The sequence below is a fragment of the Bos grunniens genome, chromosome 4, assembly GCF_055505025.1.
Source record: "Bos grunniens cultivar Pamir isolate PY7600 chromosome 4, Bosgru_T2T1.0, whole genome shotgun sequence".
Classification (NCBI taxonomy): domain Eukaryota; kingdom Metazoa; phylum Chordata; class Mammalia; order Artiodactyla; family Bovidae; genus Bos; species Bos grunniens.
The window spans coordinates 41,100,462-41,677,177 of NC_141168.1; the positions used below are offsets into that span (position 1 = coordinate 41,100,462).

At 41.8% G+C, this 576,716-nt stretch overlaps 2 protein-coding genes and 1 long non-coding RNA gene across 14 annotated transcripts; 2 read left to right on the top strand and 1 right to left on the bottom strand.

Annotated features, from left to right (window-relative positions):
* Positions 1-90,365: 90,365 nt before the first annotated feature.
* GLI3 (GLI family zinc finger 3) lies at positions 90,366-409,247 on the bottom strand. 7 transcript variants are annotated; one of them, XM_086396029.1, is made up of 16 exons: positions 409,112-409,247; positions 394,223-394,386; positions 328,135-328,209; positions 306,857-307,099; positions 233,315-233,420; positions 195,651-195,856; positions 190,748-190,894; positions 185,655-185,856; positions 170,000-170,213; positions 168,432-168,545; positions 166,742-166,882; positions 109,820-109,969; positions 108,605-108,769; positions 101,973-102,263; positions 96,972-97,299; positions 90,366-96,018 (listed from the first exon to the last, which is right to left on the bottom strand). In XM_086396029.1, exons 2-16 carry the CDS (start codon positions 394,344-394,346, stop codon positions 93,686-93,688), a joined length of 4,839 nt encoding a protein of 1,612 aa, XP_086252155.1. In that variant the 5' UTR covers positions 394,347-394,386; positions 409,112-409,247; the 3' UTR covers positions 90,366-93,685. The 7 variants fall into 7 exon arrangements, with proteins under 7 accessions (XP_086252155.1, XP_086252153.1, XP_086252154.1 ...); XM_086396027.1 differs by lacking the exon at positions 409,112-409,247 and adding an exon at positions 408,818-408,951; XM_086396028.1 differs by lacking the exon at positions 409,112-409,247 and adding an exon at positions 408,295-408,821.
* LOC147373973 (uncharacterized) lies at positions 404,719-428,319 on the top strand. 6 transcript variants are annotated; one of them, XR_015162303.1, is made up of 7 exons: positions 404,719-408,065; positions 411,895-411,959; positions 413,237-413,276; positions 414,171-414,268; positions 415,429-415,567; positions 417,055-417,106; positions 422,086-425,053. XR_015162303.1 is itself a non-coding variant. In XM_086396035.1 (6 exons), the coding sequence occupies exons 1-5, from the start codon at positions 407,711-407,713 to the stop codon at positions 415,558-415,560; spliced, it is 690 nt and encodes a 229-aa protein (XP_086252161.1). In that variant the 5' UTR covers positions 404,719-407,710; the 3' UTR covers positions 415,561-415,567; positions 422,086-425,053. The 6 variants fall into 6 exon arrangements, 2 of the variants coding, with proteins under 2 accessions (XP_086252161.1, XP_086252162.1); XR_015162306.1 differs by lacking the exons at positions 404,719-408,065; positions 417,055-417,106 and adding an exon at positions 427,479-428,319 and having other exon boundaries at positions 410,841-411,959; positions 422,086-422,567; positions 424,206-424,281; XM_086396035.1 differs by lacking the exon at positions 417,055-417,106.
* An 83,836-nt stretch (positions 428,320-512,155) lies between these two features.
* On the top strand, positions 512,156-515,496 carry LOC147373974 (uncharacterized). The gene is made up of 3 exons (XR_015163173.1): positions 512,156-512,448; positions 513,325-513,426; positions 513,930-515,496. It is a non-coding gene; the product is annotated as an uncharacterized LOC147373974 (long non-coding RNA).
* The last annotated feature ends 61,220 nt before the right edge of the window (positions 515,497-576,716 follow it).

Genomic DNA, 576,716 nt, shown 5'->3' on the forward strand with positions numbered 1-576,716 from the left:
CATAAAGGGTGGTGTCATCTGCATATCTGAAGTTATTGATATTTCTCCTGGAAATCTTGATTCCAGCTTGTGCTTCATGCAGCCCTGCGTTTCTCATATGAACTCATCAGATGTTATCTCATTACAGTTATTTAACGAGGTTATCCTCCATTGCACCTAAACGAAAACTTCAGGTAGCCCAAGAATTTTCTGCATGGATATTAGACACACAATAGATCTTAAATGATAGCTTGAAAAGTCTTGATTCTGAAGTCAGAATGTCCAGACCAAGATTTAATCAAAACACCAAACTTTAAAAAATGTCCTCTATCCCTTCCTTAATCTTGAGTCTTGCAGTTTTAAGGAGGATGGTAGGCACTTATTTCTCTTTCTTACTGACATTTCCCTCTCTGCTGACCCTGCACTTGCTAGATATGTTCTGATCAGGTTGGAACAGGCAGAGGATTAAGTGGAGAGAAGAAATAGAAGCCTTTATTGAGTATGATTGACCTTGAACCCTTGGCAGTTGAATGAGGTTTATATCTTCCCTTGTTGACACTTTCCTTGTTCTTTGGAGTTTCCATCATCAGAGACTTTATTTACATTGTTACCTTGATCCTGAAAAAAACATTCTATTCCAAATGGAAAATCTCTATGGGTCTCATGTTAACCTTCAGCTTCCTACTGCTGGGTTTCTTCACTTTCTCATGGACAGCTCCCAAGACTGTCACATGCCTGGCCTTTCTCTCTGTCTCTGCGTCTCTGTCTCTGTGTGTGTGTGTGTGTGTCCTTCTGTCCGTCTCCATGCTCTGCTCCATAAAAAATGAATGAGTGTGCCTTGGTTCAACAAGTGCTGGGCTCACAAGCAAATTTCACTACAGTGACCTACATCTTTTTGTAATAGGCTGAAGGTGTTCTAGTTGTCTAACCCATGCCCTCCGCATCTCCTAAATTCAGGGACACTTTGCAAACTCTCCAGTTGCAAATATACCTCTTGCTGGTCTGATGATGAAGGTAACACCCCATCCTTCCACATATCTCCTGAGAGGGAACATTGCAACAGGTACTACAACAGCTCTTTATTTTTTTTTTTAAATTTTATTTTATTTTTAAACTTTACATAATTGTATTAGTTTTGCCAAATATCAAAATGAATCCATCACAGGTATACATGTGCTCCCCATCCTGAACCCTCCTCCCTCCTCCCTCCCCATACCATCCCTCTGGGTCGTCCCAGTGCACTAGCCCCAAGCATCCAGTATCGTGCATTGAACCTGGACCGGCATCTCGTTTCCTTTTCTCAACTCCTTCCTTCTTCTCAATTCTTGTTTTATTTGAAGTCAGTGAGGGAATTCAAATATCATGGAAGCATTTAACAAACAATTTCTGTAAATTTTGCAAATTGGAATCGCTCCAATATCCCTTTGGTTTATGATAGCTCTTAAATTGACACCCAACTCAAAACTATGGTGAGAAAAGTCCTCTGTTAATATCTTGATCCTGTTGCCAAGGAGGGCCCACTCCCCTCCACTATCTGAGCTGCTTTCCGATATTCTCTGTCTTTATAAACTAGGAAATGGAGGTACAGAGAGGTTAATAAACAGTGCATGGTCACCCAGCCATTAGATTGAAGAGCTGAACACTGAACCCAAGGCCCTGTCTCCAGTCTTAGTGTTCTTAACATCTTGGCTATGGTGTCCACTGGGTGTCACATACCAGGTGCTTCCTTTCTGACTTTGAGAAAAGTGCAGAGCACAGTGTTTCTCAGTATCAGGAAGGTTAGCTGTGTCCCAAACTCCCATCAGGCATTGAAACTGATTTTGCTTACTCTTCTTTTTGCTAGAAGATATCAAGCATACGGTCCCGTGGCTGACTCAGTCCCAAAGCCTTCAACACTTTGCTACTCAGAGTGATCCAAGAGTCAGTATCTGAGACTTTGTTAAAAACATATTACCTCAAATGTTTACCCATTAAACTACTCTATGAGAACCTGCATTTTAGCAAACACATAAAGATTGATGATGCACAGATCCATGCATCCTTCCAAGGAAACTTCATGAAACTTCTAACACATCTATTAATACCTCCTATACCTTCCCAGGGTCATCAAAGAGACCCAGAAGTTAGGCTATGCCCTGTTATCCTTACCACGTCTGTTATTTCATCACATCAGGCTATGATATTAACATACCTTTATCCTAAAATCTAACTTTGTTCATCTAAATTTTTGGTTACACTCTTTCTAGAGTCTATCCTCTCAAAACACATTTTTCTCTTTGTCTTGAAGACTGTAAAATGAATTTCTAAATGAAAAATAAATTTCCAACTGACTAATTGATAATAGAGCCCAGTAGGGCAGGAAGATTTAAGGATCAAGAGTCATGACTAACTTGAACAAGAAAATGAGCTGGTTCTTCCTCTCCTCATCGCAGCCATCCCACTCCCAGCCGTGCACGCTCATACACACGCATCACACACACACTTCCTACAGTCACTCACTTGTCTGCTACATGAGTCAATGAGCAATTACTGAATGCCAGACACTGTGACGAAAATTATAAATCCAAAGATGGATCATGCACCAACTCCTGGAGCTTACTCAAACTCATGTCCATCGAATTGGTGATGCCATCCAACCATCTCATCCTCTGTCGTCCCCTACTCCTCCTGCCCCCAATCCCTCCCAGCATCAGAGTCTTTACCAATGAGTCAGTTCTTTGCATCAGGTGGCCAAAATATTGGAGTTTCAGCTTCAGCATCAGTCCTTCCAATGAATATTCAGGACTGATTTCCTTTAGAATTGACTGATTGTACCTCTTTTCAGTCCAAGAGACTCTCAAGAGTCTTCTCCAACACCACAGTTCATTTGTGACCCCATGTTTTCCAGGCCAGAATACTGGAGTGGGTAGCCTTCCCCTTCTCCATGGGATCTTCCAATCCCAGGGACCAAACCGAGGTCTCCTGCATTGCAGGTGGATTCTTTACCAACTGAGCTACCAGTGAAGCACCAACATCCCCAGAGTCAGGCAAAAGGAGCAGCCCCTTCTGAGATATGCTGGCCCCATGGACACACCACATGGCATCCCTCAAGCTTCTGTAGAAGTGACACATCCTTCCCTCTCACATTCCAAGGATCTGGGAAAGTCACTGGCCATATTTCATGTCATTGAGCCACCAGAAGAGTTCACAGGGATGGACATGGTTATGAGCAAATATGTGGGAAATAGAAACAATCTACCACACACATCATGGGAGAGGGTTAAATGAAGTGTTTGGGGAATCTGGAAACCTGAAGAACACCTCTAACTGGAAGAAAGAAGAGGGACTTCCTGGAGGAGGTGATGCCCAACTGGGTTTTGAAACATTGGCTGTGGGGATGGGACTGGGGAAGAAACGGGAGAGCCTCGAGCCATGGAGGCAAAGTCCTGAACAACACTCTGCTGATGTAACAGAGGAGAGTGTGGGTTAGGTGTGTAAGGAGGATACAATTGAGATGTGATGGTGGGAGATCTTACATTCCAGCTGAGGGGTCAGGACTGCACTATAGAAAAAATAGGTGGAGAGTCAGGAAGGATATTGGGGTTTCATAAAAAGGGAGGGTTACACAATTCGACCCTGTGCAACAGGTAGATTAATCTGGTCTGAAACAGAGCTTCCAGAATGGTACATGGATTCAAGACTTGGTTTTTCCTCTCTTTCTCTCTCTCTCTTTCTGTTTCTGTCACTGTCTCTGTCTCTCTCCCAGCCCCCTCTTCCTCTTTATCTCTCTTTCTCATGCCTGCTCACTTTCTAAGACCAGCTCCAATATTCCTTCTTTTGTCCTTGAAGACTGACCCTCTTAAGAAAAAAAAATTGATCTTTTTCTTTACAGCCATAGGCCTCTTATATTTATAGTTTATCCTAAATTGTGTGTGTGTGTGCTTCTTTTGCAGAATCCAGAGTATTCAAAGACAGAAGTCTGAACTTCTTCATTTTCCTATCTTCCATTCTAGTCCCAAGGCTGCACACAGATTCCTTTGTGGAAAGGACAATTTGGCTGAGAAAAGAGGCAGAGGTCCAGTTTGGAGATTATCACAAGAGTCTATGAATAGAATAAAAACTGCAATAGAAGAGTCCAATGAGAAATATGGATTAGTATTTCTGTATTTCTGTACGTATCCTTTTTTGGCTTCAAGTAAGTTCTGTGGAAATTTATTTACATTTTAATACACCATTCTTTGTGTTCCCATGTAGCACTGTCTGAATGAAGTCAGACCCTTACCTAAGTCTGAATACACATGCTTTGTTTGACATGAACTGAAACATTCTATGGGAGTAAAATTCTTGGGTGAAAAGAAATCTGCTTTTCATGTCATGCCTTGTGCAATCGTTACAGTAGGGGGCCAGTGGGAAAGTTCAAATAGGGAAGTTCTAAATCCTAAAACCCACTTTAATATCCACAAGGTCAATTCACCATAAATATTTTCTTGCATGAACTTTCCAGTTGTCCGAGACTGCGCACTCATGATATTTCTCCAAGGCCTTCTGGATTTTGCAGGTCTCTGCTTTTCCAGGATGGGAAATTTATCTTAAAGAAAGCCTGAGTGTTGGGATTCAAGGGGAGAAAATTTATCTGCACTTCTTGAAAAAGACACCAGATATGACCTCATTTCTCAACATTCTTCTCTAAAGGAAAAAACAGGAATGGTATAGAATTTGCAGATAACACAAAATCCAAGTCCTATATCTGGGCATAAGTGAGGATTACCAAGGGATAGAAATTCTACAGGATGGTCTGCAGAATCATTGCCAAATGCCCGTGAACTTGTATGAGCAAGTGTATTCATTTCCTTGCTACTGCTGAAACAAATGACCACAACCTGGATGGCTTAAAACAACAGAAAGGTATTGTTTTACGGTTCTGGAGGCTAAAATCTGAACTCAAGGAGTTGGCAGGGCCATGCTTTCTCTGAAGACTCTGGGAAATGATTCTTTGTTGCCCCACCCAGTGATTGCCAGTCATCCTTATCATTCATTTCTTGGCTTGGCTTATGGCCTCTTAACTCCAATCTCTGTCTCCACCTGCCATCCTCCTTCTGAGTCTTCTGTCTCTGTCTGGGGGACAAAAGTCAGACTGGATTTAGGACCCAATGCAGTATGACCTCATCTTGATTACATACATAGGGACACCATCCAAATAAGATCACATTCACAATTGCATCTAGAAGACACCACTCAATGCATATGAAGGACTAACTGATACACAGAAAGGTGAATTCAGGCTCCTTGTCACCCAACGTACCTGCAAGCTAATCTCATAAAAGGCCAGCACACAAAGGGCTGGAGATCTGAAGTCATGTGGACAGTTGGACATAGTCAAAAATAAGTAAAAATAACTAGATCCTATTTTCAACCAAAAATCCTACAATTCATTCCTGAACTCTTTGTGTATCAATAAATGCATGCCCTATTTTATTCAGAAAAAATTTGAAGTAGCCAAGTAAAAGATATGAGAAGAGTTTTAATATTCCTCAAGGAAACCAGCAATCCCTGAGTACGTAATATGTGCCCAGCCCAACACTAGATGCCTTGCACACGTTATCTTATAGAACTCCCATATCAATCATGACAAATTAAGAATTATTTTCTCCATCATACTGGTAAAGGAACTGAGACTGAGCAATTGGCTTCTTTTTTCCCCAAATGTTTAATTATACTTTATATTCAAGCAGAGTAAACACAAAACTCTATTTTTAAAAAGTCAGTGATATTATTTTATGAAAAAAATATATTATCTGAGTTGACATTTTCTATGGGTGGTGTATCCTGATATTTATATTGTCATTTAGGTCACACATTATTTACGGCACAGATTCTCTTGCTCTTTTTCCTAACCTCTGTCAAATCTCAGTACACAGAGAGTACAGATAGTATTTGATGGTGGAATTGTAAATGATTTGTTTCCTTAAATCAGAACTCATACTTTAACCCCAATCATACTGGAAAAGACTATAGGAGGGATAAATTCGGAGTTTGGGATAAACATATATACACTACTGTATATAAAATAGATTACCAAAAAAGGCCTATTGTATAGTACAGGCAGCTAGTCTCTATATTTTGAAATAACCTATAAGGGAAAGAATCTGCAAAAGAATATATGTGTGTGTGTGTGTGTGTATACATATATGTAACTGAATCACTTTGCTGTATACATGAAACTAACACAACATTGTAAATCAACTATACTTAAATAACAAATAAAATAGAAAGACTATTGAAAGTCATGAAATTCAATTCTGCTCTGATTTGTTCCATATTAATGCTTATGTCTTTTTGAAAATTCTGTTCTCTAAGTCCTTGTCTCTCTCCTTTGTGAAACCAGCACTGCACAGCTATATCTCGACAGACGCTTTCACTTTAAGGTTTTATGATAGTAAGCATTTTCAAACCATAATATATTTCTAAAACTTTTATGTAAAAATCCATGATTGATGAGAAACACATGATAAAGTATTCTAAATACAAATTCTTATTTGACTTCAGTCTGATTTCTTTCAGACCCAGGTTAATTTGTGGAGAGGAGTGGCCGCATATTGAAAATAGATGAAATGTTATATTGCCTCAATGCTCTCCATCAATAGCACATTATCTTTACTTTTAATGCTTATTTCCTTAAGAATATTGTCTTCCTACATATTTAAAATTTTGAATCTGTGTTTGCCTAATGAGAAGGCACTTGCTTAAGTCTATATTTTGCTTCTTATGGGTAGTTATTCCCTGGGACTGCCCATAAGATTGCCTGTTCTTGGGAGAAAACTTTGGATCCATGCGTTTGGCAGATGATGAAAGCAAGCTCTGTTTACAAATTTTTCTCTTGACCCGGTAAAATCAGAGACAAGAGAAAGAATACATTAGTTACTTTCTTCTCTGCAAGGATTTTTCAACCCTAAGAACATGGACATGATAATTCCCAAGGATGAATGCTTTGGAGTCCTGTTGGCAACAATGCCAAGAGAATATGCCTTTAATAAGGCTCTCTTTTATTTGCAGCCCTTGAATTGATCTGCTTTTTAGATGGAGGATAAGATTTTTTATAAGAACTAAGGTTGCTAGGAGTAAGCGTTACCTAGGAGGCTGGGAAGCCAATGTGACTGATAAGCAGATATGTGGATTCTCTTATCTTGTCTTCAGATAGTCAGGGAGCTTTTAGAGTCTCTGCATTCACTCATCACAAACCTTGAATCTGAGCCTTCAGCATTATCGGCCACCTGGAAGTCTCCACAGAAATTTATCACATTTAAAATGTATGGACTCAAGTCATTCAAAACAGACCATCAGTTTTCTATCATCAAATTTTTAGTGGACTTCATTAATTTTATAAAAATATAAGTGTATGACTTTATCTGATTATCTAATAATTATGTGATAACTTCATGTGCATGCATTTAGGGAAGTGTACTGATTGACCAAATAATTACTTCAGTAGTTGGTTTTGATGGAAAAGTAAATAATCAAAAGAGAAAAACCAGCTCATCTATTTTTTGAACCAGTCTTCTCAGGCATGGGGATGTGCTTGTCACAAAGAAAAATCCAACAATTACAAGCATTCAGATTGGAAGGGAACTTGGGGACTCAAATTGTGCACTACTGAAGCTTGTTACTCCGGGAGTTGGTGATGGACAGGGAGGTCTGGTGTGCTGTGATTCATGGGGTCGCAAAGAGTCGGACACGACTGAGTGACTGATCTGATCTGAGGCTTGTTCCTAATGGACAGGGTGAATCAGTTATAGAAATTGTTCATCCTTTTAGGAACCCAAAGTCTTAGGAGCAGCTGTAAACAGATTATATACAGAAAGCAATAAAAAATGTAATGTCAAATCTGAAGGTGATCATAATATAGTTCTACAGACAGATAATCAATTATAAGAATAACATAATTATTTAAACCAAAGAACATAGGAAGGCCATGATCCCCATAGTGAAGAGAAGAAGCAGAGAAAGAACAAACCAGAAATAAGTCAGTCTGGAGGGTGGTCATTTGTGAAATTATTCATTTACAACAGTTAGTACTGCTAGATATCATCTGGTCATCACTAGTTGGACACAACTGAGTGCACACTCACTCTTGATAAAAATAAATGTGACAAGAGAGTCAACTCTAAGCCTGGATCCTTTTCAGGAAGGATAAGTTCAGTTATGGTTATGGGTGAGAGCAACCTGAGGCCGCAATGACAGGCAGCTTACTCACTGTGCTGGCCCTTCCCTTCCAGTAGGAGAAAGTCACTCCGGAAAGTGTATTACTCCCAGAGAGGACTCATCAGTGGTGACACCTGTTTCTTGAAAAAGACACTGTCTTAGAATCAACACAGTAAGAGTGAGAATAAAGCATGAGTGCTGAATCACAGTTAAGCCACCAGGACCAGTCTCCTTCACCTTGGGTACTCACTTCCCATTTTTGGAAACCACATCATATGGATAATGGAGAGTTGTGCTCAGGACTACTTGAAACTCACTTGAAATTTAGAGCTTACCTAATTCCTGTTTTCTGGATTCAGACTCGATGTGTGGCTTGGAACACAGTGTTTCCTACAGGAAAAACTTTGAAATGTGCAGAAAAAGGGCTCCTAGAAAAAAAAAAAAGGGGCTCCTAGAGAATATTAAATATCTCTTACAAAACACCACGCTGATGAGCAAATGAGAGTGTAAATGAATCCAGATAAAAAGTATTGTGTTTCTATTGAAATGCTCAGGGGCTTAAGAGTTAAGGGAAAAAGTTTTGTGGGGCAATGTGTTTTAGGTTATGCCAAATGCAAAACATGTGCAAAAGCACTCAAGATGTTTTTCCTAGATGAAGATGCTACCACATTACTCCTTCTCAGTAATTAGGAAATGGGACAAGTAAAATTTGTGTGTAAATTTAGTGCAATTCATGAGCATGAATAATGATCTCAAACTCCAAACTACCATTAAATACAGAATATTTGCAGAATTGCCCTGGAGTAAATTCTAGACTCTAAGGAAGTTGTGAATTAGGCCAATGAAGAAAGAGGTGAAGGCAGTGACTTGTGGATTCTGATTTTATTTTAATGTGGCTTTCAAATTATTTTGAATTATAGTCATTTTAGGAATGTTGGTGGGGGAATAAAACTGAATGAACTATTTTAAGTGGGAACACACAGCAAATTTTTACCCTTTGTAAGCCTGGAAGGGGAAAAAAGCAACTGGACTTTGGCATAGCGGGAGGAAGCATCAGATGGTGGTGGTGACACCGGGACCGGTAATCCATTGGGCCTCCTCCTTTCATACTAGGGAGTGAAAGTATTCCCCCTTTTTATGAAAGACCTGTGTCAAGTACCTATTTTCAGCAAGTGGAAGAAATCTGAAGAGGGTGCTCACTTCTATGAAAAAACACAAAAAAGCAAAAATAGCATCAGGGTTTCTTTTGCATCTAGCCATTATAGAGGTGGGGGCTTCCCTGGCAGCTCAGATGGTAAAGAATCAGCCTGCAATGCAAGAGATAAGAGTTCAATCCCTGGGCCGGGAAGATCCCCTGGAGAAGGGAATGGCTACCCACTCCAGTATGCTTGCCTAGAGAATTTCATGGACAGAGGAGCCTAGTGGGCTACAGTCCATGGCACTGCAAAGAGTCAGAAACTGCTGAGCAATTAACACTTTCATTTTCATTTATAGAGACAGTGGGCATTCTGAGCATTGAGAACAGCCCTGCCAAGCTCCTTCCCCAGAAACTCCACTCAGCATCTCAGCATCCAGCTCCCGTCACCTTGACCTGTCTGTGAAAATCTGTGCTTTATCTCCATCGATCTCATGCAGCCCTTAGCAAGATGTGTCCTAAAGTAATTCCTTCTCTTTATCATTTTGGCTTATGAAGGGTTTCATAGGAATGCTCTGCTTTCATATAGCAAGGGAAACTATATGCCACATTCTCTTGCTTTCTTTTTTATGTTACTAAAGTAAGCACTTCTGTCCAGTGTATATAAAACACCATGGATAGTTATCACTTTCTTTTCAACTAAGGTCCACTTAAATCTCTGCATCAGACACTGTGGCATCTGCTATGGGAGTCCATCATTGAGAAATCTGTGTCTTCTGCTCGCCAGGAGATGTTGATATGAGAGAATAGAGATGACACACGAAAAGCCACTCAAGGTTTGAGGATACAAAAGCAGAGAAACAAAGTATACTACACGAGGGTCTGGTAGAGCGTATGAAGAAGCATTGATGTCCTCCTCTTCTCTGATGAAGCATCTCCAAGAACTTTAATCTACACTTCTCAGTTCAGTTCAGTTCAGTTCAGTTGCTCAGTCATGTCCGACTCTTTGCAACCCCATGAATCGCAGCACGCCAGGCCTCCCTGTCCATCACCAACTCCCGGAGTTCACTCAAACTCACGTCCATCGAGTCAGTGATGCCATCCAGCCATCTCATCCTCTGTCATCCCCTTCTCCTCTTGCCCCCATTCCCTCCCAGCATCAGAGTCTTTTCCAATGAGTCAACTCTTCGCATGAGGTGGCCAAAGTACTGGAGTTTCAGCTTTAGCATCATTCGTTCCAAAGAAACCCCAGGGCTGATCTCCTTCAGAATGGACTGGTTGGATCTTCTTGCAGTCCAAGGGACTCTCAAGAGTCTTCTCCAACACCACAGTTCAAAAGCATCAAATCTTTGGCGCTCAGCCTTCTTCACAGTCCAAATCTTACATCCATACATGACCACAGGAAAAACCATAGACTTGACTAGACTAGACATTCTAGTTTCCTCATATTCTGAATTCTTCATTTCTCCATCATTTACATAACATCTTTCAACCCTTTATTGTCATGTTCTCTCTGTAGGCCTTTCATCTCTACACTTCCTGGTCCCTAACAAAGCTTCTTGGGGATAATGTAAATTTCCTGTGTTTTCCTTCACCAAATCCCCATCTCTTATTTGCACATCATAACGTGTGATAATTGTTTGTTATTGTTCCAAATAATCAAAGGGGTATTGTGAAGGAGTCATTAAGTTTAATAAATTGTTTTATTAAGTTATATGCATGTAATAAATTCACATTTCAAGAAGACAATTGGGTAGAGTTCTCTCAAAGATGGAAAAATTTTATGATCTCTGTTTGTTTCCACGGCAAACCATTTAATATCACGGTAATCTGAGTCTATGCCCTGACCAGTAACGCTGAAGAAGCTGAAGTTGAACAGCTCTATGAAGACCTACAAGACCTTTTAAAACTAACACCCAAAAAAGATGTCCTTTTCATGATAGGGGACTGGAATGCAAAAGTAGGAAGTCAAGAAACACCTGGAGTAACAGGCAAATTTGGTCTTGGAGTACAGAATGAAGCAGGGCAAAGGCTAGAAGAGTTTTGCCAAGAGAACACACTGGTCATAACAAACACCCTCTTCCAACAACACAAGAGAAGACTCTACACATGGACATCACCAGATGGTCAACACCGAAATCAGATTGATTATATTCTTTGCAGCCAAAGATGGAGGAGCTATATACAGTCAGCAAAAACAAGACTAGGAGCTGACTATGGCTCAGATCATGAACTTCTTACTGCCAAATTCAGACTTAAATTGAAGAAAGTATGGAAAACCACTAGACCATTCAGGTATGACCTAAATCAAATCCCTTATGATTATACAGTGGAAGTGAGAAATAGATTTAAGGACGTAGATCTGATAGACAGAGAGCCTGACGAACTATGGACAGAGGTTCATGACATTGTACAGGAGACAGGGATTAAGACCATCCCCATGGGAAACAAATGCAAAAAAGAAAAATGGCTGTCTGGGGAGGCCTTACAAATAGCTGTGAAAAGAAGAGAAGCGAAAAGCAAAGGAGAAAAGGAAAGATATAAACATCTGAATGCAGAGTCCCAAAGAATAGCAAGGAGAGATAAGAAAGCCGTCCTCAGAGATCAATGCAAAGAAATAGAGGAAAACAATAGAATGGGAAAGACTAGAGATATCTTCAGAAAATTAGAGATACCAAGGGAACATTTCATGCAAAGATGGACTCAATAAAGGACAGAAATGGTATGGACATAACAGAAGCAGAAGATATTAAGAAGAAGTGGCAAGAATACACAGAAGAACTGTACAAAAAAGATCTTCACAACCCAGATAATCATGATGGTGTGATCACTCACCTAGAGCCAGACATCCTGGACTGTGAAGTCAAGTGGGCCTTAGAAAGCATCACTACAAACAAAGCTAGTGGAAGTGATGGAATTCCAGTTGAGCTATTTCAAATCCTAAAAGATGATGCTGTGAAAATACTGCACTCAATATGCCAGCAAATGTGGAAAACTCAGCAGTGGCCACAGGACTGGAAAAGGTCAGTTTTCATTCCAATCCCAAAGAAAGGCAATGCCAAAGAATGCTCAAACTACCACACAATTGCACTCATCTCACACGTGAGTAAAGTAATGATCAAAATTCTCCAAGCCAGGCTTCAGCAATATGTGAACTGTGAACTTCCAGATGTTCAAGCTGGTTTTAGAAAAGGTAGAGGAACCAGAGATCAAATTGCCAACATCTGCTGGATCATCGAACAAGCAAGAGAGTTCCAGAAAAACATCTACTTCTGCTTTATTGACTATCCCAAAGCCTTTGACTATGTAGATCACAATAAACTGTGGGAAATTCTGAAAGAGATGGGAATACCAGACCACCTGACCTGCCTCTTGAGAAACCTATATGCAGGTCAGGAAGCAACAGTTAGAACTGGACATGGACCAACAGACTGGTTCCAAATAGGAAAAGGAGTACATCAGGCTGTATATTGTCACCCTGCTTATTTAACTTCTATGCAGAGTACATCATGAGAAATGCTGGGCTGGAAGAAGCACAAGCTGAATCAAGATTGCCGGGAGAAATATCAATAACCCCAGATATGCAGATGACACCACCCTTATGGCAGAAAGTGAAAAGGAACTAAAAAGGCTCTTAATGAAAGTGAAAGAGGAGAGTGGAAAAGTTGGCTTAAAGCTCAACATTCAGAAAACGAACATCATGTCATCTGGTCCCATCATTTCATGGGAAATAGGTGGAGAAACAGTGTCAGATTTTACTTTTGGGGGGCTCCAAAATCACTGCAGATGGTGATTGCAGCCATGAAATTAAAAGACGCTTACTCCTTGGAAGGAAAGTTATGACCGATCTAGATAGCAAATTAAAAAGCAGAGACTTTATTACTTTGTCAACAAAGGTCCGTCTAGTCAAGGCTATGGTTTTTCCAGTGGTCATGTATGGATGTGAGAGTTGGACTGTGAAGAAAGCTGAGCTCCAAAGAATTGACGCTTTCGGACTGTGGTGTTGGAGAATACTCTTGTGAGTCCCTTGGACTGCAAGGAGATCCAACCAGTCCATTCTAAAGGAGATCAGTCCTAGGTGTTCATTGGAAGGACTGATGCTAAAGCTGAAACTCCAATACTTTGGCCACCTCATGCAAAGAGTTGACTCATTGGAAAAGACCCTGATGCTGGGAGGGATTGTGGGCAGGAGGAGAAGGGGATGACAGAGGATGGGCAGGAGGAGAAGGGGATGACAGAGGATGAGATGGCTGGATGGCATCACTGACATGATGGACATGAGTTTGGGTAAACTCTGGGAGTTGGTGATGGACAGGGAGGCCTGGCATGCTGCGATTCATGGGGTCCAAAGAGTCAGACACAACTGAGCAACTGAACTGAACTGAAAGATAATCCCAACTCAGATATTCATCAAAACAGGGTCTTCCTTCTGGGAAGACAAACATTAAGTGGAAATTGTATCCCTCACGTTTTCATTATGGCAGACACAAACTTTGACCATAATTGATTGTAGCATATCAAAGCAAACCACAATTCTATGGAAGAACCGCAAAATGAAGAGGAGGTTCCTGTGAAGGTTTCTGAGGAGCAAAGACTTCTTGGTTGAACCATTTTGCTTCAAGTTCTTATTCTAAACATAATCCAGTTATTGAGTCAGAGAGGTTGGGTAAATTCAAAACCAGACCAATTTTAGCCTAATAGCATCAGCAAGAAGAAAAAGCTGCTGGGATCATGTGGGTGGGCTTCCAAATTGCCTTTTCAAATGGTTTCCCTGACAAATGGCTAGAGTCCAAGTGACTATGCATGGAGGAGGTATCAAAATATCTCTTCCAAAAACTCCCAAAAGGGGCCTATTTATGGGGCATTCTGGAACACTGTAGCTGACACCAGTTACAAAGAGACCATGATTCGGAGAACTGGCATAAAAATGGAAATCAACCTTTAGTATGAATTTTTAGGGGCTGAAAGTACTGTGAGGTAGAAGCTATGTCTCCCAAGGCAGAAGGTACTTTTCAACATGGGACTGCTGGCTATGCATCATTGGAAAGGGGGAAAAAAAAGTCCCCTTGAAGTGGAAAAAAGTGGAGAGATGCCATTTCCTTGAAACTGAGTGACTTCTTTGAGCTTATCTTTTAGTTTGTCAAGTCTAGGATCAAGCCTTATCATTATTTTTCATAATTCCTTCGAGAATGATCACAACGGAACACTCCTGCAATGCATTATTCCTTTCTTCTATTACCCATTTCATTCAACACTCATTGAGCATCTTGTACAATGTGCATCTGCACCACTGTGAAGGGTAATGGGAATCCAAAGATAATTAAGATATAGTCCTTGATATCAAGGAGCTTCCTCTCTCATAGAGTAGACAGATGTCCCTAAGATGACTATCCCAAAAGATAAGATACTAAATGGGGTTACTCAACCTCAGCATTATTGATATCTTGAGTCAGATATTTATTTGTTGAGGATTGTCCTGTGTAGTACAGAAGGTTTACCAACATCTCTAATTTTCATCCAATAGATGCCAGTAGCATCCACTCAGCGTACTGACCAAAATTGTCTCCATTGTCAAAAGTTCCTGGGATGCAAAGTCACACCTAGTTGTGAATCACTGTGCCAAAAGCCTATTCAAGGAATTGTGGAAGCACAGAAAATAGAGTTCTTATTCTACCCTGGGGAGTCAGAGGAAATGATATTGGAGTTGAGTTTTGATATACATTCAGTAAAAATATGGACCATCTACTAGATGCTAAATTTTTGGCTATGCATAAAGATGAGCAAGAGTTTCCAATGGAGGAAAGTTATCTGTGGACCAGCTCAGTGAGTTCAAGGCACGGCTAGGTATTTGACACCTGTGACCTATGTACATGGGATGAGCAGAAGGAAAATGAAACCAGGGTTTGAAAGAAAACCTATTGCAAGGAAAGCCTTGGGCCTCAGACCAAGGAGGTTAGCAGTTTGGAATTACCCTCTGGGTGTCAAAAGACTACTGAAAGATTTTAAGCAAGAGATTTTTTTTTTTATTGCATGATTCACATTGTGTGTACAGTTGGCAAAACAGTCTATTGAAATGTCAAACATCCTGTTAAGTACTGTCTGCCCCACACAAATGACCATTGTGTCTGGGCCTCCTTGCTCAATGAATCTCCCAGATGATGGCTCAGCACCCAGTTCCCAGAGTTTCCAGCTCCTGAAGGAAGATTCATTTCTGCCCCTTTCTCTAAAAGTCCTGCCTTTACACTAGCTGTGCAATGAAGGATCGTCACCAGGAGTGCTAGGAGCACTGGCATCCAGGCAGGAAAAGAAGGAAACAGAGATGGAAAAAAAACCCAAATAGAAAAAGAGACTTGAAATCAGGGCATCTGTTTTCCTGATGCCCTGATTTCTAACTTCCAATATGTACGCTTTTTTCTTTTTGACAAAGAAGCTCTGCCATTTGGATCTAGGTGGTTTGCAGCAGCCCGCCAGGCTCCCAGACTAAGTGAAAGTCGTTACAAAATGTTTTACACACGTGGGAAGCACAGGGATTTTTTTGGCATTCACTTGGCCCTCCAACATTAATTCTAATTATCTCAAAATGCAAACACGCTCACATTTCCAGCACATGACATTATTTTTCTCCTTGACATCAGACATAAAAGAAAGAAAAATAAACACAGGACAGTGACAGCATTAAGCTGGTAGTCATTTTTCTTTAGTATTTCAAATTCAATTCCAGACTGGATTCTCTGTTTTGTCCTAGGGATTAGGGTAGGGAGATGCCCTTTTGTCTGGATGAAAACCTCTCCTTTCCAGTTAGCTTAATTAAGGGAAAAAGAAAGGGAGCCAAGGGGAAAACAGTCTGGTTTAGATCAGGGTTAGAGTCTTCGTTCTTTACATTACAGATTTTTGCTGTTTTATGTTTGCAATGTTTTTCTATATCTTGGTAGTAAATCCAGTTGTTTTTGAAATGAACTAACCCCAAGGGTCCAGTCACTCGGCACTTTTGGTAAATGGTTGATGTTCCTGATGACAGATCAAGGTCAGAAGGAGTCCCTAGGTTCCAACATGGTCTCCTAAACCTGGGTGAGGTTGGGTAATCAGCATAGCAAACTGATCAACATGGGCATCCTTGCCCTCAGAGTCTATAAATGTCACCGGTGAAGCAGACTTACACCACCGTGGTGCTGGGGAAGACTCTTGAGAATCCCTCAGACGGCAAGGAAATCAAACCAGTCAATCCTAAAAGAAATCAATCCTGAATAATCACTGGAAGGACACATGCTGAAACCGAAGTTCCAATACTTTGACCACCTGATGCAAAGAACTGACCCATTGGAAAACGAACAATTCTCCTAATTTTCTGATGCTGGGAAAGATTGAGGGCAAAAGGAGAAGAGGGCAACAAAGAATGAGATGGTTAGATAGCATCACTGACTATGGACGTGAATTTTAGCAAACTCCAGGAGATAGTGAAGGACAAGGGAGCCTGGCGTGCTGCAGTCCCTGGGGTCACAAAGAGTCAGACACAACTTAGCAACTGAACAGCAACAAAGACCAAACCAACGGCCGCACCACAGGTCTGCTTCTTTTCCTCCTTCTGTTAATATTGTAGAAAATGAACTTCTAGCAATTCTAGCAACATGCTTCAATTCTCTTATCTTTTTGATACTTATAAAAATTTATTAGGTTTTACTATATTGCACTTTCCAAAGACATAACTCTTAAGAACTTCGTTTTTGCATATTGCTTAAATATTTTATCTTCATAAATCTCAAAATTCTATTTAAAAAACACTCTTATACCATTAAAATAAATCACTTGATGTGTGAATCCTATCTGTTGTGGAGACTATGCTACAGTCAGTTCACAGCCTAAGTCTCTAAAATGTTAGCTCTATGCTGAGTCTTATTCCATCTTCATTGCTATAAAATACGCTGTTTGTTAATTATGATATAAAACATGCTGTATGTGTTCAGCTCTATACATAGGGTAACTAGCTCATCCTGATTTGTCTGGGACTTTCCAGATTTGCCTAACTTGTCTGGTTTAACACTGAAAGCTGCTTATCTGGGAAATCCCTCAGTCCCTGGCTGAGACGACCAGGAGAGTGGTCACCTTATTATATGTTACATTGCAAATTATAATTGTGGGGACAGAATGCTGGTACATTAAGTGGACTAAAGTTCCACCTCCTCTTTGACACTGGGTATAGCAGTTGTTCTGTGTTTCCTAATTTACTCACACTTGCAGAGTGTGTAAAACTGACTCACCATTCAGTCAGTGATAGGCTGGATGAAATTTCCACTAACCATTGGTACTAGACAGGCAATATATGAAGATCAGGGCAATCTTATGTTTCTTACTTCTGATGTTCTACCAATACAATGGGAGAATTCCTTTCTCATGAGTAATTTGCATTTATTCCATAAGCATACGTGAGGCATACATGAGACACTTTAAGTGCCTAGCACTATAGTAAGTGTTGCATCAGTGACTTGTCATTTGAATGAGGAGAAGCCCACTATCCATCCAAAGATAGTGTGTTATGAATATATACTTTCTATACCTGGTGTTGGAGAATGGCTGCTTAATCTTGTCCATCTATTTTCTAATTATTCAATTATTTATTGAGCACCTGCTCAGGGAAAACTGTATATTAATATAAGAAAGTAATGATGCAGAGGGTCTTCATCGGGGAGATCAGTTGATACTGCTTGGTTCTTAACATTGGAACCAGATTCTTTAAGTTTTTATTGAGGCATAATCAATATATAACATTGTATCAATTTTAGATGTATAACATAATGATTCTGCTGCTGCTGCTAAGCTGCATCAGTCGTGTCTGACTCTGTGTGACCCCATAGATGGCAGCCCACCAGGCTCCTCCATCCCTGGGATTCTCCAGGCAAGAAGACTGGAGTGGGTTGCCATGTCCTTCTCCAATGCATGAAAGTGAAAAGTGAAAGTGAAGTCACTCAATATTTGTATATATTGCAAAATAATCATCACAATAAGTCTATTTAACATCTGTCCCCATATCAGTTCAGTTCAGTCACTCAGTCATACCTGACTCTTTGCAACCCCATGGACTACAGCATGCCAGGCTTCCCTGTCCATCACCAACTCCTGGAGCTTGCTCAAACTCATGTCCATCAAGTCGGTAATGCCATCCAACCATCTCATCCTCTGTCATCCACTGCTCCTCCTGCCTTCAATCTTCCCAGCATCAGGGTCTTTTCAAATGAGTCAGTTCTTCATATCAGGTGGCCAAAGTATTGGAATTTCAGCATCAGTCCTTCCAATGAATAGTCAGGACTGATTTCCTTTAGGATGGACTGGTTGGATCTCCTTGCTGTCCAAGGGACTCTCAAGAGTCTTCTCCAACACCATAGTTCAAAAGCATCAATTCTTCAGTGCTCAGCTTTCTTTATAGTCCAACTCTCACATCCATACATGACTACTGGAAAAACCATAGCTTTGACTATAGGAATCTTTGTTGGCAAAGTAATGTCTGATTTTTAATATGCTGTCAAGTTTGGTCATAGCTTTTCTTCAAAGGAGCTAGTGTCTTTTAATTTCATGGCTGCTTTCACCATCTGCAGTGATTTTGGCACCCAAGAAAATCAAGTCTGTCACTGTTTCCATTGTTTCACCATCTATTTTCCATGAAGTGATGGGACTGGATGCCACAATCTTAGTTTTCTGAACGTTGAGTTTCAAGCCAGCTCTTTCACTCTCCTCCTTCACTTTTATCATGAGGCTCTTTAGTTCCTCTTCACTTTCTGCCACTAGGGTGGTGTCATCTGCATATCTGAGATTATTGATATTTCTCCTGGCAATCTTAAACATACTTATATATATAATGGATAAACAACAAGGTCCCACTGTATAGCACAGGTAACTACAAATGTAAGGCTGAAAAATACAACTATGCTTAATATATTACTGATGCATTGAAAATAACTAAATGTTTTAAAGTCCTTTTTTTAAGAAATCAACTTTATTGATGTGTCATTTGTATACAATAAGAGGCACTGATTTTCTGTAATTTTCAGTGAATTTTCACAAGCTTACACATGACCGAAGCGTCACTGTGAGCATTCTCTCTGAAAGTGCCTCTTACCAAGCAATTCCCCATTTCCCCACCCCTGGCATAATTCTGCTCAATTGTATGCTAATGATTTTGAGAATCTCAATTAAGAGATTTAAGAGTATAATTACTAAAATAATAGATTCAGAAAGAAGTGGAAAAATCAAATAAACCAAAAACTGTGGAATGCACTTTAAAAGCTGGCAAACGAGGAGCTTCCCTGGTGATCCAGTGGTTAGAATTCTGTACATCCACTACAGGGGATGCAGATTTGATCCTTGATTGGGGAACTAAGATCCTGCATGCTGTGTGGCATGGCCAAAACTTTAAATGAGTAAATAAATAAAATAAATGTTGGCAAACAGTATCAGATGATTTCCTGGTCATTATAAAAATAAGAAAAGGATGATAAGACCATTTTCATTTAGTTTTCTCGTTAATAATAAAACCTGACAATGATATGTAAGAGAGGGGAAGGAGAGACAGACATGATGCCAATCCCAATTGTCATTTACATGTACAAAGTCATACCCTAAGTCAAGTCGTAAGTCAAATCGTAACCATTCAACTTTGACTGAAATTATTCAAAGAATAGGACTTCCCTGGTGGCTCAGATGGTAAAGTGTCTGTCTACAATGTGAGCAACCTGGGTTTGATCCGTGGGTAATGATCTAGGAAATTTAATTCCAGGAATTAAGGAGTTATTTAATATTAGTTAATGTATTAGTGTAATATCTGCATCAATTTGTCAGTTTTGCCACCAAATAATCTATAAAATCAATGTGATTTAAATAAAGTATAAATATAATCTTTTTCTTGGAGTTTGACAAAAGAATTCTGAAATCAATCTGAAAAAACAAATGTCCAAAGATAGTAAATAAAATATTGGGCAAAAGCAAGTAAGGGATAACTTGATCTGAAAATGTTATGCTATAGTAATAACATAGTTAGTCCTGGTACCAGAATAGACAGGTCCATGGGACAGAAGCAAATGTCCCAAAGGAGACCTACACACACACATAGAAGGATGGCATTCAGATTTTTCATCTTCTTTGCATCTATGAACCCCTGTGACAAGATATGGCCAGTGCAATGTCAGCAGAAATGAAGGATACCACTTCCAGGTCTGACCTATAAGTAAAGTGAAGTCGCTCAGTCGTGTCTGACTCTTTGTGACCCCATGGATGGTAGCCTACCAGGCTCCTCCGTCCATAGCATTTTCCAGGCAAGAGTACTGGAGTGGGTTGCCATTTCCTTCTCCAGGGGATCTTCCCGACCCAGGGATCAAACCGGGGTCTTCCTCATTGCAGGCAGACACTTTACCATCTGAGCTACCAGGGAATCCCAGGTCTGACCTATAAAAGGTCCTAAAGGGACCTTCCATACTCTCTCTTAATGCGAGGCTCCAACTATGCTGATTTTAGACACATTGCTGGGAGGAGATGCTCACAGTCAGTTCTTGTGAGCCCAAGTGAGCCAGTTCCAGGACTCACAGCATCTGCCCACATCTAGCTGTACTCACATTGAGATCTGAAGGTGCTAATGTCTCTCAGGGCTAAAGCTCTGAGACTGGGATTGTTTGTTGTAGCAACTAGTGTTATCCAGATTAATACACTATACAGGTAATCTAGTACTTAGAAGACTCTAGGAAGCAATCCACTTCATTTTAATGCAACTGCTATATCAAAATTTGTCAACATAATAGAAGAAAACCTAAACATTCTTTTGTAAATGTGGACACTAAATAATTGTCTCACATAATCCTAAATATTTTCAACAAAACCCAATTAGTGAAAGAACAACCAACAAATAAATGTTTGTGAGAAAGCTGAATTTATTGTAAGAATGCAAGAATAACTTAGAGTTAGAAACTGCAAAGTTTACCACAGTTGGTACAGGAGAAAATCATATTAGCATTATAGTAGATCCTGAAAATGTATTCTCCAGTACTCAACGTCCATTCTTCACGTTAAAACAAAAAAACAAAAACTTTTCTAAGAATGAGTGGATATTTTCATAACATAAAAAAACATTTAGGTACTAAATCAATAATCAACATCAAAATTCATGTTGAAACATGAGAATTCAGGAATAAGACAAAAATGTCTATTTTTTCTTATTTTATTCAATGTTGCTCTGAAGTCCCAGGCATGCAAATAAGACATGAAATAAAAGTTAACATATAACTCTTGAGAAGGAAGAACAAAATTCCTTGTACTTAAAAGTGTGTACCCAGATTATGTTAAGATTAATGGAAAATATATTAGAACATGTGTACGTAAAGAAAGTACAAATAGCTGTTTATAATCTGTCCTGTAACCTTCAGACCTAGAGTGGAATTTGAAGATGCAAGCTGCTTCTACATACACCTGCCAAAAATGTAGTTGGAGACCTGAATAATTACACTGACTGATTCTCAGCTCTTTCTAGCCTGTACATTCTATTTTCTCTCTCTCCCTTTCTCTTTCTCTCTCTCTCCCTGTCTCTTTCTCTCTCTCTCTCTCTCTCTCTCACACATACAACACAAAGCCTTGACCATCTGCTGAACAGCTAAAGAGGAGAATAAAGTTTTCTACCCTTTATTTATTTTTAACTTATGGAGAATGGTGGAGGTAGACACCTAAGTAAATGTTTTTGATTGGAAATATTTTAAAAGGAAATAAAAAATAACTTTTAAGTTTCATCTATGTTTTCCTCTTTTCAAGGATGGAGCCTTTCAGGTTTAGCAGATCACGCTAAGGAGTATGACACCAGGATAGAGCATGGTGATCAAGTCGGGGAGAGGCAACGAAAAGGCTGGCTAGAGTATGGTTTGATACAGAGGACAGAAGTCCTTAGCGTAAGAAAAGAAAAGATAGTTTGGAGGAATGGACCAGAGTCTGGGTGAGAAGAGAAGTGTGAGTAAGTCCTGCAACATAGTAGAAAGTTGATCTAAAGAGAAATGGCCTTGAAGCAAAGCAAAACCTAATTCATTTATTGATTAGGTTACTAAACTTTTTTGGGGAGGGTGTAAAATTTTAAAATATTTTTATACAATTTTAAAGGCTACTTTCGACTTAAGAGTTTTTACAAAAGCTTGGCTGTATTCCCCATTTGTACAATACATTCTCGAGCTTATGCCGTGCTTAGTCTCTCAGTTGTGTCTGTCTGACTCTTTATGACCCCATGGACTGTAGCCCACCAGGCTCCTCTGTCCATGGAATTTTCCAAGCAAGAATAATGAAGTGGGTTTTCATTTCCTACTCCAGAGGATATTCCCAACTCAGGGATTGAAACTGCAACCCTTGCATCTCCTGCACTGGCAGGCAGATTCTTTACCACTTGCGCCACCTGGGAAGGCCCCTTGAGCCTCTTACATCCAGTAGTTTGTATTTCCTCCTCCCTCACCCTTTGATTGCCCCTGCCTCCTCCCCACTGGTTGGAGAAGTCAATGGCAACCCACTCCAGTACTCTTGCCTGGAAAATCCCATGGGCGGAGGAGCCTGGTAGGCTGCAGTCCATTGGGTCACGAAGAGTCGAACACGACTGAGGGACTTCACTTTCACTTTTCACTTTCATGCATTGGGGAAGGAAATGGCAACCCATTCCAGTGTTCTTGCCTGGAGAATCCCAGGGACGGGGGACCTGATGGGCTGCCGTCTATGGGTCGCACAGAGTCGGACACGACTGAAGTGACTTAGCAGCAGTAACAGCCTCCCCGCTGGTAATCACTAGTTTGTTCTCTGTCCCTGTGACTCTGCTTCTTTTCTGGTTGCGTTCACTAGTTTCTTGTTTTAAGTTGCCCTCACCAGTATCTACTTCCTCACCTCCAACTCAGTCTTCAAAGAATTCCAATCTGGCTTCCTCCCCAGAAACATCTGTGATCTTGCCCTTGTCCAGATGAACAACTACACCCGTATCTCCAAACCCAACATCAATGTTTCTGCCACTTGACTTGACTCTCAGTAGCATTCAGGGCAGTTAACAAGGCACTTGGCTACTTACACTTTCTTGCAAATATTTCCAGCTTGACATCTCTGTTTTTCTCTCTGTTTCACATTGTGTTTCCTTTTGGCCTATTTTGCTAGGCATAATCCCTGACATAGAAATTATGTGGAGTTACCAGTAGAAATGTGGTGAATAAGAAAAAGAGTTTGGGGACTGAACTGACTGCTGCTTGTTTTGAGAAGGAGTCCACAGCTCTCCAGACAACGCCTCTCGTGATCATATTGACCACACACAGCAGCCTTCATCCCTGGAGAGAAGTCTCATGTCTGACTCCACACGGAATCCAAATTTCAACGCAGTTGTATCAGGGATGGTGTGCATTGGAGGGCAGTCTGCAGCTGATCTCCTAACCATGATCAGACTGGATCTCTCTTCTTTATTCATTTGTTTTTCCCATAACTTCTCCTATTGTGACTCTTGCCATGACCTCTGTATAACATTGTTCTGGTGGAAGACATGTTTTATACTGGAATTAATTACAAGAATTCTCAGCTTGTCACTGTAACCCCAAATATGCTCTTCTAAGCTTATATATCAGATGAGACTACAAAATTTAAATTTTTAAAAAACATACAAAATAACTAACCACTAATGCAGTATGGATGGGTGGTCCTGGTGGCTCAGTGATAAAGAATCCACCTGCCATGTGGGAGATGGCAGGAGACTTGGCTTCAATCCCTGGGTCAGAAACATTCCTTGGAAGAGGCCAAGGCAACCCACTCCGGTATTCTTGCCTGGAAAATCCCATGGACAGAGGAGCCTGGCAGGCTACAGTCCAGGGGATCACAAAGAGTTTCAACCCTTTGGGATAAATCCTAAACATAAACATGAAAGTGAAAAATCCCAGATCCAATCATCCGAGTTCCCTATAAGAAGTCTGAATTCAGGGAAATTCTTAGACACACACACACACCCTGGTGGAATAACCAACAAAACTGGATGGTGGCAGAAGTGGAGAATGTAAACGGAAGTAGGTCTTTAGGGACAGAAGTCTGACACAACTGAAGCTTCTGAGCACGCGTGCACACAGTATGGATATCGCCCAATCAGAGCAGACCCCAGCTAGCACCGACGCAGACTGGCTATGTAGCAGATTGCCAGGGCACGTCCAGTCAAGCCCCAGTCTCCACGCGGATTCTGCAAAGATTGAACATCAGGTACTGGTGGGGTAAATGTGGGGTCCCATAGCTGTTATACCACCTCAACAACATTAGAGACATGTTTCCCCAGGGAATACTCAGAAGGATGTTAGCTCTCCCAGTTCTTCCTCAGGTCCTTCAATCTTTGTCGGCAGCTTCCAGTAAGTCTAGACTTCTCAATGCCCAGTGTACACTATGGTTTGCGTGCAGTTTTCCCTTCTGAGTACAGCAAGAGCTGTTAAAACTATTCTCCCCACTCCTTTTACAACGGTCTGGAATGGGAACTCCAGCCCCTGTTCAATTGTCCACACATCATTTCCAGAGGCGGCTCCACTTCCAGTGACTTCCGTCCCTAAAGACCTACTTCCGTTTACATTCTCCGCTTCTGCCACCATCCAGTTTAGTTGGTTATTTCACCGGGGTGTGTGTGTGTGTTTAAGAATTTCCCTGAATTCAGACTTCTAATAGGGAACTCGGATGATTGGATCTGGGATTTTTCACATTCATGTTTGTGTTCAGGATTTATCCCAAAGGGTTGAAACTCTAAAGCCACATTCTCTAGGTTCCCCTCCTCATCTCTCCCTGTAACTTCTGGCCCTCTGAGAGACAGCCTTCCAGGCACAAGCAGTTCTCATTAAAGTTCTTCCTGAGGGAATGCAATAACCAAGCCCACTCAGAATCACTGCTTAATGACAGTGAGAAAACACCTTTGAGCTAGGTCTTTAACTTGAAACCACACCCTCAAAGTTGTTTGTTTGTTTGTTTTTTTATATCTGGCTAAAGGCTACTTCCAGGTTCTAGGAAGAACGTCTTTAAAAGTACTCTGAAAAAGTTCAGACTTCTTGAACATCAAATAAGTCTTACAACACAAGGTTCTGAGGAGTTTCTGTAATTGAAAAAGAACCAGAAACAGATTAAATTTCCTCTTAAAATACACAAGGGGTTGAAAAATTAGAGGGAAAAAAGTGATTGACAAAAATATAATTGGGGCTTGCCAAAGGCCAGCCATTTAGAAAAGCTGGATGTAGTATGTGCCACACCTAAAGTGTTGCTAGCTCAGCTAGTAAGAGGCTCTGTGGAAGTCCAGTGGTGGGTGGCAGCTGCAGGTGGGGCTTGGGCCCTGGTGGAGAGATTCTGGGACATAGATGGAAACTAAGGAGGGAGAGTGGAGAGGAAAGAAGTGAAGAGGGTGGAGTAGAAATGAAAATGCTTTGGAATAGGTCCCAGAGGAGAAAATAAACATGGAATAGAGGCAGTTGACTTTGTAGAAGCATTCAGTAGAAGACCCCATCTCCCCCAGCTCACAGTGCCCCCTGCTGACCAGGTGTGAGAAAGTCAGATTGGTCTTTGAAAGGGGCCCTAGACTAGACATGGACTGAGTGAGTATACAGATGTGTGTGTAAAACACAGTGACTGATTGATAATAAAATGTATTAGAGAGGAGGCTTGCCCTGGAAATGGCACAATTTTTATTTTTATTCATTTGATTCATTTTTTAATTCAGACAAAATGAATACCTGGTGTAAAATATGAAAAAAAATGCTTTGTTTCAAACTTCTTTCCTTCAAGTTTAAAACAAACAAACAAAACCCCACAATTTGTGACAAGCAACGAGATTTACTGGGAAGATGAAATCACCGATTTGATGGAAGACTTTGGCACTGAGGGGCTTAGCCCAAGAGAAGGAAAAACAAGAGAAGCCCCCTCCACCTCTAGGAGGAAGTGGCTTAAAGTCCAAGACAGGTTATCGCAGAATTTGGAAGAAACAAAAACTTCTTTATGTCTCTTGGTCAGGCCTTCTTTCCCCATGCAGGTACCACAGAAAGACATTTTCAGGATAAGGCCAACCTGCTGCTTCAAGACAACCTCCCCTTGACTTGTCACTGACTCTCAGTCCTTCAGAGTCCTAGACATGGACCAGATAACCAATGCAGGTTTGGGGGGATCCACTGAAACCATACGCTGACAAGAAGCCCTGTGTGTTCAGCATATTTCTTGTTTATTAAGGCATCACTCCCATCTTGCATGAATGCTAAGTTGCTTCAGTCATGTCCTATTCTGTGTGACCCCATGGACCGTAGCTTACCAGAATCTGTCCATGGGAGTCTCCAGGTAAGAATCCTAGAGCGGATTGTCATGCCTTCCTCCAGGGGAGTCTTCCCAACCCAGGAAGTGAGCCCATGTCTCTTACATCTCCTCCATTAGCAGGCGGGTTCTTTAGCGCTAGTGCCACATGGACAGCCCAACACCCCTGCCCTGGTGCTGGGCCCACTCTCTCCATCTCCCAGAGAACAGTTACTCCATATATAAATTGAAAGCGTGGCCAGACAGAAGAAGGTAAAAGAATACACTCAGCTCTCTTCAAAAGAATGATGGATAAATAAGAAACATAAAAATGGTCACTTCTTAAACATTCTGCAGCAACTCTATGCTTCCATGATTCATTTTTGGCACAGATCTCATCTCTGAGGCCACTTGTATTTGGGGTACGTTTAATAATGTCATAACCTCATAATTAACATATCGAATGTTCCCGTGCTTTTCTTCTACTCTGCCTTGTAGCAGAGCTTGGACAAGGGAACTATAGATAAGAAACTATTAATTATCTGAAAGAGAAATAAAGGCTACTTATCTTGGGGGGCAAAATAGATCTGCTGAGAACATCTAAGAGTTATAACTATTTTTGCATAAAATAAATAGTCTCCTTTCTGTGTTCTCTAGAAGGCGTGGTGGGCTGTCATGTATCTAATACTCCCACCGTGCACCATTGAGCCTACAGTAACCCTTATTACTTATGAGAGATGAAAGCAAGATCAGAATTTTTAAGAGCTGAACATTTGATCACAGTTTTGTTAAAATAACAAATGTCCTTGAAAGCATTTCATTCTTAATTATGGGTGATTATGATTCTCTGGTATTTAACATTTGGTTTCAAGTCTAACTGGGCGATGCTGTATTTGGGAAATTGTCATCCATCTCATGTCAGTCCTCCAGTGGCCCCAAAGCCTCTCGTCACCTGGTAGGCATTTAAAGATAGCCTAGGGGTGCTGGTGACTTCTCAGCCCTGACTGAGCCAGTACATTCTAGCGGTTCCAACTCCCAACCTGATCTCATTTGTAAAGCTGCAAACCTGGAGAGGAGAGGCTGAAGAATGAATCAGACTTCCTACCTGATTCATTCCTCACAGTCAAGTTGACAGAGAAACAGTGAACTTCTGCTTGCTTTGAGGACAGGTACATACCATACCAGGCCATGTTTTTAGAGTGCCTTCTCCAGCTTAACTAAATAACATCAGAGACAGAAAATCTGAAGAGCAGATTTATCCACACAGATTCACAGTTCTTGGGAAAAAGATGTGTAGGGTCTTGTTTCCCAGACCAGGTACAGAGACTGGGGTGAGGGGGGAGTGGGCTTCAAACTGGCCAATTGGATACTCAGAAGAAGAAATAAAGTGCATGGATTTGGGGATGCAATGGAATCTGTTTTCATTTTTCCCCAAAAGCTAATCATAGGAAGCTTTACAAAGTTATCCAAGGGCATGCTTAAAGAATGATAGATTTCACATTTGCTTTCTTTGTCCTAGAAGTTTCCCCAAGTTTCTTTGTATCTTTCTTGATACCAAGTATGCATTCTAAGGGGTTAGGTTGGGGACTGTAAGTTGGTCCAGCTTTCCTTACATGTAAATCCCTAAACTAAAGGGGAGATTGGATGATACACTCACACAGACAGGAGACAGGAAAGGAGATAAAGAGAAGAAAATAACCTGTGAATGTTAATAAAACGCTGGCTTAATTTAGTATAACAGTTCTATGACTAATTAAAGCACCCACTAAATAAGGAAGTGCTTGCCTGAAAAGGCTTCAGTTACAGCGGTAAACAATAATCAGTCTCTGCTTTATCGTCATCAGTGTTGCTACTAATAATCCTACCACCGGAAATCAAAGAGTGTCTACAACCGTACTTCCTGCTCTGTTTCGTCACATGTGATGTGGACTCTTGAGTCACAAATGTCAACTGAAGTCTATTTATAGAGACCATTTTCTTGGAAGACTAATCAAGATGGGGGCGGAAATAGTGAGATAACCTTGATAAAGGAAGAAAAAAGGAGAAATAAATGACTCTCTCTGTCTCTCTGGTGTGTCTCCCCAGCTCTGGCCTTGAAAGAAGAAGCAAAAAGAAAAGTGTCAGGAAGTATGGAGGAGAGAATGAGAGGGGCAGGGGGGATCTGAACGTGCCACTATCCAGACCAGACAGCCACTGCAGCTGGGATATAACCTAAGCAGGGACCAGAAGGTCATAAAGGGAAACAGATGCAGCCCAGTGGTGGGCCACCTTCTGATAGCCCTAGTTTTAAAATGTCCACTTAATTTCATTTAACAGTTAACTAACATCATTTACATCTAAGGAAAAGCGGGTCCACGAAGCTGATCTATGGTAAAACACTAACTCCCAAGAAACACAGTGCAAGTTTATACACATCCAGGCATCCCTAGACAAGTGTATGGTGATGCAGAAAAATGGATATTACTCCATTTTACATAAGATCAAAGCGTCAAAGGAAGGGTCAATAAGCTTCAGAAAGTAGTAAATTCATCTGTCCCTTAAAATATGAGTATGCAGTCATTACAAAGCCTTAACGTTTTCACAAGGCTTTTTTGGGGACTACAGTCAGTGATTAGCAACATACAATAGTGATCCAAATTTTCAAATCATAGGCTCCATCAGCACCATGGGTTCAGTGACTGCTCAAGGCCAAGCAAGAAGCCAGCCTCCAGGGATGAGAGGCAGGCCTCCTACTGGCCACCATGCTCTTGCCGTTCAAACTGCCCATGCCCGGCTTCCATGAAAAAGCCAATTGTGAGAGCCCTTCCGGTCATCCCTCCCAACTTGAGTGCTGGCAGATTTTTGACTCACCTGCCCGATCTTCTGCCTGGCTACTTGGTGAAGGATGAATAGAAGCTTATTGAATAAACCAATGCTAAAGGAGCTGTTGTCATTAGAGGAGTCCACGTGGTCAAAGGAGGTGAGGATCAAGAGAGGCAGCCTGTTCCAGGAGCCGTGGGCGTGCGGGGTCTCTGGTGCCAGCATGGGAGGGTAGGACGGGGAGAGGAGGGCAGTGTGTGCTGTTTATGGAAAGATGAAAGTCACCCAAGACTTCAAATTATGCAGGCATCACCTGGGCATACTTCTACTTTAAGAGGACCAACCAACCTGACCACAGTATAGAAGACAGTCAGTGACTTATGAAGATGTTCTGGTGTCTGAAGAATGTATAATTATAATCCTCATAAAGCCAAAGAATTCAAAATTGAGAATAAATAATTGGGTATAAAAGCAAATACCTACTTAGAATGAAAATAAACCACAACAAAATACAAATTACAGATTGTTAAAAAAAAAATACCACAAAGGCAGGTTAAAACACAGCATTTCTAAGAAATCTCTTTTGCAGAACTCCCGTTAAAAGAGAAAACATGGCACGCTGCTGCTGCTGCTGCTGCTAAGTCGCTTCAGTCGTGTCCGACTCTGTGCGACCCCATAGACAGCAGCCCACCAGGCTCCCCTGTCCCTGGGATTCTCCAGGCAAGAACACTGGAGTGGGTAAACATGGCATAGAGTCTTTATAACTACATACATTTTTTTTCAGAAATCAGAGAACTTCTGTTTTGACTCGTTACTGAAAATGAAGTCCTCTGCCTACAATTTTGTGTATCTGACATTTGTAAGAATCTTTACAGATTAGCCCCCTGCTTTGTACATCTTAAACCCTGCTTTTCCTTAACAGTGCACAAACTTCTGGGTCCGATGCTATAGAACATACTCAGTTCTGTGTCCCAGAGCCGGCTGCCTCAGCACAGGAAGCCAAAGGGATATTCTTACAAGTCATTTCTACAGACAGTTAGCAATAACTTCGCTGTAATTGGAAACTTTGCCAATCACAAAAGTGGTTGTTTAGTTGCTGGGTTTTGTCTGACTCTGTAACCCTTTGGACTGTAGCCCGCCAGGCTCCTCTGTCCATGGGATTTCCCAGGCAAGAATACTGGAGTGGGTGGCCATTTCCTTCTCTGGGGCAGGGAGTCTTCCCGAACCGGGGATTGAACCCGTGTCTCCTGCATTGGCAGGCAGATTCTTCACCACTGAACCACCTGGGAAGCCCAACCACAAAAGCACCCCCAACTAAACCCAAACCAAATGTACTCCCAACTCCACTTCTTTTTAGCTGGAGCCCCAAAATGCCTGTGACTACACTCCAGTAGTCAGGCTCCTCTATAGGAGCCTGGTGGGCTACAGTCCATGGGGTTGCAAAGAGCTGGACATGACTGAGTGACTAAGCACACACACACTAACACCACAACAGTAGAGGTTGGGGAAGTTGGAATGGAAACAAAAAACAATCTTAACCAAGCATGAGTGAATCTTTCTTACTGTTTATACACCTAAAACATACATGTGACCCTCCTGTGAACACATTGCTAGGGCTCCTCTGACTCTTGGAAGGCAGCCTGTGTATGCGAGAGGCCCTGAGGCTGAATCTTACTAGTTTATTACAAGATCCTTCACTAAAGATGTTAAATGTTGTCTGACTGCAACTGAGCACAATCATCTGGAGTAATAAAAGAAATCGAAGCAGAAGCAATGTCCTTGTAGTGAAAGAACAGGTGATCTGGTAATGTTTAGAAATGGCAGATGACAGAGAAAAAGAGTGTGACACCGTCTGGTCTGGTGCTTGGCCCTCTCAATTTGTCCAAACATCCAACACTCAGTTGTGAGGTGCTAGGTAGGGCACTCAGCAACAAACAGAGGGGAGTGTGTGTCATGTGACCTTAGCTCCAAAGTTACATTCACCAGCCTCTGTCAGCCTCTGCCACCCTCAGCTGCAGTGTCTGTTTCTGGGGTTGCTTAGCAAGGATGGTATCTTTCTCTCCTATGAGTGAGACCACATGTAGGTTGAGGTATTTTGTCTGTCAGGACACATCCATCTATTGGCTCTTTTTAATGCAAGGTATGCTTTTTCCAGCACCTGGCCCAAGTTCAATCTCACAAGGAGGCAGAAAGAGCATCATAACTTTGATTTGCTGCTCTTGTTGTTCAGTCGCTAAGTTGTGTCTGACCCTTTGCAACTTCATGAACTGCAGCACACCAGGCTTCGTTGTCCTTCACTATCTCCCAGAGTTTGCTCAAACTCATGTCCATTGAGTCAGTGATGCCATCCAACTATCTCATCCTCTGTCGTCCCCTTCTCTTTCCCTCAATCTTTCCCAGCATCAGGGTCTTTCCCAATGAGTCAGGGGCAAGATGCAAATACACTATTAAAATTTTGCAGTTGTTAGGATTTTGAAATGATATCTTCTGGGCCTGATTTCCCACTCTGGATCCCGACGTTAGCACTAACTAGGTGCAGACAGAAGGGAGAAAAGCCATCTGCTGGCCCATGGACATGATCCTGGTCCACGGGAGGGAAAGGGCCAAGCATATTTCCATCGCTATGGCTATGCTACTGAAAAATCCAGGCTCTGAGGACAGAAAAGCCAACAAGAGGGGAAGCCCCACTGAACATTTAGATGGCTATTTAAGGATTCCTTGCCCACAGGCACTCAATCTTTATGCTGAATCTTACAGCAAGTATGCTTTTTTCTAAGAAGCTGTTGCTGCTTCTCAAATAATCCCCAAAGAAGAGTTTCTGGACGTCCCCTAATGAGTAAAACTGCTGATAGGAATGGAAAAGTTTATGAAGGATTTTTCAACCCCAGATACCATATGTGGAGTCAGAACATTTTATTTATACCTTTGCCTGATACTTCACCCACACACACAGGATTAAGCAAGAAATATATGGCTGCCTGCTGGCCCAGAGTTCTCTTAGACATTCTCTCCTGGCCTGAAGGGAGCACCATTGACCGAGGCCAAATGTTGATCTGCAGCACAAAATTCCTTTTCATGTTGAAAGGCAAAATAATAGAGAATAAAGTCTAAAATAGTAAACATAATCCCATATATTTTATTTTTGTTTCAGTCTACAAATAAAAATAAGCCTAAACGGCCCTTTCTGGCATAAGATGATAGGTTAAAAAATAAATCCACAAAGTATTATATAATATTAAGATAAGAACAATTAAGAATGATATATTTCCTTTTAAAAACCTTGATGGATAACCTTTAAGATGTTTTGAGGGTTGTGTTCAGGCCACACACATGATGGGCAATATTTTTTCTTCCTTTTTTTACCAAAAAAAAAAAAGAAAGCCAATTTTGCTTAAAATAGAAGGAGGTCTATGGGTCTTACATTTAAGCTTTTTTTTTTTATCAGACAAAATTATCTCTGTTTCAAGTGACTGAGAACAAAGTCATAGCAACATATGTGCACATACACTAGCATGTCTTCAGACTCATGGAGCCAGAGACGAGATTCGAGGGAGGGGGATGAAATCTACCAGGAGCCGAATCCCAATTCCAATCTAGGTTTCACTCCTTCCTTCCACTAAGGCTTCCCTGGTGGCTCTGACAGTAAAAAAAAAATCTGCCTGCAATACAGGAGACCTGGGTTCTATCCCTGGGTTGGGAAGAACCCCTGGAGAAGGGAACGGCAACCCACACCAGTATTCTGGCCTGGAGAATTCCATGGCCAGAGGAGCCTGGCAGTCCGTGGGGTCTCATTGAGTCTGACACAACCCAGCAACATTCACTTTGATTTCTTTTCCACTAAGGAGTCTACACATGACTTTGACCTCAGCAGTTTCTATCCTTTCAACCCCTTTTTCCAGAGGGTATGGAAGTGGAGTGAAGGGATCACACTCAGCCAGCCTCTAGGAACACAGAAAACATGGAGTGTCTAGGAACACGGAGTGTCTTCTTCCTCGGAAGCCTCCTCTCCATTGAGATGGGTGTGGAAAGGGTAGGAAATGCCCAGCACTTGGAATTTCTATTGTCACACAGATGTCCATTTGGGAAAAAACATGGCTGGAATAAGGGAGAGGCTTGAAGGCAAGACTATCATCTTCCATGAGTGGGACAATATCAAGGCTGTTCATCAGATACAGTCTCCTTTATTTCTATCCACATCCCTGTGAGGTGGGTTCTCCATTATCCTCATCAGTGGGAAGCAAACAGAGGCTAGGAGATATTAAATAACTCACCTGGAGGTGAGGGGAAACATGGCAGCACTTGGAACCCCAAGCAGGTGGTGGGGACTGGAGGTGAAGGTGGGCACAGCAGATGAGACCAACCAGCAGCCTCGACTCACCCAGACTCAGTGACTAGATTTGGGGCTTGGGGACCTAGTGGGGGACTCATAGAGAAGGGAGAGTAGTTTGGAGAAGAAAGATGCAAGTGAAATTTGGGTGTGTTGAGTGAGAGATTTCCATGTGACATCAGGAGAGATGTCTGCACATATATTAGCAGTGTCTTCAGATTCATGGAGCCAGAGACTGGATGCAGGGTAGGGAACAAAATCCACTACAAGCAGAATCCCAATTCCAATCTAGCTTTCACCCACTCCTTCCAGCTCTCCCTTGGTCCTCACTTCTCTCTCCTTGACTTCTCAATCCTACCTCCTGCTCCAAGAACCACCTACCTGTCGGTTGAAGAATGCCCGACACACCTGTGGGGTACAGGCTAAGGATGGAACCCCCTTGGGCCAGAGAATAAGCAGAATAAGTGTCTACCACATCCTAATTCACCAACTGCTAAATGGAAACAAACTCTTCTCCAAAATTATCAGGCTTTGCTTCTGCTGAAGATTTATTCAGTCAGGAACACACATATTGCATAGAAATACACAAACTGGATCTCCCTACCTCAATGTGACCAAGAAAGGGCCCAAACTGGCCCTAAGCACACACTCAAGCCCTTCCTGGGTGCAGCTGAAGATCAGGAGTAAGAAAGCCACCAACTGCAGCACAGATAAGTACATGCACCCAGTAAGACCCAGAGACCTGAGAGCAGAGAACGCCCCTGACCCAGCTGCTTCTGGCTCTCAGCCTCCCTGTGAACCTCGGATGGTCAAGGAGCAGGGAGCTTCAGCCCTGGAATCTGCACTGTGCTCCCAGAAACTCCAGAATCCCTCCTGAACTCCTGAGATCAATTTAGGGCACCTCAAGGTGACTGTGGCCATAAAGGAGGACTCAGCTCCTTTGTGAGGTGGCTAGGGGGAGGGGCTGTGAGAGGTGAGGGGGCAGAGGGGCAGGGGAAGCTTGACTGGGTTCTATCATGTGCTTTTGGCAACAAGAAGGGAAAGCAGAGGCTGCAGGTGAGAGTAAGAAACTACAAATCCTTAGGAAAAGAGCATTGGCTTCCAAGGGACCCCAGAAACACAGCACTGGAAACTTCTTGGGGGCACGATTTTCACTTAACCCATTAAGGGTACTGTGTCTGGTTGGGGGTGGTGTGGAGAGGGGAGTGCAGTATGTTTGTGAAAGCGAAAATGTTCGTTGCTCATTTATGTCCAGCTCTTTGTGACCCCGTGGATTGTTGCAGCCCACAATCGTTGCAGGCTCCTCTGTCCATGGAATTCTCCAGGCAAGAATACTGGAGTGGGTTGCCATTCCCTTCTTCCTGACCCAGGGATCAAACCCTGGTCTCCTGCATTGCAGGCAGATTCTTTACCGGCTGAGCCACTGTGAGGGGAGGAGGGTAGAAGGTATAAATAAGAAAAAAGTAAAGAGAGGAAAAGAATCATTTCTTCCTCTTTCCCGTCTATCTCAAATCTCAGCATCACCTTCAGAGAGCTGCCAAGAAGAAATTAAGGCAGGCAACAAAGTCCCGTTTTTCTAATCGAAAAACCCCCAAACCAGTTCATCCATTTTGCAGGTGCAGAGCCCAAAATCGCTCTAGATTTGTTTGCTTCTGGGGGAGGCCCTCACTTTCCCTGGCTCCCTGTCCTGGACTCAGCCTCCTCTGACTGCCGCCTGAACAGCTCAGCACCCAGGAATGGGGATTGCAGAGCCGGATGGCTGGGGCGGGTTCCCAGAGCAGAGCCCGGAAGGTTCACCCACAAGCCTGCAAGAGGGCCAGCCCAGGCCGAACCCTGCCAGGAATGGGCTCCCCAGAGGCACTGCATGATTCCCCTGACCAGCTGTCTCTGTATCAGAAGGACTGGGGTGGGGGTGGGGATGGGGGGTAGGGGGCAGGGCTGTCCCTCTTCTGATGGCTCCTCTGTGTCACTGGTTTACTGTCACTGTAGGCCAGCATCTGCCATAGTCCCCGCCCCACCCCTCTGTGAGCCTAAGCAGTCAGCAGATGTCTGTCAGGCAGAAGGCCAGGCTCCCTCACTTCCTCTGCCTTCTCCTGCATCAGGTCAAGTGAGAGGTGACAAAGCAAGGTCTTTATCCACCTTCCTGTGCCCAGGGAAGCTGCAAATCACCTGACTGGTTTTATTTCCTTGTTCTTATTATGTACAGCCAAATGCAAGGTCAATTCTAGCTAATGTGAGGAAAGCATGGCACATGTGGTGTGGAATAACCATACTTCAGGTGCATCTTTTTTGCCTTATCTTCCTTTTGCCTTATTTCTTCTCTTGCTTTGATTTAATTTATCTTGCAGCTTTGTTTTTGGTTTCCCTAAATTCTCTTGAGCAACAAGGGCAGAAATTAGCTGTCCAGGTGGTCAGGCAGTCTGGTCTGTGGACCTCCATGCTTCCTAAACATCCAGAACCTTCTGTAAAGCTCTACAAGATTGGGCTCCTGCAACCTCGCTTCTCCATGCCCATCCCTGACCTCCCCCCACCCTGCCCCTGCTGATGCCAAGCTGAAGATAGCAGGTTGAGTTTCAGAAGACAGATTTTATGCCTGGATCTGGTTGACCTTGAGCTTCAACTTGGAACTTGAAACCTCAGATTAGGTTCTTACAGGCTAGGTAGAAACCATGTCACCAACCTTGGCTCCCTGATATCCTTAGATTTAAAACAGCAACCTCTCAAGTTGGCTCACCCATCTCTCCTGACCACGCCCACTCCTGCCTTCCAGTAACACCTGTACTTCCCCATCTGCAAACCCTTCCTCACCACTCTGCCACCTGCCGCCGGTGTTTCCAGCTCAGGTTTATACACCTACCTCCTTTGTGAAGCATTCTCTGTGTGCGTGCTAAGTTGTTTCAGTTGTGTCTGACTCTTTGCAATGCTGTGGACTATAGCCCACCAGGCTCCTCTGTCCATGGGATTCTCCAGGCAAGAATACTGGAGTGGGTTGCCATACCCTCCTCCAGGGGATCTCCCTGACCCAGGGATTGAACCCTTATCTCTTACAGTCTCCTGCACTGGCAGGCCAGGTTCTTTACTACTAGCACCATCTGAGAGGCCCTGAAGCCTTCTCTAACCAAAAGTAAATGACAATATCTACTATCCACTGAAAGAAAAATGCACGATGCTGAGCATTATCTTTTCTTTGGTGGACAGAACTGAAGACTTAAGCCCAGGACACAGCCTCTGAGAGGCTGCTCCCAAGAGGTTAAAGGGAGGAGCCAGGCTAGGGGTTTGTGCAACAAAGATCTGGTAATTGAAGCTTCAAAAGATTACAGTTAAAGAAAACCAGATATCTCAAGTTAAAAATTTTAGCACTTTTCTACGGGCTCACTAAAATCATTCCTTTGATATGCACCTTAATGGCAACCCACTCCAGTATTCTTGCTAGAGAATCCCATGGATGGAGGAGTCTAGTGGGCTACAGTCCACAGGGTCGCAAAGAGTCAGACCGACTGAGCGACTTCACTTTCACACTTTCACTTCAACTATCTAGGACAAGGATCCAGCTTTTTTCCATTCTGAATCACCTCCAGGTGCTCAGCTGGGAGTGACTGCAGTAGCTCAGGGCTTGACATCAGTCAGCCCTTTTTTTCCATCCCGAGTCCCCTCAGGGCATGCCCTCCTGGGTGGTTCGATGCCTGCAATGCCTTTTGTTTACTGACATGGAAGGCAACATTTTCCTAGGACTTAACAGTTTACAAAGTACTTTCTATACACAATGTCTTGGGATCTTTACTAGTTCTTCCCAAATGATCCAGGTAAGTGGGCAGATTAAGAAAACTCATGTTTGTCAAATACCTCACAGTGGATTCTGCCTCTTTTTAATGCTCTCAAGGAATGCGTGTCTTGTCTCTCCAAAAATATTCTGAATTTTGGGGGAGGGCGTAAAGATCATATGATTTATTATCTTCCCCATGACACAGCATCGTCACACATATTTCACACTCAGAATAGAATAAATGTTACCAAGCTCCTAGTTATCTCCATTTCTTACACTAGGGCTTCCGGTGGATAATGCACCTCTTCTGAGCATTGATGGGAGGACTGGGAGTCTGGAAGAGTCGAGAAAAAGTTTCTCCTGTGAACTTTCCTGAACTTGAGATTATTGTCACTGAATCTGGAATTAATCCACAAAGTGTCAAGGGTCACCTGTTCCTATAAGTAGCTAAGATGGGAAAGACTGAGGACAGGAGGAGAAGCTGGAAACAGGATGAGATGGTTGGATAGCAACATCGACTCAAAGGACATGAGTTTGAGCAAACTCCGGGAGATAGCGAAGGACAGGGAAGCCTGGCGTGCTGCAGTCCATGAAGTCACAAAGAGTCGGACACAACTGAGCGATTAAACAACAAATGCTGGGAAGATCCATGGTACTATTTTCTGGAAACAACAAATAATCCTCTCTCCCAAAGTTTCTCTCCTTCTTATCAGGTATTTTCTTCCCTGAAAAAAATAGATGCAAGGCCAAAGAAAAATGCTTACATATCTGTTTTTCCTTTTCTTACCCAAATGGTAACACATTTACATAAAATTCTACACCCTACATTTTCCATTTAAAAATGAGTCTTGAATGTATTTCCATACTCATACACAAAGGTAACCTTCATTCTTTTCTTGTGGCTGCATATGATTCCATTGTATGAATGCCCAGGGGTTTCTGTAACTAGCCCTGCTTATGAGTATTTTCTTGTATCTAGTCTCTTGTATTCAAACAATGCTTCCAAGAGTAGCTTTGTGCTTACATCAGCCTGTTTGGCTACCAGCAAAGATGAGAGGTTTAAGAGGGGAGGAAAAATGGCAGGGGTTACTAACGACAGTCGAGAAGCAGGACCAATTGCTGTTCTCAGTGACCTGCTTGGCAGACAGCCCTATGAGCTTTCACCACTGAAGAAATCAATGGCCAGGACAGCCACCATGGACCCCTGCTGATTTCACCAGCATTTGACCTGCACTGGCATTTATATTGACAGACCCAGTCCCTTTCCATTTCCGCCTCTATGCTCTTGATCCTGGGTCCTGCACAGGCCACCAGCCAATACCTCTGTGGCTGCGTGAGTGTGAAACACTAGCCTAGTCTTCTACAGCTGACCCTTACCACTGTGCACACTTTCAAAGTGGGTGCCTACAGCTGTGTATCTGCATATTGCCACCCTGACACCCGTCACCAGCCTCCATGTGCCATTCATTACCATTAGACATGCCTTACAAGAAAGGGTGATATGATTTCTTCAAGCTTAAATAAAGGCATGTTATCTAGTAACAGGAAAATGTGCAGCACTGTTCAAGGTAAGCATATAGTCAGATTCAGAATACTACAATTCTGTAGTATGGTTATGTGCTAACCACTTAAGTCTTAAAGGTTAAAGGATAAAAGTATTAAAAATAGCTAAGGAACAATAATTTAATGGATATGCAATATAAAAAAGATGTAAACTGTGACATCAAGAACTTAAAAGAAGGGAGTAAAAGAGTTGAGTTTTTAAATGCATTTGAAGTTAAATTGTTATCAGTGTAAAACAGGCTGTTACATCTACGAGATGTTATGTCTATGAGATGTAAGCCTCATAGTAACTGCAAAGCTGAAACCTACAGTAGATTCACAAAAGATAAAGAGAATCAAAGCACACCACAGAAAATCATCAGCTCACAAAGGAAGAAATGAAGAAAAGAATAAGAACTCTAAAACTCCCAGCAAACAGTTAATAAGGGGGCATTAGTAAGTCCTTACCTACCAGTTACTCTGAATGTAAATTTATTGAATGCTGCAGACAAAAGACAAGAAGTGATGGGTGGATTAAAAAAGCAAGACCTTTAAGACCTTTATGCTTCCTACAAGAGACCTGCTTTCGCTTTAAGGATACTCAAAGTGCAGGCGCAAAGTGCAAAGATAGAAAAAAGAAAATATCCATGCAAGAGGAAACCAAAAGAGAGCAGGATTAGTTATACTTACATCAGATAAAATAGACTTTAAGCCAAAGATTTAACAAAAGATAAAGAAGGTCAATATATAATGATAAAAGGGTCAGTTTGTCAAGAAAATATAAAGCATGTACATACGTGCACCTGCCATCGGAGCTCTCAGAGCATCTAAATATGTTCATCAAATGCTAACAGATCCGAAGGGAGACAGAGACAACACAATAATAGTAGAGGAACCCACCCTCAACAATAGATAAATCCTCCAGAAAAAAAAAATCATTTAAGACCCAAGCTTCTAGTACCCCTTTTCGGAAGCAGGTATATGCTGTTTCCCAGACAGAAATAGGGGGCTTGGACTGTGTTTAAGGTAATGGCTCAGACGGTAAAGCGTCTGCCTACAATGCAGGAGACCCGGGTTCGATTCTTGGGTCAGGAAGATCCCCTGGAGAAGGAAATGGCAACCACCCCAGTACTCTTGCCTGGAAAATCCCGTGGATCGAGGAGCCTGGTAGGCTACAGTCCATGGGATTGCAAAGAGTCGGACACAACTGAGTGACCTCACCAGACAGAAATAGACTTGCCAGTGTCCCAGGCTCTAGGGGGTCACTGTTACCCTCCTTTACTCACTCTGGATCTCAGAATCTCAACTACAATTGTTGATGGGCTCTCTGTGATCCCAGGGTTGTAATGCAACCAAACAATGCCTTAAAGTGTTTTAAACGTATGCTTTTGAACAGTAGGGATTTTTCCTGGTGGTCCAGTGGTTAAGAGTCTGTGGTTCCAATGCAGGGGACATGGGTTCAATCCTTGGTTGGGCAACTAAGATCTCACATGCCATGTGACTGGGGAAAAAAAATTTTTTTTTTAAATTAAGGTTGAACAGGAAACATTGTGTGAGTCAAAAAATATATGGCAGATCTTAAATATTTAATTTAATCAACTTATAGATAAACTATACTAAAATATTAGAATCACTCTTAGTTGGATGAGTTTTGATTGAGAAGCCTGTATGAGATATTTCTCCCTCTCATCATGAGCCTGCATCCTCTTGTATCATCCTGTGTTCTACATTATACATATATAATGGTATATCTCTTGGATGGTGTCTTTTCTTAGGAAATTTACTGAGACACTATAATTTTTCATGTCACACTTATGAGACAAAAGCACAGGCAACTATTTCTTGTGTAGATTTAGTTTTCCATCTCCTTCTCAACAATGCACAGGTCCATGTGTGATGCAGGTGCTATTTTTGCAATATTAATCCTGCTGCTGCTAACTCGCTTCAGTCGTGTCCGACTCTATGCGACTCCATAGATGGCAGCCCACCCGGCTCCACCGTCCCTGGGATTCTCCAGGCAAGAACACTGGAGTGGGTTGCCATTTCCTTCTTCAATGCATGAAAGTGAAAAGTGAAAGTGAAGTCGCTCAGTCGTGTCCAACTCTAGCGACCCCATGGACTGCAGCCTACCAGGCTCCTCCGTCCATGGGATTTTCCAGGCAAGAGTACTGGAGTGGGGTGCCGTTGCCTTCTCCAAATATTAATCCAATGCAGGCTTATTCCTTCAATACATTGGTTCCAGTATCTTGTAGCAACCACTCGCCTACTTTTCCGTTAAATCCAATGTACTCATTGATTTCCAGAAAGGAAAGAACTCAACCAGAAATGCAGAAACAATCTTCCAAGAGGAAGGTGTACCATATCCAAGTCTGCGCATTTTAGATAACAGAAACACTCCATAAATCCTCCATCATTCTTAGAGAACTTCACACCCACAACAGAATACGAAGTAATAATCCTTGTAATGGTGCAATTTAAGCCCTGTCTCCTGATATTTTTGACTGTTTAAGCATCTAATGGTCACTCTGACGTGAGTTCACTGGCACAAAACACAGAAGCTAAAGAAAATTACTAACGGTGGGGGGTAGGGGATAAATCGGGAGATTGGGATTGACATGTACACACAATTATATATAAAAAGGATAACAAATAAGGACCTACTCTATAGCACAGGGAACTCTACTCAATACTCTGTAATGACCTAAATGGGAATAGAATCTAAAAGAAGAGTTGATATATGTATATGTATAAATGATTCACTTTTCAGTAGAGCAGAAACAAACAGCACTGTAAATCAACTATATTCCAGTAAAAAATTAATTTAAAAAATCACTAACAAAGGAGGAAAGGACTAGTTGTTGTTTCTGTTTATTCGTAATATCTACCTGGTCTTTTTAATCTTAAAAAAAAAAAAAAGAAACAAAGGATAGATTGTTAGGGGAAAATAGAGGAAGAATAAAGAAAGATACAAAGAGATGACGCAGAAGGGAAACAGAGAAACACTCATAGAAAAACAGCCACACTCATATGTGAGACGTGGCAGCTGGTTCTGACAACTAGTCTCCATGGAGGGCTTTGCAGAGGATGTTTAACACAAACGTCTGTGACTCACAGTACCTTTGACTATCATGTCTTCCATACCTCAAAGGCTGTTTTACTTGTCATTTCATATCATCGATTCATATAGCATGATTCACTGGCATCTGCCATTCTTTGCAACTATTTTGGAATGACTCTTTTCCCTACACGTCTCTTTCCCATAAACTCAAACATTTTTATGCTGTTTCCCCAGATGTGTTAGTCTGTGTTTTCCCAAATTCTACCCAGCTACATTTTCCTTGCATTTATTCCCACAAACAGGATTACAAACTCTCACTATGCAAGAGTTGCTGGTAATATCTTTGATAAGCCGTATACAAACTACATTAGTCAATGAGTATTACATTTCAAGTGACAGAAACCTAACTTCAGCTCAGCCAATTCTAAAAAGTTTTTATTTAATCACATAATAAAGATTGACAGGGGTCAAATCCCCCAGCGATGCTGGGGACAAATGGACAGCCACAGCTCAGTCTTTCTCTGCTTTGCTTCTCTGCCTGTGGATTTCACTTTCTCCTACTGCCAAAGGGCTTTTTTGCCACACAAGGAATATGAAGAAAGCAGTTCTGCTATTACACATTCACAGGTTTTCCAGCAGAGGGGAATAAGATCTTTAAATAGCCTTCAACCAGAGTGAACGTTTCTGGCAATAGGTTCCAGTGAGGTTAGCTTGGACGAGTGGATCAGGCACTAGAAGTGGAGGAAAGATAATTAGACTAGAAACTCATAGATGGAAGGGTAGAGGAGAGTGTTATTAGCTAAAAAGGAGGGAAGAAGGAGTGATATGCAAACAAAAATAATACCTATATGCTATAATAACTAACAATTATGGTCCAGATCCAAAACCGTACATGATCTATAACAATGAATTAGATATCCACTGTGGTTGTGGTGCTGGAAAAGACCCTTGAGAGTCTCTTGGACTGCAAGGAGATCAAACCAGCCAATGCTAAAGGACATCAACCCTGAATATTCATTGGAAGGACTGATGCTGAAGCTGAAGCTCCTATACTTTGACCGCCCGATGCGAAGAACCAACCCATTGGAAAGGACCTTGATGCTGGGAAAGATTGAGGGAAGGAGAAGAAGAGGGTGCAGAGGACAAGATGGTTGGATGGCATCACCACCTCAATGGACATGAGTTTGAGCAAACTCCAGGAGATAGTGAAAGACAGGGAAGCCTAGCCTACTGCAGTCCCTGGGTTGCAATGAGTCAGACATGACTTAGTAGCTGAACAATAATAAACACCCATAGAATTAGGGGAAATATTTGCAAAATCTATATCTGACAAGATTCTAGTTTTCAGAATGTACAAAAAGTCTTATAACTGAAAATAGAAAAAAAAAACAATTTAAAAATGGGCAAATGACTAAAGTGGACATTTCTTCAAAGAAGACATACAGCTGACCAATAAGCACACAAAAAAATGTTCAACATTATTAGTCACTGCTGCTGCTAAGTCGCTTCAGTTGTGTCCGACTCTGTGCGACCCCATAGACGGTAGCCCACCAGGCTTCCCCATCCCTGGGATTCTCCAGGCAAGAACACTGGAGTGGGTTGCCATTTCCTTCTCCAATGCATGAAAGTGAAAAGTGAAAGTGAAGTCGCTCAGTCGTGTCCGACTCTAGCAACCCCATGGACTGCAGCCTACCAGGCTCCTCCGTCCATGGGATTTTCCAGGCAAGAGTACTGGAGTGGGGTGCCATTGCCTTCTCTGATTAGTCACTAGGGAAATACAAACCAAAACCGCAGTGAGATGCCACTCATGAAATGACACAAGGAGATACCCACAAGGACAACTGTATTCATTCACCAATGTATTTAGCAAAACAGAAGCAGATTCACAGCTAATAGGGGCTTCCCAGGTGGCACAGTGGTAAAAGAATCCTCCAACTAATGCAGGAGATGCAGGAAACATGGGTTCAATCCCTTGGTCAGGAAGATCCTCTGGAGAAGGGAACTCAACCCACTCCAGTATTCTTGCTTGGAGAATTCCATGGACAGAGGAACCTGGCCAGCTACAATCCCTAGGCTCACAGACACGACTGAGCATACATCTGTGCACAGATAAGAGAAAACAAATTAGTGGTTACCAATGGGGAGAGGGGTAAGACAGGGGTAAGGGACTAACATATACAAGCTACTATGCATGAAACAGATAAGCAGCAGGAATATATTGTACAGCACAGGGAATTACAGCCACTCTTTTACAATAACTTTTAATGGTGTGTAGTCTATACGAATACTGAATCTCTATACTGTACACCTAAAGCAATACAATTCTGTAAATCAACTATACTTCAATAAAAATAAATAAGATTAATTTACTTTAAAATTGTATAGTTATATGAATTAACACCCACAAAAACTAATTAAATAAGAGTTTGGTCAATTATGGCTATTATTTAACAGTGTATTTTAGACATGATATTTTTGTGTCTTTCCCAATTTGAATGAAATTTTTAAGTCCCAATATCAATTATTTTTGTTAAATGTACATATATTAATTGCCTCTTTTTCATACAAAGAATCAGAGAGCCTCTCAGAGGTCTAATCTTTATATACATATGTATAATATGTACGTGTGTATATATTTTTTTTTCTCTCTTTTTAAATTTGCATTTAATCCATTCTGGAAGGATTCTTGTCAACACTTCTCTTAAAACATTCCTTAATCATTTATAGGCACAAACTCCAGGATATTTTTTCAAAATGTAATAACAGCGCTATTCCACCAAAAAGGCTTGCCATATAATCTTGTTAATATATTTGTAAAAAAGAGGCTCAAATGCTTTGCATTATCCAGCATGCTACTAGTAGAGAGGAAACTAAAAATTATACATCTTAGGGATTGGGCAAAATAGTCAGGGTTGTTATATATTGTACCCTTTCCTGCTTGAAATAAAGACATACTCAAATATAAGAGTAGGAGAGGCAGAAAGAAGAAACTTGAAAATATTGTGTAAATTTCTTTTGATCAGAAAATAAACAATCATTCAGACGTGGGTTGAGTTTAACTATATACTTCTTCAAAGTTCAAACTACAGTTTCCTTATTCATTTTGAAGAAATTTAATAATCAACAATTTAAGTATTAAATTTTCAAAATGACCTTTTATGTTGTTTAGCCTGCCTCTCCTAATGCACAGAAGCAGTGGCGAGCATTATTTATATATTCCGCCATGTTTGTTATTGAAAGAGATGTTGGACCCAAATGGCACTGGTTTTGGACTCGGAAACTTAAGATTGAAGTCTAAGTCCACCATGGACTAACTATATATAAGCTTTTTAGTCACTGAATTTCTTTGAGTCTCAATTTTCCAATCTATGCAGAATGGTTGGGTCAGTCCTTACAGAACTAGGACTTAGGTCTCAGGCTAAAGTGTCAGTGCTCTGAGATACCTTCCTTGACCACTCCATCTAAAGTAGCTGCCCAGGCTCAGTCTCAGTCATCTGTTTGAATTCTCTAAATAGCACCTATGACTCTTCCATCCTATATCCTTATTTAATTACTTATTACATATCCATTCTTTCATTGACTGCCACCTTCCAAAGAGCAAAGAACCTATCCAAATGGGCAAAGACCTCGTTTGCTACTGTATTGCTAGTGCCTGGCACAAAATAGCCACTCAATATAATTGATGGGTGAATGAATATGAAAAAGATTCAGACTAACAGAACTGCCAGCTTTGAAAGGTTCTTGTGAGGATCAGAAAAAGGAAATGGATGTGATCATGGTTTTTGAATGATGGTACACTCTGCACATGGACAATTTTATTACTCTGATGTTAGTTTTCCTTAAAGGATAATCACAACGTCCACCTATCATGAGATGGCTTATTTTTTTATCTAATAATATGAGCTCTATAACTTTAGCCAAGTTTCATAAATTCTACCCATGGAAAGTAAGGTTGCCCTCCAGTTTTCTGAGGCAATTTCACTTAGAAAAAAGTAAAACAAAATTAAATTCACAGGTCCAGTTACCCCAGGGTCTGTGTCTGTCTGAATCATGGTTTCTTAGCAAGAGTTAGTTCAAACATCCTCATTTGTAGTCAGTGGAACTTCAGGAATTGAGTATTTTCCTACAGCATTGCATAAGAGGTCACTAATAAAAGGAAAGGCAAAAAAATAGCATGCCTGTATGTATGCATGTGAGTCCTTGATGTTTCTTCTCATGGCCTGACTGTCTTACTCAACTAGTCAAGTGATGACAAAGTAGCTGGTCAGTCACAGACCTAACCTGATGATGTAATTTTGGCCTCTGTGATCTTTTCCAAGTTGACTACACAAAGTTCCACCTCTTTCCTAAGGCCTCATGATTTATAGAGGGCCATAGAGTAAATAGCAGGCTGGAGCTTGCTCAACATGTCAGTGCCTTAGTATGAATTCTTTAGCCATTAAGTCACTCAATTTTCCTACTGGGGCTTGAGAATATGGAACAGTTTGAGATGTCAGTGTGGAATCTTCTAAATCCACAGAGCTTCCTGAATATTATGAAAACATAGTGGTTAAGACTGCACTTTGGAGTCAGACAGACCTGGGTCAGAAGCTCAGCTCCTTTACCTATGAGCTCTGTAATTTTGGTCACATTCCTTATTTCTCTGAGTCTCAGCTTCTTCAACTTTGAATGGGATGATAAAGTTAACTAGCTTATAGAATTGTTTTTAGGATTAATGGATACAAAGCCCTTCACACACCATGGAGCATCATATGTGCTTTTAATTATTATTAATTGTGAGGTTTCAAATAAGCAAAAAATATAGGTTGAAAAAAAAAATAAACACTTGTAAAGTATAAAATCCAAGATCCACAATGCATAAAGGAATAGAAGTTGCTACTGGATTAAAGTTCATTTCTAGAAATCCTTAAATGGTTGATTATTTTTTTTCACATGTATAGGCTTAATGTTTTGTTGAGTAAATAATAATTAGATGTATAATTTTAATCCCATTATATGAATAATAAAATATTAATATATATTCTTAAAATTTATAAAGTGATAAGTGCCATTTTTTAGCTCTGACTCTCTCCTTGGATAAGTCACTTAACTTTCACAAGCCTCAGTTTACCATTGGTGATACATAAGGATAAGACTAGATCTACATAAGGATGAGACTAGATCTTTGGTTCTCAGAATGAATTTTCCAGAACGTGAGTACTGTTACATAATAAGTAGTGTTTAATGGAAAATTATGTTTGGAAAATCTCAAGTAGCAGGTGTCTTTACCATGGGGTTTCCCACATGCATTGGGCTCCAATTTCCCCAGCAGGATGTGGTTTTCTACATTTTTCAAACATAATTGATTGGAGAATTTTTAAATCATTGAGCATTGTGAGACAAGAATTCTGAGAAATATTTTGTGAAACGCCAGACTAGATAACACCCAAGATCTCTTCCAGCTCTAAATTCTAAAGCTCTGATTCACTTTTTCCTTTTCCAGCCTCGGACTGGACTATGCCAGAACCATGCCACTGGTTCTCTTCTCCATGTATTTTCACCAAGACCTAAGCGGCCAGACATTCCTTTAACCACTCTGCCCTTCCATCCCTTGCTTCAAAGCTCATCAATCATCACCACTAGTATGTGGAAACAGGAAAAAGATGCAATTATTGCCTACTTGAAAGTGAAAGTGAAGTTGCTCAGTCATGTCTGACTCTTTGCAACCCCATGGACTGTAGCCTACCACACTCCTCCATCCATGGGATTTTCCAGGCAAGAGTGCTGGAGTCGGTGGCCATTCCCTTCTCCAGAGGATCTTCCTGACCCAGGGATTGAACCTGGGTTTTCCCGCATCGTAGGCAGACACTTTACCCTCTGAGCCACCAGGGAAGTCCTACTTAGAAAAGTCTTCTTGCCACATGCCTACATGTCAAAATCCAATACCTCTTTAAAAGTATAGTTGAAAGTTTCTCCTTGATGAAGACGTTTTCACCTACACATCTAGAATTATTTTTTTTCCGAATTTATACAGAATTTTATATTATACAAGAATTTCCTCCACATGCAAAAGCTGACATTTGGGGAAGAGAAAAGTTACCTTTTGTTCAGCTATCCCATACAATAAAGATCTTTAGCATCACCAGTCCTTGTCCACTCACCTAAAACACCTGCCTGTCACCATGGCAACCCGTTATTCTTATTTCCAAATGCCCTCTAGGAAGGCCTGGCAGGTTGCCTGCCCTTGGGAACCATTGGCCTAATCATCCATTATCAGTCAGCACTTATGATCTTTGATCTCTACTGGGTTATAAGTCCCTAAAGGACAAGGGATTAAGTCCTTTGAGTATCCTAAAGTGTGAGTCACACACAACTTCCTCTGCAATCAAAATTCAAAGCTGAATGAATTACAATATCCCAATATGGTAAAGTAGAAAAAGCACTGGATTTATAGGACAAGAAAGTTACCTGACCTCTTTGATTCAACATCTGTTAAATGGGAACAAAATAGGGTAATATCTGAATAGAACCTTCCACCGCCTAACAGAGACTGCGTGCATGGCACAAGCTAGCTTCCTCCAGTTTCTTCTTCCTCTCCCCTTTTCCTTTATGTCCTTTCACATTGTATAAACATGAATATCCTTTTTCACCATTAAGATAGGGAAGAGAGGCAAAGGGGTCACTAAAGTCCCATTTTTATATCAGCCACTGGACCCAAAGAGCGGATTCCAAATAGTTTTCCCTTGTACAGGGCATGATACCACAAGATAATGCTCAGAATTTCCTTTTTCTGAACTAAATCAGTTATGAAAGTTGCCTCTGTTCAGAAAGCTAAAACCCTTACACTATAGGGTTAGGCAAAGTGTAGCTGGGGACTGTGAATAAACATCAGTTCCCATGAGAAGAATGTGTGTGTTATTCACATGAGTCAGAGACACTACAAAGGAAACTGATCAGAAAGAGAAGAAAAGCCACACTTCTATGATACATTTCAGGGGGTGGGAAACTCAGTAGAGTAAGGATGTGTGATGCCCCTGACCAGAAATTGTCTGACAACACTCATCTCAGATGAGGACTACCCCCTGGTATACTCAATGACTGCATCTGATCTAGATTCCAGAGTCAAGGGAAGTGGTTTGGGACACAATTCCCATGACCTGAAATCTCTGAAGTTTCTAAAGAGGTGGATGGGGTGGGTGGGGTGTTGGGAGGATTTCAAGGTCATCTGTGCACTCACACAAGAGTCAAGGCAAGGTGGTACTTACACTCCTACACCCTTTGTCCCAGGGAACAATTTTCCAGAACTGGGCGCTAGTTGTGGACTTTCTCATATGACGTATAGATGGGAAGAGTGCACTCACAGTGGTCTCCTTAGTTGCCACGATAACTCAGGGAGGAAACAATTATTATCCCCATACTACAGATGAGAAAAATTATAGTTTGTGGAAGTTGAGTAATTTGCACAAGTTCATAATGCCAATATGGGGAGACTTGAAATAGCCTTGCCTAGTCTGTGTCCTGCTCTTTCTATGTCTTGCTAATGAGGAAAATGGTCTCTACAGCAATCCTTGCAAAACGTACAAGTAGATTATAAATGTAGAACATAGAAATGAAAATAAAGAACCAGGGTTTTGCCATAAGTAGATTCTGCTAAGTTAATTCTGGGATTTAATCGGAGTGCCTTCAAGTTTTACCTTTACACAAAGTATCTGTTTTAGTTAAATTCCAAAACCGTATTGGAGGAACCTACCTGCTAGAAATGAATAACCCAGTGTACTAAGGACTAAGTAAATATCTCCTTAGTTTTCATTGACATTGAGAAAATGGTGAAATGATAGTTAAAAATTGAAAGCAGAGCTTGTAATAAACCCTCCCAAGATCACATTTGCCTCTCTTCACTTTATTAGGAGCCCTGTTTTGGGAGTTAGGAAAAGTAGATTCTGAGTTTATCTCTACATTAATCACTCCTTTCTTTGAATTAAATTCGCTTCTTACATCCAATAATAGACCTATGAGTAGTAAATTTATCAGCCTTTGTCCAAAACTGTCTTTGTTTCACCTTTGCTATTAAATTATAATATCATAGTGGGTAGAATTCTAAAATGATGGGATTTTTCCTCCACGTTTTGAAGATATTTTCTCATTAGTTTCACTTTGCTGTTGAGGACCCTTCTGTTAGTCTAATTTTCATAACTTTCAAGAGAATCTATCTTTTCTTTCTAATTGTTATTAGAATTTTTCTTTTTGATAATTCTAAAGTTTTAACTCTGTGCAAATGTGTGGATTTTTGTTTCAACTTTGGGTTTACATTCTTCAAGTGTGGCTTTTCAATCTCAGATTTATATGTTCCTTCAATTCTGGGAAATTATCACTCACAGCCTCTTCAAATTTGCTCCTCTCTGCTTCATTTCAATTATCATACTTTTTATTTCTATGACTACTTACATACTTGTCTAATTTTTAGGGTCTAGTTTTTAAATCGGAGAAGGCAATGGCACCCCACTCCAGTACCCTTGCCTGGAAAATCCCATGGATGGAGGAGCCTGGTGGGCCGCAGTCCATGGGGTCGCTAAGAGTCGGACACGACTGAGCAACTTCACTCTCACTTTTCACTTTCATGCATTGGAGAAGGAAAGAGCAACCCACTCCAGTGTTCTTGCCTGGAGAATCCCAGGGACGGGGGAGCCTTGTGGGCTGCTGTCTATGGGGTCGCACAGAGTCAGACACCACTGAAGCGACTTAGCAGCAGCAGCAGTTTTTAAATATATTTGTATTCCTCCCTTTATTCTTTAGTAACACTTAGTAGATTTATTAATAATTATGTGTATAACCTATTTCCCTTAACCTGTATTGGCCAGAGTGTAGATTGACTGTGTGTGGGGAGCTGTATGAGATACAGTTGGTCATGCTGGACTTTAAGTTCAGATGAGATATTTTAAGTGGTGACCTGGTAAAAAGTTTTAATAATAGGCTAGAATGACCAGATATGCACTTTAGATAAAGTTCTCTGACAGGAGTAGGTACAATGGCTCTGAGGAGGCAGAGGTCAGATTCTAGGAGGCTCTTGTATTGTTCCAGAAAGGACACATCTCTGGTGATGGTCAATGAGGCTAGCCATGGTGGGAAATATGCTCTATGTCCCTCAGTTTGAACTTCTTGAGAAAACAAATCATTCAGCATCCTGTTCAACTATGACTAACATATGTCACTTTTTTTTATTTCTTTTTTTTTCTTATTTTTTATAAGTTATATACATAACTCTTTTCTTTCTTTTATATAACTCTTTTCTTTTGTTTCATAGCAATTAAAAAAATTTTTTTTACTTTGTATCAGAGTATTTACAATGTTGATTTACAGCTCAGTTCAGTTGCTCAGTCATGTCTGACTCTCTGCAACCCCATGGACTGCATTAAGCCAGGCCTCCTTGTCCATCTAATGGTCTACCAACTCCCAGAGTTTATTCAAACTCATATCCATTGAGTCAGTGATGCCATCCAACCACCTCATCATCTGTCGTCCCCTTCTCCTCCCGCCTTCAATCTTTCCCAGCGTCAGGGTCTTTTCAAATGAGTCAGTTCTTCACGTCAGGTGGCCAAAGCATTGGAGTTTCAGCTTCAACATCAATCCTTCCAATGAATATTCAGGACTGATTTCCTTTAGGATGGACTGGTTGGATCTCCTTGCAGTCCAAGGGACTCTCAAGAGTCTTCTCCAACACCACAGTTCAAAAGCATCAATTCTTCAGTGCTCAGCTTTCTTTATAGTCCAACTCTCACATCCATACATTACTACTGGAAAAACCATAGCCTTGACTAGATGGACCTTTGTTGGCAAAGTAATGTCTCTGCTTTTGAATATGCTGTCTAGGTTGGTCATAACTTTCCTTCCAAGGAGCAAGCATCTTTTAATTTCATGGCTGCAGTGATTTTGCAGCCCAGAAAAATAAAGTCAGCCACTGTTTTCACTGTTTCCCCATCTATTTGCCATGAAGTGATGGGACTGGATGCCATGATCTCAGTTTTCTGAATGTTGAGCTTTAAGCCAACTTTTCCACTCTCCTCTTTCACTTTCATCAAGAGGCTCTTTAGTTCTTCATTTTCTGCCATAAGGATGGTGTCATCTACATATCTGAGGTTATTGATATTTCTCCTGGCAATCTTGATTCCAGCTTGTGCTTCATGCAGCCCCGCGTCTCTCATGATGTACTCTGCATGTAAGTTAAATAAGCATGGTGACAACATACAGCCTTGACGTATTTCTTTCCGTGTTTAGAACCAGTCTGTTGTCCCATGTCCAGTTCTAACTGTTGCTTCCTGACCTGCACACACATTTCTCAAGAGGCAGGTCAGGATGGCTAACAAACACATGAAAAGATGTTCAACATCACTCATTATCAGAGAAATGCAAATCAAAACCACTATGAGGTACCATTTCACACCAGTCAGAATGGCTGCGATCCAAAAGTCTACAAATAATAAATGCTGGAGAGGGTGTGGAGAAAAGGGAACCCTCTTACACTGTTGGTGGGATTGCAAACTAGTACAGCCACTATGGAGAACAGTGTGGAGATTCCTTAAAAAACTGGAAATAGAACTGCCTTATGATCCAGCAACCCCACTGCTGGGCATACACACTGAGGAAACCAGAAGGGAAAGAGACACGTGTACCCCAATGTTCATCGCAGCACTGTTTATAATAGCCAAGACATGGAAGCAACCTAGATGTCCATCAGCAGATGAATGGATAAGAAAGCTGTGGTACATATACACAATGGAGTATTACTCAGCCATTAAAAAGAATACATTTGAATCAGTTCTAATGAGGTGGATGAAACTGGAGCCTATTATACAGAGTGAAGTAAGCCAGAAGGAAAAACATAAATACAGTATACTAACGCACATATATGGAATTTAGAAAGATGGTAACAATAACCCGGTGTACGAGACAGCAAAAGAGACACTGATGTATAGAACAGTCTTATGGACTCTGTGGGGGAGGGAGAGGGTGGGAAGATTCGGGAGAATGGCAGTGAAACATGTAAAGTATCGTGTGGGAAGCGAGTTGCCAGTCCAGGTTCGATGCATGATGCTGGATGCTTGGGGCTGGTGCACTGGGACGGCCCGGAGGGATGGTGTGGGGAGGGAGGAGGGAGGGGGGTTCGGGATGGGGAACACGTGTATACCTGTGGCGGATTCATTTTGATATTTGGCAAAACTAATACAATTATGTAAAGTTTAAAAATAAAATAAAATTGGAAGAATAAAAAAAAAAAAAAAAAAAAGAGGCAGGTCAGGTCTGGTAGTCCCGTCTCTTGAAGAATTTTCCAGTTTGTGGTGATCCACACAGTCAAAGGCTTTGGCATAGTCAATAAAGCAGAAATAGATGTTTTTCTGGAACTCTCTTGCTTTTTTGATACTCTAACGGATGTTGTCAATTTGATCTCTGATTCCTCTTCCTTTTCTAAAACCAGCTTGAACATCTGGAAGTTCACGGTTCACATACTGTTGAAGCTTGGCCTGGAGAACTTTGAGCATTACTTTACTAGCATGTGAGATGAGTGCAATTGTGCGGTAGTTTGAGCATTCTTTGTCATTGCCTTCCTTTGGGATTGGAATAAAAACTGACCTTTTCCAGTCCTGTGGCTGGAAATGTTATTTTCAAGTGTGTACCAAAGTGGCAATTATAATACACATTTATCTATTCTTTTTCAGATTCTTTTCTCATATAGATTATTACAGAGTATAGAGTTCCCTGTGCTATAGAGTAGGTCCTTGTTGATTACCTATCTTACATAAAGTAGTGTGTGTATGCTAATCCCAATCTCCTAATTTATCCCTCCACCCCCTCTTTTTTTTTCTTTGACATGATTTTATACTAATTTTTGTTTCCTTTTTATAAAACCATGTTAAATGTATTTTACTGATTGAGAACCTCAGGTTTTATGTGAAGTTGCTCCTTTTGTGAATAAAGAGGGAGTTTTTAATTCTGAAATTGTGCTTCTATCTCTTCAGTTCTACCTGGTAACAAGATAAAAATCTGAGATAAAGTCCAGCTAGACCTCGTTTGGCTTAGAAAAGAATATCTGCCTGCTCTGGGGCCAATGGTAGTTGTGACCACAGCTGGTTATTGGGGAACATTTCCAGTATGTAGGCCCTTGGGCATTTCCCGGATCCACTTTCCCACTCGGTGTCCTGGTTATCTCCAGCCCATGCTGACTCAAGTCCGGCAGCCTTGAGGGATGGAGGCAGAGGGGATGATGCCACTCAGCTTGGCTACTTGAGCCGGAAGCCAATTAGATATACGCTGGGCTGCATGGACGTAAGGATTGGCCAAGATGAAGCCCCACATGAACTCTTGTGGGTTGAAGATTCCTAGTCAAGAGCAGACCTTTTTGAGAATTGGGATAATTTGTTTCTGGCAAAACATGGTTTCTTTTTGAGAGTGAAAAGAAAAACGGTGTGGGAAAAGCTTTGGAAATCTTGCAAGACCTCTTGGACATGAACTGTGTGTTACAAAACAAATTTTTGCCCAGTTAAGTGTTAACCAATCAAAACCAGACAGATTGTCTTTGGCGTGTTGGCTTCAGAATGCAACAGGGGAAGTGCCATCACTGAATATGACTGGGAACTTGCTGAACTCAGACATTTACAAAAGAGCTTCAGCGTCTGTATAATGAGAGAACAGAACTGGGTTTGCTGGCTCCTCTGTGCAGAATGTTATTGCAACCTCCTGGGAGGAAAAAAAAAAAAAAATGAACACCAACAAATCAAAAGCAGTTTCAACTGTCAGTGGAGGGTGGTCCAGAAGAAAATTTAGAAGAAGGAAATTCATTATAAACCATAATGAATTCTCTTTGTCATTGAAAATTTATCTGAAAAATATTTCGTGACAACTTTGACAGGCAATGACCTGCTGGATCTACAGAGACTGCTATTTCTTACCCTCAAATAGCTCTTAAGGTCATCCTGGGAAAAATAGACTTGTAAACAGAAAATTGCATTATGTAGTAACTTTATAGACTTCCTGAAGCAAGGAGAGAAGTCCCAATTCTGATCAACTTGGGAAAGATCTCACAGAATTGTTGGTTTTGAGTCAGTTCAGTTCAGTCGCTCAGTAGTGTCTGACTCTTTGTGAACCCGTGGACTGCAGCACGCCAAGCTTCCCTCAAAAGGTGTGCAGGCATCCCAGAGAAGGAAATGGCATATACAAAGACTTGGAGTCAAGAAGGAGCATTGTGTTTATACAGCAAGAAAGGGAAAGTGTGTGAAGTTGCAGATACAGTGTTTGGAGGCCTTAGGTCAGATTAGAATGGTTCTTGCATGGCACGCTAAAAAGTTACTTCAGCCTAAAAGGCAGGGCAATATTTGCTTACATAACAGTTTCCGTTTTCAGCCAAAAACTTCACTTGTTCAACGGAGACATGTGCTTTGTTTTCATGTGAAGAACACACAGTCTTAGGATGTTGTTCCCATATGCATAAAGGGACAAGAACATTGTCCTCCATATCTAATGAGATTAGTACTAGAACACATCAGGGACTTCTCTGGCAGTCCAGTGGTTGAGACTTTGCACTTCCAAGGCAGGGGGTATGGGTTCAGTCGTGGGTTAGGGAACTAGGATGCCAAGAGCCACATGGTGCAGCCAAAAAATATATATTTTAAAAAGACTAGAACATGTCACAAAAAGGCACACATGTTTAAAAAACAAAAGAGGGCAAAGGAAAGTCCAATTCAGACACACAGTACGTGCTCAGTCACATTGCCCCCCAGGGTCCTTTGTCCATGGAATTTCCCAGGCAAGAATACTGGAGTGGGGTTGCCATTTCCTCCTCCAGGGGTTCTTCCTGACCCAGGGATTGAACCCATGTCTCCAGTGTCTCTTGCATTGCAGGCATGTTTTTTACCACAGAGACAAAGGGGGAAGCCCTTCAGACACATGGAGGATCATTTAAATACTCCACTTATGCTTGAACGGAGTTCCATGGGAAAGAATGATAGGAAAACAGCAATATTAGAAAAGAATTTTATAGAAATGAGGAATAAGAAAGTCTTGAAATTGAAAATAGTTTCCAAATATCAAGAATAAATATAGATTCATGCCCAGAAATATCAATATCACTGTAACATATGAAATAAAACAGATAAAGGAAATAAAGTCAAATGAGAAAATCTTAAAGGCTTTGAGACTGATAAAATAAATCCCCTAAAAGGAATGAAAATTAGACAACAGCCTTCTCAAATGTGTCTCCCAAGAGGAGAGAAAAAACAATCATCAAGTTTGGAGTGTATATCCACCTAAACTATTATTGAGGAAAATGATGAGATTTTCAAACTTGTAAAGATTATGAAAGTTTACCATCCAAAGAGTTCCTCAAAAGAACTTCCAGGGACTATGCTTCTGAAAGAAGAAAACCAAGGGTAGAGATACAGAATAATATTTAACAAATAATATCGATCACATACTTTGTAAAATATTATTTTTCTTCAACAGTTTTGTGTTTATTATTTTTGTTGTTTTATTTTGTTGTTCAGTTGCTCAGTCATGTCCAACTCTTTGCAACCCCATGAATCGCAGCATGCCAGGCCTCCCTGTCCATCACCAACTCCCGGAGTTTACTCAAACTCACATCCATTGAGTCAGCAATGCCATCCAGCCATCTCATCCTCTGTCATCCCCTTCTCCTCCTGCCCCCAATCCCTCCCAGCATCAGGGTCTTTTCCAATGAGTCAACTCTTCGCATGAGGTGGCCAAAGTACTGGAGTTTCAGCTTTAGCATCATTCCTTCCAAAGAACACCCAGGACTGATCTCCTTTAGAATGGACTGGTTGGATCTCCTTGCAGTCCAAGGGACTTTCAAGAGTCTTCTCCAACACCACAGTTCAAAAGCATCAATTCTTCAGTGCTCAGCTTTCTTCACAGTCCTACTCTCACATCCATACATGACCACAGGAAAAACCATAGCCTTGACTAGATGAACCTTTGTTGGCAAAGTAATGTCTCTGCTTTTGAATATGCATTCTAGGTTGGTCATAACTTTCCTTCCAAGGAGTAAGAGTCTTTAAATTTCATGGCTGCAGTCATCATCTGCAGTGATTTTGGAGCCCCCAAAAATAAAGTCTGACACTGTTTCCACTGTTTCCCCCTGTATTTCCCATAAAGTGATGGGACCAGATGCCATGATCTTTGTTTTCTGAATGTTGAGCTTTAAGCCAACTTTTTCACTCTCCTCTTTCACTTTTATCAAGAGGCTTTTTAGTTCCTCTTCACTTTCTGCCATAAGGGTGGTGTCATCTGCATATCTGAGGTTATTGATATTTCTCCCGGCAATCTTGATTCCAGCTTGTACTTCCTCCAGCCCAGCATTTCTCATGATGTACTCTGCATAAAAGTTAAATAAGCAGGGTGACAATATACAGCCTTGACGTACTCCTTTTCCTATTTGGAACCAGTCTGTTGTTCCATGTCCAGTTCTAACAGGAAGCAGTTCAGTTGCTTCCTGACCTGCATATAGGTTTCTCAAGAGGCAGATCAGGTGGTCTGGTATTCCCATCTCTTTCAGAATTTTCCACAGTTTGTGGTGATCCACACAATCAAAGGCTTTGGCAAACTCAATAAAGCATAAATAGATGTTTTTCTGGAACTCTCTTGCTTTTTCGATGATCCAGTGGATGTTAGCAATTTGATCTCTGGTTCCGCTGCCTTTTCTAAAACCAGCTTGAACATCAGGAAGTTCACGGTTCACATATTGCTGAAGCTTGGCTTGGAGAATTTTGAGCATTTCTTTACTAGCATGCGAGATGAGTGCAATTGTGCGGTAGTTTGAGCATTTTGTTGTTAGTATTAATTAATGTGATCATTATCTTTTAAATGAAAAAGTTCTAAATTAATTAATGAGTCTTGGAGATCTGATAGCCCTAATTAATCTAATACAGGACATTCTATCCAACAGATATAGAAAATGTGTTTTTCCCAACAATGCTTGAAACTTTTAAATAACATGGTTTTAAATGAATGTTCCTCAGGATATTTCTTCTTCTGAACATATGTGCTCTCCTATTTTTCACCCAGACTTACTCTCTATGACTTATACCTTCCATGCATCTTCTGCAGAGTCATCACGGCTGTCAGACAGTGTCTGCCAATGGCTGTGAGCTGAGACTGATGCATCTCCTGGGAGCCTCCCAACTTGACCAATGTCTTCCTCTTCAGCCTTTGAACAGTCATTAGCAGAAGACTCAGTTATGTTGATGTGAACTGAAAAGAAACTTGTGGCCATGAGTCCTGAGGCACTCATGTTAGTTTTTGGCAAAAGAAAGTTTCTCTCTGAGACCATGCCTGCTTTTGGAGTAAGACTCACAAGTCAAACAGCAAGATTCTCTGTTCTCTTTGGAAGTCCTTTCTAAGAGATAATGCAAGGACTGTAGTGGAATAACCCCAAAGATGATGGACATTCCCCAGTGCCCTTTAAGGTCATCACTATCCCTGAGTGCATTAGCCTTTTATGGTCTTTCCCAAAGAGAACATAATCAAGGTATCATAATGGGTGAGAGTCCTGTCTTCAGAAGCTGGGATGCTTCCTGTTGTAATTTTCCCAGTGATGGAGAAAAATGAATATGCTGCCCTTTGTGAGTGACAATGGGTATAAGGTCTTACTCTAGGCCTGCCATTCATTGGGCTGTGATAACAAGTGTCCATGGAGCCATAAAAACACTTGTATCTTCGCACTACACAATTTACCAAGCTCTTTTCTAAGCTGATTTCGAGTGATATAATCCCAAATCTGACAATGTAGGTGAGAGGTATTATGATTGCTATCTGAGGAATTTGAAAATAAGAGAATTAAAAATGACACCCAGAATTTCCCGTGGCTCTGTGAAGATGAAAGGATTAAGGCCTAGATTTTCAAGCTAAAATTGTGTTGTCTCTCGTACTCTTCTTGGCCTCTGATGTACAATGCAACCTGGCTTCAGGGGGGTAGAACATAGCATGCACTGCTCTCCAGGAAGACATTCCATTCTGCCAGATAGGCTTGACCACACCTGATTATACTCAAACATTTGACTAAGAGTACAAACTCTGGGGCCAGCCTGTTTAATCTCAAATTCTAACCCCAGAAAATAGGGTAAATGGTGTGATCTTGTATAAGTTTCTTAACCTCTCTGAACCTCAGTTTAGTCACCAGTAAAATGAAAATATACCTTGTAAGGTTGCTGTTGGATTCATAAGTCAGTAATACATTCAAAGTGCATGGAGTAGTGCCTGGCAGGTAACAAGGACTCTATAGGTGTTTGTTGTTGTGATGCTATTATTATTATTATATTGATGTCAGTGGTCTTGTTGTTAGAGCATCAGGGTTGTTTGGTCCAAGCAACGAGCTCAGTTTTTAGGATCTGTGACCTAAACACCTCAAACGTGTCCCAACAGAAGTTGAGCTTAAAAGGAAATACTTGCTCTGTTGATGACATTGAGAAGCTTGTGTAACAATAAAATTAAATAAAGGTGGGTTTTCATAGAACAAGGGATTGCACAGATATACAAGATCTTCTCAGAGTTGCCATGTTCCCAGATGTGGCAAGATTGTCACTGCAGCCAGGGTAATTTTTCTGCTTACTAGGTTTCTTATTCATCTCACTAATCTCCTCCCTCCCTCCATGTGGCTTGGTGTCCTCCCCTACCATTTTGGATTCGTAATGAACAAGAATGAACTAAAGTCCCAGAATTACTGAGAGACCCTGTCCTGCTATTGATGAAAGTCAAAGAGATCAAGCCACTGTGGCCTGGATAGGTTCACTCTTCTCTGTCACCTGGTCCATTCCAGTCCAATTCTGGGTTGAATTTCTGGACTGAAAGTGCGCTCTCTAATTCAAGTGCAAAACTCAAGGGTGCCACCATGTGCAGACTGAAGTCAAAGTCAACAGGAAACCCTGGAGAATTTGCACTTTTTTGATTTGCTGGGAAAGATGTTCATTTCCAAACATCCCTTTTTGATCTTCTCCTGTCTCAACTCGCTTCTGTAACCTGAAATTTCACTCCTTTGCTCTGGCTGTCTACCTTCATCCTCCAGCCTGTGTCAGCCTTTGCATTGACAGGGATTAGGCAGTCAAGGAACCTGACCCTAGCTTCTCGGGTTCTGTGAATAATTCTTGCGGCTTCTTATCAAAACTACCTCCAGGCACCTTCTTCCCTAAGCTCTTTCTGTTCCTCTTTTAAGAATCCTTGAACTTCCCTGTGGTACAGTGGATAAGAATTCACCTCCCAATTCAGGGGACACAGGATTGACCCCTGTCTGGGAAGATTCCACTTGCCGCTAACCAACCAAGCCTGTGCACCAGCGTCTAAGCCTTCTAGAGCCTTCAAGCTACAACTACTGAACTCACGTGCCACAACGACTCAAGTCCACACACGCGGTGCTTGTGCTCACAACGAGAGAAGCTGCAGCTAGAGAAAGCCCATGTGCAACAACGAAAAACAAACACTTTTTTTTAAAAGAGGAAAAGAATCCTTACTCTTTGTTGCTTCTCCAGCCTGTTCTTCTAGACCCTACAACAGTCCCTGGGCTGCTGGCTTTCTGTGTTTGACATTTTCTGTCCTTCCTTAGACAGTGACTGTTTTGGGTCTTGCACTGTGGACTTGTATGTCGTATACACTCCACTTCTTAACTTGTACCATCCTTCCCTTCTCACACTCCATCCCAGAGACACCTGGATTTGTAAAAACAAAGCCTGATTCAGCATCACCTGTGGTGTCACCACATGTCATCCTGACCATGCCACTTGCTCCCACCGTGAAAATCCACCTTCCCCTTCCTTCACAGTATGCAAATTAACAGGATGCCAAGTTTGCACTATTCAAATGAAATTATTTGGCTGTCAAGGGTTGTTTATCCATCAATTTGTGATCTGTGTTTGAGGAGGTGTCATCCTTTGCTGCCTATGAGGTTCAGGCGTGTGCCCCTCAGGTCCATCATCCAAGGGATGTATCATTGTTACCCCCAAACTGAGTTTGCCTCTTGCTGTGTCGTGAGCCCATAGACACAACCAAGCCAAAGATCAGGAGAAGGAAGGAATTATTACTTGCAGCAAGTAAAGAGAACACTGGGAAATTTTCCCAAAGCAGTGTCTCCCTAGACAGCAAGATGGGGGAAATTTTAAGCTAAACATGGCTCAAATGGTAAAGAATCCACCTGCAATGCAGGAGACCAAGTTCGATCTCTGGGTCTGGAGAAGGGAATGGCTACCCACTCCAGTATTCTTTCCTGGAGAATCTCGTGGACAGAGTAACCTGGAGGGCTATAGTCCATGGGATCACAAAGAGTATGACTGAGTGACTAAGCCCGAGGCCACATGCATATTAATGAAGGGGCTTGAGCACAACTGAGTTCAGGCTCAAGCTGATTGAAATCTCAAGGATTAACATCATCCTTCCGCCCTCCATCTGGGTGAGGGCCTTAGTTCCTGCTGAACTCAAAGATCTATTATTGCACATACTTCTTGAGGGAGTTCTTTGAGAGTCCTTAAGACTATCTGCACTGTTGCTTGACTGCCTTTTTTTTTTCTGTCCCTGTACTCCTTTTTATTCCCTTAAGATCACTGATTACTGAGATCTGTTCAAAAGCAAGCTCTGTGGACCAGCTTAGATCACAAAATGGCTTGGACCAAAATGGCTTCTCTTATGTCAAGAAAGCCATTCCTGATTCTTTTTCTCTTTCTTCTAAGCTGTCTGCTTATATTATTTCAGAAATATTCAGTGCAGCTCTCTGATACTCTGAAGGTTATAACCACACATTCTCAAGCCTTAATTTCTAAGTAAAGTATCATTTGTGGCAAGCAAATTAAATTTAAGTAAATTTCCATTAAGCATCACATTTTGGGCTAATACTTCTTTAAAGTAAGTGTATTGAGGAAGATATAGAAGCCTCATGATAGATATAGCATCACATTTTCTCTGATTTATAGCTAATGTTATATTTAACTGGGTGGTTCCCTGAAGGCTCAGATGGTAAAGAATCTACCTGCAGTGCAGGAGACCCAGGTTCAATCCCTGGGTCGGGAAGATCTCCTGGATAAGGGAATGGCTACCCACCCCGGTATTCTTGCCTGGAGAATTCCATGCACAGAGGAGTCTGGTGGGCTACAGTCCATGGGGTCATAAACACTCAGACATGACTGAGTGACTAACAACTTATATTTAACTAGCTCTCCTGTTCAAACCAGAAATTCAGGTTTATGAAGAATTCTTTCTTTTCTCTCTACCTACATTTTGTCATCAAAATTTTCTGCCTTCTCAGCCCATCAGCCACTCCAGATTGCCTTACTTCTGCTCAGGAAACATCTATTTCATGCTCCAGTCTGCTCATATGGGAAGTCCTTCCCTTCCTTTGTGTATTTTTCCATCAGCTTATATATCAGATACATATGTGTATGTATGTTCTTCCCCTATTATTGACACAATAGCATGTTAGTTGCTCAGTCATGTGCAACTCTTTGCAACCCTGCCAGGCTCCTCTGTCCATGGGGTTCTCCAGGCAAGAATCCTGGAGTGGGTGGCCATTCCCTTCTTCAGGAGATCTTCCTGACTCAGGGAATGAATCTGCATCCTCTGTCTCCAAAACACATTTATCTGTTAAGAGCATCAGTGCCCACATCCTGATACCTCAGACCCTTCAGTTCCAGGCCTCGTATCACAAGACTTTCAGACCCAAAGCTGAGTCCACTGGTATCTATGTATTACAATATCTATTTTTTGACTCAGCATTATCACTGTGTCTGGCAGGTTTATTCACACAGCTTTTAGATGCTGAGTTAAACTTTACATAATTGAAACACTCAACTGATTAAAAAATAGAATGGAAAATTCACTGGAATGGTAACCACCCACTTTCCACTCAGACAGGAATGTGATCTGCAGAACAAGGAGAAGATAACAGCCCCCAGTGGGTGCTGCTGAGCAGAGACCCTAGTTTGAGGGATGTCTTCTCATCCCGCCACCCACCCAACCCCCCGCAAGTACCACTACTCATTGCTGATGTCCAACACGCTGCTGTGAGAGACAAGCTGCATTCACAATGTTTCAAAACAAATAGAATAAGTTAACAGAGGGAGCCTTGAAGAAGGAAATGGCAACCCACTCCAGTACTCTTGCCTGGAGAATTCCATGGACAGAGGAGCTGGGCAGGCTACAGTCCATGGGATCGCAAAGAGTCAGACACAATTGAGTGATTAGTAAAGAGTAACAGAGGGACCCTAGCTCCCTTATCTGATATAAATTATCTTATCAGATTACTTCCAGTTTGATAACAACTGAGAAGATTTTCCCAGAAGAGGCCAAACAACAGCAAGAATTGTAAAGACATGTGCACACTGCTGTATTTAAAATGGATAACCAACAAGGACCAGGCACAGGGAACGCTGCTCAATATTACGTAACAACCTAAATGCGAAAGGAATTTGAAAAAAGATACATATATGTGTATGACTGAATCACCTTTCTGTATACCTAAAACTAACATAACATTCTTCATCAACAATACTCTAATATCAGATTTTAAAATTAAAAAAAAAAAAACAAAACTAAGTACTCATAATGCTTGATTTTGGCCCTCTGGGCAAACTCAAGAAGTTTATGGCAGTGCTGTAATACCAATGACGTATACTTAATAAAGATGAAACCTATCAGTATTCAGGGATTTGCTGCTCTGTGAGTGTGGGGAGGGAAGAGCAGAACAATAAAAATGATTGCAGAGGCAGAGAAAGGGGTGTACCTTATGGAGCTCCAAATAGGGCTGACGGGTGGGGAGTGGGCAATTTCAGCCTCCCTCCTGGTTCTTCCCCACCCCACTCTCCACAATCTTCTTCCTCCCTCCCACCCTGAGAACAGTCTTTTTTCAGGTCCTAAATGCTGCAGAACACTCCTTAGGTCATGGATCACCCACTTTCCCCATCCAGCCGTGGGTAAGCATGTGCCAATAACTGGTGAGACAGGGAGAAATGTGTGCCTGACTCAACACCCCCATCACAACCACCTGAGTAGTTTTGAGCCCTGGTGTATGTTACTAGTAACTGTATGCTACTAGTGGAGAAGCATATGGCAACCCACTCCAGTGTTCTTGCCTGGAGAATCCCAGGGATGGGGGACCCTGGTGGGCTGCCATCTATAGGGTTGCACAGAGTCGGACACGACTGAAGCGACTTAGCAGCAGCAGTGAGAAGTAAGGCAAAGACCCCCAAACCCAAGAGCAACCTCCTCCTTAGACCTTTAGCTATGTGACTTTGGGCAAGGTAGTCACATGATCTATGCCTTAGTGCTTTATGCACATTTTCTTCTGTAAGATAGGAATCATACTGTTGTGTCGGCTTCCCTGGTGGTTCAAATGCTGAAGCATCAGCCTGCAATGCAGGAGACCTAGATTCGATCCCTGAGTCTGGAAGATCTCCTGAAAAAGAGAGTGACTACCCACTCCAGGATTCTTGCCTGGAGGACCCCATGAACAGAGGAGCCTGGCGGGTTGCAAAGAGTTGGACATCACTGAGCAACCAACATGCTATAGTATATTGAATCAATAATAAGGGAAATATTTACAATAAAATCACTCTTATGGAATAGAATAACGTTTCCATGCCTCACTTTCTTATCTGCAAAATCATGATAATAATAACTCTTATAGAATAGACTTGTGCAGATTAAGTGAGCTGATGTGTATAAAGTATTTACTTGGTAAATAATACATAATCAGTAAATATTAGCTACAGAATCTTTCTAAGATTCTGGTTTAAGAGGATCAAACTTGAGTGACGTGGAGCAAATTCCCACTGGGAATCTTGGTCCTTGGTCACAGTCAGAGCCCCTGAGTTGGTTCAGAGACATTCCAAACACAACCTCTCCTCCTCCACTTCCTGCTGTGGGAAGCAGAGGCAGGTGGAAACCAGGAACAACGCTGTCATTGAGGAAGGCTGAAGAGAGGCCATTGTATTTCAGGAAAACCCGTCTCTGGCTTTTTTTTTTTCCCTTCAGACGGAGCAGAGCTGTAAGCAAGTTCCTCCTGGCTAAACGGAGCGAACACATTCATAAGCTGGAGACACAGACCTGAGAGGTGCACAACTTCCTGTTTCCCTGGTGAACGCTTCAGAAACATTCAGTTGGGAATTTTTTAAATTTCCATTTATTGTCACCCTCCAAAGCTCCCTGAAAGATAGATGGGCTGAGTCAGGGAGCTGGTCTGGGAGAGTTGACTTCAGGAGGCTCACAGCCTGCCTGGCTTTCTCAGTCACTCACAGAGATTCATGACCTTTGCATCCTGACCCTGCCTCTGGAGAAGGAAATGTGACGCCTCAAATTCACAGACCCAAAGCCGCCGAAAACCATAAGGTATTTCGTGCAGGTCAATGACTAAACCATTCAGGGAAAACGAATACCGATTTTTCTTACAAAAGTATCTTCTGGGATAGTATCCCACACTGATGGCTCATCCCCAAGGCAAAACGATGTAATTAACTTAGTCTGGTCTTGACCTCACTTGACTTCTCTGTGGTCCCTCTGATACAGGCCTAGGCTACATCTTGAGCATTCCCCCCACTGCCCCCCCAGGGATTCAAGCAACAGTCTCTCTTGGTCAGTTTGCTCTTTGTCTCATAAAGATTCCTCAACCCTCTATGACATCAGCTGTCCTCTTTTTCTAAGTGCCCCTAAAATGTCTGGAGCATTAGGGTTTCATATTTGGGTTCTTTTTACATTTTAACCCTGGCCTTTGTTTTTTAATCTTTTCTGATTACTGACCAAAATAATCTAATAAATTCTATGGCTTTTCTCACTGTAAAATTCAGGCTATCACTCTGAAATGTAGAATATAATTGCAGGGGGTCACGAGCTCACTGAAACGCCCCCATAAGCTCCCCAGCATCCTTGTGGGAAACAAAGACAAGCAGCCTCTAACAACCAAGAACTGGTCCAGCACTTAGAGCTGGTAGAGGCTTGCTGGCACTCACAGCTGGTCTGCATTTTCCCCCAGGGGACCCCGGCAGTCTCATCAATGTCTGCCAATATCAGTGTCAGACAAGGTCACTTTGAGAACTTGATAACGTGAAACACAGCCAGGCTGCTCCATACTTTTGTCTAAGGACAGATAAAAACCCAGTTCACTGTGTAACTGACAAAACACTGCACATTCCCCTCTTGGCAAATACAAGCGACTTCACCAATTACTTCTTTATTAAGTACTGTTTTCTCCTTGTTCTCCTCTATAGGCAGGATTTATTAACACACTCAATCATAGAATTGACATTGCCTTCTATTTATTGTTTTTGTAACTTTATTGAGATATAATTCATATACCACATACTCCACTTATTTAAAGTATATAATTCAATAGGTTTTGCATATTTAGAGTTAGGCAACCATCACAGAAATCCATTGTGGAACATTTTCAAATATGTTTCATGGGCAGGAGGGGATTTATGGATCTAACTGATGTCACTCAGCAGGTCAGCAGGGCATCTGTGAGTCAGAAAGCTCCAAAGGACAGCAAATCTCAGGGGGTTATAGCCCTGGGGCTTATTTGCAGTATCTGATTGATTTGTGGTATCAGCTGTTGAGTGTAGTTTGGCAGAGTATACAAAGCAAGCAGGCCCTAAGTGGCTAAAATTATGTGAGCTATGTTGAATACAATTGAACATGTAATAATTTGAGTTTGACGCCAGTGGGTTTTGAGCTAATCAGTCTCCACTTGCTGTGAAGAGTAAACAATCTAGGGGCTCTCATACAAAGGCCGTCGTCTCCTCATTCACGCAGAGCGGGGCCACACGTGGATCAGAACTCCATTAGAGATTCAGTCTGCAGTGAAACCAGTCTTTCTACAGGGGCTATATGACATTAAAACTGGTTTTAGGGGCATCTCGTATAGAGTTTTTGGCAAGCTCTCATAGAAAAATCTCAGCACACACACTTAAGGTTCTGAAACAAGGCCTTCTCTTTTTACTGTAGAGAACTGCACACTGACTGGAAACCAACTCCTGTTACTGGGATTTCTGAGCGGGCAGGACTATAGGACAGTAAGTGACCTACCACAGAGCCAGAACTGCACATCATTAGCTGTGTTAGACTCATCAGGCCATAAGGTCAAGCGGGCTCAACAACTATTTAGATGTGGTATGTCCAAGACCAGAACAAACAGGGATGAGGAGAAAGCACAAGTAATTAAATGAGCATGTGGCCCAGATTCTCAAGTTAATCACCACTGTTGTATTATTGGAATCTCCTCTTCAGCAATTATGACTGGCAGAAGAGGAAACTGACCAAGTTTGGTTCACAAATGGGCTGGTTAAATATGAGGAAACGAGCTAAAAGTGGAATATCCTGAAATATGCCCAGACCCAGGTAACGATCTTGAAAGTCTGTGGTGAGGCTAAATCCTCTTTTTAAAAAAAAAAAATGTATTTATTTATTTGGCTGTACCGGGTTTTAGTTGCGGTACATGGCTATGACGTGTGGGATCTCATTCCCTGACCAGGGATCAAACCTGGGCCCCCTGCATTGGGAGTATGGAGTCTTAGCCACTGGATCACCAGGGAAGTCCTTGAAGCTAAATCCTCTTGACCGGCAGAGCTTGGGTAATGCAAGTGGTCATTCACAGCGTGGGGATGAAAAGTGATCTGAAGTGAGAATATACACAGACTCATGGGGAGCAGTGAATGGTTTGGCTGTTGGCCATGGCCTTGAAAAACAGCATTAAAAGATCAGGAATAAGGAGGTCTGAGAAAGAGGCATGGGGATAAGCCCACGGAGCAGGCACCCCACATGAAGATTTCGTATCACATTTTAATTTAATACCCACCAGAAAGCAATCACCACCAAAGAGCCAGTAGACAAATAGTTAGACAGAATGACTGTAAGACTTGACAACAGCCAGCTCCTGTCCCTGGCTTGATCTGGAGCAATGAATGTATGACCGGCATATTCAGAAGACGCTTATGCATGGACCCCACAGCCAGGTTCTCACCCACCAAAGCTGACTAGCTGCTGCTGCTGTCATACTTCCAATCTGCCAGCAATAGGCACCAATGCTGAACCATCCAATATGGCATAATTTCTCAAATGCCTACTTGGTGGCGAGTTGATTACACTAGACCATTTCCATCCTTGAAGGGGTAGAGAGGCATCTTGACTGAATAAGTAGACATTCTAGGTACTGGCTGGTCTTTCTTGCTTGCAGCATCTCATTCAACATCACTGTTCAAAGGCTTGCAGAGTATTTGACCCACCAACATGAGACTCCACATAACATTGCTTTGAACCAAGGAGGTATGTCAAAGGAGCTGTATCAGAAGGTAACAGGACCTATGGTCTTATGACCTATCACACCACCAGAAGCTGCCAGTCTGATAGATCAAGGAAATGATCAGCCTTAGCGTTACCTTTGAGTTGATGCTCTGTGAGAATGGAACACCATCCTTCATATGAAGTGTACACACTCAGTCATAAATGATATGTTCTGACCCTGACAAGTAAAATATAAAGTCCAAGAACCAAGAGATTGAAATAGACATTGTCTTGCTTACCATATTCCAAAAGATCCACTTGCAGAAACTTTGCTTTCCATCTCTGAAACTCTCGGCTCTACAATAAGTAGAAACCCTGATTCCCAGAAAAGAATCATGAGGAACTTTGGAAGGATCCCATTTAAATTTGAGTTATATCTGAAGTCTGATAACTTTAAACTCCTTGTGTTAGAAATCACCAGATTTCCAGGTTTCATTGGCCTTGATCTTCAGGGGGAGGCATCCTTGCTGCTACACAATGAGGACAAGGAAGAGATTTGGTTCCAGGTGACCCAGTGTGCCATCTCTCATTACTCTTGGCCCAGATTTGACAAGAGATAGGTAAGCAGATTTGGCTGGAGAATGCCATGGTCCTGAGGGCTCAGATCCCTCAGGGGTAGGAGTCTGAGTCACTGACCAGTAAGCCACCAGACTGAGATGCTAGCTAGGGGTGAGGGGCATCCAGCACAGGCGATAGAGGGAGGTGAGTCCACCTTGCATCTGCAGACTGTTGGGGTGGGGGACACAGTTCCTTCCCCTGACTTTATTCCTCTATAAGTTTACACAGGAAAGGGGACTGAGCCCAGTCCTGAAGTATCTGTTTCTACATATAGTGAGGCTGACCTCACTAGATGAAGTAAATGCATCTGAAAGGCATGAGAGAAAGACAACAGGAGAAGCTATGGTGTGCCGCCCAGATCCATTTTCCAGTTGTCAGCAGCCATTGCTTCAGCCACTGGGAGTGTTGGGTAGGTAGTGATGGTTCATCAAAGAATCCCTTTCCTGAATTTCCCTCAGCCAGAGGAAATTTCTTCTCCCAAGGTTATGTCTTTTCCTGGGGGCAGCCTGCATCTGATGACTGGTTCTGCTGAGGACATAAGACCCAACTCCCATGCCTCAATCAGGTCACTTCTCGAGGGCGGTCCTTGTTCCAGAGCCCCCAGGAGGCCTCCACTGAAACTGTTGCAGTTCAGCCTCTTCCTCTGCCCAATTCTGATTTTTTCATTCTTTTTATAGATTTTGTTCAAAAGCACTTCCTAGTAAATGTGAAGTAAAGTGTTAGTCACTCAGTTGTGTCCAACTCTTTGTGACCCCATGCTCCTCCGGCCATGGAATTCTCCAGGCAAGAATACTGAAGTGGGTAGCCATTCCCTTCTCCAGGGCACCTTCCTGACCCAGGGATTGAAGTCGGGTCTCCTGTATTACAGATGGATTCTTTACCATCTGAGCCATCATGGAAATCCCACCTAGTAATCATTTGTTATGAAAAGCTCAGGGTTTTGGAGTCTGTTTTCTGGGAAACTTGCCCTAAAACAAGTGGGTAAATGAATATTTGGAAAAGAGATAATCAAGTCTACCCAGCTCGACAATCACATTTTCATGGAAAGAAACTGAAGTTCAGAAAAAGTAAAAGATTTACATTAAGCTACAAGGTTAGTGATTTCAAAGAAGGTAGAATAGGACCCCAGTTTCATGACTCTTTTCTCTCCTGTTTTTGTGGGCTCTGACACTGTTTCCACTAATTACGTGCTGTGTGATCTTGAGCAAATTAGTAAACCTCTCTGTGGCTCACTCTGTTCATATGTAAACCGGAATCTAGTAGCTATCTCTCAACGTATTGGAAGACATAAAATGAGATAGTGCACTTGGAGTCTTTTGCAGAGCAAATATCTTAACATATAATATCAAAGACACAGGACTCCCTGAATATGGAGCTACTATTTTAATTATGAAATGCCTTGATTTCTGGGCTTCCCAGTTGGTGCTAGTGGGAAGGAACCTGTCTGCCAATGTGGGAGATGTAAGAGATGCAGGTTCAACCCCTGGGACAAGAAGATCCTCTAGAGGAGGGCGTAGCAACCCACTCCGATATTTTTCCCTGGAGAATTCCATGGACAGAGGAGCCTGGTGGGCTTCAGTCCATAGGGTCGCAAAGAATCAGACATGATTGAAGCGACTTAGCAGGCAGGTAGGCCTTGATTTATATTAGTTTTGCCTTCAAAGCACCATCCTATCTCTTGTCCTTCTGCCTCCATGTACAGCTTCTGTGCTCGGCTCTGCTCCATGGAGCAGAGAGAGAAGTCAGAGAAAATACCTGGAAATTCCTACCTCTGGCTCCTCTGTGTCGGGGAGTCAGAGCATGGTGACAGAACATTCTGGGGTATAGGAGGGGGATGTTTGTGGACACGGCTGTGTTTCACTGGAGGTGAGCACTGCCTGTTCAGGTCCTGTGGGAAATTCACTCTGCATGCCTATACCAAGCCCACAGGTCAGAGAGAATGTTTGACGTTGGAGGAGGTGACCAAATACAGCCAAGTTTAAGTTTCAGGTGAAGGGAATCCAAGAAGGAATGGCAATACAGCCAAACAAATCACTGATTGTTGTTTAATCGCTCAGTCGTGTCTGACTCTTTGCCACCCCATGGACTGTGGCCAGTGGGCTCCTCTGTTCATGGGATTTCCCAGTCAAGAATACTGGAGTGGGTTGCCATTTCCTTCTCCAGGGGATTTCCTGACCCAGGGATCGAACCCACATCACCTGCGTCTCCAGCATTGTCAGGCAGATTCTTTACCACTGAGCCACCAGGGAAGCCCCAAATAAGTCATAAACACCTCCAAAACTCTGAACCATAATGACCACATCCACCTTGTTCCAGACATGTAATCCAAAAGGAAACGCATGAGAACAGGAAGCCATAGCGTCTTTGACTCCAAAACAATGCATTCTAGGCACTGGAAAGGAGTCTGGATCCCAAATCCCTTGCGGGGGGGGAGGGGAGTGGCCTATCAAAAAAGTAGACTCCTAGTGGCCAGCAATTTGGATGAGACAGGACCCAGGAATTTGGTTTTCTGTTAAAGAAGCAACTCAGAAGATTTTGATGCAAATGATCTATGAGGTACCCTTTGGTAAGCATTGATTTCCTGTCTCTTGGAGCCAAACAAGCAGAAATTGACAGAGGAGGTGCCTCCAGCTCAACCACAGACAGGGTTTAAGTCAGTGTCTTGTCCCTTTCTGCACCACTCCTGCATTCTAACATGTTAGCCATGAGCCATGGCAGCCATGGAGCATGTGAAATATTGCTGGTCCAAATTGAGATGTGCTGCAAATATAGCATAGCCTTGATTTTTTGTTGTTATTGTTGTCTAGTCACTCAGTTGTATCTGACTCTTTGCAACCCCATGGACTGTAGCCTCCAAGGCTTCTCTGTGCATGGAATTCTCTAGGTGAGAATACTGGAGTGGGTAGCCCTTCCCTTCTCCAGGGGATCTTTCCAACCCAGGGATCAAATCTGGGTCTTCCACATTATAGGCAGATTTTTTTTTACCATCTGAGCCATCGGGGAAGCCCATGGTGTATTGGTCAGCACTCTGGACTCTGAATCCAGTGATCTGAGTTTAAATCCAGATGGAACTCGAGAGAGATTTAATACAAACAGAAAAATGTAAAAGACTTTATTAATAATTTTTGACATTGATCACATGTTGAACTGACAATTTTGGATAAATAAGGTTAAATAAAATTATGATAAAAAACAATTTCAATGTTTTTTTATTTTTTAACTTTACAATATTGTATTGGTTTTGCCATTTATCAAAATGCATCTGCCAATACCATCCCTCTGGGTCATCCCAGTGCACCAGCCCCAAGCATCCAGTATCGTGCATCGAACCTGGACTGGCAACTCATTTCATATATGATATTATACATGTTTCAATGCCATTCTCCCAAATCATCCCACCCTCGCCCTCTCCCACAGAGTCAAAAAGACTGTTCTATACATCAGTGTCTCTTTTGCTGTCTCGTATACAGGGTTATTGTTACGATCTTTCTAAATTCCATATATATGCGTTAGTATACAATATTGGTGTTTTTCTTTCTGGCTTTCTTCACTCTGTATAATAGGCTCCAGTTTCATCCACCTCATTAGAACTGATTCAAATGTATTCTTTTTAATGGCTGAGTAATACTCCATTGTGTATATGTACCACAGCTTTCTTATCTATTCGTCTGCTGATGGACATCTAGGTTGCTTCCATGTCCTGGCTATTATAAACAGTGTTGTGATGAACATTGGGGTACACGTGTCTCTTTCAATTCTGGTTTCCTCAGTGTGTATGCCCAGCAGTGGGATTGCTGGGTCATAAGGCAGTTCTATTTCCAGTTTTTTAAGGACTATCCACACTGTTCTCCATAGTGGCTGTACTAGCTTGCATTCCCACCAACAGTGTAAGAGGGTTACCTTTTCTCCACACCCTCTCCAGCATTTATTGCTTGTAGACTTTTGGATCACAGCCATTCTGACTGGCGTGAAATGGTACCTCATTGTGGGTTTGATTTGCATTTCTCTGATAATGAGTGATGTTGAGCATCTTTTCATGTGTTTGTCAGCCATCTGTATGTCTTCTTTGGAGAAATGTCTATTTAGTTCTTTGGCCCATTTTTTGATTGGGTCATTTATTTTTCTGGAGTTGAGCTGTAGGAGTTGCTTGTATATTTTTGAGATTAGTTGTTTGTCAGTTGCTTCATTTGCTATTATTTTCTCCCATTCTGAAGGCTGTCTTTTCACCTTGCTTATAGTTTCCTTTGTTATGCAGAAGCTTTTAAGTTTAATTACGTCCCATTTGTTTATTTTTGCTTTTATTTCCAATATTCTGGGAGGTGGATCATAGAGGATCCTGCTGTGATGTATGTCGGAGAGTGTTTTGCCTATATTCTCCTCTAGGAGTTTTATAGTTTCTGGTCTTACGTTTAGATCTTTAATCCATTTTGAGTTTATTTTTTAAAAAACTTTTTTCAGTAAGCTACTAGAAAATTTGAAACTACATTTGTGGTTTGCAGTCTCTTGCTATTGGACAGTCTAGGCAATAACACTTCCCCTTTGTCCCCACACCTACCGCTGTCCCCAGCTGATGATGTCCCTTTGGAACCCTAATAACTACCCCTTATTGCTTCTTGTGTGCTAGACACCACGCTAAATGCTTCCCGTGTTATCTCATTTAATGAGACGGGCATCACCATCTCCAGTCCTCAGATGAAGGGGCCCCAAGACCAGCCTGCCCAAGCCTGTGGTGGCCTCCTGGCAGCTATGTGCTGCACCAGCCCTGGCTCTGTTTCTCTCATAACTCTCACTTACTGGCACCATGGTACACGGAGTGCCGGACTTAGAGGACTGAATAAAAAGAAATAGCGAAGCTAAAGGAACTTGCTAAAAGAACTGTGTGACTCTCTGGGTTACGCAGCTACTCCATGGCAGTGTTACCCATCTGGGTTCTTGGACTTTTTAATCAACAGAAATTGGTAAGAGGCCAGATGAGAGATTCAGGTAAGGCTTTACTGGGACATGTTGCAGCTTGAGGGAGCAAAAACAAGAAACACGTGTCCCTGCTTGCTCCCTGAGGCCAGGGGTGGGGGTGGGGTTGAGCTGATCCTTTGAACGGGGTGAGGATGGGGCTGAAGGGTGGGTGAGGCTGGAGGGATGACTTGGGTGATCTGTCCACCTCCTTGGTGTTTGGGGATCTCACACAGTGTCCTGCTTTTGCTCCTGAACCTTAGAAGTTGGGTTTTGGTCTTTTTGTATCTTGTTCATAATTTGCCCCCAATTGTACATGCCTACAGTTATTTTTAGTCCCTTACAGTTTCTTTGTATTCTGTTGCTCAAGGAGATAGATGTTTGTTCAGGTGCAAGCCCTCCAGGAAAGGGTCCCAGGTCCCAGCCTGTGTCAGCACCGCTAGATTCGAATCCCGATCTGTCTGTAAAGCCTATGTTTTTTAACCATTACACAGACCACCTGGTCTGCAGTGCAAAGGGGTGTGTGGTGAGGAGACCAGACTTCTACAGTTATTCTGTGTGTTGTGTTTTTTTTTTAAATCTCTGTGGGGTTGTGCGGCCAACAAGTGTCCAAATAAGATGAGAAAGACTGAAATCGATTCTCCTTATTGACTGCTGGGAAGACCGGCAAGAAACCAGAAGACCTGCGAAGAAGGAATTTGGTTAGGTAACACGAAGCCTAGCTGTTCTGTAGCCCTTCCCTTCCCGGCCTTTGCAGACAGACTACCTGCAATAAACACAGTGGACACCAGGGGGCGATGTGTGACCGCCGTTTCTCACCGCGCTCCCTTCTTCAGCACCTCAAAGCTGAGCTCAGCACCCGCCCTCCCTTGCAAGTAAAAGGTCTCCATTTCGCTGGTTCTAAGTCGTGACCTTCGTCGCCTCTCTTGTCAGAATTTCCCCTGAGTGATAAAACTGAACTTAGTGACAAAAAGCCCACGACAGCTGCAGTCTAGTCCATTCTCAGGGGCAGGAAAATGTTTCCTTGGCTGCTCAGAGGACTCTGAGAAGGATATAAAGTCAGAGACTCATAGATGGTTAGCCATCAACTGGCGAGGGGTGGCTGAACATTGTTCTAAAAGCTCTGGGGCCTGTCTGGGGACAGTCTATTATGTTTCTTATCTACAAGTAAGTCGTTTCTATTTTGAGACATGAACCAAGGCCATCAGAGATGAACTTTGAGTATGATATGCCCACACACAGGAGCTCCGACTCCCTGACCTCTTGGGCGTTTGCTCACGATGCCCCTTGGCCCTCGGTATAGCCTCAGCAGAGCTCACCATCCTCAGCCATCCCCACGATGGACTCCCCTTCCCTGACGCCCTGTGTCTCTCTCACCCACACCGCCTGTGACCTTGTTCTGCCTCATCTCCTCTCTCTGGTCCTTGCTCCACCTCACCTGGGAATCCAGCTCACTCTGCAGATTCAGGCTTAATTCAAGAGGCTCTCCTTCTCTCTGAGTCTGTAACCCTCTCCCCTGCTCTGTTGCCCCTTGGGAGGCAGCCCAGGGAACTGGCAGATGCGTGAGCCCTGCCTTCACCCTCGTTGACTACCTGCTCTAACTCTGTAAGAACAGGTAAGGAGCCTTGAACACTAGCCTTATTCTCTCTTACTTTCTGCTCTTCAAATCCTTTAATTTCCTCATCCATGGGCTTCCTGTAGGGCACATGTGCAGGTACCCATAACCTGTGGTCCCCACCATGACCTGCACCTGTTCTTGCCTTTTGAAGGGCGGAGTTGCCATCTGGTGTACAGATTTCATTTAGATCCGTGGTAGAAAAAATTACCTGGACATGAATATAGGGATCACAGTTTAAACAGTGCTGGAAGTAAAGAAGACCTTGTTAAAAGGGTTGGGGTGAGTGAAATAGAGAGAAAACACACTTCGTTCAATCCTTACAAACCATCTGCAAGATAAGGAGCATCCCCACTTTACAGATGTGGAAACAGAGGCTCACAGAAGGTTAAATAACTCACACAGAGTCCCTTGCTCTCCATGGGTGCAATTCAAACTTGCAGCTGTTGTTCCAAAGTTCATCCCCACCTTGCTGTAACTTGTAGCTGCCCGCAAACCTGCTCACACCCTGTTTTACAGAGGGCATCATGTTTATGCCTTCCAAAAACAAAGCCACAGCTCTAAAAAAAAAAAAGGAAACCATTAATGGATGAGGACATTCTGAGAAATGCTGGATTTGATCCCTCCAGGGACATGGGCAAACAGATCAACAGAGAGGCTGAGATTCATCCTGGCTCACGTGACTGGACAGTCTCTTCAGACTGTGAGCAGGTGGGGTCAGCAGCGGGGTGCTGTTGCCACATCACCTCCACTTCTCTATCCAAGCAGTCCAGGCAGCCCTCCTCCTATATTTAGCAAAAACCAAAGACAGTGTCTTTGGTTCTGATGTAAGGGAGCCATGGCAGCAGCAAGAGAGATGTCTCTCTAAATATGTTATTTTAACTTATTTTTTTTTAATTGAAGTATAGCTGATTTACAATGTGGTGTTAGTTTCGGTTGTATAGTAAAGTGATTCAGATATGTATATTCTCGTTTTCTGATTCTTTTCCCTTGTAAGGTAGTACAAAATACTGAATACAGTTCCCTGTGCTATACAGTAGGTCCTTGCTGGTGATCTGCTTTATACTAAATCAGTTTCATATTGATTCTAAAATTGAGAATCCCAAGCACATTTGAACGAAGACCCCCCATTTCCAAAGATATTTTCACCTAATATTCAATCTTTACATTGTACTTTCTAAGAGGGAAACATTCCTGTGTGTTGGGCCCACTTATTCTTTCCGTATTAGCTCAGAGGTCAGTTGTGGAGGCAGGCTTGACGGCTCCAAACTGGGAAGGAGAAACCAGTATAATTCTTGATTCCACCACGGGGTGGCAGTAGCAGCACGGGATGGAAGGACTGAGACATTCCCGCTATGCTCCCTGAGAAGCCACGATATAATGCCCCTCAGGTTGGCTGTGCCCCTTGGGGAGGTTGCAGGTGGGGGTCTCCGAATATGTGGTGAAGGAAGTGCACAGAGAGGGAGAAAAGTGGTGGTCAAATTTTAGAATTTGTGTCTGAGAAGACTCTTGAGAGTCCCTTGGACTGCAAGGAGATCCAACCAGTCCATTCTGAAGGAGATCAGTCCTGGGTGTTCTTTGGAAGGACTGATGCTAAAGCTGAAACTCCAATACTTTGGCCACCTCATGCAAAGAGTTGACTCATTGGAAAAGACTCTGATGCTGGGAGGGATTGGGGGCAGGGGAAGAAGGGAACGACAGAGGATGAGATGGCTGGATGGCATCACTGACTCAATGGACCGGGGTCTGAGTAAACTCCGGGAGTTAGTGATGGACAGGGAGGCCTGGCATGCTGCGATTCATGGGATCGTGGAGAGTCGGACACGACTGAGCGGCTGAACTGAACTGAACTGAACTGAAGACACAGACTGACCCTCTTGAGAGTCCTTTGGACTGCAAGGAGATCAAACCAATCAGTCCTAAAGGAAATCAACCCTGAATATTCATTGGAAGGACTGATGCTGAAGCTGAAGTTTTGGCCACCTTTCGCAAAGAGGCGATTCATCGGAAAAGACCTTGATGCTGGGAAAGATTGAAGGCAAAAGGAGGAGGGTGGCAGAAGATGAGATGGTTAGACAGCATCACTGAGCAAATTCTGGTAGATAGTGAAGGACAGGGGAGCCTGGCATGTGCTGCAGCCCATGGGGTCACAAAGAGTCAGATGCAACTTAGCGGCTGAACAACAACGGTTGACTGAGTATTCTGGAGCTACACCTCACCTTCTTTTCTCTCGTGGACCTGGGGAGCTGGAGATAGCAGCAGAGGATCAGGAAGTTTTCTCTTGCCATTGTGGTGCAACAGACCTTGTCACTGTCCCTAAACTCCCTAAGGCCAGCCTGTTCTCCTTGTATGTGGGGCTTCCTCATTCCCAAACTGATGACTTCTAGACTGAGTACCACCGACTTCCTCTGTCTCCTCCCTCTTTTTCTGTTCGGTCTCCTGGAAGCACGCCTCCCAGCTTATCTGCTACCTCCCTTCAGTTCTGATCCTCAGGACCAAGCCCGCGTTCCTTCATCCAGTGTCTTGGCCCCGAGGCTCTGCTCTTATCAGTCCCCTACGCCCACCCCCATTTCTGGCCAGACTTGTCTGTTGGCTGCCCCCACCCACGGGGTCCACTACCCATCTCACATCGATTCCTATAACTTCCTCCACCACCTCTTCATCTTCTGAAAGGACACCTGCCCATCCCAACCTTCACTTGTATCCTTGGAACCTTTCCCTGACACCTGGAATATGATTAACACACACAGCTTGCCTGGTGCTGCCAGCATCCTGGAGGACCCGGCTCACCTGCTTCTCACTGACTCAGGGGCTCAGTCCCGTACCTTCTTGTTTCAGGGGTGAGGACACTAAAGCACGGTGATGTTCACATGCCAAAGTCCCCAGGCTAACACAGGCAGTGGGGACCACAAATACCCGCCTCCGAGTGAACTGACACGCTCCCTGCCACTAAACTCAATGCTCCTCTGACTGTCGCTTGTCTGGATTCCCCCACTGGAAGCGTGGAGATGAGGCTGGAAATGCCCGATCTGCACTTGCTGACTGAAGGGGAACTTCACCTCTCTTCCTTTCTTTGTTTTTAAAATGGTGGAGAGAATAATAGGGTTATTGTGAGGATTCAAGATTCTTTTTTAAAAGCGTCGGGTTTGTCATAGAGTCTGTGAATGTAGTAGTTATCCATCAGCTTTGCTGGATGCCCCTAGCCAGGAACTCCAGAAACACAAAGAAATGCAGCTTTTTGTGAGGTTTCTAAATAAACAGTATAACTTAAGAGTCCTGCTACAGGAGGCATTAAAACTCTGGAGAACTGAAGGATGAAAACATATTAAGAAACGTCAGATAAGACCCCCTTCATGGCAATACCCTGTCCCCACCCATGAAGAAAGTCCCGTAGACATCCCATCAGGAACAGGTGGAAGGAGTTGGGTTCTTGTTTCCAGAGAAATGAGAGGGACCAGTTTGCAGCCCCTCCCCACCCAACCCGTGCACAGGGAATGTTTCCAATGGTTCTCATTCAATGATTCCATCCCTCACCCTTGGCAAAGACAGACACAGCTTCTCACCTGGCTGAGTAGTTCCTAGACCCTCCTCAGGAATGTCTGAACTGTGAGTGAGAACAAATCAGTCATTCCAGGTGACAGGAGCTTTGAACTAAGAACCTGGATGCCGTGAGCCATGGTCTTCTCCTGGTCATCATCAGAGCCAGTCCGCTGGAAAAGATGCATGAAAATGGTACAAATCAATTTACAAGATAGAAATAAAGTCACAGCTGTTCAAAAAACTTATGGTTACCAGGGAAAGTGGGGAATGGGGAGCGAAGGATAAATTGGAGACTGGTATTAACATATACATACTATTATATTTGAATTAGATAACTAATAAGGACATACTGTATAGTGCAGGGAACTCTACTCAATACTCTGTAATGACCTACCTGGGAAAAGAACCTAAAAAAGAGTGGATATATGTATATGTATAACTGATTCACTTTACAGCAGAAACTATTGCAACATTGTAAATCATCTATATTCTAATAAAAGTTCTTTTAAAAAAGAAAAGCAGAAAATGAAGATGAGGGGAGAGAGTTCACATCCTTTTTAGCAGCACTCAAGCTTTTAGGACCAGTCTTCCTGAGAGGGAACACGTTCTCATCATGGATCCCCTGTCATCAGTGCACCACCCATACGGCCACCTGGGATTGGTCCCTGTCACCTGATACTCCACTGACCTATCTGAGGCCCCAGCATGTTGTAACCAAGGGTTTTTGGACACTGGTGGCCTTGCTGCCCCTGGGTTCTACCACCCCAAGTTGATCTACGGGAGAAAGGAAACCCCTTCCCTGACATTTCCCACATGAAGGACAGAGATACAGATGGCGCTGGTGATGCTGCCATAAGAAGTGCTCTGCAGGCCCCCAAGGTTAGGGGTGGAGCCTCTCTCTGAATAGGCTAGAGCCCACTGATTCCTGGAGCCCGCAGTCTGGATGGATCAGGTCACCCCAGACCACCTGACCCGCAACCACTGCTGTGATTGGGAGGGGAGAGGAAATCACAGCCCTCCCCACCTTACAAGCCTCAGGCACCCTCTCCAGGGCTCCCCACAGTCCCCTGAAGCCCATGAAACCCTTTATCCTTGAGCTTCACTTGTTCTGGGCCCTTGAACACCCAGCTTCCCCCAGAAGCTCTCCCTGAGACCCTGAGCCCTTAGACTGGGAAAGGGATGTCACTCCTCAGCATCCCCAGGCCTCTGGTTTTATAATACATGTCATCCCCTCCTGGAAGGATCACATGGTTTTCTTTCCTTCCTTCTGGACCATGAGGTCCATAAGATAGGGGTTATCTTTTGTTCTCTTTTGGACATATCGGTAGTAGTAAGTACTCAGTAAACACTGGCCTTGACTCTCTGGGTGGCTAGTTCTGGAAGTCCCCAGGCCTCTACTTGTCTGTTTCGATGCCCAGGGTGGAGTGTAGTGAACCCAAGCCTGGCAATGAACCAACAGCTCCTGGGGGTTAGCACGTGGGCCCGAGGACCACCTTGAGGCAGTTGTTGGTTAACATGCCGACACTGCGCATGATTCCAAGTAAAGAATGCGGTGGGGGGGTCCAGGAGGGGACAGGGATGAGGGATGAGGTAGGGGCAGGCAACGCTGAAATGCACAGGGAAGCACAGGACGAGGCTGGAATGTGAGTGAGACTTGGATGGGCAACTCTCTGGAGAACCTATCCGCAGATCCTGTTAAAATTGTCTCCATCAGAAAAGCCCCTCATCACATACTCAAGTTCCACACCCCCAGGCATCCCTCCCCTGGGTCTCATCAGCCCCTCTGGTCCTCAGCAGTAAGGCTTAAAACTCCAGCCAGAAGGCAGCATGGAGGGTTCAGTAGCATCTAACACGCTGTCCGTTGGGACCCTCCAGCAGTCTGCTTTTCCTGGGAACCCTGGCTGCTGGGTCCTCACATCTGCTTCCCTCCACCACTGCTACACCCAGGGGTACAGATCCCTGCCCTGCCAGAACCTTTGGAAGCCCATGTAGGGTGGTGTGTGTGACAGTGAACAGAGCTAGGCAGCATGGGTGAAGCTGTAGGTGACTGCTTCCAGCTGCTGAGATGATGCGGTCCTTTGCCATCAGCCCATCCCTAGCCTTTCTTGCTGATGCTTCTGCAGCCAACACCTGCACAGCCAATCAGGTTTTGCACTGTGTTTTCGCACGTGCACCCATGGCCTGCTGGAGGTTCTGAAAGATTAGTATATAGGAAATTCAGTGAGCATTTTCTAATCCTTGTGTGCTGTAGGATCTGAATAAGTGAAGAGGCATGGACATAGCAGCTTTTTGTCTACCTTTTCTGTATCCTACTCTGAGTGCAAAAATCTACTTCCATATACACAAGCTCAAAGAAAGAAAGGATGTGGCTGCTGAAGCGACTTAGCAGCAGCAGCAGCAGCCTGCAGTAAAGCAGTAGGAAGGCCTCAGCATGGAAGCAACGGTCCCATCTGCTGACCCCACCCCCATCACCTGTCTTTCCATTCCCTGGCCCACATCCACATATTTTAATAGAATTTTCAATGACATGGAAAAATGCTCATAGTGAAATATTACCTGTATAAGGAGGAACCAGAACTATATCACAAAAAGTTAACAGCAGTTATTTCTGGGTGGTTGAATGACAGCTGACTTTTTTTTTCCTTCTAATTTTTTTCTATTTTCCACACAGCATATCTCTTCATTTTATAAAAAGAAAACAAATGTTACTGGAAACAAATCCATCACCCAAAAGCCTAGGAGTAGACACACGAAAATATCCAAAGTGACTATCTTTACAGAACCAGGATATGTTTCTAATCTTCAGACTGACCACTGGGTCATATTCTTGAATTCTATAGAAGGTAGTTTATCTTAATTTCTAAATACTCGAAGCATCCAAAGAACAAAGAGTGATAAAATAAGTGTGAAGACATGATTCTTTGCTTTCAAAACTACTGCAGAGAAGTAGGTGAGGATGAAGTTGGAGCAGTGTTTGCAGAGGTTCCATGGCAATTGTCTGTGAGCTCTGATCTCACCGCAAGACAAGGAGGTAAGGCTCCTGTTGCCCTGCTGTGGTGGAGAGCAGAGATGGTCAGGAACCTACCATACCTTGGATGTTTGGGTAAAATACCAGCTTCAGTATTTGCTACTTTGGACTTGATTCCTGTGAGGTTGGTCTGAATGGAAACATCTTTTTAGTGTTCAATTCTCACCTCTGAAAACCCTGACTCATGTCTGTCTGCTTTGTGAGTCAAGAGTTGAAAAGCAGGCAGGCTGGTTGGTGAGTAAGGGCTTAAGACCTTTGGCTTTGGGGGCCTTCATCTTCCTGTATGATGCTAAAGCTGAAACTCCAGTACTTTGGCCACCTCATGCGAAGAGTTGACTCATTGGAAAAGACTCTGATGCTGGGAGGGATTGGGGGCAGGAGGAGAAGGGAACGACAGAGGATGAGATGGCTGGATGGCATCACTGACTCGATGGACATGAGTCTTAGTGAACTCCGGGAGTTGGTGATGGACAAGGAGGCCTGGCGTGCTGCGATTCATGGGATCGCAAAGAGTCAGACACAACTGAGCGACTGATCTGATCTGATCTGATCTTCCTGTATATCACAGATTTCCTTTTCCTGCACTCCAATCATGTGGAATTATTGCCCGAGTGAAGAAAAAATAACCACAAAGATAAACATGTCCATTGAATGCTCGCTGGCTCCTGCATACGCCAAGCATGTTCTATCCACCATATGAAGCCCTCTTCAGGACAACTCTGAGGCAGACATAAATACAACTCTGGGGTAGACATAAATAACTAAGCCACATCTGTAGATGAGACCACTGATGCTCAGAGACTCTCATCTCACTAGTGAGGAGGTGCTGGCACTATGTCCCCATGCCAGCTGAGGGGGGGCACCTCTTCTCAGTTGAGTTGGGGCCTCATAGCTTTCTTTCCTCCTGGGTTTTCCAAGGAGAAGTTCTCTGTTATGACCCCATGGACCATAGCCTGCCAGGCTCCTATGTCCATGCTGATTCTCCAGGCAAGAATACTGGAGTGGGTAGCCATTCCCTTCTCCAGGGTATCTTCTCAACCCAGGGATTGAACCTGGGTTTCCTGGATTGCGGGCAAATTCTTTACTGTCTGAGCCACAAGGGAAGCCCAAATGAAGATTTGGGGGAGATTTAAGTCCTTGGAATTCCCCAGTGATAACAATGCTTTTGTTATTCAGGAGCCCCTGGGGTCACACCTGATTCTTGGTGGCCCCAAAATGACTTTAGGGCTGGAAGCTGGTCACCAGAGGAACCATCCATGTAATTAGAGGGGCAGACTTTGAACTAGCCTGACTTCTGGGGAGTAGATGGCACTGGAGATTGTGCTGAATCACAGTGACTTTATCAATTATGCTATGTGATGAAACCCTGATAAAACCTCTGGGCACCGAGGCTCAGTGGAACTTCTTGATGGTGGCCACATGGATGTGTCCAGAAGGTGACAGGTCCTGACTCCACACATGGGGAGCACGGAAGCTCTTCGTTCAGGATACCCTCATAGTCCTCAAGCTAGTCCTGACGTGCATCCTTCATAATAAAACTGTAAACAGAAGTATAGCACTTTGTAGAGTTGTGAGTCATTCTAGAGAATTATCAACCTGCGAGGTTGCGGGAACCCCCGAACTTGTAGCTAGTCATTCAGAAGTGCTGGTGATGACCCGATACCCCCTTGAACTGACTGCTGCCTTCTGAAGTTGTGGGGGGTGCCAGTTTTATGGAAGATTAAGTCTTCATGCGTGGGTTCTGCGCTAACGTCACGACCCGGGGGAAGGGCCAGAACTCACTAGCAAGACACCAGCTGGGGGTGGAGTCAACCTTTCCCACCCCGCCCCGTTCCCGGCACCCTCTTCCTACTTCTTCCTTGAAGAGGAAACCCTGTGTCTGATTGAAGCAGGAATCTGGCTGCACAAGGCCAGCAAAGACGGACTGAAATCAGCTTATTTTCGAAAACCTTCCTTTTGGCTGAATGTTAAGCCCACTTGATTTAGGAGAGCCTCAAAACACCTTTCCAACAAGCTGGAAGGCCGCCGTGTTGGAAGCTGTCGGCCTTTCAGTCGAAACAGTGGAGAGTGATACTAAATCGTCTAAAACTGCACAGCGAGTGAAGACAGCCCAGGGTCAAGGCAACCCAAGGAAAGGCTGTTCCCTGATCTCCTGACTTCAAAGTCAGTAGGACATTCTGCTCTTCTCCCAACAGCCTTGGAACTGAGAGAGAGAGTGTTGTTTGCTTGCCCTGCGGGTAGGGCAGATGGGTGAAAAAGGATTACCCAGTCACCTGTTACCTCAATTCAGAGGATGCAGGAATCTAAGCTTTAGGTGGAGGGAGCTTGGCTGGGGTCTTTGGGATTTGTTCTTTGCATGAACTTCAGGGGAAATCCTTATGGTGATGGTTCATGACTTCATCTGTGGAAGGATGTAGATCAAATGGGAGGTGTACAGAGGTCTGGCTTCATGGAGCAGCCAGCTTCTTAAATTGGGTTGAGAATGGCTGTGCAATGGATTTGTAACTGGTAGACACCCACAGAAGGCTTTCCTGGTGGCTCAGGGGTAAAAATCTGCCTGCCAGTACAGGAGACAAAAGGTTTGGTCTCTGGGTTGGGAAGATCCTCTGGTGAAGGAAATGGCAACCCACTCCAGTGTTCTTGCCTGGACAATCCCATGGACAGAAGAGCTTGGAAGGCTATAGTCCATGGGGTCATGAAAGAGTCGTACACGACTAAGCAACTAAACCAAGACAACAGACACCCAGAGAGCCTGGGATAGCAAGGTGCAGGGGGAGAAATCTCCTATTCAGGAGACTAGACAACCCTTGATTTGAGTATACACTGGGCTTGTTTGTTTGTTATCCAGTATTCCATTTCTTACCCAACAAGTTTGATGCTTATTAAAAAATCACCTCTGGGCAGTGCATCTAGGTGTGTTTTGGGGAAACATTGGTGGGTGCCAGAATCATCTTCAAATGAAAAGGCAGAAATCTCTTGCCTTGACTTCCTGGGGACGCTGCCACAGAGCCTTATCTTGGTAGTCAGTGAAGCGGTCTAGTTCCTTCCCTCTGCCCCCCAAGTCCTGGCCAGCCTTCATCTCCATGCCTCAGCGGGGGAGGAGGAGAAGTGAAGTAGCTAGCTGCTTGTCTCCATCCAAACAGCGATGGAATTCCTTGGCCTGGCTGTTCAGTAACCCTCTGCCAGCTGGCCGCGTCCCTTGCCGCTGGGAATTCGGTGAATCACACCTCCGCATTGCATTTGGCCCTCACAAGCCCTGGAGGCTGCAGGCCTGAGCCTGCCAGCTGGGAGGAGCTGCGGTCCAACTGCCAAGCGAGGATCACATTGGCTGGAGAATTTCTGAGCGCAGGAGGCTTCACAGCTGTGGGGCAAGATCACTGATCTGGAGCCCCGTGGGGTTTCTTGCAGGGGCGAGCCGTCCCTTTCCCATCTCCTGAGGGGTCCTTGCAGGAGCAGAGGGACTCAGAGGCAGGCCCAGCAGAGAAAGAGCAGTCTGTGGGGTCCTCTCCAGGCTGCCTTCCCCCTGATTTCAGAGAATCTAAACGACTGTTTCATAAGCTCTCCAACTGGTAGTCCGGGAATTAGCAGAACACCAGGAGTGATGCACTGGGTCACAAATACTACCAAATGTGTCTTTGTTGGGGGGATGGTTCGGGTGTGGATGTGGTTCAGATGGTTCAGGTGTGGAGGACCTGTGATGCCCCTTCACCACCAGCATGAGAAGCTCTCGTGTTAACTCTGTAGCTTTTATGAAAGTAGGGACAACCTGGGGGTTTTAGCTGCTTCTAGCTGAAGTAGCTGAGGAATCTTTCTTCAGCTAGAGGTTGAGTAAGAAGGCTGATCCCACAGAAGCAGCTCAAGAAGAGGGCAGAGCCGATCCACCCTGCTTGCTGCCCCAGCCCGATGGTGGCTGTGGACCAGGGCAGCAGCAGGCTTCTCTCCCAACAGGCCAGCCCGGGGCAAGGCTGGCTGGCTCTCCAGGGCTGCCAGTGCTCCCTCCAGCTTGGCCTTGCCAGGCCACCTCACACTTCTCACGGAGCCCTGGCTTTAAAAGGCTCTAGCAGAAGGGAAATTAGAATCAAGAGGCGAGGTGTGAGCTGAGCCTTGCAGAGCTATGGCAGGCGGGAAGTGGAGGTAAGAGCTAGGAAGCACAGTTGCTTTATTAAAATAGTCCTGTAATTGAAAAAAAAATACAACATAAAACCTCTATGCACCACTGACTAGAAATTCCACATAAAGTTTCTTGCTTGCTTGGTGAAGAGCCAGTGATGGAAAGTACCATAGATACCAGTGCCTGGCCCACCCCCTCCCCCCGCCCCAGCATCCCTAGTCCCTGGAACTTGCTCTGCCTTTGAAGGGCTGGGCTGGACCCCACCTCCTGAGGGGTGGGAAGAAAATTGTGGGGGGCCCCTTCTTGCCCCCTCTCCTGCTTCCCTAAGACGCAGCAGCTCTGGGCCGTCCTTGTGTGGGTCCAAGGGCACACTGCCTCCACTCCCTTCCCTTCCACATGCCTCCCACCATCACTGCCAAAAGGTACTACCTTACTTTCCCCCCTAAAATCACAATAATCTCCCAGTTGAGTCTTACTCCTGATCAATCTAATCTGGATCCCATGGAGCTGGAGCAGCGGGGATGAACTTCATGCTCTTCCTCCCTGACTTCCACTCCCCTCCTCACCCTCCACACATTCTGAAAGCCCAGTTCAAGGTCACTGTCCTTCCTGACACAAGCCAGACCACTCTGTGTCTTCACAGGTCAAAGTCACTGTTGAGTTCCCTCAGCCCCTCCATCTCCCATATCTATTCCTTGCATCTGTCTACACCTGTCCCCATCCTTCCCTCCATCCCCCATTTCTCAGGACAGTCATCCATCCATCCTGTGATCCAGGTGGTCCCCATGATGTTTGTTCTGACCACTGTAACATCAAGCGCCTCCTCTCCTCTGCCTCTTTCTTATTGGGTGATTAACATGGTCAAGCCTCTATTATTAAAGAAGGAAGGAAGAGAAGATGGGAGGGAAGAAAGAAGGAAAAAATGGAAGCAAGTAAGGACAACACCACAAGAAAATACGATTTTTTACCTCTCCAGCCTCTTTCCCTTGGAAATAATGTATTTCACATTCTCTGAGGTGACCGTAACACCTCAGACTGGAACGTGTCTCTTAGCGGATAGGAAGCATCATGCCGTAGCTTCACTGCTTGCTTTTTCTTCGTGCGAACATGGAACCATATGTGTCTCACTCTGATGGCGTCTGGGATGGTGACATAGCACAGGCTACTTGAAAGAAGTCCCCACATTCCCCTTCATCATGCGTCATTGGTTTCTTAACTGTCACGAACGCATATCTGTTCTCACCACCCCAATGGTAAATGCTCCCCCACACTCTCCAGGGTCTCCTGACTCTTATAATGGGTATTTTTCAGCTCACGTTTTTCCAGGTCTACACATTGCACTCTACAATCTCGGCCTCCTGGAAAGCATCTCCCTGTTTCGAGAGCACGCAGTCTCTCCTGCCTCTCCTTCTCTGTTGAGCCTGCCTCACCTGAGCCCTCTGGCTCTTGGTCCATGGGACCAGTGTTCCTTGGGGTTCAGTTCATAGTCTTCCTCTCATTCTATACCTGTGCCTGTTACTGGTGCTTCACTCTTTGCTTCTTCTGTCCCCTGTGTGCCAAAGACTCCCGAGTCCGAGTCTACACTTGAATCTTTCTTCTGGGCGCCTGTCTATGGTATGTCTCTCCTTGTATTTTCACTACTTAAACTAGAGCATCTCAATATGGAACAATTTTATGTCCAAGGGACATGTAGTTGTGTCCAGACACATTTTTGACTGTTACAACTTGTAGGGTGGTACTGGCAACTAGTCACTACGCATCCTACAGAACATGACATACACCCCCCACTATAAAGAATATCTGGCCCCATATGTCAATAATATCAAGGTTGAGAAGCCCTGCTATCAGGACTTCAGTTGGATAATGCCCCAAACTGAACCTGCCCCTGAATGTCTTTTATTACGGCACACTGTTGTATTCTGTGGTTACGTGTCTGTCCCTCCCGCTGCTATACAAGCCTATGGACCCACAGCTTTATACATCTTTCCATCTCTAGTTCCTATCAAGGATTCTGAATGGGATATTAGACATACAGGCAGTGCTGTTGAATTAATATAACTCTTGTCTAACACCCCCAGATAACCTATAAGAAGTTCTATGAGGGCAGAGACCATCCTAACCTACCACTGGGCCTTGAGGAAGGTTGGATGCAGCAAGAAAGGCAGCAGAAGATTCAGGGACAGGTGAGAAAATGCGTGGAACCTAAGATTCCATGCCCCTGCTGGGTGAGTATGGGTCAAAAAAATGTATGGAAAGAAAAAAGAAGCCTAAAACCAGATTCTATTTTAGATTCTCTTACTATTCTTAAAAATAATAATGAGTTTGGATAACTAGGTGGAGAAGGCATAAACTAGGTGTAGGTTGGCAAAATGAAAATTTAAGGAAGCTAACATTAAAGGAGATATGAGCTCAGGTTGTTTTTGGAATAGTAAATATACTATAAAGTAAGGCCTGTGAAAATTAATAAAAACAAAACCCCAACAAAAATTGGAAGAGCGAAGGCTACCGCTTCTTGTCAGTTACTCCAAAGGTGAAAACATCAATCACAGATCCCAACAGGAAGAGACTGCCTTGTACTTCCAGACAGGAGGTACAACAACCTTACTACACCGATAGAAAGCAGGCAGATCTTCTTCCTGCCCATCAACAAACCCAGGTGATGGACATACAGCTCAGCCAATGAGGAGCCTTCATTACCCAAACTCTGACTTCCCTCCAATGAACTTTCATTTTTCTCTTATGAATGACTTTCCTGTCCCACTCTTTTCTCCATAAAAGCCTTCCATTTTGCACAAAGCCTTGGAGTCTTTCTCTGCTTCCTAGATGAAACGCTGCTCCATTCATGAACAGTTTAATAAAGCAAATTTGATTTTCAAACTTACTCAGTTGCAATTTTTTTTACTAACCAAAGGGGAAAAACTGCCAAGAAAATAGAGAAAGTCATGGAGGAAAAAGGGATGAATAAGACGTTTTGGCACTTGGTTAAATTTTCCATCTTATACTAGCATTCTCCTGTCATAGTCTTATCTGGATAATACATAACATCTTTGAACCAAACTTACTTAATATAAATCTTTATGAAATACCAAATGGATTGCAGCTCTGCTATTTTACCTCAAACTGCCTCCTTCACATCTCCTTGACAGGAGGAGTCTTTTAAACAAAGCTGTTAGTGGTACCTGCATCCTGTTCACACAAACTTACAGGAGTTTGTCATGCGCCTCATTTCTGGGAATATCTCTTTTCCAACTTTTCCTTTTTGTTAGCCTCATTTCTCTGATTCATTTTATTTTGACTTACTACATGGCATGCATCTTTGTGAGAAGACAATTTAAACCTAAGAAAGGGCATAAGTTCCTGTTTTTTCCCTTATTTTTTTCTGGACACATTTGGACACTTTATGTGAAGGATCTAGTTATGATAGCAAAGAATTTTGAATTTATGAGAGGAAATTCTCCTTTGTGAATGAGGAAAGAGTGAAGCATCCTTATGACTGGAAAATTGCTGCTAGAGGTCAGGGAGTGATATATTCACCACCCACGGGACAAACGGTTCCCTGGGACAGGTGAGTGTGTGTATGTGTTTGTGCCTCTGTGCACATGTGCGTGAAGGTTCACCCATCCTGTAGCCCCACGATACTGACAACCAGGATCACCTGTCCTTCCCAACAACAACCAGTGCCTTCGCCTGGTAATTCAAAAGACACCTGATGCTACTGAGAAAGAGGAAGAGACCTTCTTGAAGTCTTTTATAATGATCGTGAGAAAAGACAAGTGAGAGAAATTTCTTCTATTTCTATCTGGTATCAGTTATTAAAAGCCACATTAAAGTAAGCTTCTACTATGTCAGATTTTCTGTTAAGGTGTGTTAGGGTATCTCCGAATAACAGGATGATATATAAAAGAGGGACAAGTTGTGAGACGTTAAACCTATTCATGTCCTTCCTCTTAAGAGTTCGGCCAAGAGATATAGTTAAGAAAAATGCCCTCGTTACAACTGGCATGCCTCCCAGGTACCCCTCTTCACACACCACTCGGAGAGTGTATTGCCTCATTCTCCATCTTAGGGATGAGGAGTCTGGGTCTCAGACTAAACGTGTGTGTGTGTGTGTGTGTGTGTGTGTGTGTGTAAGTCAGGGGGGTGGTCTGAGTAAATGCAAGTTCTGGATTTTTCCAAAGAAAGCCCCTTTTCCATTCAACTATGAATTAAATAAACCGCCTAGGAAACATTTCAGTACAAAGAGTTTTTTTTATTGACGTTGTAAGAAACATTGTTCCTTTTCTTTGTTATAAAAAGACTAAGTGGTTGTGAAAGCAGAAGTAGAGTCCATCTGTTGGGGGCGCTGCAGCCCCGGGCTTGAGGTGGGCGTGGGGGGCATCGCACAGGCTGCAGGCTGATCCGAGGAAGGCCCGGGGCCGGCCACGTCCAAACACTATGCCTACAATACTTAAATGTATTTACACATGTTTCTTTTAAAAAAAGGGTTACACATTTTATTTTTTAAAAAATCTAAAAAAGGTGAAAACAATGAACTTGTATTTTATCTTACACGTTTGCAGGATACACAACAATAACTTGTCAGAAGAGAACATCCTCCTATGCATTCAAAACAACATGGGAAGTCAGGTTACGAGACAGCTCAGACTCTGCTACAATCGGGTCCTCTTGGCCGGTGGCAAGCACACAGCCTCAAGCCCTGATTGGGCAACACCAACTGGTCCCTCGCTTCGACGACATTAACATAAAATAAGGCACATACATCGCAAGAATCAAAACTCTGTGGCTCAAGAGTGTGAGCCAATGTGTGAAGAGCAGGGGCGGTCTGATCAGTTCTTTAGAGAAGAAAACAAAATGGATTGACAAGGAAAAACACGTTTAACATGGGTGCTAAACAAAAGTACCATGCCCGAGCCTGCATTAAAAAGCAGGCTATGACCATAGTGAGTTGGTGTTATCTCCCCAAGTGCAAGGGACAAGAGAAGTGGAGGGAAGACTGGAGGCTGGGGATGGGTCCCATCACAGGAGATTCTAAGTGTACAGAAATCCACGTCCAGACAGAACACTTGGAAATGGCCCCAAAAGATCTTCTTCACTGACTATCGCAACAGACCATCACATTCAAAAGGACACTTTCCTCTCCCACCTCTCCTCTCCTCCATTCTTCTGAGAATTTCATACTGAGAGAAACCAAATACTGAGCTGAAAGGTGAGTGGGTCTTCTGCAAATCTGAAGGCCAGAGCAAGGAAAACAAAGTATGGAAAGAAAAAGATAGGGGACAACCAGAAGAATCACCAGAAAGCAAAAGAAAAAACAAGGGCGCAAGGTGACAACCATGCTCATCTCAGTCTCCATCCATCCTTCCATGCATGGTGAAGGTGATTTGGGAAATTCGGTAACTGAGAAATGCAGGGCACATCCAAGGACTCTAGTGGGGAAGGGCTCTTGGTGCAGGAGGAGGAAGACAGAAAGGCGGTTAAGCCACAAGAGCAGGCGAGCTCAGACCAGGACCTTAGGACTTTGAGTTCACCTAGAGATGAGATTCAGCGAATTGGACTGCCGATTCTGTGACCAGATCATGACCCGTTTGAAGAATACAGAAAAGGCCTCGATTTTTCCACTGAAGAGTGATAGAGACTCAACTCTACTAGCTCAGATCACTGCTTGTCTTTTGATTTGGGGCTCTGTTCCAAAGGGGATGCTTCCTTTGATTTAAAAGAAGGTGCTGCACATGGGGAACAGCGGGAGGACCTCAATACCCCTCTGCTTTCATCTAGTTGAAAGCAAACCCAACTGTCTCAGCTAAAGTCCCAAAAGTCTAAAATTCAGAGGGGAATTTTACCCCACGTGAGATTCTTGGTCCAAATAAGAGAACATAAACCTGAGAAAAATGAGCTGGTCCTAATATTCCATTATCTCATACTTTTATTTGATTTTTGTCTACTACTAATTTAAATGGCAGAAAGGGGAAAAAACACATAACGGACTCATGAATCACTTTGGATAAATCTAACTCCAAGATGAATGGGGCAGAATACAACATGTTGACTGCAGTGCTGATGTTGTATTTTCATAGTTTACATACTTTTTAAAGGTAAAATGCTGGATAGTCCACATACCCTGTGCACACATGGTATGTCTTTTATGTGTAGCAACTGTACACATGGGGAGTAGCTGCACTTTTTAAGTCTTTAAACCTTTTCATCTGAAAGTCTAGCTTAAGTCCACCTTAAGGACAAACTGCATAGAAGACTTAGCTTCTTAAATGGCTGCATAATGTAATAGAGTGTTAAGAATGTATCCACACAGCTATTAAACTGTGCCCTTAGAGTTTTTAAATACTGAAAATGTTTGAAGCAATTTATTCCAAATATCTTGGTCTATGAGCTTTTCTTTTACAACCAAATTTCATGAGTCCCCTAAAATAGGGCACTTAGAATAGAAATACTCTTTTGCTATAGTGGAATTAATATATTGTTGATAACATAGCCAGCTGTGGGATTAAGTACCTATATACTCAAAACTAGATATAATCAATTCTCAGTTACTCTGTTATCTATGAAAATGGGGCGAGAGATGGAACTAATCATATGCCAACCCACAAATATTTCCCAAATTCTATGCAATAGCTTTAATCTATAACATATCTACCTTCTTACCAGAACAGATGGAAGTAACAGTGTGTGTGGGCGTCGCCCAACACTCCTCCCTGTCTCCCCCTGGAACAGCGCTGAACACTTCTGGACAGACAGAGAGGGGAGGCAGGGTCCATAACTGAGAACTGACATATAGATGTGCCCACCTTCCTGTCCAGCACACGTATGGACAGGAAGGATTTTAACCCCCAACTGTGGGCAGAGTTGTATCTCCTCTGCACAGGAGCCCTGAATTTCCACTTGTGTGTATCTGTCTGAAGCATTCCCCAAACTGAACGGGGGTTGGGAGCTTCTCAAAAGCCTGTTACCTCGGCTACAGTACACCCACAAGAGATTCCCAAACTCACTCTCCAACTTCCGACTCCTGAGCCCAGTGTGGGAATTCAAAAACAAAAGAAACAAAACACAAAAACAAACATTGAGCATATGTAAAGGAAAATGGAAAAACGCTGGACGTGTAACCCCTTAGTCACAAGCACACCAACTTCCTAGTTCCTTGGAATAACGGAGAGACACGTCAAATCCTTTCACTTGCCCTCTCTCTGAAAAGAAAGAACGCGCACATCACCATTTACACCGGTTTACTAAAAAAAAGAAGGGGGAGGGAAGAATAGGCTTACAGTTTTCTTTTTTTTTTTTAAGAGGATGTTTTGAGTGTAACAATACTGATTCAAAACTGAAATGGAAGACAGTTTCTCCCTAGAATACTTTAGGGTTTTTCAGAGTCCTTTTCCATAAAAGGAATATACTTGAAACACATCCCAGTTAGGTGAGATGAGATCGCTAAAATACATACAGAACTAAAAAAACTCAGCCAAACAAAAAAGGGTCAATTTAATCTTTTAAACTCCTAAAGTTTCAGGTCTCTTGGCAGTCGTTTTTTTCCCCTAATGCTTACTGCATAACCGCAAGGAATTTGCTTTCTTCCGCGAGGGAGGTCAGCAGAGAGCTCATGTCCCCGATTGCCATGTTGGTGGTGCTCAAAGACAGAGGCGGGAACGGAAGGGTGGCTCGCGGCGTGGTGAGTCGGGAGGAGCTATGAGAAAGGTTCTGAATAATGCTTGGGCTCAGGGCTCCTGACATCAGGCTGGCGTGGTCCCCGTCGTCTATGATAGCGTCGAAATCAATCTGCACCCCTTCCAGGTCATGGCTGTCGAGGCTGTCAACTGTGCTTGTCACCTGGTTAGCACCTGGGGAGAGTAATTCAGAGTTTTCGGCGCCGGCCCCCTGGAGCAGGCAGTTGGCTTCTGACATGGAGAAGGAACCAGTTTTCATGTCTTGCTGACCGAAGCCAACAGTTTGGTCATAGAACTGACCAGAGTAACTCTGCACATTCGAACAGAGCTGATGGGGTTGTCCTGGCATCTCCATCTTGATGCCATTCACCCTGCAGGTCTGACTCGGGTCACTAAACTGTCCTGGCTGCAGAGCGAGACCACCCCTCGGCCCAGCCTGGCGCCGGCTGCCCCCGTAGCCAACACATGGCTGGTAGCCCCTGACGGCTGCCACGTTTGGCGGCTGCACGCTGATGCTGGGAGGCCCGGGCAGGCTGCTCTCCGGCCCTTGATAGATGTGTGAGGTAGCACTAGCCTGCCCCAGCAGGTTCTGCCCGGAGCGGCCTGCCCCCTGGGTGTGTGTGCTGTCACCGAGGAGCTGCTGAGCCAGGTACCCCTGTCCTGTGGGGTCTGGGGCGGGTATGCCATTCACCGTGCTGCCGGTTGACTCATTCGGCACCACCGACAGGCCAAAATCCAGATGGCTCCCGCTCCCTTGCATGGTGATGCTTTTCAGCTTTGCCGCCTGGATCCCAGGGCCACAGGCGCCATCGAGTAAGGTGGGGGCACCAGGCTGCCTGTTGAGGCAGTTCCCATACTGCTGGGCCTTATAGGGTGGTTCATGGAAGGCATTCCCATTGGTGCCAGCTCCGCCACCGTGGCTCACTAAGTGTTCCGGGCCCCCGAAGGAGCTGGCATGCTCCCCAAGGGTCGGATACCCCCCAGCTGGGCCAGCCCCACTCCTCAATGGATTCTGTGGGTGAACACCCATGTGGCTGTATGACCCGAAGGCCCGGGCCTGCTGCCCCATGGACCGCTGGCCGCATTTCAGCTTGGAGGAGGACAGGTCGGCGCTGCCGGAGCTGACTTCGTTCCACTGAATGGGCAGATCGGATTTACTGGCATCGGGGCAGGGCTGCTCCAGGCTGCGGTACTGCTGGCTGCCGGTGTGGCTGGCGTGGCTGTCGGGCAGCCCCAGTGGGTCAAAGTCCCCGGGTCCACTCCCTAAGCCGTGGGGCACTTTGCTGTCATCAGAGAAGGTGCCTGGGAAGTGCTGCTCATACCCGGCTGGGTTCTGGGAATTTAAATACTGCACCACGTCATCAGGCAGGAGGTCCTCATCGTTCAGGCTCACGTCGGCGTCCATGGTCAGGGACTCCAGGGTGACATTCTCAGTGATGCTCGGGGGACAGGGAGAGGAGTGGAAGTGGCGGGCCTGGCCCCCATCGGGCCGCGTGTAGTTCTGAAGCACGAGGTTGCGCTTTTCCAGGGATGGAGGCAACACCGGAGGGTTGAAGCTGTTAAGGCTGTTGAACCGCTGTACCCGGGGCAGAGAGAGGCTCTCCGAAACCGTCCTCACCGGGTCGCTGGCTCTTCTCACGCCGTTGCCCAGCGCATCCTGCGGCAGCAGTGGGCGCCGGCTGTAACCGTGGGCCCCGCCGTCGCTGCATCTCCGAGGAGGATGCACGGGAGGCAGGGTCCCCGCCGGCTCCCTGCCATCTCCCAACAGGGCCATCCGGGTCTTGAGGCTCATCCTCTCCATGTTGGGCAGCGGGGTGGGCGGGGGGCCGCCCGTGGCGGCGGCGTACTTGGCTTTCAGGCGGTACTGCTGGGCGGGAGTGAGGCTGAGCAGGCTGGGCAGACCGTCGCCCTGGCTGGCCTCGCTGGACCTGCGAGAGGCGTCGGTGGAGATGGGGTCGTAAGAGTCGGCCACGCTCACGTTCTGGGGTCGCCCCTCGGCCTGGGACGCCTCGCTGGACCGGCGGCTGGAGAAGCAGGGCGAGATGCCAGAGGAGCGGCGGCTGCTCAGGTAGGCGGAGCTGACGGTGCTGGTGCTGCTGTCCCTCCGGTTGAGCATGTTCAACATGGTGATGTCCACCCCAGACAGGTCGCTTCTGTTCGGGAGGAGGGGCATGGGCCCGCCCAGACTGCAGCTGGTACTGGGCTGCGTGCCTGCAGAGACAGCGTGGGAGACACGGGTTTACCTCGGGATGACAACACAGGTTCTGGGGCCCGAAACCAAACCAAACCAAACCAAACCATGACCAGTCTGGTCACGGTGACCCACCCCTGCCCTGCAATGTCGAAGGGCCAGTGATGAAGTAAGGGGGTGGGTGAGCAGGTGGCAGGCTGCAGTGGTGGATTCCCTGGCTTAAACAAAGCAGTAACAACTCCCTGGATGAGTTAAGCTCCTTCGCAGGTGTAGTGCAAGGGCAAAGTGAAGAACCACAGGGTATAGATACAGCGCTCAAGTTACAGGAAATCCAAGGGCAGAAGGCATTCTGAGGGTCTCATACCCATTCTCAAGGCTTCCTCCGACATCCTATGCAGGTGTAAGGCACCCGAGTTGCTGGGGTGGGGGAGTTCACACCTGGGCTCTGCTCCAGGTACTGAGTGTAATCTCAGAAACACAAAGCGACTAGGGGCTGACTGGCAGAAGTGGCTTCCCTTTCTCTGAATTGGGCCAACACTGGTCAAAGTGACTGTTTACCTGCTGGCTGTAGACTGTGGAAATCAGAGGCAGGGGCTAACTCTGGATGCCTCTGCAGCTAAGATTTCCTTACTCTGATCTAAGAATGATGATTTCACGAATATGAGTCACGTGCAGTTTTACTTTTCATTCCAGTATTATCTTCTTACTGTCTGCTTTTATTGGGTTGGCCAACAAAGTTCATTGGTTCCCCCCCTGCCCTATATCTATATCTATATCTATATATATTTATATATCCAATAAAATATGGGTTCTCCAGAGAGGTAACACTAATATGCATAGTTCCAGCCTCATTTTACTGCTGATGGGGAAACAAGCAAACAGAAAACCCAAGGACCTGGGTCTGCACAGTGCTCTGGCTGCCTCCGAAAGAACAGAAAACCCTGAGCAGACATGAGGTCTGGCTGGCACTCACCGTTTCCTATGAGAGGAGAGACTGCAGGGGCTTTAGGGGGTAGAATGGGGTTCAGTCGTGGAAGCATTCCATTCACTTGTTTGAGCCTTTCTAGTTTGACGTGCTCCATCCATTTGGTCCCTGCTGGGTTCCTCCGGGCTTGCAAAGCGAGGGCTGTGGTTGCAGTGGAAATGGTCGAGTCCATGATTGGGGTTTCATCGATGGCACTGAGGTCGCCCACACCACCTCCATCGGTCAGAGGAAGCTCGAGCCCACTGTTGGAATAGTTGCTGATGGGGGACTGTTGGCTGCTGCATGAAGACTGACCACCAGGGCTTGGCTGAGATGTCTGTGGGGTCAAGAAGAAAAGGAAATAAATGTTACCTAGATGATCAAGGCCAGGGAGCAGACAATGAGCAATCACGCAGATCAAGGCCTGCGGGATTCTCAGTGGGTGGGATGAGAAGAACTATTTTCTAGTGAATGGAGGTGGCCTCCCTTGAGCTCAGTGATGATGGATGGGCCAGCAGGCAGATGTACCATGGAGGGCAATGGACAGCAGGGGGAGCCAGGTGTGATGTAGCAGCCATGGAATCCCTCGCCCAATGCCAACTCTGTGTCACATTTCCTCAGTTCCCACCCCACCTCCATGACTTGAGCCTTTGGGCAAATTACTTAGCCACTCTAAACCTCAGTTTCCTTATCCAGAAAATGGGGACAATTTATTTATCCTAAGGATTGTTGTGGAAATTAGGAGTGAAGCCCTGAAAGCACACACAGTTCAAAAAGACCTGGATAATAGGATAATTAGTTGGCTTGGAGATTATTAGTGGTTATTAGTATACATGCTTTAGTCCTCAGGATATATATGCCAGGAACACATGTTACCTCCCCTCCAACCAGTCCCTCTTTATGGTTCAGGGTTGGTTCCCCAAGCTCTATAATCTCTGTCCATTCCTTCTACATTTTCTTGCTTTGTAAAACTCCAAGTAGGGGGATATATGTAAAAGCAGTTGTAGGAGGGAAGACTTCAGTCACGTAGTTTCTGCCATAGACAGAAAGGAGTCTCTGGGGAAGTCACAGGCGTCTTCCAGTCCCCAGTGTGCACCTGGCCTTGCACTAGGAGAATCAAGCCAGGTTTCCCTAACCCCAGCCAAGTGGACTTGGCAAGCCAATTCTGCAACTCTTGAGAACTTAGTCTAGTCCACTAGGTTCTCAGGGAAAGACCCCTCTTCCAGGGGCCCCTCTGACCATGGGGACAGCTCATTGTGTCTACGTTTGGGAGCACTCTGGCTTGCACTGAGCGGTCCGCACAACCTGGCCCTGGCCCATCTGAAATTCCAGTGATTTCCCGGTGGACAAACAGCTGCATCCTTTTCATAGAGATAAGAAAAGTGATGTTCAGAGAAGTTCAGTGACTGCCCAAAGTTACAAAGCGAACAGTGTGATGACCTAGACTCCTGGCCTCACTTCTGTTCCTCTATAGCACTCTCTCTGGTGTTACCTAGCAACTAGAGTCTGACAGCAGCCCGTGAGCAAGGAGAGATAACTACACACACTCTGGTACACACGGCTGTGGTCTCAGGTGTAACCACAGTGCTGTCAGAAGGGGCTCTGGACACAGGTCATTTCCGTGGAACTTGTCACACTTTTCCTGAGACCACAGTACACACACCCAAGTAAATGAACACTTTCTAAGTGAGCACCACATGGTACACTAAGTGTGTCCTGGGCAACCAAGCAGAGAAAAATAAGATGCACAAATGTGATCATGAATGCATGAAGCCTGGCTTATTTTTGCTTCTGCAGAGCACTGAAGGGTCAGACCACCTGCTCCTTTGCAGAGAACTTAGATCATCCAGGGCTTTGAATGACTTTTCCTCTCAGACTGTCAAATCAGTATGTGTGTGTGTGAATCTGTGTGAATGTACACACACTTCCCTGTGGAAGAGTGCAGACTCACGTTTCCACAGGGCCTGGAAGAAGGCTCTCATGCATCTACAATTAGAAAATCCTTAAAGGACCCCGACAGTTCAATACAGGTTAGATTGCCAACAAGTATATCCAGTTCTTGCCCTAAGAAGGTGGTGCACGTCTGGTCCAAGAATAAATTTATACTAGTCAACATGACAATTAAATGGTCTTTGAGAACATCTGCTTGGTCGGCCCCAGTGTGATTTATTATGGAATCCTAGACAAATAGAACGATGAATTTCAACATCTAACTCCACGTTTTCACATGCTGAATGTTCAAAACACATTGCTTCTATGTTGGAAACATATCTGGGCAATGTTCACTACCAAAGATATCACAAAGGACAAAGACTAAAGAAAATAAATAAAAAGCTATATGTTAAAATGAAAACAAAACAAAGAGAGCAGAGAAGCCAAAATTCCCTCACCTTATTACCCACTGTCCTTAGGAAGTGAGAACAAGACATTTAGGAGCATTACACAGAAGAGATGTTGGAGTAATCAGAAAAAAAGAAGAAAGAATTTAATTTATAGCGTGATGAACAAATCAAAGACAAGTTTTTAAAGAAAGAATATTAGAAATGTATATCTCACATGCTTCAATAACTACGTCTATGAAGATACCTACTCATTTACACGTGTGAGCACATATACATAAAAAAGTCCCCTGTGGAAATTTGATTAATTTATTAACCTCACTGAGCCTGTTTCCACACCTGTAAAATATGGGGCCTAGTCTCAATATCCTGAAATCTCTTTCCAGCAGTTTGTTTCTATATCAATATATCTATATCTCATAAAATATTTCACATCTTGGAGCATCTCAGATGTCACTGAGCAAAATCGCTGTACGTTTTTATTTCTACTAATTTTCTTTTTAAATAATGAGTGTTTGGAGAAGTGATAACTTTTCTTTCTTTCCTTCTTTTTTGCTAAGGATGTACATAAAAGGTACCAGGGACTCTGAGCTCACTGCTGCTGCTGCTGCTAAGTCGCTTCAGTCGTGTCCGACTCTGTGTGACCCCATAGACGGCAGCCCACCAGGCTCCCCCGTCCCTGGGATTCTCCAGGCAAGAACACTGGAGTGGGTTGCCATTTCCTTCTCCAATGCATGAAAGTGAAAAGTGAAAGTGAAGTCGCTCAGTCGTGTCCAACTCTTCGCGACCCCATGGACTGCAGCCTACCAGGCTCCTCTGTCCATGGGATTTTCCAGGCAAGAGTACTGGAGTGGGGTGCCACTGCCTTCTCCCTGAGCTCACAGGATGTCCTAAAAATATAAATCATTGTCTTTCAATGACATTATTTAGGAGACCATGGATTCACTTTCTTTGTTTCAGTAAACATTAAGGATAAACGGTTAAATATTTTGCATAGTTTTTATACAGGTGACTTTATTTTAGGAAAATGATAAATACTCCTCCCACAAAAGTATATAAAACACCGTTTATGAACTGATTAATTTAAACGTATAGGGATCAGTTATAAAAAGCAAAGTACAGCTATCCACAGGGAAATAACGATACGATAGCTTATTTGCATGATTTTTGGCTAGACCTAATGTCACTTGCTAAGACTCTTAAGAGTTTAAAGACAAACTCAGTTAGTCACTAAAATGCAATTAAGTCATATGCGTATTAGTTCGTGCCCATACATACTGGCTACACATGACATCACTCAGGAATTCACAGGATGTCCATCTAATTCCTGGACTTTTCTAATTTTATGCAAATGATTCCTTACACTGAGTAGAAATCTGCCTGCCTGATCATTCCCATGCATGTGGAAGTCTAAGCACGTGACTCATCTAGTATATTTCTTTCACATCCAAAGAGTGGACAGACTAGAACCCAAAACACAGAGCTGACTCCATTATACATATGCCAAATACAGATGAACTAAATCTCCTCTGCTACTCTTTTCATTTTGTCTTTGGGAAAATTTTAGCTGTTTTATTCTGGCCCATGCGTAAGGCAAAAATCACCAAGCGAAGTCTGAAAGAAGCCGCAGCAATAGCTTAATCCATGTGTCCTATTTGTCATCAAACTAAGATTTTTGTCGATGACATTTGTCAAATCCCTCCCTTGCTTTCTACCTCCTTGTTTCAGGAATCATTTTAGATATGGTCTCAAGTCTATCACTTAATCTCTAGATTGGCACAGGAGTTGTCTTTTCTAAAAATTCAGAAAAAAATTTAAAAATCCCTTTATATCTTCCCCTCTTTCTACTCCAGCACATTCCCCTGGGGCCCCATGACTCGTGTTTGGCTGTGCCAGGCCCTGGGCCCCTGTACACATTCCTTCCCTTCTCTGAGTGTTGCGCTTGGCGGCCACCTGCTCTCTGCCCCTCCCATGGCATCGCCACGTGCACCCTGTTAGCTCCGCTCTGAATGCTCGCACCCAGACTTGTCTTAGACCCCTATTACCCAAGCTTTCTTAGTCTGCCTATCCCACTGGACTGCAGACCCCTAAAGAACAGGGACCATGGCTTATTTCAGGTGGTGCTAGTAGTAAAGAAACCACCTACCAATGCAGAAGACCTAAGAGACAGGGTTTCGATCCCTGAGTCAGGAAGATCCCTTGGAGAAGGGCATGGCAACCCACTCCAGTATTCTTGCCTGGAGAATCCCTTGGACAGAGAAGCCTGGTGGGCTGCGGTCCACAGGGTCACAAAGAGTTGTACACAACTGATGTGACTCAGCACTTGTGCATGGCTTATTTCTCTTGGGGTCACCAAGGCAAAGAAGTCAGAAAACATGTTTACAGAGGGACCCAATGAATAATTCTCTATGTTAGAGGCCTCCTGAAAATGTGGATGGTGGTGTGGATCTACCTGCCACAACTTCCAGATCGATTTAAAAAAAGCAGTTAGGAAACCCCAAACCTCTTTTCTGAGCTGGGGTAAGTAATTGAGATCAATGAGCTCTGATCTCCTTAAATCAAACAGTGGGTTCCAGTGAGGACAGGGGTGACGTGATCCTCCCTTAACTTAGCACCCTACCTGGCCCCTTTAGAGACCTGGGACAATCAAGAAGGAAAGCGAATAACATACCATGGGCTTCTCCGCCTTGACCGTTTTCACTTGGAGGCATTCTTCCCGCTTTGAGGTAGTGTTGCTGAGGTCCTTCTGCTCCCCGAGGGCTCCCTGAGTCTGCCGGCCAGGTGACCTAGACTGTGAGTGGCCGCCGGAATCTCGCGGGGGCGGGGGCCGGGGATGCACGTCCCCTCGCTGCTTCTTGGTGACATGAGCCTCTGGGCCGTGCACGGTCTTCACGTGTTTCCGGAGGGAGCTGGGGTCTGTGTAGCGCTTGGTGCAGCCGGGGATTTTGCACACATATGGTTTCTGTCAAATGCCCCAACAATGAAAGAATGGACTGTTATCAAAGTGACTGTCCCCGGCCCAACAGTCTCCTGTGGCTCTTCATTATGGTTTAATTCTTTCAAAGCATGATCACAAGGTTTTGAGGTATTCAAAACCCTCTAAATGGTGCAGTGGTTTAATAAAGACTATTTGGACACAGTTTGGGGTCCATGGACTCTAGCTTGAACACATTACTATTTTAGAGAGTGCTCAGGGAGAGCTTGGGAATACTGGGTGGCACAGTGAGAAAGAATCCACCTACTAATACAGGCTATACAGGAGACATGGGTTTGATCCCTGGGTCAGGAAGATCCCCTGGAGTAGGAAATGGCAACCCACTCCAGCATTCTTGCCGAAAATTCCATGGACAGAGGAGCCTTGTGGGCTGCAATCCATGGTGTTGCAAAGAATAGTACACAACTGAGGGTATGTGTGCACGTGTGCACACACATACACACACAGGGAGAGCTTAGAACACGTGACTTGTGTTTGTGCTCCTGGAAAAATTTATTTTGTGAGTAGGAAGAAGTGTCATGGGGTCACATGGTGTCCAAGATAATTTGATGACAGTGGTGATGCTGATGGTGATGATAAGAGAAGAAGGCTTAAAAGACACCCATCCTTTCATGAGAAGAATGCTACACACCTTTGGGGAGAGCTTGTGTGGAGACATTTCTTACGAAGTCCTGTTTCCCAGACCTAAAATCACTCTTCCACCTTTTAAAATGTGCTCTTTGCACATCGACATAGTAGAAAACAATAATGACAATAATAATTGCCTGGAGCTTCCCTGGTGGTCCAGTGGCTAAGACTCTGTGCTCCCAATGCAGGGGGCTCTGGCTAGAGCCCACAAGTCTGATCAAGGAACTAGAGCCCATAGGCCACAACAAAGACGGAAGATCCTGCATGCTGCAACTAAGACCCGGTGCAGACAAATACATCATAAATGAATAAATATTTTTAAAAATTGCTGTAGCCTCTCCTAGGTTAGATATCACTAAAATATGATCCTTTGGGTTGTATTACAACTGTGTGGGGGTGTTCAGGGCTCAGAATATCCAGAACCTTTCTGATCTTCAAAGTCCTAAACCCTGTTGGAGTATCCACAAATGCTCACTCATAAACCGACGAGGGCTGGTAGATGTCATTCTGGAGGTGAGTATTTCTGGGTGAGGCTCTGCTCCTGAGTACTAAGGTCTACAAATTACTTCATGCTAATTTCATTTTCTGTGTGGGTCAGTAGTCAAACCTATAGTCATCAAAAATTATACAGACCCTTGTAGTTGAATATTTACTCACATCACAGAACTGCTAGCATTATACTCATAACCAATGTCAGAATTGTGATTCTGTTTACTTCATTTGCAATATAATATATTCACGGATGCTTATATGAGTCTATATTTACATCCGTATATATCAGGAGGTGAGCTATTAGATAAACAATATTCATGAAAGACATGATTAATATAATGTATCCATTGGATTAAAAAAGAGTCCCTGTCTTATAGAATGATGCTTTTCCACTAAAAGCCAAAGAACAGACTGAGTGCTGCCTAAAATTATGGCATGCCCTAATGGAATGAGGTAAAGATTCCAGAATGCTGAGAGACCTCACCGCCAAATTTGAGATAATTTTGGGTTGAATTGCTTCCCATTAACTACAAATTACTTCTTTTCAGGAGCTTGTGTGATTTGCAGCATATATATGTATAATGAAATGAGCACATCAAATCCTATGCATTAGGGACAGAAGAATGGCTCTGACGATTAGTGCTATTACCGTATAGTGTCTGACCTTGGCCCTCTGCTGGCTCACTGCACTGCTATGACAGGCAGACAGCAATGTCTGGGGCGGGGAGAGGGAGCACAAAGCCAGGCCAGCATTCCAGGTTTGAAGAACTATTCTTCCTGTAGATGTCTGCATGTGTGTATCATGGGTTAATTTGGAAATGAGGACACAGCTAGAGATGGAATGAATCTACTAATATTCATCAGCTCCTGCATTTCCAGGACCAACAAGTACCTGTGTGCCCATGTGCCCTTGTATGAGCACATAAGCATTAGCCACCTACAAAAATCTCCAAGCACACAAGGTCAGAAAAAAACACTTCACAACAAACACTAACCACATGATGTAGATTGGCCCCCAATTCTGTTCTGATTAATGACTGAAATGCAATCTAAGTGTAGGTAAAGATAAATGTTGTCAGGGTTCTAATTTACCCATGTTTCCTATCCTGGGCATTTAAATTTTGGCACCATGATTGCCTTTTTGACTCCCTAAACTGAAAGATACTTTGTGAACACTTTCATTCTACTTGACTTTGTAGAATTTATCCAAATAAAATTTTAGATAAACATTTAATGATCCCTACTAGATACAAGACTCTGTGAGCACAGTTTTATATATGACAGGATTAAATCTCAAAGAATGGAAAATATGAAAAGTGTGGATGCAAAGAAGGATATGGACAGAGGGGAACCATTCTTTCATTGGGAAGATGGTGCACGGCATCAATCATCAAATTTCTGTATCTGGGTATAATGCCCAGCTCATGGGGTCAGGGTATGAACTACATCTGACCATGTATACATGGTGCTTACCATGATGTGATATGGGGCATATAATAAGTGCTCAATAAACAGAGCTTTGATTAAGAAAAGGTGTTGTAGTTGGGTCCTGAAAGATGAACAAGATGCTGAAGGATAAAAATGAGGGCAAGAGAATGCAAAAAAAAAAAAAAAATGTATCCAGATTGAAGGTCCATTAGTAGGACCACTCCAGGCGGGCATGCACCTGCTGCCCATGTTATCTCAATGCATGTCGTGGGTGAGGGGGTCTGGTGCCATGCTCTGAGACACTGCCTTTCTTTCCTTAGCAGACGGCTAGTGGCTGCATAACATCTGGCTAAAGACCAGCATGGGGTACTCTTACTGCCCCCCCCACCCCCACCCCGCCGCAAGTCTATGTCAGCAGCTTTCTCCATCTCTTTTATCCTTTAATAACACTTGATGACACAAAAGCTCTGAACGATCAAGTCATATCGAATCTTCATTTCAGATTGAAGATGCATTCCATGGCATGCTGTCTGGAAGCTTGTGTTCATGTTCACCATGGGGAGAGGTCAAGGGATTGTGGAAAAGGAAGATTGGGGTTGAGCAGGTGAAAGTAGATATGGGGCTGGCCAAAAAGTTCACAAAGTATCTTACAGAAAAATATTTTCTTGGCCAATCCAACACAGGCATAAGACGTTTCAACTTTTCCTAGGAAAGATGGAGCCTCTGGAACTTTCTGGATAGGGAGATACAACCAAATCAGAGCTCAAGGAAACTGGCTTCATCTGGTTTGGGGTGGAACAGGAGCTCCATGTTCTGGAGTAGGGAGCCTGGTCAGAGGCCACTGCGATGGTTCAGTGGCCCTACATGGGCAGAATAGTCATGGGGGTGAGAGCTAGATTAGCTTCCCCGAATGGCAATTGCTTCCTATTCTGTTCCACACCATCTGCCTCATCCAGAATAGCAACCTGCTTGCCAGATAACCATCTATCAATATTTGTTCAGAGAAAGGATGAAGATACAAATAAGAGGACAAATAAATGAAAGAAGACATCTGGATTTGTCCATGGTTGATTGATGATACAAATCTGGATTTCCTGGACACATTTAATTTTGATATATCTGAAACTGTCTATCATTCATAGGCAAAGCTGAGGGCTTTCTCTATTCATGGAACAGAGAAAAATGATTTACGTGATTGTGAATAAAATTTTACTTATGTGTTTATGGTCAATGTTAATCATTTATTTTAGGTAAATCGCTCCATTTTGGTGAAAGATATTGTTGACCAAGATACATTTTAACCTCATGATGGATATTCAACTCTCATTCAACACTGCATTTTCTAATGCACAGAAGAATTCAAGCTCCACTATAATGCATTTCATTAAAGCAAACAGATGTGGGCATGCATTTGAAGCTCATAAAAAGATAAAAACTCAGTAAGCGTGTTTATATCTATTCATTGCTGAAGTTTTTTTTTTTTTTTTAATTGCTGAAGTTCTAACATTCTTGGTGCCCAACTGGCTCCACAATAACAGGAGAGAATCTACAGGAATGTATGCCTTCTAAGTTTCTGGTCATAATTGTACCTAAGTATATGAAATATAAACAGATTAATTAAATTCTAGGTTAAGTTAATCAAATCCCCTGAAACATTTTAAATTGAGATATTTGGTTGGCCAAAAATCTGTATGGAAAGTCCATACGGAAAAACTCAAATGAACATTTTGGCCAACACAACATAATTCACATACTATAAAGAACACCCTTTTAAACGGCACAGTCCAGTGGCATTTAGCACAGTCACAATCTTGTGCAATCATTACCACTCTCATGTTCCAGAATATTTTTATCATCCCAAGAAGAAACCCTGTACCTATTTTCAGTCACCCCTATTCCTCCTCCCCCCAGCTTGTGGCAGCTACCGGTCTTTCTGTCTCTATGGATCTGCTTATTTCAGATCCCCTAAAACTTTGTACAAAACAAGTACTGCTGCTAAGTCGCTTCAGTCGTGTCCAACTCTGTACGACCCCATAGACAGCAGCCCATTAGGCTCCCCCGTCCCTGGGATTCTCCATGCAAGAACGCTGGAGTGGTTGCCATTTCCTTCTCCAATGCATGAAAGTGAAAAGTGAAAGTGAAGTCGCTCAGTCGTGTCCAACTCTTCGCGACCCCATGGACTGCAGCCCACCAGGCTCTTTCGTCCATGGGATTTTCCAGGCAAGAGTACTGGAGTGGGGTGTAAACAAGTACATTGGATTACAATTTGTGGCTCAGCTGGTAAAGAATCCACCTGTGATGCAGGAGACCTGGGTTCAATCCCTGGGTTGGGAAGATCCCCTGGAGAAGGGAAGGGCTACCCACTCCAGTATTCTGGCCTGGAGAATTTCATGGACTGTATAGTCCATGGGGTTGCAGAGTCGGACACAACTGAGCGACTTTCACTTTCACCACACATCATAAAAGCATTTTTGACATTAAAAAAAAAAAGGAGATGCGGCATCTTGTCTAAAACATCTGCAAACAGTGGATCAATATTATAGATCCCAAAGGACTCAGGTTTCTTTATTCCACTAGAGTGTGTAAAGGTGAACTCATGTGTGTGAGTTTATGTGTGCGAGTGCTTTTGTTGAGTGTGGCGAAACCCCTTTGAGATACTTTTCCTTTGTCAGTTCAGTTGGAAGGAAACTTGTGAGGGCCATCTCTGCCACCTTCAAGCCAGTGGCCAGTGAACAGAATGTTGCACTTTTACAAATTCCCTCTTCCAGCTCTTCTCTGGAAGATCATGAAGGGCCTGGCTGGCACCTTGTGGGGTCAGATGAGAGTCACACCAAGGTCAAAATGTTCCCTCTCTCACATGATTTCAAGCAAACGGATGACCCACTCTGTGGGGCAGAACTACAGCTCATGAACAAGTTCTGGTTAGCTAGCCTATTTCCACCACAGATGTGGGAAGCCTTTGTGTTAATCTCTGAATTCATTCAAGAGAAAGTTTCACAGACAGAGGCAAAATCTGAGCTAGACCTTCAAGGAGAAGCTGGAGATCTGCAGGCAAAAGCGAGTTAAAATGTAAGCGAAGTGAATTAGAAACCATTTTCATTTATTCTTACACTTCTCTGAAATGTGTGGGGGATAAATACCTCAAACTAACAACAACACATCAGGAAACCCTTGAAGCTTTACTCAATATATTATCTTAAATAACTGACTAGAAACCATTCTGGGTTTCTGAGAATAAGCTTCCAAGACCCTTTGGAATTTAGACTGTCTGGAAATCCTATTTAGCCAAGTCAGGTTGCTCTGCAGAAGTCTTTTTTGATATAATGCATTTGAAGATACCACCTGGAGAAAGCAAATAAAAGTGGCTGTCTTAGCAGTAAGCTGTCAGCTGTCAACACCTCTCTTCTCAGTCTCTCCTTAGTGCTTACAGGGTCATCGTCCTTCAAATGCATTCGGGCTATTCCAGGCAGAGCGAGTTGGTGGAATTCCAAGTTAAATGCGACTACTGTTTGACCAGTAGGTGGCAGTACTGAACAACAGGAAACTTGTTCCCCCTTCCTCAGCTTGTCTCTCCCATCCAAGACCAGGTTTCAGCCCTTCCTCTGAGGCCCCCCAAACCTTCACCTGCAGCATTAACATCCACTCATGCTGGGAGTGGCCAGAGGAAACGACAACGGAATAGGCTCGCGTCTCCCCAGAGGATTCTCTATTTCCACCCCCTGAGCTCTGGACCCAACAGGCGTCTCCCAGAGGAGCCTTACCTCGTTGGAATGTGTCCTGTTCTGGTGCTTGGCGCGATCCGAGGCATTAGAGAAAGCCTTGTTGCATCCTTCGTGCTCACAGACGTATGGTTTCTCTCCAGTGTGAGATCTCAAGTGTGTTTTCAAGTTTTCGAGTCTCGAGTAGGCCTTTGTGCAACCTTCAAACTGAGGACGACAGGTAAATCTGGATGACCCCACACAATGACAACTTCTGCCTCTCACTTGCTCCAAGTGAGTGAAAGACGGACGTTTGGAGGGTCGGCAGCTTTTCAAAACCAAGGAACAAAAGTCCACTAAACTCTGCCTTTATTGGGATTCAGATGGTGGGCTCGGGGCAATTCTAGAGAAAGCATTTTCAGTGCTAGTAAAAATCCCGGGACTTTTTTTTTTTAATAGGCCACTCAATGTGGACAATGGGTTTCATTATCTGCTCAGGGATCTCCTTGAATTCCCACTGATTTCAGATTCAGCACAAAGTTCATTAATATGGCTTTGTGTCCCTACAAAGACACGGAATTTGATCCTGTTTGTAAAGGCCCTTTAACATGTAAAGTACCAAGGCTCAGTCCTGAGTGTGCCTGGCGGGCACCTTAGTGAAAGAAAGCTTAGCCTCCAGTTCTTAGGTCTGTACTGGGTCATGGTGACAGACTGGCGGGCAGGGGGGTGCTGGGGGCGAGGGCTGAGGAAAAACTCTAAAGCCATACAGGTTATATTTTTGAAAAGTCAACTGAAGTTTTTCAAGTTGAAACTGGCCTTTCCCTGTGCCCTCCATGGCTCTGGTGTGATAGACCCTGGTATGAAGGCAAGCCCAGTGGCCCCGTGGTCATTCCCGGTGCTAGATGGCTGGTCCCTGCTGCGACCTGCCCACCGGCTACTCTGCAGAGCTGGGCTGACTCAGTTGCTGTTAGCCAAGTGTTTCATTAAATAAAATTGAAAAAAATCAGCTCCTTGATTGGCCAGTCACATCTCCAAAGCACGTGGTCTTGAGGCCACCATGCTGTACAGGGTGGGTCTAGGACACTTCCTTCCAGTATCTCTGAGCTCAGCTGTCCGCGTTCTGTCTCTAATTCTTCCCTCCTCTCCCCTCTCCCAGCCCCGGGAGTTTATCACTCATCAGCTGGCACGGTTCTGGTTCTTGGAGTAGGAGGAAGGAGCCACGGGTGCAAGACGCCCTCTGGGTGCACATCCCGCCCCTCCCCCCACCCCGGGACTCACAGTGCATTTGTGAGGCTTCTCCCCCGTGTGCCTGCGCATGTGCACCACCAGCATATACTGGGCTTTGAAGGGTTTCTGTTCTCTGGAGCAGTCGAGCCACCGGCACACAAACTCCTTCTTCTCTCCGTGGATGTGGTCATTATTTATATGCTGGGTTTTGGGGAAAAAAAAAAGAGAAATCAAATGGAAATATACAACTCTTTTCTGCAGGCAGCATAACAGAGGGCCCCAAACCCCCTAACCTTAAGTCCTAAAGGCTCCACGGTACCTTTCCCATATGGCAGACGATTCTATTCTGGTTAGTACATTTCTTAAGTCAGTTTGCTGTTACCAACTGTGGAGAGACACTTTTTTTAACTAGCAGAAGTGACAGGATTTGGAAGAAGCTTGGAGTCCTGGAAAAGATACTGCAAGGGCAACGGAAGACAGGAGTTGTGAGATGGGGTGAGACACACACGTCCTCTCTGGGCCTCTGCTATCTTTCACCTGCCAAGTTGTGGTCCAGGTGAAGTGACCACAGAGGGGACCTCCAGCTCTCACCCTCTTCAGGCCTTGGGTAGCACCTGGGCCAGTGATGTGGCTTAAGACTGCAGGAAGGGCACACACACACACACACACACACACACACACACACGTCTGTAACAAGAACTAGGAAAAACCAAAGCACTTTTTCAAATGGCACTTTAGTTCCAGTTAGGGAGATCATTCTTTTGATAAGAATCACAGAGAAATGAACTTGACTGAAAATGAAGGCCAGGTGATCGTCAACAAAACAGTCTCTGAGGGTCTGTGCTATCCTCCTGCACAAAATAAAGGAACAAATCCCCTAGTTTCTAAGGTTCTTTCCAGCTGTAGAATTCTGTGAATTTGGTTTTAAAAATGAAGTTGAATGTCCCTGAAATTTCTCTGAATTCCGATTCAAAGTTTTAGAATCCCATTGTATATTAATAGAGTTCCTTGGATCCATACATCAAAGGTCCTACAACTGGGAGACAGGTGCAACCTACAGACACACCAGAAGACGTGGTTCTTAATTTGGATCAAACTTAGGTCTGCTCAAGTAAGATAATGTTCAGTCACGGGTGATGGGGGAAATCTGTGCCCTAGGTTGATCCTCTCGGTTTATTCTCTGGCTGCCCCATACTTTATCTGCCTTAATTCAAGGCATTTGTGAACCCTTGCCCACATATACATAGAAACACCACCAAAAAATTTGTGCAGTGACAGAAACCTCCCCTGGGTTTTCTGGGCCACGTAGCAGTGACAGGACTTTTAATTACTTTCTTGATGAGGTTCTGGGTCCTAACTGAGTGGTCTCTGGGGGCCTGGGGGTAAAATTCCATCACTCAGCCTTGCCCAGTTACTCCACTAGGCGACCGGTTGCTGTAAGGAAAAAAAAGAAAGCAGTCTGTTGTGTTGTGTTTGTAGTTTAAAACTGGATGAAGGCAGAGAAAAGCAATCATGGTATACTCTCCTAGAACAGCTCTCAGAAAGCCGGAGAGACAGGAGAGAGCAGGTGACATGGCCCAGGGTGCAGGCAGACAACCAAGATCCTTTCAGAAGCTCTGCACGTGACGAAGAACCCATAGAGAGAATCACTCCGGTTCATCACGGCATCGCAACCCCCTGATAGACAGTTGTGTGTTTTCTGTAAAAAGCTAACTGTCTTCAGTATGAGAGTTTCTTAAAACTGATGCTGGGAACAAGTTCACCTGTATCATTTTTCTAGATTCCATACATAAGTGGCATTATACAATAGTTTTTTTCTTTTTGACTTCACTCTGTATGGTAGGCTAGAGACACAGACGTAGAGAACACATACTGGACACCAAGGGGGACACGGGATGGGATGGATTGGGAGATTGGGACTGACATGTATACACTACTATACATGAAATAGATAACTAATGAGAGCCTAACTGTGTAGCACAGGGAACTCTACTCAGTGCTCTGTGGTGACCTAAATGAGAAGGGAATCCAAAAAAGAGGGGATGTATATATACACGTATACATATATGTATCAGATTAGATCAGATCAGTTGCTCAGTCGTGTCTGACTCTTTGCGACCCCATGAACTGCAGTACGCCAGGCCTCCCTGTCCATCACCAACTCCCGGAGTTCACTCAGACTCACATCCATCGAGTCAGTGATGCCATCCAGCCATCTCATCCTCTGTCGTTCCCTTCTCCTCCTGCCCCCAATCCCTCCCAGCATCAGAGTCTTTTCCAACGAGTCAACTCTTCGCATGAGGTGGCCAAAGTACTGGAGTTTCAGCTTTAGCATCATTCCCTCCAAAGAAATCCCAGGGCTGATCTCCTTCAGAATGGACTGCTTGGATCTCCTTGCAGTCCAAGGGACTCTCAAGAGTCTTCTCCAACACCACAGTTCAAAAGCATCAATTCTTCAGTGCTCAGCCTTCTTCACAGTCCAACTCTCACATCCATACGTGACCACAGGAAAAACCATAGCCTTGACTAGACAAACCTTTGTTGGCAAAGTAATGTCTCTGCTTTTGAATATGCTATCTAGGTTAGTCATAACTTTCCTTCCAAGGAGTAAGCGTCTTTTAATTTCATGGCTGCAGTCACCATCTGTAGTGATTTTGGAGCCCAGAAAAATAAAGTCTGACACTGTTTCCACTGTTTCCCCATCTATTTCCCATGAAGTGGTGGGACCGGATGCCATGATCTTCGTTTTCTGAATGTTGAGCTTTAGGACTTCCCTGGTGGCTCAGCTGATAAAGAATCTGCCTGCAGTGCGGGAGACCTGGGTTTGATCTCTGGGTGGGGAAGATCCCCTCGAGAAGGGAATGGCTACTCACTCCAGTATTCTGGCCTGGAGAATTCCATGGACTGTATTAGTGTCCACAGGGTTGCAAAGAGCTAGACATGACTGAGTGACTTTCATTTTCTTTTCACTTTCTTTTTTTTTATTAATTAATTTATTTATTTTACTTTTGTATTGATTTTGCCATACTTAAAGTGGCTTCCTAGGTGGCACCAATGGTAAAGAACCCACCTACCATTGCAGGAGACATTAGAGACTCAGGTTCGATCTCTGTGTTGGGAAGATCCACTAGAGAAGGGCATGGCAACCCACTCTAGTATTCTTGCCTGGAGAATCTCATGGACAGAGAAGCCTGGCAGGCTATAATCCATAGGCTTTCACAGAGTTGGAAATGACTAAAGCAACTTAGCAAGCAAGCATACTCATAGCTGATTCATTTTGCTGTACAGAAGAGGCTAACACAACATTGTAAAGCAACTATACTACAATAATATATATTTTTTAAAGCGATACAGGGGCACATACATGGATGAAGAGAACAGATCTGTCGGCCAGGGGACAATATGCCATCTTTAAATGTTTGCTTCAAGAACATGTCTGTGGTCCTTTCACATCGCCCAAGACTGTCCCAGATATGTACAGAAGCCCAGTCATTAAGCCCACATGATACGGAGGTGTTATACAAAGTCTCCTTTCTGGGGAAAACAATTAATGGTCACACAAATCCCCTCCATAAAGACTGCTCTTGGCTCAGCTATTTTCCACGTTATTAGACATTAAGCTCCTTGGATGAAGACATGAAAGAAAAAGAAGGATGAGAGGAAGGGAAGAAAGAAAGGAGGGAGGGAAAAGACAGGGAAAGTTAAAATTGGAATATGACCTGAGAGTTTGGGTTTAGTTAACTCCTTAGGTCAGGACCCACATCTTTTGGTTTTGTATTCTCAGCCACTGAGGGGTGGCCCTGGTACTTGGCAAGTCCTCCATAAATACCTGTTGGTTTGATTGGCTTAGGTGAGACACTGAACTTTCTCTGGAGCCAAGAATTTATATTTGATGCTTTTGCCTGACTTACTTCAACTACATTTTACCCAGTATCCATACAGTAAGATTTTAATGTAGATGCTGTATTACTTTAAAATAATATAGTATCAAGAATTCAAAAGAACTTGAATGATTGGAATGATATCCAAATGTGAACCCCATCTTGCCAGAGAGAATAAAAGAAATACTCAGTGATCACCACATTTCATCTATCCCCACATATTGACATGTATGTACTGAGTACTGCTGCACATCAGGTCCTGTGCTGTAGACTCAGACAGACCTGAGTCTTTTCCTGAGGAAATTACAGTCTGCTGGAGGGACATGGATAATGGCTTAAATGACTGTACAATTATAGTTATGCTCAGTGTTAGGAAGGGAAATAAGAGGGCTTTAGAAAAACAATTAACAGAGGGTCCCAAATCTGTGGGGAGCACCAAAGACCAGGGTCAGCTTCTCCAGTGAGAGGCATTTAAAGTGGGACTGAAGGATGAGTGGAGACCTGGTGGGTGTGCAGATGAGGACGGGGGTGGAGAAAAAGATGGGTGGAAGCCCCTAGAGAAGGTCAGATCTTGGTGCCATCGAGGAACCGGGAGAGGAACATGTAGGTAGGAGTGGATGTGCCAGGCAGACATGGGAGCAGCCCAGCACTGCCATTGCTGGGTGCAGTAGGAGGCATGAGCTTCCAGGGGCCCAGTGGAGACCTGTGAGGTGGCCAACCGGGGCCCACCTAAAATGCAGCACTCTGGGTCAGGTGTCCAGCAGGCAGACTATGAGAGAAACCTCTGCATGGAACTCATGTGCACCCACCAGGGCGCCTGAGATGACCAACAGGGAAGGTGTCACCTGAAGCTAGTAAAGCCTCCTGTCCTCCCCATCAGGCTGGAGGAGCCAGACTCTGGGTGGAGAGGAAAGAGGTGCCCTCCTTCAGGTGGGTGAGGTGGGAGAAAAACAAAGAGCCTGCCAGCCTCCTTGAGCTGGGAGCCTGGCCGGTGTAGGGGAAGAAGGCTGTGATTGGACAGGAGGCTGTAAGTTTAAACTGGATGAGACTTTAGTAACCAAAAGTGTAGAAGCTGCTAACCAGGGAGTCGAGGGATCTGCCATTGAGCTGGGATGGGGGTGCTGACAATGGGCTGAGGAGAGCAGTGCCTGGAAAATGCAAACCATCTCAGATTAATACCTGGCCAAGTTGCATCAGCCTCGACCTCTGGACAATGTCTGAAAAATCCCAGTGGTGGGAATCCAGTGCCCATCAGTAACCACAATACCCGGCCTTCTCTCATCTGGAGAGGAACAGAGGAGAAGTTCCTTGGGACCGTGGAAGCAACCTCAGTTTCAAAAAGGTTAGCATCTTGGGAATTTTCGCTTTCTGCCCCATAGAGTAGATCTAAGTCCTATCTAACATGCTTTTGTGTTTTTCTGAAACTGCTTGAGTGCCAACCTGGATTGAGACCACAAGTTACTGTTCTTGGAATGAGATTCTCTGACCTTGGTTGGCAGAGACCAGGTCAGTCTTGTTTGTCTTTAAGGGTTCAAATACTGAGCACAGGACATAATCAATTACTTCAAAGAAACACAGAAATCTTTCTGTTATTTAGGTTATTTATTTACGTTTTAATTTTTATTTGATATTGGATTGATTAACAATATTGTGTTAGTTTCAGGTGTACAGCAAAGTGATTCAGTGATACATATACATGTATCTGTTCTTTTTCAAATCTTTTTCTACGTAGGTTATTACGGAATATTGAGGAGAGTTCCCTGTGCTATACACTAGGTCCCTGTGTATATGTCATTTTGCATCTTTGAGCTTAAAACACTTTCCGAAGGTAGATTTCAGGTGAAACTTAAAATTCCAAGAAATCATAGACTTCATGTGTCCAAGTGTCCTAAATATTTACTCTGCCAAAAAAACCACTTTGGCCTCTGCAGGCACTCATGTAGGGCTCATGTTCGGACAGAGCTCATACCACAGGAGCATGGGAATAGGCCCGGGGGGTGGGTGGGTGAGGTGATGCACTGGAAGATGCCCCCAGACCAAGTTCGAATGAGCTGTGTACTTTTGGACAATTCACCTATCTGGGCCTTAATTTTTCCCATATGTAAAATGGAGGTGATGAACTACATTGGATGTTTACAAACTTTTTCTGTAAAAAACCAGAGAGTAAGTATTTTAGGCTCTGCAGGCCAAAAAGTTTCTATCGAGTCTGCTCACCTCTGCTGCTATTTTAACACGCAAATAAATGGGCTCAGCTATCTGTTGACGGATGCTGAAACTGTGAAGTATGCTAGGACAGTCTTTACATCTTTTTTCCAATTATTTAAAAGTGTAAAAATCATTCTTGGCTCCTGGGCTGTATAAACACAAGCAGTAGACAGATTTGGCCTGTGGGCCATTTATTTTGCTCTCCCTGAAATCTATGACTTCAAAGTTTCCTTTCTGGGCTAACAGAGCCCTTGACATTATTGGTTAGGCTGGCTCTAGAGCCCAAGGAAGTAAAATTAGGAGGAGGTATGTCTCAGGGCCAGAGCACAGAGAAGGCAGTAAAAAGGAATAAAAGTGAGGGTCATGATGACATGAGGGGAGGGAGTTAGCCAGACATATGTCCCTCTCTGCACCATGTTCCTGGGACTGAGTGAAAAAAGCACCTCTTCTTTGCTCACCGAAATCCTACGTAGCTAAGAAAAGGAATACACAGTGAATTCCTAACACTCAAACAGACAGGCAGATTCCCTAGGAGGCAGGCCTGAAATTCAAAGGGCCTCTGTTTATTTGTGGTTTCACTGAAAATTTGACTTCCTGGCAGTGAAAACGTTAATCAAATATATAAATAATTTAATTGGAGGGAAAATAATGCATGATTAAATTCCAAACTAATCCAACACCAAGACATGCAATTTGCCAGAGGCCCAAGCGCCAGAAAGAGATAGATGGTGTAAATTACGGCTCTGGATGCCAACTCTCTCAGCGGGGCCAACCCGGACAGCTCCCCGTCTGAATAAATAGGACGAGGACATCAGGACCAGGCAACCCCAGAAAGACTGAGTCCAGCCACTGAGTTTCCTGATGAAGTGAGATTGTAAACATTTGCCTCAAGAAACTGATGACTGATGAAAAAAATAAAGCATCTCAGGAGCCCACAGTCAACCAACCAAGCTGGTATCTGGCCATCGTGATCGTGTTTGTAACAGGATGAGCCAAGACCTGGGATTCTTGTCTCTTGTACTCCCCATGGAGCTCTGGGGGCACAGAGGAAGGTGCGGGGGGAATCACTACAGTTGGCCTGGCTATTGGAGAAGTGGAAGGTATTTCTTTCTTCTTTTTTAAAAAAATTTTCTTTAGGATATACTTGCTTTACAATGTTGTATTAGTTTCTACCGTACAGTAAAGTGAATCAGCTATATGCAAACATACATCCCCTCTGTTTCTTTTGGATTTCCTTTCCATTTAGGTCACCACAGAGCACTGAGTAGAGTTCCCTGTGCTATACAATAGGTTCTCATTAGTTATCTATTTTATATATAGTAGTGTATATATATCAATTCCAGTCTCCCAATTCATCCCACCCTCCCCTTCTTCCCTTGGTGTCCATACTTTGTTCTCTATGTCTGTGTCTCTATTTCTGTTAATATACACATATATGGGAGAAGGCAATGGCACCCCACTCCAGTACTCTTGCCTGGAAAATCCCATGGACAGAAGAGCCTGGTAGGCTGCAGTCCATGAGGTCGCTAAGAGTTGGGCATGACTAAGCAACTTCACATTCACTTTTCACTTTCGTGCATTGGAGAAGGAAATGGCAACCCACTCCAGTGTTCTTGCCTGGAGAATCCCAGGGACGGGGGAGCCTGGTGGGCTGCCGTCTATGGGGTCACACAGAGTCGGACACAACTGAAGCGACTTAGCAGCATACACGTATATAAGATAAGCTATAAACCATTTTTCTAGATGATACTTCTTTCAAGGGCATCTCTTTGAGAAGCCCACCACTTGGCATCAACCTTGGAGGCTGCAACGGTGCAGGAAGGAAAATGAAGCTTTTCTTTTACTAGCAGCAAAACAGATGCCCACAATAGACTTCACTGACTTCATCAGGATCCTTTCTTTTGTTTCTTATTTCAGTCTGAGTTCAGAGCTGACCATTCATCCTCAGTCTGTCCCTAACCCTTCTGACGAAACACACACATGCCGACCATCTATCCCAAATGTTTGCTGCTCCCCAAATAAGGCTGCTATTCAAGCAGTTCATGAACTCTGGAAGGACACTTCTGCCTTTTTTTTAATTGGAATATAATTGCTTTACAATGTTGTGTTAGTTTCTGCTGTACAATAAAGTGGATCAACTATAAGTGTGTGTATGTATATAACATATATATATATATATATATATATATCCATATATCCCCTTCCTCTTAAGCCTCCTTCCCATCCATCCTGCCATTCTACCCCTCTAGGTCATCATTGGTATAGCTAGCTCCGTTTGCTATATCACTGCTGCTGCTGCTGCTAAGTCGCTTCAGTCGTGTCCGACTCTGTGCGACCCCATAGACGGCAGCCCACCAGGCTCCCCCGTCCCTGGGATTCTCCAAGCAAGAACACTGGTGTGGGTTTCCATTTCCTTCTCCAGTGCGTGAAAGTGAAAAGTGAAAGTGAAGTCACTCAGTCGTGTCCAACTCAGCAACTTCATGGACTGCAGCCTACCAGGCTCCTCCGTCCATGGGGTTTTCCAGGCAAGAGTACTAGAGTGGGGTGCCATTGCCTTCTCCACAGTGTCCCACTAGCTATCTATTTTACACATGGTAGTGTATATACATATATATATATATATATATATCCATCCAAATCTCCCAATTCATCCCACCCCTCCCTCTCCCCGCCATGTCCACATGTCTGTTTTTCACGTCTGCGTCTCCATTCCTGCCCTTCTCCTTTGGCCCAATTCCCCACCAACTGACTCGGAGGAGAGGCTACCACAGGGCTCAGTGGTGTGGGTGGAAGGTTTGCACAGCTCCATTCACACTCTGCCCAGGTTAACCAGTAGACAAACACCTTGCTGTTGCCGGTGATTCATTCTCTAAATTAGCCACATCCCTAACATCAAGAAGGTAAATTCCTTCCACTGTTGAAATGAAAACATTACAGTTATGCAACCTAAAAACAGTGAAGGCAGGAAATGTAAAACTTCAGGCTCAACCCTCACCACCATTTCCATCAGGCTCCCCTGTGCATATACGTTACACACCAGTCTTTCTGGCAGTATCTCGTGTTTCTCAAATAACACCGAACTTTTTCACCAACTTAAAAAGTTGCTACAAGGAAAGTTGCCAAGATTTTCACAGCACAAGGTATATGTGAAAACCGAGAGTTACAGTTTTTAGAAAAACAATGTTCAGGTAAACATGATCTCTCTCTGCACACAAATGTCCATGATCACACGAATACACATATGCAATCACACACACATGTATGCACATGCATACACAAAGTACTCCCGTTTTAATAGAAAAGAAAATAAAGGCTCGGAAAGTGTTGCATTTCATATTTAAATACCCAAGACAATGGAACTGCACTGTGGGATTGCAAGGGATTGGGCTGACCTGGGATGTTGGCTGTATTCTTGTGTCATTTCTGATTTATGCCTTTGCTACATTTCTCTGTATCTACACACACGAATATGCCACTATCTGAATGCCATGATAATATTTTAAAAGGAAAAACATGAAACCAAGACTTTCCTTCTCAGACTATCAAACCAGTAATGTTTAATACTTTCTAAGTCAATTCACATTGCTGCTAGATGAGCTCACAAACAGGCCTGAGCAAATTAATATGTTTAACAGAACTCGATAATTTGAATCTTCTCCATATTGGCTCAGGAAGTCTGTTAAGAAGGCCTTCTACTTTGGCACAGAATGTGATATCAACAAGTAAACAATTTTAAGAAAGCTCAATTGGCTTCCTGACCTTATATTATAAATCTATGAGTAGGCTCCTGACTTCGTAGTCCAGAAATATTTCTGAAAAGCAGAAAAAGGGAAAAATAATTTTGAATCAAATAAAATTTACTTTACTTTCAAACTGATTTGGGAGAGAGGTTTAAAGGCTTTGCCTACAAGAATTCCTTGAAACTTTGCACCTGAAAGGAGCCATATACCTTTCTGATTTGTGTATTATTTGACATATGTAACATTTGGGAAAGTTTTACAATCGTGTGACACGGATTCTATTAGGTAGCCCCTGTGATTGGATTCCTTAAGGCTTTAGAAGGCAGAAGTGAAGAAAGCAGAAGTCAGAGACTATCGGGGTTGAAACAGGCCTTTTATCTCAATATGCACTTTAATTTTAGATAAATAAAATAATTTAAATGGTTTTGGTGGCACCCATCAATCTTCCTGGCAGAGTATTTAAAAAGCTATCATTGCTTGCTGTGGGAGGGATCTTCATGAAGACCTCACAAAATGACTGTTTCAGTTCACACTGGCTAATATATTCATGTAGCTTTCAGTTTTTAATCTAACTATAAAATGATACAGAAAACATCAAAAGGACTCCAGAATTTGGGTACAAAACTGCATTCTTTTTCTAAAAGTAGAGTACTTTCTTTCCTATTTCTGATCTGTGACTATTAAAAATTAGGGTGATATAAAAATTAAAATATGTTTCTTGGTTGAGAAAGAATAAATGTGCTTCTTGGTTAAGAAAAAGTCTCTCTGACAGTCATTAAAATCTTGTTTCTAGCTATAAATCTGTAATGAAATTATTTTATTCTATGAGTAAGAAAGGCAAAATTCCTTAAAACGGTAAATGTCTGGACAAAGGGCTTCACAACGTTCAATTGAGAGAATTGATATCAACTGAAAATACTGCCTCACTCCCACCACCACCAAGGTAAGCCGGAGACTGGGATTCCTTTCATCATTCACATTTAGGAGCAAGCACGAAGCTTGGCAACATTATGTTAAGGAAAGAAGTCAGTCACAAAAGGACAAATATTGTGAGATTCCATGTATTTGAAAGGCCCAGAACAGGCAAAGCTGTAAGTTAGTGCTTGGCTATGGTTGAGGAGGGATTGGAAGACGGAAAATGAGGTTTCTTTCTGGGATAATAAAAACACTGTAAAACTGATTGGAGTGATCGTGACACAACTCTGTGAATATATCCAAACATACTGAGTTGTTGTTTTCCTGAAACGGGTGGACAGCATGATATATGAATACAGCCCAAGAAAGATGTTACCATTCCCTCCAAAAAAAAGGAAAACCACAGAAATACACTTGGTGATGGCCTCTGCTAACAGAGGAAATTGTTGCGGAAGATAGGAAAAGGAGTCCAGGAACAGCCAAGCTGGATCTGCTCCCTCCAGGACTGTATCTAGGGCTTGGGGCTGGCAAATGATTTCCCAAGGAACCAAAGACTGCATCATATCATAGCTTGTATTCACACACACACACACAATCCACAGACAGATTGAATCAGAGTAGAACATACTGTTATGACCCGATATTTCCTGGTGGATTTCACACTGGACCCAACGTTAACAACCTGGGAACTTTATTTATATAACGTCTCTGAGTATTCCTTCTTCATCTTTCAAGTTGTAAAAATGAGTACAAAGGTGGAGAATATGAAATTTTGTGCAGAGTTATAAATAAAAGAAAATGAAAACATTGTACACGAATTTGTATATTCATATGTATGTTTGAGGAATTTAATGCAAAAATAGTGTATACTGGAAAAACTGCTATTTCCTAACACATGATCTATCCTAAGATTCACTAAAAATTTGTGGAAAATTCAAGCACAGGTAATTCAGAATTCTACTTTTTAATTTTTGTTGTTACCTTGAATTAGAAACTAGAAATAAATATGATATAATTTATCTAAGCTGATACCCCTCCCCCACAAGAAGTACATGCATTACTGGTTCAACTCCAGGACACAGAAATATATACTGGTTTAACCAAGCCAATGATTTAATGTATTAATGATTACGATGATTAATGTATTAATGATTAAGATGACCTAATATTAAAGATACTGCAGTTTTTGAGAAGGATTTTTAAAAAGAAAAGTGTAAATACTATTGATTAATGTTGTCTATTTTGCTTGGGCTTCCTTTGTGGCTCAGCAGTAAAAAAAAAAACTCCACCTGCAACGAAGGAGATGCAGGAGATGAGACATGGGTTTGATCCCTGGGTCAGGAAGATCTCCTGGAGAAGGAAATGGCACCCCACTCTAGAATTCTTGCCTGGAAAATTCCATGGACAGAGGAGCCTGGGGGGCTACAGTTCACAGGGTGGCAAAGAGTCAGAGACAACTTAGTGACGAACAAGAAGAAGTATAAGAATACTACTAGTAATAAATCCAGTCGGGCAAGACCATTCTGGCTTCCCAGCTGGCACTAGTGGTAAAGTGCCACCTGCCTTTACATCACCTGCCTGCCAATGCAGGAGATGTAAGAGATGTGGTTTGATCCCTGGGTCAGGAAGATCCCCTGGAACCGACTCCAGTATCCTTGCTTGGAGAATCCCATGGACAGAGGAGACTGGCAGTCTTTGTGAGCATACGGTCACAAAGAATTGGACACAACTTAAGCGACTTAGGATGTACACAAGACCTTTTTAACTATGTGTCACGGAATGAAATAATTTGGAAAGTCTGTCTCCCAAAAAGATCTTCTACTTCATTTCTTTGCACTTAACAAATTCATCAAACACGGTAAGCATCAAGTCTTCTGACCAAAGGTCTAGTTCCAAAGGAGAAGTAGCAAAAGGCTTCCCTTCTGTTCCTCACCCCCTCCTAGGCTGAGAAGAATGGCCAGGATGCAACCTGTAAGATGCAACCTTTCCTGAGGACCAAGTGAATCAGGCACTCACATGGATGGGTCATTTCTAAGAGTCCAGCATATCTGGAAAGCACGACCATTCATGACAATAGCATTTACCATCACACACACAGAAGACTTCAGAAGCCAAATTGTGTTCCAGAGCATTAAAATCCTCCCACTTTGTGGGCTAAGATTTCTGCCCCGAAGAGAAAAGAGGGTTCATGTGTGGTTTCTCTGTGCAGTAAGAATCCAACTAGTATTTGTAGAGTAGTTACACTCCGCAAAGTACTGTCAAAATACTTCTTACGTTATCATACTTTGAAAGGTGGGTTATATGTGTACAATCATACAGTTGTAACAGCACACCTTACACTTTTAATTTGAGATGTTTAATGTGTTCACACACGCACACATATATACTGTGACTAGTTCTAAGAAGAATAAGCAAGACTCATTTTTTAAAGTCTTTCTGAATACTAAGGTAGATACAAACTTTTCCTTTTTGTGATATAAAATATTAAGAATTCCAATATCTAGGGGCATACAAAATATTAGTCTTTAATGACTTAATTTTTTTCTAATGAATTTCTTTTTTTTTTTATTGAAGGATAAAAATCAAAATTAATTTTTATTGATTTACAATGTTGTGTTACTTTCAGGTATATAGCAGGATGATCCAGTTATATATACATACATATATATATGTATATATATATAATTTTTCAGATTCTTTTCACTTCTAGGTGATAAAAAATATTGAGTGTAGCTTTATGGTCATAGCAATCCACCAAACCTGAACATCCAGTTATTGTTTTTTGTAAAGAGCCTTAGCAGACAGTATGATTGTGAGAAAATTCAAAATTCAAGGAAAAATAAATAAAAGTGAATTAAAGGTGTGACTTGACTTTGAAAGGTTGGTTTCTCATTCACTGCTCTTATAAAAGCTGCCATGTTCCCTCCATTCAAGTCTGATTCTGAACATTTTGGCACTCAGCCCTTGAACTGGCATTTTCATTTCATTTCATTTCAGTCTCATAATTTTAATGGCTAGAATTTTTGTGAAAGTAGAAACAAATACAATAAAATGTATTTGAGGACTCCTCTGCTGTTCCAATGGTTAAGAATCCTTGCAATGCAGGGGACATGAGTCTGATCCCCGGTCAGGGAATTAAGATTCCCCACGTGCAAGGAGCAGCCAAGCCTGCACACACAGCAACTAGAGAAGCCCATGAGCCACGGTGAAGATGCCACATACTGTAACTAGCATCCAATGCAGGCCAATAAATAAATAAACATTTTAGAAATATTTGGATTTCAAATCTATTTTTAGTATTTGGAGAAGAGTCAAGTATCTTTTTTTTTTTTTTTTTCAATGACATCCTTTGAAAATACGGGATAGAAAAGTTATCCTGAGGCCAGTCCAGTCCAAGCCACATCCCTGACCATGACCCACCCTAAAGGTCTTCTGCCCATCACCTTGCAAAGAAACTGTCCTCTTGCATGAAAAGTGCCAGGAGAGTTTCTCACAGTCAGAAGAAGATTCAGTTAGCATGTATGTGCCAAGACGGCGGTTGTGACTGCTGATGGCAGAAACACAGGCAAATCTCAAGAGCTATTGGAAGAAAGGAAGGAAGCAGGCAAGCAGGCAAAATTATCCATTTGGAAATCTGCCCACAGTCCCGCTGGGCTGACTCATTCATTCACTATTAACTCAATGCTTACTTATGATATGACGGTTACTGAGCTAGACACTGAAGAGCCAAGACTCAGTAAGACACGTCCACTGGATCTTAGCCAAGACTGGCTGTCAGAACAACGCAGAAAGAAATACTGTTTAAAAATTAGCTTTCACATCACAGACACCTTTGCAATTAAGTAAGCCACCCAGAAGAATGCACGAGTCTCCATATCATAGACAACTGGCAGGCCTGTTTGCCCCAAGCTTTTGTCTTACCAAAATAAAATGGGAAGAAGGCCTCTAGACCTCTCTGCTTTTGTAAGCTTTTCAACATGTAGAACAATTTACCATTTTTCAATCAACGCAATTTATGTACCTGCTACCCTCCATGAGGGGGGTGAATGGCCTAAGGCACCAGACCCCAGGCAACCAAAAGAAAGTTTAAGCAGGGCAGTGATCAGACTTTTGTTTATAAAAGGTAACTCTAGCAGGCATACCAGAGGAACTGGACAGTGAGCCCATTTGTGCTTTTATGCATACTAGGTTGCTTCAATCACGTCCAACTCAACTCTGTGACCCTATGGACAGTAGCCCACCAGGCTCCTCTGCCCATGAGATTCTCCAGGCAAGAGTACTGGAGTAGGTTGCCATGCTCTCCTCCAGGGGATCTTCCAGACCCAGGGATCAAACGTGGGTCAGTTGCACTGGCAGGCAGTTCTTTCCACTAGCACCACCTGGGATGCCCAAGCCCATTTAGGGAGCTGCTATAATTATCCAAGAGAGAGACATGGTTCTGAACTAAGGGCAGAGGCCGTGAAGATGGCTAGAAGGGGCTCCATTTGAGAGACCATTGGAATAATGTGTTCAGGGTGAATTAGAGAGAGGTAATATGGGGTCACACAGAGTCGGACATGACTGAAGCGACTTAGCAGCAGCAGCAGCAATAATAAGTGATACCAAAGTTTCTGCACTTCCCTGGTGACTCAGACGATAAAGAATCCACATGCCAATGCAGGAGACTCAGGTTCGATCCATGATTTGGAAAGATCCCCTGGAGAAGGGAATGACTACCCACTTTAGTATTCTTGCCTGGAGAATTCCATGGACGGAGGAGCCTGGTGGGCTACAGTCCGTGAGGTCACAATGAGTTGGATACAACTGAGCGACTCACACACACACACACACACACACACACATACTGCAGTTTCTAACTTGAAAGATTCTGAGACAACAAATGGCATGGGAGGTCAAAGAGATTTGGAAGAGAGTGCTTCTGTTTGATAACATATTGGAGGTGCTTCTGAGGCAGGAGGTAGATGGGCCCCCCAGGGAGAGCAATTGGAGTTTGTTCCCTGTGGACAGAAACTCTATCAATAGCAGGACAATCAAGAGGGGAGGTTGGGCCCTATCTAAGTAAGAGATGAGTCCACATATTTCTCACCTTGCAGTCAAGGAAACCTTCCTGACAAGAAAGATCCTTGGAGGTCAAAAGGGGAGTGATGCTAAGCTACCCGTAGACCCCTTCAGTGGAATCTGTCTTGGCTGAGAGATGCGCATGCACGCATGGGAGGATCCTGAGATATACCAAATACAGACTCAGAACCAGGCAAATCAAAATGCTTAGCCAAAGGAAACCAGAAGGAAATGCCCCATAAGAGTAATTCAAACTACCACAAGGGTGCGACTCTCTCTTTCTGAGTCCACCTGTGTGTCTATCCACACATACCATACTCTTTTTCCTCCTAGTAAACACTTGTCTCCCTACTCTCCACCTCTGTGGGACTTCTCTGCAAAGCTGAAGGGTCTGGGCCTTGTCACTGGCCACTGGTCTAGTGGCTTGAGTTCAGTGCTCTCACTAACATGACCCAGCCTCAACCTCTGGCCAGGAACCCAAGACACCCTGCTTCAAGCCTCTACAGACTGGGCCACCAAAGATCACCTCCAGGACATCTCCAACAAAGAAGACAAATCTAAACACAAAGATTCAAGAAACAAAGACTGTGGCTGAAGAAAGAGAGCAGCTCCCTTCCCTACCCAATATTGTGTTTGGTGACCCCAATATACACAGAATTTTGAGGATTTCGTAAAGCCCAGTTTGAAAACCACTGACCTATGGAGACTGTACACAAGATGAAGAAGGACAGCAAATGGGAAGGACAGAGACCAGTGTTTAAGAGTCAGGGAAATAAAAAAGGAAGTAAAGGAGAGAACAAAGGACTCAGAGCAACAGGACAGGGACTGGGAAACACCAACTGTGTTGAGCGGATTTGGAGAATTCCTGGGCAGATGAAGACAGAAGTTAAAGCAACAAAAGGTACGTTTTCTTCCAGAGGCAGCTTCCCAGTTCCAGTAAGTCTGGATGGATCAGATAAGAAAGAGAAAAAATGTCTAGGGACGCGGTCATGGTTTAGTCGCTAAGTCATGTTCAACTCTTTGCTCCTCTATGGAGCAAAGCCCATATAGGGTGAGCCTGCAGCCCACCAGGCTCGTCTGTCCATGGGATTCTTCTGGCAAGAATACTGGAGTGGGTTGCCATTTCCTTCTCCAGGGGATCTTTCCAACCCATGGTTAGAGAATATAAACTTAAGAAGGGAAACCGGCTCATTTGTCATTCCCAGGCTGGAGGGGGCTGAGGAATGTTGGACAGAAGTCAATAATATTTGATTTTTAAGCTGTTTGCTGTTTTGAACACTTTTTGTTTTCCCCAAAGCTATCTGTATAATTCAGTTCTGTGTAACAGTGTTCATCAAGGAGCTGTGCACAGCTGGAGGAGAGAAGACCACCCTCATCTTGCCATCCCAAGGACAGAGTGCCGGAAATGGAGCCTCAGTGGGGGCTGAGTGCTCAGCAAGACCGGAGATGGAATCCAAGACCACCTAGACTATGCAGCAGGGGGTGGGGGCAGACAGAATGTGGACAGAAGTGCAGAGCCAATGCTTTAAAGGCAAATGCCACTTAAGAGGCTGGACAGCTTGGACCTGCAGCTGGAGACACCTGGGTTACATCTAGGATGGAGCCCTAAGTCAAGATAATTTTACCTCCTTCAAGTCCTTCTTGGAGTGCTGCTTCCCTGATGAGACTCATCATCCCATTTATAGTGCAACCTCCCTACACCCACCTTGAACTTTCCACCCCTCCCCCTCCCCTGCTGCTCTATCCACTACCCTCCTTATCATTGCCAACATACTGTGATTTACATACAGAGACTGTTCATGATTTATTGCCTGCCTCCCCATGAGAATGTCAATTCCACACAGATGGATATATCTACTGATTTTGTTCAATGGTGTGTCCCAAGTGCCTGGAACTGTGCCCAGTATAGAGTAAATACTCAATTAACATTTCTTGGAGGAATGCATCATTGGAAATACCATGTTTAGAACTGCTATGTTTCCAGGCGTCAATATACTCCCAACCTGCCCCCTTAGGGTTATGTTTTAAGAACCAGAAGCCACAGGAAACAGAAGCAATTTCCTGTGATTCCTCTACTCGAAACAATCAGATAAACCTCAGCATCTCATATGCCTTAAGGGTCCACCAAGTAGACCCCCTTTCATACTTTTATTGTAAATTAAGATTTAGAGCTAGTAATGGCATAATTCAAAGTTATCTTAGTTGGTTCCTATTCATTATTAAAGAAAAGGAATTCTAAGCTTTATTTTTGCCCACCATGACAATGTTGATGTAACTTTGGGGTAAAAGCTCTAACAGTTAAGTGGTAATCCTAACTTTCAATGCTATATTCCACTATTTGTAGAAAGCAAATAATCTTATGTTTTCCCATAGGTTTCTCTTGAAATAATTCAATAAAGCTTCACATGAAGGAGAGAGAAAAAGGCCAAGTTACCCTTCTGATTAAGCTACACTCTGTCTCACTGGAATTTTGCCCCCTGGCTATTGTTTTTGTGGATGGTTTATACCGAGATTTCTTTCTAATGCAATGCTGTTAAGTAACAGGAGACTGAAGGGCATATTTCCTCTTAATCTGCTTGTGGAAATCTCATTAATGAAATGGAAATTTTGCCCCCTACCATAACTAAAGTGCTTGAAGAGACAGAAACAAGGAAGTTCAGTTTGCTCCTCTAGTGTTTCAATTGAACAAATAAATGAAGAATGTGCTTTACACTGAGATGCAGGCTTCAACCGGGCAGCTTTAAAAAAAAATTTAAAAATTAAGGCTATGTGGGTGTGCAAAGTGATCTCTTTCCAAAAGAGAACTCGGAAGCCAGCCCGCCTCACACTGATTTTTCAGATGGTGAAATCACCCCTGGGGGAGGATGACTTTTCTTGAATACCAGCCATTTTTGCAAATTTTTCCACTTTGCCTTTTACCTCTCCACCAAAGTAAGAATTTCATTTCTCAAGAAGTGTTAAATTATTCCTAAAATATGTTTTTAATTTGGGGGCATGATTCTATAAAGCATATTTTTATAAGCACATTTTCCTAGGCAAATATGGCCAGTGTATATTGAGTAATCACACAACTCCTAAAAAGTTTTCATTTGACCTTTCAAGCATATGCATGTCTCCAACATATAGGTGGCTTGCTTAATTGTCTCCACATTGCATATTATTAACTCAGTGTGATTTTAACAGCACAGAACCCAGCTAAAAATTTATAAATGTTAACACTCTATAGGGGAAAAATAGGGGACGCACTTGCCCAAAAAACCAGAGACTGCAGCTAATGGAAACTCAATGTTTGACCCAAATTTTGTCACCTGGTTATTTAAAGTAACAGTCTACTATATGTTTGTGATCTTTTCTAGACTGTCTGCAGAATGATTTTTGTGCATTTCATTTTTCAAGTAACTCATCCACAAGTATAAATACATTTTAAGAAGTCCAGGTGGTCACTGTGGTCCCAGACCATCTTCATCTAGATATAAGTATGAATCCAAGCAAGACCCTGTGGGGCTTCTGAGCATAGAAAGCTTTCTGTGTTCCCCATTTCTTGTTTGTATGGAATAGGCTCCGGCCTCCAGGATACTCCCCGAGGCCATATTAAAGCAGTGCAGGCCTTGCACACACCCTGATCCTTATCCACAACCCTGCCTTTGAACCATTGCTATAACACTCCTCAGCAAATAACCCGGGGTTGGGGACATACAGTTTCTGAGGGCACAAGCCCATGATGTACCCCTTTGCCTGGCAAAGCAATAAAGCTGTTCTTTTCTACCTTGCTCAATACTCTGTCTCCAGTATTCAATTCAGCACTGGTGCAGAGAAGCTGAATTACGGGGCCATTGCAGGTGGCGCCAGCATCAGGGCCATTCTCTCTTTCTCTTTTATCTCATCTGTTTCCCTGGAACTGGCCTGTGAAGGCTCTATGCACAGCACTTTAGTTCACACAGTGCTCATGCCTGGCCTGCTTGTCCAGTGTTTCTCCACTTGGCTTATTTCTCATCAGTCTTTATCTCCCACAGGAAGCTTTTCCTGATACTTAAAGGAGTTCAGAAACTAACCGAACAGTGTGCCATGAATTCTTGGCATAGGGAATAAGAACAGAATCCAACGGCAAAACTTTCCACCTACATATAAATGGAACTTAGAAAAAATATGGCAAATTCATGACTGAGAGAGTTGGATTGTGTGTCAGAAAGAAACGGCCAAAAGCTCACCAGAAGGGGGCATTTCTCAGAGTTTTTTTTTTTTTTTTAATGAAATGCTACAGAAAGTACACTGACAATCAAGGGTGACCTGCATCCCTAAAGAAGCAAAAGAAGGAAAGAAGAAAACACGCATCCCTGCAGACAGACAGACAGAGAAACGCACACAGCACAGAGTGTACACTGCTTATAGTCTGCAAGACCATTCCAAGATCCTAGAGTCCAGGGTACTATCAAAACCAATAACTAGTATTACAAGGGTTAAATAAGTTATCCTTGGTTGGAAATGGCCTTGACCTCTGGCAACTATCAGAGGTTGCCAGAGGTATCAAATCAAAGAGCAATTTCTCTTTATTTCAAATGCTATGTTTGCTGTTTTTGGATCCCAGGTCTATGGTTCAATTCCCAGGAGGTATGTGTTAACACTTCATACGTCTGATAGAAGAAAAATGGCTATTTTTAAGAAAATCATTTTTGGTAGCTAAATGCCTTTAAATTACATGTATATACATTTATGCTAACTGTAATTCATCTTTATTTCCATCTTGAACTATTATTATTCATGTGAGCCAGGTAATTTTCCTAAATTATCACTTAAATTTTATTGGTTATTAGAATAATGATTCCCCCACTCCCACCCCAAGATTGCCTGAGAGAGAAGGCATCTTGTCCTGGTGCTTTTGTGCTCAGTCACTTGCTCCTATGTCCATGGGATTCTCCAAGCGAGAATACTGGAGTGGGTTGCCGTTTCCTCCTGCCCAACACAGGGATCAAACCCACCTCTCCTATGTCTCCTGCATTGGCAGGTAGTTTCTTTACCATTGAGCCACCAGGGAAGCCCTCGTCTCTTCCCAGACTCAGGGCCAATCCACCTTCCCAGCAGTTTTCACTGAATATCAGCAATTCAAACATTCCCAACCTGTACCTTTAAAATGCTCAACACAGAGAATTCCCCATGGGTTAGTCAACTGCTGGCTCATATACAAAGAAAATACTGCATTTTGCTCTGAAGAGCTTTCTGCATCAATTTAAACACAGTGAGACAGACACAATATCCCAGAGAGAGGAAAACCTACCTTATTACATTCCTGACCCAAGAGAAAGGATTTGCCCTGAGGACATAAAAGGAATCTGCAGGGGTGTGGGGGAGAGTTATTTAATCCTAAACATAAAAACAGTTCATAATGCGGCATGACAATGTTCTTAATCGCTGACATAATTGTAATATGTATGTATAATATGATACAAGGAAAGCAAATGCAGTTTGCTTCTTAGAGGCTTTCTTCAGTACTTTCCTTTAGGTCTTCTGGATTTTGTACATGCTTGGGGGAATTTTCAGGGGGAGGTAATGTGATATTATAAGGATTCTTTCTCTGTAAGATCACATCTTGTTCTGATTTGAGTTGAAGCATCTGCATGCGTTAAGTGTGGTCAACCAAAACGTTGAGCTCCACGAATGCAATGTTTTACAAGTCTTTCCTGATTTCCTGTGCAAGTCCATGGGCCATGAAACGATGGGCAGAAGACTGGGATTTTTATTCATATTGCAAAGCTGCTGGGAGGGACACTGCATCTCAGCTGTGAGTGCTTATAGGTGTTTACCATTTTCCTTTTATAGCTATATAAAAAGTTTGTGTTTTTTTTTAAACAAGGGTTTACAGGGGGTTAGATTTTCTTTTCCCCCTTCTGATATTTCCATACACAACATAATCTAAACCTAAACTGCCATCTCCCAGAAAAGAATTGCATCCTTGCTTTACTGGTTGGGAGGTTGATAAAGAAACGTGACATTTTGAGAAGTTCAACATTCCAGCCCCTTCAATATTATTTATGGGAAAGATTTTACAGCATCCTTAAAAGCGACTATGTGGTGACTGGACTGCCAACTTCACAGGTCGACATTTTTACACCGGGCTTGCCTGGGATCAAGGGGTTGTCAGTGTTCACATTTGATTAAAGTGAATGCTACTGATATTCCCTGGCAAAGCCTATGGCCATTCTAGATCAGCTGCTCTCAGCAGTCACAGTTTAGATGGGTAAAAGAGGAGAACGTGTACTAAGCAATGAAAATTTAAGGAGAAAGAAAAAACGGAAAAAAGATAGAGCTAGTGTCCCAGCTGGACATCAGGGTTAAGTGGGCTCTAACTCTGAGATTCTTCTAATGGTCGTTGTTGTTTGCTATTTAGTCTCTAAGTCGTGTCCAACTTTTTGCGACCACATGGACTGGAGCCTACCAGGCTCCTCTGTCCATTGGATTTTCCAGGCAAGAATACTGGAGTGGGTTGCCGTTTCCTTCTCCAGGGGATCTTCCTGACCCAGGGATCGAACCCAAGTCTACTGCATTGGCAGGTGGATTCTTGACCACTGAGCCACCAGGGGAGCCCCCCCCTGCCTAATGGTACCTTCTGCTTTACACTGGTGTTGGGTTTATTTTGCATGAGCTCAGATTCCCCTGTTCCAGGCTGCTTCCTGAGTTGAGGGACTGGATCTCATTCATCTCGGTGCCCCACTGGCCTTTATGGTGACTTCTGCACGGCAAGTGCCTAGAAAACAGTGGTCAGCTGAACCACTTGAATCCAAGATGTGATTCAATAACCTGTTTCCTCATATTTCTTGTAGCTGGAGTCAGCTAGATGCACTAAAAAGATTTTCTCAATCTCACTCTCCTACTGGTGTTTTTTTCTGCTGTGCTTTGGAGGGAAGTTTAAGCTCTAGGGTCCAAGACATCTCTTAGATGCCTGCTGCCCAAAGACTTTTTAAAATTCTTTTTTGGCAAGAGGCAAGGATCAGGCATTCTTTTTGGTTCAGATATGGTCATTAAGCTGGCTCCACCAGGTTATCCCAGGGTAATGCTTGGAAAGAGGATGTAAATGATGGAAGTGGTCATTAGGGACTTTGAGGGGCCAAGGGCTGACTTCATTTATTTTATAAGTAAACTGAGACAGCTGAAGTAATCAATATATGGCACCTCTTTTAAAGGAGTCTCACCACGGGCTCAAATTCCAAGCATGTGACAGAGAACACTGTATTTTCTTTATACATATTTTAAAAACAAGCTCCTTTACTGCTTCTTATCTGAAGTGTCCAGAAAGCCTGTAAAAACCATTCAAAGGATGCCCGAGATTGGATGCAACCAACTAACTGCCTCTCACTATGGCAGGACGTGGGTTATGTCAAACAAATTGGTAATGAAACGTAAATGGGCCTATTCTACAGCCATTCATTATATAATTTTTCCCTTCTTTAATGTCTCAAAAATAAATTCCATTTCTCACTTTTAACACCTCTCATCAGACTATGAAATACAAAATGCATGACTTTAGCAAGAGAGTAAAATAATGAACTACAGCATTTCAATAGGGTACTTAATTTTATTGGCAGAGGTTCTAAATGGTGTTAACATAATATTGGCTCCATACAAAACACACTGAGAGAGCTGACTTAATGCTCAGGCCATAGAGAGTCTCACCTCTACATTACTCACCAAATTATCCTTCACCTTCGGATGTCAACAGTCAAATCACCTTTTCATAAGGCAAAACTTTGAGGTGGATACGAACTAACATCTTTAATTATTTTATTTCTTTCTCTTCTGCCTGAAAGTGTTATTTTTCACCCCAAATGTACTTCAAAGGCCCTTCACTTTTCTGCATTTCATACCACACAGCTTGTTAGCTTCTATGGAGGATGATGTGCAGGAGGATTTAAATCTCATTCAAGGGGATTCACAGTTTTCTATATTCTGTGTCAAGTGACCTGAAAAGTTGGAATTCCACTTAGTTTATTATTCATATGAGTGGAGTTTCTGGTTGATAAGAGGGTACCATACCATCTTCTTCACTTTCCTTTGAATAAACTGCCTGGTAGGAAGTTACTATCAATAAAACTCTATTAAGAAAAAAATGAAACCAACTGGATTAATGTGGGAGGCACAAAAAATGACGGAGAATGTTTTCTAGCATCATTGGATAAGAACAACAGCAACACTGGAGACTCACACCCACAGATACGTTACTCATTAAAGCAGCAGAGTCTGGACTTCAGTAGTGTGGTTCTTTGGATACATCTTTTGAATCAGACCTCACAAATATCCAAAAGGCAGAAACCAAATTTCAGTGACTTTACTGCATTCATTGGCCTTGGGTTCCTGGGGCTGCAGAGACTTAGTCTATTACCCATCACTCTCCCAGAAACCACAGTGACTTTCAAGCCATCCAGAGTGGTTCTTGCTCTCTCCACAACTCCTCTCTCTTACTGTCTTCACAGCCTGTATGTCTAAGAACTCCACATCAGTAGTTCTCAAGCTCTCTGCTGTGAAGGACCATCCCACCCACTCCCATCCTCTGCGGTGGCATGTGCAGTCCTCGGATCTACTATGCTAGCACATTCACCTACCAGCTGGACCACACCCAGCCATTCTGCTGCTGCTAAGTCACTTCAGTCGTGTCTGACTCTGTGCGACCCCATAGATGGCAGCCCACCAGGCTCCCCCGTCCCTGGGATTCTCCAGGCCATTCTACATACTGTTTAATAAGGGCAGCCAACAATCACACTCTCGGTAGCCAAACTGAGAGACGATGACAAAACCCCATGCAAGTCTCTGAATGGGTATTGTCTGTGCCATCACTGGATTCACTGACTCACCCAACTCTACAGAATCAGAAGTGGGAGGGGGGTCAACCACACATGGGCATCGTGGGCTGTGCCTCCCTGCTGAGCTGCCCTGAACCCAAGGGCTGTGTCTGACGTGCTGTACCCACAAGATAAGACCCAACAGTGGTCTCTCACCTGGGGACAGAAGGAACAGTCCACCTCACCCCCACAAAGGGGGCCGCTTACCACACAAGGAAATTGGTTCAGGCTGATCCAAGCAGACCCTCTGTTTATAATGTTTTAGAGACAGAAAGTATGGAGGGAGAGTAAGAATTTATATGTGTGTTTGCTAATGTGCCCATAAAAGAATTCCAGATAGATAAAAAAATACTTGTCAATACAGGAGACACAAGAGACATGGGTTCAATCCCTGGGTTAGGAAGGTTCCCTGGAGGGGGAAATGGCAACCCGCTCCCTTATTCTTGCTTGGGAAATCCCACGGACAGAGGAGTCTGGCAGGCTACAGTCCATGGGGTTGCAAAGAGTCAGACACGACTGAGCATGCACACACGGATGCACATTATTTGTAGAAGGAACTGAGAACTGGGAGAGCAAGAAAAGACAGAGACTGGGAATTGCCTGGCAGTCCAGTGGTTAGGACTCTGATCTTCTACTGCACGGGGCAGGAGTTCGATCTCTGGTGGGGGAATTAAGATCCTGTAAGCCCTGAGGCTCAGTTAGGGAAAAAAAAAAAAACAACAACTAGACTAACCACAGTATTTCCTAATAGGGCACTTTAGGGATCCTGGTTTTAATGAATAAATAAAAATGATATGTGATTATCATATCAACTACTTAAAAAAGATGACTTTTGAATGCATACCTATTACAACTTCTGTTTTTTTTAACTACATGAATATTTCAATTTGAGACTCTACAAATAATATAAAAAGTAATGAAAAAAAAAAACTAAAATAAAAGGTGTGTGTTGAGGTGCGAAGTCCACCACCCTAAGGGACAAATAGCACACCTTACATCAGACAGCTGCAAACGACACCCAGCATCAAAGGAGGGCTATGTAGGCTTTTCTCTTACCAGGGAAAAGACTGTGGAAGACCCAGAGCGAGAACAGTTTGTAAAAAAATGAATTAAAACAAAAAAAACAATCAGAAAGAAAACTAGAAATAGCTGCTTGCTGTTCTCAAATGGGATAAAAGAAGCCAGGATGCCTGTATGCTAAAAGCACTTGAGTGGAGAAACAAGTAGGTGGGAAGCTGGGGAGAAGCAAGTATTCAAGCATTCTGTGGCATCCGCTGCACGGGCAGCAGGGAGCTGGACGGGGCCAGAAAGACCATATCCAATCAAGTCAAGGTGTGAAGCACAGACGCCTATACATCTCCAAAGACAGAAGTAGAAGAACGAAAGTAGAGATGAACCACATCATTGAAAATGATGTTCTGAGCATAAACCAGAGATGAAATTCTTAAAAAATATAAAAGACCTAGATATACTTGGAATCATTAAAAAAATTTCAAGAAGTAAAAGACAAAATATAGAAGTATCCTTCCATAGAAGAAAACACAGATTAACATAATTTTGCTACATGCTGGTCACAAACAGGATTGAAGGCCTTGCTCATGTATTAAAAGCTTGGATAATTTGATGGCAAGAAAAGGCTGAATGTTTAATCCAGATTTTCACTGGGCACCCATCACTGGAATATGTTAAATGATAGGGGTGTAAGAGAAAATAAAATTTTCTACTCCACCCCAAAACTTTACTCATTTAAATTTTTACTAATATAAGAAGGAAGTTGTTTTTTTTTTTTTTTAAGATTTCCCTCTTGACAAAAACTTGGGAAAAAATAAAAAATCTCAAGAAAGAAGCCATTACGGGAAAGGATGAAGAGCAGATGTCAACTGAACACACAGGGCAAAGCACAAAGCTTGCTGAAAAGGCTGTTACAAAAGTAAACATATAAAACCATAAGCCAGGTGACTTACATAGTAAAATTAATACACATATAATAATTGAGTCCATAAGCCCTAATTAACTGGCAAAGACAGGAAGTAAAGAAAGTAAGGAAAGAATTGTTTAAATAACAAATTATTTGTTCTGCAAAATAATGTGCAGGTAGGGGATTTTTTGATATCTATTTTTTAGTAATTAGAAATTATGCATTTAATTATGTAATTAATAAATGTATAGGCAAGCACGCCAATATTTAAAACACTATATTAAATTTCAAATTTGCCATGGTAAAACAGAAAATATGGCAGCACACACACACACATATTAAGAGAAAACTTGAAAAGGACACAAAAATTCATATTAAAAATAAATGTCTCAAATCTACTCACTATAGGCAAACTCTCTCAGATAGTAATAAACATAACTATAAACCTAATGGTTTTATAGAGAATTGTTAAACAATTTATAGAGAATTGTTAAAAAATAAACAGGTGTATGTGATATTAGTGATAGTAATCTTGATATTAAACCAATTAGACTTTGATAGGAAGATTTAAATGGAGTCAAGACAGTTGTTTCATCATGATAAAAGTACAGTCCTAAAGTCCCACACTTTCCTCTAGCAAACAACGTGAGCATCAAAATACATAAAGCAAGATGTGCTAAAATTATAAAGAATATAGTTAGAAACATAACATATGAAATTTAATAGTAAGTAACAGTTTTAGAAAAAGTAGACAAAAATAAGGAGTGACAAAAAGACTTTGACTAACATCATTAGGGCAGTAGAATGAATGAGTGTTGCCTTAGACTATTTTTACTTGTCCAAAAGAATGTGCAAAGAAATGAAAGTGTATCACATTGTGAAAATTTAACCTTCATAAAATATTAAAAGCAGAAACTCCACACACTAAAATCTCTGTTGACTAGATAAAATTACAAAATAACTCAACTTTAAATGTACGAACAAAATTCTAGGTCCAAGGAACACACAAACCATAGTGTCTTTGCTGCTACAGTTATGAAGAAGCCATTTGGCTCTGTCATGCATTGGCAGTGTGAGGTGGACAAGCTACTAAAACTCTGTGACTTGGGTCCTTCATGTGTCAAATGGAGATTTCAGGTTATCGAGTAGATGAAATGCATTAAGACAACATGCTCTTAGTACAGTGTCTGGCACATAATATCTCACTGAAGGCCAAGTATTAGCTGGCTATTTACTAGTAGTGCTAGAATCTAAATTATTATTGAAATGTAAGCTTCATGAAGATAAAAATGTTTTACTATTTTGGTCATAGATGTACCTCCAGAACTTAGAACATTACCTGACTGATAGCAGGGGCTAAAAAAAGTTTACTGACAATTAAGTGATTTCTTATTTCCTGAAAAAAATATTAAAATAACTACAGATGACTGTGAAACATCAAGATTGTCAAACTTTATGAGAGTCAGAGTGAGTTAAAGTGAAAGTTAATATCTTTAAGTGAATTTGCTATTGTAAAAGAGAAAATAATATTTCATTTTAGAAATTATGAGAAAGTAAAAATCAGCCCAAAAAAACATGATAAAGAAAATTAAAAAATAGATACAAGCTAAAATTTAAACAGAATCATTAACAGTAACTAATCCCAGAAATGGATTTAGGTGGAGAGGATAAAATATAAGATGGAACCAATGACATACCTAAGCAAATCAGAGAAAATACAAATGACGAAACAACAAACAAAAGTGAAACAATGAAGCAAACAGAGGGTGTTTAATCAGAGTTTAAATAAACACAGCTTGAAAACACTGAAGTCGAAAATCTCAACAAAATGGGTGACTTTCTGGAAAAAGAAACATAATTCAAATTAACTCAGCAGTAGAAATGTCCCAAATCCCTCACAACAGAAGAAAAAAATTGTAGGTTTGTAAAGGATTTTAAGAAGCACGAGCTGGAATGAAGATTGCCAGGAAAAATATTAATAACCTCAGATATGCAGATGACACCACCCTTATGGCAGAAAGTGAAGAGGAACTAAAAAGCCTCTTGATGAAAGTGAAAGAGGAGTGTGGAAAAGTTGGCTTAAAGCTCAACATTCAGAAAACGAAGATCATGGCATCTGGTCCCATCACTTCATGGGAAATAGATGGGGAAACAGTGGAAACAGTGTCAGACTTTATTTTTTGGGGCTCCAAAATCACTGCAGATGGTGACTGCAGCCATGAAATTAAAAGACGCTTAGTCCTTAGAAGGAGAGTTGTGACCAACCTAGATAGCACATTCAAAAGCAGACATATTACTTTGCCAACAAAGGTCCGTCTAGTCAAGGCTATGGTTTTTCCAGTGGTCATGTACGGATGTGAGAGTTGGACTGTGAAGAAAGCTGAGCACCGAAGAATTGATGCTTTTGAACTGTGGTGTTGGAGAAGACTCTTGAGAGTCCCTTGGACTGCAAGGAGGTCCAACCAGTCCGTTCTAAAGGAGATCGGTCCTGGGTGTTCTTTGGAAGGACTGATGCTGAAACTGAAACTCCAATACTGTGGCCAACTCATGCGAAGAGTTGACTCATTTGAAAAGACCCTGATGCTGGGAGGGACTGTGGGCAGGGGGAGAAGGGGAAGACAGAGGATGAGATGGCTGGATGGCATCACCGACTAGACGGACATGAGTTTGGTTGAACTCTGGGAGTTGGTGATGGACAGGGAGGCCTGGTGTGCTGCGATTCATGGGGTCGCAAAGAGTCAGACACGACTGAGCTACTGAACTGAACTGAACTGAAAGGATTTTATTCTCAAAAGGCTCTAGACCCAAATAGTTTTATGGGAATGTTATTTCAAACATTCAAGGACTAGGAGATTATTATGCTATGTAAGGCACTCTGGAGACAGATAAGATGAAAATGACTGAGAACGTCAAAAAAAGATCTAGCATAATTTTGATACCAAACCAGCATAAAAAAGAAAGACATAAATCTCAGTCATAAAAACTGGAAAATTATAAATAAAAAGAACAAACTAAATCCAATAACAGAAGACTAATTGGCACATTCTGGAGTGACTAATGACAAAGAAATATATCCCGCTACATGGTAATCTCTTTAGGTGGCAAAAAGTTAATAAAGTAACTACTGTATAATCATTCAAGATAAAGTCTGTATAAGTTTAGGAATAGAAAGAAAGGTACTTCATTCACATGCCAAAACTGTATTCATCTTAAATGAACAGATTATATAAAGACTGAAAACTAAAGGGACATTCCCAATACATCCAGGTCCAAAACAGTGCTTATGTCTATCATCATTAGGATTATCTAAAACTATTCTAAGAAATCTAACCAATGCAATGAGACGGAAACAAAATATATATCTATTAGAAAGAAGACATTATTATTACTTGTAAATAATAGAAATGTATTATTAGAAAACCTAGGACAATAAAATACAAAGCCATTAGGAACATCAAGATGATTCAGAAGGCTAAGTTTACACACAATAAAAATAAAGAATCCAACCCAGTGCCTTTTCTGTTAAGACCGATAACTAGTTGGGCATGGGGGTGAATTTCACGTTTTTGGAATAGGCAAGAAAAGAAATCGAGATGGTCATAAGAAAAATTTCATTAGGAAACTTCGAAATAAAATGTATATCCCATTACTACATGAGAAAACTGAATTTTTAGACAATATAGTCTTTCCAATTTTAATAGATTTTAATAAAGGTTTAAATAAATAAATTTATTTAAAATTTATAAAAAAGATTTTAATAAATAAAAAGGTTTTAATAAAATTCCAGGCAAAGTCCCAATGGTATATAATTCTAAGTTTAGTCAAAAATCATTCTAAAGTTAACCTTTTGAACTCAGTTCCTTTTTTTAAATATTTTGTCTGAAGGGAACTATCCTAATTAGGCACAAAGAATTTTACACAAAGATTTCTAATAGTGAAAAACAGTTGGAAAAAATCCTAGATGTCAAACAGCAATGATTAGGTGATTACGGTTTATCTACATGATGAAAGGAGGATACAAAATATGAATTCACATACCAATACACTCAGTATATTCTCTACTTTAAAGGAATACATTGAGAGAAAATCTATAAGATTTTAAATAAAAGTTGACCTTGGTTTTATTGATCTTGAGGGCATTATGGATTTTTTAACAGTTATCTGAAATTTAATACTGCAATGTTGCTTCAAGGATATTAAAACTTATTTAATGCTTAGTTGGACTGTGAAGAAGGCTGAGCACCGAAGAATTGATGCTTTTGAACTGTGGTGTTGGACAAGACTCTTGAGAGTCCCTTGGACTGCAAGGGGATATCCAACCAGTCCATTCTGAAGGAGATCAGCCCTGGGATTTCTTTGGAAGGAATGATGCTAAAGCTGAAACTCCAGTACTTTGGCCACTTCATGCGAAGAGTTGACTCATTGGAAAAGACTCTGATGCTGGCAGGGATTAGGGGCAGGAGGAGAAGGGGAAGACAGAGGATGAGATGGCTGGATGGCATCACTGACTCGATGGACATGAGTCTGGGTGAACTCCGGGAGTTGGTGATGGACAGGGAGGCCTGGCGTGCTGCAATTCATGGGGTCGCAAAGAGTCAGACACGACTGAGCGACTGAACTGAACTGAACTGAATGCTTAGCTGAGTGCAGTCTTCTAAGAGCTCTCCTCTGTATATCATTAACATAATGCTGCTGCTGCTGCTAAGTCACTTCAGTCGTGTTCGACTTTGTGTTACCCCATAGAGAGCAGCCCACCAGGTTCCCCCGTCCCTGGGATTCTCCAGGCAAGAACACTGGAGTGGGTTGCCATTTCTTTCTCCAATGCATGAAAGTGAAAAGTGAAAGTGAAGTTGCTCAGTCATGTCCGACTCTTAGCGACCCCATGGACTGTAGCCTACCAGACTCCTCCGTCCATGGGATTTTCCAGGCAAGAGTACTGGAGTGGGCTGCCATTGCCTTCTCTGATTAACATAATGATATCACTATATTCTAGAACATAAAAGTCTATTTTAAGAATGGATGGATGAATGAATAGCAAAGTGTTTATTTAACTGATTAAAAAAATATTCTTCAATCCCAAATTCAATACACAATCTTTTCTAGCAATGGTCTTAAGAAGAATATCAACATTCACTCATTCATTCATTCAATAATATGTAAAGAACACCTACTATATGCCAGGCCAGTATTGGTCCTGTGAATGAGTAAAGTAAGTTCCTAAGTTCATGGTGCTTGTAGCATTGTGGTAAAAGGCAGACAATATCATGATTTTTTAAAAAAGTAACGTTTCAAGAAGATGTAGTACATATATACAATGGAATATTACTTAGTCATAAAAAGGATAAAACCATGCCATTTGCAGCAACATAGATGGACCCAGAGATTATCACATTAAGTGAAATAAATCAAAGATAAATATGGTATTACTTATATGTGGAATCTAAAGAAATTATAGAAATTATACAAACTTATTTACAAAACAGAAACAAACTCAAAAGAATTAGAAAACAAACTTATGGCTACCAAAGGGAAAGTGTAGGAGAAGGGATATATTAGCAGTTTGAGATTAACAGATACACACTATCATATATAAAATACATAAATAACAAAGACCTACTGTATACCACAGGGAACTATATTCAATAACTTGCAATAACCTGAAATGGAAAAGAACCTGAAAAAGAATATATATATGTATATACATATACAACTGAATCATTTTGCTGTATACTTGAAACTAACACAACATTATAAATTAACTATGTGTATGTGCTCAGTCATGTCCAACTCTTTGTGACCCTATGGACTTGTAGCTCTCCAGGGTCCTCTATCCATAGAATTTTCCAGGCAAGAATACTGAAGTGGAGTGCCATTTCCTCCTTCAGGAGATCTTCCTGACTCAGGGATCGAACCCACGTCTCTTGTGTCTCTTGCAATAGCACGTGGATTCTTTACCACCGAGCCCCCTTGGAAGCCATTAATGGAAGGGTCTTTTGAGTCATGTTCTACATGCTGATCAGGAGAGGCCTCTTAGTAACCTTGAGAATTTCCACAGAAACTTGGAGGAAGGTATGTGGATTCTATGAGAAGATTAATCCCAGCTGTGGGAATGGCAGGTGCAAAGGTCCTGAGGAGGGTGTGGCCTTGTGTGAGCAATAGTAAAGAAGCCCACAGGGCTGGGAACGATATGAAGGAAAAATAGTATTTGAGCTGTGAAAATTAATAGGAAGAGACATTATATATTATAATAATTGCATATGTTTAATTACTCCCCATACCCTCTTAAAGTTTACACTGCACTGCAATTAAAACACTTGGAAAGAAACTACCAGCATGTTGGAACTGACAGATTCTATGAGTTTAAATGCATCTATAGATGCCAGCAGCTTTCTAATATTTTATGAGTAGAGACAAAGCCCTTAATCCCAAGAGCCAAATTACAGGTCCGCAAAAGTCATGAGTGTGTTGGAATGAAGACTTCTGTGAAGCTAGGGAGCTTTGAAAACAAAGTTAAAATGCTGGAGACTTAAGCCTTTGTCTTCCTCTCTAATTATTCACTGCATTAACAAGACTCAAGTGGACACCATCATATACCTGCACTGTCCTGGTTATTTCTGTGAGCTACACACAGGGATGGACGGTGCCTAAGGGCCAACAAGTCACCTCAGGAGAAGTACTTTAAACTTCCACTGGGCCCACGGAGCAAAGACAGGGCTAGCATTTTGCACACTTGGCAGGAAGTAGCCGACACCTGGCTCTAGAAAAAGGCTGCTTGCTCACCATGGGCCTCCCTTTTGTCTGTCACGAAATGCCATCCACCTAGGCTCTGGCTGAACCTGAAAAATCACTGACCAGGGTGTGAAAAGAGAATGTGGGATGAAGACGAGGACATTTATTTTACTACCTCCCCAGTTTCCTATTAAATTTCTTTTTCTCCTTTTGGCTGCTTATCTCTAGTCTCCAAAGTCCAGGTTCGGCAGTGGGGCTCCAATTGGTGAGAAGAACTGAGGAAGGATGGGGGAAAGGAAAGGAGGATTAGGCAATTTTGGGGGGAGGAAGCGGATAATTCAAGTCACTTTCTTCTTAAAGAGTCCTGAGTTCAGCATGGCCAAAGGATGCTATAGTTCTTAGAACCAAATCTCATGCAAGCTTCTACCACAAAGAAAGTAATTGCTTTACCACTTACATCTCAGTTGAATATGTCACCCCTCAAAAGAGAATAAAATGAGGTGTTTTTCTCATTTTTTAAAATTTTTGTTTTATATTGAAGTATAGTTGCTTAACAATGTTGTGTTAGTTTCAAATGTACAGCCAAGTGATTCAGTTATTCATATATATGTATCTATTTTTTTTCAAATTCTTTTTCCACTCACGTTATTATATTTTATTGAGTGGAGTTCCTTATGGTATATAGTAAGTCCCTGTTGCTTATCTGTTTTAAATATGTGATGTGCTGTGCTAAGTCACTTCAGTCGTGTCATACTCTTTGTGACCCCAAGGACTACAGCCCGCCAGGCTCCTCTGCCCATGGGATTCTTCAGGCAAGAATACTGGAGTCAATTGCTATGCCCTCTTACCGGGGTTCTTCCCCACCCAAGGATTGAACCCACATCTTTTACATCTCCTGCATTGGCAGGCAGGTTCTTTACCACTAGCGCCACCAGGGAAGTCCTATTTTAAATACAGTACTGTGTATATATCAATTTCATAACAAATTTAATATGTTAAGCAGAGAACAAGTTCTACACCAAAATACAGATTCCCTTGTGTGAAGGACCAGAGCTCTAGCATAGCCTGGGGAGCCAGGCTCTCCTGTCCTCCATACCCTAACCCTGGTGGTGTGTGTGTGTGCCAGGCTCTGTAGAACCAGTGGGGACAGGGCAGGTGCAGGGATTATCTGGGAGCTGGTTGGAATGCAGGCTCCCTAGGCTCTCTAGTACCCCACCAGATCCAGGGTGAGGGTCAGGACCCACGAAGGTGGGAGAAATTCTACCTATTTTTGGAGTTTTACCAGGGAAAGAAGGGAAGATGTAAAGCATCCAGGAAGATGAAATACAGGATATATCACAGATTCTCCTTTCATGGAGGAACTGATGCTTTTGAATTTTGTGCTGGAGAAGACTCTTAAGAGTCCCTTGGACAGCAAGGAGATGAAAATAGTCAATCTTAAAGGAAATCAACCCTAAATATTCATTGGAAGGACTGATGCTGAAGCTCCAATACTTCGGCCACCTGATGCGAAGAGTTGATTCACTGAAAAAGACCCTGATGTTGTGAAGAGACTGAAGGCAGGAGGAGAAGGGGGCAACAGAGGATGAGACGGTTGGATGGCATCATCCATTCAACAGACATGAGTCTGAGCAAACTCAGGGAGACAGTGAAGGACAGGGAAGCCTGGTGTGCTGCAGTCCACGGGGCCGCAAAGAGTCGGACATGACTTAGTGACTGAACAACAACAATCATAGATTCTAACCCCAGAAAGGACCTGAGGGACCAGCAGAAGCCAAGATCACTGAGCAGGGCTGGCACAAAACTGGGCCAAGAAAGGTCCTCGGGGGCTGAGGGAGCCCTCCAGAGTGCTTCTGAAAAATGAAAACAAAATGTGCATGTCTGAACCAGCAAAGCATGCTGCTCAGTTTGACTACATAATTTTTTGAAAGCAAGATGCTCTTGATGGAGGAAGGGGTGCTCTGATTTCAACCTGGCACCAAGCGTGCTCATCTCCCTGCAGACGACAGTCTGTGAGCTGGACCCTGGTCTGCTCCAGGCATCCACCTCCCCCACAGGAGTCAGAGAGGACTGGATGGAGCCCAGCATCCCTTCCGGACCACACTCTGGATCCTGGGATTCTGGAATCCCCTGGACCAATGGACTCTGAGTCTAGTTTCTGTGCCAGGACAGAACTCTTCCTGGAGCCATACCTGGGAAGACAAACCATGCCATCTGTCTGAGAACATGTCTCCCTGGACCAAGGACTACCTATCAGGGGGCTGGGGTGGGGCCTGGACTAACAGGCGGGAGTCTCCGTGCATCTCCAGAGACAGAATGAGGAAAAAAGAGGGGCTGGGAGGCAATCATCCCTGGGCCCCCACATTCTGGTACAGGACTCAGAATTTTCTCTTCAACTTGGCCTTCCCAGTCATTATGACAGCATGCTGTGTGTGTGTGCATGTGTTTTAAGTCACTTCAGTTGTTTCTGACTCTTTGTGACCCTACGGACTGTAGCCTTCCAGGCTCCTCTGTCCATGGGATTCTCCAGGCAAGAATATTAGAGTGGGTTGCAGTGCCCTCCTCCAGGGAATCTTCCAGACCCAGGAATTAAACCCGATTCTCATGTCTCCTGCATTGGCAGGCAAGTTCTTTACAATTAGAGCCACCTGGGAGGCCCGTGACAGCATGTTAGGCCAGGCCAAAGTATAAAATAGTTTATTTAACAGTTTCTTAGTCTGACTTAGAGCTGCTAAGAATTTAGCTACACAGCACGTGGGCCCTCGTTTATACTCCCGCAGATATCAGAAGGCAATCCCGACAGGGACTGGACCTCCAGATTTTGGCAGCCGGGGTCAGTTCGATTTATTCCCAAGTTGGAACACAGGATTCCAAAGCAAACAGGCATCCCTTCAAGTGGACCAGACAGATGGCTCCCAAGCTCCTCAGGGGAGACATTACGGATGCTTTCAGAACCCCTACAAGGGAAGGCCATGGAAACAAAGGTTGGTAAGCGCATTTCATGTTTTCTTAGTACTTTAGGTAAAGAATGGTTCATTTTGATTTGGTTCTTTTTACTCATTTCTCAGTTTCTTAAGGTTTTTCAAGCATTTCTGATGGCTAAAAGCACAGTGATAGGAATCCTGGAGATGTTCTGAGCTCAGCCCTGGCACAGCCTCAGAATGAAGGGGTCATCTTTATCTCATGATTCACAAAGAAAGGAAAACAAGGGACCAGTCAGCTGCTTAGGAACTCTTCTTTTGCAAGGGGGCACATCACAGGGTTTTGTGGGATCTTCGTTCCCTGACCAGGGATTGAATCTGGGACCCTGGCTGTGAAAGCACCGTCAGGGAATTCCCTACTGAGTAACAGTTGACATACTGCAGATGCCTCAGCTCTGCTCAGAACACAGGTGATGGGTGAAATGAATCATCAAGACAATTAGGCTCAGAAAGGAAATTTAAAAAAAGGAAAGAGAAAAAAAAAAAGAAAAGCAAAACCCAGCAAGAGCTGTTTGTTGCTATACAACAGAAAGGATGAGAAAGAACAGAATGTTAAAAGTGTGTTATATAATCTCTTGCATATTTGCAATAAACACAAAGACAAGACTGTGACTTATCTGATAAGGACTGCAGTCTGAAAAAAAAGGATGCCAACACTAAATGACCAGACTAAGTTTTATATCTTTCACATTGCAAAAGACTCAGGCCACATACCTACAGTCTAAACCCAAAGAGAACTGAGGCATTTGTTGAGGGAAAAATATTCTTTTTCTAGTATTCAAAAACCATTTGATTATTTGCCTGTCAATGGCCTTAGCACTTACACTTTTATCTGACAGTATCTCAGAAAAAAAACTTTTTTTTAATTTAAATTTATTTTAATTGGAGGCTAATTACTTTACAATATTGTATTGGTTCTGCCACACATCAACATGAATCCATCACGGGGGTACACGTGTTCCCCATTCTGAACCCCCTCCCACCTCCCTCCCTGTACCATCCCTCTGGGTCATCCCAGGGCACCAGCCCCAAGGATTCTGTATCGAACCTGGACTGGTGATTCGTTTCTTATATGATATTATACATGTTTCCACGCCATTCCCCCAAATCATCCCACCCTCTCCCTCTCCCACAGAGTCCAAAAGACTGTTTTATACATCTGTGTCTCTTTTGCTGTCTCGTATACAGGGTTATCGTTACCATCTTTCTAAATTCCATATATATGCGTTAGTATACTGTATTGGCAGAGAAGGCAATGGCAACCCACTCCAGTGTTCTTGCCTGGAGAATCCCAGGGATGGGGGAGCCTGGTAGGCTGCCGTCTATGGGGTTGAACAGAGTCGGACACGACTGAAGTGACTTAGCAGCAGCAGCATACTGTATTGGTGTTTTTCTTTCTGGCTTACTTCACTCTGTATAAAAATTTTTTGGTGACCTAAAGTAAGCACAAAAGACAGACTTCTAAAGAAAATTCTAAGGGAAATTTTCATAAATAATAACAAAACAGGACTAGTCATACTAAAACACAACGAGAAAAAATCCAGACCATTTTGGGTTAGATAGTCCTGGAATACGAGGGAACTCTCTGGCCTAATGAGTCCCCAAATTCTTATCCCAAGTTTGTTATCTGAGGAATTCTTAGGTTTGGCTCTCAAGTGGTTTGCCCATCTAATTCATTTTTCTAGTTAATATGTTTTATAACAAAAATTTTTAATTAAGGAAAGGAAAAGCTGGGACTAAACACAGAGGAAAGAATGTTAGAACTGTCCAAAAACTGAAATGATTTCATTCATTCTTCTTAAGAATGAATGCCAACCTAGTCCTCCTCTGAACACAGCACGTGACTGGCTTCAAGAAAAAGTGAGTGGCTTCAAGAAAGGTTTGAAAAATACAACAATTTCTCTCAAGTTTTAGAGGGACTAAGAATTCATCTAGTCAAGAACCCAAGGAAGCTCTCATTATACCTCACACCCACTGGTGCCTAATTTAAATACCTAAGGCGAGCTGCAGTCCATAAGATTGCAAAGAGTCAGATACGACTGACTGATCGACTGACTGATCGACTGAACTGAACTGAACTGAAGGTTGAGTTCTCCTTCTTACAGTAGCATTTTGGCCAGCTCTTGCTGTCAAATTAATTCTCGTTATATTGAGCCTAAATCTGTTTCCCATTGGGAAAAAATCACATCTACCTTCCACAGGACAACGACCCATCCACAAATAGTTGAAGATGGTCATCATACCCTGAGTTGTCTCTGCCCACCTGCAACCCCCATATCTCTCTTCATTGGTTCTATCGAACACGATTAATGAGGCACATTTGAAGAATCTATTTCTGCTTGATCCAATCAGTATATCTTTAGAAACCAAAGTCCTGAGCTAAGTGGTATTTTCCTGAAACAATGAGAGCATGATTCTAATAAAGCGTACTTCTATTTCTGTAGTTGAGAATCCCATGAGCTAGTTTTGGTGGCAAATCTCTAGTGTCTAGTAAAAGTGAATTGATAGTTCATTAAAGGTTCTATGTTATTATCATCATTTTTAATCTCCTTGGGGTGATTGTAGGGTTTTGATTTTTGGGGATCTTTGAGGACCTTGATTCATTCAGTCATTAACTGGATTTGAAAATTCTTCATAAACAACTTTGATGATAATTGTAACTTTGATGATAACTTTGCTGGAAAGAAACAAACATCAAATTGTTAAGCAAAATGGGGCCAGGGGTTGAGGGCAAGCCCAGCAGCCTGCTTCTAGAAGCAGCTCCCTGCTCATGTCCAACCATGCCTCATCACCCACCCAATGACTACATCTTTTAACTGCTGTTTAGCGCAACCATCACTCTCTGTCTTGGCCAAAAGTGCTTATTAAATATTTTGCTGAGGACCCAACATATATTTACTGCATTTTAATGGCCAATCAGTCTAACAAAATTGCCAAAGAAAATATCAGCCCAGTCCAGTGTGATGTTTTTCTTGGTGAGCCCAGAGGGTCCCAGTGATTACTATTTTATCTTGAGATAAAACAGCAACCTTTTAACAAGATAGTTTCCTCTAGAGTAGAGTTGACTTTTTCCACCTGTCATTTTCAGAATTCATTCTTTTGCCCCATTGGAAGGTACACAATGATATCACCATCTTCAATTTCCCAGCCCTCATCCATCTTTTGTGTTTGCTCAAAAGTTTCTGATGTTGGTTCACAGTTCCATGTGTAAGGAATCTCAGTCCCCTGACACTGGATAAACCTATCTGCTCGAAAGATTTTGTCACTCCACTGGCTTTGGATCTCCTTTGCCAATGGTGATCTTAATCCCTTTTCAGCTGGACAGGCATTTGTCTTCCTTTTCCTACTGTCTGCACCCCCAGTATATGGGCCACAAAGAATAGGACACTGAGCATGCACATACATGCTGGATGTTAATTTTATTTATTTTTTGTTTTTGGATATTAATTTTATAATTGCTTCTAAATGTAGAATCTTAAAAACAACCTAACCTACTACCTACCTTTTTTTAAACCAAGTACAGAGTACACTGAAGTCTAGAAAGGCTAAGAAACTTATCTAAGGCCACTAAGCTGGTCAGTGTGTTACTCTGCTACTAATTAATTACACACAAATACAAATTCTCTTGTTGTAAAGGGTTGCTTGGCATATACAATGAGTTTGGCCTTTAGACTTCTTGTCTCTTAAACGTATGCATTCTACCATCCCCAACTTCACTCACCTCACCTCTGCCCCCAGCATACAGTCTCTCTCTGTCTCTGTCCCCATCTGTCAGTCTCTGTTTCACTCTGGCAAGGGGAAAATTACCTTCCCCCAACACACACGCATTTACTGCATGTATCTCTGAAATCTTTTTGAGTATCTCTGAAAGTAGAGATAACTCATCGTCACAAACATCAGACCCCTTTAATCCAAACAGAGGTGAAAGTGAGATTTCCATCTAGGGCTGATTATCTTGACTCAAGATAAAACTCATGCACTCATCCAAAACACGCTTTTGTCTTTTGCTTGAGAGAGAATATGTGAAACTGATTATATTAAACGGGCTGGAAAAGACACTGGAAGGAGGCAGAACACTTGGAACTTGAAACCCTGAGCTCTGGGTCAGCACTCCCACCCTGCACGTCTGCGGTTATTTACTACTTCTGCTTTAAGCTGTAGCCCTCCACATGGAGACACTCCAGGATGAGACTTCTCAGGGTGGAAACAGCCAGCAAGACAGCCCCTTGGCATGGTACCAAGGCACATTACCAGCTACAGAGACACAGCTCGGACTTTACATCTGAATTTCCTAAAGGGCTGGATAAAAAGCACGAAGCTCTGGATTGGGAGTTCCTGCCAGGGAGTTGGGGGTCACCCAAAAAAGGCATTCTGACTGAGCAACCACAGCTTCTCCAAAAAACAAGCAACAACTATGCAGAATATAGATCCCGATGGAATTCTTTGGTAAAGTTAGACTATAAGTCATACATACAAATGGTGGAAAGAAAGTGCATACATGTAGACAGGTAAGAGGGATACCCTGGTGGCTCAGCAGTAAAGAATTTACTTGCAGTGCAAGAGGCACTGGAGCTGCGGGTTCCATCCCTGGGTGGGGAAGATCCCCTGTAGGAGGAAATGGCAACCCACTCCAGTATTCTTGCCTGGGAAATCCCATGGGCAGAGGAGCCTGGCAGGCTACAGTCCATGGGGTCACAAAGAGTTGAATACGACTAAAGCAACTGAGCACGCACGTAGACATATCTGGCCTGCCTCCAGTACAGTGGCTGGTGAGGCAGGTTGAGGACCTCAAAGGGCTTCTGGGAAAGGGGAGGCACATTCCTTAGAACTCATAGTTTAGAGATGACACAGGGGAGGGAAAGCAAAATAGCTCATTTTCTAGCTTGCTCTTGTCTCTGTGTTCATTTGAATGAACATGCCCTTGGGACCAGGAACTGAAGGTACATCAGTGACTCAGATTAGTCCCATCTTCCAGAGTTTCCAGAGCTAGGCTCCTCTGCCCATGGAATTTCCAGGCAAGAATACTGGGGTGGGTTGCCATTTCCTACTCCAGGGAATCTTCCTGACCCAGGGATGGAACCTGCGTCTCTTGTGTCTCCTGCCTTGGCAGGTGAATTCTTTACCACGGCACCATCTGGGAAGCCAACATCTAGACATGGACCCACAAATGAGCTACTGTGAGAGGATTATGTCCATTTTCCCTGAACAGAATCTCATCTGAATCACCATTTAAATATAAAATTTGGTCAACCTCTCAATCTATTTTCTTTGTCCAAGCCCACATGACTTCATACTGTGAATATTTAGTCTATGCATTTGTCCAAAACAGTCATACCACTTTTGGGGGAAAAATGGTGACAGTAGATATACGGACCAATTTTCTGAGGATGCCCATGTGCCCACAGAGGGCAGAGCTATCAGGCACTCTGTTGAGAAGCACCCAGACAGCAAACTTGAGTCCACAGCCCATGGAAGGTTGCAGAGCCCATGCACAGAGGGGAGGTGGTGGGGAGCCAGAATGACAAGCACTTCCAAGGGGCTAATAGGGTTAGCAGTAAGACACCCTAGGAAGGCAGAACTGTATAAGAGAGCTTAAAATCTGCTGTAGGTTGGCCATTTCTCATAAAATTCAACATAGAATTATAAATTAAAATAGAATTACCATATGACCGAGCCATCTCACCCCTAGAATTAAACCCTAAAGACCTGAAAATAAATGTTGAAACGAGAAACGAGAGCTCATAAAAACACAATAGTCAACAGGTGGAAAACATCCAAACTGTTTCCACAGATAAAAGGATAAACAACATGTAGTATAATCAGACAATGGGACTTGATTTGGTGATAAAATGGAAGGAAGCCTTGACACATGTTACAGAATGGATGAACACTGCTAAGTGGACAAACCAAGATACAAAAGATCATACATGATTTCTTTTATACAAAATGTTCAGAACAGGCAAATAATCCATAGAGACAGAAAGCAGATTAGTGGTTTTCAGGGGCTGTGAAGGAAGAACAGTGCTTGCTTAATGGGTATAGTTTCCTCTTGGAATGAGGAAAATGCTCTGGACTGAGGTCGTGTAATGGCTGCATAAAATTGTGAATGAGCTAAATGGCACTGAATTGAACACTTTAAAATGGTCAAAATGAGTATGCCCTCTCTCACCACTTCTATTCAATATAGTCCTGGAAGTCCTAGCCAAAGAAATTAGGCATGAAAAAGAAATAAAGCGTGATGAAATTGGAAGAAATGAAGGAAACTGCATCTATTTATAGATGAAATGATTTTATGTATAGAAAACCCTAAGATTCCACCCATAAAACTGTTAGGACTAATAAAAAGTTTAGCAAAGTTTCAGGAAACAAAATTAATATACAAAATCAGTGTTTTACACACTAACAATTACCCATCTGAAAGAGAAAGTTAAAAAGCAATTTCATTTACAATAGCTTCAAAAACAATAAAATACTTAGGAATAAATTTAAAGGCAGTTACAGGAGGAACTTAAAGATCTGTATACTGAAATCTATAAGATATTAATATTGATGAAAAAATTAAAGAAGACAAATAAATGGAAAGACAGTCTATGTTCTTGGATTGGAAGAATTAGTACTGATAAAACACATGTAGTACCCAAAGGGATCTATAGATTCAGTGCTGCTGCTGCTGCTGCTGCTAAGTCATTTCAGTCGTGTCCGACTCTGTGCGACCCCAGAGACAGCAGCCCACCAGGCTTCCCCATCCCTAGGATTCTCCAGGCAAGAACACTGGAGTGGGTTGCCACTTCCTTCTCCAATGTATGAAAGTGAAAAGTGAAAGTGAAGTCGCTCAGTCGTGTCCAACTCTAGCGACCTCATGGACCGCAGCCCACCAGGCTCCTCCGTCCATGGGACTCTCCAGGCAAAAGTACTGGAGTGGGGTGCCATTGCCTTCACCAACAGATTCAGTGCAATCTCTATCAAAATTCCAATGGTATTTTCCACAGAAATAGGAAAAAAACTTGAAATGGATCAAAGACACCAAACTATAAAGCTCCTTGAGGTAAACACAGAGAAAAAGCTTCTTAACACTGGCCTTGGCAATGATGTTTTGGATATGACACCAAAAGCACAGATAGCAAAAGTAAAAATAAGCAAGTGGGAGCATATCAAACCAAAAAGCTCTGTACAGCAAAGGAAACAAAATGAAAAAGCAATCTGCTGAGTGGGATAAATTATCTGCAAACAATATGTCTGATAAGGGATTAATATCCAAAATATCTAAGTAAGTCATCCAAGTTGATAGCAAAAAAAAAAAGATCCCAAAATAGTCCAAATTAAAAAGATCTAAATAGACAGTTTTCCAAAGAAGATATACAAATGGCCAACAGGTACATTAAGAAATATTCAGCATCACTAATCATTGGGAAATGCAAATCAAAATCACAATGAGATATCACCTCACACCTGATAAAATGGCTATTATCAGAAAGACAAGAGACAACAAATGTTGGCAAGGATGTAGAGAAAAGAGAACCCTGGTGTTGAACAGGGAGAACAAGGAACTGTTGGTGGAAATGTGGTACTGCCATCGTGGACAATAGTAAGGCGTCTCCTCCAGAAAAAAAAAAGGAATATTATTCAGCCATTAAAACAGAAAATTCTGCCATTGTGACAAGATGGGTGAACCTGGAGGGCATTAGGCTACTGAAATAAGTCAACAGAGACAGGCAAATACTGTACGGTGTCACTTGTATGTGGAATCTAAAAAAAAAAAAAGTAAAGTGAAACTTACAGAGACAGTAGTAATCTTGTTGCCAGGGTCTGTGGTCTCATCACAGCACAATAAAAGGCAATGGAGGTGATAGATGTGCTAATTAACTTGACTCTGTTAATCATTTCATAACATATATGTATATCAAATTATCACATCATATGTTTTAAACATTCCTGGAGGAGGGCACCGCAAGCCACTGCAATATTCTTGCCTGGAGAACTCTATGGACAGAGGAGCCTGGTGGGCTATGGTCCATAGCGTCACAAAGAGTTGGACACAACTGAAGAGTCTTAGCACTCACATATGCACGCATGCTTTAAACACACACAATTTTATTCTTCCATCATCCCTCAGGAAAACTGGAAAAAATAAAGTGGTCAAATGATAAATTTTATGTTATGTGTATTTTAACACTTTTTTTTTTTTTTTTACAGACAGCCCTGCTGCCACTGAGTGGATGAACTGGCTGAGCTCCCAACCAGAATGGTCCTTTGCAGCCTCCTCACCCCTCTGGCTAGGCTGAACTGCGCATGCCCGTGCTCTCCTGCCTCTGAGCAGAAAGGCTAGTTCTAATGAGCTCAAGTGTCAGCGTACTATAAATTACGGCAAGGGGAAAAAAAGAAACAACTTGATGCATGGCTGAGGATCTAAAAGAGGAATGTCCACCATTGTTTGTGATTATGGATCACATCACAATCTAATAGCAATTTTTATTTAATCAATAATTTCCATGCTGAACAGACAGGCCTGTTACAGAGAATCGACAGGCAGGTACTGATAGCAAAAAGCCTCGTTATTAATCTTTCCTCTGCCGGCTTATCAGCCAAACTACTGTAAAAGGCACCACCAAGATGGATTTTAGAAAGCCACTTTTCTCCTTTTGCACCCCCTCCCCCTCTTTCCCTCTCCCATAACAGATCGTGTAATGGAGACTCTACATTTATTTGAGTCACCTGGGGCTTGAGCGGCATAAAAAGGCAGTTCATATTAAACAATTTCACAAATCGGGAGGACCTAGACCATCACTCAGGGTTAGCCATTATAGGCTAATAAATCATACTTTCTCTTTGAGTTGTCAGTCGCTGAAAAGCTTTGTACAAACGTTGGCATCTGTAATTCCGTAAAGGCTTTTCATCTTGAAATAAGATGCTCTGGACTGATAACTAGAATAATCCCCTCTTGATCAAGGAAAAAAAAAAATCTGCATTTTAACAATTAAAGCTCCTGCCAGAAGCCAAATGACTCAGTACTGAGACTAGAGCGAAGTTATCTCCACTGAACACCAGGAGAATACAGCCAGAACAGTGTTTTCTTTGCAGTTTGTTTGACTGGTTTATCTGGCCAGTAGGAACTGCACCATCTCTGGCCTACTTGCCCAGGAGAGGGAGGCCCGAACACTTTCACTGCCCCCTGGAAGGATTCTGGGGAAGATCTGCTCTTTCTGAGCCAAGATTCTCCTGCTTGTCCTGGAGAGAAAGCGTGGCTTCTTGGGACGAACCACCCACAAGTGCTGATACATGAAGCTAACACCCAATAAACCGCACAGGTGAGATGGGGTTGGACCAGGTGTGTCAAGAGACCTCCCCACCCCCGAATCCTGTAAAGCAGACAGAAGAGGGCACGTACACAGTTTTCTTTTCCTGACTTGAAACACATTTCCAGAACTTGAGATCATGTATCCATAACTAGAAAATAAGGCAGAGCAGAGAAACAAAACAAAGAAAACTGGTAGTAGTCACTATCACTCCTGCTGCTGCTGCTGCTAAGTCGATTCAGTCGTGTCCGACTCTGTGCGACCCCATAGACGGCAGCCCACCAGGCTCCCCCATCCCTGGGATTCTCCAGGCAAGAACACTGGAGTGGGTTACCATTTCCTTCTCATGCATGAAAGTGAAAAGTGAAAGTGAAGTCACTCAGTCGTGTCTGACTCTTAGTGACCCCATGGACTGCAGCCCACCAGGCTCCTCCGCCCATGGGATTTTCCAGGCAAGAGTACTGCAGTGGGGTGCCATTGCCTTCTTTGAGTCACTATCACTACCTGGGTGTTAAACTTTGATTAGCACCAAAGCAAGCATCTTCCAAAAGTGATCAGAGATCACTCTCCCAACACACTGATCAATCTACTTTAAATAGAGACAACAGGATTTTGGGCGCTGTAAGTAATGAGCCCGGGCCACTTACAAAAGAGACAGGGATTCCATGAGTCACCTCCCAGGTGCCCAGTTGGCAACTGGAAACTTCAAACTTCTCTCTGAACAATTTCTACAATGTCCATGTTAGCTGCGAAAACGCTGAAGTATCTCTAAACTCTCCTTCCAAGTTTTAAAAAATAATTCCCAATTCAAAGTCTTGGTTCCAGCTCTGCCCCTACCCTACTCCTGTCTTCTTCAACACAGCTTTGCAAAATTCAGCCCTCATCTTTTCAAAGCTCATGCTGGCTCAAGCTTTCTTATCAGAAACATCAATTCTCCTTACTCCATCTAGAATAGAAGTCAGCCGGCTCATCTAGCAGTCAGGTCACCCATGAAATGTTGCTTCTCCGCTCCATAACCTTACTTCCCACTACCTTTCTCCTTGCAGACACACTCTGGTTCTATCATCACTGCATTACTTACCATTCCTCAGTCCCAAAGCACAGAATGAGTCATTTTGTGTATACGACAAGAAATGTCCATCCTTATATAAGCCACTTCTAGGTAAAATTCTCCCATACTTTCTGCACCCATTAACTTCTTTCTGCTATCTTTTCCACATGGATGCTCCAGCTCCTCCCCAAAATGGTCTTTCCCTTTTTACATCCACTTGCTTTTTCAAGATAATATTTCAAGCACCATTTCATAGGCGACCTGACTGCTAGATGAGTTGTCTGACTTCCATTCTAGACGTTTCTCTCAGTCCTTCTTCCGTCCCTTCACTTTACTTTCTTTCCCACTGCTCTGTCTTCCCAATACCTGGCCCTGTCTCTTCCTGAACGGCCTGCCCTGTATGTTCTCCTAACTTAAAGGGATAGATTTAGAAAGATGAGTGTCTCAGGTTCTCAACGCCAAGTCCATAAGTCTAACTTGCATGAAGCTTTTGTCTTCTCAATACTATGCCTGAAATTTGTGTAGTGGCCACTATATGGCAAAGATGCATTGTAGCTGGTAAGAGCCTACAAAGGTGAGGGGGCACAACCAAATTACCAACATATTTATATACTCTTTTCTTAGTCTAATGAAAAACCTTAATCTCTCCATTCTTCAGTTAATTAGGCTTTTTTATTGCTACTTCTGGGTTTTATTCTTCCTTATATTTGAATAATGCTTTAGAGTTTACAAAGTACTTCCATCATATGATCTCATTCTATCCTTACAAATAAAAAATTAAAAAACTCTGTGAGGAAAATAAGATAGATATTATTATCTCCACTTTACTGATGATAAACTGAGGATTAAAGTTGTTGAGTGACTTAAAATCAGAAACAGTTTTTTGGTAGTGGGTGTGTGCTCAGTTGCTAAGCCCTGGCTGACTCTTTGCAACCCTATGGACTGTAGCCTGCCAGGTTCCTCTGTCCATGGGATTTCCCAGGCAAGAATACTGGAGTGGGTTGCCATTTCCTTCTCCAGGGGATCTTCTGGGGATAAAAAAAGTAAATATCCAACATACCATCCAATACTCTCTCCACACCCCACTCACTGGTGAATGCTAGTTTTACTGGTAACTGGCAGGGGTGGGGAGGTGAGGGTGGCTTAAGTTTAAGGCCTTGGCCTAAGCATAGTCTTTTAAGGATATGCCACTTACAATTCTCTTCTCGTGCGAACATTAATCGTTCTAGAAATGAAAAAGAAAATCTATTTGTGGCAGTATTTAGCTAATCTCAGAAAAACGTAAATGTCTCTGAATCTTCAAAAACTCCTTGCACTAGAAAATTGCTTTCTGTTCCTGGAGCTCTGTTTTATGTCAAAGTGGGAGCCTGATCTCCAACCCTGCTTGCCATGATCTCAGAAGCTGAAGTCTGAATGACTTCCTTCAGTCTGCAAGAAAAAAAAAAATAGTGATGGAATTTCTCCACTAAGACAAAGGGCTTGGCTGGTTTGGGGACTGAGAACTACTGAGTGTGCCTAACCTTAGCAAATGTGGTTTTAAAATAAAATTCTGCCAATTTATGCACAACATACAACATATACCCCATACGTGCACACACATGAATGCATATACACACAGAATATATATAAATGTAATATATAATGTCCATAAATATTATATATATGTAATACAAATATAATCACCTTTTGCTGGAGACTATTTAATGAGGTTATCTTTTATTTTTAATCCAAACATCCTAAAGCAGGGGTCCCCAACCTGTTAGGAGCCAGGCTGCACATCGGGAGGTGAACAATGGTGGGCAAGCAAGAGAAGCTTTGTTTGCTGCTCCCCATGGCTTGCTCCGCATGGCTCGCATTACCACCTGAGCCTTCCCCTGCTCCCCAGTCTGTCTTCCACAAAACTTGTCCTTGGTACCAAAAAAGTTGGGAACCACTGTCCTAAAGTCCATTTAAACAGGAGAAAACTTATCTTTAATCACAAATATACTTTTTTTGTTTTGCTGTTTTCTTTTCTTCCCACACTGCAAGAGGAAAGATTGGGGCAGTAGAGGGGTGATTCTCCCACTCCTGGGGAACATTTGACAACGTCTGGAGACACTTTTGGTCGTCACCATGGGGCATGGGCACTCCTCGCATCTACTGGGCAGAGGTCAGCAATGCTGTGAACAGGCCTCCAAGGAACAAGAGAGACCTCACCACAAAGAACCCTCTGCCCCCAGAGAGTTGAGACGTGCTAAAGTTGAGAAGCCTTGGTTTAGGGCAACCATTAAGGAGAACTTTCAGAAGGATGTTAGCACAGATGAACACATAATAGGATGAGGCTGTAAATCTCAACACAGAGCAAGCAAGTCCAGTGAGGGATCTGGAGTACAAGAAAGGGACCCACTTCTCCAGCCCTTCTCTCCGAGGTTTCATGAACTGGAGCTCCAGTCAGTATCTTTATGCAGTTATTCATTTCATGATGATATACCAATGTAAACACTGCCCAAATACCAGCCTAAACCAAGTTTTTATGGGCAATGTGTACCCACTTAGCAGCCAGTAAATATCTTCACACTTCACTTTGGTGGTATGGAGAATCACTAACATTTTATTGAGTCTAATTTTAAGCTAATTCCCCCAACTGTTTAATGAAGTAAATACTATTATTATTCTTGTTTCACAGAGAAGGAGTGTAACATGGCTGGAGTGGAGAGCAGGCTTTGAAGCCAGGCCTGTCAGCTTTGAAACGCACATTGTACTGTAGCAGAAAAGTGGTCAGCCAAAGTTTCCTAGCAGATACGGTGCTGTTTATTCTTACAAAATCACCACCATCATCCTCATCCTCACCATCATCACCAGCATCTTCACCACCATCATCACCATGATCACCATATCTCAAAAGCTGACCCCCACATATGGTCTGCTTTACGTTGACCTTAACTGTATTTCCAAAATTTCCCAGAAGCCTTTCTAGATATCCTTATACCCTTAATCTTCTTCTGAGACCCTAGAATCACAACAACACTCTACAGCTTCATTATGTCTAACCTTACATTGTTTACTATGCTTTTATGTCTCCTTGTCTCCCCCTCCCAATGAGAAGGACCATTCCAGGAAGGTTCGGCCCAAGTCCTGCTGGCAAGGTGCCCACTACTAAGCTGGGGCAGTGGGCAGCAAGAAAGCTGTGCCCAGGCCCTCTACTTGAGCTGCTGTTTGTCAGCACATACTTTTTCTGACAAACAAGAGGATTCATGATTTCAGCAAAATCTGCAAGTAAACTTTAGCAAGGTAGGCAGCCCAGCCCAAAGTGACATCATCTTTTCCTGTATAAACTGAGTCCATACACAGAGTCCCAGGGGACCAATTACTGGCAGAATCCAGAATCTCACCTAAAGTATCATTCAGAACTGGTCAAAAAGCTTTCGATAGGAAAATCCTTCCCAAATGGCAGAAACACTTATTTGGATAAAGGTTTTGATGAACTATTTCAGGAGGTATAAAATGGCTGGACAAATTTAAGAAAGCAACTAAGAAATTATTTGACACCAGTTATATCTTATTCAAAATATGGATTTGCTATTCTTCATTCGTGGGCTAAGGCACATTAGTAAAGGGGAAACTTTAATGATTCAATAATTACTCAAGTAATTAATATACCACCCTTAGAAAAATTAACTACAATTATTCTGGAGGGGACTTAATCTACAGAGATGGCAAAGACCCTGGGAAACAGATGGTGAGTACCTGCCTCCTGTGAAACCTCATCCATGGCAGGCTATACTTCCTTACCCCCTACTTCCCCAACTCAATGTGGGGGAGAGCACAGCTCAGCACCCCAGGAAAGTGTGGGAGAGCACAGCTCAAGATCACAGGTGGCTGCCAGCCAGTAAGTTGGTATCTGAAGTGAAACCTGTCTGCCATCCTTATTTTAAGGACTATCCAATTGGAATCCTTCATTTGCTTTAGGAAAACAACCGAGGCTGGGGGAGGTGAACTATCTCAGGAAGTCCCATCTGTCAGATCCACAACGGAGGAAGAGAATGGGGTCTCTAGCTTCAGTCAAGTGCACATCTCAGCTCAGGAACAATGAATATAAAATAAGCCTTAGAGCTAATATGCGGAAGCCACAAAACCCAATGGCACCACTCCTCACCCCTCCCCCATGCCACCCTGCAAAACACACACGTACATAAAACAAAGAGACATGTAACCTCTTTGAGACCCTCTGTCTGTTTCTCATTAGGGCTGCTGCATGTGATCTCTGTTTGGCCTTGGACATGGGGGACAGCACTTATTTTCACGGCTGTTTCACAGTATGATAAGTGAGAAAATAACGTTCTAAGGGGTCAAATGGTTCCAGGGAGGTCACCTCAAGGGTCAGGGCAGAGATGGGGCTGCCACTCAGAATTCCGCCGGCCCCAGGAGGCTCTCACTGGTGGGCCACACAGCCCTCTGTGCCCCCTACTCGGTATAATCTCCTGAGTGTCTTTATGGGAACAATTTCTGCAGGTGCAATTTAGGCAGTAACTCTAAAAAGAATGTGACCCTTGGGGCATGATTGTCGAAGGATGACTTTGAAGTTGGTAGCTCTTCGTCTACATTTTCCATGCAGTATTTCCAAATAATTAGAGTAACTAAATTAACTAGCAACTCCATGTAGAGAAAATAAGATCAAAATCTTCACTCATTCATTTGAGGTTTTATGTGCACACAAAACTAATTTCTGTCTCTTATCAGAGACCCTGATCACATCCTAAATTCAATTTTCTCTTAGGTAAAGATATACAATGCAACTTTAGCAAAGGGATCAAAATTAGCTGGAAAATATTTAAAATGCAAATTTGGGAACATGGTATTAATATGAAAATAATGTCTTCACCACATCGTAACTCTTCCTGGCGTTTCTACAGATGCATCAATTCTTTACAGATTAGATGTGCTTCCTTTATATCTACATCTCTATGATATTAAGAAGAAAGTCTTGCATTTTCATGCTGCTGATGTATAGAATTTGTGTTCCAATGGCAGCAAAGGTGATTATAGCTGTGTTCTTCTGATAAAGAAAACTTCAGCAAGCTTTTAAAGATCAAAATTTGCAGCATATGAAAGCATTTAAAATCCAAGTAGGTGGCTAATCATCGTATAAAACGGTGCATTTTTGACACCATGCTTAAAAGATACAAATGAAGGAGTGCAGTGACATACATGCCACCCAGATGAAGCTGGGGGCTAATACAAACACCTCTCACATTCTCTGCTGTTCGATCTCACATGCAGGAGACAGGAGCCCCCACAGTGTAACTGCCAAGGCTCTCCCTGCAGGATTATTCTGGGGGGATCAGCGTGGGGAATAAAACTGTTAAAAAATAATTTGATCTTTTTAAGACTTTTGAACAAATATTATATGTATTATTCTTTAAATGGAAAAGAACTGGTTGGAGGGGTGAAATAGAAGTTAAGGGAATGGCAGTGAGAGAGCAAACAGGTGGGCATTAGTTCTGATGATTATATTGTCTTTATTCTTCTGGATTCCACCAGTGATATTTTTAAGCATAACTAGAAGCCTGACAGTGGTGACTCACACCAAGGTACACGTTCTTCGTCCTTCACATATATTCCCTTTCCTTCTTTTTAAAAAGCCTCTCAAAGCATCAGTGGTACACACAACGCCATTCAGAAGCCAACAACCTGAGACTAACTTAGGCAGCAGGCAACGCATATTGGATATTTTTCCATTGTTCAAGAGCCAAAGCTGGAACTGTCTTTCAGGACAGAATTAATACAAGAGGGAAATGGGTCTTAGGAAGTTTTGGGAGCCTCTCTCATCTCTTCCAGAACCCAGGCCAGCAGATAGAATTTGAGTTGTTTTACACAGCAAAAAAACTAAACCAAACCAGACCAAAACAAAAACCACATGCTGTGAACCAATATTCTACAACTTTCAGAAACATGTAAGATTAATGTGTCTTGGAATATATAATGCACAACAGCAAAAAGAGAATTAATTCATCTGAGATTAAAGGGGAAGTGTGGACTTTTCACACTGTTTTGAGATGTTAGAATATGTGTCTTCACATGTCAAGGTAAGAGAAAATGCTGGCATCTTGGCAAATCATTAGTAAATTTGGTCTTAATCAAAAGTACTCTAAATTAATTTTTGTACTCTATGTCCTTCTTACTGTGTTATTCCTATTTTAACTAAGAAGGGAGCAAAGTACACTAAAAACCAGCTAACAAAAAAATACGTCTATCTTCTTAGCTTCTGGGCATAGAAGTAAATTTATGACAAATTTAATACTAGCTGGAGAGTCATGGAGCCCAATTATAATTATCTTGCTGAGAAGAGAAATTAATTAAACATCCCAGTGATAAAGACCTCACAGCAAACCTGGAATCAACACACCGTGGGAGACGGACAGGGGCTTGAAATAAAGGAGAAGGGAAGGCAAAGGCAATATTTAGCCCATCTGTTCGGACAGTAATGGACCAGGGTCATCTTTTCAAGAGAACACGGAGTGCAGTACACTGAAAACTAGACGACCTGGTGGGCAAAGTCGGCTGAGTCCCTAATTCTCCTCTTCAACTCTGTGATTTGCTAATGCGAAACACATGTCTCCCTTCTGCACCAAGTTCAAATGACTCTGGAATTCCAACCGTGCAGCTCAGCGACTGAACCAGAACAAGGGGAGAACTTGTCAGGATTTAAGAGCTTTCAGCAAAGCCCTTCAATTGCAGCCAGCACCCTATTCCACGGGAGGATATCAATTATAGATAGTGACTTGCTTTCGCAGGCAGTCGGGACTGTCAGACACTAGATAGACAACCATGAAGAATCATGAATCTTTCTATTAACTGTAAGAGGGGGAAAAAGAATGGGTCATGGCTATAAATAAGGCAGGGCATCAGAATGGTTTAACACCTTGCCTCTTGGTTGTCGGGAGCATGAAAATGCAACTAATTCACAAAATGTCCTCTCTCCAAGGAGAGTCGCAGGAGCGCACACAGTTCATACTTCGTTCTGCCCCTATAAAACTGGGTTCTGCCACTGGTTTTTGGCCCGACTGCCACCCAAGTAATTAGGTGGACTTGAACTAGCTATTCATTCCATTGACAAAAAAAAAATAATACACCAGGCCACTGCTGAAGTTATCAGATTCACCATGAGCAGGAAGGCACTTATTATGCCTGCCATGCGAAGGAAAATCAATTTGAACATACAAGTTTGGAATTTCCGCACGCCAGATAACAAGTAAAAAGGTATGGAAGAAGTGGTATTAAACCAGCATCCTTATTTATGTTTTTGTAAGTTAAAAATGTTAATTTCACTTAGCTAAATTTCCTGAACTCCTATAATTAATCTCAGACTAAAACTAATATCACAAAGCGAATATATTGGGTAGTCTCCTACTCCTGACACAAATTTCTTCTTGCCGATTTGAAGTTAAAAAGTGTCACTGCATGTGTCATTCACTCCCTAGTTGTAATAATAAAACAGATCATGGTGGCCATTTAGTTGATTGGTGAAGCAGCCTTGCCTTAAAACTACTCAGAACTCTCTGTTAAAGCATCTTTCCTACCTAAAACCTTTTGTGAGATTAGATAGAAGTATCTGTGATATCCACTGTCTTTTAAAAACTTTCCTGTGGCATAGAAGGCATGGAGAATATGCAGGTATCACCACAACCCAAAAATGTTACATTAAAACCAGCCTCTAATGAAGAACACGGTTCCTTTTAAATGTAGACTTAGAATATACTCCTATTGCCTTTCCCATTTGATAACAGCTGGACCAAAATCAGGGTAGTCCTTGGAAAAATGACTTGTCCACAGAAAAGGCACCATGAGACTGAGTCCTCTCTCAGAAGGACGTTTTAAAGGGCAAGCAGCACTGCCAACAGCTCGTTTATGACGACAGGTTTTGTACAAATAGTTCTTCCCAAGTACGCTGTTCACTCACTCTATCACTGAGGGTATTCTTGGCCTCTTCCCCTCTTTGGGATTATTTCCCCATACTAAAAGAAAAATTCCAAACTTTTTTTTCTTCTTTAGTGTTACAATGTCTGTGGTTTCTATTAAAACAGTCAGCAAGAATAAAAGGCCATTAAGTCAGGCTTGGCTTAAAAATAACACTTGCATCAAATTAAAGAGCAGGAATCAAATTAAGTTCATGGAAAAATCTGGAAATACACCCTAATTAAAAACATTTGACTTTTAGTTTCTTGCTGGCTTGAAGAAATCTAGAATTCTCTCTATCCTATTACAAGGAAACACAATTAAAAAAGAAATGGGGAGGAGGGACCCAGATGTCATGTTAAACCCTCAAAATGTTCTATATATGATGGACTTTAAAACCTGGTAAACCATGTATTTGACCCTATAATGTAACTGCTGATAGCTCAGCTGGTAAAGAATCCGCCTGCAATGCAGGAGACCCCAGTTCGATTCCTGGATCAGGAAGATCCTCTGCAGAAGGGAGAGGCTACCCACTCCAGTATTCTCAGGCTTCCCTTGTGGCTCAAATGGTAAAGAATCCACCTGCAATGCAGGAGACCTAGGTTTGATCCCTGGGTTGGGAAGATCCCCTGGAGAAGGAAAAGGCTACCCACTACAGTATTCTGGCCTGGAGAATTCCATGGACTGTATCATCCATGGGATCGTAAAGAGTCGGACACAACTGAGTGACTTTCAATAATAATAATAATAATAATGTAACTGCAGCATGTGCATATATTAGCAGATGGGCCAGGGTACGGAAGACACTCTTCAAAAGCCCAAGCAATTGACATATATACATCACTATATATAAAACAGATAACTAATGAGAACCTACTGTTTAGCACAGGGAACTCTACTTAGTGCTCTGTGCTGACCTAAATGGAAAGAAATCCAAAAAAGAGGGGATATATGTATTCGTATAGCTGATTCAGCAGAAACTGTCGCAATATTGTAAAGCAACTATACTAAAAAAAAAAAAAAAAAGCCCACGCACGCAGCATATGAAACATGGAGGGTGTGTCAGGAATTGTATAATCTTAGTGTTTTAACGGGCTTCCCAAGTGGTGCAGTGGTAAAGAATCCGCCTGCCAAAGCAGGAGATGCAAGGGACAAGGATTCAATCCCTGAGTTTGGAAGATGCCCTGGAGTAGGAAATGGCAACCCACTCTAGTATTCTTGCCTGGAAAATTCCACGGACAGAGGGGCCTGGTGGGCTGCAGCCCACGAGTCACAAAGAGTCAGACATGACTGAGCTGAGCGACTGGACATAGTACAGCGCACACAGCACAGTGTTTAAATGGAGGAGAGTTATCAAGTGAAAGGAATCGCCTAAAAAATAAAAAGTGTAAAAGAGAATGGAGTGGGTATGTGTATGGTATGTCTGAGTGACGGGAAGGGAGAGGAGGGGATCCCAAAGAAAGCTACTCCATCAGATTTTCTGTCGTATTTAAAGCTTACAAAAGGGTTCCACATGGCAAACCATCTTTAATGCCTTAATGCAGCCCTGTGCCTTGACATCGTTTCATCCCTGATTATCCAAATGCCCTTCCATCTCAGCTATTCCTGGTCCCATTTGCCAGGGAGACTCCACTGGTCTGAGAAAGTACCAAAGATGAAGCACCAGCTGAGGACACAGGACTAATCAAGTATGCGTGTGTGTGTTGGGGTGGGGGTGGTGGTGGGGTGCCCTGCATTTTCTTAAATAACAGGCAGGGGAGCAAAGCAGAGACTTCTGAATCTGGTGTGGGAAGAGAAGGTGAGGTTCTCAATCTGACCACGCTGCAGTTTCCAAAACATACATCACTATACACATTTTAAAATACATATCACTTTTTTCTAATAACTATGGGCCTGCAAGAATTAGCTTCAAGCCAAGAAACTGTGCTAATGGCTTATCCTGAACCATTACCTACTTCTCATAGAGAATGCTAACTGCTGTCTTAAATAATGGGAGAGTCCTGAAGTGGTGAGGGTGAGGACAGTAAGGCAGAAAGGAAAAAAAGAACTTTCCCCACCCCTCCGATTTTTTTTTTTTTGTATTGTTACTGGGACTTGGCTGAAATCAAACTTGGTTAAAAGGTTAATAATAATTCATGTCCAGCTTACTATAACTCAATAACCATCAAAGTCGCTAACTCAAAATAGTGTTTTCTGGCTTACAGGATCAGAGTCATTACACTGTATTGAAGACTTTATTGAATTTTACACTAAGCTTTAGCTGACTGAACAGGTCAAGCACCATGGCTCAGAGTTTTCTTTCTTCTCAGAGAGTCATAAAGCCCCAGCCAGTGTGCCAGGCCACTAGCTAAGAAAGCTGACTCAGCTTGGGTCAGGGGAGCTGACCCCACAGGAAAGGTCACCTAGTGGTAAGCCCCGTTCCCAGCCCCCTTCGCTCACATGCACCAGCTGCTCCTGGGTGTCGAACTCTCGAGAACAGCCTTCCCAGTGGCAGTTTGTCTCATAGATGACTTCGGGCTCCTGTTTGCTTTCATCTTTGTCCCCTTCCTCCTTCACCAGGGTTGTTCCTTCTGGCTGTTCCTGAAAGGCAGGGAAGGGGGAAGCGAGGAGATAGAGGGGGACAAAAATCAGACACAGTAGAAGGGCGGATAAAAGGAGAGACTTGATGTAGGCTTGTCTTCCTCTAGATGCAGTTTTTTGGGGGGAATTAAAATGGAGCCCAGGTCTAACAACTGTGTTTGTGAATTGAAGAAACCAGAGATGGAATCATTTTTGTGCCTTTTTTTTTTTTTCAGATTTACCCAATACACCTTCAGAGGTCATTAACTTGTGATTAAAGACAATAATCCAAACCAGAATATTGGTGTGATGGTGAGGCCAAACTTTGTTATCCTGAGTACGAAGGTAGAAAAAAAAAAACCCAAAAAACTAAGATGTCATCTCTTAAGAAAAGCAATCAAACTAGGTCATGTAGTCTTTACCCAAAAGACTGGTCTTTCTCTTTCAGTTAAAGTCTTTTCAGCATATTAATTTGTTTATTCTCATAGTCTGGAATTCAGGGAAAGGGTTTACTGCTAATTCTAATTGTGTTCTCCCTGCCATTGGAGGGTGTGAGAGGCACTCTGTGGATGTTTACAGGGATGATGTCTCCTTGGTTCAACTTCTGGTCTCCAAGGCTACACTCCCTGCCCAGGAGCCACAACATCTAAAACTTGGCAGCATAGTCTTTTCTAGGCTTCTAAGGCAGCTTTGCAGAAATGAAAAGACAAAGAATTTCCAGAATTCTGGGAGATGATTAGGTATGTAAATTCAGGATCTGACCTGCAGTTAGATGGCAAAAGCTGTATACAAGTGTTTATGTATAATTAACAAAATGTAAGAGCAAACGCATGACACCCATGCATTCCATCTTTCAAGTGCTCCCTGAAAAGGAAACATGGGCTTAAGTTTGGGCTAAAACAGCCTGACAATTTCAGGGTCCAGATTCTGTGCACATCCGGACTCTTGTCCAATCCTTATCTCAGGCACTGAATTAATATTCATTGAGCTCCATATTGGGCACAAGGAACCTGAAAGATAGGGTGATGGGCATAATCTAAATATTTTTGAAACTGAGGCTCAGGATCTCAGTAACAGCAGAGACTAAACTGAAACTTAAACTTGTACTTTCAGGACTTTGGGTAAAGAGCCAGAATTGAAGTAACCTTAGATTAGGTTAGCTGTGGCGGGATCCCTCTTGGCTCTATAGGGTCTCTTGGCCAGTGGGAAGTGGCAAAATAAGAACAAGAAAGAACATGATCATTGTGGAGAATTTCCTTGGTCTGCCCTGCTCGGGCTGAGAGCCAGGCACTCGTAATTCAGGCCCAAGATCAGAGCCATAGCCTGAAGTTTGTTCACATCCCTGATCAACAACAAATGCATCCAACCACTTACTCTATGAACTCAAGTATCTACCCCACAGAGCTGCCTGCATTTTTGTGTGTTTGCTTCTGAGCTGGAGAAAGAGAGTCAAATTCCAGACCTGGCCATCTGTCAAACGCGTGTATACAGCCAAGGCCAAGAACACAGCAGACAAGCCGAAGCTGTGAAAGGCACCAGGCTAGGTGCCTGAGTCAGGCACCTCCCTCACCTGCTGGCCCCGTGGCCCTGGGCTGGGGAGGTCTTCATCTGGTTTGATCTTGGAGCGTTTGTTGTGCACCAGGTCCCCCGTACTGCTCACTGCAGACTCACTCGTGGGCTTGTTCTGCAGGTCACATTGGCAGGGACAGAGACAAAAATTAGATTCTGACCAACGAGCAGGACCACAGCCAAAACACACAACTTGAGACTAGCAGGCTTCTTCGGCACTAGAATGATGACAGATAAGGCTCCTATTTCCAGGTAGCAGAGTTTGGAAAATGTATTCACAGCTAGGATAATGAACTTATTTACAAACAGAAATCGCGTTACAGATGTAGAAAACAATCTTATGGTTACCAAGGGGAAGGGGGTAGAGGGATAAACTGGGAGACTGGGATTGACATATACACACTACTGTATATAAAATGGGCCTCCCAGGTTGCAAAAGTGGTAAAGAACCTGACTACCACTGCAGGAGACATAAGAGATACGGGTTCGATCCTTGGGTCAGGAAGATCTCCTGGAGGAGGGCACAGCAACCTACTCCAGTATGCTTGCCTGGAGAATCTCATGGACAGAGGAGCCTGGAGGGCTGCAACCCATAGGGTTGCAAAGAGTTGGAACAAGTGAAACGGCTTAGCATGCTCGCATTCATATATAAAATAGAACTAGTAAGGGCCTACTGTATAGCACTGGGAACTCTACTCAGTACTCTGCAATGACCTCTACGCGAAAAGAATCTAAAAGATATATATGAACGGATTCACTTTGTTGTACACCTGAAACACTGTAAATAACTGTACTGAAATAAAAATTGGAAAAAAAAAAAAAAACTCAGGATATTCATGAGGCATTCATGAGGCGTCTCCTTGTTTTTAATCATGAGTACCAACTCCTGGTGGCTTTTCAAAGCTAGTGGAAAACAGCTGGAATCCTGGGTTTAAAAGAACTCCAACAGTCCAGCACACAGGGACTGAAAGACAGTAATCCATTCAAGGGATGTATGTTTATTTTATTTATTAAACTTTTTAAAAGTTTATTTATTTTCAACTGAAGGATAATTGCTTTACAGAATTTTGTAGTTTTCTGTCAAACATCAACAAGAATCAGCCATAGGTGCACCCATGTCCACTCCCTCTCGAACCTCGCTCCTATCTCCCTCCCCATCCCACCCTTCCAGATCGTCACAGAGCCCCTGTTTGAGTTCCCTGAGTCATACAGCAAATTCCCACTGGCGATCCATTTTACACATAGTATTGTAAGTTTCTGTATTACTCTATCCATGGGAGGCATGTTTATTGAATGGACAGCAGACCACACAGGGTCAGGGGGAAGCCAGATCAAGCAGCTTTTCCACCAAGGATAAAATGGCTAGTGGAAGAAGCTCTTGTTTTCCTGAGGAGCACATACATGGCACAGTCACCAAACCTGAAGACAGAGAGCCTGGGTTGGGTGGACAGGCTGCGGTATGGAAGCTGTGAGGATGCTGTGGCCTGTGCGCATCCGAGGCTGATGTGGCCCCATGGCTTTCCTCTGTGGTTCCCAAGACAAACCAGGTCATCAAGATGTCTCTCTCACCTGTGAGGACTCGGAAGGGCCGGAGCTGACCTGGACGGGGTTCAGAACTGTAGGGATCCCGGGAATAGGCCTCTGGGTCGGGAAAGTTGGGGCGGGGTGGATGAGCGGAGGGCTGTGTCCAAAGGCTGAGCCTAAGCTCTGTTGTCGGCTTAGGATCTGCTGATGCATGTGGAGGGACACGGGCGCCGAAGGGTAGGTGAAGCTCAGGGCAGGGCTGCAGGTGGGAAATAGAGGGAAAACCATCATTCGCATGGGATGCAGAGACCAGCTCACCTCTATATCTAGTTTTTCCTCCCCAGGTTGCATCAGGGCTGCGTGTTCAAATTAAAAAGTGAAAACGATGATTGACCAACATCTCAAAACTTCCTAGAGAAAGGTGGTGGCTTAGAGGGGACATATGTGGGCATGTGCACAGATACGCAGACCTAAGATTCCGCACAACGGAAGCAAAAGGCATCAGCTCAATAACGCTATTTATTGCAATAACAAACTTTATATGACAAAGAGAATGGGTGACTACATGCTTTATAGGACTTTTATCGGCTCCTCATCCTGTAAGTCCCCACGCAGGGAGCAATTCTTTTCATCTCGGCTCACCCTGCACACTTTCATATGTCTCCAGATCTTATTACAAGAGGAAAGAAAATCAATTGGTTAAATGTGTTTTGAACACCATGCTTGTCATATCACTCATTTGTTTGTAAAGATGGAAAGCTTGGTTCATCCAGAATGCCACCTAAAGAATTTCCATCAGTGCCGTCTGGTTACAGAAGCTGATGGATTAACCTCTCCCAGCTGAAATCGGTGATCAATGAGCTTCAATGGAGCAATATTCCAATGGGAAAGCATCGCTCCCTCTTCCAGCTAAAGAGCACTCAATGTCTATTAACGTCCATTATACATGCTAATGCCTGTCACCACTTCATTATGCCCGAGTATTTCCCAGGCTACCGGAAGTTCTGAGGAAGCCCCACGATGACCTAAAGATTTCTGGACAAGTGGGCAGTGCCAGATTGTTTTCTGCACCAGCATAGTTTAGGAATCCAGTCCTCTTAAGAGAATGAAGTGCTCTTGAGGAATTTGCTGATGACTTTTAAAAAAAAGCACGAAACACTGTAATTGCATTCGTGAAAATTTCTTCCTTAAAAAAAAAAATAGTGGGAAAATATATACCTACGTAGATCTTTTCTCCATCCTACTGTGTAAGATCCAGAAAGAATCAAGGTTTCTTGCAAAGTCAAAGGTACAATTCATGAAAATTTTCCAATCTGGTGGGTTAATTACTATTGCCGTTGAGTGCATTAACTGAGAATATAATAATTACAATAACAAAATTCAAACCATTTCAACAACTTTAAGTAATAATGCTGAAGATATACTCACTTCATTAATGTGACTCCACATTTTGCCCATTTGGCTACAATCCATAAAAAGCAATTTCAATGGGATTACATTACTATTATTCCTACAGAGAACCTTGCATTACAATAGCTTGCCCATTTAAGACTGAATATCATTAAGAATACCCTAGGAGAATTTCACGGGGCTTGGAGGAACCCTCCTTTCATTCTGTATTGTGTTTCTTTAATAAAGGAGAGCAGAAACCTGGTGAAAACAGTCATTGTTCACAGTAAGTTGGGGAGAAATCAGTAATAATATTTCGCTTTTGCAGCGCTATAGTTTCTGCCAGTATTTCCGAAAGCAACCATGAATGATTACAGCAAGACTTAGCGAAGGTAGCTGTGCGGATGATTGATAGGGCATTAATCAAAAGATGCATATCTGCCTCAGAATTTGTTCACAAGCTTTCTTCTAATAGCTGATTTCATGTTCACTGAGCTCTATGCCAGTCTGTCCAATTTATTTTTTGGTGTACAAGCCATTCATCAAAAAACACAATGATTTAACCCTCCCATCCCCGCCTTTCTTTTGGTGAATGGGTATTCCTAAGTGTAACTACCTCATCCTGTTCATTAAAAAAACAAAGAAAAACTAAAAGATCCCATTACCTATATATTTACAATGTGATATGGACTCTACCCAAAACTCCATGTGTCTCTTCTGAGTTTCAGGAACCTGAATGATCAGGTAGGCTTAGTAAGGGGGCCCCTTGGGTCATGTACACCTCTAATTCTGGGGGGCCCAATATTGGGAAGCTCAAAAAAGTTAGGACCCAATTAATAATCAAGACTGTTAGAGGTAGTCTTTCCTGCCTTTCACAAGGCAGGAAATGCCCTCAGTTGTGTATATAATGCAATTTACAACTGTTAATAGCCAGATAGGATAGGTCCATTTGTACTTTTAAAAAGCTGTAGAAGAAAAAAGGCAGGGCCAGCATTGGTGCTGCAGCGCCCTGTCCCCAGGAGCGAAATCTCTGACCTCAGCAGATGTAGGAAGGGCTGCAAGATCTTTCAACCCATGTGGGTTTTGTCCCTTTTGGGGCTGCATTTTCACTGTTCAAACCACAGGACAGGAATAAACACTGGTCAAAATCCATGTCAACTCTTAGATTCCAAGGGATATAAGAACATACAGAAGGGGACAGCGAATTTTATTTTTTTGAAATTTTAAATTTATTTTATCTTTTGGCGGTACTTAGAGGCATGTGGGATCTTAGTTCTCTGACCAAGGATCAAAACTGTGCCCCCTGCATTGGAAGCGTGGAGTCTTCACCACTGGACTGCCAGAGACGTCCTGGACCACCAAATTTTAGTGGTCCCTACTTATTCATGAGGAGCCAGCAACAGATACGCTCGTTCCTCTGTGTGCAAAGACCTGGGCGATAGCAGACATAGGTAGAGACCTTGCGTCACCCCACAAGAGCAGGCACTGCTGTCAGCTCCTGGGAGGAAGGCTACTTGCTCAGGATTACAAAGCCTGTTTAGGATTTGATGGCAGAAGTAGATGTTTTTGGCCTTGTAACCACGTCAGTGAATGAATTCAAGAGCCAAGTCGCCTCTTGGTTTTAGAACAGCCTGTGAGGTAGTCCTTGCAGTTGTATAAAGAAGAAGCAGAGGATGGGGGATGACTGGGTACTGCATGTAATGTCAAGTAGAACAAAAAACATCACCATCCTCCCAAGAGCATGGAAAGAACCTCTGAGGACTTCCCACCAGTGGAAGGGGGCAGGGGACAGGGGCCACCACCCCCTGTTCTCTGATGCCAAGTGAACCGTCATCCCAAGCTCTGTATCCCAGTACTCCCGTGTCCTTCCAGAGGTCAGCATGGCTGCTTGCATTTGGTCACTCAGACCCCAGCTTAAATGCCACCTCCTCAGACACAGAGGCCCCCTGAGGCCGAGGCCCATCTAAACCAGCCCCCTCCACAGCTCCTCATGGCATCATGTACTCCTGTTTGACAGCTGTGTTTTCACTGCAGGACAAGACTCTCTTTTTCTCCCTCCCTCCAAATGTTAGGTTCGGGGGAGCTGGGCCCTGGCCTGTCTTGTTCTTCACTAACCCCTGGTGCCCAGAACACTGCCAGGAACAGGGCAGCCCCTCAAGATGAGTCGATGAGTGACGGAACCACTCTCCCAAGGTATGAGTTGCCGTTGCAACACATCACCATAAGTTTAGCTGTTTTAAAACAAAATACACTGGCTCTCTTGAGAAATACAAGATGCAATCAAGATTGTTGGAAGAAATATCAACCACTTCAGATATGCAGATGATACCACACTAATGGCAGGAAGTGAAGAGGAACTAAAGAGCCTCTTGATGAGGGTGAAAAAGGAGAGTGAAAAAGCTGGATTAACATTCAACACTGAAAAAACTAAGATCATGGCAACTGGTCCCATCACTTCATGGCAAATAAATGGGGAAAAAGTGGAAAGAGTCACACATTTTCTTTTGTTGGGCTCCAAAATAACTGTGGACAGTGACTCCAGCCATGATTAAAAGACACTTGCTCCTTGGAAGGAAAGCTATGACAAACTTAGACAGGATATTAAAAAGCAGAGACATCACTTTGCCAACAAAGGTTTGTATAGTCAAAGTCATGGTTTTTCCAGTAGTCATGTATGGATGTGAGAGTTGGACCATAAGGAAGGCTGAGCGCCAAAGAATTGATGCTTTTGAATTGTGGTGCAGAGAAGACTCTTGAGAGTGCCTTGGACTGCAAGAGATCAAACCAATCAATCCTAAAAGAAATCAACCCTGAATATTCATTGGAAGGACTGATGCTGAAGCTGAAGCTCCAATACTTTGGTCACCTGATGTGAAGAGCCAACTCACTGGAAAGGATCCTAATGCTGGGAAAGACTGAAGGAAAAAGGAGAAAAGAGCGGCAGAAGATGTGATGATTAGATAGCATTACCGACTCAATGGATACGAAGCTAAGAAAACTCTGGGAGACAGTGAAAGACAGAGGAGCCTGGCGTGCTGCAGTCCATGGGGTCACAAAGAGTCAGTCAGACACGACTTAGTGACCGAACAACAACACTGCCCTGTTATAGCTCCAAAGGTCAGAATCCTCCAATGGTTGGGCAGTACTGCATTCCTCTGGAGTCTCTGTGCACCTGGCCTCTTCCTGCTTCTAGAGACTGCGTGCATCCTCAGCTCCTGGCCCCGCCTCACTCCAACCTCCTGTGACTCCCTCTAACTCTGACACCATCCTGCCTCTCTCTTATAAGGACCCCTGTGGTTATATTGGGCCACCTACATGGTACAGAATCATCTCCTCTTCCTAAAATCTTTAACTGAATCACAGCCACATAATTTCTTTTGCTGTGTAAGAAAATACACTTACAGATTCCAGGCAGTAAGATGTGGCATTTATGGAGGGCCGTTATTCTGCCCATCCCCCTCAGAACAGTTACTTCAAAGAAAAGCAATTTGACAACATTTATCAAACAGTGCAAAGCTAGTAACTAGATCTGTGTGTCTCTGTAGAACTTCAGTAGCTGAAGACATGCTGCTGATTACAGAGGTTGAAATTGTTTTTGAAAAGTAAAGTTCAGTGATAAAAGAATCTGTCTGCAATGCAGGAAATGCACTGGAAACCCAGGTTAGATTTTTGGGTTGGGAGGATCCCCTGGAAGAGGAAATGGCAACCCACTCCAGTATTCTTGAAAATCCCACGGAGAGAGGATCTTAGCAGGCTACAGTTCATGGGGTTGCAAAAGAGGTGGACACAACATACCGACTAAATAACGACAACAAATTCTATTTTTAGAAACCCTGAAAATAAATCTTCCTAAAGAGCTCAGACTTTGTTCCATAATTTCCTAGAAATATGAAGTACTGACACTGTTGAAATGTTTTATACATTGCTCTGTCAACTTATTTCAAGAAGGACACAGTCTTTGGTCCACCTGAGCTGCTGCTGCTAAGTCGCTTCAGTCGTATCCGACTCTGTGCAACCCCATAGACTGCAGCCCACCAGGCTCTCCCGTCCCTGGGATTCTCCAGGCAAGAACACTGGAGTGGGTTGCCATTTCCTTCTCCAATGCATGAAAGTGAAAAGTGAAAGTGAAGTTGCCCAGTTGTGTCCGACTCTTCTCGACCCCATGGACTGCAGCCCACCAGGCTCCTCCATCCACCTGAGCTATATGACCCCAAAGCCTTCACATTTCTGCTCACCCTGCTCTTTCCAATGGATCAGTTGAAGAGCAATTAAGTTTATGTTCTGAATTTTAAATTTTCTTCACTCAACATATGATAAGTGTAATTTAAAAATTTATAATAGCATTCACTTCTTTTCTAAATGACTACATGAAAGATGGGATAAGTAAAAACACACAAACATTTTTATAAGAATGTGACTTACAACTGTTAATTTATATTCAGTCAATAAGATCTGTAGAAAGTGTCAGATGGCCTAAATCCTCCCAAGCAATGCGCTAACATAGTCACAGTCCTTCTGGGATAACAACCCACAATCAAGTGTTATGGAGGAAAAGAAAGTGTCAAGGTCATAAAGTCTGAGGAGTACAGCCCTGGGATCCCCTGGAATTGTTAATATGTGAATGTGAGTTTCAAAAGTCCCACCCCAGGTATGGTTTGTGGCAATATTTGCAGGAGCTTCCAGAGAGACACTCTGAGAAACACTTTCTAGGACAACAATTAGAATATTCTGTAATAACCTTTATGGGAAAAAGAATCTGAAAACAAATGAATATGTATATATGTATAACTGAATCACTATACTGCACACCTGTAACTAACACTCATTATAAATCAACTATACTCCAGCAAAATTTTAAAAAAATTAGAAAAGGAAAAAAAAAAGTTAGAATAAATTAATTAATGTTAATTTGCCCTGTAGTTTTCTCAAGAGAAGGAATTGAGAAAAATGTGAATTTTTGATCCCTTATCATAGTGTGTGTGGTGTCTTCATCCATCAAACATAATTTCTACCCATCAAAACTGATAAGGGTTCTGGAAGATTTTTTTTTATAATACCTGAGAGGAAGCATGCATGCCACTGTAGGCAGTGACTCAGGGACAGAATTCTAAATCACAGTAACTACTGACTCAGTTTCCCTCTAAGTCTTTGCTCTGAGCTGAGCTAAAACTTCAGTTCTTTTAACTGAACCAAAAGAACTAACCAACTGAACTAAAAGTTTTAACTCCGCTCTGAATTAAAAGCGATCAGTAAATTATTGTCTCAGTGGGAACCACTATTTTCCAAAAATTTAACATTAAAATTCCCAAAGTCTGAATCGTTAGGAAAGTTTTGATGCATTTATTCTCCATCACAAATCAGAAGTAATGTTTTGTCAATATTCTTTCACAAAGTGGAGTCATATTTTGCAAACTGGGTCTCCTCTTACTATTGCAGTAAATAGCCCAGAAATCTCTCCCTTATCTGGAACTCTTCTGCCTCAGAGTTTCAACAACTGTGGCCAATCTGGCTGAAATCTGGGGTGTAAGTAGAAAGAAAGGATGTTAAGCAACTGATAAATATTAATGTACATAACTGAATAACTGAATCAGTTTGCTGTACAGCAGTAACTGACACAATGATGTAAATCAACTATACTTCAATTTTAAACATTTTTAATAAATACCATAAAATCCACTCCCTTACTCACTAATTCAATAAGTTTTAGCTGAGTACTTTTCACAGACCCCTTTTATATATCCAAAGAATAAAATAATTTTTTGTAACTGGAAAGTTACATATTAATTATAATTGATATATATAACTTTGAAATCCATACACATGCTTGACTTTCACAAAAAATATTTTTCTTTTCACACCAAGGAAGTGATGTGAGTCAACCTTTGTACAGAACTCCTCTAATCTATCTGTAAATTGATAATAAATCATAGAAATGATATATCAGTGGGAGACACTAAAAGTTCATATTGTAGAAGATCAATCGTTAAGATGTATTCAACCCTACTATACATACAGGTATTTCAAAGTCATTAATATTCAAGTCAAATATATTAAAACCAGTTAAAATAGCACGCAAGTTTAGGACTGACATGTACATATTTCTATATTTAAAACAAATAAACAACAAGGACCTACTGTAAAATAAATAAGTAAATAAATAATTTTTAAAATTATAATAATAAAATAGCATATGAGACAAATCCATAATGTATTTTAGAAACACTTCAGGAACTCTACATATAGTGGAGGATGAAAAAATTAAGATCATGGCATCCAGTCCCATCACTTCAGGGCAAATAGATGGGGAAACAATGGAAACAATGACAGACTCTATTTGGGGGGGTTCCAAAATCACTGCAGATGGTGACTGCAGCCATGAAATTAAAAGACAGTTACTCCTTGGAAGGAAAGTTATGACCAACCTAGACAGCATATTACAAAGCAAAGACGTTATTTGCAGACAAAGGTCTGTCTAGTCAAAGCTATGGTTTTTCCAGTAGTCATGTATGTATGTGAGAGCTGGACTATAAAGAAAGCTGAGCGCCGAAGAATTGATGTTTTTGAACTGTGGTGTTAGAGAAGACTCTTGAGAGGCCCTTGGACTGCAAGGAGATCAAATCCGTCAATCCTAAAGGAAATCAGTCCAGAATGTTCATTGGAAGGACTGATGCTGAAGCTGAAGCTCTAATAATATGGCCACCTGATACGAAGAACTGACTAACTGAAAAAGACCCTGATGCTGGAAAAGATTGAAGGCGGGAGGAGAAGGGGACGACAGAGGATGAGATGGTTGGATAGCATCAGTAACTCTATGGACATGAGTTTGAGCAAGCTCCAGGAGTTGGTGATGGACAGGGAAGTCTGGCATGCTGCAGTCCATAGGGTTGCAAAGAGCCAGACAAGACTGAGTGACTGAACTGAACTGAAGAGGATAGGGATGGGCTGGATAAATTAATAATAGTACAATGAATAAAGCTGAATGGCTCCGATGGTAAAGAATCTGCCTGCAATGCAGGAAACCCAGGTTCAATCTCTGGGTCAAGACAATCCCCTGGAGAAGGGAATGGCAACCCACTCCAGTATTCTTGCCAGGAGAATTCCATGGGCAGAGGATCCTGGTGGGCTACAGTCCATGGGGTCACAAAGAGTGGGACATGACTGAGTGATTAACACACACTAGGGGATGTGTCCTGCTGTAGTCTTTTATACTAGGAGAGTAAATAGAGCTGATTACAATATTGAAAAGACCTGTTTCTAAGTAAAAGTGAATTTTAAAGACTTGGAACTATAAGAAAGATGGCAAGAGGTTGGATCACCCAGCCATGTCATGCTTACAGGTCAAAGTTTCTATCTTATTGTTTAATGACTTGAGTCCACATGGCATCTACCCATTCCCTAAAAAAAACACGTAAGCTTTCCTTAGAGCTGCATGGAACATCTCCTTCCATTGAGTCTCCATACCACAGGTCCTCTGTGTGAATGTGGGGTCAGGGTGTAGGGGGTTGCCCGGGACAGAGTGATTAATACTCCATGCATTTTATCTACATTGGCTTCAATAGAAAGGCTCATCATCAGTTTCCAGATTCATCTCTAGAACCCCTCCCTGACCTGGAGAACTCAGCTTGGAGCTGGGCTGGCCTGAGGTTGATGTGAGAACCACTGCAGAGTCCTGACGCGGGTGGTCACAGGAAAGCCCGAGTCACAAAGGCACCCTCTCTTACCCAAAGTGAGGAGGAATGAAGAATATGCAGCAGCTATAGATTATTAGGAAATATTTTTAAAGTAAAATCAATGCTAGCAACCTATAAACACATTTTTGCAACTGCCCTAATTTGGTCAGTTCTGTTCAGATATGAATTTTTAAAAGATACTTAGAAGAAACTCATGTGATGCTTTTATAATGCATTTCTTCAGGTTGGGCACTGGGATTAGGAAACTTCATGCTGCAGTCTAAACGTCCACTGACAGAGGAATGGATAAAGATGTGGTATATATACACAATGGAATATTCCTCAGCCATAAAAGAATGAAACAATGCTGTTTGCGGCAACATGGATGGATTCACATAGACAATCGTGCCAAGTGAAGTAAGGCAGATAGAGAAAGACAAATATCACATGATATCTTTTAAATGTGGAATCTAAAAACACACAAATGAACTTATTTACAAAAAAAGAAACAGAATCATAGACAAAGAAAACAAAGTAATGGTTACCAAAGGGGATAGCAAGGCTGAAAGGAATAAACTAGAAGGCTTGGGATTAATATATGCATACTACTATATATAAAATGGATAAATAATAAGTACTTAATATATAGCACAGTGACCTATACTCAATATCTTATAATAATCCATAATGGAAAAATATATGAAAAAGAATACATATGCACACACATGCATCTATATAACTGAATGAGTTTGCTGTATACTTGAAAGTAACATGGTAAATTAACTTCATTTACCATGAAGTTAATGGTAAATGGTCACAAAGAGTCAGACATGACTGCACACAAGCACAACAACAACAACCCAAATTATGTAACTGGCCAGTCATGCAGACACAGTTAGAAAAACATCATCCATTTTTTAAAAGCATCACCAGACATGATTATATTCCTATTATAAATAGCACTTCCTACCAATCCCTTTAGTCATGTGTCCCACTGGAGGATTTTTAAGAGAAAGAAGGGAAACAGAAAAGGAGATCCACAGTTAGACCTGGCAGGTATGGCCAAGTAAGTAGCTAAGTGCCTTGGATCCAGTTCACAAACCTCCCTGAGCTCCCTGGTCTCTAAAACAACACACCCTCGCTGGGGCCCAAAGCCTTCCTACAGGCCTTGGATCAGTAGACCACACTGTACACCACCTGGTCCTGCCCACCTCCAACCTTGTGCTTTGCCTCATCTGCTACCTGGGCTGCTGGTAGTCTCCAAACATCCTAACTTCGTATCTGACTGGAAGCCTTTCCCTTCCATGAGTTCCATGAGGACAGGAATCATGTCTCTCATTCATCTGTGCAGCCCTGATGCCCAGCACAGTGACCAGCACACAGTTGAAACTGCAGTAAAATATTTGGGGGATAAGTGAGTAGTAGATTAAATGAAGTACTACCTAAAACCAATGGTCACATCTGGGAATAAATGAAAAGTATCCTTTTTAGCCAGGATTTATTATTTCCACTGATTCTGGGGGAAGACAAGGTTGTCTCATAATTTTTAGAAGATGCAATCAGAGTTTTAAGGACTTTGGTTATTTGGCTCTGGATTCATTCTTCTATTCTTCAGTGTTTCCCACCCAAGTCATTTCGAGCTGTTTCTCAGACACAAATTAGTTGACTCATAGCAGGTAACAAAGCAGTATCAAGCTGCTGTGAAAGTTGAACTGGTTCCTACTCTGCTCAGGAAACGGCACTGGACCTGCCAACTGCACCCTTACTCCAGGGGCCTCCAGCAGGGCTGATGCTTCCGTTCTCTGGTCACCAGGCAGAGCTGGTCAGTACTGGCCACAGAAAACACACCCTCATTTGTGAGGCTGCACTTCTGGGCACTCAACTCTCATTTTCACCGAGATGTCTGTCCTAGCTGAGCCAGACCTGAAACTGCTAAGGATATGAAGACATCTTCATTTTTGCCATTAAACCCAAAGTGAGAGAAAGCTGTAACTGGTGGGTTAGAAATGAATGGATTACTCACTTCTTCATTTCATTTAGGTTTCCTAGAAAATGGAAGATGAGAGTCAGTTGAAATAATCTTTCCTCTATTTCTAGGGGAAGGTATTAGCAGAGGTCAAACTATTTCTAATTTAACACTATTAACTGGATAAAAATTGGCCTTCCCCATACAGAGGATACAGACTGTATTGGATAAATGTGACTCATCAAGTCTTGGATGGCATTTCTCAGGGTGATGGTGAATTTAAAACTTTCTGAGACAGTATTTCACAACATCCTTTCCAAGTGCATAGAGTTATTCTTTTAAATGATTGTCTTAGTTATGGTACAAAAAATACTTGTGATGTACATTTGGACAATATGTCTCAATAAGTCAGATATAATCAGGAACAATTTCTTAACATGTAGATGGGTTTTTATGATTAAATATGTGGTCTATATGGAATTTTTATGGCAGTCTAAATTATTAAGTAAATACATCAACATAAGAATCAAATGGGCTTCTCAGGTGGCACCACTGTAAAGAAACTGCCTGCCAATCCAGGAGACATAAGAGACTTGAGTTTGATCCCTGAGTGGGGAAGATCCCCTGGAGAAGGGCAAGGCAACCCACGCCAGTATTCTTGCCTGGAGAATCCCATGGACCGAGGAGCATGGTAGGCTACAGTCCATAGGGTCGCAAAGAGTCAGACACAACTAAAGCGACTTAGCAGGCACACATGCAAGAACCATATACAAACTGAAGATGAACATTTGCTTTTGTAGCCCTTTATTTTGTATTCATCCCTCTGCATTTCTATATATCTATCAACTTATGGATACATTACTATTCATACAGACTATAACCTTCTGACAACAAAAATCATTCATCCACCACACAGAAAGTTCCTTTTAATAAGGAGGGTGATTAGAATTCTAACGGCTCATTAAAGAGCTCCTTCATTCACTCACTCCAGAAATATGTGTGGAGTGCTGTCAAGGTGACAGGGCACAGATGGAATGGTGTGGGGAGTGTGGCCATGAACAAGGCATCACAGTCCTAGACCTTCTGGCCTTTGTGTCTTGGTGGAGGGAGACATATGGCAAAGTACCAGATGAGCAAGTCAGTAGGGGATTTTAAACAGAGGTCCATGCTATTATCAGCCTCTTGGAGAAGAGCGCTGGAACTGGAACATGCATGTGAAGGACACTTGTTAGAAAACCGAACATGTGTCTTCACACATTGAAAAATATCTTTAGAAACTGAACTGACACCATTACTATATGCACTGTCCACATGAGAAGGAGGTTATGATTAGAAAACATGCACAAGTCAAATGTAAAAGTCAAATGTGTCTGGTGCAAATTAAAAAGCAAATGAGTGGACGGCTGGGCCTCTCACAAAGACCCTCTGTGCTTATGCGTAAAACAAGAGTAACACTATGCTTTCCAAAACTGCCATGAGATGAAATCAGTGAGAGCATCTCACACCAACCACACCCCTGGGTACAAAGCAGAGATGAGATGAATGCTAAATTCACCCTCGCTTCTGCATCTTTCCCTTCTGAGAAAGTTACCCTGTGTACATTTCTTCATGCAGCTTCCTTCCCTGTCATCCACCAGTCCTCCCACTTACTGAGGAGTCCTCCAGTCAGTCTTCAGATTTCGCAAAGTGAAACTTGGAACAGGGCTAGCGAAGCACTAAGGTTATTCCAGCTCAAAGCCTGGCAGGTGGTGCCGATCGTAATTCTTCTAATAAATGTATTGTTATGGCAAGGCGACCTCATCTTGGGCTATCTGTATTACTTTATACGCATCCAAAGCTATGCCTTATCCTAACACACAGTGTCTGTGTACTGAAGAACGAGAGGTCAGGCTGCAAGAGTGAAGAGGGACTGGCGAGGAGCCGAGGCAAGGGTGACCTGAGAGCCTGATGGCCCTAGCCATTTGACTGCAAACAGGTCTCTTGGGGACTGAATTAGGGTCTCTGCTTCCAGCTTCAATGAGAATAATCAGGTCTGTTGTAGCCCCTTGGTGGCAGGGGAAAACAACCATTCCAAGTCAGGATACTGGCAGTTTCTTAAGGACTGATACTAAATTATCTGGAGAAGGGGAGGAGATTAAGAAGCTGGTGAAGATGCGGGGTACAAATTAAAGACAGCATCACGACCATCTGGCACCATTTTCTAATCTAAATCCTTCAGAGGCCTTATAAAGTCACAGTAGCTGGACAGAGAGCACAAGGGAAGAAAAACAAAGACGAAATGAAAACTCAAATGAAGAAATAAATATCATTCCTGTGAATTTCACTGTGTGCCCCATTTCCACCACTTTGATGCTATGAGTTCTAGGCAAGTCACATAATAACGATATGATTTCAGCAGACTGAGATATGGTCAGTAGCAATCTATGATCCCAGAGAAATTTGCCAGGAGTGCAGAGCAGCCGGGCCATGGTTGGAGATGGGCACACTCCTCAGAGCCAAACTGGGGTGATTACAGCATAGCATGGCCAGGCCCTGGTGGCTCATCTGGATGGATCATCAAGGCCAGTTCTCCTGAGGTTCTGCCCTTAGACAGCAGTCTACATCCAGGTACTGACCATCCGCACCAGCTTTAATAAAAGTTACCCCTTTCCTCTATAGCGGGAATCTTGTCTGTAGTTTACAAATGTGAAGACGGAACTTCCAAGCCGACAGGCGAGTATGGTTTGCACAGCTGATGGCAAAGCTGGAATCTGACTACAGTTCTGCCTGACTTTAAAGCGTATCTTAAGACCACATCAGCTAATACTGAAACTACCCCAGGACCCCTCTGTAGGTACCAATTGCTATCATGTTGTTGTAATTCAGTCACTCAGTCAAATCAGACTCTTTGCCACCGCATGGACTGCAGCACTTCCCTGTCAGGCTTCCCTGTCCTTCACCATTTCCCAGAGTCTGCTCAAACTCACATCCATAGAAGTCAGTGATGCTATCTAACCATCTCATCCTCTGTCTCCCCCTTCTCCTCCTGCCTTCAATCTTTCCCAGCATCAAGGTCTTTTCCAGTGAGTTGTCTCTTCACATCAGGTGACCGAAATACTGCAGCTTCAGCGTCAGCATCAATCCTTCCAATGAATATTCAGGGTTGATTTTCTTTAGGATTGACTGGTTTGATCTCTGTGCTGTTCAAAAGACTCTCAGGAGTTCTCCAGCACCACAAGTCTATCATGTAAACAGTTATTTGTTCTGTTCCATGTTTCCATACTTTCTTGACAATATTAAAAGAACAGATACAGAAGAAAAATGACATCATATCAAAATGGAGATTTATAATATTTGAACACTTGATGCTGAAGCTGAAACTCCAATACTTTGGTCACCTGATGCGAAGAACTGACTCAATGGAAAAGACCCTGATGCTGGGAAAGACTGAAGGCAGGAGAAGGGGACAACAGAGGATGAGATGGTTGGATGGCATCACCGACTCGATGGACATGAGTTTCAGCAAGCTCTGGAAGCTGGTGATGAATAGGGAAGCCTGGTATGCTGCAGTCCATGGGGTGGCAAAGAGTCAGACACAACAGGAACTGAACTGAACTGAATATGCCTGCCAAAGGAGACTGCTGATAACTGAACTAGCAAAGAATTAAAACTGTAATGGAAACTTACAGAAAAAATAATGGTATTCATCATTTCTAGTATATATTGTATGTGACTACTGCAACATTTTTCTGGACTGTTAGAGTTTTCCTAATAGTATATCCATCATGGAAGTCGCATCAATTCCTTTAGACTAAAAACCCTGCTTTTTGAAGTTTGAAAGAGATTTATTTAAAAACAGAATGACAAAAAAAAAAGCCTTGGTATTCCAAAACCCAACAATCAACAGTCACTGGAAAGTTAAACACCTCCCCTAAGGCCCAGAAGTACAAAACGATGGTCTCCACAGGCTCATGGTAAGAAGGACACGATGTGCAAACCCAAGGGTGACGGAGACTCACCCCATCTACGCAGGCAGCCTACGGGGCTCCAGACCTCCCGGAAATCACCGCCAAGACTCACTACCGAAGAGTGGATGCAAAAGCCATCCGGCAAAAGCCCTGCTGTCAGGACTTCCCTGGTGGTCCAGCGGCTAAGACTCTGAACTCCCACTGCAGGGGGCACAGGTTCAATTACTGTTTGGGGAACTAAGATCGCGCACGCCACTCAATATGGTCAAAAAAAATCCACCCTGATGTCCCTTTTCCTTTCTTCCTCTCAAAACACACCTTTACCCTGTGAGACAAGACTCACATCTGGTCTTTTGATTTGTGTCCTGTCTTTGCAATTTTCCCCAAACCAGGTATGAAGTCAGTTTTTCCTCTCGGGAACTATAACTAGTAAGGGGAAAAAAGATCCCCATTCTCACTGTCTCTATGGAGTGGATTTCTTCATTCCCAAAGAACTACTATTTCTTTTTAAGAGCTGCTAACTAACATCTGCAAAATAAGTATTTTCGGCACAATAATTGGCTCTGGAACCCACTGTAGTGAAATTTAACCTGGATCCCCATCTCAGGTCAGTCCCAGTGTCCTGTTATAATTCTACCTTGTAGGCAGTCAGTACCCCAAACACAGGTGCAGGCAAGCAGTGGTGTTTTATTAAAGAAATGTATCATGGATTTAAGGAAAATACATACCTGATTGCACTTGCAGATAAGTGGCCATAGGAGCCACTTGCTGAAGAGCTGCTGCGGGAATTATTGAGAATCGTGACCAAGGAGTTGGGAGATGTCCTTATCATGGTCTGAAGGTCAAAGCTATGATCGGACAGTGGCGATATGGACAGTGTACGTTTTCGGCTCGGCCGGGCTGACAGCCTAGGGCTGGGGAATCTGGTGCCTGTTATATAAACAAAACAGAATCTGATTACCTGTGGCTGGACTTGGTACCTGTTATCTATTCCTGTTACCCCACATGCAAGAACTGGAGGATAAGAAGCCAGCGACCAGTGGTGACAAGTACCTTTCTTTTCCCGCTTGTGTTCTACTGGCTACAATTGAGGGAATTAGGGAGAAATATTTATCTTCCAGGGACTTACCTCAGGGGAGCTTTGTTTATTAATGTGCAGGCAAAATGATAAATTGCTAAACAAAAGGGAAAGACTTTTATGTGTTATCCCTCTCATTTCCACTGATTTATGAATCTGACGGCTGCTTAGATATTCTCATCATTAATTCACCACAAGCGACAAAGACAGTGGTTCCCACAGTCACATCGCACCCATCCTCCCAACTCCCAACACACATGGCTTTAAAGCAATGAGCCAAAGGGGAAAAATGAATTAAAGTATCCTAAGATAAAAAAAAAAAATCCAGCTTAGTTATGCCTTCATTTCCCCATGATTTCTGTAGCTATCTGATCACGGACTATTTATGGCTTTACTGAAAAAACTGATAAATACATTATCCTAAATTAATGGTTCTCGATGGAGGGGTGGGAATAGATTTTGCCCCCAGGGGACATGTGACAACATCTGGAGATATTTGGGTTATCATAACTCAGGGGGTGCTAGAAACATCGAGAGGGTAGGGAAGCTACTGTACACCCAGGGATGTGCAGGGCAGGCCCTCATCATGAAGAATCATCTAGTCCTGGTAGTGCCGAAACGGAAGGACCCTGCCTTAAATTCCCCATTATCTAACAGCCTAAGTCCCAAGAAACATTTAAAAGCTTGGGACTATGGTTTGTTTACCCATTCTCCAAGGGCAGGTTGGGAGGGACCCTCTAAGCATTATAATAAGATAACATGAGTCAATTTTAATTCTCTGGTTATTGGATTGATCAATTAATCAATCAATTAATTCTATGCATTTATTAGAGTTTTGAGACTTCAAGAAGGTTCCACGGATGAAGCTCTGTTCTAGAGGTTAGTAACTCACGCTGAAATGCCTGTCAACTTAATACAATGCTTGTTACACAGAGAGTGAAAAATTAAATGCCCATTTGCCTGCAATTTGGTAGATGTTAAGAGATCTAGATTTCAGAGCATAACTATAAATGTGGCCCACAAGCCCACTCCTGCCTTTTCTAAGGTCACATTTACATTACAGAGTGAGCAAACTAAGTTTAATGACTTAATGAGAATAGAATGAGAATATAATCCTACTAGGTAAGAGGCAAATCAAATATAATTACTTTTGAGAAAGAATGGAGGGTTTCTGTTTCAAAGAATGGGTACATCTGCTTACAGGGACATGGCAATTTGGGGGTACACAGAAAACGGTAGTAGAGGGTAAGACTTCTTTATAGAAAAATGTCTGGGTACCTGGTCTATAGAAAACTAATTGGGAATATTTTCTTCATCAGAGGTGAACTTTGACACAAGATAACAATCCAAAATGATTTAAGATAATTTAATGAAATGCAATAGATGACTATGAAAGACTTACAGACATTATTATAATGATAAATAGACATACTTTATAGCTAATAAAAAATAAATCATAAACTGGAACTTAGTACCATCCATGAATATAAAACTGGTAAACCAATTTGAATGACAAATGTGGTCCCTACTCAAATACTTCTTTCAGGCACACTGAAAATTGAATTTCTTCATTTAGAAGTTTCATGACCCACATGATTTAGGCCATGTGAGTACAGAAACAGCAGTCCCACTGTGTTCACAGCTTTTATTGCCTAAACCAGCATCTTTTATTATGACATCAGCTTTACACATAAATGTTTCATATTTACTCACTATGAGAGGATAATCTCATCTAAGAAGTTTTTCAGTGAGGAAATGCATTCTACTTCCAAAGGACTTCAAGGACAAACCAGACTTCTGGTCAACTTCCATATCATCCTTGACAGTAATCATTCTCAATGAGACTCGATGATCCCTGGCAGAGTTAGAAGTAGCAGGACATTTCAGACAGAGCTGATGCCCTGATTTAAATCACTAACTAGATGAGGAGGTCATCTGATGCTATGAAACACTGGGGCCTATATCCCTTCACATCGTCCGAAGATAGAGGCCAAGGCCTTTCATGGAAGCTCGTGGCTCCCTAGGGCCTGGTTAGTCCATCTCCTCTGTTTTCCCCTCCAAGATGGGCACTTACTTAAGTCAGCTTCCACCATATATACAGTGTGGTTTTCAGGAGCATTTAGGATTTCTCTAGGATATTCCTTATAGGGATTACTTGCTCTCCTATCTTTAAGTCACTAGAATCCCAAAAGGTGGAATTAGAGCCATAAAACAGGCTTGTTCATTCTAATGCCCAACACAGGAATACTCTAACCCAAAGCTGGCTGCAACCCTGGTAAGCCCACTGTTGGCACATTTAAAAGTCAGGTGCTCGTCCAAAAAGTTTACTGCTGCTTTTCTCCCAACCGATGAGTCCTGAAGATTTGTTACAGTGGAGTAGAATGACCCCCTCGATCCCAGGCTGGCTCTGCTTTCACTACTGCAGAGCCAATGTAGAAATTTAACCTCATTTCGCTTCTCCCTTGAAAAAATTCTCATAGGTTTTATATTTAATACATAAGAACAGGGGACTTCTCTGGGAGTCCAGTGAACAAGACTCCACGCTCCCAATGCAAGGGGCCTGGGTTTGATCTGCTGTCAGGGAACTAGATCCCACATACTGCAACTAAGAGCTTGCATGAGGCAACTAAAGATCCTGCATGATACAACTTAAAAAAAAATGCCACATGCCATGACACAACTAAGATTCAGCACAGCCACTTAAATAAATAAAATGATTAAAAAAAATAAAACAGAAGAACATTCTCTTTGTTAAGCTAAATGCTATTTCAACTACTTCAGAGAGCAGGGATATAGTACTTTTTAAATGCTTTCCAACCCTTTATTATGCTCTTCCCAATCCCCTAGCAACTAAGCAAAGAAAGTAATCAGCGTTTAGGACAGTGATTTGGGATCCCTTGTTGAAGGGAACAGCTAAACTACAAGGTGAGGATTTCAAAGCAGCTGAAAGAGAAGTGGCCCAGGTCTCTACTGATCACCCTGCTTCCTCCTAGATATAAGCCTGAGCAGTCTCATTGTTCCAACACAGATTTTCCCGCTCTGGCTTTCTGTTAATTGTTTTGTTTCTCTATTCTAATGAAAGATTCTGACAAAGAAAAAGGAGGTTTCTTTTTATGTGATGAATAATAGGATATCTAAATTCCTACTTAATGACAATCAATTTACCATATACTCTGGCAAATTAAAATGCCTTTAATTAGTTTTTACTAAGTAAAAGGGTAGCTTCATCCTTTATTTAGATAAAAACCGCCATTGCCTGACTAAACACATTCTCATCAAATAGAGAAGGTAATATGGGTTGACCTTCCAAGGAGTCTCTCTTATTTTAATTCTTTATTTGCAGATTTTTAAATAACTGATTTGCATAATAACACTCAACTTTTTTTTTTTTTTCCCAACAACCCCTAATTGAAACGTGGTCATGATGAATCTGCAATGGAAACTCTTTCTTCTACAAAGCAGAACCACAAAATCCCTGTGGAAGATGTAACATATTTCTTTCACTTTGGGTGAGGTAATGAACTCCCCAGTGGAAACCCATCCAAGCAGTGTTCCTAGGTAACCCAGCTAAGTTACTTCATGACATTAAGGGGACCAGAGCTGTAGGTTTTACACTGTGTAGACCAATCGTCTTCTGTCTATTGTAAATCTGAGAGCTGAACTGTTAACCACTGCTAGAGAGTGGACCAAGGTCCACTCATCATCACAGAAGAATCCAAACAGCCTCTAGATACAGAAGCACAAGTTAATCACTGCTACTAGAAGAAACAAACAAAACTTTAGCATATGTCCTACGCAAACTCACATTATCTTCGTATTCAAAGGGTTGCATTATGTATACCTCGGATGACACTTTGGCTTCACTTCCTGGCACCTAGTAAATGGATGTGAACCTAAAGGATAAAAACTCTTAGATATTCTGAGAAATGATAATCACAGGTTCTCATCTGTACCTCTAGTCTAGAGAAGTGGCACTAAAGACTCATCATAAGCCTTGAGGGATCCAAAAGTAAGTCATTTAAAGTGCATCCAGTGATCCCAGTTTCCCCCACTCCTAGGTACTAAGAGTAGCCCTTTCTGATGTGGAAATGATTTTTGTTTCCTATATAAGAGGTCTCAGTGACACAGAATTTTTTAACATAAAGAAAACACAGGAGTGCACACAATGACAAAGAGTAGCCCTTGTTTGCAACAACTAGAGAAAGCCTGCACAAAGCAATGAAGACGCAACGTAGCCAAAAATAAATTAAATAAATAAGACCTACAGTCGCTTAAAATAACATTTTTAAAAAAAGAAAACATAGGAGGAAAATAAGAAAAAAATAAGCCCATGAAAAACATGAAATCAAGTATAGGTCTCTTTTTTTAAGCTCATTTTTAAAGCATAAAATCTATAAAATCAAGAAATGATTGGTCATGAGCACGTTCATCTAATCAAACACATTCCCTTATTCTGCTACCAAGACAATCAGAGCCGACTAGTGTTTTTTTGAGTCTGCCAAATTATAATTGCCTGCCTCTTTCAGTTCACTGACATAAGGTGAGCTAATTGGCAAGTTTCAATGGCCAAGTCTGTGGGAATTTCCTGGCAAACCAAGCAAACCAGAGCCCCAAATCCTGGCAGTGCCGCCTCCTTCTCTGCTTTGGAAAGTTAGGTGATCAACTCATCTTAGGACCTTCCTCTCCCTTTCATGCATTAGCTTGGCCATGCCCGGGGCTACAGAAGACAGCCCTGCCACTTACTATCCATGGCGTGAAGATACTCCATGTGGATGGCCCCTGCGCCGGCGGTGGCAGCAGAGGGAATGATGTCTGCATAGGGGCTGCGCTGGCCGGCTAACAGGGCCATCTGATGATAGTATTCAGCTGGGCTGACTCCGGCGTGGGGGGCTGGATGGAAGAGGAGAGAAGAAAAGCATGGTTACCAGTTGGAAGAAGGTCAACAAGAAGCTTTTCTTGAGATACGCCAAAATCCATGTGTCATGCAGCCCACAGAGCCATTCCTTTCATGGTTTGTTCTAGGAAAACTTCTTTAACTCAAACTGTGCTTTTGCTGAAGTTTCCCAGATATCATTGATTAGAAAATACAACTGAAGGAAAAGCACAGAAAAAAAATCAAGTATATGATAAAACTTTTGAGGTTAGTTTCAAGAACTCATTAAGACTGGCATATATACACGGCTGCTGCTGCTGCTTCATATAAAATAGATAACTAATGATTACCTGTGTATAGCACAGGGAACTCTATTAAGTGCTCTGTGGTGACCTAAATGGGAAGGAAATCCAAAAAGAAGGTCTATATGTATACATATAGCTGGTCCATTTTGCTGTGCAGCAGAAACTAGCACAACATTTAAAGCATCTAGATTCCAATAAACAATGATTAAATTCATATATGTGCATGTATCTGTACACTCATTCCTCTGTTTGCTCCCCAAAATAAAAGTGTCTTATATCAAATGGACACAGTGACACACTATTTTCTTGGGCTTCAAAATCACTTGGAGAAGGAAATGGCAACCCACTCCAGTACTCTTGCCTGGAAGATCACATGGAAGGAGGAATCTGGTAGGCTATAGTCCATGGGGTCACAAAGAGTTGGACACGACTGAGTGACTTCACTTTCAAAATCACTGCAGATGGTGACTGCAGCCATGAAATTTAAAGACGCTTGCTCTTTGGAAGAAATGCTACAACCAACCTAGACAGCATATTAATAAGCAGAGACATCACTTTGCCAACAAAGGTCCTTCTAGTCAAAGCTCTGGTTTTTCCAGTAGTCATGTATGGATGTTAGAGCTGGACTATAAGGAAAGCTGAGCACCAAGGAATTGATGCTTTTGAACTGTGGTGTTGAAGAAGACTCTTGAGGGTCCCTTGGACTGCAAGGAGATCCAACCAGTCCATCCTAAAGGAAATCAGTCCTGAATACTCATTGGAAGGACTGATGCTGAAGCTGAAACTCCAATACTTTGGCCACCTGATGCGAAGAACTGACTCATTTGAAAAGACCCTGATGCTGGGAAAGATGGAAGGCAGGAGGAGAAGGGGACGACAGAGGATGAGATGATTGGATGGCATCACCAACTCGATGGACATGAATTTGAGCAAGCTCCGGGAGTTGGTGATGGACAGGGAAGCCTGGTGTGCTGCAGTCCGTGGGCTCTCAAAGAGTTGGACATGACTGTGCAACTGAACTGACTGACTATATCGAATCACTGTATGTTCACATTTTTTTTTTTTTCACATTTCTTACAGTAGTAGACAACTTGAAAAGTGAAAGTGAAATTGAAGTCGCTCAGTCGTGTCCAACTCTTTGCGACCCTGTGAACTGTAGGCTGCCAGGCTTCTCCATCCATGGGATTCTCCAGGCAAGAATACTAGAGTGGGTTACCATTTCCTTCTCCAGGGGATCTTCCCAACCCAGGGATCGAACCCAGGTCTCCCTCATTGGAGGCAGACGCTTTAACCTCTGAGCCACCAGACAACTTAGGTAACTACAATGACCTTCCCGACATATTTAAAATACTTCCCTAAGCTTTCTGGCAGAGGGTCTGAGTCAGTTCTCGGTAGCTGGAGGACCCAGGGCCATGAGTGGAAAAGGGATCACAGCCCGAATTTAATAACACATGGCTGGGTGGTAAGCTGCAATTTTGTGTTCCATAATTTTAAAGTTCTTTCTTTTTTCATTTCAAAATCAAGAAGAAATATACCTATCAATCTGGAGCAACTTACTGGCAAGCGTCAGCTCTATAAGAGGGGGATAATGATTGGTTTCCACCGGACAACTTATGTGCCAAAGCTGTGGGATACTATAGCAGTTCTGGGGGTGGGCTCCAGAGGCACTAAGATCTAGATGCAGATCCCAGCTCCACCTCTTCAGGAAGTTGCTGGGAGGAGTGAAGGCGATGGTGCATGAAAAGTGCCTAGCACATAACATTAGATCAATAAAAGCTAGTTGTATTATTAAAATGTAGAAACACTGGCATTCTAACAACAGGTCTAGGTATGCTTTATATTTGTGTTCAAATACTTTTTATTTACTGAAGTATAGTTGATTTACAATGTTATATTAGTTTCAGATATATAGTAAAGTGATTCAGTTATATATACACATATTTTTTTTCATATTCTTTCCCAGGATATGTATTATAAGATACAGAATATATTAATAGTTCTCTGTACTATACAGTACATTGTTTATCTATTTTACATATAGTAGTATGTATCCATTAACACCAAATTCCTAATTTATCCCTCCTACCCTCTTTCCCAAACCATGTTTGTTTTCTAAGTCTATGAGTCTATTTCTGTTTTGTAAATAAGTTGTGCGTGTGTGTGTGTGTGTGTGTGCACGCACGCACATGCGTGCGCACTCAATCTCATCTGACTCTGCAACCCCATGGACTGGAGCCCACCAGGTTGCTCTGTCCATGGAATTTTTCAGGCAAGAACACTAGAGTGGGTTGCCATTTCCTCCTCCAGGGGATCTTCCCAGCCCAGGGATCGAACTTGCATCTCTACCATCTCCTGCAATGGCAACCAGATTCTTTATCACTGTGCCACCTGGGAAGCCTGTAAATAAGTTAATTTGTATCTTTTTTTTTTAGAGTCCACTTATAAGTGATATATTTGTCTTTCTCTGTCTGACTAACTTCAATTAGTAGATCATCTCTAGGTCCAACATGTTGCTACAAATGGTATTATTTCATCCTTTTTAAAATATTCTTTTATATATCTTATATTATCTTTTATTTATTCTTCTTTATATTTCATACTTTTCCTACATCATGAAGATAGATATATACAAAAATCATGGACCGCAAGAGACAAAAATGAGTGACTTGATTTTTGGTATTAATTGGCCTCCTGTAAGGCAGGATGAAAAATGCAGAAGTAATAAAAAGTGTTTTATTTATACTTATCATCAAACACTATGAAAAGCAGATGATAAGATGTTTTAATTAGAGGTACCACCTTCAGTGGCCCCACTAAATTTCTGGAAGCCAGGCATCATTACAAGCCCATCGCAGCTGACCTGTCTACCCTTCTTTCCCTCTGTTCTTGAGAGTCACTTTCACGGAGTCCCAAGTATTCTATGGAGGTGACTCTCCATTTTTCCCACTGGAAAACCAAATCCAAAGCAGAACAAACTCTGATCTCACTCTTTTACAGTTTTATTTTTAAAGTGTGTATCTTGTCCAAATGGCGAAATTTCTTCCTTGGGTACTATGCAAGTATATCCACTGCACTGAATCAGAAGGGGAAAAAAAGTGAGTCAGCAGCTGTTGCTGGAGCCCAGCCACTCCTGGAAGTATGACTAGGTTAATCCTTACTGAGAAATTTCAGGCTGCTTCTACCTACTCTCCCCACCATGCCCTGGGAAGTGTGTGCATGGAGAATATGAGCCGTGCAGGGGCAAACACTGCTGGGTAAGCCAGAGTCCATGTGCGCCTGCACGAGCACCAGCAATTTGTGGTTTACTACAGAGAACTCACAGTTCTGTACTTGTCATCAGTACAGCGTAAGCCATTCTGAGCCTTAACACAGATTCTATCAATTGTAGACAGGTGAGTTTGTACATGTGTTCATGAAATGGGAAATGTGCTTTCTGAACCAAAAGGACATTAAAAACTTTTTTGTTGTTGTTTTGGGGTATAGTTGATTTATAATGCTGTGTGAGTTTTGGATGTACAGCAAAATGAATCTGTTATACATATACATATTTCCACTCTTTTAGATTCTTTTCGCATATAGGCTATTATAGAATATTGAGTGGAGTTCCCTGTGCTACACAGTAGGCCCCAAAGGAGCATTTTAATCATGGACAGTTGTGGAATGAACAGCTCCAATTTAAAAGTCAGGTGACAATAATTAATTGGGAGGCTCACAGAACAACAGGAATCTGGTCCTTGGGAGCTGAAAATGAGCATCCTGTATAAGAGAATTAAAGTCAAAGGTCGTTTCTTGGCCCACAGTATCCCTCTTGCAGTGTTCATGTGGCATGGTCAAGGACAGAGGGCACATACAACAGGGCTAGGCCATCATGTTCTCTAAGATCTTGCTATTCAGAATGTGGTCCCTGGACCCGCAGCACTGAAATGACCTGGAGGCCTCTCAGAAGTGCAGAACTTCAGCCCCCCCAGACCCATCCCACCAGGAAGCATATTTTATCACCATCCCCAGGTGATGTATACGCACAGTGGAGTTTGAAAAGTGCTGCTCCAATGGACACATCTGTATACATGTGCCCTTCAGACCTAAAAAGTGTTCCTCAGAAGGTGAGCAAAATGTGCTGGTTACACAAGTACAATACAGGAATGGCAACAGGGTCAGTCTAAATAGAGCCACAAAACAGAGTAGTGAATAAGAGGATTTGGGCATCACAACATTCTGGCTCTTGAGTTCCACCTCTGTCACTTACTAGCCAAGGAACCAGGTTGCAAGTTACTTGGCATCTCTGCCAAATCTTCATCTGAAAATGGAGATTATATCCTCACCCTCATGGAGGTGTCATAACGCTGAAAAAAGAGCATGCAATCACAGCACTTAGCACAGCCCCTGGCACACAGGACACAAACACATCAGCTACTCTTTACCACGTCCCATGATGTGCGGAAGCAGGACAGGCTGGTCTGAAACTCACCATCTGTGGGGCTCAGCCCACGAGCGGCCGAGATCATGGAGAGGGATGGGCTGCTGTGCAGGGACCGGATGTAGTCCATGTAGGGGTTGATGTAGGGATGCGGGGGGCTGAAGGGGGATTCGGAAGCTGCAGCAGGGTTCCGATGTGGGGAGATCCTGATGAAGGGCAGGTCAGAATACGTGGGGCTACTAGATAAGGCAGAAGGCCTAGGTAAAAAGAAAAGCAGACACAACAGGTATACATGAGACAAGAGTTCCACAGGCAGAGGCTGTCTGTGAAAGAAAATAAGCACGATTTCAAGGTGTCTTGGGGGAAAAAATATCAGGCATTTACATTTCTAGTACTAGGACCTTAAAGATCACAGTGACATAATGCAGGCAGAATGCTACTATACAATTGTTTAGGCAAAGACATTTGACCTTTGAGAAATTTTCTGGCACTCGCAATCCAGGAAAATAAAGCCTTTGGTTTTCTTCATGAGAAGAAATTCTAAACAGGCATCTGAGCTTGAGGTAGTTGTGATTCTATTTTCCATTTGACGTGAATGTTAATTTCACTGCTGAACTTACCTCTCACCATCACAGTGTTTCATTAAAAAAAAAAAAAGAAAGGAAGGAAGGGAGGGAGAGAGGAAGGGAAGAGAAAGAAAGAAAGGGAGAAAGGAAGGAAGGAAGGGTGGAAGGAAAGAAAAAAAGGAGAGAGAAAGAAAAGGAAGATTTGGCTGGTTTGGAAGTCTGAGCACGCACAAGGCAGAGATGCCTACAAATAAGAAAAAGTCTAATTGCAAGAGTCTGTAAGAAGCATGAAATTGACAGTCTATAAGGCCATGCTCCAGCTTTTGTGCTCTGGGTCTTGCAGTGGTGAGTGAAACCATTTTCTACCATGTGTTTCCCTGTTTTGAAGGCGGCCATAGGAGGCAGCTTTCTCTCATACTTTTTTTGCATGTGGCTTCCTGATTGGCCACAATCAGTGAACAATCAGTAATGAAGTGCGGGGACAGAAAGTTGGAAAAGATTCAGCTCATGTCCTAGTTGTAAGGAGCAAAGGCAGAGTGTAAGCTTTTGGCTGATGCAAATAAATTCTAAGGCACACCTTGCTGCCACCATACCCCACCCACTCCAGGGATTCCCTTCCCAGAGCCGGCCCCACGCCCTGCGCACAGGCGTTTGTAGAATGGCCAGTCTGTGGAACACCCCCTCGCCGCCCTGTCCCTCCTCTAATAGAAAACGTTTTGTGTGGATAATCCAGTGAACTGGCTCTGACAGGCTAAACATTTGTACTTTCTCTTTTTTCATTCACAGAGAATATGGCCATAAAAAGGCGAGGCTGTGATAGAGCGGGATGTACTGACTGCAAACTCCTCTCAGGGCACTGGCTTTAGGAGTGAAAGGAAAGGGAGGAGAAACAATTTCTCATCCCGCCTCCCCAGCAAAGGCACACACAGCCGGGGCTCTGGCCCCAACCCCATTAGAATGGAATCCTGGGAGAAGCCCTTCTTCCAAGTGCACAGAGCAGGCACTGAATTAAATGAAACCAAAGCTCATACTGTGAATTTTCTCCCAGTAGAAAATCAAAGAGGTTAAAATACACGAGAGAGAGGGGATTCTCCTGACTTTCTCCTTCTTACTTTTTTTTACCATTTTGAACTTTAAAAAAAAAAAAAAAAAAGAGGCTTTTTATTTGTTCTTAAGATGCCACTTCTGGAGAAATAAACTACAAATCCAGAGTTTTCTAAATTTACATGTGGGCAGGGTGAGAAGTTACCACCTGAAAATAGTTACGTCTTTTCCAAACAACTTGAGGCTTTCCATAATCACTTAGAAAACAGAAATTGGCAGGATCTATTAGTCCATCCTATTTTAGCTCTTTCCTACAAAATAAATTAGCTCCGTGTCATTGGTTAAATCTGAAGCTCCGTTTAGACCTGCTGCTACTTTAGAGAACATGGGACTCTCAAATTCAGTCCTTCATTTTCTACCGGAAAGGAAAATCAATCCTTCCAATCTGATTCCCAAGTGATTATTACAAAATACGGCTCACTTGTGGATTTATGAGGAGAGACAGATGCCACAAGAACAGACATGTCAGTAGAGAAGCAGGCATTTCGAGATCCATGAGATGATATCTCCTAGACAAGCTTTTTTTATGATCCATGAAGAACTCACTCTGAATCAGTGAAGGTGATGCCATTGCTTATCGGTTTTTTTGTGAGGCAAAAAATTGGTCCCTGTAATCTTTCTCAAGTTCCAGAATTGAAAATGGTAGTAAGAATATTCCTAACAGCTTAGATTCCATTGAAGAATAATAGATGGGGGGAGGGGAACCAGCATTTAGAACAATAAGAACATTATAGATGTCAGGCTGAGGTGGTCACCAGTCCCAAAGGAGCAGAAAAACACTCACTTTTCTCTTCTCACAAATTTGTGGATGTCAACATGCGCACCATCCCCTTCACTTTCATTTGACCTGTTTCCACAGAAGACTGACGATAACTATTCTATGAGTAATGAATCAAGACCTGGGCACCTCTTTCCCAAAAGGAACACCCAGGCTCCATCCTCACTTCCACACCAGTGTGGGGCAACAGCAGAAAAGAGTGTTGTTGCCTCCAAGATCTGGAGATAAAGTCAGGCAACTCCACACACTCTGGTGAACGTCATATGCATGCATGTCACTCCCCTTCAGAGACAATACAGGCAAGATTTGGGGTCACCTCTTTCTCAATGAGATAGCGGGACATGTTTTCAAACAGGTATGCAATTATGAAAGCTGCAAGGTGTCAACTGCCCTAAAGAAAAGATCTAGTAGACAAAGGACAGCCAGCCCCTGGATTCAACAGGAAAATGGTTCATGAGGGTCACTCTGGGTGGGCTCATCAGGAATTCTGGAGACGACTGACTCAGATCATCAGAGCAGTGGTACTGTGGAAGGGCTTGTGGATGAAGGGAACTGCCAAGAAAGGGACAAGAAGCTGTGTGATCTTGGCTGTGATAGGAACCCCTCTTGGTGGCTCATGTGGTAAACAGGCTGCCTGCAGTGCAGAAGACCCAGGTTCAATCCCTGGGTCGGGAAGATCCCCTGGAGAAGGGAATGGACATCCACTCCAGTACTCTTGCTTGGAGAATTCCATGGGCAGAGGAGCCTGGCGGGCTACAGTCCATGGAATTGAGACAGTCAATCACTAGGCAGGTTAATAAGAAGTCCAGGGTCCCTCAGGAGGAGAAGGGGCTCTCATGGAGGAGATAAGGGTCTCAATTCTCAAGGAAGAAAAAAGGACAAACATTTTTTCTATATTTCTTAATTTTAGTCACATAAAACTTTTTTTTCTTTAAACCCAGAGCTGATGATTTCACAACAAAACAACTCAGCTTAAACTCTGTACCAATGATTATATAACAACAATGTATCCTGTTTGAGGACAGTTTCTCCTTCTTGAAAACCTTCTGACTAATCCTGTTATCTTAAAATGTATAGTATTACCAGAGTGGGTCTATAAGATCTTTCTACTATTAATTCTAATCCTGTCATCTCAGTGATCAGTGCAAAGAAATAGAGGAAAAAAATAGAATGGGAAAGACTAGAGATCTCTTCAAGAAAATTAGAGATAGCAAGGGAACACTTCATGCAAAGATGGGCTCGATAAAGGACAGAAATGGTATGGACCTCACAGAAGCAGAAGATACTAAGAAGAGGTGGCAAGAATACACAGAAAAACTATACAAAAAATATCTTCATGACCCAGATAATTACAATGGTATGATCACTCACCTAGAGCCAGACATCCTGGAATGTGAAGTCAAGTGGGCCTTAGGAAGCATCACTACAAACAAAGCTAGTGGAGGTGATGGAATTCCAGTGGAGCTGTTTCAAATCCTAAAAGATGATGCTGTGAAAGTGCTGCACTGAATATGCCAGCAAATTTGGAAAACTCAGCAGTGGCCACAGGACTGGAAAAGATCACTTTTCATTCCAATCCCAAAGAAAGGCAATGCCAAAGAATGCTCAAACTACCACACAATTGCACTCATCCCACATGCTAGTAAAGTAATGCACAAAATTCTCTAAGGCAGGCTTCAACAATATATGAACGTTGAACTTCCAGATGTTCAGCTGGTTTTAGAAAAGGCAGAGGAACCAGAGATCAAATTGCCAACATCTGTTAGATCATCAAAAAAGCAAGAGAGTTCCAGAAAAACATCTATTTCTGTATACTGTCACTCTGCTTATTTAACTTATATGCAGAGTACATCATGAGAAACGCTGGGATGGAGGAAGCACAAGCTGGAATCAAGGTTGCCGGAAGAAATATCAATAACCTCAGATATGCAGACGACACCACCCTTATGGCAGAAAGCGAAGAAGAACTAAAGAGCCTCTTGATGAAAGTGAAAGAGGAGAGGGAAAAAGTTGGCTTAAAGCTCAACATTCAGAAAACTTGGTCCCATCACTTCATGGCAAATAGATGGGGAAACAGTGGAAACAGTGGCAGACTTTATTTTGCAGGGGCTCCAAAATCACTCCAGATGATGACTGCAGCCATGAAATAAAAAGACACTTGCTCCTTGGAAGAAATTCTATGACCAACCTAGACAGCATATTAAAAAGCAAAGACATTACTTTGCCAACAAAGGTCCGTCTAGTCAAGGCTATGGTTTTTCCAGTGATCATGTATGGATGTGAGAGTTGGACCAAAAAGAAAGATGAGCGCCAAAGAAATGCTTCTGAACCGTGGTGTTGGAGAAGACTCTTGGGAGTGCCTTGGACTGCAAGGAGATCCAACCAGTCCATCCTAAAGGAAATCAGTCCTGAATGTTCATTGGAAGGACTGATGCTGAAGCTGAAACTCCAGTACTTTGGCCACCTGATGCAAAGAGCTGACTCATTTGAAAATACCCTGATGTTGGGAAAGACTGAAGGAGAGAGGAGAAGGGGACGACAGAGGATGAGATGGTTGGATAGCATCACCAACTCAATGGACATGAGTTTGAGTAAGCTTCGGTAGTTGATGATGGACAGGGAGGCCTGCTGCTGCTGCTGCTGCTGCTAAGTCGCTTCAGTCGTGTCCAACTCTGTGGGATCCCATAGACTGCAGCCCACCAGGCTCCCCTGTCCCTGGGATTCTCCACGCAAGAATGCTGGAGTGGGTTGCCATTTCCTTCTGCAATGCATGAAAGTAAAAAGTGAAAGTGAAGTCACTCAGCCGTGTCCGACTCTTAGCGACCCCATGAACTGCAGCCCACCAGACTCCTCTGTCCATGGGATTTTCCAGGCAAGAGTACTGGAGTGGGGTGCCATTGCCTTCTCCTGGCATGCTGCAGTTCATGGGGTTGCAGAGAGTCGGACACGACTGAGTGACTGAACTGAACTGAATCCTATCATCTTAAAATGTAAATGGTGGGAGTGGGTCTGGTAAGATCTTTACCACCTTGAGACATTCTTTTGATTTATTGTAATAACCAATTAAAAAGTATATAGCTCCCTTGCTAATACTAGTGAAGGGGGCACTCTCCGCCCACCTTCTGATGTCTGTGTCAGAAGCTTTCTCTGTCCCTTTTTATACTTTAATAAAACTCTGCTACACCAAAACTCTTGAGTGATCAAGCCTGGTTCCTGGTCCCAAAGTTAAATGTTCTTCAGAGATGATGAATCCTACACCATTCACCGTAAGCTATCAGAATCACCAAGAGTCGTACATGACTGAGCAACTAACACTTTTACTTGTCCTAAATCATCCAATAGGGGGATACCTACGTCTTGGGAGGGCTGGCAAGTGAATATAACTAAAGCCGCATGTACTGAGCCTAGCATCTAATGAATATTAAATACATACATACTTATATCATAAATTATACTAATATATTCTACCCCTAATATATACATGTACACAGTAGAAACAGATATGTATATATGTACATATATATACTCACATGTGTGTGTACGCAGTTGCTCAGTCATGTCTGACTCTTTTCGACCCTATAGACTGTAGCCCGCCAGGCTCCTCTGTCGATGGAATTTTCCAAGCAAGAATATTGGAGTGGGTTGCCATTTCCTCCTACAGAGGATCTTCCTGACCAGGAATTACGCCTGCATCTCCTGCACTGGCAGGCAGAATCTTTACAACTTAGCCACCTGGGAAGCCCACATATTACTTATATAAACACGTAATCACACATGCATATTCAGTTCAGTTCAGTCACTCAGTCGGGTACGACTCTTTGCGACCCCATGAATCGCAGCACGCCAGGCCTCCCTGTCCATCACCAACTCCTGGAGTTCACTCAGACTCACGTCCCTCAAGTCAGTGATGCCATCCAGCCATCTCATCCTCTGTCGTCCCCTTCTCCTCCTGCCCCCAATCCCTCCCAGCATCAGAGTCTTTTCCAATGAGTCAACTCTTCACATGAGGTAGCCAAAGTACTGGAGTAGGGATGGCAAATATAGCATACTATGTGATTTTCAAGCACAAATATTGGAACCCTGTTTTCAAAGCAAATCTTATGATAGAAACATACCTGTCTGCTTTGTTCCCCAATCTGACAGAACCCTGGGAGCATCTCCTTGGATTTCCCAGTACCCTCCACTCAAAATCATAAAACCACATAAGGCGGTTAAGAACATGAACTCAGTTATCATTAAATGCAAGAGCTTGGAAGGAACTGGACTTAAACTCAGGCTCATTCCTGGCTCTCTCACTGAGGCATGTTACTTTATACAGGAAATGGAACAACGGCATCTCCCTGCCAGGCCTCTGTCATGGCCAGCACTGGGCACTAGGTAAGTAAATGACGGAGGCCACTGATGTTCTTGGTGGTTGTCAGAACCAACCAACAAAACTTTTTCATGTGAGCAAACAAATGTCTAAATGACAAGACTTGTGGAGGCTGGTGTTCTCATTCCCTTGCTGTTCAATTTCTCACTGAAAGTTGATGACTTACTCATTCTGTCTCTACATCAGACTCTTGTGAGCCAGCCTATTGTGACATTTCTCTAGTGTTGAAGCCAGACAAAAATGAGTTTCTACGCCATCAACACTGAGCATCCAGCCTTGAACTACTATGGCCCCCGCAGCCACCTGACACGCATGTGTATGTTCTGCGTGCATGCTAGGTCGCTTCAGGCATGTCTATTTGAGACCCCATGGACCACAGCCCACCAGGCTCCTCTGTCCTCAGGATTCTCCAGGCAAGAATACTGGAGTGGGTTGCCATGCCCTCCTCCAGGGGATCTTCCCAACCCAGGGATCAAACCCACATCTCTTATATCTCCCGCATTGGCAGCAGATAAATATATACAAACTATAGTTTTTCGATAAAGCTACTTTTAACATTACCTAAGAGAGGCACTTTCAAATTCTTGGCATCCAGGTCATTTGTTAGTTATTTTAACTATAAAGAAAATTTGAGGGGGAAGGCTAAGCTTACTACCTTTAATAGGCAGATGTGTATCACCTCTGAACGAAAGACCCATTGAAGATGGTGACCAGGGGGGTAAATTCTCCTGAAGGAAGATGTGACATGCGAGGAAGGCAGTCACCAAATTTTCCATATAAATGATATATATTATTTCACAAAATATCATAAAGTTGACTTGGTAAATATTTGTCAAGCTTGTTAAAAAAAAACAAACCCTTAATTTGTGAATTACAGGAGCATCAGGAAAAAATTATAGTGTTACTTTCCTGGTTTATATTTTTAGTGGATACACACAGTTTGAATTAAAGATTACTGTTAGCCTCTCATGACCTTCTGTCTTTGTAGTTTTCTCTTCTCTCTCTGTTCTGGGTCTGTGTGTGCCTCAGTGGTTGGAAAGCAAGTACAAACCATGGAGGAAAAAAACAAACAACAAACATCCCAGGAGGAAGACTAAAATTTAGAACTGCTCCCAGAACAGAGATCCCATGCTATTTATGTTGTAGCCAAAGAGTATAGGCATATGCCTGTGACCCCTCATACATACAACGACTATCTAGAGAAAAGATGCCCAAGCTGGAGAGGGTTGTCTGGGCAACCAAAGCATCACTAGGGGGAGGAGTTGTCATTCATGACCTCTGCATCTTGGCTTATGCATATAGGACCCCAGCCTGCCCACCCAGGGATAGCATCCCCTGTAGCACTTCCACCTCTTTGTCTTCCCAAGGGCATGAAGACCCAGTGAGTGGCTGCCATTTTGCTTCCATGTTACCCAATGCATAAATGAAGTATAGCTTTGGACAAGAAAGCAGGTGGCAATTATTTTCATGTTCTCCCCAAAGACAATAAAGCAATATTTTGAGTTTGTTTGTGGAAATAATTTAACCTCAGATTAATTCTTTTATAAAGTCATGGAAATCTATTACAATGAAAAGCACAGAGGATTAATATTAGAGCATTTTAAACTATGATAAACTTAGAAACAAAAACATGTATTGCAGAGAATAACTGGACTTCTTAGTTAGAATGAAATATCATTATATAGTATTGAATTTGTTACTGCCTTTTCATCTATCTTATTGGGTTACTAAAACGCCAAGATTAAAATCACAGTGTTTAATCACTTGCATTACCCATTATGAGAGCATTAAGCAAGGTTTACAGGGTGGATTATACCATTTGCTTTCCTATTGCTTGGGACATTGGAAATGTTACACATACCCCTGACATTTTGGGGTATGCATGAGAGTTTCAACTCCCAGAAGATTGAAATATTGGGTGTTTTCCTACATAGGAAGTTAATTTTTTGTTTAATTTTGTTCTTTCCATAACAAGTAGACACTCTTCATAATCAAATAATGGCTTAACAGACAACTAAGGGGAGTTCCCCCTTATAATGTATTTTTAACCAACTAATTAATTACTCAGTAAGCACAGCTTTAATAAACCAAAATTTATAATAAAAAATGTTGCTTTCCATACAATGACAGAAACAGATAACTAAATGTCCACAACTAATACACTAGACATCACTGGAAATTTGCATAGTCCTGACATGGTCTTCTCCTCTATTCAAGGTGAGCTTTCAGATGAGTTCTGCCCAGAAACATCACACGGCTCTGCGGTGTACAGATGGTTGTGCTGGTTATTCCACCTGTCACCCTTCACCCCAGAACCACCGCATGCCCTGAAGGCTGGACTTTGTGGTCTGAATCAGCAGGCTCACGCTTCCTCTGGATTCCATTAATGAGATCCACTGGCAGGAGCTGGTGGCAGAGGGGAGAGAAGTCATGGTATTAATTCCCCTCACTCCCTTTCACTAGCTACAGTTCTGCTGATGGCACTTTCCCCATGGAAAATGGGGAAAACTCCCAGAGCGTGACCCCTCTTCCCTCACTGACCCCTTCCCCTCTGTTTGTACCTTCAAGCTAGAGGTGATAACCTCCTCAAACTTTTGCTACTCCTAGAAGTCTTACTCTCACTTTCCAAGCCCTTGACCTTGTCCTTACCTCTGTAAATATCCACTCCATGAAACTGCCAGGACCCTAGCTGATAAGATGGTTCAGTTTCAAATCCCATTTTCATCATCTCTGCAGCTAAAGAATATTTCCCATGAATTTTTAACTGACTTAGGCCTTTTACAAATTTACCATATTGGATCTCAATTTTTCAGAGCTACATGTATAACCACACAGATGAATATTTCAATGAAATGTTCATTTGATACATATTTTATTGAAAAATCCATTTACTAAGAACCCATTACGATTTAAACATTTGCGGCAATTTCAAGAAACATAATATATGGTCGTTCGGTCCCTGGTCTCAGTTTATACTCAAATGGGGGGAAATGCACACATGCATAAAGCGTGTAGAGACCAAGTATTATCTGATGAGTCAAAATGCCTCAATGGGAGCCTTCCAGGATGCACCCTGGATATGAAAAATATACACCATGAACTGTGCTACCAAAAGAAGATAAGAGTTGAACAGAAGTAGCTACTGAAGATGAAGGTTCATCATTTAATGTACACATTAATCCTCAGGAACTGAGGATTTTCTTCTCTTTTTTTAGAAATGTTTTCTTTTTATTTTATTTTTTAACTTTACAATATTGTATTGGTTTGGCCATATATCAACATGAATCTGCCACAGGTATACATGTGTTCCCCATCCTGAACCCTCCTCCCTCCTCCCTCCCCGTACCATCCCTCTGGGTCGTCCCAGTGCACCAGCCCCAAGCATCCAGTATCGTGCATCGAACCTGGACTGGCGACTCATTTCATATATGATATACATGTTTCAATGCCATTCTCCCAAATCATCCAACCCTCTCCCTCTCCCACAGAGTCCAAAAGACTGTTTTATACATCAGTGTCTCTTTTGCTGTCTCGTATACAGGGTTATTATTACCATCTTTCTAAATTTCATATATATGCGTTAGTATACTGTCTTATGACCCAGCAATCCCACTGCTGGGCATACACACTGAGGAAACCCGAATTGAAAGAGACACGTGTACCCCAATGTTCATCGCAGCACTGTTTATAATAGCCAGGACATGGAAGCAACCTAGATGTCCATCAGCAGATGAATGGAAAAGAAAGCTGTGGTACATATACACAATGGAGATTTGAATCAGTTCTAATGAGGTGGATGAAACTGGAGCCTATTATACAGAGTGAAGTAAGCCAGAAAGGATTTTCTTATATGGAGAATTCAAGGGCTATGGTTGATTTCTTTAACAAAAGAGAGAGAAGGTATTTGTTTTAATGGAGAAACAGCATTTCAAGAAATTTGAAAATGACTTTCTTATTTTTATTTCCTATTTATGTCTTTGTAAAAGGAATTTATATCCATGGATTGAAAAGTTGAGGCTATTTTTTTTTTTTTAAATAGTCATTCCCTATATCCAAGCTATCAAATCTAACCAACACCAATATTTTAACTTATATATTCCAAGTATTTTTTCAGGTAAATTATTTTTTAATTTTAGTCTGCTGTGCAAATTAAAGCCTTAATGAATTATCATTAAACACCCACTAGAATGTTATTACATGATATTAAATGTATATTAATGATACTGAATACAGTTCTCGGTGCTATACAATAAATCCTGATTGCTTATCTACTTTGTATATAGTAGTTTATATCTGTTACTCCATATTCCTAATTTATCCCCACCCTTCCTCATTTGGTATCTATAAATTTGTTTACAGGTCTGTGAGTCTGTTTCTGTCTTGCATATAGCATCACTTGTATTATTTCTTAGATTCCACATACAAGTGATATCATATAATATTTATCTTTACATGACTTCAAATAATCAGAAAAATGTATGTATAGATAAGTGAATCACAGCACTGTACAGCTGAAACTAACACAATGTTATACTTAATTAATTTTTAAAAACTCAGTAGAATGGCTAAAGTTAAAAACACTGACAGCACCATGTATCAGTGAGGATATGGAGCAACAGGAACTCTCAAACGACCTGAGTATAAGTTGGCCCAATTTCACTGGCAAACAGCTAGGCATTACCTACTCAAACAGATGCACACCCTAATGGTCCAGCAATTCCTTTCCTTGATGTGTTCCCTATAATATTGCCACATCAGTCAGAATATACTAGAATATTCAGAGGAAGATTATTCATGCATGTTAAAATTGACCCACAACCAAATATCTATCAAGAGTAGGATGGATTAACAATTTATATAATGAAAGAGTGAACAGCTATAAAAATGAACAAACCATAATGTGGAAAAATCTCACAAACATAATGTTGAGGATAAGAAACCTGGTATGAAAGAACATAATATACTATTAAAGTCCAGTAACAGACAAACCTGAACTTTAGCATTGGGACAGTTAGGAAACTGTTTACCCTTGAGTATTAGGATGGGTGTGTCCAGGGAGAGCTTCTGGATGCCAATGATGATTCTATTTCTAGAACTGGCTAGTGGTTAGACGTTTTCACTGTGATAACTCATGATAATTCACAGAGCTATATGTATATAATTGGTATATTATTTATTATCAGTTTAAACAATATATGCTTTTATATGTGTTAGTTAAAACAGTATTTTCCACAGTGATTTCAACCATTCCTATCAAGTTCAGAAAATCAAATAGATATGCACTTGTATTTTTCAAAATTTGAAAAATATTGCTTAAAAATATCATAAATAATAACATGATAGTCACCACTATTAAAAACAAAAAGTTAGCGGACACATTAGTCTCAATTCAAAGTAAACTATGGAAGACTGCTTCTGCATATTCATTTTGGGGGAGGAAATTCCAGCAAAGTCAATCAAAGGAAAAGCCAAGCAAATATTCACAATACATGTCAGTTGTGTCCTTTGACAACTGGAACAATGTTATGTTTTATAGAAGAACAATGCAATTGTTTTATGACAAAAAATTATTTTTTTCTTTCCTGATAAGATTACAAAAATATAATTTGCTAAAAGTGGTCTCTACTCAGTATTGTAAATATAACTTAATACTCATAGATTAGGATTTCAAGGTCAAAAAGAGTCAAAAAATGTGAAAGACAGTCCATTCAAGCAACCACAATGTGCAATTCACTGTTATTAACGAATTCTTAAACATACTATAGGTTCAAATAAGCACTTGGATACAAATGATCACATCCCATAGCATGGGGCTTCTTCCTGTCCCAATTCACCCTTGTATAGAAAAAGTGCCTTTAATGCTTTAGGAACAAGGGTTGCTGCTGCTGCTATGTGACTTTAGTCATGTCAAACTCTGTGACCCCATGGACCGCAGCCCTGCAGGCTCCTCTGTCCAAGGGCAAGAAAGAGAAAAGGAATGGGTAGACAGTACCCCTGATCCACAAGGCAGCTGACAAACCTGTTTCTAAAAACCTGTTATCAGTTTTAAGTATTTTAATTCCATTTATGCAGAGGATATCTAAAATGATTATTTTTAGCAGCTTTTCTTGTTGTCTAAATGGAATCCATATATCCCACACAAAGGCACCTCCCTTTTTGCAATGTGTAATAGAGAAATCTTCTTTCTCTTCTTCTCCCAGTGACTACAAAGTTTGTGAGTAAAAACAAAATCAGTAAAAAAAAATTACTGTTATGTAATTTTTAGAAAACTAGTTATTAATGTAATTAGTGTGTATTAACTTATATTTTAATATACGTAATGCATGTCATAGATTTATTAATGCATGTATAAGGACTTGTTACTAGAGGAACCAATAGTTGCATGTTCCCTTATAAAGTCCACAGAGATACTGCCTTGATGAGAAAACAGCTGTGGGTGCAGAAGGAGATTGTCCAGCAGTGATGCTTCCTAATCTGCTGCCTGGAAGATGGAAGTGGGGGGACAGAGAGCTAGTCTCAGTGTCAGATTCTGGGACAGTTGATGGGGCCTTGTTTTCTTAGGCATGTCCTAATTGCTTTTGAGGTAACAAAGTGAACAGACACTGTCTTTTTCTCCCTTCCTTCCCTAAAGTGGCTCAGCTGGTAAAAAATCCACCTGCAATGCAGGAGGCCCGGGTTCAATTCCTGGATTGGGAAGACCCCCTGGAGGGGGAAAAGGCTACCCACTCCAGTAACCTGTCTTGGAGCATTCCATGGGCTGTATAGTCCATGGAGTCGAAAAAAGTCAGACACAACTAAGCGACTTTCACTTCCTAAGATAATAAGTTGCTCCCTTTTCCCTTTTGATGGTCTTGCTTCCTTTTGATGGAACAAGTCATAGGGGAGGCCAATCCAGCCAGACCCATAGGACCAGAGGCTGTGCTGTCTCAGCCTCCTCCTCCTTCTCTCCTGGCAGTGGGGAGAGTGCTTTTGATCAGCTGCTCTGTATCTTCCAAGTGGCAAGGTCTTAGACTTAGATTTAATTCTGGGTAAACTAGATAGTTAAAAGTCTGCTTTGCTTCCAGGCTCTTTAGGCAGAGATGAAAAAGCAGTGCTATACTATTTAATGTTTCATAAGAAAATGTACATAAAGCATTTAGCAGGGACCTGTCACGTTCTAAGTTCTCAGTAAATGTTGGCCCTTATGACCAACACGCTTATTCCTGCTACTGCTATTGCTACTAGAGCTCTGGATGGTCAAGGCCAAAGACACACTGCTTTCACTGCATCCTTGTACATCCTCAAGACCCCATCAGGAGGGGGTTGTTGTAGAGCCAGCCTGAGTTCAGCTCTTCTGACACCCTTAGTACCATCTAGGAGTCATCCACCCCCCACCTCTTCCGACAAACTAAAGAGATTAGTGACTTCTTCTGATCTTAGTAAAATGGATGGAATATTTTTTTTTTTTCCCGAAAGTAAATTCAAGGGCATGATTTTCTTCAGTGTCAGTTCAGTACTGCATTGCCATGATAAAAGAAAACATAGGGGTGTGGGGACAAAAATTTCAAAGTCGGATTTCTCTGACATTTTTGCCAACTTTCCACTCATCCTAACAGATCTGAATTTTTTGGAATTTGATGAATTACTGATACCCCCCTCCCCACCCATAAACAGCAGGCAAAATGGTAACATAATGTCCTTTTCCAAGAAGAAAATACATTGCAAAATAGCAAGATGTTGAAACACAACTCTCATGAACCAACGGTATCTAGAAAATTCCTGGGTCCTGTGACATTTGTTCCTTGATGTCACCTTTTCCGATAACATAGAATTCTATCAACCATGACAACCTTTGGTAGGAACTTACTGATTTGAGCCAAGATATCCACCAGGTATAAGGAAAAAGACAGTAAATAGTAACCAGGATTCAGTTAGAACTGCTGATTTAATTAACTGAACAAACAAGCCTGTGCTTGTATCATTTGCCTAGAAATTTCCACAATTTAAGTAAACAGATATATAAAATATCTCAAGAGCCCCCAAGCCAGGATTTGTTATTTAAGTGAGAAACCTTGCAGCAGGAGGCTTCAGAAACTGGGTGGAAATAATTGATAAGAAACAGGAAGTTAGGTTCCCGTTTCATCCTGCTTCATGTTGAGCCCTTTTACAGGTGGTATGGAGGACATTTATAACAAAGACAGGGTGCATCTGGAATTCTGAGCCAAAGAGAGATGGGGTTTCTGTTTTAATTGATATTTTGTAAACGTTACTTGAAGAACCAGCTCAAATCCTTTATCGACAGCAGGCTGGCACACTGAGCTTAGGTGTGTCTTCCAGGAGCTGGTGTGGACTTTTTCTCTAGTACCATCATCATCATAATCCTTGTAATTATTATGATGACTGTTAACTACAGGCTAGAGTGTTTTCTGGGTTGTCTCTTATGATCCTTGGCAAGATGTGTCTGACTCACACTTTCCCTCATTCTTTAAATCATCCTTATTTTAAGTGATAACAGAGATGTCCATCAAGGAACTATTATTATCTAAATAGCTCTCTTTCAGAAGAAAATCTCCCAGTTTTGCTAGGGGTGTCCGGCTCAGCAAAGGGGAAAATAAGAGGCCCTTTTAAAGTGTCATGCTCTTTAGATTTAACTGGAATTAGATCTTTTAAGACTCTACTCCATGATAATTAAGACTTTGTATCCCAGGCACACTTCTCAGTATTCTAGAAATTTAACCCTCTGAGGGTGTCAAACTTTTCCAAAATAAGTTAAATATGAAAGGAGCATATCTAATGTCCTGGGGGGACAATTTGTATTATTCAATAGAAAAGAAGCATTAAGCTCTACATAAGGAGACAGCAATGTCCTTAGGATTCTTGTTCTTATGGTTTTAGAGAAATATACTCTAAGCACAGGGAGTAACATCATGAGAGGCTGAAAATACTGTGGGTTTGACCACTAGAAAAGGAACCACACAGCCTCTGGTTGTGCTGTGTTCCTCCCAATGAAAGCAAGTCTACGGATACCACACATAAGGACAGGCTGAACTGACTGGGAATGTCTACACAAAGTATGGAAATTACCAGTTCAGATTATTTTCAGAGAACCTGCATGGGACCCCAGAGTTTCTGAAAACCGCTCTTTGGGCTTTACTTTTCTCATCTGTAAAATGTGAGGTTCTGGATGAGATGAACTCCACTTCACCCACTAGGGTTAAAGTGTCTTTTGGTCCTAAAATCCAGCATTGTCTATGATTCAAACCATTTGTTCCTGTCTGCCTTTGATCAGCTTTGACAATTCATGTTATGAAGCCTATAACTTGAATAAAGTTGAGTTTGAACATTGAGTGACACAACGTGAGTGTCCTACAAATGAGGTCTCACTTTTTCTTTTTGGCTCCCTTTCTTTTTTTTTAATTTAAATTTTTTTAAACTGAAATATAGTGGATTTACAATGTTGAGTCGGTACAGTAAAGTGATTCAGTTACACACACACACATATATATTCTTTGTTTTTACATTCTCTTCCATTATAGGTTATTACAAGATATTGAATAGAGTTCCCTGTGCTACACAGTAGGTCCTTGTTGTTTATTTTACATATAAGAGTGTGTATATGTTAATCCCAAACTCCTAATTTATACTTCCCCTTGCTCCCTTTTGGTCACCATAAGTTTGTTTTCTGCGTCTTTTGCTCATTCTTTTGAATGGCACTGCCATCATCATTACAGTCAATGTCCCCCTGCCCCAGGCCACTCTGGTGTTCAACTCTGATATTTCTCCCTGGAGAGGAAAGGGTCTGGCCTTATGTAGACTGAATTGGATGGTGATGGACGAGCAAAAGGTGGGACCCTGTAGCCACGTGCACAGTTCGGGACTGAGCCTCAGCTTAAATCCTAAAGGAGCTTTTACCGGTGAGTTCACCACTATTAAATGTTTCTATATTAACAACACTTTTCCCATCCAGGTTTGTGCATTTTATCTTTATTCTTTCAAATCCTGAAATTGCTTGGATAACAGAGAGGGTTTATATATTATATACACACTCACACACACAGACACACACACACTCACACACGTTTCTAAGAGCAGCCTGAACTTTTAGGGGAAATTGAAGAGGCTTTGTGTCAAGTACAGCTAAATCCAGCCTTTCCATATCAAACCGCTGCTAGAAAATTACTGTGCAGATGATAAGGCAGAAAGATATAATAAAAAGTGACTCTACTCAATTTACACTGCAATATTGGTATGACTGAATATTTCTCATTCAGGTGCCTGATAAAATCACTAAACTGTATTGCAGATAAATAAAGGAGGCTTCTGTCAAGAATAAACACCATTAATCATGAAGTCTTACCCTCTGAGAGCCTGTGCTATGCATCTGTACAAATACACCAACACAGCCAGCAAGCAGCACATGCTTCCTTGCTTTATACTATTACAGGCTGAAGGCGGCCTCCTTTTTCATTTTCTCTGATTCAGGCAGCAAGAGCATTTGGAAAACACTCCCTTTACATTTTAACTTTTCAGTCTGCAATGAGGTCCTTTATTACAACATGGAGGAGAAATTGGCTGGGTTCTTGAGGGAAAAAAATCCTTGACAATGAAATCATCTTTTGTTGATTATATATGTGTACATACAATATGTATCGTATATATATATGATCTATACTATATTTCATCAAAGTTCAGATGCTATTGATCTAAAGACCCAGCATTATTTTAGGAACCACTCAGAAGAATGGTTCTTTCTTATCATTTTCAATTTTCACTTTATACTTATGAAAAGAGCTCTTTCGGGCTTAGTCAGACAGATTTTGTTATATATCACTGTATAAGAAACATCTAAACAAAGTAACTTTATTAAGATACCCTTTTTGCTGTACCTGTAAAACTCACAAAATTAAATTAACACTAAATTAAATTTTAGGGTCTTGCCTCATGGTCCAGTAGCTAAGACTGCGCTCCCAATGCAGGAGGCCCGAGTTTGATCCCTGGTCAGGGAGCTAGATCCCACGTGCCACAACTAAGAGTTGCAGCCACAACTAAAGATGCTGCAACGAAGACTGAAGATCCCACACGCCGCAACGAAGACTCGGTGCAGCCACATAAATAAGTAAAAGTATGATAATTTTAATTTAAAGAAATAACAAAATAAAATTTAAAAAGAGAGATACCTGAAACTTCCTCATGACTGCCACCTCATCAAAAGCAACTTAAAAACATAACTGCTTGTAAGATACATTCCAATTTCAGAGATGTTAAAAGGTGAAAAAAGGATGAACACGTCTGAATAGAAAGCTTAAATACAGTAACAGACACGTATTCAGTCATTCTGCCATTTGCCAAATACTTATGATGAGACTCGGAGAAGGCAATGGCACCCCACTCCAGTACTCTTGCTTGGAAAATCCCATGGATGGAGGAGCCTGTTAGGCTGCAATCCATGGAGTCGCTAAGAGTCGGACACGACTGAGTGACTTCACTTTCACTTTTCGCTTTCATGCATTGGAGAAGGAAATGGCAACCCACTCCAGTGTTCTTGCCTGGAGAATCCCAGGGACGGGGGAGCCTGGTGGGCTGCCGTCTAGGGGGTCACACAGAGTCGGACACGACTGAAGCAACTTAGCATAGCATAGCATAGTATATGATGAGACTGTGTTGTGTGCTATCTATTCGCTCCTTCCTTGAATTTTTGGTATCAAATGGGATTGAATAATGAAACTGGGCTTGGGCAGCCTAGGTAATCTGCTAGTATATACCCAAGCTGGATTCAAATCAAGTCTATAATTTTAAACACAAAGGAAAACTTGTGTTTAAAATACAAGACAAATACAAATATGGGCATCTATGTTTAAGTACTTATACTTTAACATTGTTGAAGCTTTTAATCAAACAGGGCAGTACAGTTTTCCAGTGACCTTCTTCCTCCAAAGGGAATCGATCTGAGCCCCATTCACACATTCGCGTGGCACACGTGGTGTTGGTGGCCCAGGAACACGTGCAGCATAACTAGGGAATGTGGGAGAAAGTGCAGAAGGTACAACCAGAGTTTATACAAAACACTCTCAGCAGATCTGCACATGAGGACAGAGGGCAAGAGAAAAAACTGGCATATGGGCATATATGCATTAGGGTCATGATGTTGTCACAGATTCCTCTTCTAAGTAAAAAAAACGTGAATAAACCTAAACTTTCCATAATCACGGGATGTTCAGGAGAGATCTGAAAGATCATTTAATCCAACTGCTTTATTTCACAGATGAAAACAAGGAGAGCTTGAGAGGTCAAGGCACATGTTCAAGGACCCAGCTGATTTGTGGCAGAGTTAAGATGAAACTCAGCTGAGGCCCATGTTTATGAAAACAGCTTATAAAGTGGCTTCAAGCAGAGGATCACTGTAGGACTTCCCTGGCGGTCCAGTGGTTACAACTCTGCTTTCAATACAGGGTGCGTGGGCTCGATCCCTGGTTGGGGAAGATCCGGCATGCCATGTGGTATGACCAGAAATAAAATTAAAGTCTTGTTATTAAAAATAGAAGAACAAAGGCTCATCAGAAGCCAGGTGCCAACTGAGTTATGTTGGAGTTTTCTGGAATTACACTTTGAAACCTAGGTAAAAAAAAGCATTATCCTGGGTTAATGTCAACAACATCCTATTGGGTGGGGAGGAGGAGTGCTCACAGGCGATTACTCAGCAGAGCTGTAATCCAGTTCTACTCGTGCTGCTGCTAAGTCACTTCAGTCATGGCCGACTCTATGCGACCCCATAGATAGCAGCCCACCAGACCCTGCTGTCCCTGGGATTCTCCAGGCAAGAACACTGGAGTGGGTTGCCATTTCCTTCTCCAATGCATGAAAGCAAAAAGTGAAAGTGAAGTCACTCAGTCCTGTCTGACTCTTAGTGACCCCATGGACTGCAGCCTATCAGGCTCGTCCATCCATGGTATTCTCCAGGCAAGAGTACTGGAATGGGATGCCAGTTCCTCCTCCGTCTACTCGTGAGGGATGTTTAATTATGTTACACAGGAAGTTTTATGGCAGCTGTGCTTCACTCCCTGGGGAATCTATTTCCAGAGCCCACTCCAAGGAGAAAGGGGCTCTTCTAGCCAAAAGAGATTTAACTCCCATCTTTCAGACAAGTCCTTCCTTGTGTGAGGAAGAACCATGATCCCATAGAGAGGATTTGGCATTTATTTGCCAAAGAGAACGTGGACTCTCACAGAAAGACTGGACCCCACAGTAAGCAACCATACAGATCCGACACCAAGAGCCCAGTTCAAACCAGGACCATCAAGAAAATAAAGCATCCCAAGAAACCAGAACCAGGCCCTGGTCACAGTGCTTGGGACCTCCCCAGTTTTAAGGAAGAGCTTCTGTGTATATATGTGTATTTACACTGCATTCTTGCTTGGAGAATTCCATGGACAGAAGGGCCTGGCAGGTTACAGTCCATGGGGTCACAAGAGTTGGACACGACTTAGTGGCTAAATCTAAATCATCACACTGCATATAATTTTCATCACAGGTTGTGGGCTCATCATTTCTGAAAAATCTCTCCAGCCCTCCCTGGGAAAGTTTCAAGTCAAAACTACTTCCAGGCACATTGTCAATAAATGCATGTTCCCTATAAGGTACAGCACACCCCACTCTGCTCTGCTCATTAGAGCCGAGTCTCATGTATTTAAAAAAAAAAAAATAAAGTAAAAGCAGGTGAATTACAGAAATACAAAATTTTACTCTTAAGATAGCTGAATTGTGTCTAGTGGTGTCACAATGCTTTAACAGTACCTGTAATGATGGGAGAATTCATTGAAGAACCAACTATTTAATCTATATTAATAGAGATTTAAAATAGCAATTCGTAAGTTCGTTCTTTGTCCATCTCTGTCTCAATCATAAACCGTACTTTAGAAACCACACAAGAAAATATGATGCCTATGATTAGGATATCTGAATAATTTTCATTATTGTTGCTCATGATTTCTACGCAGATGGACACGCATTTTGTGCAAAATGATCTTGACATTGCAAATGTAGATTTAACTCAAACGGAGCTAGCAGACTCCCCTCCCACCCAGCCCAGGACGATTTATGTTACTGAATTGGGCATGAGTATAATAACCTGAACTGCCCTCTTTTAAGAGCCTGATTCACACTGAAAGGAAACCAAGTGACTCGTACCCTCCTTTCGTGAGTTTCAAGCTAGTGATGATTCAACGGCAGCTATGTTATTAAACTCGAATGAAGCACTACCCTCTCGCTAATGAGGTTACCAAATGTCTTTAGGTCTCTATGTTAGGGGCACTTACAAGCACTCTGCTTGGCAGAGGCCCACAGCAGTTCGAAGCTGTGGACTAATCACATAGGCCGGAATCAAATGGGCTGGAAGAATTTGGAGACTTGGCTCCCAGGAATGTAATTCATGCAGAAAAGCGTTGTCAGAGCGAGGCCAGGGAACCTCGTGGGAAGAAAGCAAAATAAACAGTTCAACAAAGAAAACAAAGAAGGCCCAATAGCCTTTTCTAAAGCTTGAGTACACTGAGACTTCAGTGGGGGCCCTTGGACAAAGACCTCATCAAAGAACACCCTTGCAAAGCAAACAGACCCAGAAGGATGTTTCCCTGCTACACTGAGGGGGGGGTGCGGGGAGGGGGTGGGGGAGGGAGAAGGGACCAGACTTTACTTTTCGGCCTTTTCAATTCAGCTGCCTCTTAACTCCCTCCTCCCAGCCAACAAAGAAACAACAAGCAACAATAATCAAAATAACTCAATAGTCCTACATCTGTCTGGGTCCAAAATTGGTGGTGGGGGGCGGGGCGGGGCGGGGGGAATGGATGTGGGGAAGTCAACCCACGGAAACTGGTGCAGTGTAGTTTCTAATTGTGCTTCAGGTCACAGGAAGACCCTCACAAGTGTATGACCTGCCACTTCGGAGCCACACAGTCGGCTTTCCACACTCCAGAGATGAAGAGAGGCTCATGAAGGGCTCAAGGACTTTCACTTTGAAAATCGTCACCCGTAGCATGTGACATCAGGCTGCTGACTTGGAGCAGTCCCTCTGTAGAGCTCAGGGCAGCCTTTTTGTGCCTCCGCTTTCACCCCCCACCCCCTAATTCCCCGATGTCAAGCAAACTTTTGAACTGGACCCTTCTTCCCTCCATCTGGGAACTATATGTATCTCAGCAGTCCTGGAATCCAAAGTGGGAGTGACCAGATTTTGATCATTAAAGTGAGATTAAAATACTTTAGGCTGACCTTCTTTTTTTCTCTTGACTACTTACATTGAGAAGATCACACAATCTTTTATCCACTCAGCTCCAGGACAGGCTGAGGTGAACACAAGGAAAATGGACAGACGTGAGCACCATTGTGTGTGTGCTTATATGTGTAAGTAAAAGTGAAAGTCGCTCAGTCGTGTCCAACTCTTTGCGACCCCATGGACTATACAGTCCATGGAATTCTCCAGGCCAGAATATTAGAGTGGGTAGCCTTTCCTTTATCCAGGGCATCTCTCAACCTAGGGATCGAACCCAGGTCTTCCACATTGCTGCTGCTGCTGATAAGTCACTTCAGTCGTGTCCTATTCTATGCGACCCCATACACGGGAGCCCACCAGGCTCCCCTGTCCCTGGGATTCTCCAGGCAGGAACACTGGAGTGGATGACCATTTCCTTCTCCAATGCATGAAAGTGAAAAGTGAAAGTGAAGTCGCTCAGTCGTGTCCGACTCTTAAAGGCAGATTCTTTACCAGATGAGCCACAAGGGAAGCCCTATATATGTTTGCTGCTGCTGTTGCTAAGTCGCTTCAGTCATGTCCGACTCTGTGCGACCCCATAGACAGCAGCCCACCAGGCTCCCTCATCCCTGGGATTCTCCAGGCAAGAACACTGGAGTGGGTTGCCATTTCCTTCTCCAATGCATGAAAATGAAAAGTGAAAGTGAATTCGCTCAGTCGTGTCCGACTCTTAGCAACCCCATGGACTGCAGCCCACCAGGCTCCTCAGTCCATGGGACTTTCCAGGCAAGAGTACTAGAGTGGGGTGCCATTGCCTTCTCCCTATATGTATAGGAGTGCGCAAATACATATAGTGTGTGTATGTATATATGATTATGTGTGTGTATTCATATATGTGTGTGTGTATATATATAGTATATGTATAGGAGTATATATATGTGTGTGTGTACATATGTGAGTATGTGTGTGTTTATATATGTATGTGAGGGAATAAATATATATGCATAGTGTGTGCATACTTATATGAATGTGAGTATATATATGTGTGTATGTTGGTTATGTGTGTTTATTTTATAAATGTATATGAGTGTGTGTATATATATGTATGTGAGTGTGTAAATATGTATGTAGGGTGTATATATCTGTATATGAGTATGTGTGTATTTATATATTTATGTGAGCGTGTAAATACACAGGCATGCATGTGTGCTAGGTATCTTCACTTGCGTCCAACTCTTGGCGACCCTGCGGACTGTAGCCCACCAGGTGCCTCTGCCCATGGGACTCTCCAGACAAGAAGACTGCAGTGGGTTGCTATGCCCTCCTCCAGGAGATCTTCCTGACCCAGGGATCGAACCCACATCTCTTATGTCTCCCACATTGCCAGGCAGGTTCTTTACCACTAGCACCACTTGAGAAGCTCCATAAATACACATCCAATGTGTGAATATATGTGTGTATATGTAAGTATGTGCATGTATTTATGTGTGTGTATATAGTGTGTGTGCATGTCTATGTATGTGAGTGTGGATATATATATATATATATAGTTAAATAATGATAATATATAAAAGAAAATCCTTATGTTAAATAAAGAAACCCAAAATGCTAGGTAACATAAATAATAACACCATCTAATATAATCCTAATTTTCATGTGTTATATTCCAGTTGAATACGGTAGGGAAAAAACCTTTTAAAAGTCAGAGCCCTCTTTAGAAGTCTGACTGCCTTCATTCTTGATTTAACCTTCAAATCTGTTTCTAAAAAATTTCCCAGGTGTGCATAGTTTATGTTGAAAACAATGCATGCTAGGAAGATGGAGACTTTGTTCTGTGGCAGAGTGAGAGGTCACTTTGACTAGAGGCAAGAAGCCTTTTAGGAAGCTGGAGACACTTTCTCTGGACCCTGTCTTAAAGATGTAAATCTTATTTCAGCAACAGGGTTTAGCAATCTGTGTAGGAAATGAGGCTGATCATTTAACTGACGATGCATCTCTTTTCTCACCTCACATAATAAAGACACTGTTCACTTCTGATGGACTTCACAATATTTGTACACCATTTGAATGTATTTAGAAGATGGTGATTCTCTGGTAAGTTTTTAACATATTCTAGATAGCAGAAGATACACATGAACCTTGTCAGGCTCTGGGTATTGCTCAATGCACTGACTGCATTTCATGTAATTCCCTTAAGCAGAAGCTCTTACTAGTTAGGGATAACTGAGGTCTAAGGGGGATCAGGTTCCTTAGGAACTATTCACAAGTACCCACAAGCAACTGGCACTAAGGGACCCTCACAGGTGAACCTCTACAAGATCACCTTCAACCGCCACTCTATATACCATTCATCCTGCTATTAATAAATTCATTTTTACTTTTAGATGGAGGCTAAGTTTATATTCCCTATAACAGTCCCAATGGAGAAATTTTAATGAAATTGTAATCTCTTTGCAATTGGATAAAAATGTTGTTAATATCTATAACTTATAAATATGTGGGATGTTTCATATCAGAATATTAATGGCTGCAGGTTAGAAAATCTATAGCTTTAGGTTAGAGATCTTTCTTTTTTTCTTTATTGGAAATGTTTTACTACTGTGGGTTCAACCAACCATGGGGAGAAAATATTCTGGGGAAAAAAATTCCCCAAAGTTAGAAAAAGCAAAACTTGGAAGTCGCAATACATTGGCAACTATTTTTTATGTAAAATTTACATTGCATTAGGTATTGTAAGTAATCTAGAGATGATGTGAAGTTTATGGGAGGATGTGCGTAGGTTATATGCAAATACCATGTCATTTGATATAAGGGATTTTAGCATCCTTGGATTTTGCTGTCTGAGGGGATCTTAAAATCAATTCTCCATGGATACTGAGGGATGACTTTACTCTCCTGACCTAAGGCAGTTTCTGCCACTCCTTACATTTCTGCATTCTTTTTGCTAGTGTGTGTGAGTAGAGAGAGAAGAGAGAGAGAGACAATAGGAAAGGAGAAACACAGGTACGGGTACATCTTTCACATTACACTTGAAGTTTTAACTCCAGAGTTATAAACATTGAGGCAGTTATCACCAATTCAGCTAGGTTAACACAGGAGGTAAATATGGGACCAAGAAGTCATTTAACTGGTTCATTTTTCCCAACTTTCAAAGTAATGATGTCCATTACTGTTCTGATATGCCTCTTCCAGAGATCACATCAGAACTAAAAAAATGGTCCATATAAAATTTCTTTTCAATATAGTTATCTAATATATGTTCTGCAAACATATCACTACCCTAGGACTCAGAGAATGAGTTTGAAGACAGACCTTTTTCTGGCTCTTTCCTTTTGTGTGCTTAGTTGACTCGGATCATCAAAAATGCAAAAGTCTAGCTAATTTGTCACTCAGGATTCAAAAAGTTAGCAAGCAGGTTCCTGGAAAATCTGTGAATACTATATATATATATTTTTTTTTTTTTTTGATGCGTGAGTTTTGCTGGGGGCAGGGGTAGGGACGCAACAATAACAAAAAGAAATGAGTGACAGGCAAGCCCTGTGTCTCCGGCCTTTGTTCCTCTGAGGAAGGATCTGAAATAAACTCAGCCTGCTGAGCAGCTATAGGAAATGGCATGTCTTTGTTTAGGTGGAAAAAGCAGGTTCAGTTACCTAAGCGAAGGAGAGATGACCACGGAGGAAGAGCTGCAGGCAGCTTGGGTTTTGGGTGGTATTTATCACCCTAAAAACTAACCAGAAAGTGCCTTCCCATTGGGACAAATTCTGTGAAAGTTCAATTTTCTCCACCGCATATAAATACAACGATGGCAGTAAACTTCTGCTTTCTTTGAAGCCAGGCTTAACATGAGTGGGAGCATTGTACTCAAAGAAAAAAGTCTGTTACAGTCCAGTACCCGCCAGGCCCCCGCAACAGGCTGAACGGCAGGCTCTGTAGAGCTGGCTACTTCTGGTTCAGCGGCAGTGAATACCTTCAGTCAATATCTGCTCAAGGCTGGACTGCTGAGCACAGCACAAAGAACACAGGAATTTATCCAAGAAGCTGGCACTCACTCTGTGAATATGCACTACAATTAGGGCCTGCTTTCTCTGTAACCAATGACCAAATTCAATATTTCAATCACTAGAAATATAGCAAAACAAAACTACTGTATAGAGAATGAATAAAAAGGATTCAATATTCTGTGATAAACCATAATGGAAAAGAATAGGAAAAAGAATGCATGCATATAAGCTATGACCAACCTAGACAGCATATTAAAAAGCAGAGACATTACTTTGCCAATAAAGGTCCATCTAGTCAAAGCTATGGTTTTTCCAGTAGTCATGTATGAATGTGAGAGTTGGACGATAAAGAAAGCTGAGTGCTGAATTGATGCTTTTGAACTGTGGTGTTGGAGAAGACTCTTGAGAGTCCCTTGGACTACAAGGAGATCCAACCAGTCCATCCTAAAGGAAATCAGTCCTGAATACTCATTGGAAGGACTGATGCTGAAGCTGAAACTCCAATACTTTGGCCACCTGATGCAAAGAACTGACTCATTTGAAAAGACCCTGACGCTGGGAAAGATTGAAGGCGGGAGGAAAAGGGGACGACAGAGGATGAGAGGGTTGGATGGCATCACTGACACAATGGACATGAGTTTGAGTAAGCGCCGGGAGTTGGTGATGGACAGAGAAGCCTGGTGTGCTGCAGTCCATGGGGTTGCAAAGAGTCGGACACAACTGAGCAACTGAACTGAACTGAACTGATATGTATAATTGCATCACTCTGCTATACAGTAGAAATTAACATACTGTAAATCAACTATATTTCATTTTTAAAAAAGGAATATTGCAAAACAGAAAAAAGTTATATGCCCTTAAAGCACCTTGTCTTTGTTTTGTGTTCATTTCTTAATGCAAAGTAAAGTGCGTGGGGATTCATCTGCCAGCTCATTAAAATTTTTAAAGTTTAGGAATTGAAACTTACCTATATTTTCATACTTAGACTAGGAACTGTGGATGTAGATGGTCTAAGGTGGTGCTTGAAAATGAGGCAGGCTTTACAGTTATTTAGTTGATCATAAGAAATGATAACCAAACAATAAGACATTTTCTTTTTTTGAACTGATATGATATACAATGAAAAATGTTGGGAATAGCAATAAAAAGTAGCCTAGAAGTTTAAAACAGGAGAATGACATGACCTAGATGGATGGGATGGGGGTAAGAGGGTGGGAGGGAAGCTCAAGAGGGAGGGCATATATGTATACATGTAGATGATTCGTGTTTTTTACAGCAGAAACTAACACAACGTTGTGAAGCAACTATACCCCTACTGAAAAGAAAGAAAGAAAAATAAAGCAGAGAAAGAGGATAGTGAGGTTAGAAAGAATGTGTTAACTTAGATCAGGTCTTGGCAAACTTTGTGTTACAGGTTTTGTTCATTATCTCAGCTACTCAACACTGCCCTTGATTGCTAAAGCTGTCATAGAATGGACAACAGTAAATAAATGACAGTCACTGGATTCCAATAAAACTTTATTTACAAAGACAGGTCCTGGCTGGGTAGTTCACAGGCCATAGTTTGGCAATCCCTAGTCATTAGATGGTTCTTAGCCAAAGACCTCTCTGATTAGATGTCTGTGCAGGGAAATGCATGAAGCAAGGGAGCAAGCCATGGACACCTAAGGGAAGAAGGTTCCAGGCAGATACATGTTGCAGTCTCATCCAATATGGCTTACATTTTATAGAGTATACAACTGTAATCATTGATCATTATTTATCCATGTTTTCTTATGGTCCTCTTAAATGCCACTATTAAGTATTTTTCAACAGTTCTACCAAGTGATGAATTACAATTCACTGAACATTCCATGCAGCTATTCCAGATGCTAGGCATCACAAGTTCTACAGTAGCAAACCTTGATGTATATCTAATTGGGGGGCGGGGGGAGCTGGCAGCTACAGATAAAGCTTTTACTAGCTTTTCTCATTACTGTCATATTATTAACTTAGAATTTTGCAGAAGACAATGACAGTCTGTGACATTCAAAACTTCTCTCTCTATATATATTATTATTATTGTTGCTGTTGTTTGGCTACTAAGTCATGTCTGACTTTTGTATGACTCCATGGACTGTAGTCTGCCAGGCTCCTCATATATATAAATAGGCTTCCCAAGTGGCATTAGTGGTGAAGAATCTGCCTGCCAATGCAGATACAGGGTCGATCCCTGAGTTGGGAAGATCCCCTGGAGCAGGGCACGACAACCCACTCCAGTATTCTTGCCTGGAGAACCCCATGGACAGAAGAGTCTGGCAGGCAAAGTTCACAGGGTCGTAAAGAGTGGGACACAACTGAAGCGACTTATATGCATGTACACACACATATAAATAAACTGAAGCAGCAAAGGCTCCAGCGTTCATTTTCATGAGGAGAGGATGAAAGTCAAGTGCTAGGAATGTAGTGTCTGATGTCTAGGTTTAAATAACCATGACCATTAACTTCTCTATGTCAAGGTTTCCAATCTTGGAAAAGAGCCTATCGATAATAACTGCATCATAGGGCTGGCTATTCTATTATATGCGATAGTTTTGTAAAGTCTCTAAAACTATGCTCACAGTAAGTACTGAAAAATGTCATTTTACAGTCATGGCCATTATTATATATATAATTTTTATTGTGAATGGCTGAGTCATTTCTTTTTTTACCCTTATATTTGGAATTTTGATATCCCATATTATATTATCAATTAAAGATTGCTAATTTCATTAATTTTATTTCCACATGAGAGGTCTGGGAAGGCAGCTATAAATGGTACTCAGTCATATAAGGTGACTTTGGACCTTTAACCAGGAACTGATTTAACGTCAGGAGATATATTTAGGCTTCCCAGGTAGCACTAGTGGTAAAGAACCTGCCTGCCAGTGCAGGAAACTTAAGAGACATGGGTTCAGTCCCTGGGTCGGGAAGATCCCCTGGAGGAGGGCATAGCAACCCACTCCAGTATTCTTGTCTGAAGAATCCCATGGACAGAGGAGCCTGGCAGGCTACAGTCCATAGGGTCGAAAAGAGTCGGACACAACTGAAGTGACTTAGCATGCACACATGATGTATTTGGTGGTGAACAGCATCTGACACGGCAATAGGTATTTATATTAATACCATCTTCAGTGTCATTGTGTCCTTCTAAGTCCTAAGTGTGCTAATTTTGTTGGCAGGAGATGACACACTCCACCAAAGTAAAAAAATAAAAACAAAGAGTATGGAAGTCATCCTGTACTGGCCTGAAAAAGGACAATCCGTTATCATCATGGAAAGCAATAACTATCCAGAAGTCACTCTGTAAAGGCACGGGCTCAGCCTAGCAAATTCAAAGACATACACAGATGGTCTTTACCTGTCAGACATGTGGTTATAACCTAGTTCATTTTCTTTTTTTCTTTTCTTAGGGTAGAAGTGCGGAGAAGGCAATGGCACCCCACTCCAGTACTCTTGCCTAGAAAATCCCATGGATGGAGCAGCCTGGTGGGCTGCAGTCCTTGGGGTCGCTAAGAGTAGGACACGACTGAGTGACTTCACTTTCACTTTTCACTTTCATGCATTGGAGAAGGAAATGGCAACCCACTCCAGTGTTCTTGCCTAGAGAATCCCAGGGACGGGGGAGCCTGGTGGGCTGCTGTCTATGGGGTCGCACACAGAATCAGACATGACTGAAGTGACTTAGCAGCAGCAGCAGGGTAGAAGTGAGTGTTACAAAGTGTACAAAGTGTTAGCTACAGTAGTTGACACATAGGCCTACCTGCAAGATATTGGGGGTTCAATTCCAGACCACTATAATAAAGCAAATATCACAATAAAGTGTATCACATGAACATTTTGATTTCCCTGATCTGATAAAGGCTTCCCAGGTGGGGCAGTGGTAAAGAATCTGCCTGCCATTGCAGGAGATGCAGGAGACATGAGTTCAATCCCTGGGTCGGGAAGATCCCCTGGAATAGAAATGGCAACCCACTCCAGTATTCTTGCCTGGAAAATTCCATGGACAGAGGAGCCTGGTGGGTTAAAGTCCATGGGGTCACAGTGTCAGAGTCAGAGCACCCACATAGCAGTGTATATAAAAGTTATGTCCACACTATACTTTAGTCTATTAAGTGTGTAACACCATTATGTTTAAAAAAGTCAATGTTTTTTCATTAAAAATATTTTATTAAATATTCATTAAATTTTAAAATATTTCATTAAAAATATTTTGTGAAAAAATGCTACCTCTCAGTGAACAAATGCTGTTGGAAAGATGCGCCCATAGACTTGCTCAAAACACAGTTACCACAAACCCTCCATGTGTAAAAAGTTAAATATCTGCAAGCACCATAAAGAGAAGCATAGTAAAATGAAGCATGCCTGAAATCTGAGATGTCATCACACTTTATCAGTCTTAATAACGTTTAGGGTAGAGCACAAACACAGGAGGGGAGAAAGGACTTGCCTTTGTTAATTTTTAATTGCACTATTAAAATATTCCAAGCCAGTTATGCCCCCAAACACACAGTTTTGCTCAGTCTCTGCATCTTACTGGAGACTTTCCTGGGACTGAAAAGAATGAAATCACTATGATACATTAGGAGCCCATCACAAAGTTTAAGTGATGGCTAGACTGAAGGCTGCTTCTGAATAGTTATTAGAGGAGCTCCACTAGGCAGAGTAGCTAGCTCACACTGGTGCTGAATCTAGGGAGGGAGGGAGGAGAGGACAGAGAGGAACTGAGTAGTAGTTCTGGTCACCCACTGCCTCTTTCTTTCTCTAAGCTTTTACCATAATGATCTATCTTTTCTTAGATATTTCTTTGTCTGGAAAGAAATGTATTTATTCAGACTCCAAACTTGCTACTCATCTCCTAGCTCTAACTCTAAAAGGGTTGAGGGAAGCCTTACTTATTTTCAAAGCCCTCTCTTTCCCAGCTAATATTAATGATCTACCATGTACTGTCCTCTCTCCAGGCGCCAGGAAGTGGACCACTTTTGGAGGGAGGAACAGCTCTTCTTACTTAGGTGGAATAATTCCAGGGAGTTAGGCAGTCTTAGAAAGAGGTACATTGACTCAACTAAGAGAGGAAAAAAAAAAAAAGAGCTGCTGTGTCGAAGAGAACATGAGTGCTCATTTCCCCCAGGAGAGAAAAGATGCAGCTGATTTTCTAAAATGAATCAGTAAAGTGGATGGTGAAATGCGACAGCCTGTCAGAGCACTGGCTTAGGGTGCCGTGCTGCTTGCACTCACAGCGCACGACAAGGATAGCTCTCAGCTCCACTGGCAACATCTGTGGGGCTCTAGTTATTGTCATGAATTAGTAACTGAGGCTGATCCTGCTTTGAAAAAAATAAATTGCCGAGCTCAGCAAGAAGCACATGGACCATCCGAAATTCAAAATTCAATTCATACTGGTCCATAAATGAGAAAACTTTGGCTCAAAATAACTCTATGTAAAAGATCAATATTTTTTCCTCAAGTGAAAATCCAGAATGAATGTGGAATTAAAACTTTATAATTTGGGTTTCTATGAATACACCCTGTCTAGCTTTCAAAAGTAAGCCCATGCTTAAATGTGTTCTAACAGTAAAGCCAAGAAAAAAAGCATACACTCAAAATGCAAGTGAAAGCAGTCACTCGAAACAACTGTTTCTAGGGCAGAGAGATGCAATATCGCAATCGTTTAAATTTCCAAGTTGGGACTTTAAAATAAGTAGTAATCGTTAGCCTGGAGAACATCATCCATCTCCATAGGCTGCAACGGTGCCTCCTGGAGTTGTGCAACACATAGCCCTGATGGAGACAGTGCGGAGCAGGAAACAGAGATAAGGCTAAGACCAAGAAACAACCAGATGAAATTTCTGCCAGCGCTATGTGGCTACAGATTCCAGGTTCTGTTGTTTACGCTCCCAATGATCTCAGCAACATAATAAAATATACTCATTAATATTTTTGTAAAACATTGTACTTTTTTCTCCATGGCTTAATAAAACATGAACTCTGTGGTCAAAACAAATGATTTGAGAGAGAACAAGATGCTTCAATTATCTACTGAATGTAAGTTCTGGTGAATTCAGTGAAGAATAACTTTCAGAAGGAAACCAGATATCCCCATACATATCCAGTGTTTCTTAATTTTCAAACTGCTTGAATTAAATAAACATAATGTAGGAATTATACATTTTCTACGACATTCTTTACATGACAACTCAGGGAAAGATGACACTAACATTTCATATCTCACTTTAAAATCGTGAAGTGAAATTCACGATTTTAAATTAAGAAAGAAAATACTATAAATTTTAACATTATTTTGAGAACTGTTTTTGGAACAATTTAAGCTTCTATACTCTGTCTACACTGCCTAACCATAAACTCTGTGAGAGTAAATCGGGTAAGCTAAAGAAAGGCATTCCACTTAACGAACTAGGTTCTTTAACACAAACTGACGTATTTCCGTACATATTTATAAGGCTTGGTGGTTATTATTAGGCTGTAATTGCAGTTGTTCTAACACCTAATAAGCCATGGTTGGAAAAACAAAGGCAGGTTAATTTGTGATTTCCTCTACTCATTCAGAGGCAAATTAAGTGTCAAACAGCTAATACAGAGCATATTTCATTTTATGAGATTTTAATTTAATTCTGCGCCATATCGTTGATGCCTTAATATAGGGTGGTTTATCTAAAAAGAAGAGCAATTTATAAACCTCTTTCAATAGAATCATTAATGATAAGATATGATAGCATAATTATTGCAGTGCCTGCCATCCTTCTAAACAGAGATCTGTTGGCATTTCCATCATCAACACACGTCCTGTTTCCAAGAGACTTAGCATTTAATTCGTTACACTGGCACCAGAACAATCATGTGTAAGAAACAGTGAGACTATCCCCCAGTTTGTCTACTTACAATTAAAAATATTTATTCTAAAATATCAGTAAGCTTGAAGAAGGAATTCATAGGGCCTGGACTCCATCTTAGGCCTGTTCATGCTGATCATGCTCAGCCACCTTTCCAATGGACTCTGAACTCTGTGTTTAGTGCCTATGAAAACAACAACAGAAGGATAAGACCCCCTCCAGACAGGGGAACCTTGAAGATCGTATCTAGGTTACTCACCGCCTAAGAGAAAACATACACTAATCACCCCTTCCTCCAGACAGGCCATAAATTTTTCTGTATCTATCGGAGTGTAACCTCGGGTTTATTGATTATCGGCTAATTGTTTGACTGTTTGAGCACATGAGCACATAGCACGTGAATGATGGGATTGTATTTTCCTTGGTTTATGTAAGTCTCAAGGAGTTTGGAGTGGTGGGTTCAGACACGTACACATGGGGTATAAAAGATTTTCACAAATGCTGGTCGGGGTCCTTGGCTAAGAGGAGACTCTGCCTTGGGCCCGCCGGTGTAATAAACTGCACTCCACTATCTGCATTGTCCTTCTGAGTGAGTTTGTTTCCCGGAACGTGTGGCTACAACAAGCTCACTTGATTTCATCGTCTAGAAGCTAATTATAAAGCAAGCATTTTGGAATTCAACTTCTAGATAAAATCATTTTACTTTTCCAGGTTATCCTCTAAGCAAAGATGTGCTTTGAAGATTTCAGTAACCAAGTCATATTCACCTACATAACCCTCCACCCCTAAAATGATCTGTCACAGGCATATCTACATTTGCATCTAAGAAGGTGCCAAAGCATCCCAGGGATTCAGGATTGAGCCAGGCCAGAATAGAATCTCTGAGTGTTTGTCATGCCCCCAATTGTCTGGATGCTAACTCTCCGCATTTGCTTAGAGCATCCTGCTTTCAAGGGTGCTCACAAGGGTGCTCACAAGAACATGATTTCATTGAACTCTTCGATTTGCAATTTGGAGAGTCGGGTAAGGCAGGTAACTTCATATTCATGGAATGGAACTAATATATGGAAATTGTAGGTTGCCAATTCCCAGCACCAACAAGTGCAAAGCAAGAGCACAATTCAAGCTCTCTGACTGCTAGTCTGCTGTTTCCAGACTGGACCCTTTGAAGGTCTATGGAGCATATTTAACTAGGCACCTGAACAAGTGACTGCCTGCAAATCTAGCAGGTACGGTGACCGCTAAGCAATGACTGATCAGACAAGAATATTCAGCTGCAACAAAGGCACACAAGGTGCTTTAAGGAACAGACTCTAGGAACAACCTTTGAGACTGCCCCCAAAGGTGATATTTGAAATAGGCCTTGAGGGACTTCCCTGCAGGTTCAGTAGTTAAGACCCTGAGCTTCTATTGCAAGGGGTGCAGATTCACTCTCCCATTGGGAAACTAAGATCACATGCTGCTTGGCCAAAGAATAGAAAAAAAAAAAAAATGAGAATGAGTTAGGCCTTGAGGGTAAGGAGTTTAAGTAGGAGTTTGCCATGCAGGGAGGGAAGACCATTGAGCGTAATGCAGGGAGAATGTCACGTTATAAAAGCACAGAGATGAGACTACCCCCAGCTTCCCAGAGACTACTTCGTAAGTTCGGTGTCTCCATCCAGGACTCTGTAATGCCCAGAAGTCCCAGGGGACAATGACATCCTCCCAGCACCTTCCAGAGCTTCTCTTTGGAGCTTCAGGATTATCTACCAGCTTTACAAGATGAATCTTGGGTTACTAAACATTTAGGCAGCTAGAGAACAATTTAGTCAATTGCCGCTAAATGATCCTAAAGCTTGGCTGAAAAAGCAGGAAGTATAATCATATCAGTATCTGAAGGGTTCCAGGATTATCACAGATACCAAAATCCATGGATCTTCAAATCCTTTACATAAAAAGGCATAGTGTTTGCATATAACCTATGCACATCTTCCTGAAAACTTCAATCATCTCTGGATTACTTACAGTACCCAATACAATGGAAATGCTACGTCAATAGGTGTCAGTGTGCTGGAAATTCAAGTGTTGCTTTTTGGAACTTTCTGGGGTTTGTTTCTCCAATATTTGTAATCCAAGGTTGGTTGAATCCTCGAATGCAAAACCCCCCAAAGATACAACGGGTCAACAATACTAAAATCTACAAAAATCCCAGCTCAGCAGCCATATAGGTAATGCAACCCTCTCCCCTGGGATTCTCCAAACTTGACCTGTCTTATCCTGTGGTGTTTTTATCTCTAAATGAAAGTGAAGTCACTCAGTCGTGTCCGACTTTTTGTGACCCCATGGACTGTAGCCTACCAGGCTCCTCAGTCCACGGAATTTTCCAGGAAAGAGTACTGGAGTGGGTTGCCATTTCCTTCTCCAGGGGATCTTCCCAACCTAGGGATGGAACCCGGGTCTCCCACACTGCAGGCAGATGCTTTACTGTCTGAGCCACCAGGAAAGCCCGTTTTTATCTCTAGCAAGCGAATTCTTTAGATACAGCAATCACGACCTAGAACAAACAGCGATCTATACAAGGGCTTGCTATTCTTAAAATTCTGCCAAAGAACCAAGACTTGGGGTTTTAACTGACAAATTCACATTTGAATTTAACTATAAGGCAAACTATAATGAACTCAGAGGAACTAGTTCATTTTATCATCTTGTTGTTGTTTAGTGGCTAAGTCGTGTCGGACTCCTTGCAACACCACAGACTGTAGCCCACCAGGCTCCTCTGTCCATGGGATTTCCCAAGCAAGAATACTGGAGTGGGTTGCCATTTCCTTCTCCAGGGCATCTTCCCAATCCAGGGATCAAACCCAAGTCTCCTGCATTGGCAGGCAGATTCTTTAGCTCTGAGCCACCAGGGAAGCCCTCATTCTATCATATGAATTCATTTTTTGAAATTTCTCTATGAGTTTTGAAAGAGTGAAGTACTGTGAAATTCCATAGAAAATCTGATCCAAATTACTTCATCACTGCAGAGACTTGAATCTGGGTGAAATCAGTCCTGTGCCTCTCCCAGGTCCAGTGGGCCCTCGCTGGTTCTGTACCATAGAGCACATCCTCATCTGAGAAGCTTGGGTCCCATGGGTACCACAAAACTTTGGGAGAGCAGGATAAATTTCATGGCAGGTTTCAGCCTGAATTTGGAGTTTTCTTCCCTTTGTACAGGGAGCTTTAAATGGGCCTGTTGGTTTTATCTGAATGTATGTTTAGCAGGCTTTAGAACCCTGAAAATACTCATGTTCCAATGAAAAGTCAAAGAATAAGTCACAAGTTTCTGCATTCTCTCTAAATATCCACTTCTCCTTTAATGCTTATAGAAGTCTGAGCACAGATTTATGACTTACCTCCAGGCAAATCTGCTCTGAAATTACAGTTCAGTAATGGGAGATGGATCCAAAAAACTGTGGGTAAAATATTATATGTGTACTTGGGCATATAGTTAGGGCTGTTAATATCAATTAATTCTGTTCACAGAGGAGGACTTGTTTTAAAACAACTTCATTTTTCTTTGACGTATATGTAATTACACAGCTGTAACGAATAGCCATGGAGATGCAATCTACCATCCAAATAACTAGCATTAGTCTTCAAAGTATTTTTTGGGCTTTCTAACTTTACTGTCTCAGAATGAAGGGTAATTACCAGACATGACTAAATGCAAAATCCAGGCCATTCAAAGGGCCAGCCCCTCCCAAAGGTTGACTCCCCTTGTGACAGTATACATCAGTCTTCTGGACAACACTACAAAAGAAAGTCATTTCAGTTTAGGTGCAGGCTATCCTGAATACCTGATCTTCTTTCCCTCCAAACTGAGCGATACCACATTTATCTCCAGGACATTGTCTTCTTCTTTTTTTAATATTTATTTTATATTAAAGAATAGTTGATTAACAATGCTGTATTAGATTCAGGTGCACAGCAAAGTTACACATACACATGTATCTACTTTTTTTCAAATTCTTTTCCTGTTTAGGTTGTTATAGAATATTGGGCAGAATTCCCTGTGCTATACAGTAGGTCCTTGTTGCTTATTTATTTTATACATAGTAGTACTTATACATTAATCCCAAAGTCCTAATTTATCTCCCCTCACCTTTGGTAACCATAAGTTTGTTTTCTATGTCGAAGAGTCTGTTTTGTAAATAAGTTCATTCATATCATTTTATTTTAGATTCTGCATATAAGTAATATCACATGATATCTGTCTTTTCTTTCTTTTCTAATGTATGTTAGTTATCACCCTCATTCTTGCCTTTTATCTCTGTGTAAACCATGTGCTCGATCACATTTGCCATTTTGTTTGGGTGACATTCCCATCAATCAAGTGACTGTTGGAGTAGACACCACAGGGGCTATGAAAATTTACCATGAAAATTTCATTATGACTCATTGTGATCCCTGCAACAGGGCTTTCCCATTAATAGAAATCGGAGCATGAGAAACTTCTAATCCACTCTTGACCAAATACATATTCTGAGAGGGAACCTTCCCATTAGGCCTCTGCTTTTTAATTTAGTATTTAGAGGCCACAGAGCACACGTCAGCAAAAATATATAGGAAATACTTGCCAGCCACCTCGTATGACAGGCATTCTTCAGGAAGCAGCGGGGATGTGCTTCAGTGAGTCCAGGAACAGATAGGCTTGCCGTATTTCAAAAGTAAATCTTAGACTTCTATCACAGCTCCCAAGCCCAGTAGCTGTGTTGGTAACAAAAATCCTGAGATGGTAAAAGCCAGTATTTTGTGGTTTCTTTAATGGGCAAAGTTGTAATACTTACACATGCAACGGAGGGATCGGAGATGGATCATAATGGTAACGGCCCTCGTGGTGTCTGGCATCAATTGGTACAGGAGGATGGAATGCAGGAAAGAGATGAGGAGGGTCTGAAAAGGAAAGAAAGTCCAACCTGTATAAACAGAACACTTTGAAACAGAATTCCCATACGTGAAGCCACATCGCCACACTGTCTTCACAACTGATGCTGAAATTAACCTGAAGACTTTGTGGAAGAATTCTTGAAAGTTCAGGACCAAGCAAATAATACCAGCACATGAGACAGTAGAGCCACTGAATGCAACCTGAACCCAGACAGGAGAGCAAGAAACAGGTACAACACGTGCCCCTAGCCTGGACGAAAGACTGGCCAGAGTGCAAAGGCTGAAGGAAGCCACCAAGCCAAGAGGAAGAGATGCCAAAACACTTTTTTATTTGCATTTATTTTTTTGGCCACATCCCAACAAGGGACTGAACCCAGATGCTCAGCAATGAAAGTTTGGAGAGTCCTAACCACTCAGCAACCAGGGAATGCCTCATTTTTTATTTTTAAAATGACACTGTCATGTAAATTTTCATATTCTATTTATTTATTTGGCTGTGCCCGGACTTAGCTGTGGTATGCAGACTTTTAGGTTGCAGCATGTGGACTATAGTTTCCTGACCAGGGATCGAACCCACACCCCCTGCACTGGGAGCTTGGAGTTTTAACTGCCAGGGAAGTCCTGTGAAGTGAACTTTAGACAAAGACATAATATCACTATGAGTTTTCATCTCTCCCACTTGTTAGGAAAGGATTTCTTTCAAAAGTCCCTGCTAGAATCCATGTCACATGTAGACACACACACACACACACACACACACACACACACACACTTAAAAAATTTAAATGCATGCTCCCTCCCACTCCTCCTTGTCCTAGGTCAGGCTTCCAGAATCCCAACACAAGGGCAGCAAATGTATAGGTTGGCCAGAGATGTTACATGGCCTGACAGAGGGACATTTGGAGTAAACTGGGGGTTCCTTTCCTGCAGCCCCAACATTCCCCTTGGACCAACATTCTCTTGGCCTCCTCTCCTGCTCTGGCTCAGGTCAGTCATCACTGTTTTGAGGTTTCTGTGTGTACGCTTACTTAAAATAGTTCTTCTGCTCCCACTTGCCCTGATTATCTCTGACAAATCTGAAAATAAACTTTTTTTTTTCTAAATAGTAATTCACTGAAAGAACTGAAAATAGCTTTACCAGATTTTATCATGAGGAGCACCCGATACTAAAGTTTTTCCTGAGTTTCAAGAAGCAATAAAGAAACAAGTCCAAGAGCAGGAGGGGAGCCTTCACAACTCTGAGGCGATAAAGCAGCAAATACACCAGAACTCGTGTTGTGAATGTTACCTTCCATACGTGGTCGCCCAGGAAGCCTGCATGTAGCTGTCACACCGCTGTTGCCCAGAACACTCCCAAGAATTGATGTGTACACCAAACAGGCCTCAGAAGGGCTATGAGCTCCTTCGAAAAGTCTGAAGATTTTGCCTAGTGTAGTAGACGGTAAAAGCAATTCCAAATGAGACCCTGTGAACAGGCCCTGAGGAATGGCTGGAAAAAGTGACACAGAACCTCCCCATGGGGCAGGGGAGTGGGTGTGTCAAACATGGATGAGGGTATGATTGCATCCTCCACTGTGAGTTTCCTTAAGTCCTGGGGGTGACTATTATACATGTGCTTGTTGAATTCAAGTAGTTTTCATTTTCCTTCCTATACATTTCTCTAGTCCAAATTTTCTCCAACAAGCATCTTTTAGAATGTAAATATAACAACCTTTTTTTTTTTCAAAAAAAATGATATTTTACTCCCCCCCCTAAGACTTTGCTCCTGCTGGCCTCATTTGAGAATCTAAGAATATGATTAGGAGAATAAAATAAGAGAGAAAAACTATTAATGTACAACATTACAGCTCTGACAGCACTACAGAGGTGCCCAAAGCTGAACTTCACCAGGTATAGAACCCAGAAGAAGAGGTTCTAGAGTGTAGAAAATGTGCATTACTCACTGTATATTGTACTTGCTCCTTATAAGATAAGGGGGGGAGGGAATGGTACTGAAAGAGGAAAGGAGTCATCTTGGTATTATCTCATATCGTTGACACTGTGATATCATGATGTACAATGATGCTTAAAATTCAATAGGGACATACTGACTGCCTGATCAAACGCTATACGTTTTATAAAGTGCATCTGAAAAATTCAGTTATATTTTAAATACATCACTTAGGACATTATAAAAGGATGTTGGAATTGTTTTCTTTTGTTTTGTTTTGTTTTGTAACACAAATCTTGCACTAAGTTTAAATGTCCCACATAACCCAGGAATCCTGCAGAGCCCAAATGTCCTATTTCATTTAACTCTTCTGGAAGAAACTGATGCATCCTTCCTAAAACAACATAAAATTGAGTGGAGTAATGTATTTCATGAATCTGAAAGTCTGACATCTACTCAGTGAATGCTTCATGGTCTTCAGTTTTGAACAATCCCAAATGAATCACTGAGGTTCAGGGTCAGGTGCATCAGGGGTTAGGCGGATGGCCAACAGGCCCCGAGCGTGGTTCTCTCCTCTCCTCCTGCTGGCAGTCACTACTGATGCTCATGGACTTGCCTCCAGCAGACTTCAAACTTCACACAGTCATCCATTCTTGGAAACTGGAGAAGTAAACCTACTAGAACTTGTTGTAAATTAAGGATTCATACCGTCTGACCCACCTCCTCAAGCTTTTCCCTATGCATCATTTTAAATGGTGTTTTGAGGGACTTCGTGACAATTCTGCCAGACCTGGCAGATATTTTCACTTATTTACTTCTTGGTTCTTGGCTGTGTGATTAAATTCTCTCCACCAGATAAGTGGGTGCTAACTATATCTGCTTTTCTCTATGTGGGTACAGCTATGAATTATGAAGATGCACAAACCCAGACCTCAAAATGTGGGCAGGTATTATACCTTCTGGAGAAGGCAATGGTACACCACTCAAATATGCCTCATATATCCAAAAAGTAACAGTCATTGTCTTTTATAGGAGTATTTATAATTATGTTGCAGTGATTATATGCATCAGGGGTGAAAACTAGGCACACAATTCTATAAAATCAAAAGCATTTACCCAAGCAGTATAAATCTTCACCCCCAGGGAAAACTGCAAGACCCTTATAGACGTATAAAAGGCACTGTCATCTTTATATTTTTACGAAATTATTTTAACAGGATTTCAACCCACTTTCTCTTTCTCTCTCTCATGCTCTTCCTTTTCAAAATGAGAGAGAAAATTACCAAGCATTGCAAAAATATCTAAAAGGAAAGAATTTAGGATTAGAATTAGTAATTACTGGGGCATTTAGTAGTTATTTCCCACTGTTGAGTATGTTTTGTGAGTTTAAAAGTTAATTCTGACTAAGTATGTGATGCATCTTACAGCATTGTTTGCTCAAAGTGTTTATTTATGTTACAAGAAAATTTATGAATCCTGCATTCTGGAATTAGGTTAAATAAAGAACCAAAAAATATGAATACGATCTGACTTGATCGAAGACATCTGATTTTTAGTTTAAGCATTTTTATTCCTATTTGTTTCCTTCTTGATTTAGTTGAAAATAACTTCTCTTGGACTGATAAAGTCTGTGCAAACAATTACACCTCATGTCAGTTATCAGTGGAAATCACACCTCTTAAGCCGCTTTCTAGTAAATGCAATGGAACAGCTCTCTTCCAATTCAAGACACGCTTGACCACAGCTTAACAGTAGAGACGAAGCATAAAAATCAGAACAAGCATGTCCTTTAACATATGTGGCATCACATGACATTAATCCTAACACATCTCTCAAAAAAAAAAAAGAAGATGCTGGCGAATCCTCAAACGTGGAGTGCTCCTCTTGCAACTCGGCTCATCGTTTCTATGTGGAAGATCGCAATATACTCCATCAGAGGCCCAAGAAGCTGTCCAAGAAAACCCACAGGACGAGAACAGGCCTGTGTCGCCAGCAGCCACCATAATTATCCACCTCCCAGTTTATTATTTACACATGAGCAGCACAGCTGTGGAGCATCATAACTCAGGAGGATGTGTAATAAGTTACCGCGCCGCAGCCATCTCCTGCTCTGGCCCTCGACAAAACACCACATGATGACTTTTCCAAAGTCAGGCGAAAACTGCTGAAGCAGAAGGAAGTGCCACTAAACCTGGCTCCCTCCTATTTATCATACAATTTCCTGACTGATGGTTCCACAAACCAGCTGTTAAGTGCTGTGTACTCTGCTGTCAGCAAACTAACGGGCTAAATGGAAGACAGGGAGAATAATGTGCAGAACTGGGGGAATCAATTTTACTGAAGGAATTAAAATTCTACCAGGTGGGGGGTGAGTCTGCAGAGCAGTGGGAAGCAGTCAACTGTCCATGCTTTGGGTTGCAAAGATGATTTATTACAGACTCGCGAGGGGTTTGACTATTGGACCAAATGCCTCTTAGACTAAAGGGAGATTTGCCAAGTGCGTATTATCGGAGGCGCAAGTGGAAGAGTCTTTAAACCCCATAAATATGTAATTGGCTTGACGCATGTTTAAATTGAAATGCATAGTAACAATATTTATGCTGGGTATAGTTGTTGGTATTCAATTTCATGCTGGCTGTCATCAGGCTGTGCATTGAGGGTCTCATTAGGAATGAGAGGCATTGATTTTTGGGTCTCCTTACAATAGCCTGGGTTGATCATAAAACCTGTAGCCAGAGAAAGACACTCAGAGGTTTATCTTCAGTTGCTGCGTGCTTCTCTCAAGAAATAGTTTTAATATCCTCAGGCTATGAGATCTCTTGGATGCCATTTGGGGAGACTGTCTTTAAGGTTTGAAATTTACATACAAAAATTGTAGATTAAAAAAGAAAGATCAAAGCCAGCTCCACTAGTGCCCTGAAGGAGTAATTCACCAAATGATACTTTAGTGGCCTGAAAGTGCCCAGGAAACAGTATGAGAGGACCCACAAGAGTAAACCGCCCAGGGCATAAATTCTCTTGGCTTATTTAAATCCTGAAGTCATCTGTTCACTGACTTTGGAATTTATTCTAGACGAGAACTAGAAATGATTTTTCTTGTCATTGGGATCAGCCTTGACTGTAGGAATGTCCAGTCCCCTCCAATTCACTCAATCTCCTGCCACTGGTAGAAACAGTAAAACCCAATGCGGGCAACATCCATGATACCAAAACCAAGGTAATCATCCAGCAGAGCTCAAATGACAGGTCTCAAGAGGGGAAGGGAGGGACCCTCACCACTCTCATAAGATGACAGAGAGGCACCTGGGCCTCATCTCTGCCTCTTCCCATCTGGGCATCTCCAATCATCACTTTGGCATCTACAGACCTTTTCCAGGGCTCAGTGGCATAAAGGAGACATCACTATGTGGACTGACTCCAACACCCAGACTGACTCCCTGCTCAGACACCCTCATGTTCCTGTCTGTGAACAGGATTATACCATGGACAGAAAAATGCCTATGGACCACAGCACCAGAAAGGGGCTGATCTGGCCCCTCTGAGGACAGCCCCAGGATATCTGACGAGGATTATCTCAAGTAATAAGGCAGTCTGTGGTCCTGTTGGTCTGCTATGAGCAGGATCTCTGGCCTGGAACCCCAAAGGGACCCCGCTGTGGATTTGCTGGGCATCCAGGTGGAATCATCCCATGAAGCATTTCATGGGGAATCAGGAATCTTCTTTCTGGTCTTACATGTATGTGGTGTGGAACCAGAAATATCTCCAGAGTCAGGAGTGTAGACCATCTTGTTTATAAGACCCGCTGTAATGTGGTACAAGTTTTAAGAAACTGTAATTCTGGTATACTCTAGACATCTGAGAGATGCCTTGCAGTAAAGAAGATCTATTACTTTTCACTTTACACCATGGCAGGAACCTTAACTTGTAGAGCATACGTCATGGGAGGCAAACTACTGCACCAGGCAGTTTTTGTAAATAAAGTTTTATTGGAATACAGGTGCTGTTTTGTTCATATACCACCCATAGTTGCTTTCACACTGCAGTGACTGCCTTGGTGAGCTGAGACAGAGAAACACGCGGCCCATAAAACCTAATATATTTTATACCTGGAAGTGTATATATGTCAGTCCCAATCTCCCTCCCACCCTCCCCTTCCCCCTCATGTCCACATGTCCATTTTCCACATCTGAGTCTATTCTTGACTTGGAAATCGGTTTATCTGTACCATTTTTGTAGATTCTATATATGTAGCACAATGTATGTTAGTTGTTTTTCTCTTTCTGACTTACTCCACTCTCTGTGACAGACTCTAGTTCCTATAAGCACAGGAAGCTCAGTTCTGGGCTCTGTGATGACCTAGGGGGATGAGGGGTGGCTGGGAGGGAGGTTCAAGAGGGAGGGGATGTATGTATGCATACAACTGATTTACCTCATTGTATAGCAAAAGCACAACATTGTAAAGCAATTGTATTTCAATAAAAATAAATAAATACTTTTTAAAAAATGAATATACTTCCTTCTGGCCCTTATAAGAAGCAGTTTAATGAACCTTGTCCCAGTATACCCCGAGAAAGCAATTCTCAGAAATGTTTACAATTCAGAAAAAACACATGCCAATTTTTTTCTTTATGGATGTGTAGTTTTTGAGAGGTAACATATTTCATATGTGTAAAATACTGATATGCCAATTTGTGACTTAAAAATATCTATAGACGTGTCCATACTGGTAATTACTCAGAAAAGAATATTTATTCTATGATTTTAGCAAAACCTATCACAAATAAATTCTAAGATAAAAATGATGATGGATTAAATTAACTATAAATCTAGCAAGTAATGGCAATAATCACTTAACATTTGCAAATTTAAGTTTGGAAGAAACACAAGCTGGAATCAAGATTGCCAGGAGAAAAATCAATAACCTCAGATATGCACATGACATCACCCTCATGGCAGAAAGTGAAGAGGAACTAAAAAGCCTCTTGATGAAAGTGAAAGAGGAGAGTGAAAAAGTTGGCTTAAAGCTCAACATTCAGAAAACGAAGATCATGGCATCTGGTCCCATCACTTCATGGGGAAACAGTGGAAACAGTGTCAGACTTTATTTTTCTGGGCTCCAAAATCGCTGCAGATGGTGACTGCAGCCATGAAATTAAAAGACGCTTACTCCTTGGAAGGAAAGTTATGACCAACCTAGATAGCATATTGAAAAGCAGAGACATTACTTTGCCAACAAAGGTTCGTTTAGTCAAGGCTATGGTTTTTCCTGTGGTCATGTATGGATGTGAGAGTTGGACCGTGAAGAAGGCTGAGCACCGAAGAATTGATGCTTTTGAATTGTGGTGTTGGAGAAGACTCTTGAGAGTCCCTTGGACTGCAAGGGGATCCAACCAGTCCATTCTGAAGGAGATCAGCCCTGGGATTTCTTTGGAAGGAATGATGCTAAAGCTGAAACTCCAGTACTTTGGCCACCTCATGCGAAGAGTTGACTCATTGGAAAGGACTCTGATGCTGGGAGGGATTGGGGGCAAGAGGAGAAGGGGACGACAGAGGATGAGATGGCTGGATGGCATCACTGACTCGATGGACGTGAGTCTGAGTGAACTCCGGGAGTTGGTGATGGACAGGGAGGCCTGGCGTGCTGTGATTCATGGGGTCGCAAAGAGTCGGACACGACTGAGCGACTGATCTGATCTGATAAGTTAACTAGAACATACACAAAGTTAACATAGAAAGCTGATTAACAAAACTATGTTATTTATAAAACCAAACAATTTTAACCTTCTGGCAACCACCCAACATTCCTGACTCCTTCCCTTTTTTTGGCCTCAAGGCAGTGTTTTAGGATCTTAGTTCCCTGACAAGGGATCTAACCTGTGCCCCCTGCAGTGGATCTTAACCACTGGCCCAACAGGGAAGTCCCTGATTCCTCTTGTATAAATATCCATGGGCATTCCCCACTACACAGACAGCACTCTCTATTATTTCTTCTGTGGCAGCATGCAGATATATTACATTGATCTAATATTCTAAATAGATCTAATGCTACCCAGCACTGCATTCTAGTCATACCACAACCCATCCAGGCCATACTTCTTTACAAGCATAATTATGTGTTTCTACAAGAAAATGATACATAGCCCTCTGCAAGTAAATTAACAAGAAATCTGTCTTTACCACCTCAATTGTATCCTGGGTAGTGAACAAAAAATTGATCTCTCCCCTTCCTGGTCCCTTTTAACTTCTTTTACCCAACTAATCTTCGCAAGTTTTTCCACGAAAAATCATGTCCATTGTATTACCAATGGCAGAAACAGGCCACATCTGCTCACTGGCTGGCCAATGAAATCTTCCACCCAGAGTCTCTGGAATGCACCTTGCCTATGATCCCATATGTATCCATCATATTTTTGTTGTTTCTAGCTTTCCTGCCAAGAGAGAGGGAAAGGAAGCAAAGAGAAAAAAGAGAAGGTTTACAGCCATTATACCTAACCTGCAAAACTATCCAAGGGAAATCACACAAAAACATATGAAGAGTCACTATATTTAAGTGGCAACTCCATTAACTTGAACTATGCTAATGGTATATTTTCTTATGAAAGCACGGAAATTAAAAGATGGAAATTGGTTACCAATGATATATTCTTATCCCAATGACCAGTTTTTAAGTTGCTTCACTTATGTCCTACTCTTTGTGACCCTATGGACTACAGCCCACCAGGCTCCTCTGTCCATGGGATTCTCCAGGCAAGAATATTGGAGCAGGCTGCCATGCCCTCCTCCAGGGGATCTTCCTGACCCAGGAATCAAACTTGCATCTCTTATGTCTCCTGCATTGGCAGGAGGGTTCTTTACCACTAGCACCGCCTGCACAGCACAATTTAAAAGCCAAATTCATAGTTTGGAAAATGTACATTGGGATTCATAATGCTGATGAAGTGAAGGCAGAGGATGAAATGTTTCCAGGAAAGCATTTGGTACCTCAGCTCTAATACAGAAGCCTTAGAGACAGACTGAATTCAGAAGTCACTTGGCTTAGTGCGTAAACCAACAATTAACAACAATGAGGTCTAGAAGTTGTGTCCCAAGGAAAATAAATCAACTGACAAAAGTGCTTCCAGCAGACTCCCTGGTGGTCTAGGGGCTAAACCTCGGGCCTTCCAATACAGGGGGCCCTGGTTCGATCCCTGGTCAGGGAACTATATCCCACATGCTGTAAGACCCAGCACAGTCAAATAAATAAACAAATATAAAACAAGAGCCCCCAAACATTTTTTTAAATATTGTAAAATTAGCAGAAGTAGGTTGAGAAAGGTAAAAGCAAAAGAATACAATGCTTTACATTTCATAATAGCCATGTCTGTTTCTTCGTGCGATCTTCTTGACAACCCTAAAATCATCATTTCCAAGGCTTTATTATTATTCCTCCTAAGTACTGTTTCTCCTTATTTCCTATTACCACACAATCTTGAGGGGTAAGAAGGGAAAAATTTCATGATCTGCTCAGAGAAGCTAAATGATCAACCCCCATGTCACAGAAACCAGGGCCAAGTTCGTGTTTTTTCTACTCCACCACCAGAGGTGGCACTCCCAATATGATGGTCCTAAAAGGTGATGGCACCCCACTCCAGTACTCTTGCCTGGAGAATCCCATGGACGGAGGAGCCTAGTGGGCTGCAGTCCAGGGGTCGCTAAGAGTTGGACACGACTGAGCGACTTCACTTTCACTTTCCACTTTTATGCATTGGAGAAGGAAATGGCAACCCACTCCAGTGTTCTTGCCTGGAGAATCCCAGGGACGGGGGAGCCTGGTGGGCTGCCATCTATGGGATCGCACAGAGTTGGACACGACTGAAGCGACTTAGCAGCAGCAAACACCTTCAAGGAGCCCATTTCAGTCTCCATCCTGTTCAAAAGCAGGAACCAGGAAGAGCTGTCAGTAAGCTCAGGTCTTCTGCATGGTATTAATAACTGCCTGGGCTGAGGCTCAGAGGCTCTGGAGAGTTCCACAGCATAGAATGATGCTGCTAGTCAGGAAGAGCCACCCATCCAAGTCAACCTTGGGAAATAACTTCTTTGGGTTGGCCAAAGAAGTTCATTTGGGTTTTTCTGTACCATCATATGGAAAAACCTGAACAAAATTTTTGGCTAACTCAATATTTTGAAGGCACTGGAAAACCTACAAAGACCTTCAGGATGTGCTGCTGTGCTGTGCTTAGTCTCTCAAGTTGTGTCTGACTCTTTGTGATCCCATGGACTGTAGCCCGCCAGGCTCCTCTATCCATGGGGATTCTCCAGGCAAGAATACTAGAGTGGGTTGCCAGGCCCTCCTCCAGGAGATCTTCCTGACCCAGGGATTGAACCCAAGCCTCCCGCATTGCAGGTAGATTCTTTACAGTCTGAGCCACCAGGGAAGCCTGTGCTGGTTGGACTGGAGGCCAAATAATAGCAGCAGTGGGCAAGGCCCGTACAGCACTGGAGGACTCTTTCAACCACCTAGTGGGCCTCAATAACAGGCTAAACTCAGGCCCTGAAAGGCCCTGCCATCTCTTCAGAATCTTGCCTGTGCACCTCCCCATGTTCAGAGCCTACTCCAGGCAAAGGCCTACATGCCCTGAGCTAAATCATCTCTCTGAAGTTCATCTTCATCTTCTAGCCCCGCAAGTTTGCCTGCCTCCTGCTGGGCCGGGAGTTACTTCATATTTAGACAAGCAGTGTCCCCACCCCATCCCATCCCATCACCCCACTAAGATGGGGCAGATAACGGTGGGCACTCAGAGAAAACCACCCTATGCTGGGTCTTTTCCAAGACACTGAATGTCCTTTCCCACCAAGGAAATGTGGATGCTCCAGGGAATTCAGGAGACTTGAGTAGCCTGCTAACACCCATATGGAAAAAGCTCTTTGACACAAAAGGTTAGAGGTCAAAAGTTTAAAAGCTCATGACAGAAATGACAGGGGCCCCTTTGCCCCCACTCCCCCTTTTTTTGTCAATAACATCAAAGGCCCTGGTCTGTTCTTAATGCTATTATTGTTACGCCTTTGGAATCCATTGAAATTCCAGCACGTTGATTGCACACTGGGAGCCCTGAAAGGCTCCACTTTCCTGCCCCTTAAACCCTGAATTCTCACTGCCGATGAAGCACCAGGAAGCAGGAACACACAAAGCTTTTAAGCAGAGAGTTTATTTAAGTGCTTCTTTCACCATGATTGTAAAATAACAAAGCACATGAAGTGAAATGATTCCCTTGTAGGAATGCAAGGAAATCAGAGAAAAGGAAGAGGCTCCCCTATTTCTAAGGGGAAAGAAAAATTCTCCTTCATACGTCGTAGTTCATGAGAATGCAAGTACCAAAATATTCCTGATTTTTCTTGTATCTCTCTTTTCCCTGAAATCTTCCATTAGCCACTGGGCATACACTGGACACACGTCCTCAAAGACATTGGCTCTACGTGCATAGATCAGATGGCATCATTTGAGGGAATCACTTTCTGCTGAAGGATGGTGCTCAAAGGTCCAGCTATGGCATTTGCATCTATGGCATGCCTACTATTACTGATTAGATGGCCACAATTTGGAAGTTCTCAATGCCTGAGTCTTTCTCTGATCCACAAATAAAGTTGAGTTTATAGAATGATTACACCGATAGCATGGATCAAGAAAGGAGAAAAGTCAAGTTCATCTCAATGTCACACCTGAACTCTCTGTCCACCTTTATTGGAATGGGAGGCCCATTTAGCTGTGCCACCTGCGAGTTCTTCAGTGATCATGACCATGTAACTTACCTGACTACCTCCCTCCTTCCCCTTCCACGCACAGTTGCTGAGATGCACTCGTGACCCCACATACCCACACGCTCCTGGGTATGTGGATAAGAAGCCCAGAGCTGCTTTTTATCCACACATGTCCATGACCACCCCCACCTCCACTCCCCAAAGTTCACACTTGTTACTTCCTTTCCTGTTGGCTGTCCTTCCCATTTGAAACCACATTTTATAGATTTACCTAAAAACAAAAGACTATAATCATAACAGATTTTTTTTCCACACATATAACAAAGCCAACAAGATTCAGACCTATTTACTCCACAAAGCTGTCCAAGAGACCAAGTGACAAAGATGAAGGTTGTTCATAAAATCTAAAGTCCTCACGTGTAAGGGTTATTGTTATTTCTAAGTCTTTCTCCTTCAACCCAGATGTCCAAGTAAACACTGATAGTCAACATCTTCATTTGAGCATCTTCAGCTTTAGACTTGATCTGATTGCTCAGTCCATGTTCCTCCCTTGCACTCAAGCCTTCACTGATCATGATGTAGGTGAGGTTCTTCATCCCTTGTTTTTAAGTAAGTTTTGTGGCAAACATCCAACTCTGTTCCCCAAATTCCAGATCAGCCATATGTAACGAGCCCTTATGTATGAGCCACACATAATGATCAACAATTAGGTGAGGGGGAAAAAAAGACAGCCAAAGATATAGGCAAATAATAAATAGCTCTCATTTTTTGAGCATTCACTCTGTGTTCAGGGTTATCCTTGGGCTTTCCTGATGGCTGTGATGGTAAAGAATCCGCCTGCAATGTAGAAGACCTGGATTTGATCCCTGGGTTAGGAAGATCCCCTGGAGAAAGGAATGGCAATCCATTCCAGTATTCTTGCCTGGAGAACTCCATGGACAGAGGAGCCTGGCAGGCTTCATGGCCATGGGGTCATGAAGAGTCGGCACAGCTAAGCGACTAACACTTTTCAGGGTTACCCTAACTGCTGCTCAGATATTTTTTTATTTCTACTACAAGACAACTCAGTGAAGCAGGTATAACTACCCCTACTTCACAATGATGAAACAGGCATCAGAGATGGGAAATGAAAGGCACTGTTAGAAAAAAAAAAAAAAGACAACAGGCTCAACACGGAGTCACCTATGCTAAGCCCCATGTCACCAAACCCAGCAAACTGAGACTTAATGATAGTTTTGGCTCCCCTTAGAAATGGAATCTTAAACCAGTCAGTCAGAAATCACCTGGTCAGCTCAAGTGAGGCAATCCCATCACCTTAAGGAGCGTAACCTTGCCGCAACCAACCCATTTTCTGCTAGTAAAACTCTCTTGTCCCAGCTCCCTTCTACCTATAAAAGTCTTTGACTTTGCATAGCTCCTCTGAGCCCCTTTCTATCTGCTAGACAGGAAAGCTGCCTGGTTCATAAATGGATGAATAAAGCCAGTAAGATCTTTAAAATTTACTCAGTTGAATATTGCTTTTTGAATAGCACTCAGGTAGGAACTGACGAAGCTGGACCTCCGTCAGGTCCGGTCTGACTGCAGAGCCCTGGAAGCTTCTGATCACGAGGCTCGGGCCTCCACTCAGAAGGCCTCATGTTTGCTTCAGTGCTCTGCTGTCACCCTCTTGAAATTCTTCAACATTTTTGAGCAAGAGCCCCGAATATTCTTTTTGCACTGGGCTGCACAAATGTCATAGCCCGTTCTGAGTAGAACTACTCTTCTCCTCCTGGGGACTCCCCTTGCCTCCGGTGTCCCCATAACAAAACCCATAGGCAGCTGAAGGGCATCATTTATACACCCACCTTCACCCCAGGTCCTGAGGCAGCAACAAGGTGAGCCTTCTTCCTGGGGTCCCCATCTCAGGTACACACCCTCAGGGGGACCATCATTCCAGCATCTCACACTTCTCCCAGATACTAGGGACCCGGCCCACATGGAGCAGGTCCCCAGCTTGTGTGGCAGGGTGAACCCAGCTGGATCCCCTATGACACCCTCTCACTAGCCTTCCCGAGGCTAGCAAAGTTGCCCTGCCAGCCGCCAGCCATCCCAAGGGCTAATTGGCTTGTTTTCATCATGACTGAATGAAGCAGAAGTTCCCTCTACACATAAATAAATCACAATTACTAACTGCTAGACTGGAGCGGCTCTCTCCTCCCCTGTGGCCTTGGCAGAGGAATTCCCAGGCCCGCCGGGCGAGCACAAAAGCCCCAGACTGGCCGGGCGATATCCGCTGGCTGGGCTCCGTTTATTATTTAAACAGTAACTTAACGACTCTTCCCGGAGGTGAACGAGGCCAAACTGTTTTCCTTCCCTTCACAAAGCAGAGATGCAGGGCTTATTTGAATGTCTTCAACGTTTACTTTAGTTCCCTTGGTTAAATACCTTCCTCCGCAGAGTCAAACAAACAGTTCACTTCATTAGAAAGGCAAACAATTTAGCAAGAGAATACCAGCACTTGAGGGGGACCTGCTTTGAGCCCAAAAACCCCTCTGCCCTGGGAAGGGGGCCCAGGAGGGTCGAGGCAGCGCGTGGAGCTCACTTCAAAAGCCTTTTCACAAATACTTCACACATTCACTGGTAATTAACAGATAACCCCAAAGAGATTATCTGCCCAGAGGCTGAGGGCCCTCAGAGGATTATCCACAGAGAGAAGGCAGAGCCTGGAGGGCACACCCTTTTTTCTAGAAGTACAAGTGGATCAAGTCTTCTGGGAAAACACCCAAGCAGGCAGCTACCTACCCCCCCCACCCCCGTTTAAAATAACAAAGCCACAGTGCATGGAAATAATATTCATTGGAGCCACAGCTGCAAAGTTGGGCCTGGGGAAAAACCAGGGCCAGGGCAGCCAGGATGGCATGGATAGAATGTGCAGGAAAAGACCAGGACGAGAAGGCAAGGACCATGTGGGGTGTGTTCCCAAGATTCCAGCTCAGAAGTGGGGGCCACATTTTCCAGGCAAAAACTTGGTGTAAATTGGGGAACAGGTTGTGAGCAGGTTAAGTTGGTGCTTCTCCGGTAGCTATGAGAGCCCAGCATAGGGCAGGTTGGCAGCCCACTGGCCCACTGAAGCCTGGAGCACCTGTGGATGGCGGTGACCACTCCAGCCACGCACTGCAGGCCTGCAGTGGGAACCCCTGGCTGGGGAACCCCTTGGCAGATGGAGACAGAACCCCACACCTGTCACCAGCTTCTTCCAGAACAGTGCATCTCAGGCCTTTATGTCACATCCATCCATCCAGGGCACAGGAAACCATCTGGGGTTCATATTAGATAATTAAGGAGTCTGGGATTGACGTGTACACACTACTATTTTAAAATAGATAACCAACAAGGACCTACTGCATAGTCCAGGGAACTCTGCTCAATACTGTGCAACAACCTAAAAAGGAAAAGAATTTGAGCGACTTCACTTTCACCTTTCACTTTCATACACTGGAGAAGGAAATGGCAACCCATTCCAGTGTTCTTGCCTGGAGAATCCCAGGGACGGGGGAGCCTGGTGGGCTGCCATCTATGGGGTTGCACAGAGTCGGACACGACTGAAGCGACGCAGCAGCAGCAGCAGATACATGTATATGTATAACTGAATCACTTTGCTGTATACCTGAAACTAATGCAACGTCGTTAATCAACTATATTCCAATATAAAATAAAAAGTTAAAAAAATAAATAAAAACTAGAAAGGATCCACTCTCCTTTTTCTTTAAGAACACACATAGCTGCTGCCATGCAGGTACACATACATCACAATAGGAGACACAAAACTGGGGCTGGGCAGGCAGCCCTATTAGACTTGAATTTGGGGTTTCACCTGCGCTGTGCTTGTACTGAACAGGGTCAGAGTAAGCAATTCCAGTACTCGTGGTTTTTAAGAAGTTGGTAAACCTCAAATGCCAACTGCAATAAATCATACAAGTCTCTATTAAAACTATAAATCACTCATGAAATTTAATACTGTCATGAAGAGTAATTAAGTGCTAATGTAATAAATCTACAAAAGAAAAAACAACACACACAACAATGAGGACTCTAAAGAGCAGGAGAATGCTCAGGTCTTAGAACCTTGAGACAAATCTTTGTGTCTCCCAACTCCCAAAAGGAAGTCTGCCTGTCTACCTACCTGCTGCTCCTCAGGGATGGGGGAATCATTTAAGGGCCACATGCTCAAATAAACTCAGGACTGACAGCCTAGAACATAATGCCCTTCTTCAAAACAGAAAAACCACACCGAAAATCTGCCCCGGTTCTGAGCTATCCTGTTAAGGAAAACAGAAAGGAACCAAAGGAGGGGCAAAGAGGAGTGATTCTGTGCAAGATGCATCGTGAGTTAAAGTGAAGTTACACGAAAGAGTCTCAGTTGTTCCTATGACCTTACTACCTCACTTGTACTGTCCAAATAATGGTTTTGCTGATAAATCGTTTGTTCTCAGCTCTTCAACTACTCTGAATCTTTCCATTTGACTAGGAAAACTATAACCAGGAATTTTTTCTTGGGCTGCTTCAGCCATAGGCTGAATGACTCAGGGCTCAATCAACAGCTGATAAATACAGTAAGTCCCCTACATGCGAACCTTCAAGTTTCGAACTTTCAAAGACACAAACGCACCCTTGCACGTCCAATCACATAAGTTAGTTCACGTGTCTGGCACACACTGTCCCATGCCTGCATCCTCTACAAGTGGCTGTGTGTGGTTTACTGTACAGGACTGAATAGAGTACAGTAGTACAGTGTCTTTATTTCAAGCCCAGGATGACCGGCAGCAAGCATAAAAACAGTGATGATGCAGCTGGTTATCTTCTATTACTGACAATCCTTCAGCTCCACCATCTCCCGTCTCCTCTCCTCCAGCCAGTAACTCTTCTTGCCTGTTAATTCAATTCCATTCCCTGTATGCCAGCTGTTGTACTACACTACTGTGCTTTTTAAGGTAAAGTACTGTAAGATTAAAAATGTTTACTTTTGTTTGCTTTTTACATATTATTTGTATGAAAAGTACAAATAAACCTACAGCTAATGGTACCTAGGCTAACTTTCTTGGACTTACAAACAAATTGGACTTATGAACGTGCTCCCGTAATGGAACTCATTTGCATGGAGGGGACTTACTGTATGTACTTGAATAAGTAAAGATGGATTCACATACAAACCCACATGGGCCATGGAAACACAAGGAGCCTAAAAGTAGGCGGTCCTGCCCAAGAGGAGCTGGGGGACCCACTGGTCACAAAGCCATGAACAAGAATGCCAGCTCAAAGAGTCCCAGTGCAAAGATGGTGTTCAAGTGAGCAGTGAGTAGGGGGAGCAGGTAGGGAGGGAAGAGTGTCAAAGAAACTCCCTCTTTTTGAGGAAAAATCCTGTTCAGAAACAATGAGTGGGAGCAAGGTGAGAGAACCCACAAAGAGCATGCGTGAAGCAGCCAGATGTGTGGGGGGCGCCGGAAGGGCCCAGGAATGGTTTAGAGCAGCGGACCCCAAAATTTTCGGCATCAGGGACGGGTTTAGTAGAAGACAATTTTTCAATGGACTGGGAAGGGGGGGCGTGGTAATTCAAACACATTACATTTATTGCATACTTTATTTCTATTATTATTATATCAGCTCCACCTCAGATCATCAGGCATTAGACCCAGAAGCTGGGGACCCCTGCTTTAGAGCACTGGTCTTCAAACTGCAATGTGCCTCCCATCACTCTTTAATAGGCAAATTGCTGGGTACACCCTCAAGAGTCAGATTCGGTAGGCCTGGGGAGGGGAGTAAGGATTTGCCTTTCTAACAAGTTCCCAGATGATGTTGAAGCTGCTGATCTGGGGGACTGCACTCAGAACCTTACTGGTCTAGGGCTGAGTGCAAGAAAAGGAGGCCAGGCCATAGAGGCCCTTGCATGCCGGCCAATGAGCCCCAAGAGCGGACACGAGAGACTTGAAATGATCAGACATTCATTTTGCAAATATTACCTTGGTGGAAAGTGGAGAATGGATTGAAAATGAAAGTGAAAGTCGCTCAGTCATGTCCAACTCTTTGTGACCCCGTGGACTAGTTCATGGGATTATCCAAGCCAGAATAGTGGAATGGGTAGCCTTTCCCTTCTCCAGGGGATCTTCCCAACTCAGGGACCGAACCCAGGTCTCCCACGTGGCAGGCTGATTCTTTACCAGCTGAGCCACAAGGGAAGCCGAGAATACTGGAGTGGGTAGCCTATCCCTTCTCCAGCGGATCTTCCCGACCCAGGAATCGCACCAGGGTCTCCTGAATTGCAGCAAATTCTTTACCAACTGAGCTATCAGGAGAATGGATTGGAATGGATGAAACTCAGTGGGAAGCAAGAGATATAAAGGCCCCTAAACTGAGGCAGAGCAGTGGGAAGATACATGGTTGGAGGAGAGCCTGGGGTGAAGAAGGATGAAAGGGCACACGGGTGAGAGGAGAAAGGGCTGTCTCCTAGGGTCCCTTTGACAGTGGCGGGAACACAGGAAAGGCAGGCAGAGGCTGAGGAAGAACCAGTGGGCAGGGATGGATTCAGGCTGGGATGAGGGGGGTTTGAGGCTGTGGAGGGAGGTGGTTCCAGGTCTGGAAGGAATCCCAGAGCCCAGTCTGCCCTGCAGTAGGAGATGCAACTGCAGGGGTTGTAAATACCATCAGAGAGAATGAAATCAGACAGGAGGCAGGTACCGAACAGGATCAGTAGGACATCTGGAGTGAGACCAACCAACCGTTAAGGGATGAGCAGAGGAACTGGACAAAGCAGAGCTGTGAGGGGAAAACGCCAGAGCCTCCAGGGAGCAAGCTGTGAATGGTGTGGAGAAGCTACAGGGAAGAGGTGGTACCTCTCTGGGAGTGGCAGGTGGTGTAGGCTGGAGAGCTGGGGAGGTGAAGAGTGTGACGCGCCCCTAGAAGTGGGACTGCCAGGGCAGCAGCTAGGGAAGGTGAGGGTCAGAGAGGAGTTTGGTGTGGGCAGTTTTACTTTGTTTACAGAAGGGACGCAACTGAGCATGCTCTGTCGGCAGAGAGGAATGGCAGTTGTCGCCGCCGGGCTGGAAGTCAGAAGTGAGAGGACAGCGCTGGCGGAACTCAGCTTTCCTAGGACTCAGAACAGGAAGCAGCACCATTCAAGGAAGGCAGAAAATAGGAAGGGACCTCAAACACTGTTTAAAAAAGCATCAGGTAAAAAATTTAAAAAAAGGATCTATTCCATCCCAGGCTCACATCAGACCTTGTAAGAAACATCAGACCCTGTGGCAATGTGTAATCAGAGATGGCTCTTTTATTTGGCAATGCAGGAGACAAAAGTTCGATCCCTGGGTTGGGAAGATCCCCTGGAGGAGGGCATGACAACCCACTCCAGTATTCTTGCCTGGAGAATCCCATGGACAGAGGAGCCTGGTGGGCTACAGTCGCATAGAATCCCAAAGAGTCAGACATGACTGAGCAACTCACACACACGTACACAGAGGTGATTTACAATGTTGTGTTAGTTTCAGATGTATAGCAAAGTGATTCCGTTATACATATACATGCATTCATTCTCTTTTAGAATCTTTACCCATACAGATTATTACAGGATACTGAGAGAGATGCCTCTTTTAAAACTGAGGTTGCAACTTAACAAAAGAGGTGGGGCACAGGCCATTCTTTCCAGGAATTTCTGTTAGGAGGATGCATTCAGAATGCTCAGACCCCTGGCTTCTTTCCCACTGGCAAGCAGAATTGCTGTGACCAGCCAGGAGTTCGTGTGCCAGGAGTCCCACAGATGGCTGACTGTACCTCCTTTCACCCCTGAAATGCTGATTATGGGGCCACATTCCTTTCTGTCTAAAGAGAAGGAATGAAGCAATTCCAGGAGCCAGGTCAGAGCAGCAGAGAGCAAACAGGATGAGAGGGAGAAATCTACAAGCAAAATCAACCACGGAACTAGATTTCAACTAGGAAGAAGAACGGAGTACCAGGCGCCCATAAACAGTAGGCTGTCTCAAAAGACAGTCACCTGACAGTTTGGTGTGAATCCAGAGTCCTTGGGTTCAAGATTGTACCGGGGGAGGGGACAGAGGCAGGTGGAGGGGGACTGCAGGTTGAGGCCGAGGCCAGGCTGAGCCAGTTTTATGAAGTGGCAGCAGCTGCGGCTGCAGTGAAACCAGCAGAAGGGACGTTTAATAAAAGCTGTGGTCAGTTTCAGCCCCTTCACAGCCCTGAATTCACTCTCTTTATTTACAGTCCCAGGCATGCTGGGGAAAATCAGAGAGGCCAGGAAAAGGAGCAGGAAGAAAGACAGAGACAGAAAGGGTTAACAGGCATGCTCTGTAAGGGTAAAAAACAGTTCAGAAACAGGGGAATTCACTGGCGCTTCCCACTGCTTTTATTGCTTTCGCTCAACAGCTGGAGAAAATGTTTGATCAAAATATTTGTATTATTGTGTTTAAGTGAAATGACATATGACAGCTCATTATCCCAAACTCAGAATTCCCACAGCATCTGTCACAGCCACCCTGTTAGAGACAGTCACTCCCCCTGGAAGATGGAGAGGCATGGAGGGAAGATGCAAGAGTTAGAGCAGCAGGCATCAGACCCCAGACAGTCCCAGCTCCACAGGCCCTCACCCAGGCTCCGATTAGACAGGAGAGATGCTGAAGGGGGAAGCGGGGGAGGCCCATGCCGTGCCCCTCCCCCAGGCATCAGCAGCTCTCCTCTTCCCCCACAGCCAGGAGCATGAAGCCCATCTCACCCGGGGCTTCCACAATTGAGGAAGTGGTCAGGAGCTCTCCCCTCCTAGACATTATTTGGTGAAACAGTTTGACAAACTCTATGTATTGATCTAAATGTGTATGTGTATCTGAGTCCCTCTCCTCTGTTCACCTGGAACTACCACAACATTGTTAACTGGCTATACCCTCAAACAAAATTAGAAGTTTAAAGTTTAAATAAATAAATTTTAACCCAATATCCCTCCCAAGCCTCCAGGCAGGTTAGAAAGAAAAAAATAACTTCTTAAAAATTATCATGTCGTTTTCTCCATCCTGAAGTGAGTAATGACATGGTTGCACAGAACTTGTCTTTGTGACCCTAAGTTCCTTTCCATGACATCTTTTTTTTTTTTTTTTAATATCTGTTTATTGGCTGTGGTGGGTCTCCATCACCTCACACGGGCTTTCTCTAGTTGCAGTGAGCAGGCGCTACACTTGGTTGCGGAGCTCTGGCTTCACATTGTGGTGGCTTCTCTTGTTGCTAAGCATGGGCTGTAGGGTACACACGCTTCAGTAGTTGCAATAGGTGAGCTCAGTAGTTATGGCGCACCCCCAGGCTTAGCTGCTCCAAGGCATGTGGGATATTCCTGGACCAGGGATCAAACCAGTGTGCCTTGCATTGCTAGGTGGATTCTTAGCCACTGGACCACCATGGAAGCCCCTCCATGACATCTTTGACATCCTCTCCTCAACTCTGTTCTTGCTGTGTCCTTCCATGATACGCCAGGGAAGCCCTACAGAACAGCTGTTCAATGTTGTTGCTGCGAGACACACAATGGAAGCAAATCATCTTAGCGTGTTCACAGCACATTTCTGAGAACTTTATTTGCCTTATTCAGTTCCCACAACCATCCCACAAGGCACAGAATGTTACATCTCAGATAAGAAGGTTCCTGCTCAGAGACCCTCAGCACTAGGTCTCCAGTCTCAGCTGAAGGTGAAGGAGTTAGGATCCAAACGTAAAACTTCAGAGTTCTAAGGCATATCTGTCCTCCACTGTATCCTGATGCTGCTTCCCACTGAGAAATGAAGAAGTATGCTGAGTCCCCATCAGAAAGCTAGAGGGAAGGCAGGTTTCACTTTAGCACACACTTCAGTTCAGTTTAGTTCAGTTCAGTCGCTCAGTCATGTCCGACTCTCAGCGACCCCATGAACTGCAGCACGCTAGACCTCCCTGTCCATCACCAACTCCCAGAGTTCACTCAGACTCACGTCCATCGAGTCGGTGATGCCATTCAGTCATCTCATCCTCTGTCATCCCCTTCTCTTCCTGCCCCCAATCCTTCCCAGCATCAGAATATTTTCCAATGAGTCAACTCTTCGCATGAGGTGGCCCAAGTACTGGAGTTTCAACTTTAGCATCATTCTTTCCAAAGAAATCCCAGGACTGATCTCCTTTAGAATGGACTGGTTGGATCTCCTTGCAGTCCAAGGGACTCTCAAGAGTCTTCTCCAACACCACAGTTCAAAAGCATCAATTCTTCAGCGCTCAGCTTTCTTCACAGTCCAACTCTCACATCCATACACTTAACTAACCCCAATTCAAAGGCAAAAAGAGTTCACTGCATTGCCAGATGACCAGATAAAGAAGATGTGGTACATATATATAATGGAATACTACTCAGCCATCAAAAAGAATAAAATAATGCCATTTGCAGCAACATGGATGGATCTAGAGATGATCACACTAAGGCAGACACAGAATGACAAATATATTATATCACTTATATGTAGAATTAAAAAATAGTGCCAGACAAACATATGATATCATGGTGTAAAAAAACACACACGCATACACAAACCTTTGTAACATATTGTGACCAAATGGGCCTCAAAGATTAAAACAAACAAAAAAGCTTTTGATGGAAAAAGTGTGGGTGGATGGTATATTTCTATGGGTGGGTCTAATTTGGTAACAGTTTGATTGTGCCTGGTTTTATCACCTGTTCAAATGAGAAGATTTTTGTCTTTCTGTAGCACTGATAACCAGGAGAAGCCATTAAAAGCCACTGGTTATTTTATTTTTCATCAGGCAATTTTCAAGGTTTTTATTTGTTTGGTATTGTTTTTTTTTACACTGTGGTACATATAAGCAACTTTAATAGGTGATAAATGTACAGTAGTTAGACTTCACCTACATAGACATTTTTCCATTTTATGCTCTATGATCTGAAAAAAAAATGCTTTTTGAATTGTATAAGATTTATGTCTACTGTAAACATTGCTTAATTTTTTCGCTCTTGATTTAAAAAAAAAGTTTTGTTGAAATCGCTATTGAATATTGCAATCTATGTAGTGTAATGGATGGCTTCTTTTGTCAACCTTATCTCCTATGTTACCAATGTGTATCGTCTCCTTCTCCCTAAAGTGTACTTAATCTTTGCTTTCTTTGCACAATGCCTTTGGTTGCAAGTCATAAGCCTGAGGCAAATAAAATTCCAGTAATTTCCAAAAAAAAAAATACAAATGAACTTATTTACAAAAAAGAAATAGACTCACAGACATAGAAAACAAACTTACAGTTACCAAAGGGAAAAGGGGGGAAGGATAAATTGGGAATTTGAGATTAATAGATGCACACTACTCTATATAAAATATCAACAGATAAGCAAGAGCCTATTTATAGCACAAGGATATTCTATATCTTATAATAACCTATAATGGAACAGATTCTGAAAAAGAAAGTATATATACATATATATATAACTGAATCACTTTGTTGTATACCTGAATCATTGTAAATCAATTATATTTCAATAAAAAAGAAAGAATAAAGAGTTCACTCCCTGCCCCCCACCCTCTGATTGTCTCTACAATGTACTAAAGAGAGAACCATAATAATGGAAAAAAGAAGCATTAAGTGTCAGTCCCATTTCAGTCCCATTTAGTCCATTCACCTGCTGATTCAGGACCTTTGGAGACCTCCCTCAGGAGATTTCTGAACTCCTGTTTCCTCACCTACAGAATCTGGAGGTGATCCATTCATTGCTACTTCCTGGTGTACTGACCAATGCAACCTATGACAAAGAGCCCTGAGGATGTCCTTTGGAATAAGACTGTACAGATGATCTCACTTCTTTGAATATCCATTTTATCAGGTCTAAAACCTGCTGTATCCACTCACAGGTCATTTCAGGAATACAAACCCAGCTGAGGGAATGCATGCAAAAAATGGCCTGCAATCTGGCAAGTGTTATGTCCATTTAGGGTCTCTTTCATCCTGCCATTTTTAATTACTGTCATGACTTGCTTTTAAGCAGTGCTTTTTACTGAAAAAATTTAAAATATCCCTAATTTCCTAATGAGTCCAATTGCTGAGCTACCCTTAAAAAAACCAAAATTAACACTACATTTAAGTTGAGGCCAGTACAGGATTCTCTTTATCCTGACTGGCTCCAGAGAGAACGGACGGCAAAGGTCACAGCCCAATTCCTACTCAAGTCTCTTCACATATTGTGGTTCTGGGACTCCGAAGGCTGGGCGTGACAGCTATGTGTGGTCCTGGGGCTCTAATGGTGGGACATCTATGAATATGATCTCAGCAGCCCTCCCTCTGGGGGCTGAAGCCACTCACACACCCCCACCCTCATCAAAAGCGTGACCTGCAGAAGCCGGGGAAGGTCTTCCCTCAAAGAGTTCAGCCTTCACTGATGTCCATGTTGCTCACAGAGGGAATCCCTAGGACGCCATTTTTAGAGAAACCAGAAGCTGTATCAACACCAGCTTCACGGTTGCTAAGCTTAGAGCCAAAAATATAAGGAAATACAAACGCAAGCCAAGATTTCACCCTCTGACCGTGATGTTAACCTTGAATGATCACTTCTTTTCAATTCCACGCCATCTCCTATGTTGTATTTATGACAGAAAATCCATCCTCCAACCAATCAATGACTCATTCAATCCATACATACAACAGAGCTCACTGAACAGTTTTTTTTTTTTTAAGTTACTATAGTAACACTATTTGTTATGAATTACGCTTGTTTTCCCCTGTAACTTCACTTTTCTACAATATATAATATTGTACAATTTAAAACAAAACACTCTTTCCAAACACAGCCTGATATAAGTGAGCACACACTAGAGTACATTTTCTCCACAACCATGATACTCACTTTACAGCAAATCAAAAATCAGTCAGTTAAAACCAAGGGACCCCCTAAGTGGGAAGGAAATCTAAAAAAGAGTGGATGTGTGTATATGTATAATTGATTCACTTTGCTGTACAACAGAAACTAACACAACATTCTAAAGCAAATGTATTCCAATAAAAATTAATTTAAAAATAATAAAGAAAATAAAATGAAGCGATCCACCCCACAAATGTTTTCTCAAGAAACTAAGAGCAGTGCGTGGGGAGCTGTCCAGAGTGCAGCCAAAGCACAAACAAAGGTCCTTGATGACTGTGAAAATCCAGCAACTTGTGCCCACCTTGTATCCTGCAGAATAAAGATGTAATAAGTTGCTTAGTACTGGGGGGCTGAATCGGGCCCCACAAAAAGATCCAAAGCTCTAACTGCTAGAATGTGTGAATGTGATCTTATGGGGAAACAGTCTTTTGAAAGTAATCAGGTTAGATGAGGTTATTAAGCTGGCCCCTAAATCAATATGACCCAGTGTCCTTCTAGGAGGAGGGAATGTGGATGAAGACCCACAGGATGAAGGCCATGGGAGACAGGCAAAGACTACAGTGATGTAAGAACACCTGGGGCCACAGAAGCTGGAAAAGGTAAAGAAAGAGCATCCTCTCTATAGAGGTTTCAGAGGGAGCAAGGCCCTGCCAACACCTTGCTTTTGGGCTTCCAGCCTCCAGGGCTGTAAGAAAACACATTTCTGTTATTTCAAGCCACTCAGTCTGTGGCACTCTGTTGTGGGAGCCCTAGGAAATGTCACAACCTTATTTTAAGGAAGGCAAGGGTATACCAGCAACTCTTGGAGAGAAGTCCACATTCTGTTCTCTTGCTGGGTGAGAGCAGTAGTGAATATTTACCAGTAACAAAGAATATAAAAATTCTCAGAAAATTTTAAGAAGAGAAAAGCATATGGCAGGAGACCTCAGTCATTTTTTTTGACTGGAGAGTATCTATTCTTTCTTCCGAAAGAACTGGTTTCCTTTGGTGAATTATTCCTCTATTGTATTTAGGCTTTGTGTGCATGCATGTGTGCTAAGTCACTTCAGTTGTGACTGACTCTTTGTGACCCCATGGACAGGAGCCCACCAGGCTCCTCGGTCCATGGGATTCTCCAGGCAAGAATACTAGAGTGGATTGCTATGCCCTCCTTCAGGGGACCTTCCCAATCCAGGGATTGAACCCATGTCTCCTGCAGCTCTTGCACTGCATGCAGATTCTTTATCACTGTGCCACCTGAGAAGCCCATTCAGGCTTTGTAGGTGGGTAAATAAAAGAGCTAGGAGCCTCACTGTCAAGAACAGCCAGGGCACCTGGCACTGACAACTGAGGTCTCTCCTGGGAACCCGAACCTTGGGAAACAAGGAGGAAAGGAGAAATGGCTGGAGTTTGTTCCCCAAAGAGACCACCCCTCTGTAGAGTCCTCCTACCACTCCTGGCTGCTTAGGTCTCCTGCTTCTTTGAATATTTTGATAGATCCAAGCTTCTGACAGCATCCCAACAGTTCCTTTCGGTATAATAGCTGCAATCCATTATTGTTGCTTACCATCAAATAACCCTGGCTGATGGGAGAAGAACACTCACAGCTCAGCCAGTGACCAGCTGTAGCAGCCCCCTGAGTCACCTTAGGGCTTCATCAGGAAAGTTAGAATAATATTTTACCTGGCTGAAGGCAAGCTCTGGGTCAGGTAACCCCGAATTCACTTCCTATGCCTATAGTTAGGTTGCCTACAAATCTAAGTGTTTCTGCTTGGGAAGTGAGTTTTGGAAGGTTTGGAAACAGGGATCTGAACTGCAGGTTGCAAGCACTTCTCTTTGACTTGCCCCAAAGTCAAGAAGGACCTTTTGAAAGCTAAGTCCTAGAAACCACCTGAATGCAGGTACATGGGGGCTGTCTCAATGAACCAATCATAGTAGTGCAGGGACTCAACTAAGACACATTACAGCGTACATCAAATTCCAAAATCAAAACAGTTCCAAGGCTGCTCTGCAGATTTGAACTTGCATTAGTCATCCCCTGCTGCATAACAAATAATCTCAAGTTTACCAGCTGAAAACAATAGATCTTACTATCTCCCAGTTCCTGTGAAGCTGGGTAGTTCTGGCTCAGGATCTCTTATTAAGTTGCAGTCAAGCTGTTAAGCCCAAATGATGGTCATTTCAAGGCCTGACTCAGAAGGAAGTGCTTCCCAGGTCACTTTCAGAGTCACCAGCAAGCCAGTTCCTCCACGTGGGTCTCTCCATAGGCTACCTAAGAGGTCTTGTGAAGGGGCAGCTGTCTACCCCTAGAATGGATCATTGAAGAGACAGTAAGAAAACCACGCACGATGGAGGCCACCATCCTTTATGATCTAATTTCAGAAGGGACATGCCATCACTTCTACCATATCCTATTTGCTAGAACTGTCATTAAGCCCAGGAAAAAAAGTAAGCTCCATCTCTTGAGTCAGGAGAATAAAAACATGTGACCCTATCCATAGATTGGTTCAGCTGGTACAGAATCCACATGCAATGTGGAAGACCTGGATACAATTCCTGAGTTGGGAAGATTTCCTGGAAAAGGGAACGGCTGGCTACCCACTCCAGTATTCTGGCCTGGAGAATTCCATGGACTGTATAGTCCATGGGGTCGCAAAGAGTCAGACACGACTGGGCGACTTTCACTTTCACCTATAGAACCCTACAGAGCTATAAATAGCTGAACTTCTTATCTCATCCCAAATTCATCCAGTGAGATAACTGAAAGACCAAATGTATCATATTAAAAAGGAAGCAGGGACAGGAGTTATGTTTTGGTTGCATCTTTGATCCAAGTTCATGCGACCCAAGATAATGGGTGAACCTCCAATGACTTCATTTTTTTTTTTAATATTTTTGGCTGCACTGGGTCTTCATTGCTGCAAGAGGGCTTTCTCTAATTCCGGCAGGTAGGGGCTCCTCTCTAGTTGTGATGCTTGGGCTTCTCACTGTGGTAGTTTCTCTTGTTGCAGAGCATGGGCTCAGCAGTTGAGGAACTCAGGCTTAGTTGCCCCAGGGCATGTGGAATCTTTCCGGACCAAGGACCAAACTCATGTCTACTGCATTGGTAGGTGAATTTTTAACCACTGGACCACCAAGGAAGTCCCAGTGACTCCATTTTGGCATTTTGTTACAGGAGCCCAAACTAAGACAACCAAGAACATTCATAATTATGATCTGGGTTTATCCAAAGAAATATGAAACATGAGATTCTGTCTTCATTTTATAGGTGAGGAAACTGTGGATAGGATAAACAACTTGCCCCTGGGCTTTTACAGCCAGGCCTAAAACTCTGTCTTTTACCTCCTAGTCTAGCATGCGTCCGTCCCTATGCACCCTGAGTTCAGGTGGGAGAAATCAGGAGGACAACTGAATCTGCAGTTTAGCAGATTGATAATCATATTCTAAACTATTGTTTCTTTTGTCTGCTTCATATTTTATGTCTACATATGGAACTAGATTATAGCTTGATCCCCCAAATTATTTTTTCAGAGAGAATCTTGTTTCTAAGAAGCATAAATTTAGTTGCAAAAGTATATAAAAAATACCCTACATGAAAGCAGAGCTCCATGGAGAAAAAAACTATTGGCAAAGAGACAGAAAAATGAGAAACAGAAAAGAGGAGAAAGAGTAGGCAATGGGGAAAGAGAAGGAAAATCAAGGAAAGATTACAAAGAAGATAATGTGTACTTAAGTAAATTACAGATGATAGAAAACCTTTTCAGGAAATGTTTGTGTGAATGAAAAGGCAGCCTAGCTCAGTTTCTTTTCACCAAGCAAACAGCAGGATTTGCAAGCTGGAATCCTTCCACGGAAAGCCCAGGTCTGCCCCGTGCTAGCCTCAGGAGTAACCAGCTCTCAACGCACATCTGTGGAATGGAAATGAATTTTCCTCAAGCCAACAGGAAGCTCTGCCCCATCCTATGAACACCTCCCAGGACGGGGTCACAGAAGAGCAGTTTTAATGAGCAGGGTGTGAGCTGACACCCAAGTGCCTCAGCTCATCCGAGGGGCCCAGACACCCCACCAGGAAATCAAATTTCTCAGTACACACCTAAACTTCGAGACTTCCTTTGAGTCCCTAAAGGTTTCCAGTATCCTTTTTACATTTGGTTTTCAGCCAAGCAGGCTAAATTGTGGAACAGCCACATGAGGCTGCAGCGGGAGCAGCTGGGCAGGCAGGCGGAAGCATGTGTTTTTCCGGCCTCATGTCCCAGCGGTTCTAGTGTGCTCGGTCATTGAACAGGCTGGCCTCACAGTCCAGCAGACTTTCTCTTATGGCCTGCAGCATCCACGCTGCTGTCACTGCTTGATACCTGCAACTTCACTGAGAGAAAAAGTCCAGAGGCTGAACACATGGCTAAGCCTCAGAATTGGAACAGCTTCCACTTAAGGCCTCAGGGTCTACTCTTCATCCTAATCTGATTCACAGCATACCTCTCAGTGACCCTTGCGCTGCCACCACTGAGGCCACAAAATAAGAGCAACAGCACCCCTAGTCACAACAGGTTATAGGGTTAGAGGGTTAGGGACAGGATTAGAGGGCTGAGTCAGCAACAGGAAACAGTAGAACCTTGGTCACTTCTGGTTTTATGGCCACATAGGAAGGGACAAACCCTGGCCAAGACATCCATCTGATGGCTTCCTGCATGGGTAAGATAGGCTCCCTGGTGGCTTTATATTTATTCTGGGACTGGAAAAAGAGCTCATTCTTTTAGACTCCTCTGCAGCAGTGGTTTCCAAATAGTGGCTGGAAATCTGAATTTATGTTGAATGAACAGAAGCTAAAGAAAGCTAGGCAATTAGCATAAAAGTGGTGAATGTGTCAACATCTAAAGTTATTGTTTTTTGAAAGAAAATTCTCTGCTTAATGAGTTCTTATGCCCTTATGGTGTGACAGTAGGCCCCCCTCTTTTTTTTTTTTTTTTTTTTGGACTGATGGCAACAGCAGATGATATTTTTATTTATTTATTTATTTTTATATTTCTAGCATCCCAACCCATTCCAGCCCTCTTGTCCATATTTGAACAAATAAGTATCTGGCATCCCTACGTTGGTCTCTCCCACAGCAATTTTTTTTAAATTTCACTGCTGAAAAATCTGGAAACTACTGACCCAAAGTAAATAAAAAACAGTGAAAGATTCTGAAGACAGAATTAAAATGCAAAAGCATCAGGATCATGCAAAGCAATGGCACCAAGTCATGCGTGAACTTGTGAGTGAGCAGAGTGTAAATGCAGGGAACTGAGAGTGTTGGGCATCAGAAGATTTAATACCTATCCTTCTTAACACTTGGAAAAAATTGAAGAGCGAGGGAATGTTCCCAAACTTATTTTATGAGGCCAGCATTACCTTGATACCAAAAGCAAACATGATACTACAAAAAGAAAATTACAGGCCAATATCCCCAATGAACAGAGATGCAAAAGCCCCAATAAAATATTAGCAAACCAAATTCAACAATATATTAAAAGGATTATACACTGTGATCAAGTAGAATTTATTCTCTAGATGCAAGGATGGTTCAACAGCCACAAATGAATCAATGTGATATACCACATTAACAAACTGAAGGAGAACAATTATATAATCATCTCAAAAGACATATAAAAAGCATTTACTGACAAAATTCAATATCCATTTATGACAAAAACTATCAACAAAATGGGTTAAAAGGATCATACCTCAATATAATAAAAACAATACAAGAAAAACACATGGCTAACATAATACTTAACAATGAAAAGCTGAAACGTTTTAAAATCAGAAAGTAGAAAAGGATGCCCACTCTTGCCACTTCTAGTTAAGATAATATTGGAAGTCCTAGCCACAGTAATTAGGCAAGACAAAAGAAATAAATGGCATCCAGATTGGAAAGGAAGAAGTGAAATTGTCATTATTTGCAGAAGACATGATACTGTACACAGAAAACCCTATAGATTCCACCAAAACTGTTAAAACTAATAAATGAACTCTATATGGTTGCAGAGTACAAAAAGAATATACAGAAATCTACTGTGTTTTTGTACACTAATAACAAACTATCAGAAAGAGAAATTAAGAAAACAATCCCCTTAGAATTTTATCAGAAAGAATAAAATACCTAAGAATACATTTAACCAAGGAGTTGCAACACCTGTCTACTGAAAACTATAAGACATTGATAAAAGAAATCTCAAATACATGGAAAGATATACCATATTCATGAATTGAAATAGTTAATATTGTTGAAATGTCCATACCACCCAAAGCAATCTACAGATTCAATATAATCCCTCTTAAAATACCCATGGCACTTTTCACAGAGAAAGAACAAACAGTCCTAAAATTTATATGGAATCATAAAAGACTCAAAATAGCAAAGCAATCTAGAGAAAAATGAACAAACCCAGAGACATTATGCTTTCTTATTTCAATCTATACTGTTACAAAGCTATAGTAATTAAAACAGTATGGTATTTCAGGAAAAAGACAGACACCTAGATCAGCAGAACAGAATAGAGAACCCAGAAAGAAACCTACACATTTATAGTCAATTAATTTACAACAAAGGAGGCAAGAATATACAATGGAGAAAGGACAGTCTCTTCAATAAAAGATGTTGAGAAAACTGGACAGCAACATGTAAAAGAATGAAACTGGACAACTGTCTTATACCAGACACAAAAATAAGCTCAAAATGGCTTAGAGACTTGAATATAAGACCTGAAGCCATAAAACTCCTAAAAGAAAATATAGAAGATAAATTCCTTCACATTAGTCTTAGCATTGAATTTTTGGATCTGAATCCAAAAGCAGGAATAACAAAAGCAAAAATAAACAAGTGGGTCTACTTCAAACTAAAAAGCTTCTGCACATCAAAGGCAATCATCAACAAAATGAAAAAGCAACCTCCTAAATGGGAAAAAAGTTACAAATCACATATCTTATAAGAGGTTAATATCTAAAATATATAAAGAACTCACAGGACATAATATCAAAAAACCCCAAACATCCCAGTTAAGAAATGAGCATAGGATCTCATTTGGGGTTATTTATGAAAAGAGAATAACAACACTAACTGAAAAGATATCTGCACCCCCCAGGAACACTGCAGCATTATTTACAATAGCCAAGTTATGGAAGCAGCCTGTGTGTCCAGGGGTGAGTGAATGGACAAAGAAATTGAAGAATATATGTACAATGAAATATTATTCAGTTATAATGAACATAGTGAAACAATGAAAAACATATGAAATTTTGCCATTTGTGACAACATGGATGGATCGTGAGGCATCATAGTAAGTGAAGTAAGTCAAGACAGGGAAAGACAAATACCAAATGACCTCACATAATATGTGGATCTAAAAAACACAACAGATGAACAAACAAAACTCAAAGATACAGAGAACAGACTAGTGGTTATCAGAGAAGGGGGTTACAGAGTGAGCAAAATAGATGAAGGGGGATCAATTGTATGGTGACGTATGGTAACTAGACTTAATCATGGCGATCACCTGGTGTGGACAAACATCACCTGAAACTGATGGAAGGTTATAAACCAGTTTTCCCTCAATAAAACAAAAATATGCTGCAGTGCAACAGTCACAGGCGTGCTGCTGCTGGCCAAGCAAAGCCCAAGCTCCTCACTTGTTGCAGTCACGGAACAAGGACTGGGTGGGGGAGGGAAGCAGCAGGGGGAGGGGCCAGACGACTGAGCAGGAGCGGGCACAGGAGAACAGTGAGGGAAGGTGGCTCTCCTCCAGGCTTTTTGTGAATGGGTGGGTGTGGTACGTTCAGTTCCCTTGCATTCCAGAGGAGGAGGGGACTGAAACAGTGAAGGAACTGGTGTCTGGGGAGGAATCATCTCTGGTGCCTGTTCAAAGAAGGGCTCCTCCGTGGTAACAACCTGAGGGGTGTTTTGTTTCATTTTGTTGCTGCTGTTTTTATTTTTAAAAATAACCAGTCTTACCTGTGGTGCATAGAATTCTTTAATGTTTATCCTCACTCATCACAGGCACACTCACAGTGTGGCTAGAGTAAACCTGAGACTCCAGAGGAAGGCTGTAGGTGCCCGGCATTCATAAATGCCCAATGGCTTCTCAACCGCATGTATTGTCCCTACAGGTTGACACTGAACAGAAGAGTCAAAAGGAATTCTTAGGCTTAGAAGGAGAACGTGCAGGGTCATGTCCTCACATGGTCAAATATTCAAATGAAGAGTGGAAAATGTCTTTAAGACATTTTCAAATCCTCAATATACTTTCAAGATCAGAATGCTTGGTGAGTCGGCAAAAATAACGGAATTTGTCACAAAGAGCGGCAATGGTTAGTACCACGTTTAGCATAGCCCATCAATAAAATTGCAAGGGTGTTTAGGCTTAACCTTGTCAGTTCTGATGAGCCATAAAGAAATGAAACAGTATACCTCCCTCCAAACTCATGACCAGCTATATGGACAGTATCTTCACACATATTAATAGTAGAAAATCATGTTTCTTTGGAGGAGACCCAGTCCCCTCTTGGTGAGCTGATGGTTTCTTTTTGCAGATTCAAAAGATGGACCCTGCCTCTGGGTAGAAGCATAGTTTGGTCAGCAGAGAACCTGATCAACTTCAGGCCTCTTAGCTGGGTCCTTTGTGCAGTGAACAGTCCGGACAACTGTACAGAGACCCTGGCCGGGGTTTTTGACTGGTTATTTTTTTTTTTTTAATAACTCTATTTAAAAATAAGACAGCAACAAACAAAACGAAACAAAACACCCCTCAGGTTGCTACTGCAGAGGAGCTGTTCTTTGAACAGATTGTCCAAACAAAACTGGACTAAAAGTGTGACCATTTCAAAGCAACAGGATAAGAAATGGTCCATGATAAGAATTCTTCTTTAACCTGAACCACAACAAGAATTCACAATCCTTGCTGCATGAAATGAAAAGAAAGGAAAGGAAAGCTATCCTAAAATGGCTAAATTAGGAAAAAAAAAAAAAAAAAAAAACCTTGGGATTTCAGAATCAAGGTGCTGAAGAGTTATCTGTTGATCTATTATTTTGTAGGAATCATCTATATCATGTCTGAGAACTTGGTGTCTGAAAAACACATCCTTTCCAAAAACACATCTCATATTGCTCTGCTCAGGGGTGAGAATTCTGACCCCTGGACACTAGCAAATATTCCTCTCTCTAATTTTTACCCATCAGTCAGTCCTAGCTCTGTATTCTGAAGCCACTCACATTGAGTCTAATTGATTTTCCTTGTGATGGCTCTATAAGTACATCTACTCATCACACACCCCCATCTCACCTTATCTAAGCTAAATAAAAGTGCTTTGCCAACTTAACTTCTAATCCCACCCCTTTAATAGTGCCAAGTTAACTGACAGTGTCCACAAGAGTGTCTGATTCATCTCAGGAACTGAGAGCAGCTGAGACCTCGATGAGGAACAATCTTGCTTCCACAGACAGGCGATCCCTGTCTTAGAAAGTAGAATTTCTGAAAGTCTAGCACTTCAGGAAATTTAAGGAGCACACAAACCCATGGGCTGTAATAAGACAGAGCTGATGTTTGGGCAGATCTATACATGAAAGCCACACGAGAAGAGTGGCCTGGAAACTGGAATGAATAACAGTGTAACATACTGCATCTGAAGCCACAAAATCAGGCACTGAGATGGCTGCAGGAAACCCAGCGGACCCTGGAGTTTTCCAGCAGAGTTTTCTGAGCTGACAATGAAAATGATGAACAGAACACCTCAGAATGGAAACGCACTTGGTTCAGAGAAATCTGTTTCTGGGAACGGAGGCCAACACTTTTGGACAAAAGATTTCAGGGTAATAAAGAACCAACAAATAAGATGAAGCAATACCTGCTGATAAAGACACAAACCCCGTATCCCAGAACTAGACAGCTAACTGATGAAGAGAAACACAAAGTTCTAAAATTAACGCAATGAGTAGTCATTGTGAACAACAGTTTTTCCACTGGAAAAAGAAAGATTTTCACTCAACACCCAGGAATATTGACCAAGAACACAATAAATTCTGAATACTTTGCTACAGAATGGGGCTTCCCCGGTAGCTCAGACAGTAAAGAATCCGCCGGCAATACAGGAGACCTGGGTTTGATACCTGGGTTGGGAAGATCCCCTGGAGAAGAGAATGGCAACCCACTCCAGTATTCTTTCCTGGAGAATTCCACAGACAGAGGAGTCTGGCAGGCTACGGTCCATGGAGTCATAAAGAGTAGGACAGGACTGAGTGACTTAACACTTTCACTTTCACTTGCTACAGGATGCTGGTTATTCCGCTTTTGGATACTTAAGTTTTTTTTTTTTTTTATGTGGACCATTTAAGTCTTTATAGAACTGGTTACAATATTGCTTCTGTTGTTTTATGTGTTTTGGCTGCAAGGCATGTGGGATCCTAGCCTTTACACCAAGGATTAAACCTGAACCCCCTGCACAGGAAGGCAGAAGCCCTAACCACTGGACAAAGAGGGAAGATACCCAATATAGGAAAGCAAGTACTGCTTTCTCATTAATGAAATTAAACGTGACGAATATGCCTATCTTTCTTCCATAAGGCTTCATTTTATTACAACGGCAAAAAATTATATGTGATGCCTGAACACAGCTGCAAATATTGCCCCAAAATAGGAAGTAGTAAGGGAAAGAATGTCATAGAAAATATATGTAACAAAAAGACAGAGGAACCAAGCTCTGTTTTAATTCTTCCTTTAATTCCCCAAGTGGATTGGTAGTTTCTTCACATAAATAAATCTTCAGTTTTAAAATCTAATTGGATATTAAAAAAACACTTCTCTTACATTCAATTTTCTGCCAGTCCTACATAGGATACTTGAATAAAGGTGCATTGCCACTCATCCACTCATCCATTCAATCATTTATTCAAACTTCAGCAAATATGGATTTTACCCACCGTGCCAGGCACTGTCCCGGACACTTAGGGCACAGCCTCGGCCCTAAGTGTCACAGACATGGCCCTTACCCTCCTGCTATTAGCAAGAATGAGGGAGAGAAATGTTAATTCATCACACAAATAGTTACAATACTAAAAGCTGTACTAAGTCCAGGAAAGCCAAAGTCCAAGATGTGAAAGGGAAGCCAGAGTAAACTAAGGAATTCAGAGCAAACGGGCGCGCAAATTGCCTGCCCTCCTGGTAACCACAAAACACAAGACACCAATCATCAGTCTTGTGAATACTAGTGTTGCCCACTCTTAAGATGTTTTGAAAATGATTATCAAAATAAAATTATTTTGACTGAAAGATCAGTAAGCCCCAGACCAACCTTCAGTGACGGAGAGAAATGGAGGGCTTTGCAATGAATCACTAGCACAGACAAGCTGTGTTTCTTTTAGATCTAGTTTCTAAAGAGGCAGGTCAACTTATTCATTGAGTGTTGGTTTCATGGACAGCAGGGCAGCCAGGCACTTCCTTCACCAAACAGATCCTGGTTCCAGCTGGTAGCAAGTGAAACTGGGGTGCAGTGCTAATGAACAGGATAAGCTTTTTGAAACCATCACACTGGGTTCACATCTCAGCTCTATCATAATTATGCAAACTTTGAAAAGCTATTCATCTCCAAGCCTCAATTTTCCTCCATCATTACTATTAGTCACAGTAGGAAAAGGAGTATTAAAGATTACTGAGGGGACTTCCCTGGCGGTCCATTGGTTAAGACTTCACCTTCCAGTGGAGGGGGTGCACGTTCGATCCCTGGTCAGGGAACTAAGATCCCAAAAGCCTCACGGCCAAAAAAACAAAACAGAAAGCAATACTATAAGTTGCTTCTTGGAGAAGCAAAGCCAGGCAGAGGCCTGAACGGGAGCAGGGCATCTATGCATGGTGATGGGATCAGAAGGTACCCTGCAGCCTGAAGCGAGTGACAGTCTGACTAAAGCAGGGCATTCTCATGGGTTCCCAGCAGTGGAAGATCAAGTCAAGGTTTTGCCTGATGCTGTCAATGAGGAGCCAAGGCCATGGAGCAGGAGGGTAATATGCATTTGGGGACATTTTGAGAAGATTAATAAGGCAACAACGTCAATAGAAAGCCAGAAGCCTGTCACTACAGTATAAACATGAACAAGACATCAGGAGTAGAAGTGATATTTCAAGAAACTTTCTCCTTTCTAAAGGAGGAGGGGAAGCCTAAGGAAGGAAGAAAACGTTTGAAATAGTCAATGTCAGGTGCCTGAGACCAAACAAGAACTCTAGTTCTAGAGCCTCATTGCTTCTAGTGGACCAGTTCGCTGAGCTCTGCTCTCTGTCAGATCACACTCTTTCATCCAGGAAAAAGAATGTGAAAGCAGGTGGCCAGGGCTTCAGGCTTTAGCAGACAGTAATGTGACCACCAGGTCAACAGACACACAGGTAAATTGGAAGAGGTCTATCAGGATGGCCCACCATGGGCAGGGCATCAACACAGGCTCTGTATTGGGACGATCCAGGGCTTGGCCACCCTTGGATCCAGCTCCATGGTGTAATGCCTTGTAGATCAAGAGAACAGGAGCTGGACACGAACAATGTGAAGCCACCAAGAATGACAGTAGAGCCTTCAAAAGAGAATGTGCTACTGATACCCACAAACGTCAATTGGGGAAACTATTCCAGTACCTGCCCTATGGTTAATATATCCCTAATACATCTGGCCTCTCATGAAGAGATCATTTTCCTTTTCCAGAAACCAAGTTTTTTCCATCCAAGTGGAGTGTGGCTCACTGTGTATATATCAGCACCAGGAAACTGCACCCACTATTGTCAGCAAGTAAGCCATCGGGGAATTTCAGCTGTTGAGGGACAAGGCTTGGGTTCAATTCTTTAGGGACTTAGAGAGCTAGATTAGGTTGCAGGCATGCTTAGTCATGTCCAACTCTTTGCAACCCCATGGACTGGAGCCCACCAGGTTCCTCTGTCCATGGAATTTTCCTGTCAAGAGTACTGGAGTGGGTTGTCATTTCCTCCTCCAAGGAATCTTGCCTACCCAGTGATTGAACCCACATCTCCTGTGTCTCCTGCATTGGCAGGTGGATGCTTTACCACTGTGCCACCTAGGAAACCTGGATTAGATTACATGACCACAGAGTACACTTCCAATCCCAATTCACATTCATTTAATTAATAATAATGATGATGCTTGACATTAGGGGAATGCCAGAAGAATCAATGTGCTAGAAACATATTAACCCTTTGAAGAAGATGCTATAGTCATCCCATTTCACAGATGGGGAAACTGAGATCATCCCAGCCTGGCTGGGTGGAGCCTTGAGGAAGGATGAGTATGCAGCCTGACAAGTGAGAAATACAAAAGTGCTTTCTTAAGAACCACACGGGTGGAGGACTGAGTTGGTTATTGGGGCAAAGAGGTCTAGGAAGAAGGTATCCTTTGGTCATCTCTAGTGATACCCCTTAACTGAAGCCCAAGAACCCTACAGTCATGTTTGGCTCTGGGGCCCTTGCCTGGCCAGTACTAACTCTTGCAGAAATCCATCTGTGTAGAAATGCCCATGTGTGTATGCTAGGGCTGGGCACTATTGAAAAAGAAATCATCAAAATGGGATTTTTGACAATGAAGAAATAAGGGGACGGGGATACAAATTGGTAACAATGCAAGCCCCCTTTTTATGCCCTAAATCATTTTCCTACACTTTCACAAACTTCAATGTACCCTGCGTTTTCCTTTCTCCAAACAGAATGTGTATAAATCATCTCATTTCTCCTCCTCCCCATACCTGATAGCTCAAGTGACCTGGGTGCTGCATTGGCTCCACCAGGTACCTATGATGTGGAGTTTCTACACTCAGCTCCCTACAGTCAGAGTATCCCAGGGAATCAATCTTGCAAACAGGGCAAACTGTGGGGCCAGGTACCTGCTAGGTTGCCCAGGTAAGAAAAACAAAATTTCTTTTCTAAAGGAGGTCCTTTTATGATGATCAAAGGCACATGTAAGCAGTTTAATGCCCTGAATTTTTTTTTTTGGGGGGGGGTGGTATAATTGCTTTGCAATGTTCTGTTAATTTCCACTGTACAACAAAGTGAATCAGCTAAATGTATACATATATCCCCTCCCTCTTGGACCTCCCTCCCACTCCACCGCCATCCCACCCCTCTACGTTATCACAGAGCACCGAGCTGAGCTCCCTGTGCTACACAGCAGGTTCCCACTAGCTATCTATTTTACATATGGTAGTGTATATACATCAATCTCAATCTCCCAATTCATCCCACCCCCCATTCCTCCCACCCCGACTTATTTCTTATCACACCTGAGAGTGAAAAGGATTTGGCAGCAAGGTATTTATTTTCACAGCACATTATATAATTTAGGGTTGGTGGCAAGTACTAACATCTGTCACACCTACCCATGACAATATTACGACTGAACTAGAAACTGTGGTGGGCTGTCTTGGTTTTCCTTCAGAGGTCCTGAAGAAGAAAACACTGTCAGTGGATAGTCTTCAGAGGACAAGTAGCCCCAGTGCAGATGTGACCACTGTCAATACTTCCTTAATTGATAAAGTTTTGTCTTGAAATTGTTCTAAGGTAACATGGTGGAAACATTAAAAAGAAATATTTTCCATGAACATTCATTTCTGCAAAACCTGCCCTGATAGATAGTGCTATGTAGCTTCAGTCGTGTCCGACTCTGTGCGACCCCATAGACGGCAGCCCACCAGGCTTCCCCATCCCTGGGATTCTCCAGGCAAGAACACTGGAGTGGGTTGCCATTTCTTTCTCCAATGCATGAAAGTGAAAAGTGAAAGTGAAGTCGCTCAGTCATGTCCGACCCTCAGTGACCCCATGGACCGCAGCCTTCCAGGCTCCTCCATCCATGGGATTTTCCAGGCAAGAGTACTGGAGTGGGGTGCGAGATACTACTGGGTGTCAAACATTTCACAAGTTAGAAAAACTCAAACTCAAATGAGAAGAACAATTTTCATGTGACCCACCAGCAAGTCTAGGTCCCCTACTTAAGTGCCCAATGAAAACTTTTAAAATCTTATTAAATAGCAACCCGTGAGCTTCCAGGGATTAATTTGGTGTGATCAAGTGTGAATGTCAGTTAAAACACATCAAGAAAACAGAGGAGAGGGGGCAAGAAGAACCACTTGTAAACAACTCGTTTTTGTTTTTTTTCTGGTCATGCCTTGCAGCATGTGGGATCTTAATCTTCCAACCAGGGATTGAACCCCCGTCTTAATCACTGGGATGCCAAGGAAGTCCCTGTAAACAACTTTTATACTGGGAAAGTCTGGGCTTTTGAAAATGGTGAATAAATTAAATAAACTAAACATCTTCACCAATACCCAAAGGACTGGGCCCAAGTTTTAACTTTACAAAGAACTGAAGGCTTTTTATCTCCTTTCCAAATATGTGGGAAGCTTTTTTTAAACCCATTTTTAAAATTTACCCACTTGCTTTTATTGTTATATGAACAATTTAAAGTTTTCTACATAGATCCCTTGCGACAAAGGAGTAACTGGACTGGACCAAAGCGCTGTCCAAATCAAATTAGGCCTTTCATTTGTTATACAGGTCACCTTGCCATATTTTCAGGAACACTCATACAAAACATACCAAAATAGAATCCATAAACACCCATAGTTAAAGCTACATCCCTTTCAACATCCCATAATTTGCTAAGAGGTCAGTCTATGGTCTCACAAAAGTGACTGTCATTCTGAAGCCCCCTCCATCTTATCAACTTGGAACAATTCTGGCCTGTTATGGAGTTATCAAGGCACCCACTTTGGCCAATGTCAGGCCATCCACAGATAGATGTCACTCATAAACTAAAAAGTGCATTTCCTCTGGGGTGGGGTAAAGGGTCCAATGCACAGCTGCACACTTTCAATTGTGGGTGTTTGCTCAACCTACCAATCAGTTTTCCCTACTTTCCTGGGAGTTCCAAGTCTTTGATCCAATAATATTTTTTGGTGTTGGTATTTAAAAATTACTGTGTCATGCATGAAAAGATGTTCAACATCCCTAATTACTACAGGAATGTAAAACAAAACTACAATGAGGTCCCACCTCACATTGGTCAGAACGGCCATCATTAAAAAGTCTACAAATAAATGCTGGCGAGGGTATGGAGAAAAGAGAATCCTCCTATTCCATTGGTGGGAATGTAAGTACAGCCACTATGGACAACAGTATGGAAGGTCCTCACAAAACTAAAAATAGAGTTACCATTTGATCCAGCAGTCCCACTGCTAGGCATAAATCCAGACAAAACTCTAATCAAAAAATACATGTGCCCCAATGTTCATGGCAGTACTATTTAAAATAGCCAAGACATGGACACAACCTAAATGTTCATTGGCAGATGAGTGGATAAAGAAGATGTGGTGCACAGGCATAATGGAATACTCCCCAGCCTTAAAAGAAGAATGAAATGATGTCATCTGCAGCAACATGGATGGACTCAGAGGTGATCATACTAAGTGCAGTAAGTCAGATAGAAAAAGACAGATATCCTGTGATATCACTTATAGGTGGAATCTAAAATACGACTCAAATGAACCTTTCTATGAAACAGAAATAGATTCACAGACATAAAGAACAGACTTATGGTTGCCAAGTGGTGGCGGGAGGGAAAGACTGGGAATTTTGGGTTAGTAAATTAAAATTATCACATACAGAATGGATGAACAAAGTCCTCCTGGATAGCACAAGGAACTATATTCAATATCTTATGATGAACTATAATGCAAACAAACAGAAAAAGAATATATATATAATATACACATACACGCATATATATGTGTGTGTGTGTATAACTGAATCACTTTGCTGTAAGCAGAAACTAACACTTGTAAATCAACTATACTTCAATAAAAAATTAAAAAATTATTGCCACAGAATATGGATCTCTGAGTTTTCACTCAATATGTCGGTCAGAAAGACAGGAGGAAGCATAGAGAAGCACAGCTAGCACAAGGAGAAAGGATTGAGAGGAACAAGGGAAGGGCCTTGTGGTTTGGTTCCATGGATGCCTTTTTAAGCAGCGTTTTCACTCCCACCACAAAGGTGCACCCTTACATGGTTGAGCCCCTTATTCATAATGCCAGCAGCTCCCTGACAGGCAGTTTTCCATGTTGCAGTACAGGAACCCAATGCCTGTTAGTAACAGTTTGGAGAATGACAAGTCACTTAGCTGCAACTCGGTTTTAAGAAAAATGACAATTGAACATTGCAAACAGGGAAGCCTTCCCATCTGATGGGTACAATGCAATCTCACTGAAATGGGTGCAGGAGGGGAGATGTCTGAAACTCAAGCTTGAAAAAAGACCAGGACTCTTCATGGGAAATAGTTTTGACTTGCTTGTTGCCCGCTTTTAGAACAAATGATGTTTCAGGCTGGAGTTGCCAGGCGACGTGAAAATACTTCCGGTAAAGTGTATGATCTCAAAGGCTGTACATGGTAACTTATGGTGGAGTTGAGATTAAAGTGATGGGTATGGATCTGGAGAGCATGGAAATGCCACTTAAAAAACAAAAAATGTTGGAACTTTCAGGCCCTACATGCCACTGTGGATTCTATGGTTTGGGATATGCTACCCCCAGTAACCGAGGCTGCTCCATGTCAGGACCACAGCATAGTTAAATGTCCATTCTGGCACCGAGGTTCAGTGTCAAACACTGCAAGTGTAGTTATATGGTCAAGAGCTGCCAGAAGATTCTGACATATATGAAAGAGAGAAAGAGAAGATGAATTTGTCTTTAATATGGGATGTTTTAAAAAATAGAAGCTCAAAATACCAACCTCAAGTTTACAAATACTTGCATTCTCTTTAAAGCTTAAACACCTTAATGAGATACATTCAAAGATTTTTTTTTTTCCCCTCACCACTGATTGATTTAGATTTCTTCATGCAGAAGTAAGCTCCAAAATAGCTCATATGGGACTTTCCTGGCAGTCCAGTGGTTAAGACTCTGGGCTTCCAATGCTTCCAATGCAGGTTCTATCCCTGGGGAACTAAGATCCCACATGCCCCATGATATGGCCAGAAAAAAAGAAGGAAAAAAAACAAACCCAGTTCATAATGTTGAGTTGTGGCCGCCGCCTCCCAGCAGATACGAAAAGACAATATACTTCCCCCCAATATCCAGGTGACAAACCTGGAGTTTAGAGGAAAGCAGCCAATCGTTGGCGGTCACAGAGCCAGGACTAAAAATGGATCCCCTAGTTCCACTGAGTCGTAAATAATATGCACCAGCTGGGTATCCCTGAAGCTTCACACACCATACTCCTCGCTGACCCACACGTCTCAGCAGTATTCTGAATTCCACAGGTACATACATCCCCGCCAGGTTAATGCGCACATTTGATACTGTCAGCATGGGATGAGAGACTGTCACCACTGTTTGGAAACAAACTGCAAAGCCAGCATTCTGGAAGTGTACTGAAACTTCAAAAACCAACTTGGGATCCCCTTCATGGGGGAGCAAGAGTCCGTCAATCTTCTCTCGCACACGACTCGCCAGAGGCCAGCATGCTGGCATCAACTTCTCTCCAGGACAAGCGATGGAGCTGGGCTCAGAGAGAAGGGAGGGGGCCCAGGCCAGCAAGCCCCACCCTGCAAAGTCCAGAAGCTGGACCGAGGTCTTCTGAGTTCTGTGGAGGAGTCTTTCCTTCAGACTTTTATTACAAGGGAAAGAAACCTTGTTGATGAATTCATCCAAAGCCTGCGTTTCTAAGAAAACCAAAAAGAACATTTGAGGAAAGCCGTTTGTAAATACAGAGACTCCAAACTCGAAGTGTTTTTCTCAGGCTGGTTTCTGATTCCCACAAGGAATCTCAAGAGTTTCCAGCAGAATTGATGGGACTGCAGTTTCTTTTCACAAAACACAGCTCAAAACTCTGCACCAGGTAAACCATGCTGACAAGCATTCTTGGTGGTCCCACTATACTCAGGATGTAGGGCTGTCCAGTTAGGGCCAGGATACAGTTGTGAGACTTAATGTAATGTGTCCCCTTTTCTGAAATTCAGTTACAGAAGTTTGGGAGGCTGCCCCTGTGAGCGTGCTGGCTTGGAAGCACCTACTTTTATTTTATTTTTGCCCACACCATACGGCTTGCGGGATCTTAGTTCCCTGACCAGGGACTGAACCCGCACTTTTGGCAGTGAAAGCTTGGAGTCCCAATCACTGAACAACTGGGGAATTCCCGGAAATGCCTGTTTTAGCTGAGCACACACCTCTTCACTGAATTAAAGCAAAAGTACTACACACTGGATAGATTTAGACACACCTTCCCTTATCCCCAGAACTGCCATTAAAATACAGTCATTTCTCTTAAAATGTCACAAAGGCGGTGATTTGGCATGAGCATCTCTTACAATCAGCAGAAATCTATTAAATCTTTCCAAAAAGTCTTATTCTAAACAACATTCCACAGCAACACAGGGGCCTGATTTTGATTTCTACATAATTTGACTAGGAGCACGTCAAGTCACAACCACATTAAGCACAATAACTCTCTACCCCTTTTTTGGTTCCCAATATGAAATCTTCTGAAATAAAAATTGACAGCCCAAAGCTCCCTGGGATGTGTTCCAGATGAACTGAGTCATCCACACATACAGACACACACCCGCACACACCCTGAACCCTTGCACAGACAGAAGCAGTTCTTTCCATGTTTGACAACCTGGAGAAGTGGGTCCAAAGCTGTGGACTGCTTAGAAATGCAACTTTCAATTTAATTTTGGGGGGATGTTAATTGGGGAGCAGTGGAAAATGCTGGCGACATTTTGACTCGAGCAGCCCCGCTGGCCTGATTAAAAAATATCAGCTTTCCATCTGCAAGACATTTTTAAGGTGGACTCCTTACAAATTGTTAAGGTGCAATTTGTGCACAGTTAGTTCTTTGTTTAATCGAGAAATCCGCCCAAACCCTGATTGGGCTGATTTCCCTAAGGCCGAGAGTGAAGGTTATTTCCTTATGCCTTTTGGGAGCGGCAATCTCTCTAATACATTTCTGAATTATTCCAGACCGAGCCGAGGCTGAACGAGGAGAACAAAGCCCTAGTTCCACAGCAGAAAGACTAACTGAACTCCCAGCTGGGAAGGTTTAGGCAGAGATTTATAAGTACAAACACTGAAGAAATTTGCAAGTAATTGCATGTATTTGCTTTCCGTTGTGGGTTGCAGTAAACCAGTATTTATTAAACTCCATCAGCAAGGTCCTGTTTATTACCCCCTCTCCTTGATGCCTTGTAGAGAAGAATAAAGTGTTTGGCTTTTTTCATTTCTTGAAATTAAGAGGCCTAAACAGGATTTCAAAGACTGTAAGGAAGAAGGTGAAATTGGACACATACTCAGTGGCTGTTGGCCCTGACTTAACTTGGAGTTCAAGTACGTGCAGGGCTCTGGATCTGTCATGCTGATTTAACCTTGTGAATTTTTAAACTTTCTTTTGAAATTCCTAAGTTTCCATGAATCCATTATTGGAGGATCAACAATGACCATTTTCTCCTATGGAATCTCCATGATTGTTCTTGGCCTGCTGCCTGCAAACCTGGAGGGCTAAACAGACATATGTTCAAACAATATCAAAGGACAGGTTCTTAATGTCATACATTAATAAGGGCGGGGCTTAAACAAATAACAAAAGAGAAGAGAGATGCTAAGTCTACTGGCTCGCGTCTCTGAATTCCCGGGCCTCCAGTTACTTTGGATTAAAGAGTCAAAAGAAAGCAGGCAGGTGACACTCCTCCCCTTTCCCGACTTGGACCACAGCTCTTTCCCTGTTTCTGTGTTCCCATTCTAACCAGGACCCAAATCATTTCACAAGATGCTCCAACACAAAGGTTCTCAAACTTTAGCTACACTGGCATCACCTAGAGAATTTGTTCAAATGGATCGCTGGGTCCCAGTCCCAGAATTTCTGGTTCCATATGCCTGAGGCAGGACCTAGACTGCACTTCTAACAAGTTCCCTGGGGGCTGCTGATGCTGCCAGTCTGAGACCACACTCTGAGGACCACTGGTCTAGCAGGCAGGTGGGCACAAGCTCAGAGCATTAAAGTTAGGAGGTAAAAAAAAAATGTAAGTAATGACAACCAGATTGCACTTCATCCTCTCTTCCTCACAGAAATGAAATATCAGCGTATGTTATTTTAGCCAACAAATGTCAGCTGCCACCCACTCACACACTTGGCTGAAGACACTGCCTGTATCTCAGATTAACAAGGGCCCTCCCACCTTTCCTGTCTTTCCTTTCCCTCCCTAAGGATCTGCATGGGGGTGCTGATCCCATCCAGTCTACACATCTGCTCTTTTCAGAGCTGCACCATCCTTACAATCCCCTTCTTCCTCCTTCACCACCAATGCACCCACAGCCAGGCAACCGTGAGCACCTGGGCAGCACCTGGTATGCCGTTGGCACTCACTGAATACTAGCTGCTGCCCTTCAAAAATCCTAATTCCTGGGGTTAAAACAGAACCGGCTAAGTTAGTGGCATGCAAGCACGAGGGTGCCTTTTCTTTCCCTCAAGGCTACAAACTCAGCAGGACAACTTGGATTTTCTCAATTTGTAATTAGTAAGTCGTAGATCTTAAAATAGGATCCCAAGCAGCCATATCACGTGGATGGTTGGTGAGACTGGGAACAGAGAGGGCAACCAAGGACGCCGTGTTGCAGACTGGCACCTGAATATTTAAAGCAAGTTCTCTCTGATAGGTGACATGCAGGCAAACAAATTAGTGACCACAGAAAAATATCGATTTTAAAGCTGCTATTACATAAAAAGAAGCCAGGTAAAAATATCAGATAGCGTGCTTTTTTTATTACTATTATTTGGCTGCACGGAGCCTTAGTTAACGGTACTCGGGATCTTTGCTGCGTCACTTTGGATCTTTCATTGCGGCACGCTGACCAGGGATGGAACCCACGTCCCCTGAACGGCAAGGCAGATTCTTAACCCTTGGACCACCAGGGAAGTCCCAAGCATGCTTTCTTATCTGAGATATTTTATAGAGAAAGTTCTGGCTTTTTCCAATGATAAACCGTCACCTCCCAGTCAAATAAAATCAGATTTTCTATGATCTTTACTAGAGAAGAAACACCAAGTCTGTATGTATGATGAAATTGGCCCAAAGTGACTGTTGGGGCAGGAAATCAATCCACTCTGTGCCGAGAGCATTCTGATTTTCTTTTTCATTCTTACTGAGATATAATCAACACACAGTTCCAAGTAAGTTTAAGGTATACTGTGCAATGACTTGACACACACACATACTGCAAAACAATGACCATGATTAAGTTTAGTTATGAGTTACCCTACCCATCTCCTCATTTTTTCTCCTGTGATGAGAACTTTTAGGATCTACTCTCTTAGCAACTTTCAAGTAATACCTTCCAGCAGCATCAACCATAGTCAGCAAGTTGTACTAAAGTTGCTCATGAGAAGTAGATGAAAAGTGAAAATGTTAGTCACTCAGTCTTGTCCAATTCTTTGTGATGCCACGGACCGTAGCCCACCAGGCTCCTCTGTCCATGGGATTTCCCAGGCAAGAATACTGGAGTGGGTTGCCATTTCCTTCTCCAGGGGGTCTTCTTGACCCAGCAATCAAATCCAGGTCTCCTGCACTGCAGGCAGATTCCTTACCGTCTGAGCCACCAGGGAAGCCCTGGGAGAAGTGGATACTTCATTCTAATAAGGTCTCCAGATCTGCTCCACCCTCACGAAAAGCCTCTGATGCAGGTACTTGGTATCAGTAAGAAAACCAAGGTGTTAAGTGACTCATACTAGATATTTCAGTAAGTAAACAGCTGAGAGTCAAACTGTGTTCTTTCTGATTCCAAAATCACACCTACTTTTCCTCTAAGCAACCAAGTCATCAGCACCCATCTTTCCTTTACGGGGAGCATGCATAAGGCTGGTCTATTTTAAAAGAAGAGCAGTTTTGAAAACTGACCATGGAAACTCAGACAATCCGCTGTGTACCAAATGACAAATCAGAAAAGACATCACATTTTTTTGATGATCAGATTTCCCTAGAACCTGCAGGAGGGTAAAAAATGATTGAATATGGAATATTTTTACTAGAATGAACAAAAGTGTCTTTGAGACCTTACAAGCAAACTGAATAAAAGGAAAAATTTTGATAGTAAATGCTAAACTTGTACTACTCCAAATTTATTTTATACCTCTACTGTTTTGGAGGGTTTTTTACAAATGTTAACAAAGTGTTAGCGTTCAGATCAAAGAAAATGGATTGTTAAGTCCATTATGGTATTTATTTTAAGTATGTCTGAATACATATTAAAAATTTCCACTGTGATGGGGTGGATCATTGGACAGACCAGGCCAACATTTTTTACCAGTTACGCTTACATTTTCCCCTTTTCTGGAGATAAACTCAATTAATATTTCCACATCCTGAAACTAGTAGTTTCAGTATCAAGACTTTACTTTAAAACAAATGCAAAGTCTTGGCCAAGAAAAGTAACAATAGAAAAATAACTCAATAAAAATAGAGTTTCTGAACTCAATAAAAATAAAGTTGGTGGTTATTTTAGCAAATGACAGTCTTTTTGTATTTAGTAACGTTTGTGTTTTTGTTGACAACACAAGTATATTAAAATGCATACAAAGGTATATGTTTCTATTCCCTAAAGAGAAATTCAGATAAATAAATACAACTGTACAAATTATCCTTAAGCCAGTTGTTAATTCAGTTTAGGCACAATATTTGGGAAATTATAAATAAAAATTTTCCATAGCATCAAATAATTTGGTATCTAACTTTCTTTACCACATAGGAAAACTAAATTGATTTATAAGTATTCAAATTTATATGTAAGCAATTATCAAAAATAAAGTGTAATTCAAATAGAGATATAATGTGTAATGATCAGGTGAGCAAATTTATAGAATCTTTCTATGACAGAGAATCTAAGTGTTTACCAATTTGGAATTTAAAGATGTTGACTTAACCCCCCCCCCCTTTTTTTTTGCAGTACTGTGCAAATTTTATTATTTATCTATCTCTAACATTGTAAAAATTTTGCATGCAAAGTATATCCATTCATATTCAAGTATCCAAGTTTGATGAAGAATATCTTAATAGTCTACATATCTTGGAAAGGTAAAATATCTTCAGAAATGTTTTTATGTTTTATGTATAATCATGAGTTAATGAGAAACATGTACAAATAATTTTTTCTTATTCACGTGTGTAATCAATCACTCAGTCATATCCAACTCTTTGCGACCTCATGGACTAAAGTCATCAGATTCCTGTCTCCATGGGATTTTCCAGGCAAGGATACTGGAGTGGATTGTCATTTCCTACTCTAGGGGATCTTCCTGACGCAGGGAGCGAACCCAAGTCTCTTGCATCTCCTGCATTGGCAGGCAGGTTCTTTACCATTTGAGAAAGAAATTAACAAATATCACCTTGGTTTAGATTGATACTAGAAATTAAAATAAAGATGTGAATGTTTCTGAACTCAAAAATTACTGATTTTCCTAGAAATTATTTAGAATGTTAACATAGAGAAAAATACAATTTAAAAAAGGTGTTCATATAAATATCTTCAGTTTTGTTTTTTATTGAAGTATAGTTGATTTACAATGTTTCAGGTGTACAGTGAAGTGATTCAGTTTATGTGCATATATATATATATATATATATATTTATGCTTTTACAGATTCTTCTCCATTATAGGTCATTACAAGATGTAGAATAGAGTTCCCTGTGCTATACAGTAGGTCCTTGTTGTTTATCTATCTTATATATAGTGGTGATTATCTGTTAATCCCAAATTCCTAATTTATTCCTCCCTACCCTTTCCTTGTTGGTAACCATAGGTTTGTTTTTTTAAATGTCTGTGAGTCTATTTCCTTTCATAAACAAGTTCATTGGTAGCATGCTTTAACTCTTAAAGCAGTGGTTCTCACACTCTATTGTATAAAAACTTGTTAAACACGGGTCTCAGACTTAGTTTCTGGAAATCCTAACTCAGCAGTTCTGGGGTGATGTTCAGGATTCCCTATGGATCTACAAGGACCACAAGGTTAGTTTTGATGCTACAATTTCAAGAATCATCCTCAAGGCAAAGCCCTGCTGGAAGCCTGTCATGTCATCTCTGGTGGACACTCCTCTAAACCACTTCTTTCCATGGCCTTGACTTCCATTAGACACTCATGGGGATAAGAAAGTCACCCCCAGAAAAATACTATCCTGAGGATGATATTCTTTTTGACTACAGCTAAGTTTCAATAATGTAAACACCCAACAAAACAATCCCTTACAGAACTTTAAAAGCCAAATGTGTCTTAGTTATCTCTATGATGTCTGGTGGCCCATATGACTGCATTCTTTTTCTTCATTAAATCAACCGCTGGGACTTAGCTTGTTTCTGTTGGTATTTTAAGATTATTTGAAATTTGGAAAGAGTCTGACTTGCGCAAAATACATACGGATGACACCTGGAGTGATGACTAGTTGGGGGGCTAGTTTCAATCCAAGTGCCCTCTCCTCTGAAGAACCAAACTGACCCCAGAGAAGCTGGGCAAAGGTAGTTATTTGGATGTTAATTACCTTTTAGCCATGGACAATGAAAGTCATCTGAACCACTGACCAAGGGATGAGAAGCCTCTATGTTCCACTACTGATCCCCAGAACTGTCCAGTCCCCAGGTACAGGAGGCCGAGTATAGCATCAAGAGACCGAAAGTCAGTCCTCCTCTTACTCCTGTTCAAATACGTCTCAAAACTCCCCTCTTGTCCCCTTCAAGTGCCACTTGAGGGTTTGTGAAACGCTTTGTTCAACCAAAAGTCCAAAAGTGTCAGGACAAAGTTGACTTATGAAATTCAGAAGCTAGTGATGTTTAGTTGCTATCTGTGTGTGTCAAGCAAGTCAGAAATAAAATCTGCAGCTTCTTCTTTCCTAACAAACGTTACTATTTAAAACAGCCAACCTAACAGAATTGAACTTTGGCTTCTTCATTAAAAGTATATCTTTTCAAAATTAAAGAGTTCTAAATATATGCAATTTATGCAAATAGATATTTTCCTAGGGCACCTATGGAATCTCCCTACACACAGTGTGTTTTTCAGGGCAATAAGTCAAAAGAACTCTTCATATCAAGGGCACATCGTGATTTCTTTCTAAAACGGGACAGAGTAGACCATGGAGTAGAGTGCAAAAACATATATTAAAAAGCTGGAGGAGATGAATGAACGAGTAACAGAAGCTGATGATTTAGTGCTAATGGTTCACTGCCTCCAAAGAAGGGCTCAAGCTGAGCGGGACAAAAAAACTCAGTCATCACCAGAAAGGAAAGCAAAGGATGCTGAAGGTTTGCAGTTTCAGTATCAGCAACCCGGGGAGGACACAGGGAAAAGAGAGGTTGCCCCGGTGCCTTGTCCAGGTGGTACCATGGTCCCCAGCTGGGCCTCTGGACAAAACCATCTCATGTAAACCTTAAAGAGGATTACTCCTCAAGGAGCACTGTAATGAGACCTTAAAAGACTGAACAACAGCAGCCTATCACGGAGGCAGGCAGTCCCCATTCCCCAAAGTCTTGCTAGCAGAGTTACATCAAAGCGAACGGGCACCAGATAGCAGGCTGCCGGAGGAATCCCTTATCTCAGCTCTAGCGGATGCGGCCGCTGCGATTGTCTTGAACTGCCACCTGTCCCAGGCATCTTTGAAGGCAACGCTAAGCCTCTGATGGATCTGACCTCCTTGAGCTGAGATCCTTTTATGTCTTTCTTCATTTTCTGCCCTGCTACATTCTTCCCCCGCCATGCACGCGACATGAAACAAAGGGAGTTCTCACTCCTGACTCACTGTCTCCAGCCATTTGAAAGCAAAGAAAAACAATGTTAAGGATTATACTCCGCCCGTAATATGGAGCGGTCCTCGGGAGACAAGCCTCTTATTTTTGAGTGTAAGTAGACCACATTTATGTGGAGGAGCTTTACAAATGGTGGGTTCAATGGCACTGGGAGCCAAGATCCCAAAGCTGCATATCTGTGATAACTTGAAAACACAGGAATGATCCTATGGAAACTGATTAATAATCTCATTTCTGAACAGGAGGACTACACGTTCTAAAATATTAAAACACACTTACCGAGTCAGCACACACTGGGACTTGAAAAAAAAAAAAAGGATGGCAACAAGCAGATGTCCCCAAACCTGATTCAACTTAAAAGAATTTCTTTCAGAAACAAAATGATTGGAGGGGAAAATATTAAACACCCACACATATCGCAGGTGAGAAAAGTTTAAAAGCTGAACTAGTTCTCTCTGGGGCCTTTCTCAGAAGCTGGAAGAATCTGACATTTCCGAATCATATGAGGAGGAAGGGCAGTGTCTGTTACTCTGAAAAGGTCTTCCATTTAAGGAAAAAGAACACTGCCGCCATCCAAATCCATCCAATACAAGATTTCTCAACAACTTGCTTACACTGTCACACAAATCTGTCTCCACATACCGCTTTCACAATACTCATTTATGACTATTTCTCATATCTAGTGAAATTCCAGCACTCCTTAGTGACTCATTAGGAGTGGTATTACTTTAATATGCAGCCTCATTTCACTAAAGATTTTAGACAGTGGGAAAAACTCATGTAAAAAGTTGAAAATGCTAACTAAATAAAAATACAGTCAGAGAACAGTTTAGCTCAGGGGTCCCCAACCTCTGATCTAATGTCTGATGATCTGAGGTGCAGCTGATGTAGTGATAACAGAAATAAAATGCACAATATATTTAATGCACTTGAATCATCCTGAAATCATCCCCCGCCTCCAGCCCTGGTACATGGAAAAATCATTTCCAAGAAATCATCCCTGGTGCTAAAAGGTAAGGGACCACTGCTTGAGAGGGTCAAGATGAAGAGAAAGCAAAATAGAAAACATGCAAGCCATAGATCTCATAGACTTAGTATAGCAGAACAACATATTTAAATCTGAGTTTCCCAGTAGCCAAAGGGAAAAAGGAAAGAGTCAGACACATGATATTTCTTTTGCAAGAAGTCAAGAACACACCTTATTTTAGTGTATATCATGGTCTTGTGTTCTGCATGTACAGATAGCTAAACATTTCGGAAAAGCACATACTGCAGGTGAAATAAGCCAGCAATTCTAAAACTGCTGTCAGAGCCTGCTGGTCTGGCTTCTGAGGATCCAGCAGAACAAACACAATGAGGGTCAGTTCAGAACCAGTCCTGGCTCCAACACCACACACACTTACACTGCCCACTGCAGCTTGACCCCACCCATTCTGGGCTGATTCCAGTTCTCTCAGTGGGAATATTTACCTTTTCCGTTTTTCACCAGCTCTCCACCCCAAAGACTTGCTCTCTGATGGACAGCCTATCTTCCCGCTTCTGACACGGCTCTCTGCTGCAGGCAGCCCTGCCAGTAATGAGCCTTTTCAACGTGCATCTCAGGGGCCCTACAAGGGGTGGACCACCGCTCCCAGGCTCTGAGCAGACAAACAGCCTTATCCTCATCTCTCCAAACTGGGGTAAAGGCGTTTTTCCCTGACACTACAGCTCATTACACGATCTTCAGGGATGCATGATTTAAAAAAGGAATACACTGACATTTACTTCATGTGAGGTGGGCAGTGTGTGTTTAACGTTTTGAAATCTCCTCGCCTCCCTCATCTCAATGAGATCTGACTTGCAAAACTGTTTGCAGCCTGTGGGTGGCTTCTATCCAGCACAGGTGCATCCTCACAGTTCACTATGCCCACCTCTTAAACACGACCAGTTTCCACCATGAAGACTAGATTTAAGAGAGCATCAACTTAACAATTTATATCCTCCTAATACCTGGGACAGGTTAAAAATAACTTTTTCACTTTAAAAACAAGATAAGTGTATATAATATTAATGATTTTTCTGAGTTAATGATTTCTTTGTGGTGGCATTAAAATGGACCATGTTAAAAATAAATTAAAAGCACAGTGTATTAGTCAGTGGCCTTAAAATAGACTTAATATGCAAATAAGAAACAACCAAAGATAAAAGACACATATGAGAACATATATACATGTAGATGTCAGGAGAAACATTTTCCTGTGTAGCAAGTCTAAAGTTATGGACACTTGATTTAATATATAATTTGACAATGTCATCCATTTTAATTGTATATTATAATGTTAGCCCGAGTTGAACTAGGTAATTTAAATTTCTACTAAACCACCATATTAGTTGCTTTTATAAAATCTGTTTGAATGAGAAAAAAAAAGAAAACATAAACTAGAGGAAACTTCTCAGGAAATGAATGACTGGCTCTTTCAGCGAGAAGGATAAGAATTTTAAACGACTTTTTGGCTGGAATGTCAGTTGCCTTTGGGAAGTTGTACTATTTAATTTTTGTACATTATTCCATCCAATAAGTCACAACGATCATGCCTAGTTTTTATCGAGGTAGGGCTTTATCCAGATCTTAGAGTTCAATTCCATTATTTTCAAGCTTCTTAAATTTGTAAAACCATAAAGAGAAAGTAAGACATTCCAAAAGCTAAAAGCGAAAAAAAAAAAAAAATTAAAGAATGATTCAGTAGCCTCAAAAGAGATCCTAAATGGAAAAGGTCAGTCCATGAGCCACACTTTCCATGTGTGTGAATATCTTCTTTAGGGTGACAGCCCCATGTAGAGAAGTGAAAGAAACTGCAACCATGCAAGGGTCTTTCCCAAAAGGGAAGCCGACTTGCTAGATGCTTTTAGTTCATTCTCTCATGTCATTCCTGTTACCACCCTAAAAGGTTGCCATGCAGCCCCCATTTTAAAGACAAGGAAACCAGAGTTCAGTGCTTGTCCAAGGGCAGACTGTCAGAAGCTGATAGAGCAGGGACTGGACCCTAAGTTTCTTTTTGCAGTAGAAACTTTTGGCAGTAGAACAAAAATGCAAAATCATCACTTCTAGTTCAAGATGGCAGGCTGGGAAAACACTTTTGTCCCCCCTCCCTCTGAGGACCTCTTTGACATAAAAACATGGAAGTAAATGTTGGAATGATGATAAAATATGAACAAATGGTAATAAAATGTACTGAGTACACACTTTGTGTGGGGCACCTCTCACCACCACACCACACACACCCACACACAACTTGGAGAAGAGACAGCAGCTGGATAATTATAATACCTAATACTTACTAAGCCCATCTGCTATCAGCCAGCACGGCAGCATGTGTATGTGTGTGTTAGTTGCTCAGTTGTGTCCAATTCTTTGCGACCCCACAGACTGTAGCCCACCAGGCTCCTTTGTCCATGGGATGCTCCAGGCAAGAATACTGGAATGGGTAGCCGTTCCCTTCATCAAAGGATCTTCCCAACCCAGGGATCAAACCTGAGTCTTCTGCATTGTAGGCAGATTCTACCATCTGAGCCACCAAGAAAGGTAGGAGCTTTATTTATTCAGTAATTCAATCCACAAAACAAGTCTACGAAGCAGGTGCTGCTCTCATCCTCATTCCCAAGACGAGAAAAACCGAGGCTCAGAAAGGCAGAGGGATTTTCCCAGGATGATACTTCTGGAAGTGGCACAGCCAGTATTAAACCCAGGTAGTCTGACATTAGAACCCATACTCTTAACACTGTCAATGAAATTAATAAAAACCAGGACAAGAAATTTCAATGACTTCCCACAAGATACAAAGAGGATAAGACTCAAATCATAACTGAGGCTTGTAGAGAAGTCTAGGTTATTCTTTAAGGGAGCAAAGATAAATGTGGTGGCCAGTCCAGCCAAGAAGACTTTGGCCGGAGACATCTTTACATGGAATGAGGTGTCCATCTCGTGCCTGTCTGTTGCCCCACACACATCAGTACAGGTGGCTGGCAACTGAGCTACGGCTTTATGCTTCTTCAAAAACAACAACAACAACAACAAAAATGAATGCACTAGTGTTGAGCAGAGTTCCCTGCTCTATACAATAGGTCCTTGTTGGTTATCCACTTTAAATATGGAAGTGTGTACTATGTAATGACCTATATGGGAAAGAATTTTAAAAAGAATAGATGAATGTATATGTATAACTGAATCACTTTGCTATACATTGAAACTAACACAACACTGTTAATCAACTATACTCCAATATAAAATAAAAAGGTAAAACAAACAAAAAAACAAATGTGCTGTCCTGGGAAAGCAAGTTCATTATGAATATTGGAGCCTTCTTCCCATCCCAGGTCTCTCATTCAAATACACTCCCCACGAGAGTCATACCAGCTCTTACCACTGCAGGGTGCCTGACCCCTGATTGGGCCAAGCCACACTGACTCTCACTGCTTCCCGCCATAAAGCCCTCCTGGTCCTGGCATGTGGACAGCCCTGCTTTATCTCCCAAAAGATGAACCTGGCAATAGATCTGCACCGTTAGGATACTTACTCCAAAGAAAGGAAACCAGGGCAACCTCCATCCCCGAGGTTTTAACACGAACACTCACTCACACTCAGGATCACTAGGCTTATGAGGAGCTAGAAGGGTATAAATGAGAATGACCAAAATAAACAAGAACAACTAACCCTGCAGGAAACTTTTGGAGAGTTTTGAGAAAGCATTATGTACAAAAGAGCAAGATGCTGAAAAAGAGAGCCATTGAAAGGGTCTTTTTAAAGAGCCCTTAGAAATTAAAAGTACAATGGCCAAAATGAAACTATCACCAAAAGCACTGAAAAGTGAATTCAAGGAAATTTCCCAGAACACAGAACTGAAAGTAAACAGATGGAGAATGTGAGAGAAAAAATTAGAGACACAGAGACATAACTCAGGAGGTCAGGCATTCAACTAAGTAGAGTAACAGAAGAGATAAAGGATGCATCTTCAGATTGGAATGATCCACCAAGTAGTAAGCAGAACGAATGAAAATTTAGCTTAATTTAATTGAAAATACCTACATCTAGGGACATGCTTTCAGACTACTAAATTTCCAAAGTTTCCAGACAGGAAAAATAAGCCATTTACAAAGGTATACAAATCAAACAGGCATCAGACTTCTCATCTACAACTTTGAGTGTTAACAGATTTTTAAAGTTAGAATTCTAGCTAAAAGATTAAACAAAAGCAAAGGCAAAATAAAAGTATTTCATATAGGCAAGAACTCAAAAAGTACGTCTGTCCTCTGCTGTTGGGAAGTTACTTGAGGTACCCCAGTAAAATAAAAGAATAAACTTAAAATGACCAAGTTGTCAGACCCAGGAAACAGTGGTTCCAACCCAGATGACTGTGAAGGGATGTCCTAACACACTTGGTCAAGATTAACTGGGAAAACGAAGTGCCCAGGAAAGCTAAGTATTCCATCGTAAGGGCAAAAGATACGGTTGCGAGGCTAGGGAGAAATGTAAAGATAGTATAAAGGCAATACTAGAGGAAAAGGTAAAGTAACTACAAAAAAGCAACACACTAGTATGCATGCTATTAAATCAGGGTAAGAATAGACAAAGCACTTGTTCTTAACTCTAGACACATCACCATCAGGACCCACAAAGAAGTTAGTGATGGGGACTTCCCTGGTGGTCCAGTGGTTGACTCCATGCTCCCAATGCAGGGTGCCTGGCTTCAATCCCTGGTCAGGGAACTAAATCCTGCGTGTCGTATTAAGAGCCCACATACTGCAGCAAGTGCTGCAACTAAGACCTGGCAAAGCCAAATATATTTTTTAAAAAGAAGTTAGTGAAGGAATTCCCTGGCAGTCCAGTGGTTAAGGACTCCATGCTTTCACTGCCAGGGTCTAGGACCAATCCCTGGTCAGAGAACTAAGACCCTGCAAGCTGCGAGGTGAGGCCAATAAAATAAAATAATATAAAAATGGACTTAAAAAAAAGAAGTGAGACACTAGTATTTATGGAAAGAAATATAAGAGCATTTCTATAGCTTTGAGGCTAGAGATGCTTTATTGATTTTCAATTTTTAAAGTCAGCCTATGGACAAAAACATAGCAGATATGGTGCTGATTGTAAGATACATGGAGATATTAACAACTTTGACACTATGACAGGAAAGTTTGGATTCAGGAGATTTCAGGGGAGGGCGGAACCTTAATATCCTCATCTTTTAAACTAGAAAATCAAAAGTTACTATGAAAACTTGATGAAGAAAAGAAACAGAGGTTTAAGATAGTCTCTAAAGTTATAAAAAAATCACAGCAGACAAAAAAAGTTAGCTATAATACCAATATTGAAAGGAAAGGAAGCCCAGTGTTAGCAAATTAAAGGTTAACTGTCTTATTGGAGAGTTAATAGACCATACTGAGTACAATATATCGAGAGTTGATATATCAGGAACTAAAGGTATTAGCACATACTGCAGCTGTAATTGTTGTCTATCAAAAGAATTAAAACAGAAATATCAAAAACTATCCTTGGGTCTAAGGTTGGAGCAGGAAGGATGGGGCAACATTAGCTTTGCATCCTAAACTCTTGTGAACACTATAATTTGTAGAAGTGAGCATGTGCCATAAATAAAATTTTAATAAAAATGTAATAAAATGTTAAATTATAAAGAGAACTTAAAGCTTCTTTCTGGATCTTTTCTAAGGATAAATAACAGACCAACATTGGAGTAATCAAACAATCCCCAAATATGACAAAAAATGTTCAGCTTTTACAAATCATGTTTTTTTTCCCCCGTTTCATTTTTACAACTTTCAAGGAGAGGCCTTTGCTGGTACCTGACTCAGCTTTTCCAGTTTGGAATATCACTCTGAACTCCTGAAATGGCCTGGAAGCCCGTAGCTCCACAAGTTGCATCCCGTTTTGGCATCCTCAGGACATCAGCTTTATCTGTTCAACTAAATCAGACATCCTTTGACAGAGATGAACCAATAGTCACAGGGTGATTTTGTAAAACATTTAACTGAGAGCAAAAAAAAGACCTTAAAAGGTATTTAGAATAAAATGAGCCCTAATGAAGATAAGAATCTTTACTTACCACCTACCACCCTATTGTTCTTTGGAAGAAATGATGCTAAAGCTGAAACTCCAGTACTTTGGCCACCTCATGCGAAGAGTTGACTCATTGGAAAAGACTGATGCTGGGAGGGATTGGGGGCAGGAGGAGAAGGGGCCGACAGAGGATGAGATGGCTGGATGGCATCACCGACTCGATGGAGGTGAGTTTGAGTGAACTCTGGGAGTTGGTGATGGATAGGGAGGCCTGGCGTGCTGCGATTCATGGGGTCGCAAAGAGTCAGACACGACTGAGCGACTGAACTGAACTGAACTGAACCACCCTATTAAGAATCAGTTTACAGATATAGAAAACAAAATTATGGCTACCAAAGGGGAAAGCGTAGGGACAAATCAGGAACTTGGGACTGACAGATACATACTGCTATATATAAAACAGAAAAACAGCAAGGACCTACTGTAGAGCACAGGGAACTCTATTCAATATCTGTAATGACCTATAATGGAAAAGAATTTGAAAAAGAATATACATATATAACTGAAACATTTTGCTGTATACCTGAAATACTGTAAATAAACTATACTTCATTTAAAAAAAAGATTAAAAAAAGAATCAATTGCTTTGCATATCACCATATCCCACTGTTATCATCCCCAAGGCCAAAAGCCTTTCCTTCAACTTCAGAACACAAAAAGGCCACCTTTAGGATTAATTTTAGGAGAAAAAACTTTTTAGGAATGTTGAAAGAATGAAATTCTTTAAAAATGCAAATCAAGCAAACGAAAATATAATATCTAAGCCATCAGACTACAGGGGGGAGAAAGAAAATGAAGCTCCAACTTCTCTGAATCTTTATTTCTAACATGGCTGTTTGCAAAACGAGGTTGGCATTCAAATAAAGCAGGTACTCTGGAAGAACTATCTTACCTTGGTCTCAGATATTATTAGCTATACAGGACAAGTAAGGATAGGACATATTGCTGATGCCTCTGAGGTCAGTAACTCCAAAACCTATCATAAGGTACAACCTGTGGAGTCTCTAGCCAGTCTGCATCCAGGTCTCACTCCCAAACCCACCAAGTCCCTGTCAACCATGGGTGTTGGGTCCTCCCACAACAGGAGGGCCCATGTTTCCACATGACATTATCATCCTGTAGGATCTCAACTCTTCTCCAAGGAGGGGCAAATCAGAGCCCTAATATCAAGCTCTGTTTAACAGAGCTTCTAATTGGAATCTTCATATTTGAGACAGAAGGCAAGAGCAAAAAATCCATGCCTTAGAGTCACGCTCACCTAGTGACTCATTAAGAGAGACACTTCAGAAAATCTGAACATTAATAGCAGGAGACTAGCATCAAAGGGACAAGGCTTTGCTGCTTTCAAAAAGAACAGATTTTTAAAGAAGATCCTATTGGAGCAGATTTCTAAAAAGGAACTGTAAGGCCAGTCTCCCAATTCTTTCTCTGTGGAGCGGGGTGGGTTGTGCTGACCACTCGCCTCAACCATTGCTGGGATATTTTACAGTCTGGTGAAACATGGCCATCAAAATGAAATATTAAGTCCAAGTAACCAAGCATGAAACGGACTCATGTTTTAAAATAATCTAGTACCAATGACCCGAAACTGCACTTGAACTTTTCATGCCTTGGACTCATTTCCTTGTTCCTTTTAAGTATTAGATGATGGAGAAGAGACGGAAGGAGAATTTTAGGTAGCCTCGATGGTACACAAAAATGCCAACTGAAACTTTTGCCTATGGGACTTCCCTGGTGGTCCAGTGGTTAAGATTCCGTGCTTCCGTGGCTAGAGTCACAGGTTCAATCCCTGGTCAGGGAACTAGGTTCCAGAAAAAAAAAAAAAAAAATTAAAACTTCTGCCTGTCCTAGCTCAGAAGGCATGCCTCTAAAAACCTAGACAATCTATTTTTCATGAGCTTATTAGACTTTAAGAGCAAGAATTGCATGCCGGATGAAAGCCACTGAGGACGCTCAGGTTCTATCAGTCATATGGGAGGTTTGGTGACATCAGCAGTGACAAAGCCTATTGTGCACTTCCTTGGGGACCGTGACCATGCACGCATCACTGGAGGGCCCTGGAAAGATTATTAGAGAGAAAACAAACTCCCTTGCTTGGCTGAAATATTAGCAAGGGTCATGATCAACTTACGTGAAATCTGTCCCCCATCAAAACTTGAAAATTCATGGGAGCATTTCAGATTGCAGTTCAGAACTCCTCATAAATTAATGAAAGTCAGACATGAAAGTTAATAACAGCTGGAACGGATCAAGCGGAAAGAAAATGCAGCATCGGCATATGCGTTATGTGAATTTCTCAGAGTCCATAAATTTGATATTTGGAAGGAAGAAGGGAAATGTTAATTAGGAGAAATTTCATACTGGATTTAAATTTGCCATGGAGTCAGAGCTCTATTGTAAAACCCCGCTGGAATCAGAAATCACCCTCCCCAGACCTGGGTCGTGCCTTTCATCCTGTTATTTTATACTTGTTGATAGGGGACTTAATTGTTTTCATGTGTTGTTTCAGGCGATCTCTCCCCAAAATATAAAATCAAGAGCCAGGGTCATACTTTGTGTTTCTACTGTGTGTGGTGCTAAGTTAATGTTGGGGAATCAATAAAAATATCTAAGTCATTCCTCTGCCTTCTCTAAACGCCTTAGAGCAATTTTTCATAGTTTTTAGACTGTTCTAGTTATAAAGATCTCAGGGGATCAAAGTCACCCTTGAAAGACTCCACCTTCACTTTTATTATTCTCCTGGTACAGAGGGAGCTTTGTTACAACTTGTATCTTTATTATCTGATCCTGATACATCTCAGGTCAGATCGAGTCCTCTAAACTGTAAGTCTATGAAGATAGGATCTGATACTCACATCAGTCTCTACAGCAAATATCAGTCCTGCTGCGGGTCCCTGAGAGAAAGGGATCTCCCCGGTCTTCTTGACCGTCTTCATGGATTTGCTTCTGTCTTTACCTTCCTTGGCATCTATTTCCTTATTTGAATGTCCCTGTGTCTTTTTAGCCTGCACAGGCTGTTATTCGTATTCAATCCTTTTCATCTTTCCTCATAAATCATTCCTCCAGCTCCTTAATCATGCTTAACTGCTTCTCCCCAGGATTCTTTCTGTTTCTCTGAGACACCAAAAACCAGGAGACAAGGAACTGCCCATTTTAGTGGGACAACAAGATGCCTTCCTGTGCAAAGACTGTGGTTCTCTTTCTCTCCCTCTCTGATATAAACTTTCCAAGTATACTTATAGATAAAGGGATGCCCTCTCCCTGCCACTTCCTCCCCTGGCTGGGCAGGGTGGCCCACTGCCCTGGTGTCACACAGGCCAGGTGGGGGCCCAGTGGCCTCTAAGCAGTGGGGGGAGCTGTCCCCAGACAGGCCTAGATGGGGCGAGACACTGCATCATACTGGTGACACGTGAAAGCCCAGTTACTTACACAGGCTGCTCTTTGGAATGGAGAGTTCAGGTAATGAATCCATTGTGGATCCAGTAGACAAGCCTGTGGCCCAAGTCCCTGTAGGTCTGCAGGAAACGGGGACATGGTGAGGAGACAGAGCTTAACAAGTGCACACGGGGCCTTCTTCTCTGACTCCCAAACCCTAGGCCTAGAAGCCCAGACTCAAACTGGCCCTGGGAGCAAGCCACACAATCACTCCAGACCTCAGCCTCAGTTAATTCAGCTGCCAGGTGGGTTTGTGGGAAAAAAGAAATGAGATCATGTCACGGGGGTCTGGAGCCCAGCAGCTGGCACACAATAAATACTTCATGTGAGCACCAGTGTTTCCCCACTTATTCCCCCAAAGTAGAGACACAGAGAGGACCGGGAGGCCTCCCCACACTTAGGTCATAGGTAACTTCCAATCTTTGGGAGAGTCTAAGCTGCAAAGCCATTTCTCCTTTTCTCCCACACAGCCACGTCCAGAAATATGGCAAGGACAGGGGTGGCACTAAGCACACCTGTGCCCACCATGCTAGGATCCAACAGTACAGGCCTGCAGACCCACGCGGCAGGCAGCCTGCCCTCTTAAGGCCCTCCAATCCCTAGCCAGTCCCCGTTGGCAACACCAGCACCCAGTTCTGGAAGAATCCCTGAGCTCCCAACTGAGCCAGCCTACATAGGTCTTGGTGCAGACCGGACTGCCATCTTGAAGTCTCAGCAGTTACAGGGCATGAGCTAAAGATTTGTGCTCTGGAGCCCAACTCTGTGAATCCCAGTCTTGTTTCAACCACTTTGAGCCAGGTAAAAACTGACTTAGCCTTCCTGGACCTCAGTCTCCTCGTCTGTCCATGGGGGAAATCACAATGAACTCCCATGAAGTTGTTGCTGGGATTTCACGAATTACATGAATTCAAGCAAAGCCTGTACCATACTATGTGTTACAGAGGGAGGGCTCCACTTCTGCCAGCTATGGTTTCTATTTGGGGCGTGGGGTGGGCAGCATGTAGGATCTTAGTTCCCCACTAGGGATCAAACTCGCACCCCCTGCAGTGGAAGCACAGAGTCTTAACCACTGGGCTGCCAGGGAAGTTCCAACTGTTTCTAAAAAGGGGGACCAGTTCCCATTGGGCTACTGCAACACCTGTTGAGAGCTGCCTCCCAAATTCTACACTCCACTCCTTCATGAGAGTCCCCACACACCAAAAACATGATATTCATTGAGTTAAAAAAAAAAAATCAAACCATGTCACTCCCTCCATTGGCTATCCATTGGCCTACAAGATCCCCCCAACTCATCTCCCCCACCTATTTCACTGCCTCACTAATCCAGCACACTTGCCTTCTCTCTGCTTCTAGACGTGGCCACAGGAAATCCACAAATTCGACTCTTAAAGTGAAATGCCCTCCCCTTGGACCTTCCCAAGGTTGAACTCCTTTTTGTCACTTGAGTGTCAACTGTAAAAACATTGCCCAGAAGGGTCTTCTGTTCTGCCTGCCCCTTGCAAGGTACGAGTCTCCACCCCGACTCTCGCCCCAGCACACCATCTGTCTTAGTGGACTCGGAGCACCTGCTGTGCTGTCTCATTGTTGATGTCCCTCCCCCCATGTTTGGTGTATTTCTCCTCTGGCTAGAATGTGGGCTCCACGAAGGCCTAGACCTGACTGGTCTTGGCAAACACTGCCCCCTCCGGACCTAGACAGTGTCTGACTGATGACAGACTCTCAAAAAGATACAAGGAATTTTTGAAATGCAAATGAAGATTATACATCATGTACCCAATGGAGTAAGACTTGAAGCACATCGCACCAGGGTTCTGATCAGAATAGTCGGGGACACTGGAGGCACTCAGGTGCCTCCAACTGCTCATCAACTGTCTCTCTATATCATCAATTTTGGGAATGTGAAAGGCACAAATTATGCTCGAAACATCATTAAAGATAAAACATAAAGGCTACATAAAAATGCATTTCATAGCATTATATGCTGTGTAATATATATCCTGTATATTAAATATGAAGTAAACTGCACATTTGATCAAAAGAGTCAACCTGTGCGGTCAGAGTCTTTGAACTAAGCTGGAATCACAGACGCTGGTGGAGGGGGAAGGGAAGTGATGATGTTCCTTATTTAAAGGGGAAAAACAGGACTGGGGAAGGAAATCTGAAATCTCGTCAAATTCAAATGCAGGCTTATTTCACAAAAGCCAACAGAAAAAAGAGTTGGTGTCTGTTTCCTAGGATGCTTCGTGCACACTTCTCTGCTCCTCTCTAAACCAGGAGACAGGCTCCCCTTTGATCCCACTCACAAGTCAGGAGCATAATCAGGATGCAGATTTGGGTCCCCCCAGTGGATGAGTAAACACCCAGCTTCTTAGAGTGAGCTTCCTCTGACCTACACAATGCCCACTGATTAGCCCTGCAGCCCCCCACAGAGAGAACTCATGAGTACCCCCCCCTCCCACCCCCGCCATCTCCCTTAAGACTCTTTCTGTCCAGGCTGGATTGCGGGCTTATCCCACTTCTGGAAGTCTTTGTTCTCATTTTCTCCCAGTGGCATTAGCTACTAGATTTCCCAGATGAATTTCACTTTGTTATTCCTGGGCCCTTTCCCCAACCTTGCCGTGGGCCCTTTGCACAACACCTCTGGCTCCACTGATGTCAGAGGATTTGAGTTTTTCAATAAAGTAAAACTTCAGGTTTTTAAATTTTTTATTGTGGATCTTATATTCTGAAGTTAAAACATGTCTTAATACAGAGCATTCTTAATTCATTGGCAATGAAGTTGCACTTATTTCCCAGTGTTTAGGGTTTGTACTTTGAGACCAAGATGCCATGATTATGAGGGTTATCTAATACAGAAAAGCTCAGCAGCTGGAGAACAAGTAGATATCATTTTGTTGTCTTCGAAAGAAAATTTAACACACGGCACTGGGGAAGCAGTAGCATGTCCTTGAGGAACACAGGACGAGGAGTCAGCCAAAGAAGTCAGGAGGGTCTGAGGATGAAATTGCACACGGGCAAATCAGAAGGAGGAAGTGAATTAAATCCAGGACAAATTCTGGGCTGGTGATGGGAAACACAGTTACCCAAAGATCTGCTTAAATATGCAAACGCCATGAAATAAGTCTTAGGGCTTGCCCTGGACTCATGCAGCAGCAGATCAGCTTCTAGGAAGCCTGCGGGCTTGCACCTCTACAGCCTGTCTCCTGTCACTCTCTGACGTGAGCTCCACTCCCCAGCCCCCTAGTTCTCAGGTCCTCACGAGCGTCAGTTTTTCCTTTGGCCTTTATATCTTCGCAAATGTCTCTCTACCTCTACCACAAATATTTATTCAAGTACAGCTTTCTCCAGGAAGCCTTCCCAACTCATCAAGTCTGGGTAAGGTATGTGTGTGTTTTCTACTCTTCAGGGACTCTGTATCTATCTTTTATTATACATCCTTTTACCGACTTTCAGCAAGGGCTTATCTACTTGTTTTATTGTCCCACTGGCCTAAAGCTCCACAGAAGCAACGACCTTGTTCTTTCTGTCCAACACAGGTTAGCACTTAAGAGACATTTGGTAAGCATGATTAACTAGCAAATGACTGACAGGTGAACCGAAAACACAAACAGCTAAATGAGTCCAGAACTTTCTTCATGTTGTTCTAACAGGAAGAAACTCATCAAAAACTTTGGCTGATAAAAAGCCAGGAGACACCCCCACCCCAGCCCACAAAGAAGGGAAGATATTAGGAAAATGAAAACAATGCGTTTTAGGAGAGACCCAAAGTATGGACCCACATGTAAAAGCTCAAAGGATTGAAAGTTGGATACTTTTCAAAGAGTTCTGCAAGAATCCAAACTCTATCAGAACATAAGAAGGACAGAGCCATAAAATGCCAGATCGGCAACCCCATATTAAAGCAAACTGTGCAAGGCACAAAGAAAAATCCAGCCCTTTTACTAAGTGAGATGAAGATACAGCACAAATTTATAGGTACAAGATCAAGAAAGCTAAAGCAGAGCAGGAGATGCAGCTTTCAAGAGACATCAAAGGTAACATTCTTTAATTATACAAGAAAAAGGAGGAGGGGGCCAAGGATAATGTTGCCTCTGTTAGAAAATGGGCTAGGAAGCTGTGAGCAGATGGCTATGAAATGGCAGGAGCTGCTGTGTTTCTCATGCTTTTTCTCAAGGAAGGAGGGAGCGACAGAGGAGGAAAAGAAACTATATGCAACTAAGAATACTGCCACTGGTGCTGGGTGTTGGGTGGGTAACCAAATTAGAAAAGGAACGGAATTCCATGGAATATTTAAACAATTGGATTCATGATCCCAATCAATTTGTCGATGGAGGATCCCACTACCAGGAATTACACACATACTTCCACACTAGTAAGTTGGAAAGATGTTACTGAAACCGTGAATTGCCTTAGAGGTTACTGAAGATAAGAGAAATCACTGAAATTTATTAAAGGGCAAAACAAATACCATGCTCACCTTAACCACAGGAAGAATACCTACCTGTTTGATTTTAGATGGATACACAGGAGATCTCCTATGCAAATCCCATGGTGTTTAAAATGAATTGGTCCTCATCTAACTCTGAGTAAAGTGTCAATTTCCTCCAAAAAACCACAATGCACGTTGTCTGAGCATCCTGGCAGTTCTAAATGTGCTGCAGGTATGTGGAAGCAAATACTCTTGATGTTTTGCAAATGAACATCTTATAAATGAATTAATGTGTCATAAACACTTTAAACCTTGCCTATGTTCAGAGAGGATGGGGTGGGGAGTACGTTTGAATCAGAGGTTGACTATAGTGAGTAAATTATAAAATGGAAGCAGAAGCATCCATTTCTTCTGTTTGCTGAGGAGCTACCTCTGACCAGCAAGCTCTGGATCAACTTCATCTCCAATGTTGACAGGCCAAGCAATGAACAGCTCACTCCTTCTCTGTATTAACAAGCCCTCTCGGTCCTGCCTAGGAACTCTGGTGGATAGAAGAACAAAGCACTGCCCCAGACATCACCTTATTCTAAAGAAGATCAGGCCAACATACACGGACAACCCAAGCTGTGATGCGTTTCAGGGTCTTACATGGACTAGGGGTGCGGGGTAGGAAAAGATCCTTGTGAGATGGGACTTAAGGAAGCCTTTCAAAGGAAGTGCATCATTAGACTGAAGACTGCATAGCATTTGAAGGTGAAGAGAACAGGCAAGAATTATTCTGAGATGACAAGAGCCTGAGCGGGGCAGCCTGAGCAGTGGGCCAAGGGAGCCAGACTTGCCTGCAGGGGGCACTGTTAGGGCAACAGAGAGAGACAGGGCCAGGCCAAAACAATAAGCCAACTGCTTCTCTCTAGAGCATGGTCTCCCTTTGTCTTGCCTTTCCATTCCTCTCCTAGAGGAATGGGCTTCAAGCTTCTCCCTGGTCCCCTCTAATAAGTATGTCCCCTAAATTCAACGGATAAAATCAATAGCTCTTTCTCCAAAGGTCACAGAGCTTCTCTTCCATCGACTTCCAGTCTCACTCACTGTTTCCCAAGACTCATGTGTAGAGTCACAGTCATGTCAAAGATTCAGTGGGGAGTAGAATCTGGAGCCTCCTAAAAATGATTCCGAAATTTCACCACTTTCTGCAGGGTTGCTTGCAGTGTGCTGCTGCTGCTGCTGCTAAGTCGCTTCAGTCGTGTCCGACTCTGTGAGACCCCATAGACGGCAGCCCACGAGGCTCCCCCATCCCCAGGATTCTCCAGGCAAGAAGACTGGAGTGGGTTGCCATTTCCTTCTCCAATGCATGAAAGTGAAAAGTGAAAGTGAAGTCACTCAGTCATGTCTGACTCAGAGACCCCATAGACTTCGGCCCACCAGGCTCCTCTGTCCATTGGATTTTCCAGGAAAGAGTGCTGGAGTGGGGTGCCATTGCCTTCTGTGTAGCTCTATTTTTAAAAAAGTCTGTGAACATGCGATCACTATTTCTGGTGTTAAAACATTTACCTCCAAGCTGCTGAAAGAAACCTTGGATCATTACACTGAACTTCTAAGAGAAGGACAGGAACAAGCAGGGAGCTTTTCTTAAGCTCACAAATAAGTTTTGCAAAGCTTCCTAGACTTATCTGCATCTTCCCACTCCAGGTCCTCCCATGATTCAAGTCGACTAGCTCAAGATGCAAGACAGGCAGCAAAGCCCCCAGACTAGGACCCAACATCAGGCTTTCTGGTGAAACCCTCCAGTTTTCGGGGGGTTGTGGTGGGGAGGGAGGGAGGAACAATCACAACATTCCTGATTGGTTTCCCAACTGTTCTCCAAAGATGGAAACGACAGCCTGGATGAGAAGAGAACTGTGCACCCGGGGAGCTGTCACTGTCTCTGCAGTTTGGTCAACACCAAACTGTTCATTTGTGCCTCGTAGGCATCTTTGTCTTTCACAGCCTCCAGATGACACTCCGAGAGTAAAAGAAATGTGAGCAGGTGCGTCTATTAAATATGTAAAATACACCTCTTCCCGTCTCCTCACTTAGAAGACGGATCTCTAAAGGGTGTGGAAAGTCACCTAACATAAAGACAGACAGGTAGAAAAAATATCTTCCGTGCCTTTTTTTTTTTTTTAGCACACAAGAATGCAAGTGGGCTCAGCACATCAGCTTTCTGCAGAAGATAAATGCTAGCCAATTAAAAATTCAGTTTCTTTTCTTTAAGCTAATTCCTCAGGTTTTTGCTAATTAGCAACTAATAGTTCTGTCATCTGAGCTGGGAAACATAAGGAAGAATACCAGCGGTATGTTTTCAATCAAAGCATTTACATGGAGGAATGAATCATAGTTTCCAGGAGGAATAACTGCTTGGGAGCAGTTGGGGGCATAAAGAAAGCAGTCTTCACACAACTATAAAACTGGAAAAGAGACCTGAAATTTTAGAAAAGGGGGCATCTTTCTAAACCCTCCCCACCATAACAAAACCAGCGGGGGACCTGTATGACATGATGGTGATTCCAAGAAACTCCCCACCAAGAGCCCAGCAGGGATAGTTAAAAAACTGCACACCACAGTCCAGAAGACAATGCAACACATGTTTTCTGTAACAGGGAAGCAAATAAAAGTTAAGTGTCGGCCAGGGTACAGGAATGCTTTAACTATTATGTCACCTGCCTTGTCAGTTTATAAAAAAAGAAATGCATGGTGGTAAGTGAAAGCCAGGAGTGATGGTGGTTTGGCATATCTGGCTGCAGATGAAGCAGGAGCAGAATAAAATCTTTGCTGAGAAATCTTTGGGCTGGAGATGGGGGTCATCATCCTGACTCCAGGACATGCAGGTCAGATTCCCCAAATCTGGTCCCTCCCATGCCCTGCCCAATTACAAAGCACGAGTGATCCCACAGCAGCCAGCCTGTCAGCACCACTCCAAGTCTGAGCCACGCGGCTGGAACATCTACTTTCTTGCCTTGATATACACCGCTTCCACAGCTACCCTTGGCGAGAGAAAGCCCCCAGTGCCCTCTGTGAGGATTTTATTCCAAACACATGTTGCAAATGTTTGAAGTGCCCGCTATCCTGGGGTTTTCTCTTTTTCTTTTTTCTAAAAGTCAAACCCACAAAACCCAAAATACTTTGAATCCCGCCTAAGTGCAATTTGTGAAGATGCAACATTGCCTACCCAAGTATAACAGAGCCTTATGCAATAAAAATTTTACAGATGTCCTTCTGAGGGGAAAAACGATTTTCCTTTTTCCGGTCTTACAGGAAGCCTGCCCACACATTAGAAATACAAAGTTAGTATATATAGAAGCACAAATTAGGCATCTTGGAACGTCTGCGTTTTCCAACCACAGAGAAACGCAGGAATACTGTGAGAGTTCACAAGCCCAGCTACACTGGATTAGAGAAATCTTTCCCTCCAAGGGTCTAGTGGGGCTGGCAGATGACTCAAGGGAAAAGAGAGTGACCTAAAAAGATGTCTCTGAACCTTTAGCTACCGAAGGTCCACAATCAGTTTGTGTGCTTGACAAGGCTGCCGACGGAGACAAGGTAAAGAAACTTGGCCAAACTTTTACATCTCACTTGAAAAAAAGGGCACTTTTCTCACACGCTAAAAGATTTTTGGAAGATGTGTCAATTTCAGCTTCCCATCTGTCATTTACCTGGATAATTTAAATCCATGTCAGATAGGTATTATTACAAAGTACCTAAAAAAGCACTCATTATACTGGTAGAAGATTAAGTAATCCAACTGGGTTCTAAAAAAATAGAGTCATGTCCTACTGACTTCTTGGAGCTTAGTTTAGGACACCTTTCCATCATTTACCATGAACACCTAAATAATATACCTTTCACTTTTCCACAGGCATTAAGCTTGTATTTATTATATAAAACACTTTCTGGTAGGAATTTTAAATGTTAAAACTACTCCAACTCATGTAAAAGGTTTAAAAGTTCTCTGCTCCTCAAATAGGAAAAAATGACAGTCCATCCTTTAAGATTCAGCGAGAAAGACTTCTGATTAGAAGACTGCAGCACCCCATGCTAACCCCACACTCTTTCCCTAAGAAAAGATTTTTTTTACAATTCACTCCATCTCATCTCTAATCTGTGTTTAGAGAAGACACTGACCTTGGGGAATCAGAAAGGCAGATCTGACAGAGAAAGGCCAGTCTACACTGAACCAAACACAATTGCAATTCTGACAAGACACCTTGGTTTGGAGAGTGAACTTATCACATACAGGTGGTGGTGGGGATGATGCTGCTGCTGCTCATGATGACGAAGATGGAACAGGAAGAAGAGGAAGAAGCAGGAGAAGGAAAACGAGGCAGAGAATAGAGAGAATCCCTAATGATTCAGATGCATTCAACACTAGCCAGAGGTTGTACAAAATATTGGTATTTTATTGGCACTGTCTCACTTAATTGTCACAAGGACACTGTGGGGCTGGCAGTCTCATAACACTCCCATTCAACAGCTGAAAAGGGATCCTCAGAGGGATCTTAGAGGACAAGCCCACTTGGCGACAGTCACGAGGTCAGTATGTGGCAAGGCTGGAACATGAGTGCCCCGGTTGCTGAGCCAATCTCCAGGACTCCACGTCCATATGATGGATGTAACAATAGCATTTATTCATGCCCAACTGAGTGAGTACCTTGGAATGCTGCTGCTGCTGCTGCTAAGTCGCTTCAGTCGTGTCCGACTCTGTGCGACCCCATACACTGCAGCCCACCAGACTCCTCTGTCCCTGGGATTCTCCAGGCAAGAATACTGGAGTGGGCTGCCATTTCCTTCTCCAATGCATGAAAGTGAAAAGTGAAAGTGAAGTCGCTCAGTCGTGCCCGACTCTTAGCGACTCCATGGACTGGAGCCTACCAGGCTCCTCCATCCATGAGATTTTCCAGGCAAGAGTACTGGAATAGGTTGCCATTGCCTTCTTCAACCTTGGAATGGTGGGGCAGAAAAACATTTGCCATTTGGTGACAGACAGCCTACCTCACTTGTAAATTATCCAATGATTTTATAGTGGCTTGAACAATACCATGGGAAACGCTGAAGCACAACCAACCTATAGGTTCGATGTCTCTTCAACAGAGTGACAAGCAATGGTTCCAAGAGCCATCAAGAGTTTTCCAGCGCCCTGTGCTAGTTCATACTCCCACTGGATGTTGGAGAAGGAGGTCACACACAAGCAGGGACAAGGGTCCCAGGTGTGCAGAGATCCCAGCCCCTCAAGGGATGAGGAGAGGACTCAATGGGCAAACCGTTAGAACAAATGGGCCGAGAGCAAGCTGCAGGCTGAACAGCACAGAGAAAGTTAACGGTCATCTGCCTACTTCGATCAGCTGTCCTGAGCAATTAACTATTCACTAATTAGTGGGCATCTGGAATGAAAAACAAAAGATAAATATGAAACAGGGCAAGTCTGTGTTCCCACCCAAGGGCACAAACGATGCAGGGCATGTATGGCTGATAATCTAGACTTCATCCTTTTTCAAAAGTAAGCATACTCTCAGGGAATATTAATATAGGTAAGGAGCATGTAGAGTCCCTCATATTTTCTGCATGGATGAGATCTAATAGAGACCCATCCACAAAAATACATTGTAAAAAACTCAGACATGGGCTTGGAGAAAAACTCTACTGACAACTATTGTAAACTCTCATGCCAAAAATAAAGGAAAAATAAAATGAAATAAACCTCTAACGAGGAAAGATTATACATCTATAGTCACACACACTATACATCCTCATTTCTGTAACTGTAGAAGTTAACAACTGTAGCCACAGGGCTGAGAAGCACTTTTTAAACAGAAAAGTTGCAGGCTTTTTGAAAAACTAACAAGAAGCCATCGAACCTTTTCCTCTATGCCTCTGACCACTTAAAAAAAAATTCTCCCTCCACTGAAAAAAAGTAATGTATCTTCCATCTTTACCAACAATATAATATGGTTGGGGAGGAGGGGGTAGCAGTTGCTGAGACTTAAGGTTGTGTGAAGCACTTTGATCTGCGCCCTGATGAGGGAACATTCCCCTCTGCTTCAAGCCAACTAATGAAGGGATGAAATTAGCTTTTATCCTGGGCACTTTCTTGAACCAAAAAACATGCACTAATCAGCTGTCCTCACTCATCAGTCATCTGGCTAATGACCTTTTGCCTTAAAACACTAAAATTTCTGAATGATGTGGAAAATGGAAAACACAAACCAGTCCCCCTCTGTGGCACACGATGGATCATCTGGAATTGGAGCCGGGAAGGTTAAACAGCAGGTCTGTATCCTGGCAAGGTGATAAATCTGTAATCAAGAGCTGCACGCTTGGGCATCTCAATATGAACTTCATTACTCCACCACCGAATTATATATTTTAACTAGAACCAGGCCGGAAACAAGCTCAACCATTATATAGTTTCTTTTGCATTCTGCAACCATCCTGTGGGTGTGTTCACCATCCTAGTTCATTTCTTAAACTTTCTGAGTGTGAGAAGAGGAGCTTACGAGGTCTCCAGTCTATGAATTCCAGAAGAAAGTAGAATACACAGAAAAATCTTCCACAGGAAGGAATTTGGCCCTGGTTGGTTAAAAGAGGTTTGTTTGTTCCTCAACAATAAAGCAAATATATATATATATATATATATATTTTTTTTTTTTTTTAACAAGGGGAATATCTGCCATTAAAGACATCTGCTAATGCCTCCCACTTTAATAACTCCCCCTCCTCAACCGATTTTACTCCAGCAGGGTCTACTTGGGTGGAGGAAACCTGGTTTCAGTTCCCAGGAAAGGTCTGTGTGGATTAGCCACAGACGGACACCTTCCTGACAGCCGCCTCCCAGCCCTGGAGGTCCAAGTTGCTTAGAGATGGAAAGAAATGGTTTCCCTAAAAAGAAGGAACAGGATGTGGGAGAAGTTAAGATGTAGACAGTAAATTAAACATTTGCATAAAATAGTACAAGACAAGTAACTCTTTAAGTGCACATGCACACACACACAGCCTGCCGTGGCTCCTGCAGCAAGTGCCACAGACTGGGGGCGACTTACGATAGTGAGGCTCCATGTAGCCATTCCTGGGGTCCATAGCAAACACAGCCCCGCGGTAGGGGACAGAGGGCTCGGCCAGGTGGGGCAAGGACCCATGGATCTCCTTCTTGATCAGCGAGGCCCTCTCGTCGCTGGATGTTGAAGGCTCCTCGCTGATCTTGCTGAGCCCCGGGGCAATCTGTGGCTGCATAGTGACTGCGTTTCTTCTCTCTCTGTGATAGGTCTGTCCAGGACTTTCATCCTCTGAAGACAGAAGGGAAATGAAAACTCTGTGAGCACTTTGAGGAGACATTCAAAAACCATCATCAGTTGGGGCTCCCTGTCCATCCATCTCCCCGCCTCCAAAAGAAGCCTATTTCTCATTCTTGGCAACTGTGAAAGCTAGCCATGACTGGAGGGTCTCAAGCCAAAATTGTTTATGAATGAGAGTCCAGGATACAAATTGAAGGAGGAAGGGGAGCAGGAAATGAGCCTATTGCATTGAGATGTCAGCAAATTCTCATTCCCGGCTTCCAGCCGAATCTGCCCGTGAGGTTTCCCATCAGGGACCTGCCAGTATCCCTGCAGGGCCTGAGGAGCTGGAGATTTTGCCAGACTAAGGCTATGGATTGCCAGCTTCTCCTGGCCTGAGGAAGCCAGGCCTGCAGTGATCCAGGAGGCAAGGGACCCCTGTTCCTCAGAGGAAGACCTGTTAGAAAGCAAAACTTATCCTTGTGATTTTATTAAGTCAGGTGTGTGATCCACTGAGAGATGAAACAGTGCCAGACATGGGACCGAAAACCCACAGGTTCCAAGGGATAAAGATGGCAATCATGAACACCTACAGTGCCCCTTACAGGACACTTCCTGCTTCGGCCCACAGAGCGGAGCTGAGCGCTGAGAGGAAAATGGGGATAGAGCGTGGGTGTGGAGGGCGTCAGCTACACTGATCTACATCCACACTCCGGTGGGCTCCAGACATCGTTTCAAACATGTAAGAAACGGCTTGATGAAATTCAAGCTCCCTCATACTTCTGTTCCCTTTCATCTGTAAGAACTTTCCATCGGTCCACTACAGTTCTCTGCAAATGTGATTGGACGGCCTTTCCGATAACAGCAGATCAAAGACCCGTGGCATAAAATCAAACCAAACTGGCTTTCAGAACCCACAACAAGTGGACCGATTCATTTGTAAGAATCATACGTGCACTCTCAATTATGCCCACACAAGCTCTGTGTTTAATCCACAGACTGTGCTCTGGCAGATAAATGCTGATGGAAACAAACAAAGCTGTTAGGACACTGCTTAGACACCTCATTTGAAAGCTATTTCTCATTCCTGATCCTAAAAACAAAACAAAAACAAAAAAACCATAAGTGGATATAAACAATAATACTGTTGTACTATTTAGTTGAACAGATCTTGAACTCATCTAATCTTCACACACAAACTTCTCTTCAAAATATCAAAAAAAAAACCAGAGGTATGTCTAGCTAGGTAGACATACTCTCTTAAAGACATACTCTCTTAAACTTCTCTTAAAAAAAAAAAAAAAACAGAAAAAAAGTATGCTTTAGCAATTTCATAGCTCTTTTGACAAATTTAGAAAAATAACTATGAACATGAACTAGTGTGAAAATACAAACTCAAGTAACAACAACTCTTTTGGGATGACTAATACTTTGAACTACCTAAAGCCAGTAGCAATTCTCATTTTCCTGCCTATGTTTGGGACCTGAAAAAATAAGCAGTGTATGTTTCTTTTTTTTTTTTTTTTTTTACCTAGCAAATGACTTTCAAAACCAAATAGGCAATGAGGTATGTTCTGGACTTTACAGTGATTTTGCTGACTACTGCTGGGTAACTGTGAAACATTATTTTAGCACTATTTTGTGCAGATCCCCACCCTCAAATCTTGTAATGATGGGATAAATTATGAGTTTAATCTATCAAGTAACTACTAAAAAAGAAAATGGTCACATTTTCACACACTGATCTTTCCAAAAGCAATTCCAACCATGCTTTTGCTAGTTTAAAAACAAACTACAAAAACAACAACAACAAAAAATTCGACATTTTAATTTCTCTTTCTAATACTTTTAGGCCCTAATCCACACTCAGACTTCATTAGCAGTAAAGTTGCAAGCTGCAGAATGAAGGTTCTCAGTGATGTAAAGATGGAAGGATGTTAAAAACACTCAAAACTCATAGTCGGTTTATAAACATTCCCACCATGGCCAAAGTCATATTTTCCACTAAGGTGTGCCTGCACAACTTCCAATTTCAACTTTGCACTAAGGTGTAAATTCTGTAGAATGGACCTGCATTTGGAAAGCCAGACAGCTCATACCAAGAGGGACTGTGACATGCAATAGCATTCTCTGGGAAAGATGAATAACCAAGCCCTACTAATCTGTTCCAGGTTTAAAACAGGATTCCCTTGACTTAATCTTCCTAGAAGAAATTAACTTTTCTTCTCTTAAAACTGCATCCCTACAATAGAGTGAGTTTCTTAGACACGATGTCTTTACAGACAAGCATTTGAATCCAACCTCACGAATAACTGAATAATGGGCATGGACTAATCACAGCCCTCCCACCTTCTCCCCCACCTTGTGGGAGAAAGACGCAGTTAGGGGGAGGCGGGTAAGTGGAAACGGGCGGGTCTTTTTAGCTAAAAATTAATTTCTTCATAACAGTTAACACAATATGTGTGAATATCAAATTAGAACAAGAAATCAGCAAAGTTCAAACACTTAATACTGAAAAAAAATGAACTAATTCTCTTAGTAAAACGCAGGCCAGGATTTTTTTCACGTGGAAACTTTCATCAGACTTACTCTTATATGAGTCAGGACTCCCACATTTTCACCTACTCTACCTCTCCAGAAAATTCCAGCAGGTGATTATTTCCTGAAGTTTATCTCCTATACTGAGTTGATTCTGAGGGGCATACAGGATGAAACCTTGACAGTACACACCCCCAGAATACAAACAGCTATGAGGCTTGAAAGCGTACTCTCTACAGTGAAAGGGAAACTTTCCAAGCCATATTCCTGCCTGCTCTTATAAATTTAGCAACCACTCTAGCAAGCCAAGAAGACGAGAGCTGTCTAATCTTGCTCAGTCGAGCTGAGTTGTTCAATAAAGTTGGAGAGTCAGCGCAGACAGGCTACGCCAGGCCAAATTATTGACAGAAACATACTGTCCACCATGGCAACAAGCAGAAGTCAGCTGCAAAAATGTAAGCAAACAGCCCAGTCCTCCAGAAGCATCTGCCAGTGGAGTTGAACAGCCAAACACAGGGCGACTGTTCGTGCCTCTCGGTTCAGCAGCTGCAGGCTGGGAGGGTCAGACTGAGACATGCAAGTCTCTAAAAAAATTCAAGAGAAAAACTGTTTTCAAAACTGTCATCAGGATCCCACTTTGGATCCCCTGCCTTCTGCAGATCTGTGCTCCAGTGGAAATCAGGGAATTCCCACCCACTGCAGGGAGGGCTGCCCCCACGTTGCATTTCAGAAGCTGTCTCAGGTTTTTCCAAACTCATCCAAAGGCAACCCATACTGCATCAGACGTGCTTGGTGCCATAAACTCTCACAACTCAAGAGCGGATTCATCACCAGCATTGCTTAGATCATTTACAGGGAAGGTTTCCAGGAAGTCATCATGTGGTGAGAAGCAGGACTCAACACACACACACACACACACACACACACACACACACACACCTGTGCATTTGTTCCCAAATTCTTGATTGATTTCTTCTCCTGGAGACCCAGGACACAAGTGCTCTTTTGCATTGGACTGGACAGAAAAGTTTCAGATGACTGTTTCCATGGAAAGGTAAAACCCTGCACCCCATCACCAACCAGGAACACTTCCTGTCCCCCTGACCAAATCAGTGGGTGAGGATCTTGTGATACAAGTGCTCACCTCTTTGAAATGAACGTGGATTTCAAGCCGTCCCCTGCAATCCCGTTTTAAAAGAATCACACCTCTCTTCCCCCCAAGACACAGAAGACACAGAGCGAAAGTGAACAGACGGATACTTACAACTCAGTCCCAGGCTCTGGCTAGCTACTTTCTGCAAACTTCTCTTTCTGCTGGGCTTTCTCTAGCAGTGCAGACCTGCTAGGAACATTCTCGGTGTCTCCCTGCCTCCCTGCACCCTGGCCCTCTCCCTCTCCCAGGCAGTGCTTGCTCCCATTAGAGGAATTAAAAGTGGTTGGAGCCATGCTAAATTTAACAAGCTCATTAGTATTCTTTCTGAGTGCTTCCGAGTGAACTCTCTCTATTCAAGGCACTCTCTCCAGCAGAAGGGTCAGGCTGGCTAATCATTAAATCAAACTAATGTCACCCTATCACAATCAGCCCCAGAGAAGGAGGGTTTATTATTTCAGTTTATGCTAAATAAACGGTTTTACAAACGGTCCCCAAGCAAGGTCAACAGCAGCTTCAATTACAAGACAAACTTAACAAGAGTTGCAATAAACCAAGGACCCCGTATTGACTTAAGAACAGGCTCGACGCCACATATGGCCACTAGCGGGGTTGTACAGGAATGCATATTGGAAAATAAAGGAAGAGGGGGCGCTTCTTTCTTTGCCAGAATTTGCCACTGCACAGCGACTGTTCATTCACCTCTCTGCAACCAGCTAGCCGCTCAGCTCAATTCACTCCACACAAAGGCTGGAGCCCAGACCTCAATGGACCGAGTGAAACACGTTCAGAACTAGGCTCTCTATTGTGACTGAATTTCTTAACATCTTTTCAAAAAGCGGAGAATGCCTTGAGGCTAAAGGAAGAAACAGGCTAATGGTGAATTGGGAATTCAGAGCAAATTTCAGAGCCCTTTCCTCCTAGCTTTTGAGGTTGAAAGCAAGCTCTTTCCTTTCAAGTTTCAAAGTCCTTTTTCCTCCCGCAGTGTCACAGAAGGATTTGAAAAGAAGGTAATTGTGCTCGCAGTCTCCCTGATCAGAGCTTACGTCCTATTTCTGGTATTTCGGAATACTTCTTGCAATAATAGTGCATATAGCTCAATCCCTTAACCGGCCTGCACTCTGCAATTGCTCATTAAATGAACAATTGCGGGTATAAAATGCCTTTTATGTTCAAGGTCTGGATATAAGATAAGCATTCTAGGACTCTAAATTTGGTTTACTAAGGAAACTCTCCATCATTAAATTACAAAACTGAAGTCAGAATATCAGGCTTTCCCAGAAAAGTGGCACTCAAATTTCGGTGAGCCCAAAAGGCAGGGCGGCTGGGGGGAGGGGTGGAGGCCACAAAATGTTAAGGAGGAAAAAAAAAGAAGGAGTGGATACTCAGATTTCAAACAGAATAGGATTCAAACAAGAAAATAATATTTCCGTGTTTAATAAGGTCTGAGTTTGTGAAACCTCATCATTTCCAAACTGAATGATATCATCAAGTCATCTACAAATGGATCAAAACACAGGTGTGAGCCTCAATCAACACGCGGAGGGCTATTCCTGACCCCTCACCGGCAAACGTCAATCCCCTTTCTTAAGAAAAGAAATAATCCGTTTCTGCCACAGACCGCTTTATTATTTGTATCTTCTCACTTGCTCCTCACCAGAACCCGAGGTTACAGCCAGACAAGGCATTAGGGCCAGTTTCCTGATCAAAACTATGCAAACATGTCCCTTATACGTGATGTAAGAGGAATCCTAATCACGCCTTCGATAGGCCACCAAGTCCTGTTAACATGAGAAGAGGTCTGCTCCCAGGCAGGTTTGGTGAATGATACCTGTGGCTTGTGTGCAATCTCAGCCTCCACCCCCACAACCATCAGTTAAAGGAAGGGAGGAGAGTAATTACATTTCGATGATCTGACATTTTCAAATCCTTGATACTCTCCAAATAAGTTTTTGTCAACAAACAACCTCTTCTGGGAAAAACCCAGAAGGCCCCAGGGACAAATCCATGATAGGACATCCAACTTCAGGGTCTTAGTACCCTGGAGCATCTTATCCCCACAGGTGTGAGGACAGGCGCATGCCTTACACAGGCTGTGTGTGCGCGCGCACACACACACACACTCACTCGCGCACACACATACTGTCGCACGCTGAGGCTCGACCAATGGCATCTGTGTTACTGCAGGTTTTAGTGTGCTCCCACAAGCCTGGAGCCCCACCTTCCTCTCGTCTACGGAAGAAACAGAACATCATTTTCTGCTTTTCCCCCAGGAAATTGCTTGGCTGTGTTTGGAAAGAGCATTATTTCATGTTTTCTTATTATGCATTGGTTGCATCTTGTCAGCTTTTATTTCTGTGGTTATTTACTTTCTGATGTTCTTTGAATAAAAAAACCAATGGAACCCAATGCCTCACCTCCTTGTTTCAGAATTTTCTCTAAGACTTTGCCCAAAGAGAGATCAGAAACGAAAGAGAAGAGGCTAAGTACATTCACAAGGTTTGTAGAATTATGCCAGAAAGTGGGGGGCGGGGGGCGGAGGTAGTGTCTGTAGTTTTTAGAAGCAGAATCTTGACCCTTTCCATCCTGACTGCAGAGATGCCTAAGCCAGAAGCTGCTCCCTGGAATCTTAGAGTCTGGCTTCCAAAGGGAGGAGCAAACAATGCCTTCTCTAAGAACATTTCCAATGCCCTTGGGGTCAGACATCGCCCTTGTGCGGCTACACATACATCTCCCATTGACAATGACTGATGACAGAGGGAGTGGCCCAGATGGATCCGAGAGCGCTCCCTGCTTTGTCTGCAACCTTTAAACCGACTGCAGGGCCTGCTACTCGAGAGGGCAGCCGGGGGATTTGAAGCTTTGGAGAAATTCAAGTGGCAATCCTTTCTCAAAGATCATGGGCTCAAGCATTAACGGGTAGCTCTCTCTGACTCCTTCCATCAACGAGGAGATCGAAAGGGGAAAGCAGAGAAGTAGAAAACGGCCTCCATCCCAGCAGTAGGAGTACCACAATTTTTTTTTTTTTTAACATTTCTAGAGTTCTTTTTGCCAAAGAACAAAACATAGTCTGGACTGACCCACCAGTATCCCACCAGCCCTTCACCAGAAACTATTTGCTCCCAAGAACAGGACTAAACCCAAGGCAATTTCTGGCCTCACTCCCTACTACTCAGCTTCCAGAGCTTCACAGAGCTTTAAAAGGGGCTCCTGGGATAGAAAGAGTGGAGAGAGAGTAAGACAAGAATTTAGATAAACTGAAGGGCAAACCTGACACTGCCGGGAGTTCCCGGGAGCAGGGAGCTCCCAAGGTCTGGAGCAAGCAGCCTCTTGCCTTTTCAAAAATAAGGGCTCCTTGTCATCTGGAAAATCAGGGGTCAATCACACAAGCTTCATGTCTGAGGCCTCACCAGGCACGCCCTATAGGGTTTACATCCTCTTGCCTCGCCTCTCTCTGAACCCACACCAATCAGAGGTCCACACCCCTGCCCACCTCGGGAAGGATGCTTCTGGGTGTTAACACTATGACTTGGCCCAGCACAAACCCAACCTTACTAACCAGTTTTCAAAGTTTTAGACAAAGCAGTAGCCAAACCCCACCTGTACCTGGGAAGACGAAAAAAACAACAACAACAAACAACAAAACAGGCCCCTGAGGGCCCGGCAGGCCGTCCTGTAAAACGGAGATCTTCCTAATTTTCCATGAGCTCAAGAAGACCTTTCCTAGCTTTAAGAATTCTAAAATGTCATGAAGCTTCTTCTATTAGCCTGCTATTAGTTACTAGTCACTGCTTACACAGAGTGAGTTAATTAGTGACATCAAAGGCAGTACAATAAATTCTCAGGAGGGCCCCATTTTTTTTCCTTCCACTTAATAGCACATTTATGCCTATCTGCGAGTAACAGTCTCAGGAACATTTAGGTATTAGAGAGTTCTTTGAGAACTCGGTTTGAGTCTTTTAAAAGCAAAGAATGAAGAGTCTCTCTTCCTTGCTTTGCACCTACAACCTAAGCAGTTAACCACCCATAGTGACATCCACAACCCACAATCATAAGAGACATCGTGGAATGTCTGCTCACAAGGCTCAAGTGAACTGACAGCTGCTGTGGCTGCATCCTCCAGTGGGACCAAGCCTATTGCCCTGGAGCTCTGCCCTGCCCCCAGTCCTGCCATACTTGGGGGATTTTTGTTCCCCGACCAGGGATCAAACCCACATCTCCTGCAGTGGATGCACAGCGTCCTATCCACTGGACTTCCAGGGAATTCTCGCTCTTCCTTTAAAGGCAAGCAGAGAAAGAAATCTGTGTGTGTGACAGCCTCCACTGGCCGTACTTCTGAATGGTGGCTCCCAGGTTCTCACCCACCCAATCCCCTCCCTAACATCAGAGTTCCACTTCCTAAACTTTCCACCATGTTTTAAATTTGGGGGGTGAACACAAATTTAACTGGCTTCATCTGGTGTGTTGATGTTGCCTGGTTTTGGTTTTTTAGAAAACTGGGAAATAAGAAAGCCTGAGCATATGGTGGTATTGTATTTTTAATAACATTTTAAAGACCATGCTTACTCTATGGCAGGAATCAGATCCTCCTGGAGAGTACACTTAAATATCAAGAGAATATCATTACTGTACAGAAAGGAGCTGGAGGCCTGACCCCCACTGGGACCAGATTAGGGATGGCGCAAGGGTGCTCACCTCTGCTGACTCAGCCTCTGGGCAAGGCCAGGTGCTGCCTGGATCAGATTTCTACCACAGAAGCTCCCTCTAGCCACTGCCCACTTTGACCTCAGCTATGAAACTTGCATTTGAGAAACCCAAATGAAAATAGCACATTTTGACTCTTCACACTTTTAATAGAGCTAAGTCTACTTCTAGTTACTTAGCCACAAAAGTCTGAAATTTTGGGAAACACTTTCCAGGAGTGGTTCAGAAACTATGAGTAAAAGCAGGAATGGTCACAAAGCCTAAACTCCCCCAAAGTCCACGTTGATGGTCACAGACAAGACAGGAGGCTTTGGTACCCTGCTGCTCTCCTCTCCTCCGACCAACTGGACAGGGCAGACACCAATCAGCCAGCCTCTACAGGAGACTGGGAACCAGGACACAACCAGACCTTTTTTCTGTCCTTTTTCTAACTTTCCAGACACAACGCCAGGGGAATGTATTTTTATACTCAAGAAGTCCCAGTAAGTGATTAAGGAAACAAATAAAACACGAAATTCATCTACCTTTCCAAAATACAAGTACTTTTTTTTTTTTGGTCTCATTCATCTGACCAATTCAAATTCATTAACCACATACAGCTAACAGCTGAAATACAGCTAACATCTGCTTACTATGAGATCGAGAGGACTTCGCCTGTCTTGCTTTACTCTTCACTGTACCCTGATTAGACACTGTTTTTCTGCTCATTTGCCAGATGAGGAAACTATGGCAGAGAGAAGGTGGGCTATTTACCCAGGACACACAGCTGCTTGGTGGGCAGAGCCTGGAACCCAGGCAGTCAGTCTTTAAAGCTCCTACTTAAAGATCTGGCTCTTGGACTTCCTTATTCAGTGACAAGAAATATAAAATAAATTTGAATTGTGATCAATGCCCTAAGACCTCCCAAGTGGACTAGCGCTAAAGAACCTACCTGCCAAAGAAGGGGATGTAAGAGACACGGGTTCGATCCCTGGGTCAGGAAGATTCCCTGGAGGAGGGCATGGCGACCCAATCCAGTATACTTGCCTGAAGAATCCCATGGACAGAGGAGCCTGCTGGGCTACAGTCCATGCGGCCGCAGAAGAGTTGGGCATGACTGAAGCGCCTTAGCAGCAGCAGCAGTGCCCTAAAGCATGTGTCTGGGAACTTCCCAACCACCAAACCCTGCTGCAGCATGAAAGCCGCCACAGGCAAGCGGGCATGGCGGTGTCCCCATGCTTCATTTATAAATACAGAAATCTGAATTTATGTAATTTTCACATCACATTTAAAAATGTAAAGAGCTATCCTTTGTTCATGTGCTGCACAAAAACAGGCAGCAGACTAGGTTTGGCTACACACTTCAGACTAGCTATTACCCTAAAGGAACTTACCCACCTTTGCCAATAAATCTTATACCCAAAACAATGAGGGATATTACAGTAAAACTGCAAAAGCAGTAATACTGAGAGTTAGAGGGGGACATGGAGGGCAAGTCACTTTCTCACACTATTAAAATATTTCCATAATCCACTTCCAGGCTGTATCTTAAGGGAAAAAAAAATTAGAAAAGAAGACAATTTGTTTTCAAGGATATTCATCACAGTGTTATTTATAATATGGAAAACTAGGTAACAAAATTAAAGTCCATTATCTTAGGATGGAATATTGTTATTAAATACAGTGAATCAAGGATTTTAATGAATATAGGAAAGAATTTTACTGAGCACTAAGTACTTTTCTAAGGTGTTACATGCCAATCCTATGAGGCAAATACTTCTGTACTTCTCCTTATACAGATACAAAAAGTGAGGTTTATTTATCCAAGAAAACACAGCTAGAAAGAGGCAGAGCCAGCAATGGACATTCAGAGTCCACTCACCCACCAGACTACTGTACTTTCAAGTTCTTTAAGGAGTCAAGTTTTTGGAGGAGGGGAAGGTGGAAAACAAATATATAATTATTTCTATACATTTTTTAAGTTTTAAAAAACGCACCAAGAGAGCATGAAATATTTCTATGCAATGTTTTTCCTTTATGGTTCTGTATTTCTCAAGAATTTTAGAGTGCAGAAATAGCTGCTTTCTTTTACTCTTGGTTTTAATTCTATCCTAAGTATGACCTTTACAATAATTCTCTAGAGAAGTCCAAATTAAGTATACATACATTGAAAAACTATTCCATGAGTTTCTCTCCTATAGTCTTATTTTATCTCCTATAGTCCTGTAGTCTTATTTTAAACTATTTATCCCACCTCTTAAAGCTGTAAGTGCTTGCTAGGCTATTTTTACACATATTAGTGACAGCTTACAATGATACTGGGCTTTATGTAAATTCACTTCCTTCAAGTTACAGGACTATTTTTAATTATTTTGTACTATACACAAGTACCTTCCAACAAGTACATCCCTAACATGCCCTAATGTCCCTTCCTGCCAAACCAGCTTTCGCCAGGTCATCCCCTGAAAGGTACAAAAGAAAAGTGCATTAGAAAAAATAAAAGAATTTTAAAAAGGAAAGTGCATTAGAAATGATCGCTACTGCACGGCTACTCTCACACTCACTGAGCTCGTACGGAAAGCCAGGTCATACGCCAAGTGCAAAGGCATTAATCCCACTGGCTGCTCACAGTCTGCCAGGTGTGCAGTTCTGGCACCCCAGTTATTCAGGTAAATACCCTGAGGCTTAATAAGTCTAAACAACCCACTTCAAGCCATCCTTCAGGTAAGTGGCCACGTCAGCAGGACTTTCTTATCTATCAATATTATAAATGATGATTAACCCCTGCAAAGTGTCTACTACAAAGGCCCTGAGAGCTGAACACTGATCTGCTTGGCATTGCTTTAGAGGTACAGATGAAGATGATCGGTGTTAGAATTATTCTACCCCTTCCTATAAAAGTTATCAGGAAAGGCTACTTTAGTCTGTAATCAAGTGACCCGTTATCCAGTGTCTCCAGATTCTGAAAAGCTATTTATGCAAAGGAATATTTACCACCATCTTTGGGGGGACTGTATTACAGACTTACATGCCAGAAGGCATCTGAGTCTTTGGTTTGTGTTCAAGTTAACAATAGCTCCAACAGTTAAGGCTGCATGTAGTTTATGGAAAGGGGCATACGTCCATAGTTAAAGAAGCATATGGTTAATAGAGAAGAGAGGAAAACTTGCCTTTGGCAGCAGCTTTGCTTGGGTTATTTACCAACAAACCAAAGGTCCTTCATGCAGCCCCAGAGCATACTTCCCCTCCCATAGGCTGGAAAAGAATGCCGAATGAGTCAATAAAACCAGGGTCACACTGAGCAAGAGACCTTCTCCCCAAGAAAGATGATAATCAAATTATAGCAAATTTCAGAAAGTCTTCTCTCTTTTCTTAATCGAGAACAAAACCAGACTCCTTCTTAAAATGCACTATTAGGAACCGTAACTGTTCCTAAAAGTGCCAGATAGATTTTCATCCATGCAATATTAAAACTAACAAGCGTCTTTTCAATTTCTTTTAATGATGAGGTATGCAATAAAAATGTAGCAGTGCTTCGTTTAGGCAAAGGAGCTGGAGCAAAAAGTACCAAAATAAATAAATAATAAACTTACATGGGTCACTTACCAAAAATAAAAGCATTTAATTCAACTTTTTACAGGAGGCACACGCAGCATTCTGAAAGCAAAAAAAATTCTCATAATGCAAACCTCTACTTAAAAATCACTGCCAGGGGCTGGAACCAGGGCAGGGTGTTATTTCTTTTTCAATTTATTTTTTAATGTTTGGATATTAATGACATCAACTGCCATATCGTATATATAATAAGGCAGCTTGGTATAATAAAAGAAGTTAGAAAACCTAAGGACCAGACTTGCCTCCAGTGCTTTATTGGTGTGTGACCCTGAGTAACTTATAAAACATACCAGATTGTCAGTTGCCTCACTTAACAGGCAGACAATAAAACTTGCTCTGCTTACTTGCCAGTTATTTCCTGAGGGTTAAACAAAATATGATAAGGATCTTTATAAATTATGGCATTTATGAATGCCAGGTACCAGCACTAATTTCCTCATTATCTGTTTAATAATTGTGCAAAGCAGGACGGTGGGATGTAAGTGGGTTGGGAGGTAGTGGCTGAGTTTCCAAGGCTGATTCTATTGCTGCATCAGTTGAACTTCAGGCAAAGTCACAGAATTTCTCTGGGCTGCTGCTTCCCCTTATATAAAATAAGCCATCACCAATCTACTCCACCCAACTTCTCACAGATTCCTAGGCGAAAAGATGGGATTATACAGAAAAAACTGTAAGGGAACAAACCGCTATGCACATTCACCAAGAGCCAGGCTAGATGTCTTGGGAGCAAATAATTGCTGCTTCACAACCAGAAAGAGGATCCAAGTTAATGACCTATAATTTAACTGGCCATCTCTTTCACCTACTTTTTAAATGTCTCTTGGATCAGGCCCATAAACAACATTTACAAAGTATGCCTACTTGAAATTTGCGTAGAAAATATCAATCTCTTCTCTACTTGGTTTGCTACAATGACTTGAGATTCTTGAATCTTCCCAAGAAATCCATGTGCTGTTTCTCCATGAGCAATGTTTACTAAAAATGATCAGGCAAATTCTCCTAGGATGACTATTGGCATCTTAAACCCACTTCCTGTTTTCTTTCTGTATGGCCAGTGTACTAAGACTGGATTATACAGTTTTCAAAGGCTGAAAAAAATCAAAAGAAGAGGAATGTTTCATGACACATGAAAAGTATGTAAAGTCCAAATTTCTGTGTCCATGAATAAAGTCTTATGGGAACCCAGCCAGGGTTGTTCATTTTCATATTGTCTATGGCTGCTTTCTCCTTATAAGAGCAGAGTTGGGTATGACAGAGACCAAAGCGCCCTTGCAAATTCTAAAATATTTACTAGCTAGTCCTTTCCAGAAAAAGTGTGCCATCCCCTGATTTAGCCAGCTTGGGGACACCCATCAGTGAACTGATGAAGCACACCTGAGACATACATACCAACAATAAAGCAGCACCATTTAACACACTAGTACTGAGTTTTCCGAATCTTAAGGTGGGTACTAGTATCATCCTTCATTTACAGATGAAGGAAACTTGCTTAGAAAAATGAAGTTCCCCAAAGTCACAAGTCAGTGAGTTGGCAATCAAATGAGTTCCCTATAATTCTAAACCTGACCATTTATACGGTGAGGAAAGGTAGATTTTGGCCTTTCTCATAAGCTTAAAGAGAGAAAACATTTCCTGAATGTTTCCTCTCTCAGTGTTAAATAATGAATTTTAAATATACAATCTGAGATGGGTGTGACTAAAGATCAGTCTCCTTATCCAGCTTGAGGTGTGTCTGCCGTTGTTTGAGTTCTGTTCTTTTCAAAACAATCACAAAACAAATAAGCACATATTGGTCAAACGTGTCACACTCTCCCAACAGTTGAAGATGACAGAGGCCATTTCCCACATCAAGCTACTCAATGTGCTTTTTTAAATACAAGAGAAGGTACCTTCTGCTGAACCAGATATAATCCACAATGATCTGTTTTTGAAGGCAGGACAACCCAGACTGGCATGTATCAATATTTTTGTTAACAAGGGTAGAGGTACAAGCATTCAGTCTTGAGATTTCCTGTTCTCACCACATTAGGAATCTCCTGACCAAAAGGCAAAAGCGGGGACTTCTCTGGTGGCCCAGTGGCTAAGACAACATGCTCCCCCAGTGCAAGAAGTCTAGGTTCGATCCCTGGTCAGGGAACTAGATCCCATATCTAAGAGTTCACATACTACAACTAAAGATCCTGCATGCTGCAACTAAGACCTGGCATAACCAAATAAATAAATAAAAATAAATAGCTTGGCAAGTTTAGCCAGGGTTCCGAGAAAGTGTTTTTGCAACCTGTGTGAAGAATTGCATCCAGGAGGTTTAGGGCTGACCGAGTCAACACAAAGAATGCAAACTGGTCAAGATCAGCCATCACCCACACCGGATGTATATGGATGCACCCACATCTAAGTCTCCATCCGTGGGTCAGGGCTGGTGAAGTGGACCAATGAACAGTTAAGTCAGTGTCGGGGGAGGCTACTGAATAGGAAAGGGAGTTTCTTTAGCTGTTAGATGTGGACACATCCATCAGGCAGACGTTCTTGAAGGAGGTTTGGACAAGATCTGGTTTGAGAAAGTCTTAGCTCAGTCTCCTCTGCACTTCAAACTTTCAAAGATGCTGGTCAAGCTTCCCCAAACCCCTCAGGGATACATTCAACTTAATAGCACAGTATTAATCATGACTCTGAGACTCCAAAACCTTGCACCTTGGGTTTAAAGGCACCTGTGTGGTTTTTGTTTATTTCTTTTTGCACTTTTCTTTCTTTTTTAATTCACATCTTGCTGACACAAGTGGAAATTCCGATTTCTTGGCAGAAAAACCTGACGTTTCCTGCCAAGCCATTCAGATAAAAATTCTTCCATCCTCCTTTCATAGCTGGGTCCAGCTCTACTAAAGCCCTCAAGAACAGTTGGAGGAAACAGCAACCAAGACACATAATCCAGGCATTTTTATTGTGCTTGACAATTTTATTAATTCTATTGGGTCTCTTTAGTCTATTCTATCATTTGTAAGGAAAGGAAAAAAATTCTAGTATGATCCAGCTAGCAAATGTAACATCCCGTCCCTATAAAGTGAACGCATCTCACAGTTCATTCAACAGAATGTTAGCAACCACTGCAACTTCAAGCCAGGGAGAAGCGGCCTCTCCTGGGCTCTCAAGCAGCCAGCCTCACAGAGCAAGGAAAGTCATTTTTATTTGTCTTCCTTCCTATGCATTATTGGCTCTGGACTTCTAGGGAGGCATGGTCCATAAAAGGAAGAAGGAAGCACTTTTTTTTTAACATTTTCAAACTAATCTTCAAAGCTACATCACCAATCTATCCAATAACACCAGTATTCACAAATTTCAGATCTGCCATCCAAACACTGATTCTATGCAATACTGACCTCTTTCTATAAGAGGGGGCCATAGTCTTCCTCGCCAAGGGCTTCATAAATTACTCTGAATAAAACCAAACAGGTATGTATCTCTGTGCACTTGCCTGTCCTCTCATTGTGTTCCTTGTCTCCCCACACTAGAGTGCTCCACCAGCTCAGCCTTCACTGTCACACCCCTCCCAGTGCCAGCAAGGAGTGTGCATCCTCATCACCAGCTTGCCTTTGCCAGGTAACTGCCTCTTTCTGATTCAAATTTTCTCTAACAATATCTTTGTTGGACCCAATACCACCTCCATCCAATACACCATCTCTCTTCTGTATCTGTCATACCACTGAGCAAATTCTAAACTCTCCTGACTCCAGTGCCTCTCCCTCTCTCTTTTTTTTTTTTTTTTTTTGATGTGGACCATTTTTAAAATCTTTAATTTGTTACAGTATTGCTTCTGTTGTGTGTGTGTTCTGGTTTTTTGGCCATGAGGCATATATCTTAGCTCCCAGACCAGGGATCGAACCCACATCCCCTGCACTGGAAGGCGAAGTCTTAACCACTGGACTTCCAGGGAAGTCTCCTCGGTGTCTTTTTCTTGACCTTCTATGGTTTGCATTTGACTCCTGAATTGTCTGTAAGGTTTCCAAGAACTGTCCTTTGGCCAATTTAATAGCTTCCTCTCTGCACGGATGCTTCAACACTATCTTCCACTCACTCTTTCAAGCAAACTTTGTGTACCTGTCTTTTTCTATTCTTTAAGTTTGAATGTGAACCCATTTTCAAAACAGAAACAGATTCACAAACACAGAAAATAAATTTATGGTTACCAAATGGGAAAGGAGAGGAGGATACATTAGGAGCTTGGAATTAACAGATACATAGTACTATAAATAAAACAGATAAAAAAGAAGGACCAGTATGGAGCGTAAGAAATTATATTCAATATCTTACAATAATCTATAATGGAAAAGAATCTGAAAAAATAATTAAAACTTATTAAACATAATAAGGAATACACAGAACAACTGTACAAAAAAGATCTTCATGACCAAGATAATGATGATGGTGTGATCATTCACCTAGAGCCGGGGATCCTGGAATGTGAAGTAAAGCGGGCCTTAGAAAGCATCACTACAAACAAAGCTAGTGGAGATGATGGAATTCCAGTTGAGCTATTTCAAATCCTGAAAGATGATGCTGTGAAAGTGCTGCACTCAATATGCCAGCAAATTTGGAAAACTCAGCAGTGGCCACAGGACTGGAAAAGATCAGTTTTCATTCCAATCCCAAAGAAAGGCAATGTCAAAGAATGCTCAAACTACCGCACAATTTCACTCATCTCACACGCTAGTAAAGTAATGCTCAAAATTCTCCAAGCCAGGCTTCAGCAATATGTGAACTGTGAACTTCCAGATGTTCAAGCTGCTTTTAGAAAAAGCAGAGGAATCAGAGATCAAATTGCCAACATCCACTGGATCATAGGAAAAGCAAGAGAGTTCCAGAAAAACATGTATTTCTGCTTTATTGACTATGCCAAAGCCTTTGACTGTGTGGACCACAATAAACTGTGGAAAATTCTTCAAGAGATGGGAATATCAGACCACCTGACCTGCCTCTTGAGAAACCTGTATTCAGGTCAGGAAGCAACATTTAGAACTGGACATGGAACAACAGACTGGTTCCAAATAGGAAAAGGAGTATGTCAAGGCTGTATATTGTCACCCTACTTATTTAACTTATATGCAGAGTACATCATGAGAAACGCTGGGCTGGAAGCAGCACAAGCTGGAATCAAGATTGCCGGGAGAAATATCAATAACCTCAGATGTGCAGATGACACCACCCTTATGGCAGAAAGTGAAAGGAACTCAAAACCCTCTTGATGAAAGTGAAAGTGGAGAGTGAAAAAGTTGGCTTAAAGCTCAACACTCAGAAAACGAAGATCATAGCATCTGGTCCCATCACTTCATGGGAAATAGATGGGGAAACAGTGGAAACAGTGTCAGACTTTATTTTTCTGGGCTCCAAAATCACTGCAGATAGTGACTGCAGCCATGAAATTAAAAGACGCTTACTCCTTGGAAGGAAAGTCATGACCTACCTAGATAGCATATTCAAAAGCAGAGACATTACTTTGCCAACAAAGGTTCATCTAGTCAAGGCTATGGTTTTTCCTGTGGTCATGTATGGATGTGAGAGTTGGACTGTGAAGAAAGCTGAGTGCTGAAGAATTGATGCTTTTGAACTGTGGTGTTGGAGAAGACTCTTGAGAGTCCCTTGGACTGCCAGGAGATCCAACCAGTCCATTCTAGAGGAGATCAGCCCTGTGATTACTCTGGAAGGAATGATGCTGAAGCTGAAACTCCAGTACTTTGGCCACCTCATGCAAAGAGTCGACTCATTGGAAAAGACCCTGAATCTGGGAGGGATTGGGGGAAGGAGGAGAAGGGGATGACAGAGGATGAGATGGCTGGATGGCATCAGTGACTCGATGGACGTGAGTCTGGGTGAACGCCAGTTGGTGATGGACAGGGAGGCCTGGCGTGCTGGGATTCATGGGGTCACAGGGAGTCGGACACGACTGAGCGACTGAACTGAACTGAACTGAACTGGCGCTTGAAACCAACACAATATTGTAAAATCAACTATACTTCAAATAAATAAATAAATTTGAATGACTCCAAAATGTGAATGTTCCAGAACTTTGTAAATTCATTTAATGGGCCTACCTGGATGAACCTGAAATTCATTGTGAGGTGAAACATCAAAGTACATGTAAAAAGGTAAGTTCTAATTGAAAAGGATAAAGAGAAAATAATCACTAAAAAATCCTATACATACACTAACACTACAAAGTTTTGAAAAGTGGTGTTTTTATATGGTTATACACTTCCGTGTTACAATGCATTTAAGAAATCCAAAAATGGTTTAGATTGTGCAATGAAACTCTACATTCTAGAAGCAGTTTTATTAGTGCAAGAAAGCAATAATGAAATGATGAAGGAATTAAAACTTATTCACAGACTGCAATTTCTTGAAGATATAGTAAATCAGTAGAAAATCTTTGGTTTTAGCACAACCCTACTATAAGAAACCACAGAAACCACCAAAAGTTTTCATAAAATACTTGTTCATCCAGTTTGAACTATCTTGCTATGTGTTCTATTTGAAGGTTTTGTAAGTTAAAATAACTTGCAAAAGCATCAAGAATTTCATGGGGGCTAGGAGGACTTTTATTTAATTACTTTTAAAAATATCCCCTCAGAAATACATATTCCTAAAACACAAATACGGAATCATTTTTCCACATAAACCCTGGAAAATGAGAAAGCAGAGGTCATGAAATAGGTTAATTTCAATGACCAGGTCATGAAGATATAAAATGTTTCCTATATGATGCTATACAATGCTAATAAAATGCTATACAATGTATCATGTCATTAAATCAAAACACACTGCTAGTATATGATGGGGGTGGGGTGGAGTGGAGAGGGGGGCAGGAGGCGGAGGGGATGGTCTCCTTCCCTACTTATGCCAGGCCTAGGCCTAGGCTCATTGAAATCTAGTTACTGGTGATGCCAAGTTTTGAACTTCTTTTGCGTTCTGCCCAGCTGACTGTAGGGAAAAACACCTAAAAGGCTACTTGAAAAGAGAACAAGTAGATTCCGCAAAATTACTGAGCAGCCTAACATTCTGAAAAACTCAATCAAAAAAGGAAAACCCAGTCTTACAAAGAAACTTCAAACCATAGGAGAAAATACAAAGAACTAGGAAATAAACTTTGTGAATCCTAAAATTGCATATGAAAATAAAGTGAAGTCGCTCAGTTGTATCCAACTCCTTGCAACCCCGTGGAGTGTAGCCTACCAGGCTCCTCTGTCCATGGGATTTTCCAGGCAAGAGTACTGGAGTGGGTTGCTATTTCCTTCTTCAGAGGATCTTCCTGACGCAGGGATCGAACCCGGGTCTCCCGCATTGTAGGCAGATGCTTTACCATCTGAGCCACCAGGGAAGTCACCATATTCAATTTTAATTTCAAAAGTGCAAAAGCAAACTTTTCAGGAATTTCTGAAAACTGAAGCAATGTTAAAAGTCCTGGTAATCCTCACTCCAATCCTTAAAAATCTTCTAGAAATACCTGTCGCTTCTCTGCTCACAAACCTTGCAGGAAATTCAAGTTTCTACACAACCAACCCCAAACTTCCTGGGCTCCGAGTGAGAAGAAACCACCTTCAGGCCTCTCCTTGCCCATCCTCTGAGGCTGTTCCACTCTCCACCCAATGTCTATAGGGCATTTCTCACCCTTTTCTATGATAAGCTATTTACTTGCATGTCTCTAGCACTATAAGTTCCTTGAGAGCAGCGGCTGAATCTTGTTAACTGTTCTATCTCTTCAGCCTAGTATACCGCAGGCACTAGAGCATCATTCTAGAGAGGAATAAATAATTGAATAAATGGGGTGGGACTTGCAGGTAGCATCTTATAATGATGTTGTTTCCAGGGCTGGCAGTAGCAGCATCTTTCTGATTAGAATCAAGCCCCAAGGGAAAGGACATTGGGGTGTCCATGTGGGCTCTGACAACAGGATCTCAAGAAACAAGATGCCCAAAGTGAAAACACAGCTCCAAATCAGGGTGGGGTGATAAACGGGCATGAACAACAGAGGGGAGTCACCTATGGCAGCCTTTGGACAGGCATTGGCTCTGATTTTTAAGCCCTCGTTTACTGTCGCTGGCCTTCCCTGGTAGCTCAAATGGTAAAGAATCTGCCTGCAATGCAGGAGACCTGTGTTCATTCCCTGGGTTGGGAAGATCCCCTGGAGAAGGGAACAGCAACCCACCCCAGAATTCTTGCCTGAAAAATCCCATGGACAGAGGAGGCTGGTGGGTTACAGTTCATGGGGTCGGAAAGGGTCAGACACAACTAACTTTCAATTTCACTTTTTTTTTTTAACTGTTGCTAGATTATCAATTAAGAATATTATCTTGCTATTCATCAATTTAAGGATAGTATCCTTGAGTGGCAGATAAAACATTGAGGACACTAAAGCAAGGAGAATGAAAATAAGCAAACAGACAAAGGGCAAGAAAAGCCAGGCATGAACTATCCTATCATAGACTTGGTTGAGATTTTTGACGCATTCAGTCTTCATTTCAAGGGAGTTTCTGTGGAGATGAACATTTAGTCACATAGATAAGAGAGATACAAAGTGATTCATAGTTTATAGAGATACCAATAAAATTGGAGACACCAACAAACATTTGGCCCACCTTGAGACAATGAGTCACCAGGTTAGACAGGTTTTGGAAAGTATTGATGACTGTACATAAAATCGATGCGTTGAAGAATAACAAAAACAAATTAAGAATTTAACCTCTCTCAGGAATTCCTTGGCAGTTCAGTGGTAAGGATGCTGCGCTTCCACTGCTGGGGGCACGGGTTCGATCCCTGGTCAGGGAACTAAGATTCTGCATGCCAAGCGGCATGGCCAAGATGTAAACAAAAATAATAATAAAGAAATTGAACAATGGTTTAAAAAAAATTTAACCTTTCTCCATACATTCAGATAAATAAAAGGAGGGAGAGAGACAGCAAGTGAAGGGTGGTGGAAATAAAGTAACTCTGCCAATTCCTTAAAAGGATAGGCCATTTTTATGTAGCACATGGATTTTTTTTTTTTTTTTTAATTCTCAGCCTTTCATCTTACTCTGGTAGGACTGCATTTGCCACAGGCTGATAAGTGAATATGGCAGAACTTCAAAACTCATGTCAGCCAAAGAATCTAGAGAGAGAGAAAAAAAAAAAAATCAGACATAGAGCTGGTAAAAGGCGGCTATAAATTTTTTTAATGCCTTTTATTTAATTCTACCAGAAGATCACACAGCAGTGTGATCTTGATTTGGGACACCTCAACCTCAACTCATGCATGCACATGGCCTTGCCCCAAAGATGTGGTTTTCATTAAACTAGTAAACCAAGAAAGGTTGCTTGTAAGACCAATACATTAAAAAACTCTTTCCTCTTCAGACAATTTGAACCTTCCATTTACTAGAATGAGTCAAGAACTGATGAAGAAGAAAATAACAGGATGGAAAATGTAACGCTTCACAGAGAGATGAGAGCCCAGGCTGAAGCCAACAGTCATTATCCACAATTTACATCAGTATCTTGTTAACAGAACTTCATCACTCGCATCCTTACTAAAAGGGTGACTACAAGAAAAGACAAAACAGAAAAACATTCATTTCAAGTCCGTGCTGTTCTGTACTTGGCCTAAGAGAGGTAGGTGGAGAAGACAAAAGAAGGATGTAGACACATGAAAGTTTGTTAAAATGCCAGCTGTACTCCCGACATCAAGTGTGCTGAAACACAGGTACTAGAAAATACACAGAAGCACCATTTGTAACCAAACATTCAAAACTGCCAGTGCCCATCAGCGGTAGGAAGGATTCATAAACTGTGGCACATTCACCACAAAACAAGGTGAATGAACTACACGACATGTGAATGAATCCTGTAAATACAATATAGAGCAAGAAAGGAGAAGCCAAGTAATAAATCTGTAAAGTACAAAAACAGCTACAACTAGTCCATGCTGATAAGTCAGATATGCAGGCTCTAAGATGCTGGTGACCATCTGTTTCAAGGGCTTGGTGCCGGTTTCACACATACGTTTGGTTTGTGAAAATCACTGAACTGTATAATTTATGATATGAGCACTTTTCTACATGCATATTTCTTTTAGGAAAATGTGTTTAAGCATCAGTTCTAAAAACTTCCAGACAGTTCCTAAATGTTCTCTTCTTCAGGTTTGTCTCTTGCACGCCCATTCACAAGTGCTCTTACCTTTCTTAAATATGAAACTTGCAGCTGTGTATTTTATGTAACCTAATGCAAATGTATTCAAATGTCTGCCAGATATTAAAAAACATTACTCGAGAACAGTATGGAGGTTCTTTAAAAAACTAAAAACAGAGTTACCATATGATTCTGCAATCCCATTCCTGGGCATATATCCAGAGAAAACCATAATTCAAAGATACAGGCACCCCAGTGTTCTCTGTAGCACCATTTACAATAGCCAAGACATGGAAGCAACCTAAATGTCCATCAACAGTGGAATAGGTAAAGAAGATGATATAGATACATAGACAAATGGAATACTACTCAGCCATAAAAATGAAATAATGTCATTTGCAAAGTGGATGGACCTAGAGATTATCATATTAAATTATTCAGAGGAAGACAAATATCATATGATACTACATATGGAATCTAAAAAAATGATACAAACGAACTTATTTACAAAACAGAAATAGACTCACAAACAGAAATCAAACTTACAGCTACAAAAGGGGATAGCAGAGTGGGGGAAATAAATTAGGAGTCAGGGAATTAACTTATACACACTACTATATATAAACTAGGCAAACAAGATCCTACCATACAGCATAGGGAATTATACTCAGTATCTTAGAATGACCTATAATGGAAAAGAATCTGAAAAAATATGTGTGTGTCTGTGTGTGTGTGTATAATTGAACCACCTTGCTGTACACTTGAAACACACTATGGTAAATTAACCAAATTTCAATTTAAAAAATTTTAATGTTACTCTATAACAAAAAGAACTCCCAAAATTTAGGGGAGGTGAGTGTGGAACTGACATGCAGAGCCAATTCACTGAAGAAGAGATTTAAGTGTGCAATTAGAAAATGAAAACTAGTTTTTTATTTCATTATATAATGAAAAAAGTAAAAATTGAAATATAGTAGTGCTTTGTAGTTTTCCCTTGACATCAAATCAGGAAGTGTTCGTAAAGGCTGAGTAAAACATTATTATCGGTGTGTAAAAGTAGTACATGTTGCATACCCACATCTCTACATCAGTGTGGTGCCCTGTGACACATCTTAAATATATATACCACTTTACCAAATCCTGCTCTTGCTGGATGTGTACCCAAAGGAGTAATTTAGGTTCCAGGCAAAGACTTAGTTAGCTACAAAGATGTTCACTGAAACATGATTTATAAGACAAGGGGCTTCCCTGGTGGCTCAGAAAGTAAAGAATCTGTCTATAATGCAGGAGACCTGGGTTCGACCCTTGGGTCAGGAAAATCCCATGGAGAAGGGAATGTTTACCCACTCCAGTATTCTTGCCTGAAGAATTCCATGGACAGTGGAGACTGGTGAGCTACAGTTCATGGGGTCACAAATAGTCGGACATGGCTAAGCCACTTTCACTTTTCAAAGCTGCATACTTTACAATGTAAAGTTCACTTTACAATGACCACAGTAAGAGATTAAAAATATCCACAAAGCAAAGAGAAAAAGAGCTGGGAGCAGAAAGGGCAGAAGTGTATAAAAGAGTATTAGCAGCGGTGGTTATTGTCAAAAAGTCAATGATGAGAGTTTTTAAATTCTCTATTTCCTAATTCTTTTCTAAAATTAAAAAAAAAAAAAAAAGCTTTATGGCTGAGTAATACTCCACTGTATGTATGTGCCACATCTCCTTTATCCATTCCACAGAAGGTGTGGAGATGAATTGGGAGACTGGGATTGACATATATACACTATTGATATTATGCATAAAATAGATAATTAATGAGCATCTACTGTATAGCTCAGGGGACTCACCTCAAGGCTCTGTGGTGACCTAAATGGGAAGGAAATCCAAAAAATGGAATATATGTATACTATGGCTGATTCACTTTGCTGTACAGCAGAAAGTAACACAACATTGTAAAGCAACTATTTCCAATAAAAATTTTTCTTAATGTTTTAAAAGAATGTTTAATTTAGAAATAAATGTGTCTTTGCAGAGCTGTTTCAAGCTTAAATATTATAGTCCCAGTGCAATTTCTTAGATATAGTTCTTATGTACAGGGCTTATTGGCCCTTTAAGAAAGCCCTTGGTTTTTCTGAAATACAAGTTAACAGTAAAGAAAAGAAATGCCAGAACTCTCCCTGCAATTGCCACCATCAAGTATTTGCTTGGGCATTTCTCTTCTTTCCTAAATCCCCCTTGGGGGTGGGAAGGAGGTATTAGACGTTCTGTGAGTTCATGCCCAGTTTAACCCTCACTCCCCAGACAAAATATAACCTGTGAGGATTCATTTGTTTCTCTTCCCTGCAGCAACGACCCAGTTGACTCAGCACACAGCTATTTATTAATCATACTATGTGCAATGGCACAGTTCTATAAAAGCCACAGCGTCTTCCCTTGCCAACTCACACCATTTCCCAGCTCTCCTGACCCTGAGTAGCTCTGGGCATTGTATTAACAGTTCGCTCTGCCCTGCTTTTCACCTTTGCTCCTATTAAGTGCCAGACTGCACTGACTGCAAAATTTTCAAAGATGGTTCAGAAGTCTGGGTGAGATGCGATTTCATGGACTTTTCTATGGTAGAAATAATTGTGCTATGGGTGTCACTAAGGGGCGCATTTTTGTCTTCAGTAAGGGGCAGAACCTCCCTCCTAAGTGAAACTTCAAGACATTGAAAATCCTTTCCTATAAGGAGAACTGAGAAGGAGAGTGAGTCCAAGTATTTAAGGAATAAAATAGGAGAATTTCTAACTCCTCCGTCACCATGTTGAAGCCCTGTGATAAACACATGTGTGTAGAAAAAAAGACTAGAAGAAATACACTAAAATGTTCGTTTTTCCCACACGTGAGTCATGGTAAGGATGAATTTTGTTTTCTTTAGCTATGTTTTCAATATTTTCTGCATTAAGTACTGATTTGTTGTTAGAAAGCTATAATTATGTGCCACAGGACACAAAGGACTTCCCAGGTGGCACGAGTGGTAAAGAACCGGCATGCCAGTGCAGGAGAACTAAGAGACGTAGGTTCGATCCCTGGATTGGGAAGATACACTGGAGGAGGGCATGGCAACCCACTCCAGTCTTCTTGCCTGGAGAATCCCATGGAGGGCCACAGTCCATGGGGTCACAAAGAGTCAGACAAGACAGAGCGATTTAGCCCACTTAGGACACAAAAAGTTTAATGAGATAAAGAGCAGAGAAGTGAGGATCAAGGGCCCTGGAATTCGGGACTTATCACAAACACACAAGTTTTACACAGTTTCCAAAGCTTTCTTCCAAAGGCATTCCTTCTAAGAGTATGCAGAAAACATGTGCCATTTATTATCCATGTTGACAGTGAAGATACAGGGGAGAATAAAGAAAGGACCAAAGACTGGGACATGATCTGGTTTCATCGTTCCTACCAAAAATTCTCTCTTACATTTTAATGATGCTTTTCTGGCAGGGAGGGTAGGTGAGGAGGATGCATTTTCCACCCATAAAAGTTGAACAGACTGTGCCCTCACACTGACTCTAAGAATAAAACCATGTGACCTGCTCCAAATATGGAGGGGAGTGTGTTTCTGCAGGATTCACACACACTGCTTCAGTTCAAAGATCTCACTTCAGTCAGCTCCCCGGCCTGCCTTCCCATAGCCTGTGGGAGAGGAGAGGGAGAAGAATCATGGCAGTCACCATGGCGTGTCCCCAGAGTTGGAGAGTTTGGGAGGCTGGAATTTCTACCAACCAGCAGAATTAGATGGTAAAATGAAAAAGTATTAAACATTTAATAGGATGAAGGGAGGAAATGGTCTCAAAATCATCACACATCCAGGTAAATGTATGAGTTGTACCCATTCTTGATGTCCCTTCCTTGGTCACAGCCTTAAAGGCTCTGTGTCTAAGCAGTGTATGCAGTGGAGACGAACAGCACTGAGATATCCCAGCTCTCCCAGTCCATCCTCTGACCTGGGCTTCCCACAAGCTGCCCAGGAAGAACGGAAGACCCTCCAGTGGCAGACCTGAGATTTTCTCTGGAGTAAAGCCAACACGAACCATCATTTACTGTTAATGTCTTATATTTTTATTTTGCATGTTGCAGCTGGTAGATGTCCCAAAGAGGCTTATGAAATGTCAGCCTCATCTGGAGAAAATGGAGCCCTTCGTGAGCACCAGGCTAGGTTCTGGAGCTGCCCTGGACAGACATACGGGCAAGAACGATTTTAAAGAAATCATTTGAAAAGCCTGAGATATACTGAGAGCTTTTCTCTCTCTTTCCTTCCATCACATCCTAAGCAACTTGAAGTTACTTCCTTTTTTTTTTTAATATTTTTTATTTATTTTTAATATTTATTTATTTTGACTGTGCCGGGTCTTAGTTGCAGCTTGTGGGATGGAACCTGAGTCCCCCACACTGGGAGCACAGTTCCACCCACTGGACCACCAGGGAAGTCCCAAAGTTACTTACTTCTAAGGCTCAGGTCTGGCTCTCATTTCTGAAAAGGGATGTCTAAAACTGCACTCGTACTTAGTCTCTGCAATCAATCTAGAGTAATGAATGAATGAGCATCCTGCACGGAGCTGGGTAATGAATTTGCAGTCTGTTTGCTTTTGCAGAAAGCTGCCCATTTATTCTGATTTAGAAGCAAATAAACATTCTCATAGTCTCCCACCTTTTTCCCCCCCTGTATTTTCCAGTTCTCCTTCCCTTTCCTCGCTTGCATCCCCAAAAGGGCCTGCCAAAAGACTGGCTTCTCTTATGATCAAAAAGGATTTTCTGAGTCAACGATTCCCCAAAAGCAGGAAAACCTTCGGGAATTCTTTAGGAACATCAATAAAAATACAGCCAATGACCCTTAGGAAGGCTCAGTGTTTCCTCCAGTGTGGAAGTGACCCAGGGGAGACAAGGGAGAAAAGTGAGGGTTGTGAGAGCCTAAGGACTAAAGAAGAACATGTTCATTTCGTTTTGGTTCTTATAACATTATATTCAGGGTCATTATATCCTGGATATAGGGCTTCTCAGATGGTTCAGTGGAAAAGAATCCACGTGCCAATGCAGGAGCTGCAGAAAACGTCAGTTCGATCCCTGCAGGAAGATCCCCTGGAGGAGGAAATGGCAACCCACTCCAGTATTCTTGCCTGGCAAATCCCATGGACACAGGAGCCTGGTGGGCTACAGTCCATGGGAATTGCAAAGAGTCGGACACAAATGAGTGACTGAGCACACACACGTACTGGACATACACTTGACCACTGCCTCATGGCTTCTATTTCTAAGACATACTGAAGGATTATAGAAATCTTGGCCCACTAAGTTAATTCTGCAAAAACATTCTAATTTTGCATTTCTTCTTAGGGACAAAAAAGGCAATGTAAAGTATTGCCTTATTGTATAGAACTGAAAAAATAAAATCAAATGTAGAATAGTTTCTTACATTCTATGGGATAAAAGGCTTGTAAATATGCACAAGGAATTAGTAGGATATAATATAAAATATAAGTCTTCTAATTGTTCAAAAACTTCACATAGTAATTTTATCAAATTTAAAATGAATGAAGGGTGTGCATCACCTGTTACTATCTGGGCAACTAGTTTTCCTTTTCCATCTGATTTAGTACACCTAAATCACATAACCTCCCCCACTCCCAATAATACACATGGATATTTCTTTGGATGACTCTTCTCCGTGAGAAATGGAGAACTAACCCTCAAATTCTGATTTTCTGGCTCTCATTTACTTGGTACTCCAGTTCAAAATGGGCTTCCCTAGTAGCTCAGTTGGTAAAGAATACACCCGGAATGCAAGAAACCCTGGTTTGATTCCTGAGTTGGAAAGATGCCCTGGAGAAGGGATAGGCTACCCATTCCAGTATTCTTGTGCTTTCCTGGTGACTCAGATGATAAAGAATCCGCCTGCAATGCGGGAGACCTGGAGTCGATCCCTGGGTTGGGAAGATCCCCTGGAGGAGGGCATGGCAGCCCACTCCAGTATTCTTGCTGGAAAATCCCATGGACAGAGGAGCCTGGTGGGCTATAGTCCATGGGGACGCAGAGAGTTGGACAAAACTGAGCGAGACTAAGCACAGCACAGCCCTGGCTCAAAACTGGGTCTAGCGATGTCAGCATTGTGTGTCAAAACTTCTTTCAACTGAATTCACCATCCAGCCAACCCCAGGGACTTGGCCAGCTTCACTCTCAATGCCTATTTACTCACTTCCTCCCCTTGAAACGTTAAAAGCGTCCTGTCGTTAACCAGCTGGTTAGAGCTGAGCAAATCCTCATAAATCAGCCCTTTGCCGGGGCAGACGACCTGGGAGTTCATGGTGGCTCTTCGCTGACACAGAGAACAACTAAAGCACAATTCAGTTCACAAAGGAACCTTTGCATGTTTGCAGCCCTCCTCTTTCATCTGTAGGTTCAGAGTGCGTTTTTGATGAACTCTGCTCATCAGCCACCCCCCAGGGCCGCACAGAGGGTGAGAGCGCAGGCCTGGAGTCTGGCTGCCAGGGTTCAAGGCCCAGGCGTCACTACCCTCGGTGCACGAGTGATCTCCCCAGCGCCGTTTCCTCATCTGCAAAGTGTGATGATGGCAGTGGGCTTGCCGTGAATGAAGGAACGCCTGTGAGAAGTGATCTCCGGATGTCAGCTCTCTGCCCAACCTCTCCCCCCAGGCTGACAGACTCTGCAGACACCTCAGAGAGCTGTCCTGCCTAATACATGTAAGGAAGCCTGCTGCCTGAGAGTCACACCTTATGCAAACTTTCAAGTCCATGAAGATCTAAGCAAGACCTTGAGAAACTAGCTGATCAAAACCTATTACTCAGCCATAAAATTGAGGAAAATAATGCCACTTGCAGCAACAAGGATGGACCCAGAGATTATTATACTGAGTGAAGTCAGACAGAGAAAAGATGAATATCATATGGCATGGCTTGTATGTGCAATCTAAAAAAAATGATACAAATTAACTCATATACAAAAGAGAAATAGACCCATAGACATAAAAAACAAAACTTTGGTTACCAAGGAGGAAAGCAGGGAGAGAGATAAATTAGGAGGATGGGATTAACATATACACACTACTATATATAAAATAACCAACACGAATGTACTGTACAGCACAGGGAACTATACTCATTATTTTGTAATAAAGTATAATGGAAAAGCATCTAAAAAAGAATATGGATATATATAGATAGATAAATAACTGAATCACTTTGCTGTGATAATGCAACATTGTAAATCAGCTATACTTCAATGAAAATAAAAACACACCTCATATGTGATGTTCCACCCACCTGTGTGTCTGTAACCAAGGGAGCATTTGTGTGTGTGTGTGATACATGTTTTTTACTGCTGCCATGAGCCAGTGATGTTGGCAGAAAGAAGTTCTCTGGACCAGTTACTCAGAAATGCTCACTTGCCATATCTCAGTCCAGCTCTCTGAGCTGAGGAAACAAACTTCACCCTTTTGGGCCTCAGTCTCTTCATAAATGAAGTGACAGCAGCCTCCCTCATACAACGTGTGGGCAGGGAGTGAGTTGAGTTCTACCAACTGATACAGAAAAGCATATACTCTGCAAGAGTAAGTGGATTCCAATTCGCACACTAAGATGACTAATAATGTAAACAGCAATATCATAAGCTATTGAATGTCGAGCTGTGCAAACCCTTCAGATCTCTGATTCCCTTAAATCCTCACCACAATCTTATCATTCCCATTTCCCAGTGAGAAAACCAAAGCTGAGAGAGGGAAAAAAAAAGTTCCCCAAAGTCACACAGCAATCAAATGAAGCGTGGGTCTGTGGAATCTCAGCACACACTCTGGACAGTACAAGCCCCAGAACCTTCCTCTTACTGCAGCAGTTTGAATTTGTCAACGATCTCAAGTCTCAGACAGAATGATAGAGAAGAATGGGCACACAGGCTAGCCAGCCAGGTCATCAAATCAGGCATGGTGACCAACAAGGAGACAGGTGCCCTGAGCAGCCTAACACAAAATCTTATTTCAACTGCATTTAACATTTACTCAAACTGCATTAGTTATATACCCCCACAGAAGCTGGTGCTAACCCAAAGGTGGCCTCAAAGATTCACCAAGGTACTAGAAGGGAGCTGGGCTCTAAGCAAAGGCACAAAGAATGCCCCTTCCACTGCTATGTATACTCCTTTGAGCCAAGGTCCTAAAAAATCCTGTTTAGGTCCATAGATCACACAAAATCCCTCATGAAAACAGACCTGTCAGCTGGGTTTTCTAACTATTCTCATCCACCCCACCCAGGATCAACATCACTCCTTGAGGGCAAGAATCCTGGGAATATCTTTCCTCCTCCATTCCACAAACACATGTGATTTTCTCCTCTCTCTCTTTCTGAAACTCTGTCTCTAGGTACTTGGCCCAGTTTGGCCAAAAAAAAAAACTCCCCAATCAGTGGAAAGAAATAGAACAAGATAGGAATTCATGCACACACATGTCTAAAGCAATACAAGTCCATTGGTCATGCAAATAGCAGACAACCAGCCCCACCTGAACTCTGCTGGGACAGAATGCTTCTTCACCTTTCATGTGTCTAAGAACCTACTTCTCCATCCCTCGGCCACTGAGCAAAAATAAAAGGTCCAAAACTCAGTTCAGCAAGGAATTCCTCCAAGGAACTACCTCCTGGGTCTTCAAGTAGTTGTGCCTCCTGCTCTCCCCTGGACTCGTATTGAAAGTGGACTACGGATCACTGCATCTTCTAACTGCCTGCAGAGGGCTGGAGAAGCAGACAAGGCCTGGGGCTCCAGGAAGAACAGAGAGGCTCTGCCCTCTGCCCTCAGCACTGTAAAACCTTATTCCCCAATCACAAGGCATCAGCCAAGCTATGCGAAAGGACAGGCTACAGTAAGGAGATGCTCTGGTTTATTCATTCACCCCAGTCCAGCTCACCTGTGTGCTGAGCCCCCACCGGGTGCTTTTTTATATATATATATATTTATTCTATTTTCCACTTTTCATTTCTTGAGCTCAAGTCAGAAGACCAAAGGAAGTTTGGCAAATGAATCCCCCAAAATACTTTGTCACCTGCTGTATTTGGAATATTTTTTATTGCTATACTGAATGTCATATCAACCTGCTCTAGATTGAAAAAAGAAACACATTGATATGAAAGCTGCTTGAATTGTGAATTCTCTAGGATACTTGCAACCATCCTGGTCCAAATGAAGGCAATGTCCCATGCTTGAAATGCAAATGACTTTTATTTAAACTGAAAACACTACTTAAAACTGCATTTAGAGTAAAAACTCTTTCGTTTATAAAAATCATAAGGAGCATTTCTAGGTTAACAGGACCAGATTTGACTTTGGATTTTATTCTTTAAATAAACAGAAGAGAACGGAGTGAAAAAAATCAGGGTTTGTTTTTTTTTTTTCTATTTCAGCATGTCTTTTAAAGAATAAGGATGCTCTTCTATAGAACTGCAATACTATTATTATACAAAAAGCCAGTAATAATACAATAATTACGTCTAGCATACATCCATATTCAAAATATGGTGCACACGGCCAGCTGATGACACAGGCTTGATCCTTCCTCCCGGACCTTCCCAAGGTGCGAGAAGTCCAAGAACACATGTAGCAGACGGCAGCACTAGGACAGGAACTCAGTCTGATGCCAAGTCTCTGGTCCATGATTTCCACTTCTACCTGTCTGTGGCTCTAAAATGTAGAAATTTTAACTATTAAATCTGATGGAAGGATGATCACAAATAAGCAGTTTATCAAAGGGATACAGGAACCAAAGACAAACTGCAGAGTGAATATCAAAGGGATACAGGAACCAAAGAAAAACTGTAAAGTGAATCAAATTTTAAAGCATAGATAAACAGCAGAGATAAGAAAAAGCCATTTTAATAGCACAAAACCAATGCTAACAATTCCATTCTCCTCAGTAGAAATTCTCCATGCCTCCTGGCCTTGGCTTGTCCAGTAAGACAATCCAAGAGTATCATAGACTGATGGATGCCTCATGCATTAACTTCTTTCCCCCAATTTTTTTTTGTGGTCAAATATATATACAGTTTACTATCCTAACCACTTTTAAGTGCATGGTTCAAGGACTTCCCTGTTGGTCCAGAGGTTAAGACTCTGCACTTCCAATGCAGGGGGCATAGGTTCAATTCCCGGTCAGAGAACTAAGATCCCACATGTGCTGACATGGCCAAAAATAAATTAATTAATTTAATTAACTTTTTTAAAAATTTGAGCCAAAAATTAAATTAAAAAAAAGAGTAAGTGATAAGTGCACAGATCAGTGGCATTAAGTACATTCAAATTGTGGTATAACCATCACCACCATCCATCTCCAGAACTGTTTCCATCTGCTTCATGCAGGGCTTCTGATGAAGCTCTGCTTCAGGCAATGTCACTCACAATTCCATGAACATTCATTAAACCTTGCCATGGGTGAGACCGGGTCAGATATCAGTGTCCCAAGACAGATCCCACATAGCTCTGCCTTCATGGGCCTCAAAGTCTACTAATGGAAAGAGACACATAATCAGATAGTCGCTAAAACAGATTTCAGGTGCTGCCCAATTGTGAAATGAAGTAGAGAGAGCAGATGTCCTGTCTCTGGGCCCAAGGACAAGGAGGATCCAGCTGGGTCCCAGCTGAGAGGATTCTTGCCAATGACAGCATGCAAATGTTACAGAGGAACAGAAGCCACCCATACCACTTCCCTGCATTGAAACAGAAAATTTCAGGAAAAGACAGGACAAAAATGCAGATCACCCAAAGCGCCGAGTTTTAAACATTAGCTCATGGTTTCAGGCACACAGCTCCCACTGGGGTTCCAGTTTGAGGTAGGCAGTCAGTTGGTGCTATCAGGGAGAGCACACTGCAACCCACCAAGATGCAGGAGCTTACTTCTATAGTCATGTGAACAGAGAGATAGAAGAAGATTGGGGACTGAACTCTGGGGCACCCCAACAGTAAAAGTTTGGAGAAAGCAGGAGAAGCCACTGAAGGAGATGATCAACAGGGGACAGAAAGCAGAAAACAGGTGGAGAGATGAGATCAATGTCAAGGAAAGAAGGAACATCGAGGAATGGGGAGTGAAGAGTCAGGTCAAATGCTGCTGATGGCCCAAGACAAAGACGATGGAAAACTGTCCTCTAGGATTTAGCAATGTGGGGTCACGGATATACTACACAAGCAGTTTCCACAAAGCAAGAGATCAAGGAAAAAGCTGAAGTGGGTCTAAAGGGGGTGGCTGATGACAAGACATAGACAGTGAATATAAACAACTCTTTGAAGATTTGCTGCAAAGACCTGTGTGGCAATTGGTGGAGATGACTAGGGTCAAGGAGTGTTGTTTGTTTCTTTTAAGAGGAAGTTTATATACTGATAGGAGTGATCCAGCAGAAAAACAACAACTTTGACGCAGAAGAGAGAGGGGATGATGGTGGCCTGGAGAAGGTGGGAGGGACGGGACCCAGGGCACATTTGGAGGAATTGGCTTTTTTTTTTTCCCAAGTGTTTATTTTATACTGGAGTATAGCTGATTAACAATGTTGTGACAGTTTCAGGTACACAGCAGAGTGACTCAGTCATACATGTACCCATTCTCCCCTCAAACTCTCCTCCCACTGAGGCTGGAGAAACTGGCTTCAGACAGCACAGAACAGGTCAGGGCAGCGGACAGTTAGGGCACAGATCCTGGACGGTGAGCAGATGTGATTGCAGGAGGTGGTGGAAGCTCTCTTTGGTCGGCTTCAATTAATAAAAGGAGAAAAGTAACATCATCAGCTGAGCGATGAGGAAGAAGAAAGAATCATTCATTAGAGCAATGAGTAGAAGATATGAGAGTCTTCCAGGAAGAATAGAAAAGTAAAAGAACAAGGAGGACGATGCTCCCAGGAAGTGGCATTTTGTCACTGAGCCCCCCTCAAAAACGTGTGATGTGTGATTACCCTTGCTACTGTGTACTTAATAAAAATTAAGCATAGTGAGTGGACTCAAGTTATTTCATATTTCTCAGGAATGGCCATATTAAGCTGAAAACACTACAAAAAAATGTTGAAAAGATAGGCTTATGTACTTAGACACCCACTATTTAATATGGATCTGCTACTACTTAATTCACCTATGGATAACATAACTGATTTTGCCAGGGATTGAGCTGTATCAGTGATGCTTAAAAGGAAGTGAAATCTGTATCCTTTTTGTATCTCAATGGCTTCCTTAACATCCAGTTCCCTTTCAAATTTTGGGATGACTGTTATAAGTAAGCAACAGTTTGAGACAATCTCAGGTCAGAATTATACACTAGAATCTCAGCTCAAATGTATATAGCCATAAAAGATTTTAAAAGCATCAGGAAATCCGTGACTACTCTTAAAGACTTTTGCAAACCTGGCCGGCACAGCTGTTTCCAAACTGGAAAGGTACACCAAACACTTGCCCATTATCAGGACCAGGGATTGGCAAACATTTTCTGTAAAGGAAGGAGTAAATATCTTCAATTTTGCACATCATTTTGTTGCAACCATATAATCCTGTAATAAAAAGCTACAACATGCCCAAACAAATGGGCATGGCTTTGTTCCAAAAAATCTTTATCTACACAAACAGGCAGTGGACTGAACTGAACCTTTGGATTACAGCTTGAAGAGTTCCTTAATCTAGAAAACAGACATCCTGTAAGGATAATGTTAGAGTATCATAACTTCTCATCTTCACTAAAATTATTACTATCTAACAAAAGGAAGCTCCAAATGCAATGTGGGTAAAAATGCACACAATGATTTAAATTCCAAGTCAATGTAAAACTTTCAAACGCTATTTCTACTTTATATAGATCTCTTAGGATAACTATATAAACATATTTCACCTGTAATTTCAAAATGTAATAAAAACTTTCATGAGCCTACACTATATCCCTCTCGAATTATTATGCCCATTTGCCAGACAGATAATAGCCTGGGTTGGAATGTACTCTTCAAATACTTGCAAAATGGGAAAAGGTCCTATCAGTTCGGTTCAGTTCAGTCCAGTCACTGAGTCATGTCCGACTCTTTGCGACCCCATGAATTGCAGCATGCCAGACCTCCCTGTCCATCACCAACTCCCGGAGTTCACCCAAATTCATGTCCATTGAGTTGGTGATGCCATCCAGCCATCTCATCCTCTGTCGTCCCCTTCTCCTCCTGCCCCCAATCCCTCCCAGCATCAGAGTCTTTTCCAATGAGTCAACTCTTTGCATGAGGTGACCAAAGTATTGGAGTTTCAGCTTTAGCATCAGTCTTTCCAATGAACACCCAGGACTGATCTCCTTTAGGATGGACTGGTTGGATCTCCTTGCAGTCCAAGAGTCTTCTCCAACACCACAGTTCAAAAGCATCAACTCTTCGGCGCTCAGCCTTCTTCACAGTCCAACTCTCACATCCATACATGACCACAGGAAAAACCATAGCCTTGACTAGACGGACCTTTGTTGGCAAAGTAATGTCTCTGCTTTTGAATATGCTATCTAGGTTGATCATAACTTTCCTTCCAAGGAGTAAGCGTCTTTTAATTTCATGGCTGCAATCACCATCTGCAGTGATTTTGAAGCCCCAAAAAATAAAGTCTGACACTGTTTCCACTGTTTCCCCATCTATTTCCCATGAAGTGATGGGACTGGATGCCATGATCTTCGTTTTCTGAATGTTGAGCTTTAAGCCCACTTTTTCACTCTCCTCTTTCACTTTCTCAAGAGGCTTTTTAGTTCCTCTTCACTTTCTGCCATAAGGGTGGTGTCATCTGCATATCTGAGGTTATTGATATTTCTCCTGGCAATTTTGATTCCAGCTTGTGCTTCTTCCAGCCCAGCGTTTCTCATGGTGTACTCTGCATAGAAGTTAAATAAGCAGGGTGACAATATACAGCCTTGATATACTCCTTTTCCTGTTTGGAACCAGTCTGTTGTTCCATGTCCAGTTCTAACTGTTGCTTCCTGACCTGCTTACAGGTTTCTCAAGAGACAGGTCAAGTGGTCTGGTATTCCCATCTCTTGAAGAATTTTCCACAGTTTATTGTGATCCACACAGCCAAAGGCTTTGGCATAGTCAATAAAGCAGAAATAGATGCTTTTCTGGAACTCTTGCTTTTTTGATGATCCAGTGGATGTTGGCAATTTGATCTCTGGTTCCTCTACCTTTTCTAAAACCAGCTTGAACATCTGGAAGTTCACAGTTCACATATTGCTGAAGCCTGGCTTGGAGAATTTTGAGCATTACTTTACTAGCGTGTGAAATGAGTGCAATTGTGTGGTAGTCCTATGCTATGCTATGCTATGTTAAATCACTTCAGTCATGTCCGACTCTGTGTGACCCCATAGACAGCAGCCCACCAGGCTCCCCCATCCCTGGGATTCTCCAGGCAAGAACACTGGAGTGGGTTACCATTTCTTTCTCCAATGAACGAAAGTGGAAAGTGAAAGTGAAGTCGCTCAGTCATATCCAACTCTTAGCGACCCCATGGATTGCAGCCTAACAGGCTCCTCCATCCATGGGATTTTCCAAGCAAAAGTATTGGAGTGGGGTGTCATTGCCTTCTCTGTAGTAGTCCTATATATCCTACTAAACAAAATCAAGCTGGAAAACTCAGCCACAGACCCAACTTTTCAGGAACTGAGGGTTCCGTGTACTGACTGAGCCAGAAAAAAATAAGACTATCATCTTCAGATACTGGGACTTCAGAGTGGTCCTTTTAGATGGGGTAGTCTTTTTTTTTCATGTTTAAGCATATCTATAGGTTTCTCTAAAAATTTTTACTCTCCTGAGCATTGCAATTTACAATGTAACTCCAAGATTCCAAATCAATCCTAAGATTCTAAGGCTTAAAGCAGTGCTGTCCAATACAACTTTCTATAATGATGGAAAATTTCCGTATCTGTTCTGTCCAATATGGTAGCAATGTGGGTACTAAGCACTTCAAATATGACTCATGTGACTGAGGGACGTTTATTTAATTTGATTTCACCTTAATTTATTTATATTTGCTTTTTAACTTTTATTTCATATTGAAGTACAATTGATTTACAATGGTTTGCTACAGCAAAGCAATTAGGTGATACATATACATATATTAATAAATCTGTTTTTTTCAGGTTCTTTTCCTTTATAGGTTATTATATTGAGTAGAGTTCCCTGTGCTATACAGTGAGCCCTCATTGTTTATCTAATTTACATAGTGTGAATATGCTAATCTCAAACTTGTTGGTAACCATAAATTTGTTTTCCATGTATGAGTCTGTTTCTGTTTTGTAAATGAGTTCATTTGTATCATATTTTTAGATTCCACATATAAATGATACCGTATGACACTTGTCTTTCTATGTTTAACTTATTTCAGTTCAGTTCAGTTCAGTTCAGTTGCTCGGTCATGTCCGACTCTTTGCGATCCCATGAATCGCAGCACGCCAGGCCTCCCTGTCCATCACCAACTCCCGGAGTTCACCCAGACTCACATCCATCGAGTCAGTGATGCCATCCAGACATCTCATCCTCTGTCGTCCCCTTCTCCTCCTGTCCCCAATCCCTCCCAGATTCAGGGTCTTTTCCAATGAGTCAACTCTTCACATGAGGTGGCCAAAGTACTGGAGTTTCAGCTTTAGCATCATTCCTTCCAGAGAAATCCCAGGGCTGATCTCCTTCAGAACAGACTGGTTGGATCTCCTTGCAGTCCAAGGGACTCTCAAGAGTCTTCTCCAACACCACAGTTCAAAAGCATCAATTCTTCAGTGCTTAGCCTTCTTCACAGTCCAACTCTCACATCCATACATGACCACAGGAAAAACCATAGCCTTGACTAGATGGACCTTTGTTGGCAAAGTAACGTCTCTGCTTTTGAATATGCTATCTAGGTTGGTCATAACTTCCCTTCCAAGGAGTAAGAGTCTTTTAATTTCATGGCTACAGTCACCATCTGCAGTGATGTTGGAGCCCCAAAAAATAAAGTCTGACACTGTTTCCACTGTTTCCCCATCTATTTCCCATGAAGTGATGGGACTGGATGCCATGATCTTCATTTTCTGAATGTTGAGCTTTAAGCCAACTTTTTCGCTCTCCTTTTTCACTTTCATCAAGAGGCTTTTTAGTTCCTCTTCACTTTCTGCCATAAGGGTGGTGTCATCTGCATATCTGAGGTTATTGATATTTCTCCTGCAATCTTGATTCCAGCTTGTGCTTCTTCCAGCCCAGCGTTTCTCATGGTGTACTCTGCATAGAAGTTAAATAAACAGGGTGACAATATACAGCCTTGACGTACTCCTTTTCCTATTTGGAACCAGTCTGTTGTTCCATGTCCAGTTCTAACTGTTGCTTCCTGACCTGCATACAAATTTCTCAAGAGGCAGATCAGGTGGTCTGGTATTCCCATCTCTTGAAGAATTTTCCACAGTTTATTGTGATCCACACAGTCAAAGGCTTTGGCATAGTCAATAAAGCAGAAATAGATGCTTTTCTGGAACTCTCTTGCTTTTCCCATGATCCAGCGGATGTTGGCAATTTGATCTCTGATTCCTCTGCCTTTTCTAAAACCAGCTTGAACATCTGGAAGTTCACGATTCACATATTGCTGAAGCCTGGCTTAGAGAATTTTGAGCATTACTTTACTAGCGTGTGAGATGAGTGCAATTGTGAGGTAGTTTGAGCATTCTTTGACATTGCCTTTCTTTGGGATTGGAATGAAAACTGACCTTTTGCAGTCCTGTGGCCACTGCTGAGTTTTCCAAATTTGCTGGCATATTGAGTGCAGCACTTTCACAGCATCATCTTTCAGGATTTGAAAGAGCTCAACTGGAATTCCATCACCTCCACTAGCTTTGTTTGTAGTGATGCTTTCTAAGGCCCACTTGACTTCACATTCCAGGATGTCTGGCTCTAGGTCAGTGATCACACCATCATGATTATCTGAGTCATGAAGATCTTTTTTGTACAGTTCTTCTATGTATTCTTGCCACCTCTTCTTATCTTCTGCTTCTGTTAGGTCCATACCATTTCTGTCCTTTATCGAGCCCACCTTTGTATGAAATGTTCCCTTGGTATCTCTGATTTTCTTGAAGAGATCTCTAGTCTTTCCCATTCTGTTGTTTTCCTCTATTTCTTTGCATTGATCGCTGAAGAAGGCTTTCTCATCTCTTCTTGTTATTCTTTGGAACTCTGCATTCAGATGCTTATATCTTTCCTTTCCTCCTTTGCTTTTCGCTTCTCTTCTTTTCACAGCTATTTGTAAGGCCTCCCCAGACAGCGCCCAAATATAGCTAATGGCTATTATGCTAGACAGCAGTTTTAGACAGAATAATGAAAGTGAGAGTGAAACCAAGTAGTACTTCTCCTTTTTTTCTACCACAATACTCCTTCAAACAGCCCCCTAAACCTTGCTTTAAAAAAATTAATCCCAGTCAAATCATGCTTTTCCCCAAAAAAGCCAAACCATTTTTCTCAACACAGTCCTCAAGAGCACCTTAAAGTTTCACTTCCTATCAGCCAAGGTCATTACCAATTTTCTGACTTTCAATGGAAGATAAGTCCTCACAGCAGAATGGAAAAAGTATTCTCATTCTTGTCAAGAAATAATTAAAAAAAAAAAAATCTTGACAGAGTCCCAAGGGTATATATCCTAAATTAAATATTAGCTTCATCATCCTTTGGGGGTTAAAGACTGCTGAGTGAGTGATGCTGATCTCTAACTGCCCTCACCACGTGCTGGCAAACAGCACCATGGCAGGAGCCCCAGGTGGAGGGCTCCTGTGCAGTGGACTGGTCTTTGTGGGAGTGAGGGAACTGGCACGACCTTCTCTCAGCCCAATCCATCCCGGAGCAAGGATTTAGAACAAGCAAGCTTTAGAAAATGAATGGTTTCTGGAGACAGCAGGGAGGAATCCATGTCCCTTACAGATAAATTAGATTTCTTTCTAGGTCACTAGCAGACCTGTGACAACCCAGACTTCTCCCCCCACCCTCCAGGTCCCCCAGATAAAGATCATAGATGTCACACTCTCTTACACCCACATTTACCAAATGCAGCCACATCCATCCAACTCCAGAGCAAAATCACCTAGAACAGGTTCCCAAATGGCCTCCCAATTCAACCCTTGCCCCACATATTAACCAGGTGGTCTTTCCAGAACAAAGGGGTCAGGCACACAGAATTCTAAGCCTGACTTCCTCAGTTTGGGTCCCCAGTTCGTCCACTTACTTTAGGCAAGTCATTTATCCTGTGTGCTCGGTTTCTTCAACTGCAAAATAGGGTAAACAGCTGTACTTACTTGATAAGGCTGCTGTGAGGACTGAATGAGTTACTCACATGAAAGACACAGGACTGGCAGGTGCTAAACACTTTCAGATAAGTGCCTCTTTCAAGAAAATTCCCTGCTACTTACAAACCTTCTAATAATTCCCATCATGCTTAGAATACAAACTCCTTGCCTTGACCCCATTTAATTCCACTCCTCCATGCTCTCACCATCCTGTTTCTGTTCTGGAACTCACCGGGGTTCCTGATGGGGCCTTTGCCATGCCATCCCCTGAGCCTGCAATGCTCTTATCCCACGTCTCCCTGTGGCTGTGCCTTTTCACTCACCATCTCAGCCCTTTCCTGACAATCAGAGCGCCTGGACCACTTGGTACCCTCACGTTCCTTGTGCAGACTATCTCCTGACTAGAAGGCAGGCTTGCTTCTCGAGTTCAGTGGACACAGAACAGTGCCTGGTTTCCAGAAGTGGCAAGTGAACACTGTGGCTGATGACTTGCTTTCATGAATGAATGAGCTAATGAACAAAGGAATATAACCATAATGCATACGTAGTGGACACCAAAATGCCCAACCTGCATCTCCCTTCCTTGAATGACCCAGCTGCTGTCAGCCAACACCCTTCAGCTCAGCCTGTGCAGGGGCTGATTGCCTGAGCCGTAAGAGCTGACTTGCTCCAGGCTGCCTTGGTTCCCAGAGCAGCCCTCACCTGATAACTCATCTACGCAGGACTATGAAAGCCTGGCCATCTCGGCCCAACTCAGGACAACTCTTAGGGCCCATTCCAGTTGCAGACTTCCTGTGGGGTCAGCTTAAGCTGGTGTTGGGTAGGCACTGCATTTCAACATCTCTCTGAATCCACTTCTGCTCCTTGTCTCCCAGCCTCTGTATGTACCATCTCAAGCATACGGTGTAGTAAATACCCTGCACGAGAAACTCATCACACAGGCTGCCTCTCAGGACACATAACTTGCAACACAGACTTCCCCATTAGGGTAGACACCGGCCACATCCACTCACGCATGCAGGTATGCAGGCTGGGGAAGTCTGCATACCTGGCATCTTCTGCCCTCTTTTGCCTGGACTGATGGCTTTTATAACTATGGTGACCAGGGCTTCCCAGGTGGCACATGGTAAAGAATCCCCTGCAATGCAGGAGATGCAAGAGATGCAATTTTGACCCTTGGTTGGGAAGATCCCCAGGAGAAAGAAATGGCACCCCACTCCAGTTTTCTTGCCTGGAAAATTCCATGGAGAGAGGAGCCTAGTGGGCTACAGTCCATGCGGTGGCAAAAAGTCAGATACCACTGAGTAACTGAGCATGCGTGCACACACCTGGGGCTCAGGCCCACCTTTCTGTGACCATGCTGACCCAGGAGATACTTCAGACCACATTCTCCTGGGGCCTTCAGAATCCACACCTATTGAAATGTCCAGAACAGGCAAATTTAGAGCCAGAAAGTAGATCACAGTAAGTCCCCAACATAGGAAACTTCAAGTTGCAAATCAAAGATGTGAACATGGGTTCGCATGAACAATCACGTAAGTTAGTTCACGTGTCTGGTGTACATGGTCATGTGCGTGCATCCTCTACAAGCGGCTGTGCTTTTGTATAGCTCACTGTACAGCACTGTAGAGAGCACAGCCATACAGTATCATTGTTTCAAGCCCAGGTTATCCAGAAGCAAGCAGAAAAGCAGTGGTGATGGAGCTGGTACTGCTGAGATGCGTCAGGCGATCACGATGTAAACAAAAAAGAGAAAATAATCAGGAGTGAGGCGAAAAGATGGTAGACATCCCTTGTTTCTATACTGTATTATTTGTGTGAAAAGTATTATAAACTTATTATAGTACAGGACTATGTGGCCAATTGTGTTAGTTGGGTACTTAGGCTAACTTTATCGGATTCAACGAACAAACTGCACTTTTGAACAAACTCTCAGAGTGGACTCACTCGTATCAGGGGACTTTCAGTAGCAGTGTTTAGGGCTGTGGGAGGGACAGGGGAAGGAATGATAGCTAAAGGGTTCAGGATTTATATTTGAGCTGATAAAAATGTTTGCGAGGTGACTGTGGTGATGGGTGCACATTTCTTGGAATATACTAAAAACCATTAAATTGAACACTTCAAACTGATGGACTGTACATGTGTGAATTCCCTCAACAGAACTTTTGAAAAATTTAAACTTGCACGTACAGCATGATAACTATAGTTAATAATTTTATTTTGTACATTTGAAAGTTGCTTGGATTTTAAAAGTTCTCATCACAAGAAAACAGCAATGGGACCCCACTCCAGTACTCTTGCCTGGACAATCCATGGACGGAGGAGCCTGGTAGGCTGCAGTCCATGGGGTCTCTAAGAGTTGGACATGACTAAGCGACTTTACTTTCACTTTTTACTTTCATGCGTTGAAGAAAGAAATGGCAACCCACTCTAGTGTTCTTGCCTGGAGAATCCCAGGGACGGGGAAGCCTGGTGGGCTGCCATCTATGAGGTTGCACAGAGTCAGACACGACTGAAGCAACTTAGCAGCAGCAGCACAAGAAAACAATGGATAACTATATGTGGTGATGGATGTAACTAGACGTACTGTGGTGATCATTTTGCAGTACATGCATATATTGAACCATTATGTTGTACACCTGAAACTAACACCATGTTATATATCAATTATATTTCAATAAAAAGGTGGGGGTAAAAGAAGAAAAAAACATACAAGTGGCATTCTCTCTATAACTCAGCCATGTGTTGTTTGTTTTCTCAGACATGGGAAGTCATCTCAAAAGCTGTGTCCACCCCCACCCACCCCCGGTGTTTTCTTATTCCCCATCACTCCTCTATGCTGTCCTGCTTCCTTTTCCAGCATCCATTCCGAGAGGATTCAAAAATATGCTCGGAAGCCTTTCAAGTGGCAGTTTGGATCGCACGCTCCAAGCCATGTTTTTCTAATAATGATGGCAAGATGTTCCGAGATGTTTTGGGTGCAGTTCTCAGATGCTACAGAGGAGCTTTAGCTTCTGTCTGCAGCGCTAAGGAAGCACGAATACCCAAGTGCTTTCTGCGTGCCATTTAGAGGCGCCCAGATGTGCTCCAGCTTCCCTTGTGCAACCCGATGCTGTACAGATGTGCTGCTCCAGGGCACATGTGCATGGTCCTCTATACCCATTAGCGGTCCTCTTCAGCCTACAATAACCCTCCTCTTTGAGGACTATTAGTGTCAAGGACGAAGAACTGCGATTATAAAACAAAACACAAAACATCCTGGCAGCAGTATTTAAGACCTGATTTCTTGTGTTGACCATCACAGCCTCGCAGACCCTGGAGTACCAACCTCCCCTTGCTGTCAGGAAACACAGTGCCCAGCGCCTTTCTGGACAACAATAGCCATTTCAGCAATAGCTGGCTGGTGACGAGAGTGTAGATGTGGCCTGATGGGAGCAGGGACTGAGAATTTAGCCTCACTGTCACCATATGTTAAGCAAATGATCACACAAGCCCAAGAACACCATCAGCAATCCCAGATATGAAATTCCACCTTAAAACGGGGTTCGGCACATCAGAACCAAATAGTGTCCTTATAAGCCACTGTTTGATGCTACAGAAGCCAGGGTTCGAAACAGAAAATGATCAGATCTTAGCTTCTCTCATCACCCGCCGAAGACTCCTTTCAATTAAATAACTGATTCTTCTCTCTTCCATCTCTCCAGAGCACTTTTTGTTTTTTGGCCTCACCATATGGTATGTGGGAATCTTAGTTCCCCAACGAGGGATTGAACCTGTGCCCCCTGCATTGGAAACGCAGAGTCCTAACCCTGGAACACCAGGAAAGTCCTTCCCAAAGTCCTTTTAAAACCTCTCAACCATAATATCCATTGCATGCATGGTATTGTAACAGAATTTGTATGTATTCTGTTTCACCCAAAGTTTGAATTTCTTAAAACCTGCCCTCTCTGTCTTGGTCAGCATCCCTCACGACCAGCACAGCACCTGATTCAAGGCAGGTACTCCAGAGAGATTTACAGGAAAGATAAGGAAGCTCCTGACTTTACTGGAAAGGGGGGCCTGAAACATCCTCTGCCATTTCTAAAGCAATGTCACATGCAGAAAGCCCAGAAGAGAGAAAGCTGGGGAACGACATTACAACACAGAGAAAACTGCAGTGGGATGAGGACCACGCAACTCGAGGACCCCACTTCTGGCCCATCCATGTGACCATGCTACAGGATGTGAAACTGTGTAACCATCAGAAGCCCCACAACATTCACAAGTGAATCTACGTGGTTTAGTGAGCCTAGACAACACTATCTTTAAAAAATAACACATCCTACAAAGAGGTGCCACCTATTAGGTATAAAATAAGATATGAGGATATATTATACAACATGGGGAATATAGCAAATATTTCTTAATAACAGTAAATGGACCTTTAAAAACTGTGAATCACTATATTGTACACCTATAATTTATATGATATTGTACAGCAACTCTACTTTAGTAAAAAAAAATAACTTATCTTACACATAAGCACCTGAATCTTCAGTTAGTTCAAACAGACTTGACTTCTGGTTCTGTACCACATACTCACCATATGGTATGTGGGAATCTTAGTTCCCCAACGAGGGATTGAACCTGTGCCCCCTGCACTGGAAACAGATATAATTAAAAAGGATATAATTTTAAAACCCAACATATGTGCTTCCCATGACCTCTATGTTTTAGGATTAAGTAAAACGATAGCTAAAGAGAGCTTTTATTTTATTTATTTACTTTTGGTGGCTTGGCTTGTGGAATCTTAGCTCCTCGACCAGGGATCAAACCCAGGCTCACAGCAGTAAAAGTTGTAACCGGTGGACTGCCAGGGAATTCTCTAAAGAGAGCTTTTCAATGTTTTGTGTTATCTAGAATAAAATTACTAAGTAGCGTTAAAGGTTAGCAATAAAATTATAAGGATATAATTTTCCTCCTAAGCAAACCCACAATATATTTCGTTTTTTAAATGTTACAGTGAAATTTGACATGTAGGATATGGCTATTTAACATTTGTATTAATAAGGAAGAAGAAATCAAGAACAAGCTTATCCAGTTTATCCCTGATGATGACACGAACATAAAGTAAAAGGATCAGTTCGGTCATTCATCATTCTTATGGCTGCTGGCTAGGATTTGTACTTTTCTAACCAGATTGACATTACTTTCTTTTAACTGAATACCAAAAAAAATGAAGGCAATTGTACTGGACTGAAGCGTGTCTCCTCCCAAATTCAGATCCACAGGGAACTCCAGAATATGACCTCAGTTGCAAACAGAATCAATGCAGATATAATTAGATAGGGTCATGATAAATTAAAGCGGTCCCGAAATCCAAACAGTACCCTTCTCAGAAGGCCAGCGGTCACAGAGACACAACACACGGACATGGAGAGAGACAGACAGAGCCATGCGAAGATGGAGATGGACTGAACTGACGTGTCTGCAAGCTAAGGAGTGCCAAAGACAGCCAGCACCCACCAGCAGCTACAAGAAGCAAGCAGGGAAGGATTCTTCTCTAGAGCCTTCTGAGGAAGCTTGGCCCTGTCCACATTTTGATTTCAGACTTCTGGACTCCAGAACTCTCAGAGAATAAGTTCTGTTGCTTTAAGCCACCTGTGTGTGTGCTGTGCTCAGTTGCTCAGTGTCCAACTTTTCGCACCCCTATGGACTGTAGTCAGTCAGGTTCCTCCATCCATGGTATTCTCCAGGCAAGAATACTGGAGTGAGTTGCCATTTCCTCCTCCAGGGGATCTTCCAGACCCAGGGATCGAACCCACGTCTTCTGCATTGGCAGGTGGATTCTTTACCACTGTGCCACCTGGAAAGCCCCTTTAATCCACCTAATTCATGGTAATTTGTTATGGCAGCCTGAGAAAACTACTCAGAAAGGTCTCTATCATTTCCTCTGCTAATTGTAAAAAGATTAAAAATACCAATACACACATTGCTGGTGAAAAGGTAAGTTGATTTGGCCTTTCTGAACATGTATCAAAGTCTTAAAATGTGAATATTCTTTGATTCAGGAATTCTACTTTAAGAAATTTATACAAATAACTAGAAACAAAAAATTAGCTGCAAGGATAACCACCACAGCACTGTTATTCATAATAGTAAAAAAAAAAAAAAAACTAAAAAATTGACTCTAAGCAACAATAAAGGACTGAAAATACAAATTTTGATGCAACCCCCCAGTGGAATAGCTGGAAGGAATGACAAACTTAAAACAGAGTGGTCATCAATCAAGAGATAATGCGCAATGTACAGAAATCCTAAACAGTAGCAAAATAGATCCAGGCGGCACAGAAAGTCAACTGTGTCAGAACAAGGATGGAATAGTGGTGTTCACAACCACTAACGTGAACAATCTCATCAATAGCGAACATTTCAGAGCTCCAGTTCTAAGCGTTTAATCATACTCCTCTAAAAGTAGAGGTTTATTTCTATTCTCCACTTTTAAAAGGCAATCATGAAAAACTGAAAAAACTAATAAAATGATAGGTGGAGAAAATTAAATATGGGTGGTAATCTAATATGCATCACCAAATATATAAACTATCACTGAGATCACCCACTTATACTCCAATGGCTTTGAAGGATAAAGAAAACAAAATACATTCAAAAAATGGCAAGTAAGACCTGATGACACAAGTGAGAATATTCTTACCAAAATTTTACAGTCCTAGAGTAAATGAGCAAGAAAAACAAAGAGTCTTTTTTCCTCCCTGCTGATTACTAATAAAAGAATGAACCACTTCTTCTCTTGGATTATAAGAACCAATAGTCTAAAATCAAGCTACCTTTGAAGTCTTTTCAAAGGCTATAATACCTTATTAGCTTATGTCTTGATAGATTTGGGTTTATATCCTATAATGAAGGTTCAAACCCATGTGAAACATTGTACAGACATACACATAATTTCAATCTATTGAGAAATCTATTGAGAAATCTATTGAGAAAATAAAATATATATTCACATTTGTAAGTAATAATAAGCAACAAACTCATAGATACAGAGATCAGAATGGTTGCTGCAAGAGGCAGAGGGTGGTGGGGATGGGAGAAATGGGTAAGCTTTTTCCGTTGTCTTTTTTCTAAAATTTCAATATGTTTAATTTTAAAGAAGAAATATTATGAGAAAAGATATAAAGATCATCAACAGGTCAAGGGAGAAAAGTTGTATATCGTAAAAACAAAAGATGACGTAAAGATATTTGACAAAATTCAACTCCTATCTTGATTTTTTTTTTAAAGTATCAAACTCAAACTAGAAAGATATTTCTTTCACATGATAAAAAAAATCATAATAATATTAAAGTAACAGCCAATATGGTTATCAACACTATTAATCTCTATTATCCAGAAGTTGAAAGCAGTTCAGTGTAATATAAAACAAAAATCAAGTATACAGCAATCGAAAGGGAAAGAAAAATATTACTATTGGCACATAGTATAGTCAAGAAGGTGTAGCAGAAAAACTATTAGATCAAATAAGACATTTAGCATAAGCATACAATTGAAAATAAATATCCAGAAGTCAACAGCTTTCCTATTTACCAGCAATTACCAGAGAATAGAAAGAAATAATATTGTATTGAACACATATTAACTTCCAGAAATGGTGTTAAGCCCTTAACATTTATTAACTCACTGAATTTTGAGTAGAAGCCATTATGACTAACACTTTATAGGTTAGAAAGCCAAGACTCAGAAGTATTACATAGCCTGCCCAAAGTTACATGACAGCAAATGACAGAGCCCATATGAGACCAGGCCAAGGAATAAAAAGGTCTCATGTTCACCCATCCCATTTCTGCCTCCCAATTAAACTGAAGGGCTGTGAAACTTTTGAAAACTGTAAAGCACAAAAGAATTTAAAGAATCTTTCGTTCAATTAAAGCAAATTATTTAAGGATGTCAAAAAATAAGTAAGTAAATAAACTGAAGGGCACACACCTAACACAAGCAAAAATACTAAAAATAAACAGAGCAGGAAATGCAGGAATTCCCTGGTGGTCCAACAGTTAGGACTTCATGGCCTCACTGCCAAGGGCCTGGGTTTAATGCCTGCTCAGAGAACTAAAATCCCACAAGTCTACAGGATGGCCAGAAAGAAAAAGAAAAAAAGAAAGAAATGCAACTCTGAGCAGCTTCAGCTGCATGCAACAAATTCTGATAAATTCTCTTTTCATTTTTTCCTAATTTTCTTTGTTATGGCTTCTTAGATACACTCATCATTTCTAAGTGGACATTTAATTTCCAAATATATGGGGTTTTTTTAAGTATCTTTGATATTAATTTCTCATTTGGATATTAATTTCTCACTTAAATGCTTTCTTCTCTGCAATCCACTCTGTTTTTTTCAGTCTTCTAACTTTATTCAGGCTTTCAATGGCCAAGTCAAAGATCTCTCCTGGTAAATGTCACATTGCACTTGAAAACGTGTGGGTTATTTTCAAATATCTTATGATATTGATTTCTAATAAGCTCACAATGATAAAAGAACAGACTCTGTATAATTTCAATATGAAATTTTTGCACCTTGTTTTATGTCCCTGGATATGTTCCAGTGTCTCTTAGTTTATAGTCTACGGGAACTTGAACAGAATTCATATCCTACAGTTGGTGTGAAAATTGTATAATCTTAATTATGTTGAATTTGTTCATGGTGTTTTTCAGGTCTACTATATCCTTCTACTTTTCTGTATATCCATTCTATTAATTTTCAAGAGTTTGATATTAAAATTCTAACTAAAAATTTTGATTTATGTATGTAAAATATATAGTGGAACTATATTTAACTTTGTTTTGTATTTTCCAAGTCTCCTATAAATGTGTTATCATAATTTAAAAAACAAAGTTTTTTTAATATTTTAAAAAGAAAAAAAAGAAATGCATGCAATTCTTGTGAAGATGCTAAAAAAAAAAAAGAAATTCCTGACAATCCTCAAGAAGACCTTTTGAACAGAGACACACCATATTTCACAAGAGGTAAATTATACTTTATAAAAAATGTCAATTACCCCCCCCAAATAATAAATAGACCTAATGTAATTCCAATCACAATCTACAGAGAAAATATTGGTTTTGTTGATGTGCTTTCCTTGGCGGGAGGTGAAATTTAATAACATGATTCTAAAGTTCCTCTAGAAGAAAAAGAAGTGAATATCCAGCCAGGAAATTTTAATAAGGGGGATTAAACAGTCCTATAAGATGCTAGTCATTGTCGTTTTCAAGCTTGGGTCCATATAGTTCCTTGTTCCTACAACCAATTTCCTAATAGAATCCTACAGACATGTTTGGTGGCCCCTTACTTTTAAGAAAGACAAAGAAAATACAAAAGAACCCACAAAACCTAACAATAGACAAGTAAAGACTCAAAAGAAAATATGCCACAATTTAAAACCGCTAATGTGTTCAAGAGATGAAATGATGTTTGACATCTACTCTTTGGTCTTCAAACTTTACAGTTAGAATATTTATCATTAAAAGTAAAAGAAAATAAAAAAAGAGCAATGAGAAGATGGAAAGACAAATGTTAAAAAACTAATTGAAAAAATATCTTAAAAAAAGAAAACTTCTTTAAAAGATGGCAGACGTTCAGAATGTTTAATGTGGGAAAGTAAGGCTCAGGAAGAATTCAACAGCTGTATTAAAATAGGAAGAGACTATAAATCAACTATACTTTAATAAAATTTTAAAAAAGAAAGGGATGCCAATACAAATTCCGCATTCCCTGACATCTCTTCACAGAACCACACCACCTCATGCTTCCCGTCTGCCTTAGAGGCCATCTCCTCCACCAGGCTTTCCCCCTAATATCATCACTTTCAGCTGGTGTTTTTGCAGTCTACCAATTCGCACAGAATTCTCTGACATTGTGCCCTCCAGGTGTGTGTAAACCAGCCTATAGAGCTGAGCAGAGCTGCTGTCCCTTGCTTCTAGCTCCTTGAGGACCCTGGTTCGGTCCAGTTGGGTCTCAGCACAGAAGCCAGGCCCTAGACACACTGTTGATTCAGAGATTGGAAACCTCATGGCAAGTTTAAAGTTTCAAAAGAAGAGGGACCAGCCAGATCAAAAAGGTGATGATTTTTTGACTCAGCTCCAGGTTTTTTAAATATTATGTTTCTAAATAAAGTAAATGGATACTCTAGAGAAATAGCTCAAGGAAGGTCACAGAGCAGAGCAACTACTGGAGACTTGATAAATCAAATAAACAATGAGGCCAGCACAGGAAAGCAGAAAGCGTGCTCCAGACCCTCTTGCCTTTTTGTTTTTCCATTAAGGAGCTGTTCTTATAAACAATGAGCCCATTCAAAAGGGCTTTTTAAAAATCCCTGGAGGAAGCTTCTATCTCCAGAACTGAAAAAGCTGCCCACCCCGCTCCTGGCCTCTGAGCACTGGCCTCCCAGAGCTCCATCCTGCCTTCATTTGGATGGAAACAGCTTTGATCAGAAGCTCCAAGGAAAGAAAAAAAAAAAAAAAACTCCTGACTCCAATTACTCAGGAATTCTACTGGTAGCAAAAGGTAAGCAGCAAACCTTCTCCAAGGATGAATCCGCTCTCCGTGGGACATTTTCTCCTGTGTGGAACAAGGAGCAGAAGATGTTTGGTTTTGTTTTTGAAACAGAAGTTTTGAAACTTTTATGTAGAACTACCTGAACATCTATGTTCACCAAAGGCCCAGTTTCTGAATACAGAAATGTGTTTGCATGGCTGGACACTCCCATTTATTTTAGTGTGCAATTTTTAAAAACATTTATTTATTATTTATTTATAATGAGTTATTACTGCTTATAGTAGTAATTTCCATGGATTCTGAGAAATAAACGCAACAGTCAGCACATATACCATCTCATCTTATTTTTGTTTCTTTTTAAAATCTTAATTATGAAATATTCCAAATGTACAGAAAAGGACTAAAAACTATGGGTAGTTATTCATGTTACCTACAACTTGGATGTAAGCAAGCTAACAGGTTCTCATATTTGCATCAGATAATTTTAAGGAAATAAAACAGACATAGCCAAAGTCTCCCCGCCTCTGATACTGGAAGACGTATTCTTTTCCCTCCCTCACCAGCTTCCCAGGTGGCACTAGTGGTAAAGATCCTGCTATAAAAGACTTGGGTTCGATCCCTGGGTTGGGAAGATCTCCTGGTGGAGGGCATGACAACCCACTCCAATATTCTTGCCTGGAGAATCCCATGGGCAGAGGAGCCTGGTGGGTTACAGTCCCTAGGGTTGCAGAGTCTGACACAACTGAAGTGACTTAGCATGCACACATCAGAAATGCAAACACAGCAAATTACCTCAGTCTTTCCTATAGATATTTTTTACTTTTTTTGCTCATGACAGTAATATCGATTTCTATCTTTTCAAAATGCATAAAGGACAGTTCCTTGCCCTAGTCCCAGCCAGCAGTAATTCTGTACAGCAAATCACTCTCAGAAAAGCTCTCCATCTGACACCCCATCTATTTGCTCCAGTAATGACCAACCTCATCATAGGCATATTCTAGCCTGTACAACATCAAACTGAGGATAACAAACTTAGGACAGAATTAAGAAAAGGAAACAAGACTCATAAATATTTACAATTAGAATGGATTGGCCCCAGTTACACGGTTTACATTCTCGGAACATCTGCCATGTCTTCATTCAGCAAAGCGTATTTGGAAAGCCTTCTTCCTCTATCTGGGCGCCATGCACTTCTGTCCCTTGGGGTTCACGCCTACATTCCATCTTTTCTTGTTCTGCTTCTCTGAGCTCATGCCTTCTCAATGACCATCAACATTTCCAAACCAAGCCTCCTTTCTAAGATGCCAAACATCTGGATGGCCTCAAACTTAACCTGGTAAATTGAGGTTGTCATAGTCTCCAAACCTGTTCCTACTGTCTCAGTGAATGGTACCACCATGTACCCAAGAAATCCAAACTAGAGCACTGGGTAACATCCTTGACCCTCCCTGCTTCATCCCCACAGTCCTATTAAACTCTACTGAATCCAACCTAATATGCCTCTGATTCACTCCACTTCTCTCAGCCCCATTGCCACCAATCCAGTCTAAGCCACCACCAGTTTATATGTGAGTTAATGCAGTAGAGCCCAATAAGTGTTCCTGTTTTCTATGTTGCCTCCCCAACCTACTATATACAGTAAGTCCCCTTCATATGAATGAGTTCCATTCTAAGAGCATGTTCATAAATCCAATTTGTTGATAAGTCCAACAAAGTTAGCCTAGGTACCCAACTAACAATCAACTGTATAGTATTGTAGTGTAGTAGGTTTCCAATACTTTTCACACAAATAATACCTAAAAAACAAACACAAAAAATAAAACATCTTTTAATCTTACAGTACACTACCTTGAGAAGTACGCCAGACACGTGAACTAACTTATGTGACCGGACACGTGAACACACATCAGCATCTTAGAAAGCTCTCAACTTGAAGGTTCATATGAAGGGAACTTGATGTACCATAGAGCTACGGTGACAGAATTCCAACATAATCAATTCTATCTTCCACACTTAAATTCTTTCTTCTCTGCCCTCAAGATAAAGTCCACACGAGACTCCTGGACCTCCATCACCAAGACTCCATTTATTTACCCTGTTTATCAATACTTACCACCTCCCAGTCCATTCCTCCGTTCCACTAAGGTTATTTTAGCTGCTTGAATACATAGGGATCCCTTTCACTGCACAGAATTCTCACCAACTACCTCTTTGTCAGGAACATAACTTCCCTCTGTACCTACCTCTTCAATTGTTCTTATTTTGCTTTCACCATTCTTTTAAAGTTTTATAGGTTTCAACTTAAACGTGTCTTCTTCCAGGAAGTCTTCCCTGATGGAAGACCCCAGTCCCAACAGTGCCAGTACCCTGCTGTCTGCGTTTTCAAAACAATGATCACAATTAACTAGTATACAAACGAGACATTTCCTGAGGGCAGAAACCACTTCTGTTTAATTCACTCCACAGTACTTAGCACAGTATTTGGGACAGGAGATTTCTGAAAAATATTTACTGAACAAATTAATGCATGGATGCATGCATGCATGTATTAGTAGTCATTCAACAAATCTGGTTTGCAGTCTTCCTCCTCCAGGACACAGGAGCCAAGTCAACAGACACACTTTGTCATTTACCATGTATCTTGGCTCTAGCTAGAATGTTGTAATTGAATTTATTTCCATTTTGATCACTTTTCAAACATGATTTTGTTGCCAGGTTGTCCAGGTGGAATGTCTCTAGTAAGTTAAACAAAGTTAAACACAAAAAGTAATGGTTTGAAAAAACAAAAACGGCCTCCCAGCCTCACTAATGTAAGATAGCATGTATAATTAATAAAGTAGAATTCCAAATTCCTTCAGAAAACAATGCTGGTTCCCATACAATCAGTTAGGATTAAAGATATTTTCCTGGTCCTAAAATGTCAAGGGAAATATTTTTTAAAGGGGCCTACATTTAAATGTAGATATACTATAAATCTGTCTTAGCAAAAAGTAGTAAAGAAACGACTGTGAGCCAGTGCTTCCAATTTAACTAACAGCTCTCACCAGGGTTAAATAAAGGCTTTAGAAAATATAGAGGGGAGGACAGACATAGGAGGGGCTAAATATTTTATCTTCTTACAAACGAGTCTTGATAAACAATTCTTTACAGATGATGTATCTCCCAAGAAAGGCCTTTTAAAAATCTATGTTTAAATGGGACAACAACTAAAAAGCATATTACACAAAGGCCCTGGCCAGTATTTATTTTTAAAAGCATTACAGATTTGATTTACATAAATTTTAAAGAGGTCACCACCTTTGTCATTCCAAGTTACCATGATAATTCCCTCTTAGCTTCAACTTATAAACCTGAAAACTACTGTTTCCGAAATAAAACTTCCAATTTTTTTCTGAAAACCTTGATGAGCTTGTCTTCTAGGTGTTTCATGTCTCATTTGAGATGTTAGAGAATATTATACCTTTCTCACCAAGGGAGGAAAAGAAACAGAGTGGAAAAAGGGAAAGAAGAGAAAAGGAGAAAGAAATCGATTTTAATATCGGTTGGCAACGTTGTTTTTGTTTTTGTTTTTTTTCATGGCACAAAGTGAGAAAGAAGCCAGAGAGTGACAGTATCCAGCAGAAGGGAATTGAACGTGAAATTGACAATCACACAGGTCCTTGATGGACACCATTCTATTACCCCTGACGGTAGCCTCAAAAAGTATTACTATTCTCATTTTACACACAAGGAGAATGAGGCCTAGAAAGCCTCATTCTTTCCTCATTCTTTCCTCGAAGTTTCCCAGCCCCTGCCACTAACGGCAGAGGCTAGACTCACAACCAAGTTTCTCTGCGCATAGAACCCACCTTTCCCCACTATAGCTCTCCACCATCCATGTCCCTCTTAATGTCATAAAATTTAGTTGACCTTTCCTGGGGTCCCTAGAAAAATCAAGTCTTCACAACCCATCTGCAGTTATCCAAATGTCTATACACCCACGTGAATAATTACCTCATTTTAGGCTTTCTCTAATTCACCAGTACCAATCCTTTTGGGCTTCCCTTGTGGCTCAGCTGGTAAAGAATCCGCCTGCGATGTGGGAGACCTGGGTTCAATCCCTGGGTTGGGAAGATCCCCTGGAGAAGGGAAAGGCTACCCACTCCAGTAGTCTGGCCTGGAGAATCCCACAGACTGTATAGTCCAAGGGGTTGCAAAAGACTCGGACAAAACCGAGCGACTTTCACTTCACTTCAATCCTTTTGGTGTCTAAAAGGTAAGGCCAAGTAAAGAAGATTCCCTAGCAGAGCTGAAGCCCTGAAACAATGACCCCTTTCTAGAGAATGCAGGGATCTTGCTTTGGAAGCCTTTTTCTTATTTTCATCCTTTGACACTAAGTAACTAAGCACGCATGCACAGCTCACTAGATAACCAGAGTTACTTGCTGGAGAACAGAGGTATCTGAGCACTGGACAGCAAGTGAAGCTGTAAGTTCAGACACCCACCAGGCCACTCTTCGTTAAATAACTTCAAACCAAAACATACATCCTGCTACTACAGCTAGGAGCCCTGCTGAGTATACAGAGAAGAGTGCTGGTTTCTCTCACATCTAGATGGACCACATGAGTGATCCCATTAGCAAGAGGACAGTTTGCTACTTGTAGACCTGATGGCCTTCTTAGTCCTGAAAGTAAGCACCTGCCCCCATATTCTGGACTAAAACATTATCTGGCTGGGTATTACAGCACCTGTGACAACCCTTGAGATTCCTCCCATGTTTCTGGAAGGCTCCACATAATCTTCATGAAGCCTATGCTACTATTTCCAGGGAAACCAGTTAAAGATAGGAAAGAGAGATCAGAACTGGGAGCAGAGTAGAGCAATTTTGGTAACTAGAGGTGTAGTTTGTCCAACATACATGGCACAAACTTCTGCTCAGCAAATTAAATACAACCCATCAAAACCTGAAGATCATCTGCAGGAATGTCTCCTCTAAAAGAAATGAAAATTCTCCTAGATCCCTCCAGCTATGGTTTAAGGTCATTTTTACACCCACTCATTCATTCAACACGCATTTACTGAGGTCCCATCCTGTGCTGGCCACCAGTCCAAGCAGAGATACCAACATGGAGAAGACCGAGGGGTTCTTGACTCTCAGATCCTGGTGTGGAGACAGGCAGTAAACATATACAAAGGAAAATAACTAACTATATTCAAAGGAAAATAACTAACTTCACAGAGAAACATTTTTTGAAGAAAAGAAAATGTGATTGGGAGCACTAGGTCAGGGCAGGAAGGGAAGTCAAACCACTGGACATAAGCGGGTAGGCACAGGGCAGGACCAAACTCATGGGGTGGGATTTTTCCCAACTCTGGTACCCATCCCAGGAACCGCCCTGAGACCTCAGGGCTGGAGTCAATCTCACGGATCCTAAAGCCAGGGGATGTGGGAGGACTGCGTTACTGAACTCACAGGCCAAGACAAGTTTTGTTTGTTCTCCAAAGATCCTCTATCTCATCGCATGGCAGTCTGGCAAGACCTAGAACCAAGGCCTTCTAGCCAAATGGCTATGGTGTCTTGAAAGATGATCAAGGCTGCAGAACTACCCTTGAAGGAGTTCTGATTTAGTATCTAAATGCTTAAAAATCAGTACATCTTTCCAGGGTCTAATTTTCACACATTGAGAGACACAAGTGTGGGTGTGCACACACACACACACACCACATACATAGATTAATGCTCCTGCAGAGGAAATGTTAGACCATTATAGTTTAGAAGCAATCAGATGAAGCACAATCCATGGTATCAGAATCGCATAACTTCCAATCCTCAAACCTCTTTCAAAAAGTTGCTTTCTTTTTAAACTTAGGAGAAGACTGGGGACAATGTCACTGCCAAATAGAATGACAAAGCATTTTCCCCTCTAAATTTACTATGGTGATAGATAACAAATGGCATCTATAAAGCCAACAGTCAATAACCAAAAACAAAAGAATACACTGCAAAGACGAGGAATAGTTAGAAAACGCCAGTGAGACATGCAAGGGGCAGCCGTGCTTTGAAAACATGGTTTGATCCGAATGTCAGATGTGGTTTGAGCTCCTCACCACAAACTTGGGTTACTAACATTTCTAAAATTTCTGAAAATGATTTTCAGGCCACTCGCCTGCTTGGGAACAGATGAAAAATTTCCATTGTTGATACACAGACTATTAGGATGTAAGGTAAATAACAGGCCACAGGAAAGATACCTAGTTCTCATAAGTTTACATAAACCCCATGAAAAGGGCATTAGAATTCTGATTTTCCTCAGAGGTGGGTACACAGCCCCTGCTCCCCTCCGTTCAATCTCTGACCCCACCCTGTCTCCCCCAGGGTCTCCTGCAGGCTGGCAGGGCAGGTGAGGTCCCCCCATGCTCCTCCTCCTGCTCCATCCCAATCGGTTGTTGCTATAGTCACAGCAATTAACACGGGTTGGTCTGTGTGATGGCTGTCATTCAAAATCAGAAGACAGGTGAATAAAAGTCTGTGTGTGTGTATGTGTGTGTGTGTCCCTCCTTCTACCTAAGCTTTGTAGCTCAGCAACATGGGGAGCATTCTGAGGACAGAAGTCACATGACATCAGTTTTATCCTGTGATGATGGACTAAGGTGAAGATGAACTTTAATAAGGCAGAGGTTCCCAGCCTCTGGCATCTAATGCCTGATGACCTGATTGGAGCTGATGTAATAATAATAGAAATAAAACACACAATAAATGTAATGCATTTGAATCTTCTCAAAGCATTGCCACCCCCTGGTCTGTGGAAAAACTGTCTTCCATGAAGCTGATCCCTGGTGCCAAAACGATTGGGGACTGTTGGAAGGAATAAATACAGTGGCCTATCCTTTAGCCAAAAAATGAATACTCAAGTCATCTGCAGTCCAGGATGGCAGAACTATGACTCAGCAGCAGATGGGAAGGAATACTTCCTTGGGATGTTGTCCCATGTCATGCTCAGCTGTGGAGTAGGCCTGTCTGGACCCAGCTCCAATCTCAGTAACAGGGGCGGCATCGCTCAGCCATACTGGGTGCTTTCATACTGAGATGTACAACCAGATAATGGGGACAGACAGTGAACACTTAAAGCAACCCCAGAGGCCTTGGGGGCTTATTACTCAGGTATTTGCAAGAACCTGTAGAAAAAGAATTAGCACTGACTTGTATGGATCCAGAGGCCAGAATCAATTATCCTTTCCACATCACATCACCTAAAGTGCTTCCAAAGGCAACAGGGAGCAGACATGGCTGAAGCGATAGGAGGTGGGCCTTTGCCCCACACAAAGAAGAATATTCTAATAATGAGAACTGTCTGAAAATGGAATGGGTGGCCCTGAGAAGACTTTGTCCCTCCTGAAGAGTGATGGTGGCAGCACTCCTGGGCTCTTACGAATAGATCTGCACAACGAAAAAGGGGAGCCTCCAAGATCTATGTGTCTTCCCCATCTCTAGGAGGTGATGGTCCACAGAGATTCCTCCACCCTGGGAGAGGGGGATGTCTGTGTTCTAGAACTCTTGGTTAAGAAAAATATCCCCCTGAAAACTGCTACACTGTTGATGGAAATGTAAACTGGTGTAGCCACTGTGGAACATGGTATGGAGGTTCCTTAAAAACCATATGATCCAGCAACCCCACTCTTGAGCAGATATTGAGAAAAGATGAAAACTCTAATTTGAAAAGATACATGCACACCAATGTTCATAGCAGCACTGTTTACAACAGCCAAGACATGCAAACAACTTAAGTGTCCATCAACAGCTGAAAGGATAAATAAGACATGGTACATATATACCATGGAATATTTCTCAGCCATTAAAAAGCATGAAATAATGCCATTTGCAGAACCACGGATACACCTAGAGATTATCATACTATGTTAAGTAAGCCACACAGAGAAACAAATACCTTATGATATCACTTTTATGTGGAATCTAAAAAAATAATACAACTAAACTTATTTACAAAACAAATAGACTCACAAACACACAGACACACACACACTTTAGATACCAAAGAGGTTGGGGGGAGGGATAAATTAGGAATTTTGCATTAACATATATATACTACAGTATATAAAATAGACCAACAAGATGCTATAACACAGCATGGGGAACTAGATCCAATATCTTGTAATAACGTGTAATGGAAAAGAATCTGAAAAAGAATGTATATGCACATCTATATATAACTGAATTCAGTTCAGTTCAGTCCCTCAGTCATGTCTGACTCTTTGCAACCCCATGAATCGCAGCACACCAGGCCTCCCTGTCCATCATCAACTCCCAGAGTCCACTCAAACCCATGTCCATCAAGTCGATGATACCAACCAACCATCTCATCCTCTGTCGTCCCCTTCTCCTCCTGCCCCCAATCCCTCCCAGCATCAGGGTCTTTTCAAATGAGTCTGCTCTTCGCATCAGGTGGCCAAAGTAATGGAGTTTCAGCTTTAGCCATCAGTCCTTCCAGTGAACACCCACAACTGATCTCCTTTAGAATGGACTGGCTGGATCTCCTTGCAGTCCAAGGGACTCTCAAGAGTCTTCTCCAACACCACAGTTCAAAAGCATCAATTCTTCGGCACTCAGCTTTCTTTATAGTCCAACCCTCACATCCATACATGACCACTGGAAAAACCATAGCCTTGACTAGATGGACCTTTGTTGGCAAAGTAATGTTTCTGCTTTTTAATACACTGTCTAGGTTGGTCATAATTTTCCTTTCAAGGAGTAAGCATCTTTTAATTTCACAGCTGCAATTGCCATCTGCAGTGATTTTGGAGCCCCGAAAAATAAAGTCAGCCACTGTTTCCAATGTTTCCCCATTCGTTTGCCATGAAGTGATGGGACCGGATGCCATGATCTTCGTTTTCTGGATGTTGAGCTTTAAGCCAACCTTTTCACTCTCCTCTTTCACTTTCATCAAGAGGCTCTTTAGTTTCTCTTCACTTTCTGCCATAAAGATGGTGTCTGTCATCTGCATATCTGAGGTTATTGATATTTCTCCCAGCAATCTTGATTCCAGCTTGTGCTTCTTCCAGCCCAGCGTTTCTCGTGATGTACTCTGCATAGAAGTTAAATAAGCAGAGTGACAATATACAGCCTTGACGTACTCCTTTTCCTACTTGGAACCAGTCTGTTGTTCCATGTCCAGTTCTAACTGCTGCTTCCTGACCTGCATACAGGTTTCTCAAGAGGCAGGTCAGGTGGTCTGGTATTCCCATCTCTTGAAGAATTTTCCACAGTTTATTGTGATCCACACAGTCAAAGGCTTTGGCATAGTCAATAGAGCAGAAATACATGTTTTCCTGGAACTCTCTTGCTTTTTCCATAATCCAGCGGATGTTGGCAACTTGATCTCTGGTTCCTCTGCCTTTTCTAAAACCAGCTTGAACATCTGGAAGTTCACGGTTCACATATTGCTGAAGCCTGGCTTGGAGAATTTTGAGCATTACTTTACTAGCGTATGAGATGAGTGCAATTGTGCGGTAGTCTGAGCATTCTTAGGCATTGCCTTGCTTTGGGATTGGAATGAAAACTGACCTTTTCCAGTCCTGTGGCCACTGCTGAGTTTTCCAAATTTACTGGCATATTGAGTGCAGCACTTCCACAGCGTCATCTTTCAGGATTTGAAACAGCTCAACTGGAATTCCATCATCTCCACTAGCTTTGTTCATAACTGAATTATTTTACAGTAAACCTGAAATACTGTAAATTATACTTCATTAAAAATACGTTTCAAAAAAGAATGTTACAAAAAAAAAAATATCCCTCTGATAAGCACCAGAAAGGAAGAGGTAGTATTCACAGAAGCCTTTTAATGCTGGCAGCATAAGTGGTAATGAATATAAGACATGCAGCCACGTTAATTCAAAATATCACTTCAATGACTCGTTTTCACGTTCAGAAGCATCTTCTCAGTGGTGTGTTTGCTCCCCATTTCATCCTAACTGATTGGGCGCTGACCCCTCATCTGACTTGGAGAAGGAAGAAGACACTTGGCCTGGGCAGTGGTTATAAGGGTTATCTGGGCATGTTCAGGTCAGGGAGGTAGATACCACTGGCCACAACCTAAGAAGCATTCATGCAGGTTCACCCTAGCCCCCAGCAAAGCCCAGGTCTGTCCTGTAGATAGGTTATCATTTCAGCATCCTCCTGCCTCTGCAGAGAGGACCTCATAGGAGGCAGGGAGCAAAATGGATCAGAAAACTTCTCTAACTCTCTTAATATTAACTATATCCCAAGAAGCTTTGCTCCCCAAAGGTTTTAAAGTCAGCTTTCCACTAACCTTACCCTTTCACCTGCAAAACTGATGAAAATCATTAGCCAGTTTAAAACCATTCGTTGCATTCATTTTTTTAAAAAGGTATGTCTCCTTTAAAGGACAGATGGTGTATTTAAAAATGATGCTGACACAGTGATGAGTTCTATGCATTTAAAATAAAGCTGGCAAGAACGGTCTTCTTGAGCTTGAAAGAATGCTTCTCATACTGGATGCTGGTCTGACCATTCAAGTTGTGAAAGGACGCCTAGGTGTCTTCTAACTTTCTCATAACTTCTTGGGAACTGCAGCCTAATGAAACAGAAGAAGTGCCTTGAGGCCAGACTTTTCAGGGAAAAAAAATAATTGGTATTCATATCTGGATTGGTTCAAGATGAGCCTGTCTGAAGACACAAGGAAACAGTAAAAGACATGAACCTTTTCCAGGAAGACGGAACAGCCTTCTGGGATGTCTACACATTCTAAGATTTGAAAGACAAGATAAAGAGCACCTTGGTATTAACTAATATAATAGTAAGGGTGTGAAGACTGGGGCAACAGAGGACGAGATGGTTGGATGACATCACTGACTCAGTGGCCATGGGTTTGAGTGAATCTGGGATACACTGAAGGACAGGGAAGCCTGATGTGCTGTAGCCCATGGGGTCGCAGAGTCGGACACAACTGAGCAACTGAATGACAACAGAAACTTGCTAGGCAACTGACAGAATCAGTCAGTAAGGGAGATACTGTTGTTACCACAGCTGCGAAACTGCTGGAGTTCCTCATTCTAAAGCCCAGAGCTTGGCCACCAGCAATGACACGATACGGCTGCCTTCTACTGAGTGTTTTCAGTGCCTTTTAAAGTATTTTCGGATACTGTCATTTGTATTTCAAAGTAGTCTTTTTTCAGTTTGTTGTGTTGAAATGAAATCATATGTTTCAGTTTTCCATCCAAAGGCAAAAAAAAAACAACCAAAAACCAGATTCCAGAGAGGAAAAACACGTATGCTGTGTGCTGATTCAAAAACAGAAAACAAACAAACAAACATATGCTCAGTGGCACCTATGGAACACATATATATCTGGAAATACTTTATACATGTGTATATATACAGTGAGAACTTCATAGTATTTGGCAACTGAACTTTACCCAACAGAAAATGATCATTTCTCACACACAATAGCAGTTGCCAATTCTAGATTTTTTTTAATTTAGTTTTCTTTTTACTGAACTGCAGTTGAATTACAATTTATTTTTATTTTATTTTTTTGGCTGCAGCATGCCAGATCTTAGTTCCCTGACTAGGGATCCAACCCATGCCCCCTGCAGTGGAAGCATAGAGACTGAACCACTGGGCCGCCATGGAAGTCCTGCCAATTCTTGATCTTTGATTCAAGACACAAAAATATAATACTAACCACTTCCTCAGTCCCCACTCCCTCCCACCCTTCTCTGAGTGTCAGGACGCCAAGAGTCAGGAAAGCGTGAGCCCAGAGCAGGCCTGCCAGGAGAACTTGGAAAAACCGATCTCCCAGCCCGTTTCCTTGTCTGTAATATGGGGGTTTAGCACCCAGGCTGTGACTTGGTGAATGGAATCACATCTCAGCAGAAGCGAGGGGAATTCCTCTGAAAGATCCAACATAAATTCCTAGCCATTGAAGCAGGGGGGAAGCAAAGGGCACAGGTTGGGAGCGCATCAACCAGAACGGTTCTTTCTTAAGCGCCTGCCCTCCCTCCCCAGACATCCAAGCTGTCCACAAGAGCTCTTTATTTGGTTTAATAAGATGGTCATGCTTTCTGAATTCACAAACACTGAACCTATTTTGGTTCAAGGAAACAAAGCTGCCTTAATGCTCGCCCTCATGCTCCTCTGAAGCTATTTTTCAGGAAGCAACTGCTAAGACTCCACACGTACATCTGTTACCACATCGAATTCCCAACGCTGTCACTCTAGAATCATTGGTAAAAGAAAGAAAGAAGCAGAAACCATGAAATCACCTACTTGGTCCTGCAAGCATGACGGGCAGGTCTTACCATAGGGCAAGGGATGCCTGGGTGCTGAGGGTCTTCATAGGGCTTTGAGGGGGCATCATCTATATTCAGACAATTCAGGCTTCCTCCCTCCAGACACCGTACACACTGATCTTCTCCACTTACCTAATAGTGGTTTCTCCTATGAAAATAATCTTTTTCTTTTTAATTGAAGTATAGTTGATTTACCATGTTGTGTTAGTTTCAGGTGTAGAGCAAAGTGACTTCATTAAACATACACATCTACTCTTTTTCAGAATTTTTTCTTTATGGGTTATAAAAAAATACTGAGTAGATTTCCTTCTGCTATACAGTAGGTTCTTGTTGCTTATGCATTTTAGACATAGCGGTGTGTATATGTTAATCCCAAACTCCTAATTTATCCCTTCCCATTTCTCTCTTTTGGTAAGCACAAGTTTATTTCCTACAACTGTGGGTCTATTTCTGTTTTGTAAATAAGTCTGAAAATAATCTGCTTTATAGAAGGGGCAGCTGGCAGGGGAAAATGTTACTTTGTGTCCCTGGTCTGGTCCTTGGCCATGTTCTGCCGCACTAACCCGCCACTTCCATCATCATTTAGACACGTCCAACTACCTGATGTTCAGGGTCCCTGATTTCCTTCTCCAGCTGCCAACACAGTCCTCCTCCACTCAGCTTAGTCAATGCTCCCTGACTGTCCTCTCCTGCCCGGCTCCAAGCCTTTAATCAACATCAACTGCGAATGAGGAGGAAAATGAGTGAGTGTGTGTGTGTAAAACTCAGTTCCAAGTATCCCTCCAGCATCTTTCCAGGCTCAGACAAATTCAACTCCTAACCATTTATTCTAAGAAATGCTAAGCAATACATGAACAAAATGTTTTTTTTTTAAATGTTTTTTAAAAAAAAGCATTTTAACATGCTTTCCATATAAAAGAATTAAAAATCTCATATAAAAGAATAAGGACAAGTAGTAGTAGGACAAGATGCATGCTAGTAAAGTCATGCTCAAAATTCTCCAAGCCAGGCTTCAGCAATATGTGAACCGTGAACTTCCAGATGTTCAAGCTGGTTTTAGGAAAGGCAGAGGAACCAGAGGTCAAATTGCCAGCATCCACTGGATCATCGAAAAAGCAAGAGAGTTCCAGAAAAACAGGTACTTCTGCTTTATATGCCAAAGCCTTTGACTGTGTGGATCACAACAAACTGTGGAAAATTCTGAAAGAGATGGGAATACCAGACCACCTGACCTGCCTCTTGAGAAACCTGTATGCATGTCAAGAAGCAACAGTTAGAACTGGACATGGAACAACAGACTGGTTCCAAGTAGGAAAAGGAGTACGTCAAGGCTGTATATTGTCACCCTGCTTATTTAACTTCTATGCAGAGTACATCACGAGAAACGCTGGGCTGGAAGAAGCACAAGCTGGAATCAAGATTGCTGGGAGAAATATCAATAACCTCAGCTATTCTAACCCATCCTTAGGGCAGAAAGCAAAGAAGAACTAAAGAGCCTCTTGATGAAAGTGAAAGAGGAGAGTGAAAAGGTTGGCTTAAAGCTCAACATTCAGAAAACGAAGATCATGGCATCCGGTCCCATCACTTCATGGGAAATAGATGGGGAAACAGTGGAAACAGTGGCTGACTTTTCTGGTGCTCCAAAATCACTGCAGATGGTGACTGCAGCCATGAAATTAAAAGACACTTACTCCTTGGAAGGAAAGTTATGACCAACTTAAAGAGCATATTAAAAAGCAGAGACATTACTTTACCAACAAAGGTCCATCTAGTCAAGGCTATGGTGTTTCCAGTAGTCATGTATGGATGTGAGGGTTGGACTATAAAGAAAGCTGAGTGCAAAAGAATTGATGCTTTTGAACTGCGGTGCTGGAGAAGACTCTTGAGAGTCCCTTGGACTGCAAGGAGATCCAACCAGACCATCCTAAAGAAGATCAATTCTGGGTGTTCACTGGAAGGACTGATGTTAAAGCTGAAACTCCAATACTTTGGCCACCTGATGCGAAGAGCTGACTCATTTGAAAAGACCTTGATGCTGGGAAAGATTGAGGGCAGGAGGAGAAGGGACCGACAGAGGATGAGATGGTTGGATGGCTTCACCGACTCAACGGACATGAGTTTGGGTAGGCTCCGGGAGTTGGTGATGAACAGGGAGGCCTGGCGTGCTGAGGTTCATGGGGTCACAAAGAGTCAGACACGACTGAGCAACTGAACTGAGGACAGGACGATGGGATGGCATCACCGACTCAATGGGCCTGAGTTTGAGCAAGCTCTGGGAGATGGTGAAGGACAGGGAAGCCCAGCGTGCCGCAGTCCATGGGCTCTCAATCAACACAACTGAGTGACTGAACAACACAGAAAAAGATGAGATCAGAGATATATATATAGAAAAATACACAAGTGAAAAGGAATCTGTGTTTCTTAAAAAAAAAAAAGTTAATATATAAAATTTACAGTAAATCAGATTACAACAAGATTCCAAAGACAGAGGATTGGCCTTTCTTTGATTAATGTTTTCCCCTAAATCTGACCTCACCTGAAATTCATAGGATCACACACACAGACATACAACAAAGCATCCCTTCTCCTATTTATGAAACCATGCAAGACAACAATTCTACTAAAAGAAAGCAATTTATGTCAGGACAGTGGAGTCAGTATTGATTTGACTCATTTTATGTCAATGATCAACTAAGCAGAATTGGTTAGCATCCCTATGAATGAAGGCAAGGTTACAGGTCTCATCTCTACAAGGGTTAGTATATAAATGTCCTCTCACAGTGGAAAAAAAAAAAGACTGAAGTTTGTGAACCTTCCTGACCCACACATGTACCACCAGGTGGATGGGGTGAGAGAACAGATGGGAAACACACACCCAGCCTTCTTTGTGTCCTCCAGGCCCCTGGGCTGCCAATCTCGTAAGCCTGGGTCAGCCACCTGTCCCCTCTGTTCTGCTAGAAGCTCTGCGAATGGATGGGGTTTGTGGATGTGGTGACAAAATGACCCTGCCTGACCACAGCTGGACCCCCGACAGGACCGGGCAGCCCTCCTCATATGTCCTCAGCACTTTCTCCCAGTCCTCAACAGAGATCTGCCTTTCTTACAACTGCCCCCACTACTCTATCACCCTTTACTGAGAAAACAAGGGAGAGTGGAGACAGCATCTCTTAATTTTCTTCCTTGCCTCCCTCTAGTTTTTAATCCAGATTCTACCCAGGAGTCCCCCTACCATCCTGCTTCCCATCTTTCCCAGATGAAAGGCTCCCTTTCCATCTCTTCCTCCAGAGCAGAGATTCACAGCCTGAACGCACACTGACATCACCCCAGAAACTTTAACGACCAGCCCCAAGGCCAGAGCTGCAGGTCTCAACGTCTGAGCTGCAGGCGGGCTTGAGAAGCACTGTGCCCAGGGGACCTACCCGGCCTCATCCATCATCATCACCACCCCTTCTCTTCCGTGCTCTCTTCCATCAGTGCCCTCCACCTACAATCAGACTCAGGCCCCCCATCCTAAAAGCACATTTCCTTAACCCCACTTGCATGTGCTTAATCCCAACAGCTCCAGTGCTGTTTCTCCCCTTTCCTTCCTTTAAAGAGTGAAGGGCATGCAGTAGTACCTCACCTTCTCTGGCTCCTACAAACCTGCGCTGACACCCACTGCGTCTGGCCCTCCAGCCCTTGCTCCGGACAACTGCACCCATTTCAAGTTGCAGTTGCCAGAGTCTATGCTGTCTTCCCAGCTCTCAATCCTCCTAGCCTCTCTGACACATTGGAAACAGCACCCCCCCACACACACCATCTCCCTCCTTCCGAAAAACCTCAGCCTCTTTGGTCCTTGTCCTCTATCTCAATACCTTCCCCAATCCATGCTCTTGCTGAGTCTCAGCTCCAGACATGACCCTTTCTCCAGCCCATTCATTCATTCCCATTGTCTTTACTATCAACCTACCTCTGAGATGAACCTGGAATCTTTATCTTCAGCCCTCACCTTTCTCCAGAGCTTTGGGTGTTCAGTTCAAATAAATACTGGAAACTGAAACTTTTAAAACCAGATTACTGGGGTTTCCCTGGTGATTCAATGGTTAAGACTTCGCCTTCAATGGTTAAGACTGTCGTTAAGATGACAATGCAGGGGTGCGGGGTTCGACCCCTGGCCAGGGAGCTAAGATCACACGTGCCTCACAGTCAAAGAAACCAAACAGACGTAAAACAGAAGCAATATTGCAACAAATTCAATCAAGACCTTAAAATGGTCCACATCAAAAAAAATATTTAAAAAAATAAGTAAAACCAGATTACTTCCTCTCACTCCACACTTCTCTTCTTCAAGTCCCACTCATTTCTCTGTCCAGTCTTATTCGTCCTTGCCTTCCTCCGCACAGTGTCCTTTGCCCTCCACTTCCCCACCGAGTTACTGCTGCTTCCTGATGCCCAGGATGCTTCCACTCTCCCCACTGCCAGTCATCCTTTCTACTGGGGCCAAACATGTATCTTTAAGCAGATAACACCCTATTATTCCCCTCTTCGCACTCACCTTAAGGATGAAGCCCAAACTCCGTAGTTGTGCATTCATGGGTCTCTACCATAATATGGACTCCATATGCCTCTTCAGTAGCATTTTCAATCATCAGCCTCTCTATTCCCAACCCATGCTCATCCAATAAGCACCCTAGAGTGATCGCAGTCAATTCCCCAAATCACCAAGAACACCCCACTCCCAAGTCTTAGGTTATATAGTTCCCTCTACCTGGAATGCCTTTCTTCTTGTTTTACCCTCCAGCCCCCTGTCCGGAGTCCTGTCCAGCCCTGCCTTAACCAATTACCTTTAAAATAACTAACTCAAGCATTATGTCTTTGAGGATACTCTCCTTGATACTCTGTAGGTATCATTTATATTGTACATAATCAGTGTCCAGTAAATTGATTGGTCTCTCCTTCACTTACAAGTTATCTTCAGAGTAGAACCCATATTCTATTCATCTACAGACTCAAACACAGTGTCTGGCACTTAGCACAGCCTCAAGAATGTTGATGACAGGCAGCACATCAGTTTAAAAAAAAAGAAGAAGAAGAATCTTACACTTGTAATTGCCTGGACTTGGGTGCAAAGCAAACTTGGGAAAATCAGATGGTCCAGGATTTTCTGTATTTTCTTTCCCTTCATTCTGTCCCCAACTTCTTCCTGAGCTTTGTTCCATATGAGTATGCTTAAGGGGGGAAATAAAAGGTTCTTATTAGACAGAAATCCCCGGGGCAGGGTCTAGACATGAAAAGTTCTATTGTATGCGCGATTTCCCGAGACACTCCTGTGGGAAAAGGAGGAAGTTAGAATTTCTCTGTGGGCTGGCAAATTTTCTGTGCTTATTGGCATGACTCTGGCGAATGTGTATATCCCCAGACAAAAGGCCAACAAAATGCTGGAAGATCTGAAATTTGGAGAATCAACAAGAGTCACGTCTCTAAATTATTTCCAAAAGCTTTAGGCAACAGGTTGTGGGCATGCTTTCAAGTGTATGAAGGCTTACGAAGCTACTGGAATTACACCTTTCATGGCAACACTTCCTATCTTCAAAGACATGAATATTCTTGCCCCTCAGCATCCTTAAAGGTGTTTGTGATTTGCCTCTTTTTAAGAGTTCTAATACACATGCATGATAAACAGCAAGTCACACACAGGACTGAGGCTGGACCCTTCACAGAGCTCTCCTTCAACTTGGCCACACCCAGCATCTTCTTAAATTCTGCACTCCCTAGTCATGAGTTAAGGACTTCCTTGGTGGCTTAGTTGGTAAAGAACCTGCCTGCAATGCAGGACCCCCGGTTTTGATCCCTGGGTTGGGAAGATACCCTGGAGAAAGAAATGGCAACCCACTCCAGTATTCTTGCCTGGAAAATCCCACAGACAGAGTATTTCTTCTGTCTCAAAGACATAATCCCACAGACAATGCTACAGTCCATGGGGTCACAAGAGTCGGACACAACTTACCAACTAAAGTCATGAGTTAACCAAGGTTACTCCAAGGTCACAGTGAGAGTACCACAATTCCTTTGGACTTTTCCATTGACACAGTCTTCCTAACAACACACAAATAACCAAGACCCTCAACCACTCTTAATCCTTGACCCTAGCATTGATTGATTTCAGTACAAAAAGCTACCACGAAACAGATACCACTCTCAAGGCAAGGATGGAGAGGGCGGCTGCTGGCACTTGATAAAAACCTTGCCTGATGCCAAGAAGCTGGAGCATCGGATCTGTCCTGAGCGAATATAAGACGTATTTACATTAATCCAAGTCCTTATCAATGTGCCTGCAACTTTCAATACAAGACAGATGAAACAAAAGTAAAACTAAATTGCTTCCAGAACATGTTAAAGTATAAAAGGTGAAAATAAAGCAAACACCTGTTAGGTCTTGCCAACTGTTATTTCCTACGTATTTTCTTATAAGTGTCAGATTAAAAAAAAAAAATACTTCTGAAGATGAATGCAGAATGTGGGCGCCAAAGAGTGTACATTTATGTGTGCTTTGATGTATGTCTGGGAAGGGAGTAACCTTGTGAAAATGAGGCAGAAAAACAACCACGACTGCTTCTTATAGCCAATATAATTATAGGAATGCCTGGCTAAGTTAGCTGAATATAATTCAAATAAAATCTCAATGGGGAATCTTTTCATTATGACACATTTCAGAGAATAACATAAGTAACATCAGGATATTCACCACCCAGATTTAATACGTTAATATTTTGTCAAATTTGCTTAAAACTTTTTGTCTTGCAACAAGTAAGATGCTACACATACAACTGAACTCCCCCACATCTTACTCTCTTTCCACTCTTCCCAGAGGCAACCACTCCTGCTGAAATTAATCACATCCATTCATGTTTTTCGACTTCTGCTACATACACATAAATTCATAAACAATGTAATTCCAAAAAGGTGTTCTTAAAATTCATCTAGAAGAAAAAAGGTTGAAAATGAGCCAAGAAACATTTGAAAAGGAAGAATAGTAAAAGATAATAGCACTTTCAAATAAAATATATTACAGGTCATGACATCTGAAACAGTGTGGTACTGGCTAAATAACAGACAGGTCAACAATATAAAAGAGTTCAGAAAAAGAAGCTATAAAATATTTTAAGGCAATGTCAGATACAGGTATCATTCCAAATCCATGACAGAAAAACTACTTAATAATTATTTACCCTCAAAGAACTACAAATTTAAAAAAGAGATTCCAACAGACATGACAGATTCTTCACAAAAGAGGATATTCCAATGACCAGTAAGTATCTAAAAAGATGCTTAACTCCCTTAGTCATCAGGAAAAAATTAAAACCACAACTGAGCGACTTCTCTGGCAGTCCAGTGAGTAAGACTTCATGCTTCGAATGCAAAGGGTGCAGGTTCAATCTCTGCTTGGGGAGCTAAGATCCCACAAGCCATGCAGTAAGGCCAAGAAAAAAAAATAAAACATAATACAACCGAACACTACAAGCCAAAAAAATGGCTAAAAGGAAAATAGAGAAAATATCTAGAGCTGGCAACAATAAAGAAGGAGCAAACTTGTGCAACCACTTGGGAAAACGATCGGTCAGCATCTATTAAAGTAACTATGTGCATCCCTGGGCTTCCCAGGTGGTACTAATAGTAAAGAACCTGCCTGCCAACACAGGCGGAGAAGGCAATGGCACCCCACTCCAGTACTCTTGCCTGGAAAATCCCATGGACGGAGGAGCCTGGTGGGCTGCAGTCCATGGGGTCGCAAACAGTCGGACACGACTGAGCAACTTCACTTTCACTTTTCACTTTCATGCATTGGAGAAGGAAATGGCAACCCACTCCAGTGTTCTTGCCTGGAGAATCCCAGGGACGGGGGAGCCTGGTGGGAGGCCGTCTATGCAGTTGCACAGAGGCGGACATGACTGAAGCGGCTTAGCAGCAGCAGCAGCAGCCAATACAGGAGACATAAGAGACACACGTTCGATCCCTGGGTTGGGAAGAACTCTTGGAGAAGAGTATGGCAACTCATTCCAGTATTCTTGCCTGAAGAATCCCATGGACAGAAGAGCCTGGAGGGCTACCATCGAAAAAAGTCAGACACAACTGAAGTGACTTAGCACACATATGTAGCCCTAGGATGTAGGAATTTCATCCTTAGGTATCTAACCAATAGAAATGTGCACACAGGTCCAGCAAAAGTCAGGTAACTGACTATCAGTCAACACTCCTTAGAGCCAAACACTGGGAATCATCCAGATGCATGTGCATCAGCTGTAGAAGGGATAAACAGAGCCAACTCTTGGGGTGAGAGAAATAAGTGACCAGGACGTGAGAGGTCCTTTCCAGGCACTGGTTTTCCTTGATCTGTGTGCTGTTGACATGATGTGTTCACAGGAAAAAATCATCAAATCTGCTCACTTAATGCACTCTTCTCTCTCTGTATTACACTTCAATGAAAACAGTTTAAAAACAAGCGGTGGTGTTTTCTCTGATCACATTTTCTTCAGAAAGACTTCACTCGTACTGACTTACTTCATTCTGTATAACAGGCTCCACGTTCATCGATCTCATTAGAACTGATTCAAATGCATTCCTTTTTATAGCTGAGTAATATTCCAAAAGTAACTATTCTCCAGTTAAAAATTAAATTTAAAAAATAAATATTTCACTCATATTAAGTGTTTCTGAAAGTGAGCACTCACAAACAGCAGATGGAAACAGAAATTACTATGTTTAATTTGATAAGAGGTATTCAAAGCAGACAGACTTTTTAAGGATATTCATCACATCCTTCGGAGAAGGAAATGGCAACACACTCCAGTGTTCTTGCTTTGAGGATCCCAAGGATGGGGGAGCCTAGTGGGCTGCTGTCTATGGGGTCGCACAGAGTCGGACGCGACTGAAGCGACTTAGCAGCAGCAGCAGCATCACATCCTTATTTACAAGTGGAAGAAAAAAGAACATAAATGACCCCGGATAATAACATAAATTACATCACCATTAAAATCAGGTTAGAGGAAGATAGCACACGACATGGAAAAATGCCCCTGGCACGTGGTTACCTGAACATGTAGTATGCAATATAGAATATGAAGAGAAAAAAACTGAAAATACGCTGAAATGTTAATCAAGGTAATTTCTCAGTGGAGAGATTCCCAGACACACTCGTGTTGCTCTTTATTTCCCAATGAACGGTATTCCTTTTATAAAACTAAACACAGGGACTTTCTGAGTGATCCAGTGGTTAAGACTCTGCACTTCCACTGCAGAGGACGCAGGTTTGATCCCTGGTTGGGGAACTAGCTTGGCCAAAGAAAAAAACAAACACACAAAATTAAACACACAGAAAAAGTTTAAGAGAGAGGAAAGCGGAGAATAATAAGGGTAGGTCTCAGGTCTTGGATTATGGTGAGCACGTCCTTCATTCTTCATACTCTTTTATGTTTCATTTTCACTGAAATGTTTTGGAAAATGCCTTCTGCTTTTTCTCTTAATGGACACGTGGCTTGTGTGATCTTAGTTTCCTGACCAGGGACTGATTCTGGGCCCTCAGCAGTCAGAACACGGAGTCCTAACCACTGGACTGCCAGGCAACTGCCCCCAAAATGCATTATTTTAATAGTTATCATGTAAGGAATCATCTCATCTTCTTTGGAGGGTGCAGCATCTCCTCAAGGCATCCTGTGAAGGGTGGTATCTTCTGGCTTTGACTCTGCACCCCTCCCTGGGCTGCATCTGAACAGCTTCCCCCTATAAATTCCATTCTCAAAGAATAAGGACAAATATAGGTTACTTGAGAGATGCAGTATTTAGGAGCCTAGTAATCAAAGTTTATTGTACTCTTGGTTTTGTTTCTTTTTTTTCCCACTCCAAAAAGTTTAAAGCAACTAAACTAGCATCAAAGAAATTTGCAAAAGCTCTCAGTGAGGCCATGATAAAATATAACTACATTTTCAAACCAGATGCCAAACAGAGAACCAGGCAGAGCCCTCTCTGAGGATGTCTGGGAGGCTGAAAAGAGGAGGGTGGTCTGGGAGGAGTTAGTCCCACACGAGAGTCAAATGTCCCTTTTAGCCATGCCCAAGTCCTCCCAGGAAGCCTCTCAGGAAAACGAAGGCAAGAAATCAGTTGGTAAGGAATGCATGATACCAGGTCTAAAGGCAGAACACACACGTCTCAGATTTCACAGGATCCACTGCTTTATGGCAACTACCTATAATTATCAGCAGTTCAGTCAAAATGCGGCAAAAATCTCCCTCCACGTGCACCTGATCTCCTATAGATGACCCTCCAAAATCCCTGGTGTTGTTTTGACTTACTGTGTGGCCGCACATTTTGGCCTAAACAGAAATCTTCGGTGACTTTTAACCCAAGATGGACACAAATGTTAATCTATACAGATTAATTTAAAGAGAATACTGGATTTCCCTTATTCAACTTAGATTACATTAACTCATTCCTTTCAAGCTCCTCTCATCTACCTGACATGTTTCTTGTCATTTTATTCTTTTCTTCTATTAATAAATTCTTAGGGAGTCTTAGGTGAACTTCACAGAGTTCCTAGAGAGGAGCTCTTTAAATCATATACTAAAGTTCCTTGTTTAAAATCATAAAGCAATGTGGCAGCAGTCTTTTGACTTCCTAATGGGAGGCCTCTATAAAGTAAGCCAGGTCACAGCTGTGGTTATAGCATTACATTTTATATGAGAAAGGTATATATTCTTTTTCACCATCCCTCACCCCTGAGAGGCTCTCTTCTCATAGGCCATCATTCCTTCAAAGAGCAGTTCTGATCATTCAATCAATATTTTCCTTGAAGACAGTTAGAGTTCAACACCTACCTGCAGACCAGAGGCTCTGGAAAATCCTAGATCGTGAGTCTCTAACAAAAGGGTCGTAGACTCACACCCACATAGCATTCGCATAATGTAATTTCAGGAGGCTGGCACATTTTCTGAAGGATAAATATATTTCTGAAGGACAATATGGATTCTTAAGGAATCCATAAACCTTAAGGATTCCTGGATTCCCAATGAAACCCCCATGCTGTAAAAGATAGTTCATTCCTCTTAGATGCTATGTTGGTGTTGCGAGATTAGCCATCACACACAGTGGTACTTATTCCCGACTGCATGGGGGATTGGGACCCTGACACCACCTTCATGAGAAAGAGTTTCTACAAAACCTGAACTCTCAAGGAGCTACTGTAGAGCCCAGAGAATTTTATTATCTTTTAATAACCTTTAATTGACAAGAAATCTGAAAAATTATATTTATACATACAGATGTATATACTGATATATAAATATAATTGAATCACTTTGCTATACACCTGAAACACAACATTGTAAATCAACAATATTTCAATTAGAAAATGTTTAATTCAACTTTTTTTTTAAGCACATATAATCTGTCAATTGTATCTAAAAAGAAAACCTACTCCCCCAATTAAAACAAGGTGCTAAATTATATTAGCACTTATATGTAAGATTTATACTTACATCATTAGCATACTCATAAAGTTTCTATATTGAAACACTGACTTTCTCCACACTCTCCTCCTACTTCTCACCCCACCCACCCCAACAGTGTGAAAATCACTGATCTAACTTAGACTGGAAACAGAATGGTCTCAGTTGATATAATCATTTCTTTAAGTAAGAAACGGTTTTTTTCTTCTCATCAACTCGTTCCCCATCCTGAACTTGGTGAAAAAGTAATAAGCAAAAGGTGCATCTTTTAAACTAAATTCTAAATTATATAGTCTTTTTCTTCAAAAAAAAAAAGACTTTTAATAAGCAAAAGGCATATCTTTTTAACTAAATTATATAATCTTTTTTCTTTAAAAAAAAAAAACAAAAAGACTTTTGAAGTCTTTTCTTCAAAGGAAAACGATGAGAGATTTGCAAACCACCTTCTTATCCCTCTTTTTCCTTATCATCTGTTGTTGTTGGAAAGAGGATCAAGGTAGAGATGCTTTTCAGATTAGCCAGATGAAGACCAAGCAACAGGTACACACAAGACCTGCGTCAGGCTTCAGTCTAAAAAGCCAAATCAAACCACACAGGAGACCACCTCATGCTATACCAACACTAGTTACAGCGAGAATAAACATTCGTAAACATTTAAAAATAAAGGCAAAATTAACATTTTCCTGCTACAAAACTGCACACTGCGCTTTCATATGAGCCAACCTTTTAAATCTTCGATTCTCCAATATTCAACCAACAAATGTGTGTGTGTATATTTATAAACTTTTTTTTTTTCAAGTCACTCCATTTTGGGGATCAAACTGATGGATGAAAATATTCTCAATTTGTGTGAAACTGATCAAAGAAAATGCTTTCAATTGATGTGAAAAAGTTTCCCATTAAGAAGGTAGCTATTTTTCTCAACCATGATTCCTTTTAATTGCGGAAAAGAGCCCAAAGGCTTTGTCAAGGGGCACATGTTTTCTATAAATCAAAACATAAATAAATGTGAGCTTATTTCACTAGGCATACATATGGTTTTTGCTAAGCAAACTCTATTTATAAAACATTGTTAGCCTCCACCGGAACTGCTGTCAACATTTATAGGAAAGGAACTTTTCTACTGCTCTGAATCTTGCCAGGATTTGAAAACAAGCCCAGAAACGTTAGTTTTTAAGACAGATTTGATTTAAACATAATGTGAAATGGACCACTGTGTGTTTTCTAGTTCCTAAATGCTTGGAAGAAATCTTCAGCTGAATATTAGATTCCTGTTTCACCAAAAAATGTTTACATTGCCTGAAGTCCCATTATTTCAACCATGCCATTGTTTGATTCTTTCTAGAAGTTTTTTTGGTTATAGGCAAGAGTCTCGGATTATTTTTCTTACTGCCAATAAAACAAAAAAAATATTCTGTGAAAGGGGAGTCTTCGACATGCACTAAAGCTTAGTATTCATAATTGCCTCCCCATCTTTCCCCAAAGGCTCATCTGCATGATCATGTCTCTTTAGATACTCACCCTAGACTATAAACATATTTATCAGTCCTACTCAGAAAGCAGTTCTCAAAATGAACTTTTCTATGAAAGGAATTAGCTATAAGCAAGCATGAGGCAATAGTCCTTGACAACTAACAGCAAACCATCGAAGCTAACAGTCACTTTAATAAGAATTCACCTTCTCCATTTTCCATTCAACTTTTCTTCTTGGGCTGCAGAGCCTTCCAACACAGAATTTCTTCCAATGCTTTTGCAGTCAATCCCTACTCTAGGTGGATCTAAGCCAAGAGTTATAGTCAAGAGCAGTTCCACAATGAGATCTCTCAGGTTCTCTCTTGTTTCTCTTTCTGAATTTCTTTCAAGTGGCATCTTCCCCAGTGATAAGATTTGTCACCTCTTGACATTAAATGCATTTGTTTTCATTGTTGAATGACAAGAGGAAAATGTCAGACAGTTCCACAAAAATAACTAAAAGGACTTTTAAAAATCCCAAAAATCCTAAGGTAATAAAACATTTAACTACATTTAATGTTGACCTAACACGTAATCACCTCTATATGCTTAAACTGCTTTGGAAACAATGGAACTCTTTTCACTCTCAAATACTGTCCCAATTTGAATTCCCAAATACTTACCCCAATTAATATAGATATCTTTATTTCTCTGCAGTATATTTAAAGGGGAAGGTTACTTGTAAAACGCAGCCATGGTTCCAAAAAACTTTAAAAACAGACATAGAAAGACAGATCCAGAAGAAAAATACAATGTTTTTTACATCATTCATTTCTGCAATTTTGCGGAAATGAAGAGCTAGCTACCCTAATATTAGACACTAATGAATTGGAATTGATAAGGAAAGGCTGAAACCTCTAGAACTTCTGCTCCCAATCAATCACCAGAGATCAGTGACATCATTAAAGCCTTTGATCACAGTTCCTCTTTCAAGCTCAGATGGGACTGGATTGATCCTTGCTGGCTCTGAGAATGGAGAAACACCTAGGAATACAATTCACCGTGAAACATGAGAGTCATCAGCGTCTCTTCCCCTCCTTGGAGAAGAACAAGAGGGCACATTCCAAGGCAGCCCAGCACCAAACAATAGAGCTGCCTCGTTAAATCCAAACCTAATTCCCATCTTACTAGGATTTCCAGCACGCTTTAAGAGTGAGACAATGAGCTACTTTCCTAGTCTGGTCTTTCTTACCCAGTAAACCTACCGAGGGTAAGCACCAAATCCCTTCACCCTATCGGAGGGTTTGGGGGGAGGATCTGGGGATTTCCTGCCCCCTCCACCCCATTTTCCCCCTTACAAAACACTTAATTCAGAACTGCCCTTTCTACTTCTGAATCTCACTTCACAGGTCTTTACTAAAAATGCTGGTGACTTGGCCCAAAAGATAAGTCTTCGACTATGACGCTGCCTTCTATAATTTCAAAATACTTGGACAGCAATCACTCAGAACGTGTTGATCTGAAATGGTCACTTGGAGAAGGAAAACTTTTCATCAACCTTTACGACTTCAGTGCCATTGTTGTTTGTTTTTTCCCCCCCTCCTTATTGGTAATCCAAATCTAATTGAGCTTCGGGAGCACTGTGGGGGGATACGTAGTTTATTATCTCCCTCATCAGGTGATCAATGATTTCATTAATAAGACAGATAACAAAACTGTCATATCATCGACACTGTTATGAAAGATGATCCTAGCTTCCCGCTCCATTTTCCGAGGTCCGGGGTTCTCTGTGGCAGCTCTGAGTCCATTCAATATTTTCCACAGACAGAGAAAAGTGAAAATCCATTTTGAAACCAATTTCAATTAGGATCCAGAAGCTGTTATCACAGGTGTCGCAGAATGGGCCCGTAAGTGGAAATGTCGCCTATCCATTCTGAAATGAAACCTTATCAGGGGCTACAAAGATGGCTGGGGACAGCCTATCTGTAAATTACTTTTCGTCCTGTGTTAACTCAACCTTAGTCCTGTCATATGGAATTCTTTCCATCCACTAGTAATAATCTAATGACTAACTAGACACAGCACCCAAATGGCTTTCAGCCGGACAGGGCTGTCCCCTGAAACATGGGTACAAATGCAAAAAAAAAAAAAAACCCACACTCAGGCCAGTGGGCCAGCAAAGGGCTACTAAGCAGGCTTTAAATGATAGAACTAAAAGTTTATTATGGGAAATAAAAGAAGCTCCGTCTCCACCCATTGCATTCCTGGTGATTTTTCAATTGCAAACTCCAAGGCTCTGTGATTTCATTAATGCGGCACCCAAGTCGGGAGGCTTTTCTCTCACATCTTTCAGGCTCCTTTTAGCAAATTATCCCATGACGGCGGATTTATTCAGTCAAAGACCTCGGACTTTGAGAGGCAACAAAAGAACCAAGAGACTTTCTGGTCCACCTGCCTGGCGGATGATGAAGCAGGGAAAAGTCTCCCCCAGAGAAACCAATCAAGCCATTGTATGGCACAGTCAGACCTTTTCAACTGTCAAGCCAGAGAGCAGGGGAAGAGATGAAAGAACGCAGGACGAAGCTACCATTTACGGAACCATGTGGGAATGGTCTCCTAAGATTTAATAATTGGGATGGAACTCAACTTTCTACAACTAAAGGGGGGGAAAAAAAGAAAGAGACCAAGAAGAGGAAAGAGTCAAAGAAAGGGGAAAAAAAGAGTGAAAAAAGAAAAAAAAAACACAGCAGCCTAAGTCAGAGTAGGAACAACTTGTACAGAAAAATTCCTCCTACCTAAGATGAAGTTCTATCTGTAAAAGTAAAGGGGGAAAGAATGATGTTACCAAGAAAAGAAAGAAAGAAGAAGACTTAACAAAGCTTTCGATATTTTTCTTCTGGGTTAGAGCGGCATTAAATGTTCTGATTCTAACCCTCTCCTGCAATTCATTCATGGTACCAAAACAACAACAAAAAAAGCCCTCATTAATATGACTGCCTTGGAGTTATAAGTATAAAATGGTATTTTCAACTGGCCTACAAGAAAACAATATGTTGATTGGGACACTTAAAAAAGACCAGCAGAGACAGGAGATGATATGTTTTGGGCAGTTTTTAAGAATGTTTTAGTTCTACTACTAATTTAATATGAAATATTTAGACAAAAAGGAAAAAACTAATACTGCGTGTAACTAACAGAATTTAAACACTCATGGATTTAAAAAAAAAATCATAATACCAAGCAATTCACACAGTTCTAATGCTTTTTCTTATCAGTTACTCATAAGGTAACTATTACTACACTGACTTTAAAAGCAAGTATCTGTCCAAATTTGGGGAGGGGGTTGTTTTGCATGTTGATTATGGTAGTATTTTTAGGACTTAATGGATTTTTCAAAACTCACAGAAGTGTACACCCAAAAAAAAAGTGAGTGGTGCTGTATATAAAGTTTTAAAAACAGACAGAAATTGTGGATTTGGCCAAGATTTCCCTATAAACACAGTAACGGGAAGCTTTTTTGCTTTCACCATCAGCCTCTCCTCCTTCTCTGCCTGGGACCCTCAGGGTTCTCAATGTTCAGGATGGCATCTTCTAGCATTCCTGGAACAGAGCCCTCCCCTCAAGTAGAGGCTCAAAGCGGTACCTGGCTGAAAGCCCCAAGATACTTCCACAGAAGGACATCGCCCTCCCACAAGTACCATTTTGACCCTGAGTTTCCACTCTTTGGTTGCTGTTGCTGATTCTGATCAGTTTATTTCTGAAAATGTGAAATACCCACATCACTGGGTCACAAGTAATCAGGGTAACCCAGAAACTTTCCACAAGCAGAACACATAATGCTGTGGCTTCTTTTTACTCCCAAGTCTGGAAAACTGCGGCGAGATCGGATTGAGTCCATTCCTGATTTCTCTGAGCACCCAGGAACTGTCCTTTTGGAGGAGAAGTCCAATAGCCCCACACAAAAGAACAGAGCAGCTCTGCCCTCAGGGAAGCCATCAGCACAGAATTACTGATTTTACCCCATAATGTGAAGGCATGTTTATGAATAAGGAACAGCCTTACCAATTTGATTCAGTAAATCCAACTTGTACCAATTTTAAGACCGATGACTTGAGGTACTGTTTCCTGAGCCCAGCTCCTACCATCTCCTTGTTTGTTAAGCTCCATCCTGATGACCACCACTTGTAAGGATTTTCTGTAAGCCAATACCCTCTAACTGCCTCAATCAAGTTAAAGCTTACCCAAGCTCAGATTATCAACAAATGATACTGTGTTGAAAGGCGTGAGATGAAAAGTGTCAGTGAATTAAATCCCTCCAGATTTTGTCCTGCATTATTACTATTAATAGTAAAAGTATTACTATTACTAATAATAGCTGCCATATTTGGGAACTCACTGTGCCAGCCTCTGAGATGTTAAACACTTAGCCCAAGATCACACAGCAATAAAGTGGCAGGAAGAAACCCTGGCATCCACACCACTGCTGTGCTACACATGCCCCCTGCCCCACAGAGCTGAAAGAAGTTCCAGCAGATCTGTGTACTGTGCAGGCTGGGGCCCTGTAAACCCAAAACACTGAAGGAGGATGAGGTGGGGTCAGAGAAAAGACAAACCAGGTGCTATGCTCAAAAAGTTTCATGTTTTACAGAGAAGAGGAGAGGGATTGAAAAAAATGTGGCACAGGGAAATTTTAGGAGTGCAGCTAGTCTACAGGATACCATAATGGCAGCTACATGGCATTATACATTTGTCAAAACCCACAGGACACACAACAGAAGGAATGAGCCCTCCTGGAAACCATGGACTGTAGTTAATCATCATGTATCAGTATTAGTTCATCAATTGTAACAAACATTATGACACTTATAAAATGTTAATAATAAGGGAAACTGGGGAGACATGTATGTAGGAACTCTTTGCACTTGATGATCAATTATTTTTCTGTAAATCTAAAACTTCTCTAAAACATAGTCTATTGATTAAAGTAATAATAAATAAAATACTCTCCTCCAATTCAAGCGTTATTAGGTAGTTCCCCCAAAGGACACAAAACTATATGGAGAGAGAAAGAGCCAAAGTCCAGAGCTGCATTTGAGAAGAGGGTAAACATGCACTGATGTTGGGCATAAAGGCCCTTCTATGGTGGAGCAACATGAGTGAAGAGGAGCCCTTCAATTTGGATAAATCACAGGTTAGAAATGGAAAAGAAGAGTTGTACCAAAGCAGACTGGAGAGGCAGAATGAGGTCAGATTTTGGAAGATTATCTCACAATATTAGGCAAAGGGTTTTGAACTTTATTTTACAAGTAGCTGAGTATCACTGATGGTTCTAGAGTAGGGGTATAGCATTAAAAGATTAATTGGGCAGAAGCCACTCCATGAATCAGGGCAGAATGATTGCAGAGGTTACTTTAATTGTCTACGCATGAGGTAGTGAGGTTTGAAATAGTATTGTGTGGTAGGGTGGCCTGAAGGGACACATGGGTGAATAATTACAGAGGAAAATCTACCAGGACCTCAAAACTGGTAGGACACGGGAAGCCAGAGGGAGGGAGGGGTCAAAGGTGATGGTGCGGTTTCAAGCCTGGGTGACTGCAGGAAAGGCGATACACTCTGCCAAAATAAGAAGACAGAGGTTGCCAGGTTTAGGAACACATGAGTTCCTGAGAGCTCAAGAGATTGTCAGGGCTCTTATGAGAATCAGATTATTCGTCTTGAGTTAGTTGGTTTAAAAACATGAAAGCTCTTTGAACAAGCATAAAATTTAATACAGCACAAACTACTCTATAAATGGATACCACTAACCTGAAAGGAAACAGTTTACCCCTTAAAAGGAATCAAGAAAGCAGGTGCACTGTATGTTGTTTCTAATATTAAGACGATATAAAATCAATGTTAGTTTCCAAAGTTAAATCAAAATAAATTTTCTCAAAATTATCTTTCCTATTTTCTAGCTTAAGAAGGCATTCAGAAGGAAGTTACACAGATTTTTGTGGTGTTTTGTTATTTTTTTAATCCATCCTTCCTTAAGATGTTTGGTCACTTTGAGGATTTATTTAGCATCTTGAACTATTTTTCAGACAGAGTTCAGCGAATTCAAAATTACTTTTGCCAATCATTTTCCCATTAATTTCAAAATCTATGTGTATTTTCAAAAAAACATGATCCTTTTTGTTTTGGATTCATAACAGTTAATTCATTCCCATGCTTTGTCCTAATAACTCTGGCTAATGTTTGCTAAGCTCTTACTATGTACAGGCACTGCCTCGTTTAATCCTGAAGATCCTGTGAAGTGGGTCTGATTAGTATCTTGCTGAACAGATGAGGAAACCGACACTTTGAGAAGTGAATTTGCCCACATTCACCAAGCTAAGTCCTTGGTGTTGCCAAAACTCAGCTCAAACTTTCAGCCCAAACCCTGGGGTATTCCTATCCAACACTGCACAATGCGAAACCATGTTATCTGAGAGTCCTTTCCGTCCATCTGTCCATCTGTCATGTGCCAGGAAATGGGATGTGGCCAAGAAAAAAGGGATTGAACATCTAAAGGGACAGGCAACCTAAAACTCACAATCTACTGGCTTTTTGGTGTGAACCATCCACCCATTTCTGAGCAGAATTAGGTCTATAAACTCTTACCATAAAAATGGTCAAAGAGACAAGAGATCCTGGTGGTGAGCAGCTGACAAACTCCCAACTTTCAACAAAATTCTCAGCTATCTTATTCCCAGCAAGGAGACCAACAGATATTCCAATTAATACTCATAAGAGTTACTGGACAGTTTGAAAGAAAATCACAAGGCCATGAAGCAATCAAAAGTTAAAGTTTTTTTTAAAAAAAGCATCTCCTACATATTTGCCGACCACAACACTTTCCCCTTAGAAACCTCAAAGAATTTTTTTTTAAGCAGAGGAAAACCAAGCACTTCTTTTTGAAATAATCAAAGGGAACATGGAACTTCCTCTCCCTTATTAATCTATCAGCTTTGGTTTCACATTGCATCACCATTAAGATAATACTTTCTGCTTTCTATCACTTTAAGGTATGTTCCCAATAACTATCAGATCTGATAAAAGATCCCCAAGACCAGGACCTACATACGTTTATTATTAGTTACTTTCTTTTTTAAAGCAGAGTAGTAGGTTAATGAGAAATATCAGATTACCTCTTAAAAAAAAAATCATAAACCAAAAATGAGACAAAACACCTCACACTGAAAAGTCAGCATTTGCAATCATCAAAGGAGATTTAACAGGACAATGAGAATGTTTAATACACTGGGACATCTAGATTAAAAAAAAAAATGTCCGTTATTTACAAAATACAACATGCAGCTTGGAAACTAATGAATTCATTCCAAAAAAAACCCAACAAAACAGATCATTAAGGCATTTAATTTAAGGCACTAGCATATTAACAGATTGAGATTTTTAAGTAAACAATGACAACTAATATCTGAGTGCATACTTTATATGTGAAAGACACCATCCTGGATGCCAAAAATGATCACTTACATGTCAACTGCACTGAACAAATGTTCAGAAAACTAAATGTCCTCTGGTCATTTATGCTTAATAGATAACACTAAAGCTTAAGATCAAACTATAGCACATGAAACATACACTGTGGTTCCTGAATAAGTGTAATGAATGCTTCATATGTTGATATAGGTTCTTAAATGTTACAAAAATCAATTGGCTCCACATAAGGTACAAAACAGCTTTTCACTTGTGCTATTTTCAAGTTCAATGTCGAGGCAAATCCTTCCTTAAAATGTTGCTTCAGGTTTTTGAACCATACCTTTTGGTTGTGTGTATGTGTACGTTTAAACAAAACATATGACTGTTATTCTAGAAGTAGATACTCAGCTGAGAAAAGTAAGAAAACAAATCTGTAAGGACATGCAGAGGAATGTGCGTGGTTTGGCTGGAAGGCTCCACAATCAGGAACAAACTGCAGCACATAATGGCTGGAAAAGTTAATTAAGTCAACCCTACACAGCGCCAATAACAAAAAGTTTTTGTTTGTTTTCTTTCACTCTTCAAATTGTGGGTGGGGGAGAGAAAATACACAGGTTATGTCCATAATATATCTTGGTATGGAACTTATTTTTAACTGTTTATTTACAAATCTCTAAATTTCACAGCTTTGTAAGGAAAGGCTAAGAACCCCCTGGAAACAGTAGCAATTGGTACTACATATAGTAGGATCTAAGCAATTTTCATATCCTTTTTGTGAACAGCCTCAGTAAAGGTATCCAACCACTTCTGAAATGTTTCAGAGAAAAGACAGAACTGACAAACAGATGAATGACCGTGGCAATGACAGTGTGCCAACCTTTAAAAGCCCACCTCCCACTAACTCTAAAACCCAAATCAAACCCAGACCAACGCCCCCAGACTAGCTATGGGACCACAACTGATAGCAAAGGGCAACATGCCACCAGGTAGAAGCTGGCAGAACAAAGAAGCTGGGCCATTCCACCCCGAGCATGAGCCTAGTCCCATACCTCCAGAGGCTCTGAACTAGTTAGATAGTTAGAGGCCTCCTGCAGAGAAATTAATATTAAAAAATCATTACCATCATTAGCTTTGCCTATGTAAAGCCAACACAAGGAAAGAAGTTTATTTTCCTTCATTTTACTTTTTCTTGTCTTTAAACTTATTTGCTGGTTTCCTTGGAACCTTCCAGTAGGATGGATGTTTGCAAACACCACCTCCATTTCCCTTTATTTGATCAGCTCTTTATGCTATCCCAAAATAAAAAGGAGTAATTCCCTTACCAGAAATAGAACATTGGAAAAAATGGTCAGCGCTCACAGGGCTCTAGCAAGGCTATCATTCAGGCAGGAGCCCTGCAAACCTGACTAATGAGCTTTTGCCCCCAAATAGGATGTTTTACACCCACTTAGAGAGTACTTCAAGAACCCAACCTGATCAGGGTAGAAAACCCATGGAATTCAGATTCAGTCAGTTCTGTGGTTATCTGGGACTCAAGGACTAACTTGTGTAAACTGTGACTACTCCTTCCCTGGCTACTATTCCCCAGTGGCTTCCTGGCTGCCAGGGGCTGATTAGGTTAGCACTGTTCCCAGGCACCCGAAGGAAGTTAATGGGGACAACTCATGATCAGAGTGGCTCAAGACAAATGTGGCAGCACCAAAAACCTGCCCAGGATGCATTCTGGTGCTAGAGTGGCTGACTTGGCAGCACCTTCACCAAGGATAGCTCACTGTGGTTACTCTGCTGAAATTCACAGAAAGGACAGTGGCTTATGGAGGCTCCAAGTGGTGTGGCACCAGCTTCTACCCACTTACACGCCTCCCCTGTTCTCACGCACACTTACACACAGGCTCACCCATTCACACACACTCACACACACCACTAAAAAATTCCTATTAAAATTCCCAAATCACCTACACGGCATAGACTGACTCTAGGTCTGAAATAATAGGCATGTCCAATTTTTACAAATTCCAGAGACAAGAAACAATGGCCATGGGATGCTTTTTTAGGGAGAAAATATGCCTTCTATAATTCCACTGGAGGAATAACACAAAAAGTTGGCTCCATTAAAATAAGCTCTAGTCTTGACTTGAAAGATCACAAATCAAGGAAGAAATAGAGACATTTTCTTATGTATGTAAAGTAAATTCATTATTTTAACTCAGATATAAATGGATCTCCCTATAGATCAAGTCAAAATGGGACTCATTAGTCAGTAGGTTTAACACCAGTCCCTCCCTTCGCCCACCCAAGCCGGCAGTGCACATTGCTGACATTGGGGAAGAGGGACAGGTGAGCAACACATAGGCACAGAGAGCAGGACCAGACAGTGCCACAGATCAGACAGGAAGGTGCAGCTTTTTTACTGGATGTCTGCACTTACAGCCTATGGTTCTGGGCTGTTAACGTTCCAAAGCAGATTCTGACCCTCCCATTTCATTGCATGTAAAAAGTTAGAAATCAACCTAGTCAAATCTTTCTTGGAGTAAATAAAACCCAAACCCACAGGGAGGGAGGGAGCAGGTTGGCTCAGTAGATCCAAATTCATTTACCCCGGTAGGCAGTGTCCAGGACTGGGAGAGCGGACTAGCCCATCCTTCCCAAGGACACATGGCAAAGCAGAGTGCAATTCATGAAGGCCAAGGGTGGCTATGAAATCTACAGAAAGCTAAGGCGCGGATGGTCTTAAAGCAGGGACAAAAAGCAAGGACAGGAAGTAAAGGTTACCATTAACTTATTCAGTCTGTTTTTACCAGAGGTGGGGTCTGGAATTTATTTTCAAGGCTCCATGCTTAAATTGAAATGCCTCTCAGCACTATGCTTACAATATTAAAACATATAGCAAAGAGAAACAGTGGCTCTCTGTTATCTCTGAACGCAAATTAAAGACATTACCCTGCATCTCAAAAACTAGATGAGGCTCAACCTTCAACCACTACTGAAGAGCCAACCATTAACAGCTTTTAAAATCTTTTAGAGTGGACTCCTTAGGGTTTGGGGGGTTGGCAGGGGACCTTCTCACTAACTTGGACAAGACAGCGCTTGTGTCTTTTGTAGTAACTAATCACTAATTATCCTGATAAGTGGAGACTTCCGATGTGAAATGCAAAGTATTTTGAAGTCCTGCCAGAATCATCAAGATGATTTCCAAAATGCCAAAACAGGAACTTCCTATAATAAATAACCTATCACATTTACATCTCAAATTAGAAAATTTGGAAGAAAACATGTAGTTTCACTGCCAAAATAGAGATGCCTAAAGCTTGCCCATCCCAACCCCTCCCCCCACCACCTCCATTTATGCTCTTTAGCCTCTCAGAAAACAAACACAGGTCCAGGTGCAAATGCTCAATTCACGAGGAATGCCAAGTGCAGAACAGGACTGCAGGCTTGGCTGCAGGTAATCTCCGTGGCTGCTCACCATTGGAAGTGGTGCTGGAGGCCACGGCTTTCTCGCTGACATCTGGCCGAGTGGGGCATTTCACTATGGAATTCTCCACTTTCTTTTTCTCAGTGGTCGTCGAGCTCTGGGACTGGGCCTCCATGACGCCTTCTCATTCCTTCAGCTCTGGCAACCAGGAATCCCTGAAAAAAATCCACAACAGCACCATCAACCTCAAATAAGATGGAGGAAAAAAGAAATCCCAAAAGCCACTTCACCTGTCACCTGAGGAGCATCAGCCCATTCAAAATCAGCCTAAGCATCAGCCTACAGCATCAGCCAATGTGACATCTGGACATCCCTTCCCCACAAGTTTTCTTACAAAAAGGCCTCAAAGTTCTGGTAACAAGCCAGTTGAATTCTGTCTACGTGTGCAAAAGGAGGACAGAGGCACTTGTCCATAATGTGGGACTTTTCCCAAAATCGTACTGGGCATTTCCTATTAAACAGTCTAAGTATGTCCATTTTCAGCTGTGATTATGGTGAGAAACCCAGTGTCACATTACTCCTTTCAGCCACATATCCAAATGTCTCCGACATTTATAAGAAGTTGGCCAACTTTATAAGAAAGGGAAGTAAGACAACTTTCTAAGCCAGGGACAGTTTTTAGTTATCAATTAGATGTTTTAAAGAGTGACTGACAAGGCCTTCCCTGCCATCCAGTGGTTAAGTTTTCACCTTTAAATGCAGGGGGTTGTGGGTTTGATCCCTGGTTGAGGAGCTAAAATACTATATGCCTCATGGCCAAAAAGCCAAAAGAAAAAAAAAAAAAGAGAGAGAAACAATGTAACGAATTCAATGAAGATTTCTAAATGGGCCATATTAAAAAAAAAAAAATCTTTTAGAAGAAAGAAAGAGTGACCAACGGTTTCTCCCATCCAACTCTAACTCAAAGCTTTGAATCAGAGGACTCTGGTCAATGATTTTGCTTTCCTCACTAAGATATGTGAACTGCAATACACCTCTTAAGTCTAATTCATTCAGGAAAACCATATTCCTGAAGCTTTCTCTAAACAGCAGAACATTTCCATTCACTGAAGTTACGTTTTTAAAACGACAAGGACAGAACAACACACTCTGGATCCCACAGGAAAAGGCAAAAGATCATGGACAGCAAAGGCTAGAACCACTTAAGAAAAATTAAAACTCAGCTGAGGAGAGAAACCGGAGAAGGCAATGGCACCCTACTCCAGTACTCTTGCCTGGAAAATCCCATGGACGGAGGAGCCTAGAAGGCTGCAGTCCACAGGGTCGCTGAGGGTTGGACACGACTGAGCGACTTCACTTTTACCTTTCACTTTCATGCACTGGAGAAGGAAATGGCAACCCACTCCAGTGTTCTTGCCTGGAGAATCCCAGGGATGGGGGAGCCTGGTGGGCTGCCATCTATGGGGTCGCACAGAGTCGGACACGACTGAAGCGACTTAGCAGCAGCAGCAAAGGCAGGGCAGTTAGTCTGTCTTTCACTGGTGTCATTCATGTGATAACCAACCCAGCTCATCATTCATCAATTTTCACTCTGTTTGGTTCATGTTTCTTTTTTGCAGTCATGATCCACATCAACAAAGAATACAAGAAAAGACAAGTCCCCTCTCTACCATGTTTCCCTCAAGTTATCTAGATTGTGGGCATTTCTTCCATGGAGTCATCTGCCTATCTTCTACACTGAGCAGATACCACTGTGTTCCATCAAAACAATTAGTGAAATAAACTAGGCAACTCGGTCATGGACTAAAAGTCTTAAAGAAACAGATGGAAGATTCTTAGTCAAACTTAACTCACATTTGCAAGGAACTGCAAATACTTTCTTTATAGTACAAGAAATTCATAATAACTAACTAGAAAAGCTGACGGCCCAGAGGCCTCGTGGCCCGGAGCAAGGGCTCTTCCAGTAATTTCTACATCTTCTCCTTGATTATCCACTGGCATTCACTGAAAAGCACACAAGTTATTTAAGAACAGCTTTTCTAGAATAAAAAAGACAAAAAGACACCCTAGGTTAAATTTACATATCAATTATAAGATCCACTCCAAATTCAGAAACATTATTCAAAGAGCCCAACAGATCACAATAGTGAAAGGCTATAGGCCTTCTTTTCTGAAGGTTGCCATGGTGCACAAGTCAATGGGTAGGGCCTGACTGATGTCCCCTGGAGCTGGTAAAGAAACCACCTGCAATGTGGGAGACCTGGGTTCGATCCCTGGGCTGGGAAGATGCCCTGGAGAAGGGAATGGCTACCCACTCCAGTATCCTGGCCTGCAGAATTCCATGGACTGTATGGTCCATGGTGTCACAAAGAGTCGGACACGACTGAGTGACTTTCACTTTCCCTCTCTGTCACAAGACGGTGTCACACGGTGGGACTTAACCTTGGGGGTAGTGGGGTGTCCAATCTTCTTTAAGGAGATGTTAAAACTTATGGATCCTCTCCCCCCAAGATATCCATTTTTTTAATAAAAGACATTTAATATTTACTTTTCTTTATTTATTTGGCTGCACCAGGCCTTAGTTGTGGCATGTGGGATCTAGTTCCCTGACAAGGGACTTAACCCCGGCCCCTTGTTTTGGAAGCTCAGAGTCTTAGCCACTGGATCACCAGGGAATTCCCCAGAATAGACTTAAACACACAAAAAACTGTCCATTTGATTTTCAAGGGATCACAGGCCCTCCAATGCAGATCAAGAACCCTTGAAAGAGAAATTCTCAACCATCCCTTCTAGGTCTACCAAACCCAGAATAATTCTTTAAATTTTTTGAATGCTCCCCCAAAATTGATTTATACTTGATCTTAGCCAAAAGGCCAAGCAGGGATCTAAATTGATTTAAATATCATGTTTAAAGCATGCAATTAAAACCATTCAACCTCATCCACAGCACTGTTTGGGGGTAGTACAAGCGCCATCTGAATCAGCCTTGTTTTGTTTCAGTGAAACATTCAGAGTTGCCAGCCTAACCCCAGATGCTTGGAGGTGGCCCCTGAACCTCTATTTCAAACAGCAATGGTGATTATCAAGATCACTGAACTTGCAGACATGTTTTTGTTCACCACTCTGTACTCAATGCTGTGGGTCCTCATTAAAATCTTTGCAGACTGGATGAACTAAAGAATGAAGTGCTGAATTCCAACAGACCATCCCAACCACCATCCTAATCAACTCTGCATAAGCCTGGAATCTTTGCTGAATGTCTGTCTTCTCCTCTAGACCCTAAACTCCATGAGGACAAGTCCCTGGCTATCTCCCCACCACCTCTTACCTGTAAGAGTGTTTACTAAGTAAATACACAGTCCAACAATGATCCTGTGACTCAGTTCATCAGTCTTTAATCTTAATTGCCACTGACTTAGCTATGTATCTTTTCTTTTGTAGCCAGTATTTCTTTGTAAACTGGAAAATTATGTAAAAACTAAAAACTTTAACAGGAATATTTAATCAATCAAAACACTCCATTTTCAACCATTTTGGATAAACAGGCACTTATCATAATTGTTTCCCTCGAAACACACATAGAGTTTTATCAGTGCAATCTGGATGGAGTTTACTGATACCAGACATAGAAATCAGCTAATGGAATAGGGAAGAAAAAAAAAAAAAACAAGAGATGGGATTCTTGGTAGGAATTCAGTTTGTCTCTTCCTTAGGAGAGGAAACTAATTAATCGTAGTGAGGAGAGGAGTCACCAAAGCTCCTTGACAAACTTGGTTTTTGTGGAGTTGTTGGTTTTCCCCCAAGCAAAGGACTTCATTTTAACAAAGCAATAAAAACCCTCCAAATACTCATCACCAGAGAGAGGCTCCCAAGAAGAGGTAAAGCCCCAGGCACTGATTGAAATCACACTAATTAATGGTCTTGGAGAATACTAATTTCTCCCCCATCCTCCTGTTCAAAATGGATTTTTTTAAGAAATAGGCCCTTGGTCACTCAGAAGTCTACCCCCTTCTTCTATTTTGACAACTTATTTTTGGATCTCATTAGTTAGTAACTAATTATTTAAAAGTGTGGTTTATGCTTGGAACAGGGCTATAAAAATGGCAACTTGCCAAGGCAGAAATCTGCTTCCTGTATATCCCTATAAATTATATCAGCTTCTTTTAACTGATAAAAACCCAACTTTGTCTCTGTCAGTTACAAAGGAGAAAGTTTTCACGTTTGAGACTCTCACACCTCATCAAAACTCTGCCTGAAGAGTTAGTGAGCAGAAAAGAGTCTGCTTCTAGCTGTGGTCGCAATGTTTTCATAGGATGTTCAGCCGAGTTGGAAAACTCAGTCCTCAGCCCTGAGATAAAGCAAAGCATGAGGTACAGAAGTGACCAGTAAAAATTCCTGATGGAATCCTAAAATACACACAACTAGGGCAGCAGCCTACAGGACTCCTTTTAAAACTTGGCATTTCTTAAATAATAAAGTAGAATTTATTTAGAACATAACTCTGAAGGAAAACTTCAGTTCTGCTTCACTTCAAAGATTTTTCTCTGAGGAAAACATATCACTGGTTTTTAGATGTGAATGAAATGCGACTTTTAGACCCAATTCCTTTTCTTATAAAGTCAAACTGTTCTCCTTCAATCCTTTTCACCACTGCATTACACACAAGATTTGCTGGCATGCCCCTTGACTCTTTATGCTTAGGAAAACAAAAAATAGAGAAGGAAAGAAAAACTATCTGTAGATGATGTTTTGAGTCCTAGCAGCTTGGGTATATGAAAAAAAAAAAAAAAAACCGAAGAAAAACTCCTCTAATAGGCCTGCTAAAGCTTGAAGTTTCATAGGTAAATGCAGGAATGAAAATGCCTTCTTGCAAACAGTCCTGGCTTTTCCCCATTCAACTATCCGTCCCCATCCTTCTGTAATTTCCCCGAGGCCTAAACCCAGAGCACAATTAATTCCGGACCCTCTTTTAAACCTAATCTGTTACTAGCAACCTGCCCAGAGGTGGGTCTTTCCTTTCTAAATTATAAATCTTAACTTGCATCAAAAGAAGACACCGTGTCCTGGAGTCACTGACCATGTGATGCTGCAGCGCACATCTCCACTGGAAAGTCGGCCAAAGAAAAGCTACAACATGTACCAGTTCGGAGAATGGGGGAGGGGGGTCTGCATTGGAAATAGCACATCCCCCACCCCACCAAGCCGCAAGGGTGACCCTCCCTTTAGAGTGGCCACTTGGAACTAGTAAAAAAGAAACTTTCATCTTTGCAAAGATGTCATTTTGCATTTTATATATATATATATATATATATATATTTTTTTTTTTTTTTTTTTTTTTTTTTTGAGTAAGCAGTGGGTTGTGGTCTGTGCCGCCTGGGAGCGCTTGCATCTTGCGCTTCCACACCGGCTTCCCTTCTGTTCCCTGCACGGTTTCAGGGTCCGTGTCCTCGAGCCCCGGCGGCCTCTCCATTCGCGGTCTCAGATCTTGCCGCCGCCCTGGCCTCCGGGCGCCCGCCTCGCCATAAGTTCCCTCCCCAGCGCGGTAAGGCCCAGCCGCGCAGCGCTGGTTCCTTGGAATAGGCCGGCTCCACTCTTATCCGCCTTCCAGAAGCGTCACCCCAGCGAAAGGACAGGCTAGAGTCCGGACGATCAGAACCCCGCAGAGCCTCCGGCCCTCCTCACTCGGCCTCCTCCCGCGGCCCTCCTCACTCTGCATCACCCAGATCACCCGCTCCCGGGGAGGATTCGAGAGGACTGGAAAACTCTGCACAACTGCTCCGGCAGTATCCCCCGCAGACAGTGGTCGGCAGCGGCCCTGAGTGCAATCACATGGCTGCTTCACCGACTGAATTCAGGGAGATGCAACTTTCTGGGCACTTGGCAATGCAATACCCTGTGTGTCGCTCTACATTAAAGGACTGGGGGACACTTGACATCTTCAAGAAACCGCAGTGGCTGGGTGCTTCACATAACCAAACTTCTAACTTGCTTCAGAGGCTCTTAACCCGGTTCCAAATGTGTTCCTTCATCAGCTGCCCTAAACCGATGAGGTGTGTGAGTGGTGAAGGGGCAGACCTATCTCATGGGCTTTCTGTGTGACAGTCCTCAGTGGAGTTCCGAACTTCAACCACGAAGCTTTATATAATAAATGGAGAGCGTGAAAAATCACCATTCTGCCTTTCCCCTTGCAGATCTCTGCAGTGAACCCTGGAATGCACACACAAGCAGGATTCTGTGAATGAGTTAAGTCCTTAAAATGTTAAAAAAAAAAAAAAAAGAAGAAGAAGAAGCACCATTGCTAAAATCAACATTTGAAATGATGTTTGAACTGTATAAAATGACCTTCTAATCAAAGGTGAAATGAGACAGTAATTCTAAACTAATAATGCATCCTTTGTGAACAGCAGACTACTTTATCGGTTTCCCTAATCCAGCTGGTTTATTTTTCAGTGTCCTGAATTTGGGATTTTTTTTTTCTTGATGCATTTAAAGATTTAAAACAAGTTAAAAGCCTGATTAGTGGCAACCTGATCAGTTTCTGATCAGTTACTGCCAAGGCAGGAAGAAGGCATTCTAGGAGACAGGGTGCTTTGAACAGCATGGCGGATTAGGCCTTCAGTGAGAAATTATTCCCTTCAACGCAGGGAGCTCTTGCTGAAGAGAAATAAAGCTTTCCTCCAGAGAAAGTATCTTTACTTATACCTGTCCATATGTTTATAAACTGAATGATCTTCCTAATATGCTGTTTCAAAAATCCAGAAGGAGCCTGTGTAAGGATTTCTAAGGTGCTTCCATCACATCACTGAAAAGTGACATTTCTCCCACCTGTATTACTTACTAGCAGATTAGCGGCTTCTTCAAGATGCTAGTCTTGGAACAACCATTTAGGTAAAATTTTCTATTAAATAGTTACACCTTCCTGTAGCATTCAAATTCAGTTCCTGAAGAAAATGGCTGCTCTAGGAAAACTTATTTTTAAAAAATCAAAAAACACAAACTAATACCGATTTTAACTTTAAAGCAATTCTGGAAGTGAGGAACAGCATGAGTTTCCATGAGCAAAATTTAGGGAATTTGAAACATGTCAGTGGGTTTCATATAATCATGCATTATAGAAAATCTCTTATAGGTTTGTAATATGGTTGACGCTTCCTGGCACTCAAGATATCTTTCTGAACTTAAAATCAATTAGATATGCATAACCTCTGTAACACACCAAGATTTTCCAAAATTCCTATGGCTTCCTCTCCCTTCCCTGTCTGTAATGTCTTTCTTTCCTGTAAGCTCAACTTCGTAAGTTCTTAATGAAATCTTCATGAATTTTTAACTATAACATTTTTAAATGTGCAATTATTTTACATTTACATGTGATCATATTCCCCCATAATTAGGAAAACCAAAAGCCTTAACTGCAAATAAGAAAGCTCCTCCCTGTTCAAGTCACCAAAAATGGTCTTTGGTAACCTAGAGGTCCCCAAATCTGCTACCTATTTTTTTCAGATCTATCTTTCCCAGTTTCTGAAGCTCCTAATCTCAGATAAGCAGTATCCATGATAGGCCTACGCAAATAGAATTACTTGAAAAGGGAGTGGAATTACTCTAAGGGAAAATAAATGCCTGTCTATGGATTAAGTGAGTTTGGTTTTAGTAGATTAACTACATCTCAACTTTTTAAAAAGCCATATATTTAACTTCAACTATTGAAAATCTTATTTGACATGAAGTCATCATTGCTACTAGCATTAAAATCACAAATGACGTTTTGTATGCCGGTTTTCCTTTTCTGCTATGTGTACTTAAAAGCAAAAATGGTCTTTAAAAGGAAAGACCATCAGCTAATCTAACTTTCTCAGATGTTTATGAGAAACATCTGAAGGATAAAGGTCTCTATTTAATACTTGTTAGTTACTGTTTCTGAGTTTTGCAAAAACTTTGAAACATCAGGCCAGTGTACTTTGGTTTAGGTTTGAAGGAAGTGCCCTGCATAGCAGGTGCTATTAAGGAATGAGCTGACACTCCCATTTTCTGTGAGTTTGCTGGAGACAGACAAGCTTCAGACAGAAAAGGAGATCTATAAGTCAGTTATCAGTCTATAGATCAGCTAAGCTCATGAAAACTGTTATTTCCCTTAAACCTACATATGTCACAAAAAAACAGCACGGCTGATCAAAGATGCCCCTTGTCTCACTTCTCTAAAGTTTATAGGAATTAAAAGTCTTCCAACAGTTTCAGAAGGAAAAAAAATGCTAAATTTAAAAATCACTCTAAGAGAACTTCTATAACTTTTGGTGCCCAGAATTAAGTGTGCCTTGACAATCAAGCTTAAGGGGATAGAGTCCAGGTTCTATGAATAAGAATTTACCTTTAAACCATCACAAATATGGGGCTAATACCTGCTAGGTGTTAAAATCAGCTTGGAGATACCCCAAAGGTACTAATTTTTTCGGTCTGGTACTGTTCACTGTACTTTAGCCTCCTGATTTTTAAAGTACAGATTCTTGAATCTTAATTGCAATGTAAAAAGCACAGTTTTCAAAATTTAAGGATTTTAAAATCAGTTTACTCAGTAATAATTTCTGAATTATTCCTGATCAGCTCAGCCTATAAACTACAGAATTCTTCAGCTGTCTTATTTTTCACCTCCTGCCCACCAATCATATACAGAACTGCCAATGAAAACTATACCAAACGATGCCAAACGATGCACCCTCCCAATGAAACGCCCTGGTGTGGAATTTCATTGGAACCTCACATTTCAAACAGCAGATGTTGTCCTGAAGTGGCATGGCCTGGTCCATGCTCCATTCAGGGTTCCATACATCTTAGTTCATTTAGGCTTCATTCAAAAAAAGTCTCTTGAGACTGAATTATTCTTTTTCAAAATACCACAAGATGAAATCAAGAATATGGTTTCACTGCCTCATTCCTTCATTACAGCAATTTGAGAGTTAGTTTTCATCTGAATTGTGAGTTTTCAGTCTCTTTTTGTAAAAACCCATGTAACATACAATTCTGGAGTATTTTTAGGTATTTTACACCATCTCCCCCAAAAGTCCAGGGAGCTAAAGCTGCAAATTTCCACAAGAAAATTAACAAATAGGATGTCACACTGGGTTCTGAAGGTACTTCCAGAGACAGATTTAAATAAAACGACACTTAGCTCCTATTATTTAATTTCATTCTACAGCATAAAAATCACCCAAATACACAATCAGATGTTTAAAATATACTCCTGTGTCACACACACACACACACATATCACCTCACCTCCCTTCCAAAAAAAAGGTAAAAGCCCACTAGCTGTTTGAGGCCAGCAATCAATCCAATTTACTGCAGGTACAATTTATATGTACACTGCATGCCACAACAAAACCACAGTGTGATGCCAACAGGGCCCTTAAGAAAGTTTTCCCCTAAATCTCTGTAAAGAAGCTTTAAAAGAAAGCAAGGATTACAGTCAGCTAGAAGGTAGGGAGGGGACTTACCTCAAACCCAGCCAAGCGGAAATCAGAGCAGTAATTCTACAAGTCGACAGAGTACACTTTCAAAGCTATAATGGTGTGAAGAAGTGCTGGGCACCATGGCCTGAAGGCAGCGCTAATACACTGATGACTGATGGCGGGGCCGGGCAGACAATGAATTTGGGGCTTGAAAACTAACAGAAACCATGCAGCACTTTGACAAATGGGCTTTCACAATTTCATTCATTGAATAACCTTTAAGCACAAAATTGGCTCGAGTTCTCCTGGGAATTATGTGACAGGTCGTTGGACGATGATGTAAGTATTTTCTTTTTTAATTATGACTTGTATGCAAAATGCAAAAGCACCCTAACATGAGGACACAACCTTAAATGCTGCAGATGCATGTGTGGAGCTCCACACAATATTGCCTTTCAGGAGGGGGGCTGGAATGTCCCAATGCCACCTTATTAACTAGGTAATGGCCTGTTCATTCAGTTTCTTTAGAGAGCCATAGATTTTCTGGGACGTTTTGTCGGATTGAAATATACACACATGGAACAAAAAACACTTTCACATTAAAAAAAAAAAAACAAAAAACAACCTGAAAGTGGTCATGAGTAGCTAAGTGTGGCACTAAAATATAGTGCATTAGAATTACAAGTAGAAAAAGTCTAATTTTAAGGTGTGAGGCAAAGGAAAAGTGCCTTGAAACAATTGAGACACCACATAAAGTTTGCAGTCGAATACACTTGCCAACACAGTTAACATTCAATTTCTTTCCAACGGCTCCCCTCCCTCTCTTTCCCTGTAAAACTAGCCCTTCGATGGAAAAATCATAATTTTGGCAATTTCGAAAGAGAGCATGAAATACCCAGTGTCTCTAAATTAACAAGTACCACTTACTCCAGGCAGCATTACCTTTAACAGCTTCTAAAAACTTAAGAAAAGGATCTTAAAACAGGAAGCTTAGTGAGCTCATAAAACTGTTGTTGGAGCCAGGAACACATAGCATATTTAATCTGCAAACTGTGAGAGTCTACAGTGATTTCAGCAAGATCTGAGGCATGCCCTCAAGGTTTGCTGGGATCTGGGATTAGGGGGTTGATAAGAACCTCTACTGCCCATGGACATGTTTTTCTTCTGCAGTTAAACACAAATGCACAGAGACATTTGACTGCTGCTTGGCGTTACTGCTCAACTTATAAAAAAGCTTTGCAGCTCCTTTTGCTGTCAATATATCAAAGTTAAAAAAAAAAATCATCAAAGTGTGAAATTTCATTTAAAGTCTTCGCCAGTCTACAGCTCTATTTCACAGGCCCATCAAATAAAAGTAGAGATGAAAAATACACTGAAAGTGCTTGAAAAAAGTTTGTGGTGCTCCCCCTGCCCTGTTGTTGTTTACTCTGTCTCCCTTTATTTGCTTTGAAACTAGAACAAATCAATTTTCATCTGGAAAAATGACAACAGGAAGTGAAGGGCAGCATCTTCTAGTAGCCTTTCATGAAAAGACAACCTGAAGTCATTATTAGAGTAGAATCTTATACTTACCAAATGAAATACACACACACACAATTTCTTCTACAGTCATGTCAGCATTTTAATTGACTTTCATGATATAAGTTGGCAGAAAATTTCTTGAATCTTCCAAAACAGATCAGACCGACTACAGAATACGGATGCCAGCAAAACTAAAACCTCCTTCAAAGAATTTTTTAGCTGGGGATTTACAACAATTGCATAAAGAAGAAAAGGCTGACTTTTAAGATAATCTACTATAGTCTAAAAGCATTAACATTCCATTACTAAGGTTTTCTTGAGGATTTCATGACTCACTGATTCACTTTTCCTTCAAGACTGGTTTTTCTTAGTACACTACTGTCTTCATATAAGTGAGTGCATGGAACAATGATCATTAAATTGTTTCCTTTCATAAACTCCCAAACCTTATCCTCCTAAAAAGGGGTCAAGGATAAACAGGACAGCTTGCATAGATGGAAGGACCCTTAATGGCGAAGCACAGAGGAAGTCTGAAACCCTTACAGCATGCAGGTAATTAAGAAAACTGGCCAAGAAACAAAGGAAAGTTCAACTTTTAGGCTAGGGCATCAAACTGATAAATTAATGACTTTCATTAAATAAGTAATGAAATAATTCACCAGAGTCATTTTTTATCAGTACTGAATTTTCTCATTTCTGTCTGTAGTCCTTTGCAAATTCGACATACTGGAAAAGTGTATTTATGGAGAAGTGTATTTATGTCAGGGTCCAATCAAGGAATCCAAACATGTTAACGGTACCAAGAATTCGTAAGTATCTGAGTTGAACCTACTAGCCTATTCATAACAATATAGTCTATACCTTTTAAACTGCTTCTGTGTGTGTGAAATTTCACTGGACACCTCTCACATTGGACTCATTCAGGCATCTGAAACCAAAGCTTTCCTAGGCTGACTTTAAGAATTATATACCCTGAAAGGCTCTCCCCTTAGGCAGGCAGTTTCTGATTAAATAGCTTTTAGTGTAAAATAAACCTCTTCTCTCTATAAGTATGCTATTACAACTAATTTAAATGTTAGTTCATGTTTGTTTTAGGTCTGACTACAGGCCAACTGGCCAAAGTGTTTGTGTACCAGGTTAAGACCAATATTTCCTAACATAAACAAATTCTTTAGATACTTCACACAGTTTACATTGTTAAGGCCAATCACTGCTACTTCAGTATAGCCCCTCAAATGAAATACTGTTCTGCTTTAGAAAGATAGAGCGATTTTGAGGTTATTTCACTACTTTGAAACATAGCATTTTCCTCCTTCAAAATAATCTTGACACATGTAATTAAGAAACTGTCAGACTATTATTAATTTTTAATTTAAAACCTAAATGAAATAATTACAGGAATCAATCAATAAGGCACCTATTCAAATTACAGAGCAATTACATAAATACTCAAAATTAATACTTTAGGCCAAAATTAATACTTTAGGCCAATTCTTGAAGATTTCTGTCTATAATATGCTAAGACACCAAACAACACAAAAAGTGTAACATGGGGACCGTGAATAGTTCCTGCCTTAAATAGAAATGGCCATGGCAGAGGGCTCCACCAGCTATGCCCAAGGCACTCAAGCTGGAACTCTTTTTAAAAGTTAATTTATTTCCACCAGACGCATATTTCAGGGATCTCAAAAATCTCCCAATTCTGTTCAAAATCATATTGGGAGGGAAAAGCTTAATTACTGCGCATTTCCAGCAAAGGGCTCTGGGGAGGAAAAGGGAGAAAGATAAAGGAGCGAAGAAAGGTGTTTTCTAAAACCAGTCTGGCTAATGCCACTGGCCAGGTCTCTGCACAGCGACCGACCCTCCATACCTCCAACTAACGGGACTCTTTTACTTGGAGATGCGGACGGTCCATCATTTCAAACTGAAATGGCAGCTGGAAAATGTGGAACAGCTGGCAGAGAGCTGGGAGAAAATGTTTTACATAAATATATGTACATATAAACTGGCAGAGGGCCACGAGCGCTGTACCCAAGGCCAGAATCTATCCGGGACTGCACACCACGGAGATGAGACCCCAGGGCGGGCGGGAGGAGTCGCCCGGAGGATGCCTCCCGCACAGTCTGTTTATGCGAGGTCAGCCAGGGAAGCGTGGGTCCAGCCGCTCTCCGGATGGCATCTCCTGAAGGAGGTGCCATCGCCGACTCCAGCACAAAGTTCAGGGGAGGATAAAAGGCCTGACTGTGCGGTGGTGCTTCGGCATCTGGCAATCTGCTTATAAGTCACTTCACAAACTCCCTAAGTTTGGGGTAAATATTTACTCCTTCTCCACCTCCTCCCGCCCATGTGCCCTCTGCAACTCCAGAAAGTAACTGTCCCCTGCAGAGTGATTCATACCCAACTCTGCTCGCTGAAAATGCGACCTCTTAAATGATCATTGCAGGCGCCACTGTTACCCACCTATACAGCCACCACCACCACCACCACCACCTCCGCACCACTCACTCCCTGCAGCTTCTAATACTTTTATTTCTTTTGTTGTCTTTCCCCTTACTTTCTTTCATTTTTTTTTTTTTTAATGCTGTCTCTGGAAAGGAAAAGAAAGAATCCCAAATCATCCACAGATGGTACAACTTTCACTTTTCCTCTCTTAGGACCGAGGCGCGCCTCTTTCTCCCGGCTCACTCATACCCCACCCCCGATGGGAAGCGCAAGCTGGAGGAAGCCCCCGCCGCGGCGCTCCTCGCGCGCACCCACCTCACCGCCCGCCGCCTTCAGCGCCCGACCCTCGGGGGCTAGCGGAGTTCCTTTCAGCCCTCGGGAAAAGGAGTCGGGGCGAGGGGAGCAGTCGCCGCAACTGCTCCAAACTTCGTCCCCCGACCTCCCAACTCCGGGAGGTGAAATTCTCCAGCCCGTCTCCGGATGGCCGCCAGGTCAGACGCTGGGAAGGGGAGCATCACGAAGGAGGGAGCGAAGGGAAGACTGGTTCCGACGCCTTACCGGCGGCTCCCGAAATCTGGGCGCCTTTTGACAGCCATTTTCAGTTCCTCCCGCGCCCCCCGTCGGGGACTCCCCTCTCGACCCAGAGGCGCGGGCGCGGCCGCAGGAGCTGGCTCCCCGGTGCGGGGCCCCGCGAAACAAAGAACTTCGGGCGGGACGTACCTGCGGCGGCGGCGGCTGTCAAGTCCCCGAACTTCCCATAGACCCGCGTCCCGGGCGCGGGCGGGCGGCTCCGGGTTCCGCGCGGCCGCGGGCGGCTCGGGCTAAGGCAAGAGGCCGGGCAGGGCGCGAGGGTCCCCGGCGACGGGCATGGTGCGGCGCGGGCGGCCGCGGGGCGCGCGGGGAGGGAGGGTCGGGGCGGCGAGGGGGCGCGAGGGCGAGTGTGCGAGCGCGCCGGCGGCGGTGGCGGTGGCGTTGCCCCTGCCCGCTCCCGCCCGCTCGTGCGACTCCGGCATCGGTTTCAGGGATCGTGTAATCCGATCCCTTCTGACTCACAGGCCCTGAGTGACAGTTCTGATTTGGTTCACCCGCGGGAGGGAGGGGAAAGAGAAAGAAAGAAAGCCCCCACTGCGCTCCCCTCCTCGCATGCAACCGACTTTCTGGAAGAAGGTCCCATCCCGGCCTGGAAACCCGCGCGAGCTTGGAGGCTCCCCCAGTCTCTACCCGCGCAGCCTGCGCTACTCACGGGTGGAAAAGTTGTCCCTCGGCTCTGCTCTTCCCTCCCTCGCGCTCCCTCCTTCCCTCCTCTCCTCCTTTTCCTCCTCCTCCTCCCCGCGCTCCTCCTCCCCCAAGTTTTAACAGATGTTGCCGGACTCTGGGCTCGCGCTCGCGCTCCCTCTTCCTCCGCCCCCGCCCCCGCCCCGTCCCTTTTCTTTCTGCCACTCTCCGGCGGCGCGGTGGGGACGCGCCGAGCAGCAGGACGCCTGCCACCGCAGGGGGCGAAGTTGGGAAAACTTGGGAGGAGTGCGGCTCGCCTTACTTTTGCTTTCTCGCTCCTTCCTGGCCGCGCCGGGGGCCCGCGCTTCCCCACCCGCCGAGTCCCTGCTCCCGCAGTGGATCCCAGCGGCGACGCGGGCGGCTACGCGGGCGGCGGCGCGGAGGCGGCCCGGGCCGGGGTCGGGGGCTGCGGGGGGAGCCCGGGCGCCCCGAGCCACGCGCACTCTCCCTCCCCGCCCTCCGCCTCCTCCGCCCCTCCCCGATCCTCTCACAGACACATTCAAGCCTGCTCCTCCTCTTCCCCCTCCTTGACCCCGCGCCCGCTCAGCGCGCCGAGGCCCCACCCACCCGGCTAAGGGAAGGGGGCCCTGGCGTGATGTCACCGCCGCCCTCCCCGCCCGCGCTCGCCCCGCCGCCCCCCACCCCAGCGCCCTGCGCGCCGGGGCAGCTTGTCCCAGCTCCCGTCGCCTTCCGCCCCGCCTCTCCGCTCCGCTTTCTCCCGGCTCCCAGTTTGGGCTCCCTTTTTCCTTCTTTTAAGGCCTCTCTGATCACAGCCACCCCACTTCTATCCTAGACTCTCCCTCTCCTTGTACATTTCCCCAGGCCAACCCTGAAACTCCTCTTCTCGCCTGAGGATGCTTTTGAAAGTTCAGGTTTTTCCTCCCCCACCGACTCATCTGCCCTCGGAGCCAAATCTGGGAAGTGGGAGCTCCCCACTACGCAGCCTGCTATTCCCATGGGTTACTTTAGAAAGGACACAAAAACAAAGACCCCAGGCTTGGAGCCTGGACTCCAACGTGGTTTTCCCTGAGCTACCAGAGTGTCTCTGTCCCTGATTGATTTTCAGCGGCCCGTACCAGAAAAAAAAAAAAAAATTATTATTTTCCCTCCATTCTCAACCAGACAGCCTGCATCCATCTGTTCCCTTTCAGTGTATCCAGCCTGGACCTGTAACCCAAACAAGGAGTTCCCAAGGGAGGAACAACGAAAGGAAAAGAAAACTCTGGTGGCATTCCCGAATCCATTCTTCCTGGGGTCATCTGAGATTCCGCCCACCCTCCGGTGGCCGCCCGCAGCGCCTCGGAGCTCAGGGTGCACTAGTGTTGACTCCTAGAGCATCTTTGACTGAAGGAAGAGCGTAGGTGGATGAATGATTAGCTATTATGATCTGAAGAGCATTTTGAGATTCACATGCTTAGCTGGAGAATTTTTTAAGGGAATTGTTGGTGGTATTCACTATTTGTTTCCTGGGACTTGTTGCTTATCTCAAAGATATCACAAAAGCAGACCCTGACTTAAGCTTTTATGGTAGAAGCAGTGGAGATAAAGGAGGACTGAAGGTCCTTATGAGCCATTTATTTTACAGTTTCTCTCTGTATTTCACCATGATTGGAAGAAAAAAAAAATCACTGACTCATCATTCAGAGCAGTAGCCTTAGGATTCAAGGGTGGTGGTCCCAGCTTCCCCTCACTAACTGGCCTCAGGCCCAGGAGGATTCTCTGAGCATCCACAGGCTCTGGGCTCATCTGTGGACTGGTGATAGGAAAACCAGGCCAGTCCGCATACCTCCCAGGATTTGAAAGAGCTTCCAAGGAGATAATGCATGTGAAAGTGGAAATGGATACAAATGCCTAAGAATTGTATTATGCTCTTTCCCACATATACTTCAGCATCAGTCACAATATTTTTTTGTATTCAAGTACTGCTTCTGCCTCAATCACATGAATGCAAATAATGCATTCCTGATAGCCTCCTCTGTTCACCCAATGGCAAAAAAAAAAAAAAAAAAGTAAAAAGGAGAACGACAGCCAATAAATCAACAACTGGAATAAACTAGATATTTTGACTTTTACTTAAAAGTCTAGCACATTTTGGATCATGAAGATTTTGATTCTCAGTTTTAAAAAGACAAGAACAAAGGAAAAGCAGCTCATTGTTCTTCTTATGCCCATCAGAATAGTTAAAAACAAGAGGAGAAATAAAGCTGGTGTCACCTGTGTGTCCCTGTGTCCTCACCTTAGGCTCTTGGCAGAAATGAACAGTTTTCTGCTTTAGTGATAAACACAGATGTGAGTGGGAACATTTTGCAGAAATGGTAGAAGAAATATAAAACAAGGGTTATCCTCATGTGAGTTAAATAATGCCATAACGCAAAGACTTTCAGTCTATATTAACAGAAAAATTCGTTATCCAAAAGGAAATCTTGTGTGGAATCCCTGCGTATAAAGGAAAGCCATCTCTAGTTGCGTTGGGTGGGGTCTCAAAGCCCAGCCCCTTAGCCATTCTCTTGTCACTCACTCCCTTTTTTTAAGAGCCCCTGAGACATCTCTAACAATCTTAAAGTCACCCTGAAACTCAATAATGTAACCTCCTTGCAATGATAAACAGGCACTTACAGATTTACAAGGTTTCTGAGATCACCCTTCCTCCATGTCTAAAACTCCAGCATTATAGATTCACTTATAGACAGCTTTCCCTCAGTTCCCTTTTCAAATGCAAAAAGTCCTAGGATATTTTAACATATTGTGTCTGCAAAATACTTAAGTTTATAAGACAGTTCTTGTTGGTTTGTTTGCTTGTCTTTTGGCAAAAAATTGGATGAAGTAGGGGACTCGAAGATATTAGTATGAGTCTCCTAGGACTGCCATAACGAAGGACTACAAACTGGGTGGCTTAGAGCATCAGATAGCCATTGTCTCTGGAGAGGGAAATGCAACCCACTTCAGGGAAATCCATGGACAAAGGAGCCTGGAAGGCTACAGTCCATGGGGTCGCAGAAGAGCCAGATACAACTTAGAGATTAAACAACATCCATTGTCTTACAGTTCTAGAAGCTAGAAGTCCAAAGTCAACGTCTCAGCAAGGCCATACTCCCTCTGAAACCTCTAGGGTAAGATCTTTCCTTGCATCTTCCTAGCTTCTGGTGGTTATCTGTCAACCCATGGTGTTTCTTGGTTTGCCACTGCTTCACTCTAACTTCTGACTTTATAGTCATATAGCATCCTCCTTTTGTTTTGTTTTGTTTTTTTTCTCTCTCTCTCTCTTTCCTCTTCCTAAGGGCACCAGTCATAGAAGGGGGTGACAGAGGATGAGATGGTTGGATGGCATCATCGACTCAATGGACATGAATTTGAGCAAACTCCAGGAGATGATAAAAGACAGGGAAGCGTGGCATGCTGCAGTCCATGGGGTCACTAAGAGTCAGACACGACTGGGAGACTTCACTTTCATTTTTCACTTTCATGCATTGGAGAAGGAAATGGAAACCTACTCCAGTATTCTTGCCTTGAGAATCCCAGGGACGGGGGAGCCTGGTGGGCTGCCGTCTCTGGGGTCTCACAGAGTCGGACATGACTGAAGCGACTTAGCAGCAACAGCAAACTGAGTACATCAGCAACAACCCCGTTTCCAAATCAGATCACATTCTGAGACTCCAGGAGTTACAGCTATAATATATCTTTTGGGGAGGAACACAATTCAATCCATAAAAATACTGAAAACAACAAAGCAGGATAAAGGGTCTGCAACTGAGCGGACAAAGAATGAAACGGAGAACAAACTTTGCATGCTCCTCTAGTTTTTTTTTTTTTTTTGGCTGCAGTGCGTTTTCGTTGCTGTGTGTGGACTTTCTCTAGTTGCAGTCCATGGGCTTCTTTCTCAGTGCAGTGACTTCTCTTGTTGCAGAGCACAGGCTCAGTGGTTGCAGCCCTCAGGCTTAGTTGCCCCACAGCAGGTGCCCCCAGACCAGGAATCAAACCCATATCCCCTGCATTGGCAGGCGGATTCCTAACCACTGAACCACCAAGGAAATCTACTCTGTGTTTTTTTGCCCTGTCACATGTGCTTGTCCATAATGACTGTTCTTGCTTTCGCTACTACAGCTCTTCCATCTCTCTTCACAGTAATTTACTAATTATTGGGAAATTCCAAGTACAAGTTCATGTGTACTGATAAGCTCCCAGCTGCAAGTGACAAAATTCCAACTCAAATTGGCTTAAGTTAAAGGGGAGGTGGGTGTTTTGTTGACTGAAAAGTCCAGGAGTGTGTAAGTAGAGTTCAAATAAGGCAGGACCTAGAGCCTCAAACAATGTCAGCTGAGTTCTATTTTCCATCTTTCAGCTAGGCTTTATGCACATTTCATGATACAGCTTTTTTTTTTTTTTTTAGGCTACCAAGGGCAGTGGCCAGAGGCATAGTTGCATGCCAGGTAAACAGCACAAGTCCTCTATAAAGCCCAACATGATGCCACCATATTCTTCCTCCTTTCCTGTAAATGTGAGACTGTCACCTTTTGCCCTGCTCCCTTTCTGTATATGCAGGACTCTCACCTCTGCTTCAGTTGACCAGTGTAGGGCTGCCTACTGGGAGGTAATGCCTTCAGGACACCATCTTCTGGGGCATTCTCAGTACTCTGAAGTCAGTACATCCCATATCTGTGTGAGGAGAAGGATTTTCTTGTTTTTTGAAGTTATACTTGATCACAAGGCTCTTAATATTTTGTCCTCATATATCTTGGACTTCCTTGGTGGCTCAGTGGTAGAGAATTTGCCTGCCTTGGGACAATCCCCTGCAGAAGGAAGTGGCAACCCACTCAAGTATTTTTGCCTGAGAAATTCCATGGACAGAGGAGGCTGGCGGGCTACAGTCCATGGGGTTGCAAAAGAGTCAGATACAACTTAGCCACTGAACAACAACATGAGGATCCTACCAATTTCCTTTTCTGAAAATAGCTCAAGGATTCATACCTTTTTCGTCCCCAGACTCAAGATAATAAATTCTCATAATGAAAGTATAACCCTTTGCCTCCATAGCCCGATGTGCATGCATTCACCCATGTATCCATCCATCCATCCATCCACCTACCCACCTACCGACTCATTCACCTGTGTTGGTTCACTGTTGGCCCAAGCCTATCCGCTGCATACTGTGCACACTTGCGGTGAGTTATTTCCCAGGAGGCTTCTCAGTCTGGCATGCAAATAGACTCCTTGCAGACAACACAGCCCATCCATCCAACATTTCCAAATGTTTCTGAATTCAGTAGAGAACACAGCCTAACGCTGAAACTAGGATGTTTAACATCTGTCTGTCTGTCTTTCAGACGTTTGTAGGTGCCAGTTAAGGATTCTCACCACTTTGAAAAATGGTGGGAATGGAAATACTATACGGGCTGCATTTGAGAACCAGACTGCAAAGACAGTAAGTGTTTTTCTATCCCACCATGCTCCCCTCAACTGACCTACCCCACCCTACCCCCGCCCCCCACCCCCCGCCACACACACACACACTCCAAGTGGAAGCAAATGGAAAAGGCAGACCTCCCTCCCAACTAGGAAGCTCTAACTTGGGCAATCTCATGTGAGTTTGAGGAGAGGGGAAACTTGGCCCCTGGAAGGAGGCAAAGCAGACAGAGCAAGAATCAGAGTTTTAGAGCCCATGGTCACCCATAGCTTCCTAAAGTGCTCTCTTCTGGATTCTCCCCCAGGGCCATGACAGCCGATTCCTAGACTGAACAGATTTGATGGCCTAAGGGCAGCTTTGACTCTTTTGGGTTTCCTGCTGCCTCCTCGCATTTTCTGGACATCATGTTTCTGCACGCCCTGCACCTACCAGTGTGTGTGTAGGGGGGAAGTACTGAGGGTCCAGGCACACCTACCAGCCACACTCATGTCCGGGGAAAGGAAACCCTCCCTGAGTTGGCCCAGAGTGGACAGCCCAAGCTTCCCCACGCTGACTGGCCACTTGCCAAGAGGGAGAATGTTGTAAAGTGCATCACACAGGTGCCCTCCGGAGGGTCTCTCACTCAGCACCCGCATAACTTATTCTTGCATCTTCCTGGAACATTGGGATTATAAATGTAACCCAGATGTGGGCTGCTTCCCTCTTCACCTTGGAGATGTTGCTATAATTGGCTTGGACCTCAGCCAATACCACAAGTTGGGAAGACCTAAAGCCCTCCCTTTGGATCTCAACAAGTTCAGAGACCCCCTGTGGATGCTGCCTGACACCACCCCTTACTCCACCCTCAAACCCCTGCCCGATCCACAGGAAACCCACCCACAGCAGGCAAGGGGTGAGCTTGTAGATTTCACTGATGGTTTGGGTAGCTCAGGGGTGAGTTTTTCTCCCTCCCTCTCTTTCAAAAATAAAACAAGTTTTTCTCTGCCTCAAACAGAGCAGTTTAGTGACCAACATCTGTTTCTTGAAGTCTCACCTTCTTTTCCTTGGAGGATATTCCCGTGACACCCTGATTTCACTTGCCTTTTCCATTTCTTTGCCCAGGATCTGCTCTGCTACTTTTGTCTTAAGCTCCAATCTACCTGGCAGCAAAGCTCAGGACTTTTTTTTTTTTTTTCCAGCTGCACCAAGCCATATGTGGACTCTTAGTTCCTCAACCAGGAATTGAACCCACACCCTCTGCATTAGAAGCTCAGAGTCTAACCACTGGACCATCAGGGAAGTCCTGCCCAGCACTTTTTGAGTTTCCATAGAGTTAAGGTAACAAACAGTGGTCCATGGGACATGTTGCCTATCGACGCCTATTATTTACTGGGCATAATTACATTTTGTCCTGGACTCTTCATTTTGCCACAGCCCCCACACCTCCCCCATTGCCTTATAAACTTGCAGCTACACACGTTTGCATCATCTGTCTCATTCCTGAAAACATTTTGAATTTGCTGCTTTCTGACCTTAAATAATTCACTGACACAAATTGTGGGTTTTACTGAATCTTTTTATAAACAGGCTGCAAAGGAGGGATGCAACATCAAACATATCATAGAAAATACCTCCAACATTTTCCTCTAAACTTTCTGTCCTTCATTTGTCTCTGACTGTACCCCTGCTACATTATTTTATCTTCTCCTGTCCTGTGCCCAGCCCCACCGATTCCCCTTTTCTTAGAACAATCCACTTCTGCGCTTCTAAATGGGGTGTCCTGAGAGATTCCAGGATCCATCTCTCTTAGAAAGTGGCTTAAGGCATCCATACAGCTCAGGAGCTCATCTTAACCGTTATAGTCTTTCACCCTACTCTTTCACATACACACCCAGCAACTTGTCAGCGTATTTTCCTCCAAACAAGTATTAGAAATTTCTATGAGGAGGAGTTTTGGTAAATAACAGTTTCTGTATTTGCTCCATAAGAAACTGAAAAAATCAAGACCACACACCTGGGAATGTAATAAAGAATTGGAATATTTCAAGAAAAGATGAAAAGCAGTGGTCATATGCTTGAGAAGTATTGTACTCGTAGAAAGAGGGCCTCCCCCACCTTAGTAACTGTGGGGTTCAGAGGAGGAGCTCTGAGATCAAAGGAAGAGGTTAACATGAGTTGATGATGGGGACTTCCCCAGTGGTCCAGTGGCTGAGACTCTGGGCTGGCAATGCAGGGGGCCCAGGTTCCATCCCTGGTCAGGGAACTAGATTCTGCATGCCACAGCTAAAGATCCCACATGCAGCAACAAAGACCCGACACACCAAATAAATAAATTAATCAAATAAATATTTCTAAAAAACCATGAGTGGTGATGAGGAGAACAATGGGATCTGACTCCCCAAATAGAAGCAAGGTCAGCCAGGAGCAGAACTGTTGTGGTGGTATAGTCATTAAGACGTGTCCTACTCTTGCGACTCCATGGACTGTAACCCGCCAGGTTTCTCTGTCCTTGGAATTCTCCAGTCAAGAACACTGGAGTGGTTTGCCATTTCCTTCTCCAGGGGATCTTCCCGATCCAGAGATCAAACCCATACACTGCCGGCAGACTCTTCACCGACTGAGCTAGCAGAGCTGTTAGAGCAGAGCTTATGGTGGCCGTGGGAGAATGTTCATGAACCAGAAAGTGTGGGGCCTCAGAGAGCCTAGCAGGGGATGGGAAGAATATAGAAGCTCTCTGTCCCGTTAGCCCAAAAGCTGAGAGCTCAGAGCCAGAGACTACTTGTATGCCTTTGTTATTGAAACTCCACTTTCATTGGCTCTTCCAGGGTCCACTGTGGCTGAGGAGGAAAGCACAGTTCTCTATACAGAAGGTAGAAGGTAGGACTGTCTCTCTCTCTGCTCATTTCTCTCTCTCTCTCTTTATCTCTCTCTCCATCGCTTTCTCTGCCTATGCGTAACTGGAAACATATTGTTTGGCTTTCTATAACTAAAACTAACAGTCTCACTTCTTTGGGGCTTTCCTATTAGTCAGAAGCATACAAGACAGAACAGCCCTGGATGTAAATCCACCATCACTAGCTTTGTAACTTTGCCAAGTCAACTCACTCAGTTTGCCCATCTGTAAATTGGAAACAATGATATTCATTTCCCAGAGTTTTTGTGAGAATGAAATGAGATGGTGGATTATAAAGGGCTGGGCCTTTTGTCTGGATTAAGAAATGCCTAGAAAAGCAAATTTCCTTTGTTCCTATTTTTTTATGCCAGCTCCATGTTACTAGTCACAGCTTTTTCACACTCAGTAAGGAAGACCTTTGGAAGGCAGAGGTTTAAGAGGTCCTTCTTTCTACGAATACTTAAACCTCTCATCTACCTAACCTATAAAAGTATGACTTGTGTTGAACAGTTTTTTTTTTAACTAAAATATACAAAGTCACAAAAGTACTTTAACAAAGGGCTCTTGGGAGAAAAATTTCTCACCCCAAAAAACAATCTGCCAGTTCCAAAAAATGTGCTGTTCTGCCATTCCCACAACTGTTTAGAAACCATTTACCACCATGTCATTCAAAACCAACAAAGACCCATAGCACCTGGCCCTTGCCACTTTAGGTTTTTCTTTATATAAACCCATCAACAGGCCTGGCCTGCAGGATGACTCTGCAGGCAAGGCTCAGTGAAAAGGTGAGGTTTCTTTGCTAGTTCGGACTGCTTACACCTGAGGGACTCTGACTGATTCTCTGTTCAGTCATTTACTCATTCAACAAACATGCACTGAGCATGTGCTATGTGACAGGCTGCCCAAGCCACTGGGCATATGGCAATGAGCCCACAGTCACATTTCTTTGTCCTCACAGAGGGGACCATGAAGGACAAGAACAGGGTGGTATGTGACAGATATCGGGGTGGGGAACCTGCCGTAAATGGAGGAGCCACGGGGGGCCTCTTTGAGGAGGTGATTGGGGCTGAGATCCAAGGATGCAGAGCAGTGTTGAGTCTGGCAGCATGGTCCAGGCAGAGGAAGGCCAAGGAAGTAGCATGGCTGAAGGCTGGGGGTAGGCAGAACTTCCAGGTTCCAGGACAGAAGGTTAGTGTTGGTTTTGCTTATATTCCACTTGATCCAGGAAATTACTCCTGCAACCTTAGGTGATGTCAAGCAGGGTTTCAAGGTACTGGTTTTAAAGTCATGTTATTATAATGAAGTGTGCTTTTATGCTTAGCTCATAATTTTACTCCTACATGAATTAAGAACCGCACACTGCATTTATTTTTCTTCCCTTAAAGTTTCACATCACATTTGAAAGCATTGATTCTACATATTCCTTTGGTTCCCAAGATACCATGGAGAGAAACATATGCTCTCCTTACTTACCATTTGATATACCGAATAAAAAATATTCATTCTGCCCACTTCTTAAGCTCCACCAATATTAGATATGTTTTAGAACAGAAATATACAAGGTTACATGTGGTATCTATCTGTGGAGCACATTTCAAAGAGAGGCACGCCAACAAGCACATTTGTATGAAGGCTGTAAAATAAAATCAAGTTTGAGCCTGAAATACCAATGCACCACAGTCTTAGTTTCTTGTTAACTTGAATTAACAGTGCTTGCACTTCTGCGGTCTGATTTCATCTACACCCGCAGATGAAGTGGAGGATTGAGTAAATTATATGGGCCAGGCAATAAGGCAAAAAGTGGTTAGTTAGCCTGGCTTATCCGGATTCTGGTCTTATCAGAAGGTTGCATCAGAAAGCCAGAATAAAACATCTTTCTTTTTACAATTATTAAATAATCAGAATGTTGATTGGAAAGGTGCTGGGAATATAGGCATCATGGTTAGTCTCCCAAAGAAGGAGCCAGGCCATGAAGAATTCATTTAGGAATTCATTTGCCCAAATAAGAGAGACCTGGGCAGTAATTAAATTCCTGTATTTTTCTCAAGGGCTTCCCTGGTGGCTCAGTAGTAAAGAATCCGCCTGCTAATGTAGGAGATGCGGGTTAGATCCCTGAGTCAGAAAGATCCCTTGGAGAAGGAAATGGTAACCCACTACGGTATTCTTGCCTAGAAAATCCCATGGACCTAGGATCCTGGCAGGCTACAGTTCATAGGGTCACAAAAGAGTGAAACATGACTTAGCAACTAAACAACAAGTTTCACAAACCCAAATCAATCAGCTTGGACAAGATACCTTTCACAATAAAGATTCTGTTAAGGACAGGTTTCAAGGTTTTTAGAAACTACCCCTTTATTTTGTATTGTCAATTATACCATGCTCTGGAGCAGGAATGGACACAGACACTGATGTTTCCCAAGGGAAATGATTCATGTCCCAGAATCATAACCCTCAGTTCCAGCATGCTTTCCAAGAGCCTTCACAAAGAGTCTACTGGCTTATCATGGACTGGGCGTTCCCATTCTTATCTCATTGCCACAAGATTCCAGTTATAGAAGTAATAGAAGGAAAGAATTTAGTCCACCTACTTGCCATCAAGTCAACCTATTTGCTATCAAGTCAATACAGAAGCTGTCTTACATTTAAACTTGTTTGGTGTTGGTGACAAAGCTTAGGCTCAAAGAATCAAAGTCAATGTTAGTTCTGTCTCTTCTTGCTGCTGCTAAGTCACTTTAGTAGTGTCCAACTCTGTGTGACCCCAGAGATGGCAGCCCACCAGGCTCCCCCGTCCCTGGGATTCTCCAGGCAAGAACACTGGAGTGGGTTGCCATTTCCTTCTCCAACGCATGAAAGTGAAAAGTGAAAGTGAAGTCGCTCAGTCGTGTCCGACCCTCAACAACCCCATGGACTGCAGCCTACCAGGCTTTTCCGTCCATGGGATTTTCTAGGCAGGAGTACTGGAGTGGGATGCCAAGTGTTTTTGGGCCAACTACTCAACTCCTCTGATCTGCAGCTTCCTAGCAGTTAAATGGAATCCTTTGACTTTATGGAAGTATTTAGGAAATTCAATAAGATATTTATTTCCTGTCTGCCACAGAGGCCTTCAACTTGATTTCTTTCCTCGCCTTTTAAAAAGATACTTAGAGTAATTCCAGCGTAGGAACTCAATAAACATGTCTTAAATAAGTAAAATAGATAGATGAAAGATAGACAGATGGTAGGTGGACAGATAGAAGATATGTGATAGACAGTTGATAGGTATAGTTAGATAATTGATAAGTATATAGAGCGCCATGAGAAGAGATAGATTATAAGACAGTCCAATGGCTTAAATCAAAAAGGGTAAGTCATCCAGAAGTGTAATCTCCAGGAAGAAATAAAGCAGATGACCTTCAGAGCATCTCTTATCTCTAGGTTTGTCTGTGCTTTGGCCAGAGTGTCTTGCTGAGAACAGAGTTTCTCCAATCACAGGGTAGAACACGTGACCTCGGGTGGGAAGAGAAGATTACCACTTGTGGCTTCAGATCCTAGAGAGGGGATGACTGTCTATCTCAGACACATTTGAAAAATCCCATGGGATGAACCCAATAAACCTAAATGTAGGAATTAGGACTTGGTGATTGATTTGCTTTGTAGGGAGCGAGGAGAATGCAGCCTGATTGACACTTCCTCATAACAATAATGAGATGATGGCACTAATTTCATGTAAGGTACATGATTGAAGGGCTTGTGATGGTAGAGATAAGGGGAGCTGTGGGAGGCAGTGGTAAAGTGTGAATATGTTCAGTTCAGTTCAGTCTCTTAGTCTTGTCCGACTCTTTGCAACCCCATGAACAGCAGCACACCAGGCCTCCCTGTTCGTCACCAACTCCAGGAGCCTACCCAAACTCATGTCCATTGAGTTGGTGATGCCATCCAACCATCTTATCCTCTGTCGTCCCCTTTTCCTCCTGCCTTCAATCTTTCCCAACATCAGGGTCTTTTCAAATGAGTCAGCTCTTCGCGTCAGGTGGCCAAAATATTGGAGCTTCAGCTTCAACATCAGTCCTTCCAATGAACACCCAGGACTGATTTCCTTTAGGATTGACTGCTTGGATCTCCTTGCAGTCCGAGGGACTCTCAAGAGTCTTCTCAAACACCACAAGTCAAAAGCATCAATTCTTCAGCACTCAGTTTTCTTTATAGTCCAACTCTCACATCCATACATGACTACTGGAAAAATCACAGCCTTGACTAAACAAACCTTTGTTGACAAAGTAATGTCTCTGCTTTTTAATATGCTGTCTATGTTGGTCATAGCTTTCCTTCCAAGGAGTAAGCATCTTTCAATTTCATGGCTGCAGTCACCATCTGCAGTGATTTTGGAGCCCCCCCCAAAAAAACTGTCACTGTTTCCATTGTTTCCCCATCTATGTGCCATGAAGTGATGCAACCAGATGCGATGATCTTAATTTTCTGAATGTTGAGCTTTAAGCCAACTTTTTCACACTCCTCTACTATGATATTTCAAGTTTGAAGTGTGTGTGGTAATAAGAGTGAAATAGAGGATACTAGATTTATAAACGTGGAGTTTGGGAGAAGAGAGTGGACAAATTTGAGCCATACCTTCCCTCCCTCCCTTTTAAAAATATGGTATGTAGCTTTTTTGAGGTCTCTATAGTTTTGACCAGGTTTATTGCTTAGAATTTGGTCTATCCCAGGCATATAATTGTAAAAACAAAAAGGTTGGATTTGAAATGTTAACAGAAAGATTCATTTGGGACTTTGGAATATTGATTTCTTGGACCAATGACTTATATGCTAATATTTTCTTTAATATAGTCTAAGTACAGCCTAGTATAATCTAAAATTATTTGCATCATACACTTTGACTGATTTGGTTAAGTGGGTCGTACAGAGGGCTTTTTTTTTTTTTTTCAAATTTAGGGGTTAGTGCAGTGGCTAACGTTGTTTTGTTTTGCAGGCATCATTGACAAAGAATTTAGAGGTGGTTGGTAGAGGCGAGAAAATGAACATTCTAGCCTGCATACTCATGTTGGGACAAGACGGTGGAGTAGAAGGACCTTGGGCTCATCTCCTCATAAACTGCATTCTGCAACCACTGAATTGATGTTTGATGTCCTTCCTCTATGCCCCCAGCTGCATGGGGCTGGTGGCAGTTCTAGCTTGCAAACAAAGTCCCCCAGGACTGATGTGTACTACTTGGTGTGGGTTTCCAGACTACTTCTTGATTAAGAACTTCTAACCGTGATCTTGCATAATCATCACCTAATGTATTGAGAGGCTACACGTCTCATCCAACAACAGACATCCTTAGATCTCAGCAGGGGAACAAAGCAAATGACATTACAGAAAGAAAGAATGCAGAATATTCCATTTTTTTTCAGCTTGTTACCAGATTTCTGCATCTTCATCGTTTCCACTGAAATTTGTTGCCGTGACCTGGTACTTAATTTTATGATTGGTTGTTATGAAACTCAAGTATTAGAATGGGGTTAAAAATTGTTGACATTGCATTGGGCAAAGGCTACAGAACACTTACACTGTGTAGCTCAGCTGTTTCCTCAGGGAAAACAGGTATAACATATTCCAATCTGGAGCCCCAGCTCTGGGCAGACTTCCTCTAGAAGATTCTCTTGACAGACTGTTCTGTAATCATAACCACTCTGTCTAAAGGAAGGGAACAACACAGCAGCAATACACATCTAAATGTGAACTTGCCATAGGTAGGATTACAGTTGTACTTCTGAATCTTCCCAGCTGACCACCAATCAGAATAGACCCAGAGCTCTGAAATACTCGTCTGAGAGACACAATGTGTTTTTGTTTCAATATCTAGATCCACATATAGGTCAATAGATGGAACACTCTGGAAAAATGACTCAACATTCTTATCGTCAATTACTAGAATTATATTATTTAACTAAAAAAATAAGTGCCGATTTAAAACTTCTACCAGTATACATGTTAGTCTTTTCCAAAAGACCCTCAAATCTCAAACTGGTAATAAACTATAGAACGATAAAAGTTTCTACAGTTTTTCTCTCAATGTATCCCTGGAAATCTTCTTGAGAATCAAATCATCATAAAGTTGCTCATATTTTCCTAGAGGGACAATGCCATAATTGGGAGTTGAGATATTGACTAAGTGTTTGGAGTCAAATAAATCATAAATATGGCCACTGATCTACCATAAATGCAAAGTCATAACTGCTATAAACCTCAGTGATCAGTTAACATTTTAAAATTATGTTCTAAGTCACAGAGGCCCATCATTTTACGACTGTAGGAGACCTTTGGGATTATCTTGTCCAGCCCACAATTTGGAGATAAGGAAATTTAAATCAAAGATGATTAAGTGATTTGATTAATGTAGTTAGGAGAAGAGCCAGGATCACAGCTCCATCTTTCCCCTCTTCTATGTTCATCCCCAGAGACACTCTGCAAAATCAAACATGCAAATACCGATGAGAAAGGGGAAACATATGAGGATGGAAACACAGAGGAGATGGAAAAGCTATTTTATCATCCATGCCACCTAATATTAGTATTTTTATTATCGTAAAATATTAATTTGACATCTGTTTCATAATTCTGTTATCCTCTGCATTTAGAAGAATATTTTAGGGGACCAAGTGATTCCTTTTTCTGCTTCTTAATCAACTTTCCTAAATGACTACAGACTTTCAAAATCACTCCCTGAGAACAGGGGCTGGCAAACCTTTTTTTGTAAAAGATCAGATAGTAAATATTTCAGACTTCTCAGGCCACACAGTCTGCGTAACTTTTCTACTCTGCAGCCAGAGACAACAATAAAAGAATGGGTGGGACTGTGTTCCAGTAAATCTATTTATGGATGCTGGCATTTGAGTTTCATATAGTTTTTATTATTTTCATGTGTCACAAAGTGCTATTCTTCTTTTGATTTTTTCCCAACCATTTAAAAAGATAAAGCCTTTCTTAGCTTGCAGTTGTACCAAAACAGGGAGAGGGCCAAATTTGGCTGTGTTCGCTAACCTGTCTTATTGGGGGAAAAGGGGCTGAGGGTTCAAATTAAAGAACTGTTCTTTCAATTTGGTGCAGCCATTGTGGAAAATGGTATGGAGTTCTCCAAAACAACAGCTAGAACTACCAAATGACCCAGCAGTTCCGCTCCTGGGTATGTATCACCCCCTCAAAAGAAAAAAACTCTAATTCAAAAAGATATATACACGCCAGTGTTCACTGTACCACGTTTACAATTGCCAAGATGAAGAAGAAACTGAAGTGTCCACCAACAGATGAATGCGTAAAGAAGATGTGGTGTGTGTGTGTATATATATACACACACACACACATATACATACACACACACACACACACCATGGAATATTACTCAGCCACAAAAAAGAGTGAACATTTTGCCATTTGCAGCAGTCCGCAGATGGTCTTGGAAGGTATTATGCTAAGTGAAAAAAGTTAGACACAGAAAGACAAGTAGCTTATGATCTAACTTATATGTGGAATCTAAAAAATACAAGAAACTAGTGAATACAACAAAAATGTAGACTCACAGATATAGAGAACATACAGTGGTTACCAGTGGGAAGAAGGAAGGAGGGAAGGGCAATATAAGGACGGGAAAGTGGGAATTACACATTATTGGCTCAAGGATGTAGTGTACAAAATAGGGAATAGAGCCCAAACTCTGTACAAACTGTAAGTGGAAAGTGACCTTTAAAAATTGTATTACATTTTTCCCAGCACCACTTGTTAAAGAGATTGTCTTTAATCCATTGTATATTCTTGCCTCCTTTGTCAAAGATAAGGTGTCCATATGTGCGTGGATTTATCTCTGGGCTTTCTATTTTATTCCATTGATCAAAATAATTCCATTAATGCAAAATAAAAATAAACAAGCAAATAGATAAAAGATATTCTTTTAAAATGTACTTTGGGATTGTTACTTAACCTTTCTGTGTCTTTGTCTGGAAATGCAGGGGTCCCCACCTATTTCATAGGGTGGCTTTGAGGTCTGAGTGAGATCAGATCAGATCAGATCAGTCGCTCAGTCGTGTCTGACTCTTTGCGACCCCATGAATCGCAGCACGCCAGGCCTCCCTGTCCATCACCAACTCCCGGAGTTCACTCAGACTCACGTCCATTGAGTCAGTGATGCCATCCAGCCATCTCATCCTCTGTCATCCTCTTCTCCTCCTGCCCCCAAGTGAGATAACAGATGCTGAATAAATGTTAAAGCCCTTTCTTGCTGCTTGCTCTTTTAACTCTTATACAAGTATACACACACATGCACACACACACTTTTTTTTTAGTGAGTTTCTTTCCTTCCATTTATTTCCTTCTTTTCTTTCTCAGTTACCCCATGGCACTGAAGTATGTAAAGGATCACATAAGACCCATTTGTGAAAATCAGTGTTCTAGTTGGAAAGTCAGTCTTCTCTGTCCTGCCGACCCACTTGTTTTACCTTTGCTATTTTCACTCCTGAAAATAAAAACAAAACAGTCCCAACAAACTGCAAACAAAAAACCCTGACATATTCAGGAGTCCAAGTGTAGGAAACAGTAGATATGTGAACTTGGGTGACTTGTGAACACAAGAACAGGAAAGTTGTGGGGAACATATACTGCATTAAGGGAGCAGGACTCCAATTTGCTGAACACATCCGAGTCCAGAACTTTCTGAAGCTGTCACCTGGGAGTCATCACCATGCTGAGAGATTTGGTCCAGCCCTTGCTACCCTTTTTCAGGCCTTGGCTCAGAGCCCAACTTAACTGACCTCCATGCAGCTGGACCAATGATACTCAGATGCCTCATCTGTTGAATGGGCATCAAGAAATTCCACTGAGGTATAGCCCAGCCTGTGGCCAACACCAAAGTTCCCAAGCTTTATTCTGACCCACGGACAATTCTGGAGGAGACAGAACATCACAAAAGGGCAGCTGGATGAGTTTTCATGGAAAAAATGAAGGATGCTATTTTTCTCAACATGAAGGCTAAATGGGAAGTTGGGACTGAGGGAATGAGGAGGAAAATTTTATGGGTACTTGGCTTTGTCATCAGAGTTCTAAATACCTGTTAGAAAAGTCACCTATCTTCTTCTTGTCTTCTGGGGTCATTGCTATGAAACAGCACAGAATGGGATTCTTCCATTGGGCGTTCATTCATTAACTGGCTTTTGGGTACTAGACCCCATGGCAGGCACTGGGAATTCACAAGCTAATGCAACAGTTGCTACTCTGAAGGACCTTGCTCTTATGAGGCGGGGTAGACAATAGACAAGACAATGAAAATTACCATGGACCTTGCTAAGTGCTATAATGGGGGTGATTCTGTGGGCTCCATGAGCTCCTAAAAGAGTGGTAGCCTAGGCAGGGTGGACAGGGAAGGCTAGCCAGAGAAAATGACATGTCAGCTGAGGTCATACCTAAGGTTGAATATGACTCAGCCAGGCAAAGACTTCCCTGGTGGCTCAGATGGTAAAGCATCTGCCTATAATGCAGAAGACCTGGGTTTGATCCCTGGATTGGGAGGGTCCTCTGGAGAAGGTAAAGGCAACCCATTCCAGTACTCTTGCCTGGAAAATCCCATGGACGGAGAAGCCTGGCGAGCTACAGTCCGTGGGGTCCCAAAGAGTTGGACTTAACTGAGCGACTTCACTTTTACTTTTAGCCAGGCAAAGGCAGGATAAGGCAGGGCAGAGAGGAGAAAGTGGAAGAGAGCAAGAAACACAGCTGGCATTTCTGGGGCGTTTACTATTAATATATGCTTGGTATCCGTCTGAGCTGTTTACTACCTCAATTACGTGGCAATTGCTAGTATGATGCCCTTTTCACATGATAAAACAGAGAGGTAAGGTTGCTGGTTTAGTGCCACACAGCAATCAAGTGGCAAACCTGGGATTTACATCAGGCATACTGGTTCCAGAGCCTTAGCTCTTAACCACTACACAGATGGTAAGAAGATGGTAAGAGAGCATATGGGGACTTCAGAAGTAACTTCAACTTATCTAGTACGGTTGACTGGGGCCATAACTAGGACGTCAGTGCATCTTAAAGTGAACACCCTTCACACAGAAATAGTGCAGAGAGAGGGTCTTCAATCTTCTCATTGTATACACACAAGAAGTGACCATTAGTTCAATAAAATTTGGGGGTATGTATATGATGCTTGATGAAAATTACTTACGTTTTGTTTATATTATATAATTATGACTGGAAAAATAAAAAGTATTAAGAAGATATTAGCATGGAATCTATGTAAAAGTTCTAAAATCTTTTCAACATTCTTTTAGGGGGTGAAAATCTTGATCTTTCTTCCACCAAGATAATTTTTTAATAACTGATTTTGTGTTTCAGATGTCTGCAAGGCCCTCTACTCAGGAACTTCTCATGTGCATTTCTTTGGAGTCCTGATAGTGACCATCAACAGAAAATTAGTTCACACCAACAAGTCATAAGACATTTTTAGATCTTTTATTTTACAACCATTCAAAAAGGTATGAAAGTTGAAATCGCATTGAGATATCTAAGAGGGCTCCTTTTTCTTTCATGGACAAAGGTGAAAGTGAGAATGGATTCCCAAAGCAGGCAAAACCGTGGTAATAAAGCATTTCAGAACACTGACGAAGCTTGAGTTAGCACAAGGCACATGAGGTGTCACAGGGCCACCTGGTAGCCATCTGAGGTGCCTGGAAGGATGGTGACAGCAGCCACCACTGGACAGATGTAATCACTTAGATACAGACAGAGCTTTCTGCCTGAACTCCTCTGCAGCCCTGCGACTCAACCCTCAGCACCTTGGGCTGCTGGCCACGCCCCTGGTGTACCTGGTATCTCCTGGAGCACCTTGTCTGCAATGCAGAGTGATGCCCCCTGCAGCTGCTACGGAGATAAACATCAAGGATCAGGGTGTCATCACATGGTCCAGCCCAAGTTAGGCCTCCCCACTCCCACTATGGGACAGGAGTATGACATCAGACTGGCTCTGCCTCGCTCTCAAGAGCCCTGGACAAAGCTACTCACAGCCCGAGGGCACCAGTCTGGCTGCCTCCTGGCCAAATGAACTGATGTCTGGTGGCACCTCTGCAGTTCATTTGTAGCTCACCAACTGGGAAGTTCTAAATTAAATAGTGCTTAAGTATGAAGGCTCTGGAGCCAGATAGCCTGGACTGGAATCCTAGTTTCTCCTCTACCCAGCTCTGTGTCTTTAGGGTGAGTTAATCAGCATTTCTTTTTCCCCTGCTTTCTCATCTGTAAGCTCATAGTCTTTGTGTATGGGGCTTCCCAGGTGGTTCAGCAGTAAAGAACCTACCTGCCAATGCAGGAGCCGCAGGAGATGTGGGTTTGATCCCTGGGTTGGAAAATCCCCTGGAGGAGGGCATGGCAATCTACTCTAGTATTCTTGCTGGATAATCCTATGGACAGAGGAGTTGGTAAGGATGTGGGGAGGATCCTAGGGTAAGGAATCACATCTCCAAGGCTTTCAGGCAGGAAAGAATTTGGTGTATGGAATAAAGAGACCCATGGGCTGAGCATATGAGCATGCATAGGTAAGAGTGGCCTATGGTAGGGCTAGAGAAACAAGCAATGGTCAGATCTTGCAAGGCCCTGTTGGCCACCTGGAAGAATTCCATTTTTTTAATATTTTAACTTTTAATTCCAATTTTTAAAGTTTATCTATTTATTTTTAATTTATTTTTTAAAGATCTAATTTTATTTGTATTTAAACTTTTTGTCTGCATGGCATGTGGATCTTAGTTCCCAGACCAAATATGGAACCCATACTCCCTGCAATGGAAGCTCAGAGTCTTAACCACTGGACCAACATGAAGTCTAAATTTCATTTTTAACCCAAAGTATGAACAGTTTGAGTATAGTAGAAATATGACTCAAAGTGTGATGTACACAGATGAATTGAAACACAATGGAAACTGAAAGCCCAGCGGGTATTATCTATAGTCATGCCAGGAGAGGGATGGTGAAGGTTTAAACTTGGTGGTGGCAGTGGAGACAAGGGAAGAAGGTAGATTAATTTTTAAAGTAGTATTGACAGGCCCTGATTAAAAATTGGATGTGGAGGCAAGGTGGAAAAGAAGGAGGAGAATTATGGTTCTCAGTTGTCTTTCTTGGGCAAGTAGGTACCATTGTACTGGGATTTGAAAAGAAATATAAAGAAAAATTTGAATGTGGATTCAGGTATTTATGAGATGGTTATGTGAAGATGTCTGGACATACAGTGAACTAAAAAAAAATATTTTAGAGAGAAGGGAGTCATTGATGTACAGGTGGGATTCAAAGTCATTGAAATGGATCAGATTGCCAGAACGTAGCTCTTATGACAGTTGAAAGCCTTGATCTCCAATGCTTTGTGAGAGTGAATGCAGGTGAAGAAGGCACCAGCCCAGGAGTGATTCAAAAAAGAGAAAGAAAATCCTATCTTATAGGTAAGTTAATGATGACACAGGAGGAAGGGAAAGAGAGTACTTCCAGAAGATGTACAGGCCTACTAAGTCACAAGCTGATGCTCATCAGAGAAGTCAAGGAAGGTAAGCATGTGAATGTACCATGGAATCAACAATAAAGTTTATTAATAACATATGCCAGAGCAGTTTTTGTGAAACGGTTTAGAGAAGAGCCAGACTAGAGGGAATGGGAAGTGAGGAAGCCTAAAAGGGTTCATTTGAACCTATTTTCTTTTCTGTGCACTGTCCTGTATTTCTCCTTCCTTTTATTGCCAAAATGATGGACATGACAGCCTGCATCTACTGATCCCACTTCCTAACCACCCATTCTTTCCTCAATCCCCAGCCAAGCCCAGAAATGTATTGCCCATTTTCAGAAGGCATCACTGGAAGTCTTCATGTGAAGCCCCATCATTGCTGACTTCATTTGACAATAGGAAAATAAAATCTCTTCTGTTTTTATTAGGCATTTCAGGTACCAGTTGTTGTTGTTTAGTCGCTAAGTCATGTCCAACTCTTTGTGACCCTATGGACTGTAGCCTACCAGGCTCCTAGGTCCATGGGATTCTCCAGGCAAGAATACTGCAGTGGGTTGCCATATCCTTCTCCAGTGCAGAGGTGAAAGTCATAAGTGTTTACTCTTGATGAGCTAACAGTGGGAGCTATAGATAGATAAATAATTATGATTAAGTTTGACAATTGCAATGGGTAGAATACTGAGTATTTCGTTATCTAATCTAAGAATGGTGGTTCTCTCTTTTTTCCTATCTTAACCCATGACAGATAACTTTCCCTGCCTGGCAAGTTTCATGAACTGAGAATTCAGTTAGAACTGGACATGGAACAACAGATTGGTTCCAAATAGGAAAAGGAGTTCATCAAGGCTGTATATTGTCACTCTGTTTATTTAACTTATATGCAGAATACATCATGAGAAACGCTGGACTGGAAGAAACACAAGCTGGAATCAAGATTGCCGGGAGAAATATCAATAACCTCAGATATGCAGATGACACCACCCTTATGGCAGAAAGTGAAGAGGAACTCAAAAGCCTCTTGATGAAAGTGAAAGTGGAGAGTCAAAAAGTTGGCTTAAAGCTCAACATTCAGAAAATGAAGATCATGGCATCCGGTCCCATCACTTCATGGGAAATAGATGGGGAAACAGTGGAAACAGTGTCAGACTTTATTTTTCTGGGCTCCAAAATCACTGCAGATGGTGACTGCAGCCATGAAATTAAAAGACGCTTACTCCTTGGAAGGAAAGTTATGACCAACCTAGACAGCATATTAAAAAGCAGAGACATTACTTTGCCAACAAAGGTCCATCTAGTCAAGGCTATGGTTTTTCCTGTGGTCATGTATGGATGTGAGAGTTGGACTGTGAAGAAGGCTGAGCGCCAAAGAATTGATGCTTTTGAACTGTGGTGTTGGAGAAGACTCTTGAAAGTCCCTTGGACTGCAAGGAGATCCAACCAGTCCATTCTGAAGGAGATCAGCCCTGGGATTTCTTTGGAAGGAATGGTGCTAAAGCTGAAACTCCAGTACTTTGGCCACCTCATGTGAAGAGTTGACACATTGGAAAAGACTCTGATGCTGGGAGGGATTGGGGGCAGGAGGAGAAGGGGACGACAGAGGATGAGATGGCTGGATGGCATCACCGACTCAATGGACGTGAGTCTGAGTGAACTCCAGGAGTTGGTGATGGACAGGGAGGCCTGGCGTGCTGCGATTCATGGGGTCGCAAAGAGTCGGACACAACTGAGCGACTGAAGTAAGTGAGTGAGTAAGTGGTGGTCCAGTGGCTAAGACTCTGCATTCCCAATGCAGAGGCCCCTGGTACAATCACTGGTCAGGGAACTAGATCCCACATGCTGTAATTTAGGATCCTGCATGCCACATCTAAGACCAAGCACAGCCAAATAAATAAACAAAAATAAAATTCCCTTTAAGTAGTCAGCAAGTTGCTTCTACCTTTTTCTACAAAATAATGCTTAAATTCAGCTTTTTGTCTCCTTTAGCACTGCCTCGCTTACTACAGTGCTTGGTATAGCATAGGATGTTGGTCAAATTGGTTGATTTGTTGGTTGATTAAAAGTCTACCTAAGTCTAGTGCCTCATAAGTTTAGGCCTTGATCTCCTAAAATGGCAATTACTTACTCACTCCCCTTGATTGGAAACCTAGCAGCTTTCCACTGCCAATGGAATAACTTTCAAATCCCATAATCTATCCTACCTATCTTGTGCAAAATGGGCTTCCTTTGTGGCTCAGGGGTAAAGAATCTGCCTGCCAATGCAGGAGATGTGGGTTTGATCCCTGAAGAAGGAAGATCCCCTGGAGAAGAAAATGGCAACCTACTTCAGTATTCTTGCCTGGGAAATCCCATAGACAGAGGAGCCTGGTGGACCACAGTCCATGGGGTTGCAAAAGAGTTAGACATAACTTAAGGACTAAATAACAACAATAATCTTGTGAAAATTTGCTAGAGCCTAAAATGGCTCCTCAAGTATGCTGGGGAGAATACGAGCGTTCCTTTTTCCATTCTGTTGGTCTTTCTGTTGGTCATTCTCTCCACATAATGCTTTGAAACATTGTGCAAATGATCTTTTACCATTGAAAAAATTTACCTACTTGTCAATAATGCTTAGATTCTATGATTCCCTTCTCATTTCCTTCAAATAAAATGCTTTTACATCCTAACCCCACATTCACTTCTCCAATAAGTTACCAACAGGACCATCATCTCCCACTTACAGATGCCAGGGGATATTCTTGTTTCCTCCCTCTCCTTCACCACACTACCAATAGTACAATTCCTCTCTGGAGTCAACTCTCTACAAATCTATTGCCAACTCTAATGTAAGATATATCATTTTCCACTTACTTTCCTTCTTTCCTTCAAGTTTTATTGTGGTAAAATACACATAAGATGGTCAACATGAAATTGGCCATCTTAACCATTTTTGAGTGCACATTTCAGTGGTATTAAGACATTCATATTTTCATTGAGTTAGACAAGGCTGACTATGCGCCATGGCTCAATGAAACTATGAGCCATGCCATGTAGGGTCACCCAAGAATGACGGGTCATGGTGGAGAGTTCTGACAAAATGTGGTCCACTGGAGAAGGGAGTGGCAATCCACTTCAGTATTCCTGCCTTGAGAATCCCGTGAACAGTATGAAAAGGCAAAAAGACAGGACACTGAAAGACGAACTCTCCAGGTAGGTAAGTGCCCAGTATGCTAGTGGAGATCAGTGGAGAAATAACTACAGAAAGAATGAAGAGACAGAGCCAAAGCAAAAACAACACCCACTTGTGGATGTGACTGATGATGGAAGCAAGGTCCGAAGCTATAAAGAGCCATATTGCATAGGAACCTAGAATGTTAGGTCCATGAATCAAGGCAAATTGGAAGCGATCAAACAGGAGATGGCAAGAGTGAACGTCGACATTTTAGGAATCAGCAAACTAAAATGGACTGGAATGGGTGAATTTAACTCAAATGATTATTATATCTACTACTGTGGGCAAGAATCCCTTAGAAAAAATGGAGTAGCCATCATGGTCAACAAAAGAGTGCGAAATGCAGTACTTGGATGCAGTCTCAAAAACTACAGAATGATCTCTGTTCGTTTCCAAGGCAAACCATTCAATATCACGGTTATCCAAGTATATGCCCTGACCAATAATGCTGAAGAAACTGAACGGTTCTATGAAGATCCACAAGACCTTCTAGAACTAACACCCAAAAGAGATGTCCTTCATATTATAGGGGACTGGAATGCAGAAGTAGGAAGTCAAGAAACACCTGGAAAGTGAAAGTGAAGTTGCTCAGTTGTGTCCGACTCTTTACAACCCCATGGACTGTAGCCAAACAGGCTCCTCTGTAAATGGGATTTTCCAGGCAAGAATACTGGAGTGGGTTGCCATTTCCTTCTCCAGGAGATCTTCCTGACCCAGGGATTGAACCCGGGTCTCCCGCATTGTAGGCAGATGCTTTACCATCTGAGCCACCAGGGAAGTTCAAAAGCAACCAGCACCTCCTTTGGGCCGGAATCAAACCAGCAACCTAAGGATGACCACACGTGTCAGATCTACAGTCCTCCATTCTACCCGCTGAGCTATCGAAGGGTGACCTGAACTAACAGGCAAAATTGGCCTTGGAATACAGAATGAAGCAGGGCTAAGGTTAATAGAGTTTTGCCAAGAGAATGCACTGGTCATAGCAAACACCCTCTTCCAACAACACAAGAGAAGACTCTACACATGGACATCACCAGATGGTCAACCCTGAAATCAGATTGATGATATTCTTTGGAGCCAAAGATGGAGAAGCTCTATACAGTCAGCAAAAACAAGACCAGGAGCTGACTGTGGTTCAGATCATGAACTCCTTATTGCCAAATTCAGACTTAAATCGAATAAAGTAGGGAAAACCACTAGACCATTCAGGTATGACCTAAATCAAATCCCTAACGATTACACAATGGAAGTGAGAAATAGATTTAAGAGACTAGATCTTATAGACAGAGTGCCTGATGAACTATGGATGGATGTTTGTGACATTGTACAGGAGACAGGAAGCAAGACCATCCGAAGAAAAAGAAATGCAAGAAAGCCAAATGGTTGTCTGAGGAGGCCTTACAAATAGCTGTGAAAAGAAGAGAAGCGAAAAGCAAAGGAGAAAAGGAAAGATATACCCATTTGAATGCAGAGTTCCAAAGAACAGCAAGGAGAGATAAGAAAGCCTTCCTCAGGGATCAGTGCAAAGAAATAGAGGAAAACAATAGAATGGGAAAGACTAGAGATCTCTTCAAGAAAATTAGAGATACCAAGGGAACATTTCATGCAAATATGGGCTCAGTAAAAGACAGAAATGGTATGGACCTAACGGAAGCAGAAGATATTAAGAAGAGGTGGCAAGAATACACAGAAGAACTGTACAAAAAAGATCTTCACTACCCAGATAATCACGATGGTGTGATCACTGACCTAGAGCCAGGCATCCTGGAATGTGAAGTCAAGTGGGCCTTAGGAAGCATCACTAAGAACAAAGCTAGTGGAGGTGATGGAATTCCAGTTGAGCTATTTCAAATTCTAAAAGATGATGCTGTGAAAGTGCTGCAGTCAGTATGCCAGCAAATATGGAAAACTCAGCAGTGGCCACAGGCCTGGAAAAGGTCAGTTTTCATTCCAATCCCAAAGAAAGGCAATGCCAAAGAATGCTCAAACTACTACACAATTGCACTCATCTCACACGCTAGCAAAGTAATGCTCAAAATTCTCCAAGCTAGGCTTCAACAATACATGAACCGTGAACTTCCAGATGTTCAAGCTGGTTTTAGAAAAGGCAGAGGAACCAGAGGTCAAATTGCCAACATCCACTGGATCATCCACAAAGCAAGAGAGTTCCAGAAAAACATCTATTTCTGCTTTATTGACTATGCCAAAGTCTTTGGCTGTGTGGATCACAACAAGCTCTAGAAAATTCTTCAAGAGATGGGAATACCAGACCACCTGATGACCTACCTCTTGAGAAATCTGTATGCAGATCAGGAAGCAACAGTTAGAACAGGAACTGGACATGGAACAGCAGACTGGTTCCAAATAGGGAAAGGAGTACATCAAGGCTGTATATTGTCACCCTGCTTATTTAACTTCTATGCAGAATACATCATGAGAAAAGCTGGGCTGGAAGAAGCACAAGCTGAAATCAACATTGCTGTGAAAAATATCAATAACCTCAGCTATGCAGATGACACCACCCTTATGGCAGAAAGTGAAGAAGAACTAAAGAGCCTCTTGATGAAAGTGAAAGAGGAGAGTGAAAAAGTTGGCTTAAAGCTCAACATTCAGAAAACTAAGATCATGGCATCCAGTCCCATCACTTCATGGCAAATAGATGGGAAACAGTGGAAACAGTGTCAGACTTTATCTTTTTGGACTCCAAAATCACTGCAGATGGTGACTGTAGCCATGAAATTAAAAGACGCTTGCTCCTTGGAAGGAAAGTTATGACCAACCTAGACAGCATATTAAAAAGCAGAGACATTACTTTGCCAACAAAGGTTCATCTAGTCAAGACTATGGTTTTTCCAGTGGTCATGTATGGATGTGAGGTTTGGACTATAAAGAAACTGAGCACAGAAGAATTGATGCTTTTGAACTGTGGTGTTGAAGAAGACTCCCGAGAGTCCCTTGGACTGCAAGGAGACCCAACCAGTCAACCCTAAGGAAAATCAGTCCTGAATATTCATTGGAAGGACTGATGTTGAAGCTGAAACTCCAATATCTTGGCCACCTGATGCAAAGACCTGACCCATTGGAAAAGCCCCTGATGCTGGGAAAGATTGAAGGCACGAGGAGATGGGGCCGACAGAGGATGAGGTGGTTGGATGGCATCACCTATTCAATGGACATGAGTTTGAATAAGCTCCGGGAGTTGGTGATGGACAGGGAGGCCTGGCGTGCTGCAGTCCATAGGGTCGCAAAGAGTTGGACTCCACTGAGTGGCTTAACTGAACTGAACTGAAGACATTCATTCTATTGTGCAACCATCATTGTCATACATTTCCGAAACTTTTCATCTTGCAAAACTGAAATTTGCATCCATTAAATGATTACTTCCCATGACACACTACTCCCCACATCTGGCAGCCATATTCTATTTACCACTATTCTGTTACTATGAATATACAATGGAATATTATTCAGGCTTCAAAAAGAAAAGGAAATCCTGCCACTTGTGACCAGGTAAACAAACTGGAGGGCATTGTGTTAAGTGAAATAAGACAGACACAGAAAAATGAATATTGTGTGGTCTCATTTAAATTTTTCACTTGCCTTCTAACCTAGTTTACTTAGCTCCAGATTTGCCTTTTTCTCTAATCCATTATCCATCTGTATCAGGGGTCACCAGATTATAGTTGAAAGGACAAATTCTGCTTACTGCTTGTTTTTGCAAGAATGTTTATTGGACCACATTTATTTATTTTTATCCATGGTTGTGTTTTCTGGGTCAGGAAGATTCCCTGAAAAAGGGTTAGGCTACCCACTCCAATATTCTTGGGTTTCTCTGGTGGCTCAGATGGAAAAGAATCTGCCTGCAATGCAGGAGACCTGGGTGTGATCCCTGGATTGGGAAGATCCCCTGGAGGAGGGCGTGGCAACCCACCCCAGTATTCTTGCCTGGAGAATCCCCATGGACAGAGGAATGTGGCATCCCAACTACTGGACTGTGAGGGAATTCCTAGGTCATGTTTGACTTTTTAAGAAACTAGTGAACTCTTCTTCAAAGTGGTCATACCATTTTACATTATAACCAGCAACATATGAGGGTTCTAGTTAGGTTTCCTCACTGACCCTTGATATTGTCTTTTTATAATGAGTGTGCAGTGGTATCCTATGTATCCATTGCATTTCCCTGGTGACTAATGACTGTGAGCATGTTCTCATATGCTTTTATTCCTTACATATCTTTTAAAGGAAATGTGTATTAAAATCTTTTGGCCATTTTTAATTGAATTATTTGTCTTTCTAATGAGTTATGAGTTCTTTATGCATTCTTGATTCAAGTCTTTTATGAAATATACAATTTTCGTCCCAATCTGTCACTTGTCTTGTATTTTCTATCTGCTGGAGCACAAAAGTGTTTAATTTTGATAAAATCTAATTTATCAGTTTTTTCTTTTATATTATGTTTTGGTGTCCTATCTAAGAACTCTTTGTCCACCCTAAGTTTCTTAAGGTTATTACTTAAGATTTCTCTGACAAATTCTGTGTAGTTCTTAGATTTAGATTTTTAATCTATTTTGGATTAATTTCATATATGTAATGTGAGATGAGGGTCTGAGTTCATCATTGTGTATGTGGTTGTTTAATTACTGCAACGCCAATTGCAAGAATTACTGCAAGAATACCATTTCCCTTTTGAAGTGTCTCAGTATCTTTGTTGAGTACTGAGTAACCATAAATGTAAGGATATATTTCTGGACTCTCATTCCTTCCTACATCACATTCCTTCCTTTTATTTTTCTCCTTGCTAAGTTTCTTCCATCTGCACTTTTTTGGGTGTTGGTCTGTTGATAGTAATCTATTTGCTTTTGAACAACTAAAATGACTTTATTTTGTTCTAACTCAATAATAGTTTAGTGGAGTGTAGAATTCTAGGTCAGTAGCTCTCTTCTACACCTCTTCCTCCTCCTCCCATTCTTCCTCCTCCTCTTCTTCCCCTCCTCCTCTTGCTTCTTCCTCCTCTTCTTGTTGACACTTTAACAGTAAGACTTCTTAGACTTTTGGCCTCAGTTGCTGCTTTTAAGAAACCTGCTGTCTCTGTAAGTGTTGTTTTCTGTGGGTAATTGGTCTCTCCTCTCTGTTAGATTTTGACACTTTATTGTTATCTTTGAAATTCTGTAATTTCACCCAGATCAGTTGATTTGTAGATGTTCTGGACACACAATGCATACTTTCTAGGAAGGCACGTGTCTTTATTTAATTCTGGGAAATTCTAAGCTATTTAGTTTCTAAAACTTGCCTTTCTGCCATTTCCTTTGTTGTACTTGTGTGGAATTCCTCTCAGGCGAGAAGTCGCTCAAGGCTATATGTCAGCTGCACTCACGTCTTTGCCCATCTTCCCTGACATTCTTCTCCTCTGCTTCCCTAACTTCTTGCAGCTTTTGCTGGGGAACAGCCCCTCTGTAACTCATGTGCACGAGAATCATCTCTGCTCCTAAGACCTACCGGTTGTAACGTGCCCATAGTCACACACGAGTGAAGGGGTCAAGCACTGTTTCAACCATTCCAGGGTGGCGCCTCCTGAGGAGAGGCTGTCAACGAGGCAGGTGGAATGGGACTCTGGGGCCAGGCTGCAGGTGTGCAACTTGGATGAGCTGTCTACTGGTGGCATGAGTTACCCACTCTCAACTCATGGTCTTCCACACTCAATACTGGATCATGGTCTAAGGGCCTCAGCTCATCCCCTTCCTGCCTCCTTCTACTCCTGTGGCAGAATGTTCCAGCTCTGGAGTCTGGTTGACCTTCAGCTACTCTGTCAGCCTGGGGGGTGGGATATAGCGTGGGAGCCTGGTCTCCCGCCATCTTCTTTTCAAGCCCAGCTTCTGGCAACTTCCTCTGCCCTCCTTCCTCTCAGGCCTTCTCTTTTTACTTCTTAATAGCCTTTTCTTCTCTTAAAAACCTTCCTCCTGCATATCAAAAACTTTGGCTCTTAAAAGTTTTGTTTCAGATGGATCTGGGATCAAGAGCTTATTTTGGAAGTTAAGACACTGAACACAGACTATTTCTTTCTCTCTGTGTTTAAACTGCCCTCATTCTCCTTCTGGTTCTGTGGGAGCTGAACAAGGAGGAGAGAAAAAGCAAAGAACAGACATTTGTATTTCAAGATGCTTTCCTGCCATAGAATCTAAAGTTCATTGGCACAGAGCCTGGTAGGTAGTGCGTGTGTAATACATGTTCTCTGTATGCTTATTTATTCATGTTAATGTATTTATTACCATTTTAGTATTCTTGCTTGGGAAATCCTATGGACAGAGGAGCATGGCAGGCTACAGTCCACAGGGTTGCAAAGAGTTGAACACAACTGAAGTGACTTAGCACTAGTACTGTTACCATTTTAATTTTTTAAGTGTATAGTTGCATAACATCAAGAATATTCATACTGTCATGCAGCCAATCTCCAGGACTTTTTCGTCTTGTGAAACTGGAACTGTGCCTATTAACTGGTAACTCCCCATTTCCTCTCCCCTCAGTCCCTGGAAATCACCATTCTTACTTTCTGTGATTTTATCTACCCTGGATATTTCATATAAATGGAATCATACAACATTTGTCTTCTTGTAACTGACTTATTTCATTGAGCATAAAGTCCTCAAGGGGTTCCCCAGTGGCTCAGTGGTAAAGAATCCGCCTGCAATTCAGGAGACATAGGAGATGTGGGTTTGATCTCTGGGTCAGGAAGATCCCCTGGAGGAGGGCATGGCAACCCACTCCAGTATCCTTGCCTGGAGAATCCCATGGACAGAGAAACCCCAGTCCGTGGGGTCACAGAGAGTCAGACACAACTGAAGTGACAGCACGCACGCACACGAAGTTCCTCAAGATTTACCCATGTTGTGGCATATGTCAGGATTTCCTTCCTTTTTAAGGCTGAATAATATTTCATTGTATGTATATATCACATTTTTCATTATTCATTCATATGTCGATGGACTCTTGGGTTTCTTTGGCAAATACATTTGGCAAATATCTCTTTGAGTCCTTGCTTTCACTTCTTTTGGGTATATACCCTTGTTAATGGAAGGGGAGTCTGCAGACTCTTCCTTCTGTGGGCCTCGGTTCTTGGTAAGGACACTGAGAAGAATCTAAGGTCTTACCCATTGCAAGGAAATTTATTACAAGGAAAGAAAGAACAGAACACAAAGAATTGGACACAACTGAGCCCTGAGCCCATACAAAGAACCAAGAGAACACCTCATAAGAGAGGTGGGCCATGCCAAGGGAGACAAATGGCCCTGGAGGGCTGGGGTGCAGAGTTTTTAAGGCAGGGTCATTTGCATAATCCAGGAGGGTCATTGATTCACAGCTTTGCTTGACAGCTGCAGGTTATACAACAAGATACTCTACATGTATGTCCTTCCCATAATTCAGTCTGTTATAATTAGATGTGTGTATTCATAGACGCTCCATTGCTGAAGCTGAAGCTCCAATACTTTGGCCACCTGATGCGAAGAGCTGACTCATTAGAAAAGACCCTGATGCTGGGGAAGATTGAAGGCAGGAGGAGAAGGGGACGATAGAAGATGAGATGGTTGGATGGCATCACTGACTCGATGGGCATGAATTTGAGCAAGCTCCAGGAAATGGTGAAGGACAGGGAAACCTGGCTTGGTGCAGTCCGTGGGGTTGCAGAGTTGGACATGACTGAGTGACTGAACAACAGCATTTCATAGAATATTTATTAACAGTTAATGAGTCCAACAGTTAGTAGCTGCCAAAGGTTACTTTAGTACAGGAGAGTGTGAGGTGTACACATGTGCTAGATGGGAAAGTCCCACCAGTGGGTGGTTTTGGTGGGGGGCAACGTTTAGGGCCTCTTGACTATTTTTGGAGTACTGGTGGGTGTATTAGGAGTGGGGCTGGCAAATTTCTTGGTGGGATTAGGTGGCTATTGGACAGTTAGCTGAAGGAGCTCCTTCTTCTTGCTCTCAGCTAACTTCTTGCCTATCACCCTGAAGTAGAATTACTGGATCATATGATAATTTTATTTTTAATTATCTGAGGAATTACTGTACTATTTTCACAGCAGCTGCCCCATTTTTACATTCTCGCAAGTGGTATACAAGGGTTCTTATTTCTCCATATCCTTGCCAACACATCAGTGCTTGTTATTTTCTGTTTGGTTTTGCTTTATTTTAAAATAGTAGCCATCCACATGGGTATGAGGTAGTACCTCATTGTGGCTTTTAAAAAACAATCTCTAGATCCATGCATGTTGTTGCAAGTGGCATTATTTTATTATTTTTTATGGCTGAGTAATATTCCATTGTACATATGTACCACATTCTTCTTTATCCATTCATCCATTCTGGACACTTAGGTTGCTTCCATACTTTGGCTGTTGTCAATAGTGCTCTTGTGAAAACTGGGGTGCATGCATCTTTTCAAATTTGAGTTTTCATCTTGTCTGAATATATGCTCAAGAGTGGGATTGCCCCATCATATGGTAACTATATCTTTAGACTTTTAAGGAACTTCATGCTATACCCCATAGTGGCTGTACCCATTTATATTCCTACCACCAGTGTAGGACTGTTCCCTTTTCTCCATACCCTTCTTATTGTGTTTTTGATTTTCATATTTCTCATGATTAGTGATGTTGTGAGTTTCTTCATATGGTTATTGGTCATTTGGCTCTTGTATTTTTGCAAGGCCTTCTGTGTTCATTTCAGAATAAGTGCCCAAACTTACTGGTGTGTGCAGTCAACTTTAATAAAGATTTCATCAATCTCTTGGGTTCTCTACTTGTCTCTAAAATTCTGACTTCTTTTAACCCTTTGGTTTTCCTTATTCTGCTCAAGACTTATACTCTACATTACTCTGATTCTCAGACCCTCCATGCTACGGACATCAGAGATCAAAGGCTTTAGACTGAGCTCTTGCTTCTCTTAGCTGGTGTTTGGTGTGGGAATAGGTAAGGCTGAGTAGGTAAGGCTGTTTCCTGAAGGAGTAGGGTGAGGAGTGGGTCTGGGATCTTGGGAAGACTTGAAGCATCAAGTCCAAAGGAGCACATGGATAGAAAATATTGGATCCAAAGCAAATTGCCCATCATTTGGAATTGGCAAGGCAGTTAGAAGTCTTGGGAGGCAGAAGTCCAAGGTGCCTGCTTACTGACATGGAGATGTTAAGGGTCACCTCTGCTTGGTTTGTCATTTTCACGTGAGGTACTTTGTGCTCATCCTGACCCCATCAGGCCCTCGTGTATATGCAGCTTGGCCCCATCTTCTATCTGCTCCATCCAAGGTTTCCATGAGAAGATTTTCATGGGTGAGGATGGGAGTCCTAGTAGAAAAGCAGATGTGGAAAAAATGGGATGCATGACCCTATGGTCCGTAGCCCGCCAGGCTCCTCTATTCATGGAATTCTGCAGGAAAGGATACTAAAGTGGGTTGCTGTGTCCTCCTCCAGGGGATCTTTCTGATCCAGGGATTGAACCTGCATCTCTTATGTCTTCTGCATTGGTAGGCAGGTTCTTTACTACTAGCACCACCTGGGAAGCTCCTCTACTTTGACAAGTGTCCCCAAACCAAAATATAAAAAGCTGTCATTCATGTGGCAAATATAAACTACTGTAGCCATCTATGGTCTTTACAATCAGAAATCAAGTACTTCAGAGTGAAACACATTATTTTGCAATCTGGATGTTATATAGATATAGGCAGGCTACTTTATTTCTTATTCTCTTCAGGTTTATTTGGTAATTGTCCTCTTCCCCTTAGGAATACAATTTAAAAATAATTTTATTTGCTTTTTATTTGTTTATTTGTTTACGGCTGCACTGGGTCTTCATTGCTGCACACTGGCTTTCTCTAGCTGCGGTGAGTGGGGGCTACTGCAGTGCAAGGGTTTCTCATTGCAGTGGCTTCTCTTGTTGCTTTAGGGCACGTGGACTCAGTAATTGCAGCTCGCAGGCATAGGTGCCACGCAGCATCTGGGATCTTCCAGCACCAGGGATCGAACAGGTGTCCCCTCCATTGCAAGGTGGATGCTTAACCACTTGACCACCGAGGAAGCCCTACAATTTTTATATAAGGCAAGATTGTTAGAGCTGTTAAGATTATTGTTGTGTGGAAATCTGCAGTTTTGAGTCCTGGCCTTCACATCATAAGCCCTGTTCAGTGAATCGACAGGGTTTCTTTTCTGGAATTTTTTGAAGAGGCTTTTTAGTAGTAATACATTATATCTAGAATATGGCATCTGCCTGTTATATAGATTACTTTTAGTGCATTAATTTTATTCTTGCAAGAATTTCAATTTTAGTTCATTTTGGGCTCTATGTTTTTGTTTCTGATTTGTGTTGAATAGCTCCTGCTTACATCAGCTTACAGTACGAGTTAGAATGAGTCAAGTTATTCATCATTTGAAGGCACTGCTCTGCATTTAGACAATCTTATTGTGTGTGTGCTTCATTCATGTCCAGCTCTTTGCGACCCCATGGACTATAGCCCACCAGGCTCCTGTGTCCATGGGATTCTCCAGGCAAGAGTACTGGAGTGGGTTGCCATGACCTCCTCCAGGGAATCTTCTCATTCCAGGGATCAAACCCACATTGATAGGTGGGTTCTTTACCGCTAGCTCCATCTGGGAAAACAATCTCCTTAGATATCTTTATAATCATCAAAGAAAAGAGTACCACTGCGTAAGATGCCAAAATCAGGACAAAAATTTGGTATTTTCCCCTCCATCTGACCCTTGCTTATTAAATCATCAAAAATGTAACATAAATACCCAATTGCTGTTAAAGGTGCCATGAAATAGGAACTGTTAGCAATGTTAATCTCCAAAAAACCTGCTTTGGAAAGAACTGTGGCAGTGTGTACTGCCCCTGCAGACGGCCTCGTGTGAACACAGTTCCACTACACATCAATGGTGAGACTCGGGCAGGGTGCATACCTTTTCTAAGACTGAATTTTCTCTTCCACTAAGGTGAAGATGATAATAATACCTAATTTAGAAGAGTCATTGTTAAAAGTAAGAAGAACAATAATTACTGCAGGGATTCTAAATTACAAAACTAATACAAAAGAATTAAAGGACTGAATATACAAAACCGTTTATTTGAACATCATTCATATTTTAAAACTTTGAGTCATTTTAATGTCTATCAATAGGAGAGTCATTGAGCATATCTACAAGTAGCTTTTGGGTGAAATGTTTTGCCGCTATTAATTGAACACTCGTGAAGATTATACAGCAAAACTGAAAATGAACAGAAGTCCTTAAACAACATAAATTGAATCAAGTATTTAGAGCATGATTAAAATATGTAAAATATAAGTATGAAAGAAATAAGGAAGAGAGTTCACATAATGATAAAAGGAAGGGTGAGTTATACGTATTTTTTTACTTTTAAGTTTTTCTATTACATTATATTGCTTTTTATAATTAAAACACAGTAGCCTTATTACTTACTTTTATTTTTCCTATTTACGAAAAAGTACTTTAAAAATTGCAGAAAATCCTGAATAATAGGATTAAAGTTACCCTTAATTCTGCCATTAGTGTTTTATTCGTTACTTGGTACTTTTTCAAAATTAGCTTTGCTTTAGTTTCAGTTTATCCCTTAGCTTGTTCCTTGGGCTGTTGTTTTTGCATCTCTTCTTTTCTTTGATCTTTCAAAGAATATAAGCCTATTCGCTCTTTCTCAGGAGCTGTGAATTCCTGTCTTATTGAGAATACCAAGAAACCCTTTTTTGAAATGTCCTGTGTTTCCTGTCAAAAATAGTTTTCAGAGGTGAACTGTGCCTTCAAAACTTGCAGATAAAAACACTCCTTTCCCTTGCAGTGCCCTGTGCGTTTTCTCCATTCTGTGCCACTGCGTGTGTTTTCTCTTTAATTATCCTTTAATAATGTGAGGCTCAGCCAGATCCTTGGTCCCACACACTTGCTCTTGAGTCCATGCAGACTCCTCCCCAATGGAGAGCAATAAAGCACATCAATGCTGTCAATTCCTTTCTTATAGGCATTTATCTTGTTCTTCTCTTCTAGAATCAAGGGGAATATTCATTCATTTATTCTTTGCTTAGTTTTCTTAGACCTACAGAAACCTTTACATTTTATCTAAAGGAGGCTTCTGCAACAGATACATGCATGAAAATCTCTCAGTCCAGGATACAGGGTCTTTGGGATCTTGTTGTCTACCTACCTGTGGATAAAATTTGTTCTCTTCTATTTTCACTTGAGCTTAGTACAGAGAAGGGAAGAGTCCACTTAACAGGATAGGTTTTTGTATGTGGCTGTCATTCAGATGAGCAGCCAATCAGTCTTAGGACTGTGTCATTCTCCCACTTAGTACCAGAGTCATTTAAGACAATGGCTTTTCCAAATGGACAGGAAATTCTGTCCATGAAACAGTTCCTCTTCTGAGTGAGTCGGAACTTCTACACACACACAGAAGGAGAATGCTAGTAGGAGTCAGGCACAGAATGGACATGTTCAAAACAGAAGCATTTCTGCCATGAATCACTATCTCCGCAACGATACTATACAGATTTTCTTTTTTCTTTTTCCCCAGTTGTAGGCCATGGATGTCCCAGCTCAGAGCAGATCATGGGGGAAATTTTAAACTTCTTCCTACCAACTATGAGAATGGGACTTTATATTTCAAAAGGTAAAGCCTGTAGAAACAATTCTCTATCCAGTTCTACTAAATATGCTAGCTAGTTATTTTAGCAATACCTGCAAGACTTTTAATTTTAATTAAAATTAAGATGCTTGCTCCTTGGAAGAAAAGCTATGACCAACATAGACAGCATATTAAAAACTACAGACATTACTTTGCCGACAAAGGTCCATCTAGTCAAAGCTATAGTTTTTCCAGTATGCATGTATGGATGTGAGAGTTGGGCTATAAACATAGCCGAGTGCTAAAGAACTGATGCTTTTGAACTGTGGTGTTGGAGAAGACTGTGGTGTTGAAGAGACTCTTCAGAGTCCCTTGGACTGCAAGGAGATCCAACCAGTCCATCCTAAAGGAAATCAGTCCTGAATATTCATTGGAAGTACTGATTGTGAAGCTGAAACTCCAATACTTTGGTCACCAGATGCGAAGAACTGACTCATTGGAAAATACCCTGATGCTGGGAAAGATTGAAGGCAGGAGGAGAAGGGGATGACAGAGGATGAGATGGCTGAATGGCATCACTGACTCAATGAACATGAGTTTGAACACATTCTGGGAGTTGGTGAAGGACGGGGAGGCCTGGCATGCTGCAATCCATGGGGTCGCAAAGAGTTGGACATGCCTGAGCAACTGAACTGAACTGTACTGCAAGACTTTTCAAAAATATTAGCTGTGATCCTTGGTTTTCAGAGCTGCTTTAATTTTTTTCTCTTGTCATTGTAATAGAACTGTGGGAGAAGACACTCAAAGATGCCTTTTGAAATCGGATGTTCCTGCTTTCAATTTAAATACTTTATTAAATATACTTTTTAAAAATGACAGTGACATTGTCTGATCCTTTTTAACTTATCACTAGAATTTCTAAAATGGTACACACACACACACACACATATATACTTCAGAAAAGAAATTAGCCTGGTAGAATCTTTCAGGAATTTTCACAACCTGTAAGGCTGATAGAGATGGACTTGAGAATAAAGATTGGTCGCTTATCCACTCATCACCTTGTTGAAACACAGCATTGTTGCTTGAAAAATTGATAGAGGTTAAGAAGACAAAGCATTTCATCTCTCCCACTGGCTTCCTCACTCTGTGACTCCTGACTCAGAGCTAACCAGAAAGCTAGGCAATCATCACGTCACTCTGTGGGGGTGCTCCTCTGCCACATTTTTCTACATTACTTCCTGAAACTCAATAGAAATACAGGAAAGACAGCAGTTGTACCTTGCAGTTGTACACAGAAGTTGTATGCTGAACTCAGAGACGAAGAGTTCACTGAATAGCATCAGCTTATGCGTATGCATGTATTTCCATCATGAGACAATCAGCTGCAGGCCTGGGAGGTTCACCTGTTTAGCACCAGTCCCAACCAGAAACAATGCCTCCAAGAATGTTCTGGAAGCTCTGCCCAGGAAACAGACCTTCTGGGGCAAATGTGAAAAGTGATTATACTACTCCTCCATGGAATATCCAGGGAAAACCTTAAGGGCAGCATACATACTGAAGTTAAGGTCACAAATTAAAGAGAGAAAGATTTGTTTATATCCATGTAAAGAGGCAAGGCGGAGAGGTAGAAACTAGGCCCAGAGCATCGGGCTAAGGGCTGTAGGAGGGAGTGAGGGTGTCTGAGAGGGGCCTGACCAGCCATCTGGAAAGAAGAGAGAGGGGATTAGAAAAAGCCTCCACCCTGGGGGTGGGGATGAAGCTGAGCGGAGCAGCTCAGCTGAGAACAGACAGTGCATTCTGGGGAATGTAAATTCTTACACTCCTTTGGCCAGCAGAGAACCTCAGGCTGATTAAAATGATCCCAGAGTAAATTCTCCTCTGCGTGTTCAGAGGACCAGCCAGTAGAGTCAGGAGATTCCGTTTGCAGGGCAACGGAGCCCCACATATTTGTTTACAGCTTGTTTATAAGATCTGGGGCAAAAATATTTTGGAAGGTTCTCCATGTACATTGGGAGTTGAGTTATCTGGAATCCACACAGTGTGATTCATTCAGGACAGCAGTATGATTGCAGTGATTTAAAAGACTCTCTTCTCTCCCCAACACCCCGCTCCTCCCCACGCCCAGCTCAATTACCTCCTCCTCTATTTTAGTAGAAAATAACTTTGAGATAACAAAACACTGCATGCAGGCTAAGTCACTTCAGTTGTGTCCCACTCTTTGCAACCCTATAAACTGTAGCCCTCCAGGCTCCTCTGTCCATGGGATTCTCCAGGCAAGAATACTGGAGTGGGTTGCCATGCTCTCCTCCATGGAATCTTCCTGACCCTGCAATCAAACCCACGTCTTTTATATTTCTTGTATTGGCAGGTGGGTTCTTTACCACTAGCGCCATCTGGGAAGCTCAAAGCATGAGAGAGAACTAAACTGCATAAATAAACTTGCTAGAAGCACCTACAAATTGTTTCTTATTTACTTTATAGGAGAAAAGGATTAGCTTTTATCACAGTTTTATAGTATGATATTATGCTCTATAAACTTAAAAAATAGCCCAGTAATTTCATTATAGGTACCTTAATAGTATAAACAGCACAAATACAGAGGGAGCACACACAACAAAACACGGTGCATTTTCTGTATATGTTTTAGTAATAGAGAATGAGTCATGTTTAACACGTAATACACACATGTGTTAAAGCCCAGTAATTAGAAATTTTAAGATGGAAATATTGCAGTGCAGGAGTAGAGATGCAGACATAGAGAACAGAATTTGGACATAGCAGATGAAGGAGAGGGTGGGACGAATTGAGAGAATACATAGAAACATACATTACCATATGTAAAATAGACAGCTAATGGGACATGGCTGTATAACACAGAGAGCTCAAAGCTGCGGTACTCTGTGACAACCTAGAGGGGTGGGATGGAGTGGGGAGTGTGGGGGAGGCTCAAGGGGGAGGGAACACATGTATTCTTATGTCTGACTCATGTTGTACAGCAGAAGCCAATACAATATTATAAAGCTATTATTCTCCAATTAAAAATAAATTTAAAAAATTGTATTGATCTGGGGGTTTCCCTGGTAGCTCATATGGTAGAGAATCTGCCTGCAGTGCAGGAGACCCGGGTTTGATCCTTGGGTCAGGAAGATCCCCTGGAGAAGGGAATGGCAACCCACTCCAGTATTCTTGTCTGGAGAATTCCATGGACAGAGGAGCCTGATGTGCTACAGTCCGTGGGGTTGCAAAGAGTTGGACATGACGGGGAGACTAACAATTTCACTTTCAGGTGGTACTAGCAGTAACAAATCCAGTGCAGGAAGCGTAGGTGCAGGAAACATAGGAGATACGCGTTTGATCCCTGGGTGGAGAAGATCCCCTGGAGAAGGGCATGGCAACCCACTCCAGTATTTTTGCCTGGAGAATCCCATGACAGAAAACCTGGCAGGCTGCAGTTCATAGGGCTGCAAAAAATTGGACATGACTGAAGCGACTTAGCACACATAGTGTTTTACAATGCTGTGCCTAATTTCTGCCATATAGCAAAGTGACTCAGTTATACATACACATATTCTTTCAAGAATTTTTTTTTATTGGAGTATAGCTGATTTACAGTGTTATGTTAGTTTCAGGTGTGCAGCAAATTGAATCAGTTATACATATATTCACTCTTTTTTTTTTTTAAGATTCCTTTCCTGTAAGGCCATTGCAGAGTATTGGGTAGACTTTCCTGTGCTCTCTAGCAGGTTCTTATTAGTTATCTATTTTATATAAAGTAGAGTGTATTTGTCAGTCCCAGTCTCCCAGTTTACCCCTCCTCTCCTTATCCCCTGGTAACCGTGAGTTTGTTTTCTACATCTGTGACTACTTCTGTTTTGTAAATAAGTTTGTTTGTACCTTTTCTTTAGATTTCACATATAAGCGATATCATGTGATATTCGTCTTTCCACGTCTTTCTTCACTCAGTTGACAATTCCTAGGCCCATCCATGTTGTTGCAAATGGCATTATTTTGTTCTTTTTAATGGCTGCATAATATTCCAGTGAAACTATTATATCTTACCACAGTATCTTTAACCAAACAACCCACAACACAATGAACTAATAGCAGAGGTTAAATAAAGAGTTATTTATACTTAAAAAAGCAAGAAAGAGCACCAATTAAAAATTACAACTGATTCAAGATAGCAAACCTAACAACAAAGTCGAAATTTCTCCCCAAATTGGGCATTTCTGTAACCTATATGTGCATGCACAGCCGGACCTTTGCATAGCCACAGTGCCTTGTGTGATGGTCATGTATTTAGAATAATGCTGATTTAGAATCTTCAAGAAACCTAAGGAACTTGCTAAATTTAGTCTACGAACAAAAAATTTTAATTATCTTTAATATCTCCATTAGCAAGCTATAAATAAATTGGTAAGGATGTATGAAATTACAGTTATCTATCCATAAAAACTTTACAAATGGACTTTCAGATCTGTTAGCAAGAACTTTATGGACTACACTTCAAGAAACTATGAGTTGTTTGATCCTGCAATCCCTTTCCTGGGCATATATCCAGTGAGAAATATCAATAATCTCAGGTATGCAGATGACACCACCCTTAAGGCAGAAAGGAAAGAGGAACTAAAGAGCCTCCTGTTGAAGGTGAAAGAGGGGGTGCAAAAACTGGCTTAAAACTCAACATTCAAAAATTAAGATCATGGCAGCTGGTCCCATCGCTTCATGGCAAAGAGATGGGAAAACAATGGAAACAGTGACAGACTTTATTCCTTGGGCTCCAAAATCGCTGCAGATGGTGACTGCAGCCATGAAATAAAAGATTCTTGCTCCTCAGAAGAAAAGCTATGACCAGCCTAGACAGCATATTAAAAAGCAGAGACATTACTTTGCCAAAAAAGGTCCGTCTAGTCAAAGCTATGGTTTTTCCCGTAGTCATGTATGGACCATAAGGAAAGCTGAGTGCTAAAGAATTGATGCCTTTGAACTGTGGTGTTGGAGAAGACTCTTGAGAGTCCCTTGGACTGCAAGGAGATCAAACCAGTCAATCCTAAAGGAAATCAGCCCTGAATATTCATTGGAAAGACTGATGTTGAAGCTGAAGCTCTAATAGTTCAGCCACCTGATTGATGCAAAGAGCTGACTCATTAGAAAAGACTCTGATGATGGGAACGATTGAAGGCAGGAGGAGAAGAGGATGACAGAGGATGAGATAGTTGGATGGCATCACTGATTCAATGTACATGAGTTTGAGCAAACTCCAGGAGTTGGTGAAGGACAGGGAAGCCTGGCTTGCTGCAGTCCATGGGGTCACAAAGAGTTGGACATGAGTGAGTGACTGAACAATAACAACAACATCCAGTGAACCTATAATTCAAAAAGATACATGTGCCCAATGTTCAGGCTTCTTACGTGGCTCAGCAAGTTAAAAATCCGCCCGCACAGCAGGAGACACAGGTTTGATTCCTAGGGTGGGAAGATCCCATGTAGCAGGAAATGGCAACCCACTCCAGTATTCTTGTCTGAAAAATCCCATAGACAGAGAAGCTTAGCAGATGACAGTCCGTGGGGTTGCAGAGTCAGACATGACTGAGCACATATGGACAGATGGACCCAATGTTCGCTGCAGCACTGTTTACAATAGTCAAGGCATAACACCAATGTAAATGTCCATAGACAGATGAATGGATAAAGATGATGTGGTACACACATATATAATGGAATATTACACAGTCATACAATGAAGTAATGCAGCAACACAGATGGATTTAGAGATTATCATACTAAGGGAAGTAAGTCAGACAAAGACAAATACATATGATATCAGTTATATCTGGAGTCTAAAACACAACTCGAATGAACTTATATATGAAACAGAAACAGACTCACAAACATAGAGAACAAACTTATGTTTGCCAAGGAGGAGGGATGAACTTGAAATTTGAGTTAGCAGATGAAAACTAATATGTAGAGAATGGGTAAACAACAAGGCACAGCAAACTATATTCAATATCCTGTGATAAGCCATAATGGTAAAGAATGTGTATATGTATCACTTTGCTAGACAGTAGAAATTAACACAACAATGTAAGTCAGCAACGTCAATCAGTCAGGCAGTCACGCAGTCATGTCTAACTCTTTGTGACCCGTGGACTGTAGCCCACCATGCTTCTCTGTCAGTGGACTTCTCCATGCAAGAATATTGAGTAGCCTTTCCCTTCTCCAAGGTACCTTCGCAACCCAAGGATCAAAACCCAGGTCTCCCACATTACAGGCAAATTCTTTACCATCTGAGCCACTAAGGAAGCTTTCCCAAATCAACAGTACTTCAGTAAAATTTTTAAAAAATATAAAAAAAAGAAATTATGAGCTAGAACATTCTCCAAGTAGGAGGGAAGGCCAAAGCCTTGTTTGGGCTTAGTAGACTGACTTAATACCAGCCTCTATAGCAGACAGAACATGGCTTCTGGGGAATAAGATACTGCATTATGTAATCACTCCTCTCCCACATGTTAAAAACTGCTCTCTAAAGCACTCTAAATTTTAAGAAGCATTTTTAATGGAAATTATTCCAAAGATGAGGCCTAATCATTTCTTTGCCTTTTAACTAGAGTATACTCAAGCTAATTAACTTGACTTCATCATTGTTAATAAAATCAGTTGTTGCAAAATGCTGCAATAAAATGATATTCATAGGGTTGTCTAAGAGTGGGATACTTGCACCTAAATTACATAATCATAATCTGCTCCTTGAATCCAGAATTTTTAATGGTTTTTTTTCCCAGTCCCTATTCTTATTGTCAGCTTCTCATTTGTCCCATCATTTCCATGTCCAGTCTTCTAACTGGCAGCTTCTGATCGGAATCAAAACTTCTATTTTGTGTTTTAAAACATAGTCTCAGTGTGCTTAGATTTAGGGAAAGTAATAATTTTAAAATATTCCTCTTCTTCTATGAATATAATACAGGAAATCAATTTGAAGCATTCTTTTGGTTGCACATAAAGATCTTTTAATTTTTTGCTATACTTTATTAGTTTTACTAACAGTTACTGTTAATAATTTGAATGATAACTAACTTTTGTATATGACATTATTCAGTTTGTAAGCATTGTAACACATCTTTTCCCCAATGGTGTTAACCAAAATTCTTATAGGTAGGCAGAGGTAATAATCATACTTCATTTATTCATTCATACTATTAACTAACACTCATTGATGATGGTCAATGGCCAGGCACTGAGTAAATCAGTTACATAATATGAAAAGTTACAGAATATGAAATAAGCAAATGCCCAGTGAACAACAAAGCTAACTCTGATTGTCAGACTCTCTGTTCCCATAGAATATGAGGTACAAACAGCCACATTCTTTAGAGGTAAGGGGTAACTGTATTATTTAACCGTCTGTATTAATTTTCTGAATTAAATACTTTTATGTAAAGGTAATTAAGGCACACACAAGCTCAGAGCCTTGACTGTTTATAAAATCAGAGCCAAGATGGTTGGCCCATTAGGCTAGTAATGGGATATGACCACTGACCAGGGTATGACTGTCACTGTACAGTACTCGTCTCTTACATACAACATTAAAAAAAAAAGGTTCTATTTTTACCTCTGAAAACTCCAAATAGGCAGAAACATCCCTTCCCAGTCACTTTTCTTGAAGGCTTGGAAGTCTTTTATCTAGTAAGGTGGGTGGATGATTCCTTCCCAATGTGCAAAACCCAAAGACCTCTCTGACCTTTTCATCTTTTCTTTAAAATGTAGATCCTCTGAATCTGTCTCCCCTGCTGTGCTTCCGCAGACGTAGATCATTTTAGAAGGCCTTAGATTTCCAAGAAGTGTCAACTCTTCTCCTGGAAAATGATCTTTCTTTAAAGGAAGATATGCCCAGGTCCTTACCCAGAGGTGACTGTGTCAAAACTTGGCTCAAGAGGGAGGGGATATATGTTTAAGGACGGCTGATTCTCATTGTTGTATGGCTGAAACCAATACAACACTGTAAGAATTAAAAACAAACAAACCAAAAACTTTGGAATAAATAATTGTTGATCACATGCCTTTTCCTGCAATGCTTGAAGTCAAGGGCTCTGGCTAAAGAGGAAAAGGAGGATAAACAATTAACTTTGATTTATAGCATGGTATACCTGGAAGGAAATTTAGGACTGGATGTTAAGAGAAAACTCTTCTCCTTGGCTGCATGATAGAACTCCCAGGGGACCTAAAATCTCATCTCTCTAGAGGGTGATTTAATTGCTCCCTGTCGATCCCAGGAAAGTGGCAGACTTGGACCAGGCAGATATGGACCCTCACTGGGCACACATTTCTTTGATCCAACTTTTCCGAGCAGGGTGGTATCATAGCCTAAAGAGTAACATGTTCATCATGAGTTGCCAGAAAATGCAGATGACACTGGACAAGGATATTATCTGCGAGTAGAGAACAAAAGACCAGGAACAAACTTTGCATTTAGAAGAGAGAAATCAGAAATGCTGAGTTGTTACTGCTTTCCTTTGTATGTTGAACAAAGAATACAAAAGAAATTTGAAAAAATCATGGGCTCCCTACATTGACAGAAAGTATAGAAATTGAATAATAATGTGTCTTATGATTTGGGTGAAAACGTATGCTTAAATTGAACATGATTCATCTTTTTTTTTCTCTAATTTACCAGTTATCAACCTATTCCCTCCCTTTAAGTTAGCTATGTGTTACCTATCTTAATTTATTTAATTCCCCAGATGACACTCTGAGGTAAGTATTATTATTTCTCTCCACTAAGGTGTAGAATTGTTAAGGAACTTGTCACTGACAGAGCAACCATCCATCTAGGCCGCCAGACTTCTGAACCTCAGTTCTTCAGCCCTGTGATATTCTGCCTTCCAGAGACATAAACCATTCTGAACACTGAAATTTTGAAAATATAATTTTTAACTCTCTAATTTTCCAGAAGGAACCAATTTTAAAAGCTATTATTATTAAACATTTTTACACTAGTCAAAGAAATGACTTTTTTCTTTTTAAAAAAGTTTAAAGATTGCTTTACAATATTGTGCTAGTTTCTGCCATACATCAGCATGATCAGTCATCGGTATACATATATCCCCTCTCTCCTGAACCTCTGTCCCACCTCCCACTCTGTCCCACCCCTCGAGGTTGTCACAGAGTACAGGGTTTGAGCTCCCTGTGTCATAGTGAAAATTCCCACGGGCTATCTATTTTACATGTGGTAATGTATGCATTTCAATCTTACTCTTTCAATTCGTCCTTCCCTCTTCTTCCTCCATTGTGTCCACAAGTCTGTTCTATATGTCTGTGTAGCCATTGCTGCCCTGAAAATAGATTCATCAGTACCATCTTTCTAGATTCCTTATATATGCTTTAATATACAATATTTGCTTTTCTCTTTCTGATTTACCTGACTCTAGGTTCTACTTTTTTTTCTGAAAATCATTCAGCCTTTTTTTTTTTCTTTTAATTTCTTTTTGACTGCATAGGGTCTTAGTTGAGGCACAAGGAATCTTCACTGCTGTGCATGGGCTTTTCTCTAGCTATGACTTGAGGTAGTCTCAGTAATTGTAGCATGCAGACTTAGTTGATCCATGGCATGTGGGATCTTAGTTCCCAACCAGGGATCGAGTGTCCACGGCATCAGAAGGTGGATTCTTTACTCAACCACCAGGGAAGTTCACATGCAGGCTATTTAATTAGCCAGTGGAGGTGAGATTTCAGTTTGATTCCAGCAGAACTACACTCAATGAAAGCCAGCAGGCACTGGTGGGGAGGGGAGGAGTGGGGTGATGAGGATAAGACTTGGCACAACTATGTGCTCTTCTGCTAGACAGAGAGTGGAGAAAGAGCTTATCCCAGTCACCAAGTAAAAACCAGGGCGGCAACCTCGCCACACTACCTCCTAACAAATACAGTAGCCAAATTAATCTATGTGGGTAAGAATGATGATCAAAGCCAAAAATCCAACTAAAAATACTTCAGAACAATATGCTAAGTGAAAGAAGTCAGACACAAAAGGCCACAAAGTGTATGATGCTATTTATATAAAATATCCAGAGTGCAAATCCATAGAGACAGAAGACAGATAAGTGGTTGCCAAGGACCAAGGGATGGGAGGGAATGAGAAGTGATTACTTCTTAAATGCAGGGTTTCCTCTGGGGGATGATGAAAATGTTCTGAAGTTAAATAGTGGTGATGATTGTAAAGCGTTATGAAGGTACTAAAAGCCACTGAATTGTATGCTTTGGAATAGTTCAAATGATGAATTTTGTCTTTTTATTAATTTAGAAAAAATTTACTTTTTTGATTAAAAAAATGTACAAAATATTGCAGCACAAGGGAAGTGAATATTTTCTGAAAATGCAAGAGGAAAACATGCCTTCTAACTCAATTTATTATGCAAACCAGAGGAAAAAAGCATTCTCAATAACTTTGACTGAAAGTGAGAAGTTATGACCTCTTGAGGCTGGTGGAGAGACAAATGATGTAAAAAGGAAAGTATGAGTGATACGGGAAGTTTGAAAGATAATTGAAATTGCAAGCAAAATTTAAGTCCAGCTGTAAGTGTTCAAAACCTGAATTGTCACTACATAAAAATGAATCATTGATGCAAAAGAAAAAAACACCCAAAGTTGCAATGCTGTCTCAGAATGTAAAAAGAAAAACAAATGTAAGAAAGTGATGACAGCATAGGTAGTCAATACTGCAAAGAATGGCAGGGCTCAGAACCTAACAGAATCTATGATCAAACATAATTGAGGAAATTTTGGGGGGCTTAAACAAAGGCCTAAAAATAGAGATAAAAACTACCATGTTTTATGTAACATGTTAAAAAGAGACCCCCCCCTTTTTTTTATACTTTGTGCTTTTTTTAAGCAAAGAGAAAGAAAACACCATACGAAGTAACTAAATAGGAAAACTGGTTATCTTCAAAGAAACAAAAATTGAGCTAGACACTGATTTCTCTAAAACTTAGACTAGTACAAGATGTTGGAACAAATCTTATAGAATTTTAAGGAAAAGCTATTGCAAAACAAGTACATTTTTCCCAGCCAATTTATCATATGTGTGAAGGCAACAAAGAGACATTTGGAGATAAATAAGAGCCCAGAAAAATATAAATTTATATCTTTCTTTTTAAAAATTGCTTGAGTAAAGTGGTACAGCCACTCTGGAAAACAATTTGGCAGTTTCATATAAAACAAAGCATGCAATTACCATATGATTTAACAATTGGCATGTATTCAAGAAAAATAAAAACTTAGGTTCACATAAAACCTGAACACCAATGTTCATAGAAATTTTATTTGTAGTATCCTCAAACTGGAAAAAAAAAAAAAACTAGATACACTTCAAAAGATGAATGGTTCAACTATGGTACATCTATACCATGGAATACGACTCATCAGTGAAGAGAAACAGACCATGGATGCATGCAACAACTTGTGTTAATTTCTAGAGAATTATGCTTTGTGAAAAGTCAATCCCCAATGGTAATTACTGTATGATTCCCTTTATATACAGGGCTTCTCTAGTGGCTCAGATGGTAAAGCATCTGCCTGCAATGCGGGACACCTGGGTTCGATCCCTGGCTCAGGAAGATTCCCCTGGAGAAGGAAATGGCAACCCACTCCAGTACTGTTGCCTGAAAAATTCCATGGACTGAGGAGCCTGGTAGGCTAGAGTCCACAGGGTCGCAAAGAGTCAGACATGACTGAGTGAACTCACTTCACTTCCCTTTATATAACCATTCTTGAAATGAGAAAGCGAAAGAGTAGGAGGACAGATTAGTCAACACCAGAGATTAGGGACTGGATGGGGTGAATGTAGTGGGAGAGGTGGGTGTGAGGGAGGGATCTTTTGGGGGAGGAAACTCTTCTCTATCTTGACTGTGGTAGAAGATACTCAAACTTACACATGATAAAATTGTATAGAAACAAACATATTACAAACACTAATAAGGGAGTACAAGTAAGACTGGGAAATCTGGATAAGATCTGTACATTGTCAATATCCTGGTTGTGATAGTGTAGTAAAGTTCTGCAAGAAGGGGAAACCAAGTAAAGCATATATGGGAATCTCTCTGTATTATTTCTTGCATTTGAAACTACAACCATTCAATTAAAATTTCTATTAAAAATTACTTGACGTATCCCTGGGTTGGGAAGATCCTCTGGAATGGGGCATGGCAACCCACCCCAGTATTCTTGCCTGGAGAATTCCATGGACAGAGGAACCTGAGAGTCCATAGTGTCACAAAGAGTTGGAAACGACTAAGGTGGCTCAGACAGTAAAGCGTCTATCTACAATCTGGGAGACCCAGGTTTGATCCCTGGGTTGGGAAGATCCCCTGGAGAAGGAAATGGCAATCCACTCCAGGACTACTGCCTGGAAAATCCCATGGACAGAGGAGCCTGGTAGGCTACAGTCCACGGGGTCGCAAAGAGTCGGACATGACTGAGCAACTGAACTGAACTGACTGAAAGCAACTTAAAGCTCAACATTCAGAAAACGAAGATCATGGCATCGGGTCCCATCACTTCATGCAAATAGATGGGGAAACAGTGGAAACAGTGGCTGACTTTATTTTTTGGGGCTCCAAAATCAGTGCAGATGGTGATTGCAGCCATGAAATTAAAAGTTTACTCCTTGGAAGGAAAGTTATGACCAACCTAGATAGCATATTAAAAAGCAGAGACATTACTTTGTCAACAAAGGTCCGTCTAGTCAAGGTTATGGTTTTTCCAGTAGTCATGTATGGATGTGAGAGTTGGACTATAAAGAAAGCTGAGTGCTGAAGAATTGATGCTCTTAAACTGCGGTGTTGGAGAAGACTCTTGAGAGTCCCTTGGACTGCAAGGAGATCCAACCAGTCCATCCTAAAGGAAATCAGTCCTTGGTGTTCATTGGAAGGATTGATTCTGAAGCTGAAACTCCAATATTTTGGCCACCTGATATGAAGAGCTGACTCATTTGAAAAGACCCTGATGTTGAGAAAGATTGAAGGCAGGAGGGGAAGGGGACGACAGAGGATGAGATGGTTAGATGGCATCACCGACTCAATGGACATGAGTTTGGGTGAACTCCGGGAGCTGGTGATGGACAGGGAGGCCTGGCGTGCTGCGGTTCATGGGGTCACAAAGAGTTGGACATGACTGAGGGACTGAACTGAACTAAACTGAAAGCAACTTAGCACTCTCATACATACTCTGCTTACTGAAAGTTGAATCAAAATAAGATCTCAAGGATAGCAATTTGAAAGAAAAAATATGATTAGAGAATCTAATTCTCATGTCAAATAATTTCTGAAATGAACTTTGTAAAATGAAGAAAATTAATAACAATCTGATTTGAAAATCTCATTATATATTAGTAAGGAATGGGAAGTGAGGGAAAGAAAACTGGAATAAGATTCTTTTTCTAGCAATGAGGAGTAAAAAAGATACTTTTCCATTTAAAACAAATATAACAATAGAACAGAATTCCAAAAGGAAATCAAACTTTTGGGAAGGAATAAGAAACATATAACAAAACAAGGAAAAGAAGGTATAAAAAGCAAGTAATCATAAGAAAAAGAAAGTTGTAGAAAAGAAGGTAACAATAAAACTAAATAAATTATCCAAGTAAGGTGAAAAAATTTGTCCGATTGGGTTAAAAAAGATGGAATTATACACTGCTTTAAAAAGACACATATAAACTGTAATTACATAGAAAGTTAAAATAGATTAAATAAATATTTATTTAGCAAACACAACTCAAAATAAAACATCAAGGGGTGGCATTGTCAATTTAAGAAAAACAAATCACCTCTAATATTTGCAGGACCTGAGACAAGAGTAGAGACCCTCTTATGTGGCAATTTTCCAAAGTTAAACGTCAAGCCAGCAAATAAAATACGTTCTCTCCTGCTTTGACACAGGAATCTTCAAAACTTCAAATCTTCAAAAATTCTTCGGCTCTTCCATGTTCCATGATGGAAAAGTGGCAAGAAAGCACGGTTCCCCTGGATTGTCCTCTTCGTGTCCCGCTGGAGCCTGGCACGTGTGTGACCACCCAACCTGCATGTCTCCTGAGTCAAATCCCACCACCTTCCCTGAGTCCACCCGTCAGGCTAGGGATGTGCATTTCAGAGGATGAGTGACTGCCTAGGTTGTGATCTGCTTCTTTCACTTAATAGCGGACTGCCCAGAATTTTCTGCAGCGCTTGGTTCTTACCTAACTTGCCGTTTTCTGCAGCCCCCGCAAAGGATACTGGGAGAAACGGATAATGGACTGAGGACTCTGGACCTGCCATACCCTCCCTGGAGTTTATTCACTGCAACTTTGCTTTTAGCTGCTTTAGGCATTGAATCGGAGAAGGCAATGGCACCCCACTCCAGTACTCTTGCCTGGAAAATCCCATGGACGGAGGAGCCTGGTAGGCTGCAGTCCATGGGGTCGCTAAGAGTCAGACACGACTGAGCAACTTCAGTTTTACTTTTCACTTTCCTGCATTGGAGAAGGAAATGGCAACGCACTCCAGTGTTCTTGCCTGAAGAATCCCAGGAACGGAGGAGCCTGGTGGGCTGCCGTCTATGGGGGTTACACAGAGTTGGACATGACTGAAGTGACTTAGCAGCAGCAGCAGGCATTGAATATCTTTCACTTTTTATTTAAAGTCAGGAAGAGTCCAAAGTTTAAAAAAATAAAACAGGGGGTGTGGGAGGGGTCTACTGGGACTTTGGGGTGAGCAAACCCAAACTATATAGAGAGTGGATAAACAGCAAGGTCCTACAATAGAGCACAGGGAATTATATTCAATATCCTGAGATAGAGCATAGTTGAAAAAAAAAGTTTAAATGTATAACAACTTTTTTGCTGTACAGTAGAAATTAACACAACTTTGAAAATCAACTATACTTCAACTAAAGAAAAAGAGAAAAGAGACTTTCAAATTTCTATTTGGATGAGTAAGCCAGTTCTCTAATTTTGGATAATTAAAATACCCAAAGTTTTTATTTATGATAAACATCTTCCTCTTTGTATCTATCTGGTTAATTCATATTCTTCCATGAAAAGTCTCTTAGATAGGAAATCTTTATTTATTTTTACTCTCTTTTATGCCACCCTGGATTTTCTTCTCAAGGGTTCCAACTGAAGCCTTTGCATAGCTCTAACATCTTTCCCTGGAGAAGGCAATGGCACCCCACTCCAGTACTCTTGCCTGGAAAATCCCATGGACAGAACCTGGTGGGCTGCAGTCCATGGGGTCGCAAAGAGTCAGACACGACTGAGCGACTTCACTTTCACTTTTCACTTTCATGCATTGGAGAAGGAAATGGCAACCCACTCCAGTGTTCTTGCCTGGAGAATCCCAGGGATGGGGGAGCCTGGTGGGCTGCCGTCTATGGGGTCGCACAGAGTCAGACACGACTGACGCGACTTAGCAGCAGCAGCAACATCTTTCCCTCTGTTGCACTGAACATTACTATATGTGATGCTGTTAAAAAAGATCATGAATTCTTTAGGGAAGAGAATTTCTCTCTTTATCTCCATGTCCTGACAAAGGGGAGGCTCACTAATGTTTGTAGGATTAAGGGATCTTGAACTCCCTGTTCAAGTTCCTTCAAGAAAGGTAGCTGGAGACTGAGGAGGGACTCATTAAGTCTATATTTCTCAAAACCAATCACTCATAATTCCGTCCCTTTTTTAGGCCCTGGTTTTCTGTTGCCAGAAAGAGCCCCACCTCTAAAAGCCATCAGATTTTGCTCAAGTCCTCAAAGCTGAAACAACAACAACAACAAACCTACAGCCAAAGATAAAGGAGATAAATCTCATCATTGTTTTTCTTGGGCCAACCCCAACCTCTCAATGTTATCAGGATTGCGGTTGTCACAAAAATCTTAGCGTCTCCTTGGAGATCCAACCAGTCCATTCTAAAGGAGATCAGCCCTGGGATTTCTTTGGAAGGAATGATGCTAAAGCTGAAACTCCAGTACTTTGGCCACCTCATGCGAAGAGTTGACTCATTGGAAGAGACTCTGATGCTGGGAGGGGTTGGGGGCAGGAGGAGAAGGGGACGACAGAGGATGAGATGGCTGGATGGCATCACTGACTCGATGGACGTGAGTCTGAGTGAACTCCGGGAGTTGGTGATGGACAGGGAGGCCTGGCGTGCTGCGATTCATGGGGTCGCAAAGAGTCGGACACGACTGAGTGACTGATCTGATCTGGAAACCCTGCATCTCCCAGCTTCAAGTTGGTCACATTTCGTGCTTGTCCCCTACTGCTTAGCTTCTGAAAGAAACATTTTCTTAAGGTATAAGAGGCAGATTATGGTGGTAGTTTGCTCTGAATAGTCCTTGTATCCTGTGCTAAAGAAAGTGATGAGTCAATGAAGACTAAGTGAACAAAAATTAGTCCAGTAATTACAGCATGTTGGAGAAGCTTCGCCTTTCAGACCAGCAGGCCTTGAACCAGCAGGCATAAGAATCCCTGAGAGAGGTTGATAGAGCACAGATTCCTGGATAGTCTCCCCAGAGAGCCCGGCAAGCATCCCCAAGCTGCTGATGCCGCCTGTCAGAGGACACACTTTCCAGAGGCAGGGCACTAGCCAAACTTTCTCTTGATTGTCTTCCTGGGAGGGATTGCTTTGGAGGATAAAATGTCTTGATAGCTGGAGGAAACATGTGGGTCTACTTGCATGATCTCTATTAATCTGAAAAGATGATGAGCAGAAATGCTGGTTTTTACAACCACTTTTTTCAGTGAATTTGGGTAACACGAGTTCTTTTCCCTGAGTGTTATACACTGTGGAAAACTGACCAAATCCACTTTGCATGTCTCACCCGCCGCAGTCCAGCTCTTGGAACATGTGGACTTCATTACCGTGGTGGCGGCTCTTACAAGGCTCTCTCTGAGCAGCTGGCCAGACGCCCTCCTCCCAGGCCTCCTATCTTCTGCCCCATCACTACTGCAACAAATTTAAATACATTTCTCTTTTTAATCACTTCCCAAAACGGATTACTGATTTATGCCTGTTAGGACGTGTGTTTAGAAGCAGAAGGCTATCCTTCAATAATTGGCACTAGGAGGACTAGCTGGAAAAAAGACAGAAGTAAATCAGAGTTGTTCTAGAACAAGCAAAGAAACAGAAAGGCAGGGCTGTCTTGGGGATGGAGGGGGTGACCGCAGGAGTTCTGTGCTTCCTGGAGGGTAAGTCATGGCCAAGATGTAAGGTAGGGGTGATGTAAGGGGAGGAAATAATTCTGAGGAAGAGACTAATTACCCCCAGAGCTGGCTTGTAATGAAGGGGCTGACTGTAGCTGGGAAATTACCTTCTTTTGATTCTCATACATTTAATGGTGCTGCAGAAAAAGAGTCTTGGGCACCCTGGCTTCTGTCCAGGACAATATTATTTAGTAATCAGAGGTGCTCAGTTCTCGCCTGATTGAGTGTGCAGGATGGAAGGTTGGTTCCTTAATGTCCTTTTATGGTCTTTTGGTATCTTTTATCCACATTGACTGCATGACACCTTATTTATCTTTATTTATTTAGCCTGCTTTGCATGTGTTTGTGTGTGTGTGTGTGTGTGTATTTTGACTGTAGAAGGTAGCTGTTGTAAATGTTAGGGCACAACTTTAAGATGGGGCAAAGAAGCATCAGAGGGTGTGTGGTTTGCCGAAGTCCACACCAGTGGCTGTCAGTAGCCGTTCTTGGCAGTCCACGGAGGTTTAGATGCCCAGTAGTTGGTAAAACTTTCAGATTCTTGTCATGGGAATGATTCATCTCAATACAATATGAGTACATGCTTTACATTTCCTCACAGAATTAGAAGAAATACAGACAACAAATATAAGCTGGCTTCTGAGGATAATGACACTGTTACCAAATGGCTTGGATCATAGTCATTCTTAACATTGTCATGTGTGTGTCTATAAGCTTTTACAGAAGAACTTAAATTTTAGGCTGCCAACCTAAAATCAAAGGAAACCTTTCAAATTGTCTATTCCAGTAAGAAATACTGTAGGATGGAGATTTGAAGCTAATTTGAACTCCAAGTCCTGAAGCCACTACTGAATTGTTCCAGGAAATATTTCAGCAAATACTAGCCCTGGACAGATTTGTGTAGCCCTCACTCCCCAGCCGTTTCAACTCCCCCTTTTGGACAGTTTTTACTTCCCATGGAATCATTTTTCCTTAGGTGCTGCAGAGACAGAGTGACAAGGAGGAGCAGATCAGCTCTCCTCCCCTCCCCCAGGGATTTGTGGGAGACTCAGATGTTCAGCAGGGATGCTTGGGTGACATTACTCAGCCCAGCTCAGCTCTACACACCCCTGCAGCATTAGCCATTCTATAAAATGGGGTAATGCCAACTTCTACCTATATCCCCAGAGCTTTGAGCAATGAGTAGCTTCTCAGTCATCATTTATGGGAAGATGTGTAAAGTTCCTTTTTCATTCCAGTTGGTCACCCAGATCATGAGTGCAGACTCCAACAGCTCTCAATGTGGCATCCACAACTACCTCTTAAAGATAATCAGGCTTTAGTTGGCTGCAAGTAGACACTCCCATCTATTCTTCCAATTCTAACACAGCCCCCAAACCAACCAGCCAACCAACCATCAATCTTATCCTTTGATTCCAGATGAAACATTTCTCCTAACCAATGCTTAAATAGTGGCAGTTTAAGAGCATATACACACTACCACACACAAAATAAATAGCTTGTGGGAAGCTGCTATATAGCACAGGGAACTCAGCTTGGTGCTCTGTGATGACCCAGAGAGGTGGGGTGGGGTGGGCAGAAGGGAGTTCAAGAGGGAGGGGATATATGCATACACATAGCTGACTCACTTTGTTGTATAGCAGAAACTAACACAACATGGTAAAGCAATTATACTCCAATAAAAAAAATTTGAATGGCATACTATCTGTCTTTTCTATACGGCTCTCAAATTCGTTTAACTATCTGGATTAAGGTTTCAGCAATGTCATTCACTACTTCAAGGAAAGGGTAGAGCTGGCCATATGTGATCTCCACACAGACTAATAATTTGGGGGCCCTTTATATGATATTTTAAAACTGAGTATTTGACATGAATTTATGGGAAAGGCTGAGTAGCCAGAGGGGACTGTCAGGGACCCAGGGTCTTATGCATATACTTCGCCCAGGAAAAAAGATGAACCTCCCCACCTTAGCAGGCAGTTACATATTCATGTTATCATGGACCTTCCCCACCTTCACCACCCACCCTCAGGAGCTTTAGCTCAGCACATCCTTTGATGGGTCCATCAAAGTTCTTACAGTCATGTCATTTTCTCCGAGAGAACTCCACAAAATAAAGTTTTCCCCACTTCTCTATTTCATGGTCACAGTAGTCTTTTCCTATCTTTTTTAAACTGGAAGCCTGCCAGCCTCTTGGCCTGCCCCTTATAAGGTCTAGCTCTGCTAATGGCAATGATAATTAAAGGCTATTACAATGAACAGCCCAGTAAATTCTGCCCCATATTTTGGCAACTCCTCAACTTAAAATACTGGTCCAAATACAAAACACACCACTTTTAGCTTGAAATTCAAATGTGTTCTCCTCTAGTTGGAAGCATTTAGTTCTATCGTGTTCAAAACAAAACAAAACAAAACACCTCAGATGTTATTGTTGAATCATGTAGATAAGCCTATTACTACTATCTGCTTTGCTATCTAGTTTAAGTGGTGAGAATTATTTCTCAAAATATCAACCATTTTAGTTATAAAACCGACCAGCATTCCTCTTAATTAATGTATCACCAGGGCTAAGAGCTCGGGGTCAGAGGAGTAAACAATGCTAGATTTTTGTGGGGAATTTTAGGCCTTTTATTTAATTCTTAATCATTTCTCAGGGAATAGCATGGGAGACATACAAAAGATAAACTTGCCACGAGAGCAAAACTTTTAAGACGGAGATTCAAAAAGCAGAAACCAAAGAGTTATCTTGAGTTTAGACTTTTTCTAGAATAGTTTTATAGGAATCATAAAAAATAAGCTATAATGATAAAACTAGACTCACTGATTATTTACTCTGGATAAACAATGAAATGTTTAGAAAACCCAGTCATCTACTAGAATTCTTTTAAGTATATCTGTAGGTTATCTGGGATCTGACCGAATGTTATCTCTTCTACTTTTGATCTACAGAAAATTTGGACAGAAGGAACTTCCTTCTTTATTTTTTAGGTGAAATGACTAGAAGTAGAAATACAAAATGTGTTTAACTACAGTCTATTTTATAGACTGTAGATAAACACCTACTATCAGGTCCAATATACAAAAATTAACTCAGAATAGACTATAAATCTAAACATAAGATCTCAAGCTATTAAATATCCAGAGTAAAACATGGGACGAAATCTCTGTCATCTTGGGTTGAGCAAAGATTTCTTGGATACGATACCCAGAGAGTGATCCATAAAAGAAGAAAAAAAAAAAGATAAATTACGTTCCATCAAAATTAAGCATTTCTGCTCTCTGAAAGTCAAATTAAGAGAATGAAAAATAAGCCACAAGCAGGGAGGAAATATTTGTAAAGCAAACATCTTGCACAAGTCTTGTGTCCAGAACGCATAGATAATTTTCAAAATTCAATAATGAAAAAATGAACAACTCAATTTAAAAAAATGAGCAGAGGTTTAAATAGACACTTCACCAAGGAAAATATATTAATGGCAGATTAGCACATGAAAAGGTACTCAACATTCTTAGCATTAAGTAAGTAAGTGTTAGTTGCTCAGCCATGTCCAGCTCTTTGCAACTCCATGGACTGTAACCTGCCAGGACCCTCTGTCCATGAAATTTTCCAGGTAAGAATACAGAGGTTGGTAGCCTTTCCCTTCTCCAGGGGATCTTCCCAACTCAGGGATCAAACCCAGATCTCCTGCACTGGCAGGCAGATTTTTTTACCATCTGATCCACCAGGGAAGCCCATCATTAGCATTAGAGAACTACAAATTAAAACCACAATGAGTTATTAGCATATACCTATTAGAATGGCTAAAAGCAAAGCAACTCCAAACAAAATGAAAAACCAAACATATTGACAATGTGTTAACTCCAAATCCTGGAGAGGATTGGGGTAACTGGAATTTTTATACAATACTGGTGGAGTTGCAAAATGCTACAGCCATTCTGGAAAACAGTTTGACAGTTTCTTCTAAAGTTAAACATAATACTTACCATAGCAACCAGAAAGCCACTCTTAGTCACTTAACCAAGTGAAGTTAAAACTTATGGTCACATGAAAGACTGTATATAAATACCTATAAAGTCTTTATGTGTATAGCCCCAAACTGGAAGTCACCCAAATGTCCTTAAACAGGCAAAAAATAAGAAAACAATGCTATATCCATCCATTGGAATACTACTCATCAATAAAGTGTCAAACTAATTTATACACATGAACCTCCATCCATAGTTCATCAGGCACTCTGTCTATCAGACCTAGTCCCTTAAATCTATTTCTCACTTCCACTGTATATCATAAGGGATTTGATTTAGGTCATTTCTGAATGGTCTATGGTTTTCTCCACTTTCTTCAATTTCAGTCTGAATTTGGCAATAAGGAGTTCATGATCTGAGCCACAGTCAGCTCCTGGTCTTGTTTTTGCTGACTGTATAGAGCTTCTCCATTTTTGGCTGCAAAGAATATAATCAATCTGATTTCAGTGTTGACCATCTGGTGATGTCCATGTGTAGAGTCTTCTCTTGTGTTGTTGGAAGCGGGTGTTTACTATGACCAGTGTGTTCTCTTGGCAGAACTTGATTAGCCTTTGCCCTGATTCATTCCGTACTCCAAGGCCAAATTTGCTTGTTACTCCAGGAGTTTCTTGACTTCGTACCAGTCCATCCTAAAGGAGATCAGTCCTGGGTGTTCATTGGAAGGACTGATGTTGAAGCTGAAACTTCAATACTTTGGCCACCTCTTGCGAAGAGCTGACTCATTTGAAAAGACCCTGATGCTGGGAAAGATTGAGGGCAGGAGGAGAAGGGGCCGACAGAGGATGAGACGGTTGGATGGCATCACCGACTCAATGGACATGGGTTTGGATAGACTCCGGGAGTTGGTGATGGACAGGGAGACCTGGCATGCTGCGGTTCATGGGGTTGCAAAGGGTTGGACATGATTGAGCGACTGAACTGAATTGAATTTATACACACAGCATCATGGAAGCATGTCAAATACATTGTGATAAGGAAAAGATGCTAGATTCGAAGTCATATACTTTATGATCCCATTTACATGATGTTCTATAAAAAGCAAAACTGTAGGAAAAGAAAACAAGATTAGTAGGGCTGGGAATGGGGAGAGGCTTTACAGAAATTTCTTACAGTGCGGAATTGAGCTATGTATTGATTGTGGTGGTAGTTGTAAACTGTGTCCATTTGTTAAATTAACAGAACTGTTTACTAGAAAGAGTGCATTCTACTGTATGTAAATTATGTCTCAATTAGAACAACTCTAACATCAATTACTCAGAAGAGATGATCTTGATTAATTAAGAAAATGTGTGTGTGCTCAGTTGCTCAGTCATATCTAACTCTTTGCAATGCCAAGGACTGTAGCCCACCAGGCTCCTCCGTCCATGGAATGTTCAAGGCAAGACTATTGGAGCAGGTTGCCATTTCCTACTCCAGGGGACATTCCTGACCCAGGGATTGACACTGCATCTCTTGTATCTCCTGCATTGGCTGGTGAATTCATTACCATGGACCCACCCGAGAAAATGTTTCCCCTTAATTCTTTACTTCATGGTCATTGGCAAAGCTCTGTGCTTATTAACATGGCCCTGCTTTAGCAAAACACCCTAGAGAATTGTTCACCTTTATTCCCACTCTTCTGGCTTTGTTAGGTCACATCACCTCCCAAGAAGAGGAATGCAATATCCTTCAAACTGGTCTCCCTTTTCCCCTCAGGTTGTCTTTGATCTGGGATCCATTTGGTTCTCGTTTCATGGCAATACTGTCACATATTTTTCTGCCAAAGCCCCATTAATATCTTTTCCTTACCCTAGGATGAAGCGTGACCCACAAACTGGAGAATTTTACCAAAGAAGTTCTCACATTTTTGCAAGCATTCTAAGGTCCACAATAGATTTCCCAATCTGGGGATCCAGCAAAGGGACTGAGAATGCCCAGGGAATTTGACTTTGAAGGCCAGTGGGATTTGATTACAGAACTTCCAAAAGACTGAGGAAACAGAGATTCTTGGAGGGCATAAAAATCTTGTGCATACCAGGACTCAGGAGAAAGGAGTAGTGATCCACAAGAAACTGAGCTGGACTTGCCTGTGAGTGTTCAGGAGTCTTGGGCAGAGGCGTGGGTCGACAGGGGCCTGCCATGGGGTCAGGGGCACTGACTACAACAGTGCAGGCATAAGTCCTTTTGAAAGAGGTCACCATTACCCCACCATGGTTTGGTATCAAGCCAAACTACAGGAAGGAAACACAGCCATGCCCATCAGCAGAAAATTGAGTTAAAGATTTACTGAATGCAGCCTTGCCCACCAGAGCAAGACCCAGTTTTCCCCACATCCAGTCCCTCCGGTCAGGAAGCTTCCATGAGCTTCTTATCCACATCCATTAGAGGGCAGACAGAATGAAAACCACAATCACAGAAAACTAACCAAGCTGATCAGATGGATCACAGTCTTGTCTAAATCAGAGAAAGTATGAGCTGTGCTGTGTGGGGCCACCCAGGACGAACAGGTCATGATGAAGAGTTTTGTGGTCCACTGGAGAAGGGAATGGCAAACCACTTCAGTATTCTTGACTTGAGAACCCCATGAACAGTATGAAAAGGCATAAAGATGCCTTTCACACTGAAAGATGAACTCCCCAGGTCGGTAGGTGTCCAATATGCTAAGGGGGAAGAGCGGAGAAATAACTCCAGAAAGAATGAAAAGCCTGAGCCAAAGCAGAAACAATCCCCAGTTGTGGATGTGTCTGATGGTGAAAGTAAAGCCTGATGCTATAAAGAACAATATTGCATAAGAACCTGGAATGTTACGTCCATGAATCAAGGTAAATTGGAAGCAATCAAACAGGAGAAGGCAAGAGTGAACACCAACATTTTAAAAATCAGTGAACTAAAATGGATGGGAATGGGAGAATTTAATTCAGATGAGCATTATATCTACTGCTGTAGACAAGAATCCCTTAGAAGAAATGGAGTAACCTTCACAGTCAACGAAAGTCCAAAATGCAGTACTTGAGTGCAATCTCAAAAATGACAGGATGATCTTGGTTTATTTCCAAGGCAAACCATTCAATATCACAATAATCCAAGGCTATGCCCCAGCCACTAATGATGAAGAAGCTGAAGTTGAATGGTTCTATGAAGACCTACAAGATCTTCTAGAACTAACACCGAAGAAAGATGTCCTTTTTATCATAGGGGACTGGAATGCAAAAGTAGGAAGTCACAAGATACTTGGAATAATAGGCAAGTTTGGTATTGGAGTACAAAATGAAGCAGGGGAAAGGCTAACAGGGTTTTGCCAAGAGAACACACTGGTCATAATAAACACCCTCTTCCAACAATACAAGAGACGACTCTACACATAGACATCACCAGATGGTCAATACCCAAATCAGATTGATTATATTCTTTGCAGCTAAAGTTGGAGAAACTCTATATGGTCAGCATAAACAAGACTGGGAGCTGACTGTGGCTCAGATCAGGAACTTCGTATTGCCAAATTCAGACTTAAGTTGAAGATAGTAGGGAAAATCACTAGACCATTCAGGTACGACCTAAATCAAATTCCATACGATTATACAGTGGAAGTGACAAATAGATTCAAGGGATTAGATCTGATAGACAGAGTGCCTGAAGAACTGTGGACGGCAGTTCGTAACATTGTACAGGAGGCAGTGATTAAAACCATCCCCAAGAAAAAGAAATGCAAAAAGGCGAAGTGGTTGTTCGAGGAGGCCTTACAAATAGCTGAGAAAAGAAGAGATGTGAAAGGCAAAGAAGAAAATGAAAGATATACCCATTTGAATGCAGAGTTCCAAAGGATACAAGGAGAGATAAGAAAGGTTTCCTAAGTGAACAATGCAAAGAAATAGAGGAAAACAACAGAATAGGAAAGAGTAGAGATCTCTTCCTGAAAATTAGAGATACCAAGGGAATATTTCATGCAAAGATTGAAATAATAAAGGACAGAAATGGTATGGGCATAACAGAAGCAGAAGAGATTAAGAAGAAGTGGCAAGAATATTATACAGGAATACAGAAAAACTACACAAAAAAGATCTTAATGACCCAGCTAACCACAATAATGTGATCACTTACCTAGAGCCAGACATCCTGGAGTGCAAAGTCAAGTGAGCCTATGGAAGCATCACTATGAACAAGGTTAGTGGAGGTGATGAAATTCCAGCTGAGCTATTTAAAATCCTAAAAGACAATGCTGTTAAAGTGCTGCACTCAAAATGCCAGCAAATTTGGAAAACTCAGCAGTAGATCAGTTTTCATTCCAATCCCAAAGAAGGGAAATGCCAAAAAATGTTCAAACTACTGCATAATTGCACTCATTTCACATGGACATGCTAGCAAGGTCATGCTCAAAATCCTCCAAGCTAGGCTTCAACAGTATGTGATCAAGAACTTCCAGATGTACAAGCTGATTTTAGAAAAGGCAGAGGAACCAGAGATCAAATTGCCAACACTTGTTGAATCATAGAAGCAAGAGAATTCCAGAAAAGCATCTACTTTTGCTTCATTGACTAAGCTAAAGCGTTTGACTGTGTGGATCACCACAAACTGGAAAATTCTTAAAGAGATGAGAATATCAGACCACCTCACCTGCCTCCTAAGAAATCTGTATGCAGGTCAAGCAGCAACAGTTAGAAGCAAACATGAAACAATGGACTGGTTCCAAATTGGGAAAGGAGTACAAGGCTGTATATTGTCACCCTGCTTATTTAACTTATATGCAGAGTATATCCTGCAAAATGCTGGGCTGGATGAAGCACAAGCTGGAATCAAGGGTGCCGAGAGAAATACCAATAACCTCAGATACACAGATGACACCCACCTCATGGCAGAAAGCAAAGAGGAACTGAAGAGCTTCTTGATGAAAGTGAAAGAGGAGAGTGAAAAATGCTGGATTAAAACAACATTTAAAAAACGAAGATCATGGCATCCGATCCCTTCACTTCACAGCAAATAGATGGGGAAACAATGGAAACTGTGACAGACTTTATTTTCTTGGGCTCCAAAATCACTGCTGATGGTGACTTCAGCCATGAAATTCAAAGACTCTTGCTCCTTGGAAGAAAAGCTATGACAAACCTAGACAGCATATTAAAAAGCAGAGACATTAGCTTGCTGACAAAGGTCTGTCCAGTTAAAATTATGGTTTTTCCAGTAGTCATGTACAGATGAGAGAGTTGGACCATAAAGAATGCTGAGTGCTGAAGAATTGATGCTTTTGAACTGTGGTGTTGGAGAAGACTCTTGAGAGTGTCTTGGATTGCAAAAAGATTGAACCAGCCAATCCTAAAAGAAATCAGTCCTGAATATTCATTGGAAGGACTGATGTTGAAGCTGGAGCTCTAACTTTGGCCACTTGTGAAGAGCCGACTCATTGGAAAAGACCCTTTTTGAAGTTTAAAGGCAGGAAGAGAAGGGGACGACAGAGGATGAGATGGGTGGATGGCATCACTGATTCAATGATGATCACTCCTGTATTCTTGCCTGGGAAATCCCTTGGACAGAGGAGTCTGGTGGCCTGCAGTCCATCGGGTCTCAAACAGCTGGACACGATTTGGTGACTAAACAACAACACAATTATTAGCAAACAGCAATGTCTCACATATCCTAAGGGCTGGTTTTCAGGAATGGGAAATCCTGGGAATACCATCAGGGTTCTCTTTGCGTTTTTTTTTAACAGCTTCATTGAGATATCATCCACATGTTATACAATTCATTTATTTAAAGCTTACAGTTCAATGGTATTTAGTATATTTACAGAGTTGTGCAACCATCATGACATTCAATTTTAGAATTGATTTAGATTTTTAAAATTGATTTTTAATCATCTCCAAAAGAAGTCTTTTATGTCTGATAGAAGCCACTCCTCATTTTCCTTTAAGTCCCCATAGTTCACAATAACCTCTGCTCTGCTCTCTGTCTCTATAGCTTTGCCTGTTCTGTCTTCTTTCACTTACGATAATGATTTAAAAGTTCATCCATGTTATAGGATGTATCAGCATTTTATTTCTTTTTATTGCCAAATAATATTCCATTGTATGGATATGACACAGTTTATAGTCATTCTTCAGTAGATGGATATTTGGGTTGTTTTCACTTTGAGGCTATTATGTATACTTGTAAACAACTTTCCACGTTGACGTATGTTTTCATTTCTCTTGGATATATAAGCAGAAGTGGAATTGGTAGTTTGTACTGGGCTTTTCTGTCAGCTCAGACATCTGCCTGCGATGCAGGAGACACAGCTTCAATCCCTGGGTGGGGAAGATCCCCTGGAGAAGGAAATGGCTACCCACTCCAGTATTCTTGCCTGGAGAATTTCATGGACAGAGGAGCCTGGCAGGCTACAGTTCTTGGAGTCCATGGGGTCTCAAAGAGTTGGACACGACTGAGTGACTAGCACTTTCACTTCCATGGTAAATTAATATTTTGAGGAATTGTCAAACTATTCCACAGTGGCTGTTGTGGACTGAATATTTGTGTCTCCTCTCTCCCAAACGAATTCAAATGTTAAAGCCCTAACTCTCAATGTGAATGCCTAGGAGGTATTTGGAGGAGGGACCTTTGGTAGGTAATTAGGTTTAGATGAAGTTATGAGGGTGGACTCTCAGGATGGGATTAGTGTCCTCATTAGAAGAGGAGGAAAGACCTGAGTTCCTTCTTTCTCTGCCATGTAAGGACTTAGACAGACAGTATCTGTCTGCAAGCCAAGAAGTGGATTCTCACCAGAAACCAAATCTGCCAGCACCTTAATCTTGGACTTCCTAACCTCCAGAAATAAGTGTCTTTTGTTTAAACCACCCACTCTATAGTATTTTATTATACACTCTGTAGTATTTTATTACAGCAGCCTAAACTGACTAAGACACTGTCTGAACCATTTTACATTCCCACCAGCAACATACAAGAAAATGTTCCAATTTCTCCACATTCTTGCCAATGATCATTATTTTTTCCTTTTTTGATTATAGTCATCCTAGTGGGTGTGAAGTGCTACCTTCTAATGGTTTTGATTAGCTTTTGATGACCAATGGTATTGAGTATCTTTGCCTGTTCTTGTTGTTATTATTCTCCTCTTTAGAGAAATAACTTTTTAGAACATCTGCCTCTTTTTCAATTGAGGTGTCTTTTTATTGCTGAGTTTATGATATAGTCTGGATATATTCCCTTTATCAGATAAATGGTTTACAAACATTTTCTATCATTCTCATTGTCTTTTATCCTTTTTTCAATGTCCTTTGAAACACAAAAGTTTTTAATGAAGTCCAATTTATTTATTTTTATTTTGTTGTTTGTGTTTTGAGTATCATTTCTAAAAAGTTATTCCTTATCCCAAGGCCTCAAAGATGTAATTATATATATTTTTCTTCTGCCTTTATTCAGATATAATTAACATATAAACATGTGTAGTTTAAGGTGTACAATGTACTGATTTTATGCTCTTACATCTTACAAAATAATTACCACCATAGCATTAGCTAATACCTCCATCTTGTCACATAATTACTATCTTTTTTTTGTGCTGAGAACATTTAAGAATTACTCTCTTAGCCGCTTTTAAGTATTCTACTCATATGTTTTCTTCCAAGAATTTTAGCACTTAACACTTATTCTATGATTCATTTTGAGTTAATTTTTATGTGTGGTGTAAGGGAGGAGTCTAATTTCTCTCTTTTGTATTATATATATAGATACCCATTTATTTTCATGTTTGGCCATCTGCTTCATTATCCTGTTTCTGCAAACTACTTTTTTTGGTGCAGGGTTCACTTGCTAGAAATACATGAAAACTGATACCTCCCAAGATTAAGTGTTGTAGCCACCTGGAGAGAGGTTAAACACTACTTGTGGTATCAATGTCAAGTTTGAGGAAAGGGACTCTGGCCCAATTTGGTCCATCTCTACTTCCCTGGACTCATTGACTATACCAAAAGGAGTCAGCCATGGCTACCAACAACTCCCTCTGAACCATGGAGATCTTGAAGAAGCGAAGGAGCACCTACAGAAATGTGGCTAGGGCTGGAAAGATACTCATCAAGTATCCTACACATAACAGTGTTTGTTCAGAAAGCTTCCAGTCCTTAAGCAGAAGAAAGAGAAAGCAAGAGTCGCTCTCACTTACAATGATCCTGAAAAAGATATGACACCCAGTGAATGGAACTGTTAAGTCTCACTGTGTAATAAAATATCACTGAACACATAGACCCATAAAATACTAAAATTGCTACACAGTGGTCAGAATTTATGCAAGTTTTCCAAACAATTTTTAATGAAGTATGGTTGATTTATAATATCACATAAGTTTCAAGTGTATAGCACAGCAATTCAATTTACATCTATATCTATATGTGTGTATATATATATTCTTTTTCAGATTTTTTTCCACTATAGGTTATTACATAATTTTAGTATTGCATAATATTAGTATTATTCCCTGCACTATATAGGAAGTCTTATTGGTTACCTATTTTATACACAAGTATGTTAATTTCAACCTCCTATTTGTCCTTCCCCACCTTTATGGCAGTTTTTATCCTCATATTAAAAAGTCTGAAGGCAACCTGCTGCAGTGGGTGGGTGGGGAGAGGGCATTAATGCCAGAGTCAGTCCACACTGGAGGTCTGACTATGACCTCTGCTAGTCCTGTGATCCAGGTTCCTCACCAACAAGATTTGCTGATGATGCTTATCTTATCCTCAGAGGACTTTGGTGAGGATGTAAGTACCAAATGCAGGTGAAAGCACACTAAACACTGTGAAGACAGTATAATGCAAGGTATTATTAAGGATGGAAAAGGGAAGGAAGCCAAGAACGGAAGAGAGGATATCAGATTGCGGAAGTAGGTGTTAGAAGATGAACCAGTAGTTCAGGAAGTTAAAGTTCAAGGTCAGGGAGGAGGAAAAGATAGGAGGATAGAAGAAGTATTAAGCTGCTTTAAATAATTTTACTGTATGTCTTGGATTTAAAAAGGATGAAACCATTATGTAATAGTGCCTCTATGTGGCTAAAATATTTCTGCTATGTCGGGAGAAATATCAATAACCTCAGATATGCAGATGACACCACCCTTATGGCAGAAAGTGAAGAGGAACTAAAAAGCCTCTTGATGAAAGTGAAAGTGGAAAGTGAAAAAGTTGGCTTAAAGCTCAACATTCAGAAAATGAAGATCATGGCATCCGGTTCCATCACTTCATGGGAAATAGATGGGGAAACAGTGGAAACAGTGTCAGACTTTATTTTTCTGGGCTCCAAAATCACTGCAGATGGTGACTGCAGCCATGAAATTAAAAGACTCTTACTCTTTGGAAGGAAAGTTATGACCAACCTAGATAGCATATTCAAAAGCAGAGACATTACTTTGCCAACAAAGGTTCGTCTAGTCAAGGCTATGGTTTTTCCAGTGGTCATGTATGGATGTGAGAGTTGGACTGTGAAGAAGGCTGAGTGCCGAAGAATTGATGCTTTTGAACTGTGGTGTTTGAGAAGACTCTTGAGAGTCCCTTGGACTGCAAGGAGATCCAACCAGTCCATTCTGAAGGAGATCAGCCCTGGGATTTCTTTGGAAGGAATGATGCTAAAGCTGAAACTCCAGTACTTTGGCCACCTCATGTGAAGAGTTGACACATTGGAAAAGACTCTGATGCTGGGAGGGATTGGGGGCAAGAGGAGAAGGGGATGACAAAGGATGAGATGGCTGGATGGCATCACTGACTCGGTGGACGTGAGTCTGAGTGAACTCCCTGAGTTGGTGATGGACAGGGAGGCCTGGTGTGCTGCTATTCATGGGGTCACAAAGAGTCAGACACGACTGAGCGACTGATCTGATCTGATATGTAGGGCAGATTTCTCACCACTGGCACAATTGTCCCAGATAATTCTCTGCTGTGCGGGGTGTCCTGCACATGGCAAAATGTTTAGTAGCATCACTGGGCTCTACCTACTGTGCTGTGCTTAATTGCTCAGTCTCATCCAACTCTGCAACCCCATGGACTTTAGCCCACCAGGCTCCTCTGTCTGTGGGGATTCTCCAGGCAAGAATGCTGGAGTGGGTTGCCATGCCCTCCTCTTCCCAAACCAGGAATCAAACCGGAATCTCCTGCATTGCAGGTGGATTCTTTACCAGCTGAGCTACCAGGGAAGCCTGCTCTACCTACAAGGTAGACCCATAGTCTCCAGAATTGTGATGTTTTTTCCCCACCCTGCTTTGGTTGAGAACTACTGGTGAAGGGTAAGGATGGGAGGGATAATTGCTGTTCGGCACTGATGTGCAAAATCCCATTCCAGGCAGTTCCTTGCTGGACAGTGCATCCCAAGGGTCCGCATCACTGGTGGCCTTCAGGGTTATTTGTGATTGATTGCATCTCTTGCCTAGGTGGGTACTTGGCCACTCATTCCTCTCATTCAATTCCATTTGGTATGAGTCTTACTAGTTTCCCAGGTGGGTTAGCAATTTTGGCCTCTCCTTTACTTCCATACCTCTCCTCTCACCATGTACCACTGCATCAGCTACAATGAACTTCTGAGTCTTCCCTGGAGACACAATGCCCAGATATGACTCTGCATTTATAAAACGCTCTTCTTGCATCTAGGAATGGTTTTCCCTATTTCTCTGCCTAGTAAACTGGTAAAAGTCTCTTTTTAAGACTTAGCTTATATTTCATTTCCTCTGGGACTCTTTTCCTGACAACATAAGGCAGAATTGGTGACTTCTTTCTCTGTAAGCACTCAGTTAATGTTTTTATTGCAGAACTTTCTGTACTGAATTTTAATGGTTTGCTTTTGTTTGCTTCTCTTACACCCATAATGGGGTTTCCCTGGTGGCTCAGATGGTAAAGAATCTGCTGCAATGCAGGAGACCTGGGTTGAATCCTTGGGTTGGGAAGATCCCCTGGAGAAGGGAATGGCTACCCACTCCAGTATTCTGGCCTGGAGAATTCCATGGATGGAGGCTACAGTCCATGGGGTCGCAAAAAGTTGGACAAAACTGAGCTACTAACACTTTCACACATAACAGATTGGATTCCTGGAGAGTAGGGATTGTCTGCTTCCCTTGCCATGCCCTCAGCTTCTATCACTTTGCCTGGAGCATAGAAGGTGCTTAATACTGACCAATGTCTGAAGGACTAAAGAAGGAACTAATGTAAAAGTAGCTCCATTGAAGCATTCATAGCACAACTGGATGATCAGTTTGGATAATCAGTTTACGGATTTCAGTTTTCCAACAACTGATGAAGTTCTTTGGTTAGGAATATTGAAAACCAGGAAAAGCAGCTAAGTTGAGCACTATCACATAAACCTATGGCTGAGGACATAAAAATCTACCTCCTAATTAATTTAGACCCGCATATAGCTAATTACAATAGGCAGAGTGCAGGTTAGATCTTGTTTAATCACTCATCCCTACTGGGGATCACAGTGCCTGGCAGCCACATCTCAGCTTGGGTTAGTGGTGTGGGACTAAGCCCCGCCCTCAGCGCCTGATTCATGTTGTCTGTTCCGGGATCTCGTGCAGCTCCGCATTTTCTCAGTGCCAAGTCTTTGTCATAGAACGTTTCGTGCTTCTCTGACTCCTGCTACTGCTGTTGCCCTGGCTGCTCTGAGCCTCTGCAGTTCCCTCTTGCATCACGTTGCACCCAAGAGAAGGGCTGAAGTCGGCTTTCATGAGTCAGAATTCCGCTTCCTGTGTGCTGCCTTCCTGACCCTGCTAGCTGCCTTCTCACCTGTCTGGCCTCAGACTGGCCATCCTTTGTCCCCTTGCTGTCTAGGACTCCCACGTCTGTGCTGTGTTCCTCCCATTGTACTCAGGTCAGGGCTGTATGTCTGCTGGATTGCACTTTGGGAGGGGTTGTTTATTCCCGTGGTTTCTGGCTGAACGAAATAGCTTCAGGGCGGAGTCTTTAGGAAAAACACTTCTTAGATCTCCTTCTTCTGGTTTCTTCCTGCCATGCTCATTTAATCCTCTTTTGCTGTATCTAGATGGTAGGAATTATTGTGTCTCTTGCATGCCTCCACTTGGTCAGTTTCGGATGAAAATCTTTGGTTTAAGCACAGAAGATTATGTATGGTATGCTACCAGGTGGGGGAAAAAAAGAGAAACACAACCCCCCACAGTACATTGGGTTTGCGAAAAGCTCATTTGGGTTTTTCCATAACATCTTACGGAAAAACCTGAATGAACTTTTGGGCCAATCCAATACACAGAGAATTTTGGAAGAGGCCAAGCAGGCCACTAGATAGTGGGGGAGACAAAGGATGGGAGGAAGATTTTAATGTATCTCATTTTACAACTTGTGGCTTTAGAAACAATGAACTGTATATCTAGATGACTAGTTCACAGAAAAACAAGTAGTTTATAAAGATGAAAAGATATGCAAACTTACCTTTTACAAAAGAAGTGTTATTAAATTAACTAGAGGCCATTAATAATTGGAGGCTGATTTTTGCATATTCATTTGGCAAAGATAAAAACATGAAGTAATACAGAATATTAGTGTGAGTTGAGAAGCAGAGTTCTCACACACTGTTGGTGTGACATAAATGGATTCAATGTTTTGGAGATCTGTAATTATAACGTGCCCTATGACAGAGCAATGCCTCTTGCAGAAGCTTGTTTTCAGTTGCTAAGTTTGTGTCTGACTCTTTGGGACCCTGTGGACTGCCTCAGGCCAGGCTCCCCTATCCTTCACTGTCTCTCAGAGATTTCTGATTCATGTCCATTGAGTTGGTGATGCTATTTAACTATCCTATCCTCTGCTGTCCCTTTCTCCATTTGCATTCAATCCGCAGAAGCTTACTTACACATATTTTCATATGGCACTGCAAGATATATATATATACACACACACACACACACACACATATATATATATATATATATAAAATGGTGTTCATTTCAAAAATAAAATTATTTATATTGAAAGTGACTGGAAGCAATCTAAATCTCCATCAGTAGTGACTGGGTAAAGAAATTGTGGTCTGTCTATACAAGTATAATATTGCCACTAGAAAGAACATGATATAGTTATATGTGATTATATGGAATCATCTCCAAGATGTATAGTTCAGTGAGAAAGGTATCATGCAAAACAGTACAAATACAGTATTTTCTCTTTTTTTATGGTATGATTTCCCTGTAGAACATTTATCTCTCCATTATTCTCTATTCCTCCATTTCTCTATTCTCCTGTCTCTCATTTATGTTCTCTATCATCTATTCTATCTATCATCTTTTTATTTATCATATATCTGTCTTCCTTCCTTTCTTTCTCCCTTCCTTCTTTATCTCTCTCTTCCTTTTCTCTCTCCCTCTCCCCTCCTTTTTTCATTCCTTCCTCCCTCGCTCCTTTCCTTCCTTCCTTCTTTCCTCCCTTGCGTCTTTCCTTCCCTCTCCCTTTTTCTTTTTTTAATCTGCTTATATATAGAAAAACTTTAGGAAGATATAAGGGAGATGTTCCCTGTGGTTGTCTCTAGTGAGATTTCATTTTCATCATATTTCTTTTATTGTACAGCTTGAACTATGTATCAAAAGCATATGTAGCTATTTTAACATTGTTATTATGAAGTAAATTGTCAATTCCACCTGTACTCTTTTCTTATCTCAGCAGAAGTTGTACAAATCAGTAAAAGCACAGCTCAATGTTGTGTCTCAAAGTAAGCAGCAGTTTTTCCCCACTCAGGGAAAAACTAGAACCCTGCTAGCACTCTAGAAGTCAATCACTACCCTTCTCTCCTCCAAGAGATAACCGAGATCTTGACTAATACGATAACCACTTTTCTGCTTTTCTTGTATTCATTAAAATTTGGTTTTGCATGCATTTTGAACTTTATATAAAAGGATTCATATAGTACATACTCGTGTGTGACTTTTGTTGCTAAACTCATCAGTGATGCTGCACATAGCTATAATTTGTTCATTTTCATCACTGCACAGCCAGGAAACTAAAAGACCCTTGCTCCTTGGGAGAAAAGTTATAGCAAACCTAGGCAGCATATTAAAAAGCAGAAACATCACTTTGCTGCTAAAGGTCCATATCGTTAAAGCTATGGTTTTTCCAGTAGTTGTGGATGGATGTGAGAGCTGGACCATAAAGAAGGCTGAGCACTGAAAAACTGATGCTTTCAAATTGTCTGTTTAGGTCTTCTGCTCGTTTGGGTTTTGTCTTTTAAAAGAAAAAATTTTCTGAGTTCTGTCAACTCCTGTTTCACATGATCATGTTTTTATGTTCTTTTCGTTTTGAAACTTTCCCATTATAACTGAAAAATACATATATCCTCTTGCTTAAAGATATTTATTTTAGTTTGGGGTATTATTGTATTTTGTGGTTGTTTCATGGTAAGAATTTTCATCAACTGAAATATTTGATTCTTATTTTCTGTTTTCTTGTATTATTAGCTTGTATGGATGTTATTTGCTGTTTTCCATTCCTTTTGAAATGCCTTATTTTTTTCTCTGGACAAACAATAGTAGAAAGATATGATAGGTTTGGGTGGCTTAATTGATGTATTAGTACAAGAACACCCTTTTCTTTAGCATAATAATGTGCAATTTAAAAGGATGATGCTTCCCTTTTCTTTTGGGGGCAGGGAAAGAAGTTGGTATATATTCTGAATTTGTGATTTTTTCTTTTGTAAGCCCTTAATTTTCACTGCTTATAATCCCTCCTTTCTCATGACCACCAAGTACTACCAGCCCTTCCAAATCAGCCTATCTTCCTGAGTCCCCAGCCTCTGGTCCTTCACTCTTTTCCTTTTAATTGTCCATCTGTCAGAGAGATCCGCTAGGCCTTAGACGTATATTTACTAGTTCTCCATTCCCAGTTGAGCTCATTTTTCGGAGGGGGGTGGTGATGCCTTTTAATTCCCAGTCATCATTTTTAACACCAGGATGCACTTTCCTGTTTCATTACTTCTTCAGGCTTTCTGTGATGCTGCTCCAGCACGTGCAGTGGAGCTGCCTCTGCTGGTTTTGCAGTGCTTGTTTTCTTATTCACAGGGGATTTTGTGTTTGTAGTATGCTTTGTTTCTTAGTCATGTTCTAGGAATAGGTGGCTTAATTTGCTTTCTTTGTTGATTTTTGTAGTTTTTGAAGTATTTTTTAAAAGAGATTCAGATTTAGATGTTTGATGTTATCCTATTTCCTTGAGATCAGTCTCCTTCCTTTACAACCTCAAAGGTATATTTCCATTGTTTTCCAGATAGTATTGTGTCTGTTTAGAAGCTAGATGTTGAGGTGTCACTACCGACCTGTCTCTTTCCTTGATGATTTAAAACTTTCTCTTTTCCTTAGTTTTTAGCACTTTTACTGTGATGGGCCTAGGATTTCATCTTGCCTGTGGGTCATAGCTCTTTATGAATCTATAACTTTAAGTATTTCTTCAGTTTCAAAATATTTTCAATCATTATCTTTCAAAATATTCATTTCAACCCACTTTATCTACTCTCCTATTTTGGAAATCAAATTACATGTATTTTAGTCCTCTTCTCTGTTCTTTATACTTCTCTCTCTCTTTTTCTCTTCCTTCTGGATCTTTTTACTTTCTGACCAAATTTTAGTTTACTGTTTCTCTCTTCTAGTATGTGTGTGCTATAATCCTGTTTAATGAGTTCTTAATTTCAGTTATTGTATTTTTAATTTGTAGAACTTACATTTTAAAAACAGCTTCCAACTCTTTTGCTAAATTTTTCAAAATTGTCTTTTCTAGGATGATAAACTTCTTGCCAGAAATGAGGTGCTTCCTAGGACATGGAACTTCAATACTAAAACAAACCCTATCAGCTATCTATATCTGCACTTTATCTTCTGAAAATAGTGAAAAGTGGGAAGTGTCAGTCATGTCCAATTCTTTGGGACCCTGTGGATTGTAGCCCACCAGGCTCCTCCGTCCACTAAATTCTCCAGGCAAGAATACTTGGGTGGGAGGCCATTCCCTTCTCTAGGGGATCTTCCCCACCCAGCGATGGAACCTGTGTCTCCTGCATTGCCAGCAGATTCTTTACTATCTGAGTCACCAGAGAAGCCCAAAACATAGTAAGGAACATTATTTAAAAATCTGATTCGTATACCTGCAACATCTGTCCTATCATCTATCTTTTTTTCTGCTGTCTTTCACTTATGGTATCTTAGGTCCTTGTATGCCTGGTTACTTTTAACTTGGTCAGGTAATATATTTTCAAAGTAGTTTCTAAAGCTTGTAGTTGGTTGCATTTCCTGTTTATCCCCTACTATCCAGCTTGTGAAAGTGACATTTCCTTAAGGTAAAAGAGGCAGATTGTGATGGTAGTTTACTCTGGGTAGTACTTGTATCCTGTGCTAAGGAAGGTGATGAGTCAGCAAAGACGGAGTGAACAAAAATTAATCCAGTAATTAGAACATGTTGGAGAAGCTTTGCCTTTCGGCCAGAGCTTGAGCAGCAGTCCAGACTTGGGTAAGATTAGGATAATGGATGTCCCTTGAGGCAGTCATGGATTTCCAAAATATGCAAGAAATTCTCTCCTTCCTCAGAGGAGTTCTTTCTGTAATCTTCCTATGCTCTCTTTGCAGAAGGAACAGAGGTGCATTTCATATGGCTGATGACACTTCAAAGGAGTTTGTTTAGACTTGGAAGAATGTGGCATTTGTTTTTGTAACCTCCTGGGTTCTACTTATGAGTTAGAGAGCTGGGAAGCGCCTATTGTTTTCAGACTTTCTGTAAGAAACCTCTGCATCTTGTAAGGAAAAATCTTCCCTTGCCATATCAATCCACTGGGGCACACAATAATCTTTTCCATTTATATAGGTATTTGGAGGCCAACCATCTCAATCGATTAGATTTTTTTTTTTTTTTTAAGTTTGTTTCTTTTGTCAATATCCTGCCCAGATTTCTATTGTTGGATGTTGTCTTAATTAAATAAAAATTTGGTTTGAAGTCCCTTTCTTAATGATCTCTGGTTTTGTTTTATGTTTGGTTTAGTTTCATCTCTCCTCTTCCCTCTGCTGTTTAAAATTAAGTTTATTTAAATGCAAAGAATGCACTGTTTATTCAACCAAATGGTATCTTTCTGTGGAAAAGGAAAAAAAAAATCCAGACTAGTTTCATTGCTACTCTACTGTCTCAGCTTAATAACTCAGTGGTTTGTTTTTTCTCTTTTGTGTGCATTTTTACTTCCAGCTGTGCTGCACACATAAAACTGCTTTCTGGTGAGACTCTTTGGTAAACTATACTACTTAAATGTTCATTGAACAAACAATGGCTTATCATTTTTCCAACCTTAATGAAATAATATTGCAATGATTTCTTTAAAAAAAACCTTGGACAACTGATTTTCTGTTCACATAAAATTTGTCTTGAGTGCATGTTTATGAGAGTTCTGTTTTTCTTGAGTGTGAAAGAATGTAAATAGTGAGGAGAAAATATTTTCTTTGATTGTATTACCTGCATTGTGATATTTTTCATTTCATTTCAAAGTCTGCATGTAGAAACTTTTAGAATTCTCAGGTGTCCTATGGCCTTATTATTATTATTTTTTTGCGCATGTTATTATTGCGCGTTATATTATTGCGCATGTCACCAAGAAGAGAAAACCTACTCTTTCTTTTTTCTCTCCTTGAAATGAGTAACTTTTCTGGATTCTGCTGGGGCAATTTGAGGAGTAGTGAAAATAAAGAGCAAGAATTATTCAACGTCAATCTAGTGATTTACTCTGCACAATATTTTTGCATAAAATTAACAAAAAAGGAAATATTTTGTGGGAGATCATTAGGATGATTTTTAGAAGGCTCAGCTTCTAAAGATTATGGACATTTTTGAAATAGTCGAACTTTCCATAATAACACATCATATGCCATTTATTACCTCACTATGCTTAGACTTGCCTTTATTTCTGGCCTCTGTCACTTCCTGGGGGAAAATAATTCAAGTAACATATAAAATGATTCTTTTTTAAATAAAACATAGACTTTGATTTTTTAGAGGACATTTGGGTTCATAGCAAAATTGAATGGAGGGTAAAGAGATTTTGCATTTATTCCCAGTCAAATCCTGAAAGATGATGCTGTAAAAGTGCTACACTCAATATGCCAGCAAATTTGGAAAACTCAACAGTGGCCACAGGACAGGAGAAGGTCAGTTTTCATTCCAATCCCAAAGAAAGGCAATGCCAAAGAATGCTCAAACTACCGCACAGTTGCACTCATCTCACATGCTAGTAAAGTGATGCTTAAAATTCTCCAAGCCAGACTTCAGCAGTACGTGAACTGTGAACTTCCAGATGTTCAAGCTGGTTTTAGAAATGGCAGAGGAACCAGAGATCAAATTGCCAACATCTGCTGGCTCATCGAAAAAACAAGAGAGTTCCAGAAAAACATCTACTTCTGCTTTATTGACTATGCCAAACCCTTTCACTGTGTGGATCACAATAAACTATGGACAATTCTGAAAGAGATGGGCATACCAGACCACCTGACCTGCCTCTTGAGAAACCTATATACAGGTCAGAAGCAGCAGTTAGAACTGAACATGGAACAACAGATGGTTCCAAATAGGAAAAGGAGTACGTCAAGGCTGTATATTGTCACCCTGCTTATTTAACTTCTATGCAGAGTACATCATGAGAAACGCTGGGCTGGAGGAAGCACAAGCTGGAATCAACATTGCCGGGAGAAATATCAATAACATCAGATATGCAGATGACACCACCCTTATGGCAGAAAGCGAAGAAGAACTAAAGAGCCTTTTGGTGAAAGTGAAAGAGGAGAGTGAAAAAGATGGCTTAAAGCTCAACATTCAGAAAACGAAGATCATGGCATCCAGTCCCATCACTTCATGGGAAATAGATGGGGAAATGGTGGAAACAGTGACTGCCTTTATTTTTCTGGGCTCTAAAATCACTGCAGATGGTGATTGCAGCCATGAAATTAAAAGACGCTTACTCCTTGAAAGGAAAGTTATGACCAACCTAGAAAGCATATTAAAAAGCAGAGACATTACTTTGTCAACAAAGGTCCATCTAGTCAAGACTATGGTTTTTCTGGTAGTCATGTATGGATGTGAGAGTTGGAGTATAAAGAAAGCTGAGCACCGAATTGATGCTTTTGAACTGTGGTGTTGGAGAAGACTCTTGAGAGTCTCTCGGACTGCAAGGAGATCCAACCAGTCCATCCTAAAGATCAGTCCTGGGTGTTCATTGGAAGGACTGATGTTGAAGCTGAAACTCCAGTACTTTGGCTACCTGATGCTAAGAGCTGACTCATTTGAAAAGACCCTGATCCTGGGAAAGATTGAGGGAAGGAGGAGAAGGGGACAACAGAGGATGAGATGGTTTGATGCCATCACCAACTCAATGGACATGGGTTTGGGTGAACTGCGGGAGTTGGTGATGGACAGGGAGGCCTGGCCTGCTGCGGTTCATGGGGTCGCAAAGAGTTGGACATGTGAGCAACTGAACTGAACTGAACCAGTCCCCACACATACATAGACTCCCCTTTTAACAATATCCCCAACCAGAGTCGACAATTGTTAAAACTGATGAGTCCATAATTTACATTAGGTTTACTCTTGATGTGCATTTTATGGATTTGGAAAAATGTATAATGACATATATCCATCATTATAATGTCATACAAATTAGTTCCACTAATCTAAGAATTCTCTGTGCTTTGCCTTTTCATCCTTCCCTCCTCACTAACCCCTGGCAACCATTGATCTTTTTTAGTGTTTCCACAGTTTTCTCTTTTCCAGAATGTCGTAAAGTTGGAACCATGTAGCCTCTTCAGATTGGCCTCCTCACTGAGCAATATGCATTTAAGTTTCCTCCAAGTCTTTTCATGATCTTTGTCAAAGGTTATTTGACTATATTAATATTTATGGGATTCTGAGTTTTCTTTTCTGTTCCATTGATTTAGCTGTCTCTTTTTTTTTTTGCTGACATCACACTATCTTGTTTACTGTAGCTTTACTGTAAGTTTTGAAGCTGGGAGGTGTCAGGACTTTATTTTACAATATTGTGTTGGCTGCTTTCATTCTTATGCCTCTCCTCATAAACTTCACAGTTTTTCCGTATGCAGTAAATAACTTGCTGAGATTTTGATTTGTATTGCATCAAATCTATACATGATGTTGGGAAAAACTGCCATCTTGACAATATTGAGTCTTCTTACCCATGAGCATGGGGTATCTATTTATTTAGTTCTTTTATTATTGTGTTCATCAGAGTTTTGCAGTTTTTCTTGTATAGATCTTATATATATTTTTTCAGATTTATAAATAACTATGTTATTTTGGAGGATGCTAATATAAATCGTATTGTGTTTTTAATTGCAAATCCCAATTGTTCATTGCTGTTAAATAGAAAAGCAATTGACTTTTATACATTAACTTTGTATCCTGCAACCTTGCTATAATCACTTACTACTTCCAGAATTTTTTTTTATCAATCAAACCCACATCTCCTGCATTTCCTGCATTGTCAGGTGAATTCTTTACAACTGTGCCACTTGAGAAGCCCCTCTATTCTTATATACTCAGAGTTTTATAATGGCTAGTCATCATCCTTTACTTTTAATGACAGTTTTATTAATATATAATTCTTATACCACAAAATTTATCCATTTAAACTTCACAATTCAATGTTTTTAGTACATTCACAGAATTGTGCACAATTTAATTTTGGAATCACTCTCCTTCACTCCCCATTCCTTCTTCCTTCTAGCTCTGTTGCTGCTAAGTCACTTCAGTCGAGTCCGACTCTGTGCGACCCCATAGACAGCAACCCACCAGGCTCCCCCATCCCTGGGATTCTCCAGGCAAGAACACTGGAGTGGGTTGCCATTTCCTTCTCCAATGCATGAAAGTGAAAAGTGAAAGTGAAGTCGCTTAGTCATGTCTGACCCTCAGTGACCCCGTGGACTGCAGCCTTCCAGGCTCCTCTGTCCATGGGATTTTCCAGGCAAGAGTACTGGAGTGGGGTGCCATTGCCTTCTCCACCTTCTAGCTCTAGGCAATCACTAATCTTCTTATTGTCTCCATGGATTTGCCTATTCTGGACATTTCATGTAAATATATTCATATAATATGTGGTGTTTGTGTCTGACTTCTTTTACTTGGAATAACTTTTTCAAGCTTTATCCGTATTGTAACATATATCAGTTATTCATTTATTTTTATTGCTAATCAATATATTATTATATGGTTATACCACTTTTTGTTCAGCCATTTATTGATGAATATTTTGGTTCTTGTGACTATGCACAGTGCTGCTGTACAATTATGTGTAAATTTCTCTGTGGACATATTTCATTTAATTTTGGTGTACATCTAAAAATGGAATTTCTAGGTCATAGTGTAACTATGTTTATTTATTTATTTTTTTGAGGCACTGACAAATTGTTTTCTAGAGTGGTTTCACCATTTTAGCTTCCTACCAGCAATGTATGGGGGTTCCTGTTTCTCTACATCTTTGTCAGCTTTTGTTATTGTCTGTATTTTTTTTTTTTTTTTTGGCCTGTATATTTGATAACAGCTATCCTAGTGGATGTGTAGAAGTATCTCATTATGGCTTGATTTGCATTTCCATATGACTAATAATGCTGAATTTCTTTTGGGGTTTCAGTGCCATTTGTATATCCTTTCAGGAGAAATGTGTCTTTAAATACTTTGTATATTTTAAGATTGTATTACTTTCTTTTCTTCCTTTACTTTTACCTAAATTTTCCTTTTTGAAAAGTTTTGTGAGATGTCTGCTTGATCTAGCATTCTAGAAGGATGAAGTACATTCTTGTTGACCGTCTCCATGATTTTCTTTATACCAATTATTTCACAATACTTTTAGTCTATCTTAGTAAAACAATATATCTAGACCTTTTTTCATTTTAATTGCGTTTTCATGGACTTTCTCTGATTTTATGAAGCTGTTCTTGAGGTATACAGATACACATTGTAGATGACTTCTTACTGTTGTGTACAAAGGAAAGGAAATATTTCTTTTTCCTGACGTTATTCTCTGAATGAGTCAGCTATGAGGCTTCAAATCTTTAGAGAAGTGTCTGATATGAATTTTGTGTCCTTCCTCTATCATAATTGATACTTCCCATACAATCAATTAGGTTTTACACATCTTTCATGCAAGCAGAATGGAGAGAAAGAAGCTAAGAATTTGTAACAACAAGGAGGCCTGATTGAGAAGGCTGATTCTGTTACTTACAGTTTTGAGACCTGGGGCAAGTTACTTAATCTCTTAATAAGTAAAATTGAGATAATCATAACTACCTCTTAATATTATTGTGAGGATTAAGCTGATAATGACTGAAAAACAGCTTCCAAAGTGACTAAGCCATAATTATTCAACAAATATTAAGTATTTTCCTATTGTCAACATGGAATCCTTATTAGCTTTCACTCTTAATTGTTGCTTTTGTGTGCTATCATGCAATTTCATCTTCTCAACATTTTAAGTCCATTTTTTAGACCTAAGGGTCTTACACTTCTTTTAGAATATGCTATGGTCTGAATGTTTGTGTTTCCTCTAGATTTATATATAAAATCCTAATTCTACCCTCAAAGATGTTGGTATTAGGAGATGGGGCCTTTCAGAGGTGCTTAAGTCATGAGAGCAGAACCTTCATGAATGGGATTAGTGCCTTAATAAAAGAGGCTTTGGAGACATCCCTAGCTTCTTCAACAATGTGAGCATACAACAAGAAGACCTCAGCTACGAAGCAGAAAGAGGGCCTTCATGAAAACAAGACCTTGCCTGCAACTTGATCTTGGACTCCAGAAGTGTTAGAAATAAATTTCTGCTTTTTTTTGTGAAGTATCTCAGTTCAGTTCAGTTGCTTAGTCATGTCTGACTCTTTGTGACACCATGGACTGCAGCAATTCCAGGCTTCCCTGTCCATCACCCACTCCTGGAGTTTATTCAAACTCATGTCTATTGAGTCAGTGATGCCATCCAACCATCTCATCTTCTGTCGTCCCTTTCTCCTTCTACCCTCAATCTTTGCCAGCATCAGAGTCTTTTCAGATGAGTCAGTTCTTCACATCAGGTGGCCAAAGTGTTGGAATTTCAGCTTCAACATCAGTCCTTCCAATGAACACCCAGGACTGATCTCCTTTAGGATAGACTGGTTGGATCTCCTTACAGTCCAAGGGACTCTCAAGAGTCTTTTCCAGCACCACAGTTCAAAAGCATCAATTCTTCAGCACTCAGCTTTCTTTATAGTCCAACTCTCACATCCATATATGACTACTGGAAAAACCATGGCCTTGACAAGATGGACCTTTGTTGGCAAAGTAATGTCTCTGCTTTAAATATGCTGTCTAGGCTGGTCATAACTTTCCTTCCAAGTAGTACGTGTATTTTAATTTCATGGCTGCAGTCACCATCTCTAGTGATTTTGGGGCCCCCCAAAATAAAGTCTGTCACTGTTTCCACTGTTTCCCCATCTATTCCCATGAAGTGATGGGACCAGATGCCATGATCTTCGTTTTCTGAATGTTGAGCTTTAAGCCAACTTTTTCACTCTTCTCTTTCACTTTTATCAAGAGGTTCTTTAGTTCCTCTACACCTTCTGCCATAAGGGTGATGTCATTTGCATATCTGAAGTTATTGATATTTCTCCCGGCAATGTTGATTCCAGCTTGTGCTTCCTCCAGCCCAGCGTTTCTCATGATGTACTCTGCATAGAAGTTAAATAAGCAGGGTGACAATATACAGCCTTGACGTACTCCTTTTCCTATTTGGAACCAGTCTGTTTTCCATGTTCAGTTCTAACTGCTGCTTCTGACCTGGATATAGGTTTCTCAAGAGGCAGTTCAGGTGGTCTGGTATTCCCATCTCTTTCAGAATTTTCCACATTTTTCGTGATCCACACAGTGAAAGGGTTTGGCATAGTCAATAAAGCAGAAGTAGATGTTTTTCTGGAACTCTTGCTTTTCTGATAATCCAACAGAAGTTGGCAATTTGATCTCTGGTTCCTCTGCCATTTCTAAAACCAGCTTGAACATCTGGAAGTTCATGGTTCATGTACTGTTGAAGCCTAGCTTGGAGAATTCTGAGCATTATTTGCCAGCGTGTGAGATGAGTGCAATTGTGCAGTAGTTTGAGCATACTTTGGCATTGCTTTTCTTTGGGATTGGAATGAAAACTGACCTTTTCCTGTCCTGTGGCCACTGTTGAGTTTTCCAAATTTGCTGGCATATTGAGTGCAGCACTTTAACAGCATCGTCTTTTAAGATTTGAAATAACTCAACTGGAATTCCATCACCTCCACTAGCTTTATTCATAGTGATGCTTTCTAAGGCCCACTTGGCTTCACATTCCAGAATGTCTGGCTCTAGGTTAGTGACCATACCATCGAGATTATCTGGGTCATGAAGATCTTTTTTGTACAGTTCTTCTGTGTATTCTTGCCACCTCTTCTTAATATCTTCTGCTTTTGTTAGGTCCATACCATTTCTGTCCTTTATTGAGCCCATCTTTGCATGAAGTGTTCCTTTGGTATCTTTAATTTTCTTGAAGAGATCTCTAGTCTTTCCCATTTTATTGTTTTCCTCTATTTCTTTGCACTGATCTCTGAGGAAGGCTTTCTTATCTCTCCTTGCTATTCTTTGGAACTCTGCATTCAAATGGGTATAGCTTTCCTTTTCTCCTTTGCCTTTCGCTTCTCTTCTTTTCACAGCTATTTGTAAGGCCTCCTCAGTCAACCATTTTGCCTTTTTGCATTTCTTTTTCTTGGGGATGATTTTTATCCTTGCCTCCTGTACAAAGTCACAAACCTCCATCCATAGTTCTTTAGGCACTCTGTCTGTCAGATCTAGTCCCTTAAATCTGTTTCTCACTTTCACTGTATAATTGTACTGGATTTGATTTAGGTCATACCTGGATGGTCTACTGGTTTCTCCTACTTTTTTCAATTTAAGTCTGAATTTGGCAATAAGGAGTTCATGATCTGAGCCACAGTCAGCTTCTGGTCTTGTTTTTGCTGACTGTATAGAGCTTCTCCATCTTTTGCTAAAAAGAATATCATCAATCTGATTTCAATATTGACCATCTGGTGATGTCCATGTGTAGAGTCTTCTCTTGTGTTGTTGGAAGAGGGTGTTTGCTATGACCAGTGCACTGTCTTGCAAAACTCTATAAGCCTTTGTCCTGCTTCTAGTTTGTAATATTTCATAGAAGCCCAACAGGACCAAGGCAAGACATTATAAAACTTGCAGATTAATTGAATCCCAGTATTGATTCCCCAGCCACACTTTGTGCATTCCCTTCTATTTTGAGAAGTGGTCTTTGCCACTGTACTGTACTGATAGCAAATGAAAGTGTTAGTTCCTCAGTTGTGTCAGACTTTTTGTGACCCCATGGACTGTATCCCTCCAGGCTCCTCTGTCCATGGAATTCTCCAGGCAATAATACTGGGATGGATAGCCATTCCCTTCTCCTGGGATCTTCCCAGCCCAGGGATTGAACCCGGGTTTCCTGCATTGAAGGCAGATTCTTTACCATGTGAGGAATCAGGAAAGCCAAAGTAACCCTTGCCAACGAATGTTTGCATATTAAAAATGATCTTCTGGAGTATTGCTTTAGTATCCTAACTCTTAATTATTAGTTGAGTGGAATTCAAATTCTTTTTAAAGATATTATTTCAGAGACTTTAGACATTATTTCCAGTTTTGACTGAATAGAGTTCACTTAGAAATTTCTTTTCATTTCACTTCATGCTTAGTTCTACTCTTTCTTAGATCTCCAGCCTTTTCTTTTTTAGATCCCCAGTTCATTTCCCTACAGCACACCCTTAGTAACACTTTCAGAATATGTGCATAGAAAAAACCTGACGGTTGTGCTGGTCATGGAATTTTATGGTAAAAAATCATATCCTTCAGAATTTGAACCATTATTCTCTTTCCATCTATCATTCTCATAAGGACTCTACTATTCTGTTTAGTGTTCATTTGCAAATAAATGCTTATATCCCTCTTCCTTCTGAAGATTTTAGGATACTTTTTCATCCTTATTGTTCTAAGGTGTGTGTAAGAGTGGAATCTGCTTTCGGTTTGAAGACTACCATCTTTCTTAAGCCTTGGAAAATCTCCTCCTTCTTCTTTTTATTTCCTCCATTCAGTTTTCCATTTTTCCAGAACTCTTGTTAAATAGGTGTCAAACTTTGAGTTTGTCCCTGATGTTTTCTTAACTTTTCTTTTATATTTTCTATTTCTGATGTTTCTGTTCTAGTTTCAAGGTATTTACTTTTGAATTAAAAAGTGTGTACATTTTAATTTTTTTGGAAAGGAGGGATCACATTTTCATTTCCACACATTTCCCCTTGTTCTCTGATGGTCATTTTTAAAAATAATGTAAAAAATTTTAGTGATCTTCAAAAAGTTTGAGGATATTAGTTACATGTTTTGAAAAGTTGTCCTCTTATCTTTGGATAATAAATATCTGTTTCTCCCAGGGTCAGTTATTGCATCTGATTACCTGTATTTTTATTTTGTGCTTTATTTCCCTCAAATATGTGGTGCTCTTGATTGTCCATTCACACCTATGAAGAAAGTGTGTAGATGTTTTTTTCCAACTGCTATCTCCCTTTAGTACCTAAACTTCCAGTTCTGTGTTTGTGGGCAGGGCTAATCTTTAGATTTCATTCAGGGGCAGCTGTTGTCAACCAGGGATGATTTTGTCCTTCCAAAATATTTGGCAATGTCTGAAGACATTTTTGGTCATCTCAAATGGGGTTACTACTGTGTTACTAGGATAGAGACCAGGGATACTACTCAACATCCTATAGTGCAAAAACAGTCCCCTCAAAGAAGTATCCAGCTTAAATTATTAACAGAGTTACTGTTGAGGAACCCTGCTCTAGGGTGTAAAGGCAGAAATATAGGCAGATTTATCGTTCTATTGGTGCCAAATACGGAGCATCTTTCTTTTGAGGTGCCAATATTTGGAGTGGCTCAGTGGGTAAGGAATCTGCCTGCCAATGCAAGAGACTTGAGAGACGCAAGTTTGATCCCTGGGTAAGGAAGATCCCCTGGAGGAGGGCATGGCAACCCACTCCAGTGTTCTTGCTTGGAAAATCCCATGGACAGAGGATCCTGGCAGGCTGCAGTCCGTGGGGTTGCAAAGAGTAGGACAGAACTTAACAACTGAGCACTGAGCACAGCCTTTCCAGGGCAAAGTGCTCTCTTTCTTTGGAGGATAATCTTCCAGTTTTGCTACGAGAACTAATGCTACTATTTCTAACTTCTCAGCACTATGAATGGGAGAATGGGCCCAATTGTTCTGTGGTCAGTTTTTAATTAATTACTTATCCCAGTGGTTTATGCCCCTGTGGCTCACATCTACTTCTGTACTTTCTGACTTTGGACTTGGAGGCTGTCTGGTTCCACTGAGGATAATCAGTGTTTCCCACTTTTACTGTAGCCCTTCCTAAGCATGTTCTTAGCTACTGCTCTCTTTTGCAGTCCTACCTCTGTCTGTATCATCAAGAAATTAATCAAAACCCTGTGTTTTGATGGCTTCCCTCCTGTTCTCAGTGTTTTTATATTTACCATTATTCACTTTTACTCTCAGTAAAAGCTTAGAAAAGAAGATAATTACATAGTCTTTCTTATGATTGAACTTAATAGACAAATTGAAAGAACATCTAATTTCAAATGTATGAAATACATAATGTCTTTTTGGTGAATATAGTTTTAACTTAAACTTGACTTGTTATGGTTAATATTTTCTCTTCTAAAAGTCAGGATTTTATTAAACAAATAGTTCATTTTTTTCTTAAATTTAATAACTTTATAATAGCTTTTTCTCATCTTCTTTTCCATCACAATATCAAACTTAATATCATAAAATGCAAATGCTGCTTCTCTCTAGAAAAGAAGCATAGATGAAGTCCAGCCTCAGACACAGATATAATAAACAAATCCTACAATTAACCTCCTGACTGTCCAATCTGGACAATTTGCATTGACTGCCTCTGGCTGCTCTCATTCTCCAGGTAGCCTAGATAGTGTTTGATGGAATCAGTGGGGCTCGGGGTGTGTTCATACAGATCAGCTCTATGATGTTAAATCTCTCTCCTAGGAGAGATGGTCATATCCCTGGTTGATCATACTCTTAGAGCTTATGCCAAATGAATTCAGAAAGCAAAAAACCTGGGAATTGTTGTGGGGAGTACTTAGGCCCCACTGTTTCCGTAGAAACAGAAAGTCATAGAAATGACTAGTGACTTCTGATATTAACACTCCTGGCTCTTTCTATACCCTCACTCCTATGTTGATGGTGAATTTTCTAGAAGAAAAGGAACTCAGCTCCTTCTTTCTCTTTCAGATCCTCCTCTTTGTAAGAGGCATACATTCTGATCTTTTCTCTGCCACATAATAAGGAACTTAATTCCTTGAAACTAGGTAGGAAATTTTGCCTGATTTAAAACGGGGTACTACCAAGTCATTTGAGTCATAGAACCAAAACCATGGTCTTCAACCAGCTCTGTAAGGGTTAAACATTAGTGTTTTCTGGTTGATATGACTGACTCCTGTGTCTATCTCTCAATGGAGCTTGAACTTGGAAGAAAGAAGAGGTATTGTCTTAGTTTGTTAGGGCTGCCATAGCAAAGTACCATAGATGGGGTGGTTAAAATAACAGAAATTTATTTCCTCACTATTCTGCAGGCTTGAAGTCCAAGATCAAGGTGTCGGTATAGTTTGTTTCTTTTGAGGCCTCTTTCCTTGGTTTGTAAGAAGACCATATTCTCCCTGTGTCATCTCACCTTCCCTCTGTCTCAGTCCTAATCTCCTCTGCTTATAAGAACATCAAGATTACTAGGTTAGGGCCCACCCTAATGATCTCATTTTAACTTAATTACCTTTCAGACAGTAAAGCTCTGCCTGCAACAAAGGAGACCCGGTTCAATCCCTGGGTCAGGAAGATCCCCTGGAGAAGGAAATGGCAATCCACTCCAGTACTCTTGCCTGGAAAATTCCATGGACTGAGGAGCCTGGTAAGCTACAGTCCATGGGATCAAAAGGAGTCGGATATGACTGAGCGACTTCACTTTCACATCTTTAAAGACTCCATCTCCAAATATCGTCATGTTCCAAGGTACTAGTGGTTGAGACATATGAATTTTGGAGGGACAAAATTCAGCTTGTGTAGGTACTGGTGATAGACTCCTCCTAAAGTTCCAGCTGGTATGTACAGACGCACTTCTAGCTGGATCTAGGTGTCATGCTCCTATAGTCCCCTAGCATCTAACATAGGCCTGGCACATAATTTGTTCTCAGTACACCTAATTATTAGTTATTGTCTCCAGACCATGTTATAAGTTTTAACCCTTTACTTTGAAAACAACTTACCAAAATGGCTTAACATAGGGCCTAGTAATGTGAATGACGTAACCAAATATAGTAAGAAGAATCAAATCATTCCAACCTGGAATGGAATGTGACCTCAAATATTTCGACCGCAATTATAAATTATCAAAACTTGTATCATTCAAAAATGAGTACTTATTTAGTACTTTATTATATTGTAGTGCATTTATTCACACAATCATTTCACTCTTGTAGAAATAAACATGGCCTCAAAATGTCAAAGGGCCTTCAGTTTTTCAAATCACAGAAAGTAAACATAAGGCCCTGGAAATATCACTAGAAAAGTCCACAGAGTGCTGTGTTTGTACTTGAACCCTGTAGAAAGAAAACATATAAGTTGAATAAAAAGGGTCAGCAGGGACTTACATGTGTGAGACAGTGTTCTGTGTCCCCAGAGGCTAAAGGGTTGAGGCAATGAGCAAGATTTATTTGGTAAGACTTTGGAGAAGAGGGTGTTATTGGACGGGACTCTGATGAGTGTGTGGATAAGACCAGACAAGGAGGTTGAAGGGACTGGAGAGCTGGGACTTCTCTGATCTAATGGTTAGGACTCCAAGCGTCCGCTACAGGTGGCACGGGCTTGATCCTGGTCAGGGATCTGAGATCCTGCATGCCATGTGGTATGGCAAAATAAATAAAATTAATAAATGAAGGAATAAATTTAAAACCTATAAATTAAAAATCAATGCATAATACATAAATAAAAATAAATAAATGAAAAAATAAACATAAATAAATAAATAAAAAGAATGAAGAGTGTGGTTCACAAAGGCACAGGATCAGAGGAACAAGGCATGTTCACAGTTTGAGAAGCAGAGTGTTATTGAAAGGGAAGGTGGGAGCACAAACTCAACTGAAAAAAGAATCACACCTTTGAATTCCAGAGGAATTTTGGGTGTGAAAGCAGAGTTTCATAACTGCTATCACTGGCTTGGGGAACACAGGGAGCTCATTAGAGATGGAGAAAAGTGCATATGTAGGTGGCAGAGGTCAGGCCACACTGATGGGCACAGCCCATTTTTGCAGGGCCTTGTCTCTGATCGTTTGTTGATTTCTCCCCCTTCTTCATCAGACTAACGTTTATTTTGACTCATTAAAAGTCATCCCTTCTCCAAAACCAGTTGTCTTAAATTCTCACATTGTCCTGCATGTTGATCTTGTAGGTAAATCAAGTAACTGTGCATTTTCATCCCTACTTACATCCTGGAGATGAAGGGAGGAAGGTTGGAAGCAGATAACAAACAATGGTTAAGACATTTGTAGAAGTGCCCTTCTGCATTAACTTTGACCTCTTCACTAACAGGTCTGCGGAGGTGCTTCTGAACACAGCCATACACAGATTTTGAGCAGGCTTTAATTAAATAGTCAGGCATATTATTTATTTCCTCCCTTGGCACTCAAAGAATAACCCATCAATGAAGAGCCCTATAAAATATTGTGCCTTTTAATTGACCTTTCAGGTCTTCACTGCCAAGAAAATAAAACTCCTTTGATCCTAAAGAGTTGTGAGATGAACTTTTGAAGTACTCTTCCCACCTTCTCTGGAACCTTTCATCTTTTCAGATCATGAAAATAGAAAAGATTGTTGTGAAATCACTGGTTGAATTTAAGACCAACAGAAGAATGGCTTTTAGGGGGCTCTAGATGTAGGTGGAAAGCACAGACTTTGCTTGCCAGGTGCTCTATCTTTACAATATATCATTTTCCAGGCTTTTATCCTTGCCTGTTGCTTTGGGCACTGTAATAGCCTGCCTTTCTTATCTCCTGGCTCTACCAAAGCAAGGATCTGATTCTTCGAGGGTCTGCTTCCATTCTTTTTTTAATTTTAAGCTATAATATTTTGAAAAAGATCTTTACTTTCTTTACACAGCAGTAAAAATTATATGTTATACATTGCGTGCGTGTTCAGTTGCTCAGTCGTGTCCAACTCTTTGCAACCCCGTGGACTGCGACCCACTAGGTTCCTCCAACCATGTAATTTCCCAGGCAAGAATATTGAAGTGGGTTGCCGTTTCCTACTCCATCTGCTTCTTTAATAGGCCAAAAAAAAAAGAACCCAACCCCTCCCAAGCAACCAGTTGTCTATGAAGAATCATATATGTTGCTCCATATGTATCAATATATCTAGATAGTTTTATGGAAGAGAAAATGGTCATCCATCAGAACTAGAGCCAGATTCTGCCACTTGTATTCATATTTCTAATAAATTGTTATTGAACATCTATGGGCTGGGTATTTTATAGAAGTATGATTTAATCAGATTTTTTTTTTAGCATCTCCATATTTCTTATTCCTCTCAGTGTTTTGGTACAGATAGAATGAAGTAACATATATTTAAATGTTGGCTAGTATGTAGTGTGATGGAGCTTCAGTCAGGATAGATATTCCTTCCTCCTCTGAGTTAACTTCAGAAGATTAAAGTTTAACCATGTGCAGTGTCACAGAAGAGTATGATGTCAAAAATTCCTCATTCTTATCTTGTAACCACTTGTATTTACTGAATTTGTACAATTTTTCATGACCTCTGTGAACAACAGTGTCTCCACTTAAAGGCAGAAGGTATACTCCAACATGTACACAGATGCTCTTTGCAAAGCCTGGGAGATTACTGGTTCCAAGCATTTAAGAAAATATTTGTCTTATCATTAGCTAAGCACTAAGCTAACCAGGAAGAGATTTCAATGGCACACAAAACAAACAACTCAAAGTTTACAGAATTCGTTCAGGAAAGGTGCCAAAAAACATTAGCAGCAAACCATAACAATAAACAACAATGACAACAAACTCTGGGAGGGTGAAGAATCTGACAGCTGGCATATACTGTTAATTAAACTGTCCAGCTTTTCACCACAAAAAATGAGATATGGAAATAAAAAAGAAAGTATGGCCAATAGGAAAGAAGAGGCAATAGAAAGAGTCCTAAGGAATTCTAGACACTGGACTTACTAGAGAAAACGTTAATTCATTTATTTTAAATACATTCAAAGAACTAAAGAAAATTACATTTAAACAACTAAAGGAAAAGTGTGTAAATGACATCTCACCAAGCTGGCCCCAAATTTCCCAAATTTGATGAAAAGCATTAATCTATGCATCTAAAAAGTTCAACAAATTTCAAGTAGGATAAAATCAAAGAGATCCAAAGCTAAGACATGTTGTAATCAAACTATCAAAAGCCAGAGGAAAAGAGAGAATCTTGAAAGCAGCATGAGAAAAACATCATGTACAAAGAAGCTTCAATAAGATTAACAGCTAATTTCTCATCAGAAATCACGGAGGCCAGGAAGTAGTGGGATAATGCATGAAAAATGTTGAAAGAAAAAGACTGTTATTCAAGAATTTTATATCAAGCAAAACAACTCTTCAAAATAAAGGAGAGGAAAAGGACAGGAGGTCGGCTCTCACCATTTCTGTTCAAAATTGCACTGAAGTTCCTAGCCAGGGCAATTAAGCAAAAAAAAAAAAAAAGAAAGAAACAAATTGAAATTGGAGAGTAGAACTATTGTTTTCAGATAACCAGATCTTTTGTATAGAAAATATTAAGGGATTCAGAAAAAATACCCAACATTTTAGAGCTGTTAAATAAGTTCAGCAGTGTTGTAGGATACAAGCTCTAAATAACAAAATAAATTGCTGCTGCTGCTGCTGCTGCTAAGTCGCTTCGGTCGTGTCTGACTCTGTGCGGCCCCATAGACGGCAGCCCATCAGGCTCCCCCGTCCCTGGGATTCTCCAGGCAAGAACACTGGAGTGGGTTGCCATTTCCTTCTCCAATGCATGAAAGTGAAAAGTGAAAGTGAAGTCGCTCAGTCGTGTCCGACTCTTAGCGACCTCATGGACTGCAGCCTACCAGGCTCCTCCATCCATGGGATTTTCCAGGCAAGAGTACTGGAGTGGGGTGCCATTGCCTTCTCCTAACAAAATAAATTGCATGTCTACTAATGAACAATCTAAAAATAAAATTTTAAATTTCATTTAAAATAACATAAAAAAGAATAAAATATTGAAGAATGGAACAAATTTAACAAAAAAATACAAAGCTTGTACACTTTGAACAACTAAACAGTTTTGAAAGAAATTAAATAAGACCTAATGAAAAGACATCCCATGTTCGTGATTGAAAGACGAGGTTGTTAAGTGGCAGTGTTCCCCAAGTTGTTCTACAGAATCAATGAAATCTGTATCAAAATCCAAGCTGCCTTCTTTTTTTTTTTTTTGTCTCAGGAGTTAATGAGCGGATCCTAAAACTAGTAGGGAAATGAAGAGACTCAGTATAGCCAAAACAATTTTGAAAACAGAAGAGCAAAACTGGGGGATTTACACTTCCTGATTTCAAACCTTACTACAGAGTTGCAATAGTCAGTTTTGTAGAAAGACAATGCAATACTGGCATAGTAATGTCAATGGAATAAAATTAAGATTCAGGAAACAGATCGTTATATTTATGGTCAGTTGATTTTCATTGAGGGTGCCAAGACAGTTCAGTGGGGAAAAATCAATCTTTTTAACAAACGGGTAAATGAATAACCACATGCAAAGGGATAAAGTTGGCTCTGTTCCTAACCACATATACAAAAATTAATTCAAAATTGATCAAAAACTTAAATGTAACATCAAAATTATAAAACTCTTAAAAGAAATCATAGATTTAAATCTTTCTGCTCTTGAATTAGCCAATGATGAATGTGATTCTGAAAGCATAAACAAAAACAGCGAAAAATAATTTGATTTCATAAAAAAATAAACATTTTTGTGCATCAGAAGACACTATCAAGGAAATGAAAAGAGTGAGAGAACATAATTGCAAATCATATATCTGATAAAAGAACTTGAATCTAGAATATATAGAGAACATTTACAGTAAAAAGCCAAGTAATTTTTTAAAAATGAGTAAAGGATTTAAATAGTTTCTTCACATAATATATGCAATGGGCCAATAATATACTTAGTGTATTAGGGAAATACAAATCGAAACCGCATGAGATGCCACTTTATATCAACAAGAATGGCTATACTTTAAAAAATGGACAATAACAATTGTTGACACGGCTATGGAGAAATTAAAACTTTATGGTGAGATGGTGAGAAATAAAGCCGTATAACCACTGCAGAGTACAGTTTGGCATTTCCCCAAAATGCTAAATGTTGATTTTCATATGACTCAGCAATTTCACTCTCAAGTATACACTCAAGATAAATGAAAATATATGTCCACACAAAAACTCCTTAACAAATGTTTGTATCTGCATTAATCATAATAACTCAAAAGTAGAAATAACCTAAATGTCTATTAGCCTATGACAGGGTAAATATAATGTGGCATCTATTTTATATCCATACAATGAATATTATTCAGCTATGAAAAGATTAAGTAACACACGCTATGATACAGATGAATCATGGAAACATGCTACTTGAAAGATCAGATCAGATAGGTCGCTCATTCGTGTCCTCAGTCGTGGACTCTTTGCGACCCCATGAATCACAGCACACCAGGCCTCCCTGTCCATCATCAACTCCTGGAGTTCACTCAGACTCAAGTCCATCGAGTCAGTGATGCCATCCAGCCATCTCATTCTCTGTCGTCCCCTTCTCCTCCTGCCCCCAATCCCTCCCAGCATCAGAGTCTTTTCCAATGAGTCAACTCTTCGCATGAGGTGGCCAAAGTACTGGAGTTTCAGCTTTAGCATCATTCCTTCCAAAGAAATCCCAGGGCTGATCTCCTTCAGAATGGACTGGTTGGATCTCCTTGCAGTCCAAGGGACTCTCAAGAGTCTTCTCCAACACCACACTTCAAAAGCATCAATTCTTCAGTGCTCAGCCTTCTTCACAATCCAACTCTCACATCCATACATGACCACAGGAAAAACCATAGCCTTGACTAGACAAACCTTTGTTGGCAAAGTAATGTCTCTGCTTTTTAATATGCTATCTAGGTTGGTCATAACTTTCCTTCCAAGGAGTAAGCGTCTTTTAATTTCATGGCTGCAGTCACCATCTGCAGCCCCCAAAATAAAGTCTGACACTGTTTCCACTGTTTCCCCATCTATTTGCCATGAAGTGATGGGACCGGATGCCATGATCTTCATTTTCTGAATGTTGAGCTTTAAGCCAACTTTTTCACTCTCCACTTTCACTTTCATCAAGAGGCTATTTAGTTCCTCTTCACTTTCTGCCATAAGGGTGGTGTCTTTGCATAGCTGAGGTTATTGATATTTCTCCTGGCAATCTTGATTCCAGCTGGTGTTTCTTCCAGTCCAGTGTTTCTCATGATGTACTCTGCATAGAAGTTAAATAAACAGGGTGACAATATACAGCCTTGACGTACTCCTTTTCCTATTTGGAACCAGTCTGTTTTTCCATGTCCAGTTCTAACTGTTGCTTCCTGACCTGCATACAAATTTCTCAAGAGGCAGATCAGGTGGTCTGGTATTCCCATCTCTTTCAGAATTGTCCACAGTTTATTGTGATCCACACAGTCAAGGGCTTTGGCATAGTCAATAAAGCAGAAATAGATGTTTTTCTGGAACTCTCTTGCTTTTTCCATGATCCAGCAGATGTTGGCAATTTGATCTCCAGTTCCTCTTCCTTTTCTAAAACCAGGTTGAACATCAGGAAGTTCACGGTTTACATATTGCTGAAGCCTGGCTTGGAGAATTTTGAGCATTACTTTACTGGCGTGTGAGATGAGTGCAATTGTGCGGTAGTTTGAGCATTCTTTGGCATTGCCTTTCTTTGGGATTGGAATGAAAACTGACCTTTTCCAGTCCTGTGGCCACTGCTGAGTTTTCCAAGTTTGCTGGCATATTGAGTGCAGCACTTTCACAGCATCATCTTTCAGGATTTGGAATAGCTCAACTGGAATTCCATGACCTCCACTAGCTTTGTTCGTAGTGATGCTTTCTAAGGCCCACTTGACTTCACATTCCAGGATGTCTGGCTCTAGGTGAGTGATCACACCATCATGATTATCTGGGTCATGAAGATCTTTTTTGTACAGTTCTTCTGTGTATTCTTGCCACCTCTTCTTAATATCTTCTGCTTCTGTTAGGTCCATACCATTTCTGTCCTTTATTGAGCCCATCTTTGCATGAAATGTTCCTTTGGTATCTCTGATTTTCTTGAAGAGATCTCTAGTCTTTCCCATTCTGTTGTTTTCCTCTATTTCTTTGCATTGGTCGCTGAAGAAGGCTTTCTTATCTCTTCTTGCTCTTCTTTGGAACTCTGCATTCAGATGTTTATATCTTTTCTTTTCTCCTTTGCTTTTCGCTTCTCTTCTTTTCACAGCTATTTGTAAGGCCTCCCCAGACAGCCATTTTGCTTTTTTGCATTTCTTTTCCATGGGGATGGTCTTGATCCCTGTCTCCTGTACAATGTCACGAACCTCATTCCATAGTTCATCAGGCACTCTATCAATCAGATCTAGGCCCTTAAATCTATTTCTCACTTCCACTGTATAATCATAAGGGATTTGATTTAGGTCATACCTGAATGGTCTAGTGGTTTTCCCTACTTTCTTCAATTTAAGTCTGAATTTCCAGACACAAAGACAATATATTTTGCTTTCTATTATATAAAATGTTCAGAATATGTAAATCCATAGATCAAAAGTAGATTAGTGGTTGCCTAGGTACATGAAGGGGATGACAGAGTATGAGGTGGTTGGAAGGCATCATAGACTTGATGGACATGAGTTTGAGCAAGCTCCAGAGTTGGTGATGGACAGGGAAGCCTAGTGTGCTGAAGTCCATGGGGTCGCCAAGAGTCGAACATGACTGAGCGTCTGAAGTGAACTGAGGTATAAGGTGAGGGAGAAATTGGATGTGACTTCTTATAGGAATAGGTTTCTTTTTTGTTTGATGAAGAGGTTCTAAAATTGGTTCTGGTGATGATTTCATTCCAGTCCCAAAGAAAGGCAATGCCAAAGAATGCTCAAACTCCTGCACAATTGCCCTCATCTCACATGCTAGTAAAGTAATGCTCAAAATTCTCCAAGCCAGGCTTCAACAGTATGTGAACCATGAACTTCCAGATGTTCAAGCTAGTTTTAGAAAAGGCAGAGGAACCAGAGATCAAATTGCCAACATCCGTTGGATCATTGAAAAAGCAAGAGAGTTCCAGGAAAACATCTATTTCTGCTTTATTGACTATGCCAAAGCCTTTGACTGTGTGGATCACAATAAACTGTGGGAAATTCTTCAAAAGATGGGAATACCAGACCACCTGACCTGCCTCTTGAGAAACCTGTATGCAGGTCAGAAAGCAACAGTTAGAACTGGACATGGAAAAACAGACTGGTTCCAAATAGGAAAAGGAGTACGTCAAGGCTGTATATTGTCACCCTGCTTATTTAACTTCTATGCAGAGTACATCATGAGAAATGCTGGGCTGGATGAAACACCAGCTGGAATCAAGATTGCCAGGAGAAATATCAATAACCTCAGCTATGCAGATGACACCACCCTTATGGCAGAAATCAAAGAAGAACTAAAGAGCCTCTTGATGAAAGTAAAAGAGGAGAGTGAAAAAGTTGCTTAAAGCTCAACATTCAGAAAACGAAGATCATGGCATCTGGTCCCATCATTTCATGGGAAACAGATGGGGAAACAGTAGAAACAGTGACAGACCTTATTTTGGGGGTCTCCAAAATCACTGCAGATGGTGATTGCAGCCATGAAATTAAAAGACGCTTGATCCTTGGAAGAAAAGTTATGACCAACCTAGATAGCATATAAAAAAGCAGAGACATTACTTTGCCAACAAAGGTCCATCTAGTCAAGGCTATGGTTTTTCCAATAGTCATGTATGAATGTGAGGGTTGGAGTATAAAGAAAGTTGAGTGCTGAATTGATGCTTTTGAACTGTGATATTGGAGAATACTCTTGAGAGTACCTTGGACGGCCAGGAGAGCCAACCAGTCCATCCTAAAGGAAATCAGTCCTGAATATTCATTGGAAGGACTGATGTTGAAGCTGAAACTCTAATACTTTGGCCACATGATGCAACGAACTGACTCATTTGAAAAGACCCTACTGCTAGGAAAGATTGAAGGCACGAGGAGAAGGGGATGACAGAGGATGAGATGGTTGGATGGCATCACCGACTCAATGGACGTGAGTTTGAGTAAACTCCAGGAGTTGGCAAAGGACAGGGAGGCCGGGTGTGCTGCAGTCCATGGGGGTCTCAAAGAGTCGGACACGACTGAACCACTCAACTGAGCTGAACTAATGATTGCCAATTCTGTCAAAATACTACAAAATACTACTACATTCATTTAAAGTGAATGGTACACTTTAAATGGATGAATTATGTTACGTGATTAAAATATATGAGAATAATGTCTCATTCTGAGTTGTAGAGGCATGATATCTACCTGCTCATCTTAAATCTCCTTTTTGAATACCTCAAAGATGTCTCAAAGACAATACACTCAAATTAAATTTTAATCTACCTCCTCCCCTAGAGTTACAATTCCCTATCTCAGTTGAATAACTCAGGTCTCTCTTTCAGTTGTATAGATCAGCAACTGAAGATTCATTCTCTACACTTCTCTGTTTTTAAAAGTCTTGTTCATTTTACTTCCCAAATATCTTTTTTATCCACTTTTGTGCATCTTCACATCTCCACCATAGTAAGTCTGGACCATTTTAATTGTCTTCTGACTAATCTTCCCATATCTATTCTTAGCCCATTCAAATCTGTTCTCCACATTGAATCAGAGCCCATTTTCAAAATGCAAATCTAATCATGTCACCTTCAACTGAAACTATGACCCAAATTCTAAAGACCCTATGTATAATGGTTCCTTTCTGCTTGTTCAGCCTTTCATACCTGATTCCTACTTTTAAAAACTCAGCAAGTGTTTTAATAGATGGTCAAAATATGTATTAATAAAATTATGTGTTTCAATTAAAAAATATCTACGCATGAAACACACCACTATTCAGTGGTTCAGGAATAGGTAGATAATTTAGAGTTGTTGTATTTAAAATTGATTTTTCAATAATGACATTTTAAATATGCTTGATTGGATTCTTGTAGTGTCTTTGATTATAAATTTATGTTTCAGTTAAAGAGATAGAAACCCAATATTTATTTTTTTCATATTTTTCCCATTTTTGGAAACCAGAAGCAGCACCTTTTCAAATGAAATCATACTAGAAAACACAATGGGAAATGAGAAAACTAGCTGTCCTGGTAAGAGGTTAAGTGGAACCTAGTCTTCTGTCATCTTGAACCTCCTCTTAGCTTCTCTCCTACAGTCTGAATCTTCTTGGAAACACAATTGAAATCCACTGGCTTACCCAGTCAAACATTATCAAAGAAAGGAGCAATACTATGGCTTTAGTTTTTCCATCTGCATTAATATTTCCTCTAAAATAATTATTTTGGGCATCTTCCCCATGCCTATTTTTTTATATCATCAGTTCAGTTCAGTTCAGTCACTCAGTTGTATCCGACTATTTGTGATACCATGAACTGCAGCACACCAGGCCTCCCTGTCCATCACCAACTCCCGGAGTCCATCCAAACCCATGTCCATTGTGTCGGTGATGCCATCAAACCATCTCATCCTCTGTGGTCCCCTTCTCCTCCTGCCCTCAATCTTTCCCAGCATCAGGGTTTTTTCAAATGAGTCAGCTCTTTGCATCAGGTGGCCAAAGTATTGGAGTTTCAGCTTCAACATCAGTCCTTCCAATGAACACCCAGGACTGATCTCCTTTAGGATGGACTGGTTGGATTTCCTTGCAGTCCAAGGGACTCTCAAGAGTCTTCTCCAACACCACAGTTCAAAAGCATCAATTCTTTGGCACTCAGCTTTCCTTATGGTCCATACATGACTACTGGAAAAACCATAGCTTTGACTAGACGGACCTTTTTTGGCAAAGTAATGTCTCTGCTTTTTAATATGCTGTCTAGGTTGGTCATAACCTTCCTTCCAAGGAGTAAGCGTCTTTTAATTTCATGGCTGCAATCACCATCTGCAGTGATTTACGAGCCCAGAAAAATAAAGGCAGCCACTGTTTCCACCATTTCCCCATCTATTTCCCATGAAGTGATGGAACCAGATGCCATGATCTTCGTTTTCTGAATGTTGAGCTTTAAGTCAACTTTTTCGCTTTTCTCTTTCACTTTCATCAAGAGACTATTTAGTTCTTCTTTGCTTTCTGCCATAAGTGTGGCGTCATCTGCATATCTGAGGTTATTGATATTTCTCCCAGCAATGTTGATTCCAGCTGGTGCTTCATCCAGCCCAGCATTTCTCATGATGTACTCTGCATATATCATCACTACTCTCTCCAATTCCTCTTTTCCTCTTGTAGTTCCTTCATGTTGATATATATTAATTTCCATTCTTTTCCTGGCCACCTGTACTCTATTGGTTTCTCCTGTGAGAATCACCTCAAAGGTTCTCCATGGCAATTTACAGAAAAACCCATCATTTGAGATGCACTTTTTCATTGGGTAAGATGAATGGTGCTTTCAGAGGCACTGTTTACCCTTTCATAGCCTTGTAAATGCTGTTGATTTGCCCATGCAGCACACCAAGATGAGCACACAAACCCTAATCCTCACAGCAAGAATCATTCTACTCTTTCACCAGATGATGTCTTCTCAAATGTCTGGCTTCCACTCCTCCAACTTTTTCCCAATTTCAAGTATTACTATGTTCAATAGTGTGCTGGTAAATGTTTAATAACAGACTATCTTGGCGGGCTGATTCATAGTGTTTGCCTATTTCAGTGGAATTTACACTCAGGTCAATTTTTAAAGACCAATATTGCCACTGAACAGTGGGGTGAGGAAGAGATGTTTCATGGTAAAGCAATAAAAAAAAAAAAGATACAACAGCTCTTTCTACATTACAGATACAATAAACATAAATAACCTCAATAGCACAGGTAATAGTATTTTCACCATACAATAGATGTAAATAACCTCACAAGTAGTCATTAAATAATTAGGAAGTGAGGATTTTTGAGTATTTCTTTGTTTTTAATATAATTTAACTCTTTTTTTTTTTTTTGGCCACACTGCACAGCTTGTGGGACCTTATTTCCCTCACCAGGGATAGAACCTGAGTTCCCAGCAGTGAAAGCCTGGACCCTAACCACTGAACTGCCCGGAAATTCCCTAAATAATTTAACTCTTAAAGATGGCTGTGACTAACAACTGTCTTGCAAGTTTCCTGAAAATTAATGCTTGGCAATGTGAGCTGGTAAGAGCCAGTCCCAGCACTGGGCTGACTATGTCACCAGCAGCCAACAAGCAACTAGAGAAGATAGAAAGGCAGAGACTGTCTGCATCAAAGATCAGCATAAAGTAGAGAAGGCAAATGGGTTTAACTCAAGTGTCAGCTCCTGGTGGCATGCGTGTGCTTAGTTATTTATATCCGATTCTTTGTGACCCCATGGACTGTAAGCCACTAGGCTCCTCTGTGCATGGGATTTTCCAGGCAAGAATAGTGGAGTAGGTTGCCATTTCCTCCTCCAGAGGACCTTCCACACCTAGGGATCAAACCTGCGTCTTTTGTGTCTCCTGCACAGGCAGGCTGACTCTTTACCATTAGTGCCACGGGGGATGCCCTTTGTCAACTCCTAGTGGTCCTTAAGATTAATAAGAAGACTGTATTGAAAAGAATTCTGAAACTTGCTTATGCAAAGAGTCCCATAGTCTGTTAGCAATGCTGACTGTGGGCTAAGAAGGAGGGTGTGTTAGATTTTATTCCACATATTTGTCATCCTTCTGATAATTGTATTTTCTTACCTTAGCAGTAGAGAAGTATGGAAGAATAGGAGATAGATTATACTCTCTTTTCACATCTATGTACCATTTGCCAATGCCTCAGACATGAAGCCTGTGGGCTTTCCAGGTACCAGAAATGTCTCTCTATCCTCACTTTTTGCTGCTGCATCCCAGACCCTGCCCTGCGCTCTGCATCCTGGCCCTCTGCCCTGGTGCTGTGATGGTGACTCTATGGAATGTCATGAAGGACCCCGGTTGACATTCTGGAGAGCTCTGGCACTTGGTTCCATGGTCTGTCTCTCTGGCCCTCTAGTCCTTGGTTCCATCCTTTAACCTATGATATCTGCTCTGCCCCTTGCATTTGGTGGCTCCTGTGGAATCCTTTCTATACTTTGAAGATTTCAACCTCCTGTTTTAACCTCTCAGCTCAGCTGGTATCAGGTGCCTTATGCCATAGGGAGAGACATTTTCTTACCCAAGCTGAGATTCAAGGAATCCTTCTTGAGTAGGTAAGACTTCTTCCTGCTTCTCCCCCACCTCTCCCAATTTCCTCCCTCTTTCTAGCCATAGGAGAGAGATTCAGTACTTTTCACAATTCCAGTGAAATATTCTAGCTGAAATTACCTCCATTGTACCTCGTGCACAACTTGTGAACAAGTGTGAGATCTGTTATACTCTATTCTAGACTCTCTATAGGAGGGTTGAAACTTAAGGGCAGAAAATCAGTTAAGTATATTTTATGTCATTACCCCAAACTTTAGAAAATATACTTTTTTACTACTAGAAAATGTTGACTTGAAACATTAGAAAAAAGTCCTGTGGCTTTTATAGATTAAATATATTTGAAAGATGCTTATTGGCATTTTGTAACAACTAGAGCTTGGGAAAACAGTGTTTTCCCTTTAGTATGTTAACCTTTGGCTTTAAAAAATAACTGGAAGTTGTCTTGTATTCACTACTTGGATGACAAAGTGTCCTTTGCTCTGAAATGAGGCTGAAATCTGGTTTACACGCTTCTAACAGAAAGGGTTCTTGGATTTCCAAGAAGATAAAGAGCAAACAGAAGGACAAAAAGGAAAGGCAGCTGCTGAAGCTGTTACCCCTTGATGAAGGGGAAGAGTCACACATTTTAGTTTTTTGTTTTTTTTTAATTGTCATTGACTACTTTAGGAATTTAATTTTTAATACCAATCTTCAGATCCTGGGCTGGTCAGAGTTCAGTAGACACATTGAGACCACAGGTAAGAATAGGTGAACAGGTGGTAGAAATCATAAAAGGACACCACCAGAAAAATAATACTTTAAAGACGATCATATAAAATGATAGAAAATAAAAGGGCTTTTAGCACACATGTGTGATGAGCACCCAAACACTGATTTTCTGCAGTCTGGGAAGAATGGATGGTGATTCAACAAGTTCCATTTACAAGCTTGCTTTTAACTAAGATCTAAGTTCAGAGACTCTGAATGCTGAGGGGAAAATGTGTAAGATATAAAGTTTCCCAAAGGAAAGGCGAACAAAGGTAAAGAAGATGGAATGTGACTGCTTTACAAACATGGCGTAGAGGAAATGCCTTGAACAGAGACAGAATGGAAGTAACTTCTGCTTCTTACGTGCTATTTACTTGAAGCATGTTTTATCTTACGCATATCCTTCTGTGCACTGTTTTCATTATCCTCATTTGGAGATTATGAGAACACTTACTTAGTTTAAAATTCTTGTCTTTCATTTCCCTCAAGACTCATCAAATGCTGGATTAGTGGAGGAGGGTAAATAATATTGGAAAAGGTTGCTTTTTTTTTTTTTTTTTAAACTGAATCACAGGGAACATTACTCTTAAAAAAATCTTCTTAGGAGAGAAAAGGTCTTTTCACAGTGGTAACGCTTCATATTTTAGAAGAAAATGTGCATTTAATTAAAATTCCATATGACAATCATAGTATATTATTTAAATACCAAATGATTATTAAAATCACATTTAATTGTGGCTGAAAAAATATAACAGATATGTACCCAGGAAACAGCTGTTAAACATCACCCAAATTTCCTTGATCAGCTTTGTTTTTTCTCAAGCATTTTCCAGCTATAATCAGCCTGGTCTTAAAAACAGTTTTTACACACACACATGCACATCACTGATGTACAACAAATTTTTTTGAACTCAGTGACAATTTTTTGAAAGTTCTCAGTGATTTAAAAAAAAAAAAAAAAAAAAGTGCCAAATCAAGTCTGGATTTTCCCTGTCTATATGGCTATCTTTACTATGATGTGCCATATAGAACCAAAGACCCTCTAGAGAAGATCAAACATGGGTCATTTGAAGATGGGAAAATAGGAGAGGTCTGTAGACCTCAGATGAACACTAAAAGACAAGCTACAGCTGCATGGTTTAGCATGTTCGAAAGCAATCTGGGCTTCCCTGATGGCTCAGTGGCAAAGAATTCACCTACAATGCAGGAGCTACAGGTTCAATTTCTGGGTCAAGAAGATTCTCTGGAGAAGGAAAGGGCAACCTGCTCCTGTATTTGCCTGGGAAATCTCATGGATAGAGGAGCCTGCTACAGTCTATGGGGTCGTAAAGAGTCGAACATGACTTAGTGACTAAACAACGACAGAGTGTTTGCGATGCCAACTCTGCCTCCACACCACTATGGTTGCGTTCTGTCAAGTCTGTATGTTAACTCTGAACGCATTTGGCTATTTACTCCTCACTTTCAAAGTAACCAACTAACTTAATAACTCCATGAAGAAATGGTTTTTGTGTAAACAACTTTATGCCATTCATCAAGGTGGACCTTTGATTCAGGGATTGCAAAGGAGACGATTGCTTCCACCAGATTTGTAGGAAAAATGGCAAACGGGACAAAATTAGACTTTCAGAAAACTCTCTCCCTTCTGCTTCTTGGTGCACATCATGCCTGTGATTTCTCCAGATGTCAGTTACCCTGGCTCTAGATTCTAAAGGTCCTTCATGGCAAGCCAGTCCTTTCTCTTGCATTATGGCATCACATCTCAATTATTCTTCCCCAGAAGTCTGCTATTCTCCAGCTATATTTCTTTCTGTTTGACATATGTCCATCTCTCCTTTCTCTAACAATCCTCTCCCCACTGAATCCCCGTTCAGTAACATCCAGACAATTGGCAAACTGTTTAAAATAACTCACACCAACAGACAAGCTTGCAGCGATTTATCTGCAATTATGAAGAGGAGCCCCACAAATGGAGGTCTCCCCTTTCCTCCCTTCTCACCTCCTTCTGATGCTCTTTTGTTTTTAGAAAAGGAACCCAGGACTTCTGGGTGATGTCTGTGGTATCATAACAAGAGTCTAATTCCTCTCCTTCCAGATCCCCATTAAAATAATCCACAGAAAAAATAAGAGGAAAAACTGCACCCAGCGCTGATGCTTGGGCAGGCTGAAATATGCACACCAAAACCTCCAGGAATTTCTGCTCGATGAGACTGAAGTGAAAGAAGAGGCGAACTCATGACTCACCCTCCATGACAGAGGGGCACTATGCAGACTGCGTAAGTGGCAGAGACACAGGCAGAAACCTGCTAATAGCCCCGAGGTTAAAGGAGAGAGGGCCGACATGAGGTTAGACCATCAGGAGGTCAGGAGCACATCTGGATTCCTTCAGTGTGTTTGAAAAGTATAAGCTGCTCCCTGGGGGTAAGCTGGTGCAGGAGGCTTCCTGGCAGCCCAGCCCAGACAAGGCAGTCACGCTGGGCGGGGTGGGGGGATGCGGGGAGGTGGGGGGTGCTGGATGCTTTTGTGCTCAGAGCCTTAAATGCATCTCAGCTTATTTTCTAAGGATACATTCTTGGAAGGAGAATTACCAAGCCCAAGGCTATGAACATTTTCACGATTACTGATCAGAAAATTGCTCTGTAAAAGGATTGTGTCCGTTTACACTTGCTGCTAAGCAGCAAACTGCTGTCCCCTCTTCATCAATCCTTTGCCAATTTTGGACACTATCCATAGATGAAAAATGACACTTAACAGTTCTTTAATTTGGACTTGGGTATTAATAAAATTGAATTTTTTTCTCCTTTAATGGGTATGTATTTCTTCTTTTTGCCCATTTCTTTTTCTATTTTGGGGCCCATCTATTTCATATTGATACATGAAATCCCTCCCTACCAGGGAAGGCATCACCTTCAGAGAAATATGTCATGCCAGCTCTTTATTTCCATGTTTTAAAGCAGAGAAAATCTGGCTCCTAAGGACTGGACAACAGAAATGGCCCATGTAAGAACACACAGTAGTGCATAGTGTTCTAATTCACCACCTTGCCTCTCGCCCTTTGCTTGGGTCTGATTGCTTGAGAAGATGCTCTGATTTCATGCAGCTTTCTTTTCTTTTCTTTTTTTTAAAGTATGACCATCTGGGTAAATGGGCTGAGTTTCAGATTTTGTGAGCCTCAAATCAGATCACCTTGTCTGATAAGCAGGGAGAAGAGGACATTTTTCTTTTAAGGAAAGGCCCAGAGAGTAGGATGGATGCTTGACATACCTTCATCTCTTCTTTCTCCAACAATATTCACAGATCCCGGGAGACACAGGCTGCAGTTCACTCATCTTTTCGTCACTCCCTCACAGCCTGGCAAGGTGTCACGAGAAGGATGCAGGACTCACAGAAGATTGATAGGTGAGTTTCAAGAGACCGAGGAGCAGGACTCTGAGCCATGAGGACAAACGTGCAGGGAGCAGAGGGCCCCTCAAAGGAGAGGATTCTGGCAGTAAGAAGCCAAAGATAAACACTGCCTGTTTTATGGCTTTGCTTCGGGAGACTTAAGTTCCAGAGCGAATTCCACACTTAAACAAATATATACTATCTGGCTCACAAGGAGCTCTCACTGTCGTTTTCTGCAGCCTAGCACTACTTGGTTTCTTATTAATAGCAACTCTCAAAATGGTCACACACACAAAAGGGTTGCAACTCTCTCCCTGGTGCCTGTGGCTTTAAGATGCCTGATGCTGGCCGAGCAAGACTGCGTCCACTGAAATCTTTATGGTCCTGAAGTTTGGTTGGCATTCTTTTTGAAGCAAGCAATTTAATTCTGTGAAATGAGAAGAAAGTAGCTTGTGTTGGATACCTGGCTATCTTGCTCTTTACTTACTTCTTGACTTATCTCTGTAAATACTTTGCAGATGCTCTCCTGGGATCTATTGGATGGGGAGCGGGTGCAGAACTCAGGCCCAGGAGGCATTTCTCTCATCCCATTTGAGGACCCTAATGAAACTGGCTGACTTCGGAGCTGTAGCAGCTTGCTTTTCTCCACAATTGAATTCCACTCTCTAATGAGTTCCCCTAAATCTGCCATCAGATGACTTTATTGACTTTTAGATCATAATTAACCAACACTCACATTTTGCTTTTATTTTGACTTTTTCCCCCCATTCTGTGATTGAATGTCTGGACCCAACCTAAGTCACGGATTCCAACAGATATTTAATGACCAGACATCAACAAGCGACACTGTCTCTCCTTGTCACTTCTGAAAGATATATTACTGGGGGTGGGGGCAGTTGGGAGGAAAAACATGCAGCCAGAGTATTTTCCAGAACCACTTGATATCTTAAAAGGTAAATAGGAAAGCAACCCATCAATGGGTAATTGACACCGTTTGTGACATTTTTATTACTCTTCAATTAGAGGAGGTGATAGAACATTCGGTTACCTTCTAGACCAGTAAATTCTCCAGCCCAGAAAGTCTTGGCTTCATTAGAAGCACATGCTGGTTAAAGTTGTAGATGAACAAGGCTAAATCTGTGGCTGCCTTTTCCTTTTTTGCAGGTTGGCAGACTGAGATAAAATCCTGTGATAAATGAGCAATTAGACAAAAAGACCTCATTATTTCTTCTAAAGGGATACCTTTTCTTCAGTGTCCCCCATCATTTAAACTGTGATTTGTAGAGTATCCAATACACTGCCTGCGTTGGGGACCACTGGCTAAATAGATGCTGCATTTTAACTCACATATGCACACATATCACACAGCCCTCATGCCTTTTGTAAGTGCTTTATGAATGAGCAGATAGATATAAGTGCTTCACAACTGAGTCAAGACTTTGCACATTGAGGTTATAGACGAGTCAATTAATTAATGAGTTTGTCTTAAGGGCCGAGCCATGAGTCCCATTTTTCTGATGGGAAATCCGTGGCCCAGAGGAAATTAAGATCAGTTCAACATGAGGGCTAATTGCACAGATGTCACTTAAAGCCAATTAACAAATATTCTTTTTCCTAAAGTCAGCTTTCTGCTCTCCAGTCCTATTTCCTAATCATCACAATATATCCTCAGTAACCCCTATTCCACCACACTGTATTCCAGGCCAGTTTATTTAACTTCTCTGAGCTTTGGTTTCCTAATTTGTACAGTGGGAATGACGCTACCTTCCTTGCAATGTTTTGGGGAAGGTTAAATGAGGAATTGTTGCTGAAGCACTTTGGACAATGTTTGCTGGCTCAGAGAAATTATTTAGTCCTGAAATAACAAATAGCAAATAATAAACAACCATATTAAGAATGACAATCAGAGCAGATGCAAGTATTATATAGAGAATGGATAAACAGCAAGGTCCTACTATATACAGAACTGTATTCAGTATCCTGGGATAAACCATAATGGAAATGAATATGAAAAAGAATGTATATATAAGTTTGCTGTACAGCAGAAATTAACACATTATTGTAAATCAACTAAACTTCATTAAAAATAAATTTAAAAAATGATAATCAACATGTCATTCTTGTAGATGACAAAACCATGGGTTTGGGACCCCAAAGGAATGTTGGTCCCAATGGGAACTGAGTAGGGGTGACCTCTTGTTCCCTTGCTTGCACCCAAGCAGAATTACAGGGTGATCCTTAGAGCAGGTGGGGAGCTCTGAGTCTGTGTCTAATGTCTGTGTCTGCAAGACGGGGCTGTGAGGTCTGGCTGACACACACACGTGCATGGCTGGCCTCTGCCACTCTGGTTCAGATTATCTCAGACTGCCTCTCTCGGCGGCTTCCACTTTAAATTTGAAGTACACCTTGAGGGAGACTCCTGTTGAAGTTCAAAGGCGTCTGGTAACTGATTAAAAATGTCTTTCCTGGTTTGGGGCGTCCTCTGTTCTCTCTTGAAACAAGAAGCTGACTGGAGGCAGAGGGCCTCCAGGAGGTGCCTGGAAAGGGCAGTGTAGGAGAGGGTGGGGGATGGGCTCCACCCGAGCTAAGAGGGTCATGGAGCTCTTGGCTCCAGCCAGTAAGCTCCTTGGCTTGGTTAACACCTGTCTGGGGTCAATGCCTGAGCCTGGACTTTGGGGATTTGAAGATGTATCTGTGTTGCCTACTGTCAAACGGAGAAACTGCTTGTGGCTATCACTTCAACAATTGTTATTAATATTCAAATTATTCCTTGATCAGAATTTTTGCAGCTGGAGTCCAGGGGTCTCCTAGGGTCTGCCCTGCAGCCACCTAGAGCCCCTGGAGGCTGACTGAGGTGGCTGGAAGTCTGCCCAGGCTTGCTAAAGCCTGGTTGACCAAGGTCAAGGTCCAAATCAGGCTGACCTTTCTGACTTGGGGGAAAAATTAAGTCATACAAGGACACTATCCTAAGAGAAACTTTATGCTTTTAAAATCAGATTCCTGTATGCAGTCCTTCAGGAAACTGAGATCATGAGTGATAATTCTTTGTTGTTCAAACTATTTCCAAAATCTGTTCATAATAGTGGATTCTCAGCTGCCTCAAAATGATGCTCAGCTGCTCCACTTAAGAAGCACTGTGCACAGAAGCTTGCCAGCCGGCCAGCCAGACGTTGCTGCAGCTCCTGGGGCTTCCTTTTGGGCATGGGAGCTTGGGAATATTACTTTACCACTCCAAATCTCAGCTTTACCTGCTCCAAAATGGGGGGAATAATGTTTCCTTCAGGTGTTTGTTAGGAGGATGGAAACAGGTACTGTGATGACCTTGAGCACAAAAGGATGCTCAGTATAATGATGCCAGTGATGATATTATCAAGATTCTTCCTCTTCCATGAGTCCCAGTAATGAGACACTTTATCAAATGGTACAATTGGAATAAACAAAGAAAGCAACAGAGCATCATAGGGCATCAGGGCCAGCAGTGTGCTCTGCTGTATGCACCTTATTCTGCTTGGTTCTTACCTCACCCTGCTAGCTGGGGATCATTGGGCATTTTGCACAGAGAGAAATGAGGCTTGTATCAGCGAGGTGGATTATTTATTCAATTAGCTGGGAAGAGAAGCATCAAGGATTCAGACTCAGGGTTGTTGGGCATGAAGCTCATGATCTTCTTAGGAAGAGTCCAATGTCTATCTCTTCTAGATTCAGGCAGAGCATAAGCCTTTCAGCTAAAGGATGGCCTCTCCCTATGGGGGCCACCCTGCCTGGGACTGCATACTCCCCTCTGGTTTAACCCCTTCCTTTGCTGATATCATTTTCCATGGATATCTTCTCCTTCACCAAATCCTTTCTTTTCCTCATTAATATGTACACACCCTTTTCTAAGTCTGTTGGACTGTGTCTTTTCTGATCTTCAGAGTGGGGCTAATGACCCTACCTGGATTCCTATCACTTGCTGCATATACTTCCATCATCATGCCTGCCCCTCTGTCTTGAATAATATGTTTATAGATCAATTTTCCCACTAGACTGCAAGTTCCTTGAGAGTCACATTCAACCTTATACTGTGATGGACAGGGCAAACCACAATAGAAGCTCAAAACTCAGTTCAATGTACAATTTTGCTTCCAAGCTAATGTTCCTTCATTCCTTTATCCATAGAATAGAAATAGGGGAAAAAAACAAAACAACACCCAGTGAGAATGAGTCTGCTTTGATCATGGAGCAGCACTCATGTGGGCATACTCTAATTCTACTGAAAAACAGCTTGATTTCTAAATGTATAAAAAGAAACAGAACACATTGCCCCAACATGGCTCCAATATACATTTAATTATAAGTTAGATTCCTCACCAAAACTTCAAGGTTTTCATGTTAAAAAAGAATAAAAGTAGATAAGACTCCTTGAAGTAACTGAACTCAACAAGCACATAAATTAGAAAACAGCTTTTCCTCCACCCTCCAATCTCAATTTCTAAAGATAATCACTACTAATACTTGGGAATATCAGTGGTATTCTCTTATCAGTGTTATCAAAGGATATAAGTGGTATCAGAGGATATCAGTGGTATCAGAGGATATCTGTGGTATCCTCTTATCTGGTATACATCCCTTTAGGCCAACATTGCCTAACAAAACTTTCTTCTGATGGTAGCAATGTCCTGTGTGCTAGTATACAATAGTTACTAGCCTTCTATATTGAGCACTTGAAATGTGGCTAGTGTGATTGAAGAATTAAACTTTGATGTAATCTTATTTGAATGAATTTAGATGTATGTGGGCATAGATCCATGTGGCTGGTGGCTGCCACATTGGGCAGCAGTGGTCTGTGTCTTTTTTTTTTAATTAAAAAAATTTTTTTATTGGATTTTTTTCAGGTGTACAGCAAAGTGACTCAGTTATCCATAGACATATATTCATTTTTTTTTTCAGGTTCTTTTCTCATATAGGTTATCACATAATACTGAGTAGAGTTCCCTGTGCTATTCAGTAGGTCCTGGTTGGTCATTTATCTTACATACAGTAGCATGTGTATATTAATTCCCAACCTTCTTTTTGTCTTCCTTTGAATACACAAACTGATGTGTTCAATATAAACATAGGTTTTTTTCAAACACCACATTTTGTTTATATTGGTCAAAAAGAAATGTCGGAAACTATTTAGTGCCAGGAACTTGGTGGTTTTGATCATTAGGGTTTGCTTATATGTGGGACTGAGCAGTGGTTTTGTCGTTTTGTTCTAGGAGCCATAAGGGAATGTGCTAAGAAAGGAGTCCCCTAAGAGGTATGGTAGCGGAACCACTGCTGTAAAACGTCTCGCTAATTCCCCCTGCGTTGGGACATACAGCTTTTAAGGTATGAGCCTACTGTGTCCCCATTTGCCTGGCAGATCAGTAAAGCTATATTTTTTCTACTTCATCTAAAACTCTGTCTCCAAGATTTGATTCGGCACCAGCGTACAGAAGCTGAGATTTTGGCATCATTAGTCACGTTCACTGGTCCATTGCTCAGTCGCTTTGCCGTGGTTGTTCTAATGCATCTCAGTCATGAATTCAGTCCCCATGTGGATCTGTGGCAGCAGTCTGAAACTGAGCCAGCTGCCATTTGTCACAAGGTGATTGGGGGACTGAATATGCTAGACACTGATTTGAACACTCACCCAGATCTTACTAAAATCCACCTCTTCAGCTCTTTATTCATGTAAAAGGCTGAAAGTGATGATGTGGCTGATTACATCCCCCACCCCTCAAAAAAAAAAAAAAAATCAATGGCAAAAATTTGAATTAAACATAGCCTAAGAAGCAGACTCAATTTTTATTCCATTAAGAAATCATCTTAATGTCACCTTTACTTAACTCACAATAACAAAACATCGGAGTCTATGAAAGTGAAAGTTTTAGTCACTCAGTTGTGTCCGACTCTTGTGATCGCATGGTTGGGACAGATTTTTTTTTTAAGTCTCTGATTAGAAAGAGAGGGAGAGAAGATACAAAATTATTTTGCATCTCAATGGATGAGAAGGTCTTTGTACCCTAGAGAACCTGATGAAGGTCAAGATCCTTTTTGGCTGTAAAGTCACTGTGGTTTGGCTGATAATTCACTGAAGCTGCTAATTTGTCTAATGAAACTGGCACAGAGGCTTGTGGCTATTGGGCCTTGTTACCCAAAATGTGGCCGTTGGACCTGCAGCATCAGCATTACCTGGGATGGCTTTAGAAATGCAGTCTCAGGACCAACCATGGAATCTGAATATGCATCTTAAGAAGAACTCAGGTTTATATGCACCTTAAAATCGTAGGAACACCATCCCAGAACTCCGATCTTTATCTCCTAAGGGGATCCTGTTTGGTTGCCAAGGTCCTTGATTAAACAATGTATCTTGCAATCTTTCTGATCTAAATCAATTTTTGTTTCTGTGTACCTACCATGCCTGGCATTTACAAAGCATTCCATTTCTCTGCCTTCCTCCAAGTTTTCCATCCGGAGATTTGCTGAAATGCTGCCGATTTTGCTCTGAGAAGCCAGGTGGCTGCATTTGAGACCAAGATTTGCTGTAAGTTGATTACCATCTATGGCTCTGAAAAATTAAGTGGAAACATCTGTTCTGAGGTCAAGACGAATTTAGTTGACACTCAGGACAGATCCCTGAAATCGGCACACAATACAGGGCCAGAGGCTCCTTATTTCGGGCTGCTGTGGAGAAGTGCCTCTGCCAAGCTAGCAATGGCATTAATCACATCCTGGTTGCTGGGTTTTCAAATGAAGGAGAAAAGTACAGAGAACATGCAATGGTGTACAGGGCTATACGATTTTGCATACAGAACAGAATACAGTGAGAAAGACCTGTGTTTCCTGAATTCAAAATCTCTTCATTGATTCATGGGGAAAAATATGTCACCATGGAACTCAGGAATCATTTTTATTCCAAAATGGCTTTTATTTGCATTCTGACTGATTGCATCCCTGCCTCTGGTTCAGTGCCTAGATACCACCCCAAGTCTACAGCATTAGGTCTCCATGGGTAGATCTGGGCAGCTCAATTTCTTTCCAACTTATAGGTAATCTTGACCCATCAGCACAGTCCATGGTTTGAGGCTATACTGGGACATCTTGCTGGGTGTCAAGAAAATTCTCCTGAAGATGATGCTATGGGCTATTGTTATAAGAAACCAGCTCTATAATGGAAGCTGGAGTTTTCTCACTTCTTCAGGTTCAGTGTTTGCTTAGGTGTTCTGGAGTCAAGGTGTTCTGGAGTCTAAACACCTCTAAACTAGATAGGGTTCAAGAAACATTCTCAGGCCAGTATGTTAGGGATTAATTACTGGGGAAAGTGATTAAGGGAAAAAGGTGGATGAAATATATAGGATGTGAAGAGTCTCGAAAACATCATTCTGCTCAAGTATCTAATTTCAGACATTTATTGATCCTGTGCTATATATGGGGCTTCCCTGATAGCTCAGTTGGTAAAGAATCTGCCTGCAATGCGGGAAACCCCGGTTCAACTCCTGGTCTAGAATGCTTCAAAGATGATCTTTCTACAAGCCTTTCACTTGTATTGTACATGCAGGGGAAAAGGACCATTGGGAATGAATGTCAGAAACACAGGGAGTATATTAGGATGGGCCTTTTAGGCATCGTGTGATGCTTGACAGCACTGACTGAGCTGAGATCCTGACCTCAGCCTCGCCTTTCCTTATCTGTCCTAGTTTTGGACTTCAATTCTGATGGCTAGTTTTGTGCTACTAGTAGTGCATGGAGGTAGCCTTGTGAGTATGTATATGTGTGTGTGTGTACAAGCGTGTGTGAATGAGTAGGGCTCTATTCATCTTTCTTTCATAATTAATGTATTCCGTGATATGGAAAACTATTATCAACTTTATGTAAAGTTCTATGTAAAGACAGCCTCAAACTTCCCCTTCCAACCAGACTGCCTTTCCCAATGCACTTTACATGGAAATTCTGGAACACAGCCGGTTTGGGCCTGTTCCCTGAACCTAGTGTCTTTCTCCGTAGACTTCCTGCCTCTCACCCCCATCACTGACTTATAACTACCAGTGTTCCTTCTCTAAAGTAAAAATCTGAGCATGAATCCCTTGCTGAGGGACATTCATGGTGGCCCTTGCAGGTTTGGATTTCCATGATCTACCATTCTTGGTTGTACTGTTCTATCCCATGAGGACCCTCCTGGTAAACCCTCTGAAATTGACTGTTGGCCTGGCCTCTTGCCTCTCTCTTGGAAACTAAACTCTGCCTGCTGGGCTGGACTTCTGCCAAGCATCAGTAACTGGGTTAAGCTGCCCACCACCTGTCCCACTCCAGGAGGGAAGGTCTGGTTTAAAGCCCCAGTCCTCCTTCTCACTGTCTTCAGGCCCCTCAATCCACTCAACAAATTGAGTCATGCCTGACTGTGTTCCAAGATATAACCCAGACGAGGGATAAGTTGCATTTTTTTTTTACAGGCGGATTGCCCTATAACCAGCCTTTCATGACAGGGACCCTTGTCATAATCTAGCCGCCATTCCAAGAATGTTATCTGACACCTCAGAAAACTCCCCATAAATTAATTCATACATATTATTGCCTTTACACCCTCTTCCAGTCTCGATGATGTAATAATTATCAGAATTCTCTTCTTGTAGGTAGGGGAATGATCTCAAGTTTTCCCATCACTAACACTGCCTAAAGTTTATTTTACTGCAGTTCGGTTCTCAGATTAATCTTGTCCAGCAAAGAAGTCGTCATATTTACTAGTGGGAGACTTCCATGCAGAGATCTTTTCCCAACCCTGGGCATACGTCGTGTAATTATAGCGAACTCTTCGGGTATGCACAGTTCTTTTCATTCCAAAGATTCCCAAAGCACTTTTACAAGCTTAACTTGGGCTAAAGATCCCCATTACCTCATCCAGCCCTGAATTGTAGCAACCTCTGGGGGAAACTGTGGCAGCTGCTTAACAATGCACAGACATACTGTACGCAGCATGAACACAGGAGGCTGCTGAGTTCACAACTCTCGTTTATTTTGCATGGCAAGAGACACAGATCAAGAGAACAGAACCAGGAAATTGCCTTGGAGCACTACAGTGGTCTGTATGAATGTGCTCTTCTTAGAATCTTAGAGGAACAAAACACTTTCACCCAGGGCTTGCATCCAGCCAAGCAATCCTTCTGGAGCTAGGTTGAGGAGGGAAAGGATTGGCAAAAAGATGTTTCTGAGAGGCAGCCTAGAAGAGTAGCACTTCATAAAATTTCCTGGTTGTTGAGAATTTAAACTTGTGCAATTGGTTCATGTGTTATGAGCGCTGGACAGCATGCATATTCCCCTCCAGATCCATTCTATACTTTCCCACTCTACTTTTTTTCCCTGAGAGGTTGGCCTTTTAGAAGTGCCTCACCTTGGTTTCCCCTGAACTCTTGTTTCTGGGATCAGCTAGTGGTTGGAGAGGAGTGATGCTGGGGTCCAACTCTAACATCAACTAGTGAATGGATAAACAAAGTGTACTAAATCCACACAAAGTAACAGTACTCAACAGTAAAATGGAATGAATACTGATAAATGCATTACAACTGAATCTGAAAAGCACCACACTGAGTGAAAGAAGCCAGATACAAAATTCTGCATAAAGTATGATACCATTTATCTGACAACCTAGAAAACACAAAACCCTAGAAACAGAACTCAGGTTAGTGGATGCCATGGGCTGGAAGGAAGGTATTGACCAGAAATAGCCATAAGGAATCTTTTCAGAGTGATGGAAATATACTATATATTGATTATAATGGTGTATACATTTGTCAACACTCATGAAACTGAACAATAAGGGGAAATTGTACCTCAACTATTCCTCAATACACCTGATTTTTAAAAAATTCAGATCTAAAAATATTTATATACAGTTAAAATGCACAAAATTTCAGTGTAGGTACCACCCAGACCCCATTTGGTTAACCCATTCTCTTATTCGGTTCGGTTCAGTTCATTTCAGTCACTCAGTCATGTCCAACTCTGTGACCCCATGAATCGCAGCATGCCAGGCCTCCCTGTCCATCACCAACTCCCGGAGTTCACTCAGATTCATGTCCATCTGGTCAGTGATGCCATCCAGCCATCTCATCCTCTGTTGTCCCCTACTCCTCCTGCCCCCAATCCCTCCCAGCATCAGGGTCTTTTCCAATGAGTCAACTCTTTTCATGAGGTGGCCAAAGTACTGGAGTTTCAGCTTCAGCATCAATTCTTCCAATGAATATTCAGGACTGATTTCCTTTAGGATGGACTGGTTGGATCTCCTTGCAGTCCAAGGGACTCTCAAGAGTCTTCTCCAACACCATAGTTCAAAAGCATCAATTCTTCGGTGCTCAGCTTTCTTCACAGTCCAACTCTCACATCCATACATAACCACTGGAAAAACCATAGCCTTGACTAGATGGACCTTTGTTGGCAAAGTAATATCTCTGCTTTTTGATATGCTGTCTAGGTTAGTCATAACTTTCCTTCCAAGGAGTAAGCGTCTTTTAATTCCATGGCTGCAATCACCATCTACAGTGATTTTGGAGCCCCCCAAAATAAAGTCTGACACTGTTTCCACTGCTTCCCCATCTATCAGCCATGAAGTGATGGGACCAGATACCATGTCTTAGTTTTCTGAATGTTGAGCTTTAAGTCAACTTTTTCACTCTCCTCTTTCACTTTCATCAAGAGACTTTTGAGTTCCTCTTCACTTTCTGCCATAAGGGTGGTGTCATCTGCATATCTGAGGTTATTGATATTTCTCCCTGCAATCTTGATTCCAGCTTGTACTTCTTCCAGCCCAGCGTTTCTCATGATGTACTCTGCACACAGTTCACGTATTGCTGAAGCCTGGCTTGGAGAATTTTGAGCATTACTTTACTAGCGTGTGAGATGTGTGTAATTGTGCGGTAGTTTGAACATTCTTTGGCATTGCTTTTCTTTGGGATTGGAATAAAAACTGACCTTTTCCAGTCCTGTGGCCACTGCTGAGTTTTCCAAATTTGCTGGCATATTGAGTGCAGCACTTTCACAGCATCATCTTTCAGGATTTGAAATAGCTCAACTGGAATTCCATCACCTCCACTAGCTTTGTTCGTAGTGATGCTTTCTAAGGCCCACTTGACTTCACATTCCAGGATGTCTGGCTCTAGGTGAGTGTCTGGCTGTAGGCTCTAGGTGAGATGTCTGGCTCTAGGTGAGATGTCTGGCTCTAGGATCTAGGGCCTTTTCTTGCCCTTTGAACATTTAAAAAGCTGTTTTTCCAGAAACAGACTCATGGACATAGAAAACAAACTTATGGTTACCAAAGGGGAAAGGTGAGGGGGAAGGGATAAATTAAGAGTTTGGGATTAATATGTATACACTATTTCATTTAAAATAAACAACAAGGACCTACTATAGAATGGAAATTCTAATCAATATTCTGTAATAACTTAAATGGGAAAAGAATTTTAAAAAGAATGGATATAAGCATATGTGAAACCACAGCTGTCATCAGCACCTCTATTTCTACAGTTTTTCTGAGATTCTACTTTTATCAATGGAATCGGTTGGGGAAGGAGTGGAGCAAATAAAGACACAAGGGATAGACTGAATCTGCCTAACTTTCTTAGTATAGCCTCTAGTGGAGCTGGGGAAGGTGAAGAGTAGAATCCATCTCCACTTCTGTTTTGTTCCTGCAAAGGAGGCCCATTTCTGGTTGGGAGAGTTGTATAGGTATTGTGACAAGGGGGCCCCTTAGATCACTTCCAATTGAGAGCATTACCTGCCAGTCTGGGAGACACTGCATTTATCAGAAGAGCATCCTACAGCATCTACAGGAAAATTGTTCTAAGAACAAAAACAGAAAAATGATAACTATTAATATGTTAAACGAGTAGTTTGATTCTGTTTTCAATATAATCTGAATTAAAAACCAAGTGTTAAGTTTCCAACTTCCAACCTGGCATGGAAAGAGCTTGGAAGTCATCACTCTATCCTAACAACAAGTAAAAGGCTGAAAAACTAAAAGTCAACTCTTTTCACATCTGTCAGAAAATTGCGATCACAGGGAGAAAGCACTGCCCCCCAAATCGGAGACCTAAATGGGTAGATACATAGAATCACAATTTACTAGAGTAGGGACCATGAATAGAAAGGCCCACGGGAACCAGCACCCAGGTAGGAAAATCTGAGTTGTCATTGATAAATTGATGGTGGCTCATTGTGACCAAGTCTGAGAATAAAAGGTCTGAGAGTCACATCTATGTGATAAGTGTTGTTGTGAGGCAAGCACTATTTATAAGTCTAAAACAATTTAACAGTATATTCTCTTTCATTGCCCAGTGGATTGGCAGGGATCAGCTAGGTGGTTTCTCTGCTCCTTTGGTCTCTGCTGGGCTTCTTCCCATCTTGTCTGTTCATCCAACTGGTGCTTAGGCTGGGCTGGAAGGTTCTGGGAGGCCTCTCTCACACACCTGAGGTCTCAGTGCTGATTGTGAGTTGTGATGCCTTAGCTCTTCTCCCCGAGGTCCCTCTTTCACAACAGAAGCGTTAAAACTTCCCTATATATAGTACAGTAGCTGGATGCCAAGAGGGAGCTGTTCAGGAAGACAGGACCTAGTGGACAGGTGCTCATCAATCCCCTGCTTGCCTTACTCTTGTTAATGTCCCACTGGTCCAAGTAAGTCAGATGGTGATGCCCAGAATCAATGAGAGAAAGAATTACATAGGGATGAGGGTACCAGGAGACATGCTTTACTGGGGGCCACCAGCTAACAGTCTAGCACAGACTACTGTGTAGAAGAGCAGTTGAGTTAGAGAACCAGACAAAAATGCTCCTGATAGTTGGATTCATGACTGAGTATTTGTATACAGGAACAGAAGAGGAAGCGAAATTCTACGACTCAGTCTGGAAGTTGAAAGTAAGTACATTGCCATTGTCCATTGTGTCCATCTGTGGGCCTTCTTTGCCATCCCATGCTGTGACTCCAAGGGAAGTAGGCTCTGATTTGGAATGGTCACACGTACAGTCAATGCCTGTTTCCCCCATTTGGGAACACAGAAGCCCACTGTGGTAGACAGGGACAAATTTTACTGTTGAGGTCACAGCAGTAGATGTTGCTTTGTCCCATCAATACTTAGGACAGTATCCAGCTTGGCGGACACAAAAGTGTTGGCGCCAGGGTAGCTGTCATCAGCCTTGCTGAACTACATTGACTAGGGAAATGGGGGCTGGTCTGCAAGGATGTTTTGAGGGTGGGGCTTCATTCCTTATTCAACGTTTTAAGTTGTTAATTAATTTATTTATTTGGCTGCATCAGGTCTTAGTTGCAGCATACAGGATCTTTTGTTGTGGTGAACAGACACTCTGGTTGTGGTGCCTGAACTTTGGAGTGCTGGTGGTCAGTAGTTGCAGGGTGCTGGCTTAGTTACCACCAGGCATGTGGGATCTTAATTTAGGGACGCAGAGATGGAACGTGTGTCCCTCTGCATCACAAGGTGGATTCTTAACCACTGGACCACCAAGGAAGTTCCCCTATTCATCTGTTGAATTTCATCCTCATTATATCTCAAGGAAGGCCCCCAGATTCAGTTATCTGTAATTCACATTGGAAATCCCTTCCCCTTCTCTTTGTGCTAACATGCATTGCTCTTCCTGATTTCATGTCTATGTTCCTGCTGGCCTCTCTGCTCTAGGAATAGATGACTCAAGAATCTTGCTCATCATGCACTGCATTTCCAGTGTAGGCACCATGGGCACTGAAATTGAAAACTGTTTTTCCTTCTTATTTCCCACCACTTCTCCCTAACCCTGAATTGCAATTTACCTTTGAATCTGATGACTAAGAAGCAGAAAGCCAGTGATCTCAATCTCTCTGACCCCAGGTGAAAATCTTAGAAAGAGCAGTTGACCCAAAATGCAGCACTTGATTGAAATGATGGGACCACTGCCCTTTGATATAGTTTCGTAACTCAGTGTCAGCCAGAAACTAACAGCCTTCAACAATCAAATGACACTGTCAAATCCCCATTCCCTGGGTACTGTGATCTTAAGCCAAGTTCCAAATCTCAGTGGGGATTCTTGAAAGTTGGATATTTCACTGGGTCATTTCAGACTGATCTTTTTTTATTTCAGACTGATATTCTGCTGCCAATGAATCCTGGAGGTTTTTCTCACATTGCACATTTTAGATGTTTCTTTTCTCACTATCCTGAATCTACCTACAGAGATTCAGCTCCCTTATATCTTCTAAACAACTCTCATCCAAGGCCATTTCTTATCAAAGACGAAGGGTGTAAGTATGGCAGTTACATCAGAGAATATCACAGCAGATTGTCAGACATCATTCATCTGGAAGCCTTTTGGTATTCTCTCTCCAGGGGCCCCCGGAGAAGGCAATGGCACCCACTCAAGTACTCTTGCCTGGAAAATCCCATGGATGGAGGAGCCTGGTGGGCTGCAGTCCATGGGGTCGCTAAGAGTCGGACACAACTGAGCGACTTCACTTTCACTTTTCACTTTCACGCATTGGAGAAGGAAATGGCAACCCACTCCAGCGTTCTTGCCTGGAGAATCCCAGGGACAGGGGAGCCTGGTGGGCTTCCGTCTATGGGGTCGCACAGAGTCGGACACGACTGAAGCGACTTAGCAGCAGCAGCAGCAGCTCCAGGGGCCCCAACCTTACCACGGGAATGTGCATTGATCTCTTCTGTTAACTATAGATTCTACTTTTTCTTGGGCCCCTTCACTCCCCCTAAACCTCTTCCTCTTTACCCTGGCTCAAATTGCTCCAACTCTGTTTCCAAAAAACCTGCTTGTTTTTATTTTTTAGAAGCCTTCCAACTTTTTGTGGTCAGTTGAAGTGCACAAAACTTCACATATTTAAAGTGTGCGATTCTACTAGGTCTGACATACATACACCCAAGAAACCTTCACCTCTCAAACAACATTTCCATCACCCTCAAAAGATTCCTTGAGCCCTTTTTAATCCAGTCTTTTCTCCACCTCCATTAGGTAACAGCTAATGTCCTTTCTCTCTATATATAGATGCGCTTGTATTTTCTTGAGTTTAAATAAATGGAATCATAGAATTTGTTCTTTCTTAGCCTGGCTTCTTCCACTCAGTGTAATGATTTTGAGATTAGTCTACACTGTGTTTACCTCGATAGCTATGTGTCTCTATTGCAGAGTAGCATTCCATTGTGTGGATGGATATGCCAGTTTGTTTATCCATTTGTCTACTGATGGATTTGGATCGTTTCTGGTACAAAATTGAACTGCAGGCATAAAACCCAATGATTTGTACCTGAATGTTCATGTTTTTGAAACTCCAATGGACATTTAAGTACAAATCTTGGGTTTTATGCCTGCAGTTCTCTTGTATATATCAATCTGTGCCATCACACTTCCACTAGCTGTGGAAACTGAGAGAGAGTTTCAGATTCTACATGTCCACACCAACATTTGGTACAGTCAGTCAGTCAGTCAGTTTAAATTTAGTCATATCGTCTTTTTTTTTTTTTTTTTTAAGTACAGTGGTTTAGCTACCTCTTGGCTTCATTTCTTCAGAAGGGGAGCATAAACTTTGTTTACAGGGAACAATGCCAGATGATACCTGTAGTCCAAGGGAAGTGATTAACAGAGTTACCTTTCTGTCTCCAAAGTGTCCTGGGTTTGGATAATAAAATAGGTAATTCTTTTCCTTCTAGACCAATTGGCCATGACCCCAGACTGTATTTCTGCATCCACAAAGGCTCATCAAGATGTTCTGCTAATCAAAGACTTGCTTCTCCTCTAAAAGGAGTTTTCTTGCTTTTAAAAAACAACTTTTTTTTTCCCCCCTTATTACAACAGAATTATAGGAGGATAAGACTGGCACAGTGTGGCCTAATGCTACCTGGCAGCCACTTCTGCCATGCATGAGAAAACCTTACCTGAAAATGAAACCAACACAAGGAGAGTAAAGGTGAGGATGGAGGGAGTCAAATCATGTCTGGGTGACATCATCTGAGTCCCTGGATCTCTGGACTTTCCACTCAGTTTTGCTGTGAACCTAAAACTGCACTGAACATTAAGGTCTATTAAAACAAACAACTGTTTGCACTGGGTCTGAGCCAGCTGACCTGACTGGCTCACAGGAAGTATATTCTATTTGATTGTAATTTGTTTAAAATGTGTTTGGAAGTGGTGTTGGTGGAAATATCCTCCACCAAATCCAGTATGGGATCCCCATCTCAATTTGGATTGAATGGTTGGCATGGAACTTTCAAAAAAGGAATGTTCATTGGTCTTTGATTGGGTCACTTGTTCTTTCTCACTTCCATTTACTTACTGAATCTGTCTGCATGGATCCACAGTTGCCTGTAGAGAAACTCTCAAGTCTTTGAATACTAATACTTTGGGTTTCACATTTGTTGTAATGCTCAGAAAGTCTGCTTCCATCCAAGGTTAATATAAATAGTCTCATTTTAATTTTAATGGTTTTAAAATATTTATATATTTATCAGACATTTACATTTGTGTAAATGATTTATTTTATGAGCTATGGCTATAACATTTTAAGTCAGTATAATTTCAATATAATTTTAAAATTCTCCTCTATTTATCTGTCTGTTCTCATTCTTGTGCCTAATGTGTGTATACTTCTGTATGCTTGTGTATTATCTGGATTAGATATGATGGCAATTCTCAGTTTTTGAATTTTATAGTTATTGAGGTCATTCTTCAGTTTACATTGTTTATTCTTTTTTTAATTTTTGAGCTTTGAATAATGCATTCATTTACATCACTATGTCTTGAGATTAATAAAGCCATACGGATATGTAATTTATTCTGAGAAAAACTTCAACATCTTGTTGAAAGTTCTTGAAACGGCATTTTAAATTTTACAAATTTTTTATATATGCAGTTTTCATTTTCATTTTAACCTAGAAGTCATTTAGAATACCACTGTAAACTTTCTAATTGGAGGAATTCTTTATTTAAACCCTTACCATTATCTCTAATTTTATTTTATTGAAGACAGAGAATGTGTTTTTCCAAATAAATTAAAACTTTATATGTGGCTTAAAATAAATCATTTTCTGAAAACTATTCATGGACACAGCAAACAAAACAATACTTTCTGCTTTTAAGGTAAAAAAATAAAAACTTATTTTTAAAATAATAATTATTCATTACTTTAATAAAATTTCTTATGCCTTCTTAAATATTTGTCTATTTTCCTGACAAAAGCTGAGAGATATGTTAATATCTTTTACTATTAGGTTTTTCTCATGTTTTATTTTCATTTTTGATTTATAAAACCAGATGTAAGATTATCACATGAGTATTTATTATTGATATATATCTATTGTGAATTGTACTTCTAATAACTTAAAATGTCCTCTATGTCTCCTTACTACCTGTAACATGAATTATTATTTTGGACCTCAGACTTTTATATTGCTGCTTGCATTTCTCCTGTATACGGGCTTGATTTTCTTCTTTGTTTCATTTTATTTATTGTTTTAGGATACCAATGCTTTTTGATGCTGAAATTGTCCTGCTATTTGGGACTTCCTTGGTGGCTCAGACTGTAAAGAGTCCACCTGCAATGCAGGAGACTTGGGTTTGATCCCTTGTTCAGGAAGATTCCCTGGAGAAGGGCATGACAACCCACTCCAGTATTCTTGCTTAGAGAATTTCATGGACGGAGGAGCCTGGAGGACTATAGTCCATGGGGTTGCAAAGAGTTGGACATGACTGAATGACTGTCACTTCACTAGGGAAACATTTTTAAATGGTCTGTCTTTTTGACACAATCTCAAGAAAACCCAAGCTTATCTTGTATATTTATTCCCATTGTAGGAATCAGATCTGGATTGGAGATGTCTCCAGGATTTCCTGGTTTTCGTACATGGGAAACAGTATTTGGCGAAAGCCATCCAGGCACATCATAATATTATGGCTTCAGATGATTAACCTGTTGTTTGGCTAAAGCACTTTGGTAAGGAATGATGCTTACTTTACCTGAGATTGCCTCTTAAGACACAGGTAAGAATGTAGAAAGAAATGGCTTTATAAAAACAGACTGTGAAACACTCCTGACATTTTTGAAGCAGTGCTGTAAATAAGTAGGTGAAACTTTGGAACATTTAACAATTAAAAAAAGAAATCAATAAATTTTACAGACTGTGAAATGACTGTCTTGTTATAGAAACAAAGAGTAGAAATCAACATGGTTGCCATATAGTTGATAAGGTGCCTGTGCTGGAAAGATGCGTTTTCTCTCTGGGTACCATGCTTGCAGTATACACCGGTCAAGCACAATTGTGTTACTGGGCCTTGACCATGGAACCATGTCTTATTTGTCATTTATTCATTTACCAGGCACATACCATGTGCTAAATACTTAATTACCAAATAAATGTAAAGATACTAATAAAATGTCACTTTTACTTTTGGTAAAGTACCTAGCCCCTTAGGAAAAATGAATGGTTTGCTCTGAATGTCCATACTTTTCTCAGTTTCACATAAAGATCTGCCTTCTTCAAGAAACATTTGCAAGTGTGATTTAGGAAAAATAAATACCGAGAAAACAAAGCATAAAGCCAGGTCCTGTTTAGTTTCTAGATTAAATATTAAAATCATTCAAGACAAATTATTGAGACAATGATGACTCCTCAGGAAATCCATAACAAATATAATGAACAGTAGGGAAACTACTTTTCATATATTATCTTCTGCTTTTTTTTTTCTAATTCCTCAAGCCTTTGTTCTTCAGGAAGCAAACTGCTGTTTCACTTCCCTGAAGCCACTGATAATACCATACAAGAACATCAGAGAAAAAACAAATTCAAGATAGGTGCCATCCCCAAGGGAACAGAACGCTTCTTTGTTTTATATTTCCATTGGAAATCTGGAGATTTTGCATGCAAACGTCTTATTTCATGGCCCTGCTTCTCAAATTGAGAGATTAAATCTAACTCTGCATAAAGGTTTTTTCAATAAAGTAGGTTGCACAGTCTTCTATTTATGGGGAATTGATGCACCATCTGATATGCTTTCAATTGCTAACTTTTGTTTCACCAAAGCTGGAAAGAATTTCAACCAACCATTATCTAATCAAGAAAATATTTCCTACCTATCTTGTCTTCTACATAACTTGCTGCCAAATGCAGTTTTGACTATTGTAAATCACTATGCATTTTAACAAGCAAAACAGACTCTCTAGTTCTGTTGGAAAAGGTACAAATTATTGAAACAATCCATCATTATCAGTGGAATGCCCTCAAATTTTGAGTGTGTTGTAGAATGATTATGACATAATTTAATGTTATGTAGGTTATACGTACTACTTTATTTAAGCAGAATTTTTATAATCTTGAAATACAAACAGGTATTATAATAATTCCACTAAACTGTCTCATGTTTATATACAATCCTGACTACACAGTAAAGCCTGCAATTGGGGTGTTTATTTAGCTATAAAATTTACTATAACTTGTAATATCAAAGTTCCACCTGAATTCAACAAAATATAGAGTGCAGGAGAAAGAAAACTAAGTAGGAGCTATGGGGTTCTTTTTTGTGTGTGGTTTTTAAATAAAAAGACAGTTATCTCAATCTAGCCAACCTCCAGTTCCTCACAGGCACAAACATGCTTGAGGAAACGTGTCTTAGCATAGAAGACGGCTTCTGTCTCCAGAAGTGTTTGTACCTGGTTTTCTAGTTTGATTCGATTCAGGGGGACAGCCTCATATGCTCTTGAAAAGGGGACTGGCTGAGGAAGACCTTCAGAAATTTTCCTAATCCCCTGGAACGTGTGTTCACAGAGCCAAGAGGGAAGTAGCCCAGTCCCCAGACTCTAGAACTGATGGCCGAGGGTCAGACCCAGCCTCTGGGACCTTGGGAGGGTTTCTTCATCTCTGTGCCTGCACCTCTGTTGAATGGGAAATTTTATTTTTTAAATCAAAGATTTAATTTAAAAGAGAAAAAATATAAAATCAAAGATTTAATTGAATTTTATATAGAAGTTTTGAAACAGGATCTGGCATGTGAGAAGTATTATCTACAGGACAGCTATTTTTCTTTATTTCAAAAGTTCATTGCACTGTTGAAAAGTTCATATGAACTGTCACAGTGCTGTTCCTTTATTAATCCAACAAAAATCTATTTGTGTTCACAAGGGAGATGTGTAATGTGGGCTTTCAGCTTCTGTGACGGCAACCACAGAAGGAGAGGGCATCTGCAGAGCACAGTCTTGCCTGCTCACTCCATCAGCGATTGCCCCAGAGAGAAGGGAAAACCCAGCAAGGGCATCCTGGCTCTAACCTTACCTGGGTCTCAACCTCCTGGTGTCCCGCCTCATGTAAGCAACAGGTTGTAACTTTGGTGTTTGAAGCATCCCATCACTTCTGGTGAGCACCGCTCAAGCAAAAGCAGAGATCTGTTCCAGAGCCTAACAGAATTCAGATGGTGTTGCAATCTCTCTCTCTCTTTCACACACACACACACACACACACACTTTGTGAGCATCATTGTCTGCACCCCATCCCCACTCTGGAACCCAGCCGTCAGTATGGTGACTCTTGCGCGTGCTCTGTGCCAAATGGTGCAGATATACTTGTCAACAGACAGTTTCTGTCCTCAGAAGCTAAACAGCCTATTACAGATGGCCTCAAATTGAGTGTACATAGAATTATCTGCCCGTTCAAGTGCAGGTTCTTATGTCGCATCCCTGGAGTTTCTAATTTGGTAGGTCAGGGCTGTGGCCTGAGAGCCGGCTACTCAACTAGCAGCCCATGTGATCTGGACACATGCACCGCCAACCACACCCCAGTGTGATGGTTAAGCAAGAGGTGCTTCACAGAAAGGATACAGGAATGTTTCATAGCATCTGCATGTCAGAAGTGAGCCAGCTCTAAGGAGGGAGGTCACAGAGTAAAGAGAGCAGAGCTGGAGCACTACTATTATGAGAGAGAGCAGAGGTCAGACTTGAGGGAGTAGGACAGGCCACCAGCCCCAGCTTCTGCAGGTCCCTGTCTGAGAGCCCTGGAGCCACTGAGAATGTTTCCCTCTGGCCCAGCGGTTCCTTATGATCAGAGGGTGCTCTCATCCCCTGCTCCAGGATGCAAAGTCCAGAGGGACCTTGGAGCACAGGGACTTTGCCCTCCTCCTATGCCAAGCAGAGCTAACAGGGCAGAGCAGTGTGGTCCAGCAGAGAGAGGCTGTGATGTAGAATTCCTGATCTGCTTTCGCCAGCCATTAGGTCTGCAGCGGGGGTGGTGGTGGGGAAACAAAGTGACCCCCCAACAAGCCAAGGCAGCATGGTCCGGCAGGGTAGGCAGGACTGGTGAGAGCTGATGGACCACCAAGCTCCCGAGTGAACCCAGGACAGATTGCAGCTTCAGCACTGGTAGACACAAGCCTCAGACAGCAGCAGAGTCTGTGATGGGAGCAGCAGAGCCAGAGGCCCCAATGGAAGAACCCTCCCTACAACATAGATCATAAAATTCCACCTCTGCAGAAGACAGGAATCTGAAAGATGGAACAGTTTTCCCCTGGTTGGCCAACTAAATCTCAAATGTAGATTAAAATTCTTGAAAACTAAGTTTTAAATTATCTGGCTCAGTGGTTCTCAAAGTGTGGTCCCCAGACCAGCAGCAGCTGCATTACCTGAGAACATGTTAGAAATGCAAATTCTCAGGCCACATCCCAAGCCCTGAAGAATCAGAAATTCTGGGAAGAGGACCCAGCTTGTGTTTGAAGCCTTTCAAGAGAGTTTGATGATGTTAAATTTTGAGAACCACTCCTCTAGACGTGAGGTTGTCAAACCTGTATATGCTGGTCTTACCTGGGGAGCCTCAACTCTTCTTTAGCCTAGGTCCCAGTCCCAGGGACTGTGTTTAACTGGAACAGATGAGGCCTGGGCTTTGGGAGTTTTTAAGATTACAGATGAGCTAATGGGCAGACAAGTCTGGGAACTACAAGGCCAGACTGAGATTAGTTTTTTCCTACACCAGTGATGTGTGTGTGTGTGTGTGTGTGTGTGCTCAGTCACTTCAGTCGTGTAGTCATGCTGACTCTATGGAGTCTGACGTATGCAACCCTAGGGACTATAGCCCACCAGGCTCTTCTGTCCTTGGGATTCTCCAGGCAAGAATACTAGAGTGGGTTGCCTTGCCCTCCTCCAGGGGATCTTCCTGATCCAGGGATTGAACCCGCATCTCCTGTGTCTCCAGGATTGCAGGTGAATTCTTTACCTCTGAGCCACTGGGGAAACCCATACCAGTGATAGGGCAGTTATAAAAGATTCCAGAGAGAAAGGCAATTGAGTTCCTCACTTGAGATAGAGGGTGGGTAATTTCATAACCTTATTGCCTGTCTTTCATTTCCTGCTCCCTCCAATTTGGTGCTGCCCTTCCCTGCAACAGGCTGTTCTATCCTGGCTCTGACCTTCTGCCATGAGTGCTGACTTTGTGTATTTCTTGAACGGAAGTTGTACTGCCTAGGCTGTGTTCCAGTGAAGCTGTAATGGAAGGTTGCTGTGGGCATAGAGAGGAGGTCTCCTGTGGAGGAGTGGGCTTTCCCCAGGCTGCCACGTGCGAAGGGTCTTCAGAGAGAACACCCAAGCTGGGAAGCAGGGACTTTGACCAGAGGAAAGATGAGCTCAGGTTATTCTCTGGGCTTCTCCCTCCAAGAAGCTCAAGCCTCAGTGTGTCAGGACAGTGATGTGCCCCTTCTGGTAGCAATCAGTGACAACTCCGAAGAGACTATGAAGCTTGAGACCAGGAGCCAGGGACTGAGAGGCAGCTGCACTTGCTGGACACCCACTGTGTTGCTTACCTCAAGCAACTGGACGTTTCTATGGTAAGTCCCCTATGTACGGATGAGTTCCATTCCAAGAGCACATCTGCAAGTCCAATCTGTTCATAAATCCACCAAAGTTAGCCAGATACCCAACTAACACAATCAGCTATGTGGTACTCTACTGTCATAGGCTTGTAACACTTTCAACACAAATAGTATGTTCACAAAAAACAAACACAAAATAAAGAAAACATTTTTAATCTTATAGTATAATACCTTGGAAAGTACAGTAGTACAGCATAACAGCTGGCACACAGGGGTTGGCCAGCATGTTCACATTTTTGAACATTCGTAACTTGCTTCCCTGATGGCTCAATCAGTAAAGGATCTGCCTGCAATGCAGTAGATCACCAACTGTGCAAGAGACTTGGTTCAATCCCAGGCTTGAGAAGGTCCCTTGGAGAAGGAAATGACATCCCACTCCAGTATTCTTGCCTGGGAAATCCCATGGACAGAGAAGCCTGGTGGGCTACAGTCCATAGTGTTGCAAGAGCTGAACAGGACTTTAGCAACTAAACCACCACCACATCAACTTGAAGGTTCATATGTAGAGGACTTACTGTACTCAGAGAGTCTGAGGCCTTCCTTCAGAGACTGAAGGTCCTCAGGGTCTCCCCAGGACCACACGGTCCCCAACCCAAACTGGAGAGTTTATTCCTCTCAAATGTTACACATCCTCCAAACTCACCTCTCTCCCATCCTTCCTTCCCACTCTTCATGTTCCATCCCCTCAGGAACATGCTAAAGGTTGGGTGATGTGCATAAGGTTGGATTCATAATTTTTCCTGAAACCATTGCAGTGTAGGGGACATGCATCATATATTGGAGTGCATGTGAGGTAGGTGGGGGTCAGGGATGTGATGATAAGACATTTTTTGGTTTCTTTAAAAGACTCCAAATGGGTGGCCATCCATATCAGTATGTTGCCAGCAAGGTGATTCAATACAGAACTAAAGGTTTACTCGGCAACTGCTAAATTTGGGGAATACAGAATCTTTAAGAGATGGTGCAGGCCCTGGAGGAACCAGCTTCATTGGTGGCAGTGGTGGCCATGTGGTGAAGTTGACACCTGTGCAATGTGTCAGTGTGTGGAATGTGATCAAAAGAAACAGTCGCTCAGTTGCGTCTGACTCTTTGTGACTCCATGGACTATATAGTCCATGGAATTCTCCAGGCCAGAATACTGGAGTGGGTAGCCTTTCCCTTCTCCAGGAGATCTTCCCAACCCAAGAATCTCCTGTATTGTAGGAAGATTCTTTACCAACTGAGCTATCAGGGAAGCCCGTGATCAAAAGAGATGGATGTCAATTCTGTATCACTTGCCAAGGAAAATGCTTTTCCTGTATTTCAGTAATTTCTCATCCTGCCAGTGGATTCTCAGAACCCCATTTTAAACCTGTGAACAATGAAAATACCCAAAAGAAGGCAGAACAAGATGGCAACTCAGTTTCCAGATACCTGCCTGAAGCAGAGCAGCCCAGACAGCTTGGACACTGCACACATTAAAACTTACATGAGGGTGAAATAAACTTTTACTCTGTGCCATTGCATTTTGCTGAAGAAGTTGAAATTTGCCCCCAAATACCCTTAGCATGTTGAAACTATGGCTGAGGACTTGCAGGACAACTGACGTGAGAATTTAAATCACATGGCGGGGGGGATGATTTGGGAGAATGGCATTAAAACATGTATATCATATCATATAAGAAATATCATATAAGAAACGAATTGCCAGTCCAGGTTCGGTGCAGGATACCAGGAAGCTTGGGGCTGGTGCACTGGGATGACCCAGAGGGCTGGTATGGGGAGGGAGGTGGGAGGGGGGTTCAGGATGGGGAACATGTGTACACCCATGGCAGGTTCATTTTGATGTATGGCAAAACCAATTGAATATTGTAAAGTAAAAAATAAATAAATAAATAAATAAAATCACATGTGGGATTTTCTATCATGGCTGATAAGACAAAAGTAATAATATCACTCTGTCACTTATTTTAATTTAGAGTGCTAATGAAAAATTTTATGCACCAGAGAAATTTTTGGCACCCTGTCCATGACAACATAAAATAAGAATTAATTTATTTTTGTGTGTTGAGTTATGTCTTAAGAAATTTAGCACAACTGGTCAAAATTGGTAAGCCTACCTGCAAACAATGCTTCTAGGGGTTCTCGCTTTCCCTGTCAGGAAATCTCTATCTAAGGTAGCAAACTTTTATCTACTCTCTGCGTTATTTACTTACCTTAAGCTAATGAATTAGTAATGGATGCAGGGTAATTAACACAGCAGCTTGGATACGCTTAAGTTGCTTGACCCTTGCAAAGGTTCAATGCTGTCTTCGTGACTTCGACACATATTACAGTAGTCTGGTCTGCTTGAAGGCAGTGGTTCAGCAGTGGATTGGAAATGAACAGACTTGTTAGACCATCCACGGAAAATGCCCCATGTCAGCTCACAGGAAAAAATGATCAGAGACTCAGCCTTTACTTTAGGAGATAGTCCTACATTCAAGCCATTCTATAAGAGCTGATAAGACAGATAACCAGGTATGATTTGACACCCTCAGATGTACTGAAATTGGATTTGGTCCACTTTTCTATATTACAATCAGGTTCCAAAAAATAAAAATGTACCAGCATAAACCACACTCCCTAAGTAGTGGGATACAGGCTGAATTAAAAAACCAGTTCTTAATAATAATGGTGCTTGCCATGCACCAGGATTGTTCTAAGAGCTTTGCATGTATTGAAGTAATTCAATCTTCTCACTGATGTAGGTGCTATAAGCGTCATCACTTTACAGATTATATTCTGAGACCCAGAGGCATTGAGAAATTGGCTCCAGGTCACACTTCCTGAGTATTGACGCCTGGATAGAATTCAAGCTCTCTGGTCGTAGAATCAATGCTCTTAACTTTTAAACCAAACAGTCCACATAGCCTATGGTGATAGCGTCATGTTTTGAGAAAAATTGCCAATAGTCTTCACTTCTTCTTTACCAGAAAAAGAATGAATGAACAGCTATAAATGAAAGTTCCTGAGCTCAGTACAGTATTGTGGTACATGTTTACATCATTACTCTAGAATTCCATAATTCTCCAAATATCTGGAATGTGATTGCACTAAATGGAAAAAGCATTGTACAAAGATTCTGTTAGGTTAGGAACTTCCTAAATTTGTGAGCAGCTGTTTTCTCTCGTGAAATATGAAACCATATAAAATTAAATATTGCACCCAATTGAAGGATTCAGTGTTGAATTCTGTTCTGCATATTAGTATGGAAATATGAAGCTTGATATTGATAACTTTATACAAAATATGTCATATGTCATTTTCACACTTAAATCAGCATCCTCAAGTAAAAAATATATAGAAATAAATTCGTTCTGATTTATAAATTTTCATTTTTTCTACTTCAAATGTAAAACAGAATCTTCAGTATCACAGAGGTTTATATCACTTGTTTAAACCACAACTCAATTAAAAAAAAAAACTACATAAACTCCTCACAGTTTATTTCTTTCATCTATTTTCATTAGGTGAAAATGCTGTAAGCATTTGAACTGTGCCCTCATTTATAGATCAGTGTGGATTTATTGATTAAATGGCAACCTTACTAAACTCTCAGTTCAGTTCAGTTCAGTCGCTCAGTCGTTTCATATTCTTTGTGACTTCACGGACTGCAGCATGCCAGGCTTCCCTGTCTATCACCAACTCCCAGAGTTTACTCAAACTCATGTCCATTGAGTCAGTGGCGCCATCCAACCATCTCTTCCTGTGCCATCCCCTTCTCCTCCTGCCTTCAATCTTTCCCAGCATCAGGATCTTTTCAAATGAGTCAGCTCTTTGCATCAGGTGGGCAAAGCACTGGAGTTTCAGCTTCAATATCAGTCCTTCCAGTGAACACTCAGGACTGATTTCCTTTAGGATGGACTGGCTGGATCTCCTTGCAGTCCAAGGGACTCTCAAGAGTCTTCTCCAACACCACAGTTCAAAAGCATCAATTCCTCGCTGCTCAGCTTTCTTTATAGTCCAACTCTCACATCTGTACATGACAACTGGAAAAACCATAGCCTTGACTAGATGGACCTTTGTTGGCAAAGTAATGTCTCTGCTTTTTAATATGCTGTCTAGGTTTCTTCCAAGGAGTAAGGATCTTTTTATTTCATGGCTGCAGTCACCATCTGCAGTAATTTTGGAGCCCCCAAAAATAAACTCTGCCACTGTTTCCACTGCTTCGTCATCTATTTACCATGAAGTGATGGGACCGGATGCCATGATCTTAGTTAACAGAATGTTGAGCTTTAAGTCAACTTTTTCACTCTCCTCTTTCACTTTCATCAAGAGGCTCTTTAGTTCTTCTTTGCTTTCTGCCATAAGGTTGATATCATCTACCTATCTGAGGTTATTGATATTTCTCCCATTAATTTTGATTCCAGCTTGTACTTCATCCAGCCCAGCATTTCTTATGATGTACTCTGCATAGAAGTTAAATATGCAGGGTGACGATATACAGCCTTGACATGTTCCTTTCCCTATTTGGAACCAGTCTGTTGTTTCATGTCCAGTTACAGTTCTAACTATTGCTTCCTGACCTGCATACAGATTTCTCAAGAGGCAGGTCAGGTGGTCTGGTATTCCCATCTCTTTCAGAATTTTCCAGTTTGTTGTGATCCATACAGTCAAAGGCTTTGGCATAGTCAATAAAGCAGAAATAGATGTTTTTCTGGAACTCTCTTGCTTTTTCCATGATCCAGTGGATTTTGGTAATTTGATCTCTGGTTCCTCTGCCTTTTCTAAAACCAGCTTGAACATCTGGATGTTCACAATTCATATATTGTTGAAGCCTGGCTTGGAGAATTTTGAGCATTACTTTGCTAGCGTGTGAGATGAGTGCAATTGTGCGGTAGTTTGAGCATTCTTTGGCATTGCTTTTCTTTGGGATTGGAATCAAAACTGACCTTTCCAGTCCTGTGGCCACTGCTGAGTTTTCCAAGTTTGCTGGCATATTGAGTGCAGCATTTTCACAGCATCATCTTTCAGGATTTTAAATAGCTCAACTGGAATTCCATCACCTCTACTAGCTTTGTTCATAGTGATGCTTCCTAAGGCCCACTTGACTTCACATTCCAGGATGTCTGGCTCTAGGTGAGTGATCACACCATCGTGATTATCTGGGTAGTGAAGATCTTTTTTGTACAGTTCTTCCATGTATTCTTGCCACTTCTTCTTAATAGCTTCTTCTTCTGTTAGGTCCATATGATTTCTGTCCTTTATTGAGCCCATCTTTGCATGAAATGTTCCCTTGGTATCTCTCATTTTCTTGAAGAGATCTCTAGTCTTTCCCATTCTATTGTTTTCCTCTATTTCTTTGCACTGATCACTGAGGAAGTCTTTCTTATCTCTCCTTGCTCGTCTTTGGAACTCTGCATTCAAATGGGTACATGTTTTCTTTTGTCCTTTGCTTTTCTCTTCTCTTCTTTTCACAGCTATTTGTAAGGCCTCCTCAGACAGCCATTTTCCTTTACTAAACTAAAATAAACTCTCTGTAGCTCTAATATTTTTTCCTATGAGTTTTTGGAGGTTCAGAATAAAGGTGATAAGGACTAACAAATGCAATATTATCTCCCTCTTTTGAATATTTATAGTTCTTATTTCAGTTTACAGCTCATTTTGATTGCTAGTTTTTCCAGGTCATTGTTCACTAATAGTAAAATAAGGATGATGATAATAGATGTCCTGTCATTCCCAGGTATTGTGTTCTTATAGTGGGATGCACAGATCTCAAGCGTACTGTTCAAAGTGTTTGACAAATGTATACCCCATGTAAACCACACTTCAGTCAAGATATGAACCTCAAGAGGATATTACATTAGGCTATTGCCTGTCCCATTTAGCTGGAAGATTGTTGCAATAGTACACCATGCATTGACATGGAAATATCAGAGCTTCAGAGAAGCCTTGTAGAGCTGAGAAACCAGATATGGCAACCAGACTGGGGCTTGACATTCACCACTCCCATCACCCTCTTAAATCTCAGAGCTGTTTGTTTGGATGGGTTTATGGATGTTTTCCTGGTCAAACAGTTGACTGGTGGCATAACAGCAAAGAGATGGTGATCAGTGGGGTTCTGTTGGTTCACCCCCTTACCCTCCCCTAAACCTGTAGGGTGAGAACTAGAGTGTGTGTTTTGACCCTTCCCTATGCACATTACAGGATAAGGTACTTGAAGTCACAGGTCAAAAGAACAGACAAGAGAAGAGCATAATCAATTAAAAAATATCATCAAGTGGGAACAACATATTGCAAAATGGAGAATTATTAGATTAAGTGAACAACAAATGTATAATAAACATAATAGTATCTCCAGGATTTATGGGAATGTATTATTAAAATAAGCTGAAAATTTATAAAAAAGGAGCCAGTTTCATATTTCATAAAATATGAAAAATATAGGAGTTGAAGTAGTAATCATAATTCCTCATAATCTCACTTGAAATTTCTGACCAAAAGTTTTGTAAGGAACTTGATTTACTAAATGTCTTTTGAAGGATAAAGACTTATGAATAGCTAAGTTAATGAGATAACTTTGAGAAAACTTACTCTCTCTGATATTAAGACACACCACAAAGCCACAGAGGAGCAGGAATGTAGGCCTGGCACAAAAACAAGTAGAATAAACTGAGGAATCACATCCATGTGTGCATGGAAATTAATGCATACAAAAGAAGAAAATCATTTCAAGAAGAAGCAAAGAAGTTGATCGCTATAAAAAAAAAAAAAAATTGAATCCTTACCTAAAATGACATGAAAGAAAGTGAAAGTGAAGTCACTCAGTTGTGTCCGACTCTTTGCAACCCCATGGACAGTAGTCTATCAGGCTCCTCCATCCATGGGATTTTCCAGGCAAAAGTACTGGAGTGGACTGCCATTTCCTTTTCCAGGGTATCTTCCTGACCCAGGAATCGATCCCAGGTCTTCCGCATTTCCGGCAAACGCTTTACCATCAGAGCCACCAGGGAAGCCTGAAATGGCATAGGAGGGTCCAATAAGTTGGAAGACTGGGACTGACATATACACTGTTATGTGTAAAATAGATAACTAATAAGAACCTACTGTATAGCACAGGGAACTCTGCTCAATGCTCTGTGGTGACCTAAATGGGAAGGAAATCCAAGGAAAAGGTGGTGTGTGTGTGTATATATATACACACACACACACATACATATGGCTGATTCACTTTGCTATATAGCAGAACCTAACACAACATTGCAAACAACTATACTCCAGAAAGTTCTTTATGAAAGTGGCATAGGAATATACCCTCCAGATAGATAAAAGACCAAAACCAAAAGATAAAACTGAAATGTTAATAGAAGTTGTTATAAGAAAATGTCTTCATGACCTAGGCATAGAAAACTTGTTTTTTTAAATATCCCTGACTGGAACTTAGAACTTATAAGTGTACAATCATTGGCCACAATTTTGGATAGGATTGTGCCTTTTTCTTTGTGTATGCTTCTGCTGAGCAGAGTTCTATGTGCTTTCCTAAATAGATCACAATTGTTTTAACATTGTCAAAAATTAATTGCTTAAGATACAAAATTAGAGAAATCTCACTATATGCTTTTATTTTTTGCTTGTGCAAAATCATAAGTATACAACTTGTTGAAAGTTTGCACGTGTATACAACTTTGCAGCCGCCACAAATATCTAAATATAGATCTTTTTCCCATCCCAGAAAATTCCCTTGCACTCTTTCTCAGGGAAAAAAAAAATAATAATCCCTGACCACAATTTTTCTTTTTCTTTTCAGAAAAAAGTTATAAAAAACATATCATTATGTAATTTTTTTTTCATAGAATTGGTTCATCTCATTTAAATTCTCAAATTTATTAACATAAAGTTGTTCATAGTATCCTTGCATAATTCTTTAAATAATAATAACTATAGGATCTGTAGTAATGCTTCTCTTTTCATGAATGATACAGATAATTTTCCCCACTTTTTATCTTGAGCAGTTTTACTAGTGATTCATCGAATTTTTTTTTTTAAGAATCAACTTTTTTTTGGTTGATTTTCTCTATTATATGCCAGTTTTTATTTTATTTGTTTCTACTTTTAATTTTATTCTTCCTTTTCTTATACTTTCTTTGGGTTAAATTGATTCTCCTTTTCTAACTTCTTGGATTGAATGCTTAGGTTATTGTTTTTAAAACTTTCTATTTTTTAAAAAATATGTGCACTTAAATGTATAAATTCCTTCTAAGTAACTGCATCTCACAATTTCTGAATATGTTTTTGTAATCTTTTAGCTCAGAATACTTACTAATTTCCAATATAATTGCTTCTTTGACCTAGGAGTCATTTCAGTTCAGTTGCTCAGTCGTGTCTGACTCTTTGCGACCCCATGAATTGCAGCACGCCAAGCCTCCCTGTCCATCACCAACTCCCGGAGTTCACTCAGACTCACGTCCATCGAGTCAGTGATGCCATCCAGCCATCTCATCCTCTGTCATCCCCTTCTCCTCCTGCCCCCAATCCCTCCCAGCATCAGAGTCTTTTCCAATGAGTCAACTCTTCTCATGAGGTGGCCAAAGTACTGGAGTTTCAGCTTCAGCATCATTCCTTCCAAAGAAATCCTAGGACTGATCTTCAGAATGGACTGGTTGGATCTCCTTGCAGTCCAAGGGACTCTCAAGAGTCTTCTCCAACACCACAGTTCAAAAGCATCAATTCTTCGGCGCTCAGCCTTCTTCACAGTCCAACTCTCACATCCATACATGACCACAGGAAAAACCATAGCCTTGACTAGACAAACCTTTGTTGGCAAAGTAATGCAGGCTTTTGAATATGCTATCTAGGTTGGTCATAACTTTCCTTCCAAGGAGTAAGCATCTTTTAATTTCATGAAGTTCTCAAATGTGTTTTAATGTCTAAGAGATTTCCTATTTATTTTTCTTTTTTGAATTGTAACTTAATTCCTTAGTCTCTCTATTTACTTTTTTGGTGAAGTAAACATGTGAAGTAAATAAGTAACTCCAATTACACATATGTTAGAAGCTTGACTATGTCCCATAGGACATAGTCTATGCATATCTTCCTGTATCTAAGTTTTTTTTTTTTTTTCTTCTCTGTACTTCCATTTGGCTATTTTTCTATAGACCTGTTTTTGAGTTCACTAATTTGTCACTCTCGTTAATTATTCACTGATTTCTATTAATTTTATTTAGGTATTTTAATTCTCAAATATTGCTTTTGTTTTTTGTGAGCATTTAAATTCTATATTAAAATGTTCTTCTTTTCAACCATTTTATATATCCTTTTCCTATGTGTGTATTATTTTTTAAAGCATAGTAATGACAGTGATGTTAAAGTCCTTGTTTGCAGGGCCAAAACTAGAGTGAGGCTAGTGAGTTGCCCAGAGCACAGTATTAAATGAACAACTCACATTCAAGATGATGTAAATTTGCACCCTGGAACCTCACCTCATCCATTTAGTCCTGGAGCATAGTCCTTTCTTCTGTGTGTGGCATTTCTGGGCTCTCTGAGGTTCTCCAAGATCCTTCCACTCTGACTGAGCCAGAATTATTTTAATATATACCCACTCTGTGACCCCTAAAATCCCTGTTGAGCTTTTAGCCTCTCAGCAGCTCCTGATTAGAGTCTTCCAGGATCTCACCTTAGGCACGCACAGCTTAGAAATAAGCAATACTTTCAAGCAGACATTTTGAGCTTCCATTCTGCAACTTTCTCTTCTCCAGTGCCCTGACACCAAAATCACAGCCATCTTAGTGATCCCAAACTCCCATCTTCATGTCTCCCATCCTTTGGATTGCTACCCATTTCTTGGACTTATTTGTTTGTGCCGTGGTTTGGAAAATGCCCTGAGAAACAAAGACTTAGTGAATATGGTGCTCAACTCATGTGCTTCTTATTCCTCAGGGATTATATGTAGCCCTCAACTGGTTGGTAAAATATAGAAAGATGACCATAAGAGATCAGTAACAGATTAGAGGGATGCCAAACAGCAATTGTTTCACAAAGTGACTACTGAGGATTATCAAGGAACAATATTTTGGGGTTTGATTGAACTTTTGTAGATCCTTGAATATGTATTAATAGATATATTGAAGTAAGAGAGACAGGGAAAGAAGTAAATAGTAGAGGAGATAGCATAGATGCTGATCAACTTCCAGATCAGCATCTTGGAGGCAGAAGAATAATGATACCAATCCCTTTTGGGTACAAGCCCTAAATCCTGGGATATGTGTTTGGGAAGATGCAAAGCATCTCCTCCCTTTTTTCAGGTGGTTTTGATTTCATGAAGAAAAGCCAAAATGTTTCATGAGATAAGCCCTCATTGTCTTTTTCTCAATCTTGTGTCATCTGACATATAATTAGTGTCAATTCTAACATTAGGTCAACTGTGCATCTTGTTTGCAGTTTTGTTTTATGTTTTCAACCTTTCTTGTGTCTTCTTGGGTATTTTGGGGAGACATCAAGAGAGGATACGCTGGTGGCTGCTAGCCAATCGCCTATTCAAACAGATGTCTCATTGGAATCATTTATTATGGTTTCAAAGGATTTACTTTTTGAAATCTTCCCAAACTCTTCTGAGTCATATTTCCTTCTACAGCTTCATAGCATTGAATCATTAGTATTTTTCTTTTAAAGTTTCTCTGAATGTTAAAGTATATTTAAATGTACTTTAAAAAGTAGGGGGGATTTGAGTCACTAAGCAACAAAAAATATTAAATATTTAAGAATAACCCTAATAAGAAATATAAAGAAAAGTTAAGAAGACCTTGAGATCTGAATGAAGACTTGCCTAAGTAAATCAGCTTTGTTCCTAAATCTTAAAGATGGTGATGGCCTCAAATTAGTGTATATTATCTGAGTAACACCACTAATCAAAATTATGAAGTCTGAAAATATTATTCCAAAATTCACTTCAATAAGCACAATAAAAATAAAAAGCATGTCCTATATATCTTTTTTTTTAAGATGAAAAGAGAGAGGAGAGGAAGAACTTATCCTATAAGATTTGAAATAGTCAAAATTTGTTATAAAAATACCTGGCTCACTGGATCATAATGGGTTATTAATAGGCCCTAAAATACACATGATGGTGTGATCACTCACCCAGAGCCAGGCATCCCTGAACATGAAGTCAAGTCAGCCTTAGGAAGCATCACTATGAACAAAGCTAGTGGAGGTGATGGAATTCCAGTTGAGCTATTTCACATCCTAAAAGATGATGCTGTGAAAATGCTGCACTCAATATGCCAGCAAATTTGGAAAACTCAACAGTGGCCACAGGACTGGAAAAGATCAGTTTTCATTCCAATCCCTAAGAAAGACAATGCCAAAGAATGCAGAAACTGAAAAGCTGCATTTAGAAAAGGCAGAGAAACCAGAGGTCAAATTGCCAACATTGAAAAAGCAAGAGAGTTCCAGAAAAACATCTACTTCAGCTTTATTGACTGTGCCAATGCCTTTGACTGTGTGGATCACAAGAAACTGTGGAAAATTCTTCAAGAGATAGGACTATCAGACCACTTTACCTGCCTCCTGAGAAATCTGTATGCAGGTCAATAAGGAACAGTTAGAACTTGACATGGAACAACAGACTGGTTCCAAATTGGGAAAGGAGTACATCAGGGCTGTATGTTGTCACCCTGCTTATTTAACTTATATGCAGAGTACATCATGCAAAATGCCAGGCTGGATGAAGCACAAGCTGGAATCAAGATTGCTGGAGTGCCGGGAGCCTGTGTGAGGAACGCCGCCCGTGGCAAAAGTCATGAGGAAGGAGGCTCGGCATATGCAAAGGCATATCGAGCCTCAGGAGTACCCCTGGAAATTCTCGAGCATCTACCCCCAGAATCAGAGTCTGCCTACTTTACTGCTTTGTGCTCTCACTTACACCTCTGACTTTATGGAGGGCTGTCCCCCACCACCTCTCTCTGAAAAAGAGTTAAATTACAGCTCCAGTTAATAAAGTTCCTGGGCATGACAAGAGTGTTTTAGTTCACAACCATGAGAGGCATGAGATGTTCTAAACTGTCTGAATACAGATTCCTTTGAGCAGTTAAAAGATTGATTAGAAATTGTATTAGTGAAGGGTTTTTCACTTGTTGGGCCAATGTTTGCTGCTAAGTTTCCATATCCCTTACCTGTTGTGTCCCTGGCAGTGTATTGATTAATATAATTGGTGTAAGTAGTAGCTTTAATGTTTGTAACCTTGGACCCTTGAGTTAATTCTTTTTCTTGTTATAGCCCACCACACCTTTGCCTTATAGGAATGCAACTTTATCTAATGCTTTTGAAGGGTGGCGCTTGACTAATCACCTTTAGAGAAGAATAAGTTTTCTGAAGAAAGGGTCTTAAAATGTTAACAGGCCTCCAGGCCAGAAGATGATGCAAATCACCTAAACTTTTGCATATGATAAGTTTGCAGGAAGAAAGCCTGGCTTACTGCATGACTCTACCCCTTCCCCTATTATCCTCTATGCATAACTTAAGGTATAAAAACTACTTTGGAAGATAAAGTGCGGGCCTTGTTCACCGAAACTTGGTCTCCCCATGTCATTCTTTCTCTCACCTTTTGGCTGAATTATTCAGCCTCTTTTCTCCACTAAATTTTCTCACTGAGCTATCCTTATTCTATTACTCTTTATATCCTTAATTAACATCTAATTAAGCAATTGTTTCCTGATCCTCGCTGACGCCGTCCCCATTTCGAATTCCCTGGATCCACCGGGGCTGGACCCCAGCACTGGAGAAATATCAATAACCTCAGATATGCAGATGACACCATCCTTACGGCAGAAAGCAAAGAAGAGCTAAAGAGCCTCTTGATGAAAGTGAAAGAAGAGAGTGAAAAAGTTGGCTTAAAACTCAACATTCAGAAAATGAAGATCATGGCATCCAGTCCCATCACTTCATGGCAAATAGATGGGGAAACAATGGAAACAGTGATAGACTCTGTTTTTCTGGGCTCCAAAATCACTAGAGATGGTGACTGCAGCCATGAAATAAAAGGACGCTTACTTCTTAGAAGAAAAGCTATGACCAATTAGACAGCATATTAAAGCAGAGACATTACTTTGCCAACAAAGGTACATCTGGTCAAGGCTATGGTTTTTTCAGTAGTCATGTATGGATGTGAGAGTTGGACTATGAAGAAAGCTGAGCACCAAAGAATTGATGCTTTTGAACTGTGGTGTTGGAGAAAACTCTTGAGAGTCCCTTGGACTGCAAGGAGATCCAACCAGTCTATCCTAAAGGAAATCAGTCCTGAATATTTATTGGAAGGACTGATGCTGAAGCTAAAACTCCAATACTTTGGTCACCTGATACGAAGAGCTGACTCTTTTGAAAAGAGCCTAATGCTGGGAAAGATTGAAGGCAGGGGAAGAAAGGGATGACAGAAGATGAGATGGTTGGATGGCATCACAGACTTTATGGACATGAGTTTGAGTAAGCTCTGGCAGTTGGTGATGGACCGGGAAGCCTGGGGTGCTACAGTCCATGGGGTTGCAAAGAGTCAGACACAACTGAGCGACTGAACTGAACTGAAAATACATAAGGATTCTTATATAATCATATTGCTATTACACTTGATTAAAAAATATTTTAATAAATGTTGCTAAGGAATTTCTCAGTACTTTAGAAAAAGAGACTAACTTTCATGTCACATGTTATACAAGAAATGAATTCCAGTTGACTAAATAAATAAATGCTAGAAATACACTATCAAAGAGTAGAGCATGTTTTACTAAAAAACAAAAATTCAACAAAAGATACACTAAGTCAATAAATTACTGTTAATAGGGATATGTTTGTATTTTGATGACAGATTAACCTCCATATTTTCAAAGTAGTTTTTTATATTCATAATGAATAGAGAAAACAAATTAAAAATGGATGAGTAATATGAATAGACACTTCATAGAATAGTGAAACCCAAACAAACAAATAATCCAATAATCCATTCAACAAACATGAAAATATTCTTCACTTCTCTCACAGTTAGGGAAATTTCAAATTAAGATAACAACCAGATATCATTTGTAATCACCAGATTTGTCAAAATTAATGAGTAATTACACCTATTATTGGCATGGATGTAGGAAAATAGATTTTTGCCCATTATGCTTGGAATGCACATTGTTTCAGTACATTTTGGAAAGTAATTTGACAACATTTGCTAAATTAAAACTAGGCATATCTTTTTTTTTTTTAATTTAATTTTATTTTTAAACTTTACATAATTGTATTAGTTTTGCCAAATATCAAAATGAATCCACCACAGGTATACACGTGTTCCCCATCCTGAACCCTCCTCCCTCCTCCCTCCCCATACCATCCCTCTGGGTCGTCCCAGTGCACTAGCCCCAAGCATCCAGTATCGTGCATCGAACCTGGACTGGCATCTTGTTTCATACATGATATTTTACATGTTTCAATGCCATTCTCCCAAATCTTCCCACCGTCTCCCTCTCCCACAGAGTCTATAAGACTGTTCTATACATCAGTGTCTCTTTTGCTGTCTCGTACACAGGGTTATTGTTACCATCTTTCTAAATTCCATATATATGCGTTAGTATACTGTATTGGTGTTTTTCCTTCTGGCTTACTTCACTCTGTATAATAGGCTTCAGTTTCATCCACCTCATTAGAACTGATTCAAATGTATTCTTTTTAATGGCTGAGTAATACTCCATTGTGTGTATGTACCACAGCTTTCTTATCCATTCATCTGCTGATGGACATCTAGGTTGCTTCCATGTCCTGGCTATTATAAACAGTGCTGCGATGAACATTGGGGTACACGTGTCTCTTTCCCTTCTAGTTTCCTCAGTGTGTATGCCCAGCAGTGGGATTGCTGGATCATAAGGCAGTTCTATTTCCAGTTTTTTAAGGAATCTCCACACTGTTCTCCATAGTGGCTGGACTAGTTTGCATTCCCACCAACAGTGTAAGAGGGTTCCCTTTTCTCCACACCCTCTCCAGCATTTATTGCTTGTAGACTTTTGGATCGCAGCCATTCTGACTGGTGTGAAATGGTACCTCATAGTGGTTTTGATTTGCATTTCTCTGATAATGAGTGATGTTGAGCATCTTTTCATGTGTTTGCTAGCCATCTGTATGTCTTCTTTGGAGAAATGTCTGTTTAGTTCTTTGGCCCATTTTTTGATTGGGTCATTTATTTTTCTGGAGTTGAGCTGTAGGAGTTGCTTGTATATTTTTGAGATTAGTTGTTTGTCAGTTGCTTCATTTGCTATTATTTTCTCCCATTCTGAAGGCTGTCTTTTCACCTTGCTAATAGTTTCCTTTGATGTGCAGAAGCTTTTAAGGTTAATTAGGTCCCATTTATTTATTTTTGCTTTTATTTCCAATATTCTGGGAGGTGGATCATAGAGAATCCTGCTGTGATGTATGTCAGAGAGTGTTTTGCCTATGTTCTCCTCTAGGAGTTTTATCAAAACTAGGCATATCTTTTGACTCAGTACTCCCACAGAAATATAAGCATACATATGGAGAACAATATGGGGAAAAGATGTCAATTACAGATCTGTTTATAATGACAAAAATCTTGAAAATAGTATGAATCAATGAAAATAATGGTTGAATGTATTTTGGAACATCATCAGAATAGAATATTATACAGTCACTTAAAGAATATTAGACCCTTATCAGCTTACTTGGAGGAACTTCCAAAACACAGTTAGTGACTTAGATGGGAGCAGGAATTGAACAGGAAGTTCTCTCTTAGAGCTGGAAAATGCTCAGAAGTTGCAAATGGGAAAAGTTCAGCAAAAGGAGAAGACAAATCCAGCCGGTAATGAATTATTCATGTATTTATCATGTCTTGAGAATGGGGTTGGAATTCAGAGCAAGGGAGAAGGCACAAGGGAAAAAATGATTTCAACGTCAAATGTATTTATTCATCATAACTCAAAACAGGGGTTGGGTGGGAAACTCCAGCTGGAAGTGATGTAGAGAAAGGAAAGGCTGAGTGTATGTTGTAAACACACTCATGTTTGTGGGACCAAGGATGGCTAGGGTGAGATCAAGGGCTCAGGAGGAATGGCAGGGTGTGAAACACAGAGAAATGAGAGTATTCCTAGCTCATATTCTGCTTACACAACTTTGAGATGAACGTGGTCTTCATAACTTCACAGGCCTACATAGCATGGGAAATCAGACATCTTTACAATACAGGGATGCTTTCCTTTTGGGTCTCAAGAAAGAAAATTCTTACATTCTCCCTATCCCTGCTCTGTTCTCATCAGGAAGCCTGCACCATCGGCATCAAGAAGGTCATTTAATCCATTCAGTGAGTGACCTCACTGCTGACTGCCATTAGCCACACATCTGGGGGCTGAGATTCCACTGTAAGTAAGGCTATTTGGTAAAGAATTTGCCTGCTAATGCAAAGACACAGGAACTGCGAGTTTGATCTCTAGGATAGGAAGATGCCCTGGAGGAGGAAATGGTAACCCACTCCAGTATTCTTGCCTGCAGAATTCCATGGACAGAAGAGCCTGGAGGACTATAGTCCATAGGGTCACAAAAAGTCATATATGACTGAGTAACTGAGACAGAATTAATTCTACTACAAATATAACTTGTGATGAAAATCTTTTTTTAGGCAAGGATCTTCATGTCATTGTTGTTTTTTTTAAACTGTATTTGTGTACTGACTTAAGCTGTAGAAGCAGTGTAAAGTAAGGAATATCTGGATCTGTATAATAGATCAATGTCTCTTATCCTCTGTAATGAGGTTAAATCTAAAGGGTTGCTATAAAGACCCAATGAAATGGTTCATGTGAAATCATGATGTAAATACTAAGGAATAAACAAATGGAAGATTCGTTACTGAAATGGAGCAGTTCTCTATGGTTCCTCCACTGCTCCCCTTCCATGTCATCAGCCTGCCTTTTGTCTGTGGAAAAAATTTAGCCAAAGAATAAGTTTAATCAGAGAAGTGAGAAAATGCAGAAACAAAGGAAAACTGTCTAGTAAGACTAAATAATAATGGTTTAGTTATTAAGCAAAATCAAGGACTTTCTCATTACTCTTCAAGGCCTATGAATAATATTCTGATTCATATCCTGTGAGCTGTCTTTTAGATACTGAAACCCCCACCAGGTAGAAGAAGTTAACTACATGATGACCAGATTGTATCCATGACATAAGCTGCCACAATTCTGAGAATTGGTCTCAAGGAAATGGGAACAAACCAACCCTGGTACTGAAGATTCAGTTCAGTTCAGTTCAGTCGCTCAGTCGTGTCCAAATCTTTGCGACCCCATGGACTGCAGCACACCCAGGCTTCCCTGTCCATCAACAACTCCCGGAGTTTATACAGACTCATGTCCATTGAGTCGGTGATACCATCTAACCATCTCATCCTCAGTCATTCCCTTCTTTTCTCACATCAGGGTCTTTTCAAATGAGTCAGCTCTTTGCATAAGTATTAGAGTTTCAGCTTCAGCATCAGTCCTTCCACTGAATATTCAGGATGGATTGGTTGGATCTCCTTGCAATCCAAGGGATGCTCAAGAGTCTTCTCCAACACCACAGTTCAAAAGCATCAATTTTTTGGTGCTCAGCTTTCTTTATAGTCTAACTTTCACATCCATACATGACTATTGGAAAAACCATAGCCTTACTAGATGGACCTTTGTTGGCAAAGTAATGCCTCTGCTTTTTAATATGCTGTGTAGGATGGTTATAGCTTTTCTTCCAAGGAGCAATTTTTAATTTCATGTCTACAGTCACCATCTCTAGTGATTTTAGAGTCCAGAAAAATACTCTTTCACTGTTTCCATTGTTTCCCCAACTATTTGCCATGAAGTGATGGCACCGGATGCCATGATCTTAGTTTTCTGAATGTTGAGCTTTAAGCCAACTTTTTCACTCTCATCTTTCACTTTCATCAAGAGGCTTTTTAGTTCTTGCCATAAAAGCGGTGTCATCTGTGTATCTCCCAGAAATCTTGATTCTAGCTTGTGCTTCATCCAGCCTGGCATTTTGCATGATATACTCTGCATGTAAGTTAAATAATCAGGGAGACAACATACAGCCTTGATGTACTCCTTTCCCAGTTTGGAACCAGTCTGTTGTTCCATGTCTGGTTCTAACTGTTTCTTCTTGACCTGTATACAGATTTCTCAGGAGGCAGGTCAGGTGGTCTGATATTCCCATCTCTTTAAGAATTTTCCACATTTTGTTGTGATCCACACAGTCAAAGGCTTTGGCATAGTCAATAAAGCAGAAGTAGATGTTTTTCTGGAACTCTCTTGCTTTTTCAATGATCCAATGGATGTTGGCAATTTGGTCTCTGGTTCTTCTGCCTTTTCTAAAACCAGCTTGAGCTGTAGGGGTTGCTTGTATATTTTTGAGATTAGTTGTTTGTCAGTTGCTTCATTTGCTATTATTTTCTCCCATTCTGAAGGCTGTCTTTTCACCTTGATGATAGTTTCCTTTGATGTGCAGAAGCTTTTAAGGTTAATTAGGTCCCATTTGTTTATTTTTGCTTTTATTTCCAATATTCTGGGAGGTGGGTCCTATGACCCTAGGATCCTGCTGTGATGTATGTCAGAGAGTGTTTTGCCTATGTTCTCCTCTAGGAGTTTTATAGTTTCTGGTCTTGTGTTTAGATCTTTAATCCATTTTGAGTTTATTTTTGTGTATGGTGTTAGAAAGTGTTCTAGTTTCATTCTTTTACAAGTGGTTGACCAGTTTTCCCAGCACCACTTGTTAAAGAGATTGTCTTTAATCCATTGTATATTCTTGCCTCCTTTGTCAAAGATAAGGTGTCCATATGTGCGTGGATTTATCTCTGGGCTTTCTATTTTGTTCCATTGATCAATATTTCTGTCTTTGTGCCAGTACCATACTGTCTTCATAACTGTGCCTTTGTAGTAGAGCCTGAAGTCAGGTAGGTTGATTCCTCCAGTTCCATTCTTCTTTCTCAAGATCACTTTGGCTATTCAAGGTTTTTTGTATTTCCATACAAATTGTGAAATTATTTGTTCTAACTCTGTGAAGAATACTGTTGGTAGCTTGATAGGGATTGCATTGAATCTATAAATTGCTTTGGGTAGTATACTCATTTTCACTATATTGAGTCTTCCAATCCATGAACATGGTATATTTCTCCATCTATTAGTGTCCTCTTTGATTTCTTTCACCAGTATTTTATAGTTTTCTATATATAGGTCTTTAGTTTCTTTAGGTAGATATATTCCTAAGTATTTTATTCTTTCCATTGCAATGGTGAATGGAATTGTTTCAGAAAAATAAATGACCCAATCAAAAAATGGGCCAAAGAACTAAATAGATATTTCTCCAAAGAAGACATACAGATGGCTAACAAACACATGAAAAGATGCTCAACATCACTCATTATCAGAGAAATGTAAATCAAAACCACTATGAGGTACCATTTCACACCAGTCAGAATGGCTGCGATCCAAAAGTCTACAAATAATAAATGTTGGAGAGGGTGTGGAGGAAAGGGAACCCTCTTACACTGTTGGTGGGAATGCAAACTAGTACAGCCACTATGGAGAACAGTGTGGAGATTCCTTAAAAAACTGGAAATAGAACTGCCTTATGATCCAGCAATCCCACTGCTGGGCATACACACCGAGGAAACCAGAAGGGAAAGAGACACGTGTACCCCAATGTTCATCGCAGCACTGTTTATAATAGCCAGGACATGGAAGCAACCTAGATGTCCATCAGCAGATGAATGGATAAGAAAGCTGTGGTACATATACACAATGGAGTATTACTCAGCCATTAAAAAGAATTCATTTGAATCAGTTCTAATGAGGTGGATGAAACTGGAGCCTATTATACAGAGTGAAGTAAGCCAGAAAGAAAAACACCAATACAGTATACTAACGCATATATATGGAATTTAGAAAGATGATAACAATAACCCTGTGTACGAGACAGCAAAAGAGACACTGGTGTATGGAACAGTCTTATGGACTCTGTGGGAGAAGGAGACGGTGGGAAGATTTGGGAGAATGGCATTGAAACATGTAAAATATCATGTATGAAATGAGATGCCAGTCCAGGTTCAATGCACGATACTGGATGCTTGGGGCTAGTGCACTGGGACGACACAGAGGGATGGTATGGGGAGGGAGGAGGGAGGAGGGTTCAGGATGGGGAGCACATGTATACCTGTGGTGGATTCATTTTGATATTTGGCAAAACTAATACAATTATGTAAAGTTTAAAAATAAAATAAAATTAAAAAAAAAAAAATAAAACCAGCTTGAACATCTGCACGTTCACAGTTCACATACTGCTGAAGCCTGGCTTGGAGAATTTTGAGCACTACTTTGCTAGCATGTGAGATGAGTGCAATTGTGTAGGAGTTTGAGTATTCTTTGGCATTTCCTTTCTTTGGGATTGAAATGAAACCTGACCTTTTCCAGCCCTATGGCCACTGCTGAGTTTTCCAAATTTGCTGGCATACTGAGTGCAGCATTTCACAGCATCATCCTTTAAGATTTGAAATAGCTCAACTAGACCTCCATCACCTCCACTAGCTTTATTCATAGTGATGCTTCCTAAGGCCCACTTGACTTCACATTCTAGGATGCCTAGCTCTAGGTGAGTGATCACACCATCATGATTACCTGGGTCGTGAAGATCTTTTTTGTACAGTTCTGTGTATTCTTGCCATCTCTTCTTAATATCTTCTGCTTCTTATATCATTACTGTCCTTTATTGAGCCCATCTTTACATGTAATGTTCCCTTGGTATCTCTAATTTTCTTGAAGAGATCTCTAGTCTTTCCCATTCTATTGTATTCCTCTATTTCTTTGCATTGATCACTGAAGAAGGCTTTCTTATCTCTCCTTGCTATTCTTTGGAACTCTGCATTCAAATGGGTATATCTTTTCTCCTTCTCCTTTTGCTTCTCTTCTGCGATATTTAAAATGGATAACCAACTAGGACCTAGAGTATAGCAGATGGAACTCTGGTCAATGTTATGTAGCAGCCTAAGTGGGAGGGGAGTTGGGGGAGAATGGATACAGTTATATGTATGGCTGGGTCCCTTCACTATTCACTTGAAACTATCACAGCATTGTTAAACGGCTATAACCCAAAACAAAATTAAAAGTTAAAAATGAAATAAAGCAAATTTTCCTTTCCACCAACTTGCCTCTTTATTGGCTTTTGAGTGGCAAGCAGCCAGAGCCTACTTTCAGTTACTGTAAACCACTCTAATAGAAGAAAGTAAAGAGGAACTAAAGAGCCTCTGGAAGAGGATGAAAGAGTAGAGTGAAAAAGTTGGCTTGAAACGCAACATCAAAAAAACTAAGATCATGGCATCTGGGCCCATCACTTCATGGCAAATAGAAGGGGGAAAAGTGGAAACAGTGACAGATTTTATTTTCTTGGGCTCCAAAATCACTGCAGATGGTAACTGTAACCATGAAATTAAAAGACACTTGCACCTTGTAAGGAAAACTCTGACAAACCTAGACAGTGTATTAAAAAGCAGAGATTTTGCCAACAAAGGTGAGCATAGTCAAAGCTGTGGTTTTTCCAGTTGTCATGTAGGGATTTGAGAGTTGGACCCTAAAGAAGGCTGAAGAATTGTTGCTTTTGAATTGTGGTGCTGGAGAAGACTCTTGAGAGTCCCTTGGACTGCAAGGAGATCAAACCAGTCAACCCTAAAGGAAATCAATCCTGGATATTTGTTGCAAGGACTCATGCTGAAGCTGAAGCTCCAGTCCTCTGCCCACCTGATTCGAAGGGCTGACTCATTGGAAAAGACCCTGATGCTGGGAAAGATTGAAGGCAAAAGGAGAAGTGGGTGTCAGAGGATGAGATAGTTAGATAGCATCACTGACTCAATAGACATGAATTTGAGCAAACTCTGGAAGATAGTGGATAACAGAGGAGCCTGACCTGCTATATTAGTCCAGTTCAGTTCAGTTGTGTCTGACTCTTTGCAGTCCCATGGATTGCAGCATGCCAGGCTACCCTGTCCATCACCAACTCCCAGAGCTTGCTCAAACTCATATCCTTCGAGTTGGTGATACCATCCAACCACCTCATTCTTAATCATCCCCTTCTCCTCCTGCCTTCAATCTTTACTTGCATCAGGGTCTTTTCTAATGAGTCAGCTCTTCACATCAGGTGACCAAAGTATTGGAGTTTGAGCTTCAGCATCAGTCCTTCAAAAGAATATTCAGGATTGATTTCCTTTAGGATTGACTGGTTGGATCTCCTTGCAGTCCAAGGGACTCTCAAGAGTCTTCTCCAACACCACAGTTCAAAAACATCAATTCGGAGTTCAGCTTTCTTTATGGTCCAACTCTGTCATCCATTCATGATACTGGAAAAAACACAGCTTTGACTAGACAGACCGTTGTAATCCATGAGGTTGCCAAGAGTTGGACATGGCCTAGTGACTGAACAATAGCAATGACAACATTAAGTAGTTGTAACCTTAAAGAAACATTAAGCTAAGTGAGAGAGAAAAAGAATGAATCAATGCTATAAATGCTCAGATTATTATAAGTTTTGGGAGATTTCCAGTTGACTCTATTCATTTAGTATATTTTGAATAAATAATAACTCCTAGTTCTGATTTTAGTATATGTGCGGCTGAAGCGAGCACAACCATTAGTTCTGAATGAGCAGATGAGACTTAGAAAATACTATGTGTATGTGTGTATCACATTTGTAGAAACAAAAACATACACAGTTGATCTGGAATCTGAGGGCAGTAGTTGCCTTCCATTCTCACATTCCAAAGTAAGAACTGATCATCTAAGTGTAACTTGGAAAGGAGGTGGCCAATAGTAATTTTGTGACCCTTCTGATGCTTATAAAAGTTTGAAAATTTCAGAGTGGATTTCTGAACAAAATGTTATCAGGAGCAGGGAGGGTGCTGGGACTTTTGTCTTCTCCCATGGAGGAGGTACTTCTCTTAAACTCAAGCCTAGTGAGTGAAGCTTCAAGGACCACACCCTGACCCCACACACATGCCTCTGGAGACAGCCCAGGGCTGCCCCAGGAGCCTAGGACAGTGGAGGACTGTGGCTGTAATAACTAAGCTCCCATTTACCTAGAGTGTAAGGCACAAGTTTCCTGCAATAAGATGTGGTATGTGTAAGGAAAGGAGCCAGGCTGGCCCCTTCTTTAAAGGGATGACTCTACCCCAATAGAGGAGATTCAACAGACAACTTCAGCTTCTGAGTTGGCTTGGGCACCAGAGAACCAGGAGCCAAAGTGAAGGATGCAGCAGGCTGTTCACCACATCAGTGAGTCAGAACTGATGAATCCTATTGGAACTCATGTCATCTCTGAAAGAAAAAATCTACCTTAAAATGTGACCTGGCCAGAGCCAACACCAGGCGGCTCCCCTGAAATGTGGCTGAGGATCTCTTGACACCTAAGGGAGGATGGGCAGCAGAGCCTTGAAGCATTAGGTTCAGGGCCCGAAGAGCTGCAGGTAACCTGGGGGCTCGGGCTGGCTATTTTCCTCTCCCTGCTACCCGACCCTCTCTTGCCTTACGTCCTCTCTTGCTCTACCTTCTAGAATATGTCTACTTATACTTGCACCTCTATTTCCTTCTTTCCTTCTCCCTAGTTTTCACTATGAATGGTGCAGAGATGCAAAAACAGCTCAAACGTATAGATTTTCTTACTTCCAGTGTTAGTTGCTCAGTCATCCAACTCTTTACGACCCCATGGACTGTAGTCCTGTGACCCCATGGACCGTAGCTCATCAGGCTCCTCTGTCCATGGGAATTCTCTGGGCAAGAACAATGGAGTGGGTTGCCATTCCCTTCTCCAGGGGATCTTCTCAAACCAGGGATCAAACCCAGGTCTCCTGCAATGCAGGTGGGTTCTTTTACCAACTGAGCCACCAGGGAAGGCCTCTTACTAACAGAGAGAACCCCAAATTGACTACTGCATATAAGGTCCCTTGAAAAGACCCTGATGCTGGGAAAGATTGAAGGTGGGAGAAGAAGGGGACGACAGAGGATGAGATGGTTAGAAGGCATCAGTGACTCATTGGACATGAGTTTGGGTAAACTCCAGGAGTTGGTGATGGACAGGGAGGCCTGGCGTGCTGTAGTCCATGGGATAGCAAGAGTCAGACACCACTGAGCGACTGAACTGAACTGAACTGAACTATAAGGTCCCAATTTCAAATTCCCAGGGGAAAGATTTCAATGAGCCCAGTTAGAATCAGTTATCTGTTCACTCAACTCAGGCCACTGTTATAGGGTCATATTGTGCAAATAACATCTCTAAGGGCTCCTTCACAGGGGTGTGATACGAATTTTTATGCCAAGAATTCTCAGCCTGAGAAGAAATTCCAAAGATTGTCTACCGTGTATACATTCCAAGACACTGAATAAGAAAAACGGAAATAAAATAATAGTCCATATAGCAAACAGAGAAAGAAAAAAAAAATACAACGAGAAAGAAAGAGAAAGGAGGAAGAGAGAGAGAGAAAGATCATACTTATCAAATAGGTCACTGAACATATTAATAGATGGTCTAGACTTCTTATTAAAAGACAAAAAGTCTTAGATTAATTATAGAGAAATAAAATAAAATAAAACCCTATTTCAGAGTGAAATTTGTAGAATCCAGCTACTAAGAGCAGAAGGAATGATGGGATTAGATGATAATTTTGTAGTCCATCATGTGAAAGAGGACACAGGCAGCCATTTAGCAACTGCCTGGTAAAATCATCAGGAAAATTGATGGAAACTCTATAATGGCTGGACTAGGCTTACCACACCAGAACCTACTGACTCAATCCTTACATCTAGCATCACTCAGAATAAGACACTCATGACATATTCTTGGACAAGCAAACAAGCCTTAACATCTAATCAAGCCTTTTCATTTGATTATCAGTTAGGAGGAAATAGACAAAGTAGGGGGACATGTTAAATGATACCACAGGGAAGCAACCAACCAAACGTGGAATGTAGAAAATGCAACAGGACAAATGACCTGGTTATTTTAACAAATAAATGACATAAGAGAAAATGAGGGGAAGGGAGACTGTTAGAGATGAAAAGAATCCTTAGAGACTGATCAGTCAAATGCAATGTAAGGAACTTATTTGAACCCTGATTTCAATAAACTAACCATGCAATGTTATGGGTTTTAAAAAACTTTTTATTTTATATTGGAGTATAGCTGATTAACAATGTTGTGATAGTTTCAGGTGGACAGCAAAAGGACTCAGTCATACGTATACATGTATCCCTTCTCCCCCAGACTACCCTCCCATCCAGCTTTCCACATAACATTGAGCAGAGTTCCCTGTGTTATATAGTAGGACCTTGTTGATTATACATTTTAAATATAGCAGTGTGTACATGTTGATCACAAATTCCCTATCGCTTCCCCCTACTCATCCTTTCCTCCTGGTTATGTTTGAGACAATCAGGGGACTATAAATTCAAACTGGGTATTAAATGATGTAAGGAATTGTTCATTTTGTTATGAGATCATGTACCGTGGTTATCTTTAAAAAATCTTAAGATGATACAAAGTACTTATGGGCAAAGTGATATTAAAAATGGGATTTGCTTTAAAATGCTTTAGCAATCCTTCCAAAAAAAGTGTGTGAGTGAATGATAAAACAAGATTATTTTCATGTTGGTAATTGTTTAACTTAGCTGATTATGGCTCATATATCTATTCTCTGTGTTTTTGAGTAACTTAAAAAAATTTTCAGAATAAATTGCTTATAAAACTTATCAGGCATTGTGTAAGCAAAAATAAACATAAAATTATTAAGAGATATGCACTACTCTATATAAAGTAGATAACCAGCAAGGACCTCCTGTATAGCATAGGGAACTATACTCTATTTTGTAATAATTAAAAGAAAAAGACTGGGACATTCCTGTAGCTCATATGGTAAGGAAACTGCCTGCAATGCAGGAGATCCGGGTTCCATCTCTGGGTCAGGAAGATCCTCTGGAGAAGGGAATGGCAACCCAGTCCAGTATTCTTGCCTGGAGAATCCCAGGGACAGAGGAGCCTAGGGGGTTACAGTCTGTGGGGTCGCAAGGAGTCAGACATGACTGAGTGACTAACACACAAGAGGAAAAAGAATCTGAAAAAGAATATGTATATTCATATGTATATATATGAATCCCTGTGCTATATACCTGAAACTAACAGAATGGTGTAAATCAGCTATACTTCAATAAAATGTTTAAAATATTTTAAATAAAAATAAATTTAAAAGTAAACATTAATTGTATTACATTTGTTTTATTTCCCTTCTGCTAAGGAGAGTATCTAAAATGCCCCTCGTTTTTACCCTCTGAGGATTTCTAGGCTTCTGCTCTTGGATACCTTGATTTATCACCCAGTGAAACCACCATCCAAACACCCAACCAAATCATCCACCATCATATCCTTAAAAGTGGCTTCAGGAGAAAGGTAGCATGAAAATTAGGGACTGAGTCCAACAACAATGAAAACATTTCTCTGTTCGCTCTGATGGCTTCGATGGCTGTAAATTTTTCCACTTCTGGAAATCACATCAGTAAAAGCAGTGGAGCCAAGTGGCTAAAAGCAGGGGCTCTGGATTCAGAGAGACTGTCTTCTGCTCTGGCTCCGTTTCTGACAACTAAGTCACTGAACTTTGTGAGTAGCTCTGTGAAGAGTAGAGACTCATAGTGCCTAATGCATAGGATTACTGTAAATGTTAAAAGAAGTACATTTAGTTTAGAGACTGACAGAATAAGAGAGAAATGTAATAGGATGCATACTAATATATGTGTTTTAATAATTTATAGTTCTTCTGAATTCATTTTTTAATTTTTTTTAATTTAATATTTAATTTTATATAGGAGTATAGTTTGAATTTATTTCCTTCTCTTCCTTTGTGACCAAATCATTTTTCTATTTTGGAAGCCAAGTTTCTAAATAAAGTCAATGTCTTTATAAAAGAGAAGCTACCAGCTTAAACTGAACTCATAATGCAATCCTTTTGACTCAAGAAAACATGATGGAAACACACTGTTTTAATTAACTTAAAATCAACTTTTTATTTTGGGTAATTTTAGATTTATAGAAAAGCTGTAAAGATATCACAGCAGATTCCCATATATCCCTCTGCAACTTGTATATTTAAAATGCAGGTGTTAATTATTTGATGAACAATAGTTATTGGATGATTGTGAGAGAAATGAAGATAGATCTCCAACAGAAAACAATAAAACTATTTTATTCATAAATTTAATTCATGTTTGTTTACTCACTAGACAGTTGTCTGGAACAGAGCCTGGCCCATGGTGAACCAGCAGAGAGTTTATGCTTGAAGACATTGTTAAAGTTATTGATGGGTCTTTGTAACTCTTCACTGTAGCATGTTTCTTTGTTGACAGAAAAGATTTCGTATCTATGACTTAGGAAAATTTGCAGATATGGAAGAGCTGAAACCTGAGAAATGGTGAATAAAATATAACTGTATCACTTAAAGCAATGGTTCTTGAAATGATCCAGGGACCACTAAAGACTCCTTGTTGGGGGTCTGTGACATTAAAACTTTCATAATATTTATGAGATTGTTGGTGATTTTAATGAATGTGTTTTTTCTATATTCTGAATGAAATGCATAAAGATTTTAAAAAACAACAAACCATTTTTTTTAGCATATAAAATCATGCAAGCAAGATCTAACCCAATTATAAGATAGATCAAGCATATTTTAATGTTGCAGAGTAGACAGGTACATCATCAGGGTTTCAGATTCCATACTGTCACCAATCTGTAAGAAATCACACCTTGAGTTCAGGTGTAGTATCAAAGGAGAATATCTATAGTTATCTGCAAAGCTACTAACACATTCCTCTTTTTTCCAACTATTTATTTGTGTGAGATTAGATTTTCTTTATATATTTCAACCAAAACAATGTATCACAACAGATTAAGAGAGAAGCAGATATGAGAATTCAGCTATTTTGCAGTAAGTCAGGCATTAAGGATATTTGCAAAAATGTAAAGCGATGTCACTCTTTCCACAAATGTGTTTCTTTTGGAAAAACATTTTTAAATAAAAATATATAATTGATGTTAACATTTAATGGATTTGTCACTGGTATTTTAAATGAATTATTAAATAAGTATTTTTGCTTTAATTTCTAATACAGTAACTATTAGCAGATATAATTCACCCAAATAAAGGTTTTAAGTTGTCAATACATTTTACAATTTTAAAACATTTACAAACCCAAAAAGTTTGAAAACCACTGCAGTTAAGTGTGCCTAAAGGAGAAATGGGCTGACCATCAGAACAGGATGCTATGAACAATGCTATCCAGCCATCCCTGGAATTTAGTAACTCCATTAGGGCTATGAATTTGAGTTTAAATGCCCATAGAGGGTTCCTATTTCTTGTTCCTGCATACATGGGAGTTGGAAGGGAGGTTCTTGCATGAACCCCAGACTTTAGAACATCCTGGAGAAAGGGGAATATTTTTATCAAACCAAACTTGAGTTCACTTACCCGGGCAAAGCATAACCAATCGACTGACTCTTGGTTGGGTGAGGGTTTCTGAAGCTACTCAGTGTGGTGTTGTGTAAGCAGAATAGGCAGCTCATGCTCAAAAGACCTTAACTCCCAGAAAGCTTTTGGAGAAGAGGTTTTAAAGGCAAAGTGAGGGGGAGGCTTGCAGGGTGCCTGATCAGCTTATGGACATTTTTCTGATTGGTTGGCGGTAATGCAACAGGGTGGTATTATATTTCAGGAGTCAATGTCATCAACCTTTTGCTTCAAACTAGTCTGAGGCTTCCCACGTAGCTCAGTCAGTAAAGAATCTGCCAGCAATGCAGGAGACCTGGGTTCGATCCCTATATCGGGAAGATCCCTTGGAGAAGGAAATGGCAACTCACTCCAGTATTCTTGCTTGGAGAATCCCATGGACAGAGGAGCCTGGCAGGCTGCAGTCCATGGGGTCACAAGAGTCGAACACGATAAACCACCACCAGTCTGGGTTCTACCTGTTGGTGGTCAGCATGTGGTTGCCTTCTTCCCCCTTCTGGGGGTTTTAGCATCTCTAAAATGAGTCAAGAATATGGGTCAGTATATTATCTATAGCCCTTGAGGAGGAACTGAAGGTCCTTGACTTTGTTTTATGGCTCAACTATCATTATTTTGTCTTTTTGTCTTTGTTTTTCTGTGTTCCTGCATTTTCTCACTTCTTTGATTAAATTTGCTCTTTTGAAGCAAACTCTTTCCAACTCGGAAACTTGAAGGAGTTTAGGAGGGTAAAGATTTTCTACCAACGAGAGGTGGGGGACATGGGAAGGCTGTGTCCCCAGGAAGGTCTTTCAGGGTCTGACTTGGTCTCAATATTAAGTTCCCTTTACAGAATTGACAGATGACAAGGAAGCTCACTATGCCATAATTTGATGTGGAAAATCAAATCCTTCTGAGAAATTGGATTGCTGGACCTACACCTGAATTGGAATCCTAACCCTTAAGGGATGAAAAATCACATGTCAAGATATGAGTGTAAGAATTGGTTGAGTGGTACTCCTGGGGCACCAAGAAGGAGCAAATACAAAACTTCTTCAGAGGAGCTCTTTAGTAATTCAGTGGCCATGAGATTCAGAATGGGATTTGGGAAAACCAGGTTTTGCTAAATGGAAATGTTTAAAGAAAAATTTTCCTTTTTTTCTCACAACTTTGGTGGGAAGGGAAATTTCTTAACTTGATAAAGTTAAGTTAGGGATATTTGTTGATATCCCTAACTCCATATTTCTACAGCTTAGTTGAGGAAGCACAGGGTTAAAGATGAATTTTAGAATTCCAGAGTGTGAATTCACTGTCTCCCCAAAGCTGGCAGCATGATTTCTTTGATAGCTTAAATTCATTTTCTCCCTTTTCAGTCGACTCTGAAAATGGCTTTTAATTAGCTTAACTTTTCTTCCAGCCAGGCAGTGATATCATTCTTTTGAAGGCTGTAATTAGTTGATGGAAGAAACCACCAAATGAAACCATTGGCTAATTATTGAGTGGAAAACTTGGTTTAGGCAGTTTTGGGCTACTGATGAGTTAACAATAGATGTAATAAGGATTGCCAGCCCAGAATCCTCTGAGCTAATTTAGGCATCCTGTGAGTACCACACAAAAGCCCAAACAGAATGTTTTCAGAGATTGCCAATTTTTCTTTTCTTTCCAAGTTGAAGGGTTAATAAGGAGGTGGGAGTGGAAACTAATGGAGAAAGAATCATCTTTCTGAGCCTGAGAGGCAAACCACTCAAGGAAACGAAAATGTAGACCTTACTAGAGGTAGTGGAAGTGCTCTCTGGGACCAAAAATGAAGTCATCGTTGAGGCCATCTCTATATTGTTTAAATCTCTTAAAGCTGCCTGCAGCTCTTGCTAAGGTTCAGCTAGCAATGTATAAATTGTGCTGTTGGAACAACTCACCTTTCTGGAACCCACTTTCAATGTCAAAGATTGTTTTGAGAAAAAGAAGAATAACAGGCTAACAGAATTTGACATAACTGTTCTATCCCCATTCACTAAATCCACATCTATGTGTGAAATGCCCTCAATGTTGTACCTTATTTGCAAGAAGTACAAGTAGACGCATCATTAGAGATGGACACATTTTCACTATTTTTGCCTTTTTAAAAAACACAGATGGAAGAATTGAACATTTTAATATAAAATATGCCAAATCTCTAGACCTCCCAGCCATTACATACAAGTCTGTTACACTTGTGTGTTAAATGAAGCCTTTATTAGGCATAAAATTCCCAGCAGTTGCAGGACAGGAGCAGCAGCCCTCCTCTCCAGGAGGTGAATCAAGTCCATATGGTGGCCGGAGAAAAAGACTTATTCTAGGAGAAAGCCAAGGGGTATGACTTATTAACATGCCCCCTGCTTGTTTTGCTGGGCTGGTGTCCGCATCTTCTTAGATCTCTGGGCTATATCACAATTGCATAGGGCAGGCATCCAACAGCAAAGCAGAGAATTGTCTAGAGACCTCGCAGGTGCTGTTGACAAAAGCCTACACTGAGACAAGTCTTAAGTGATAGTGCTTCTTGCTTTAAGTGTGGGTTGGATGGAGTCAAAGGCAGTTTTGCTTTTGCCAGTGTTACAAAGGAAAGGTCTGTGTAATAGTTTGTTAGTAGACTTTAGTTTTTAGAGGAGTTGTACATCCACAGCAAGATGGAAAAGATGATACAGAGATTTCCCATACATCCTTGCCCCCATACACACATAGTCTTGCCCATCATCCTGACCCCCCATCGCAGTGGTACATCTGCTATAGTGGATGAGCCTCCACTGGCATGTTATTAACACCCAGCTGCTAAGTCGCTTCAGTCATGTCTGACTCTGTGTGACCCCATAGACGGCAGCGCACCAGGCTCCCCCATCCCTGGGATTCTCCAGACAAGAGCACTGGAGTGGGTTGCCATTTCCTTCTCCAATGCATGAAAGTGAAAAGTGAAAGCGAAGTCGCTCAGTCGTGTCCGACTCTGTGTGACCCCATGGACTGCAGCCTACCAGGCTCCTCTGTCCATGGGATTTTCCAGGCAAGAGTACTGGAGTGGGGTGCCATTGCCTTCTCCATTAACACCCAGAGTCCATAGTTTATCTCTGAACTCACTCTTGGTTTTTTGGTATTGAACAACTACAGAATGACATGTATCCACCATGATAGTATCATACAGGGTAGTTTCACTGCCCTAAAAATCTCCTGTGCCCTGCCCATTTATAATAATTAAAAAAAATGCTAAACATGGATGTAAATTCTCTTATGCAATGCTGCATATGATGAAGGAGTAAGGGAAGAAACAGACTGAATTCTTGCTTTCTCCCAGGCTGCGATAAAGAAGGATGCTCTCTGCTTTGATTCCTGCATGTCCTCAATCATCCAGGAGAACATCATCAGCTTCCTCTTCCTATCAGGCAAGTCCCCCTTGTATCAGAGGTCTGCATGCACTTTGAATTTTGTGTGTCTGAACCTATAGATCCCTCTGGGAAAACTTTCCTTTCAGCAACTTGGCTCAGCTCCCCTCTCTCCTCCACTTCTTGCCCCATATGTGTTGCTTTCTCATTGAAAGCTCTCTTCCAACCCAGTGCTACTAAAACTCACATTAGTATAAGACTGAGAACACACTCATGGGGTCATGTGTGTGCAAATCTGTGTACATAGATATGGATTTAGTAGACATTTGGTTATATGCATATTAGAGACTGACTCCCTCACTATATGTACTAGCCTTTCTGCAATGATCAGTTCCAGGAATGGAATATAGAATGCAAAATTCTAAGAAAGTTAGCTCTGAAAAGCAATGCCCTATTCTTTATGTCCAAGTACGTGATTTTCAATTTAAAATCAATCGCAAAAGAAGAAGCTTCTTTGAAAGATGTCTACCATCTAAGTAAATACAACCTTGCTCTTCCCAAGGATAAGCACAAAAAACACAGTCATTGAATACAATCCAAGGTACTTGCCAAGAAGGGATTACAAAAGCAAAGATGGGCTTTCCAGGGGGAGTGGTGCTTTTTTTTTTTAATGTCTAGAAGTACCTCATTATTTTCTAAGGCAAAACAAACAATAAAAAAACCAACCCAACTCAAATAAAACAAAGTAAAAACATATCAGAGCATGTTGAACGGGATTTTCCCTGTTGACAGGAACTGCAGTTAAAGCTCTAAATTATAGGCAAATGGCACTAAATTCCTAAATTCTATGTTCAGAGTTCTGCCAACAGTTTTGGCCAGCCTTCTCACCAGAAGGCTTCCAGACAGTCGGCAGGAGAGAGAGAGGCAGCCTTACCACCAACCTCCCCATCATTACTCTGAAAGTGTTAGTCCCTTAGTCGTGCCTGACTCTTTGACACCCCATGGACTATATAGCCTGCCAGGCTCCTCTGTCCATGGAATTCTCCAGACAAGAATCCTGGAATGGGTAGCCATTCCCTTCTCCAGGGGATCTTCCTGATCTAGGGATCAAACTTGGGTCTCCCACATTGCAGGCATATTCTTTACCATCAGAGCCACCAGGGGGTCCTTAAGAAGGGGGATAGTGTGGGGAGGCTGAGCCCGTGGAGGGCTTACTGTCTCCCTTCAAGCCTTGCATTGGGAATGGGCTTCAAGTGGCTGCTAATTCCTTGTCCATAAGCCTGGCAGGAACTCCTCAGAAAGAGAGTTCCTACAAGACAGGGAGACCATTCATCCCCTGGTAGGACTGCTTAGCCAGTCTACTTCCTGAGCTGACCCTGGACTGTTAAGGTTGTGAGAACGTAAAAGAAACTAAGGAGAGATGTCATTTTCAGAGAGTTATAAGTGCAGATAAGTCCAGTAGTGTGCCAGTTCTACAGAGATATAGAAGCTGGATAACACTGAAACATGCAGCGGATGATAGGAAAGTTTGGGATTTCAGGATATCATCCCAGGCATGGTGCAATGTCTCCTGCTGGAGATGCAGCTCCATCACCAGGGGTGCCCAGTGCTCCAGAGGGTCAGCTGTTTTCTCCAGCACAAAGGGTGGACATGTGCTTTTCTTCTTTCCCTTTCCTGCTTCTTACAGTGAGAGGGGCTTGTGCCCAGAAGAGACTGAGGGAGAGCTTGGTCCTGCCCCTACCCCAATCACAGCTCCACTCTGCATTAGGGAGAGGAAAAGAGGAGAGTACTGGATTCCCAAATCAAGTACTATTCCAATGACTGAGGCGGCTAGGAAAGATAGAGTTAGGCCAAGATGTCATTATAAGGGTGAAGAAATGAGGATTTGGTGGTGAGAAACAGGTCATTGAATTCTTTAGAAGAATTAAAACTTGCAGGTTTAGTTCTTCAATATGTCTCTCAAGATCCAGGCTTCAAATCTGGTCCATCTTCTTATAATGTTGTTGTTGTTGTTGTTCAGTCACTGTGTTGTGTCTGACTCTTTGCGATCCCATGGACTGTAGCCTGCCAGACTCCTCTGTTCACAGGATTCTTCTGCAAGAATACTGGAGTGGGTTGTGGTTGTTTGGTTGCCTAGTCATGTCCGACTTTTTGCGACCCCATAGATGGCAGCACGCCAGGCCTCCCTGTCCCTCATCATCTCCCAGACTTTGCCCAAGTTCATGTGCATTGAATCCAGTTTCTTCAAGTGCTGTAGACAACCGCTGTCAGCTGTGTCCCTCTCTGGGACTTGTCCTATACCTAAGAGGGCCACTTCACCCAAAGCACATGGAACATCCTAGGTCTCAGTTCCAGGCAACTCACTTCCTGATTCTGGGTAACCCTCCAGGCTCATTCCACTCTGGGGCTCCCCAGCGGATAGGTGGAGGCTCTCTTGTGACTGCATCTCAATTTCAACTTCTTCCTCTAAAGCAAGGTCAACAATTTCAGCCCACTGACCGCATCTAGCTTGCTATCTGTTGAGTGATCCATGAACTAAGACTAGCTTTGGCATCTTTAGAGGGTTGAAAAAAATCAAAAGGAAGATAATATCTTGTGACATGTAAAAATTATATGAAATTAAAATTTCAGTGTCCATAAGTGAAATTTTAGTGGGACACAGTCTAGCTCATCTGTTTATATATATTTTTGGGGCAGTTTTTGTGCTGTGACAGTAGTCCTAAACAGTTGCTACAGAGACCATCCACACATCCCAAAGTGTTTATGATTTGGTCCTTTATAGAAAAAGCTTGCTGACCTCTGCTTTAAACCAAACTTGTTTCCTTCACTCTGCAAAAGTGATGGTCCTGAGCTCATGCTCTGATGAACTTCTGACATTCAAGCTCCATCTCAGAGTCTGACTCCTGGGATTCCTGACTGGGGATGGGACATCATACATGGTTATTAAGTTCTCAAAGGCATGACATTGAATTCAATGGTCTTGAACATCTCAACACAAGGAGTACTAAACACATTTTCAGTATCAGTACTTTCTATTTTCCATCAGCTTTATGGTATCTATTGCTTATGCATGATTCTTTAAAAAGCAATTCTTTTATATAATTATTATATAATTGAAATATATTTTAGTGGATCAGCTTTTGTTCTCCCCTTTGGTAATACATGCTGATTGAATTGGGGTCCTCTGCACTCAGGGATCATGTAAACCCACCCCTGGCACAATGGGTGGGCACATGATCTGAGTTGACCAGTGTAAGTACCACATCCTCATATCTCCAGAACCACACCCCCAAACCACAGGGTGGATGCATGCATGTTCAGTGGCTCAGTCATGTCTGACTCTTTGTGACTCTATGGACTATAGCCTGCCAGGCTCCTCTGTCCATGGGATTTTTCAGGCAAGAATACTGGAGTGGGTTGCCATTTCCTCCTCCAGGGGATCTTTCAGTCCTAGGGACTGAACCCACATCTCCTGCATTGGCAGGAGGATTCTTTACAACTGAGCCACCTGGGAAGCCAGTAGGGTGACCCGACTCAAGCCAGCAAGAGCCAGCCCAGAGCTTTGTACTTGGGGCTTTTGGAAAAGGGGAATCACCAAGCTAGTAGGATGTCAACCTGGAGGGTTATGGGCCACCATGATGAAGATCTGCCTGCCAAAGGAGACAGAAATGAGGTCTTAACCCAAGTAGGGGGTCCTTTTAGCTCTGTTCCCAGCTGTGATTTGTCAACAAATTCCTTCATTTGCATAAACCAGTTTCAGCTGGCTTTGGTACTTGCAGCTGACAGAGTCCTCACCAATGGCAGAGATTTCCTTCTGTACCCAGTGTTCTCACATGCAAATCTCTTTGATCCCCGCAACATTCTGAACTATTTTCACATTTTAAGATGCCAAGGCTCAGGGAGAAGTAACCTGCCCTACATGCTGAATCTGAAACTTGAACTCTTGCCATTTCACTCTAAATCCCTGTTCTTTCTACCATAGGATATACATGGTTGCTTATTTTTCAACTACACGTGATAAAGCAGCAGAGAAAATGCTTGCTGAAATTCACAATCAGGAAGAAAAAAAATCCTTCATGTCATGGCTAACAGTGTATGGCACTGAAACTCATTTACCTTCCTTTGTCAGTGGGAACAACAAATTATTTTAAGAAATAAATGTTCAAAGGATTTCAAATGTATCAGAGAACACTTAAAGAAAACAACATTTTGAACTAGTTAGAAATATGTTGATCTGATTTTCTTGAAAAGTCCCCAAATTCTTGAGACTTAAACACAGAGTCCCTGGTGTATGTGAGCTTCCTTTTGCTTATGTAAAAATTATTTTATTTTTTTAATTGAAGTATAGCTGATTTACAATATTTTGTTAGTTTCAGGTATATAACTGAGTGATTCAGTTGTGTGTGTGTGTGTGTGTGTATTCTTTCTCAGATTCATTTCTTTTATAGGTTATTACAAAATATTGATTATAGTTCCCTGTGCTATGCAGTAGGTCCTTGTTGGTTGTCTATTTTATATATAGTAGTGTGTATATACTAATCCCAATCTCCCAATTTATCCTGAATTTCACTTTTAGAGGTCCAACTGCTCAGGCAGCCACCACTGGCCTGGGCTTCCTTTCTGGAGAGACAACAAATACACCTTTCATAAAGACAATTATTTTTCAGAATTAAAATGGATTGATTTTTTTCTAATTTCCTAAATGATGCATGCTGATTGTAAAATATAAAAAAGGACAGAAAATTTAAGAAGTAAATAAACATTGCTCAATATCTGTGCCACCCAAGGAAGACCACTGTTAATATGTGAATGACACTTTCCAGACATTGAAAATGCTCACTCCCTTCATCCTCCAAAGAGGAGCATCAGGGCTCCTAATGATACAAGCTTTCCACGCCACTGCTGTGAGCTCCAGTCTCCCTGAAAACCCAGGTGTTTGCTCCTTTCTTCTTTTCCTTGATTGTGTTTCTTTTAGAACCATGTGCCTAACCTACATATGCATGTATCATACATGCATGAATATATGTGCATAGATGGCTCAGAGGTTAAAGCATCTGCCTGCAATGTGGGAGACCTGGGTTCGATCCCTGGGTCGGGAAGATCCCCTGGAGAAGGAAATGGCAACCCACTCCAGTATTCTTGCTTGGAGAATCCCATAGACAGAGGAGCCTGGTGGGCTACAGTCCACGGGGTTGCAAAGAGTCGGACACAACTGAGCGACTTCACTTCACTTCACATGCATATGTATGTGGATGTATGTGTGTGTGCTAAGTAGTTCAGTCATGTCTGACTCTTGTGACCCAATGGACTGCAGCCTGCCAAGCTCTTCAGTCTATGGAATTCTCCAGGCAAGAGTACTAGAGTGTGTTGCCATTTCCTCCTCCAGGGGATCTTCCCAAACCAGGGATCAAACCCATGTCTCCTGCATTAGCAGGTGGGTTCTTTACCTCTGAGTCACCTGGGAAGCCCTATATATGGATGAATACACATGTGCATATACATGTATATGTGTATATGTAGTATGTGCATATATATGTATAGAGCTATATGTGTGTGCATGTTATGCATGTTTCTGTATATATATATGTGTGTGTGTGTGTGTGTGTGTGTGTGTGTGTGTGTGTGTGTATATATTCACACACAATTCACATGTACAGATATTCTATTTTCCTTCTGCTTCCCAGCTTTCTGGTGATGGAGAACATTGGAGTACATGCAGTTTTTCCTCTATGCTTATTCACAAAGTCCATGATAACTTTGTGCTTTTCATATTTTTTAATATGGAAATACTCCTTAAACATCAGAATGTATCTTATTGACCCTAGTATGATACAAGTGTCCTTTAAGTAAACACTGACTCAGAAAATTCTATGAACCCACTCATGTTTTTTTAAATGAATCAAAACTATGTGTACATATATTAGAACTGCCAGGGGAGGGTATATGTGGGAAAATATCATTTATTCAATCTATAAAACTTAAAGCTGATTACTGACACTAATCTATCTACTGAATAAAATACAAAGTATTGTTTTATGCTCGAATCTCATTCTCCACACCACATATTTTATTGGATTTAAATAAAAACCAAAATGATGTTGCTTGTGTGATACAGATTGGAAGGCTCAATTCACTAATTCATAGATTCCTCAGTGTTTCAGGACCCTGAGGTTTAGAATCACTATTCTGGAGAACTTTTTGGTCAAAATCTCAACCCTCTCCTCCACATACAATAATTAGTTGAGCTCTGGCGGGTGGTAGTACAGGAGAAAGGCCTATATATGTGGTACATGACTCAAGCTTAGAATTTAAAAAATTTTATGAAGTCTTTTGGACACTGCAAACGATTCATCCTGACTGGTCATCACACACAATGGAAGAAATGATCCATATTCCCTTTTTGGTTTATTTTTAAGGTTTTTTTTTTTTTAATGTGGACCATTTATAAAGTTTTTACTGAATTTGTTCCACTATTGCTTCTGATTATGTTTTGTTTTTTTGGCCACAAGGCGGGTAGGATCTTAGCTCCTCAACCGGGGATTGAACCTGCACACCCTGCACCAGAAGTGAAATCTTAACCACTGCACTGCCAGGAAAGTTGCATCCATATTTCTTTTTTGATTTAGCATGTGATACGTATTCCATAATGGGATTGCCAGGTGGCTCAGTGGTAAAGAACCTGTCTGCAATGCAGGAGACAGAGTAGACATGTGTTCAGTCCTTGGGTCAGGAAGATCCCATGGCAGAGCATTCCAGTATTCTTGCCTGGGAAATCCCACAGACAGTGGAGCCTGGTGGGCTACAGTCCATGGGCTCACAAAGAGTTGGACATGACTTACTGACTAAGCACATGTGCACACACACACATACACACACATATACTCCCTAATACAATAGTGCTACTTTGATGTCTACATAAAAATTGAATGTCAATTTGGAATCCAAAGTAAGAAGTAGCAGAACCTAAACCAGATTTACTGCTGTCTCCCCACAGCGGGGCATGGTCCTCTTAACCACCCTCCCTCCACCCCAGCACAGGCATCGCCATCTTGGAGATCAAGGCCCTGTTGCCCTAGACCAGGGCCTCAGCTTCCTAGCTTCCTGCTCCTGAATCAGCTCATTGTGTGAATCCCATAAAGTCATTCATACTCAACTTGTAATAATTTTATTGAACAGCCTAAAACTTAGTGGGGTACAACTATTATTAAATGGTTTTATTATATTCTAGCCATGGCCTTTAGCTGTGGAAATTCCCTTTTCCATTCTCTATGTGTGTGCCTCAGGCAGATCCCATGGAGTCCAGTCCAGTCCAGACCAATTAAAAGTTGTTAGTCTAGAGACTCTATCTTTAGAAATAAAGACTAAAATATTTACAGACAAAATAAAATTGTGCCTGGGATTTGGTTCAACTTAATACTGGAGAGTCATGAAAGGGGAGGAGAGTATGGGGCAGGGTGTAAATGAAGGAAGACTAGCTGGAATTGATAGTAACTGAAGCTGGGTAAATAGTATATGGCAGTAGTTTCATAGTCTTTATTTCATAAAAATTTTTTCTGTGTCTTTTCTCCTTTCCTTTATTTTATTTATTTTATTAAAGTATAGTTGATTTACAGTGTTTCAGGTATACAGCAAGGTGATTCAGTTTTATACAATATACATATATATATATATATTCTTTCATAGATTCTTTTCTGTTTTAGGTTATTACATGATATTGAATATATTTCCCTGTGATATACATTGTGTTTATTTTTATTTTATATATAGTAGTATGTATCTGTTAATTGCAAATTCCCAATTTATTCTCCATCTTTCCCCCTTGGATCACCATAAGTTTGTTTTCTATGTCTGTAGTCTATTTCTGTTTTGAAAATAAGTTCATTTGTATACATTGTCTCTGTTTTTGAAGTGTTTGAAATTTTCTTTACAAATTTTTTTTAAAAACTGGTTTATCATCCCAATTATAAATGCATAATGTGTGTGTATGTGCACGTGTGTGTGTGCAGTCACTCAGTCGTGTCTGACTTTCTGCTGCCCAATAGACTGCCAGGCTCCTCTGTCCATGGGATTTTCCTGGCAAGAATACTGTAGTGGTTACCATTTTCTCCTCTAAGTAATCTTCCTGACTCAGGGATCAAATCTGCTTCACCAGAGTCTCCTGCATTGTAGGCAGATTCTTTACCACTGGGCCACTGGGGAAGTCCAAATGCATTATAAATTACAAAAATAAAACATTTATAATCAAAAAAAGCCATTGAGGTGGGAAAAACTACTTCAAGATCTTATCCAACCTAACATGTATGCCCTGGCCTACGAGTAAGCTTCTGTGACAAGGGTCTTTGGAAGAGAGAGGGCTATAGTCTACTCCCACTTTAGTTTCCTCCTCCTTTCTAGATCTTTCTGTGTTATTTCTACATCCTCAGGTGTTGGGATACGGAAGAGAGATTAGGGGAAAGGGTCACATCCTCTCCTGGGAGTTTCTGCTTCGGGTCCTCACATCTTTGCCTAACTCTGGCAGGCGTCCTGTCCTCTGGGTTGCAGATATTTGACTGCT

What these genes read in the sequence shown, in the direction of transcription:
- GLI3 (XM_086396029.1), bottom strand. Translation starts at nt 394,346, where the DNA reads ATGGAGGCCCAGTCCCAGAGCTCGACGACCACTGAGAAAAAGAAAGTG. An exon ending in GCCCTTCCGAGTCCTCACAG is followed by an intron (nt 168,546 to 169,999) that starts GTGAGAGAGACA and finishes TGTGACCTGCAG; the next exon opens with AACAAGCCCACGAGTGAGTC. An exon ending in CCCAGGAGCAGCTGGTGCAT is followed by an intron (nt 109,970 to 166,741) that starts GTGAGCGAAGGG and finishes CCCAAAACCCAG; the next exon opens with CATATAAATAATGACCACAT.
- LOC147373973 (XM_086396035.1), top strand. Translation starts at nt 407,711, where the DNA reads ATGCTGTCTCTGGAAAGGAAAAGAAAGAATCCCAAATCATCCACAGAT. An exon ending in GAGGCATAGTTGCATGCCAG is followed by an intron (nt 413,277 to 414,170) that starts GTAAACAGCACA and finishes TCTGTCTTTCAG; the next exon opens with ACGTTTGTAGGTGCCAGTTA. An exon ending in AGAACCAGACTGCAAAGACA is followed by an intron (nt 414,269 to 415,428) that starts GTAAGTGTTTTT and finishes TTTTTTTTCCAG; the next exon opens with CTGCACCAAGCCATATGTGG.